Source organism: Brassica napus, chromosome A8 (assembly GCF_020379485.1).
Source record: "Brassica napus cultivar Da-Ae chromosome A8, Da-Ae, whole genome shotgun sequence".
NCBI lineage: Eukaryota > Viridiplantae > Streptophyta > Magnoliopsida > Brassicales > Brassicaceae > Brassica > Brassica napus.
In genome coordinates, this window is record NC_063441.1 from 21747276 (window position 1) to 22267805 (window position 520530).

Consider the following 520530-nt stretch of genomic DNA (forward strand, 5'->3'; position numbering starts at 1 on the left):
GGATTATGATTGCACATAATACAGCATATGTAAAAAAGAATTGTAAATATTTTTGTTTAATATCAATTCTAAATTCAAATAAACTATATACCATGTTACCAAACTATAATTACAGAACTTTTCAACACTGAATTACACAGTTGATGAAATTTACAATATTCATCTGTTTCATAAAGTTGCATATTTTAAAGAATATTTAAAAAAAAAATATTTTTGTATTTTTAATGCATGTTTTATCAACTAATTATAAATTTTAAAACAATTTAATTGTATTTATTAGATTTTTAATTGGCTTAAAATTATGAAACGAATAATCATAAAAATATACAAATTTAATATATTTTATTAAAATGTGTGAAATTTTTTAAAATATGTAACATTTTGAAATGAAGAGAGTATCAGATTTTTTTTGAGACTGTAATTGATTTGAGAATCCCAATTAAATGACGCCTACATGTATAGAAGTGAATCCCAATTAAATGACACCTACAGATGTCAATTTTGCCAACAAAATAATTTCTTTGACTCGCTAATATGGAAAAATAGTTAATTGTAAAAAACTTCCAAAGACCAAAAGTTATATATAAATATGTTACTTCTCTTTAGTATCCCAGAAAATTAAGATCTTGTATCAATAGATTCATTCGATAAGTTACTATGGGTACTACAAAAACTTTGATGACTTGCTTACTCGCAGTAATATTAGCAGCTTCGCTGTCTAATCAGAACGTTTTGGTCTCAGGTAGGTCTACAATAGCTAACTATGTAGAAATTGCAGTACCATCCTTAAGTGTATATGGCATGGATTCAATCATTCAAAAGTTTTGTTAGTATTATGATATTATCGTGTGGACATGTTATACTGTTTTTAGCGATATGTTATATAATATAACGATGTATTAGGAACATATATGTTATATCCGTACACAAAGTTATATGTTATACCGTTATACTGTTTTTTTTAATATGTTATATCTGATATATCCGTTTTGTGTAGGTGTAGAGATCCAAAAGTTCTCGTATGCCACTGCATAACTTTGTGTACGGATACATACGCATGGTATGAATGTCAACATGACTGTTCCATTTTTGGCTATAAAGGTCTTGGGGAGTGTGCTTCTCCTTCTCCTAAAGAGCCTAAGCGATGTTGTTGTCAACCTTGATTCATATCATTATTTAAAAAAAAAAAGGGAAAACTATTTTTTTAGAGCAAAAAAATGGTAACTATGTCCCTTTAGACTAATCTATATTTTATGTCATATTTTCTTATAACACTTTTTAATATTTTTTAAAATAATTTTAATAAATAATTTTACAAATAATTTTTTTTTAGAAAAATAGTAACATTTGTTAAAATACCTATATGAATTTAATGATATTTTTTCCAGTTATAAAAAGGTTAAAATTATAAATTTCAGATTATGTTCTAAAAAAAGTAGAAATGCCATTCTACGAAGTAGAAAACGAAATCTACTTTTTTCATTGAATCTACAATGTTTAGAATACATGATCTACGTAAATAGGAGTATTCTAAAAATATTTAGAATACACATTCCGCGCTTAACCTACCATTCTAAAATTCTTAGAAATCAAAATCTACACATTAATCTAATTCTAAAACATGTAGAAACCGACTTCTATAGATTTACTATAAATCTAAAACATGTAGAAATCAAATTCTAAACATTACTATAATTCTAAAAAACTGTAGAAACTGATTTCTACAGATTAGCTGTATTCTACGGATAAGAAATCAGTTCCTAAAAATATAGAAACAAAATATTTGGGAATATTCACTTTTATATTTTTTTTAAAAAATCGATTTAAAAAAAAAACTACAAAAAAACCTTGGCAAATAATCGTCCAAATCAGAGTGAAATTGAGTGAGTTAGGGTTAATGAACTTGGGTGAGACTTTGATTTTCTCCCCCTTTGTTCGTGAATGGGAAATTATGGGTTTCATCCCAGAGAAATCGACTTTAAAGAGTTGAAATCATGCTTGGTCGGTTCAAATCAAGTGGGAATCAATCCGGATATAATCATAGAAAACTAAAAAAATCGATTTGGGATACTTTCCTGGGCACGGGATCGATCGGTCCATACTTACAGATCGGTCGATCTGTGTAAATCGACCTTCGCCGATCGAGTGAAATGGACCAGGTCGATCAGTATATACTTCGCCTTTTTTTTTGTTCTGCATAATGATCGGGATCGATCGATCCACTTGACCTTGTAAAGTGAGATCGATCGATCCCCCTTGTCGAACTCAATATATATCTTTTTAAAAAAATTACAATTTTAAGGGCATTACTGTCATTTTGGAAAAAATTAGTCTAATAGGACATAAAGTAGTATAGATTAGTCTAAAGGAACATAGTTACCATTTTTTTGCTCTAAAAAACAGTTTTCCCAAAAAAAAATTAATGACTAGCTACCGTTGCATTTATTTTCTTTAAGCTATTAGACTTATTTTGTATCTCGTGTTTATTTATATTAAATGCGATAAAATAAAGCAAAAACAAACCAAACCAAAGATTGCAAGTCTTACAACATACAAACAGGTAAATGATCTAAACCAATAAAAACAAAAGGAAACCAAGATACATAAAAATATGGTTCAACATAAGATTTGCTCCGGTCCCCCGTAATAGAAAAATGTATTGTTGAGCTTCTTGGCACGGTAGTCAGGGCTAGTTGCTGCTAATGCGAGGTCTTCAACTGGCTCAAAGTTCTTTTCGGAAAGCGCTATCTGGAGATTGCTCATGTAAGCGGCTTTTCCAATTCCGCAAGAAAGACAACCGGACCCCATCTGCGTTGATGTGTTCCGACCGAGGGAATGTCCGTTCACAATCTCGCCACCCCATTCCACTTTTTCTGCAAAGTCGGTCTGGAGGGTGAAGAGAAGTGCCGGCCAGTAGCCAACTGGTTCTAGACTACCATGGCCCATGATGATACCCAGCCACCAACTTCCGAGTTTTTGATCCTATATTTATGTTGTTTATTAGTTACAAAATTATGTATTAGTAATTTGTAAAGTATATTCTAACCTTCCATATTCTAATGGTTAGCTCTACTTGGGTGCCTCCGGATATCGATGTCTGAGTAATAGCACCTCCTACCAGGATTTTCTTGCTGGTTTGTACAAAACCACCGCATCTGAGATTATAACATCCCGTCTGGTTGTACGTATCCGCCTATAATGTATACACGTAAACGTATTAATAAAAAATGTAAGAAATTATATACGAATTAAAAATTTTGAGAGACACGTACTATTATGTTTTTAAATTATGATGATATACGGATTGAACATGTAACATACAGTAACTACTATATGCACACGTACTACTAGATCTGATTTGGGTGCCTCCAAACACAAATGTATGAGTAATATTAGTGACTGCCATAATCGCCATCATACCTGATTATATGTATCCGTTTATAATATATACACATAATAAAATAATTAGTAAAAAAAATTTATTTTATTTTAGAGAATATTAACATAAAAGTAAGAAAAAGAATAACTATAAAAGATTTTTTAAGCACTAACAAAGGAAAAATAAAGAAAACATATTTACGAAAGTGTGACTAAAATTACAACAAAGTGTCTAATAAACTGAAAGAACAAAAAATAGTTCATATGCTTGAACTTGAGTTGTAGGAGTACTATTAAGCCTCTTAAGCTGAAATATAACTTTGATATATATTTACATTTGCACAGAAATATGTTAATTAGTCTGTGGAATAATTTCTTATAGTTTTGTGAAATATCATATGACTAATAAGCTTGTTATTAAATGTAAATCTAAACAATAATTCTACATAAATATAATGTCATGGTGTAATAATCTCACAAAAACCTAATTTATAATGAAAAATAGCATCATGACATCATTTCCTATAGTTATTTCATTCGGTCTTTTAAAATAGCATATGACTAATAATCTTGTTATTAAATGTAAATTTAAACAATAAGTCTACATAAATGTCATGGTGTAATAATCACACAAAAACATAATTTAAAATGTAAAATAGCATAATAACACCACTTCTTATATTTTTGTCACTAGTTTTGTGGAATGGCATATGAATAATATCTTGTCATTCAATATAAATGTAAACAGTAACTCTACATATATTTCCTGGTGTAAAATCGCATAAAACGTAATTTAAAATGTAAAATAGTATAATATTATGACATCATATCTTATATTTTTGTCATTAGATTTGTGAAATTGGATATAACTAATAACTTTTCATTAATTGAAAATGTAAACAATAATTCAACATGAATGTCATGGTGTAATAATCACACAAAACCGACTTCAAGTGAAGCAGCTTTTCAAGAATCGGTGTTGGATCCTCCTCCATGCGGCAACCTATGAGCCATATGTGTGCAAGGTGTGGAGGGAACCGATACTGATCAAGAAACCTTGGCATGTGCATTGACAATGTTAAGTCCTTTAGATGAATAAAATCAAGAACGATGTCACCTCCTCCATGATTATCAGCCGCACGTGTTTTCTGGCGATCATGTACACTAAGCGTCTCTAGATTTCTCAGTTTATGAAGAGATGAGGACAGGGTCTGGAAAGTACACCCGCCGGTGAATCTTACACTGAGAGCTCTGAGCTTGGTCATGCGGAGGAGGTCTGTCACAGAACTGTGTTTGGTTGAGAAGTTGGTCAAGGACTCTAGGTTCACTAGACCACCTAGCTCCAGCTTGGTTTTGTCATGCATTGAACGTGGTAAGAGAAGGTACCTAAGCTCTTGCGTCTCTTTCAAAACGTTTGGGACGTGGACAAGGTGTAACATATCAGCAACGCTTAGGTTCAAACATAGCAGAAGCTTTAGATTCCGCAGAGAAGACGGGAGGTGAGATACATTAGCCTCGTATAAGCTCAAGAATCTCAAGTGGACGATCTCTCCGATGCTGGGAGGTAACTTCCCTCCTTTGAACTGTACGTAAGAAAGATCTAAAACCCTGAGCAATGGTAAGTTTCCAAAACATGGAAGCTTCCAACAGTTATCTTCTGCTCCAAAAACCAAAACAGACCTGGCTTTAAGGTTGTTTTTATGTCCTAACATGTCAAGTGCATCTCCACTATGTACAACGAGTCTGCGAGATCTACAAGGAGACTCAGCATTGATGGTGAAGGTGGAAGTAGGGACTTTGACGAGTTGAAGAAAGCTCTCTTCTTTGGCTTTAAATAAACATACTTCTCTCATCATGTCATGCATTTGACAACGTTCCATTCTCGAACTCAAACAGCTCTCTTCAACAATAACCATGTTTCTCCTTGCTAACTCTTCTAAGTAGCCTTCTCCACTATCTTGAATGGTTGATGATCCATCGTACAACGAGGTGATGATTCCTTCTGCAGCCCAGTAATTGAACAGTGTCTTCACTTCTATCTTGTAGTCTTCAGGGAAATGGGCAAGGTAAAGGAAGCAATGTTTTAACTTCATAGGCAAATCTTCATAGCTCAGAGACAATACTCTAAAAACCGAACTGGGATTGTTGTAGTTTAAGCCAGATTTTCCAACAATCTGAGCTCCGATATTGTCATGAACTCTTTTCCACTCAGCAACCGTATGTTTCTTAGCTAATAACCCTCCTAGCACTTTAATGGCTAGTGGTAGTCCTCCACAGTATGTGATCATTTCCTTTCCCATAACTTCCTTTTCTTCATCAAGCCTTAATCCTGCACAACATCACAAAGGTAATAATACTTTTCAAGATGTGAGCTCCAAAAGAAAATTCACAAGATTATTGGTCATGATTTTGTATACCATTTTGGGCTCTCCAAGGGAACAGTATCCTCTCACATAGCTCCCAACTTTCTTCTGGAGTAATTAAGGGTTCTTGGTTTAAAGGCAAAACTTGTTGGATCTGCATGTAATCCAATGCCCTCATTGCGAGAAGTAAGTAGCATCCTCCAACCTGCAAAATACTTACTAGAGCTTCATGATGAGAATGAAAAAAAATTAACCAAACATTATCAATCTTAACCGAAATTCTGTATCGAACTAACCAAAATTCAAACCGAAATAACAGAACAAACCAAAATAACTGAAATTATTCGAATTTTATTCAATTTAAACCAAAAATTTAACCGAACTAACCATAAAACCAAAAACTTCGGTAAACCTTTTTTAAACAAAACTAACCAAAAACTGAATCGAACCAATTTTTTTCGGTTCACTTCAGTGAGATTTCAACCAACCCGAACTAACCGAATTCCAAACTAACCGACCCAAAGAAACCGAACCCGCAGTCCTATTGAAGCTACACAAAGAAAATGCTTAATATATGTACGTACAATTAGAGCACACCTCTCTTCTGTGGAAACACTGGTTTGATTCGGTCCCAGTCTTCTTCTTTCCATACATCATCCAGTACAACCAAATATCTACCGGTTTCCAACAATCCAAAGACTTCACCCTGGAGTGTATGTTCGTCCATCTTCATTATATCCTCATCATGCGGCCTAAGATCTTGCAAGATCCTCAGCCAAACATACTTCCGAGTAAACTGCTGCGAAACACAGACCCATGCGAACCCATCAAAACCACGCCTGACAGTGTCGTGATGAAAGACTTGCCTGGCGAGTGTGGTTTTACCAATACCGCCCATCCCTGATATAGAAACCACTTGAACGCTATCATTACCAACCAAATGGGAAACCAGCTCTTCAACACTCTGCTCAACCCCGACAAGATCGTTTTCAGAGCTCTTAGAAAACGTTTGTCTGATCTCCCTTTCTCTGTCTTGCAATGGCAGTGAAGGACCACCATTGATAATCTGCTGTAATCCAAAACTCTGCATCCCCTCAATCTCCTCGGAGATCCTCTTAGTTATGGCTTCGATATCTAATGCGAATTTGCGGCGATCCACTAAGAAGCAAGCAAGTCTTTTCACACGCTTCTTGATCGCTTTCTCTTTTCCTCCAAACTCTTTGAGAAGAAAGGATTCGATTATGTCCTCAGCGTCATAGACAATGTCCTTGACGTTTTCCAAGAAGTTTCTCACCCTTTCGCTCTCATGTTTCTTGGCGTATGCGTCTTTCAACAAGGACTGTAACCTTCCAAGCTGACGCTTTAGTCCAGCAACTTGCTCGTCTGTTCCAGTCAATCTTTCGGACTCTCGACTCAGGAGCTCCCATAGCTTCTCAACTCCAAACGACACAACTGCCTCAGCCATATTACCTGTAATAAGACTTGACTGAACGATTCAGGCCCGTTGTTTATACAATAACAAAGGAAACAGATTCAAATTTGTGAAGCAAGATCTCGTAATAACTCAAAGAAAGCAACCAGAAATATCACAAGATTTACCTTGTCTGAATGAGCTCTTTGCCACCGGGTCTGAGAGAAAAGAGATGAATCTCTTTTTAAAAAGTCTAAGTCAGAGTCAAAGTCAACTTTATCAAGCTACAAATCCTTGGCCGAGGGTTCTCCACGATAATGAAAACAGTAGCCCTTATGCTTGCCACCTGTAATTCTCCATTGATCAAATAAAAGATACTTTATAGCAAATCTACCGGACCATGCTATAGATAATAGAACTTATGCAAAACCTTTGGCTCTCTTGAGAAAAACCACAGATCAAGTTTTGTCTGTGACAAAAAAAATGGTTTTTAACTGGTTTGATCATTTTGTTTTTGGGTGAGAGGAGATAAAATAATCATGTTTTTTTCTTGAACTTCGTTTCTTTGCATGGTATTCATTACTATTGAATTGTGACATCACACAAAAACGTAATACAATATAAAATGTAATTAGCATAAAAGGTGTGTCGATCAGTTTCTTGACGCGTGAGATGACAGGATGATGTTGGTATTCATAAGTTATATATTGTGGTTGTTGTTGAGGAGCTACATTTCAACATTGCCGATCTGTGAATGAGAACTCTACCGTCCGTACTATCACCAAAGAAAAGAGGTTTCTTATTTTAAAAGGCACTCTTTGATTTGATTTTGATATTTGTTTTTGGGTGAGGAGATCAAATATTCATGTTTTTTTTCTTAAACTTCATCTCTTTACGTAGTATTCATTAGAATCATTACTATTGAATTTGCAAGTGTAAATCATTTTTTTAGTTAATTCTAAATAATTCTTGATATATCTCGATCCATATTTTTTAATAAAGAAAAAATTGATAAGATTTTTACAAATGCTATATCCAATAACCTTGGAATTGTAAGAATTTTTATAAATACCATTATCCAATTTTAGATATAAAACAAAAATTCTATGAAACCCTCAGTCTCCCGGTTTTTCTTTTCTTTCAGGTTCTAAACTTCTAATACCGGTAAGATGAACCACTCTGTGGTGGTGCTGGTGGCAGCCGATTCGGGGTGCTGCGGCGGTTGCTACCAGAGCTTGACGATGATGCATCTCCGTTCTGAGCAGGATCGCTGTAGCGGCGGCTGTGCCCACCTGATCCGTACCTTGACAATGAATCCGACGCTCCATTAGCAGCGGAGTTGAAGGCATTCATCCAGTCATCCCCTGAAGAACCTCCACTGGTTCTTGGGCTACTCTCTGCCGGCCAATGAAAATTAAAGTATCAAACCAAGCCTCTCTATTCATTCAAAGAAAAAAAACGAAAAAGGCGGATGAATGTACCAGTTGCACCATTGTCAAACCAACTTGAAGCAGCAGCAGCTCGGTTGTCATGAATGCTAAGCTGCCTCGTGAGCGTAGAAAGAAGAGAAGATTGTTTCTGGTAACGCTCTCTTCGTCTTTTGACGTTCTGATCCTCTTGAATTAGAGACTCAATCCTCTCATTGCCTATTGCACTAGAGATCAAATACAAGAGAAGGCAGATAAATACACCGCAACCGAAATGAAATTCTCCACAAAAAGGGAACGATATTGAACCTGATGGAACTGTATAGTTGATTCAGCATGTCTTCTTTTGATTTCTCAACTTGACAAAGAACAACAGCCTGTTGAATTGACGTGGCTTAATATTTGTAAAAGATTAAGGGATCTTAGTGTTATAAATTAAGTATAGTCCACCTTTGGAACATTGGCTGCAAGACTGTTAAGGACAGCTTCAACGTAACCCCGCACTTCTTGGGACATCCACCGGAGTTCCTCTTCTGGATCGGCGGGTTTCCTAACCATCTTATCCTGAAATACAAACCAGATAACACCATAAGTAATCAGTATCAGGGATATCGAGCATAAATGCCTAATAAGTAAATCCCAAAAACGTAACTTCTGTCAAGTGTAAAAATGTTGACCCTTATATAGCAAAAAGTTTCAATAAAAGAACAATTCGGCAACCGTTTCCATGCTCACTAAAACATAATTAACTTCTTTTCACTCTTCCAACAATCTTTTAAGTTCGTCAAAAAACATAACTAGCGTAGTGACATCTGGTATAGCATAAGACCAGTGAACATAATTAGCGTAGATTTTAAAGACGGAAAATAAGAAAGATAAATGATTAAGCAAAAAAGGTTGGCCATTATGACTTACAAGTGAGCCATCTGAAAAACTCTGTCTCATGGAAACATTGCCTACTTGGCCTCCTCGAGCCTGGATGACCTTTTGCAACTTATTAATCCATTCGTTTTTATCAACTACACTCTCAGCTTTAAGCACAAGGGCATTGTGAGCTGCAACATAATCGTTTTTGAGGAAAAGCTCATAAGTGCGCATATAAGATAACGAATTTTAAATTTTTGATAATGATTGGTTCACGTACCTTTTAATACAGTCTTATAGGGAACCTTGCATGTTATCTTAAATACAAGACCTGGTCCTTTTGAATCAGGTCCGTTTGCCTTCTTGTCCTTCGAACTCTTTGACTTTTCTACTTCTTCCTCGGGAATTTCTTCAATAGTGCATTCCTGAGTGGGTTAACAAAGTTTATGAAAAAGTAATATTAGAAAACATGGAAGGAAAACAGTTATTTCTAGAGCATCTGCATTGTCTCATCGATAATAACAGTAAAATACAAAATTTGAAGTATGAGTAACACTCTGAATGACAAGGTCAATATGATACCTCCAAAGTGATAGTGCCCCGGAAGTTTCTTTCTTCTTGCTTTTTGGTATAGCCCAGCTAAAAAGGAAATGGTTAAGTCAGTAAGTGATTATAGTGCTTCCTCTTCAACAAATATTTGGTTCAACACCAAAACGATATACATTCTAAACACTAACCTTTCCAGTTTTCTCATTCAGAACAAACCATCGCCTACTCCATCCATTTGTTTTTGCACTTTTCTTCATCAAGTACCCTACATGAAAGAGTAATTCTTTGTCATCGACCATGGAAGTTGGTTCTATCGAGGCTTAAGTGATAAAGACGAAAAAGACACACACAAAAAATCATGCATTTAAGACTACAGAGTAGCTTTGCAGCATCTAAATCATGTATGGAAAACCGAGTAGGGGAAGAATGAAGAGTTTCAGACAGTAGACGTATATTAGGATACCAACCTGCTGTTATCTCTCCCTCAGGTCCAGCAGTTTTCAGACCAGAGACCTCCGGCGTCTCTTTATCTTGCGGACTAGGTTTGTCTTTCATTGATTTCATGCTACCACCAGCTATTGGCCCATCTGGCTGAGGACTAGAAGCCTAATTAACAGGCAGGTATGAGAATTTCTAATTAAGTACTTTCAGGTAAGTTAATTCAAAACCATAAACAGCACTTTCCACTACGTGGATCCAAATTATTTGGGAATGAAAACGCACCCTGCTTAAAAGGGACTGCTCAGCATCTTGTCCCTTTTTCGAAGATCGGCCTTTAAGCTCGTCCTCGCGACGTTGTCTTTCCATTCTGATGAAGTCAATACAGTGCATCGTCAGAAAGACAGAAACATGTTTTAATCATAAACCATGAAACCAACAAGCACGTGAAATCGTAAAGTCCACAATTCTGGCCTTGCTCAACAAACGTAAAGCTACAGAAATATGACTACTTGGATACAAAAGTCCAGCCATAGAGATGATAAAGAAGCATACTGAAATGACCTGAAACATCCCTGCCAGCCAGGCTAACAAGTATATAGAATCTCCCATCATAAAGCATGCTAACTTTACCGTTAAGGTATTATTTCACAGGAAAGAATAACAAAACCATAAAAGATGGAATATATCGATGTCATAGTTGTCCTCAGCAAATACTCATACAGAGGGATACAAAATTACAAGTAGTGAAAGCATCAAAATCCGAAATTCTCTATTCACAAACAAACACGCAAAAAAAAAAAGAATCTACGGTGATTATGAACTCAACAATGCCCGATCCATAATGTTTAAGAGGGCAAATACAATGAGGGATCAATTAAGTATGAGTACACAGCCATTAAGAATACAAAATAAAATTGAAATGAAAGGTAAGACAGTATACCTCCTTTGCACAAGACGGATAAAATGTTGAGGTGGTACAAAAGCGCGTTCCATATCTACTAGTGCAACCACCATTTTCTTGGCTTCATTCTTGAAACCATCAAGTGCTGCACTTGCTATAGCTACAACCTGGTTGATCATTAGTTAGGAAGGAACAGCTATTATCGAAATGATAAAATGTTAATGAATAAAATGCCAGCAAACATTATTACCTCTCGCTTGAAAGGAGGATATCTACCGAGTCCAGGTGTAGCATTTGCAGAGGCTGAAACTATGTCCACAAGAACTCGGTGGACCTATCCAAAAGTTAAGGCCATATAAGCTCAACAGAGAAATAAGACAAAACTGAGATCTGGATGCATGATTTCTAGAGTAGGAAAGAGATATTAAGACTAATATACACTAGATAAGAGCACTAGAACTAGAGAAACCTTACAAAACTCTCAGCAACATTCAGAAGAACTGAAGTGTCAAAGCGAGACAAATACCATAAATTGCTGAAATTCAATACTACTGCATGAACCTAAAAGCAAAATATTAAATAAATAGGCACACCTCATCAACACAAAGACGCGCGGGATCTTTAGCCATCTCAAGAACAATCTTTATCAACGACCTTAACCCTTTCTCTGGAGATATAAGATAAGGTTGATAACCATCCGCTTCCAAAACAACCTGATATATTAAAAGACCATTCTGTTAATTCCAGTTAACATGTCTCGAGCAGAATAATTTAGGAAAGAAGAAGACACACACCCTTTTAACATTGTTCAAGTCAAAATGTCTGTCCAAAGGAAGCTGCTTGATTCGGTTGGGGAAATTTCCTTCAAAACTTGCAACAACTTTCCAACCACTTCCCTGAACAAAAAAAAAAATTGTTAGCGAAAAACGCTCACCCAGTTCCAAAAGGACTTCAGCATGAACGAAAAACATGCAAGTACAAAACATGTAATCCAACCCCTCAGTGAGCTTATACACTACCATAAACCTCAACTATCAGATTCATGAGATTTCACACAATACAATGTGATCTAACTTCCATAAAAATCTGAAATGGCTGATTGCTGATATTTAGACAGTTCCTCATTTTCACGATATTTGGGATTTCCGACTAAAGTTTAGTTTACTTATGAAGAAAAGTACTTACTTCGCCACCAGCCAAATGGAGAAGAAATTTTTCCTCAAACTCACGGCACAGCTCCAAAGCTATAGCCCTTGTACCTTCAGCACTGTCCACTAGTTGTTCTCCAAGCCTCGCTAGCTCATTCTGCACCATTTGAGACTTACCCTGGAGTCTGTACAAAGAATTAGACTAATCAAACAAAAAAAGACGCCTAAATGTAAGAGACAAATCAGACAAGAAAGCAGCTCGGGAAAATAACCATTTTGCCTGTCTTCCACCTAAATGCAGTATCTACATAACTTGGTTATAATAACTAGCGTCACAGATTAATAGGTGAAACAATTGGTCCAACTTCCACTTTATCACATTAATGAAGAAAGAAAATATAGAGAGAGAAGCAATACCCAGACAAGATATTTGGAAGCCTGAGCTTCATTCTGCTTCGTATCTGGCTAGCAAGGGTTTCTACCAAGGCATTTCTGCCAAGCTTACTTTGTGGAGCCCCAGTCAAAGTTTTATTAAGACTTTCACTCTCAGCACGCCATGCGGTTTCTAAGGAGTTCTCACCACTTCCAGACTGTGCTGCTGATGCAATTGAAACGGATTGGCCAATAAGAGCAACCCATGGGATGTCAGTTGTTTTTGGCGGTCCTTGATTTGAGAGAAGAGCCAGAACAGCTGCGAGGGCTTTCGCGTTCCCTTCAGCCTGGTCAATTTTACCAATTATGCCCACTGTCCTAGTGCCTAGTAAAGTAACAGCCATTAGTGAGGATGAAATATAAGAGAATTAAGAAAGCCACATGTACTCACTCTCTGGATCATGCTCCTTCGCAATCTTTAGGGCTCGAGATGATGAAATTTCAGATGCCTGGTTAGCAGGGATTATAACCAGAAGTATGGCATCATTGTGTTGCGCATATTCAGCAATCTTGCAAAGAGATACAAAAAACAAACAAAAGTTTCAATAAGCAGTTAAGGACAAACATGATAGTGAATATATGTAAGCATTTCAGCAGCAAGTCCAAATCTCACCATTGAATCATCCACAATTCTCTGGTCCAGTCCAGGCAGGTCAACTAATTTCAGTGGTGGAGCTGAAATATAAAGCGCAAAAGTAATATGGTCAAAGAAAATTTAACAATAAGACAATGCAGGTCATATGTTACTACTCACGTTCAGAAGAGCACTATTTACTTTAAAGCTCCATTAGATGTATTATATGATACCCACCAACTTACAGCTTTAAGCTCTAAAACAGTGCACTAGATTGTATATGTGATGAGGGTAGCAACTTACTACATCCGACCAGTTCACTAATATCAAAGGCACCCAACTCATTAACTAAGGATGTGCTACTTTAAGAGAAGATAGGCTTGCCACTAATGATTGTGCAATTAAAAAAGGACTTACCCGTGCTGGTACGAATTTTTAAGTAAATCTCATCACGATTCTTCCCCGGGGCTGCTTTGCCAAGTCTATCTTGAAGATTATGTCTCAGAGCAGCTATAACATTCGCATTCAAAACACAAAGCTAATAATTATGAGAAGATGGATCAAATGAATTGCATATGTTCATAGAGGGAGACTTACTAGCTGAAACTTGTTGAGATTTACTGTCGATTTGCAGAATAATCGCCTTGCTGCTCAAAGAACTCTCCCTGCTCAAGTCAACTATTATAGGAGCTCGTGTAGCCCCGTTCTCACCCGTAGGCTGTGTAGCAAACACAATCAACACCAATCATAAGCATAAGAATCTCACAATAGACTCTCAACTGTACTACTTACCAGAATAGCATGCCCAATTAGACTGTTAAGAACCGCAGACTTTCCAGCTCCCTGGTTCAGTATAAAACAATTAAACGATAAATGCTCAGTTCCAGGGAAACTTCTAAAAACCTAATCGAAACTCAGAAGATCGCATCCGAATCGAGGAGATTAAGGGAACTCACCACATTCCCTAGGGCTACAACGTTAAGGAAAGTGGCTGGGCGTCGAGAAGAAGAGGTCTCATCGGGATCTTCGTCGGCGAGGAGAGACGCCGCCTGTTTCATCGAATCCGAGAGCTGAGACAACTCGTCGATCGCTTCCATCACGGAATCGAGATCAGAGTTAAGAGATCTGGATGATGAGGAAGCGAGTCTCACTAGATTAGATCTGAGCAGCAACTGGAACCGACGGTTACAGGCGGCTTAGTTTTCCCCGGCGGTATTGAGCTGAGATATGCTTTTGGTCCGTCTCCGTCAGGGAGAGATGAGCGAAGAAGACGACTAGGTATTATAAGAGAAGGACGGAAGAATCAAAAAGACACGGGACAATTTTCAAATTTTCAAAATATCCAGATCCTTCTAATTTATTTTCATAATCGCAAACTCAAGTGCTCTTTTTTTCTTTACCTCTTTAATTTTCCGCGAAATGTCAATATGTATTAGTGTTTTCTTTGTAACTGAAGATATTAATGTTTTTTAAACAAAATTTATTAAAATGACCGGAAAACAGGGATAAATTTTCGATTACAAACCGACTCAAACAAAATCACCTAAATCAAAAAAAAATCCTATCTAGTAAAAAAATAATATTTTTTGGCTAAAAAAGTGAAGATTCATATTATCACTTTATAATTTTCATCGTTTGTTAGATCCACTTATAATCCTGAAATAATTATTTCTTTTTTTTCAACTCTAACCATAAGATTATGATACAATCAGATTATGAGCACAATACTTCAAAAGAGGCTTTAACCACAACGTAACATGAAGATGAGGACACAAAATATCACCTAGAAACACTCATTTGGTTCTTAAGCTACTATGTCACTCATCATCCAGTCACTTTGACCACACAATTAAACCACTTGGTTACAAAAGACAAGATTCAAAAAATATCAAACCAATTACTTACTTTTAGTATGGCGGTAACTAATCAAAAGGTTAATTCTTATTAATTAGTTACTCAACAAAATCATTATGAAGTGGAAACAAATGTGAAACAAACAAAAAAAAGCTAACAAGTTGACGAGTAGTAAACCACGTAAGAATCAAACATGGGCCCCTGGCCCAATAACATTAAACCCTGTAAATTCTTCCCACTTGGCAAGATCCGCGGAGTTTAAACTCGTTAATGATGTCCACGTGGACCTTAAACTCAATCTCTTTTATATAAAAAGATCAAAATCCACTTTTCACGGCATGGATTCTTCATCTCTACGGAGAATTCAATCACTCTTGATCAGATTCTCTACGATGTCTCCCTGAAACTCTCTCTCTCGAGATCTCGTAACGATGGCGAGAGGAAGAGCGGGTGAGAAAGAGGAACACATAGGGCTACTAAAGCTAGCTCAAACGCTGTCGTTTCTCCTCATATTCATGGCCGGGATCATCATCGGACTCGCCGCGAGCTCCCACATCGATCGCTACTTCAATTCCTTACCTCAGATGCTCTCATCATCCGCAAGCGTACAAACGGTTCCTGATTACTCCAATTGCACAGTCATCCACCGCGATTGCTCAAACGACGACGACGACGTAAAGGCGGCGAAGAAGAAGGACGAGATTCGTGATTGCTGGAGCGTCGACGGGTTTGTTCGGCCGGAGGAGGTGAGACATGGGATGAGTGACGATGAGCTGTTCTGGAGAGCGTCGATGGTTCCGGTGAAGGAGGAGTATCCGTACGATAGGGTTCCGAAGGTTGCGTTTATGTTTCTGACGAGGGGGGCTTTGCCTATGCTTCCGCTTTGGGAGAAGTTTTTTAGAGGGAATGAGAAGTTCTTGTCGGTTTATGTTCACACGCCTCCTGGGTACGACATGAATGTCTCGAGTGATTCTCCGTTTTACAACCGGCAGGTTCCGAGCCAGGTAAAGATTGTGTCTTGATTATGTTCGAACAAGAACAGAACAATGCAAGAACAGAGTATTAGATAGGTAGATGAGATTTGTAGTGTAGTCTTCCTTTTTGGAGCTGGAAACAGAGTATTACCTAAAAGTTTTGTGCTTGGGGTGTTGAAGTAGAGTCATTGTGGATCATGAAGATCTAGTTTTCTAGAGGAACATTTAGATTTTAAGGGCATGAGGGAATCCTAGTTACATTGGTGTGAGATTCCATATTTTGGAGATTATATGAGATCATTGATTGGTGCTTAGGATTTAAACACTCAATTTTTCAAGAACAGAGTATTGCATTAAGGAGATGAGACTTTCATTGTTAGCTACATCTATTTCAAGAACACAGTATTGCATAAGTAGATGAGACTTTCATTGTTAGCTACATCTATTTCAAAGATTGTGTATAGATGAGGACTGGCCACTCTTGCGCATTAGTTTGTGTTGGCTATCTGTGTGTTATGGTGTAGTTACAGAGACTTTTAAAGTTTATGCGTGATTTTGCTATTATATTGTGATGTGGAACGTAGCTGGTTTTTAGTTCATTGATGGGAAAAGATTGATCCATAGGGGTGAGAGTGTAACTCTGTAGTTGTGAACATTCTCAAAAACATTATATGAACTTTTCTTGTTGATTTAAACCTCTTTTTGTTTTACTAATCTCTTTCATTTCCTTTTATATGTTGCAATGACCCTGGTAATTGCACAAGGCTTCTTTTTTCACGAAGCTCGGATTGGTTCGTAAATTTTGTTTTCTTCTTCAACATACTTCCACAAAACTTCTGAGGGATACTTGTTCTATGCTTTGCTTTTTTTTCAGAAAGTTGCATGGGGATCACCACTATTGACAGATGCAGAGAAGCGTCTTCTAGCCAACGCATTGCTCGACTTCTCAAACGAGCGTTTTGTTCTCCTCTCAGAAAGCTGCGTCCCCGTCTACAACTTCACAACCGTCTACTCATACCTAATAAACTCTGCCTACAGTTTTGTGGACTCTTACGACGAGCCAACGCGTTACGGCCGTGGGCGTTACAGCCGCAAGATGCTCCCAGATATCAAGCTACATCACTGGCGCAAAGGGTCTCAGTGGTTTGAAGTAAACCGTAAAATCGCCATCTACATCATCTCTGACTCGAAATACTACTCGTTGTTCAAAAAATTCTGCAGACCAGCTTGTTATCCAGACGAGCATTACATCCCAACGTTACTGAACATGTTTCACGGTTCGGTGAACGCGAATAGAAGTGTGACGTGGGTTGATTGGTCCATAGGAGGTCCGCATCCAGCTACATACGGGGCGGATAATATCACAGAAGGGTTTCTACAGTCAATAAGAAAGAACGATACTGATTGTCTTTACAATGAAGAGCCAACTTCTTTATGCTTCCTTTTTGCTCGGAAGTTTGCTCCTAGTGCCTTGGCTCCTCTTATGAACTTGAGCTCTACAGTCATGGGGTTTTGAGTACACAGCTAACTTTTTCCTCTTAGGATTCTTCTACGAGAGATATACATAGGTTAATGATATCTTCTTTTTCATTTCTTTTTTGTTATTAGTTCCTTTGGTTATGATCTCATGTAAGGGTTGAGCCTTTTGTATGTAAGAGTTTTGCTTCTGCCGACCTGCAGAGCTTAGCTAATCTAGTTATAGATTACCAACATTTATTCTTTTTCATCAACATTTTGGTAAAGATGAAATGATATTAGTTGATCGAGTTTTTACTGAATTAGAACTCCATTACTCTTTCAAAAGACAAATACAACTTAAAGACAACATCAAGGGTTAAAAATAACCTATTATTATGATGATCGTTAATAAATAAATAACTCCGCAAAAATTGCTACCCATAAAGAAAATGGCAAATTACAAAAACTATCAAATGATAAGGAAGATGGGCAGGAGGAATAGCCAAGTTGTCGAACTATTTGCTCCATTCAGCTACCTTTTTTTCTTCTCCATCTTGCCATTCATGGGAGGATCCTGGCTCCTGTTGTTGAGGAAGATGACTATTCTCAGAGTTTGACCATGGTGCTTGATTAGCTACATGTCCTGACGTGGGACTTGGCCACTGCGGCTGCTGATGGTTAGCTGTCTGATTAGACCACTGTTTCTGCTTTCCTGTCCACGCTGACTGCTGGCCAGCTGTCCGATTAGTCCACGGTTTCTGCTGGCCAGTTGTCTGATTAGCCCGTTGTTGTTGATGACCAGTGTTCTGACTAGCCAATGGTTGTTGATGATGGTTAGTGCTCTGATTATCCCACGGTTTCTGCTGGCCATCTGTCTGATTACCCCATGATTGTTGATGAGCAGTGTTGTGATTAGCCCACGGTTGCTGTTGGCCAGTTGCCTGATTAGGCCATGATTGCTGATGACCTGAAGGACTTGACCACCCTGGTTTCTGAGACCAATATTGCTGCTGTTGATATCCTGGTGGCTGACTCGACCATGATGGTGGTTGCTTCCCTGCCGTCTGACTAGACCACGGTTGCTGCTGCTGGTTAACAGAGGTGTTGGACCTAGATGGATTCTGACCATTATTAGCCTTGTAAGTTCCTCCCGCCGTTTGACCTGCAGTTCCATTGGCTCCTAACACTGAGGATACACTAGGTGGAGTCTTACCAGACTGCACAGAGTTTCTAACCGGACGGTTAACCGTATTCAAGGTTATCTCCTCACGACGTCCTGCTTTCTCAAACGTCTCTATGATAAACTCCCTCAGCACATGAGCAAACCCAACACCATACCCAACCATCTGACCAACTACATCCTTGGCTTCCTCAAGTGCACCACCATCACAAAGTCCTCTAACCACCACCTCATAAACCGAAGGATCCGGTTTAGGTTCCTTCTCACCCATCTTAGTCAAAACCTCTGCACATTCCTTAACCTTACCATTCTCAATCAGCTCTCCAAACACCCTCGTACCAAAATCAGCAACCACCCTTAGATTCACATCAACCATCCTATCCAACATCTTCAAAGCATCCTCAACTCTCCCCGCCTTGAGATAAGCATCAATCATAACTCTATGGCTCGCAGCATCAGGAGGCAAGGACTTCCCTACACATTCCGCAAACAACCTCTCAGCTTCTGCTAACATCCCATACTCACAAAACCTCGTCACTATATTACAATAACCAACATTATCCATCACAAACCGCCTCGAATTCTCCTTCCTCCCAACTCTCTTAAAAGCCTCAACCGCTTCCTCAAACTCCCCCATCTCGAAACACTCATTCACCATTATACTAACAGTCTCCGAGTTCACAGACGAAATATTAGGAGGAGTGTGATTATCCAACATCTCATCAAACAAACCCCAAGCTTCACTCTTTTTACCATACTTTAAAAAAACACCCAACAGTACATTCCCTGTATGCGGATACATCCTAAACCTCTTCTCCAACAAATCCCTGTAACACTCCATAGCCTCCTCATCATCACCTTTCTCAAACCAATACTCCATAAACGTCGCGTTAACAATCCCATCGTAAACCGTACACTTACTTTTCAACTCGTCAAAGAACTCATTAGCCTTAATTAAATCACCGAGTTCCAAGTATCCTTTAATTAAATTATTATACACAATCGAGTCAGCAGCTTGGCCTTTACTCAACATCTCTCGTAACAAACTCGCGGCGTCTCCTAACCTTCCGGATGAAACCAAACCTTTCGTCAAATGCCTATAAGTAACCGAAGACGGAGCGAAAGGAGAGTTAGTTAATATGTAACGGTACACTTCGAGAGCTTCCTCCACGTGTCCCTCGTCGCAGTGAGCGTTGATGATCTGATTGTAACTGACCACGTTGGGGACGAGGTTTGACTTCTTGAAGAAGTAATCGAAGAGAGAGATCGATTCGCCGTAGCGCTCGGCTCTGTACATGGCGGCGATGATGGCGTTGCAGGTGAAGACGGTGGGGCGAGTTTTGGAGAAGCGGGCGAGCTTCGACGCGGCGTCGAGGTCGGAGGCTCGGATTAGGGATTGGACTCTGTTGTGGAGGTTGAGGCGCGGGCCGACGAGGGAGGAGGTTGAGTCCGGGAGGCGCGGATCGCGTTTCGGAGGGGGGGATGAGGGATCGCGACGGAGAGCGTGGAGTGGGGGTTCGATTCGGAGGCGGCGTTTGCGGCGGCGGCGCTCGGCTGCGGCTTCTTCGGCTGATGAGAAGGATGTGGTTCGGTGCGGGATCGTTGGGTGGGGAATTGGAGGGGAGTGATTAGTGTCTGGAGGTTCATTTTCGGGGGAAGTTGAGATGTTGTAGAAGCGTTGGTGGATGTGTGAGATCGGAGTAGGGATTCGGATGGTGGTGGCGGCGGAAGAGAGACGGCGGAGGAGGTAACAGAGAGGCATTGGCGGAGGATACAGGTCAGGAGGGTTTTAAACTTTTTAGAGGAGGTAGACGAAAGCCTTAAACCTTTGATTTTGAAATGATTACATTTTTTTTTAACTATTAACAAAAAAAAATGATTAATTTTTGTAAAGACGTCGGAGTTAATTAAACTTAAACGCCGTCGTTTTTATAAAGTGGGATGTCACTCAACCGGTACTCTTTTTTTTTTGTAACACACACGATTATATTAAATCTAAAAGAGTTTAAACCATTACATCCGGAGCTAAGCTCAACGGTAACAAGATAAGAACCCGAGGGATCCTCGACGGTTTGATGATCATAAAACATAACATAAAACAAGTGATAACAAAGCTAAATGAGAGAGTCTTGCTCATCCATTGGAGAACCGTGGGAAGCATGAGATGTATCCCTGAATAGGTTACTACCACGAGCATGAAGTAGTCGAAACCGACGTTGATTATACCAAACTGCAAAGTTTGGAAGGAGGTGGAAAGAGCATGAACAGCTCTAGCTCCAACATCGAGGTTCCACGAAGAGACTAGGTGAATCTCAACAGAACCGGAGAGTATAAAAGTCCTAGATTTTACGCTGACGAACATATATGATGGACCATGAAACCGAATAGCGCCAGTGACAAAATGAGAGCTAATGAAAACTCTACTGACATGTGATAGATGTACAAATAATGGCAATTTAAGCACAACATCACGGTTTTGGGCTAGGTGAACCCTTTGCACTGAGGCGCAATGGCAGACTGTAAACAGACATGATGCTTCGGAGAAAGAATAATGGCTCAAGTTTATAACAATCAGCAAGTTTAAGCTCCATAAATAGTTTTGGCTCAGACCAAAGCATGTGTCATTTGAGTACCAGCGGCTCTCGGAAGGGATTGGGATACGGAGGCGACGCGGCAGAGGTGAGGCAATGTTCCTGAAGATCAACCATGAGGGAGTGCGAACTAAGCTCCAGCTGAGAAAGTGAACTCCGATATTACCGTATCGGGATCCATAGATCTCGTCGAGACCTGAGCTAAACCACACTCCTATTGCAACATTTCGAAAACTCAACTCAAGAAATCTGTCGGGGTTAAGCTCCCTGAGAGAATACATACCCAGCATTTCACAGAGTTGAGATGGCCACGAGACGGAACGGAGGGAATGAGACGCTTCAGATACGCATAAACCCCCAGATCTGACGAGTCTACCCTCGGGATGCGTAGATCTGGTGGTTCTGCTTGTACAGAGAGGAGCGGCGTCGAGGGGTGGGATCTGATGGACATTGACGGAGGTGAGAAGCGGGGGCTCAGACTGACACTCAAGCGTTGGCTCTGCAGTTTCAGAGAGGCGAGCAGATCTAGTATCAAGAGCTTTAGCACTTCTTCTCGTTCTGAGGGGATGAGTGGTCACATGGAGATGAACTGCGGAGGAGACGGTGAGCCGGCGAGAAACAGGGGAGGCGGTGAGGCGGAGTGAACCATGGGAGGAGGAGGCGACCCAGAGGGGAGTAGGAGAGGCGGTGGTCTGGCGTGGGGTAAGAGAGGTGGAGACGAGAGGGCAAGACGGAGCAGAGCCGTAGGAGACGGCAGAAACACGATTCCAGCAATTGACGAGGACGAAAAAGTAGAACCAGAGCAGAGCAAAGCAAGCTACAGAGAAGAGGACCCGACGCCGGCAGCCAAAGGCCTTACCGGCGTCGAGAAAGACGGCGTGCGACTTTGCTTCGGTAATCGGGTCTGGGAGAGAAAACCCTAGTTTTTTCTTACTAAACAGTTCTCAGTTCACTCAACCGGTACTCTTTCTCTCCTATCTTGGCAGCTTCTCTCTCTCTATTCTTGCCTTTGGGTGCAACTGGATTACAAGTTTTTGAAATGAAATTGTTTGGAATGGCTTATTCATACATATTCCAAATTTTTTTTACCATTTGAATGGAATAAAAAACAATTCTCATTCCAATAATTCTTTATGGAATGTCTGGAAAAAAATAAAATGTAGTTATGAAACATTCATGATTAAAAAAACTCATGAATAAATGGAATGAGTAGAGTGAAATTCAATTTTTTTTATTCCATAACTTTCCTTATTCCATTCATCTACTACGTTCTATTTTTTTTAATTTCATTCATTCATGATATTACATAAATTGATAACCAGTTACAACCAAATTGTTTCATTAAGTGGGATGTCACTCAAAACGTATAGATTTTGTCAAGACACATTGTGCACCAAATTGCATCTTGGCACCTTACAGAGTCTAATATATACGTTTGGTGCACAATGTGATGATAAGATCCATGCCTTTTTGGACCCTTAGCTTAAGTGATGAGCAAAATATATAGTTGGCATTACATTTAACATCTTCACGGTATTTTCTTTGATTAAGCTAATCTTACAAGATAACTATGTATTACATTATTAATAAATAGATGAAAATTCAGAGTGTTTATCATACATGTTGTCCAGCCGTATCATACAAATTCCTTAAATAACACCAAACGTGGGTAGAGTAAACAAGTGAACGAACTGTACAGGTTGTCCAAAACAGAACAAGCAACCAAACATGTCGAAAGCCAAAACATTCCCGTTAAGTCTAAAGATTATACGAATGCTGTAGCCTGTAGACTTGAATCAAAAAACTATCGTCAACGATAAAAAAAAAATCATCCGTTTTACATGTGTCATCAGAACTAGAAGTGGTACGTGACAAATACATACAAATTTTTCATTTTCATTTTCAATTTTACCAACAAAAAAAAATCATTTTCAAAAATTAACAACTATATGAACAAAACAAATAAGGAACAAAAACATTAGGGTTAATATCAGATGAAACGAATAAAAGAATTTTCACACACAATAAAATAGTACAAGGTTATCAATTTTGTCAGTCACCGGGTGGTTTGACAAGGAGCAGCCACATGCGGATACTTCTCCTTGAGAACAGTTTGGTCACAAGCCATCTTCTTATTAAGCGATGCTCCATTTTCTGTATTCGTTTTCTTCTTATTCTTCTTTTTGGTCTTATATGTTGAACCATTCTTTCTACTTTGTTCCTTGATAATCGGAATCAAGTACCAAACAATACAAGTGCACATTATCGAAACGCTTCGTCCAAAAAACATCAAGAAGATCAGAACCAAGATCGTTGTCAGCGGCAAAAAATGGTTCGGTCTTGAAAACTTCTTCAGATTCTTTTTCAATACGCATCTCTGTTTATGCTCCCTTGCTTCTGGCTTTATTTCTTTTTCCTCCTTTGTGTTTGACTCGGTCTTGACAACGAGATCGCCTTGAGCATCATCCTTCTTCTTTGGTCCCTTCTTTGTCTTGATCATGACAGGGACACACTCGCCGGAGCTCTTGAACACAAACCGAACAAGAGACGGCCCATCGGAGTCGACCCTCTTTGCGTAAATGTTCCGTCTCTTCTCGTCTAGCTCAGAGAGAAGTGTAGAGAATTTGTTAAGTCCGCGGTTTGAATAAGGGTTCTTGCTTTCTTTGCTTCCTTTCTTCGACGAAAAGAGACTCACCATCTTAATTAGATTCGATGAATGAGATCCTTTCTTGCTTTCTTGGCTTACTTGTTTCTTTTATGTGTAGAGAGGTTGAATGATTATTTTTTCATGGAAGATTTGTTAGGATTGATGATTCGGACAAGAAGTAGGCTTTGTTGTTATCATGATGAGACTTGTCTTAAAACTAAATGTGATTTTCTCGTCTAAACAAATAGTTTTGTGATTTGACCAGATATCATTATATGTGATAAATTGATCGGATCACGTATTTTAGCTTCCACCAACAAAATAAACGTTATCCCAGATGTATATTAGTTGATCTTACGGATTGACTTTCTTGCGGGAGAAGCAATAAGTTTTTCATGAGGGTTTACTCTGTGTGTTATCATTGGCGGTTTGTTAATTTTGACGTAAAAGAGATAAGATTTTCATGCACAGACATATAGTTTTGATATTATTATTTAATCAAATTGGGTTGAGTTAAATTTTCTCGTAGGCACACTTCAAGCATGTAAAACAAAAAAAGAACTTGCATGGCATCACAACTCGCTTAAACTACGAGTTATACTTCTTCTGCTTCAACACTATGTTTATAAGATGATGAGAATCAAACATAAGTAGCAGAAGATCTCTGTTAGTTACCCGTGGAAGACTTGGCCTCAGAGCTCAGTGGTTAAGGTTGAAGCATGATGATACCAATGTAGCATCTCGTTCCACATCATCTCTATTATCACCTCCTCTCCAAAATCCTCATCTACATCGATACCAACAGGAATTTGAGCGGGATGGTTTACAATAGGCTCCACTCCAAATAATATATAGAGGCGCCATGCAAGGATGGTGAAGCGCTTCAGGGACACCAATCCACTTGGACGGGTCAAAAACAAGCACTTTCTGAAGAAGGTCAACGGCTAATTATGTTAGTCTATTATGTAAGAGAGGAGGCCCATTCAGGCAAAAAGGGAAAGCCCGTAGAGTAAGGGGTGGGCAAAAATCTAAGAAACTATATGAATGCTGATAAAGATTTGTAGTTTTAACAAATGAAGTAACGTTAGGTGTTATCCATGATTAAATAAAGATGGTAGGCATCATTATGATCACTCATTCTCTTCAAGACTCCAACCAATTATGTCAATGATACAGCTCATCAAAAGCCTTTTATGTACAGCGTGTCTCAGATTCTTTTGATACATAAACACGGTTAATTTACAGATTTCCAACTAATTCAACATAACCATTACAGCTTTTAGTTTTAAGCATTATCTAAAACAAGACAAAGATCCTTTCCAGTTGTTTCTCTCTTTTCCTTTTTGCTCCTTAGCTTAAACTCAAGAATTTTTTTTTTTTTTACAGTCACTGATTTAATGTTGAAGGATTGTCATATTTCAAACCATTGTATTTGCATGTATCTACCTAAAATAGAGTTAAGATCATTGATTTAATGTTGAAAATATCTAGGAGACAGATATGGACGGGTGCTTACTTCAAGTTTGGACAAAAATCATTAAAGAGACAGAAAATACAGTATAACTTTTTTTATTTGTTATTCAATTATCAGTACAGTACAAATTTTTATTAATTCAACATTTATCTTGTTTTCTGGATCAGTCAGTGACAAAAACAATGCTGACGTTGTCAGTAAACATACAAATATTCAAATTTGAATTAGAGAAAAATTCCAAACTGTGTAGCTGCATGTTGAGTTGTTAGATTAACTCTTTAATCACATCTGAATACAAAGACTTTCTTCCACAACTAATTTGGAATTTCTTTTATCACCTTTTACTAAAATTTTCAAATTTATCAAACTTTTATTAAGTGAATTTTTACTTTATAATAAAAATATAAAAGAAAAAAGAAGAAGAAGAGAGACATGTTCGTTTTCAATATATTTGGTCCCCATTATTGAAAAAACAAAGCAACAATAATTGACAAGTCTCTTTCCTTCATCTTTATCTCTTATCAAGAACATTGAGCCCTGTTCTTCTTCTTCTTCTTCTGACTCTTGGTCTGATCTCTTACAAGAAATATCACACAAATGGCGTTCGCAGGAACAACACAAAAATGCATGGCCTGTGACAAAACCGTTTACCTCGTTGACAAGTTAACCGCAGATAACCGGGTCTACCACAAAGCCTGTTTCCGCTGTCACCATTGCAAAGGAACTCTCAAGGTCTGAGTTCTTCTTCTTCTTTACATCTTCTGATGATTTCTTGATAAACACCAAGGGAAGATCTAGTAGATATATAAATGTTAGAGAAGACCCATATTAATAAGTATACTTTTCATTTATTTATGTGGAAGAGTGACAGATGAATCTTTGACTGGTTTAAAGATTTGATTATGCTTTTATTGTTGATGAAACAGCTTAGCAATTACAACTCCTTTGAAGGAGTTCTCTATTGCAGACCACATTTTGATCAGAACTTCAAGAGAACAGGAAGTCTTGAGAAGAGCTTCGAAGGTAAATATTCAGCAAGAAAAAAAAAACAGATCAATATAACAAAACTCTGTGAGCTTTTTTAAACTTGAAAATATTAATCAAAGTTTTTATTTAAATATTTTAGGGACACCAAAGATCGGAAAACCGGATAGGCCTTTGGAGGGAGAGGTAGTTTCAGACAGCAACCTGTTCTTGATTGTGTTTTTTTTTTTTATGTTCGTGTCATTAATCAGCTAACTAGAGCTATCTTTAACAGAGACCTGCTGGTACTAAAGTGTCTAATATGTTTGGTGGAACACGAGAAAAATGCGTTGGCTGTGACAAAACCGTCTATCCAATTGAGAAGGTATATACAATCCAAAACCTTACTTAATAATCAGAATCAAATGCGTAAACCATAGCCAAAAACATTATAATATATTGTAAAACATGTGAAAACTTGAACATTACTGTACTGCTTGTTATGTGGACTTTGTGAAGGTGTCGGTGAATGGGACATTGTACCACAAGAGCTGCTTCAAGTGTACACATGGAGGATGCACGATAAGTCCTTCGAATTACATAGCTCACGAGGGGAAGCTTTATTGCAAGCACCATCATATTCAGCTGATCAAGGAGAAAGGAAATTTGAGCCAGCTTGAAGGAGGAGATAATGCCGCTAAGGACAAAGTGGACGCTGCTTGAAAAAAAAAGAGATACAGTTCATTTTGACCCTTGAGAACCAATAGTCTCACTACCTCTCGATCTGCAACATATATTGGTTTTCTTTCTTCTTAAACTTGTGTTCTTTCTCGTTGTTTCTTTTGGGATCTTTGTTGTCTCCTCGGGTGATCTTGTTCACTCTTCGTTGGGTTTCTTGAGATGAAACAAAGAAACATATAAATAATGGAATATTTGCTTATGAGAATATATGCATTGCGTTCAAATAACAGTTGTTTATAATTTGGTTTTCCATGAAGAGTATTCTTCTCAATCCATGTGACTTTCATATGTTCTCATTTTAACAAAAGCTAATTTGTTTCTACGATTCTAGGAGTTTTTGTACGTACTTGACATAATAGTATTATCCTAATACTTGGCTTTATACATCTCTTGCTAGGGTCTTAGATAGTTTATAAACTATAGTCAAACATCTAAGCGACATAATTTTCTTGTATTCAATTCAAACAAAAAGTGGACGTGCCGGAGTGGTTATCGGGCATGACTAGAAATCATGTGGGCTTTGCCCGCGCAGGTTCGAATCCTGCCGTTCACGTTGTTTTTGTTGCTTATATTTTTTTTCCTGTTGTTTCATTGGTTGGTTATTTCTTACTTTTAAAGAATTTGTTGTCAACTATTCATGAAATAGTTGTACATAATAATACTTTTATACAAATGCCTACATATGCATTCAATTATAGACGTCTTATGTCATGGACGGAAAAACTTGTATTCATTCTATTAATTATTGAAATACGCAAACATTATGCGTAATTTCGGTTAATTTGTATTGCGTTAGATACGTACAAGACAGAAAAATGATATTTTTAATGTATATTCATAAAGTAGGCGGTTATATATATAGCCAAGAGAGTCCTAACGATGCTATCATTCCAACTATATATTATTCAAAACTTAGGTGAATATACATACATCAAATCAGATTTTACGAAATAAACTTTTGGTATATATATTACACATACCACCATATCTCAAATGAAGACACACTTATAACGAATCCAACAAAGACCGCACGGGACTCGAGTTATGTTTAGTCCAAACCACCATGAGTTGGATCATACTTTTAAAGCCAAAGTCCCCTTCTCATGGGAACTAAAGCCTGGAGTTTCAAGAAAGAAGAACAGAAGTGGCCGTGATCAGCTACAATGGACGCTTACGCCACCTCCATGTCCTCATGCTGAGTATAGTTACGAAGTGTTGCAGAGTCCTCTTGCTGTCTGTCCTTTCACGCCTTCCAACATGGTCAAGACTTCGAGGTCCGGTTTGTCAAGTTTTAGGAAGAAAGACGTTGACCCTTTTCTTGAAGCTTACAGGAAATGCTTAGAGAACAGCCCGATTCGAATATCTTCTTCGATGGGAAGAAATGTACGAGGTGATCAAGATTGTTACACGACAGGCAACAAGAAGAAGTCTTTGCTTCTATGGCTATGGAGTAAGTACTCTTGCAAGTTTCGTACTGATGGCTGGAGTACGGTCTCTCGATTCCGTAAATCCAAGAAGAGAATTGATTCCACAAACATGTTTTGATATAGTTACAGAATTTTATAAATACGATTGTTCATTAAAGACAACATTATAAGTGAAATGTCAATGTGAGATTTACTCAATACATGTAGATACAAGTGTTACGTGTCTTCATTGAAATGTATGTTTCTCCAAGGACTTTTTCTATGTCAAAGATATTTCTAATACATGTGTTATGTGTCTTCATTGAAATGTATGTTTATCCAAGGACTTTTTCACTATAATTTTTTTTAATAAAATATAAAGTAGATACAAAACTGGAAAAATCAGAAAAGTTTGAGTTTCTTATAGAAACCAAAACACTAAAATTCATCAACCACAAGTTTCTATTTCAAATTATGGTTTATTTAGGATATAGTCTGACCCGAACCAAAAACCAAATGCCCAGCGCTACTATCCGATGGTATAATTAGCATTGATAAAAAAATTTTATATGACTTGTCAATCCTCAAACAGAAAAAAGTGAATGAAATGAAAAATATATAAACCATTTTTGTGATGAACAAATATTTTCTTTTGATGATCCTAGAAAGTAAATTGTTCATCCCAATTTCAAAAGTTATTTGCAAAAAACTAATCTACTGGTTTATGTTTGAAGGTAAAAAAGGTTTCTCCAGCTCTAGACGCCATGGAAGTATTTGGGGCTTCTTATCCAGATGATAGTCTAGTGTGGGTTCAAAGAGCAGTAGTGGTTTGCCTCTTAAACTCTGAATATTTAATCATGTCACTGAGTGGAATGACTTGGTTCAGAAGATATTAGATGTGTAATGATGATCAGAGACTCTATGGGTATTGGAGATGCTCTAGGATACTTGTAGCGAAATAAATATTAAGGATGAGTAAGTTGAAAGTAAAAGAGTCAAGCAATGAGAAGTTGAAAATAAAAGAGTCAAGCATATCGTTCAATTATCTAAGTACTTGTAACGAAATTTCATTTCACAACCTGCTTGTACACAGGAAGAGAGGTTTTTGGATTATCTCGGAAAGATAAAGACACATAAAGTGATAAAACCAACGACACAAGTTGGCATGTTTTGTTTATTTTTGAACATATATCTTACTTAAGTAAAGAGTTACTATTAAAAGTAACACTTACTCAGAGTCGGGCACAAGCTGAGACTCGCCCAAGAGACAAACGCAGTGAGTTGTCGGCTCGACAGTTCTTCGAACAATGGCTATGTGTTTGCAAACACCATCCGCTCCCAAGTCTTGATCATATCTTATGTAGACAAGGACATTCCTAAGACTCTTGAGTACAGTCTCATGTGGCACATTTTCCTCAGTCTCTACCACTACGTCCAGAATCTTTAAATCAGACATGTTGTGCTGCAACAACACAAGAAGAAACACATTTTATATATAAACAAGAAACCATTAAAAAAAAGTTTAACCATTTAAAAAAAGACCTTACATTCAGGCACCTATGTCTGTTAAAGAACGAAATTTCCATATACAAGCGAATCCAGTCATGTTCTTCCCAATCTGATTTCTGCATCTGCGAAGCAAAACATGGCGAAATGAAAGCACATTCTTATTATACATTTGTCATATTCATCAAAGAGTTATTATACCTTGTACAAAAATCGACTTTGATCAGCAAAAGCCTCCTTTGAAGGCCACTTCTCAGGCAAGTCCTTGGCATCGAAGAACTGGTTCGGATAAATCTCACTCTTGATCCCTAGAGTGAGAGAGACAAGTCAAAATACATTAATCCATTTATTATAGTTTATTAATAATCAATTAATTACAAAGAAAAGCGCGGTAAATTTAAACCTTTAGGTCTTGAGATATAACAAGTGAAATCAATCTGGCCTAAACTTCTTTGGTCAACATTAGTCTGGAAAGTAACAAAGGAGGAGGTAGCTGGATCCTCAGCAATCAAGGTAATGTTATACGAGACAGGCATGATGGTACAAACTACAACGTATTTCTCTATTTCGTGAAGATGCAAGTTCGTCCCCTGAGGAAGAAGACTTAAAAGAGTTATTAACTGCAACAAACAAGAAGATCAGATATAGATGATGGATACAAAAGTGTTACCTCTAGCATATTGTACCGATGAAGTCCAACCTTTGCATAAAGCCGCGCTACAAGGGGACAATCTACTCCACCCTTATAAACACTCATACCACCAAAATAACAAGGAGCACCTTCGAACTCGATATCGAAGCCCTAATTAAAATATATAATAACAATTAGCAACTAACTAGGAAGATTATTATTATCATCAAATCAAATGGAAATAAATAACATACATCTGTTTCATCCACTTTACGCCAAAAAACCTCCTCAGCCTTACGAATAGTCTCTTCTTCTCTTCGATAAGTCTCCTCCCTCTGAGCCTTACGGCGAGCCTCTCGCTTCTTTTCCAAGCGCCGATATGAACGTCCAGGCGCACGATACTCGGGATCAACAACAGTTCGTTCATCTGGATTACGCTTACGCCCACCCACCTTCCTCTTCATCGACCCTCCAGGCGCAGAATTACTCATCACTTCTTCTGGATTCTTCTCACCAGGCTGATTCGTTTTCATGCCACAACAATAATGCCCTAGTTACCAACTTTTTGGCATGCAACTACAGCCACTTGGGATTAATTCAAGCTGAGATGTTAAATAGGTAAAACCACATTTTTTTTTACCAAAAATAATGCCCTAGTTTTCAACTGGCCCAAAATTTCATTTTGTTGGGCCTCCAGTGATCAGGTTTACTGGGCTTGGCGCTCTTTAATTCATGTTTTCTAGTTCACTACTATATCTTTTATTATATAGCCAACACATGTTCATGTGTTACAGAAGATAATTGATTCCACAAACATATTTTGATCAAGATTGTTACACGACAGACAACAAGAAGAAGTATTTGCTTCTACGGCTATGGAGTAAGTACTCTTGCAAGTTTCATACTGATGGATGGAGTACCGTCTCTCGATTCTGTAAATAGAATTGATTCCACAAACATATTTTGATATAGTTAACAGAAATTTTATAAATACGATTGTTCATTAAAGACAACGTTATAAGTGAAATGTCAATGTGAGATTTACTGAATATTCAACAAGACACTATGTGTTCGTGGTATAAATATATGTTTAGTACATGTGTCTTTAAATGAAATGTATGTTTTTTTCAAGGATTTTTTTCCACTGTAATTTTAAATTAAACATTAAAATATAAAGTAGATATAAAACCGGAAATATCAGAAAAAAAATCAAATGTTTTATAGAAAACCAAAAATCTAAAATTTATCAACCGTAAGTTTCTATTTCAAATTATGATTTATAAAGGACAATTTAAACCTTTTTATTAAATAATTTCATCAAAACTAATGATTAAAGTAATTAAAGAAATAATTCGTTAGAAATTAGCTTCATTAGTCATTATATTATTTATTTAAACCGCTAATAACAATTACAACTTTGTTGTAAACTAAAGAGAAAAATTTGTAAAAGATATAAATAAAAAAATGCACTTTATGTAGACAGATCCTTCACAACAATCGTGCCGTCGTTTTCTTTATAACTTCAACTCCACGCCGTTTCACATACGGAAGAGGAATAGATCAGACAAACCCGTATCTTTCCGAGTCCAATCCATCACTAAAACTATTGTCTTCTTCCGACAAACACTGTCTGAGACTCCGAGGAAGAGTGTGAAAGAGAGATCGATAGAAAAAATGGAGAGCAGCGAGGAAGAAGACGACTTACCTTCCATCGAGAGCATAACCCCTCAATCAAAGATCGATTCCGTTCACCAGTCTCTCACCGAAAAGGTTCCTCCTTTCTCTCTTTCTCTCGCTACATTTAGTAACTTTTCTTCTTCCTCTGAATCAATCATTTCCACTTTGAGATAGTTCTCTCACTTGGGTCCTGTCAAATCTCACTCATTCATCAAAAGCCCTCGACTTTAAGACTTTAACATAGATTGTAGTTCAGGAGAAAGTACTAAACCCTAAGAGTTAGATTTGCTCATGATTACTTCTGTTGTGTTGATTTGGTTAATTTTAAACAATGCAGGGGATTAGAAAGCTTTGCTGTGAGCTTTTGGATCTAAAAGATGCTGTGGAGAATATGTGCGGTGATATGCGTACCAAGTACCTGGCTTTCTTGAGGTAACACAACGCTACTAATTGCAATTTGATTGATTGGTCCTAGTGTGATAGGAGAGTCTCTGTTCCACACAGAGTGTTTTCTGTTAGATGATCTCTCCATTAGTATAAACAAGAGAGACATGCTCACTGTAGTGTTCTGCTGTGCTACTTTCTGAGATTCATACCCTTTGTGTAGAATATCTGAAGAAGCAGTGGAGATGGAGCACGAGTTAGTTGAGCTACGGAAGCACATATCTTCCCAGGGGATACTCGTGCAGGATCTGATGTCTGGACTCGGCCGTGAGATGGATGAATGGAAGCGATCCTCTGGTGATGCAGATGAGTCAGAAGAGGTCGAGGAGGATCCGTTCCCTAATGAACTAACCGATCCAAAGTCCGAGTTCCTGGAGAAGATTGACATTCTTTTAGCTGAACATAAAGTGGACGAAGCACTTGAGGCAATAGATACCGAGGAAAGAAACAACCCTGAACTCAAAGGAGCAGGTGACATGTCCCCTTACAAGTCTGCTTTTATAGAAAGAAAAGCTCTTCTCGAGGAACAGCTCCTCAGGATCGCTAAACAGCCTTCAGTCAGCGTCACCGAGTTGAAGCACACGTTAAACGGGCTGATCAGATTAGGAAAAGGCCCATCAGCCCACCAACTCCTCCTCAAGCATTACGCCACAAGCCTCCACAGAAGAATCGAAGCCTTCCTCCCTTCCTGCTCCACCTGCCCCAACACGTTTCCCGCCACTCTCTCCAAGCTAGTCTTCTCCAACATCTCCCTCGCCGCAAAAGAATCAGCATCCATGTTCGGCGACGATGACAACCCCGCCTACTCCAACAAAGTCGTTCAGTGGGCAGAGAGGGAGGTCGAGTACTTGGTCCGTTTGGTTAAAGAGAACGCGGCTCCTTCCGAGACGGTTTACGCGTTGCGTGCGGCGAGTGTGTGTCTGCAAGACTGTCTTAACTACTGCAAAGCGTTGGAGCCGCAGGGGTTGATTTTGTCTAAGCTGTTCTTGGTGCTGTTCCGGCCTTACGTTGAGGAAGTGTTGGAGCTGAATTTTAGACGGGCGAGAAAGGTTGTCTTTGACTTGAACGAAGCTGACGAGGGGTTGGAGTCGTCTTCTGAGTTTGTGGCGGTGTTATCTGAGTTTGCAATCGCTTCGGACACGACGATGACGGATTGTAGCATTCGGTTCATGCAAATTGTGCAAGTAAGTCAGCTCTTTTAACACTAGTGTTTTCACTAGGGGTGAGGGGAAAAAAGGAACCAAACCAAAATATATGTCCTAACCATTTAGTTAAAGGTTTTATGAGCTCAAATGGTTCAGTTTTAAACCAAACCAAAGTGTTTATTTAATTAATTTAACTAATGATTCCAATAATGTTAAAATTTAAGATATTTAACCATCTAACCTAAACAAATAAGCATAATTTTATACATTTTACTTCTAACTAAATAAAAAACACAGTTAACAAAAAAATAATATAAATCTCATACAGTATAATAAAAAACAGAGAAACTACATGTGATATTTATATTAAGTTCGAAGATAATAATATAAAATTCTTGGATTACATATTCTACATTTTAATTGTATATTTGTGCTTTATATTTAAGTATGAAGAAATTAATAATTTAGTATCAAATGATTTGTTTTGCGTATTGTAAATTATACTTGTTGTAACCGAATTAGAACAAAATTAAAAACCAATTTGATTACACTGAAGTAAAACACCAGTAAAACCGAACTAAATTGAACACAAACCAAACTCAAACTGAACCAAACTAAACTAATTTGAATTGATTCAATTAAAATTTTCTTAGACCTAGACAAACCAAACCGAACACAAATTTAAACCAAAATGCTCACCCCTAGTTTTCACTATTTCTATGATTCTAGACACAAGTTTATTGAAGCTTTTGTTTGTTTTTTCAGGACATACTTGAGCAGCTAACACATCTAGCTGTGCTACACTTCGGAGAAAGTGTGTTAGCGAGGGTTCTTCAACTGTACGATAAGTACATCGACTTTCTGATCAAAGCCTTGCCTGGCCATGCAGACGAGGACGGTCTTCCAGAGCTTCAAGATCACACCATTCTCACCAGAGCCGAGACGGATTCAGAGCAGCTTGCTCTTCTCGGAGCTGCGTTCACAATACTAGACGAGCTTTTACCGAAATCACTGGTTAAAGTCTGGAACCTCGAGGTTGAAAACAGCGGAGGAGATGGTGGTGACAGTAGTAGCAGTCCTTCTCTGATCAGTAGCTCTGCGCCGGAGTTGAAAGAATGGAAACGACACATGGTTCAAGCGTTTGACAAACTTAGAAACTACTTCTGTCTGCAGTTTGTATTGAGCTTCATTTACTCTAGGGAAGGGCTAACTCGGTTAGATGCGCTCATCTATTTAACAGAGACACCAGATGACTTGCATCTCCCCTCTCTACCGTTTCAGGTCTGAACCTCTTCTTCTATCTGGCTTTATAGTTCTTGGTTTGATAAACTGTCATATGCAGGCATTGTTTTCTAAGCTGCAACAGCTGGCCATCATTGCTGGGGATGTTCTGCTTGGGAAAGAGAAACTGCAAAAGATTCTACTAGCGAGACTAACCGAGACGGTTATAATCTGGCTATCAAACGAGCAGGAGTTTTGGAGTGCGTTTGAGGATGAGTCAACTCCACTTCAGCCATCTGGTTTGCAACAGGTAACAACACACTTCTTCTACCACCACTCTAACAACATACATCAGCTTTGACAGATGAAGTCTTTTGTTATGGTTTTGGCAGTTGATACTGGACATGAACTTCACAGTGGAGATAGCCCGGTTCGCTGGTTATCCATTTAAAGTGGTGCAGAACCATGCATCAGTGGTGATCAACAGAGCCATCAACATATTCTCCTCTAGAGGCATCAACCCACAAAGGTAACCAAAAAAAAAAAGAAATAATAGCACCAAACAGTTTATTATTTCAAAATAAGCACATAACAGAGAAAATGACAAAAAATAATATTAATTAATATTTATTCGAGTTAAGAATTTAATGATTAGAATTTAGGAGTTTAGGATTTGAAATAATTTAATCTTTAAATAATGCTAATTTAGTCATTTTTTTCTTGTGCTAAATTAAACTAAAAGTCTCTGTGGTGTTTTCAACCAGCTCACTCCCGAAGGCGGAGTGGTTCACAGAAGCAGCCAAGTCAGCAATCAACAGGCTGCTCATGGGCTCTGATGAAGCTTCAGAAGCCGAAGAAGAATATGAGTGTGAAGTAGAAGAAGGAGAAGAAGAAGACGGTCACATAGTCCTCCCTGAGATAGACGATGATGAACACTCAGACTCACTAGAAACTTCTTCGCTCTCTACAATGGACTCGTTCGAATCGTTTGCTTCTGCGAGCATGGCTGACCTCGAGAGTCCCAGCTTCACTGACTCTGAGTCCTGAGACCAGTCGTTGTCTTATTTTGTTATATTAATGTAAGATGTTGTCGGACATATACTTGGTTTAGCAATATTATATAATTATATCCGGTTAAAGTCGGTTAAGTAAGCCCATTAATGGCCCATTTGGGACGACTCGTTTCGCGAGTGTTCGTCAAGGATAATAGAAAAATAATAATTGAGACAGACAATCGTTGACAGAGAAGATAAAGAAGAAAAGTCGCAAGGAGAGTCACTTTCTCTAATTTCCTTTGGCTCCAAGGCGTGCTCTCACTATATATACCGTCTCCTTCCTCCTCGCTCTTTCCATATTCTTCAACACACTCTCTCTCTCTCTCTAGCCCCTGAGAAAATCGAAATCAGCTGTAATTGATTCCGGAGATTGTTCTTTGTTTCTTCCTTCGTTAATTTCTCGTCAGGTACGAACTTTTCACCCCTTTGGTTGATTTGCTTCAATAATTTGATTGAGATTTTTTGTTTTGTTTTCCGAAATTTAGGGCATTTTGATTTTTCCCCCATTTTGAGATCCATAATAGCGACTAGCGAGAGCACTTAGGGATTTCAATTTCTGGATTTGTGTAATTTGGCTTTGATTCATTTCAATTAATGTTTGAAAGTTTACTAATTGCTAAAAGTCTGAATCTTTTTGTGACTATGTGCAGAAGCATTTTGTGAATAGTTGTACGCTCATTGCATCAACAGCAGCAACGACGGGTTCAGGATCCGGTTTTGTATTTGTGGAGTCAGAGAATAATAATATGAGCTCTCAAGTCAGAAGAGACAGGCCTCGTTCCAATCCTCACCAAACATGGGTTCCTAGAGGTGCAGCTAACTCTGTGGCAGCGGCGGTTGTGAATGAGCCTTCTTTACCTCCTCCTGCTAATACAGACCGAACTTCAGAAAGCCTTGACGCTGGTGCTGCTGCTTCACGTCCTCTTCGGCAGCGTAACGGTTCTGCTCGTCCCTCTTATAACAACCACCAAAGGAGTAATAATGTTGTTGGTCCGCCTCCACCTAGTCGACAAAGAAGAAATAATGCTCCGGGAATTTTGCCTGATTATCGCCATAGAGTTGCGTCTAGGACTCAGCCTGTGAATCAGGGGAAAAAGGTGGTTAAGGAGGAGGAGAACACTACTGTGTTGGCAGACGCGAACTTGCCTCAGCTTGTTCAAGAGTTACAAGATAAGCTGGTGAAGAGCTCTATTGAGTGTATGATTTGTTATGACATGGTTGGACGGTCTGCTAATATATGGTCTTGCTCAAGCTGTTACTCCATCTTCCACATGCATTGTATCAAGAAGTGGGCTCGAGCACCGACTTCTGTTGATCTGTTGGCTGAGAAGAATCAAGGCGATAATTGGAGGTGTCCGGGTTGCCAATCTGTGCAGCTGACGTCGTCAAGAGAGATATGCTATCGGTGCTTTTGTGGGAAGAGAAAGGATCCTCCATCTGATCCGTATCTGACTCCTCACTCATGCGGGGAGCCATGTGGGAAGCCGCTGGAGAGAGAGGTTTCTGCGGTAGCTGAGATGGATAGAGATGATCTTTGTCCTCATGTCTGTGTCCTGCAGTGTCACCCTGGTCCATGTCCTCCCTGTAAAGCGTTTGCTCCACCTCGGAGTTGTCCTTGTGGCAAAAAGATGATTCATACTCGATGCTCTGAGCGGAGATCTGTTCTTGTTTGTGGGCAGCGTTGCGAGAAGCTTCTCGACTGTGGGCGTCATCGGTGTGAAAGGACTTGTCACGTTGGCCCTTGTGATCCTTGTCAGGTACCAGTAAGTGCCACTTGTTTCTGCAAGAAAAAAGCGGAGACTGTTATTTGCGGAGAGATGAACGTGAAGGGAGAGTTGAAAGCAGACGATGGTGTGTATTCATGCAATTTTAACTGTGGGAAGCCTCTTGGATGTGGTAATCATTTCTGCTCCGAGGTTTGTCATCCTGGACCTTGCGGGGACTGTGAGTTACTGCCCAGTAGAGTTAAGACGTGCTATTGTGGAAAAACGCGTCTAGAAGAGCAGAGCAGGAGTAGTTGCTTGGACCCGATTCCTTCTTGTTCAAACACGTGCAGGAAGGTTCTTCCGTGTGGGTTACATACTTGCAACGAAGTTTGCCATTCGGGTGATTGCCCTCCTTGTTTAGTCAAAGTCAACCAGAAATGCCGGTGTGGGTCATCATTCAGGACCGTGGAATGCTACTTCACAACCTCTTCGGAGACGGAGAAGTTTGTGTGCGCTAAGTCATGCGGGCGTAAGAAAAACTGTGGGAGGCATAGATGTAGCGAGCGTTGCTGCCCTCTCTTGAACGCGAAGAAAAATTATCTATCTGGTGATTGGGACCCTCACGCCTGTCAGTTACCATGTGGGAAGAACCTAAGGTGCGGACAGCATTCTTGTGAATCGTCATGTCACAGTGGCCATTGTCCTCCTTGCCTCGAAATGATATTCACTGATCTTACATGTGCTTGTGGAAGAACTTCGATTCCTCCACCACTACCTTGTGGGACACCTGTTCCGAGCTGCCAGCTTCCATGCTCGATTCCTCAGCCTTGTGGCCATTCTGCTACGCATGGATGCCATTTTGGAGATTGCCCTCCTTGTTCTGCCCCCGTGGAAAAGAAATGTGTTGGTGGTCACGTGGTTCTCAGAAACATACCTTGTGGGTTGAAAGACATTAGATGTAACAAGATCTGTGGCAAGACGAGACGTTGTGGCTTGCATGCTTGTGCCAGAACCTGTCACCCAGAGCCTTGTGACGGTTACAATGAATCTGAAGCAGTTTCGCGTGTTACATGTGGACAGACATGTGGTGCTCCTAGAAGAGATTGCAGGCACGTTTGTGCAGCACTATGCCATCCTTCTTTGCCTTGCCCTGACTCGAGATGTGAGTTTCCAGTTACAATTACATGTTCTTGTGGTCGCTTAACTGCCACAGTCCCTTGTGATGCTGGAGGAGAAAGCGCCGGCAATCTTCGTGTTGGTTCTGTCAATGAAACCTCTGTTTTGAATAAGCTTCCAACGCCACTTCAGCCTGTTGAGTCGAGCGATAACCGAATCCCTCTCGGGCAGAGAAAGCTTTCGTGTGATGATGAGTGTGCTAAGCAGGAGCGTAAGAGGGTTCTTCAGGATGCGTTTGACATCACAACTCCAAATCTTGACTCATTACATTTCAGCGAGAACTCTGCTATGACAGAGATAATTTCAGACATCTATAGGCGTGATCCGAAGTGGGTACTGGCTGTTGAAGAGCGCTTCAAGTTCCTGGTACTTGGGAAAGCCAGAGGAAGCACAAGTGCCCTCAAGGTCCATGTCTTCTGCCCAATGCAAAAGGATAAACTAGACACGGTTCGGCTTCTAGCTGAGAGGTGGAAACTTGCGGTTAGCAACGGAGGGTGGGAGCCAAAAAAGTTTATAGTTGTTCACGTTACACAAAAGTCGAAACCTCCAACACGGATCATTGGAGCTAGGGGTGGTGCTATCTCAGTAGGCGGGCCTCACCCACCGTCCTTTGATCCGCTGGTGGATATGGATCCTAGGCTTGTGGTTTCTTTATTGGATCTCCCGAGGGAGGCGAATGTCAGCGCGGTGGTACTGAGATTTGGGGGTGAGTGTGAGCTTGTTTGGCTGAATGACAAGAACGCTTTGGCCGTGTTCCACGACCCTGCTCGAGCCGCCACTGCCATGAGGAGGCTGGACCACGGTTCTGTATACAATGGAGCCGTGGTTGTCCAGAACGCCGCGCAATCTCAGTCACTCGGTAATAATGCATGGGGAAAACTACCCAGCAGCTCATCCTGGGATGTCCAGAAAGCAAATCCATGGAAGAAAGCAGTGATTCAGGAGAGTGATGACTCATGGGGAGCTGATGATTCCCCCATTGGAGGATCATCTACAGATACTCAAGCCTCTGCTTGGCGATCAGCAACGAGCAACGCTCCAATCGTCACCTCAGCTAACCGTTGGAGTGTATTGGAGCCGGAGAAGCCCAAAACTTCCGCTTTGGAGCCATTGGTTCAGTCAGGAGAGAGCAGCAGCTCAGAAGCTGCCGGTAAAAAGCTGGTGGAAGGCTCTGGGGAAGAAGTGGTAGATGATTGGGAGAAGGTATGCGAGTGAGAATATGACAATGACGATGACTTATTTTTTCTACTATTTGCAATGTATTAAAACGACAGGTTCAGATTTTATATAATTTAGACTGTATGCGTTCACAACTGCTGTGAGCCTATAGATGATAAGTCAACGACCGTTTCTGTCTTGGTGTTCTTTTACTTTTGTTTCTTGACTGCTACGTAACATGAAGTGATAAATACACTATGAGGTAATAAGTTTGTTCATTGTTTAGTATATATGTAGTTTATCATAAAATTGTGATGCAAGATTATTATGTTTCCTGTGTAATGAGTTGAAACCACTAGCACAACAAAGTATAAACACCCTTAGGCAACTAGGAATCTTACATTAAAGGCCAACTTGTCCAAAGAAGTGTAAAGAGATTACGACGAATCAGTTGTAGAGATTGAAGACTATATTTCAAACTTCAATGTACCAAGAACCATCTCAGTTTATATATAATCCATCAATAAGAATAAGTTTGTGCACATACATACACACATTATATAAATTGTTTTCAGCTCCAACCATGAAAAATATAGTAAGAAGGAAGCTGAATGAATCTCGTGTACCTAACCAATAGCTTTTATATATCCATCCAAACAAATCAATCCCTTCGTCATCATCTGAAGTAATGCTCTAAAAGTGCTGGCTTACACCAATGGGAGAGTTCCTCACACATCGGTTTATAATGTGCAAGTACAAAGCGAGCCATACCGTGACAATAACAGAAGCTTTAGCTCCAACATACCCAACCACTTGCCGTCCTCTCTCCGTAACCTCTCCCTGAACCACATCAAAGCTTCTTCTAAACCCTTGAAGCGTCTTCAACATCAAGAATCCGATAATAGACTTTGTAGTTTCCAATGTCACTCTCCCCGTTACATCAAACATAAACCTCCGGTTACTTGGAACCGCCAATGTATTCGAGATAGCATCGGTCCAACCACCGTTACTCTCTTCTTCTACCACGGCACTGGACTTAGACGTAGTAAACACTTCATGAGACGTCCTAACAACAGTCTCAATCGCACCGTTACATACCGAGACAAGAACGTCTTTAACACTATCCTGATGCTTAGGATTCGTCATGCCTTCGAAGATCTGATCAAACGCGTTGATATCCATCGTCTTATCCAAATACACACCCACCGCAGTACTTGTAAACCTCTCAATACACTCAGCTAAAACCTCTCTACTCCTCTCATCACAAAGCAAACTCAACCACCGAGGCGTTACCGTGTCATCATCGCCACGTGTCACGCCCTCATTGGAGCGAAACCCAAGGACAAGATTCTTCGCGAAGCTACCGACAACAACAGAGAAGAAACCAGTTCCAGCTTTCGAGAAAGCCTTATCAACCACTCTATCAACAACACTCGGCTCAGAATCAACAACGTTACTACAAGACTCGGACTTGTAACCACGAGAGACACCTATGGTCACGGCCTGAGAGACCCTCGAGAGGGAATCCGCAAACTCTTTCGAATTCGCGATCTTCGCGATCTGTTTGAAGCTGTTGGGGATCTCGTCGGCGTCGGAGGTGAGAAACTCCTTCATGTCGCGTGAGACGACGGTCATGGCTTCGGCTGATTCGGAGATTAGCTCGGCGACGGAGAGGAAAGCTCCGAGGATCTTCATCAGACGGCGTCTCTTTCGTGTGACGGAGGGTAGATGGTAGACCTTGTAAGCTCCGTAGCCGGAGACGACGCCGGAGATGGCTATCAAAAGGATCCATTTTTTTCTCCGGTGTGGTGAATTGGAGAGACCCTTTTCTCCGAATCGAAGAAGCTCCATTCAATTGAATCGAATCGAAATCGAAATCAAATTGCAAAAGACCCAAAATTGGGAAAGTTAGGGTTTTTTTGGGGGAGATTATGATCCGAAAATGGATAGAAACGGTTTCAGAATCTGTTATTGAACTAAACGAGAATAGAGGAGACGGATAAAGAATGAAGAATCAATTTGGCGTGTGGAGGAGAAACAGAGGTGAGAGGAAGCCAGGAAGGGAGAAGAAGCTCGATGACATGTTGGATAATGATTTTTTTATCTGTTTCCGGTTCGGTTTGATTGGATAATGAGTTATCTACACTCTTAACGACTTTTATGGAATCTTTTCCTGGTGGTTACATAAGAATAGTAAATTTTTCATCAATTTATAAGTCGGTGGTCTCGTCTCGTCGCGCTCAAGTTTATATTTTTTTATATTCGAACAACAAAATCAACGATTTGATTGGATAATGAATTTGAGGTGTTTGATACTCTTTAAGAGCATATCTATTTCTATAACATTAAAAACTTGTGAATGTGCTTCGTGGAAATTAAAAAAGTAGCGTTGTAGTCAAGTATCTGATAAAATAAGTTACAAATATTTCAAGGACATGTGATGAATCATATACTACTATTTTTTCTTATTGAAGTATGTGATACCCCATTTTATAAAATGTTATACGTTTACATCAAACCATATACGGGATCGATTTTTTTTAGAATTCGTCTCCTTGACACCATTATAGATATACACAACAACAACAAAAAAAGAGGGAGATGCAGGGATATGTTATAATATTACTGCAGTTCACATCATACGACAATCTTACAAGTTGTCAAATTGAAATCTTTTATCGAAATCTTGTTATCTACTTGAATCTTTGAATTAAAGAGGGAGATGCAGGGATATGTTATAATATAGAAGCTGTTTCTAGAAGCATTTGGATAGTTTTGCTGTCAGACATGACTCCACATGTCTGGTCTTATCTAATTTTCAAATAATAAGAGAGCATTTTTCTAATAAGTTGTGCCCATACCTGCAAAAAAGTCCAAAGTCTAAACTCATCAATGTTTAGTTGCCACGCTTCCCGTGTTTTGTGTCCGCACCACGTTTTAATACAATTTAACATGTCTATCTATGAAAGTTAACTGTTTCAAAAAAAAAAATCTATGAAAGTTAACTATCCGGTAGTAGGAGAAATCAGAAGCGTTTTGAAGTTGGATCTTAAACGTTCAGAGATAGTCTTTAGCCCTATGATCTCTCTTAAGTAAACCAACAGCAAGTTAATGTAATTTCAGAATGTATATATCCACGTTAGTACTGTAACTAGCTCATAGTATACTACAAACTATTTAATGATAAAATGAAGACTAACAAACTCGGGTCAATCAAAATATAACTATGTAACGTTAATGATTAGAATTTGATCAATGGGGCCTTGTGACTGCCTCTCTCCAACACTCTTTCCACAATTATTTTTGCAAATCAACTGTTTTGTATAGTTTAAGCCACGTTTGATTCTCTCAACTCAATTATTTCTTCTTAAACACTCGGTTTTAATTTAACTACTTTTTAAAAACATAATTTAGGTACTAAAGAAAATAATTTCAAGACCCTTAAAACCACATCACAATAAAAAAACCAAACACATCTTTCAATCAAAAAAAAATCCATTTCTCAAAAAAAAAAAGAGCATGAGAAAGGGAGGACAAAACAAGAACAAGATCTTGAGAATAATCTCAACACCTTTTAGAGCCTTAAACAAGTTCTACGTGAGAAGCATCACCGGTTGCGTCTCTCGGACTCATTATTCCTCCTCTGCTTCGGTCTTTGATCCTTTCTCAAGAAGCCGTAGCTCCTCCTCGGCAGCCTTTTCCTCTTCCGCATCTTCCCGGAGAACCACCGACTTCGGGATTGATGATGATTACAGCGAGCTAGTGAGAGCTGCGTCGGTTAGGAGTTTAGGGCACAAGAATGAGATCGATATGTTTATACAAGAGAAGCAGAAGCAAGGAGGCTTGCCAAAGAGCTCAAGCGTAGGGATGGCGAGGATAGATGAGGAGGAAGAAGCAGAGGAAGGATCTGTGAACCCAAAGACGAAGAAAGTCTCTGATCTTCTCTATCCTCGTAGCAAAACCTACGCTGTTACTGGTAGCCCTAAATTTTAGTTTATATTTGTTGTTTATCTTTGATTTTTTTTCTTTATTTTAGTAATTTGTGGACTGATTATGTTATTCTCTAGCTCGATTCTGCAACAAAAAATAATAATATAAGAAGTCTATATCTTTGCCAAAAAAGTAATATTTGAAGTCAACATCTTTGCCAAAAAATATAACATTAGAAGTCGATATATGAACTAGGGATGTTAAAATGGGCTTGTCCTACCCATTTACGTCCAAGCCCGTTTAATTTTCGTGTCCATATAAAGTCCATTTACTTAACAATATTAAACGGGCTTCGTCGGGTTTGTCCACTTGTGTCCATTTAATAAACGGGTTTTGATAAAAATAACTGGACAGCCCATTAAGTTCATTTAATTTTTTTTTCTCTTCAACCTAATCTATCGTCGTCGTTCTTCCTCCTTCTTCACCTCCTTGGCTCTTTGCCTCCTTACGAAAGATCAAACTGCTCCAAATGAGTTTCTGATTCGAATCATGAAGCTTCTAGGGTTTCGATTTGTCTTCTAGAGTCGTTGTTCTTCACCTCCTTGCCTCCTTTCATCTCGTCACGAGATTCCCGAGATTCCCGTGTCTTCTACTTCTTCTTCTTCACTCTCTCCAGCTCGTGTTTCCTCGTATCATACAATCAAGGTTCGTTTCAAACTGATTTCATAAGTGTTCTTTCAATTAATTTGTGGGTTTGTTTAAAAATGGTTTGATTTGTGAACAGGTTTCACGGACATATGCAAAGGAGTCTCAAAAATTGCAACCAAAGCTGAGATTAAAAGTGGTATGTGATTCTTTTTTTTCACTGAGTGATCATTTGACTACAATATGTGTATGGAAACAAGAACATAACCGATAACCAACATGATTAACTATGTTTTGTATGAACATCTTCTTCGCTGTGACCGTGTGAGTTAGCTTCTATGGGTTTTGTCAAGTTTTTCGTTAGCTAAAGAGTCATTGTGTAGACAAATACTATAAAGATGTATTTGGACAGAAGACTCGTATTGTAGACATATACTTTCGTTAATCCAAGACTAGTGAAGTTTTTTTACTTTGTATCCATACGCTATGCTTTATTTGTTCCTGTTTTTGAATGGTTGCCAACTTACCATCTTCTCTCAAATTTTGATAGTCCCTTGCAGCCACTAATAATTAAATATGTTTCTTTCTTTTTTTGCAGAGATGGACTATGATACTGTGCACACAATGGCGCTTCTTGAAGCTCAACGTGAATACATGGACATGAATGATGAAGATGCTGAATTTGATATAGATGAAGAAATGGCAGAAACAGAAACAGAAGCAGAAGCAGAAGTTCAGTGTGAACCACAAGCCACTGCATCAACACAAGCAGCGAAACCTCAACGTAAGCGTCGAAAAACCTCACTTGTTTGGAAAGATTTTGTACTAGTGGGGGTAGAAGAGGATGGAAAAGAAAGGGCTAAGTGCATTCATTGTGAAGACCGTTTTATTTTATGACTATATTTTTCTTATAACTAATTCATATTATACTTTGTAGGTGCCATTGAAGATCTCTTTGATGAAAATGAAGATGTTGGAAAGAAAGCAAGTAATTATGGAGTGGAGTCTTCAGCATCAAAAGATTGATATGTTTGCTGGAACAAAAGTACATAGTTTTCTGGTTCTGTTTTACATCAGTTTATAATTTTTTTGATGAAAATATATAATATGTTATGTTTTGAACATGGACAGATCCTGGTAGACGTTCAAGAAGGAAAAGAGTAACTTATGGACACTTAGTGTGAAGTGTGAACTTTATTTTTCAATTATGTTGTGACTGTGATTTGTAAACTTTGAATTTTTAGTTGAAGCAAAACAATGTAAGGTTTCATCGAAAAGAAATGCTATGATATAAATAGATCATGTTCATTTTTTTTTAAGTAAACGGGCTTGAAACGAGTTTGAAACGAATTTAGTGTTAAATGGGCTTCACATAAATGGGTTCTAAATGGGTCTGATTTAAACGGGCTTTAAATGGACATCTATTAAACGGGTTTGGACGTATACGGGCTTGGACGTAAATGGATATGAACTAATCTCCGTCGAACCCATGTTTGGTTGATAATGGAAGTCTAACCTAAGTAAGACTGTACTTTTGCTATCAATGATTTGGCATTTTCTATGTTAAGTTTCAGTTGTGTTTTACTATTGTTTTGGGAGAAAGAAAAAATGAGCATGCATTATGTCATTGATAAACGCGTAAAAACCTCCAATACTTTTAAAATTCGAATGTTATTATTCCACAGGGGTATTCGTGTTACAGTTTTTTTTACCATAATGATGATCAGTGTTTCGCACATTAGAAAAAAAGTGACTATTTTGGTGAATAAATGTCGAAACATTTTTACCAAAAAATAAAATGTCGAAACATTCAAGTCTCGTGCTTTAATCACTTAGCCTCATGATCATGAATTGATTTTTATTTTATTTTTTTGTTCTAGCCTAAAAGAATTTTGAGCGATTTTAAACTACTTAGTTTTGCTATATCCAAGTCAGTTTTAGGATTTATCATGTGATTTATAAAGTTATGGCAAACAGGCTAGAAGACACATCAAACAACTGAGGAACAATTGAAACAATGTTCTAAGTTCTAACATAACCATCGATGAATATTAAACTTATCAAGACGAGTGCAAACAAAATTTTCCTTCTCGGAAGTCCATTTGATCAAGAAAGGAAAAATGTTGATCGGTAACTCATTTCATAGATTGGCATCCTAATTAGTTTTGTTGTACTTTACGAGAATCTTTTCTTAACTGATCAGAGATTTTCATTACCAACACATCATTGTTATACAACACGATGTGTTTCATTGACAAGTGTTATGAACAGATTGATAACAAGATAGATATTTTTTCTCAAATGAGCTGAATAAACTAGAAATAGATAATTCATGAAGAGCTTTATTCAAGTGCAAAAAGAATAGAATGAAAAAAGATTAACTTGTCACCAAGATGAGAATGTTTTAGACTGACTCCATATAGTGAGAAAAGAGCTGCTCTGTAACAGCCAAATTTACATTTCTTCTTCACATTACAATCCTATTTATATTACCAGCTCACTTGTAAATGAACCCTAAGACACATGGGCTTGTTGGTATTATCTTGGACTTGTGCCTTGGCTAATAAAGTCTACACTTGATTTTGGTTTCTGGATTTTATTTCTAAACTATACAACTTCCTTTAATTTATAGGTACAGCTGATAGTTATGTGTTTAGTTTAGATTAAGAAAAACAAAGATATGTTTATGATGTGTGATCAAATACAGATTCTAGGAATCTTGAGCATCATTGCAAACAAAAGAGTTTGTGGGCCATTGAAGTTTTAGTTAAAATTAAAAGTACTTAAAATAGAGGGTCCACATAAGTAGTCCTTGCGCGTGGTCAGAGGATCTTCTCGCTTTAGCTGGCGTCACTCTAATCAAAGTTAACATATTCTGATGAAAATGGAGTTTAATAAGAAAATTTTACCTTTAATTCAACCAACTCCATTAAGGTTTCTTAATCATTCCTTTACTCACTTTCTACGTGTGTCATTTCTTCTTTTACAGCACACGAACAGAGATTAGGTAGTAAGTATTATATTTGTACATTGGCTAATTGGTAATAAGACAACTATGCACATCTAAGATCAAGATGTGATATATGTAACTCGACAGTCTAGTTATAAAACTTGATGTGAGGCTTTATCTGAGATTATACTGAACAATGATTCATTGACTGTTTTACATGTATGCCATATGATATTATCGGTTAAAATTGTTTAATTACTGTTTTAAATTTATGCTTATAAATATATGTTTCTTGAAGCAGTAATCTATTGTGGTCCCATATTATTAAGTATTGGAGTAAAGTAGAATGAGTTGTGTGCAAGTCTCGTTTATCATAATTTGGTTGGATCTTAATTCTCTACCTTGTTTGCAATGATGAGCAGCATTTCCAAGTTGAATAAATAATTTAATTTTCCCAACCTAAGTACATTTGTAAATACATACCTCTTACAAGGGTGTACATACACATATCTGGTTGATTTATTACGAACAAAATATGTTAAGCAGTGACATACTCCAAAATTGTTTTGTAGCTGTGAAATATAATTCGATAAACAATATTCCAAATGTTTATAGAAGTTTGAAAGAAAATACAATTTTTTCATAAATTTGGAAATAGATTTTAATATGAAAATACCAAAGCATCACTATTTTTACTTTATTAATTATCTATTTCAATTATCATGTTCATTGTAGAAAAAATCAATATAAATATACCTTTTGGAAACAGACACATGTATAGACAACCGCATCTAGCAAACACGAGAGGCCTCTCACTTTTATATAAACAAGTTACAGCTAATTAGCTAAACAGCTTACAGCTAATTAGCAACTATGATTGTGGGTTTGACCAAATACTTTTTAAAGTTTGACCATGATTTATGGTTGTTGGGGGTTAGTTGTCCCATGCCCTATAAGAACTAGTACGAGACTCTAGTGTGTCCATATCTTGTAACACAGCTGTAGCTCGACTTTATACATTTAGTTTATTTCGAATAAATTGTAGATTAGATTCCCTTTTATTCCTTATGTTTCCTGCTCTGACACTGATATATTATAGTATGTTTTTTGGTACTAATCTAGGATTAATTTGTTTAACAAAATTATTATAAGGCAACTGTTAAGTTTAGCTGGACTCGTTATGATCTCAATGAGTATTAGTAACTCTAGAAAAGAAGACAAGTAAATCTTTAAAAGTTGTCAAAAGTTTTCTCAGTTTAGCTTTTCTTGTTTTTGGAAAATGACAACACAGCCAAATAGTTTCACCTAGATTTTAGGATCCTCGATAAACTTTACGCACTGTAAATTCATAGCTGCAATTTCAATAAAGGACTATTTGTTTTCCTTTCTCAAGGTGCAATACTGGTAGTAATATTTTACAAAAACAAAACAATATCTCCCTCGTGCCATATTCCACTTATTGTAGAAAATTCCAAACTACCGTTCAATTTTGAGGAATGCAGAAAGTATTCTGTTAGCACAATGACTTTCAAAAAGAAAATATATAAACCTTATATATATACGTGTGTTAACAGCGGAGAAAGTAAAAGAGTAAGAATATGTTGCATGGATCCAACGGCGTAGAGATGAGATCAAAACGTAGTGGTTTAATCACACGGCTGGTAGAAAAGCTGACCGGAAAATTATGCTAAAAGATGGTTAGTTGGCACTCAGAACAAAAATATGAGTGTGTCACAGCAAAGAGTCTTCTGTTAGAATATATAGTTGGCAATTTCTGTCAGTAAAAATAATATTATCTTACACATACACACGTAATCATATATATCCTATATACATGCATGTATGTGTACTTATATGTTATAATATTCTAAAGCACATGTCAGAGAGTAAAATCTTGAAAGCAAAGCTTGGGCATGAAGAGAAGAACCTCTTGCTTGTACAATGAGACTTTGAGATAATTAATACTGAAAAACCCAAACTGCAAATGACTGTAATTTAAACACATTCTCAAGATGTAAAAGTTAAGATATGTATCTATCAAGAAAAAGATAAAAAAAAAAAAAAAAGTAAGACAAGCTAAAGAGGTAGATTAGGTTGTGTAATAATGGAAAAAGAAAAGAGCAAATAAAAGCAGTTGTGGCAGTAGTTGTTCTGTCTTTTGTTTTAATAATCATATTATGTCTCCTCTGTTAGTGTTAAACCTCAGCAGCTTTCTCTTTCTCTAGGTCTTTTATTGTCTTTAAACACAATTATTGTTAATGTTTCTTTGATGCTATAAAGGTAGGAACTTGATGCTTGCTTTGTTGTTTGTTCAAGTACCCATCTTGTGAATCTCTCACATATTTCAATTTTTATTGTTCCCCCTATATATTCTTCCCCTTTAAATTCTTCATTCTCCCTAATACAAGCAAAAACAGCATTTGATACCCATTCTACTGAGTTGTACCATCTCTTATCTTGTTTAGGTTTACCGTAAAATGTAAAAGCTCCCACTGAACAGTTTGATTCTTGTTTTGTACTCTTTCTAAGGGCACCACAATCTTGGAGTATCTCAAACAAGGTTTGTCCCTATTGTTTCCTTCCATTTATTAATTCTCTAATTATTGCATCTCTGATCCTAACAACTTGATGCTATCCAATGGGGTTGTGTCAGTTTCCTTCATTTTAAATTCAAAATTCTTGACTCTATGATCTCACAAGCTTACATTGATCTGGCTTCTTGTCTGTGACTTTGCTCTCTCACACTCTTTAAAAGCGAATCTACTTTTTCCTATTTGTTAAGCTCCTCTGAGCTGTAAGTTAGCTAAATCCGTTGCTTGTTACCACTTTATGCTCTGAATGTTCTCAGCTTTTTTTTGCCTATAATAAATCTATTGTTATCTTTATTCCCCTCTTGACTTCTCTTCTGCTACATTAGATTTGATGCTCTCTTGATTTGTTTTTCTTTCTCTTTCCCACTGTATAAAATCTGCAGAGTGGTTTTAAGTTCCCTTGTCAAGTCTTGCAAAGTACACCAAACCAAGTTCTGAGGGTTGAATCAGAGGAATGGGTGGTGAGAATAATGAAGGTGAGATGGGGTTTAAACATGTAGATGATGAGAGTGGGATCTCAAGAGTTGGAGTTACATCAACAGATCATTTCTTCTCTTCTGTAGATTGGGATCCAGTTGTCAGTGGTGGTGGCTTCTCAAGCTCACATTACACTTCAATGGTGATGGACAATCCAGGGATGAGTTGCTTCCCTCATTACCAGACCGGTTCTGGTTATCCAGACATGCCTCCCAGTCTACTTCCGTTTGGTGATTGTGTAGGTGGTGGTCCGGTTCTTGGTTCAGACAAGAAAGGGGAAAGTGTTGGAAGATTGATCAGAGCTGGAGAGTCACATCAGGTTTCAGATGATGTTGTTCTTGGTGCTTCTCCATCTAGAAAAAGAAGGCAACTCGAAGCCGAATCATCACAAAGGAACAAGGTAGGTTTGGTTTGGTAGCATTAAGGTTCAAGGTTTGGTCAGTCTTCTTGTGATGTGGTTTGTGCTGAAACAAGTGACTCTTGTTACATTGGCAGAAAGCTGTGGAGGAGTTTCTAGAAGAACCTCAAAGGGGAAGTGATCAGAGCCAGAAGAAACACAAAAATGATCAGAGTAAAGAGAAGGAGAGCTCACAGAGCGAAGAAGCACCAGAAAAAAACTACATTCATATGAGGGCAAGAAGAGGTCAAGCTACTAATAGCCACAGTCTTGCAGAGAGGGTAATAACATATCATTTGATTACTGGAACTTTTTTTTCTCCTGCCAACAACTGGTTCTGAGAAGTTTTGCTGTTTTTTTTGTTTGTTCTTTTAAGGTTAGAAGAGAAAAGATCAGTGAAAGGATGAGACTGCTTCAAGAGCTTGTTCCAGGATGCAACAAGGTATTGTACTTATAAGAGGTGGCTTTTAACTTCCTTTGATTTCCAAATAAAATTGTGATGGAAGTCTTTGTTGTTGATACTTTGTTCAACTAGATCACTGGGAAAGCAGTTATGCTTGATGAGATCATCAACTATGTTCAGTCATTGCAACAACAAGTTGAGGTAAGAATCATTTCAACAATGCAAGATTCTTGTAACGTTCAAGTTAGTTTGCTAGTGTGTATGGTCTGAAAGAGGCTCTCCTTCTGAATCTTTTTTCTCAGTTCTTGTCTATGAAACTCGCCACGGTGAATCCAGAACTCAACATTGACATAGACAGGATTCTTGCCAAAGATGTAAGAAGATCAGAATCTCTCCCAAAAATTCACAATGAAATAAGTAATAATACTAATAAAGCTGCATTTTCTCCGTTCAGATTATGCAATCAAGAGATGTAAGGACTACTCCTACGCTGGGGCTGAATCCTTTCAGTGGTTTTCAAGGGACGATACCGAACGTTCCTACCACCACAAATCCACAATACAACCCATTACATCAGGCGAGCAACAGTAGAAACAACATATCATGTTTTTATTTTTTTGGCACCATTTTTAATTCTCTTACACATTTCTTTTATATGTAATCGTGCAGACAACACTAGAGAGTGAACTACAGAGCCTCTACCAAATGGGGTTCGTCTCAAACCCATCGACTATGTCTAGTTTCTCACCTAATAATGGTAACTAAAGCTGCACCAACTAGCTTCTCTCATCTCTCTGTGTCTTTTCCTTCTTTTATTTTTGTTTTTGACCTTTTTAAAATATTTTCTTGTTATCTTAGGTCGGTTGAAACCAGAGCTCTAGTACTTCCAAGGATGAGTTCAAAGATAAATTTGAAAGAGAGAGTGAGTGAGAGAGTTTGTATAGGCTTTGGTCCGAAGTAACATATATGTTCTTCCTTGTTATTATTAATTTTTCTACAAAACCAGAATGATTTGGATTCTTTGTTGTTGTTTTTTTGTTTTCTCAACGAAGAACGGAATTTTTTAAATATGGAATCGTTTACTAAACTGAAATTATAGGTTGAGGTTGTAGTATATAGAGTACGTTATCCATGTGTTTGTACTCATGTTGCTTAGGGAGTATATGACAAAATATATCTTTATCATTCTATTTGTTTGTTTCTGAAAAATAGCAACGTATTCTTCTCTTACATAGTTATTGCATTTTTTCGTTCTTTTGCTATTTGCACTTTCTTCTTTATGTCATCCTACTATATAAAAGGGGCTAAATTAAAGCTCCCTAAACACTGCCACATAGGCAAAAAAAATCCTCACCAATCATTCAGCCATGTCACTATCGGATTGTGCCTCACCAAATAAATGGGAACAGAGTTTTGTCACGGGCTGGTCCAATTCCTGAGTATCACTAAAAACCTATAAACACACTCAGCCCACAGTTTTGTCACGGGCTGGTCCAACTCCTAAGTGTCACTAAAGACCTAGAAACTCACTCAACCCACATCGCGTAACCCTTTGCTATGTCTCAAGAATACACTCAGCATCCACCTTAAAGAATACTACTACTATATATATTGAATACAATACATTATTAGACTAGACTGATTTTTTTTTTGAAAACAGTCTAGACTGATTTAGAAATAAGTTTTTATGCTTAAATAATATTAAAAAATCTAAATTATTATTTAGAGAAATATAGATGAATAAATAACTCATTTTACATAATGTTGACAAACATCATAAGTGCTCTGTATACAAATCAGTTGGAAAACACACATGTGAATCACAAAAGTCCAGAATCAAAGACAAATTTTCCAATCAAAAACTCTCTCACAAAGGACGTATCTTCACTTTTACCTATTAAAATCTTTGAATTTTAATTCAAACCAAACATATTTATTAAAAATAACAATATAATCTCGGAATTATATTCATTATTTGTTTGTATGTAATACCATTTTCTATAACAATTTTAAATTGCTTCATAAATTTATATAAAACCATTAAAAAAAATTTGATACAAATTTTTCACCATAGGACGGGCCAACCACTCTGGAGATTATAATGGAGACGTTTCTATTGACGTTTTTAATAACTAATTGCAAACAATTATTAGTATTGATATATTAATTTAATGCTCTAATCCAAAACTCTAATAAAAAAAATTACATGTTTACCATTTTCATGGTACCACTTTTCATTTTTATCACCACTAAATAGACATTTTCAAAAATACATTCTTCATTAAGTGGCAAAATACTCTTATGTCATTGTTATTTATATACATAATAAATCATTATTTAAATAAAAAATTAAAAAATTAAAAATTAAAAACTAAAAAAAAATTATAAAATTTTAAATTTTTTTAAAAAAGTTAAAAAAAATTTTAAAAATTAAAAACAATAGAAAAAGTAAAAAAAAATTATGTTTTCGAATTATACTTTTTCAAATTCGAACTTTTATATAAATGTTTTTTAAAAAAAAAAATTTCGAAATTTTTCTGAAATTTTTTTTTTCAAATTTCTTTTTGAAAAAAGAAAATTATGTTTGAAACTATTTTTAAAAAATTTTTATATATTTTTTAAGTATTTATTTATATATTTACTATAATCCTAAATTTCAAATTCCAAAAACCATGTCCCACCCCTCAACTCTAAAGTTAACTAATCTAGACTTAGGGTTTAGAGTTGAGGGGTGGGACATGGTTTTTGGAATTTGAAATTTAGGATTATAGTAAATATATAAATAAATACTTAAAAAATATATAAAAATTTTTTAAAAATAGTTTCAAACATAATTTTCTTTTTTCAAAAAGAAATTTGAAAAAAAAAATTTCAGAAAAATTTCGAAATTTTTTTTTAAAAAACATTTATATAAAAGTTCGAATTTGAAAAAGTATAATTCGAAAACATAATTTTTTTTTACTTTTTCTATTGTTTTTAATTTTTAAAATTTTTTTTAACTTTTTTAAAAAATTTAAAATTTTATAATTTTTTTTAGTTTTTAATTTTTAATTTTTTAATTTTTTATTTAAATAATGATTTATTATGTATATAAATAACAATGACATAAGAGTATTTTGCCACTTAATGAAGAATGTATTTTTGAAAATGTCTATTTAGTGGTGATAAAAATGAAAAGTGGTACCATGAAAATGGTAAACATGTAATTTTTTTTATTAGAGTTTTGGATTAGAGCATTAAATTAATATATCAATACTAATAATTGTTTGCAATTAGTTATTAAAAACGTCAATAGAAACGTCTCCATTATAATCTCCAGAGTGGTTGGCCCGTCCTATGGTGAAAAATTTGTATCAAATTTTTTTTAATGGTTTTATATAAATTTATGAAGCAATTTAAAATTGTTATAGAAAATGGTATTACATACAAACAAATAATGAATATAATTCCGAGATTATATTGTTATTTTTAATAAATATGTTTGGTTTGAATTAAAATTCAAAGATTTTAATAGGTAAAAGTGAAGATACGTCCTTTGTGAGAGAGTTTTTGATTGGAAAATTTGTCTTTGATTCTGGACTTTTGTGATTCACATGTGTGTTTTCCAACTGATTTGTATACAGAGCACTTATGATGTTTGTCAACATTATGTAAAATGAGTTATTTATTCATCTATATTTCTCTAAATAATAATTTAGATTTTTTAATATTATTTAAGCATAAAAACTTATTTCTAAATCAGTCTAGACTGTTTTCAAAAAAAAAAATCAGTCTAGTCTAATAATGTATTGTATTCAATATATATAGTAGTAGTATTCTTTAAGGTGGATGCTGAGTGTATTCTTGAGACATAGCAAAGGGTTACGCGATGTGGGTTGAGTGAGTTTCTAGGTCTTTAGTGACACTTAGGAGTTGGACCAGCCCGTGACAAAACTGTGGGCTGAGTGTGTTTATAGGTTTTTAGTGATACTCAGGAATTGGACCAGCCCGTGACAAAACTCTGTTCCCATTTATTTGGTGAGGCACAATCCGATAGTGACATGGCTGAATGATTGGTGAGGATTTTTTTTGCCTATGTGGCAGTGTTTAGGGAGCTTTAATTTAGCCCCTTTTATATAGTAGGATAATTGTCTTTTATCCTTCATTAAAAGTGAGAGTAAAAATGTGTAAACATGAAAAGTTGTACTATGAATGTGTTATTTGTGGTAATTTCCCATAAAACGAATATAAAAGCACATCATTATAATTGTTTGCCAATGTAGGTTTTCTTTTTATATAGTAGTGATGTTTTAAATTTTAAAATACAAATTATGGACCATTTTACACTGTCTATCATAAAATACTAATTCCACACACATACACTATAAAATTCGATGAAAATTGAAACCTACTAGCAAACCCACCAAAATAATAAAAAATTAACACTTCCAAATACTCATGCTTCGTCCTTTTTTTTTAAAAAAAAGGAAGTTTGGCAATAAAAAATAAACAAACAAACTATCTTCACTTCAAAAATCCAATTTTTTATAATTAAATTAAATTATGTTCACTTCAAATACATATTCTTTAATTAAATTAAATTAAAGGAAAGAAATCCAATTTTTTTTAAAACAAACAAACTATAAGTTTATAACTACGCTCACTTCAAAAAAGTATAAAAAATATAAAAGATGGGCAATAAAAAAATAAATCCCATTGTTATGTGTGCAGATCATGCAGCCGAATATCACAATAACCAGAGCGACAACCTCGGACCGCAACCAATAATCATTAGGATCATTAGAATGTGGCCCATCACAAATCACAAAAACAAAAATGCTTTCTTAGGAACACTTTTCATTTATCTTGACATCTAGGTTTGTCTAAAAAATATTATGTTTTTATTATTCCAACTACATTTGAAATGATAACTTTAAACCACTCAACAGGAACAAAAAATGTACCAACGGTTCGAAGAAGGGAAAATTTATCACATTAGATATTTTAATCTCCTTTCCAATAACCAACGGTACATGCTTACAGTTCAACCAAACATAATCAATATCAATGAGACAACAATTATTACACAGATTGAAGAAAACATTCCACCAATACCTTCATGCATATTCCGGCCCCAAAGCTACCCCCAGTTGATTAGCTTAGCAAGTGCAACCAATTTTCTCCCAGGTAAAAAAAAAACCATTCCCGGTCTCGCAAACAAATAAATTTTCTTTTTTCTCACTAAAAACAAATTATTATCACAGATGTTGTTGGCCGAATATGCCTCATCCAAGGAAGTGATATATATATAACAAGAACACAGATACAAAGATCATCATTGCATTGCGTTTACATTGGTACTAACACTTTATTAAATAATATTTATTTTAAGCAATAAATATATAATACAATCATTATTTGTAGATCCAAAATGGTACGTCTAACTATCTGGAACAACAAGGCAGAAAATTTCAGGGAGCTAAATCGCATATCTACCAGGAAAAACTAAATTGTAATCATCACAAGTATCATTTCACGGTTACATGAAGGTAATAAACTAAACATAAAGTTTATGCCAAAATAAATGCTTACAAATAATTTACTTTTTCAGGGAAATTATCACTTACAACCACACATGGATCGCGCTTTTACTTCGACACCGACATTGATATCATACAACGCTTCCAAAAGAGGAATAAACTGTTATCTTAAGCCTAATAGGTAACGATACCACTAAATACTCAAAAATATTCATTTCTCCTACGAAAATTGATTGCTCAACACAATATATTATTCAAATTTACTGTTATTTAAAAAAGAGAAAATGATCACCGCATCACATTCAAACCAAAACTCTATGGTTAAATCTACAATACACAAAATTAACAAACAACTTCTTAAACTAAAAAACTACCAATCAAAAGTATAAATTTAATTAATTTGAACATGTTATCCGCGCGTACACCGGATCTAGTTTAGGATAGCAATCTTTCCCATACATTTTTCACAAACAAAAACGTAAAGAAACAAAAAGAAAACACCGATTAGACCTACTACATAGCCAGCAATAGCCATTATACACAAAGTGATTGTTGGACTACCACATACGGCTATATAATAAGGTTGTAACTCTTAAACCTTGTGTGATTCCCAAGAAATACCCATAAACCAAGAAGTATTTATTAAGGCTGTAAATCAAAAGGCACTATAATTTTGATAAGCTAAAAATTTTAATTTCTTTCTAGATTGTATATTATTAAACAAATCACAATCTGACCATACTGGTTTTAGTGTTCCAGCTAAGCTGCACACGGCATAAACACATGTTATATGCAATGCATACGGCCAAAAAAATAATGTTCTCAAAGTCCAACTATAGTTAAATGGAACAATTAATACAAATATGTTTGGTCTTTTCTTTTTCATATGGGTCTCTCGCACACTCGCACCACGGGAAAAATACAAGGATTAGTTAGATATGCGACCCTACTTCTATAAATACTTTCCCGGGCAAAAAAAAAACGGTTTTTAACTGTCGCTGTAGAATGTCACGTGTCATAATCGTATCGGGTCGAGACCATCGAAGGGTTATAAAGTAGCCGACATGGTAGTCGCAATCACCGGTTAAGTAAGACTTTGGCGACGTAGAGACAGTCTCCACCATTGAGGTCATGCCACGTCATTTGATCTGGCACCTTCCACATTTACACCACACACAACGTGGAATTTGTCGCCTAAAATTATTTATCGTTTTTTTTTGTTGGCTTTATGATTTTTTTTCTTCCGTAAATGATAATGCTCATTGCTCACCCAATAATTATCTCTTTTTTTTTTCAAGTTACTTTTTGTTTTTTTTTTTTAATTGTAAAAAAGGAAGTTGTTAGCATTTGAATTTTGTAGATTTTATTAGCAATGTATGAAAGTTTATCTGACTTTTTTGCTGGGTTTATGATCTTTTTCCGTAAATGACAATCCTCACCTAATAATTATCTGACTTTTTTTTTTGTTTAATAAGTTTTTTGAACAAAAAAAGGGGAAAAAGTTTTAAATATTTGAATTCTTTTTTTCTTTTTTTTTTTGTTGTAGATTATAATGGCATATGAACTTGAACGCGAATTCTCCGCGGAATTGGGGTATAAGGCACATCGTGAATCTTGCGAATAATTGGGGTTTCTGATTCTTCTTCTTCATCTTCATCTTCATCTTCAGGGGTTTCTCATTCTTTCAAGTCAAACCAAAAAGTGTTCATCTTTGCAAAAGTGTTCATCTTCTTCTTCCGTGTAAGTCATCGTTTGCTCGAATTATCATTTTCTTTCTTCTTCTGGGATTAAATTTTGCGATTTCGTTTTCTATTGATCGAATCTCTCATAAAAATCTGGGCTTTGGTTCCGTGCACGTTCACGTTCAAGTAATTGGATTCCCCTGTTTTTTTTCTGGTTATATGAAATTGTGGTGGTTAGTTATAGAGAACGATTGGTTTAACAAGTTATATTTTTATTTCGTTTTAGAACTCTTATGCTATTTTTTTTGCATCCTTTGTCATGGTTGGTTACTTGTGATCAGTCTTTAAATCATAGCTTAGATTCATTTAATGCCAACTAATACTTGCCAGATCTCAATGTTATCAAACGTTACCACTTGCGTTAACTCTCAGGATTTGGAAAGTCTTTTTCTTATTCTTCTTGTAAAACTTTTTGCTTTTCTTTACAGATCTTTTTAGACGACTTATTGAGCAGCTGATTATGTTCTTCTCTGCCTTTTAGTTTAAGACAAGAGTCTGAACAACAAAAGTGAGAGATGGATGTCTCAGCGCTCTTAACCTCTGCTGGGATTAACATCGGGATATGCGTAGTCCTCGTCTCGCTTTACTCCATCCTAAGAAAACAGCCCTCCAACTACTGCGTTTACTTTGGCCGGATGCTCTCTGGTGGAAGAGTTAAACGCAACGATCCTCGTTGGTACGAGAGGTTTGCTCCCTCTCCGAGTTGGCTCGTCAAGGCTTGGGAGACTACCGAGGACGAGATGTTGGCTGCTGCTGGTCTCGACGCTGTGGTCTTCATCAGGATGGTTATTTGCAGCATTCGTATCTTCTCAGTCGTTGCGGTAGTTTGCATCTCTTTTGTTCTGCCTGTGAACTATTACGGACCGATGATGGAGCACAAGGAAGCTCATCTCGAGCCGTTGTCGATATTCACTATTGAAAACCTTAATCCACGCTCAAGATGGTAATGCTGCCTTAACCTCCACTAGTATTGTCATATATTATCAGGGCCGATCATGGGCAAAGCCTAACGAAACATTGGCTTTAAACGCCCAATTTTTTTTGGTAAAAATTACATAGAAAAAAAGCCCCCACAAATAATTTTAGGCTCCCAAATTTTTCAAAATTTTTTTTAGCTGAAATCTTTAATAAATCATTGCTGATTCTAGTTTAATCTTTTGTAATTTATTTACAGGCTTTGGGTACATTGTCTATCACTGTACATCATATCCTCTGCGGCATGTGCTCTTCTTTACTTTGTAAGGATCTCATATACCATGGTGCATCCTCTTTGTTCCATTGTTTTGTTCTCTCTCTCTCTCTCACTTCTGTTATAATACGTGTTTTAGGAGTATAAGACCATAGCCAAAAAGAGGCTGGCGTATATTGCTGCATCTTCCTCAAAGCCAAGTCATTTTACAGTACTTATGCGTGCTGTTCCTCAGTCTCCTGATCAATCTTACAACGAAACTGTGAGAGAATACTTCACAAATTACTATGCACCAAGTTATTTGTCGCACCTCATGGTCTACCGTGATGGCATCATTCAGAGACTGCTGGTAATGCCTTTTGTGTTATTCTGTTGGCTTTATTATCTTTTTTGTTTTGTTTTCTTGGACGCCACGAATATGCTTATTCAAGAGATTTAGAGTAGCTTATGCGATTGAGGTTCTTTTGTATATTACATCAGTTCCTTGTTGGTTCTCTGTTGGCATTTAGACGGTGTATACTCTTTATAACACATAGGTGAAGTGCAGTGATTTATTTTGGAGCACAACTGAGTTCATTTTAGATTTTACTAATATATTGATCATCAATTCTCTATCTCAGAATGATGCCGAGAAGATGCGTCAGGCAATAAAACATGTTTCTCCTGATGTAAGCTGTACTCCTAGTTTGAAGTCATGCAACTTTTGTACAGGACCTGGACCCACAAAATCTTTTCAAATCCTCTCTGACGAGGCAGGCAGTGTCAAAAAGCTGGAGCTTGATGAGTTGACTTTGACTACAACCGAGGAAGTAAGGAACTCTTTTGACTTTGATAGGTGAACTCTGTACTTTATATGATCTATGCATAGTGTGTGCTTTAGAAGTAGTAGTACTGAGTCTCAAGGAAACCTAAAAGGGCACATTGAGAAGTTGAATGGACCTTGACTAACTGAGCTTTAAACATTTCTGCTCATTTTTGCAGGAGCGTCCCGTTGCTTTTGTGTTTTTCAAGACTCGTTATGATGCTCTTGTTGCTTCGGAGGTTCTTCAAACATCAAATCCTATGCTATGGGTGGCAGACTTGGCTCCAGAGCCTCATGATGTCTACTGGAAAAATCTGAAAGTACCTTATCGCCAACTTTGGATGCGGAAGATAGCAACCCTTGTTGGTGCCGTTGCCTTCATGTTTGTGTTTCTTCTTCCTGTTACTGGCATTCAGGGGTTAACTCAACTAAAGACTCTATCCAAGAACTTTCCTTTTCTAAGACCCCTCTTGAAAGGGTGAGTGTATAATTGATTTTATTTTATTTTATTATTATTTTTGATTTAATCAAATCCTTTATGGCAGGGATATTATGAACCGGGTGATCACAGGGTACTTACCAAGTGTGATACTGGTTCTATTCTTTTATACCGTTCCACCATTGATGATGTACTTTTCAACCTTGGAGGGATGTATCTCCAGGAGTCTGAGAAAGAGAAGTGCGTGTATCAGAGTTGTCTACTTCACCATCTGGAATGTGTTCTTCGTCAATATCCTCTCAGGCTCTGTGATCAGGCAGTTGAGCATCTTCTCTAGTGTCAAAGACTTGCCTGCACAACTTGCTAAAGCTGTTCCGACACAGGCTGGCTTCTTCATGACTTACTGTTTCACGTCTGGTTGGGCTGGTTTGGCGTGTGAGATCATACAACCTGTGGGTCTTATATGGAACCTGATAGCAAGAGTTATTGTCAAGAACAAAGATGCATCTTATGAAACACTTAGGTTTCCTTACCATATTGAAATCCCTAGGTTACTCTTGTTCGGTCTCCTTGGTTTCACCAACTCTGTCATTGCGCCTCTGATACTACCGTTCCTGCTCATCTACTTCTTTCTAGCGTATCTTATATACAAGAATCAGGTACACTTGCAACTCATATCATCTCTGTTCTCTTTGTACATGGACAAGAGATTCAAATGTTTTATTTTATTTTTGCAGATAATCAACGTTTATATTACAAAATATGAAAGCGGTGGACAATACTGGCCTATCTTCCATAACACTACAATCTTTTCACTGATCTTGTCTCAAGTTATAGCTCTTGGATTCTTCGGTTTAAAGCTGTCAACGGTTGCTTCAGGTTTCACCATTCCATTGATTCTTCTCACCCTTCTGTTTAGTGAGTATTGCCGGCAGAGGTTTGCTCCTATCTTTCAAAAATATCCAGCTGAGGTAAGAAGTTTACTCAATTTTTTTTTCACATCCTCGTGGGATCTTGACTGGTGAATTTCTTTCTTTTCAGATTCTTATCGCTATGGACAGAGCGGATGAGATCACTGGAAAGATGGAAGAGTTACATAACAACTTGAAAGCTGCCTACTCTCAGATACCATTGTGTTCTCAAGAATCTAGCAAAGCTGGATGCAGTCCTCCTTGCTCAGATCAGGAGTTACCAGGTTCTGAGCAGCTGAAGCCAGAGAATCTGGAAGCGGAAATGCTAAAAGCGTTTCAAAGAAGTAAATCTAGTCATGATCTTGAAGTGAAGTCTTGTCCCAGTGGTTCACCATGTCGTTATTCTCCAGGATTTGCTGAGATTTATAAACGAACATAAGATACATTGAAGGATTGTACAGTTCTGCCTGCTAAATTGAAAATGTGAATTTTATAGTTACTGCAGGTGGGAATGAAACAATGCTTGGTTACTTGTGTACAAGTAGGATTCTTTTTTTTTTCATAGTTTTTTGCGAAAAGACAAAAGAATATTATTATACAAAAGAGAAATGATCAAAAGAGCTTTTCTATATCATATATGTTTTACACAAGTGTTGTGTATACAATGCATAATCTGGTTGATAATTTGGTTTATCAGTTGATACATGTGACCCATCCTTTGGTATCTTCAATCGATCCTGTCTGAATACCGACAAGAACCGAACGCAGTTTCTGGCAGACAGATTCATCCCCGGTTTCATACTCTACTCTAAATGTTTCAGAATGATATAAATACATCAGGCCAAGTCTGTGTTTTAACTTTGGAGTAAAACTTGTTCAAGTCATTGTGACGGTGTTTACCTTTTGTCCTGATACGTTATAGTGCCCACAGGAGCAACTCCTACAGCAGTTCCAGTGCAGAAAACTTCATCTGCTTCCATCACTTCATCCACATGAACTGACTTCTCTACTACCTAATCATGTCCCAAGTGTGAGAAACTTAGTTTTTTTTTTAGCTCTAAAACAACCTTTGATTTGTTTTACCTCATAACCTTGATCACTGGCGATCTCCATCACACTTTTCCGAGTAACCCCCTCGAGGATTGTCCCATTGGTTGCAGGAGTTGAGATTGTCCGACCCTGAACTAGTGTTATTAGGAAGATACAGCAAAGAGAACTAGTGTTTATGCTTGTATATTATTACCTTTACAACAAAGACGTTGCAAGAAGAAGCTTCCTCAAGATACTTCTTCTTAACAGAATCAAGATAAAGAACGTCTGAAAACCCACGGCTCTTGGCTCTACTCAGTGCTTTCAAAACCTACAACACATTAAATTTATAAAAACTTGTTCCCTCTCTCCATCTTTGAAACTAAGTGGGGTTTCAGTACTTACTGGTGCATAGTTTGTGATGCTCTTGACTCCTCCAGCTCCACCAGGAGCTGCCCGGACATACTCTTCCTCAACATAGAGGTTTAAAGCAGCAATACCTTCCTATAAACAAGTAGAGAAAATATTTACCATTGTCAGTGAAAAAAATCCAAAGAGGAAGAGAAAGAGAAGATACCTTGAAGTAGTTACCAACAGGAGATGCATAGACAATGAATGTATATTCAGGTGAAGGTCCTAAACCAAGAATAGGACCACTTCCCATCAACAGAGGCCTAATGTACAAAGAACCTTTCCCTGAAGGAGGAACCTGACCACTCACAAAAAGTCACTCAGATAAATCCCAAAGGAAACCTCTTCAGAGGATATATATAACGTGTGTTACAAGAAAGCGTTTTATACCCAACGTTTATTTGCATAAGCGGTTTGTTTAACTGCATCAACAAACTGATCAACCGAAGGAGAAGGTATGAGCATCCGTTCAGCACCAAGCTGCATTCGGACAGCGTTGTGATCAGGGCGAAACAGAAGAAGCTTCCCATTTTCTTTCCTATATGCTTTTGTACCTTCATAAATTGCCTGTTAATAAATAATAACCCCACTTGGTTAGAACAATCTAGAGATAAAAATTAAGAAACATTTGGGGGATTGCAAGAGGCTTGCTTGCCTGTCCGTAGTTTAAGACACCAGCAGAAGGACTCAGCTGAATATTGCCAAAGCGACTGAGTTCACCTTGAGTGAACTCACCGTCTTTTGAGCATTTCATGACGTACATGTAATCAGCTGGAGTTAGACCAAACCCAAGATTGTCCCAGTCCACATCAGCATACTCATCATCTCTATTTAATAAGGAAACAAAGATTGTGATCACAGAGCTTTCTAGTGTCAGTAGTTATATGAGTTGGATCTAAACTTACTGATAAAGAGGTTTCTCTCGCAAGGCTGAAGCAGCTTGTGCGTTGTACTTAGAGAAAGTTTGTAGCTGTTCATCATAAAACCAAAGAAAAAAATAATATTCTCAGACATGTTTTTTATTCTCGGACATGTTTGTCTGGACAAGAACTCATTAGTAAGGAGATATGTTTTCCAGTTTATACCGTACGAATATTTGAATGAAGAGGTAGAACCAGACTTTTGCGCAGAGATGAGATTGCTTTAAACATTTTCTCAATTGCAGAGCCTGTGGAAGATGATCTTATTGATTTAATAAAAAAAAAACGAGAAAATTCTTGAATGATTACAAAAAGAAAAAGAAAAGGTGAAGAGAACACCAAGAACTGTGTCAAATTGAGTATCTAACACGTAAGTGATTGCCAAGCTTATGTGAAATGTCGTGCTTTTATCTTGGCAAATCGTTGAATTTTTATTCTATTTTTTTCTTTTTCTTTTTTATTCAAAGTGGAAATTGGTAAGAGTTCTTATCTAGTTTTTCTGTGTTATTATTATTGTTTTTCTTTGCTTCGTCACTGTGTCTATCTACCTGATCAGATCTAGACGTCTCTTTCTGGAACTAGAATTAATCGAGATCAGTGGATCGTGGTTCTTGTCTCGTTTGAATGGTTAATTACCAAACAATTAACGAAAATTTTGGAAATATCCTATTTTTGAATTTGTAAATTATTTTAAGTTGGTATATAATCAGCTTCATTTTTCATTTTTGACATCCAACACTATGCTCCTTGTGCATAGAATTACATAGATTTGTGGATCTTCAAATAAATTAGTATATTATTTTAGCATTTGTCCATCATGTGTTTGCTGAACGGATAATACATAACTCTAACACAACTTAGTAACATATGATACACGTTAAAAAGATGAATGTCTTTCAATTTGGTATTTTTTGTTCTTAACAAAATATTTTCAATAAAGATCACTGATAAAAGAAATGATAAGGGGTGCTAGTGTATTTTTCGAGAAATTTTGACCAATGACAAAATGATGTTATAATACACATTTTAGTAATGTTTAGGGATGGCGCACTTTCAAAGAAAGATAGTCCAAGTTCTCATCATCAAGTGTGCGTTGTCTACTTGTCTGGGATTATGGATGGCCCTCCATATGGATTATTTTCAAAATAAATAATTATATTACAATATGAGTTCCAGAGATGGTGGGGATAAACTCGACAAGTAATAGCCTCATCAGATGCAGAGGCTACTGACAATAAAACTTCGTTAAATGTCTCACATCATCGTCTTTTCAACGTCTTCCTTCATTATCACGTTAATGAAAGAGCTTTTTGATTTGATAACAACGTTTTTCATCCTATGCTTATTAAACATGTCCCTTTCCATAACGTCCTATCAAAAATATCTTTGTCTAACTGTCTCACCCCTTCGTTTTTCCTTTTTTCAGTTCAAAATCTAACAACCAAACCTAATGTATATCATCTATGAACATGTGCCAAAATCATAGATCATGGAAGCTCAGATCTAGCAAAACTAGACTTTGTAAACTACCAACATTCCTAACTATTTGCATAGTTGAGATCCTAATCACAAATTCACAACACAGGCTTTAGCAAAGAGAAACATTAGAAGCAAGTTAACTAATGATAATAAAAAAAAGTTAACTAATGACTAAAAGTATTGCAGAGTGAATAAGTCCTAAATAAATTCTTAATTCATGCTCATTCACAGACCAATAGAAGCTAATTTGTGAACAGTAAGACTACTCAAGTGATACAATTTCTCCTAAAAAGGAAAACTAGATCAGACCTTGACAAAGTTCCCTGGGGTTTTGGTGGACCTCCTTGAAAAAAATCTCTATGAGTAGGGTTTGTAAATCTTAATCTCATAATTTGGACATTTTAGGCTTCTTTTGGCATTTCAATTACATGATTTTGGGCAACATAAAATGTCTTCAGTTGATCCACCACCAAAGGTAAAGCCTAACTAAGGAGAATCATCTAAAGACAATGAATAGATGCAAACATTGTAAACAATATTGTTGAGGTTTTAATAAGTTTTATCTTATAAGTTATACAGCAAAGAGTGCAACACAATGATCTCTTTTTCTCTCAAATTAGTCAATCTCCAGCACCCAGCCTTTTGTGTCTTGTATAGAACCATTTTGTATTCCGACAAGAATAGATCGAAGTTGTTGTGTAACTAGCCCATCTCCCACTTTGTACTCAGTCCTGCAGATTTATAAACAGATAAGTTTATGATCCTAAGAATATAAATATTATAATATTCATGTATGTGAAGAAGAAGAAGAAGAGACCTTATGTTCTGAAACGTGATGCTTCCAACAGAAGCAATTCCAGCGGCAGTTCCGGTGCAGAAAACTTCTTCTGCTTCCTTCATTTCTTCTACCGGAACTACTCGTTCTTCCACCTGTTACATTACACACTTTTCAAGAATTGCAAAAGAGTTTGAAAATGTAGAAACAGAGTATAACAGAGCAGAAGACACTCTCTTTCTTGGGATTCAAGTAACCTTACCTTATAACCAAGATCAAGGGCAATTTCGATAACGCTCTCTCGTATGATCCCTCTGAGAATAGTCCCATTTGTAGCTGGAGTTACTATTGTATTCCCCTGAAACGACTCAAGAAACTTCAGTTTTTACATTAACAAAAGAAGCATTCAATTTTCTTCATAAAAAGAGAGTTTCCTTTTTTACCTTAACAAGGAATATATTAGCAGCTGAAACTTCTTCTATGTTCTTCTTTGTTTCTGCATCAAGATACAATACATCCGAGAATCCTCTCGCTTTCGCACTTCTCATCGCGTCAAGCACCTATGTTTTACAGTTCATTACCAATACAACACTCACTTATGACACAGAACACTTTAGTACTTAATACCAGACTTGACTTGAGTGTTTTTAACTTACTGGACCGTAATTAGAAATGGCCTTAACGGCACCAGTTCCTCCAATATACGCGCGTGGAATCACCTCCTCAACGTAGAGGTTCAACGCTGCTGTACCTTCCTATACAAGCAATCCAATTCATGATCAAAAATCAAGATCAAGAACAAGACCAAAGTAACGTTTTAAAAGCACTGACCTTAAAATAGTTCTGAACAGGAGAGCCAAACACAACAAAAGTGTATTCTGAAGCTGCAGACACACCCAGGCTTGCTCCGCTTCCAAACAACAACGGTCTGAGATACAACGAGCCTTTTCCCGGAGGAGGAACCTAGTGAAACAAAGCCTGATCAGTCTTTCAAGATAACTAAATGAAAGATTTTTTTTTTACGTTGACATTTATTTAAGATTTTTAATATATTATTGATGGTTTTTTTTATAAAACTTGTGGTGAAAACAAAAAATACTTAATATAAAACTTTTTTTTTGTTCCTTTTCCCGGAGGAGGAACCTAGTGAAACAAAGCCTGATCAGTCTTTCAAGAGAACTAAAGAAAGATTTTTTTTTTACGTTGACATTTATTTAAGATTTTTAATATATTATTGATGATTTTTTTTTATAAAACTTGTGGTGAAAACAAAAAATACTTAATATAAAACATTTTTTTTGTTCCTTTCCATTATATTTTGTATTAAAAATAATATATATCTATATATATAATTCGGGCTGACTATTATAAATATGGAGAAACACAGGATTGGACCACCGCTTATCCCCACTTAAACCGGCCCTCGTATCGAGGAGCAAACAATATGACGAGAAGTTGTACCCAACGTTTGTTTGCGAGAACGGTCTGCTTGACACCTTCCATAAACTGCTGAACAGAAGGAGAATGCATACACATTCTCTCAGCTCCATTCTTCATACGCATCGCGTTTAGCTCTGGACGAAACATAAGAACCCTGCCGTCTTCTCCTCTGTACGCCTTCATCCCCTCGATTAGTCCCTGCAAAATCCACCAGAAAAAATCGTTTATAATATGAATATTTTGTGTGTGTTTTTTGGATGAAGATTTGAAGCTTTGCCTGGCCATAGTTGAGAATTCCAGCAGCAGGGTTGAGTTCCATGTTGCCGTAACGGCTAAGGCAACCTTGTTCGAAGTTTCCTTCTCTACAACTTTTGGTGGCGAACATGTAATCTGTTGGTACAAGACTGAATCCGAGGTTGTCCCAGTCCACATCAGCATACTCTTCATCCTCACTGCAACATGCCCAAGAAATTTTGCCTATTAAAGGTTTTTTTTATTTTTTAATTAAGTAGTATACAAGTGGACTCTTATAATAAGTGGATTAAATATCACTGATAAACGTAAATTAAATTCGAAAATAATAGTCATTTTCATTTCACATTTAAGATTTCACAATAAAACATTTTCTTATACATGCATATATGCAATTATATTTAATTTAACTTTCATTGTTGCTATACTTTTGTTACCCTCATTGAAGGAGAATGGGTTGAAGTTGAACTCATTACATTGATTACCGGGTAGCTTGAGGTCGCGTATAACTCGAAGTACACTTTTACCAACTGGTTTTTTTTCTTACGTACCTATGTTACACGGAAACGGAAGCGGATACGTGGAAGCGGAAGCGTAAGGAAGCGCAGAAGCGAGATTTTTTAAAATATTAGGAAGCGGGTACGTGTTGGAAGCGTATATCCATATATAAATATATGTAAATTTTTAAAAAAATTAGAACTAAAATTATATGATTTAAATTTGAAATAAAACATTTATTCATTTATAATAATTTTGAAATGATTTTATATTAAAACTGTAAAAATACACATAAATTATGTTTACAAAAAATATTATATTAATTATTTTTAATACTTCATAAATAATTGACACAATATGTTTCAATATGTGCTATATCTTTAATAAAAAATCTCAACGCATAAAGATAATTTATAGTATTATTTTTGATATTTATATATTTATAATTCAATATTCATTACTATTAATTTTTTTTTATTTTATATAGATTAAAACTATGGTTTTATATTTTATTGATATACATTGTATTTTTTTTTAAAAATGGAAGCGTGATTCCAAAACGGAATCATAAGCTTCCAACAGGTTTTTAAAGAGAATATTTTAGAAACGTTTTAGAAGCGAGATTCCACAAGCTTCCACAAGGTTCCGATTCCGATTCCGGTTCCGAAGCGGGAAGCGGACGTCCGATGAAGCTTCCGTGCAACGTAGTTACGTACTTTATTTTCTTAAATCCCATTTTATCTTTTTCTTGTAAATTTATGTGGTGGTAATGACAAAAGAAAGGACAAATTAACGTTAGTATTGTAGGTAATATTACCGTTCTGACCTCAGCATCGCTGATACATGTTCTTCTACAACAGAAGCTACTGCCTTGGTCCCATGCATACGAAATCCACAGATCTGTAATATTAATGAATACATACCAGACAACCACACAGGAGCGTAAGCCTCAAACGAACCAGATGTCTTTTTTTGAATTGAAGAGTAAAAAGATTTATTGGGAGAAAAGTACAGACCTTAGAAATATAAGAGGAAGTTGTTGGAGATTTAAGTAAGCAGCGAAGAGCCATGAAAAATGTTGTACGAGCTTTGTGTGTGTGCACCAAAACTGAAACTCTTGGATGGGATGTTGTCACCAATTTTTGACAGGTTAGAGAGTGAAGAGCAGAGAGAGAGAGAGAGGGTTGATATATATATATATATAGAGAGAGAGACAGCGAGGAGAGGAAGATAGAAGCATTTACAGCTATGTTTCTTCTCTCTCTTTTTGTCTTCTGTGATTACAGCTATGTTTCTATGATTAATTACTTCTTTCGGTATTAAAAATAATAATAGAAAAGTTTTAAATATAGAAAACATTACTAAAACCTAATCGTATCCCCATAATATGTTGATAAATACATACTATCACGAAAACTATGTAACGACAGTTTACTAGTAACAAATTGATAAGAAATTATTTAGTTGGGTCTTCTCATGCTGTTAAAGTATTTAAAGAAGTTTATAAACGTTGGGTTCATTTCTTTATATTTTTCTTACAATTTTCCAGCTCACATATATATAAACAATATGTGCAAGTTTATATTGCTTAGAATGGTAATTAATCCATATGACATTCACGTGCTTTCTTCTAGATGGTATTCAACTTGTTGACCATTAGTGATTGAGTAACTTAAAAAGTGCGGTTACGGTTGTGTATTGACTCTATCACGTCACGTAAAATATCAATAGTGAAGTAAATGCATACCAACTTTTTTTTTGAAAAGAAATACCAACTTTATTTCCTTACATAGTTCTTCATTAAATGAACCCCTTCTCGTTTCTAATTTAGGTAATGCTATATGCTTTTGTAGCCATCCCATTTGTAGTTATGTCTCGTCAATTTTGATACAGTATTGTCTAAAGTATATGTATGGGTGGCTGTGAGAATCCTGATTCGAATATCTACATTGCCAACAATATTAAGGATGGTAGATGCAGAACAGTTGGACAAGTATGAGATTATAGGTGGTGTGGATCATTCGTGATTGCTTTTATTAGTAACACTGACTCAACTAACACATGATATTTTTCGATCCACTGCATGTGGATGACTTGGAGATTTCTCTTGAATATCTTGATATTTAGTTTGGAGGTCTAACATTTAATAAACTTTTATTCCCGCTTTGGTTATACTCTGGAAATTACAGTTTAAATTAATTTAAAACTATGTTAATTATATAATTTGGTATTTTTTTTTGTTAAAACTACCGTCAAATGTATTCTAAATTTGATAATATATCTATCCACAACACAAGTTATCTATACTTAATGTTTTACTTAAGCATACTAAAATCCAAACTAGCATAGTTTGGTGAGATTTCTGAAAATGATGTGTGATTTGAAGATGAAAGAATCTGATTATTTAGATAACGTTAACGTGTGAAATTTTTTTAAATGTTGTGTGAGCAATCGAAAACATATACATATCTCTTTTAAAATTATTTGCTGATTTTTGTATAGATTGTTTTCTATTTCTTTAAGAGTAGGAATCATTTCATGTTAGTTATAAGATCTTAATACTAACAAAACAACTTATATTACTATAATAAGTCGCAAAATCCATATAGATATATTTTTTCAATCCATGCAAGATTCCTCTGCGGTAACAGATCGACTAAAATATTTGATAAGAGTGACAGTTGGTTGAAATTTAATATTTTATCCTATGGGATTTTGATTCATGCAAATCAGAACTATCAATTTGTATGTAAAGAAGGTGTAAAAAGAATACTAACCATCTCAGCCTCTCAAGAGTCAAGTCTCAAGTAGCCGAGGCGAAGATGCATCCAAACAGAACAGTATTCATGACATCCAAACATAGAAAGTTTATTTCTTGTTGTCTTCTTGTTTGGTGTTGTGATTCGGTCCATTCAAAGAGATGGGCCATGGCTGCATAAGTTTCATATAAAAATCTCGGTCCAATACAACTGCAAGCCTACTTCGTATTTGTACATTATTTGCGGATTCTATCTTTTCCTTTATATTACCTGCGTTTAAAGTAATGATCATGATTCATGTCTTTAAAACTCTAGTGAACGTGCAAGAATGTGCATATAATTTTTTCTTACGTACCACTTTGCATTTTAAATAATCAAGGTATACACAATAATGGACTTGTAACATTAATAGATAGAAGAAAACCAAAGACAAACTAATCTCTTTCCATATAAGTTCTTAAAGTTACTTTCAATTACCATCGAGGATTATATATCAATTTTGGTAAGTAAATAGTATAATTTGTAAAATACTGATAGTTAAGGGTCCTTTTTGCAAATTTTCTTATGTTATTACATGTGTTCTACTTCTAGAAAAAAAAAGGTATGTGTAAGAATAGAAATGTCAATGGCGTTTCAACGACGACAGCGCTCCTGCGGAGACCGTCCTAACGACTGAAACATCTTCTCCAAACATGTCTAAAGTATAAAACCCACGTTTATTAGACCTCGAATTATCCTAAAGTGTCGTCCTTTACTTAACCCGCATCGAAAGTTTCCATCTTTTTTCGTTTACTAATCATGGAGGTGGAAGAAGATAGCAAGATTCCTGGGATTGTAGAAGAAAATGGGCATGGTGGAAGTGATCTGACGAAGAAGAAGAAGTATTGGATGGGTTGTCTTAGAGCTGAATCTGACGAGAGTGGTAACGTTGATTTGAGTGTTGATTTCCCTGGGGAACGCGCTGAGCCTACTCATCTAGTCGTCATGGTCAACGGTCTCATCGGAAGGTTTCTTTAGAGTTCCTTTTGTTGTGTGTGTTTGGTTGTATTCGATTTGAAGCTGTTTCTTGATAATGTTTTGTGTGTGCAGTGCTCAGAACTGGAGATTTGCTGCTAAGCAGATGCTTAAGAAGTATCCTCAGGATCTCATCGTTCACTGTGAGTCCTTTTCTCTCTCCATGATTGATGGAAATGATCTTTGAAGGAAGAAAGAACCACACTTTAGATTCTTAGAGCTTCAGTTCTTGTTTCTCTCAGATCTTTACTGAAGATCCAACTCTAGATCTTGTTACCATAATGAGTATTGAGATTTGGAGAGAATGGTTTGTGATGATTTGGAACCCTTTTGCAGGCAGTAGACGGAACCATTCTACACAGACGTTTGATGGAGTTGATGTTATGGGTCAAAGATTAGCAGAAGAGGTATGACTAGGACCTGCTTTTTTTTGTTCTCTCTGCTTGAGTTTTGTTTTGCAGCTGAAGTAAGATTTGTGTTTTAGGTTAGGATGGTGATCAAACGTCACCCAAGTCTTCAGAAGATTTCCTTTGTGGGACATTCTTTAGGTGGCTTGATTGCTAGGTATGCAGTTGCCTGTCTTTATGAGCAAGATCTTCCACAAAACAGTGAGGAACCAAAAGAGAGAATCGGTGGATTGGAGCCTGTGTGTTTTATAACTTCTGCAACGCCACACCTTGGTTCAAGAGGACATAAGCAGGTGAGTTTAGAGCAGAGTAGACTTTGATGTTGAGTTATGAATTATGGAAACTTACAATTTGGTTCGCATTAGGTCCCATTGTTCTCTGGATCTCACACTTTGGAGAAGTTAGCTACGCGTATGTCATGGTGTCTTGGTAAAACGGGGAAACATCTTTTCTTAGCTGATGGTGATGATGATGGGAAGCCTCCCTTACTCCTCCGTATGGTTAGTGACCGTAGAAACCTTAAATTCATGTGAGTGTTCCTCCACCAACTTTGTGATCTTATGGTTGAAACCATTCTCCAATAATATTATTCATCACGTCTCATCTGCTTTTGTGTACAGTTCTGCTTTGAGGTGCTTCAAGCGGCGTATTGCTTATGCAAACACAAGCTTTGACCGTATCCTTTTCTTCCTCAGGCCTCTTATTTTCACTACTTTACTGCAATTCATTTGAAACCTTAACCTCCCTTTTGTACATAGACCTAGTAGGCTGGAGCACATCGTCTATCAGGCGACGCAGCGAGCTTCCTAAGGTAATAAATAACCTTTCAGTGTTTAATATCATACACTTGTGTGTTATGCTGAGTCAGCCGTCTCATATCTGATCTTCTCAGCTTCAACGCGGTCCAGTCAACGAGAAGTATCCTCACATTGTAAACGTTGAAGCACCAGGTACTTCAAGTAACCATGAGGAAGTTCAATCAGAGACCAACTCAAACGAGTCCAAGAATTTTGATATGGAAGGTTGGTTCGTTGGAAACTCAGACTTCTTTTCTTGATTTGTGTAATCATCATAATAGAAAAATATTTTGCAGAGGAGATGATAAGAGAGCTAACAAAAATGAAGTGGGAACGAGTTGATGTTAGTTTCAGAGGAACCGTACAAAGATTTCTCGCTCACAATACCATTCAGGCAAGTGTTCATTATCATCATTATTATCATATGATCATTACAGGTGGCTCATACTCAAATCTGGTTAAAAAAAACATTACAGGTGAAAACGAAGATGATCAATTCAGCTGGAGCAGATGTTATACAACACATGATTGACAATTTTGAGCCATAGTGTATCTGAAGATTGCAGCACGTCCCTCACAAGGGGAGATATACATACCTCTCTGTAAAACTATAGGAGTAATAAATTTTGTATTCCCATTCTGTAACCACTGATCTTACAATGCAACTTAAAACTATAAAAGCCTCTGGAAAGGAACAACACTTCAACCTATGAACTTGTTCGAGTTATAAAACAAATACATGAACTTTATAGTTATTCTCATAGTACCACAAGTCTCCTTCAAAGATTATAAATGAAATATGAATCAACAGCTTAATAAAAAAGATTAAGCAAGTTTGGAGGGCGGTTTGTCAAGGGATCTCCACTCCCAGAGCATCCACACAATCGATGTGCCTGTTAAAAACAATAAAAGATCATTCACACTATGAATGCAACGCAACCTACATGAACTGATTGAATACAAGAGATTTAAATGTATGGTGATTGCTACCAAGCCATACCTGCAAAGAAGGCCACGGTTGAGAGATTGGCGATGGTCATGGTATGGTAGAAGAGGTATTCAGTCAGAAAATGGCCTAAGGCGTAGATAAACGAGAGAAAGGTAGCCAAGTATAACGGTTTGTTTTCGGGGTTGAATGCACAAAGAAAGCAAAGAGTGCAGGTCAATAGTGTCCATACTCCAAATGTACGTCCATGAACTTCACTCACTGCAAAACAGTTAAAACAGAAGAAAGAACATCCTGAGTAGTGAGGAGGGTACTATTATTGTAATAAACCAAAAGGAGCCATCACTAGAAACCTAAAGTTAGACACCTCAAGTTCAACTATATCTAGATAATCTTTTTTTTTTGTTTCCTATTCACAAATTGTTCATATGATGCAAAATTGCTACTACATTTGTTATCAGAACCAATGAACTAAACACTTCGGTGACCTTACAATCACAGGAAAAACAAAACAATGTTCCATAATACTTCCTTTGTCGAAATCAAGCACCACAAACTACGATGAAAAAAACAGAAGAAAAACATCAAGTTGCTTCTGTTCTAATACATCTACATCATCTGATACACTTCACCTGGTCATTGACTTACTTCAACAGTATTGTATCAACAAGAAAAAAGGTTATGCATTGGACTCTGTAAACTGTAACCAATTCTAGATCCAAATACTTTCCCCCTTCCTAAAATCTAGCGAATGGTGGTCCACTTCCTAAAAGTAGTTCCTTCACCAATGAACTGTATAAGAATTACTAAGATTTCATATCTTTCTTGGATGTGTTGCTTCGGTCTGCTGTTCTTATGGTACTAGCTAGTCTCTTTCTCCTACATATCATGTATGTTGATTCAAAGAACAGGGATCCACTGAGAAAAATGTCAGACCAGAAACAAACATTGTCCTCAATGAAAGTAACTGCCTAAGTTGAACTTAGGGAGGATCATGCACAATAGCCAGTCATGTGACTTGTTATTACGAGCAATTAAAAAGTTCTAATATTCCCAAACATTCACATCATTATAACTTGAAGAAACTTTGAACAACTACTCCGGGGACGCAAACAAAAGATAATCTGTAAATTAATAATCTCAACTTGCAAGAAAGACTAATCTTGGAGAGATAAACAAAAAAAGCCATAATGATCAAGAAAAAAAAAATACCAACTAGCTCAACTTTGCAATTAGAGGAACATTAAAAACCAAAAAAAATAAGCAACTAGAAAGAGCATGGATATGTATGTTCAAAGAACTGAATTCACAAAACCATTGACCTTACAGATTCAATGGACTAGCAAAAAATCAATATCAAATCCAGAAAGCCCCATGTTCTACATCTCATACTGCTTAGGGATCCCAAATTGGATCCATAACTCAATGAAGTCACGGAAAACTAAGAACCTAGTTCCTCTGAACGTGGCATTATCATTTACACAAAACACAGTACATGCACTGACAAATGTATGACTAGGAGGATCTCAGAGACTAAGGAAGTCAATTGGATAGAATAATTTTCTCAAGTAACAACGAAAGTAACGAAATTTTAAGCACCATTTAATAGAACAATTGTAAAATGGATATTAAAAAGAAAAAAGAGGAGGGAGGAGAAGAACAGAACTGGTGGTCTGAGAGAAGACGGCGAGACGAAGAGCCCAAATGTTGAAGAAACCAAACCAAACCGAAGCTAGTCTCAGTGAACCAACCACCATTAGCCAATACCCTAACCCCTTCATCTTCCTCCTCGTTTGCTTCGTTACTTTGTGATTTGATCTTCAGATGCGCTCTTTCTTGTTTTATTTTTATTCCTTTTTGAAATGCTGTCATCCCTGATTTTATTTTATTTTCTTTTAATGGTGAAAAACAAAATGAAAATTATAGCTTCTAGTGATAAGATGATTATTAATCCCATGGATCAATTAGATTGGACTAAGCTCACCGACTGTTTCAATGCATAATTTATTAAATTTATTTTTCAGTTTAATTTTATTGGTTGAAATATAGTTATGTGTATGGATAATGATGTTTTTATATAAAAAGTATACAAAATAATTGTTTTTTTAATATGTGTGTACAAATATAAAGTGACATTTATAATGTAACTGTTTTTATGTATACATTGTATTTTTTTGCTGAATTTTTTTTTATCAAACTACTTAAGTACCTTTGTGTTGATATTTTATTACATTGTTTTACATATCTGTATGTATCTCTAAATGTATACACATGAGACTTTAACTTGTTCTTAGTTTATTTAGTTAAAAATTAAAAGAAGATTCTTTATATTCGGCTAAAAACTCTTTTTTAAAACCTTCACCTTAATCATGCTCTTACACCAATGTGTGTTTAAATTTCCAAGAAAACCGTCCTTTAAAAGTCACATCAAATAGTCAGGTCGCCTTTTACTCTACTCCAAAAGTAAACTCGTTCATGCTGTACATATAGGTATAGCCGTATAGCTCACAGTTTTTTGGGTTGTGGAATAAAATAGAATTGTTTGGGGATTGGGCGAGAGATCTGCGTGCACGTTCACGACAAATTAGATTCAGTTAACTATTGGGTATATTAGTTTAAAAACGTATAAGTAGCGTAGGTTAAGCTGAACGAGGATCGTGGATGATAGCTGTATTTTGTTCTTTTTCTTCTTCTTCTTTTTTTGAAAATAAACATTTTTAGACTTGAGACATTAAAGATGGTAAAGTCCTCCTCACGTTTATTTCTTTTGTATCAACTGTGCATCACTAGAATTAGACTTAAATGAATAGAGATAATGAATTATATACGAAATAAGCATGACTTGATCGTTCATTATTACGTCCATAACAGCAAAACAACCATATAATCACTATCAAGAACAGAAATAATTCGTCAAAAAAAGAAAACCAAGACTGACACAAAAAAACGTGAGCTCCGCATAGAAGCGGAAAGATTCCTCCGACCAAGGCACAAAGAGCCGCGAACTTACACGTAAGCCAGTAAAGGCAACCTCGCAAAGTGGAGCCCTATGTTGTGTGTGGTTGGTCACTTACTGATCAGGTAGAGAGAGAGAAAGTCAAGACTCAAGAAGGAGGGGATAGCGTAGTCAACATCTAATCCGAGCTGGCAGTTCTTGCCAACTTGTTCCCAGCTGTGCTCCAACATCTTTTCTCTTTGTACCCCTCAACTAACTCTATATTTCGGACTTACCCTTTCATTCGCACATAATTAAACCTGAAAAGAAATGATTAACTACTTAAAAATAAACTTTTGCAAACACAGACGTCGCTTTATAACATAGTTAGCCAATCTACACCACTGTTTTGATTTTCGAGGATTTGGCCCATATGTCGGCTACTTGTCAAATATTTGATGTTACATCGAAAATTTAGCCTAATGTCAGTCTCTTTCCAAAATTTATAAGATCTTTTTTCTCATTTTGCCTTGTATAATAGTCAATGATTCTAGCAAATGTACATTAATATAAACTTAGTTATTTAAACTAAGAAAATATCCAAGATAAAACTCTTATTCCACAGTATATGACTTTCGACATTAAAATAGATTATGAATTTCTAGAAACAACTTCTAGATGATAAGAAATAGATGTATAACAATATAATATTTTTGTGAGATGGTAAACAATATAATTATATTTGTCTTATCTAGACTAATACATTTATATATCCATTTGTGGATTTTATCTGATGCAAGATGCTATAGGCCACAGAATTTTTTTTCCTTTTTTCTTTTAAGTAGAACCTCATAATATAACTGGCTACATCAGTATAATGGGAATTAAATATCTCATTTAATAGTTTGGGCCTAATCTTTTATATACGGATAGAATAAGACGTCAATGGACAATTCCAGAAAATATAAGGAAACAAAGGAGGGAATGCATAAATGGGAAAAAAAATGCAATTTCTGCTTACTTGTCACACTTAAAATCCAGACACAGGGCAAAGAAGACGACACCGTTCACTAATGGTTAGGTTGAGATAATCCAACGGCGCCATTAAACGCTGCGTTTTATTCGTCACCTTCGTTTCCATTACCTTAGTTCCCAAGTCATCGCTCCTACTTTCCATGCTGTCTACTCCAAAACAGCTCCATTCCCTAAACCACTAAAGAGCAATGGATCCTTGTCCTTTCATCCGTCTTACAATCAGTAATCTAGCTCTGAAACTTCCTTTAGCGGCGAAGTCGTCAAGCTCCGCCGTGCATCCCTCCTCATCTCCATGTTTCTGTAAGATCAAACTCAAAAACTTTCCACCGCAGACCGCCGCCATCCCCTACATTCCGTTGGAGACCACTCAGTTCCCGGAGATCCAAACCCTCGCCGCCACGTTCCATCTCAGCAGCTCAGATATCAAACGCCTAGCGTCCAGATCCATCTTCGCTTCGAAGCCGTCTCTCAAGATCTTCATCTACACGGGAAGCGCTGGCTCTGCGTGCGGCGTAAACTCCGGCGGTCTTCTGGCGGAAGTCTCAGTGCCGTTGGATCTTGCTGGGACCCAATCGAAGCCGTGCGTGTTCCACAACGGCTGGATATCGGTCGGAAAAGGAGCCGGAGCTGGGAAAGCGTCGTCGGCGGCTCAGTTTCACCTGAATGTGAAGGCGGAGCCTGATCCTAGGTTCGTCTTTCAGTTCGACGGCGAGCCTGAGTGTAGTCCTCAAGTGGTTCAGATTCAAGGCAGTATCCGACAACCCGTTTTCACTTGCAAATTCAGTTGTCGGAACACGACCGGAGATCGTACTATCAGGTCAAGGTCAGTTTTCCGACAAACCAAACTATTCTTACCACATTTGTCGGAAAATTGAGTTGTCACTTTTTGATTTTTTTATTTTATTTTATTACTTTAGTAACGAGGAATCAAATCAACATGCGCTTTAATCTTTTTGACGGATCTATTGAAACTTTACTCTTTTAAATATTTTACTAAATAATTATTATATGTTTGTTTATGGATCAGATCATTGCCGACGGAGACGAGTGTTCCCCGGAGCTGGCTAAACTCGTTCGGGAGCGAGAGAGAACGTCCTGGTAAAGAGCGAAAAGGATGGTCAATAACGGTCCATGACTTGTCAGGTTCTCCAGTAGCTATGGCCTCAATCGTCACACCGTTCGTCGCATCTCCTGGAACCGATCGTGTTAGCCGGTCAAACCCCGGGTCTTGGCTCATCCTCCGTCCCGGAGACGGTACATGGAATCCCTGGGGACGACTTGAGGCGTGGCGGGAACGAGGCGGAGCCACTGACGGACTCGGTTACAGATTTGAACTTATACTAGACGGGTCAAGCGGTGCAGGGATCGTGCTTGCGGAGTCGAGTATAAGTTCTCACAGAGGTGGGAAGTTCTCGATCGAATTAGGATCGTCGCCAACAGGTAGTGGTGTGGGCCGAACGAGGAGTCGTGGCGGTGGAAGCGGTGGAGCGTCGCCGGCTAATAGTCCGAGAGGAGGGAGCGTACAGAAAGGGTTTGTGATGGCAGCGAGTGTGGAAGGTGAAGGGAAGTGTAGTAAGCCTTGTGTAGAGGTTAGCGTGCAACACGTTAGCTGTATGGAGGATGCAGCTGCTTACGTGGCGCTTTCTGCAGCCGTTGATCTTAGTATGGATGCTTGCAGGTTGTTTAATCAACGGATGAGGAAAGAGCTTTGTTACCATAGTGAGTCACTCGGCTGAAGATTTTTATTTTTGTTTACAAAAAGTAGTCACAAAATGGCCTTCGAGTTTTTTTTTCTTTTTGGGAAAAAGATCTTCAGTAAGGCACTAACAAATTAGGTTGTACATAGTGAGTTTGCATTTTGGACTTTGTGTGGCTTTGTATTGTTTTTTTTTTTTTTGTGCGAGTGAGATGAAGAGTGAGTTTCTTTTGTCACTCTTCATCTGACTTTGATCTGATTATGCAAGTGTATAAATTTAGTAAATCAAATTAAGAAAGTTTGTTTTATCTGTTGGATGTTAGATGTCCATGGTAGTAAACTCTGATAATAAACTTAGTTTGGTTAGAAATGAAATTAGCTACAGTGTTGGTGTTAGTTGTTGAGAAGATGAACGTGGACCATTGCAAAGGTGTGATGCAACTGGACTTTAACTTGTTTGACTATCCGAACCACACACAAAAAAAATAATATATCTAATTTTGTAGCATGAGATATGAATGCTTTATGTTGGAACATATAGCATAGTAATTGTAGCCTATATGCGAGGGACGATAATAACAACAATCGATAGGCTAGGTAGCTGCAAATCAAGTATTTAGTTTAACGGATAAGACTGAGTTAGTTACTTGGCGGTTATGATGGCGCAGTTATCAGGTGACAGACGACCACAGAACCAAGAAAATGAAATTTTTCTTTAAAAAAAAAGTATATGGACCAAAGTCGTTAGGGAAGAAAGATGAGAGAGATAACAAGCACTCACATAAATGCAATTGAATGAAAAAGAAGAAGGCTAGTAAACAAACTAGAGATGTCAGCAAGGAAGGACCAACCCTGCATTGATCGGTCCTCTATTGCTCTAACGAGGGCCCAAACTCCCTAATACATCGGGAGTGATAGCAACTTGTGAGACCCACCAATTCAAATAGATGACACAATTTGTGTGTGCGCTTTCGTGAAATTCCACCGACGTTCCCAATAAATAAATAAATAAAACAAAAATAACAAAGAATCTAGAAAATTGTCCTTATCCTTTCAAATTTGGAATTAGGGAAGCTGAATCCATCTTCTTCTTACACCTATTACTTTCGTTACCTGTGTTCAGATTTAGTTCTTTTTCAGACGATGGATCACTTATACCGATTGTGGATAATAGAGAGAACCGAGACAAAGCCTAGGCAATGCGATTTGATGACCTGTAGTACTTACTGTCTTTTATAGCTGAGTTGTACTGTTTCAATCGTTGGTCACAATTATGTGGATTCTAACTCTGTTATGTTTTCAGGTTCTAGTCGTTAAACCTTTCGCCAAAAAAAAGCTAAACTAGTTGCTGCGTCGTTTTGGGCCTTTTTCTTAAATTAAGAATATGAAGTATACTCCTGCATGGGCCATATAAACTAGCAAAACAAAACCCGGCTGCTAACTCAATTCAGGCCGAGTAAAATGGCGGGTGGGTTGATACTAGTTACAAAATCTTTTTGTTCAGGATGGTTATGTTCCATATCACTCGACTAGGATTGAGTCGTGCCAACCAGCTTCTCTTGACAACTCAAAAAGAGGTGTGGCTTTCCTGGAGATGCTTGATAACTGTATGGACCAAATACGTGGGCCATCATCCCCAGAAGGTCCTCACCACCAGAGAGTGTTCATGCGCTGCGACGTCAACTTTGACACGACCTTGTATGGTCGTAACTCGTTCATTGGTCGAGCTGCTCACATTGAGTTCCTTGAGTCTGATATCTTTGCAAGATTCATAATGTGGTCATTCCAAAATCTATTCCGTTGACAAAATCTTGGTTACTGGAGAATACATTTTTGAGATAGAGAAAGATTCAAAAACTGTGTATATTTGTAGGACAATTCTTTCTTTGGTTAGCTTTGTGTACACTAAGTAGCCGGATGTACTTTGCAGCAGAAGCTGTTATTTGTATGTTATTAGAACTCTGGTCTCTGTAATACTTTCTAGCTTCTAGAATCTCTCTGTATCGTTATTGTTAATTAGTGTTGCAAGTTGTGACGCCTTAGATAAGATCAGTTTTGTGGCCGTGTGTTTGATATGATGAATTAGTTGCGTATCAAAACATTATAGCTAATGCAATTATCATGTTTGTCTGCATCAAGGTTGTTCTAAGAGCAACTCCAATGGTGTGTAACACCATTGGAGTCCTTAGGAATATAATAGATTTTTTTTTTGCTTTTTGAATAGTTAAGGATTTGATTCTAAAATGTATGTCCAATGGTGTTACTCAATATGGAGTCCATAGCTGATATATCTATTACATATAATTTCTTTACAATTTCCAATTCAAAACAAGCCATGAATTCAAAGAAGCAGGCAGGTGTTTACCCAAGATACAGGAAAAAGAAAAGACAAAAGAAAACAATACGAGTGAATCGAACCTGTGACATCTTTGGAGTGGCCTGTCAACTGCTTGAGGACAGAAGGCTCTTGCGAGAGACTACAAACAGTTAAGGTCCCATCTGATGCTCCATATGCAAGTAGATCAGAACTCATATGGCCAAACTTCAGAACAGTAACTACACAAGAGTGAAGGAAAATCACAAACTAAGTCGATTAAATCCAAAAGAAGATGTAAGAAAATACCAGAAGATTTGCATTGGTCGAAGATGCAATGCATTCCCACAAAAGAATAAGCATGTTCAAAACCACCACCACCACGGCGAAAGGAATGATCACCATAACTGAAACTCGCGCTAAAACTCAATCTCCGGCGCGAAACCTGATTAGCACTCCCTAAATCCTACGAATGAATAAAAAAAAAGTCTACTTACTCTACTTACTCTATAGTTCCAAGAAACTGAATATTGCAAGCAAGTCTACTTACTCTACTAGAACTGAAGCTCTCTGCTTCAAACTGATGGGAGAGTGGACCTGGTGAAGGTAACCATCGACCACTGTTCCCTGGGATCGTGACCTCGTTGGGCTTGTTGGTGGAGCCGTTGCAACGCGCGAGGAAAGCGCGTATGTGCTTAGCAGGGGAAGGAGGAGGGAAAGGTCTCTTGAAGATGCGGAGAGGCGTTGAGCTCGCGCTCGCCGGCGAGGGTTTGAATAGGCTAGGCAAAGGGCTTGGACTGTAGAAAGGAAAGCCTGAAGATTTCGCCGCCGGAGTTTGATCGGAGGAAACAGAGGTGCTCTGTTTTGATTGTTGTTCGATGGGTTTTCCGTGACAGATCCCCATTAATTGTGAGATGGGGAGTTACGGGGAGGTGAAGAATTGTGATTTACAGGAGAAAGTAAGAAGTTTTGCATCATACAGCTCAGAAACTCGAGATCCTTTGATTGCTTCGGCTTCTCTTCCCCTCACAAAACACATCCCTTTCCCGATCCAATCAGACGTTGCCAGCGCATCAAGGATCAACCACAAATAAATCCTTCATTAAGGATTCAACCTTAGCGTAACGTCAAGTTTAATTATTATTTTATTCTTAATGCATAAGAACTAGCGCTAAGAAATAGCTAATATCCTGCGTTGCAGCTGGTCTAAGTAAATGCATGTGTGAGTACTTGTTTTTAGAATACGTTATCTCTTCCATCTAATAAGAACATTCAAATGCATTGTTGTCTTATATGAAGGGATAAGAGTTATTCGTTCATTCCTTTTTTTTTGTTGGTCAAATTCGGCAGCTATAAGTACTGAGACTTTAAGAAATTTATTCTTTGATTATTCTATTGCGATAATAATTTACAATTTCATCATCACGACAAGTAACTCAATTTGGATTTGGTTTTGTTTTGAGAAGTCATAGTGGTGCGACCGCCCCGGCCCTGTTGGCAGTTATTACTTTTATCAGTTTGAATATGCATTTCTCCTAGCCAAGTAATTGTAGTTGTTTGTTGACCTTCATTAACTAAGTCCAAAACATCATACAAAAATCTCTAACATTACAAGAAATAGTTTACATCCGAGATCATAACGTTACCAAAGATTTTCATAACCAGGACTAAAATCACATTCTCCATCTAAACCTTCTAAGTTTCATAGTGACCCAAAAGAGTGAGTGAGACTTGGTCCTTCATCAACTTATTTCTTTGGTCTTCACATCACCTCTTTACTAATCACAATGCCCATCAATCTACACGGTTCCGCGTCCTCAATCATCTGCACTACACTCCTCATCGTCGGCCTTCGTCCAGGTTGTCTTGCCGTGCAGAGGATTGCAACCCTCAGCATCTTGACTGCATCTTCTCTATACATTTCCCCAATGTTCTTGTCCACAACTTCCATAACACTCTCTTTGCTATTCAGATTGTTACTAACCCAATCCACTATGTCTTTGCTCTCTCCAAACTCTGCCTCTATCGGTTTTCTCCCCGTGACTAGCTCCATTAACACAACTCCAAAGCTATACACATCGCATTTCTCATTCACCTTAGACGAGTATCCATACTCTGCAACAAGAAGGGCTTTGATGTTAATAATGTAATGTAAAACCATAACAAGCTCATAAATAAAAAGTTAATAAAGTCTCTTTACCTGGAGCCATGTAACCATATGTTCCCGCAACAACAAGAGTTGAATCTAGACCACCATTTTTGTCTTGGAGAATCTTGGCAAGACCAAAGTCAGCAATCCTAGGCTTGAAGGACTCATCTAGTAATATGTTACTTGACTTAACATCACGGTGAATCACCGGTCTCTCATATCCATGATGCAAATACTCGAGTCCTTTACCTGCACCAAGAGCAATATCATACCTAGTTTCCCAACCGAGATTCGACTTCTCACACGAGTGAAGGATGTCCCATAAGCTCCCTTTAGGCAAATACTCATACACCAGCAAGCTCGAGTCATCGCTAGTGATGCTACAATACAGTTTCACGACGTTTAAGTGCCTTATTGAGCTTAGTGTTTGCACCTCTCTTTCAAACTCTTTCGATCTTCCTTCGTTCTCCTTGAGAATCGGCATCGTGCTGCTGAAGTTCTTCTGAGTAAACGTGTCTGTGCTACTACGACGAATGTATTTGACTGCTAGCTCTTTACCATCACCGAGTACTACTCTGTACACATCGCCGGAACCTCCTCTACCGATTAAGTTCTCTTCTTTGATCGAACCGATGATATCATCTTCAGTGAAACTCATCCTTCGGAACGACTTTATACTCCAAGATTCACGTCTCAGGGTTTGTTTTTCCTTCTTCTCGGTTTTCTTGAAGTACAAGAAAAGCACAAGAGACGCAATCAAGATCAGTAAACCGAAAACTATACACAGCACAAAGACGTGAGTGTCTCGATGCGATCTCGAAGAACTCGTGCACCGGTTAAAGGACTTGATCGTCGTGCTGCAGAGTCCTGGATTGCCGTCGAAGCTACCGGTATAAGACGACAAACTCAGAGGAACCCGACCTGATAACCCGTTGTTTGACAAATCAAGAAGACTAAGCTTCAGAGACGACAAGCTCTCTGGAATCTTCCCAGAGAGCTTGTTGTCCGAAAGATTCAAAGCGTTGAGCGTCGGAAGAGATCCCAGCGTGTGCGGGATCTCTCCCGACAACTCATTTTGAGCCATGCCCAGCTCGCTGAGCATCGAACACGACCCGATAGAGTTCGGTATGTCACCGGAGAAGCCATTGCTCTGCATCTTTAAACTACTAAGCCCCTTAAGCTTCCCGATGGAGCTCGGAATCCTCCCGGAAAACCGATTATCGTTAAGCTCGAGTTTAGTCAGAGCTTCAGCCTCACCAATCTCCTCAGGCAGCTCATCAGAGAACTTGTTGAACCCCAAATACAACGCTCCGAGCGTTTTCGCGTTCTTTATATCGGCGGTGATTGAACCTTCGAAGTTGTTGTTGGCTAAGTCGATGATCTCAACCTTCGGTAACCCCCAGAGTCCCGCGGGAACTGTTCCCTCGAGGGAGTTATGGTTAACTCTGAAACTCTCAAGAGTCAAACAGTTCCCGTAGGACTCAGGTATGGAGCCTGTGAGATTGTTTTGCAAGAGGAGGAGAGCTTTCATCGTCCCTCTCTTGCACATATCCGGAGGGATCGGTCCGGTTAGACGATTCTCCGACGCATCGATGAAATCGAAATCAGATAGAGAACCGAGTTTCGGAGGGAGAGAACCGGTTAAGTTGTTCGTGTACAGAGAAAGATTAACCAGATCTTTAAACTCGCCGAACTCAACCGGAATCTCCCCGGAGAATCTGTTTTCGAAGAGCTGTAGAGAAACGAGGTTGATCAGAGTTCTTAACTCCGATAAATCGCCTTCTAGATAGTTCGTGGAAGCGTCCAAGAGAGTCAGATTCGTCAAGCTCCCGAATCCGAGAGGAAGCTTCCCGGTCAAGCTGTTGTTGTAAACCTCGAGCTGCCGGAGTTTCGTGAGTTTCACTATCTCCGGCGGAATCTCTCCGGTGAGAGTACTATCGGAGATCTCCAGATTCTGAAGCTCCGTCAAGTCTCCGATAGCCGGAGGGATGTTGCCCGTGATGCTGCAGTTAGACAAGTAGAGCCACGAGAGACTCCTCAGCGTAACAACCTCTTCGGGAAACTGCGTCGTATTAAACGGATTATCACCGAGGCTCAAAACGACGAGTTTCGTTGCGTTTCGTAGCGATTCCCAAGGGAAAACGCCAGAGAACGCGCTGTTGTTTAGGTAGAGATACTGTAACTGACTTAGAGAGGAGAAGTCGGGGAAGGATCCTGAGAAGAAGTTGTTGCCGAGATCTAAGTACGTGAGGTTCGTGCAGTTGTTCATATCGGTTGGGATGGTTCCCGAGAGTGAGTTGAATCCGAGAGAGAGTTTTTGGAGATTCTTGAGATCGGAGAGTGAATGGAACGGGAAGGTTCCGGATAAGGTTTGATGAGAGAGGTTGATCTCTGTGACGGAGTTTGTGGAGTCGCAGGTTACTCCGGTGAAGCTGCAGTGATTGGAGTTCAGCTTCCATGAATCTAAAGCGCCGGGGTTTGAGGTTAGGAGGGAGGATTTGATGTTGAGTAGGGTTTGGAGGTCGTCGGAGGAAACGATGGAAAACAGAGAGAAGACGAGGAAGGAGAAGAAGCCTAAGTTCCGAGATGACGGAGACATGTCGGTGAGTTTTAGCCGGAGGGGAGGCGTGGCGGTGGCTGAGTTAAGTGGAAACTTTGTTTCTTCTTCACATTCGAAAGTGCCGGAGGAGTGTTTGATAATGGCGGGCGCGAGAAACCAAATTGAAACAAAATTACACTCAAAGAGTCTCTTTTACTAATTTGTATTGTATAGACAACTTCGTCAATGGGCCCACTGGGCCCCAATACTTTGGTTTGTCGATTTGTTCTGGGTTTGATCGAGATCAACGAATTTTCTTCGAATCTTCATGCGGTTTCACATTTGAGTATTTGACTCGTCAAAAAGCGTATCGAAGCTTCATGGGAAAAGAGAAGAGTGGAACAAAAGAAACAAAAAAACTTTTAGAGGAAATAATTTCTTCGATAATTAAAGCCAAAGAAAAGACAAATCATTTTTTTTAGAAAAGATTTACTTTTCCTTTATTTTTCAACAAGTGCATGCACATGACGAGAAAATGTACTTATCAACAAATACAGGTTGGACTTTCACTTAGCTCTTTTTGTAATATCAAAGCCTTCAAATACTTTCTTTTTGTTTTTTTTTTTTATCTAAACTTTCTTTTGGTTTAAAATCTTGAAATAAAGCTATTTGCTTTTTTCATACAATAAGTTAACTACTTTATTTCTTTTAGCTAAAGCTAGCAAGTTACTTTAAGAAAAACTCTCCACTCATGTAATCGGAAGGTGACAAGAGGAGAAGCAAATGGTTAATAGCGAATGCTTACAACAACCCAATTCTTATTTGAAGAAATGCCATGTAAATATGACAAAGTAGATATTTATCTTTCTATTTTTGATTTTACAGTACTATAACCTAGTTTTTCAAGGTTTTCATCTTTCTATTCGCTTTCTCTACCACCAAAAACCTATATAAAATGGTTCTCAGGTTAAAAGAATCGACAGCAGTTTAGGTATATAAATCTTTTTCGTACTATAAAACTCATAATATGTACTGCAGCTAGATACTTATCTCTAATTAGTTAATTAATGAAACGGAGATGCTAAATTTTGTTATCCGTCTAGAAGGGAGGGAGGTGTGAAAGCCGCCCTAGTTGACTTCGAATGAGAAACCTTTCACTGGTGAGTCGGTAACACCACGTTTTTGTGCTTCTTTATATCAAAATATAATCTCGAGCGCCAACAGATTTGGAGGTCCCAACATGGCCACACGTGTAATAACTGTTTATATGTTTTTCACTTTTTTTTGTGGTCATGGCATTACACCGAAAGTGTTGTAATGTTTATTTAATAGTAATAGTTATTTTCTTAATAACATGGCCACACGTGTAATAACAGCTTTACGTTACTTTTTACTGAAAATAACTAAGAAAACAAAACGGGTATCTTGCTAACTAGCTATTTCGCACCATTAAAATCTGAAGTGAAATCCATAAAGTTTATAAAGTCCAAACTAAAAGATATTTTCTATAATTTTATTGCTATTAAAATTAGTTAATTTATATACATATCATAAAATTTAATTTAGATAGAATATATTTCTATTTGAGATCAATTTAAGTTTATAGTATATTTTTTTATGAGCCATTAAAAGCACAATAAATCAATAATAAATTATCTTATTTAATTTTACAATTCTCTCTACCTCAAAATTTTAGTTATGAACTTGTGAATGGATTAACGGTGTTTGTTTTTAAATTGATGTGTCAAAAACAAACAAAAATATTCGAGAAAGAAATTCGATTATTTTGCAGATTTGACAACACCATAAAATAATTACTGATAATTCGAAAGTATCATTGCATCTCAAAAATATTGGATTTGCTAGCATTCCTATAGGTGCTTAATGTCCGCAAGAGCCACCCCTGCACTAAAGTAATACCAAGAGGGTGCCAACATTTAACCTTATCGCACTCTGAAGTAGCATCACCTTTTATCCTGACTGTTTGTATTATTAGCTTTACGTTAGTATGCAACTGAGGCCCAATAACATGTGAACACTATACTGGGCTTTACCGATGAGCTTAAATAACCAAAAGGTATGCTAAGCCAATACACACGAAAGCCCATTTGTCTTCTTAAGAATTACTCAAAGATCCGACTTTAAGAGTTGTCTTAAGGCCATGTTTATTAGAGGTTTTTAGGATATGATTCTTAGCGTAATATAAAAACTGTTTTTTAATTTTAACTAAGAAAAAATTAAAATCTTTTCTTGAAACTTTTATTTAAGAATCAATTTTAATTTTTTTTAGTTAAAAATTAAAAAAACAGTTCTTATATTACGTTAAAAACCAACATCTCCAATTGAGAATTCTATCCATTGGAATTCTTAAAATATATATGTATATATATATTTTATATATGTGTATGCAGTTGTGGAGTCTATTACTTTTGTAAAGAACCTCATCCAAAAATTCTTCACACATATATTAGAGATGTTATAAGAACTCTCCGATAAACATGCCTTATCCAAAAAAAAGAGTTGTCTTAGCTGTTGTCATCTTATACAATAAAGGAGAGTTGTCTCTCTCCTCCTTGAGCCACCTCATCATTGAGTATGGGGCAAATTTGGACACGTGGCGAGCTATCTACTTCCTATTTTGTATTTTCAATTAACGCAAATTCGTTATGAGCTTATGATTTTATTGGGTCCTTAATTATATCACATCTTTGGGCCAGGATTGTCCAGGTTTTTTATTTGCAAGAAGAACCTTCATCTTCTGGAATCAGTTGCCGTGACCTTTTGGTACCCATCTCATCCGATCAAACTCGGTTTTTCTTTGACCAGTCTCCATTAATCCAATCAATAATTTCACTCCACCTCCTCTCCCACTCTGCCTCATTTATTCAGCCTTAACATCGTCGAAGGTAACGGTTACAACTCGACCTATAAATGTGTGTAGGATGCGATGAAGACCTTGACCGCTCAGATACCGGAAAGATTAAATGACATATATCAGAACCGATGTCGGATGAGTGTAAGTTACTCTTTTTTTAATTTATACTCCCAACTCTGATTGACTTATCTTTTTTCCTGTGAACATCATCCTCACCGGTGAATCTCTCTGACGATTCGATTCAATGATTTAACTGCTGAATCCAATGAATTTCTTAAATATATAAATGAAGCTGGTCGTTGTAGCTCCACCATCGAAGTTCCTCGGCTGAGAAGTCCGTCCATGTAAATGTGAGCATCTGTTCGGGTAGAGAAGGAGATGGGATATGGTAATTTTCCCCACCATGAACCTTTTTTGCTTTAGTTGTCTTCTCATGTTTTGCTTATGCTTACACTACTGTGTCCACAGTTCTGTTTCATCGTTTGGAGGAAGCCACCCCAATATCACTTCACCATCACTCATACGATATGAGTTTCTTGAGGTTCATGTTGTCTGAGAAAATAAGCATAATGATGAATTGATGATATTTTTCATAATTATTCTGTTGGCATGTTTTGCAGATATATTTTCCATGAAGACAGTAACTCTGCTCGAGAATCTAATACTGCAGGATTGCTTTGATCAAGATGAGGTAAAGGAACTTAATATAATAAAGTTTTAATCTCACATAACTGACCTATTGAATTATGAGCATCCAGAAGGAGTTTTTCTGTTCTTTGGAGAGGAAACTTCAGATTCCCTAGGCATATTTAAAGGCTTTAAATAGTATAGATATGTATAGTTTTGCAAGGATGGACCCGCAACATACAGGTGATTTGTTGAAGTAATTCTCATTATGGTAGTTTTTTGGTACCCATAAGTCGTTAGACTAATTTGTTTATGATGGTCAAAATAGGCATTTGGAGAAGCAGGATTACAAACTCAAGGAAGCTCATAAGACCGTGTCATCCAGAAACTCATTATATCCATTCATTTAACAGTTAAGGAAGCTGATGTAATTTGTTTCGTTACTCACAGTGCTTTGGAAGGAAAATAAACAGTTAAAGCTTCTTCTCTAGCAATTGTTTCTACCGGCTATAAAGAACATTAAACAACTTACTTTCTATAAACCAGGAAAGACCGGTCCGGTTTGTGCTGGGCCTGAATGGATGGGTATAAGATTAGATTTTAGTTTTGCAGAGAAGTCGTGTCTTAGGACACTGTTTTGATACCTATATGGCTTATATACTATGAACATCCAGAACGCGTTTTACTGGTTTTTGGACTCAATACAAAGAGGTAAATTCAGATTTCGTGGTCATATATTGTAAAAATTTAATAGTATATCTATATATATATTAATATTAAATATAGAAAAATTAAATTAAATGACTGAAATAAAATTACATGTATTAATATAAGTTTATATGTCAGAAAAAGGATATAGCATAGTTTTGATTAAAAAATCCAGTCAATAAAAAGCGGAAAGAATAAAATATAACAGGATATATCTTCAAACAGTTATGTAATTTATAACATTTAATTTAAAGATCTACTAAATTACTAATATTTGCATTGCCTTTTTTCTCTTCACAACAAAATAGTAAAATAATAATAATAATACAAGCTATACTATAACAAAAATAATCCAAACTAGAACTTTTTGTTTACAATGAAAATGGCATCAAACAATAAAACAATAATGCAGTAGACAATACAAATTAATCAAATAAATATACATTGAAAGCGAAACTTAGTAAAAAAATAGTAGACCATACATTACAGAATTATTTTTAAAATGTTAATCAACTACATAAAAGACAAATTTAGCCACAACCGTGAAAATACCTACAATAATCACTACACTTCAATCATATCGTCAAATTGGCAGAAAGACATACCAAAAGCTACGAGGTGTGTTAAGTCGAGGGGATATTTAAATGAATAGCTTTTTTTGTTTGTGGTTTTAAGAAGAAAAACGAACAATATAAAGATGCACACCAGCTTCTCTGTCCTGAATCTTCGGCGCTTTCGTATGGCTTATAGTTATGCTTTCAACATACAACTTCCCACGCCATTATTTACTCTACAAACAATCAAGAACCTACTCTACAAACAATCAAGGATATCAACTAACAGAGAACTAGATTATAGTATGTGTGGTTATTTATCAGTATTTCAAATTTTCAACCAAAAAAAAACAATCAAAACATAGGCTGGAAAAAGCATGATGAAAATATAACAATAATTATTTCAACCAAAATATCAGAGTTATCAAAAATAGATAATATATACAAATGTACATATAGTTGTAATTTTTAGTATTATATTTCAAAGATTACTAACAATTTAAAGTATACTACACATTTTAAAATATTCGATAAAATTTATATAATACTATATATATATATTATTTATATTTTTCAATTACTTACCCGCCCGTAGGGCGGGCCAAACCCTAGTAATCAAAGAAAATAAAGAAACAAATAAAAGAATTAAAACGTTTTGAGAGAGTTAAAGGCGCAAAAGAAACGCGGCGAATGACGAGAACGTGGCTGCGTAGGGAACGAGTTGCAAAGTATCCGCATCCGTGCGTCGCATAGCCAACATGACACCATTTAAAAATCCACGTATGAATATAATACTGGTACAACGTAGCCTATCCAAGGATATCGAGGCATAAGTTTGAGAATAAGACCATGTGATTTCCCGAAAATAGAAGTGTAATGAAATATGAAGAACGTTGGTTTGCTCTCCTCTAAGTCAGGTAAAATGAATTTGTGACTTGAGTTTGCTAACACCAAAGGTGAATTAAACAAACATTAAAAATGATTTGGATTTTGAAATACAATCACCGATCCATAAAGTTAATAATTAATTAATATTTTGGAACTCTTCAAAGTGTGAAATAGTAGAGTTCATATGTAATATTTAGCTTGCTGACAGTTAGGAAAACATATTTAGATTTAGAATAAGTGATCAAATCAATAATATATGAAGCAATTTAGTACTTTTATTATATATGGATATATAAAACATTAAGAAAATAACTATTACTATTAAATAAACGTTACAGATTAGTCATATATTTAGATTTGTTATATATTTAATAACCAAAATATTTAGACATTTGAAGAAGAAAAAATTAAATATAATAGTTTTCGACATGTATTTCACGACAACGATCTTTAGTTACCTCTAAACAACGACTGAATAACGACTAACGAGTCGGACCTAACAATTGATCAAGGCAATAAATTAACATTTTCTGTTGGACTTTTGCGATGTATTGTCTCCTTTTTCTACGTAAATCGATCCATATTTGGCTCTAAGATCCAAAGTTGGAAAATTATCGGTCACGAAACGACGTACAATTCAATTTCTCGGCAATCCATAAAAGAGAACTAAAAACTTATAAAAAGGCAAAAATTAGTAAAATTAATTTGTATCAAATAATGATTCCATTGCGAGGCACAAAAATTTGACTCATCATGAGATATTGAAATATTCATGATCATATATCATATGGTTTCTTCAAATCCATATACTTTATATAAACAAAGCAACTGCTTATTTACGTTCATTGCGTTTAACGTCTTTAATTCCCTTTTCTGTAGAATTGTTATATTAATTTCTTTAAATGAATTTACAAGTTCAATTTTTTTTTAATGATTTTACGTAGAGAAGATCATTTGAAATATAACTCGTCAAGTGAAGAATGAGTCAATGTTTGACTTGTAATTGCATGGGAGTTTACGTAAGATTCGACGTTCACATGCCTGCCTGGTCTTGAATATTTCGAGTATATAAACAAATAGAAGAGAACCCATCATTTGCCTACCCATATCATCATTTAACTATAACCTTGATAAAAGAAACCCCCTTTTTTTTTGTCAACTATTTCTTTCATTCAAATAACTTAAAACACAAAGTTTTCAACAATCATACATTCAAGGCTAGCCTTTGCCAAAGAAACAACCTGAACATAATCAATATAAGGAATGAAGCTAAAAGATAGAGGATTGAAGAGAGTAGCAAGGCTTCTACCGTCATGGAGAACACCTGCGATCTCTTTCAAACCAGACCCTAAACGCAGGGTAGATATGAAGACTTGAGAGTCTGAGAATATATGAAATCTAAGGAGGCTTAATTCCTTAGCCTTGAGAAGAACTGAGCAAATCATCAAAGCTCCAACCATGAGTGAAGATCCCACCAACACTAGAGAAACATCCTTTGCATCTTGACAGTTCCAGACAATTTCACAAAGGAAAGACATTAAAGTCTCAAGGGTCATCATGGCCAAGAGGTCAGTATCAAAGATTGCTGAAAAAAGAGCTAGTGAGGTCATAGTTTCTGCATCTGAGATTATCTTCTTCAACACAAAGTCCCCTGTAACAACGCCACTCAAACCAACGAGAACATCCTCATAACGAGGTAGCAGAGTGCTAACAGGGAGTTCATCATCCTCATACAGAGGTAAACTGGATCTCATCCAAAGAGTTAAAGAGAGAGTAACATCCTCACACTGAGGTAAATAGAGTTTCAACAGGCAGACATCACAACGAACTTTCCTCAAAAACGATTTGTTCCAAAGAGGTACATAGACAATACCTTCACAAGGCTTGTTGGAGAGGTACGATGGTCTAGGAGAAGCAGCACTCCCAATGGAATTAATCGCTAGATCTGAGAGAGGAGACTTGAAATCCCAAGCTTGGGTAAGTGCTCCGAGAGAGACGCTATGGAAGTCGCTAGAGAACGAGGCCAAAGGCCGAAGACGATGAACAAGGACGAATAACGAGTCTGGAGGATCTGGTGGTTCAGGTGGGATGATGGAAGTGAGAGTTTCAAACGCTACCGAAAGAAGCTTAGATGGTGGGGGATCGGGAGGAGGTCGGCACCGCGACGGAGGAGGGGCCTTCACCATCAACACCATGGAGGAGGAGGACAGATTCTTCAGAAAAAGGAGGTCTTGGCGTCAGATCTGGAACGGCGGAGCTCCATGCCTAGGGAGTCGGGCCTGGGAGCTTTTCTCTGAAAAATATTCTCAGACCCACCTAAAAAAAAGAAACCCCCTTAAGATCCTATTTTCTGCCAAATACATTCTCTTTGAAAGGTCTGATATTTGCAATTAAAGTTTCTAGTATATTTAGTTGATAATGTTCTCGTTATTAATAACTAATAGTATTCTTGTTAATGTGTTGTATGCGCGTATATATAAATGAATGTATATATATTTACAGTGAAACCATAGCTTATAAGTTATAACTGTTTCTTAACGAAAACATTTTATGTGTAGAAATGGATGCAAGATTCTTGTACCCCTTGGAAAGCTGTAAAATCATCCACTTGGTAAGTGACAAATCATTAACAAGGCTGATCAACTACACACAAGTCACTTCTAGTGTTACTTTCTTAATACTTTTTTTTTTTTGAAAAAAGGTTTTCAATTTAAATGCTAGAAAGATACAGAGATAAGGTTTTAGGGACCTTAAGAGTTCAAAGATAAAACAACATGCAACGGTTTTAAAGTCAAGAGAGACGCGAAAGCAACATAGTATGATGAAGGCAACACTTAACAAGATTTTGTTGTGAACTCAGTGATGAGGACCTCTTCCTCGGCCTCTTTTTCCTTTCCCTGTAACAGTAAACCATTCCATCTCCTTAAGCCTTTGAGATGGCTTTAATGGCCTACCGCCTCGTGACCTTAGTGTTGATTCATCATCTACAAACGGGTCACGAGGATGTGTAGGGGAAGTATCATGAGAGGCAAAAGTAAATGGTAATGGAGAATTTGAAAAGACAAGTTCCTTGGCTGGTGGGACACTCGATGGTTCACTGGCATCAGCACTATCCAATACCGCAAATAAGTTGTCATGAACAAATGGTACAGAAGACGGAGAGGAGTTAGAGTTATCAACCACAATATCAACATTCCCAACAAACTTCCCTGAAGGAGCCTCTGGAGTTGGTGGTACAGATTGTGTTGAGGAGTCAACAGGTTCTGCGACATCTAATTGTTTGCAGGTTTCGTCATTAGGAGAGACGGAGACATCTAATTGTTTGCAGGTTTCGTCATTAGGAGAGACGGAAACTACGGTAGGTGGTGGGAGTTCCTTTTCATCAGTAACAGCAGTAACATGAGTAACTTGAACAATTTCAGAAGGTGTACAAGACACATGAACCTTTTCAGTGAAAGAGCCTGTAGGAGTGTTTACAGCCACAACTGAAGCAGAGGGGACTGTGGTGACTTCTCTACTTGGTTCTTCTATTTCTGAGTTTTCATTTATAGGGAGGCCACTTCCTTCATGATCAAGAAGAATACAACCTTGAGAATCAAAAGATAAAGCATCTGTTTTTTCCTGAGATTCTAGTGGAGCTGATTTAGTAGCTTTGAGAGACTGATATGCAGCAGAAGAGTTTTCAGATACAGCGTTGATTGGAACCAGAGGGAGACCAAGGCATCTAGGTGCTTTGTGACCTAACTGCCCACACTTAGGGCACACAGAAGGCAGCCATGAGTATATAACAGAAACCATTGATACTGAACCACTTTCATCTTCGAGTGCTACTCTTTGAGGAAATGGTCTATCCAACTTAACTTCAACCAGAATTTTTGCCTCACCCATCAGTATAGGATCAAGCCAAGGCTTACTCGTGAGCATCGGTGCCCCTATACCGGAAGCTATCCAGCTTATACCTTTCTTGGAATAAAGCTGGTGGGGAATGTCTTTCAGAGTAAGCCAAACCGGGATTGTAGATATCTCAGGGACAGTGATAGTACCCTTAGGATCCCAAGTAGATACAAACATTATACAATCATCCACATGCCATATACCTCTCTGAACTACCCACTTACGAGTAAACTCATCCGGAATGTGAAACAAAAAAGCGTTGTTTCCTATCTCACGAGTGTAGATCCGGCATCTAGTTCCCCAGATTCTACTAACAACAGATTGAATTAAGCCAGAAGCAGGGGCAGAGCACCGATAGAATTGACCAATTACAAATTCCTTCTGGTTCTCTAATCCTTCTAGTAAGACATGGCGAGGAATACGTACCTTTGGCGTACCATCCTCGAGGAACTCAGGCGAGGTGACCTTATGCAGATTTCTCTTAGACTTCTCCATTTTTGAAGCCCAAGGATACTCAGGATCATTATCACAGATACCTAGTGGTACCTTGGCAGTTACACTCGAGGAGTAGCTATTATGCGGAGAAGGCCTTGAAGCGTTGATTGCCCTAGCAACAGGTTGACGACGCCGAGATGGAGCACAGTTGGCTGCCGAAAGCGAGGGCCACTGAGTTTCTCTGGACAAATCGGCTATCAGTTCCTTCGAGGTCTGCATGAGAACCGTAGCTGCAGAAGAAGGTTGAGTGATGGAGAGAGGCTTCGACCAAGCATTAGAAGTAGTGACCGTGGAGATTGGCTGGTCCGACTCCTTTGGGGAAGCTGAGAAGGAGCCACCAGAAATAGTGGCTAACAGAGGAGTCCCACTGGTTGGAAGAACCATATCGACACTGGGATCGACAGTAGCAACATCAACAGTAGCTGGGACTTTCGCTAGTGGATTTGAATCTGATTTGAGGGAATCCATGAGTAGAGTAGGGGAGAAACCTTCAGATGATGGCAGACTGGAGCCCCCTTACACGCGAGGTGGCCAGAGACGCCGGTAATGGCCTCCGATTAGATTCAATTTGGGGTTTCTAAGTTTCGCCTTCGAAGTCGCTTGTTTTTTAGTTTACTACGGAGTTATTATTATTATTATTTGATTTATGAATTTACTTTCTTAATACTTGCTAATAATGTTTATTATATCTTTAAGTTGCGACATGGACAAGCGATGCACAATGTAGCAGCCGAGAAAGATAGGAATGCGTTGTTGTCTCCTCATCTTTTTGACGCTCCACTTACTGATCATGGTCACGAACAGGTAAATACCAAACATGTAACCTTAATACATCGATCACATTGCAATCATAGGTCCCTTCATAGATTCATTCACCTTTAAGGAAATAAGTCGTTATAATACTTATTCTCATGCGAATGATAGAAGTCACTACAACTGAAAGTGGCATAGTTCTCACGTTAATGAAACAAGTTATTATAATACTTATTGGTATTGTATTAATTCTAATCGTGTAATGCTTCTTGAAAGGTTGAGACCCTCCGCGAACGTGTTGTTTCAAGCGGGCTACTAAAGAGGGTTGAACTAGTTGTAACCTCTCCCTTGTTGAGGTAATATATATGCATAGAATTTAGTGAACAAAGTTGATTATTTTCTTCTTTAATAGTGTGTTGATTGGACTTATTAAATTTCTGGCGTTTATATATAGAACTATGCAAACCGCAGTTGGAGTTTTTGGAAATGAAGATAAACAACAAAATGTCACAAGCAGCCCTTCCATTGTGGCACTTGAGGTTGCTCGAGACCGTAATGTACGATTGATACATGTATAAAATGTCTTGTATATTCATCATCGATTAATATTGATGCATGTGAATGAAATATAGTAAATTTAAAGTAAATAATATAATATGGATATGTATGTGCGCGCAGGGAGTCCGTCCTCCTGATATGAGAAGAAACGTGAGCGAGTATCAAACTCTTTTTCCCACCATTGATTTTTCTCAGGCAAATACCTTCTTTCACTTTTCCTTCATTAATAAATATTTTTATAAAAAAAAATATTCCTTTATTAACAGCATATATAAAGCTTTGTCACAATATATAAAGGAGACACATACGTAAATAATATACGTACATGTGATTTTTTTTCTAATATGAAACTTGGATCATATATATTATAGATTGAAAGTGAAGAGGACAATCTATGGAGGCCCGATGTCCGAGAATCCGAAGAAGAGATTTTTGCGAGAGGGTTAGAATTCATGAAATGGTAATCCTTTACAATCTTCATTTGGTGACGTATAAATATAACATAATTAGTATATATTTATGTACTATGCTAATTGATGAAGTCTATAATTAGGTTGTGGAAAAGACCAGAGAAGGAGGTCGCAGTTGTTAGCCATGGCATAGTTTTGCAGCATATGTTGTATGTGTTCGCAAACGATTGCGACGACTCAATTAGACATGAACTTTGCAAGAGGTTAGAATTCTTGTTTTAACAGTTCGGACCAATAACTTGTTAATTCTTTGCATAATTATATATTTTGATCAATATTTAATATGTTTTATGTTTCTACAGGTTTGCTAATTGTGAAATTCGTACTGTTGTTATTGTAGACAAAGGGTTAGTATGATCATAATTAATTAATTTAATCAATATTAATTATCTGTACTTTAAAAACATTAATTATATATTCGTGTTGTTTTACTCTTCAGCATCGGTTCTTCTACAGAAAGTTGATTCCACGGAGAAAGTTTCAAAGCGTTTACCAAGTCTTTATTTAAATCAGAAGATAAAGTTACTTAAATTCATTTTATTGTTTTATTCTCTTGAAGCTCACTATTGCTAAGTCGAGCTTGTTCTGGTTACGTGCGCCCCCCCACCCTCCCCCTTTCGCTTATCTACTGTTCGTCTCCTGCATTATTTTAACAGTTGTATTAAATAAATGTAATTAAAAAATCACATGATATAATAATAAATACAAAGATTTATTGGTTAAAAATAAAATATATATACATCCGCAATTTGTTTTCGAGTTTGTATAGCGTGTGAGATGTTGTCATGGAGTGTAGAATACGGTTTACTTGAGTAGATAGCAACTTGTAATTAAGCAAAAAGGTAAATTATAAGACTAATAAACCATTAAATTTTGGAATAATATGAACCATTGGATGGATCTAGCTTTTGAGAAACTACGCTTTTATTATTCCGAGTATTGGATTCTATGTGTTATATATGCTTGGGGAGAATAACCGGTTGATGTTCGTCCACTAGGAGTCTAGGAGATGACGAATCATCTCATATACGAACCTTTGAGCTGGCTTTCATATGCTATTTTGGGAATGTGTTCATCCTGCACAAAGAAAAAATGGTTTTAAAGCCGTTAGGAAGATAAGAGAGGGGTTGACTCCCAAAAATTCTCCAATATTTAATTAGAAATTAATCAACTAAGAGCGATGATTCATGAAGAGTTCGTATATGATTTAGTGTATGGGATTTCATCTGTGGATCAAATCTCATATTTGTTTAAAGTGTTTATATGATTGGTGAAAGGGAGAAGAATGGGATTGAAGTTCTCGTTTGTTTTTTTTATTCTTACGCAAATGTGGGATCAATCTCTTCCCTCTTATGTATCAAGGTTTTATGTGGTTTTACTCAAGCGGGTTGTGAACTTCTCCGTAGTGGTTCAATGTGATCTCCAGAAACAATGACGACATGTCTACCCATAAGTTGGTTGCTTATCCGTAGTGTAGACTAAACAAACAAAATAGCCCTAACAATATATAGGTATATATGATATTAGGGATACTAAAATGAGGGGTATAATAAGTTTGGCCCACCCACAGACCCGTCACCCACCCACCCAGTCAACACGGCATGATATGGCGTGATACATACGCTTTACTGTACGGGGAATTTGAATCGTTCAATATGCTTCCAAGTGGTTTACTGAGTGGCTTCCATGAAAAGATGAGTGCAGAGTAGGATTGTCTATAAATAGCTGAATACTTTCATTGTAGTTAACTTGAGTTGAATAAACAAGAATATCGTTTATAGCAAACTTATTCACTCTCTTCCTCCTCCTCTTGATCTCAAGTTCTGTACTACTAATAGATAATATGACCATGTAAGGAAGAAGAAGAAGCATGAACAACGATATTGAGTAAAAAGATCTCCACAGAGAAGAGTACCTAAATACATGGATTTGTGGGGAGGCCAGCCAGAAAAACTCTTATCATCTCCCAAGTTCAAAACCCTTTATTTGGTTAGTCGTACCATTTATTCATTTCAATCTCTATCTTATGGCCTAAGTTCAAAACTCTGATTGCCCAAGTACAAAACCTTTATCCCCTCATCGTTACAAACATATCTTTAGCTTTGATTATGAGATAGTCCTTACAGGGTAAAATTGACGGTTATATATTTTATATGTGTTGGACCGGAAATATGGTTAAAGGTGAGGCATGCACAAGGAATCCATAATGTAGTATTAGAAGAGAAAAGAGGGATAGATGAGATAGGTGATGTTCATCTCTCTCCAAAGCTTTTCGATGCCCCTCTCTCTCCAAAGGGTGTCCAACAGGTGAGAATGAGATATATATATATATATATATATATATATATAACTAATTTATTAGGGCCTTATACCTTGAGATGCATTCCTGTATGTAAATATGAAACTCCCTATATAATTTCGCAGGTTTCTGAACAGCACAAACAAATATTAGAATCGGGATTACTAAACAATATCGAGTTAGTGATTACCTCTCCTCTGCGCAGGTATCTACCTATTCGTACATGCCGCGCAGACTAAATCAAATGAGTTAAACCCATTTGGACAGTGGACCTATGCGGACATGATGCTTTAACAAAAATTGCTAATAACTACATTTTAAACATTTAAGTCTCGGATTATTTTGTGCAATTGATTAAGTAATACTGAATTTTCCTAAAAGTTAACTATGTCCACCATATTTATATTTATTATGTATAAAATAAAATTGAAAAATCTTCATTTTACTTTTTCAAAGAAAACAAAGAAATTGATTTTGTTTTAACTTTTAAGACCAGCAAAACTCCCTACGCACTAAACGAGTTAAATGGGATGGGTTAGTCCCACTTTACCACCTTGATAGTAACACTGTCCATTCAATTTCAGGGCAATGGAAACTGCAGTCGGAATTTTTAGGGGACACAAAGATATAAATCTATCCCACAACTTTCCTCCAATTGTAGCACTTGAGCTTTGTAGAGAACGCATGGTTATATTAATTATCAATTTATAATGATTGAATTTATATCCCAAAACTTTGGGTGAACGATTACTATATATGTTCCAATAATGAATAACTATGCACTCTGATTGCTTGATATCCTCAGGGACTATATCCGTGTGACCGCAGAGAAAGTATAAGTACCCGTCGCATTTGTTTCCCGGAGATCGACTTTACAATGGTATGGTTTATCTCACACGAATTCTCTAGAAGTTCAAAATGATCTACCTTTTATTTTCAGATTTTGATAAAAAAAAATTTACTTTTGTCATAGGTAGAGAGTGATGAAGATGCTCTATGGAGAGAAGAGGAAAGGGAAAACCTAGAAGAGGTTTCTGCTAGAGGCTTTCGCTTTCTCAAATGGTAACCACCATAACTTTCTTTTCTTTCGACGTTCGCATTTGTCTTTCTATTAATCACAAAACTAGTTGACAAAAAAAAAAAAAACAGAAAAACTATAAGTCATTAGACATTTAGACTGGTAATATCTTTTTTCTTTTTTTTTTGGAACACTGACTAACTGGTAATATCCATATTTTCATATTACATAATAATTCTAGTGAGTCTTTTTTTTCTTGGTAAACATTCGAGTGAGTCTTTATGCTTAGATGATTAAAATCTAGACAATTATATGGAGTTAGTTTTTGCCTTTTTACAAAAATACATCAGAATAATTTTTATCATATACCTGGTACAATAAAAACATGTAGGTTATGGGAGAGACCAGAGAAAGAAATTGCAGTTGTAAGCCATGGGATTTTCTTGCAGCAAACACTTTGTGCCCTGCATGAAAAAGTTAGCATACCTCTTGAAGATAGTCTCCTCACAAGGTTGATTATTCGATTCTTGAAACTAATTAATCAGTCTCTTGTTAATTTATCTGTTTTAACGTGTAACTAAAACCATGGACACAAGTCATCGTACGTAAGATATTTAATAAGTATAATGAACTCATTTTATTGATCTTTTTTCTTTTGTTTAGGTTTGCCAATTGTGAACTACGGTCAATCCGGATAGATGAGAGGTATCTAAAAATAGCTTTTAAGAAATGTAGGAGATTTAAAGTATAGTGTTGTTTCTAAATTTTTGTACGCAATTATAAGTGCAGTGACATGGAAGCAGTGACAGTAACGACTTATAACTGTATAAAAAGCGTTGATCCACCTTCAACTTCCCTTCACACGCTTGAATAGAAATCATTTGTGTGAACTGTGTTTCATGCCATGCACATAGCGCTTAGAACCAGGGAAGCAAGCCACACCCGAATCTGGTACTAACGTAGCCTATGCGAGGGCAGACATGCGTGTGAAACTCTCTCTTTTGTTTTTCTTGATTAATGTTTTAGTTCCTGAGAATCTCTCTTCTTAATTTCTTTTACTTATGTGTGATTGAGTATTTTAACAAAAGTGGCTCTGCTTAAGTTCGTGGTTCCATCAATATTGTATGTCATTCCAATATGTGGTTGTTGTTGTTGTTGTAGTAGTTGATTTTCTTATATGAATGCATGCATCATGTAAGTGGAAAATACTGAAAACTTATAACATTATAACTGAAACCATCTCATAAAGCTTGAGATGTTTATTTAAATGTCAACATCAAAAGGAAACACAAAACACATTGTAAGTCTTAAGACAAGCTGAAAAGATCGTAAAGATTAGGTAACTAACTAGAGAGTTTTGATATTTTCAGTTTCGACGTTGGTCCATTTATTTAAAACCAAAAAAAAAATTCTGTTATGCTATAATTGGATATTATATGAAAATACCAGATTTTTGTATTCAAAAGAAAAAAAAAACAGATTTCATTAATAAAAAAAATCAAAAGTCTCTTTTTGTCACAAAAAGTCTCTAGAAACCAAAACATACATAATGTGAATTGAGATTTTTATGTATATAGAAAAGAAGACTATTACAATTGCGCGTGTACGACATTGAGAGTAGATGGAGCGTGGCAAGAAGACATTAAAAAAAATAGTGACGTGGTTATAAATTTGGATAGACGCCAAATAGTAAAGTCATATGGAGTATTAAATTATTAATCTAAGAGTTTGGTTCAACCATATTCTTAAATTCATCATTTCATCCAAATAAATCTAACCTCCCCCTCTCTCTCTCTCTCAATCCGAGCAAACGATCCGTGTTGTTAAGGTCTCTCCTCTGATCGTCTTCCACCTTCTCCATCTGATCTCTTTATTTCATTCCGACCATTTGTTAAATCAAACGATGACCACTGAGACCGGAGAAATCAGCATCATATGCAACCACTGGTATGTTTCCCCGACACGGTTTTGTTTTGCTTCCTTTTGTTGTTGCTTGTTTATTGGTGATTGACTTTACTATTCATTCGTTTTTGTGAATTGGTCGGTGTTTTGCAAGTTATTACATTTGTATTGTATGTCGGATTGAAGACACTTATGAGCTGCGTGATCCACTTTGGTTCTTGTAATAACTAGAATCAGCTAGGTTTGTGTCGGTGATTAGCTAGATAACTATTGGAATCCATGGATTGGTTGTGCAATTATTATGATATAAAGATTTGATTATTTATGTGTTTACCTACTTAAAAGGTTGAGTTTTTTTTTTTGTTTTTGCCAATTCCCCTAAATTCATTCATGATATAAATTTACATTTGAAGTCTTGTAACAATTCCACTGTGAATTTTGGATTTGGAATTCACTTATTCAATCTCACCCTTGTTAGAACTTTTTGACTATTTAATTTGCTTTAAGCTTAACTTTGATGGTTTGCATAGTTTCTCGAGTGCTATGTGTGCTTTGTCTAGTCATTTTTGTAGCGTTGAGTCTGCTGAGAGACTTTGGACTGTTTGATAAATGCAGTAGTTCTGATTGGTCATTAAACCCAATTCCTTTTCGTATGTTCAATGGTAGCATCTACTTGGATGTTTGATCCCTCTCCTTGAGAGTACCCTTATTAAGCGTTACCGTACTAACAATCATAATGTATTCAGTGACAGAGACATTCCAGCACCAAACATCGATCTGCATCGTGTACATTGTGCTCGTAATCTAGAAAAATGTAAGATTTGTGGTGATATGGTTCCCAAAAAACATGCTGAGGAACACTTCGCCAACACACATGCCCCGGTACAATCCTTTTTTCTTCTATTTCTATAAATTGTATTCTGTATGCATGAGAATTCAATACTTTGTATAGTTTCATATGGTACTTTCTCTTATGACATTCCTTCTTGAACTGCATTGAGAAGGTACCGTGCTCCATGTGCAAAGAGACCATAGCTCGTGAGGCTTTTGATAATCACAAAGGAGAGATTTGCCCCAAGAGGATTGTAACGTGTGAGTTCTGTGAGTTTCCATTGCCTGCTGTTGATCTTGCTGAGCATCAGGTATCCACTTGATCTCTCTCCCTTTCTCTTCGGTGAAGGGCTTATCTGATTCTCTCATGTTTCATTAAAAATCAGGAAGTATGTGGCAACCGCACGGAGCTCTGTTATCAATGCAACAGCTACGTTAGGTTGCGAGAAACATATAGCCATCAAACCAAGTGCCCTGGTTCTGTGCTCAGCAATGTTGAATCCTCCAGGTACATTGTTTTATTTTTATAAAACTCTGATTCAAAGGCTTAATCATTTGGTTAAACTCATATGTAGAAGGATCCCAAGAGCAGCAGAAGGAGATGGGAACGGCAGGAGGAGGAGAGATGGGAACGGTGTTTCTAACAAAAGGCTTTTCTTCACTATAGCTATAACTGGAATAGCTATCTTGATAGGATCTCTGTTCTTCCAGAGGAAGCCTGAGGGGAGCTAGGCAGAGAGACATAGCTTTTGTGTGTAGTTCTGTAAAGTTGGTCAAACTCCCTTCAGACAGATTTGATGGAAGGGTTTTTATACATTTTAATGCTTACTGAGACAGAGATGTTCCTACCGAAAGATTGTTTAAGCTGATCACCATGAGACTTTCTTTTGTATTTGATTTCAATAAAAGGAGATTTCAGGTTTTTTTTGGTTACAAATGAAAAGGACGTAGGATATTGCAATTTTTGTGGGCTTTTGTCAGTTTGGGCCTCTTAAAGTTGGGTTTGGGCTTCTTAAAAGCAGGAAGAAAATAGTAAATATTAGTGCAGGTTGACCTTATCTTTGATCGTCGTATTTTAAATGGAAAAGAAAAAATTAGTCCTTTTTAACACCTAAAAGAAAATTAGTCTTAGCCATAAAATTTGGTTAAAATGACAGAATTATATAATCACGATTTTGAGATCTCTATGCCTTAAAGTTGCAAAAAAAAAGAGATCTCTACCTTTATGTTTATGTCTTTTATTGGTGAAATATCTCAACTTGTGAATCCAATATACTGAAAACAAAATAAGGAGAAATCTAACGTACGTATAAAATGTTGACGTGCTATTTAAAGTAGAAGATCAAAATTAAATTTACAATTTGAATATTTTCTTAAGCGAGTGACAATATAAATGCCTTTGAACAATATTTTTTTCTCATCACTTATATTTAATTTTAAAAGCAGTGTCTGTAAATTTTCATTTCTTTGAAGGAAAACTACAAACTGGGACCATTAATATAATAAAGTAAAGGCTAGAAATAATTAATTAATAATTCATTACAAATAAAATTAAAAAGATATACAGATATGAACCCATATATTTATCATTAATTTGTTTAAAGTTAAAATTCTAACTAAATTAATACAAATAAACAGCATCTTCTGTTAGGTAGGTTAGGTATGTAGTTCCCACAGAAATCTACCGAGTATTGTAGGGGGGGGAGGGGAATAGACAAGAAGTGTTAATGTGCGTCATTACTATTTTTACAAATCTTAGCACGTGAGAACTAATCTGCATATATACATACACAATTATTGATAATCTTTAAATTAAATTGAATCTTGTATGAAAATTTCTAATAGGGGTTCTAATATTTTTAATGAATATATATAGGTGGCTAAAAAGAAGTCTAATTATATCAACCATGAAAAGTCTTGTTATAATAATAAGAAGAAGAATTGTTCAAAAAAAAAAAAATAATAAGAAGAAAATAAATTCTTTGTTTATAGCAGAAGAAAAGTTCACAAATACCTTTGTTTTACTTTTTGTCTTGTCTTTGTCCTACTTCAAAGTTTTTGTATTGATAATAGATTCTTATTAGAAAAAAAACCTATATAAATGATTAAGTTGTCACAATATAATCGACGCTTCTTCATTTCTTCTAATTCTTACTTGCCTCATCTCTACAACTTCACATGTCTGATTATCTCTGTGGACAGCATTTCAAGAAAGCTCCAAGACAAATCCGGTGAACTTTATCATGTTTCTGTTCTCTTCACGTGTTTTTCATCTCGTGACGACCACAGGTACGCATCAGAGAAGAAAACACCATTACAATTCTTTTGAGAAATATAATGCATTTTGTATATATATTCGACCTTTCTTTTAAAATGATAAAGAACCTATCTCCTAACAAGACGTTACTGTATGTGTGTGTACGTGTTTGGTTGAAAATAAGGTTACCAGAGACACTTATTGAGACAAAAAGGATGGATGATTGCTTTGATCATGTTCTTGTCTTTGTTTGAGATTGCCATCTCCCAGAACCAAAGTTGTGATCCAGAAACAACACAAGTCTTGCAGTTACATTACCAAGATCAACATGTACGTTATTTATCTTTATGTTTTTTTACTAATCAATACACTTGATTAGCTTTTAGTTGACTAGTATTAAACTTGTTTTGAGTAATAAAAACAGATTCGCTCTTAATTTCTAGCTTCCTTGATATGCAAGTCACGTGGGCGTTTAAGAAACCTTAACCTATATGATTAACTACAGGTGGGGATTGACAACGGAATCTTTCAATTAACTTTGTCAAATCCTGAAGGATTTGTGACTGGAGTTCAGTACAATGGTATTGAAAATGTACTCGCCTATTCCGGCCATGAAAATGATAGAGGGTAATTAAATCTATAGATATGCATATGTATGTGACTCGGTGAATGCTCTAATCAACTGAATCTAAATTATGTGTTTACTGCAGTTACTGGGACTTAGTGTGGAACTTTCCAGGAAAGAAAACTAAAAAGACCAAAGGCACACTAGACCGGTAAATAACTCTCTCTTTGTACACTGTAGTTATGTATATTCTAATGATCTTCCAGTGTGAAATTTACTTGGATTTTTCTTTTCTTTTTTGCTAAAAATTTACTTGGATTAATCTGTAGGATTGAAGCAACAAAGATGGAAGTGATAACGCAGAACGATGAACAGATAGAGATATCGTTTTCTAGGACATGGAATGCTTCTTCAAATGTGACTGTTCCAGTGAATATAGAGAAGAGGTAGTAAAAAACAAGTATACATCTTCTTGAATCTATATTCATGGGAGATGAGTTGTTTTTTTCTCAGGTTTGTAGTGCTGAGAAACTCGTCAGGGTTCTACACTTATGCCATCTTCGAGAGGTTACAAGGGTGGCCTGCTGTTGAAATCGATAATATTCGATTAGCAATTAAGCTAGACAAGGACAAGTAATGTTTATGTACTTATACTTCATCAATTATGTAACTGTTTACTATTCAGATTAGTGATTGATATTTATATCTGTATAGGTTTGATTACATGGCGATTTCAGATGAGAGGCAAAGGTACATGCCTCTGCCAGATGATAGGATTCCGCCTCGAGGTAAGCCTCTTGCTTACCCCGAGGCCGTTCAGCTTCTAGACCCTATTGAGCCTGAGTTTAAAGGAGAGGTTAAACTTCATTTCTTTCCAGAAAACAAAGCAGAGGAAACAGAGGACCATTAATCTTGATTATGACCCTACAGGTGGATGACAAGTATGAGTACTCAATGGAGAGTAAAGACATAAAAGTTCATGGATGGATAAGCACAAATGACTCTGTTGGGTTCTGGCAAATCACTCCAAGCAACGAGTTTCGATCTGCTGGTCCTCTCAAGCAGTTCCTAGGCTCCCATGTCGGTCCAACCAACCTCGCGGTAAGCATAGGTTTCGACATTAAAAAAAATACATAAAAATTTGGATATAAGATGGTTAATAACTAATGTGTGTGTGAAATGGAAAATAGATATTTCATAGTACTCACTATGTTGGAGAAGACTTGATCATGAAATTTGAAGAAGGTGAAGCATGGAAGAAAGTGTTTGGACCTGTCTTTATTTATCTCAACTCTTTTCCTAAAGAAGTTGATCCTCTCTTGCTATGGCATGAAGCCAAGAACCAGGTTTGTTATAAATGCACATGCTCTTATGTAAGAATAACAGAACTGAGTAGTTTATTTTGGCTGTTTGTTTCAGACAAAGATTGAAGAAGAGAAGTGGCCTTATAACTTCACAAATTCAATTGATTTTCCTGCTTCTGACCAAAGAGGACATGTTAGCGGTAGATTACTCGTTAGAGACCGGTACGTAAGGAGTGAGGATATACCAGCAAATGGTTCTTATGTGGGGTTAGCTGCACCAGGAGATGTTGGCTCATGGCAAAGAGAATACAAAGTAATTTCCTTAACCTATGAATATGTGATTCCTTTTTCTTCCTCTTGTTACTTATAAGATCTGGTTACATTGATAGGGTTACCAGTTCTGGTCAAAGGCCGACGAGGAAGGATACTTTTGTATAAACAATGTGAGAAGTGGTCGTTACAATCTCTATGCATTTGTTCCTGGATTCATCGATGATTACCACAACGACACCGTTATGGACATTTCTCCAGGTTTGAATACTTGTAACACCACAACGACATTGTTCCATCCATTTATATATATTTTTCTATCAAAAGAGTAAATATATAAATGGAATCAGGTTCGAATACATGCCTAGGCGAGTTGGTGTACGAACCTCCAAGAGACGGTCCAACTCTATGGGAAATTGGTGTACCAGACCGAACCGCTGCGGAGTTCTACATTCCTGACCCTAACCCAATGTTTGTGAACAAACTATACGTGAACAGTTCTGATAATAAATACAGACAATATGTATAGAGATAAGGATGTTATATTATAGATAGAGATAAACTCATGTTAGAGTTATCTAGATATACTCAATCCCCTTAGTTATGGGATCTCATTACTTGTATATAAACTCCACATCGTACATGAATACAACACACGCTTTATACTCATTACATGGTATCAGAGCACAACGTTCTCTGACCTATTTTTTTTACGCTTCCGCATCCTAATCTCTATTCTCTTCAATCGCCATTGATCATCAACAATCATGGCCACTACCTCCTCTTCGTTATCTACTACTACCGCCGAAAGCAATGCTTCGGTTACTAATCCTTATTTTCTACATCCCTCCGACAACCCTGGAGCACTAATTACTCCGGTGATTCTCAAGGGAGATAACTACTCCGAGTGGGCTACAGAATTCTGGAACTCTGTTCAAGCTAAGCAGAAGATCGGATTCTTAGATGGCTCAACTATTAAACCGTTAACGAATCCCGAACTAGCTCGCTGGACCGCTGCTAACTCCATGATCGTGGGTTGGATACGCACATCCATCGATCCAACAGTACGTTCTACAGTCAGTCACGTACCTGACGCTTTTCTACTATGGGAATCTCTCAAAAGTCGCTTCTCGGTCAAGAATAGCGTGAGAAAGCATCTACTAGAGGACGAAATCACAAATTGCAAACAGAACGGTGATTCAGTCCTCACCTACTATGGTCGCTTGTCCAAACTGTGGGAAGAAATTCAAAGCTTTAAATCTTCTCACAACTGCACTTGCGAAGCTTCCTCTCACATTGAAAAAGAACGAGAGGATGCTAAGGTTCATAAGTTCCTTTTTGGGCTTGATGAATCTCGCTTCAGCTCCATACGATCTCAAATTATTGATGAAGACCCACTTCCAGATCTCAACGTCGTCTACTCACGCGTGATCAGGGCAGAACAACATCTCCTCACCATGCGTGCAACAGAACAAAAACAGGATGTAGTTGGGTTCTCCGTCAAAGCTGATTCTCCGAGTGCAAACTCAATCTCATCTACCACTTCTCCTACAGCAACTCGCAGCCGTGATCCTAACAGGTACTGCACTCATTGCAACCGGAAAGGACATGAGGCTTCGGAATGCTTCTTACTTCATGGTTACCCTGAATGGTTCGTGGAACAAGGTCGAAATTCTACTCAATCACAGCGTGGACGTGGCGGTCGCAACAACACCTCTGCCGGTCGCGGTCGTGGACGTTCTAACGCAACTCGTAATGCTTTAAACACCTTCTCTGGCAATACAGTGGCTTCATCAGATCAAATCTCAGCCTTGATCAATCTTCTACAGAACCAACAATCTCAGCTCTCTACGGAACGTATGTCTGGTAATCCGTCTCTCACTGATGTTATCATTGATACAGGTGCTTCCCATCATATGACCGGAGACATTTCACTCCTTCGTAACGTACATGAGACTCTTCCATCGATGGTGAAGTTTCCAGACGGACGCACATCAAAATCTACACTATCCGGCACTCTCTCATTGAACTCTCACTGTTCTTTGCTTGAAGTGTTATACGTTCCGGACTTTGATTGCACTTTAATCTCTGTCTCCAAACTACTCAAACAGACAGGATGTATTGCCATATTTACTGATACCTTATGCTTTTTGCAGGACCGTTTCTCGAGGACCCTGATTGGAGCAGGTGAAGAACGAGAGGGTGTGTATTACTTTACGGGGGTCACAGTGGCGCGATCTCATCGAACTGGAAAGGATAAATCTTCTTCTTCAGCACTTTGGCATCTGCGTCTTGGACATCCTTCCTACAATGCATTGTCTTCTCTACCAGTTTTAGATAATTTAGATTTTGATTTCTCTCCTACGGATTCTTGTGATACTTGTTTGCGTTCTAAACAAACTCGTGAGGTTTTTCCCGAAAGTTCTAATAAAGCAGTTGCACCTTTTGATCTTGTTCATTGTGATGTTTGGGGTCCGTATCGTACACCAGCCTCGTGTGGTGCTGTCTACTTTCTAACTATTGTCGACGATTACTCAAGAGCAGTATGGATTCACCTTATGCTCGAGAAATCTGAGGTTGCTACAATACTCAAAAATTTCTGTGCCATGAGTGTTCGACAATTTGGTCGACCAGTTAAAACTTTCCGTTCAGACAATGGTACAGAATTCTTGGTTTTAAAATCATACTTTCGTCAAGAAGGAATTCTCCACCAAACCTCATCAGTTGATACTCCACAGCAAAATGGTAGGGTTGAGCGGAAACATCGCCACATTCTGAATGTTGCCCGTGCCTGTCTCTTCCAAGCCAACTTACCTGTCACGTTTTGGGGCCAATCTATTCTCACAGCCGCCCATCTCATAAACCGAACACCCACTAAGCTCCTGAACGGCCTCACTCCCTATGAACTCCTTCACGGTTCTCCTCCTAAGCATGATACTCTACGAGTGTTTGGGTGCTTGTGTTATGCACAGCGTCGACCTCGCAGCTCAGATAAGTTCGCTGCTCGAAGTCGTAAGTGCCTCTTTGTTGGTTATCCGTACGGCAAGAAGGCATGGAATGTATACGATCTTGAAGATAATGTTTTCTTTACAAGCCGTGATGTCGTGTTCTTTGAAGACCAGTTTCCCGGCTTACCTGCACCGCAAGCTTCTCCTACTATGCCCCAACCCGAACCTATAACCGATGATTACCTATCCCTACCTTCCCCTGTTTCCAGTACACAAGATAACGTGTTACCCACGTCTCCTAATACTACTATTACCACCCCTTCTACTACTATTCCTACGCCGTCAGGTACTGAACCAATACAACCGGAACCCATGATACAGTCCTCACCGTCCCACATTGACGACGCGACTAACGCTACGGTTCCTTCTACTACGACTTCATTATCTGCACCTCCATCTCCTATTGGACCCTCACTCCCGTCTTCTGATAGTCAACCTCCTGCAGAACCACCTTCCCCTGGACTCCCTGAAGTACTAGGTCGTGGTCATCGCCAGCGCACACCGTCCGTTCTTCTCAAGAACTACGTGGTCAACACTGTCGAAAGTAATACACACACTCCCGTTCCTACCGATTCCTCTTCAGGTTCCTCTACGGTCTCAGGTAACAGTCTATACCCCATTGCCAATTATGTATCTGACGTCAAGTTCTCTTCTAGCCATAAGGCTTTCGTTGCAGCAATCACTTCTGCTGTTGAACCGAAGAGCTATGCTGAGGCTGTTGAACTTGAAGAATGGCGTGACTCGATGGTTGACGAACACACAGCCCATGTTCAAAATGGCACGTGGGAAGTTACTGACCTACCCCCGGGAAAGAAGGTGATTCAGAGTATGTGGCTCTACAAAATCAAATATCACGCCAATGGCAAACCTGCACGCAACAAATCCAGACTTGTCGCTTGTGGGAACCGTCAGCGCAAAGGCCTCGACTATACTGATACTTTTGCTCCAGTTGCGAAACCAACTACAGTTCGTGTCCTCTTAGCAGTTGCAGCAGCTAAACAGTGGGAAGTCCACCAGATGGACGTCCACAATGCCTTCTTACATGGAGATTTAGAAGAAGAAGTTTATATGAAACTTCCACAGGGCTTTCAAGGCTCTGATCCTACCAAGGTTGCTCGACTCAAGAAATCTATCTACGGCCTAAAGCAGTCTCCCCGATGCTGGTTCTCTAAACTCAGTACTGCTCTAAAAACGTACGGCTTCACTCAAAGCAAACCAGACTACTCTCACTTTTCCTACATACGCGGCAAAGTTCATCTTCACATACTCATCTATGTTGACGACTTCCTCATCGCCTGCAATGACATGTCAACTCTACAGAAATTTAAGAACTATCTGTGTGAATGCTTTCACATGAAAGATCTGGGCAAGCTCAAGTATTTTCTTGCTCGAAAATAGTGAAGGGTTCTTCGTGTCTCAACGTAAGTACGCACTGGATATCATTGCTGATGCAGGGTTACTTGGGTGTAAACCAGTCGCAACCCCCATTGAACTCAACCACAAGCTCGCTCTCGCTAAAGGCACACCACTTGCTGACCCTGCACCATACCGCAGACTCGTCGGCCGCCTCATCTATCTAACATTTACTCGCCCAGAACTATCATACTCCGTCCACATCTTATCTCAGTTCATGAAGCTTCCTCTTCAAGAACACTGGGACGCTGCTCTACGGGTCGTACGTTACTTAAAAGGGTGCCCCTCTCAAGGCATTCTCCTTAGCTCGGTCTCTGATTTACAGGTTACTGCGTACTGCGATTCCGACTGGAGCGCATGCCCTCTCACTCGCAGGTCCTTGAGCTCGTACATTGTCCTCCTTGGTACTTCTCCTGTGTCTTGGAAAACCAAGAAACAGAACACCGTCTCGGCTTCCTCTGCAGAAGCAGAGTATCGGTGCATGGCGTACACGTTACGAGAACTCAAATGGCTAAAGCGCATGCTCCTCTCCTTCGGCATTTCTCATCCTAGACCAATGCGCTTGTTTTGTGATAGTCAATCTGCCATATACATTGCCCAGAACCCGGTCTTCCACGAGCGCACGAAGCACATAGAAAATGATTGTCACCAAGTGCGTGATGCACTCGAAGAAAAACTCATCACAACGGAACATATCTCAACAAAGGAGCAACCAGCTGATCTACTTACAAAGGCCTTGCCATCAACTACATTTACTTATCTTCTGTTCAAGCTGGGGATCCAAGACATCTCTCCTCCAGCTTGAGGGGGGATATAGAGATAAGGATGTTATATTATAGATAGAGATAAACTCATGTTAGAGTTATCTAGATATACTCAATCCCCTTAGTTATGGGATCTCATTACTTGTATATAAACTCCACATCGTACATGAATACAACACACGCTTTATACTCATTACAATATGGATTGTGGGAACGGTATTCAGAATTGTACCCCGATGAAGATATGGTCTACGACGTTGATGTTGATGATTACTCTAAAGATTGGTTCTACATGCAAGTCACAAGGTTAGTTTCTTTCTCAATTCATATCCAAATTCACACTACGAATATAAAACTTTGTTAATGGCTTTGTAGAAAGCAAGCTAATGGAGGATATAACGGTAGTACATGGGAAATCAAGTTTCAAGTTGATGATATAATGGAAAATCTTACTGGAAACTTCAAACTACGAATCGCTCTAGCCACATCAAATGTAGCGGAGTTGCAGGTGTACATGAAGAAGACACTCTTTCTTTCACTATATAAGTGAAAACATTCAGTTTTTTTGAGATCCCACATATTTAAATCGATATATTTATTGCCAATTAATTTTAAGTTGAAAGTTCCGACTTGCATTTGGTATCTTTGGCAGCTGATCTTTGGTCTTTATTTTTTGTAGGTTCGGGTGAACGATGTTTCAGTTGATCCTCCATTGTTTACAACGGGGCAAATAGGAAAAGATAATACAATTGCAAGACATGGTATACATGGACTCTATTGGTTATACAGTGTGGATGTGCCAGCTTCTTCTCTTTGCCCGGGAAATAACTCGATATATCTAACCCAACCGCTAGCCATAAGCCCATTTCAAGGACTCATGTACGATTACATTCGTCTAGAGTATCCTGATTCTGTTAATCATATCACTTAGACCATAGTTTCTGTTTTCAGTTTGATTAAAATAAAGATAGAAATATACACATTTTTTCTTAACTGATTACTATTGTTGTTAATCTTAATATTGATATATAAAAATAGTCATTTTTATTAAATTCATTTGGATGGGTATAAATATGTACAACAATTAAGCAAATACAAAATCTTTATTTGAATGCTCGATCCAAAATTTAAAAGAAACCATTTTCAATAAGTTATTTAGATGAAACATTTAAATAAATATGAGCTAATACAATTTCTAGCAAAATCACAAGGTATGAATTAGAATATATCTCAATGTAAATGAATGTTTAACTCAACTAAAATCACTGATATTTTCTTTTGAATAGGTGAAGATCTTTTTTGATTAGGTAGACTGAGGTTTGAAAACTGGTTCCTGGTGACAAAAATATTCATCATAAATATCATCAATTCTATTAAAAATACATCATTAAGCATAACTTTTTTTATTATGATAACGACTTATATATAGAAAGATTAATATCAATAAATCTTGATTAATGATGAGCTGGCGTTCCATAATCTCGCTTTGGTTCAAAACGGTAGTCCGTATATTTATTTCACACAGAAAAATCTCAAAAGGGTTTAGCTTTTTATTATTAACACATCTCTCTCTCTCTCTGATCATCAATCACCAATCAATCGTGGTGAAGAAGCTCTTCAATCGGAGAAGACGATCTTCAAATGCTCGATTTTGGTTCCCGTTCCTCGAGGTGATCATCGTCTTCGATCTCTCACTTTACTGAATTGTTTCACTCCTTATTCTCTCAATGTGCTTTTTTGTTACTTTTGGATTAGGGTTCTTCTGGGTAGCAATTGTTTTAGCTGATTCTGTGAGCTAACTCCTTGTTTAGTTGTTGAAAGTTAGCTTTTTTATTACTAATCAAATCTGATCGGTCTCAATTCGGGTTGTAAACAGTGTAATCGCCACTAGTTTCAAAAGTTTGATCATTTGCTTCCAGAAAGTTCTCAACTTTCCTGTTTAAATTGATTATTATTTTTTTGTATTTCTGAGTGATCATGGACTCATAGTCATGTAGCCTTTTGACCTTAGAGTGTGCTGCTGTCAGAGAAATATCAGTTCATTACTTCAGTATTACTAATGATCGAGATCCATGACCTTTTCTCTACCTTGAACTTGTACTAGGTAGGTTGGTTCTTTGGTGAGATGGGACACCAAATCACTTAGGGTACTATCTATCTTCAGAAGAGATATCATGGCTTCCTCTGGACTGGGAAACGGAGTAGGCAGTTCGAGATCTGCCAAAGGTGGTAAGACTTCTTCTAGTTCAGTCGATTGGTTGACTAGAGATTTGGTTGAGATGAGGATAAGGGACAAAGTAGTAACTGATGATGAGAGGGTAAGTCTTGCAATTGCTGATTCAACTCTGTTTAGCTTGATACATTTACTGTATTATAGACTAGGTTACAGTGTGTGAGATTTTTGTTATGTTGCAGGATAGTGAACCAGATATAATTGATGGGGCTGGTACTGAACCTGGACATGTGATCAGAACCACAGTCCGTGGACGAGATGGTCATTCAAGACAGGTTAGATGGAAAATTGTATGCATAAAGTGGTATCTAACTCTTTCTCATATAGTTGTTAATTTGGAATGACAGACAGTCAGTTACATACCAGAACATGTAGTTGGTACTGGTTCATTTGGCACCGTTTTCCAAGTAAGTTAAATTAACAAACCTGATGATGCCTTACTATTGATTTGGATCCATTCTCCCAACGAATTTTTGTTTCCTTTTGGTAGGCCAAGTGTAGGGAGACTGGGGAGATTGTTGCCATCAAGAAGGTTCTACAAGACAAGCGTTACAAGAACAGGGAGCTACAAATTATGCAGATGCTAGACCACCCCAATGTCGTTGCTTTGAAGCATAGCTTCTTCTCGAGAACGGATAATGAAGAGGTTTATTTGAATCTTGTCCTTGAGTTTGTGCCTGAGACTGTCAACCGTGCTGCGAGAAGTTACAGTAGGATGAATCAGCTGATGCCATTGATATACGTTAAACTCTACACCTATCAGGTAAATATGTGTTAAGTTAACAGCATGTGACCATTTATTTTTCTTCAAAAACTTATTCTAGTTGTGTTTGTCTATCTATGTGCTCATGCTGTAATGCTTTGAAAGTGTAATGATTGTCAGAGTGATAATTTTTGGGCATCCTCCAAAGATTTTTTTGACAAGTTTCTGTTAATTGTATACAGATTTGCAGGGCGCTTGCTTACATCCATAATTGTTGTGGTCTTTGTCACCGTGATATTAAGCCTCAAAACCTGCTAGTAAGCTCATCTGTACCTCCCTGTTTCAATAGAAATTTATAACAGATGGCAGTTTCTTGCTGTGGCCTAATTCTCTTGAATTAGTTTCTAGTTTCTGAGTTCTTTACCTCTACAAATAGGGAATATACATACAGTTCTGTATAACTCTTTACATTTGATAATGCCATAAAGTGTCTTGTTTTAAAAATCATCTGCATATGAATTTGACTTTAGATATGTTGTTGTGCAGGTGAACCCACATACGCATCAGCTAAAAATCTGTGATTTCGGGAGTGCAAAATTGTTGGTAAGATTAATTGACGCAGTTTATAAAGAATATATTTGTGGGATATAAAAAAAAAAAAACTTATTCTCCTTATAGGTGAAAGGAGAACCCAATATATCTTACATCTGCTCCAGATACTATCGTGCTCCAGAGCTCATTTTTGGCGCCAGCGAATACACAACTGCAATTGATATATGGTCCACTGGTTGTGTGATGGCCGAATTGCTTCTTGGACAGGTTAAAGCAAAAAAAAAAACATTCTAGCTATATGATTTTTTTGCTAATCATTCAGTTTCTTCCCTCTCTTACTTTGTGTCCTTGCTAACTTCTCGTACAGCCTCTGTTTCCTGGTGAAAGCGGAGTCGATCAGCTTGTTGAAATCATTAAGGTAACCTTCTATTAGTTCTTCAAAAGTGTATTTCAAACTTAGAGCATATCAGTTGTCTTGGGCTTACAATGACTAATAAGTGCTTAGCGAGAGATTATGTTTATAAATCGTTCGTCTATCTTTACGCATCAGCGTCTTTGCATATTGCCAAATTTATATTTGAATGAAATCAATGAATGCCAGACTTGTGGCCTTGTGGGTCACAGTTTATTACGTCTATTGTTGAGTTCATTTTGAGTATAAAAAAAGGAAGCAAATGAATTTGACTGCTCGGTTTAAGTAGAGAATGCACCTCAACCTTTTCTAGGAAACGTTGTTTGCTTACTTACTTCGTGTGACTTTATTTCTCATGCAGGTTTTAGGCACACCAACAAGGGAGGAAATCAAGTGTATGAATCCAAACTATACAGAATTTAAATTTCCCCAGATAAAACCTCACCCATGGCACAAGGTATGCCTTCTAGTCTTCATGATTATCACCTAAATATTCTTTAATCAGTTGTTTTGTTTGTCTCGTGTTTGTGTTGGTTCTGGAGTATGAATCGTTCAAGAGTATGCATTAAAAAAATTCATGAATGATCTTTTTCTATCTGGTATCATTATTACTGCATATGAATGATCTTTTGTTATGCTTTATCATCAGGTCTTTCAAAAGCGTTTACCACCAGAAGCAGTTGATCTTCTATGTAGGTTCTTCCAGTATTCCCCTAATTTGAGATGCACAGCTGTAAGTGATCTATGGTTATGTGCCCTTCTTTGTGTTATATATACTTACGAACTGATTCAGGATTTAAGGTTATAAGCACATTTATTAAATGGTGTTTTTTTTATTGTAGCTGGAAGCTTGTATTCACCCGTTGTTTGATGAGCTAAGGGACCCAAACACTCGTCTTCCCAATGGCCGGCCACTTCCTCCGCTTTTCAACTTCAAACCTCAAGGTACAGCTCCCTTTCCGTTCTTGTTGGACCGTTTCCATGAAGAACCAAGTTGTTGTAGGCTATTATTAAATCATGATACTTGTTGGACCTCTCGTGAAATGCAACATTTATAGCAAGTTGTTGACATGTTGTGTGTTTGCACCTGAATTAAATGTAAACCTCAAAACCACATTTTACATTACTAGATTCTCTTTTAAAATGAGGATATTAGTAAAGGGTTTTTACAAGTATGGTGCGTCAGTCGCTTTATGGAGTGTGTTTTGGTGTGTGTTGTGCAGAGCTATCTGGCATCCCTTCAGAAATAGTGAACCGGCTTGTCCCAGAGCATGCCCGTAAGCAGAACTTGTTCATGGCTTTGGACGCCTAAGCTCTCTGGATATGGGGTATTTGGAGGAGGCAGAAGGCATTTTACACCCCCTCTTGGCTGGCTTTTGTTTATCTAGTGCGTTGTTTTCTCCCTTTTTTTTGTTTGGTTACAGGGAAATGAGGATATGAATACAAACAGTACTTGAGGTTGCTAGTTACAAACCATTTGTTTGTTTCACGGCCAGATTATATATATAACCCATTCTGTTTGCCAAATGGATGTTTTGTCTTATCATGTGAATGTGTCGTCAAATGTTTGATTTCTAAATATTTGAAGGTAGTTTTGAAGTTTCAAAGAACAAAATCAAACTAATATTTTTTTTGGGTGATTAGAAGGATTATCAGACAGATAGTACTATTTTCATTTAATATAAACAAAAAAGGTAAACAAAACAAAAACAAACGCAAGGATCAAGTGCTCTGTTAAACCCTTGTTGAGCGAATCTGGTCTGGAGTCAAACTCTCTCAAAGACTGCAACTTTAAACTGTCTCTGTGTCTCTCTTCATCTCTTTTGCAAACTCTGGTTCCAACTTTTCGACATGTCGTTGTGTACATCTAATCTCCATCCTTCTTCATCTTCTTCTCTCAATCTCTTCTCCAACAATAACATCTCCCCAAAACCCTTTCTCAACTCTCTCCGATTCGCCACCTCTACTTCCTCTTCTTCCTTCGTTGCTCCTCTCAAACTCTCCACCACCAATCACGCCCTCAGCTCTCGTCTCCCTTCAAACCGTATCCAAAGCCGCCAACTTTGGCTTCGTTGCGCCACGTCAGAGTCCGAGCCGTCTGTTTCAGTTGCTCCCGGCGGTAACGGCAGCGCTGGTAAGTTCCAGCGATACCCTTTTGCTCGCTTAATATTCTTTGTACTAACTTCGTTTCAGTGTCTGCAGAAGAGAGAGTGATAGTTCTCGTAATCGGTACCGGAGGGAGAGAACACGCCCTTTGTCACGCCTTGAAACGCTCTCCTTCCTGCAACTCTGTGCTATGCGCGCCTGGAAACCCCGGAATCACGAGCTCCGGAGACGCTGCTTGCGTACCTGACCTCGACGTTTCAGACAGCTCAGCTGTCATCTCTTTCTGTCGAAAACATAATGTGGGTTTAGTGGTTGTTGGTCCTGAAGTGCCTCTTGTTGCCGGTTTGGCTAACGACCTGGTTAGCGCCGGTATCCTCACCTTTGGACCTTCTTCTCAAGCTGCTGCTTTGGAAGGTTCCAAGAACTTTATGAAGGATCTTTGCCGCAAGTACAATATCCCTACTGCTAAGGTTTGCACAAATCTTTAGATGATTATGAAAAGAACTTATTTTGATTGGATAGTGAACTTTGTTCTTACTCAGATACCATAAAGTTTTAAGCTTTGAAGAAGCGCAGCAGCTCAACTCTTAGCTTTAGGTATTGTCTATCTAGAATAGGACTGAATGCAGCAGATTCTGTTATGTGTTGGTTGGTTACAGAACAGTAAGTTATTAGTAGCTTACTCAATGTTCAAGAAATCGGTAGGCCACAATTGAACTTTTTTTATAGAGGATTATTGATTATAAGGGCGCCTAGACCGATTATTTGAAGATTAATTGAACGTCTAGACCAGTTTTAAAAAAAAAAAAATCCAAGAAAATCGCTTCATTTAGGTCCGATTTGCTGTCTAGGCGTCGTCTAGGCCGATTTTTAGAACACTGAGCTTATTTTCATTTGGCGTCTGGACCAATTATTTGAACTCCTAGACCAGTTTTTTTAAAAAAATCCAAGAAAAATCGTTTTGTTTAGGTCCGATTTGCCGTCTAGACCGATTTTTAGAACACTGAGCTTATTGTTATGTAGCTTTGAACTTAACATAAGGATTTCTATTTTCATGTAGCTTAATGCAGTTGAAACTGAATTTGATTGCAGTATAAAACATTTTCTGATGCCACTGCTGCGAAAGAATACATTCAAGAGCAAGGTGTACCGATCGTGATCAAAGCAGACGGATTAGCAGCTGGGAAAGGAGTCACTGTCGCCATGGAGCTAGAGGAGGCTTTCGAAGCTGTTGACTCCATGCTGGTGCAAGGTGTGTTTGGCTCTGCAGGGTGTCAGGTGATAGTGGAGGAGTTTCTAGAGGGAGAAGAAGCTTCCTTCTTTGCGCTTGTGGATGGAGAAAACGCCATTCCTCTAGAATCTGCTCAGGACCACAAGAGGGTTGGAGATGGAGACACCGGTCCTAACACAGGAGGGATGGGAGCTTATTCCCCAGCTCCTGTCTTGACCAAGGAGCTGGAGGGTGTGGTGATGGAGACTATAATCCATCCTACTGTTAAAGGAATGGTTGAAGAAGGATGTAAGTTCGTTGGCGTTCTGTTTGCTGGTCTCATGATTGAGAAGAAGTCCGGTTTACCTAAGCTGATTGAGTTCAATGTCCGGTTTGGAGATCCAGAATGTCAGGTGAGGAGAAAAGATTAAACCGGTTTAATTTCTTGGTTCGACTCTTGAAGCTTCTTGTTTTAAACGCAGGTACTGATGATGCGTCTAGAGTCTGACTTAGCTAAAGTTTTGCTAGCGGCTTGTAGAGGAGAGCTAAAGGGTGTGACGCTGGACTGGTCTAGAGATTCAGCAATGGTGGTTGTAATGGCGAGCAGAGGCTACCCCGGTGCTTACGAGAAAGGAACGATCATTAGAAACCTTGAGGAAGCTGAGAGGGTTGCTCCAGGAGTTAAAGTTTTTCATGCGGGAACGGGTCTTGATGAAGAAGGGAACGTTGTGGCGAGTGGGGGACGTGTTCTTGGTGTCACGGCGAAGGGTAGAGACTTGGAAGAGGCGCGAGAAAGAGCGTATATGGCGGTAGGGAAGATCAACTGGCCTGGAGGTTTCTTTAGGAGTGATATTGGTTGGAGAGCGCTTCTACAGAAACAAGTAGCTTCAAAGGACTGAAGAGAAGGATTTTTTTGTTTGCTGTAATGTTGCTTGTAACCGAATAAACCAAAAACAATAAAGATTCTCACTATGATCCCCTGCCATGTGGGCTTGTTATTCACATGATTGGCTCCACGCTGGTTCCTGAGGTCACCATATATGTATGATCTCTTCCTCGTGGAAAAATTTGTGCGCATTATAAGTACTGAAGCAAATGCCAAATATGCTATATGAAGTTTTAGATTTCATTTGGAAACTATAAGAAAGTTCTTGTAACATTACTTTGTAGCATCCATGCAACAATGAGATTATACACATAACTGCAAAAATTTAATTTTGTAAAAATATATACATTTTGGAGTTTTTCCTTCTTTTTTAAATCCAATCAAAGTTTTATTAACAGAATAAGATTTTTACATCAGCTTCTCTTTTCTCTTCGATATCTAAAATTTCTTTGAAAATTGGATCAGACAGTTTTTTTTGTCGAAAAGTGATTTATCCTAAAATAATTAATTTATATAGCCGTATGACAACAAAAAAAAAACGAATGGACAAAATATTAGTTAACTTAAGTTATTTAACTATACAACGAATTATACATTGATAACGTAAGCATGTAGCTAAAGAACAAAAAAAAAATCGAACTTCCATTGGTTGATCAATCTCTTGTTTGTCCTTTAATGCATTTTAAATTATATCAACGTGGTTTAACACTAATCCACTAAATGAGTCAGAAAAAAAAACGAGTTATACTAGCAGAGATGCTAGAGGTGGAGAAGCCAACGAATGCATGCCTTCTCTTCCACAAGGTAAAGGAGCCGGCAAAGCTATGTGCGACGGCATATTCTTTCCCGGCATCACTATCGATACATCCACCGCCATGTTCACCGGAACCTATACCACGTCATCTTGGTTATAGTTAATGTCAAAAACTTTAGCACATAACAATGGATACTCCTCGTTAATTAATCGTTATTATGACACACAATTGGTTAACTCCTGCTTATTCTGCAAGTAAACAAAGAATAAAGGTTCAACTTGAGCCTTGCTTTTCACTTTACAATCTATTTTATTTTGAAAAATGTTTCATTTCCAAAGTTTTTTGCACGGAAAAGAATTTATTTTATTTTTAAAAAAGATAAAGAAGAACTAATACTAACGGTGGCAAGTTAATTGCGCTTTGGCTTTATAAAAAAAAGACAAAAAATTCTTTTGAGAAATGCTATAACAACTTTTTGTTTTTTTGGTTTGTTTACCATGGATGCTTGAGTAGCAAGTTTCTGGAACTGACCGGACCCATCACTGCTCTGGTTCTGTCGTTGTCTGATCCGATGTGGTGAATCAAAACTAGAATTCTCAGGCCTGAAGAGATGCTCGAAGATGGCCATTATCAAGAACATGGAGACGAGTATCGCCGTAGCTACGAATCCAAAGGAGATCGCACTCATCGAAGTAGAAGATCTCCATGGCCCTTCACTCTCTCCATCTCTGGCACTGTAGATGCTCCACGAACTTGATTCGTTCATTTTCTCCTTGTTGCATGCGAGATTTGAGCGTTTTTGTGTGGTTTTGAAGTCGATTGGATTCTCTTGGTGTGGAGAATTTAGCTCAAAGATATGAACACCTTTAAACTCTCATCTTCCTCTATTTTTTTGTCAATAACACAAATAAAATGAAACAGATCAAAGGAAACTACCACAAGAGCAAACTCACAACTCTAGATTAAGTTAAAAGAAGCAACAAATTAAAACACACTCTTTTGTGTCGTTATGGCTGTGTCTAATATATATACAGTTATAAAAGCGAATTTATCTATTAATTATGTGCCTTTAAAGTATAAAAATGATGAATTAACAAAGAGTTATACAATGAGTTGGTATAGTTGGGGAGCATAAAGCACAAAATAATGCAAAGAAAAAGCTTTTATATATGTTTCTTTCCTTCTTTCTCATGAATTGTCTCTCTTTTTCTAATTGAAATACTCACAATTTGTTGAATACATATTCGCTGTCTGCTTTACTAGCTATCTTATCAACGGCAAACCAAAAAATTCAACCATAAAAATTGAGGATGGGGCCTTCGTGTCATCATAAAGAACAACAAAGAGAGCCTATTGGCTGCTTTAGAAAATGTTTACCCTTAAGTCCGGTGAATTGATTATCATGGTAACTCACAGTTATCATAATTCAGGAAACAATGATGCTTACTAATAATAAACGCATTTTAGTTGTTAACTCATTAGCTCAATACTTTTGTATGTACTACCTGCATTGCATGAAGATATATATATATATATGTGTGATTCATCTACGATACGAGCTTTATGTCAGTAATCTTTATTGAAATTAGCTCAATGATAATGCAAACGTTCTTGTTTCTTTCCCGTCTGCAACCTAAAGTTATTTTTATTAAAGAAAAAGTGCAACAACTAAATTCGCTTTATTTGTACGACAAGCAATTTGAACCTTAAATATATAGCATACCAAGATAAAATCAATAAAATAAAAACCGTCTTCTTTATAAGAAAACATAATACTTTTAAGCTTAATTATTTAGGGGAATAACTCCCATGTTAAAGGTTTTGCTTTCCATGGAAACAAGTATAAACACACATTCACAAAATTATGTGTATGTACAGTCACCACTCACTAGTTCTTTTTGCCATTTAAGAACTCTATCCAATAAAACTTATAGAAGTTTCCAAAAAAATTAAATAATATGAATATCATCATGAGTCATGCAGTTTAAAAGTTTATCATTGGATTTCATGTCACGCATTTTTAAATCGAATCTATTTGGTTGATAACAACACGGAACAAGAATTTCCATATACTTTTATGTAGTGTATAACATGATGAAGAAAACTATCACATAGGAAGTGAGGTTGTTTTTATTGTATAGTGGTACTGAACTTGCCAGTGCATGCAAACAGAGAACCGAGAAGTCCAAAGAGCGCGTGAAAAGAGCTTTTCTGATGTTTGACACCCATGAAAAACGCATCTCTTTCTGTCACATTCTTCTATAATTACAAATCTCTCATCTTTGATTTACCCCCTTAGTCAACATTTTTAATTGCATGTGAATAATTTGAGGCTTATAATTGTAATTTACAGATTGGTTTATCGTTCCATTAATAAAAAGTAGTATAGCCAATGACATCATAGAGAGAATAAACTCTTCTCTCTAGATTAATCCATGACCATGCGATTTACAGAAAATAAAAACTTAAACGTAAAGTAATATAACATTTCAGGAAGAAGAGAACGTGAAGCATTGTATAATCTCTCTCACACTTATAGAAATATAATAGCTGCCACCCACCAAAGTACACCATTGGTTTTTGTACAAGTAAGGCAAACCGAGTTTAGTTTACAGCTAATAGCTAGATAAAAATAAAAGTATGTAAAAACCAAAAATGGAAAGAAAAGAGTAAAGAGTGTCACAAATGCAAAACTCTTTGTTCAAGCACTGACAGTCACTGAACCACTTATTTGCTTTAATCATCTTTCTCTCTTCAACATGGAAACACGAGTTGTCACAACTTAACTCTTGAGATTTCTATCTCTCTCTCTCTTTCTCTTAGAAAATAAAACTTGTTTCTTCTCTTCTTCGTTTGTTCATCATTTGTAATACAACCACACGAGTGCAATGCTAAAGCTTTTGTTTGCCGTCACTACCATCCTCTTCACAATCGCACCATCCACACGTAAGTCTTCTATTCTTATTAAAAATAACATTTGATTTTAGTTTTCTCAGTATGATAGTGATTAAATGGTTGCAGATGGGTTCGACCCCTTGGATCCATATGGTGAAATGATCATCAAATGGGATCTTCTTCAATCATCACCTGGCCATCACACAGTAATTTTTCTTCTTTATTGTTATTTACTCTGGATAGTTTTTGCTAGTTTTGTTTTGTATATAAAATGATTATTATTCTGGTAAATATAGTGTCCGAATCTTCAGCTTGAAATGAAGAAGTTAACTCAAACGTTTGTTTCTCCATTCCATCTCAAGTAAATTGATTTTGTCAGCAGTCTTATATATCGTCAAACTTGTAAATCTGGTTATTATTATTATTTTGTGGTTCTCTTGAAGTTTTGTAGTCTGATTATCTAGTAATATAGCCTTTGTTGGATGGTTCCAAATCAGCCATGATGAATAACTTTTCTCATTAAATGATATTATTAGTAGTATCGATCGATCAGAACATCTGATTTTTTTTGTGGTTCTCTTGACGTTTTTGTAAAGTCTGATTATGTAGTAAATACAGTCTTGTTGAATACTTATTCATATTTGTTTTGATGTATAACTTTTCTCATAAAATGAATTTCTTTTTCTAATATTCTATCGATCATGACATCTGATTATATATATTCGATATACCAAATGCTTGGGAATCAAAAATGTCACAGGTACTAGTAAAAATAGAGAACAAGCAAGAGTACCGCCACGTGGAGAAGCCAGGATGGAAGCTGAGTTGGCATTGGGTAAACAAAACAGTGATATGGGACATGAGAGGAGCTGAGACGACGGAGCAAGGAAACTGCTCAGCCTTTGCCGCCAGCGAAACACTCCCTCACTGCTGTCTCAGGCGACCAACCATCGTCGACCTTCTTCCCGGAGCTCCTTTCAACATGCAAGTCTCCAATTGCTGCCGTGGAGGTGTCTTGACTTCTATGTCTCAGGACCGCATCAACTACGTCTCTGCTTTCCACATGACCATCGGAAGCTTTCCTGATGATGACCCTGGAGAGTTCACTATGCCTTATGATTTTGATATAGGTGTCCCTGGTTATACCTGCGGCAATGCCACGTCCGTGGACCCTACTAAGTATAGTACTGATAAGGGTCGACGCAAAACACAAGCTCTAGGTAAAGAAATCCATTCTTGCTATTTTCTATGTACTTAACTAGACATGTTAAAATGGGCTTAACGCCCCCAAACCTAACAAACCTCAGTATAAAAGTATTGGCCCGTGGTCCATTTATCATATGTAAAAATAAGCAGATTTGTATAGTATGGTCATTTTAGTCTTGTTTATTCAATGGGCATGCCCGCTAAATAAAAGTATATCCGTTTATAATAAAATTATTCATATATTTTTAAATGTTGTGTTGTCTGTTAAAATGTATGTACCCGTTTAATTCACTTGATATACATTTGTGGTGTTTGTGTGTTGATGTTGAGAGCAGCAACATGGGAGGCAGAGTGCGTGTACTCTCAGACTAAGTCATCACAATCACCAAAATGCTGCGTTTCACTCTCTGCTTTCTACTACCAAAACATTGTTCCTTGCCCTACATGTAGCTGCGGCTGCTCGAGTTCCAATTGCGTCAAGTAATTATTAACTCTTCATCAATGTTTTTTTGTTATGCCTTGTGTCCTAAGACATAGCCCTGAGGTTTTTTTTTCCTTGCTGGCTTGTTCAGGCCTGGTGAGATGCCGCCAATTTTGGAACAGAAACATGATCCACATGTGGAAGTATCTCCTCTGGTGCAGTGTACGAAACATATGTGTCCCATCCACATACACTGGCATGTCAAAGTGAACTATAAAAAGTATTGGAGGGTTAAGATCACAGCAACGAATCTCAATACGATGAAGAATTACTCTGACTGGAACTTAGTGGTGCTTCATCCAAACTTGAATAACGTTACACAAGTCTTCAGCTTTAACTACAAACCCATGACACCTCTTCACAAAAGCATCAGTAAGTAACTTTTTTTTTTTTTTTATTCAAATTATTGCATCTTCCAAGTCTTTAACTCTTCTTGGTGTGGTTTCAGATGACACAGGGATGTTTTGGGGACTCAAGTTTTACAATGATGTTTTGCTGCAAGCAGGAGAGTTTGGAAATGTGCAAACAGAGATATTGCTAGAGAAAGATATGGGGAGCTTCACTTTCAAAGACGGTTGGGGTTTTCCAAGGAGAATCTTGTTCAATGGAGATGAATGTGTTATGCCTTCTCCTGATGATTATCCGAGGCTCCCCAACTCTGCTTCTTCTTCCTCTGGTGTTTCTAGCATTGTTACATTCTTACTATGTTTTTTCCTTTTGCTTGTTTGATTGTTGTAACGTTTTCATGTGAACCTGCACTGCTTGAGGCCTTTTCATGGACAATGCCTTAATAAATTGATAAAGAAAGATGAATTTAGCATGATCAACGCCTTCTGTTTATCAGTCTAGAAATAAAAATATTCAGACATCATGGTCACACTAACTAGATCAGGATGATCAACGCTTGTCCGGCCAGTTTAATAAAAATAGTACATATTCAAGACTTTTTTATAAAAAGTCAGATGTTTATTATAGCATAGAAGAAAACCGTTGAAAAATTATGTTTATAACCTTGAGAAAGTATGTTTATATTTTTTTGTTTATATTTTTTAAAATTCCCATAATTTTTTCTACGATATGCTAAAATTCCTGAACTATTTATTCCTTAATGCTTCACTATGATAAAAAGAAAAGATGGAAGTTAAAATTGTGTAATGGAAATAAGCCAATATTTCATATACTATGAGTATTAAATACTTGAAGTAAGTAACAAGGCAATATTTTCCATAATACGATTAAAAAATAGGACTGAAGAAATGAAAGTATTGTTTTACTTCCATTAAGAAAAAAAGAAAAGAAATGGCAGTAAGAACAATAGGCCAATCAACAGACGTTTTCAGAAAGTATTTTTTCCATATTCTTTTCACACTATATTACAATTTGACGATATATTTTTCCTAAAACATATACAAGAAAAGAACAAAATGGTAAGTATTATCCTACTATATAAAAGGGACTAAATTCAAGGCTTTTGAGACTATCCACCTCAGCCAAAATATTCTCATCCAAAAAGAATTAAAAATAAATGTCATTTAGAAGATAATTAACTAATATAAAACTTTTGATATTTCTAAAAATTTCAAATTTGTAACTGCTAATTTATTAATAGAATCATATATCTATATTGAATTATGTTCTATTTTTAATCGTTACTTTAAGAGTAAATAAATTATTAATTTATAATATATATATAGTTTATAACTTTATATTGTAGTTATAAATAAAGAGAAAATAACCGGGAAAGGTGAAGAAGCTCATATAAAATTATGTAATTAAAATGGTATAATGGTGAATATGAAGAAGTGAATCTAAGAAAATTTGTTGTACAAATTATGGTGCTTTTTTCGTCCACTATAATGATTTAAAATAATATATATTCATATAAATAAGTCAATATTTGTTGTTTTTTTTGTAAGATGTTAAGATTATCATTTTCTGAAAGGTTACACTGATCCAAAGAGATTAGTTTGTGGAGCTAACCAAACGAGGATTATAGTGTTTACTTTGGAAAAAGTAATAGGTTGAACGATAGATGGCGTGCGTGTTTTTTCACATGGAAATCTGCACATATATTAAAATTGTAAGGTTTGAATCATAGAGAAAATATAGTGTATATGACTGAAGTTGATTCATTCCGAAACTAAAGATGGCTAAAATTCTTCTTTGTCAAAATGCATAGATGTGAATCTTATATGAATAGAGTTTTCAATTGCTTATAGCAGTGTAATAAATTCCGTGTGTAAAGGAAAAAAAATGTTATATAAGTGAAAACAAAAATTATGATTTTTTTCTTGTGCCTATAGGCTCTTCGCAATTTGAAGAAGAAAGAACATATTGTATGAAAATCTTTGGCTCGGTCAAATTTTATCGAGTTGTTTATAAAACTGTTGTTATATGATTCATGTAAATTTTCAGTGTTGATTTAAAAGCCCAAGAAAACTCATCTATACTGACTTTTTGATTTTTTCTGTGATTTAAATTTAAAAAAGATAAAACTTTCGATAAGTTATGTAAACTCAGAACAAGTATTTAACTTTAAAAAGCATTTACATGTTTCAAACTTATAATATATACATATATAATGTTTAAAATTATGTATATAAAACCTGTATAAAATGTGCTTAAATATGTTTCTCTTCTTTAATGTGTTAATTGTACTATATATAACATTATTTTAAAATTTCAAAAAGTTTATGTCACATACAAAAACCATCAATAAAAAATATAATTCTCCATCTACAACCAGAAAAAAAGAAAAACTATAAACATATAAATTTAAATTAAGAAAAACTAACATTGGAAAAACAAAAAATTAATGTAAAAGAAACAAACCGACAAATAATATTATAAATAAAATAAATTTATAAGACACAATCCGCGCGAAGCGCGGAAAAAATCTCTAGTAATATAAGAGTATCTTTACAAAAAATCCCATAGTCACAAGAGAAACAAACAAAAAAGGAAAACAAAAGAATATTCGGAGCCTCTAAATATTATATTTGCTTGAAATACAAGTGGCCCATTAGTCATTACGTGGGCCCATCTCCAAGTTTGCCTCTTATTAAAAGCCGCCCCTTGGTCCTCACCAAACACACTTCTCTCTCTCAGATCTGTCTGAACAGCTTTTTCCCGATCGCATCTCAAAACCTCAGACATGGCTTCCAACTCCGCCTGGAAACTAGATGACCACCCCAAGCTCCCCAAGGGCAAAACCATCGCCTTGATCGTGTTAGATGGCTGGGGTGAATCTGCCCCTGATGAGTACAACTGCATCCACACCGCTCCTACTCCCACCATGGATTCTCTTAAAAACGTATGTACCTTATTATCCTACTCTTATAGTTTATTAGAGTTAATCAAGTTGTACGTCCGGTTTAATATAAACCGTGGTTTGACTATACCTGTTACGAAAAGTCAGAGACTATTGTAACAAACAGTCTAACTAGGTCTGGAATTTTTCCTCGAACCGGCTGAACCGAAACGAAAAAAATTGATTTTCGGTTTAGTTTCTGTTGGATATTCAGTAGATTATTATTTTAATTAGTTAAATAATCAGTTGGTTTATATATATATTTGTTTTAAAAGACTTATTTATTTAAAATAATTTGGTGATTGATTTCTTTTTTTTTTTGAAAGGGTTTAATTTCTTACATTTATTGATTTTTATAACTGAAAATTTGGTTATTTATTTTGTGAATTTATGGTATAGAGTAGATGATTTAATTATTAATTTATTTCAGTTAAACCTCAATTATAAAAAAATTGGATTTTTATTTCTTGCGTCAGGGTTTAGGGTTTACTAATCTTCACCTTCTTTACAGGGACGTCCTGATACATGGACGTTGATCAAAGCCCATGGAACAGCTGTTGGACTCCCTAGTGAAGACGATATGGGAAACAGTGAGGTTGGTCACAATGCTCTCGGTGCTGGTCGTATCTTCGCTCAAGGTGCTAAGCTTTGTGACATTGCTCTTGCTTCCGGCAAAATCTTTGACGGTGAAGGTTTCAAATACGTTTCTGAGTCTTTTGAGAAGAACACTTTGCACTTCGTTGGACTTCTCAGTGACGGTGGAGTCCACTCTCGTCTCGACCAGCTCCAAGTATTAATCTTTTTCTTCATCCCTTTGGTTGAGTATTGTTGATTAGGTTACTGAAACATCTTTGTTGTGTAGTTGCTGATCAAGGGTTCTGCTGAACGTGGAGCTAAGAGAATCCGTGTCCATATTCTTACTGATGGTCGTGATGTTTTGGACGGTTCAAGTGTCGGATTCGTGGAGACTCTCGAAGCCGACCTCGCTAAGTTGCGTGATAACGGCGTGGATGCTCAGATTGCGTCTGGTGGAGGCCGCATGTACGTGACTTTGGACCGGTACGAGAACGACTGGGGTGTTGTGAAGCGTGGTTGGGATGCTCAGGTTCTTGGAGAAGCTCCCCACAAGTTCAAAAACGCTGTTGAAGCTGTGAAGACTCTGAGGAAAGAGCCTGGCGCTAATGACCAGTATCTCCCTCCGTTTGTGATCGTTGACGACGCAGGGAAAGCTGTTGGTCCTATCGTGGACGGTGATGCGGTTGTCACGTTCAACTTCAGGGCTGACCGTATGGTTATGCACGCCAAGGCGCTTGAGTACGAGGACTTTGACAAGTTTGACCGCGTGAGGTTCCCAAAGATCCGTTACGCTGGTATGCTTGAGTATGATGGAGAGCTAAAGCTTCCGAGCCGTTACCTTGTTTCTCCCCCGGAGATTGATAGAACCTCTGGTGAATATTTGACTCACAATGGCGTCAGTACTTTTGCTTGCAGGTTTGTGTATTTCTCTATATTCCATTTTGAGTATATGTCATATGCATTGTTTTGCTAATAGTGTATATATTGTCTTGAATTGATCAATGTTATGTTTACGAAACAGTGAGACCGTCAAGTTTGGGCATGTGACGTTCTTCTGGAATGGAAACCGATCAGGATATTTCAACGAGAAACTGGAGCAGTATGTTGAAATCCCAAGTGACAGTGGAATCTCATTCAATGTCAAGCCAAAGATGAAGGCATTGGAGATTGCTGAGAAGGCGAGGGACGCGATTCTAAGTGGCAAGTTTGATCAGGTGCGAGTTAACTTGCCAAACAGTGATATGGTTGGACATACAGGTGACATTGACGCCACGGTTGTTGCTTGCGAGGCTGCAGATGTTGCTGTCAAGGTACTAATTTTCTTTTTTTCTTAAAGTGCATTGAAGAGTCTTGATGATATTGGTTGAGTGACTCAGTCCACTAATGGTGTTGCCTGGTTTGGTTGTTGCAGATGATCCTAGATGCAATTGAACAAGTGAAAGGTATTTACGTTGTGACTGCTGATCACGGAAACGCAGAAGACATGGTTAAGAGGGATAAGGCTGGAAAGCCTGCTTTGGATAAAGAAGGGAAGCTTCAGATTCTAACCTCCCACACTCTCAAGCCAGTAAGTGCCATAGCTGTGAACTTTGCTATTTACGATAATGTGAAACACTGGACCATTGTGGATATTAATTTGAATGTGTTGCAGGTGCCAATTGCCATTGGAGGACCAGGATTGTCTGAAGGAGTGAGGTTCCGCAAGGATCTGGAGACACCAGGACTTGCCAATGTAGCTGCTACCGTGATGAACCTCCATGGATTTGTGGCTCCCGCTGACTACGAGCCCACCCTCATTGAAGTTGTGGAGTAGAACTGAGAGCCTTCTTAGTTTTGAAAAGAGGCTGAAACTCTAAAGATTACGTTGTTTTGCTTTCCATTTAATAATGTTTACTCAGACTACATTTTTGATTTTGGTTTTCCACCAAAAATGTAATGTTGATTTCGGTTTAAACGATATTCAAGCCATGAGTTTTTTTTTTTAATATTAAAGAGGTTAAGGATTCTCACGATCTGTCATACTCGATCATTGCAATAAGCATACAATTGAGAAATATCACAACATTTACACAAGTCATGACTCATAAAACTTGGAACCAAATACAAAGTCAAGCTGCGTATCCTTATAACTTGGAAACAATACAAAACTCAAGTTCTGACAGATGTTTAAGAAGAAGCTTCCGTGAATATGGCAACGTCCTCTTCCTCTCCAGTGGCTAGCTTAGCTTCTTTCAGATTGTGAGAATCTTCAACGTCCGCTTGTTTCAATGCTTGTGCTCGGAACCCGACCATTATCTCTTCTGCTTTTTCAAGCGTTGACAACAGCTCCCCATAGCGCGCTTGCAGTTTCCGCTCCGTCTCCTTTTGCTTTACCACTTCTTCCTCCAGGTTCTTCTTCCTGAAAGACGCAGCCATCTCTTCTTGCCTCTTCAATGCTTTAAAGCACTCTACTTCTGTTCCACCAATCTCAATATGCTTCAAACTCGCCTCTATTTGGCTCCACACGGTCTCTGCCCGTTTCTGTCAAATGAACAAATAGTAAATCATTAAACATTACACCAAACTTAAGAGCGATCGTACACTATAGTTCCAGAATTCAAGATAAAGGCAATGAGGAATATATTCATACCTCGTGACCCTTTGTATAAGTTTTATACTTAGCCTTCATGTGTTCTGCCTTTTTCTCATCTTCCTCCATCTTTTTTCTCGCATTCTCCATCTCTACTTGCAAAGCTGCAACTTTCTCTGCCTTCACAGCAACACTTGCGGGTCCGTAAGCATTACGAGTGGGGAAGTACATGAGATCCTTCACGCAATCATCGTGAGCTTTTACGAAATCGTCAAGTGTCTTGTTCTCGTTTCCCATTGCCACGCAAAGAAACTGCGCCTCCTCCTTTATCATTTTGTCAGCCTATCAAAAAAATCATGGAAATTTTTCATTACAAACCCCCTATCGTATACCAGATCAAAGATGTAGCTTCAAGCCACGAGCGGATATACATTCATGTGCATAATATCCATCAAGCAACCTATCCACAAACCAAGAAAAAACTAAGGACTCTAAAGGTAGTTCAACAAATAAATCAGCTAACCAACAAAAGTAAACTGAGTAAAGGAAGATATTACTCATATTCATACCTCTACGAGTTCATTTTCCTCAAAGTCTTCAATTGCAGAAACTTGAGAACCAGAACTGTTAGCACGGTTCTTGACTCCTTTCTTTTTCTCAGCTTTCTCATCAAGAGGATACTTTGCATTATCATGCTCCAATAACTGTAGAAGCTCCTTTCTTACCAATTCATCTGCAACCTCTTCTGGAGTAGGAGGAACAACAGAACTTTTGTCTCCGTTGGCTGAAAGCAACGAGTTCTTAACTAGTTCTAACGAAGCTGCTGGAGGTCTAGGAAGATCTCTCTGCAACACCTTGGACCTTTTCCTAAGTAGTGCCTGCTGTCTCGCTTCCTCCTCAGCCTTTTCTCTAGCTATCTTGTCTGACATGTCTTCCTCAATTTTCTCTTCTGGCTCTTCATTTTCCTCCGGAGGAGGTTGTGCAACTATCTGGTACTCGTTCCTTGGCTGAGGAAGCCCGGTAAGTCCAGAGCGTAAGCTCCTTCTAGCTTCCTCTCGTCTCTGCCTCTCGAGTTTAGCGCTCTCGTGCATGTCCATGTCTTCATTTATGTGAAGTTCATCCCTGAAGGGAGTACCTCTAGGTGTCATAGCAAAAGAAGACCCATCCCTTGATGGCGTCAAGCCAAGTCTGGGAGTAAGGCCAGCACCACCAGGAGTCATCGAAGGAGTCATTGAAGGAGTCAGCATCGGATTAGGCGTTTGAATCTCTTTCTTCCTAGGAGTGACCCCAGTAAAGTCAGAAGGGTGCAACTCAGGATTATCTCCTCCTAGCAAAGGTGTCTGAGAGTCTCTCAACCTAGCCAGATTCTCTGCTTCCATCATAATAGCATCACCTTTACCAGCAGGAGTTCTTTGTGGCGTCCTCATGGGCGTCATCCCTTGCCTTGGTGTTTGTGAGTAATTCGCCAAAAGCGCACGAGTAGCAGCACTGCCTTCCGTTAGCTCCTCGTTCTCCGCAAGAAGGTCGCTAGCGTACCCCATCTTTGCAATCTCCTCTAACTCGTGATCTGAAATCTGCGGCGGTGGTAACATTAGCTTCGACCTCTTCCTAACAGCTTCAGGATCATTCAGCTTATTCGCTTGCAATATAGCTGCTGGAGCATCCCTTCTCTCAGCAATTTTGTTCCTCGCAACATCTTGTCTGCGCAACTGCGCTTCCACATCAGCTCTTCTTCTCCCTTCAAGATCCTCAATAGTCGTCGGAAACTTCACTTGATCAGCAGGACGATCTTCATCAGCAGTATCATAAAACCCCGCAGGCGCCCTCTTCTCAAAAGGAATCTCCGCATTATAATCAATCCCCTTCCGCTTCCTATTCTTATGCCTTCCACCAATCCCAGCAGCCTTCAACTCTCTCCTCTTCTGCAGAGAAGCAAGCCTCCTCGCTTCCTCGAGCTGCTTCTCTCTAGCTTTCCTCTTAGCCTTCTTCCCCCTAGTGTTAGCCAACCTCGCCCTCGCTTCAGAAAGCATTTCTTTCTCGTCTTCGTCCATATCCACCGGATCAGGCCTTGCAGGCTTCGATTCCGGATTAGGATCGATCTCACCAGGACGCAGCTTCCTCGGATCATCCGCTGCTTCGTAACTCTCGTCCTTAGTGCACGCTGCGTCAAGAAGCTTCTCGTACCTCTCAAGGCACTGAGACGGTGTACGCCCCACAATAGGAGCAATAGTTCTCCACTGAGTAGGTAATAGCTTCGCAAGATGGAGAAGCTTCTCATCTTCTTCTCTAGTCCATTCAGTCTGCATGCATCAACAGTTTCTAACTCAGTAAACATCATAAAGGCATAAACTTTTCTACTAACTACAGAATCAAATCAATAAAGGCATAACCTTTTTGATAGAAGGATCGAGCCATTCGTACCAACGAGCTTTACACTGTTTAGCAGACTTGCGGACAAGGAGAGACGAGATCCGAGCCCATTGGTTCTTGCCGTACTTCATCACGGCGGCTTTGAGGATCTCATCTTCGGTGTTCTTCCACACACCTCCCTTGATCATAATCCTCATCTTCGCGGTGGAACGAAGAACAGGAGGAAGCGAGATTGAGAGTAACCCCCTAGATGAGGGCTCGAAACAACGAAGAAGAAGAACAGTTCCAATCGAAATGTAGTCCCTTTCTTTTAATTTTTTTTTAAAAATTAAATAACGAAATTTTATTATAAGCCAGCCCAAATAGCCCATTATTCCGCTTTAATGGGCCGAGTGATAATAGCAAAGAGACATGTGACTTACACTCTCTCGTCTCTTTCCTTTAAATTGTTTTTGCTATTTTATTATGGGCCAGCTCAAATAGCCCAATATTGCACTTAAATGGGCCGAGTGATAATACCAAAGAGACTTCTCCGTCTTCGTGAGTTCTTCGACTATCTCTTTCTCTCGTTCTTCTGAATCCGAAGAGCAGAGAGACGCAGAAGCTGTAAAACCCTAGTAAGTAGAACAATGGTGAAGCTCACAGCTGATTTGATCTGGAACAGTCCTCACTTCTTCAACGCCATCAAGGAGCGAGAGTTGGAGCTACGAGGTAGACTTATCATCTTCCCCATTACCGTTCTAGGGTTTGTTCTGTAACCCTAATCTCACCTTCTCTCGCTGTTTTGTTGCAGGCAATAAGATTCCTGTAATCGAGAACTTGGGTGCTACTGAGGTACTTTCTCTGATATGCTATTGTAAATCTCCTTCCTTTTTTATTACTAATCAAATTGTGTTGTTTTTTTCTTACAGGACCAGTTCGATACGATAGATCTGTCTGATAATGAGATAGTTAAGCTAGAGAACTTTCCGCTTCTCAACCGGTTAGGGACTCTGATTGTGAATAGCAATCGGATCACTCGGATAAACCCTAACATTGGAGGTAAAGACTCCTCCTTTTGAATGTGTTGTAATGAAATGTAAATGTGAATAGATTGTTTGAGTGTTTTGTTTACTTCTGCAGAGTTCTTACCGAAGCTGCACACTTTGGTTCTTACGAACAACAGGCTTGTGAATTTGGTTGAGATCGATCCCCTTGCCTCCATTCCAAAGCTTCAGTACCTTAGTTTGTTGGATAATAATATCACCAAAAAGCCGAATTATCGCCTTTATGTGATTCACAAGCTTAAATCACTTCGAGTGCTAGATTTCATTAAAGTCAAAGCTAAGGTGAGGAGCTTATTACTCTGTTTCCAAGTTTTTTCTTGTGTTATAGACTCTGTAGTGTCTTAATCAGCTCCTTAGTGTACCTCCCTATGATTCTTGTAGACGCTGTAGTGTCGTATTCAGCTTCTTAGTGTTATAGACTTGTAGTGTCGTAATCAGCTCCTTAATATTGTAACATTTGCTTCTCCCTTGAGCTTTTAGCCCACCGTAGCATATGGAAAACCATTAAATGGTTTAACCTGACTCTACGCAATAATATTCAGTTAGTAAGTTAGAAAGTGCTAAGAAGAAAACCACAAACCTGACGATTATTGTTTACTAACAGGAGAGAGCTGAAGCTGCGGCTTTGTTTTCATCTAAGGAAGCAGAAGAAGAGGTTAAGAAGGTATCTCAGGAGGTGGCTCAAAAAGTTTCAGATACTACAGAAGATGCAGAGGCTCCAAAAGTGGTGGCCCCAACACAGGAGCAGATTTTAGCTATCAAGGTGCGGTTTATCTATAAATCGAGTCAAATGGATTTTCACCTGCGTAGTGTAGGGACAAAAAGGATTATTCGCTGATTTGTTTGTTTATAAATATGAAGCAAGTAAAGGCTCTGTGTTTGATAGTAATATTTCTGTTTTTCATTTTGATGATTATGCAGGCTGCAATTATTAATTCACAGACGATAGAAGAAATTGCCAGACTCGAACAGGCTTTGAAGTTTGGCCAGGTTCCTGCAGGCCTGGTAGTTCCTGATCCTGCATCTGGTGTTAATGACGGTTCTGGTCCTATGGAGGTAGGGTTGTCATATTAAATTTCTGCTCCTTGTTCAGTGAATCTTTTGGTTTTAAAGTAGATAAATATGTGTTGATTTTAGAACTGCTTGACTGGTTGATGTTTATGTTTTTGGATTCATGGGTTGGATCATCAACTGAAAATTCCCTGCATTTACTGTGCTTCAGGAATAGAAAGTGTGGCAGTTACTCATCCTCAAATGCTCACAGCTATTATTGTCTGACAAGCTTCACGATCCTTTAAGGTTTCTGTTACTTCCTTTAGAAATTTGTAAACTACTTCTGCTCAAGAGCATCTGTTTTTGAACCCTTGGAAAGAGTGACTTAGAGGATGTAATCTTTAGCCTACATTTGCAGAGGGAGGCAGAGAAGCTGCACACATAATTTAGCAATACTGTTTTTTTGCATTATATAGTTTCTTCTCAATTTATCAATAACTTAACTAGATAAGAAACTTGTGGAAGTGACTTTTACTAAATGTAATTTACTAAAAAAAAAAACTTAAACTAGATAAGAAACTTGTGGAAGTGACTTTTCTTGGAGTTGCAAGCCGAAAATCAATAACATTCATCAATCTAGATGGGTTCTCTTATTCATGAACCCTTCACAAATAAACATCGTACAAATAAGGCAAAACGACGACGAACAATAGATTACATATTTCTCTCAGTTGCATGCCTCAGTAGCAATGCCTAGGCGAGAATTAGGAACATCAAACAAGATCCTCAGATTCTGCTGCTGGAGATTCGCGATCACGTTCAGAACAGCGTTCGCGTTCAACGGTATCCCCGCCATCGACAGACACGCCAGCGTTCCCGCGCTGCTGTGTATAAGCGTGTTCTCCACCGGCAGCTTCAAATCGAGTGACGTCATGTGCAGCGTTACCTTTGGCGCCAAGTTATCGCTATCCGCCGCGAAACACGTGTCGAACGCTCCCAGCGTCGAGAACGGCCCTTTCACCTGGCTCCTAAACTCGTCTCTGATGGCCTCGTAAACCGGTTGGACAAACCGGGTGATTACTGTACCGGAATCGATTATCGTACCGGCGCCTGAACTTGAGTCAAACGTCAAGTACGTTGGGTCAACGGGAACCTGTGTGGGTCCCACACTCACTCCTGTGAGATTGACGTAGTAAAGCGAAGGACGGTGAGCGCTGCGGAGGAGTGGGGTGTATCTGATGGATCTCGGTTGGCCCATTGGGCCCAGTTTCAACGACCCGGAGAAGTAGAACGACCTGAAGCTAGGGAGGCAGTAGGAGAACACGCCTGAGTAAAGCGACGTCGTTTGGGAGATTAACGACGTGGGCCCGCGTCCAAGGCCCATTAGCCCTTGCGGTGGTAGAGAGTTCCCTGAGGCGGAGTTGATGCATCCGAAGGAGAAGTTGGAGATGACGTCGGAGGCTAACGTCAGCGTGTCTTGGACGAGCGAGGCGGAGAAGGACGAGCCTCCGCCGTAGGATTGGTTGAAGGAGCAGACTGACGACGGTGGTGAAGGCGAGGAGGATGGGCACGTGAGGCCACGTGCTTGCGTGCATTGCGCGGCGGAGCAAGAGACGGTGGAGTATGTGGAGGAGGAGTTAGGATTGAAGTAAGCGGCGGTCGCGGCGGTGGAACAGCCCGAGCAGCCGGAGCAAGGGAGCCAGACAGCGTCGTTGCTGGTGTCTAGGACCATGAACATGAGCTGAGGAGGGGTGCCGAGTCTGGCTCGGACGACGTAGTTGCCCGTGTGGAGGAGCTGGTTGGCGGAGGCGACGGGGACGGAGGTTCGGTTGGGTTTGTCGGCGACGAGGCTCGAGAGGTATGCGAGGCGGTGAGAGTCTGCGGAGGCCATGTGGAGGACGGTGTCCATGACGGATGTGGAGGTAGGATTTGCTGCGAAGGGTGAGCATCTTGCGTTAACGGGAATGATTGAGAGATCGTCGGAGCCATCGGGAGCGGCGGTGGCGCATGTGTCACGTGTGGCGGTGGTAAGCGTGAGCGGCAAGAGAAGGGCTAAGAAGAAGAAATGGAGAGATGAGGAGGCCATAGTTTTGTGGATAGTAGATAATGTTCTTTGAATGTGATGTATATATATGCCTAAAGAGTTATCTCCAAAGTACGAAAATGTCCCTCAACGTCGAGGTGTGGTTGGTGGATCCGGTCCGGTCACGTCTATCTGGACAGGCAGGACAGAGTTGATCATCTCACATGCGAGATTTAAAAAAGTGAATGTTTGAATTTTTCTTGGTAATTTTGGTCAAAACTATAGTATTTGCAGTTTCGAATTGAAGATACTTTTGGCAAAGGAGTGGAGTATGAATCCATCGGCGTTATTCCAAACCAATTAATTCTGTAAAGTTATAACACACCAATCTACTGTTACATAAATTGTTTTTTGGTTGTAGAAATATACATTGCTTATGTCGATTAGGGAGCTGGGAAAAGCTTGAATCCAATGAATACACTGTTGTGAGTTTTAACTTGATAGGTTGAAATAAGATAGAAGTCACGAGGAGACAGAGTGTGTGGACAAAAAGGCATTGTTTTGCATGTGAAGTGAAGTTTGTTTTTGGATAGTGCTAAACAACCAAAAAACCAAACGCACCAATTATTTTGCTGCCATATCATGACAATACTCTAACAGACTGTTCTTTTGGTTCTTCTTCCATTCTTTTTGTTCGGTTGCGAGACGAGTGAACTATACATGTTCACACCTTAGATCGAAACTCTTAAATTTACTGAACTTACGCTGGAGTTCATTTATAGAAAAATTATTTTGGGCTCGGCATCACGACTATAAAACTTTATCCGATATCACATTACATCTTTGATCTTTCACAACTCTTTTAAGCTATGCTAACTTCTCAACCAGAAAAAAAAAAAAAAAAAAAAACTTCTCACCCAGTTGGGAATTACTGAAATCTTCTCATAATTCATGACTCGACAACGTCATTAACTTTATTATTTCAGTTTCTATGTTTGGGTATCTTTAACGTGAACTTTCAACACTAGTTAAGAAAAAGTTTCACAAAAGTTGTAATAAAAGAAAACAGTCCATAGTTATGTAAGTCCGTGAGCATCCCTTATCGTGTTGTAATGAAAATATCGACTATTCCTCTTTGTCTTTTCCTCTCATGGTTCGTTCACGAGCCATTTTAACATATTTTATAATCCTGAAAATTTTCATTATCTTTCTTTTATCCTTTGACACTTCAATATAATATGGATCTACATAGAGATCCTCAGATCCAATAATGTTTCCTATCAATTTGCTAAATGAACCTTACTTTCTTGAGTGACATTTTTTTCCTCGAAATAAAACTTGCTACCCAAGCATTAGCCAAAACAGTGTTTCTAAAACTGGACCAACATTGAAACCATGAACCGGTTACATAGCCGGATTGGATCTAATAATTGGTTCGACCATGAACCGGTTACATAGCCGGATTAGATTTCAGAGTTATTAAACTACTAAAAATATTAAAATTATCAAATTTTAATTTTTTTTATATTTTCATTATGTATCATATTTACTAAAGTTATTTTTAAATTTATACATTAAAAATATATTAAACTAGATTATTGAACCAGATTTGACCCGATCGAACCATATTGAACCGTGATCCAAAAATTATATGGTTCAGCCTCCGGTCCGGTTTTAAAAACACTGAGCCAAACCTTATGATCCCAAGGCCTTTGAATTGTCAGGTCTATTTGGGGAGGTAATGGGGAAAGCTTCGCAGCAGCTTAAAGCTTCACGAGGTGGGGTAACAAAGATGGCCGAAGCAGTACCTTTTTTGTTATAATCAGCTTCATGTTACGAAGCCAAGTTAGCTCTATACTGGCGTTTTAACAGTTAGCTCTGATACCGTTCCTCAAAATGATTGATGCGACAGCAACTCACATAAATTAATAGAAACGATGAATATGAATACAACACATACTTGAGTACAACAAATATTCTGAGCTTGAGACTGATGATCCAACCAATGTTTCTGTAGCTCTTATTAATTTTTACATTCACACACCAATGCAATAACACTTAAAAAGCAGGTGGATTCTTTGCTTCGCTTCCATAGCTTCACAAACTTACAAAGACGGTTTTGATATCCCTTTTGCATAAGCGCACATATCTCCTGAGAAATGAAGACAATTGGATAACTCTGTTAGATAGACTGTAGACCGAATTTGACATTGATGAAATCTTGAGATATAAAGTTATAAAGGACAAACTATTGAGAAGCCCTTTTCAAATCATGGAATACTATTAGGCTGGTTTCGACATGAAGAATAGAGTGTGTCGATTAAGATGGATTGACCATTTATAAAGGGTGAACAATCGATTGCAATGTCTGACATAATGTGCAAGAAGGTATTACTTGTTTACCTGCTTATCCCGAAGTATCCTCCTTGGGTTTAATTATCACAACAGGGCAGTGAGCGTGGTTGGTGCAGTAGTTGCTTACACTTCCCAAAAACATCCTATTGAAAGAAAGAAAAAACTGGATTCAACACTTGCATTTGCTCCACTAAATAAGATTTACCTCATTATAGAAACACACCAATATGGAACATAAACGGGAATTTTTTTCTTCTCCAAATCAGTATTTCCTGGATGAACATAGATATGTCTGCTATTAAGTACAGTTTAACTGCCTAATTCTATTGTAACCACGCCAAAGAAGTTTAAAGACTTAACATTTTTTCATTTCTTCTGCTAAATGAGGGGACAAATTCAGAAAACATAGCAGTTTGATTATCCATATCCCACATGTTGTTAAGCAAAACATCGAGTTATGAATATGATAGTTGCAAGGATGCACTGTTCTGTTTCTTTAAACATTGATGTTTACTTGAGAGTTTTCTGCATCCTAGATCAAAAATGTTGCAAAATATATAATAACACATCCAACAAACAACGAGTAGCAACTGCAGCAACTTCAAGGATTTTATCATGCCTAGCTTAGACCAATCTCTAGTTCTAACTATTAGGCCAGAAAGCTCTTTCATTGCTCAAGCCAACGCAGATTCTAGTTCATAAACAGGCAGGCAACGATGTTACAGAGAAGTTAGTAACAGACAACTCATTCAGAAAGCAACCAAGGGTCAAGAACAAACGCCTTGAATTATGATTTGCAGCTTTCATCATCAGGTCACCAAAACACACAAAGGCAAGATACTAGTGTGGAATAAGAAGAGATTAATCTACCTCTTAATGGGGCCATAAGCACGAGAGCCCAAGACAAGCAGATCAGCGTTCAAATTCTCAACAGTCTCGCAGATCTTATCCTTGGGATCTCCAACAACCACTTGCGTTTTCACATTCACCTGAAGAGTAAATCATCACAACTTCCTCATCAATCAACACACTCACAGATTAAGTAAATGACACGTGTCTATCGATTACTGGAGTTGTTGAGAAGCGGTTAGGAGTTTGTTACGACTATAACATAGTCACAAAAGGAGTGAAGAGGAGCTTCTGAAAATTCATTCGAAAAAGTGTATGTGTGTTCATCATTTCTTTGAGCTTTTCTGAGTGTGTATAGAGCTGATAAGATGGATTCTTTGTTATACAACATTGGATCGAGTTGATTCTATCCTATCGAAGTATATTCTTACTGTATCAACTCCAGATTCAAATCAATCAAATGATATAAGCAAATCTACTAGATCTCAGTACACTACTCTACTCACCGATCTATCAGCATAGATTTGACGAGCGTGTCCGAGTATCGCATCGGTGATCCTCTTCTGGTGCTGCTCGATCGCAGCGGCGAAAGCAGGGACCTCCACACCACCTTCATCCAAAATCATCAAGAGTCAATTCAACAAACAGATCATAAACTTAGCAAGTAACGAGACTCAACTGGGACCACCGAAGGGGATGGTGCCGGGGCTAACGCCTGCGGCGATAGAAGGCGAAGGCTGGACGTGGAGTACGACGAACGATGAATCGGGAGAAGACGGTGAGAGCTTGAGGTTGTCTAGAGCCCACTTGAGAGCTTCCATGCTCACCTCGCTTCCATCTACAGCCACGACGACGCAAGTCAAGCTTCCCGAGACATCCATGAGTTACTTCTTCAAATTCAATCTCTCTAGACGGAGTTTCAGTTTTGTGATTCAATGATGCGTCCACGTCACCACTATTTAAAAATTCACGGCGGAGAAGAAGGGTAGACCTGTCATTTCATAGCTGAATTATGCAGTGAAGATATTCAATATAAATATAGTAAAGTGACATACGCGCGTGGATTTCAGACGCGCTAGCATTCGTTGTTGACTTGCTCATTTTGGCGTCTCTCTCTCGACTCTCGATTCCGTTCGCCGATCTCCGGCTGTTTCTCACGGCGATACTTTCCTAGCGATGAAGAAAAGCATTGATGTTTTCGATTTCAACGAAGAGGACGAGGAGCTCGCTGAGTCCGCTTCTGGAAAGCTATTGGAAAAATTCGCAAACCCTAGCTCGTCCGTTTCTCCGATTCTGCAATGCCAACGCATCCAAAGCTGTGAGTCTCTGCTCTTATTCTCCTTCTTCCTTTAGCTCCACACGGTGATAGTTCTAGCGGAAGCTTAGCTGAGAATTTTTCAAAATCTATTTTAAAATTTTCGCATTCTATCGTACAATTGAGTGAACATTGCTTCGTTTCTGGAGCATGTATGAGTTAGTGATGCTAAATGCTTCTCTGATACTAGAATTTTTTTTTGGTAAGTTATATAATGATTTGCACAGTTTCTCCAGAATCTTTGAACAGTTTGGTTGTGTACATGTTTGCATCATTTATGAATGCTTATGAACATTGTTAATTGCTGTCAGTTTGCCAGGAGGAACCTGCTCCGAAAGAAGTTGAAGGCGCGAGTTGTGCAGAGGCTGCTACTGATGTAGTCGATCGTCATTGTGAAGATGCTCCTGCTTTAGCAACAGAAGCTGAGGAGTCCTCAAGAGACCATTTTACCGAATCCGATGTAAATCATGGATTGGTGTTTGGTTTGAATACCGAAGACCGTGGAAAAGAAGCAGATGTAGAGGACGATCATCATAGATTGTTGTTTGGTTTGAATACCGAAGATCGTGCAAAAGAAGCAGATGTAGATGACGATGATCATGGATTGATGTTTGGTTTTGATACTGAAGACCACATGAAAGAAACAGATGAAGATCATGGACTGGAAAGTTTCTCTTGTCAGCCAAGCGCAAAGAGTTTCTACGCGGAAACTTCATCTTATAGTCAACCCCAGCTTAACTCACCATTTTCGGATTCCTCATCCAGTGTATGTAAATCTATCTTGTATTGCTTTATTTTTGTATACGAGAAAGCCTTCAAAAATTTTTAGCTTGTATTTTAATCTCTTCGTATTTACAGCCGGAGCGAACTGATATGATGTCAGCTATTGATGAAAGCTTGAGTGATCGATCCGCGTTGAGTGAAGCTTCTGATTCAGAAGGTGATGAAGGTACATCTTAAAGGCTTTTTGTTATATTTCTTTATATGTTTGTTTTGATGTCCTCCTATCTCTAACTGGATATTGATTTTAATGTTGTATCGCTGAAAGATTGGATGGCTGAACACTGCTTTGATGACATGGAAAAGGTAATGAGTTTTCTTACGCCATAATTTTGTAGCCTTTAAATGTGGTTTTTTACGTAATCGGGTTTTACTTGTTTTTTTTTTTTTTATTAAATCGGGGTTTACTTGTTTTACTCTATCTCTTTAAGCATGAGCCGGGCTTCTTTGTTTGTATATAATTTAGATTGTAGTATATAATATGAAAAGAATGCAACCTGCTTTCTTTAGCCTAATTATTTTAATTATTTCACACTCTGTTGTTGGAATATGGGTATTCCTCTTACCAACATTTCTGATGGGACGGGTTGATAGTTTATACATCTGGATATATCTTTAGATTACACTACAGTAAGGCTACTTTTAATTGTGCCTGAATGTTCAAAGTAAGAGTTACAATTGTCAAGTAACACTTTCCACTTGGCAGATCGACAGAAACACGGCTGTTATCATGATTCCAGAGTATGTTGTGCTTAAGGATATGCCTTGTGCTGCGTCTCTGGTAATCTTTTCATGCAATGGAATCAAAATAAAGAGCTACCCTGATAATAATGGAGAAGGGCCATTCTGTTGTGAATTTGGAGTTGAAGACATAGTTAGTATTCAATACAATTGGTACCAAAATGTGAGTTTTTCATTTATGGTGTGCTTCCAGTTTGAAAGATACTTGATGGGCTCACTTACTATTTTGCATATATGAACCTCTATCAGTCTTACAATTTTTTCTGGTCGCTTTCATAGGTTGGACTGATTATTCTCAGAATTCGAGTTTTATTAAAGGATGAAAAATGCCATGAAGATTTGCAACACACCACAGGTATGCTCACTTGCTCAGTTATTGTATATACGCTATTGGGGTTTATCACAGAATGTTTCCCTGCAACTAGATATCTTGTTAAAATCGTATATAAAATTACTAGTTGCAAGACCAAGAGTCATAAAAGAAATTTTTATTTCAGAAAAAATCGAACAGTGGCTTTTTAAGCGTCATCTCTTTCCAACACTAGGGGATCCCTCTTCTAACTTTTATACTGCTTCGTGTGGTTTCCAGACATTGAGGAGTTAAAGTTTGCAGTTAAAGATCACAATTGGCCTGAGAAGCAACAACAAATTAACTCGCTGCATGTGAAATACCCGGCTGTATGGAGTGCTGACCTCGAGTAAGCTTCTAATATTACGGAACGCTAATTGGAACACATTCTTTTTGCCACTTTCATTTCAAAATTTTGATTGCATGCTGTGATGACAAGAAATTTTATTTGCTGCATAACTACGAGTACGAGTCATTGGGTTAGAACCGTATGAGGGGAGAAAACCTTAAGTCACTAGCAAACTGGACCAAATATGAGAAGAAGGACACTGGACTCATATTTGGTTTTAGTTACATTCTGAGTACTTTGGTGACTTATTGTTCCAACTTCCAACTCATCCATAACTGTTTCTTTATTGTAGTGAGGACGTGGAAGTATCAGGGGACAACTTGCATCGACGGAAGCGTTATTTTCCACGGTAAGAGTGATCTATAGGAGCTGTATTTTATTCTTTTGTAACAAGACGCTGTCTTCTGTTCTGCTTTTGGGGAAAAAAATTCCAAAGTACGTCGCTACTTATATTCTATGGCTCTCTGAAGTAGATAACTGAAAGAATTTAAACCACTGGGTCGTGGCATTTCATATTGAACTGCGAGTTTTATGTTGTCTTTTCAGCTTTGATGAACCATTTGAGGATGTTGTCTATCCAAAGGGAGATCCAGATGCTGTTTCTGTTTGCAAAAGAGATGTTGAGCTCTTGCAGCCAGAGACATTTGTGAATGATACAATCATTGACTTCTATATTAAGTAAGTTCTTCTCTCTGATGGAATGTTTGACAGATAGTATAGGCTCTGACATGCGTTGTAGTGTCTATTTGGGTTTGTGTTAAATTACTTTCATCACACAGTTGAATCTCTTACTTAGTTGATGGTCTCAATATAATACACGATTTTACTGTTGTAGTCTTACTGAATTCTTCTTGTGATGCTAACCTTAATTATTGACAGCTTAGTGTATTATTCTATTATTCACAGTTATTTGAAGAATCAGATTCAAGCGGAGGAGAGACAGAGATTCCATTTCTTCAACAGCTTTTTCTTCCGTAAACTTGCTGATCTCGACAAAGATCCATCGAGTATAGCCGATGGAAGGGCTGCTTTTTTACGTGTCCGGAAGTGGACAAGGAAGGTGGACATGTTTGGGAAGGACTACATTTTTGTACCGGTGAATTTCAGGTACGAACATTTTTATGGCACTTCTATTTATGTGGGATGTGTATTGAGTTCCTGATCTCACACTGCTAAATGGTAATGACAGTCTTCACTGGAGTTTGATAATCATATGTCATCCTGGTGAAGTGGCTAATGGTACAGGTAATGTCACATGTTACTTTATTTATTACTATTTCATTATCATTCAGCATATTATATTATGTTGGATTCTGCAGATCTAGACTCAGATGACTCCCCAAAAGTACCATGCATATTACATATGGATTCTATAAAAGGGAGCCATGCAGGGCTTAAGAATCTAGTCCAAAGGTATGTTACCTCCCTTCCTGCCATGCTTCAGTTTCGTCATTTAATCTCGGTCTCTTCCTCTTTTGACAGCATTGCATATACGTCATTTATTTACGTTTCTCCCTTGCCCAACGAGATGATAATATTTTTTTTGTTTGATGTTGTCTTTACCTTATTCGTTGAAGAAAATGTTGTAACTCCATTCTCTGATCCTTATGAATAAAGTGTGGAACTATTTTCATGCTCAAGTTTTTAGCTGGGTAGTGCAAGTTGCTAACAAAAGCATTTTGCTGATTTAGTTACTTGTGCGAGGAGTGGAAGGAAAGGCATAAGGAGACATCGGATGATATTTCTTCCAGATTCATGAATTTGCGGTTTGTCTCCCTTGAGGTCTGGCCTCTACTCTTTAAGTCTTTTCCCTCTAGGCCTTTTTATACGTTCTTTATCTCTTGGGAAACCGATTTCCTGTGATATAAAAGAAGTTATCGCGCTGTTAATGATTTAGTTTAGGTGATCTTCTGACTTGCTCTTTCTACTTCAGTTGCCACAGCAGGAGAACTCATTCGACTGTGGCCTCTTTCTACTGCACTATTTGGAGCTATTTCTTGCTGAAGCTCCCCAGAATTTTAGTCCTTTCAAGATATACAATGCTTCCAACTTTGTAAGTCTATGCTCTAATTGTTACCTCTCATGTATCGGATCGAAAGAGTCAGAACATATAGTCTCTAAATGGAGCTGATCAAGCTTTTTCTCTGTTTTTTTCCAGCTTTATCTAAACTGGTTCCCTCCTGCGGAAGCCTCACTGAAGCGTACTCTGATCGAGAAGTTAATTTTTGAACTCCTTGAAAACCGTTCACGGGAAGTGATTAATGAACAGGACCAGTCCTGCGAAAGTCCAGTGCCCGTCAATAACAATACGGGCATCGAGGTTCTCTCTGGGAGATGCACCCCCTTGATAGACTGTAACGGGAATATGACGCAGACGCAAGACGAACAAGGAATTGAAATGACTCTGCTTGAAAGATCTTCCATGAGGAATCTGCAAGCTGTTAATGATTCCGGTATGGTTCTAAGGGATTTATTCGATGCAGGAGCCAACAACACAGGATCATTACTTGGACAACTACAACAAACATTCGACGAACCATCTTCGTTTTATCATCTTAGTAACAACTCATTGGCAACAGAGGTACTAAATAATTATGTTAAGCTAACGATCAATACTCCTGATTTTGGACATGTAACTTTTAATTATCTAATTTGCCTCTCTGTTTTGGACAGCAAGTAGAGATGGAAAGTGGTGAACAGTTTATGTGTCTGAACTCTGGAGAGGGCGGCAACTTTCAACGAATCACTGGAACTGCATCTCCGAGAGCATCTGCCTCGTTCTCTTCATTGAACCTAAGTATGATGCCGGTGCAGAAGGAAGGTGTGGCTGATTCCTTATCTAATGATTCAGAAGATATTGGTATCATAGAAGACATCCCAATGGAAAATATTAATGAAGGAGAAACCGGTGAGAGTCCATCAAGAGAGACGGTCTCTTTATTTTCTGCAACCCTGGGTCCTATCACTGACCACAACACTGAGAATGAAGATCTCCCATCTACTCCAGACGAGCTTGTGGTTGCATCGAGTCAAGATGGCAGAGACGAGGAGAAGCAATTGGAGAATGATCTTGGAATTGGGGACAAGACGAATGAAGATCTCGAAGTCAAGGACAGGACGAGGGATGATCTTGGAACTGAGGACAAGACGGGTGGTGATCTTGGAACTGAGGACAAGACGGGTGGTGATCTTGGAACTGAGGACAAGACGGGTGGTGATCTTGGAACTGAAGACAAGACTAATGAAGCTCCTGGGATTGGAGGCAAGACGAATGAAGCTCTTGGAATTGAGGACAAGACGAGGGATGATCTTGGAACTGAGGACAAGACGAGTGGAGATCTTAGAACTAAGGACAAGAGGAATGAAGATCTTGGGATTGAGGAGGAGAAGACGAATGAAGATCTTAAAACTGAGGAGAAGACGAGTGATGCTTTTGGAATTGAGGAGAAGAAGAGTGAAGATCTTGGGGATGATTGCGATCAGAAGGAGAAGGAGCTAACGGAGGACGAAGAAGAGAAGCGAGCTGCCAAACGGCCAAGGCTGTCTTCCACAGGAGAAGCTGAGGAGATGGAGATAAATTGATTATGACATGTATAACTTGGTCTTCGGTCTTTGATTAGTTAGAAGGATTTAATTATCAACCAACACGTTGTAGGAAAAATGTTTATAGCGAAGTAGGAGACTTTTCTTCAAAAGAACTGAAAAAATATATTTCATCAGTATGACCAAAACCAAATCACATTCTCTATTTTTGTTAGGATTGGTTTCAACACCCATAATATAAAGGTAGACGTTTGTGACTAATGGTTTGTAGCGATCGAATGTCTTTGCCTGCTGAGGGTCGTATGCTTTCTGTTTTCATTTCTGTATAAACAGCAGAAGCAACCCTCATCAATCTTTGCTTGCACTAATCACTAATTATACGTGCAAAGGATTATCTTAAGCACATAAAGCCCAAGTATAGTGATATAACTCAATAAAGGCCCAATTAAATAGCCCAACATGTGACAAAGCGCTTAAATAATCAATATCTCGCTCGGCTTTCCTCCCAGCATCACTGAGTTGCCGACTAGTGAGCATCTTTCTCGCTCGTCTCTTCTCCTCGGTGCCCAATTAAAACATTCTTCTCAACAAGATGACCGCGAATGAACTTCCCTCTGGTGATAATTCTCTTCTTCTACCTTTGTGTTTTGTCAATTTTCATGCTTTTTTCAGCTCCTGTTCGATTACTTTCTTCCGGAAAATTAGTTTGCAGTTTTGATTAGTTAAAACGTGTAACTAGTTTATAGTTTTTGATTAGTTTTCAGTTTTTATTAGTTAAAATTAGTTTGAAGCTTACCCTTTTGAGATGATGTTATGGAAGCTAGGTTGCAACTTATATAATGTTATCGTTTGAGAAAGTCTTCACCTTTATGATTTACCTTTACATTTTGCCAATTGAACACTCCCTTCATTCCTTTTAGATCATTATAGTTTCTTGGTGAAAAGTCTTCACCTTTCTGCTTGCCTTTACCTTTGCAATTGAGTTTTATGTGTAACTTATTATTACTCTTTCCATAACACTTCATTTGCTCTCCTGGTTTTGAATAACTGCTACTTAACTATTGATCTTGCTTTTTTTTTCCTACTCTCAGGTGTTTCAAATTGCTATGTATTCAAAAGCCGGTTGCAGGAATATGCTCAGAAGTACAAGCTCCCAACCCCTATTTACGAGACTGTCAAAGAAGGCCCTTCACACAAATCTTTGTTCCAGTCCACAGTAATAGTAGATGGTGTCAGATATGATTCTTTACCTGGATTCTTCAACCGTAAGGCTGCAGAGCAATCAGCTGCTGAGGTTGCTCTCCGAGAATTATCTAAGTCCACCGAGCTAGGCCAATGTGTTTCACTACCTGTTGTAAGCACCTCCTCTTTCTTATCTTGTTGATTCTGATTAAGTGTCAAGTGCAAGACTATAGGAACTAGCACAATGGTTTGGTTGTGAGTTGTAGCTTTGCCAGCTTAGAAACAGACCTTGCAGTTGGTTTGAGAGTTGAAGGTTTAGAGGGTAGCTATGAGAATGAGTCTTTATCAGATTAATGTGCATAACAAAGATGTAGAAGATCAGATTATTAGGCTCTTTCTCCATGTTATGTGCATTTGGCTAACTTTTGAATGGCTTCTTAATGCAGCACGAGATGGGTCTATGCAAGAACCTTCTTCAAGAGTACGCTCAAAAGATGAACTACGCCATTCCACTCTACCAATGCCAAAAGAGCGAGACTACCGGGAGAGCTCCACAGTTCACATGCACTGTAGAGATCGGAGGCATAAAGTACACAGGAGCTGCAACAAAAACCAAAAGAGAGGCTGAGATAAGCGCTGGAAGAACAGCTCTTATAGCGATCCAGTCAGAATCCAAAATCGACCTTGCTAACAACCACAGCACTCAGCTCACTGTGCTTCCTTGTGAAAAGAAGACGGTGGAGGTGGTAAGTCCGGTGAAAGAAACCATCAAGACTCCAAAAGCCAGGAGGGCTCAGTTCAAGAGGAAAGCTAAGAAAGGAAAACGCAAAGTAGTAGCTAAGGATCTTGAAGATGGCACCATCATCCCCCCTCAACCTACAGAGCATTGTCAAAACGATCAGACAGAGAATGTTGAGAAAGTGCTAAACCTGGAACCTTCGTCGTGTGTGAGTGTTAATGGGTTTAAGGAGGCAGCAGCGTTTGCGAGTGTGGAGACAGAAGCAAGCCAAGCATAAGTCTGTCTTTTGTGAGTGTGATTGTACTTGTTTATGATAGCCATTTTTTATTAACTTATTATAATTGGTCTGTTCAAGTAGTGTTTCTTTGTAGTAGTAGTATTAAGATACATGAGGTTGTTTTGGTTATGAACTGAAAGGTCTTGTCATCACTATAACCACACTACTCTCTCACTCTACAAACCTTTAAGATTCGATCTCAGGGCAACGCCATCTTGAGAGATGCCATCGTCTGGGTGTAAATTGAATCTTATGTTAGTTAGGAGCTAAACCGTAATCAATCAACAATACAGGGGTTTAAATTTAATTATTACGAAACCTTCTTGGGCTCAAATAAGCCCAGCAGGCCCATTTACAGGAAAACCCTAATTCTTGGACATATAAATTCTCACTTACTCTTTCATTTTGCTTCTTCGGCGATTTTAGGTTTTTAGTTTCGCAGTAACCCAAGAGGAGAAAAAATGCCGGCGGGACATGGAGTTCGTGCTAGGACAAGAGATCTGTTCGCGAGGGGGTTCAGGAAGAAGGGTACAATTCCATTGTCTACCTACCTCAGGACCTTCAAGGTCGGAGATTACGTGGATGTTAAAGTGAATGGTGCGATCCACAAGGGTATGCCTCACAAGTTCTACCACGGTCGTACCGGTCGTGTCTGGAACGTTACCAAACGTGCTGTTGGTGTCGAAGTCAACAAACAGGTTTGAACAGCTCATATCTACTAATTTAGAGTCTCTTAGAGTTCTTGTCGTGATTCTGACACACTGATGGAAATAGTATCTGTCGGATTAAGATTAGAGCTCGTAAAATGCTGATTATTTAATTTCTTCAGGCCTTAACATGCTTATTGTATTGGATCAATAACCCCTTTTATTGGTCGGATTCATTATTTGATAAATATATTATTGACTTCATAATTATTTATCTTTTTAGTGTTTTGTTCTACTAGTGTCTATTGATCTTGGGTATTTAACCTGATGGACTGAGACATAATGCTTGGATGTTGTGTTACAGATTGGCAACAGGATCATAAAGAAGAGGCTTCATGTGCGTGTGGAGCACGTGCAGCAGTCGAGGTGCGCTGAGGAGTTCAAGCTGAGGATTAAGAAGAACGATGAGCTCAAGGCTGCAGCCAAGGCCAAAGGCGAGACAATAAGCACCAAGAGGCAGCCTAAAGGACCCAAACCAGGGTTTATGGTTGAAGGTATGACCTTGGAGACTGTCACCCCAATCCCTTACGACGTCGTCAACGATCTCAAGGGAGGCTATTAGTTTTTCTACTTCTACTTTCTACCCCCAGTGTTTTGCTCAGACTTTTTGGCAGTTTCTTTTGCGAATTCTCGAGTGTTCTTCGTGCGTTTTCGCTACAGTTACATTTTCTTTAAGGTTCAATCCAGACATAATGAAACAAAAGTTGCAATCTCTATTTAATTGTTTCCATGTGTCAAATTGCACACCTTACTTTATAATTTGAGGTATCATCTTATTACATTACGGTTGATGCCAAAGCCTTCTGTTACAGTTTGCCACTATTAATTTCACGCACACACATTGGACCGTAAAATTGCTAATACGCAAATATGTTTGATGTCCAAACCTTATCTCTCATTGTTCCACGATTCATTTCACTTATGTATTAACACACCTTTTTTTTTTTTTTTTTTTTGAACACCTACTTATGTATTAACACACTGAACCATAAAATTGCATATGGTGAGTAACATGATCACTATGCTAGGATTATTATGTTTGGTGTGAGATATATATCCCTAAGATTCATGTAGTAGATCATTCACTTTTCCAATGTAATTGACACAGGCCCATAAATAAATCGCCGAAGGCCCATATATGTGAAAACACGCAAGGGCCTTGACATTACACAAAGCCCATAGAAAAAATAACAGAATAAACAAGAAAATGAGAAAAATATATATTAAAAAAAAAAGCGGCGAGACTCTCTATCTCTCTCTCATAGTGCGTAGGGCTTTTGACTCCCTACTTCTTCTTCTTCCTCTGGCCACACTCTACACAGTCCACATACCTACTTCTTGACGAAGAAGAGAGAGTTCTCGGCTCCTTAGATCGGCGCCAGATCCTCCGCCGCATCTTCTCTTCACTATCCCCGGTAAGCCATTTCTCTCTGTTTATGTATATACTTGTACGGTTCTGAACAATCATGATTATACAGAGTGGTAGATATGATGGAATCAGGCGCTGGTTTCGCGGCGATGGAGGAGAGGATCCCTCCTGGGAGTTTCTTCCAGTTTCCTCTCTCTGGATTCCGTGCTTCTCCCAATCGATCCCCTTGTCCTCCCTCTGGTCGTGAGAGGTTATGCTTTCTCCTCTTCTTCTTTCGTTAATGTGTGAATCTGTGTGGATCAAATTAGATTAATTGAGTTAGTAGAGTTGGTGGGTTTTGTTGTTTTGATTGGATGAGTGTTAAAAATGATTCCTTTAGGTTAAATGTATGTTGTGATTCACAATGTGAGACACTCAGTAACATCCATTGAAACTTACATTCACATTTTCTTTAAAAATTATCCAGTAGCATATGCGTTGATTAGTAGCAAATCGAAGTGTGTGTCTGATGGGTGTTGTTCTTTGGATTGGATGAGTGTTAAAAATGATTCCTTTAGGTTAAATGTGCTGCTGTGATTCACAATGAGTTGCCACTCAGTAGCTTGTACACATAACTGCAGCATCCATTGAAACTTACAGTCACATTTCTTTGAAACTTATTCAGGTACTTGGCTGAGTTATTGCAAGAGAGACAAAAGTTGGCTCCTTTCTTGCAAGTTATGCCTCATTGCTGCAGGCTACTGAATCAAGGTGGGTTGCTTTCTCACGTTTAGATGCCCAAGTGTTGAACTTTCTTTTGTAATGTTTAATGCTTTCATTGGTCGTGTTCTTGCAGAGATAAGGAAGATCTCCAGTTTGTCTGATCTTGATAGATATGAGAATGGCAGTCCCTTTAGATCGCTTGGCCAACCGATTAACGGGAAGATTGATTTAGACGGATGGCCAATGATGCAAGGAGAGGTAAGGCACCAAAATCAAAATCAAAAATGGGTTTTGGTTGTTATATTGATTTGTGGCTTTCTTCAGGATAATTTTCATCTGCAGAGAGGTTCTCCATTTCGTGCTCCTCCTCCAGTGGGATGGGTTGGGATGCCAGGACTCCATCCTCCACCCATTGTGAAAAGAATTATTAGGCTTGATGTGCCAGTGGATAAATTTCCAACCGTAAGTTATGAATTTTTGTAGGCAAATATGGTATTATTATCAGTGGGATGATCTTGAACTAAAAGCGTTGAACCTTGGCAGTATAACTTTGTTGGGAGGATTCTCGGGCCACGTGGGAACTCTCTGAAGAGAGTTGAGCAAGCAACACACTGTAGGGTGTTTATTAGAGGGCGAGGATCTGTTAAAGATACTGTCAAGGTATGGTTCCTTGTTTACTGATTTTGTAATATCCCATTTCAACATTGTAAGTCTAGGTGTCTAGGTAACTTCATAGAGTTCAAAACAACAGTTTTCTCGTATGTTAACTTGCCAAGCTGCTCTGTAGCCATTTATAGAATGTTCTTAGCTGTATAAACAATCTGTTCACTCAGCCTTCTTTTACTATGGCAAGATCTTATCGAAGTTATGATACATTATGATATCACCTTTTCACATTAAAAGATATTTTGATATCTAAAATATTCGTTTCTTTGAGTTTTTATCCTTCTCGTACCGAATCTTTAATGCAATGTCAAGGCTCATCTATTTAGTCTTTGTACTTCCCTGCAGGAGGAGAAGCTCAAAGGTAAGCCAGGGTACGAGCATCTCTGCGAGCCACTACATATACTGATCGAAGCCGAGCTTCCCGAGGACATAGTACACTCGAGATTGGAGCATGCAGTGCATTTCCTGGAGTCCCTCCTAATGCCAATGGTACATTCTTTAGATAACAAACATCTCTATCTCGTTTTTTATACTCCAAACTTTTTATTCACTATGTTTGGTTTCTCTCTCTACAGGACGAATCAATGGACCACTACAAGAGGGAGCAGCTGAAGGAGTTAGCGGTTCTGAATGGTACCCTAAGGGAAGAGAGTCCGAGTCCGAGCTTGAGCCCTTGTCTGAGTCCAAGCATGTCCCCTTTCAACAGCAAGCGTGCCAAGACTGGACAATAAAAGATGTTAACCCGAGAGATGATCAAAGTTGAAATGGCATGGTCGTGTGGTGGGCAAGAGAAAAGGCTCTCTATGCATTGCTCTTATCTATCTGGGAGGTGACAATGTTCTAATTAACGTTTAAGACTCTTCAATTAATTTTTTTTCCATGTCATTAAGTTTATTCTTTATTTTGTTGAACATTTTTGTTGGCTAGCAGAGATGACGATTAACCACTGCGTAATAAACTTAATAAATGGTAGTCTTTATGAAATGTAATCTCTTTCTGAATCATGCAACTTCAAACAATAATTTCATTTCTAGTCTTTGGAGTTGAATGAATCTATTTATCTTACATGTAACCCAAACAAATATACCAAAGGCATTGTGTTGACAAATAGTATGTTTTTGTATTTTTAATCTCGAAGGCCTAATTCAACCTCCAGTTCATCATCTTCCTCGAAGAGCTTCAAGAGACGAGCATACTGCTCGTCTCTTTTCTTCTTCTGCCATAGCTTGTATAGGAAGAAGGCGAACATAGCTACAGCCACAAATCCGACAAGTACGAGGATTAATTTTGTCCCTGTTTTGCTTGAAGTAGTGTGAGACTCTGCCTTAGCTCCTTTACTTGCATCCTTGGAATCACCAGATAGACCTGGACAAAGACAATAGATGCCATCTTAGCCTTTAAACGAGGAGAAACAACTCCACATCAAATGCAACAATCATTATAACATGGCTACACATCAAAAAGATTATCACTTTACCATATTATTACATACATAAACTTTGCAGACAAGCTATTCAAATTAGCCATGATGGTAGTTCCAAGAAAAAGATAGATCCCTCCGAGAAAAGTAATAAACTTTGCAGACAAGCTATTCAAATTAGCAGAACCAAACACATGAATTGAACGGTAACATGTTCTTTTCACTAACATCATGTTAAAGAACAAAACTTTACTGTTTTAGTAAGTATTATGTATGGCGAAGTTTCTTAGTTGCTCAAGATCTAGTTCTCTCTATCTCTACATGTTTCAATCCTGATCACGAAAGAGCAAAGACGTAACCTTTATGCCTAGAGATCACAACAGAACGAAATCTAGAAAGAGCTTCAGCTAAAATTTGACATAAATCTAAGGCCTTTGAGAACCAAATCAGATAGATCTGGAGAAAGACAAACCTACGACGAAGTGCAGAGCAATCGAAGCGAAGAATACAAGGCGCCGCCATGAGAGACCATTAGCCGAGGTCTCTCTCATCTTTCTCTCTATTATACCTGTAATTCCTCCCTCTGTCTCTTTCGATCTCTCTACCGATGAGGCTTTGCTTGTACGCAAGGTGGAATCGAGAGCTTGTGCTGTAGCAAAGAGAACAGATTCTTGTGGTAAGATTCAACTTTTTTTTGATATTTTATGTCTGCTTGTAGTGAAGAAGAATTCATTTGATTTGAGACGCACCTAAATAAATATGTAATTAAATACATCATACAACCCTTATTTTATTTTATTTTCTTCATTGATAAATACATCCCTTATTTGACCAAAAAGGATAAATACACCCCTTATCTTATTTTATTGTATGTTGATATACGATTAGGATGTTTTATTAAAAAAAAGTAATTAAGTTAAAATAACTTCTATTTAAAAACAGAAATTACTTAAAATACTAATACCAATTTTAAATATTATTTTAGCAAAAAAAATCATACATATAATCTTTAAATGGTTTAGTAGGATTAATTTAGTTTTTTTCATCAAAAACTTAAATTATCTACGAATTGTTTATCTTTTTACCTGAAGATTTTATGCCAACTTTCAATTTCTAATTAAAAGAACCATTTAGAAGAAACATATAAAAGATAATCTCAAAACTTCCAAAATGGTGTATTTAAAATGCTGTCATAGCAAAAAAGAGAAACATCAACAAAGATAGATGCATTAATTCGCCGACGACTGTCTTAAACACACGATTAGAAAACAGTATAAGCAACACAATGAGATATCAAAAGTATCAAACAAATCCAATTCACTTTTCTCACTTGAAGCACTTGGCGTCCAAGAGAGCTTCACCTTCAAACGGCTCTGCGTCTTCAATCATCTGGCTAACACGCTCCTTCTGTGCTTCATCGGAGATATCAACCTTAGTCCACTCGTACAGCTCCATGTCATACACCTCGTCCATCACGAACTTGGGGATCTCTGGTCCACGGAACAACCACAAACCCTTCACCTTGAACGGACCCTCTGACCCGCAGATCAGCATCTTTCCGAAGGCGTATTTACGCGCCAAGTCCATTCGCTGAAGGAACCCTCCTACTTTGTTGAGCGTCACAAACGACACCATGTTCTCGTCGTTGTACTTGTAGTCGCAGAACCATAGTGAGTATCCCTCAGGGTCATACATGTCCCAGAACCCTACATTGAGTCATGGTGATGAGCTTCATATTGATAATTGATTCCATAAGCTAAGTAAAGAGAAGATATCACCACAACACACACACCTTTAATAGCAACCTCACGGAAGTTAGATTTGGTGTTGGAGTAAAGCCTCTTCCACTCATCAAGAACCATTGGGCTCGGTGGCAGCAAGTCAAGAGGGTTCTTTGCTTTGGGCTTTGGCGCCTCTTCTTCTTCGACAACCTTAGTTGCCTCTGCTGCAGGGGCTTCCTTTTTCTTGGGCTGCTCCTTGGGCTTCGCAGGCTGCCCGGCTTTCTTGATAGCGGGAACAGATTCAGTCTGTTTGACGTCACCCACCACCTTCTTGAAGTTCGGCTGGTTGATCAAGGTCCAGAAGTACCTCTCAACGTGAGGGAAGGCAGAGGTGAAGCTCTTGGTCATGACGGTGGAGAATCCAAGGTTCAAGTTGCAAACGGTGATGATGTCAGCGAGGGTAACAGAGTGGCCGACAAGGTAAGTGTTGGAAGCGAGGTGTGTGTTGAGAGCCTCGAGTCCTCTTTTCAAAGCAGAGATCGCAGCTTCCTCACCCTAAAACAATGGATGAGAAACAATCAGGCGTCATAGTGGAAGAGTGTACATAGATTGTGATCAAAGAGCCAACAAAAGTGAGAGGAGCTTACGGGAACACTGTAGGGCATAAAGCCCATTCTTGGGACGAACCAGTTGAAGATGTTTCCATAAATCTCCAATGAGGAGAAATCGATCCATTGCTCAATATGTGCCTGCAAAGTAATAACATGTAGATAAGCATCGAGAATACAAACCAATAGAGATGAGTAGCCATGGGACAAAAAAAACAGGAACTTACATATTCAATCAGGGAGGATCCGTTCAAGGAGTTCTCACCGTTCAATCTGCTTACTGCAATAGAATATCAAAACATCCATTATAGACAAAAAGAAAGTAAACCAGACATGGAAAGACAAATGAAAGGAGAAAGATTCTCTTACCATAACGGGCAATGGCGTTGCTCTCAAAGATAGGACCCTCAGGAGTCTCAAGAACAGGAATCTAGCCAAAAGACAAAATAGCTACTGCTTATTAGCTTCAACCAAAGACTCAAAAAGATTTAAAACACACACAGCAAGTTAGATATTTACCTTTCCCAAAGGGTTCATCTTGAGGAACTCAGTGGTTTTGTTGGTGACACCCATCTCAAAGCCAGAAGGCATATCGATCTTCACACCAGCGAACTCAGCGGCAATGAATGCCTTGTCAGAGTTTTTGTTTCCCTTGTACGAGTGCATCACCTGTAAGTAACACATAAAAGATCAGGATAATGTATATTCTCCATCTTTTTTTCTAAGCTTAAAACTCAAACACTAGTAAAATCAATCAGTAGCTATATACAGTATGTTGCAGACTAAATCGATCGATTACAAGATGAATGATCTAAAGCAGCGATCATATACATAGTAAAGCTGAGAGGGTAATCGAAAGAGAAACTCACCAAAGCCATAGCTCAGACTCGGAGAGTATATATATATACCAAGCGTGTGCTTCTGATAATCGGATCTGGTTACAAGCAAAAACAGTGTGAGCTTGCCAATTTGATACGATCATAGCGATGAATGAAGCTAAGCTGGAGAATACAGAGTTGTTCGATCGATGGATGAGGGAGCTTACCAGGCGTGTGTTTCCGTGTGAGGGAGCTGACGGGAGAGGAGAAGCTAATGAGTGAGGCGGAGAGATAGTGAAGAAGATACACGTATTAGGGTTTTTATAATGTCTCGGAGAATTGTCGCTGGTTCTGTGACCGGTTCGTTTCGGTTTAATTCTGGTTTTCATGTTTAATTTTCCTGGTAAAGCATTCAACGTAGTTGGAAAATTCGTTATCAAGAGCCGCCATTGGTCAAATGATTTAATTAAAGGTTTATTAGTTTTCTACACAAAGACTCTTCTTGGAATTTTGAATCCTAAAAAGATATTTCATCAATTTCATTAAGTTTATATGTTTTAGAAAAAAAAAATATTTCATAAAGATAAATTTTTTTTATTATTTTCTATGAAAAAATCGTAATTTTCAAAAACAAATAATTGATTTTATTGATTTTAGAAATTGAAAATTACAAAAAATAATACATTTTCAAAATACTAAAAAAAATTATTTTTGTGAAAAGGAGGGAGTACTCCTCCTATTCATCATTAATTTTCTGATTGAAAATTGTAATTAAACTGAACTTGTTATTGTACCTTCCTGCCTGATTAGCTCCTCCTGCATCACAGATAATTCAAAAAAAAAGCGTGGGGAAATCTTCCAACTATAAGTCAGAGGTTGAAGAAGGCTTAGGAGTGTGCAGGTTTTTTGTTTTTTTTTTTTACGAATCAGGTTTTATACTTTTAACGTTTAGACTTTGTTGTGTGTTTGGCGATTTTTTGTCGTTCTTGTATATATTAAGATCGTTCTGTTCTTTCATATCAATAACACAGTCTCCTGATCAGCTCTCTCTAATTTCTTATACTGTTTGAGCTTTGTTGAAACAGTAAGCAAGAAAAAAAGAGTAGTGTTAGGTAACATTTTGTCAACTATGGACAAAAGGGTCTATTTGATTCTGATCCATCTCTATAGCTAGGGATAACGAAATGCCTTAGTCTTCCTTCTTGTTTCTTCATGTACCCTTCACACAAGAAAGCCTTTGAGAACTTGTCTTCCACTTCCCTATTCACATCATGCACAAACACATCAGTCTCTCCCACCCGTTCTCTATTCCTTGCCATCATCCCCGCCGTGTAAATCGCTGTCATCCTCCCAGGAGCCTCGTCGTAGTAGCCAGTCGGCGCATCGACCATGATCAGATCCCAGCTAGTCTCGTAGATCTCTGCAGGCAGACCCTTGAGTGCTAGCTGACACATTGAGTACCTTGGATCTCCAATGGCTGTGCACTCGGGTCCTTTCCCAACTTCTATGAGATTCTCTGCTTGGTTGACTTTACTATCGTACGTTACATGGTATGACTCCAGCATGGGGAACCGTCTCTTGATCTGTTTTATCCACGCCTCGTCTTCTTCGAGGAATACCGTTCGGCCGCCGTAGTTGAGAGAGCTCCACATGAGGCTGTCATGGCCTAGACCAAACACCAAGAAGTTGCAGGGTGACTTCTTCTCGAGTACTCTACTGCTGACAGCTATTTCCTTGAGCGTTTGTTGCGGTGTGATAACTGAAGTGGAGTAATGGATCAGGGCTTGCGCCAGGGAGCGTGGTAGCTTGTTGCAGGCACCAGCGCAACCCTTTGATCTAGTAGTCTCTTCTGGAGTCTGGTGTTGCTGGGAAGTTGTAAGAGTCGATCTCACTATGAAGATGAGAACCAAGGCTGCGAAAAGACAAATGAGGAGAAGCTTGAGCTCTTGGGTTTGACTTGTTCTAGTCCTCATTTGTTGGGTTCTTCAGAAGTTAACAACTTGAATCCTAATTGATTGTTAGCTATATATGTGCTAATGAGATTAAAGATGATGTTAGGTTAATGCTTAGATATGAAGGGAATGTAACTAGTCTATAAGTGTACTTGAGAAAGACATGTCAGCTAACTTCAGGTTCTGCAAGAAGCAAACAGAGAAGAAGCCTTTATATTCAAGTTTACTGGTGGTTGGCCGCCACTAACATTTCATTACATAGAGACTCACGTAGTTAAAAAAATTTATAAATAATGAAGAATCAAATAAATTATACAATTTTAGCTTTCAACTTTACACAACAAGACCTCAACAAAAGATAAACTGACTCTATACGTTGTCCAACCTCAAACTTTCTTTATCCTTCTTCTGATTAAATCCCAAAAGATTCTTGTCTGTATCTCTCACCTGCCATTTGCAGCAAGAGACGCTCGAGTCTGTACTGTCACATTAGTTTTCTTATCCACTCAAGCAGCTAACTGAATCTGTCTTTCATCTTCTTTCAACATTACATCTAAGTTTCCTCCTGCAGAAACTAATGCTCTTGGGTGTTCATTCTCTTTATTTTGTTCACTTCACCCTAACACATTGCAAATAAAAATGTGATTAGCCCACAAAGAGTTTCACCACATAACAAAGACAGTTAATGTTCAAGATGTTCTTCTTACCCGTGGATTCTTTGTCTTTTGTAGAATCATCACCATCCTTTTGCTTTTCCTTTTTGTTATTGTACTTATCTTCAAACCACCGTGGATTGGCTATAGCGAAATGTGATGCATCTCTAGCAGCAACAGAGTTTGAGAATTTTGTCAACTGGGCTGATCCACGTTGAACAAAAGACCGTTGCATCCTCAGTTCTTTTCTAGGAGGAGGAGAACGACTCGAACCCCTCATCACAACACTCTTCAGTGCTGCATCGTCATTAGGATTGAACTTCTCACCAATGCTTGTCTGATTATTCTGCCCTTGACATTTCTTTTTAAACAAGAAAATAAAACCAAAGGTTAACATTACATGAATATAAACATTTTAAAGAAGAAGGTAAAAAAAAGGTGGGTTTTAAACTTTTGAATGTTTGTTTTGTTTGAAAAATAATTTATAATAAAATTTGAAAGAAAAAATACATTGTCTATTATGCTAGAACCTTACGTACTTGTATTGATGCTAGTAACTCGGCGTTGGCATCTGGAGCTGGCACAGCTTTAGATTCTTTAGCTACTTGTTTCAACTCATTCTCTTTACTGATTGTGCCTTTCTTTCTGGTGGATAAAGATGAAATTGGGATGCATCAGTGTTCATTATTAAGTCATAGAAAAACATGTTTATGTCAACACTATGGGACAAGTAGAATCAGGATCTTACCGTCTTGCTTCCTCTTTTTGAAGCTTCACATCAAGTTCCTTTCTCGGTTGGTACTTTGGTAAACTTGATGGGTCACTTGCAAAAGGTTTTGTCGTAAAAAACTGATTTAAAAAAAGAACAAACGTGTGAGACAAGAAAGATATATAGACTACTACTAGGCATCAGACAAGAAGTGTTTCATAGCTTTTACCTCGCTTTCGAGGGCATGAGCTGTGGTTCCACGGGCATCTGGTTCAACAGCTAGAAGAACTTCCACTAACTCCAAAGCCGAAGATGGAAGACTCTTAAACGTCTCAGCTACACACCTTTTGTAAGGCTGCTGAGGTTTAAAGATGGTGGCATGTGGGAGTTTCGATCCTTTCCAATACTCTTCAGAAGGTGAACCACAGAGTTTAAAGATCTTGTGTAGCTGTTCTACCTCTGTTCTTCCAGGCATGATAGCCTTCCCATTAAAGAGTTCGGCTAGAATGCATCCTGTGCTCCACATATCAACAGCAACGCCATAGTCCGTTGACCCGAATAAAAGTTCAGGTGGACGGTACCACAGAGTAACAACACGGCTAGTAAGTGGCTGCTTCTGGTGGTCACCGTAGAAGTTAGCAAGACCGAAGTCTCCAATTTTGAGATTGTTGTTATGGTCAAGCAGCAGATTAGAGCCCTTGATGTCACGGTGCAAAACGCCTCGGCTATGACAGTGTTCTAGACCATGAAGCAACTGTTTCATATAGCATTTAATCTGCACCGAACACAAAGTTTAGATGAGAACCAAACACATAGTAGCATGGTTCTAAAAATAGGCCTAGACGACAACTTTATTAAAATTTTAGACTCAAATCGGTTTAATCAATATACTAGCAGTACCTGTGACTCAGAGAACTTAACACCAGGGGTTGAAGCAAGGCCTGCGAGATCATGTTCCATGTATTCAAATATAAGATACATACTTCCTGATACCCTAGAAGTGATCAAACCCTCAAGCTTCATGACATTAGGATGGTCAAGCCTTCGTAGGATGATTATTTCTCTTGCCATGAACCTAACACTGTCAGGATCCATATTCGCAAACCGCACTTTCTTCAGTGCAACTATCTGGCTCGTCTCTAGGTCCCTGGCTTTGTACACACTGCTATACGTCCCTTGTCCAATCTAAACAGTAACCAACAAAATTTCAATCAAAAAGATCTCAACATAACTTTTTAATAAAACCCCTCGTCTAAAGATGAATCGTAAAACAACCAGTAAGGCCTCACCTTTTCTAACTTTTCGAAAGAATCAGCCTTGCGTGGGATCCATCCATTGATAGCTTCACCAGCAACTGAAGCTAACCAAGAAGGCCAACCAGCAACAACCTGAGCACCTCTTTCTCCGTTACTAACGCTGGTTATCCTAGTCATCTTAGGTTGCTGCGGTGGTCCAAGTTTATTGGTCTCATTGTTGGGCCGTCTCTGGAACACAGACCTGGAAGATTTTCTCTCGAGGTTCACCTTTGAGACCTCACCAGATGACATGGGAGTTGAGTTTGTGGCATCACTTGGTATCAAAACCGCCAATGTGGTATCCATGTCATTGATAAAACCGTCCGAAGATGATCCTACATTGGCTATTCTGGAAGAAGCAGAGTTTTTCCTCTTCTTGGAGGGTTTACTATAAGGCGTGCTTCTTCTCTCCTTGACATTGTTGATGTTCTCGTCGATGATGGTATCATTTGCTCGTGCTCCTTTGGAGCAACTGCAGCCCATAACAACAACAAAGCTCCACAGGGAACACAAAAGGTTGGAGCGTTTGGGATCAAAATGTGCTTTTGAAGAAAATGATTTGGAATTAAAGAATCAAAGGAAACACTTTGATCAATAGAAATGATAAGAGAGAGAGGAGAGAGATTGGGTATAAGAAAATTTAGGGATGAGAGGAGGTTTATTTCTCTTTTTCTATTTTAAGACATTCAAAGGGCATAACAGAATAACGGAAAAAAACTACAGAAGCAGCTGTTTCTATCTGTTTGTCTGCTAGAGCAAATAGAAGAATGACAGAGATTAGTCCACTATTCACGGAGGAGACTTTGTTATATGAGAAACAGAACATACCATTCATTCGTTATATTGTACACTCTCTTGACTCTTTTGAGTTCATCAGTGTGTTCAAAACAAGTTAACGAGGGTGTGTTTGTGTTATTGACCGCCACGTGGAGCTTTGTAAGCCCTACGTCAAGACATCTCAAATAAAGCTCAATATATCTAAATAATGGGATGGGATTGGCTAATTGGTTGTAGACAAAAGTCAATAACAAAACTTCTGTTATATAAAATCATATTCTTGGTCGAAGAAAGTCTCAAGTTGATACAAAACATACGAAGGAAAGCTCCAAAACACAAAACACTGGGGGGAATAAAGTAGAAGTAGAACTAATAGCCTCCCTTGAGATCGTTGACGACATCGTAAGGGATTGGGGTGACAGTCTCCAAGGTCATACCTTCAACCATGAATCCTGGTTTGGGTCCTTTAGGCTGTCTCTTGGTGCTAATTGTCTCGCCTTTGGCTTTGGCTGCAGCCTTGAGCTCATCGTTCTTCTTAATCCTCAGCTTGAACTCCTCAGCGCACCTTGACTGCTGCACGTGCTCCACACGCACATGAAGCCTCTTCTTAATGATCCTGTTGCCAATCTGAAACACAACATCCAAGCATTATGTCTCAGTCCATCATGTTAACTACCCAAGATAAACAAGATCAATAGACACTAATAGAACAAAACACTAAACACTAAACAAGACTAATAATCATGAAGTCAAATATATTTATCAAATAACGAATCCGACCAATAAAAAAAACTTTTAATGAACAAAAGGGCTTATTGACCCAATACAATGCATGTTAAGGCCTGAAGAAATTAAATAATTAGCATTTTACGAGCACTAGTCTTAATCCGACAGATACTATTTCCATCAGTGTGTCAGAATCACGACAAGAACTCTAAGAGACTCTAAATTATTAGATATGAGTTGTTCAGACCTGTTTGTTGACTTCAACACCAACAGCACGTTTGGTAACGTTCCAGACACGACCGGTACGACCGTGGTAGAACTTGTGAGGCATACCCTTGTGGATCGCACCATTCACCTTGACATCCACGTAATCTCCGACCTTGAAGGTCCTGAGGTAGGTAGACAATGGAATTGTACCCTTCTTCCTGAACCCCCTCGCGAACAGATCTCTTGTCCTAGCACGAACTCCATGTCCCGCCGGCATCTTTAACTGCTTACAAGTGATAACCCTAGAGAGCCGCCGAACCAGTAGAAATGAGAGACACGCTTATATCACATGTCTTCTGAGCTTAGGGTTTATTTAATGGGCCTTTGGGCTTTACTTGTTTATAATCTCTTCATATATTATGTACTTTACTGTAATCACTCATTTTATCTTATGAATTACAACAAAGATAAAACGTGTGTGGAAGCCCATTTGTTCCACTTTTGACTGATGGTTTTTTTTTTATAAATGTTTCCATTTCAGGAAAACAATTTTTACATTAATGAAACTTATAATATTTTACCATAATCCACGTGAAATTAGTTTTCATAAAACGGTTTTGAACTGGTGCAAATTTAACCGTAAACACATGAACCTTCATAAACTAAATAAAAATTTATAGTGTTTGATATAATATTTTAAATGTAATAGAACAATAAATCAATGTTAGAAAAAATAATGTTTAGCCTTATAGCCCTGAACAAACATAAAGTGCAAAAATGCAAACACGAAAGAAAGGAGAGGAAATGAATATTTGTTCCTGCTGTCAAAAAAAAAAAAAATATTTGTTCCTTTTAATAAGAAAACTCTTAAGAAGGAAGTGGATGAGACAATATGCTTAGATGAGTTTCTTCTTCTCAAAGTAGTGCTTCAAGTAGGCTACTTGTAATCCAGAGACAACAATGCAAATACCCAGTGACATCATACTGCACCAAGCTACTCGCGAGTTCGTTTTCTCACTCACTGTCCTCATGTCTGCTTCTCTATAAATTGCCCATTTTGATATACAAAGCTTGATAATTAGAATCAGAAAACAAGGAAAGAAAAGTGAATATGCATCTGAACATTTTTACTTGTTTCTTAGGTAGATTAGATTCTCATGGATGGCTTCGACTGCCCCTTCAAGTTTCCTAATCTCCAGCTCCACTCCCTACGTTAAACAAGCAGCATATTTCAAATGTCTTGAAGAAAGAACTACATGTACATATATAGTATAGTATAAAATATGTATGAAAGCTGACCTCGAGCTTCTCTCTCTTAGCAATAGAGGCCCAATCCTTAGTAGCGATTCCAGTTTTCCATTCAACGTTGATGCTAACGTCCTTGTTGCCGTGACTCTTTGCATCTGCCCAAAAGCAGGCTATGTAGTTCCCTGATTCTTTCGTTGTAAACGCAAATTCTCCATGCGTCACGTTTTCCGAATGGTGCAAATTGTTGCCGTATGGTGACGTCACCTACAGTATTAAAAGAGTATATTACACCAAGTAATGATACTCTTCTTATAAAAACTATGATCTGGAAATGACAATTGGTACAATCAAAACCATAAAAAATCTTTGTTACGTTCTTTTTCCGAAGCCGACCGGATGAGCCGACATGGCATATATAAAAAGATTGTATCATTACCACTAAGGAGTTGAAAATTAACGTAAATTTTTAATCGTAAATCAAATAAATTATTATAGCAAATCAAAGAAAGACATGCAACATCATCATCACTATTTTCCTAATAAGGAAACTTTTTTTTTGAAAAGAAAATAATAATAAGGAAACTTGGATCGAGCATTATTAAGAGTTAAGACACGCCTTTTTTAATTCCTTGTGGTGATTAATTTCAAACGTGAAGAGGGAAATGACATTATGGATCAGTTGTAACTTACGGATCAAGTAACACAAAATATTACAGATTCTAATCACTGAACAAGCGAGAAGATGATGATGATTCCGAACCAAAGACAATTTACCTTGGCGGATATAGTGGGTTTGAGGGAATGATCCTCGGAGATGATGATGTAATCGGCCAAGACGACAATATTGCTCTGTATTTCTTCAGACACGCACTTAGTTCCCGTGGTAGGCACGTCTAGCCAAATAGCCTCACCGACCGGAACCAGAATGAACAGAAGGATCGCTGTCGTGAGGCCGTGACGCATCTTGGCAGACATCTTCTTCGTCGAGTTTTCAAACTTTACTATTGTATTCATCGATCCGTGTCTTGTGGTTGTGACCAGATCTTTGCTCTTTTAAGTGTTTTTTCTGTTTCATATTTATTTTGTTTTCTTGGGCCTTGTGGCATATTAGCCCATGGGCCGTTTATGATTAATCTCTTAACAACAGATTAATGTTTATGAAACGGATTAACTTGGTCTAGTCTGTGAAGATGACTGAAGAAGCTGACAGATAAATTATACAAGGATCTAATTAGCTGGCCATATGATGTACACTTAGGTTTGAAAGACGCAGCACATGGGGGAAGTTTAAGATTTGAATCTTATCAATTAACTAATCAGTTTTATTATGCCCATACGTGTAAGTCTATCAAGTTGATTATATTATATGATTAAGTAGCTTACCTGCTTTCATATTTTATTTGAAGTCTTAAACTAATATCAACATCAGCTTAACTGTTTATAGTCAACTTTGAACCCAAATAATAAAATAAAACTGGATTATACAGAAGAAGATAATACATTAAAACAATGGAACTCAAATGAACACTCAATGATGAATTTATTGGTTTTATACTTTTATTACACAAGATAAATAAAAATGAGTAAAAATCATTCTTTTAGAAAACAGAACCTGACAAAACCAGACAAACCCGGTAATGAAAATTTGGAAATGATCATTTCTTGGGCTGGAACCTGCTTTTAATGTTTCTAACAATTCTCGGAGTTGTCTGAAACGCTTGAGACAAGATCTCATCAGGAACAGGAGGCGTAGAACCGAACAGAGTAGCACCGAGAGATTGAGTTCCAGGAAGCTGACTATTAAAAGCAGCGATAACAGCCGCAGGGACACGACCGTTGTTCTTCTGGAAATGAACAAGTCCTCTGGGGAAAGCGAAGACGTCACCTTTCTTGAGAGACTGAGAGATGAGCCTGTTGGCGGTCGTGAGGAACCCGACGTCGAGTGTTCCTTCGAGGACGTAGACGATTTCGGTGGCGCGCGGGTGAGTGTGAGGCGGGTTTAAGCCGCCTGGCGCGTAGTCGATGCGAGCGAGGGAGACGCCGAGCGTGTTGAGTCCTGGGATGGTCATCACGTTGGCTCCTGTGACTAAGGCGCCGAATGTGTTGTTGGTTAGACCTGGGTTTGCTATTCCTTGTGAGAAGAAATCGAGTGATGAGACGTTGGCTGCGTCTTTGCAAGGGAAGCCGTTGACTTTGATTCCTGAAAGTTCGTTTAAAAAAAATTCAAGAAAATGAAAAGATGAGATCAAGATTTAGTGATAATTAAGTTTAGTTTTTATTACCAGAAGAGAGATCAGCGACGCAGAGGTCTTGGAGCATGTCGGGATCTGCGGAGACTGTAATGAGGAAGAAGGCGATGAGGCTAAGGAGGGAGAGGAATGAAGTTGGTGAAGCCATTGTTGATTGTTAATTGTGAGACTGTAACATATGAGAATGATGGTTTATAAAGGAGAGAGAAATTGAAGAAAGGAATGACTTTTCACGTTGAGACAGAGAGATAGAGAAGCAAGGAACATGCCTCTTGCTTTTATTTCTGTCTGAATGAAATGTCAAAAGTAAACGAATACTAAAACGAATGGATCAGGGCTGGTCTATTGAAAAAAATGGCCTAGACTTGTTTTGGTCTTGCACGTAACACGGTTTATAGACATTTAATGAATTTTACAGAATAATAGGAGAATGATTGTTATTATTCTTACCTAAAATGTTTGTCTTTACTCTCTTAAGTCTTATCTGTATTTGTTATCATTGAAAATTTGATGATTTGCACAAAACATAGTCTGACTTTTAATGATTTTGCTTCTTCCTCCGACGAATCTCTACTTACATTTTGTATTCAAGCTACGCGTCGTCTTTAGTGGGTTTGGGTCTGTCTTCGTAATTTGAGTTTGGGCTTTAATGGTTATTAGGCCTTTTTTTTGGGAGCAAAACTTGGTTTGCTAGTGCAATGTAGGAGAAGGTTTTCAGAAACCTAATATTATCTCGACTGTTAAAGCAGTGATTGGTTCTGCATTCAGCTCAATGCCTCAATAGCTAGTTTTCCACCAGATCCTTATTTTCCATTTGTACCCTAAGCATTATTTTTCAGAACTCAGATAACAACCAAAAAAAACACTTAAAACATGCGAGAGCAACAATATTTAGTGGAATTCATTTGCAAAATTATTTACTGATTTTATGATGTTGCAAAACTGTAAAACAATATAAACGGAATCCTTACCAAAGAGATCTTTGAAACCTCAGAAGTTTATCTGTCTGATCTGATTTGTCCAGTCTGTCTGTCTGTCACATTTTTCAATATCTAGTAGATTAATATATATGGCAAGATCATGATTCATCCTTTAGTGATGAAGAGCTAGTGAAGAAGACAAAATATTCTAATATATCTTTCATGTGACTCTATGATAATGTAATTAATTCTATTTTCTCGCTCTCTCTCTCTCTAAATTTATTTTTAAATTGAGTTTACATATCAAAACGTGTTTCTACAAAAGGACCAGTAATTGATTGGATGCTTTCTTCGCCACTTATATATACTGACCACTTTACGTGCGTTTCTCAGTATTCATTTTCAGTAAAGACTGTAAGAGGAAAATGTATGCGCTTCTGTGGTGTTGGAGTTTCACAGGACTCTTTCTCTTGAGCATTCTTGCAAATGGGGTTATGGGTTATGATGAAATGGACTTGTTCAATGGAACATATGTGTTTCACAAACAAGATGATGATGATGGAGATGTTCTGGTAGTAGGACTCACTCTGGTCCAAGCCGCAACTGCTGAAGGAGCGGGTAAATCTATTTTTCCATTTAGTTTCAGATCTAGACTTCGAATGTTTCAAATTCCAAATATTTCCTTTCTCTGAGAAAAAAAAAAAATCAAAGGTTTTTGTATTTTCAAAAGCTTAAAACATTTTCAGGTTTTGAGAAAATAATTTTACAGCAAACGTTGGGTTCAACTTAAGAAAAAAAGTATAGAATGTAAAAGCAAACACACACAACCAAACAATGGAGATCATATTTTTTCATCGCTATTAGTTTATTACAGTGATCTTAACTGAAACTAACATTTTCATGACTCAACAAGGATACTTTCTTGTGGCAGTGTGTCTTGACGGGTCAATGCCTGGATATCATTTGTATCGTGGGTATGGTTCAGGAGCTAACAACTGGATCATTCAGTTGCAGGTTCGTACATAAGATGTAGTTTTTATGTATATACACATATATCTTGTGGGTAATATATCCTATTCTAGTGGTTTCGGAGTTAGTTTCATTGTGTCCCTGGTTCGATTCCTGCTGTAAAGATGTTTTACACTATGTCATTAGGTATTAGCAACGGCTGGTCTCAAGTCTAAGAAGAGATTAGGGCACGGTCCGAACTCTTATAGTTAATCCAAAAAAATATCATTTTTCTAAGATTCATTTTCAATAATTTTTCACAATATCATAACTAGAACCAGTATAATATTTTTATTCTCTTGTTCTTGTCATGTGATCCGGATTAGTAGCTCGAGATCCTTACTCAAGTCTTTTCTAATTACATAATTGAATAGACTCTACTCACTACCTATCTATTCTGATCATGCATTTTTAGGGATATACCAAAAATCTTAAGATAAATCGATCATCAGTTTCTTAAAAAAAAAATCAATATATAGTGTGTGTAACAGTGTTTCAAAAAAAAAAAAATAGTGTGTGTAACTAAAATACAACTGTTTCTATAAATTGTAGTTGTGGAAACTAAAATCTTAAGAGGAAGCCAGATGAGTGCAACTTATGAGTTTGATTGACATGTCTGAATGAATATTGCATTAGTGTAAAAGAGCTTTTGCAGAATAATTAATTAGTCGAAAAATAACATTTGAACTGAATAGAGTTTTTCCAAAACTATTAAGAAACGTTCAAAAATTTTGTTTTTAGCAGACCAACTATGTCTTTTAGTTATATTTCTAATACGCCCAAACACAAAGTGTAGAATCAGTTTTGGTGAAAACTTAACATTCTGGCTGAACGGGACAAAAGAGTCGAATCACGTGAATGACAGTGATATTCATCACCTACGTAAAGTTTCATGAACATATATGAACAGTACACATAAACTTCAAATTAATATCATCTTATTATATATATGTATTCCACACTCCGAGTGGGCTATTAGGCATACTAATCGTCAAAGCCAATTTTTAACTTTTTTTTAAAGGGTGGTGCGTGGTGTGACAGCATAGAAGATTGTCAGAACCGTAAAAGGAGTAGTTATGGATCGTCTACTTTAATGGAGAAACAGTTAAATTTTACAGGACTACTAAGCAATAAAGCCGCTGAAAATCCAGGTTTTAATCCCAAGATCCCTTATTAAAAAGTAAAAACAAAAATGTAATGTGGTGGAACTGTTATTGAATGATTCTATTTTTTTTCTTGCTAACCAATGTTGCGCAGACTTTTACAACTGGAATAAAGTAAAAGTACGGTATTGTGATGGCGCATCCTTCAGCGGTGATAGCGAAAACAAGGTTAGCTAACAACATAAAACAAGATTGTTTATGCATTATCATTACATTTTCATAAATATTTAACTTGAGATTAATATGTTGTTTACAATTAGACGGCACAACTTCAGTTTAGAGGAAAGCGTATATTTTTTAGCCGTCATGGAAGATTTGATGGCAAAGGGAATGTGTCATGCGAAGCAGGTACGTACTTAGATTCCATATCTTGCCTCTCGTTTCAACATTTCTTGAACCCGAAGTTATAAGTTGGTAATAAATGTAATAATATAACCTTTAAGGCTTTGCTCAACGGATGTTCGTCTGGGGGTCTTTCAGCGATTCTACGCTGCGATGATTTCAGTAGTCTGTTTCCTTCTACCACCAAAGTAAAATGTATGAGCGATGCTGGCTTCTTCCTCGATGCGTGAGTAGTTTTTTTTTGGTTTTTATTTTCCAAATTTAATATAGTATATATTACCTGATTTTGTGTCTTGTTTTGTAAATGAAGGGTTGATATATCTGGAGCTCATTCTATAAGGCGTATGTATTCTGGTGTCGTAAACACCCAGGTACAAGTGCAAGTGTACAACGTTATATAAAGTCTTGATGATGATAGAGATGGTTGCAAGCTAAGCAAAAATATGTTTTTTTAACTTTTAGGATTTACAAAACACGCTTCCTCGTACGTGCACAAGCCATCTTGATCCAACTTCGGTATTGATATCACGTTACTCTTGAGCTGCTTTCTTGTGTATAGTTCCTCATGTACTTAAGTTGTTTTCAATATTTCATAGTGCCTTTTCCCTCAAAACATAATCAACCAAGTCAAGACACCGCTGTTTATTCTCAACTCGGCATTTGATTCGTGGCAGGTAACTTATTATTCGATCTCTGCTTTCATTTTCTCGTTTACTATAGATGATGGATCATGGGGTTTGCCTCGTCTTCAACTATTTGTTGTGGCTTTGGTGAAATCTACGAATTAGCTTATTTCATAAAAGAGAATAACAAAACTCGAGCAAGTCGCTATTTTTAGGGTTTTCCTTAATTAAGCATGTGAATAAAATAAATTAGTGCATTCATAGGATAATTTTTATAAGTCAACCGATAAATATATTCATATATCTACACTTCTTGATTTCTAAGCCGCAACCACTGACCCGTGACATTCATCTACTCACTCGATATGATCTAGTAGAGCTCCCTAGCATTATTTCTTGATTCTAAGTCAAACCAGAAAACTATCTTGTTTTTTACTATGCAGATTGAGCCACCATCTGCTGATCCGAGTGGCAGTTGGCATAATTGTAGCTCCAGCTTCAAGTGCAACACCTCTCAGATGCAATTCTTGGAAGGTAACTATAAAGATGTTTTCATTAAACCTACCACTCTTTGATCTAATGTCTTGTTCAACATGGATACTACAACACTTCAAGAGTTTTTATATACTAACAAACGGAGTTACAGGTTTCAAGATGAGCATGTTTGATGCCTTAAAGACCTTTTCGATGTCAAGCAAGAACGGAATGTATATTAGCTCGCGCTGGGCTCATTGTCTAGCTGAGAGAAAAGATACTTGGTCTCCTGGAAATTCTCAACCGGGTGAAGATACGGTAACAAAACCACTCTTGGTTGATGATAATGAGTCTTTTATATATTGTTTCGAGCACACTGTTGTTTGAATTTAGAAAGCATGTTGTTGATGCCTTGTTGCTTGAACTAAAAAAATAAACAGGGGATGGCTGTAGCTGTTGGAGATTGGTACTTCGAAAGAGCAAAAAAGTAAAGTTCAGAGACTGATTATCACAAGAAACGTTGTTAAGGAGATGTTTGTTACACTTTATTCCCATCGATTATTATATTGTTGAGTTTTTCATAGAAATGCAGTGAAGGGATTCCATAAATGTGTTTGCGTCAATTTATCAGCCAACCAATAAGTATAGATTTTATTTGAGAAAACTGATAGTTCATGATGCCAACAAATTCTTAATATCGTCGTAAAATTTAAATCCAAACAAACATTTAATACTTTGTACTTAACAGTCGAGTTACTGCGTTAGGTAATTTCTAAACGGTAAAAATGGGCTGTTTTGGATTGGAATCTTATAAAATATTTGTGTATAAAGTAAATCAGTTTTAACATCATTTCTAAACTGTCAAATCCATGGGCTATTTTAACAGATTTTTTATTTTTGTGAAAATTCTTTACCTACTCCGAATTTTCTACGGCGAAAGAATATTCCGATGCCGGCCAAAACATAAAGCTTTGGGTCAATGGGGACAAGTCCAATTTTCTGATAAGACTCTTCAAAAAGCACATACAAGAGAAGAAGACTAAACAAAAATACAGCCTTTTCCCCAAAGATTATAATAGCCAGAAATTAAATGTATTCGATTCCTTTTTTTTCATATATGTGATCACTGATCAGTCATTAAATTCAATAAAAAGAAATCATTTTTGCAACTTTTTAAATAAAAGTATTAGTTTTAAAATATTAAACTATATTTAAATATTCTTTTTAAAAGTCAAAAAATATACAGTTGACAGATATTTATCTCTATTTTAAAATTCATCCATTTTAAGGAATAAAATAGAAAATACCCTTAAACTAGGATCATTTCTAAAAAAATGTCACTTCTTATTAGTTGAGCTAATTCCCACTTTAGTTTACTAATTATGTTTTGCTTTAATTATGTGTTTTCTTTGTGTCTTCTGTTTTGTCTTGTAATTAATCACAGGTCTGAAAAATGGTTAAGGATGTGACTCTGGCTCACAACTCATTCACAGAAACAGACAGAAACTGATTTATTACGTTCATCATTGTTCTTCAACAGAGTAATTGCAAGCTTAGACATCTAAAACCATCAAGAGTACTACACATCATCATCATCTTAACAACAAAACAAAAAATAAATGAATATATAGTACTATGAGACTGAAAGGTTTGCATAAGATAGAAGAATAATTGACGTATAAAACACACTTAACAAATAAAAGACAGCTCAATTTTCACCCCCATGAATATACAGAACACTTGAATCCACTCTACGTATGTGTATATGGTATATGTTTTTGTTCTATACATCTGTTAGAATTAAAAGAAAAGCTAAAGGGACTGACCAAAAGAGACGGCCATTCTCTGAAGATCCTTGGAGAACACGTCACTAGCTTCAGGTGTGCTTAAATTCTCGTTTTGGCTTTGGCTCCAAGGATCTGTAATGTTCGAAACCTTGGCTAAGTACTCTCCCTCTGATTTGATGTAGATCTGTTGAGAGTTTTGACTCTGTACAGTGCTTCCATTGAAGAACGGTGTGTTCAAATACTCTGACCATTTCACTTCTTCGAAGTTAGGATTAGGTTTGGTTACTGAAGAAGAAGGGATTGACCAAGAGAAACCGCTATTTTCGAAGAAGTTTGAAGTGTTGTTTGTCTGAAACTCCCAGTTAGATCCTGCATGGTCTCCTCTGGAGACAGTACTCGAACTGTTGTCCGTAGGAAGACTAATCGAAGGCTTTACGCAAACCGGAGTCTGAAAAACAGAACCAACCATGTTTCCGGGGCTGAACTGCCCCGGAACGATGGAACACATAGAAGACTCAGGTGTAAGGTTGGAGTTGAAGTTAAGCTTCTGAAGACCGAAGTAGTCGGAGAAATCAGATGGCCTCTCGAGGAAGAAGTCTTGGTTAGTTGCAGCAGAGGAGCTAGGAGACTTGAGGTCGTTACTGCTTCTTGTTGGCTTGTCGTTGTCAGCTTCGGAGATGGGTTTGTGTGTGTTCGGGTCAATGCCTCTTTGCTTCAGTTTCTTCTTTATGCTCGAGTTCCACAGATTCTTGATCTCGTTGTCGGTTCTCCCCGGAAGCCTAGACGCAATCTGTGACCATCTGATTTAAAAAAAAAAACAGAGCAAAAAAACAGAGAAGGCTATGTTAAAACAGAGCATAGCCAAAAAAACAGAGGAGGCTAAAGACTTTAACTTTATCCTTTGTTATTACCTGTTTCCGAGAACAGAGTGAAGCTCAACGATTAGATTCTCTTCCTCAGGAGAGAAAGCTCCTCTCTTTAAATCAGGTCTCAAGTAATTGATCCATCTCAGTCTACAACTCTTTCCACATCTCTGCAAACCTGTAGCAGACACAAGACTTTTAGTTACATAAAGGTTATGTTTTTCTTCTGAGCTAAAGAAGAAATGTTACCAGCGAGTTTGGGGACAGAGCTCCAGCAGCCATGGCCATGATGGGTGATGTGATTGAGAAGCTTCTCGTCTTCTTCAGGAGACCATAGCCCTTTTCTCAGCTTTTGTTTGTAACAGCAAGAATGTCTACCCATTTAGTTTATTAAAAGCTGCAATGCTGTGTAAAGGAACAATGAAAGAGAAGAAAGCTCTGTTTTTTTTTTCTTTATATGAAACTTTTGAAGGCTAATGGAATCTGAGGAGAAGAAAGGTGGAGAAAATGAAGTAACAGAGCTCCAGGCAGAGATAGTATTAATAGGACTAAGAAAAGTTGCTTTCTTCAGAATAGTTTGTTGAATTTTATGCTCTCTCTCTCTCTAGAAGTTCTGAGCCAAAAAAGTGTGTATTATTAAGCTTTTGTAAAAGCAATTTGATTGGTCCACGTCGGATTGGCTTACACCAATGGTAAGAATCATGGTTAACAAATGGAGTTCATGTAGTTTTTTTGACATTTACATCACTTTAATCATCATACATTCGTCATGTCCTTTGTGGACCCATTTTTTCATACATTCAAATGCAGAAATTAAAGTGTGATCGACATAAATTTCAATCAATGTTTTTTTCCGAGTTAATATTGATAACAAGTGTGAGTGTAAGTAGTGGAGACATGCTCATTCGTGTTTGGCCTGTTCTTGAAGATGTTACGAGATACTCTACGCAGCCAAAAACGGTGTGACCTCAGCAACTCTTCTAGAGGTTTTAGTTCTAAAATTCATGAAAGTCATTAGAGATTTTTATATGAAGATGGGAAGGTATGTTAATTCCATACATATGAAGATGGCATGAATGTTACAAATTTTTATCATGTGTTCTCCTAAAACATTTTTGATATGTGGCAAGATTATCAAACTCTTTGAGTGATGATATGTCCCAAAAAAGTTTATGAAGCTACACTCGCTGTAATGTTTAAGGTGTCTGCTTTATTGAAAGTGATTCTCAGTATTTTTGTATGTGAAAAACTAACACTTTAAACTCTTTTTTTTTGTGAACCCAAAATAATCAGCGGCTCTACCAACAAAAGTACGTAGAACACTGACATGGCCAAAACTAATACTATTTACTAGAGCGGTCGAAGCGTTATAAGTAAATTATTTACAATGAGACTGGAACAATTAAAGTAACCCATTAGATCGTGTGTAGACAATAGGAATGAAGACAAGGAAGAGTTGTTTGTTGTCGTCATGAAAGACTGCTGCAATGAATTAAAAGCAAATGCTAAATGAGGACTAGATCTTTGTGAAGAAGAACGCATCAATTAAAGGAAATAATGGGAAATGTTCATAACCAGCAAGAAATTGACACCATTGGTTAGTATTTCCAGAAATTATTAAATGAAGTGAAACTGCTACATAATTAGAAAAAATTGCTTTAAAACCATGGTTTCTTTTGCAGATGTATGAGAATAATTAAGTATCTTTTGTTTTCTTTATACATTTTTAATTTAATTGACTCACTTCTCTTTGGCATTTTCTCTCTTTTTTGCCTTAAAACCAGTCATAATAGAGAGGGTATATTCTTTGTACATTCAACCCAAACTTTCCCTCAAATATTCACATGTTGAGTTTTTGTAGTTTTCTTACGTTATCTAGAGACGGCCACTCGTTAGACTCTTACCGTATATCCATTTGTTTATTGGGACCCAATCGTGGATTTAAATCTTGAACAAAAAGTATATATACATGCTATATCTATATGTTTTCATATATAACGTAATGATGTTAAAATTAGTTATCTAGTTGATTCTGGTAGACTTGCATTTAGATGTAACACTCTCCTACAGAATTCATAAATCCACTAATGGAATTATTTGTTACATCCACATATTATGAAGCCCTTAACGAGTAAATTAATATATATTGTTGAATGCCATTGTTCATGCATGAGCTTAAAAAGAAAACTCGTTAATAATGATCCCTTGTCATACAAATAAGCAAAACCGACATGAATGTCGACGCATCATCAAATACAATAAAACAAATGGACTAGTGGTTTTATTGTAGAATATCTCGAACCTAAGCTGTCAGAAGATACTTCGAGTTAAACAATTCACCAAATGATTAATTACAAGAAACGCATATAATATATGGAAAGACTTTGCAATTGCAGGGAGTTCCTTTTTAATTACTCAGTAAGCTAATACTCTAATGTCAATCAACACGTTCTTGGAGTATATCATGGAAAAGAAAACATTATGTTAACTTCACTATATAATATTAGCATCCCCTAAAAAATGGAACATATTCGATTAGGATTGTGCATTATTGAGACCCATCATTTGATCATCATCGATCATGATTATACGACAATCATGCATATATATCCGCCGCAGCCCTTCCATTATATGCAAACCATATCAAAATTCAGATTATTTAGGCGTTGATTTTGATTTGATTAGGAGCATGCATCTTTATTCGTTGTTTCCAACTTTTCAGTCTAATCTCAACAGGAAGATGTCGTTTACCCCTTAATGTTTTTTTCTCTTCAATATTTCAGTGATTTTCTAAAATTTATACATGTTTAAATTATGATAGTACATGCAACAATATGAGAACAAATTTCAACAATTTTTAATCTCACGATTAACGCTGGATTTTAATTTATCTCCCATCATAATTAAATATATTATAGAGGTGGATTTTTTTTATATGTATATATGTAAATGCATACATAAACATAAAATACAACACAACCATTTTTTGTTTTTCATTTAACGAACCCTTGTTTTGGCGGTGAATGATCGAATAATTTGCATGGTTGTTCTTCGTGCACTATATTTTAGCTTACACTGGAAGTATAAATGTATAATCATATATACAACTTAACCAAAAACACACATATTAGAACATTTGAGCTGCTCTCACAACTCAATCCTCCTCAGTCACAGAGTCACTCCTCTCATATTTTTCAATTGTTAAAAAGCTAACTATCCACTCGAAGTAGAGAAGTGAAAAAGGATTACGTGACCTCTGTCGTTGTCGTTAATTTGTCATTGTCACAACTCACGCAGATTATAAAATCTTCGCCGACAAAAAAAAGGAGAAGAGGTTCTACACTCTACACGTCTATTAGGGTTTCAATATTTGTATGAAAATTTAACAAACGAATATTAGATGATTCGACGGCGCTTTTAGTTTCGATGTACGTTGGCACTTGGCAACCAAAATTAAACTAATTAACCAATATGCTTAAAAAGAAAGCAGTGGCATGCACAGTAGAATTTGTAGTCTACATTGCACTACTAATTTACTTTTTTTTTTTGTTTCTGGATTCTCTTGATCAAACATATTTATGTAGAAAAGTCGTTATCTGAAACTTAAAAGTGGATACAGAATAAATAAAGAATGCCAGAACTGAAAGTGATTGTGTTCCCCAATTTTAATGATTTTTTTGGAATTTGAATAAATTTGATCTCTCAGAGCCAATTGTAACTATGGAAGTAAAAAAACTATGAAAGTAAGTTTAATCAGAAATAGTTGTAAATATTTTGTAAGAAGAATTAGGGGACATGAGATGGCGATAGCAAAGCCTAATTATTATTAATTTTCGTAGCTCCTACTTAATTTTCATACATGATACATCAATGATCAATGCATCTGTTGTTTACTGTGTACAGTATATAGTTTTCTATAATTAGGAGATTTAGACAAAAGTCTAAAAGATTAACCATCAGCGGATTTAACCACCAATCATATTTCGTAATGACTAACGAAAATATGCATCCAATAAAGGTTTGTGAAAGTGCTAAATATTTAATCAAGTACTTCTACAACGAATCAACGATGTTGATGGAAGATTTTGATAATTTTTAAAAAGAATTTATTAATTGGACATGGAGAAAGGGACCTATTAGAAAGTTGATTACATTTTAGATTAAGAGGATGAAGTCATAGAGAAAGAGAGAGGGGTCCCAGTGAGAAATGACCTTAATTGTATACCATCTTAATTGGCCCGTTTAGCATTAATCCTATCATCAAGGAAACATTAGCACATGCATGCACTTATACTAAGGACCCTTTTATTATTTTATGTTTGAATAATTTTTGTAAAGTTTATCCCCATTTCATTAATTAAAAAGTAATGCATCATAATAATTATACTTATGTCTCATTAAGTATTTATTCAAGACTTCGATTTCAGGTCACGTTGTTAATTACTCTTGATTTAGCTTGGCATCCATCAGTTTTTCCGATTAGTATCTTTGAGGATTTAATGAATTCATACTCTAGTTGAGTTCTGAGATGAGTTATAATATACAATAGATCGAGTTGATTTCTCATATTTTTTAAAAGTGTATCATGGGGTAATATTTATTTTGATGATACATATATACTACACTTTTCTAAAGTATTCATTTATTTAAATTTGCAGTTTGTAGTGAAAAGTATTCGTGTAAATTATACGGCGGCGAACAAAGATTCTAACCCGTGTGCTTTGTGACTTGTGTAATGTTATATTATACGTTTACTAGTTGCTTGCCTCATCTGCTTTTCCCAAATTTATCATTTGATTTGTGTTTTGTGATTTGTGGTGGAGAAAAAAAGATAAAACTTAGAAAAGAAGGCAAACGACATTTCAAGTTTGATTAAACAAGGGAATTAAAAGAGAGCTTGTATGGTTGATTTTCCCTCTAATATGGCCCAATCTAATTGGTAAGACACGAGAGAAGACATAATTATAGATAATCTTGATATATTAGTGTGGCCAAAAGCAAAATGATGTTTAACTTTTCTTTTGCTTTGCGACATTAACACCATTCCCTTCTCTTTCAAGTTTCAATTAAGGGTATAAAACCTCTTTTACTTCATTTGTCTCCACCTCTATGCTCCACGTGTCTGTTTCCTATTGCTTGTTGTAACTCATTGGTTACCGCAATTAGTTAGAGCTGTCTTAATCCACCTTCACTACAAGATATCAGTCGAAACTAGTGAAAGTTCAAACTCTTTTTTTTGTACCTCTTTTTGCAAAAGACCACCTTTCTCAGTATCTAAGTTCCTGTTAGTTATTATTGTGTATAGTTAACAGTAAAAAGCCTCACCACATTAAACGATGGCAAGAATATTCATTGATAATTTATCACACTAAGAAGTCTATTTAGTGAAAATATGTTCTTGAGGTGTAAGTAGACTAGATAAACCGCACTGAACTCAAGATTACGTCAAGATTTAAGCAAGATCAAGACAGGTCATAGGTGAGAAAGTTGCTTTATATTCATTTTAACATTAAGCCTATGCTGGCTGAGTATTTTTTTGGTGTTTATTGTAAGTTTTGTTTTCTCTTGTAAATTAGAATTATAAGCCCAATATAAACAATTATACGGCCCAACAAGTCGAGCCCATTATGACGTCCTTAATAAATCGATTAAACCTTTCTTCGTCGTCAAGTCAAGACGCAAGAAACCTTTCTTCTTCGCTGACAGACACTATGAACCTCCCGTCGTCAACTTCGGAGGCGGCTGATTCAGCGGCGACTCCGGCCGAGACATGCGAACAATGCGGCAGCCAAGATTCTTGGGTCATACACTCAGCACGTCACCGCGGCGTCCTCCGCTTCTTCTGCACGCACTGCCTCCTCCGCAACCATCCGACGTCGTTTTGCCCCACCTGCTTCGCCTTCTACGACTCTTCCCCTCCGCATCATTCTTGCCGCGTCTCTTGCTCCAAATGCGGCTCCCACACTCACCTCCACTGCGCCGGCGGCGACGAGGAAAGCTCCTCTCCTCCTTACCTCTGTCCTCCTTGCCTGAACCCTAGTTCGTTCTCCTTCTTCCGTCCGATCATAAACGCCGACGGCGCTCGCTGCATGGATAAACCCCTCTCGGAGGCGTTCTTGTGCGCCGCCAAGATCTCGGCTTTTTCGATGAGCAGGGCGGTGGTTGTAGCTAATTCGGAAGCTGAGTGGAAGGGGAGAGAGTGTGCGGTGGCGAAGAAGAGATTGCGTGAGGCTGTTGAGGATGTACTCAAGCTCAATGAGAAGGCAAGGTTGGCTATTGCGAAGGTTGAAGAAGAGTCCGGTGGTCAAGATCAGAAACCGAAACAGAGTGTTGCATCGAAAGTGATAGAGAGCTCGGGCCAAGTTATTCAAGAAAAGTGATAAAGTTGAAGCCTTTTCGTCTAAAGAAGCTTTCAAGCTGACCAGATTCTGATTTAGAGTTCAATGTAGAGTATTATGCAAGCGATCTCCTTTATTCTTTCTTTTTTGTCAGTTTCTTGTTTGTTCGTTTACTATGTGTAGGAATCTTTTGAACTGTCAAGTGTTGAATACTAACTAAGTTCTTAGTCCTATGTATCTGGTGATGGATTGGGAATCATGAGTGTTGTGATGTTGAACACATGATTCATAGTAATGGAGGTATGACATTAGGCTTAGGATAGTGTGTTTAAGGCATTTGCTTCTATAGCAGTGAACTCAAACTTCTTCACGTTCTCAGCACATATAGCTTACAAGAAGTACCAAATAAATTGATACAGAATAGATGGCTGAAACAATAAAAGGATATAGCCAATTAGCCATGAGGATGATGTAAGAAGACACTCGTCCTCGAGGGAGGGCTAAAACAAGAGTATCAATTAAATGTATAAATGTAATAGTTAGGGGGTGTTATTGGTTCTATGATTTTAATGGATTTGAAAATCCAAGCAAAATCTAGTGTTATTGGTTCTATGATTTTAAAATCTGTATTCAAATTCATTGTTATTGGTTCTATGATTTTAAAATAGATTTCAAAATTAGGTGTTATTCAATAGTAAGGATTTGATTAAGCATTTGATTTGAATTTGGATTTGAATAGATTTATAAGTGTTTTAGATAGTAAAATACAAAGAAACAAATATTGTGTTATAGCTTGTTATTTTGAATGGATTTGTCTTATAAATTTTTTTCTAACAAAAAATGTTCAATATCTCACGTATACAACAAAAATTTCAAATAAGCCATGGCACTTTCATCATGCAATATTCTATTATAACACCAACTTCTATTGAAACATGACAAGCACATGTGTCTTGCATACAAACATATTAGATGCACTAAGCACATGTAACTAATATTATGATGCATTAAGCACGATGCACTAAGCACACACATATTTTTTTTACTTTTTAATTGAATGTAAAGTCTGTGTAAATAATTTTCTTCGAAAGTTTTATAGAACAAATAATTTTACTGAAGAAAAAGAGTCTAAGGATGTAGAAAATGTCGAAGAAGTTAATAACAATGATGAAGAAATTTTTGTAACTCAGGATCAGCAAAGAGAACATGCCAATCAAGTGAGAGCCACAATAACAACAGATATGTGGAGAGCTTTTATAAACGTATGAAATATGAATGTGTTTTACTTTTTATATACTTGGTTTTATTATAAAGCTGAATTTATTGCAAATCCATTTGATTGATTTTAATAATCCATTTATTTTGATTTCGAATTCCGTATGTTTGATTTCGAAATCTATATGTTTGATTTAAGAATCAACGGATTTCTTAAATCCTAGAAGAATTCTCAAATCCATTAAAATTATAGAATCAATAACCCCTACTTAGTGTACGTGGCTTTCTAGAATTCAAACGATCCATAAAAATACAAATATATACTTTGCCGCGCGATCCAGTCAAAGCCGAAGCAACACATTTGCTTGTTTCCTCTGTCTCTTTCCTCCTGGAGAAATCAGAAGTTTACTTTCTCTCTTTGTAAATTACATTTATAAGCCCAATAGATAAAACAATTATACGGCCCAATAAGTTGAGCCCATTATGACCTCGTTAATTAAATCGAATAATCTTTTCTTGGTCATCAAGACTCTAAAACCTTTCTTCCTCTCCATTGCTTAAACCCTATCCACTATGAACCTTCCGTCCTCTACGCCGGCAACTTCTGAGACGGCTGACTCAGCTTCGTATTCCACCGAGACATGCGACTACTGCGGCAGCCAAGATTCTTGGGTCATACACCCAGCACGTCTCCGCGGCGTCCTCCGCTTCTTCTGCACGCACTGCCTCCTCCGCAGCCATCCGATGTCCTTTTGCCCCACCTGCTTAGCCTTCTATGATTCTTCTCCTCCGCCTCATCAGTCTCGCCGCGTCTCTTGCTCCGACTGCGGCTCCTACACTCACATCCAATGCGCCGACGGAGACGACGACGCAGTTTACACTCATTACCTCTGTCCTCCTTGCCGGGACCCTATCTCCTTCTCCTTCTTCCGTCCTTTCGTCGACACTGATGGCGTTCCCTGCTTGGATAAATCCCTCTCCGAAGCTTTCTTATGTGCCTGCAAGATCGCCGCTTTTTCTATGAACAGGGCAGTGTGTGCCTTTAAAATGGAAGCTGAACGGAAGGGGAAAGAGGGTGCCGTGGAGAAGAAGAGAGCGTGTGAGACTCTTGAGTATTTCGTTAAGCTCTACGAGAAGGCGAGGTCGGATGTTGACAAGCTTAGAGAAGCCTCCTTTGAGCAGTACCCGGCAGTGCAAGTTAAGCAGGAAGAATAGTGTAGACTATGTTATTTATTTATTTATTTACAGTTTCTTGTTGGTTACGTTTACTATGTGTAGGAATCTTTTGAACTGTCAAGTGTTGAATCCTAACTAAGTTTTTTTTCCTATGTATCTGTGTCTGACAAAAGCCTACAATCTAGTGATGAATTGGGGATCATTTATAGTCCAGAGTGTTGTGATGCTATTAGTGGTTATGAACACATGATTCTTAATGCATTGGTCAATAGTAATTGATGTGATCACGTATGACAATCTAAAGGTCTTTATCAGCTTTATTTATTACATTCTATAACTTGTGGACAAGTTTGATGTAGGATGTGAAGGAATTGGGTGATATCAAGACTGATATTAGTTGCTTTCTCTAGGCGTTGAACTAACGAACAAATCATTTTAGATCATATTAAAAGTAGATAGACCGTATCTTACAGTGTAGGAGCGTTGAACCAAACAAATTTATAATGTCTTACATTCCTAGCTTCTTCTTGGTACAATACTCTAAATGAGCTTACATAACTATGTGATAAAACTAACTCAACTCCTATATATTTCTATTTCTAATGAAATAGCACTGCATGAAGAATCAGTGTTACCACCATAGTGTGACCAAAGTGAATCTTCAAGTTGGTAGAGTCTGATGGTGTTGGATTGTTACCATTAGGTGAACCATCAAAACCGTAGACCGCTGAACCTCCAGAGGATGGATTGGGTAGAGTGTTTGATGAAGGATTCGCCGGGTTAAAAACCGCTGGTGGAGTTCCAACCCTTGAATATATAGATAGAGTTAGGAAAATCTGAAAGATGGTTTGAGACAAAAAGAAAAAGAGAGCTGAAAGAATGTTTTTAATTACCCGATTGTCACGCCTCCTGTTGGTGTTATAGGTGTTGGTGTGAGAGGTGGCTGGTTCACTGTTTGTGTCGATGGAGTTGGCGTTGTTCCTACTGGAGATGACGTTGATGAACCAGAACTAGAACCTGTCTGGTAAACGCAAGAACCAGTACCTGATTTGTAACAAACAATTCAAAAGACAGTCAAGCACTGCAAGGCAGAGTATCCTCTGTTTTTGTCTCACTTACTTGGGTTGGTGCTAACAACTGAGGCTGCACCACCAAAATCACAGCTTTGAGGAGAAGGATTCTTCTGGTAATAGCTGTTGAAGGCAAATGAGGCATGATTCTGAAGACTGATAGGCGAATAACAGCTGCCTCCTTGCTGTATCTGAGAGCAATCCGCTTTACCGCTTCCACAGGCATAGTCAAGAGCCAACTGGAGTGAGGTTTGAGAGGCTCCAGGCTTTGCTACGCACCAGCTTTGTCCTGAAGCAGATGGGGAGGTTGAGACAACAGGCGGTGGAATCACAGGAACCGTCCCTGAGGGTTGTGTTGGAGGGTACTGAGTCACTGGGTTGGTGGTCACTGGTGGTGTGAGTGTAGGAGGGACTACTGTGACTGGAGGGTTAAGAGGAAGGGCTGGAGATGGATTTGTGGGGGTTATGGTCACCGGAGGGAATGTAGTAGCCGGTGGTGTAGTTGTGGGGTTTGTTGGGAAGACCGTTGGTGGGTTTATGACATCATGAGTTGTTGTTGAGGAACAGAGTGGGACAAGAGAAAGAAACAAGAAGAAGTAACTCTGTTTTGCCGCCATCAGAGCTCGAGGTTGTTTGTTTTTTTTCTTCTCTTCTTTCTTGGGTTTATAAGGAGAACAAAAGCTTTTGAGATTCTTCATGAGAAAATTGGCGGAGAAAAAAGGGATGAAGCTGACTGTACTTAACATGCAAGTGACTAAGAAGAAAAAATAAAGAGAAAAAGATGTTTGCTTTGCTATGAAGTCTTTTGGATTTGGCCACTGACTAATCTCAATCTGTTTTCTTTTTATTTTCTTATATATTTTGTACATAGATATAAGCTTTTGCCAAAGAAAGAAAAACCCATTTTTGTCAGACCTGTTTCAGACATGAGCATATGCCTAAAGTTCTACAAAGTTTGCAAGAAAGAAGCTGCAAATTGGTATAAATATAATATTTTTCTCTTATCCAAAAAGGAGAAAAAGGAAGAGATTAAGATCATGAAATTAATTAACCCAATGGTTGATCTCTGCTTAGCTCAGCAAACCCACAAAGATTTAAAAGAAACCATCAAAGCGGAAAGTGATTGAGAAAAGCAGAGAACGTAAAAGCTTTGTTAGCTGTTTCATGGATTAAAAATTTACTGTACTAATTCTAAAGCAAACTTCTCATTTATCCTCTACGCGATTTGAATATTGTTCTTAGTTCTTTAGATAAGAAGATCTATTCATGCAAGTAGGGACAACCCATGTGGAATGATAGATCTTGATGCTTTATTCTAAAAAGACTGCATGGGTTCAAAAATATGTGTCACAGACAAAAGCTACCATTGAACTATTGTCACATAAAAAAGTTTTAACATTAGTTCTTGTATTCATCTGAATCTGAATAGATGGAAATCAAGATTGATATTAGATAATGAATCCCTTGATAAACAACTTCAAAAGGAAGATTATGAAATAAGAGCTAAGGCACTGTTGATTTTAGTGGTTAGGCAACAGAGTTCCAGGAAAGGGAGAAAGAGAGTGAGATTTTGGTTACTCACTTGTGGGTTTTATTACTTTCTTTATGATACTTGGTCCATCAACATATCTGAGAAGAAAGGATCTGAAAGAGCCTCTTTAGCTGATTTATACTTCTCCATCCGCTTCTTCAGTGACCTCAATTCTCTTTCATCTTTCGAAGACCGCTCCTGAAACATAGACGCAAATGAGTATCAATATGCTTTTCTAAGTTGAGACAGCTCCTAACCAGCTATGTGTCCTGCAAACTTACGAATGATTTCTTGGTCAGTAAGAGATCCACGAGGTAGATTAACCAGAGAACGTTTGTTCGAGCAAAGCTGTTGTTAGAAAGAATAAGAAACAAACCATAGCAAATATAAACATTAGCAAATCATTTAAAGCAAAACTTCAATTTGGCTTGGGAAAGTTACACTTACTGTCCTTCCCAGCTATCTTTGGTAACTGCCTTCATCTTTCTGTAAGTTTCCGACTGAAATATGACATTATAAGCTTAAATAAATATACAATTTTCATAGCTCTTGAAATAACTGAAAGCTTCATTAAATTCCTCACTTGTTTATCTCCTTTTGGTCCTTTGAAAAGGTATGGATCAGCAGTAAGGTCCAGAAAGAGTATCTTTTCACCTGATCATGGTAGTTAAGCATTAGATAGGACCTCATGGTTCACATTATATCACAGTATTGATAAACCAGAACCTCACCTGTGTTGATTCTTGAAAGAGTAAAGTCGATTATAGATATCTGTACTCCAAAAGTTTTGATGAAAACTTGCTTCCCCTCGACAATAAAAGGCAGAGTAGTCGAGTTATTACGACTTAGAAGAATGTTTCCCCTGAAAAAGAGACAAAAATTATCAGACGAGAGAACACTACTAAGTACTAAAGTGTACCAAATTAAAGGCTAAGCTTACCAGTGCAGATCTCTGTGCTCGAACTCAAAAGCAGCTTCAGCAACAGCTAAGCCAGCGGTGACCTTATATGTGAAATGCATGCTATTAACCAGAACCAAAAATAATTTACTCAATCTGATTACAAGAAACAGAGCCTATAATTTACCTGAACCAGTAAGCTCCGTGCTTCATCAAAGTTCAAAAGAACGAAGCCTTCAAGGTCTTTGCCACCATGTTCCAGAACAAACATGACATAGCACTGGAAGCAAAAACCACACGGCAAGTAAATGTTGTTTCTACAGCATCCTACATAAACAGACCTTTCTGAAATCTAATGAAGTGAAAAGAATCTGACTTGTTTCTCCGGAAAATCTGGGTGATCATTTTCAGATCCATTTTTTGCATCCCATTCCTCCCATGCTTTTACCAGTATAGGGTCATAGGGACCTTGGCACACTTTTATACTGCAAAAACATCATGAGCACAGATACACAAAAGTTCAGTATAAGATTTATAACATAAAGTTATATCTCCAGCCTATTTTAGTTACTGAGAAGACGTACTCTTGAGTTCTTATGAATGTCGGGCACAAATTCTGAGCTTCAGTCTCATGTTCTCTAAGTTGATTAAGAGTCCAAGAGAGTATCACTTCCTCAAGCAGTTCGTCAGCTCTCTGCAACCAATGACCATAAAATACGATGTCATTAATTTTATATATATAGTATTCTCTTTCACCATCAATGCATTGCTCTAGAGATGATTAACAAATTTAAATTACAACCAATGTGTTCTTCTCTAGATAGAATTAACTAAACTTGCAGTCACTGACCTCTCCAATATTTCCTCTAATGCTAAAAATGATCCTTTCACTAACTAGAAATTGTATCATTGAGTGCAACAAAAGAAGTGAGTTAAGAAAAATACCTTCTGTATTTCTCCATTAACGGTAAAGTCTCCATCGATTGGAACAATTTTGCAGACACTAGGACCAGCCCTAAAAGCCTCCCCATACGTACCTTCACCAATCTTGACAATGCCTTCTGGTTCACTGCAAGGAGTCATGATTATAATCAGCTCAAATTAAACACAGCGAGTTAAGAACAGTAAATAACACTCCTTAAAGAGTACACTGTAGCACTAGACAAACAGTTCTAGAACATAAAGGATCATTTATAGGTCCTTACCAGAATTTGGAGAACACTTCCATGAAGTTTGATGGTCGCATCTGTCCACAGGCGGACAACAGATCAAGAAATGGCTTCTCATAATCCAGATGAGAGGATGCCAGATCAGACGTCAAAGACAGTCGCTTCAGCTCATCTTCAAGGTCGATTTCTTCAGTCTTGATCTTTCTAACAGACTCATCTTCAAAGTCAATTTCCTCTGTCTTGATCTTTGTAAGAGGCACATCTCCAGCATCTAAGCTGTCACCACCGCTCTGAATGAGCCTGAAAATTGAACTGTTGCTAGCAGATTCTGGGGTTCCTAGAGCAAACGCATCCAAGGCATCATCATCAAGTATTGGCTCTAAGCGTGTGGTTGAGTTTGAGGTTTCAAGTATCTTGGAGAGTGTGCTTGAAGGACCACAAGGACGATTTAACTTCTTCGAGATCAGCCATTTCTCTAATCTTGTGGCCAGATGCGGCACCTCAGGAACAACTTGCTCACCATTGATCCATGTACTAGCATTCTTGGTCTTGGGAGATGGACTCTCTTCCACAAGCTCAAAAGCATCAACCTCATGAAAATACTCCTTCTCTTTCTGCAAGTCTGGAGCTTTCACACCTTTTCCCTGAGAGATTAGAACATAATGCTTTTATATATCATCTCCCAAAAGAAAGATAGAGACCTCAGACCACTAGGCTTCATAACTCAATGAAACAACTAAGACTACCTTTGGTATAGCAGGCTTCTTTCTCCTAACAGGCTTCTTCTGAGGCTGATTGTTGACAAAAGCTCCCACTGCTATACTCTCCCTCCCTCTGCCACAGTTATCAATCCTTTCATCAGTCTACTACAATTTTAAAAAATTGGTGCCACTTCTTGGCATTTCAACAAACACATGGTGTGCACTAATCTCATAGCTCAAAAAAAAGAGAATCAGAAGAACAAAATAACGGTAACGCTCAGAATATAACCTGGTGGAAAGGGAACGAGTCCAGCTATCTCTCTTGGGTCCATTGATAAAACTTGTACGAACCCCTTTAACCGACCACGCTCTGTTTCTCAGACACACATCGAAATTAAAACATTGTCAGATCACAGAGCCAAAAACAACAACAAAAGGAAGGTTTTTGTTTTGGTTCAAAATTACAAATTTTCGGCTGCGGAAGGCTTCTCAAGCTTCTTCCTTCTCTGATAAACTTCGACCTGAGGCACATCTCTGAACCCATCTCCGTCTTCTTCCTCCGATCTAATTATATCAGACCAAAGATCAACTGTCACCAAAAACAAACCTTTACACTTTATACATAATCTCACTTAGAAACCCATAAACAAAACGAAAATTAGACATAGGAACTCGATATGTTCACCTCTCTGTCCCATCTCCGATCCTTCTCCGCGCAACGTCACCGAAGAGACTGGTTTTTGAGTTTTTTGAATTAAAGTTTCATGACCTGGAAGGCGGGAGAATTTTGTAGGTCTAATTATTTGGAATTTTAACTGGGCCTCTAAATAAAATTTAAAGCCTATTAAATAAGCCCACATTGAACTTTAAACCGGGATTCTAACCAAACCAAATGGTATTCCTTGGTTTATTGCAATTGTGAGAAGGAGTTTAAACCCCTTTTTTTTTGTCAAAACAGAACGTTTAAACTTTTTAAGTATAAAGAATAGGACTAAATAGAAAGTTGCAAATGAAGGCTTTGTATTGGTTAGTTGGACTTTCTCTTTCAGGAAGACGTCGATGAACAAAGACTAAGCAACCACTTTGGTTATTTTTTCACAACTCAAAATCTATATAATAAATACGAATAATTTCATATTGATTAGTAATGATTTAAACTCAAATCATCATCCGAACTTTCTCCTATATATGTTTCTTTTCCTCATAAACGTACATGCAGATAATGTTTCATGTGATGCAAAACAATATAATTATTGAGAAAGAGTCCAATTGAGTTAAAAAAAAGAGTAAATTGTACTTGAGTATCTCTAAATTATAGTTTACAGCTCATACTCTAGATCAAAAGAATCCAAAAACAAAAAAAGGGCAGAAGTACAACTTTCAAAGAACATGGAATGAATCCACACCTGCAAAGGTATGTGTATTTCCTAATGAATAATCTGATTATTAAACTTTGAAATATAAGCCACTAGCAATAATTATACTAAGACAATTATAATTTTTCAACGTATTGATTGACATGGACATGGACAGTTATATTATATGAATAAGACCTAGAAAAAGTATCCTTAATTTGTTGGCGTCCTTAATTGATTGACAGTGACAATTATATTATATGAATAAGACCAAAGCCTGCTTGCTACTTTAGTATTTGTTTCTGCACGTTCTTGAGTTTCAACGACTAAAGTTGGGTTGGTGTTCTTCTTTTTTTTTTTCATTTTGATCTCCTCTCTCTCTCTTTTTTCTTTTCTAGTGAAACACGATGGGAAACGTAGTTTCAAGCGTACTTTCAATCGGTTTTGAAGCTGCAAAAAATTTGTTGTTTGAAAAGGCCAAGTATATACTCGAACTGGAAGCTCATCTTGAGGCTTTGGAAAAAGTTAAGCCAGACCTTGAAGATGCGAAGGTTGCCTTGAAGGGGAAACTCGAGATGAATTTTCGAAACGGTTTGGGAAGGGATGAAAGATGTAAGGTATGGATTTCAAAAGTTGAAGCCATCCAACCAAAGGTCACTAAACTGCTTGAAGATAGTACTGCAGAAATCGAAAGATTGTCTATGTGCGGGTACTGTTCCAGCAACTTCTTTTTAACCTATTGTTATGGTAGAGATGTATTAGAAACGTTGAAGGAAGTACAAAGTCTTTTGTCCTCAAAACCTTCTGGCGAGGTGGCTAGTACGGGTCCTCCACCTGGTATAGAGGAGAGAGCCACTGAACCCACAGTCGGTTTAGAGAAGATGCTTGAGACTACATGGAGCCATCTGATGGAGAAGGACGTTGGAATCTTGGGTCTTTACGGGATGGGTGGAGTAGGGAAATCCACACTTCTCGAAAAAATCAACGAGAAGTTAGTTGAGAAAAAAGATGAGTTTGAGGTGGTGATATTTGTATTGGTGTCTCGAGATCTACAAGTTGAAAAGATCCAAAATGAGATCGGTGAAAGACTAGGCATCTGTGACGAGGAGTGGAAGAAAAAAACTCAAGAAAAGAAAACTTCTCGTATAAATTAAATGATGTTCTTGCAAAGAGAAGATTCGTTATGCTATTAGATGACATATGGGAGAAAGTGAAACTAAAAGATATTGGAATTCCATTTCCCTCGCAAGCAAATGGAAGCAAGGTTGTGTTTACCACTCGCTCGAAAGTCGTTTGTGGTCGAATGAGATCTCATCATGTCTTGGAAGTCAAGAAACTAGACGAGGAGAATGCTTGGGAACTATTCCGGCGGAACTTTAGAGGTAACAACACACTAAGTGATCCAGAGATCCTCAAGCTAGCGAGGCAACTTTGTGAGAAATGTGGAGGCTTACCCCTAGCACTCAACGTTATTGGGGAAACAATGGCATACAAAACGTCAGTACCCGAGTGGCAGTGTGCGATTGATGATCTGGATTCGAATGCGGGTGGCTTTCCAGAAGTTGAAGACGAGATTCTTAAAATTCTCAAGTTCAGCTATGATGATCTTAAGGACGAGAGAGTAAAGCAATGTTTCCAGTATTGTGCTTTATTTCCACAAGATGCTGGAATTGATAAAGACGTGTTGGTCGAGTACTGGATATCCGAAGGGATCATAGATGAAGGTGGAGATAGAAAAAGAACTATCAACGAGGGTCATAAGATAATCGGTGACCTCGTTCGTGCATGTCTCTTGATGACCGTTGACACTTCAGAGAAAGTAAAAATGCATGACGTGCTTCGCCAAATGGCTCTTTGGGTTGCGTCTAGTTTCGGGGAGAAGGAAGAGAACTTTATCGTCAAGACGTGTGCTGGACTGAAAGACATGCCTAAGGTTACGGACTGGAAGGCGGTGAGAAGGATGTCCCTTGGAAGAAATGAGATCAGGGACATCTCGATTTCCCCCGACTGTCCTAACCTTACCACGTTGTTGTTAACACGCAGCGGCACGCTGGCGAACATCTCAGGTGAATTTTTTCTATCCATGCCTAAGTTAGTGATTTTGGATCTATCTACCAACATAAATCTAGCCAAGTTGCCAGAAGAAGTTTCAAAGTTAGTGAGCTTGCGACATCTTGACTTATCAACAACATGCCTAGAGAACTTGCCTGAAGGATTAGGAAAGTTGACCCAGTTGAGATACTTTGCACTGAGAGGTGTACGAACTCGTCCAAGCCTCAGTGTGATATCAAGTTTGGTAAATATAGAAATGCTTTTGTTACATGATACTACTTTTGTAAGTCGGGAGTTGATAGATGATATCAAGTTAATGAAAAATTTGAAAGGCTTGGGGGTAAGTATCAATGATGTGGTTGTTTTGAAACGTCTTTTAAGTATCCCCAGGTTGGCTAGCTGTATCCAACATATAACTCTGGAGAGAGTTATATCAAAAGACGGTCCGTTGCAGTTTGAAACGGCTATGGCTAGCCTTCGCTCTATCGAGATACAAGGAGGTACCATCTCTGATATAATGGAGCATACGAGATATGGAGGCAGAAGTACAAGTGCCATATCCTTCCAAAACCTCAGCGTTGTCAAAATTTCTAGAGTCAATGGAATGCAAGATTTGTCGTGGTTGGTGTTTGCTCCGAATGTTATAAGTATACACGTAATGTGGTCATCAAGAGAACTGCAAGAAATTATAAGCAGAGAAAAGGTTTTTGGTATACTAAACGAGGGGTCTAGTATTGTACCCTTTCGAAAACTACGTGAGATTCAGTTACGCTTTTTGATGGAACTGAAGAGTATCTACTGGGAACGGTTGGAATTGCCAAGTCTAGAGAGAGTGTTTATAATGATGTGTCCAAAGCTGAAAAAGCTTCCATTTAGCAAGGAGAGGGCATACTACTTTGACCTACGTGCACACAATGAAGAATGGTTCGAAAGGCTTGAGTGGGAAGATGAAGCTATTGAGGACTAGGTGGATCCCATCCGTATCAGGTAAAAAAAAAGGCATATAACATTGTTGTCAGTGTTTATCTTACATCATCCTTCACTTCACATCTGCTTTGATATTCTCAGGTCGCTCTCAGATAGACATGCAACTCCACAGCTTCTGAGATAATCCATTTCTTGAGTTGCAACAGTTTGTCTTCAGCTCTCCTGTAATTGTATCGTATTTTCTTGTTTCATATTATGATTGTTTTGAATTTGGTTTGAAGAAACTTGTATGCGCTTTGGGTGTTTTTATTTATTTTTACTTTACTTTCGGAAGTGTGAGTGATACCTCAAAATACTTTGTACCAAAAATAAATAAACTTGTTGTGTGATGTTGTATGATTTTGCGTGGTGAGAATAAAATTGGTATAAGGGTATTAGTACACTTTGGTATAAAATCTTATTTGTACACTTAAAAAGGGGACATTTGCTAAAACCAACCCAAATATTCAAGTCAAATGTAAAAGTGTACCCCACTTTCAGTCAAATGCAAAACCAACCTAAAGGAGTAGTGAAAGTACTATTTCACCCTTATGACCAAACAAAAAACATAAATGTATTTTACGTTTCTATCCTTTGGAAGTCTACACGTAATAAAAGAAGTCTACATATATATAGACTTCCTACGAAGTCTACTTTATAGACTTGTTTTGTAGTCTACACTCTAATTTGGTCTACTAATTTAATTTTGAAAATGTATAAAAATAATTATTGTGATATTTTTAATTAATCATCAATATAATGGATAATATGAAGTAAATAAATTAAAATTTCATATAATCGAACAATTTTGAAGAATATATACTAATTTGGTTATCATGTGCTAGACTATGTTCATAGTTTAGAAACAAAAGGTTCTAACATGTTATGTCTTTTAGTAGTTGATTTCATAGGGTTAGATTTTAGATTTTGTTTTTTTTTTGTTTTATTAACTTAAATCTGCATATTAATGTTTAGTAGTTTATATTTTGTATAAATGAGACTTTTTGATTATCAAGCAAAACATTTAGGGTTTGATATTTGTGGTTTAGGGTTTCGTAGACCTACAATAAAGTCTATTTATCTGAAGACGTCTTTTTCAGTCTATATTTTTCAATTTGTTTTACAAAAAATCATTATATTTAAACTAAGTTAAGTTCCTTAAGAATAAAAAAGTGAAATCATATACTATAACTATTAAAAAATAAAGAAATAAATTTAATAAATCATATATTAAAATTATTAAAATAATAAAGAATAAACAACAATAATTAAATTATTATAGTAGACTTCCAAAAAGGTCTACTATGTTATAGTAAGATCTACTCCAAAATTTTAATTTTAGTAGACTTCAAACGAAGTCTACAGTATCGTAAATTTTAACCTAGTTACATTTTTGTCTCCCTATATAAACAAAATTTATTCAATCTCTCTCTAAAGTGGCTGCACAAGTTCTTAAAACTCTCTCCCTTCTCTCTAAAACTTTCTCTCTTCTCTCTAAAATTCTCTCAATTGTTTCTAAATCTCTCTCATTATCTTCTTTCTCTCTAAAATTTTCTCAAGTCTTTCTCACAATATTATCTTGTCATTTTAGATATTATGATTCATGGTTTTCATCTTCTCCTTTAAAAAATGTAAGTTTTAGATCTATAGATTTTAAATGTGTATTTTATGTTTATTTCTCACAATATTATCTTTTTTTGGTAGGTATTATCACTCATGGATTTCATCATCTCCTCTAAAAATGTAAGTTTTAGATTAATAGATTTTAAATATGTATTTACATGTTTATATTCAAATAAATTTATAGATCAAGCTCTCTACATTAATTTGCTACTAGTTTACCTTATAAATTATATTATGTAAAGTATTTTCAGATTTAAAATTATTTTCACATTTCAAAATATATAGATTTTTTCAGATCTGAAAATTATCAGACAGTGTAGACTTCTAAAGAAGTTTACTAAAGCTTGCAGACTTCATATGAAGTTTACTAAACCATAAAGTTTAAGCAGACTTCATTGGAAGTCTACAAAAATATGACTTTAATTTTTTTTCTATGTTTTTTAATAATTTTATCTTATTTTGCAGGTATTTTCTTCCATAGTTGTTCTCTTCTCCTCCTAGAAATGTAAGGTTTACATCTATAGATTTAAAATATGTGTTCTAGTATTTATATTCAAATAAAGTTACATATTAAAATTCATATTAATATGTCTTTAATTTATAACTATTTTGTCTATTAAATCATATTTTTAAAAGTTTTTTAGATTTAAACTTATTTCATATTTTTAATGTATTATTTTTCAGATCTATTTTTTTTGATAGAGTAGACTTCATTTGAAATCTACTTAAAACTTACGGCTGGTAGACTTCAAATGAAGTCTACTAGCCTTGAATTTTAAGCAAATTTCATTAGAAGTTTACTCAAATATGATTTTAATTTTTATCTTATTTTTTAAAATTTTATTTTATTTTGCAGGTATTCTCTTCCAATATTTTCAAATCATCTTCCCAAAAATGTAAGCTTTCCATATATTCATTATAAGATATTTTGTGTTTATAATGAACTAAATTTATAGATTCATACATTATCTTTTTGCTTTGTTACAAGGATGACAAAAAACCATTTTTGAAATATTTTCCAGAACAAAGTATTTTCAAATTTTCTAAATGCACACTTTTAAATATGAAAATTTTCCATTAGTGTAGACTTCAACTAAAGTCTACTAAACAATAACTTTACGTAGACTTAATAAAAAGTCTACTAAAATATGATTTTATTTTTTATCTTATGTTTTTCTCATAACTCTATCTTATTTGGCAGGTACTTTTTCCAAGACTTTATTTGAAGCATCAAGATTATGAAAAATCAAACATACTCAAGAATAATTTTTAATATATTGCTCTGTAATAACTTTCATAATAAAATATTAATTTTTAAATAATTTTTTAATGCATAATCTATAAACATTGTATTCATTTTTAGTTGTTTTCACTTGTATGATATTATTAATTTTTTGTTAGATATCAATTTTTTCACAAGATCTAACCAACCAAACAAGTAAAACCACCATAAGCTAAAATAATAACTAACACACATGTGAGAAGAAGAAAATCTATACAAAATTTTCCCAAAAATTTTCAAGAATAATACTAATCAAAACAATTTGCAATAAGTATCAAGTGTATAATTATAACACATTAAATTGTGAAATTCATCCAAGACCATTAAAATTTTACTAACATACACTGTAAAATAATTAAATCATGAAAAAATATGATGAATAATACACAAATACACTTTTAATAGAATTTACGACGTAGACTTCAACTGCAGTCTACATTTGTAGATTTACAAAAACGTCTACACTTATTATTTAACATATAGTCAATCCAAATTTTTTTAGTGTATTGGCGCAGGCTTGATACACAAAGGCGTACAAAGTGTGTCTTAGATAACTCGATCAAGTTCCGTACTTGTCGATTATTCGTGACAGGCATAAGAGGAGTATATTCCTATTCGGAGTCATTTGTTTTAAATGATGTTTGGTAAGGAATAGGTTAGCACCATCTTCTCAATTTTGTTGTCCAGATCATAATCTTCTTGTGTCATTTCAAGAAGTTTACCATGTGTACAGCCATCATGCACAAGGAACATTCTTCAACCTTTCCGATTCTTCATCTTTTCGAATATTTTGTCACCGAAAATGTCTTTGGCCCATACTTCACACTCGCTCTAAGTTTCCAACCACATCCTTGAACACGACACTTAGCCACATACAGAGTTTTTGTTGTCTTATATGCTGAAATGTAAAATTATATTCCACAGTCACCGACTTCAGCTTTGAAACAAGCTCAGCCTTACTAGCAAAACTATAAACGAAGACTTAGAAATACGTCTACAATTATTAGCTAACAACATTGTCAAATCAAATGAATTATACCTTCATAATTATAAAAAAAAAATTATTTTCAAAATCACTCAAACCCATTAGGATTAACTAACACACACTGTCAAACAAAAAAACTAGAAAAAATTTAATGAATAATACACAAATTCACATTTTTATAGATTTTTCTATGAAGACTTAATATTTAGTCTCTGAAGATGTTGACGTTCTTTTCAGTTTACAGACGTAGACTGTCAAATAGGTCTACTCTTTGGGTTGGTTTTTGCAATTGACCATTTTACGGGTTGCTTTCTATAGTTGAATAAAAGTTGTAATTTTGTACATGTAGACTTTCATTTCAGTCTACAATTTAAAAAGGTTACTTTTTGCAATTGACCAGAATTCATCCAAGATTTGACTTTCAGAACTAGACTTCATATGCAGTCTACATGTTTGAATTTTTTTGAAAGAGGTTAGTTTTGCAATTGACCAAGTTTGACTTCAAATCAGTAGATTAAAATGAACGTCTACGGGTGTGTAGACTTCTTGTGAAGTCTACTCTCAAATCCGACGGGTTGGTTTTGCATTTGACCAAAATAAAAAAGTAGACTTTATACGCAGTCTACATTTTTTTTTTAAGATAAGAAGACTGCATATGAAGTCTACAATTTAATAAATTTTTGATTGCTTTTTAAACTTTTTGGTCAAACACAAAACTAACCTATTCCACGAAGTCAAAGTTTTGGTCAAATGCAAAACTGACCTTTTATAGACTTTGTTGGCAGTCTACATTTTGTAGACTTCCGTTGAAGTCTATTTTGAAAAGTCAAAAGTTCGGTCAAATGAAAAACTAACCTCTTTTAGGTAGACGTCTTAGTAAGTCTACCGAAAGTTTTATTTTTGTTGTCAAAGGTAAAGACGGAGACTACTGGGGAAGTCTGCGTTAGAAAAAAAATTTGTCTGCTCAATTGCAAAACTAACCCGTGCGTTGACAAATAGACTGCATCGTAAGTCTCCACGGAGGCGTAGACATACAAAACAGTCTACCGTCGCGACACAGATCTGAAAAAGAACGAAAACCATGTAAATAGTTACATTTTTCATGTGTAAAGCTTGTTTCCAACCTTTTCAACCGTCCAAACTCCAAATATGAGCAAAAAGAAGCATCTTTAACGATTCACTAATGAAGAAACTCGAAAATATGAAGTTTGTGATTATGAAAATGATAGTTATGAGAGTTTTTTAGATGGAAATGTAGAGGAGATGAGAGAAAATGAAGTTTTTTGGGTTATAATGAGAAAAAAGTGGTTGAAAATTGAATTCTAGAGCTTTAGAGCTCAAAAATGGTGGTTCATGGTGGTTGGAAAAATTGATGATGATGGCATTTTTGTAAATAAGAAGAAATGGTTAGGGTGTATTTGATTTTTTGTTAATTTCGAAATTAATAAAAAAATAAATAAAAATGGCAATTTTGTGAATAATTTAAAAACATAAGGATAGTATGGAAATTTTATTGATGAATAGTATGGACAAAAAAAAAAGGGTTGGTTTTGGATTTGACTTGAAAATATGGGTTGGTTTTGAAAAACACCCCTTAAAAAGACGATTTTGACTGTGTTATTATTACACTTTGGTATAAAATCTTATTTCTAGATATAAAGTCTTATTAACACTTTTGCTAATACTCCATAGTTAGACTTGTGTTATTATTGTGTTGATAATGCTAAGGTCAATTTTAATTTTCGATGCAAGTATAGCCCGAAACAGTAAACAATAACAGACACGCAGAGTATTGATTTGACAGAGGCTATAGTTTTTTTTTTTGCTTTAAAATTAAAAATGGAGATTCTGTGGCTTTAGTTTTAGATTTTATAGGTGTATAATTATTTTCAAATTTTGAAAACACTAAATATAAAACTGTAGAAAAATTGATTTATAAACCAATCTATTTCCTTTCTAAGATTTTTGGTTGTAGTTTTAGATTTTTTTAATAAAGCATCATTGGTAGTAATAAAATTGGCGGTAAAAAAAATTAAAATCCGTTCAAAGCACTTACCGTTCGTCCCCAAAGTCATGAATTCGCTAGCGTCTATAATTGATTGACAAGGACAAGTTTATATTATACGAACAAGACCAAAGCCTGCTTGCTACTTTAGTTCCTGTACGTTCTTATAGAGATAAGGATAACCTCCACCCCTCAATATGGAAGTTATCCTATCTCCTTATCTCTATAGTTCTTGAGTTTCTATGAGTGCTTGGTATCCTTCTTCTTTCCATTTTGATCTTCTCTTCGGTTTCTTTTTTTTTTTGTTGAAACACGATGGGGAATGTACTTTCAAACGGCTTTCAAGCTGCAACAAGTTTTTTTCTTGAAAAGGCCAAGTATATACTCGAACTGGAAGATAATCTTGAGGCTTTGCAAGAGGTTGCGAGACGCCTCAAAGCAATGAAGGATGACTTGCAGAACCAACTCGAGATGGAAGAACGAAAAGGTTTGCGAGCGCTAGAAGAAATTAAGGTATGGCTTTCAGAAGTCAAAGCCATCCAACCAAAGGTCACTAAACTGCTTGAAGATAGGACTTCAGAAATCGAAAGATTGTCTATGTGCGGGTACTGCTCCAGCAACTTCTTTTTAACCTATCGTTATAGTAAAGATGTATTAGAAACGGTGGAGAAAGTACAAAGTATTTTGTCCTCAAAACCTTCTGGCGAGGTGGCTAGGCTGGGTCCTCCACCTGGTATAGAGGAGATAGCCACTCAACGCACAGTCGGTTTAGAGAAGGTGCTTGAAGCTACGTGGAGCCGTCTCATGGAGAAGGAAGTTGGAATCTTGGGTCTTTACGGAATGGGTGGAATAGGGAAAACCACTCTTCTCAAACAAATCAATAACAAGTTACTTGAAAAAAAAGATGAGTTTGAGGTTGTGATATTTGTAGTGGTGTCTCAAAATCTACAAGTTGAAAAGATCCAAAATGAGATTGGGGAAAGACTAGGCCTCTGTGGCCAAGCGTGGGAGAAGAAAACTCAAAACGAGAAAGCCTCTAGTATTTGTGGGGCTCTTACAAGGAAAAGATTCGTTATGTTATTAGATGACATATGGAGGAAAGTGGATTTAGTAGAAGAGATCATTGGAATTCCATTACCCTCTCCAAAGAATGGAAGCAAGGTTGTTTTTACCACTCGCTCGAAAAATGTTTGTGGGCGTATGGGATCTCATGACTTGGAAGTCAAGCAACTGGACCTTTTGAATGCTTGGGAACTATTCCGACAGAAAGTTAGAGGTAACACACTAGAAAGTGATCCAAAGATCCTCGAGCTAGCAATACAAATTTGTATAAAATGTAGAGGCTTACCCCTAGCACTCAACGTTATTGGGGAAACAATGGCATGCAAAACGACGGTACACGAGTGGCAGTATGCGATTGATGTTCTAGATACAAATGCGGCCAAATATCGAGAAGTTGAAGACGAGATTCTTAAAATTCTCAAGCTTAGCTATGATGCTCTTGAGAACGAGACAGTACAGCAATGTTTCCAGTATTGTGCTTTATTTCCATACCATACAATTTATAAAGACTTGTTGGTCGAGTACTGGATATCCGAAGGGATCATAAATGGAGGTGGAGATAGAGAAAGAGCTATCAACCAGTGTTATAGTATAATCGGCACCCTCATTAGTGTATGTCTATTGATGCCTGCTGACACTTCAGAGTTTGTAACAATGCATGATGTGATTCGCCAAATGGGTCTTTGGGTTGCATCTAATTTTGGGGAAGAGGAAGAGAAAGTTATCGTCAAGACAGGTGCTGGACTGCAACAGATGCCTGAGGTTAGGAACTGGAAAGTGGTGAGAAGGATGTTACTGGCCAAAAATAAGATTCTGAACATCTCAGGATCCCCGGTGTGTCCTAACCTTACCACATTGTTCTTAACATACAGCTGGCTGGTGAACATCTCAGGTGAATTTTTTCTATCGATGCCTAAGTTAGTGCTTTTGGATCTATCTTGCAATATAAACCTAACCAAGTTGCCAGAAGAAGTTACAAGCTTAGTGAGCTTATCGTCTTTGTCAGTTTATTTCGTGTCAGTGGTATACAAGATTTGTCGTGGTTGTTGTTTGCTCCGAATCTTACATTTCTATTCGTAAGGGGGCCATCACCGGAATTGCAAGAAATTATAAGCAGAGAAAAGGTGTCTGGTATACCCTTTCGAAAACTACGTGCGATGCACTTAATCTCTTTGAAGGAACTGAAGAGTATCTACTGGGAACGGTTGGAATTGCCATGTCTAAAGAGAATGTTGATAAAAAAATGTCCAAAGCTGAAAAAGCTACCATTTAGCAAGGAGAGGGCATACTACTTTGGCCTACATGCACACAATCCAGAATGGTTCGGAGGACTTGAGTGGGAAGATGAAGCTACTGAAGACTAGGTGGATCCGATCCATCCGTATCAGGTAAAAAACAAAAAGCATATAACATATGTTTTTCAGTGTTTATCTTACATCAACCCTCACTTCACATCATGCTTTGATATTCTCAGGTCGTTCTCAAACTCCACAGCTCACAGCTTCTGAGAGAACCCATTTCTTGAGTTGCAACTGTGTATCTTCAGCTCCTGTAATTGTGTCTTGTTTTCTTGTGTCATGATTATGATTGTTTTGAATTTGGTGTGAAGAAACTTGTATCCACGTTGGGTGTTTTTCAATTTTTACTCTACTTTCTTATAGAGGCAAGTGTGAGTGATACCTCAAAATACTTTGTACCACAAATAAATAAAATTGTTGTGTGATGTTGTATGATTTTGAGTGGTGAGTATAAATTTGTTATAAAGTTATTTGTACGCTTTGGTATAACAATCAAAACAGTGATCTTATTTGTACACTTAAAACGAGGATTTTGATCGTTTTGATTACAATTACACTTGCAACGAAACACAACACAATGATTTGGTTTTCAATATTACACCCACACAAGCAAAAGTTTCAAAGAGCTTTTCATTTTCAACTGAGAGATGACGAACAGGGATATCAATGCACACTAATACAATGTCAGCTCCACGTTTGTGTTCTGCTGTTTTCAACTGAAGAAGAGATTATAATAGGTTTGGTTGATCATGCATCAGGCAGCATGATGCAGTCAATGGCTCGCTTGCATATTCCTGTCATCGTTGCTTCTGGTCCATATACCTGCAACCATCAATCTTTATGAAGATCAGTACTCAACCTAAGCCGACAGCATGCTAATACACCATAAGTGTGTTTGGTTACCTCAAGAGGAACACCGAGTTCCTCTCCCAGAGCACGCATTCTAGCCAAACCAGTCTGGTAATTAGGACCACCTCTTCTTACGTAAATGTGCATTCTTGCTGCTTTCAGTCTTGTTTCCTGCTCATGCCCCACACAACAAAGATAATACGATACAAATAGCCAAACACCGATTCAATTCTCTTAGGCAATATCATCTTATCTTCACCAAAAAGCAGTAGCAACTCTTAAAGGTTGTATACCTTTTCTCTTAGAGCGCGGATGATACCGTTGAAAGTAGCTGCCACGTCAGTAAAATTGGCAATGCCACCTCCAATGAGAAGAGCTCGTTTGCGCCCATCAGGATCAGCAGTAGCACACTGAGAAAGCCAGTAACATTTTGGTCCATGAACCTCTACTTTAGTATATAGCTAATGGCAAAAGCTAAGCTCATTGGTATGACTCACATCAATAACAACTCTAGCGTATTGTAACACCTCTTCCTCATTAGGTGCTCCACTATACTCTGCGTAGTTCCTCAGCTCTGATGCGTAACCTAAATCTCCAACCTTGTTAAAAACAGATTAGCATAATGTGAGAAACTGTTTTGGAGTCATCATAATAAAACTTTATTTCTTTTAAAAATTCACTGTATCAGCATTTATGACGCTAGCACCACCACCAGCTACCATAGTCCAAGTGCGACCTTTAGGGTTCAAAACAGTGAACTTCAAAGAGGCACTTGTCTGCAATAAGTTAAAGTAACACACACACATGTACTACCAGTAACATTACTTTCTTTCATGAGTCATATAAGAAGTGTCTCAATCAAACCGCTTATACCTTCTCATCTAAACCATGGATGAAACTCTCCGTTGGACTGAGAACCCTTCCAAATGGCAGATGAAACTTAATATCTCCCCACCTGAATAGATAGAGATCTTATCAATATAATGAGCTCCCACAGGAAAAATTGATGAAGGATAAATGTTTATGTTTAATTAGGTACTGAGAAATGTTTGGCATACTTGTTGAAATTTTTTGAAGGCAGCTGTGTCATCTAACTCTCGATATGGCTAGCGTAAAAGGATTCATCTCAATGAAACTGAAATCCAAATCTTCAAAGAGAACACAAACATTTAGTAAGTTAAGGCTCTCAGAGTTCATGTAACCGAACTCTTGTTATTTGCAAAGAAGGCTTGAAAATCAAGAATTAATTGCCTCAGCTCTTATATATCCATACCTTGAAATACAGCAAAGACGCCCATTATGAAGCCGCCTATTTTACCTCGAACATGAAATGTATTGAAACATTAGTTAGACAGGGCTTAGCATAACTCTTTAACAATGACTGCAGTACTGAGCACCCCTATATCGAAGCTTTGAATATGCCCATAAATGAAAGTAGAACTCCATACAAAAAAACTAAACTAAATTAAACTAAACCTTCAGTTGCATGGTGCCACTGGCGAACTCAGAAGCTTCTATAAACGCAGCACACAGAAACTTACCTCTAGTTTTAGATTGTATTACTGTATAATTATTTCAAAATTTTAAAAGCATTAAATATAAAATTGTAAGAAAATTGATTTGTAAAGCTAGTATATTTCATTTTAAGATTTCCGGCCGTAGCTTTAAATTTTCTTAATAAAATATGATTAGTAATAAATTGGATGTGGAAAAAATAAAAGCTATCCAAAAGACTAGTAGCATTTATCAGTCGTCCCCAGAGTCATGAATTAGTTGGCGTCTTTAATTGATTGACAAGGACAAGTTTATATTATACGAACAATACCAAAGCCTGCTTGCTACTTTAGTTACTGTACGTTCTTATAGAGATAAGGTTAACCTCCACCCCTCAATATGGAAGTTATCATATCTCCTTATCTCTATAGTTCTTGAGTTTCAACCAGTGCTTGGTATTCTTCTTCTTCTTTCCATTTTCATGTTCTTCTCTTGCGCTTTTATTTTTTCTATTGAAACACGATGGGGAACGTACTTTCAAACGGCTTTCAAGCTGCAACAAGTTTTTTTCTTGAGAAGGCCAAGTATATACTCGAACTGGAAGATAATCTTGAGGCTTTGCAAGAGGTTGCGAGACGCCTCAAAGCAATGAAGGATGACTTGCAGAACCAACTCGAGATGGAAGAACGAAAAGGTTTGCGAGCGCTAGAAGAAATTAAGGTATGGCTTTCAGAAGTCAAAGCCATCCAACCAAAGGTCACTAAACTGCTTGAAGATAGGACTTCAGAAATCGAAAGATTGTCTATGTACGGGTACTGCTCCAGCAACTTCCTTTTAACATATCATTATGGTAAAAATGTATTTGAAACGTTGGAGAAAGTACGAAGTATTTTGTCCTCAAAACCTTGTGGCGAGGTGGTGGCTAGGAGGATTCTTCCACCTGGTGTAAATGATATAGACACTCAACGCACAGTCGGTTTAGAGAAGACGCTCGAAGATGCATGGAGCCTTCTCATGGAGAAGGAAGTTGGAATCTTGGGTATTTACGGTATGGGTGGAATAGGGAAGACCACACTTCTCAAACAAATCAATGAGAAGTTACTTGAAAAAAAAGATGAGTTTGGGGTGGTGATATTTGTAGTGGTGTCTCAAAACCTACAAGTTGAAAAGATCCAAAAGGAGATCGGTAAAAGACTAGGCCTCTGTGACGAGGAGTGGGAGAAAAAAGACCAAAAGGAGAAAGCCACTTGTATAAAAGAAGTTCTTACAAGTAAAAGATTCGTTATGTTGTTAGATGACATATGGGAGAAAGTGAAACTACAAGAGATTGGGATTCCATTTCCCTCAGCAGATAATGGAAGCAAGGTTGTGTTTACCACTCGCTCGAAATACGTTTGTGGGCGTATGGGAGCTCATGACTTGGAAGTCAAGCAACTAGACCAGAAGAATGCTTGGGAACTATTCCGGCAGAAAATTAGAGGTACCACACTAGACAGTGATCCAAAGATCCTCGAGCTAGCAAAACAAATATGTGAGAAATGTAAAGGCTTACCACTTGCACTCACCGTTATTGGGGAAACAATGTCCTACAAAACGTCAGTACGTGAGTGGCAGTGTGCGATTGATGATCTGGATTCAAATGCCGACAACTATCCAGAAGTTAGAGATGAGATTCTTAAAATTCTCAAGCTTAGCTATGATGATCTTAAGGACGAGACATTACAGCAATGTTTCCAGTATTGTGCTTTATTTCCAGAAGATAAAGAAATTTATAAAGACGAGTTGGTCGAGTACTGGGTATCCGAAGGGATCATAGATGGAGATGGAGAGAGAGAAAGAGCTATGAACCAGAGTTATAAGATAATCGGTATCCTCGTTAGTGCATGTCTATTGATGCCTGTTGACACTTTAGACTTTGTAAAAATGCATGATGTGATTCGCCAAATGGCTCTTTGGGTTGCGTCTAATTTTGGGAAAGAGGAAGAGAAATTTATCGTCAAGACAGGTGCTGGACTGCATCAGATGCCTGAGGTTAGGGACTGGAATGCGGTGAGAAGGATGTCACTGGCAGAAAATGAGATTCAGAACATCGCCGGGGATGTATCCCCGGTGTGTCCTAACCTGACCACATTGTTGTTAAAAGACAACAAGCTGGTGAACATCTCAGGTGATTTTTTTCTATCGATGCCTAAGTTAGTGGTTTTGGATCTATCTAACAACAAAAATCTAACCAAGCTGCCAGAAGAGGTTTCAAAGTTAGTGAGCTTGCGATTTCTTGACTTATCACATACAAGTCTAGAGAACTTGCCTGTAGGATTGGGAAAGTTGATTCAGTTGAGATATTTTTATTTGACAGGCGTACGAACTCTTGAAAGCATCAGTGTGATATCAAGTTTGGTAAATATAGAAATGCTATTCTTACATGAAGGTACTTTTTTAAGTCTGGAGTTGATAGAGGATATAAAGTTACTGAAGAATTTGAAAGGCTTGGGAGTAAGTATCAATGATGTGGTTGTTTTAGAACGTCTTTTAAGTATCCCCAAATTGGCTAGATGTATCGATGCTATATCTCTGGATGGAGTTGTAGCAAAAGGCGGTCCGTTGCAGTTTGAAACGGCTATGACTGGCCTTCGCTATATCATGATAGAAAGGTGTATCATCTCTGATATAATGGATCATACGAGATATGGATGCACAAGTACAAGTGCCATATGCTTCCAAAACCTCGGCTATGTCAACATATCTGTCGTCAGTGGTATACAGGATTTGTCGTGGTTAATCTTTGCTCCGAATCTTGCGATTGTATTCCTAGAGGGGCCATCACCGGAGTTGCAAGAAATTATAAGCAGAGAAAAGGTCTGTGGTATACTAAACAAGGGGTCGAGTATTGTACCGTTTAGAAAACTACATACGATTTACTTAGAAGATTTGGAGGAACTGAAGAGTATCTACTGGGAACGGTTGGAATGGCCAAGTCTAAAGAGAATGGAAATAAAATACTGTCCAAAGCTGAAAAAGCTTCCATTAAGCAAGGAGAGGGCATACTACTTTGACCTACATGAATACAATGAAGAATGGTTTGAAACACTTGAGTGGGAAGATGAAGCTACTGAAGAATAGGTGGATCAATCCGTAGTCAGTGTTTATCGTACATCCCTCACTTCACATCATGCTTTGATATTCTCAGGTTCGCTCTCCAAATGGACATACAACTACACATCTCAAAGCTTCTGAGACAACCCATTTGTTGAGTTGCAACGTTTGTCTTCAGCTCTCCTGTAATTGTATCGTATTATCTTTTCTCATGTTATGATTTTTTTGAAATTTGGTGTGAAGAAACTTGTGTGCGCCTTGTGTGTTTTTCTTTTCTTCTTTCTGAGGCTTTATAGACACAAGTGTGAGTGATACCTCAAAACACTTTGTACCAAAATTAAATAAAATTGTTGTGTGATGCTGTATGATTTTGCGTGGTGAGTAAAAATTTGGTATAAAGTTATTTGTACACTTTGGTATACAAATCAAAGCAGTGATATATTATTTGTACATTTCAGAAAAGGATTTCGACTGTTTGATTACAAATTTACACAGGCAACACACAATGATCTGGTTTTCAAATTCATACATTCACAAAATAAAAAGTTTCAAAGAGCGTTTCATTTTCATATGCAGAAAGAGATACGAAGAACAGGGATCAACACACACACACACTTCCAAATGTCCAGCTCCGAGTTCGTGGTCTGCTGTTTTCAACTGGAGAAGATATCTTAGGTTTGGTTGATCATGCATCAGGCAACATGATGCAGTCAATGGCTCGCTTGCATATTCCTGTCATCGTTGCTTCTGGTCCATATACCTACAATCACCAATCCTTATGAAGATCAGTATTCTACCTAAACCGACAGTATGCTAATACACCATGAGTGTGTTTGGTTACCTCTAGAGGAACACCGAGTTCATCACCCAGAGCACGCATTCTAGCCAGACCAGTCTGGTAATTTGGACCACCTCTTCTTACGTATATGTGCATTCTTGATGCTTTTAGTCTTGTTTCCTGCTCATGCCCCACACAACAAAGATACAATACAAATAGCCAACACCGATTCAGTTCTCTTAGGCAATCTCATCTCATCTTCACCAAAATGCAGTAGCAGCTGTTAAAGGTTGTATACCTTTTCTCTTAGAGCGCGGATGATACCGTTGAAAGTAGCTGCCACGTCGGTGAAATTAGCAATGCCACCTCCAATGAGAAGAGCTCTTTTGCGCCCATCAGGATCAGCAGTAGCACACTGAGAAAGCCAGTAACATTTTGGTCCATGAAGCTCAAGAATTATATATATAGCTAATGGCAAAAGCTAAGCTCATTGGTATGACTCACATCAATGACAACTCTAGCGTATTGTAACACCTCTTCCTCATTAGGTGCTCCACTATACTCTGCGTAGTTCCCCAGCTCTGATGCGTAACCTAAATCTCCAACCTTGTTAAAAAAGCAGATAAGCAGAGTGTGAGAAGTTGTTTAGAGTCTTCAAAATAATAACACATTCTTTCTTTTAAAAAATTTCACCGTATCAGCATATATGACGCTAGCACCGCCTCCAGCTACCATAGTCCAAATGCGACCTTTAGGATTCAAAACAGTGAACTTCAAAGACGCACTTGTCTGCATTAAGTTAAAGTAACACACACACACATGTACTATCAGTAACATTACTTTCTTTCATGAGTCATATAAGAAGTGTCTCAACTCTCAAGCCAACGGCTTATACCTTCTCATCTAAACCATGGATGAAGCTCTCAGTAGGACTCAGGACCCTTCCAAATGGCAGAGGGAACTCAATGTCTCCCCACCTGAATAGATAAAGATCTTATCAATCCAATGAGCTCCCACAGAAAAAAAAATGAGAGAGAAATGTTAGACATACTTGTTGAAATTTTTGAAGGCAGCTGTGTCATCTAACTCTCCCCTCATGTCCAAAGGATATGGCTCTCCATCGACTAGCGTAAACGGATTCATCTCCATGAAACTGAAATCCAAATCTTCAAAGAGAACACAAATAGATAATAAGCTAAGCCCTATAGAGTTCCTGTAACAGAACTCTTTGTATTTGCACAAGAGTTTTCTTTGCACAAATGCTTGAAAATCAAGAAGTGGCCTAAACATACCTTGAAATACAGCAAACACGCCCATTATGAAGCTGCCTATTTTACCTCTAACCTGAAATGTATATAAACATTACTTAAGGAAGGCTTAGCATAACTCTTTTAAAAGCATACATCTAGGCTTTTCTAAACCAAACTAAAACTTTAGTTGCATGGTGCCACAGGCTTACCCAGAAGCTTCTATAAACTTAGCAAACAGAAACTTACCTCAAGAGGAAGTGTTGCTATCAAAGGAGCACAAACTTCAAGCGTCATTGACTTTTCCGCAGGAAGGAACACAGTCTTCACCTGTTGATACCATAAAACCAAGTTCTCTATCTGAATTTTTTTGCTATAGTTATTGGGAGAAAACAAATCAAAAATTTAGTAGTTACCTTGTCCCAGTTCTCTTCAATTTCAATACCGCCACATTCAGAGAAGCTTATAGTGCAGCCAAGCCTATCAGACACTATAGAAAGATAGTACTCTTGATCATGAGGCACAAAGGGCTCCACAATGAATGTAGTGATAGGAGCTTTACATCCACCCATCTCAACCTGCACACACACAGAATAAAAAAAATAGCAAAAACAAACATTAAACAATATAGCAAGATTCAACCCTTTGTTCTATCACTTATCTTCAGAGATCATTCACCTCAGAGCCGAGACGGGCTTTGACAAACTCTGCAACTTCAGCAAGATCCAGCTTGAGAGCTACCAACCCGCTTTTCCCGCGTTTTCCAAACAGCATATCAGGCTTCACAACTAGCTTCGTGGAAGATAGCCATGGCTCCTGGTTGGTCAACTCAGTGAAATCCGTAGCTTCTGTCACCTGCAAGTAATAGAGAAAAAAAAAAAACAGTTTCAACTTCAATGTTTCTTCGTTGGTTCCAAAGATAGTAATCATCAAATATTAGATTCGATGAAAACAAAGCTATAGAATATTCGTGAGGGTGACAGACCTGAGCAGAGCGGATTTGGAGGTTGATGTTAGCGAGACGTTTCAAGTGTTCCTTGAGAAGTCTCTTGGAGTCGTACTCTCTGATCTTCTTCCTCGCCATTTACAAGCTCAAAAAACTAAAGAAAGAGAGAAACTCAGAATCTGAAACGGAGACAGTAAGTTTTAAAAGACAGTGATCGTCTGAATCACACAAGTGTTAGGTGACGAGTTTAGAGAAGATAAGATCGAAGAAGTTTGAGTAACAGGTGATCTCACCAACAGGCAACAACAAGACAGAGAGAGAGAGAGAGAGAAAAGCAGACGCCGAGTGGGAACCAGAAGAGACGTTGACGTTTTTAGTCCTAAAGTCAACCTACCCACCCCCGCCTAAACCACTATTATATTCCTTTTTTCTCAATAACCAACCGGTTTAGTCGAACCAAAAATAACCATTTTGGTTTCCGTAAATAGTGAAACTAATCAGCAGCTGGCAGAACTAGAGAAGTTAATCTTGTTCTGTCTTAACTTTACACAGTATGACAGTAACATGTTAAGCTTAGCTTAGTCAGTAGGGATTCAGAGCTACTATGTCTCTCACCAGTTGCTTGCTTCCCTTCTCTCAATCAGCGACGGCTCCTTTGACCTCCACCTGTTCTTGCCATCTCCCCCTCTCTTTTTCTAACTTTCCGGTAAGCACATGTGCTCACCGTACCTCCTTCAGCTCTGTTTGCATGTTTGCGATCTATGAGATGATCAGTAGATAAGTAGTTCACTTGGTTTAAGGCTTTAAGCTAAGTTTTGTGACATCTCACCAGAGATACTGAGATCTTTGCGTCTGAATCTAAGCTTAGTGTTTTGAGGACTTGATACGAACAGGAACTTGATCTTTGCTCCAGTTGTTGAAAGTTGAATTTTTTTTTTTTTAATGTGAGTAGGTTTCGTCAAGAGACTACTATAGTTCCTTCAGAAGTGAAAGCCTTGTGCTCAATGGAGGAGGCTCAGATCTCTGCAGGAGATTCTGTGGGTTCAAGCTATGGATACTTAAAAGCCTGAACCTTAAACAAGGCAGCCACAGAAAACATCAGCCTCTGAAAGAGCTTAAAATAAACTCGGAGCACACTTTCCTTAGCGATGCAGGTTTTCTTGAAGAAACTGGAGCTTCAGGTTTACGACCAGAAGAGACTATTTTAGGAACCCATTTGGGTGCTGGTTCTCACAGAGCTGGAGATACACCATACGTGTCAAAACAGTTCTTGGACGGTCTTTTAGATGTGCCAAGAGGAGCCTCACTTTGCATAGCTGTTGTAGGAGCTACCGGTGAGCTAGCAAGAGGGAAGATTTTCCCTGCTTTGTTTGCCTTGTACTATAGCGGCTACCTTCCTGAGGTATACTCTCTATGCTCATGAACAAAATAATCATTATAGTTGTCTTATTGATTGGTCTTTACTGTCACAGGATGTTGGTATATTCGGGTATTCAAGAAAGAATCTGACAGATGAAGACCTCAGATCCATCATCGCTTCAACTCTGACTTGCCGTGTTGATCATCAGTATATATATATTTCTTGTTCCTGACATAAAATTGGTATATTTTATTCATTGAATGATGCTACACGTTCAGGGAAAACTGTGGGGACAAGATGGATGCATTTCTCAGTAGAACATACTATATCAACGGAGGTTATGATAACAGGGATGGGATGACTCGACTTGACCAGAGAATGAAACAGATTGAGGTTAGTCTTTGTGTGTTTACAAACATTTGGACAGACAAAGCAAAAGACAGTTTAATAATACATTACCAGCTTCAAATTCTTTAGGGAGTATCAAAAGCGAATAGGATGTTTTATCTCTCGGTGCCTCAAGAAGCTCTTGTGGATGTGGCGTGCAGCATTGGAGATAAAGCTCAAGCGTCACAAGGCTGGACTCGTATAATAGTTGAGAAACCTTTTGGTTTTAACTCGTACTCGTCTCATCAGTTGACACAGTCACTTCTATCTAAGTTTGAAGAGAGGCAGATCTACAGGTCCTTCTTCCAAATCTAAAATTCTTTCTGAATGTACAGTTCATCTTTATTTACGGTTTCTGTTTATTCCCATTTCAGGATAGATCACATGTTAGGAAGAAATCTCATTGAAAATCTGACTGTGCTGAGGTTTTCAAATCTGGTTTTTGAACCATTATGGAACAGAACATATATACGCAATGTGCAGGTAGTATCATTGTTTTATTTTGTGTGTAGTGTCTGAAAGATTCTCTCTTTCACATTCTGAGTTGTTCACTCTGTCTACAAATGATACTTTCAGGTTATTGTATCAGAATCAGTTGCGCAAACAGCAAAGTAAGGCATAGTAGTTCCATTTCTAGCATATCTTTGCATGTTTAGAAAATGAAATGGCCTCAGTTATGTTAATTTCTACTGCTTTTTTAAAAAGGTATTCTGATGGGTATGGCATAATACGGGACATCTTTCACAGCCACATACTTCAGACAATCGCATTACTTACCATGGAACCTCCAATAAGTCTTGATGGTGAAGATATCCGCAATGAGAAGGTTAACCTTCATAAACAAAGAACATTATAGTCTTATGATATATAGACAAGTAGTAGTGTATTCTTTTTCTGTCAAATGACCTGGTGACAACAAACCTTCTTCTTCAGGTGAAGGTTTTGAGATCGACTCGCAGATTAGATCCTGCTGATGCCATCCTTGGGCAGTATAAATACACTTCCGGAGATAAAAATGAAGCTATCTTGAACAGTGTAGGCCCTACATACTGTGCTGCAGCCTTGTATATTGATAATGCTCGTTGGGATGGTGTACCGTTCCTAGTAAGAGTTGGCACTGGCCTCATTAAACACAGGTAAGAGTTAATAACTCCTACTCATGGTAACATCATACCGGTATGTATATCAGTTGACATAGCAAATGATTTGGTGTGCTTTTAATGTTTAAAAAGAGTGGAGATCCGTGTGCAATTCCGACATGTTCCAGGAAACATATACCGAGACAACATTGGAATCAACATAGATTTGGGGACAAATGAGCTTATCCTACGTGACGAACCTGATGAAGCCATCCTGGTGAAAATCAACAATAAGGTTCCTGGTTTAGGTCTTCAGCTTGACGCTTCTGAACTTAACCTGCTCTATAAAGACAGGCAAGTTTTTGGTTTTCTCATCATCTGTGTTCCTTCACGTTTTGAATCATTGCGTTCTTGTTGGTTTCTAAACTGTAGGTATAGCACGGAAGTACCAGATTCATATGAGCACTTAATTCATGATGTGATTGATGGAGACAACCATCTGTTCATGAGAAGCGATGAGGTTGCAGAAGCATGGGACATTCTGAGTCCTGTCCTGGAAGAGATAGACAAGCACCACACAGCTCCGGAGTTGTATGAATTTGGTGGACGAGGACCTGTTGGAGCGTACTATCTCTGGGCCAAACACGGCGCCCCATGGGCAGATGAATGAAGGAGATACATAGATGGAACAACCAACAAAGCTTTACAATCTGTGAAATATAGACTTTTATTGTGAAGTGGTTAGTCTAGCTTGAAGCTACTGTAACACATGTATGACATGTTGCTGTATGAATGTCTATCATGGTGGGGTCCTCATGATAGTGTTGAAAACTTGTCTAAAGCCACCCATGGTGAAAAGTATGAGAGAGTTTTAGATAAGGTTGTGTTGTGGAAAGAGCGAGGGTTCACAGATTCCCTTCGTTTCAGCCAGAGGATTTCATTTTCAAGAATGAATCAGAGGCCAACAACAATGAGAACGCAGCAGGTAATGCAAGCTCTTCAGCATCCAACAAGCAGTGGCGGAGCCAGAAAATTTTTGTACCGGGGTCGAAAAAAAATCAAAAATATAATTTATATACTATAAAAAACTACATATACTCTAGGCACACTCCATTTTCTGTTGAATGTAAAAGTTTATTCAAACCAAAAAACGTTTGTACAATAACCGCTTCTTTGTTTAGAGTGTTCTGTATTTTTAAAGTTTTCAAGAAAAGAATAGCAAAAATGAATAAAAACAAAGCTCTATCTCTATCTCTAAAATCTTCTCATATCGAACCACATGATTATTGCAGTTCTACTCTACGCACACTTATAGCTTAAAACTTTTTTATAACAGTTTTATTGGCTAAAAATATAGAAAACCAACCTAAAATTTAACTAAAAAATAATTATAGAGCACAAGTTAAGAGTCCGCCGTCATCTCCTGTTCCCGAAGAAGAGGAACATATTTTCTTTTCTTTTTATGTTTACTTGTTTTGTAATATTTCTATATTGCAAATTAGTTGGACCTAATACAATTTAGGAGTAAACTAACATATTACTAAAGATTAAAATAACAAAACATATTTAGGGATTTTATATTTTTGGATAATTATCAAAAAAATGAAGTTAAAACTAATATAACTCCAAAGTTTCAATGATATAAAATATAATTATTTTAGTTGTATAATTAAATTTTATCTTCAGTGTTTAGTAATTATTTTTGTGGGGTCAAAATTATTTTTTTAGTGGGGTCAACACAAATTTTGCTTAAACCAAAACAATATTTTTTTTTAAAGTAATGGGGTCAGCTGACCCCCCTCCTCATATGCTGCCTCCGCCCCTGCCAACAAGTATGGCTCTAAGGAAGAAAAAGAGATAGCTGAGACTAACGTTTGTTTAGACTTGAATCTTTCTCTGTCGTTGACAAGCGGAAAAAAATGCTCCTCAATACGTTAGTAAGTAGTAGCTATGTTTGTAAGCGTCCTGCACCCCCAAGCATATCAATCACTCTAGATTAACAGATCTTAAGCCTTTCCTATACCATCCCCTGGTGTAGCTACATGCTGTGAGAGTTTCAACGAGGGCCGGGTGGTTTCAACCAGACATGAATATGATTTGAAGGATAGCTGTCAAAGATACTGCTCGAGTTTTTGTAATATTGCAGAACAAAGCAATACTACGAAACAAAATTTGATGAACACGGGAAGATCATACACGCATAAGATAAAATATAGTAGCTCGAATTTTTTTAAGAGTAATCGAGAGAAACTATGCGTTTATTTTAGGGGTGTAACGTTATTAGTTCTAATTGTTTTTTAAAAAAAATCTCTTTTTTTTTGTTGAAGCTAGGGATCGATGTTAAGTCCCGTAAAACCGAACTAACTAAAACTGAACCAAGCCGGAATAGAAAAAATGGTTTGGATTTGGTAATATCAGATAAAACGAATAGAGGTTATTTTCAAAAAATCACAGTATATGGATATGGTTCGATCTATAAACCGGTACTATAAACTGAAGAAACCGGTTAATTAAAATGCATTAGTATACTTATATGTAAATTTTATAATAAAATGAATAGTATATACATAATTTATTAATTTATATGATAATCATATTTAAGAAACTGGTGTTAGTAAAAAAATTATTCTAAGTTAAAAAATTATTTCGTTTTTCTCATTTTCACCAAATTAAATAAAATAATTTTTATTCTTATTGGTAAATAACTTTTGGTGTAGAAAAAAGTTTTTTCACCTCTTTGCCGGGAACTCAAGCCTTATAAATAGTCATTTCCAGCATGAATCAAACTCTGATGGCGGAAGTTACAGCCGCAACCCATTTACCATTAGAGCTGACTCGCTATTTATACTACAATATAGTCATTTTATAATATCATGATATTATTATTTTTTATTTTTATTTTTGATAGTTAAATAAAACAGAAAATATTATATTTAAAAATTAGAGTACTAAATATATATTATGTTTTAATAAATCTGACTTCTAATTATATAAGCTAAAATTTGCTATAAACGGTAAATATAGTTATAGTTTTTGGTATAAAATAAATAAACAGAAAGTTGATAGTATATAAGCCGAATCAAGCTAAAGTAAATATTATATTAATATGCTAGTTAAATTTTATAAACAGAAATACCAGAAAAAAAACTAAGAAACTGACCGAAACCGAGCAAAAATCCGGATTTAACAACCTTAGAGCACCATTAATCAAGGGTGCTTGTAGGGTGCTTAGATTTTTTTTATTTAAAAAAAAGGAAAGATAAGAAGAAGAAGAAAGAGGAGTGCTTAATTAGGCATCACAAGCATCTGTTGCTTGTACTATTCGCGGGCTCTACTGATACATGTCGACCCTTGATTGGTTTGTTTTTACTTTTTTCTAATAAAAAAAAAACCAAAAAAAATAAAATAAATTAAGCACCCCAAATAGGATGCTAGGGTTAATGGTGCTCTTACATTCTACTTAGTGTAAAACATGTGATGCAGTATAGTTGTAGAATGGCACATGTGTTTTGGAGTTGTCGAAAACAGACAACCAACCATTTATAAAGTCTTCTTTTTTCTAATGAAATTTGGTTGGAGCACACATCGCATCATTGTCTAATCTTCTTTAGATGCAATCGTGTAAAATGTGTTACATAAAAGATCCTACATCGAAAGTTTTTGTAAGACATGAATAATATATACTCCTGCTGTTTCATAAAGAATGTCACTTTAACCCTTTTATTTTGTTTCAAAATAAGCATTATTCTATATTTTCAATGCAATTTTTCTTATTATTTTTTTTTAAAAAAATAATCAATAGATATTTAGTTAAATCATTTTTATTTAATTAATTGTATAATAAATAACGGTATATTAATATGTTTTCTCATTTTCTCAATATGTATGTGTCTAAATAACACTTTTTATGAAACGGAGAGGATAAGTGTTTTGGATCAATTTACTTATTGCCATCTTCTTATTAAAATAGAAACATTATGATTTTTTGGTGGATTTTTAAGAAGAATTTTCTATTAGATATACTATATTCTATAATCCTATAAATTATTAAATTATTTATGATAGCAATTTATCAGGTATATCACGATTTTAGAAAGAACGAGGTGTTTTGTCTGTACATACGGATATAATCTTCTTACGAATATTTATTAGTTTATATTTTGTTAATTAAAATAAGTTATTATTTCTATTTTTGTAAGGAAAATTAAATCAAACATCAAGTTACTTTTATAAGACAAAGTTTTTCATTAAAATATATAGTACATCAAGTTACTTTTATATGGCAAATATATATATTTAAACAAGAGAATGCATTTACTTGAAAGGTATATTCAGTTACATAATCTTAATTATAAATATTCTATATTTTTGCAAACATATTTATATAAATTTTAGCATCTAAATATATATACCAAATATTTTTGGTTTATCCCATATTTAATTTCAAAATCTTGGCTGAAACTGAGCTATTTACACTATAAATACATGAACATATTTGCACTTATCTTACGTGGTCTTAAAATTCCAACTCAAAACCCTCGAATTCTTCTCATATTCTATCATCTGATAAAATTTCGTCTATCAAAATCATAAAAAGTTGTGAAACCCAGGTCCGTTTCTGTGTATATGCTATATGAACGTTTAATAGACTAACGTGTTATATGAAATTACATGTATGAGAAAAAAAAATAGTGTTGTACAAGACACCTTTTGGTAAACATCATTTAGTAAACATCATTTTGCTTGTTGGTGATACACTTCATTTTTTTACTTATGAAAACCCATTTACCTTTTTAGATATAATTCAAAATATTAATTAAAAATACTTCAAAGCTATTAAAAAAATACAGTATAACAATAAACTTAGAGAAAATCATAATAAACAACAAGAAAATACTATTCATACTCTCAAAATATGTAGCATTAACTTATTTAATTTTATATAAATTTATATCACAAATATATATATGATGAAGTAATATGCACATTTAATCTAGTTGATTATAAATTGGAACCCAGTAAACTTAACATTATATAAAAGTGGATTCACATCAATATTGATCTTAAAAGTGCATCGATCATCCCACTAATTGATAGCTCATGGAAAGCTCAATTCCATCAAAATAACTACTATTAGTATAAATACATAAGAGATTTGGGCTAATAAATTTACTGTCAGTTGGTTTAAAGTAAGAATACCAGAAGACTTAATAAAAAATGAGACTCTATGGGTAACGCATCGACCCACCAACATTCATGACCCCATGTCCACTCTCAACCCGTGAACCTCACCTTCATTCGGCGTCCAGTGCCTTGTCGGAAAGGCTCGTTTGACTTGATATACTTACCCGAAAAACACGCAGCTTTCTGATAGATCACCTATCATTTGATTGATTCAACTTAAGCACGTTTAACTCTGGAGTTTTCTCCGGATGGTTAACCGAAAAAGTAAGTAAACTATGTGTCATAGATAATCCAAATCAACTCTTATAAGCCCTTTCCACCTTACTACCACAAATCCAGGACACTACACTACACATCCTCTTCGTGTCTCCTTACAATTCCTCTTGTTTTCATGTCACCGGTGATAAAAACACCAAACATTATCTTAAAATACAAGCAACACTAAATCTGGAGTTCTTGAAAGATAGATCAATGGAGAACGGAACTTCCTCTGCAACCAATCAGACAATTCCCCTTCTCACACCATTCTCAATGAGAAACTTCAATCTTTCTCACAGGTTCTCTTAATCCAATCCACACACAAACTGGATCTGAGTTTATCAGATTAACTTATTTTTTTCTGACTGAATGAAATCTCTGAATCTATATTCCAGAATAGTTATGCCAGGGATGGCGAGAATGAGATCATACGGCAACGTTCCACAACCTCACGCCGCCATGTATTACTCTCAGAGAGCAACGCCGGGAGGTCTTCTCATCACCGAAGCCACCGGAGTTTCAGAAACCGCCATGGCGTAAGGTCCTTTCTTCAAACTATTCACCAGATAAGTTAACTTTTTTTCCTGTGTTATGAACTTATGAGTTATGCTTGACTTTTTGTGATAGGTATCATGACATGCCAGGGATATGGAAGAAAGAACAAATCGAAGCATGGAAGCCTATCATTGACGCCGTTCATTCTAACGGCGCCGTCTTCTTCTGTCAGCTCTGGCACGCCGGTCGCGTTTCTCATCGAGGTTAATATAAGAAAAACAAACTCTGTTCTGTTTTCTAGGGTTTGAAATTGTTTTCTTGTTACGTGTGGACTAAGGAACTGATAAATGTACTAGATCTTAGCTAAATGGTGATGCAAGAAAAAAGAAAAAGAAAACAATTTCTGTTAAGTTTCTTTTAGGGTTCGTCAAATCTTGTTACGTGTGTGCTAAGCAACTGATATTTGTACTAGATTCTCAAACCAAATGGCGATGCAAGAAAGAAAAACAAACTCTGTTAGGTATCTTTTAGGGTTTGAAATTGTGAAATTTTGTTACGTGTGTGCTAAGCAACTGATATCTGTACTAGATTCTCAGCCAAAATGATGATGCAAGAAAGAAAAACAAACTCTGTTAGGTATCTTTTAGGGTTTGAAATTGTGAAATCTTGTTACGTGTGTGCTAAGCAACTGATATTTGTACTAGATTCTCAGCCAAATGGTGAAGCTCCGATCTCTTCTACGGATAAGCCTCTCGCCGAGACTTCATCCAACGAGTTCACAACATCCGACGAGTTCACACCTCCGAGGCGGCTAAGGACCGACGAGATCCCAAACATTGTAAATGATTTTCGTCTCGCTGCAAGAAACGCTATAGAAGCTGGTTTTGATGGAGTGGAGATCCATGGCGCACACGGATACTTGATCGACCAGTTTATGAAGGACACTGTCAACGACCGCACCGACTTTTATGGCGGATCTCTCGAGAACCGATGTAGATTCGCGCTGGAAGTAGTCGAAGCTGTGACGAACGAGATCGGATCTGACCGCGTTGGAGTCAGACTCTCTCCGTTCGCGAACTATATGCAGTCGGGAGATACAGAGCCTCAAAAGCTAGGTGTTTACATGGCAAAGTCTCTGAATAGATTCAGAACACTCTATTGCCACATGGTTGAGCCGAGGATGAAAACAGCCACTGAGGCTTTCGAATGCACTGAGTCGCTTACGCCGATGAGGAAGGCGTTTGAAGGAGCGTTCATCGTCGCCGGAGGTTATACAAGAGAAGACGGGAACAAGGCGGTGGCGGAGGGAAGAACCGACCTGGTGGCGTATGGGAGACTGTTCTTGGCGAATCCAGATTTGCCAAGAAGATTTAAACTCGACGCGCCGCTGAATAAGTACGACAGAACAAGTTTTTATACTTCTGATCCTGTCGTGGGTTATACTGATTACCCTTTTCTCGAGACAGAACCTTAAGGTTTTGTCTTTTTTTTTTTACTTTCCATTTTTTCAGCTGCTGTAATAATCTTACAAGTTGTTAAAAGCATACAATTTGTTTACATTATAGCCATAGCAAGTTGTTCACATTACATTTAGAGGTTCTGGTTCAATTTATTGATAAGCGTGCACATTAACTGAGCTTCATTATATGGCTAAAAATATGATAACTCGAAATAAATTTTCAATTGACCAAAAGTTGAGATGATGTTGAAACCCTAGGAATATCTTTCAACTTTCCGATGATAGCATCTTGCTCTAGTTCAGGATCTAACATGGGTTTGAGGGAGATTGTCGCGGTCTTTAAACACTTAGAATTGGCTAGGATGTATGTCAAGAATTCTTCCTCTTCTTCTCTGTGTCCATAGTATCTCCATTCAAATATTTTTAGATGTGACGACAAGCATCCAGGAATAGAACTTGGTTGTTTCCATGAAAGTGGGATATCCTCGAGGTCATAGATAAATTCCTAATGAGAAGCAACGGTGACATCCAGGAATAGTGACTATATATTATAAAAAGTTACTAGTATTATAACGTCCATCAAAGCTTGAAGAAAAGGAGAGTACGTACATAATTTACCAAAAGTTCTTCAAGTTTTGGAGTATTTGCTAGTAGAAGTAAGAGTGGTTCCACCCAGTCGGATCTACTTGGATCTACAGATAACTTTATAAGTCGAGAAAATCTTAGGGTGCGACAACGCACAAGCTGCAACAAAAGAAACAACAACTTGGGTAGATGCAACAAAGTAATCACAACAAACAGTCAACACATAGATAAAGATGAGAGCTACCATTTCATCGGTAAAAGTCAAGTCAAGAGACAAGATCGACGAAGAAGCTGTTATGAACTTGTCAAAATTAGATAAAGAGTTGACACTAATATATGCCTCCTCGAGACAAGGCATATTCCCAATCGACCAAGAGTCTCTTGAATCATCATCGACCTTAAACTTTATTAATGCCGGAGTATCTATAACCAAACAACTATCACTATCCACTACGTCAGTGTCATCTTGCAGACAAGCTGTATTATTATAAAATAACATCCATAAAGAAGACACTTTCACAATAAAGTTTGTCAGATTGTCACTCTTCTTTCTTTTCACTATCAATATTCCAAGGACAGGGCAGCTAGATAAGAACCTAGCGAGAGAAGCCTCGTCTTTATATGCCACACAGAAAAGTTGAAGTAGTTCGAGTGACGGGAGGCAGGAAGGGGAAGAAGGGAAATCAACAAGAACCTTGTTAGATAGACTCAGTTCTTTGAGTGTTTCGCAGGTGTAAAGGCTCCTAGGCAATGTGGTTGGACCTGCTGACCAGCGAAGCTTGAATTTTACCACGACGACGCCGCGATCAACAGCCTTTTCAACCCAATTTCCGACATTAGCATCACTAGGACATCGTCGACCAAGACTAATAAGCAATTTTTCTAAGACAGGTGCTTTGTGAAGTTTCAGTGACTTGTCCAAAAACCACCAAATGCTCTTCTTTCTCTCAAGATCACCATCACCATCAACATCATCATCATTATCACCATCATCACCATCACCATCACCATCACCATCCCCATCACCATCACCATCACCATCATCATCATCACCACCACCACAATCATGATCATCTTTGATATCATTGGTTTCATTGTAATCAAGTCTAGGCAACATCATCCATATACAGCGCCATCTTTTGGACAAAATCATGGTGGCTACTGCATCTTTAATCGGGACAAGCAACAAAATTGTCACAAGCAACTCTACGGGCAAAGCACTGATCCTGTCTTCACAATCTATCTCTTCAATTTTGGTTTCTAACATCTTCACGAGGAAACCCCAAGGAACAAGGATTCGACGTAAGAAGCAACACAACGAAATTGTTATGACCAAAATAATTAGATTTTACCTAGCCTATTAAATGGGTTATATAACGATTTGCATTTCCCAATGAATACAAAATCCAACTAGTTCCTACATAAATAAGAAAGGAATATAGGCGATGAAAAAGAAAGAAATATCAATCTCATCAAGTTTGTTTAGTTACTAATTAATAAAATTGATACATTTGGCACTAAGATAATTATTATTTTTTGTTCAAATTAAGATAATTATCTTTTGCATGTAGCAAAAACTAATAGGTATCAAATAAAATTAAACTCTGAACTAAAATATATTTATGTTAAAAGATATATAGTGCTTTCTGAATTGGAAAAAAAATCTGCTTATTTAAAAAAAAAAATCAAAAAATTAATAATCTTAAGATAAAAGAAAATTTAATAACTATTAAAATATATCTCATCACCAAATATATATTTTTCTAAAAATCATACAATAGCTATTTACTGTAAAAGTAAAAATATCTGATTTTGAAATAAATTTCTATAAATATAATTATACAATAAAATACTATATTATATAAAATAAAATATATGTATTGTAAAAAATATACTTCCAAAAAGTTGTATAATTTATTTAGATTTTGATTTTTCACAATAAATTGTCCCTATGTTTATTTTTTATATTAATGGCATTTAATGTAATAATATACATAGTACAATTTATTATGCTAATGTGAATTACATTTTATAACAGTATGTTAATATGTGTGATTGTGATTATGATTATGTATTAGACAGTGTAGGTTTAAATATAATTTCTTTTTCAGTTTTTAAGTTTATACATATTAAAATAATGTATTCATCATAATATTTTTTATTGTAAGTGATAATATGTTATGCAAATTAATTTTACTTTAAAATATAGAAGAGTTACTTACTCTAAAACATAAAAATATCTGATTTATCATTTATATAATTTATGATAAATTACTAATATAATAAAATCAAACTAATTGTCTTATAAAAGAATACTAGGATACAAACAGCGTTCAAACACAATTTATACCCTTTTTTTTTCAAGTTCACAAAAAATTAATTCAATATTTTACCGACAGCTATATAGCAATTATATTAATCAAATATTTTAACTTGCATTTTTTTTACTTATTTTTAGACGTGTGAAATATTTTTTTCGAAGGAAGCAATGAAATGTTCTCATGATTTTTTTAGTTGGAATATATCTCATGTTTTAAGAAACTTCAAAATCATATAATTGTTTGCCATTGAAAAAAAAATATTTATAGTAAATTACATCAAAATTTATATATTAAGTAACTTAAATGATGAAATGATTTTTTTATAAACTTTATAAATACAAATTTACGTAGAATATTCTATAAACTTAAATTGACAGAGTTTACAAAATCTCTGATAAAATATAATATTGTAATTTTTTATTTTATATCCATATTCTTATATTAAAATACATAGCACACAAATAATAATTAATTGCATTTTCATTATAGATTATAAGATATTTATTGTTACATGTATAATTGATATAGTTTAAAAAATCTAATTTCCTGATATAGAAATTATTATTTTATTGAAATGGAGAAATTTAAAATATTTTAATATATATATATATATATATATGGTTTAGGAATTCTGATATCTTTGTTATAAAGTTTATAATTATATAAGATATTTATATAAATATATATCTGAATTTAAAATTTTATATTTTAAAAATTTGTGTGTTTTGATATATATAAATATTAGTTCCAAAGTTTTTTATCGACATTTATATACTAGTTATATGAATAAAATATTTAATTTGCATTTTTTGAATTTATTTTAGATGTATGATATATTTTGTTTTGAAAGACTTGCTAAAAGTTGTTATTATTTTTAAAAAATTGGAATGAATATAGTATTTTAAGAACATTCAAAATTTTGGTTTACAACTGAAATAATAAAAATAATATTTACAGTTAGAGATTACACTAAAGTTTGTATTTTTATTTAAATTAAATGATGATAAAATTATTTATAATCTTGCTGATATAAATTTGTGTAGAATAATCTATTAAACGTAGTTTGGTAGTTTACAAAATTTGCGATAAATATATACTATAATTTTTTTTATTTTATAACCATATTTTATATAAAATTCATTATAAAAATAATTATTAACTGAAGTTTTCATTTAAGAATACAAGATATTCATTGTTACAAGTAAATTGATATAGTTTAAGAAATCTGATTTCTTTCTAACATAAATAATAAAAATCTATGATAAATAAATACATATTTGAATTAATATATATTTATAAAATCTGATTTATTAATATATAGGTATTATTATTATTTTAGTGAAATGGAAATGTTTTAAATATTTAAGTATATGTGATTATATATGTATATCTGATATGGTTTAGGAAATCTGATTTCTTTGTTATAAAAACTGATAATTATATAAGATATTAACTTAGAGAGATGTTCAAATTTAAAAATGTATACTTCTATAATATGTTTGTTTTAATATATAAATATTATTATTTTTTTAGGCTATTAAAACATAATTCTTCATAGCCTATTATTCATATTTTTGAACGTGTATTATTTGTGAGGTTAATTTAATTGAACCATTATAACTTTTTGATAGTCAAAAATATTATAGATTAAAAATTATATTTTAATGGAAAGATATTTCCAAAAAATATATAATTTATTTCTCTTTAGATTTTGCACCACAAGTTGTCTATGTATATGTTTATGTTTATTTTAGTGATATTTAATCTAAAAATATAATAGAATTTGTTAAGGATTATTAATAGATTTCTTAATTTTAACAAATAATTTGATCACCGAGTTTCAGGTATGTAATCAGTATGTTGTGGGTGGGAATCGATTCCAACGACTTCCACCTATCAATCAAAGGTTTTTACACAAATTAGAAAGTTACTATTGAATAAAACACCTCACTTCTAAGTCGTTCTATGATTTGCTTAAAGAAAAAAATGACTGCTAAAGAACTTATACCACATTGTCTCTTAAATCTAGAATCTATAACACATCATATTGTCTCTGATATCGTGAAGATAATTTTGACTGTTAATGAACCTATATATAACATTTGTTGGTATGTGTTGAGTTTTGAGCAAAACATTACTCTGAAATTATTTGAGACAACTTGGTATACATAATGGTTAAAAACCTTCATTGAAGAACCTTACTCATTGTAAAAATAACTCATTATAAAAAAATCAGTGGGATATGTGGGAATGCGTTCGTTTTGAGAACGATAACAAATGATTACAATAAAATTGTTTGCACTTTATTAAATCGAAAATGAAAAAGGTTGATGTGAATCATAAAAGACAATATTATATAAGCATACTTTTGGGGCAAACCGTATATTTTTTGGGCGACCATAACTATATGTCGCAAACAGTTTTATCTTTTTTGACATTAAGTTGATGAGATCTCCGAGTATTAAATTTATCATATACATTTATGTTTGGGTTAATATAAGTTTTCCTACCAATTGAATTTTAAACTTACTAATTATTCAATTGATTCTGATGATGGTATGTAAGCCAAATTGACATCCTAATTAAATGACAGTTAAGCAATGCTTTTGTTTAATTATTACTTCTCGCGTGCCCCTATTTCCTATGGGCCAAATCTCCTATGGGTTCCTTGAGTCTGCTATACCCCTATTTTATAATTCTTTTGTCTCGCTGGTCACGTGGACAACGATGATCTCCGCCTTCGCAATGCACGGGATGGGCAAAGAAGCGGTCAACATGTTCAAAGACATGGAAAGACTGGGATTGAGACCGAACAGAGTGACCATGATCAGTGTTTTAAACGCTTGTAGCCACGGCGGCTTAACAGAAGAAGAGTTTCTAGAGTATTTTAACAAGATGGTAAGCAAGTACAAGATCACGCCGGATGTGAAGCACTACGGATGTCTAGTAGATATGCTGAGAAGAAAAGGAAGATTAGAAGAAGCGGATAGGATCGCTTTGGAGATTCCGTCTGACCAAAAGGCAGTGGTTTGGAGAATGCTGCTTGGAGCTTGTAGCGTTTATGATGATCCTGAGATGGCGGAGAGGGTTACTAAGAAGCTGATGGAGTTGGAGAGAAGTCATGGAGGTGACTATGTGCTTATGTCTAACATCTTTTGTGGTACTGGAAAATTCACAGATGGTGAGAGGTTCCGGAAACTGATGGATGTTAGAGGTGTAGCTAAACTTCCAGGGCATTCGCAGTTAACATAGCAGAACTTATAATAGTCTTGTAGTTAAGACTCCAACGTTCATTGTACTGATCATAACATTGTCATTATTTGAAGTTAAGATTTTGAGTAGCTTTTAAGCTAATTTTCACACTTAGAAGAACCCACTAACGCAAAGATATAATAAGCTAAGAGTTATCGCCCCAAAGTTCGGCCCATGCTTGTTCACGTTTCAATCCAACGGTATTGATCACGTTTCAATCCAACCATAAAATATTTTGTTTATTCCATATAATCTATTTACTATAATTCTGAGCCTAACCTTTGAATTTGGTAAAGAAAGGAGCAAACTTTTGCAAGAAATTGTAGAAATTCCCAAAAAGAAAGTGGGAAAGTGAAGAGCGAATGACGACAAGAGTGTAAACTGATCCAAGAAACGCCACATCAGTACAATTCACACTAAAGATTAGAACTTTAGTTCCATGTGTGTGTAAGGCCAACAACAAGATAATGGTAGAGAAAGCCCTGACACACTATTGGCCAGCTCGTTGTCCTCTGTTTTTTTTTTTGGTCAAAACGACATTGTCTTTTTTTTTTTTGAAAAAAGGGCTTTTTATATATTATATATGATATGTGCCTAAGAAGGCAATGTTTTGGACATAAATCCATTACAAACGAGGTCTTGCAAGCCATTAAATAGAAGGGGATAAAGCCCATTTTCAAAAGCAGGGTCATGGCCCAAGTAAAAAAAAAGAAGTGACGACGGCTTCCGAACTCTTTGACGATACGTGCAGAAGTGATGTCGCGAAGGTGATAATCACAGGGGTGATAATCACGAAGGCAGTTGATCTATCAGCCACCAATCCAAATCTGGAATAGAGTTGAGGCGAAAGCGGAGTTCTGATCTCGAAAGCTGGAGATTTTGTTTTTAATCAGAGAGGATGCAGCAGTGGAGATGGAAGATGATGATCGGTAGTGCTGACGATGGAGACGGTTGTTTCGCTCAGTCCAGATGAAATAGATCGAAGCCTGCCAAGCTAGGAGACTGAGGCATCTCTCTGGCTTGGAGCAGGAGCGACGCTCAAGGTAGTGAAGGGTCTGGGACCAAGAGTGATTTGCCACACAGTTTGCTTTTTGTGCTAAAGAGGCCCATACTGCAAAGGAGAAGGGGCACTCGAAGAAGAGATGATCTCTAGACTCGTTTGCCGCATTGCAGAGAAGGCAGAGGGGACTTGTGGAGAGACCCCAGCTGATGATACGATCTCGTGTTGGGCATCTATTTAGAGTGACCAACCACGCAAGGAAGCTATGTTTTGGAACGCCTCGAGAGAACCAGACAATCTTGGACCAGGGGACATGAGTTTGATGCGGCTTGATGAGGTTGTAGGTCAGACCCGTCTTGAATGTTTGGGAACCGTTTCCTGGTTGTCTCCACTCATACAAGTCATGCGACTGAGAGAGAGTAAGAGTAGTGAGAAAGGTATGGAGAGCCAGTTGAGAGTCAGAGCGAGGAGCTGGGATATGCCATCCTCCCTCGTAGTGAATGTCAGCCAAGGTAGCATTTTGACGTATTCCCAAGGCTGATGTGGTGGTTATATTGAGGAACTCCCTAATGTTTCCAAAAGGGCTCCAATTGTCCGACCAAAACCGTGCGGATGCTCCATCTTCTATCTTGATGTGGATCCAGCTGTAAGCATACTCTCTAACTCGAAGTAGTTTCCTGATTGCATAGGAGTGTGATTGCTTTTCCTTGATTGTCCAGAAATTACTCTTGCAATCTCTGAGTATGTGTTTTGTAAACCAGGCTACCCATATAGATCCTGATCGAAAGAACAGGAGCCAGACAAGCTTGAGAGTGCATGCTTTGTTCCAGAGGTGGAGATCACGGATTCCCAAACCACCTTCCTCCTTTGACAATGTAACCGTTTCCCACGATACTCGAGCAGAGTGGTGCCCCTCTGTCGTCCCTTTCCATAGGTAAGCTCCACAGATAGAGTTTATCAGTTTAATGCACTTCTTAGGGATAGTAAAAGTAGAGCACCAGAAGTTTGAAATCCCTGCAATGACTGTGTTGATCAATAATAGCCGCCCTGCAAATGAGAGAGACCTAGCGCTCCAGCTGTTAACTTTGTTCTTTACTTGTTGTATTAGTGGTTCACAGTTAGCTAGAGAGAGTTTTTTAGTGCATAGGGGAATCCCAAGATACCTGACAGGTAGAAGGCCATGCGTAATACCCGTCTCACTGATTATTCGATCTATTTCAGGTTGCTGGATTCCACAGGAGAAGAAACTTGTCTTTGAAATGCTGACCGCAAGACCTGAGACATCAGTAAAGTTCTGGATAATCTGAAGGACATTTTTCACCGACCGGAGTGAACCGTCACAGAATATGAGGAGGTCGTCTGCAAAGCATAAATGCGTTAGCTTAGAGTCCTTGCAGTGGTGGTGATAGCCGAAACTTCCTTCTGCTGCTCCCCGATCAAGCAAGATAGACAGACAATTCATAGCCATGACAAAGAGATAAGGGGAAAGGGGGTCTCCTTGTCTAAGTCCTCTCGTGCTCCGGAAATAGCCTTGGACAGTGCCATTGAAGCCCACCATGAAGCTCGGAGTAGTGACACAAGCATGCAGCCGCAGAAGGTAAGCAATTGGAATGTTAATTCCTTGCAGCATATTAAATATGAATCCCCAATCAATGGTGTCAAAAGCTTTGGCTATATCTACTTTGATTGTTACTCTTGCTGGACCCTTATCTCTATGGTATCCATGGACTATTTCAGACGCCAGGATGGTGTTTTCAACGAGCAGCCTTCCTTGGACAAACGCAGTTTGATTGGGAAGGATTAGTGAAGGTAGCAGGGGCTTCAGGCGCTTGACCAGCAGCTTTGAGATGAGCTTGTAGGTTGTATTACAGCAAGCAATTGGCCTATAGTCAGAGATCGCAGAAGCACCTATCCTTTTAGGCACTAGTGTTAGAATGGTGGAGTTTACAGCATAAGGTAGAAAACCTGTGAGGAGGAAGTTCTTTATGCTCGCAGTAATCTCACGTCCAACCACAGTCCACGCTGATTTGAAAAAGCCAGAGGTAAGTCCATCTGGTCCTGGGGCCTTGTTTGAATTGAGTTTGTACATTGTCGTTTTGATCTCTTCATCAGTGGGCATTGTAACCATTGTCAACGCATTTTCTTCAGGGCAGCGAAAGTCAGAGATCTCCTGAAACCAGATGGGAGAGACTGCAGTAGTGAGTTGAGTTGGAGGAGCCAGGAGTTGTCTGAAGTGAGCGATAGCCATAGCACCCATGTGGCTCGGATCAGTTATAACCTCTCCAGTGGGCAAGATGAACGAGCGAATCGAGTTGAAGGAGTTCCGTATTTGCATCAGTCGGTGAAAGAAGGTTGTGTTGAAATCTCCTTCTCTTAGCCAGTTGATGCGTGACCTCTGACGGAAGTAGCTTTCTTCTATGGATCTGAGGAAGTTCCATTTCTCCTCCAGCTCCTTTTCCTTTTGGAAGTTCTCCGAAGTTGGGTTAGATAACGCCTGCACCTGCACATCTTTTAACAACAAGTTAGTCTCTCTCACTCTTTCTTGGATATTTGAGAAATTCTCTCTATTTAGTTTTTTTAGCTCTCTTTTTATTTTTTTCAGTTTGACACACAAGTGAGAAAGATCCCAAGCCATGCCTCCGGACTGATCCCAAGCCTGCAGCACTGTCTGGAAGAAAAGAGGGTGTTTTGTGAGGTAGTTGAAAAATTTGAAAGGTCTGGTTCCGGGGGTAGGGAGGTCGACAGCCAGGTCAACAACAGAGGGGGAGTGATCAGAGATTTCAGGGGCTAGGAAAAAAGCTTGGCTGTGGGGAAAAGTGGCTATCCAAGATTGATTGATAAGGATTCTGTCTAGTTTTTTGGCTATGGGGTAGGAAGGGCATTTGTTGGACCAAGTGAATAGGGGGCCAGTGAAACGGAGGTCGAAGAGGCTGAGGTGGGATAGGGTGTCTCTGAATTGTGTCATATGAGGGTCAAAGCAGTTTACAGAGGGAAGGGAGTGCTCAGAATAGTGAGTGATCTGGTTGAAGTCACCTCCAACAATCCAAGAGGAAGAGTCGAGGGAGTAAGTCTGCTGTACGTTGATAAGGTCAGCCCATAAATCTGAGCGCTCCTCACTTGTATTTGCTGCATAACAAGCTGTTAGCACAAACTGTTGTAAGGGAGCTATGGTGACTTCACACGTGATTGATTGCCTCGATTGGTGTAGAATGTTGACAGTGAGATGAGGCTTCCAGATTAGAATGATTCTGCCATCATGATCTGAAGCATGATTTGAGAAATGATTCCACCCATTGCTAGTTTTGGATAGAACGTGATTGAGTTGCGGCGCTTTGATATGAGTTTCCAAAAGAGCACCGAAGTGGGCCTTACTAGAGGCTAACCACTGACAAAAAGGGAGGTGCTTATCCGGGTCATTTAGACCACGGACGTTCCAAAAAAATATCTTGTTACTCATAGAGAAAGGTTAAGGGTCTCTCCTTGGGGTAGGAGGGAGCCTTCAAAAGGAGTTTTTGGCGGAGTGGGAAGAGTTTGGTCAGGGATATGAACCGAATCAGGAGGGTCAGAAACAGGAGCAGGGGAAAGAATGGGTGGAGGGGGGTCAAGGAGACTAGAATCAAGGGTGGAGAAGGCATTTTTTAGAGTGATGGAGAGGTGGGATGGGGGAGAGGGGCGTTTTTTAGTGACTTTGTGTTTAAAGGGGGATGATCGCCTTGTTTGAATAGGGTTTGCTGCAAGAGCTACAACAAAGTGGCTGTCCTTTGAAGAAGAGGAAAAGGTGATGGGAGGGAGGAGGTCACGGGGAGGGGAGAAGGGGGCTTGGGAGGAGGGGATAATGGCTAGGGAGGAGAACGGGTTAGCACCAGAGGAGATGGGCCTGATCTCAATCAATCTTGACTCTGAGGCAGAAGAATGAGGGGTTGACATTATCTCCTGCAGGTCTGCTTCGAAATCATCTGTCTCAGTTTCTGGATACGGTGCATCAGTCATTTGTGTGTCTGGTTTTTGCTGCGCAGGCATGTTTGTCTCTGGAGTTACTTCGTCAGAGCTAGGAGGTTGAAGGTCAGTTTTTTTCTCAACCCAAACATGAGTAGCAGTTAGGCAGTCCTTTGATATGTGCCCTATTTGTTTGCAGAAGGAGCATACAGGAGGGGTCCAAGGGTACTCAACATGGACAGGAATGATCTCTCCAGAGGTTCTTCTGAGCTCGATCAAAGTTGGAAGGGGCTTTGTCATGTCTGCCTCAACCTTTACATGCGCAATATTGACGTCTGAGATGTTCTTTGTAAACTCATCTGTTTCTTTTGGCTCACCAATCAGACCAGCAGCAAAACTGAGGCCTTCTAAAGTTCTCAGATCAAGCGGGAGACCATTGAGATGCGCCCAAAGAGGAATAGATCCTATATCAACAGCGGAGACTGATCCTCTAGATGACCAAGGAGTGACCTGAAACATGGCAGTTCCAACATACCATATCCTTTTTTCAAGAACTTTTTTCCTGATATATGCATTTGGGATTCTAACCATGATTGTTCTCTTTTCTTTGTTTGTGCGAATGTCAAGCTTCTGACCTTTTCCCCACATAAAGTTCAGGACGCTTTGGATTGCTTGATACGAGGGCATCTTTGCAAGGAAGGAGCCAAGGACGAAATCCTTGTGAAGCTCAGCTCCCCGTTGGAAGACTTCATCAGGTATAGTAACTTGTGGAACACCATTTTCAGAGTAGGATAAGGGTGCTACTCTTCGCAAGGTTTTATCTGCTATTGGCTTAGCTTTCTCAGCATAGGAAATGGGAGGGGAGGCAGGTTTAGGAGATGGAGTAGCAGGCTGAGAGGATGATGATTGGTTTGGTTTTGAGGTGGAAGGGTTTGGGTTTAGTTGAGGGAGTTTAATGGTGGGGTTATGGCCAGGGGAATGGTTTGATTTACTGGGAGTATAGTTGGAAGGGTAATTGGATGAGTTCTTTGGAGGTAGTACAGTGAAACCCGTAAAACTGTTGTGAACAGTAACATCAAGGGTAGATTTAAAATCTGCAGATCTAGTATGGAAAAGAGACTCTTTCACTTTTTCTGGTGCAGGACCAGAGGAGGAACAGAGTAGTAAAGAAGATTTGCCATTACCAGATCCAAAAGAAGCAGTCCCTTTTAGAAGAGAAATTTGCTTTTTTGAAAGAGGAGGAGAGGCAACAGTAGTTTGCAGGGTTGGGAATTGGAAGTCAAAGGAAGGAGAGGAAGGGGAGAGGGGGTCGGGAGGGTCGGGGGGGTCCGGTGGAGGGGCAGAGCTACCAGCAGTAGCAGGAGGAAGCAGGACGGAGGCGGGCACAGGGGGGAACCAGGGGTTCACTTTCTCACTCATCACTTTCTCTTCAAAACGACATTGTCACCTTTTAGTTCCGTCTGATCTGTAAAGTAACGTTATTTGATGAACACAACGTCGACATCCTCCGGTGCTAGAAACGGATTCCGAGACTGGATTTCTTAGATCGGAGAGATCTTTTCCTTCGTCGTCATCATCGTTGTACATTCTCAGGATCTCCAACTTCAAAGTCGTCCATTAATGGAGAAAAAATAGGGATTTAGGTGAAGATGGGAGAGATTCTTTGGATAATAGGAAAAAAAAGGGAAATTAGAGGAGCAAAAATGGAGAAACAGAGGGAATATAATAGAATCGTGATCTCCTTTTCTTTCTGGATTTTAAAATTTTCTCTCATTTTAATATAACTATATGATTTAAATAATTGAAGATCAATTTAATTTTCTTGGTTAGAGATCGAATAGAGAAGGGTCCATCTCTTTTGACATCTCCCCCATATGAATTTATATTTTCTTGACCGAAACTATAGATTGATTTTAGTCTCATTTTGATTCTTACGATATGCATTAAAAATTATTAATGATTACTAGTGGTATTCCGGCGCTACGCGCCGGGTTCGTATGTTTTTATTTTTTATTGAGTTCAAAATTGTTATTGTTTTTTATTCATTTGATAGTGGTTAGCGACAGTAATGTAACTGGTTTTCATTGATCGATTCAATAAAAATAGAATAAATAGTTGATAATTGCATCAAATTAAATATACTTGAACTTAAAACATAAAGTAAAGTTGATGTTTCAAAAGGAAAAACATGTAAATGCATGTGTTTGTTTTGTGATTATCTAGTTCGAAGGAAGATAATAAATTCGTTTATCCTTTTAAAATAGTAATAATCTTCGTATACTTTGTCAATGTCATGGATGTGGCTGTTGTTCTTTTATAGTCTCCCATACTTGATTCATTTATTTTCTTATTCTACAACTTTATAATGTGATTCATTTCACTTATCTTTAATAAAAATAAACTTAGTTTTCTTTTAATTTTTATGAGGGTAGATCTATTGATATTAATAATCTACTTCTTTGACCATATGATTTTGTATGTTTTGACATAATTGTAGTCCTAACTTCTATTAATTTTGGTTTGTTTAGGTTTCACATGAAATGTAGTAATTCTAAAAACCTTTTTTCTACCTTGCACTTAGTCACTATAATCGCTAATTTATCGTCATAATTTCATTAAAATTAAAAGAATGTGAGCATAAATTTAGAACAACAAAAATCGTATAATACGAATAAGTAATGAGACGATTAGATTCATATTAATTTGGGTGACTACTGATAAGTAACTCAGGCTGATTGATGAGCTGGAAGTCAAGCTGACATGGCATTGTGTGAAGGTGGTTCAGTTGATTGACCGTTAGAATCAGTTAGTCAACAACTGAATCTTATGTAACGTTCTCATCTTCTTCACCTGGGGGATGGCATTTTCTGGGATTGTATGGAAACACTGAGAAAAATCTCTTGTGTATGAGCCCAAATTTTCATTAGAGATCCTGAGATTGTAATTCCTTCAAATACAATAATAATACACTCATCTACATATCAATTCTTGAGCCTACCTTTACACTCTTTGTGTTTACAAAGTTGTCCTCTTGCTTTCTTCACTCAAAACTTTCAGCTGAACCGCTACCTGTCTGCATAGCTGAAACTGGTGCGACATTTTTGAGATTCACTAACAAACAACTCATGATCTCTCATGATTACTTGCATCAGTTCCAAGGTGGGTTTATCAGTGCTGTTCGGAACAATAGCTGCAAACACAGATAGTTCTAGACGTGCATTTGATTCACCAGCTTCAAAAGAAATGCTCCAGCAACAATGAGCTCCATCATCTCTTCCCCCATCAAACCAGATAAGAAGCAGATCCAAGGCAGTGACTCTGCAGTCTGCACAGAGGATTTAAAGATAACAACGCAGAAAAACTATGATGCCGGAAACTGGAGGTCACATACTTCCAATCTTTTCAGGTCAAGTTATCTTATGCTAACAGTATCCCACAATGAACACGGGTTCGTATCTTATGTACAGAACATAATCTAGAGTTTCACTAAACAACGACAATAGTCTGGCATCAACTTGCAAGAGTCAGGGAGAGTAAAATATTAAGAAGACATTGTTTTGGTTAAATGAGTCTATCTAGAATAAGTATTATGTTGGGAAAAAACGAAAAAGATATATTGCATTATTATAATTTAGTATCAAACAAAATTCATTCATTAAATCTATCTTTCTTATATAGAGAACTTAAAAAATATTAAATTGTTAAACGTATACAATGTAAGTGAGCAATGTTATATATATGTGTGTGTGTGGTTTGGTTTGGTGTATAACGTGTAAGTGGAATAGGTTCTTTGTTAAAGAAAACCTTAAACATCAAAATTTCGTAATATATATCCCAAATCATGTCTCTAGTTCCGCAAATAAATTCTCAGAAAGGTGTTAGGAACACCTTTATATTTTATATTTTATAGTTGGTTCTCTCTCGCTGATTTACAGGTGAAGGAAATAAGCAAATAATTTGAATTGGTTACTGGAAAGCTATACTACTTGGTTCATATGAATACAACCAAAAATCATCTTCAACCTTATCTCAAAGCCACCCTCCATAAGCTTTGTAAAACCCTGTATTTCTCACTAACAAACGTATGATGCTGATTCTGTAGAATCCCAACAGTGTTTCAGAATATTTTGAAAGTCATACATTCAAGCTATAACATGTAAATCATAACAGATGCTTATAAGGGTGCTAAGATGTAGATTCACCAAAACATGTTCAGCTTCACAGGCCTAATATTAGTAAGCTTCCTCATCTCCCCGTCCAAACCGACTAACACAGCTTCGTCAATCATCACTCTTGTTTGTGATAGCAAGCTCCAGACGGTATATGGAAGACGTAAATGGATCCATATAAGTTGTTAGTTCGAGTGATGAGGCTGGCTCCTGATTGCGATGCATTTAAATGATGAGCCTTCCTCCTGATTGCGGAATCCGAAAAGTTCTTGAGGTATCAGATTCAACGGTTCTGTTATCTCGAGGAAGGCAGTTGAATCGTTGAAGCGTTTACCTTTGCGTTGAAGAAGAGCATATCGGTGCCCATGGTCTCGCCAGCTTTCCTAGCATCGCGAGGCTCCCAAAATCTCAGGATACGCACTTTAACGGTAGAGCTAACGACCGACATTCAAATGACCGAGTAGCTGACTGGAGCTTGCCATTCTAATCGCTGAGAGATTTAAAATGAAACTGAATAAATCAAATGAACTGATGAATTACCCCCTTAAACACTGAGATCTTCGTTGATGGGAGCGGCTCCAAAAGTGCTTTCTGGTAGTCACCAACTCTTTAGACATAACAGAAGCTTTCTGGTAGTCACCAACTCTCTTCTCGAAGAAGTTCGTTTTCCCCTGAAGCAAAATCAACTCCATCCAATCAAACGGATTCGCCACACCGTACACCTCCCGTACCCAAGCGCACCCAAAAGCCTATCCGCCATGAACTCGATATACTGACTCATCAGCTCACGGTTCATCCCCACCAACGCACACGGAAGCGCGTCGCACACAAACTTCCTCTCGATCTCGACCGCGTCGCATACGATCGACTTCATGCGCTCCTCCGTGAGCTTCGTCTTCAGGAGGGTATAGATCAGGCACGCGCAGTGCAAGCCTTCGTCTCATGAGTATACTTCCAGATTTGCGCAAGTGAGGATTATTCACAGGCACAGAAAACACGTCTCCAAACATAGATTCCAAAAGCAAAACCTTCGACATACAAAATACAAATTTTATAAACAAAATCGCAAACAAATGATCATATCATAACCTAAACTCCACTAAATACAGTATAACAGCCATGAAAGTGAAGAGGGGAGACATGCCGGTGGATTCCATGCCTGTAGATGTAGTTGTTTCTGCATAGTTTCAATTAGGGTTGGCTTTATATAGAAGGAGATAGAGGGGAAGGTGGAAGAAACCGTTAAATCGTAATTAAAGAGCAAGATTGGATTACGGTAACGGTGAAATGCAGAAAATTTGATCGGTGATGACGAAGAGGAATCGTCGAGGAAGAACAAACTTCACGCGTTTTCAGCCGTAGCGAGATGGGCTTGAATTAGATCAAAAGTAAACACAGCCCAAACGAAAGTCTCGTTTTTGTGGACCAAAGCATATATATGACGTGTCAAAATAGAATCATTTGATTGGATAAATTTTTTGGCAGACGTGGACACGCTGAGCATTCAGTATATCGACCTTTTATTATTGTTAGATGTAAGAAATAAAATAAAATGAGATCCAATATGAGATAAAAGGATCAGATTTATTAGACACGACAACAATTTATTGAGAAGGATGCATCCAATATGAGATAAAAGGATCAAATTTATAAGACACGACAACAATTTATTGAGAAGGATGCAAGATGCATCCCATTACATGTTCAAACATCAAACTACTACTTTTTGATCCCGAGCATACGCAGTGTGTTCTCCTGGCGTTTTTTCACAGCAGCATTGAATTTCTTGTTTTCCTTCTTCTTGTCCGCAGCCCTCTTCCGATCTGCCGCCGCCTTTGCTGCGCGCTTGCGGTCGAGATTTGCTTGGATTTGAGCCGGTGTGAGAGGAGTACTCATTCTTTGTTTGAAAATGGTTTTCAGATATGAAACTTAAAAGAGAGATGCACCATATATATATACTCTAAACATTTGAGCGTAGCTAACAATCCTTATAAAACTGGTTGGTAAATCTCCTTAACTACCTTCTTAACCACCATTTTTTGTTACAAGTCCATCCTCGGAAAGGAACTAACCTCAGAAGCTCCACTATCAATTATAAACTGAAAAGCAAAAACACAGCTGCTGTCAAAATGTTAAACAAAACAATCAAACATTATATAGAAACATTCTTCACAGATCATACCAGTGTCTGAGAGTCATCACCAGTTACAATGTTCCCAACAGTTCGAAGCGCAGGAATGAGAACCGTAGGTGATGGATGACTTGAAGAAATATATATATATATATATATATTAGTCAGTACACTAACACTCAATTTCTAAGAGGTATTAAAAACATCACAAATTTGAAAATGTCAAACACCATTGTTGGGGGATAAGAATCTGAAGAACAAAACTACAAGACCAGCTAATATAGCAATAATATAGCAAAATTGAGCTAACCTCAGAAGCTCCACAAGTCGTGGACAGACACCATCCTGGATCACAGCCTGGATCTTATCATTGGGGCCATCTGAAAGGTAAGATAGAGCCCAGCAGGCATCTGTGAGAACTTCTTCATCATTTAGATAGATAAGTTGCCGAAGAACTGGCAGGGCAGGTGAAAGGCTTCACCTGGAACATATAAATATCAAACATCATGCTTGAATAACGTGAGGAACGCAACCAAACATGTAATTAAATTTTTTGACCCATAATATAAGACTGTACAGACAAATCAAGTTACATAAGATTCTCCAGTTCTACCTCTTCAAATTGTGTTGGTGGTTTCCCACGGCAAAAGTCGGACAAGGTCCATGTAGCATTCCTCAGCATGGATAACTTTGAGTTTTCGTTTAACTGAGACAGCAATGGTATAAGAGCACCACAGCTAGCAACATTCCCCAAGTCCCACACCGCCTACAACGGATAAATATATAAATGTTTATAAGAAAACATTAACGTTTTAGCACCTAAAAACTGCAGAGAAACACTTGGCTGGTTATAATTTCATATCACCAAAAAAATGTATATATTTTGGATCTAAACTACAATATAAAATTAAAATAGCTACAACCATCTAGCTAGTTAGTGGCAAACCTGCTCTCGAACCTCATCACTAGCAGAGCTAAGAAGCTCGACGAAGATAGGTACCGCCCCATGTTCAATAACAACCCGAGTATGGTCCGATGTTCCTGACGCAACGTTGGTCAAAGCCCATGCAGCCTCAAACTGCAAACGTACTTTAAAGTAAGCCACCATACCATTCTTGAGTCTAAAATGTAGAAATCATAAGACATACCTGAAGTTGTGGATGGTCCTGCCTTCCAAGAAACTCCACAAAACGTGGGATAACACCAGCTTTGATCACTTCATACCTATAGATAACATTGTTGAAGTACACTTCAATAGATTTTGGTCTCTTTGAACTGTAGAAAAGCTTTGATTAGGCCTCCTTGACTGCAACAGCCTCTTTGACCTCGGCGGCGGCTTCACTGCTCTTCTCCTTGACAGGTTCTTCCTTGGCAGGTTCCACTTCCTCTGGGACTACAAAAGCTGAGACTGGGAAAGTCCTGGAAAGTGTGGTTGGGGACTTAAACGTGATCTTCTCCTTTTCCTCTGTATAGATCTCACTGACACTGACCCAAATAAGAAGCTCCTTGGCCTTGACTCCAGTGAGCTTCTTGATCTTACCCGTCTGAACCACGGCCGTGACCTCGGTTCCGTAGGAGACAAGCTTATCGATCGTTTCGAACTTGTGGGTGATGCTCTGTTTCTGCTTCAGCCACACGACACCTGACTCTCTGTCGTACCCAACCTCTTCAATGGTAGTAAACCATTGGGCATAGATATTTCTTTGAGGAAGACTTTTGTCTTCTCTCGGCATATCTCATCTCCGGTGTACTTCTCTGCCTTAGCTCTCACCTCCTCTGTGACCAAACCCATCTCTGCTCTGTTTTTTTAGTTTAGGGAATTTGCGATAGATGGCTATAAAACAAACTATAATTAGCTATATAGCCATGGTACTGTTTCTTTTTCATAATACCCGTTATATCCCTATTTCCTTGTATGCCAACCTATAGTCTAGCAACCGGATAACCTGAATGTAGACAAATAATTTTTAATATATTAACAAATATTAAAAGAAAAGAACAAAAATAAAATCTCTCACAACGCTTTCTTCGTTATTCTCTACCTCTTTCCATCTTTCACTGATTTGATCTTCTTGTTCTTCTTCTTATTTTCAGTTGAAGTTTTAATTAATCAAATCATTTCGTTTCAGGCTTCTTTGACTTCGATAATGAAAAGAACACAAAACTGATCCCCAAATCTCCAGAAAATTTCTGACCAACAAAACTGATAATTTTTTCAACAAATCCTTTCTTTTTGTGATATGGTGGATGTAGAGGTGCTTTGTTTCGTCTTGGTTTTGCTGGAGCAAGCAACAACTTCTTCTACCTCTGATCGGAGCTTCTAGATATGAGCTTCTCGTAGGCGCTCCGGCTTCTCTCCTCTCTGCAAATCGACGGGCTGTGGTGGCCAATACTCTCTCTTAAAAGTTGTTTGGTCTGGTGGCATGTGTTGTGAAGGGAAATAGTTCGCTTATGGTGAGGTCGATTTCAGATCTGGAGATCCTTGTTCATGGCTGGAGACTATGGTTTGCCTTTTTCTTCTGTTGTTTTCATGCTGTACGTATGGAGTGATCTCAACACTGCCTCATCCTCTAGCCTGTGTTTCGCTGTTGCTTGGGTGTGAGCTTTCCAACTCTGCTTCTCTAGTTAGTTGAAGTTTCGCTTAGGAACGGATGTTCTTCTTAGGTAAGCTCTCGGGGCTTCCTCCTCTTGCCGTCGATGTCCTCCCGGCTTTGTGTTCTCCATAGTCTTATTTAGGCTCTCAATCCGTGGTTGCCAGTTAGTGGTTGGGAGTTTGAGGTTTTGTTGGGGTGGTTCTTTGGTGCTCCGTGGGTTGAAGTTCTCTGTTTTAATGATCCTTCCAGTTGTTGCTGACTTGCTGGTGTGCTCTTTTGACCTTGCTGCTTCGCTAGATTAGTCTGTTTCTTGGCTTGAAGGTTAAGCAAGTGGTGGTTTTATCTTTGCTCGTTGATGCATGGATCATTGTCTTAGGTTCTTTGATTTATTGATTTCTTTTTGACTTTGTCTTTGTGTCTCTTAGAGTTGTTTGGTTATCTAGAATGAGCTTGCTTGTTATGCTCTGTTTTTCATGTCTTTCTAGTCTCCCATTTGTGGGCTTTTAGACTCAGGGGATGAGTTTCTTCTATCCTCCTGCTGTATGTCTCTCGATCTTGTATTCCTCATTGATATGGTAACGAAAATTAATTTTCAATGTGAAAAAAAAATTGATAATTAATCAAGTATTGTTTATTTATTCAAATTATTGTCAAGTAAATTTTAAGATGTTGATATTTTGTGTCGTGAAATTTTTCTGTTTATGTTTAGGTCAACATGCAAAATAAACGGTTTAAAACCTGGTGGAGATATATGACACATTGACACCCATCTATCTACCCACTTGCTTTTGAACCTATCATACGTCAAAACCCAAAGGAATCTCTTATCTTCTCAAGTAGCTGGTAGCAGGACTACCCAAATAGGCTTGTCAAATCTTGTCGAGGCCATAAGGGTCATTTTACGATGATGAATTTTCGTGTTCGCAAATTAATAAAAAAAAATGCACACTTGTGCAATATCTTTCTCCAATTTGTATATTGAGCTAATTGACCCTTTAGTTTAAGCTTTACCGCAAAGCTGAAGTTGTGTGTTGTGATAAGAGGCGACTTAACCTTGTTATATATAGGTTGTGTGGTATGCGGTGCATGTAAAATGCATTAACGGGCATGGTTGAGCAGGTTATGGGTGACTATAGCAATCATCAACACACAACAATTATTGTTGTGAACAATGTAACCTGAAAACGAGATATTGCAGCCAATATTCCTCCACATGTGAGATTATGTTATAGTATTATTAATTATTTGTGAAGTCAGTAGATAACACTTCATTGTCAAGAAACTGTATTTTGTTTACATTATGGCAATAGCAAGTTGTTCACATTATATTTAGAGGTTCTTCTTATAGCTAAACATATGATAACTCGAATTAAATTTTCAATTGACCAAAAGTTGAGATGATGTTGAAACCCTAGGAATATCTTTCAATTTTCCGATGATAAAATCTTCCTCTAATTCAGGATCTAAAATGGGGTTGAGGGAGATTGTCACAGTCTTTAAACACTTAGAATTGGCTAGGATGTATGTCAAGAATTCTTCCTCTTCTTCTCTGTGTCCATAGTATCTCCATTCAAATATTTTTAGATGTGACGACAAGCATCCAGGAATAGAACTTGGTTGATTCCATGAAAGTGGGACATCCTCGGGTTCAGAGGCAAATTCCTGTGAAGCAATGGTGCATGGCCGTATGTTAAAAAAAAAGTAACTACTATTTACCAAAGCTTGAAGAAAAGGAGGGTACGTACATTATTAACTACAAGTTCTTCAAGTTTCGGAGTATTTCCAAGTAAAAGTAAGAGTGGTTCCACGCAGTTTGATCTACTTGGATCTACAGATAACCTAAGAAGTCGAGAAAATCTTAGGGTGCTACAACGAACAAGCTGTGACAAAACAAACAACAACTTATAAGTAGATGCAACAATGTAAATCACAACAAGCAATCAATATATATAGATAAACTGAGCTACCATTTCATCTTCGAAAGTCAAGACAAGAGACAAGATCGCCGAAGAAGCTGTTATGATCTTGTCAAAAAGAGATAAACAGTCGACACTAATATGTGCCTCCTCAAGACAAGGCATATTCCCGATCGACCAAGAGTGTCTTGAATAATCAGTGACGTTAAACTTTATTAATGCCGGAGTATCTATAACCAAACAACTACCGCTATCCACTACATCAGTGTCATCTAGCAGCCATGTTGTATTATAATACCATAACATCCATAGAGTAGGAACTTTCACAATAAAGTTTGTCAGATTATCACTCTTCTTTCTTTTCACGATCAATATTCCAAGGACAGGGCAACTAGATAAGAACCTAGCGAAAGTATCCTCGTCTTTATATACCACACAGGAAAGTTGAAGTATTTCAAGTGATGGAAGGCAGGAAGGGGAAGAAGAAGAAGGGAAATCAACAAGAACCTTGTTAGATAGAGTCAATTCTTTGAGTGTTTCGCAGGTGTAAAGGCTCTTAGGCAATGTGGTTGGACCTGCGGACCAGCGAAGCTTGAATTTTACCACGACCACACCGCGATCAACAGCCTTTTCAACCCAATTTCCGACATTAGCATCACTAGGACATCGTCGACCAAGACTAATAAGCAATATTTCTAAGACAGGTGCTTTGTGAAGTTTCAGTGACTTGTCCAAAAACCACCAAATGCTCTTGCTTTCAAGATCATCATCACCATCATCATTATCATCACCACCCCAATCACGAGCTTGGTTGACATCATTGGTTTCATTGTAATCAAGGCTAGGCAACATCATCCATATATAGCGCCACCTTTTGGACAAAATCATGGTGGCTACTGCTTCTTTAATCGGGACAAGCAACAAAATCGTCACAAGCAACTCTTCGGGCAAAGCACTGATCCTGTCTTCACAGTTTATCTCTTCAATTTTGGCTTCCGACATCTTCACGAGGAAAACCCAAGAATTAAGGATTCGAAGTAACAAGCAACACAACAAAATCGTTATGACCAAAATAATAGGATTGACGTAGCTTATCTAGCCTATATAAAGGAGTTATATAATGATTTGCATTCATTCATCAGGTTGTGTTTATATACAACTAGTTCCTACATAAATAAGAAAGAAATATAGGCGATGAAAAAGAAAGAAATATTAATCTCATCATGTTTATTTAGTTTTTTTTTTTTTGACATCCATCATGTTTATTTAGTTACTCATTAATAGAATTGATACATTTGGCACTAAGGTAATTATTATTTTTTGTTCAAATTAAGATAATTATCTTTTGCATGTAGCAAAAACTAATAGGTATCAAATAAAATTAAACTGTGAACTAAAATATATTTATGTTAAAAGATATATAGTACTATCTTGAATAAGAAAAAAATCTGTTTTTTTAATCAATTAATTCAAAAATTTATTAATATTAAGAGAAAAGAAATTATAATAATTATTTATATATATATCATCACAAAATATATATTTTTATAAAAATCATACAATAGCTATTTACTGTGAAAAGTATAAATTTCTATAAATATAATTATACAATAAATTACTAATATTATATAAAATAAAATATATTTTTTGTAAAAGAATATACTTCCAAAAAGTTGTTTAATTTATTTCTTTTTTGACTTTTAACAATAAATTGTCCCTATGTTTATTTTAATATTTATGGCATGTAATGTAATAATATATATAGTAGAATTTATTATGCTAATGTAGAATTTAAGTAAGTATCCTATAAATTTAATTTGAAAATTCACAAAAAAAAATATAATATTGTATTTTTATATTATATTAATATTTTTATATAAAAATACATATTTTATATTGGGCCTAATGGGCTATAAAGGACACTCAGTTGGGCCTATGGATTAGAATTAAAACGCTAAGAAAACACGCGCAAGAGTTTGAAGATCTGGAGAAAAAATTTCTGGGAAAATTCTGTGTTTCTCGGAGGGAAGATCCGTATATTCCATATCCGAAAGGTGTTTCGTTATTCTTCTGATCGGCGTCGGGTTGATCCAGTTGGATAATTCGAAAGATGGATCCTAACCAGGTGAGAATGATTAATTTCTGAGCTCGATTGCTTATCAGATTCTCGATTCGCCTCGATTAGCTGCTCGATCTGGACGTGATTGTGTTAGATCTGTGCTCTTCGTATTCGTATTAGAACTTGGAAGGCTTGAGCTAGATAGAAATGCTAGGTTAAGAATCGGTTTAATCGCGATAATGCGTAGCGAGATTAGACTCAGATGTGATTATTCTCGTTTGTTAATTCAATGCAGGCACCAGTTGAAAACTATGCGAATCCGAAGACGTGTCTCTTCCATGTTCTCTTCAAGGTATGAGGAGCCTGAGTATGAGTCTTTTTAGACTTTTTTATAAGTGAGGTGGAGAATGGTAACATGTTTGTTTGTTTTTGGGGGCAGGGTGCTGCGTTGGCGTTTTACATTCTATCGGCTCTCTTCTTCAACAGCTTTGTAATCATCTTTGTGGTGACTGTTCTTCTTGCGGCGCTTGACTTCTGGGTGGTTAAGAATGTGAGTGGGCGTATACTTGTTGGTCTCAGGTGGTGGAACGAGATCAATGACTTGGGTGAAAGTGTCTGGAAGTTTGAGTCTCTTGACCAGGAGGTTACCCGCCTTTTTTGCTTAATATTTTTACTTTATTCAATAGACTTTTTGAATACTGATTCATTTCGTTTGTGTGCCTGTGTCAGTCCTTGGCTCGGATGAACAAGAAAGACTCGTGGCTTTTCTGGTGGACGCTTTACCTTGCAGTGAGTAGTTCCTATCTTTGACTACAGTTTGTAGCGTATGCGTATATGACTTAAACCTGTTTGCAATGCACCTGAAGCTTTAGTTGAGCATTAGGAGTAAAAATAGGCAAGAATGAGCGAATGGTAATCAAATGTTTTGTTACGGTGATGTATAAGAATTTCAGAGCAGTCTTATAGTATCGTATATTGGCCATATATAGATGGCTGAGTTTTCTCACCCCACCGACAAGCTGCCGTTTAAATGATTTTTATCTAAGAGTTTGTGAGAAATGGTTCTCCTTGTGAGTGGAATCACATGCAGATCACATTGCAAAATAGGCAAATTAGGGAGAAGAAAGTTGGCCATGTTATTGTGCATGTTGAAGTTGCATTAGTATATCCTATGATCCTGCATTATCAGGTTGACTAATACTTGGTAGCTTAAAAACCTATAGGCTCAGTTGCATTACAAGCGACCAATAGAGAGTAAGAATGAGCCTTGAGATGGTGATAGCAATGGGTTTAGTGTCTAGAGTCAGCAATTACAAACTCGTGAATATATTATGCTGTCTTTTACCGGAGCTGAATCTTGTTTTTTTTTGTTTGTCATTTCTTCAGGCAGCTGCGTGGTTAGTCCTTGGGATATTTTCACTGATAAGGTTTCAGGCCGACTATCTTCTTGTTGTCGGCGTTTGCTTGTCCCTCAACGTGGCTAATATCATCGGCTTCACAAAGTGCAAGAAAGGTAAGATCCATTCCAGTATAGCTCTTATAATAGTCAAATGGGCTATAGATCATTAGACTTAACACTTTTTATTTGTTGGCAGATGCAAAGAAACAGTTTCAGCAGTTTGCCTCACAGACAATCGCATCGCGGTTCCAGTCCACGGTACAATCTGCCTTCACCCTTGTCTGAAAAGAAGAAAAGGTTTTAGTGAGAGCAAAGACAGTTGTACAAAGAAGATTTGCCATAAGCAAACAACATGTTTTTTTGACTGATTCGTTTTCTCAATATACTATTTTGTAAGGGATTAAGAAAGAGATTTATTATATTATGTCTTCTTACATGTATTTTCATTTTCGACTTACCTTGTTTAAGAAACTTTTTGAGGTTGTAAAACATTTTGAAAAGATCTCGATGTAGCTTTCACTTTATAGCTTGCTAATATGTTTCCAGTGTTCTTGAAGTCACATACAGAACCAACTTCAATGTAGTCTATAGATAATTACGGTACTTTTTGTATAACAGGATGATGTTATTGACATCTTATTACATATAAAACATGCAGAAACGAGGGGTAGGTAATACATGAGAGTAAGAGCAGTGAGAAACACTAACTCTCAATAGTCTGTTTACATTGTTGAAGTACACTTCAATAGATTTTGGTCTCTTTTAACTGTAGAAAAGCTTTGATTAGGCCTCCTTGACTGCAACAGCCTCTTTGACCTCGGCGGCGGCTTCACTGCTCTTCTCCTTGGCAGGTTCTTCCTTGGCAGGTTCCACTTCCTCTGGGACTACAAAAGCTGAGACTGGGAAAGTCCTGGAAAGTGTGGTTGGGGTCTTAAACGTGATCTTCTCCTTTTCCTCTGTATAGATCTCACTGACACTGACCCAGATAAGAAGCTCCTTGGCCTTGACTCCAGTGAGCTTCTTGATCTTACCCGTCTGAACCACGGCCGTGACCTCGGTTCCGTAGGAGACAAGCTTATCGATCGTTTCGAACTTGTGAGTGATGCTCTGTTTCTGCTTCAGCCACACAACACCTGACTCTCTGTCGTACCCAACCTCTTCTATGTCCTTCAGTGGTAGTAAACCATTGGGCATAGATATTTCCTTGAGGAAGACTTTTGTCTTCTCTCGGCATATCTCATCTCCGGTGTACTTCTCTGCCTTAGCTCTCACCTCCTCTGTGACCAAACCCATCTCTGTTCTGTTTTTTTTTAGTTTAAGCTTTACCTCAAAGCTGAAGTTGTGTGTTATAGTAAGAGGCAACTTAACCTTGTTATATATAGGTTCTGTGGTATGCGGTACATGGACAAAGCATTAATGGACATGGTTGGGCAGGTCTATGGGTGACTATAGTAATCATCATCAGACAATAGTGATAGCAATTATTGTTGTTACTTGTTAGTATATGATAGATGGTGTATGCATGGCCCTCTGCGTGTAAATGCAGGGCCTATCAACTCGCATTTTCTTCAACAGCTAACCAGTAACCGTCATGTGCTCAATTATTTTTGGTATAAATCGAATTGAATAATATCTTTAGAATTCAAGTAAACATTGTAGTTCACATAATTACAAGAGTTCCAACGTCTAACTTACTGATTGTGATTTGTCACCTTACTATCTTCAAACTTGATGCCTTGGTACTGTTTCACTATAAACTTGGTCCAATCAAATCAAATCAAATCTTATTATTATTTCAAGTTTTATCATTATGCATGACATCTCAAATATATTGTTTCGAAGTAACAGCTCAACTGTTATAACCTTTAAACTTAGGAAGAGAAACCGGCGAAGCTCTGAGCAGCGTGTTCATGGCAGTGGTTATTCAATAACGTCTCTATATGTTTGATCTCCTTAGGCATTGACCCTGTTAGCACCTCGTGGCCTGTCTCAGTGATCAGAACTTCATCCTCTATCCTTATCCCTATCCCTTGGAATCTGCAAATTTATCAAGAATTATTTAAGCAGTTTCACAACCATATAACGGATTGATCAAAAGATTAATCTGCGGTTGATTTTTAGTTTAATCTCGCAAAATCTGCATAGTTTGATACTTCTTGAATGCAAATATTCCTACAAAACCACAGTCTCTTACATCAAGTTGTTACATATGGAGTTTGAAGAGAGCATTGTTTATACCTTTCAGGGCAGTTAAATGAAGATGGTATGTAGACTCCTGGTTCAATCGTGATCACCTGTCCAAACAACCATCATTGAGATTCTGTTTATAAAAATCGTATCTCGCGGATACCAAAACCAGTTCATTTGATGGACTAACATCAACAAGGATAGTTTACGAATGCAGGAGAGTAAGTTAACAGGTGACAATGTTATAAGCCAGACATTTTTTTCATACAAAACTAAGACTCGAAAGAGTTTAGATTTACTTACAGAACCAGGTTCCAAAGGGCGGTCATATCCTACAGAAGAAGAATCGTGCACATCCATCCCAAGGTAGTGACCTTTTTTATCCATCAAAAAGAGAACTTTGTTAGATAACATTTTGTGTTTATACAGCACAAAGCCAGACAACTAAACAAGGATGTTTTGACCAACACGTTAACCAAACCTAGTTGGTTGTATTGGTTTCATCGACCAAAAATGCAAATTTACGATTTATGAACAAACCAATAAGTTAACTTGATCGAGGTTCAATACGGCATACCTATGGAGGTTGGATTCAGCTGGTGATACAGTCTACGATTCTTCAAGATGCCCATCTTCATCAGTCCATCGCACAACATATCAGTCTGCACAGCCACAAAGCATCATCTGAGTTCAAATAGCATTTTGTTGACAAATAAACTTCTTTAAGTTTAACACTGATGGGTCTTTGTGATTATATATGACATCTCTTGTCCATATAAGCTTATGTTTTGTGTATTTGATACATCTCCAGTACAGTTGAAGATAAGTTTATATTTACCGAATATGTGTTTAGTTGGCGGATGGTTGTACCAGGCTTGCATAGCTTTATGGACTCTTTGTTTGTCTCAAGTATAAGATCATATAGCTCTTCCTGTAAACAAAAACACAAGTATCAATGCTTTGATCTTCAGTAAAATAAAATAAAGTTAACATAATAATCAAAACCTGAAGAGAGCTGAATTTTCCGCAAGGGGGCCATGTCCGAGTAAGATCACTAACATAACCATGTAACTCACAGCCCATGTCCAGCAAGACAAGATCACCATCTTTTATCTGCACAGATTATTTAATACGTTGGCTTCAAGAACACATCTCTATATTAGTAAATTAAATAGAATTTCATCAAACTTACTCGCTGATCATTTCTTGAATAATGGATCACACTGGCATTAGAACCGCCACCAACTACAGGATTGAATCTAAAGTAATAAAAGAAGATGAAAAAAATATTAATCTCATTAGAAAAAGAAGAATAAGGGAATACTTATTTATTCATCTAGAGGAGACTTACGCCATTCGCTGAGCACCTCTTACTCGACACTCGTACTCAACTTTGGCTGCCAAGATGCCTTCATCAGGATACCCTTTTGAATGTAGCATTGTTTTCAGAAGACCCTGTGAATAAAAAAAAGATCCAAATCACCACATGAGCTCATTGTCTGTATATAGCTATTGGAAATGAACTTAGTCACAGAGGAGTACCTGGCAGGCAATAGACGCAGACTCTCTCATCAATTTGAGCTCCGCAGGTGATTTAATCAACCTCAGCTCATGGGTAAAACTTGAAAGAGACTTCACTTTGCCAAGAGATGCTGACTTTTTAAACTCGTCCAAGTTTGTGTATTTTTGAGAGGCCGTTTGATTATTATGAAACACTGTAGAAGAGCTTCTTATCATGTCTGAAAGAACCTGTACATGCCAAGAACATATAAATAAAACATTTTACAAGAGCTGCCACTTTAAATATAAGTGTTACCTCTGGTAATTTGCTAATCGGATACGCTTGTTCTGCCTTGAAGACTTCAGACGCTGCATCAACTCCAGCTACTTCTCCTTGCCAAGCAATGTCCTAAAACCACAAACCAACTCTTACAAATCACCAAACAGTCTGTATAACGAAATTCATGTACTTAAACAGATAATTAACCATACATTAGGAGTTGGTTCTGGCATGAACATGCATAAACCGTGTTCACTGCTTAAAACAGCCACACCACCTGGTTGTTGGCATCCAGTTAGATACAAATAATCAGCCTCTTGTCTGAACGTATACGGAACAACGTCTGTCATCATCTTCACAGGAGCTGAAGAAACGATGGCTAAGCTGTTCTGAGGAAGAAGCTCAGCAAGTTTCTTCCTTCTACCAATGTATTCCTCGACTCTTATCCCTGGTGTGACCTCTCCTTCGGACATTAACTGATACCAAAGAAGGAACCATCAGAGAAGCATTATAAAATGATTTTGCAGAATAGAGTAGAATATAGTTACATGAGGATGAGAAGCTGGAGTTGGCTGCCCAATGTCTTTGACCCGTTGAGTTGAATATGCATAGCGACGGATCACCTGAAAACATCATTTCGTAAACGAAGTGTCTCTTAGCCTAAAGCTAATGTTTATAGTTTTGAACATGTAGTGTAGATAAAGAACATGACACAGTGTAGAAATAAGTACTTTCTACAATAAAGTCTCAGGATTTCTGTAAATTTGATTAAAAGTTGATTACTTTCATTCAAAGGATGAAACTTTCTGGTCCCTGAAGATCAATCACCAAACACAGAAGACGAGAGCCATCGAGAAAATATGAACTTTAGAGCATACCTGGCTTCTTGAGACTCTCTGAGCTAGATTCCGTGCAAGTACTTGCATCTCTCTTCTCCTTTTTCCAGAGACACAGAGTCTTTGAGTAGATCGATTTGGACCTCTTAAGACTTCAGGGTTTTAGTTTCAGCTGCTTTGAGGTGCGTTGTCTCAATGAAAAGTCGCGTTTCAAGGTTTTAAGGGGTTTAAAACGCAACCGCACTTTCCAAACCGCTTAATCTAACTTAAGGAAAGATATAGAGAGTAGTGTCAGTGTTAGGGCTTTAGCTGTTTCAACGGTGCGTTTCAGCAGATCTAAGAAAACGCAACCGCACTTTCCAAACCGCTTAATCCAATGATGGAGAGAGTTTCAGGGTTTTAGCTGTTTAAAAACTTTAAAAGGTGCGTTTGTCTTAACAGTGCGTTTCAGCCGACCCATCACATCAAACTGCTAAAGGTCAAGGCTTTGAGTTTCTTCAGACCAAAACACAGCGAAACAGAGGAGAATAGGTTATAGATAAATCGATCCAAGCTTCTCCGCCGCTCATAGAGAGTAACAATGGCTGCTGCTGCAAAAGAAGTAGTGAAGGATGTTGGCAGAGCAATCGGTAAGGAGCCTGTTGGTGAAAAGAGAGAAAGAGAAGAGGAAGCTGAGACAATGGCGCCGTGGGAGCAACACGCGAGCATCATAAGCATCCCTCGGTTCGATTACACAGCTCCTTCTTCTCTGCTTCATCATTCTCACTCCGGCTTCCTCGTCACCTGCTCCATCAGTATGATTGTTTTCCCTCAATAGTCTCCGAGTCTTGTGTGTTGTGAGCTTATTGAATTGAGACTTAATGTTTATCAGAAAGGGAGAAGAGTGCTACCAAGGAGGTCATGTCCATCCTTGGAAAGGTGTTATTGCCCTTAGGGGAGGAGAAAGGTGAAGTTTTGAAGTCTTCTGATGCATCTAAAAGACCAAAACTTTGTGGACAAGAGACAGAAGAAACAGGTAACTTTTCTTTTTTGAAGAGTATAGTCACTGGTTTGTCTTTTTCTAATTAACTTTTGGTGCCATTCTTTAGGTGAGAATCCAAATGTTGAGGATCTCAAGCCGGCCAAAGAGAGTGTCAGTGAAGAACAAAAGTCTCTCATGTCATTGGTTAAGCTGACAAAGAGTGGCTTGCTTCTTTTTACTTTCCCTGTTGACAACTCTACGGATACTACAGGTATAGTGTCGAGAATGTTCCAGTTTATGGAATCTGGAGCTCTGAAGGCACCAGTGTAAGTCTTCTGATTCAATTATATGCATAAACGAATGTGGTTAAATGTTAGTTAGTGAACGGTCATTTGATTGAAGTCTATGCTGTTGACTGTCTCACTCTGGTAGGAGCTTTTGATCACTGACGAAATTAGTACTTTATGATTTGAACATTGCAGCTGGTGCCATCGGATATTACCTGTTCAAGCTACATGTGCTTTGACTGAGAAAGAACTTCAGGAAACAGTATCAAAGCTTGTTCAGCGGTTTGTCAATGATAAACAAAACACACTATCAACACCAGTGAAGGTAAATAGCGAAAAAAAAAACATTTTCTCTGCATAGTCAAGTTGATATTGTTATATTTTATGGCAATAGTTCTGAACCATATACAACCATATAGTTTGCAGCGGGGTATAACCGAAGAGGTGTGGAGGAGGCGAAAGGAAAGATTCAGAAAGCATCAGAGGTTCTAGACCAATGTCCTTTGCTGGACCGCACTAAATGCTTTGAAACTGTTGCGGCCGGAGTGAAAGCCATTGTACCAGATTCAGTTGTGGATCTCAAATCTCCGGAGGTAATTTACTTATAAAAAACGAATCCAAAACCTTGTTCTGTTGCACCTTTTTGAAGATTGGTGTGAAAAAATGTGCAGTTATGTGTTCTGGTGGAACTCTTACCGCTCTCTAGAATACCAAATGGCTCCTATGTAGCTGCTGTTTCAGTGCTTCCTCATAGGCTAGTCAGCACAAAGCCTAAACTAGCCATCAAGCCGCTAGTCCCTGAGACCAAACAGAAGAAGGGACAAAACTGATGAGCAGCATCTGAGTTTCTATAGAGCTTTAAAAAGATCAGTTGAAATTGAATCTCTGTGTGTTAGTTTAGCTATGTCTCTCATGGCATTAACAAGTTTGATGAGCAATGTTGTGTAATTTCAAAATCTTATAAAGGTGTTTGATACAATTACAAAAGCAATTCGGTTTAATTGGATACTGATTTTATATTCAGATTCCGGTTTAAGCAATTCGGTTTAAGTAAAACCCTCATGGACTTGCAATCAAATAACGTTACTTGTATTTGCACTCTGGTGCGAGTAAAGTTTTAAAAATTATAATAACAAACAACAAAGAAAGAAGTGACAAATACAAAAGTGATCATATCCTAAACCAGTAACCACACTTTATCCCAGACTTTTAAGATATTAAGATACAAACAAACTCAGAATGAATCAGACAAATAAAAAAAAAACAGAAAAGCCGTTTTGAACCAGTACTCAAAACCTCAAACTCAAACCTGCCAATATCAAATAACAGTTGCAAAAAAATGAATCTCACACTTCCCCCCAAACTCACGATATCAATTTGTTCTATACCTTTTTTTTAGCCAAACTTAAATCCACCAGGAGGAGCAGCTGGCTGGTTATTACCGAAACTGAAGCCCTGTTGTGGATTCTCGTTCCCACCGTCTGTCAGAATCTGCTCTTCATCTTCTTCTTCAGCCCAATATTTCTCCAAGATCTTAACAGCCTTCTCATATATCTCGTTGTTGTCATGTGACTGAAGGTTTTCGATTTTGTCTAGTCCATCGGACTCTTCTATTATCTGAGCATAGAGATTCACCCCACCGTTTAGTCCCATCTCCTTGTCAGCCTCACTGATCTTGAGAATGTTTTCAAGCCCTTCGAGGCACACAGTCACAATCCTAGGATCAGGGCAGATTAGGAGATCACATAGAGGTTTGATGCAGCCTTGGTTCACCAAATATCTGCATGATGGTATAAGACATGTAAGAGTGAACACTATGAAGTATGAAGTGTAAGTCAGTTATTAGCAAATGCTTAGATGACTTACTGAATCTGCTCGTGAGACCCTCCTGATGTGGCATTGGAAATGGCCCATGCAGCTTCTTTCTTTATATCGAACTCAGCGTTCTGGAGCAAGTGCACAAGAGGAAGTACTAATCCAGCACCAACCACAGCCTATTCTTGAACAAAATAAAATGATTAAAAATTGTCTTTCTAAAAAATTACAATATAAATTTGCTAGAGAAGAGAGTAAACACAACTTGAACATATTCAATATAACTTTTTACAGAATCAGAAATGAAATAGCATTATTGAAATGCTAATTATAGCAGAAAAAAAAACTCATACCTCTATCTGAGCTTGGTTACCAGCAGTGATATTTGAGATAGTCCAACAAGCTTCTTTTTTAATACTTTTCTTGTGATTTTGTGTAAGTAAATTATAAAGGTGTGGAAGTACGCCACTATCAATTATAAACTGAAAAGAAAAACATATAGTTGCAGTCAAAATGTTAATCAATACAACCAAAACACTGTAAAGAGACATTATTCATAGATCATACCTGTGTCTGAGAATCATCACCAGTTACAATGTTCCCAACAGTTCGAAGTGCAGGAATGAGAACCGTAGGTGATGGATGACTTGAAGAAATATATATTTTAGTTAGTATGCAGAAGAACGATAACAAGAATTTAAGGGAGTGAAACAACACTCAATTTCTAAAAGGTATTAAAAACACCACAAATTTGAAGATGCCGACCAACTAATACAGCAATAATATAGCAAAAAGAAACTAACCTCAGAAGCTCCACAAGTCGTGGACAGACACCAGCCTGGATCACAGCCTGGATCTTATCATTGGGGCCATCTGAAAGGTAGGAGAGAGCCCAGCAAGCATCTGTGAGAACTTCTTCATCATTTAGATAGATAAGTTGCCGAAGAACTGGCAGGGCAGGCTTCACCTGGAACATATAAATATCAAACATCATGCTCAAATAATGTGAAGAACACAACCAAACATATCTAGTTAAAAAAATCAAGTTACACAAGATTCTCCAGTTCTACCTCTTCAAATGGTGTTGGTGGTTTCCCACGACAAAAGTTGGACAAGGTCCATGTAGCATTCCTTAGCATAGATAACTTTGAATTTTCGTTTAACTGAGACAGCAACGGTATAAGAGCACCGCAGCTGAGAACAAGATTCCTGCAGTTTGGCGAGTCTCCAGCAACATTCCCCAAGGCCCACACCGCCTACAACGGATATAAATATAGAAAGGTTTATTATAAGAAAACATTAACGTTTTAGCACCTAAACCTACAGAGAAGCACTTGGCTGGTTATAATTAACAATATAAAAATAAAATTCCAAGTGAGAGCTACAATTATCTACAGCTAGTTAGTGGTATAACCTGCTCTCGAACGTCATCACTAGCAGAGCTAAGAAGCTCAACGAAGATAGGTACCGCCCCATGTTCAATCACAACACGAGTATGATCTGATGTCCCTGACGCAACGTTGGTCAAAGCCCATGCAGCCTCAAACTGCAAATAAACTTTAAAGTAAGCCACCAGACCATTCTTGAGTCTAAAAAGTAGTAATCATAAGACAATCATACCTGAAGTTGTGGATGGTCTTGCCTTCCAAGAAACTCAACAAAACGTGGGATAACACCAGCTTTGATCACTTCATCTATAGGAGGACTACGCTCTGCTCATCAAAATTACAAAACTACCATCAGATGTTTATTATAACATTCTGAAAGGAGAATTAAAATGGTCAAACATACCTATAGATAACAACTTTCTAAATTGAGTAGTGGCTTCTAGCTGAGCTTGGGGATCATCAGAATAAACACCTTGCACCATCATTGGGATACCTTCCAACTGTCAAAAACAGAACATCAACAGCACATGAGTTTACTACATGATCAGATGTGTTGTCATAAAGCTGAGATCTAAAATTAAAGGGCAATTACAATCAAAATTATCACTCTTTCAATAAACAAAACAAAGATCCATCAGTAATAAATTAAATTCTGTGATCCAAAATGAAACTAGAGATTCAGATCAGCTGACTTACTCGTTTCTCAACGGCGGCAGCGCTCTGGAGGGCGTCGAGACCAGCTCCGGTAGGCTGCTGCTGCTGCTGCTGGAGCATCATTCCTTCGCGGCGTTTCTTGAGGAGACTGTCCTCGCGTTTGTTTTTTCTGATCTCGACGAGGTTGTCCTCTCTCCTCCGCCTAGCTTCATCGGCGTCAACACCTGTCTTGTATATCTTCTTCCTCAGCTCCGCGCGTGTGCTCGGCCTCAGCGACATCTTGGTTTGTTCTCTCTGAGATCTTTCTCTCTCGCTCTCTTTTGGTGGAAGCTGAAACTGGAGATGGAGATCGTGGTGGACGAGTTGTCTGTTATTTCCGGGTCGGATCCGTGTTTGGTTTTGTGTCGGAATTTTTGATTAGTTGTCGGGAGCCACTTGGATACTTCCTTCTGAAATAGAGTATCCTAAAGTTAGCTTTGGTCTCTTTTCCATCATTGTTCAAAAAAACCTTTAATGGGCCACAGAGATGGAAAGGCCCATTGGCTTTAACACAAACATCATTGTAAGTGGGTTTAACTCAATAATCTCTCCGGAAAAAGCGGCGTCGTTTCATTACGGATCTCGGTTTGACTGGTACGATCATCTGACTCCAGAATCTAGTCCGGTTTAGTCTCACAAATCTATACTATACTAAAAGGGGAATATAAGCCATGGAGAGGGTGTCCACATAGGATAGAAAAATCAACCAATCAGAACCCGAAATTGCTATGTCATCTCATTTTTTTTCGTAAAAAATAAAAAAACAATGCGAAGGTGAAATCGAACTCGGGTTAGTATGATATATATATAGGACAGTTACCACTAAGCCATTGAAACTTTCTTGGACACATATACAAGAACCACTAAGTATATAATCACAAACTCTTATGTACATTTACAATAATATGAATTCAACTTTCAAGACTCCGATACTTTATTTTGTAAAAAAAAAATAAGTAAGTGACTAAGCTAATATATTCTTAGAAAGTGTGAGAACGTTGACAAGTATGAAAAAGCATAGATTTTTGTTTTCGTGACAAAGTTAAGAATTTTGTAAAAGTAAGTTTAACATATAAATTTTCGTGACAAATATGAAAAAACATAGATTTTTGTAAAATTTTGACAAAACAACTCATAACATACTTCTCTAATGTCTTAATAAAATATTATTTAAGGGTGCAATAATTAAATATATTAATTCAATAAATTTTGTAATTTATAGACAAAACAATAACACAACAAATTTTGAAACATTTGTTTAACCTATCGATTTTTTTTCATGAGAATCCAACTAAACAAGATAAAAAAATAATTAGATTTACAAATATTTAATTACCATTTTATTCAATTTTGATTAATTTCAAATTATCATAATGTATCTTTTTGAAGTTACAAATATGAAAAAGCATAGATTTTTGTACAATTTGACAAAACAACTCAAAACATATTTTCTAATGTCTTAATAAAATATTATTTAAGGATGCAATAATTAAATATATTAATTCAATAAATTTTATAATTTATAGACAAAACAATACCACAACAAATTTTGAAACATTTGTTTAACCAATCGATTTTTTTTTATGAGAATCCAACTAAACAATTAGATTTACAAATATTTAATTACCATTTTCTTCAATTTTGATTCATTTTAAATTGTAATAATGTATCTTTTTGAAGTTACAAAAAAATAATGTTCTTTCTTTATTACACTAGAATTATATATAGATTCTATATACACAAAATAAATATAATATAACAACATAAATTTAGTTTCCCCGATTCATATGAAAACTTTTTAAGTTATCCACCAAAGCAAATTAATTAAATCAATGAAATTGTTAAAATACAGCAAATTAATATATAATTTTATTTTAAATTAAATTATTTAAAAAGTGTATTTTTGTTAAAACAAAATAATAAATAAGTAAAACTGATTTGATGGTAATTTTTATGATATATATATATATATATATATATATATATATATCAATTCTATGAAAGAAATAGAAGCTTAATATGGAAAAAAATCTTAAGTACAAAAACCTCTAAAAATTAACAAAAAAACTAATAAATTAAACTATGATATCACTTAAAAGCTTCTTAGACCATATTAATAAAATATTTAAGCGATAATTAGACAAATTTGATTTTTTTTCCAGCAAAAAGTTTATTATTAATTAGCATCAGTTATTTCAAGATGTTTAAGAAATGGTGGACAAAAAAATAGGATGGACATTAATGATATATGAACTATGAATAGTACTTTGTGAAGCAGACTTAGATAACATATATGCACATATATTTTCAGTCCATTTTGATGCCTAAATTCAATTTCTTCAGAGTAATTATTCCACAAATAGATCGTATGAGATATTGTTTTGATATGTAGATTTGTTTTTTCAATGTTAAGAAGATTGATAACTCTAAAAATGTCTCATTCGTATATGATATGTCTATAACCGAGTCCCCAACATGAGACAAGTTTGTTTAAAAAGTAAATAATTTTATTTTTCTTATATTATATAATAAATATATATTATTTACTGATAATAAAAATATAGTTATTCATCTATCACAAATATCTATGCAAATATGTGAATCAAGTACAACAATCAAACAACATAATGATTTCCACAAAGAAAATTTAAAATATATATTTATGTTATGTAGTCATATTTTATATTTTTTAAATAATATAATACAATATTATACATTATTTTTTAGAATTGAGAAATACATATAATATGACGCGCGGTTAAAAGATCTAGTCAAAGTAACTGTACCAAAATCAAAACACACAATTCACACGAAACTCGGAAGAATCTCTTTGCCAGTTCTCATGTTCTTGTTCGCTTCATGTAGACCCATCGCTTGTCGCTCTTACACGATCACCAAGCGTTCGTACACCAACCTCTCGATTAAACACCTTCAGTCTCTTCTGGACAAGAGTGAATCAAATCCTAGAATCATCCACCAGCTCCATTCTCACTTCACCACTGCTGGGCTTCTTCTTCTTACTCAAGAACAAGACTCTAAGAAACTTCTCCTATTCAATCCTCTGCTTCGATGCTATTCTCTTGGCGAAACACCTCTTCGTGCTTACTTACTCTACGACCAGCTCCAACAGCTTCACTTCCTGTCTGATCACGACAAGAGACTGCCTCCTTTTGATAGTTACACTTACCTCTTTCTCATCAAAGCGACTTCGAATACACTACTGGGGATTGGACTACATGGGTTGACGCTAAAACTGGGCTTTGAGTTTAATGTCTATGTTCAGACAGCTTTGGTCGGAATGTATATTGGTGCCGGAAACAGAGTCGATGCTTACAAAGTGTTCGACGAAATGCCTGAGAGAAGCCCTGTAACTTGGAATGTGATGATCACTGACCTGACTAATCTGGGAGAGTTCGAGAAAGCTCTTTGCTTATTGGAGAAGATGCCGAATCGGACTGTAGTGTCGTGGACAACTCTCATCGATGGCTATGCACGAGTGAATAAGCCCAAGGAAGCTATACTCTTGTTCAGGAGAATGGCTTGCGACGCAATCAAGCCGAACGAGATCACCATCCTCGCTATTCTCCCAGCTGTTTGGAGCTTTGGAGATCTAAGAATGTGCGGATCGGTCCATGGTTACGCTGTGAAAAGAGCGTTTGTTCCACAAGACATCCGTGTGACAAACTCTCTCATCGACGCTTATGCAAAATGTGGATGCATCCAAAGCTCGTTGAAGTTTTTCATGGACGTTCCAAACGAAAGAAAGAATCTGGTCTCATGGACAACTATGATCTCCGCCTTTGCAATGCATGGAATGGGCAAAGAAGCTGTCAGTATGTTCAAAGACATGGAGAGACTCGGATTGAGACCGAACAGAGTGACCATGATCAGTGTTTTGAACGCTTGCACCCACGGAGGCTTAGCAGAAGAGGAGTTTCTAGAGTTTTTCAACAAGATGGTAACCAAGTACAAGATCACGCCTGATGTGAAGCACTACGGATGTCTAGTAGATATGCTGAGAAGAAAAGGAAGATTAGAAGAAGCGGAGAGGATCGCTTTGGAGATTCCGTCTGACCAAAAGGCTGTGGTGTGGAGAATGCTGCTTGGAGCTTGTAGTGTTTATGATGATCCCGAAATGGCGGAGAGGGTTACTAAGAAGCTGATGGAGTTGGAGAGAGGCCATGGAGGTGACTATGTGCTTATGTCTAACATCTTTTGTGGTACTGGAAGATTCACAGATGGTGAGAGGTTTCGGAAGCTGATGGATGTTAGAGGTGTAGCTAAACTTCCAGGACATTCTCAATTAACATAGCCAGAACTAATAATAGTCTTGATCATAATAATTATCATTTGAAGTTAGACTTTGAGTTTTAAGCTAATCTTTACACGAAGAAGAACCCACCAACGCAAAGATATAAGCCCAAAGTTCCTCGGCCCAAAGTTTCTCGGCCCATGCTTTTAGTATCGTTAAAAGACGAAAAATCCAACGGTGGTGATCACGTTTCAACTAACCGAGCGGTGTTTTGACGAAAATGCCCGAGAGATCTGCTTCTTCTTCTTTTGTTTACTCCCCACGTGAAAAGCACACTTCTTTTAGTTAAAACACCGACCGCTAATATTCATCCACGTGTAGCCTTCCCTTCGCCATTTCCTCCAATACCATAGCGCCATGTCATTCTATTGACGACTATGCCTGACGTGTCTGTTACTGATTGGATTACGTGGCAAGATGCGAATATCCATGAGAGTGAGAGCAACTTCACTTGCAGCTTGCTCTCGTCGTCGTATATATAAACTCCAGGTCTTATTCATCATCTTCTGATCTCAGTGAAGAAGCCACGATCTGAGTTTTATCAATGGCGAAATCAATCCCTAGCCTCGTATCGTTGATTCTTATCGGACTCGTCGCGATCGCCTCCGCCGCAGTTATATTCGAGGAGCGCTTTGATGGTAACCTACTCTTCATTCTCTCTCGCCTCTGTATATTCCAGACTTTTAGGATTCAGTGATGCGTTTGTTCGTATACATATTCATCTTGATAATGCTGCGAATTAGTTATTCATTTTCGAATCGATATTCTTTGTTTTCATCGGATAAGATCAATTTGTAAATGTTTGATCCGGAGGTATTACGGATCTATGAATTTGTGGATTCTGATTTTTGATTCGAGATTCTAATCGGAGGTTTCATGAAATGGCTGCTAACTTTTGGTTGATTAGTAAGTACTCTTTCGTGGAGATCACGAGAGGAAGGTTTTAACGATTGATGAACTCTGAAACTAGCTAAGCATTGAGTGCAATATTTGTTAGTTTTCAGCTTAGACTTAACATTAATATATTATCCTTTGCAGTCTTCAATTTCAATGAAGCATTCATATCTCGTTCTGTAGAATTCGTTTTGATGTTCTGATCATAATATTGCGATTCTTCTTGATTAGTTAACCTCTTTTTTTTTTCTCTGTTTTCTAAAGATGGATGGGAGAGCAGGTGGGTTAAATCTGAGTGGAAGAAAGATGACCAGGCTGCTGGGGAGTGGAACCACACTTCTGGAAACTGGTCTGGTGATGCTAACGATAAAGGTATGATTCAGCCTTCATAACTTGTTACGGACTCATCATTCATTGGTTTCCCTCATTGTAGCAACTATCATTGTATTGTAGGTATCCAGACCAGTGAGGACTACAGATTCTACGCCATTTCAGCTGAGTTCCCTGAATTCAGCAACAAGGACAAAACCTTAGTCTTCCAATTCTCAGTCAAGCACGAGCAAAAGCTTGACTGTGGTGGTGGCTACATGAAGCTCCTCAGTGGTGATGTTGACCAGAAGAAATTTGGTGGCGACACTCCATACAGGTACATTACCTATCTCGTCTCGCTTTCTGTCAACATCATCAACTAACATCTTCTTTTTACGTTGCAGCATCATGTTTGGTCCAGATATCTGTGGCTACACCACGAAGAAAGTGCATGCTATCCTTACCTACAATGACGCCAACCACCTGATCAAGAAGGATGTTCCCTGTGAAACTGACCAGCTCACCCATGTCTACACATTCATCCTCCGCCCGGATGCTACTTACAGCATTCTCATTGACAATGTTGAGAAGCAAACCGGTAGTCTGTACTCTGACTGGGATCTTCTTCCCCCCAAGAAGATCAAGGACCCCAGCGCCAAGAAGGTATTTGATGACTTATGGACAGAAGAAGAACAAACCAGACCAAAGCTCATGCAATCTGATCTCTTTTTTTTTTTACAGCCTGAGGACTGGGACGAGCAAGAGTACATTCCAGACACTGAAGACAAGAAACCTGACGGATACGATGATATCCCAAAGGAGATCCCAGATACCGATGCAAAGAAGGTTCCTATATTTTGTCTATAGTTGATTCAATATCTAAAATATCTTGTTGTGTTCTGCATTTGCTTATTTTTCCTTGTGTCCTTTCTGTTAGCCTGAGGACTGGGATGAAGAAGAAGATGGTGAGTGGACTGCCCCGACCGTTCCCAACCCTGAGTACATGGGTGAATGGAAACCCAAGGTTTGTCTACCTCTCTATCAAAAAGTATTTATAACCTTTTTCTTTCTCTCAAGGTTGTCATATATTTATGTAGCAAATCAAGAACCCCAACTACAAGGGCAAGTGGGAGGCTCCAGAGATTGACAACCCTGGTAAGTTTCTACTCTCTATACTGTGGCCCTGTTACCAGTTTGATACTATTAGTAATCCATATCTTTTTCAGTTTGTATCACAGTTCTATATCATGTTTTTATGTTCTTGCGTAAACTCAGATGAGACTATAGCTCTCCAAGACATAATATCCAACAATTACTGCACCTAATTTAACTGGTTTCTCGCAGACTTTAAGGATGACTCAGAGCTCTATGTCTTCCCCAAGCTGAAGTATGTTGGAATCGAATTGTGGCAGGTAATAGATCTTGTCAATATGACATCTCGTCTTCCGAGCTCTGTTTTTTGGCCCATGAATCGCATCTAAAAATCATTTCACTATATTTTCAGGTGAAATCAGGATCATTGTTCGATAATGTTTTGATCTGCGATGACCCAGACTACGCCAAGAAGTTGGCAGATGAAACATGGGGCAAGCTCAAGGATGTACGTTTTTCAAAATACTCATCTCCATCAACACAACTGTTTGTTTCTGGTTTCCTGATAAGAGTAGCCAATCTAATCTCGTAATTAAATGCAGGCGGAGAAAGCAGCTTTCGATGAGATTGAGAAGAAGAAAGAGGAAGAGGAATCCAAGGACGCTCCTGCGGAAACTGATGTAAGTTAATTGTAATTGTTTTTAAGTTTTCAGAGTCTTTCTTTGTTTCTTCTGCCAAGGTCCCGAACTAATATCATTGTGTATGAGTTGTTTCCAGGCTGAAGATGAAGCAGAGGAAGATGAAGGAGATGAATCTGACACTGAAGCTAAGACCGAAGCCAAATCAGAAGTTAGCGAGGAGACCTCAGAGAAAGACGCCACTGCTCATGTATGTTAAGAAAAATACTTGTCAGAGTGTCCTTCCATATGGTTGTTTTGTTTAAGTTGATGGTTATATTGTGTGATATTGGTTATGCAGGATGAGCTGTGAGCGAAAAGAGGTTGAAGATTGAAGACCAAAGTTTTCGAGTCTCTGTTTCATGTTTTTATCCTTTCTTTTGAAGTATTTTTAGCAGTCTAGTATTAGCATATAATGATACAATGATATGACGATCACAGGCTCTTTTTGTACTGAACACCATAAGATGACATTTTGCAATTACATCTCTTTCCCTACTCTTCTTGTTTCTCTCCTATCCAAAACTCCGCCAAAAACTGTAGCAGTTAGTTCATTACATACTCTGCAGACTGAGTGGTGAGCTAAGGTCGATAGATTGCGGCTTTGCTTGTGGGCCTTGTGGTGTGTATTTTAAGATAACAGAGGGCCACTAATGATTTTTACTAATCTACGGCTGTTATGATTTCACAAGGATCATGTTACAAACTTACAAGCCCAGATCGCATAACGGGCCTTAATCCGTACTTTAGAAAAAGAAAAGGTATAAATGTCTTTGACAATAAACGTGTTCTATTGGTTGATACATGTTCACATGGATCGCTATTTGGAAAGAGTAAAATTATCCGTAGGATTCACAAAATCTACGGCTATTATCACTTTCACGCGGATCGTGACATAAGTTCTTGTAGCCGTCGATTAAAACCAAATGAACGATCAAGATTTAGTACCGCTAAAACAACGAAAGCGAAATCTTTTTTCCCGCTTCTTGTTATTCCCTGACGATAATAAATACTCTCTTCCTCTAACCAAAATATTCACTCACAAACCAGATCTCAATCTTCTACCTCTTTTCTCTCGAAACCAATCGCAATGGCTCGCACCAAGCAAACCGCAAGGAAATCAACCGGAGGCAAGGCTCCAAGGAAGCAGCTAGCCACAAAAGCCGCAAGAAAATCAGCTCCAGCCACCGGAGGAGTGAAGAAGCCACACAGATTCAGACCAGGAACCGTTGCTCTAAGGGAGATCAGGAAGTACCAGAAGAGCACCGAGCTTCTCATCCGCAAGCTCCCGTTCCAGAGGCTAGTGAGAGAGATCGCTCAGGATTTCAAGACCGATCTCCGTTTCCAGAGCAGCGCCGTCGCCGCTCTCCAGGAAGCCGCCGAGGCGTACCTCGTCGGACTGTTTGAGGACACTAACCTCTGCGCGATCCACGCCAAGAGGGTGACGATCATGCCTAAGGACATACAGCTCGCTAGAAGAATCAGAGGCGAGAGGGCTTAAGATCTTTGTCTATGGTTGTTGCATCTGTTTGAATGAATGAGTGATGAATTGTATAACTTCAAGTTTATTATAAGAACATTGGATCCGGTTTAAATGATGTTGTCCTAAGTAAACCGTGTGAAATTAGAAGAGATCTAAACCGATGACCATGATGACGTCATTCTTGAGTTGCCAGAAATAAACCGTGTCGTGATAAACCATTTGATCCGATTTAAAGTTCTAAACCATTGTTAGAAATAAACCGTGTAAAAATTAGAAGCCATCTAAACCATTTATTTGTCTGAAATAAACCGTGTCTGAATAAACCATTTGATCCGATCTAAACCATTGTTAGAAATAAACCGTGTAAATTTAGAAGAGATCCAAACCACTGGTTATTTTTAATCGGACGGTTCATAGTTGTTCAATGACGTCAACGAGAATTTTCCAACCAATGAGAAGACTCCAAGTCAATTCACCAGCTACCTATCATCCACGTGTTTTATTCTTTTTCGTATAAATGTGTGACATTAATGAATGTTTTCTTTCACCCTTGTCTGATCGACAAAACCTTTTATAGTTGATACAAAGATCGTTAAAAGTTTATTGGGTTTCTCCTGGCTGTTTCGTATTGTGTGCTTCTCAATCAGATCTGAGGAGGAAGAGGAGTTAGTTTGTGATGTTTTTGTTCGATTGGTTCTATGGAATCCTGGCGACGTTAGGATTGTGGCAGAAAGAGGCGAAGATATTGTTTCTGGGGCTCGACAATGCTGGCAAAACTACTTTGCTTCACATGCTCAAAGACGAGGTGAATATTCCTTAGCTCTTGTAGATTCTAATTTAGACTCTTTTGGATTATCTGGCAATTCGACATTTACTACTGAGAAATTTAGGCATATGAGTTGTTGTAGTGGGGAATCTTTAAATTGATATTTTTTTAATAGCCGATTGTGTGTTAGGACATGTGTTAAAGCTGGTCGGAATCAAACATGCTTAATCTCGATTTGTTGTGTTGTGTGTTGCAGAGATTAGTCCAGCACCAGCCAACACAGCATCCCACGTCTGAGGAACTGAGCATTGGCAAAATCAAGTTCAAGGCTTTTGACTTGGGTGGCCACCAGATTGCTCGTAGGGTCTGGAAAGACTACTATGCCAAGGTTTTATACATCTCTCTGTCTTTTGCCATCACAACATCATCCTAGTAACACTGGAGACTTGCTGATAATATCTTTGCTGATAGTCTTGGATATAGTTCAGAAAAATTGATTGCTTGTTCTGAATCTTGAATGTAGAGAAACGTATAGTTTAGATAGAAACTCTCTTGGTTATGTTTTGAACAGATCAGAAGCTACCTATGTGTATGTCTTTGCTGATACAAGCTCCTTTCTCTCTATGTGTGTGTAAAGGTTGATGCAGTTGTGTACCTAGTGGATGCTTACGACAAGGAGAGGTTTGTGGAGTCAAAAAGAGAGCTTGACGCTCTTCTATCTGATGAAGCCTTAGCTAGTGTTCCCTTTCTTATCCTTGGGAACAAGATTGATATTCCTTACGCAGCCTCTGAAGATGAGCTGAGGTATCACTTGGGTCTCACCAATTTCACTACCGGTAAAAGCAACGTGAGTCTAGAAGAATCTGGTGTCCGTCCCCTTGAGGTCTTCATGTGCAGCATCGTCCGCAAAATGGGATATGGCGAGGGCTTTAAATGGCTATCTTACTACATCAAGTGAGTAGGAAAAGACAAACTTTTTCTCAATGTTTCCTCTTTGAAAACACAAAAACTTTTTCTCTCTTGTAGTTTCCTCCAAGTTTTGATATAAATCATTAAGTCGACTGCTTACAACTTGTGCATTAGTAGTAGTACTCATTTTCTTTTGTTGAATCAAACCGAAGAAGAACAACATCCTGACTGTGAGTAGTAGTAATCACTACGACCTCTACGCTGTTCTGTAAGCAAAAGAAATGCGATTATGATATAAAACTCAGCTACTTGTCAGAATGATGCATCTCGCAAATGGTGAGATTCCGCTTTAGTATAATATGGTTGTTCTTGTGTTTAAAACCAAACGAAAATAAAAAACCAACAGATGAAGAGAGAAAAAACACACTAAAGATGAAGTTACAATGTAGGGTTATACAAGAGTTGGGACCAAAATTTACAGAGGTTAGTAGATTCACCGTCTCTTTGCTCACCGTCTCAGGCCAATTATAAGGGTAAACTTCTCTATCACTGGAGAGAGTTCCCGCTCTTTCTCTGCATCCAGAGAGGTATATAGTTTAACACTTCAAGACTACCTGCAATAGATAAAAAAAATTATCCAGTAGAGCAATGACGAATGGGTATATGATTGTAATTATATGACTTGCTTTTTGATCAGTCATGAGGACATGATTGTACCTGAGAAAGCTTCAGCTCAATACCGTCGAGCTAAGAAACCCGTCTGATTGATTTTCAGGAAGGAAAAACAACCACCATTTCCTTCTTGAATAGCTGCTGAGTTCAAGGCCAAAAAAAAACCAGGAAGTTACAAATGGAGTTTAGCTATTACATGAGAGAAAAGTTATTGTCATTTTCACTCTTTTTCGCTGTTACTGCTTCTAAATCAAATTATAGGGACCTGCTGATAGCCGGACATTTCATTGCAAGAAAACTAAACATTTGAAAATAGAAGTTATGTCATAATGAAACTTTACCCTTTTAAAATGCTCAACTTCTTGCTCCATATGTAATGCATCGGATTTTTCTTCTGCTTGATCTTGAGAGCCCATCACCAAAGGATCCTGGTTTTGTTGTTTAAGCACCTGCAGAGAAAAATGAATCGCTAATGAGTAATGAATCACTAAGGATCTTGTGACATCATACTGAGTACAACTGAAACCGAAATATGTGATAGTTTGTCGCGTTATTCCATGTCATTAATACAATGGAATGGTAGAATACAGAACGATAAGAAGAAAATTACTTACAAGTTTGAAGCTATCAGTAGATTCAAGAAATTCAACTTCTTGGAGATCCATACTCTCACTCCGTTGAAGTAGAACAGATAATCGTATAATCACGCACATGATAATGAACTTTCTCTTTGCCTAAAACAGACGGTATAAGGATCAGAACAACAACATAAACATGTTGAGCGTAGTTTCAACTGAAATATAAAACACATTACCTTCTCAGCGAAATTCTTAAAAGGTGCACGATCAAGCTTAGGAAACTTCTTTCTTTGGTATCTCGTAAGCAACGCTATAAGCTGTGCAAATCATGTCACTAGAATCAGAAAAAAAACAGTAAATTCAATACACGTTCCTCCTTCTATAGGATTAGGTACCGTACCTCGACTTCCTCAGCAGTGTAGCTGTAGAGATGATCTCCATTCTACGAAAGAAGAAACTATTAATAACAAAAAGGTTAAAAGTAGACATTGAAAACCCACAAAAAGGTTTATAAATTGCTATGTTCAGTGCTTTTCTTAACAAAGTTAGCTGAACTAACCTTAATGATATGATAAGACTGCTTATGATACCCTTTTTTCCCTGTGATGATTCCAATATTGTGCAAAAAACAAGCAGCTTCAAGATACTCAAGATCCTTATCATCTAACACGACGTTAAAGTCATTGCACTTCCTCAAACCTACAAAGATCTCCTGAAAAAATCATTGTCCTATCAAATTTATAGAATCAAGAAAGTGACCATATCAATATCTCACAGTTAGTACCTTGGCGATATTAGCACAGTGTACCGCATGATTCATTCGCTTCTTCCCATTGAGCCGCGTTGCAAGCCTCATGACCGACCTCCACCTCGCATTAGCATTCAAATCATACAATCCACCAAAAGCTTTACCCAAAGAATCAGCAATCACACCTTCCGCCAACGCGTACTCCGACACCTCCATCTCCTCAATCCCCAGAGCCTCGAATATCTCCTCCAACAAAACCGCCCCAGCGACAATAAACTCTGCTCTTCTACCGAAAAATCCTTCTCTCCTAATCAATCCCTCATCTCCTTCACTACATAACCTCTCCACAACACCACTCAGCTCACTCCTCCCAAATCTCCAATCCCTCTTATACCCCTCCTCGAGATGACACAGATCACTCCCATATCCACTGAAAACAGCGTTCTCAATAGCTCGAATCGTCCCGGAAGACCCCACAACAACCTCAAATCCCTCACACTCTCTCAATCTCTCCCCTAAACTAGACTCACTGATCACACCGCGTATATACTCCCTCATCTCCACCAATCCAACACACATCTGCGTCAGATTCACATGACCTAGCTTCAAAGAAACAGCTAGCTTAACCTCACCACGCTTACCTATGGATATGAATGCAGAGTTATCAGCTTGGTTAACAGAGTCGTAATAACAAAAAAAAAAAAATAATAACCTCACCACAGCTTAGCTATGGGTATGGATGCAGAGTTAGCAGAGTCTTGATGACAAAAAAAAATAATAATAACATCATCACAGCTTAGCTATATATAGACGCAGAGTTACCAGTTTAGTTAGCAGAGTCGTGATGATATAACAAATAACAAATAATAATAACCTCACCACAGCTTAGCTATGGATATGGATGCAGAGTTAGTAGAGTCGTGATGACAAAAAAAAATAATAATAACCTCACCACAGTTTAGCTATATATGGACGCAGAATTACCAGTTTAGTTCGCAGAGTCGTGATGATAAAACAAATAATAATAACCTCACCATAGCTTAGCTATGAATATGGATGCAGAGTTAGCAGAATCGGATACAGAGTTACTAGTTTGGTTAGCAGAGTCGTGACGATAAAAAAATAATAATAATAAACCTCACCACAGCTTCTTACCTACAACAAACTCAGTAGATCCACCTCCTATATCGATACACAGCGCAGACCTCTCGAACACAGGCAAAAACTGAAGCACACCTAGGTAAACTAATCTGGCTTCCTCTTCTCCGGAGAGGACGTCGATCTGTATCCCGACGTCGTCGAGCGCCGTCTCGACGAAGTGTTTTTGATTCTCAGCTCGGCGGAGGGCTTCTGTTGCGACGCAGCGGATCTGGTTGAGTGGGACGTTGTGGGAGAGGATGAGGGATTTGAATTTGCGGAGGGATTGAATCGCGCGGGATTGGGATTGAGGGGAGATCGAGGTTGGAGATTCGCGGGAGAGGACGACTGGCTCCTTGAGACGCTCGACGGGGACGAAGGATCTGGTGGAAGGATCGGCGTGGACTATGAGGAGTTTGAAGGAGTTTGTTCCCATGTCGATGGAGGTGAAGAGGTGTGGTGGTGCGGTTGGGTGAGACTGTAGATTTGAGGAGTTCATCGTTGATCTTCTTCTTCTTTGCTCGGAATGCAATTGGGATTGTCAACTTATCTGAGTTTATATATGTTCGCTGACATTTTAAAAAAGACTTAATGAGAGAGAACCTACTTGTTATTGTATGATTTAAGATATATGGGCCTGAACATTTTAACCGAAAGCAAGAAGAAGGCTAATTTTGCCACTGCATTAACTTCTCCGTTAATATTTGGAGAGATGAAAGTGAAAAAGATAACATCAATCAAACAATACCAAAAATTTCAAGCTGAGAACAACCGTTCTTCGATAGCTTGATGAGTAATAGAGACTCACAAAAGTTTGGTAGGATGATGATATATCATAATTCGGGATGTTACGTTCAGTTTGTTTATAAAAAAAGATAAAAGATTCTTTTATCAAAAAAAAATAAAAAAATAAAAGATTGTAAGATAAAAAATTAAAACATTCCAACATTATGAAAATGGTACTATTTATTCAATCATGTGTGATAAATTTATAAAATGAGGAAAAGCAATAACAATATATTATTTTATTTTCTTAAAGACTATTCATCGTCCCATTCGAAACAGTAACGAGTATATCCATCACGATCTACACGACACATAGGAGTTTTCTCGCCAATGGACTCTTTTCCCACCTCCCAAATGCATTCTCTACATACTGGAGTCTCTCCAGATGGAGTATCATCTCTTGCTACTGTAAATATATTAAAATAATGAGATCCGCCTCCATACCACGTAAACAGGCAACGAAACTTCGTAGTTTTCCAAATGTTAACATGAAATCTGAAATCCCAGTACTTATCCCAAGGGATACGGATCAACCCCAAATCATCGTCACCAGATTTGCAATGTACATTCAAAACTTCCCCGTTCTCTACAGTGTTGTGGATTACAACATGCTTAGGTGCTAGAGGTAACACGCCGTCGTGGCCTGATCCTGGTGTTGGTGTTGGTGCTGGTGCTTCCGCCGTAGTGTTTGGCACATCTAACCCTGATGCAAAGAGAATAAGAGTAAGATAAGAGATGATCATAAACATCGATATGCAATGAAGCTTATTAGAGAAAGCCATTGTTATGTAAATCATGTGGAGTGGATTGTTAGACAAGTTCATATTGGTTCCCTATTTATAGATATAAACCAAAATGCAGATATATTTGAAGTGGTGACTGTATATTTATATAAAGGAATGTACGTTTTCAGTCCATGTAATTTTAATTGTTTTCATTTTACGATTCACTAAAATGGAAACAAATCATCACGTACAAAAAAAACAATCCCATGGATTAACACTAGCGACAACACTAAGTTCCATGGATTAACATTAACAAGTTCTTATCCAATTATTGAACTTACCTTTAATTAATTTTACCTTTCGTAAAACCATTTAAACTAATAGATCTATGACAAAAAAACGAATCATCCCTTCCAAAAAGGTCAAAGGCAAGTATGGTAGTCGATATCACATAGCACTACGCAAACACACATAATAATCTGATTTATAAATATTTAAATTACAATCCAAATCAACTATATGTAACCAAGAATGATTAACGGAAACATTCCTAAAACAATAATTAATTAACGACTTATTCTTGGGTTCACTTCCTAGGATGAACCTAGACGTTCACCAACCAATATGATTGTTTTATTTTATATTCGATATCTTTTAAAAAAAGAAACAAAATATTGTCAAATTATATTATGTTTTTAAAATTAAAAGGTAAAAATAAAAAAAAGTAAAAAATAGTAGTAATTACAAAAAAAATATTTTTAACGTCGTCAGCATGACATTAAACTCTAAACTCTAAATCCTAATCCCTAAACCTTTAATCCTAAATCCTAAACCCTTGGATAAACCCTAAACAAAAAATATATATTTCTTTTAATTCTTTTTTCTGTAACTATTATCTTTTTTATATTTTAAAAACATAATATAATTTGAAAATATTTTGTTTCCTTTTTTAAAAGATATCGAATTTGAAATAATGAAATCTTATTGGCTGGTTCACTAGGGAATGAATCCAAGAATAACTCTAAAACCCAAAACCAATCAAAATTGTATTGTTAATCTCCGGCCAAGACCTCTATGCTTCTGTAGACTAGTCGGGTGATGATGTTAACCTCTCTTTCTCACAGTCTTTCCTTCGGTTAGATCTACTATTTCACCGGTTTTTACCACCGTCATCGACTCTCTGTACGATGACCACTCTCCCTAAGAAGAAGAACTGCTCAACTTTGTATAAATATATTTAGTTTTATTATTACACAAACATGTGGTGAATCTAGTTTTCCGAATTTAGAACTCGTATAAGTGGTCGAATTTGAAAATGTCGTATTATAGTAGCAGCGAACGACCAAGTATCTCATTGAATTTCAACGAAATTGATTTTTAAAATTATGTTCAATTCTTGCGTCGTTTTCAAACGTTTACCATTTCTTCTCGATTATTATAATCTCAATTCTGTAGAGATTGGAGAGCGCGAGCCTGTGATTGAGATTAAAATGAGGTTGGAGATTCGCGTGACAACACTAACTGTTCTTTGAGTCTCGACGGCAACGAAACATCTAGCACAGAAGGATCTGCCTGGACTATAAGAAGCTTGAAAGAGTTTATATTCCATGTCAATGGAGGGCATGTTCTGTTTATGATCTTTTCTGTATCTAGTAGCTGGAATCAAATATTACAACTACCGATTTAAATAGTAACATTTTGTACTATGAGAGGAGATAATTGTTCATGCAATGCCCTTGCTTTAATATTAGAACATTTTTAAAATACATATGTGCAAAATAATAGTCAAAACACAATACATTACAACTGTACAATAAAGCAAACTTTAGCACCAAAGACATTGTTATCAAAGTCTATTTTTAATTACATGTAATTTCTGTTTTAATTTATAAAGATCAAACAGCTTACGAAGACGATAGATAATAGAGTACCCGTCAAGCCCCAGTGTTTGAGGCAGTCACCGCCGCTTCTTGTAATGTGACCGCCACCGCTGCTACCACCGCCATTACCATTTCCCCCACTGCCGCCCCCACCGCTACCGCTCTCAGAAGATCCTCCATCACCAGAACCACCACTACCTCCTCCTCGACCGCTGCTACCGCCTCGACGATTCCCAGCGCCACCACTACCACCCCCTCGACCACTGCTACCACCTCCACCACCACCACGACCTCCTCCACCGCCACTACTTCCACCACCACCACCACGACCTCCTCCACCACCACCACTTCCACCACCACTGCTTCCTCCGCCACCTCCGCCTCGAAGCTCTCGCCGCCAACCGGGGAAATCTACCTCAGTTCCTGTCATGGAATCGGGTTGGAGATGGACGGCTGAGACATAGGTGTACGCATGAGTGACTAGTAACAATAATAACACGTGAGGTATTAGTTTGTACATCTTCCACAATAGTAATCTTGTATGTTAATATGTTATTATCAGTTCAGAGAACAAAATGGGATTGTGTTTCATATGATCCGTGTAGACCTCTATTTATACGTGTTTCATCCGTTCAACGTCAAATCTTCATTTATTTCATCATTGTGATGATAACTTGAGAATCATTCTCAGTTCCTTTAGAAACAAGAAATGAGTACCAGTACTACAAATTTTAATTAAATATAGTTTGCCTTTTTCTAGTTATAATCTCCTTAGCAAGTGGTCTAGTGTCATATATGTGCTGAATCGAGTTTTCTGTTTTTTTTTTAAGGCGTACAAATCGAATCGTTAAATTAAATGGATACGACGAGACAAAAAAAGTATTTGAAAATCATATGCCAATTTTGAAAGTCTTATCTTTCTCAAAAAAAAAAAAAAAAAAATTGAAAGTCTTAACGAATTACTTGTTCCGATAACCAAGGGTCTCTCTGAGTTGCATACGCAATTGATTTGAATATCATATTCAATTTTTGCTTCTTTTTTTCAAAGGTTTACCATTTCTTTTCAGTTATTATAAATACGTCAGTGTTGTCGGAATATTAATTTGTTTGGTAAGACGAAAACGTGTTGTGTCTTGACTATCCAATCCGTGGGTTGGAAACTTCGAGCAGCTCACGTAGTTTTACCATCAATAGTAGTGCTGGTATTCCCTAAACCGAGCTTGATATTGATTGTCAGCGGCGGTGATACATTGAAGGGAAGGGGTCAACTGAACTGACCCCTATGAGTTTTTAGAAAACAAAAAACTTTGCTTGTATTTCTACAAGAAAATTTAATAAAAAGTTGTAAAATTAGTTTATTGAACATTCTAATATTTCCTGAAAATCAGTTTGAACCCAATATTTTTCAAATCAATAATTAAATTTTCATTGAAATGTCCAAGTTCTTATAACATGTCGTGATTAGTCACTAGATATAGAAGTAAACAGAGCAAGAATTAAGATTCATAAAAAGATTAATACAAGATCCCCGTACGTTCATTCTAAGTGAATTTATTCTTTTAATTATTATTCTAGTGAAATAGATTCTTGACTAACAATGTAAGAGTTCAAATGAATTTGAAGGCTTATCATAAACTGAAAACGTAACTCAAAGGGCATTCCTAAAGAGTTGTACTTAATACTTCCAAGATTCTTCTGAAATGTTTTGTTTCTTTACATCAATGTCTATGTGTTCGATGGCAAACTTTATTCTTTTAACATATTGTTTTAGTGAAAATACTTAAGATCAGTGTCCAGTTACTCGGATCCCTATGTATTTTATCATGTTTAGATTAAAAAAAAAATTACAACAGTAACCTCTATCTCTTTTACTGCATTCACGGCCCACAACATCCGACCGTGGCATAGCTAGAATTATTTACGTAAGGTTGCCAACTGGTGCTAAACTAATCCTGAAGGCTGAAACTATAAGTTTCCAAATATTAAACGGTAGCGACCTCTACAACTTCGTGGTAATACGTGTATGCTTTTCCAATATTTTAGGTGTATATATATACTCACAACATTAAAAATTAATTTTATATATATGCTCATTAATTTTCTGAATGAGTTGGTATCATGTTCAATAAATATATAACAAATAGAAAGTATATTAGGATTGACGAATAAAAAGAGAGTCTCTACAAGAAATTTATATAATTTTCAATCAAATGAAATAATGGATAATTAAAAGGGTCGTTTTCAAAAGATGTGGCTACGATCATCATCAGCAAAACTTTTTTTCTTTTGTATTTCTAAATATATAATTTCTGGTTGAACGAATTATGTCTTCGTTCTTTGTATAAATTATGAATAAATTTCCATTCCGGCCTTTAACTGTTTCTGATTATAAAATTATCTAATCATGATATCATGTTTATTGGCCTAAAACATATACACAAGAAAAAAAAATAGTTATACAAAATAGCTATAAAAAATTCTCCTTTAGTGATAAAGTCAAGTTTACAATTAAACATCGATCAAAATGCTCTGTATCGGCAGACGGCTATATACATATAGGGTTTGATTGGTGACATGAATTACGTTTGATTAAGTTTGAGTTAAGCTTGTAATTCAAAAATGTTACCAATCATGCATTAAATTTAAATTTTTGATTTTAGGTTTGATTTAAGATGTGTTATAGTTGAGTTACAACTTTGACTTAAGCCCTTTATAAAATTGTTAACTCAAAACAAAAACTTACATCAACCAAAATCCCATGTTTTATAACTTGAGTTACAAATTTGATTGATTTTTCTGTTTAAAAAAAATAAAAATCGTGACTTTCAAGTACTTCAGTGTGTGGCCGTATACTTTTTTTTGTTGCTTTGTAAATTTTAAATACTATTTATGTTTCAATTCCACAATTATAGCATTACAGAATCTAAGTTTATTTTTATTTGAAACTATTACTTAACCTAAATTTCTTCTAGTCAAATATTTTATAATCTTTATTGTTCCTATTTTTTTAATCTATTCAAACTTTTAACCAATTATTACAAAAATCTTAAGTGTAAATTTTATTTGATAGTTCAAACAAAATATCAGTCACAAAATTCTATATAACCAATTATTAAATTTTCTTATAAATTTCATGCTATTATTAACATTTCCTTTAATTTAAATTATTATTGATATTAGAATAAGTAGTATTATTAATTATTATAGTATTTAGAATATAATATATACTGAAAATTATCTTTCAAACTTTTAATTCTTTCTAAAATAAGTTTTATTTTTATTTATTTAAAAATATCTTAATGGTTTGAAAGGTTTATATATTCATTTTTAATTCAAAATCTATACTGCAATTTATACATCAAAAATGTTACCAGTCATAATTTTTAATGAAATGGTACCTTTTATTTTTACTGCAAACTTACCACATAAACTTACAGTTTCTACCACATACGTTTTACTGCAAGTTACATCAAACTATAAATCATACTGTAATTCAACTCTAATACTATATGTCACCAGTCGGAGCCATAGTCTAAAGTTAGAATAAAGTCTTTCTTTTAACTTTTGTATAAAAAAAGAGTTCAGATTAAACACAAATTCCCTATTAATGGTTGGCCAATTAAAATCTTAGTAAACAAAGTTACTGTTAATGTATACATAATTTTTTTCGTATATATCTAGCATACGCGTATTGTTCTTAGATATGAACCTACATAGGTATGATAAAACAATGACACTAGTGCAAAAAATTCGGATACAAAGATTAATTATGAACATTAATGGTTACAGATTTTGTGAAAATATATGTGGAAGATACCAATTTACTACTCCCTCTGTTTTTTAAAAGATGCATATTCTAAACTTTTCACATATATTAAAAAAACTCATTAAATATGTATTGTTTTTTGTGAATAACAATTTTTCAAAACTTTTAGCCAGTAGAAATTCAATAAACACCATTAATTTATTAAAACTTACATTTTTTCATAAAATCATATATTGAAAAAGTAAAAAATTTATCATTTTGAAATAATTTTTTTTTCAGAACATGCATCTTTTAAGAACGGATGGAGTATTTATTACCATTATACTAGTAGATAGTTGAAATTAAATATATACGAAATATAAATTCTTTGAGCTAAATATCTTTTCACCACCACCTATATATGTCCGTACGTATTAAAATAACGCAGTAATTAACAATAGAAAAAATACACGGATTTTTTTAATTTCATATTGAAATTGTCCATCTATAGAAACCCAGGAGACTCGGAGCCTCTGGGTTCATGCGTCGCTCTTCTTTTTTTCATCTTTCTTTTATTGTTTTGATCTTATAAAGCAAGAAAATAGAGAGAGAGAGATAGGTCATATTTTTTTTCTCGAATATTCTCACTTTCTTAATCTTCTTTATAAATCTGAGCAAACATTCTACACATTAAGTGAATATCCTTCCTTGTATATCTACACAGCTTTGATTTTTCTTTCTTCGCTTCTGGAAAAGAAAAGTCTTATAGAATTCAAGTTTTTGATTGTGAGATTCTCTAGTCGAGATTTGGAAGTTGAATTTCAGAAAGGTAGAGAGGTATCTTGTTGATCAAGCTAAAAGCATTGATCGTTTCTTAATGGCGACGGAGCAACAAGATTCACGACTCTGTTTGGCATCGATCCTTGACGATTTTATCAAACAACGTAACATTCAAGTTAGCGTTGATGTTGATTCCAGTTCCAAAAATGCCGATGAAACTTGTACGTCCCCTGTTCTTTCTTTTTTGGTTCATTTCATTTTCTTAAACTAGGGTTTGTAATTGATCATCGAATCTGGGACGCTTCTTGTTTATGTTTGTTTGCGTATGATCTTGTTTACTATCACGAGCTTCTGACTTGATTGAATAAGAAGAATCTTGACGTTTCTTGCTTGTCTAGATCATCATGAGCTTAACCATTTGATCAGTTTAATAGAAACCTTTTATTTGTCTACATGTTCTTAGACATTTTTGTAATCAATTTAATATACATCAGTTTTTGAGAAAAAGAAAACTCAATTTGGTGTGTAGCTGGAGGAAGAGATTTGCCAGCAGATCCATCAGACTTGAAAAGGAATGAAGCAGCAAGATGGATAAGACACACGCTTGGTGTTGTTGGAGGAAGAGACTTGCCTGCAGATCCTTCTGAAGATGATTTCAGAATTGCTTTGAGAAGTGGCATTTTGCTATGCAATGTCCTCAACAAAGTTAAACCTGGTGCTGTCCCAAAAGTATGTCTCTCATTTATTTACTCTTTACTATTTTGCATATGTTTTTCTTCAATATTATTACTATATGCTTTTTTATTTAGAGAATATTTTTTTTATTGTAAAGACTTTTGGTAGACCTTTAGGCCTGCCGGTGTAAAGTAGTGCAAAGCATGATTAGTACCATTTTGTGTTGTATTCTTAGGTGTTTCAGAAATTAATATTTTAATAGCCGATGTTTTTTTGTAATCAGGACCATCTGTCTTCATGATCTCAGTTTTTGATTATGTTGTTACATAACTTACACAGGTTGTTGAAGCTCCAAATGATCCTCTTGTTAATCAAGAAGGTGCAGCTCTATCTGCATTTCAGTACTTTGAGAACCTTCGGAACTTTCTTGTGGTTGTGGAGGAAATGGGTATTCCCACCTTTGAAGTCTCCGATTTTGAGAAGGTAATTAGAAAAAATCACAACATATAAGAAGCTTATGGTAGCTAGTTTTAAACATGATGGCTAGTAGTGGAATTGCAACAAAAGTAGACTTGGTGTTAGTAAAGATAGGTAAAGCAATTGTCATCAAGGCATATTGACCTACCTTGCCGGAGGGGCTACCTAGACAAAGCTAAAACGGTCGGTCTCATGCTTGGCAACGAGCTAGATTTCCATCATTTGGTACAATAAATTGCAGACACATCGATGGCACTGTCGTGGTGGGGTCGTGGTGAGACCACCAGTGTTGGAAAAAGAAATGATACTCTATTTTTTTTTTCCACTAACAAGATTATTCAGTAATTTTGGTTAAGTAGAGTTTATTTTTTTTTGTAACGGTTAGCAGTTTAGCTGCACTAATTGTGGAGTTAATTTACATTGGCACACATAGATTCTGATTCTGTTTTGTGCTTGATGTGATCACAGGGAGGTAAATCCACAAGAATTGTGGAGTGTGTCTTGGCTCTCAAGTCATACCGTGAGTGGAAGCAGAGCGGTGGAAGCGGTACATGGAGATACATTGTGACTTCGAAACCAACCACGTTTGGGATCGCAAAACAATACAAACGCAAAGACTCAGAACCACCAGTGGATGCAGTCACAACAAGTAGCCCTTCTTACACTCCATCCAGTGAACAACCTCTGTTTGATTCTAATACCAAAAACGAAGTTAGTGAGCTAATACAATCCCTAATACTGTACCGAAGTAAAAAATCTCAACTTACATCATTTTGGTTTTGTTTCAGGGAACTGTCAGTTCAGTAGATGCCATTGTCCGTGCTGTCTTTTCTGATAAGAGTAAAGAAGAAGTTCCCAGTGTAAGAAGCATTAAGAACATTCCTACAATTTTTTTACTTAGCAAATGACAAATCTTATTTTAGAATAAAACTAAGTTGATCTTGTTTGCTTCTAGATTGTGGAAGATATGCTGAAAAGTGTCATGGTAGAATATGAACGTAGATTGGCTACACAGAGCGCAATGGTAAGCAATTTATTAGTTATCTAAGTTGTATCAAGAACATGTCTCTCTTATACATTACATGTTTTCAGTACGTAGAAGAAGATGTGACAAAGATGGTAAACAACAACATGGAAGCTTCACAAGCTAATAATGCTGAAGTATCAAAAATCCAAGATCGTGACGTCTATGTAATTTCAAAAGACAAGGCTGAGAAGCAACAAATGATTCTAGACAGACAGAAAACTCATACTAAAGTATAACTCCACTGAACACTTAAAGATGCATGTGCCACACTGTTTCTTTTATCAAGACTTTGTATTATGTAATTACTAATGCGGAAGATGTATATGTTTTCAGGAACTAAAACACGATATAAAGGCTGTAAAAGCAGGCATTAGTCTCTTGCAAATGAAATACCAGCAAGAGTTTAAAATTTTAGGTGAGAACAACTCTGTATAATGTTTTAATTCAATTATGATCACAAAACATTGTTACTGAGACGTTTTTTTCTTGGTGTTAGGCGAGCATTTGCATGGACTTGCGTATGCAGCTACAGGATATCAAAGAGTTCTTGAAGAGAACCGGAAACTTTACAATCAAGTCCAGGACCTCAAAGGTAAACACAATAACACATAATGCTACAAGCCTACAACCAACAAGTTACAGTCTAATATGAGTATGATCACAGGGAGCATACGGGTTTATTGTCGAGTTAGACCGTTCTTGCCTGGACAAACAAGTGCCTTAACCACAGTGGATCACATAGAGGACTCAACTATATCAATAGCTACACCTTCAAAGTATGGAAAAGAAGGTCGCAAGTCATTCACATTCAACAAAGTCTTTGGCCCTTCAGCATCTCAAGGTAATATGATCAAGATCCATTTGTTGTGTACTTATTGGATTCATCAAAAATATTAACGTTTATTACAAATTTCAAATTTTGTAGAGGCGGTCTTTGCAGACACTCAACCTCTGATCCGGTCTGTTCTTGATGGTTACAACGTTTGCATATTTGCTTATGGTCAAACAGGATCCGGAAAAACTTTCACCATGGTAAGAATGACTTTCACCATGGTAAATTTCTCTTTTGAGTATTATCATTTGTAATTTTCTTATGATAAATACATCAGATGGGACCTAATGAACTGACTGAAGAGAGCTTAGGAGTAAACTACAGAGCACTAAGCGATCTTTTTCATCTCTCGAGTGAGAGGAAAGAAACGTTTTCTTACAAAATCTCAGTTCAGATGCTTGAAATCTACAACGAGCAAGTCAGAGATCTTCTTGCCACTAATGGCCAAACCAGCAGATATCCTTTTTTTTAAGACTTTGTCTTGTCTTCTAATGCTTCTTTGCATGACTATTCTGTTTTTTTTTTACTTTTCCTTGACTTGTGGAACACGTTAGAGATCCGTAACAGTTCACAAGATGGAATCAACGTTCCAGAAGCTACGTTGGTTCCAGTCTCCACAACTTCAGACGTCATTAGTTTGATGAATCTTGGCCAGAAGAACCGTGCGGTCAGTGCCACAGCCATGAACGACCGTAGTAGTCGCTCTCACAGGTTCCTCCTTTGTCACGTTTGTATAAAATTAAAAAAAACTATTGATTCACTTTTTTTTGCTAAACATAGTTTTATACTTGTAGTTGTCTAACGGTACATGTTCAAGGAAGAGATCTGACATCAGGAGCCACACTAAGAGGCTCAATGCATTTGGTTGATCTTGCTGGAAGCGAGAGGGTGGACAAGTCTGAGGTGACTGGTGATAGGTTGAAAGAGGCGCAACACATCAACAAGTCTCTATCTGCTCTTGGAGACGTGATTGCGTCTCTCTCTCAGAAAAACAACCACATCCCTTATCGCAATAGCAAACTCACCCAACTACTCCAGGACTCGTTAGGTAAAATCAGTTATAACATTTATTTTTTATTTATTTTTGGTCTAACATTATAACATGTATGCAACTTCATATTTTTTAACCAAACTCCATTTGAAGTATATATAATTGTTTTTGGCAGGAGGACAAGCGAAAACGCTCATGTTTATACACATTAGCCCTGAAGTAGATACTCTGGGAGAAACACTCAGCACCTTGAAGTTTGCGGAGAGGGTGGCCACTGTTGAACTCGGTGCTGCTCGTGTGAATAAAGATACTTCTGAGGTTAAAGAACTCAAAGAGCAGGTCATTTTCTACCAACACATTGTCACGTTATTCTCAAATATATTGTCAAAATCATTAATAGTTTTGATTTGCTTTCAGATTGCTAGTTTGAAACTTGCGCTGGCGAGAAAGGAGAGCGAGTTGGATCAAACGCAGATCCCAAGAGCACTTACACCTGATAAACTCCTCAGAAGAAAGTCACTTGGTGTCTCTAAATCAGCAAACACAAGACAGTTTCAGACAAAACACAAGCCATCACTGGTTGATGACGTCAACAGCATTGAGGTAAAAGGGCACAACAAAACTTCACACAGCAACCAACAACCACACACATTGAAACTCATAATGTACAGTGACATTACTTGCAGGGTCAAAGCGACTCAGCATCGAGCGTTGACTTACAAGGACTAGTTGGTTCTTCACCACCGTCGTGGAAAAGCCCGTCTACAGATGGGAAAGAAGAGATTGGCGAATGGGTTGATAAACACGAAGACGAGATCACGCGTGATAAGAGAGTGTCCAGCATGAAACGTGAACCATCATCACGTGCCATAGAGAGCAAGAAAATTAATGTGGTAGATAAAGGGTTTGAGGTAAGGAAGATACCATACGAAGAAGAAGCGAACGAGTCTGATGAAACGGCGACGAGCGATGGCTCGGAGCCGTCTAACATGATGTGGCAGTTGAATGTTCAAGTGAACGTGCCTAGAGCAGCTGCCTCCTCTAATGGATCTTCGGGTGGTTCATCTACTAAGCTAAAGAAGAGTCTATCAAAAACTAAGTGAGTTATTATATTTTAGAGTTGAATTTTGGAATGTTTTTGCTGATATGTTGATGATGATGTCAGGAGTATGATACCTTCGCTTATACCGGCGCCTACGAGGAGACTATCGCTTGGGGCAAATGGTTCACCAGGACAAACTTCATCCTCAAGGCAGAGTAGTAACACTGTAGTTGTGAAGAAGAGGCAGAATCCTAAGTGATGATAATAGTCAAAGGTGTTATAAACATTTTGGTCGTTTTTGTTTTGGTTTTGGCGAGCCCGTTCATATGTGGTAGCCATACATGTACATGCCATATACGAAGAGTAGGAATACGTGTGTGTGAAGTGTGAACCATAGCCCATATAGGTTGTATACTTGGATATGTAATTTTTTGTTTGTTTTGGGTGGCATTTTCTAATGAATATTCAACAAAACGTTGTTCATTCATTCTATCCTATGGGGGTTTTTCTTGTATTTCTTTCGTTGTAATTTGATTGTCGATATATTGTATACTACTTCTCAACAATGGCTACTTTTATTATTTTATACTGTTTGTTAAAAAAAAAAACGATATGCGTTTTTTAACTAACAAAATTGTAAGCTCACTCATGGCTGAAGCCATTGCTGTCTGTCTTGCAGTAGTTACTGCCGTCTACTCAAACGTCCGATCCCTGGCAGTTCTCTCTGATTCTCTATCATTCATCAAGCTATTGAAGAATGGTGGATCTCAGCCGGAACTTTTCGGTATCATGTTTGATATCTATCACTACTTGTCTTATTTTGATGTTATATCTTGTACTTTCATTTCTCAAAACTTTAATGGAGAAGCTGATCCAGTGGCAAAATCAGCTTTCTCTTTGGTTGTAACCATACCCCTAGTTGGGGTGTAAACTCTTCTAAAGTAATGCATGTTGTTTGATCAAAAAAAAAAAGTTGTAAACTCACTCAACAGTTTGACCATAAAAGGACCATTGTTTTCTTTTTTGCAAAGCTTAAATATACCAGTCTCATATGGATTTGTAAATGTAGTTTATCAAAGAAAAAAAAGATTTTGTAAAAGTGTAGCAATTTAACAAAATGGTGATTAGTATTTGTTTAGCTACTTTAATATATAAGAAGCGAATTATCAAAGGGACAAATTTGTTTTAAAAAAATGGAAGTTTCAAATAAAAAATGCAATGATTAGGTGTATTTGTTTAGCTACTTGATTAGTGGTAGTTTGACTCTAAAACGGATGTGATGTAAAACTGCTCCAAGTAAAAATAGTCAAAACCGAAAAAGTGGATTAGATTGGGGTTGTCACTTTCTAGGGGCAGTTTCGTCATTCAAAGGATAAAATTAGCTGTCTCGAACACCCGCGTCGCTTTTTTCTCTCTTTGCCCAATCTGAGAAATAAATCACGCAAAAAAAAAAAAAAAAAAATCTGCAGCTAACTTCTTCTTCTTCTCCTCTTGTTCACGCGGTTACAGCCTGATAAAATCTCCCCATTTCGCTTACCCTCAACCGCCCCCCGTAGAAATCATCGAGGAAGGCACTCAGCATTATTATTACAAAAAAAAAAAAAACAGCTTTTCCTCTAGATCTACTGTTGTAGGTTTTCACTGAGATTCTGCTTTTCTTTGTTCGATTCCATTTGTTTTGGTTGATTTGGACTCAGTGATGTTTGCTTTCAAGTAAAGTGTTTGTCTTTATCATTAACAAGTTTTTTTTTTTTTTTTTTTACAGCAGCCAATGCTGAGATGAGTCCGTCGAAAGCATCGAGGACGAAAGAGTCGCTTGTTCCTCTCGCGACCCTTATTGGTAGGGAGCTGAGGAGCGAGAAGCTGGAGAAGCCTCTTCTCATCTATGGCCAAGCTGCTCTCGCTAAGAAAGGAGAAGACTTTTTTCTGATTAAGACTGATTGTGAGAGGGTTCCTGGTGATCCTTCCTCTGCCTTTTCTGTTTTCGGGGTAAAGATTTGATTATTCTCTCTTTTGTAATGTAATCAAAGTCAAAAGCTTTTTTGTTAATTTGGTTTTTGTTTGGCAGATATTTGATGGACATAATGGTAACTCGGCTGCTATATATACTAAGGAACGTCTTTTGGATAATGTGGTGAGTGCTATCCCTCAGGGTGCGAGTAGGGATGAGTGGCTTCAGTCTCTTCCTAGGGCTCTTGTTGCTGGGTTTGTCAAGACTGACATTGAGTTTCAGCAGAAAGGTTTCAGCTCGTTGCTTCTTAAAGGCTTTTGCTTTCATTTTTTTTTTTTGAGCATGGTCTGAGTGTTGGGATCTGTTTGTGGTTGCAGGGGAGACTTCTGGGACGACGGTGACGTTTGTTATAATTGATGGTTGGACTATCACTGTTGGTTCTGTTGGGGACTCGCGTTGCATATTAGACACCCAAGGTGGTGTGGTTTCTCTGCTGACAGTTGATCACAGGCTGGAAGAGAATGTTGAAGAGAGGGAACGTGTAACTGCTAGTGGGGGTGAGGTCGGGAGGCTCAATGTTTTTGGTGGCAATGAGGTTATGGTCTTGTCCAGTTATCTGCTTCATTGCGAATTTGCGATGATATTTATGTGCTTTCATTCTGATGATGTTATAGGTCGGCCCACTTCGATGCTGGCCTGGTGGTTTGTGTCTTTCGAGGTCTATTGGGGATACTGATGTGGGAGAATATATTGTCCCAATACCGCATGTTAAGCAAGTGAAAGTTAGTCCCCTTCTTCCCCCTTGGTGCTTTTCATCAATGGTTTTATCATTAGACACTGAACTTAATGTTTTTTTTTCCATCATCTGTACATTCAGCTTTCAGATGCTGGAGGGAGGCTCATTATAGCTTCAGATGGTATATGGGACATACTGTCTTCTGACATGGCGGCTAAAGCTTGCCGTGGTTTATCTGCTGAGCTTGCTGCTAAACTTGTTGTTAAGGTTTGTTCATTAACCTCATTGACTAAATTTTGTATAGTGTACATACTCCTATCTAAGACTGAATCACATTTTATTTTTCAGGAAGCATTGCGAACAAAAGGGTTGAAGGATGATACTACTTGTGTAGTTGTTGACATAGTTCCATCTGATCATCTTACCTCGGCTCCAACGCCCAAGAAGAAACAGAACACATTCACTGCATTTCTTTCTAAGAAAAAGCATACTGATACCAACAACAAGAACGGGAACAAGCTTTCTTCTGTTGGAGTTGAAGAGTTGTTTGAAGAAGGTTCTGCTATGCTTGCAGATAGGTAAATCTTATAGCCAGGAATTGATATTGCCAATCTGTTTAGTAAATAGTAACTAGAGTTTCAGATTCTGACAATCAGTCTTGTCTTTATTTGGTGTTTTGAAATGCAGATTGGGAAAGGATCTTCCTTCGAATACAGACACTGGCCTCTTAAAATGTGCTGTATGCCAAGTAGACCAATCTCCAGCTGAAGCTCTATCAAGCAACGAGGGTTCTATCATCTCCTCAGCATCTAAGCGATGGGAAGGTCCCTTCCTGTGCACAGTATGCAAGAAAAAGAAAGACGCCATGGAAGGAAAAAGACCAAGCAAAGGTTCAGTGACCACTTGAAGCCAAACTTTTGTCTTGAGAGAAATGATAAATGTTATGTAGAGAATTAGACCCAATTCTTCTTATCCATTGTTTAAAATATGCCTCTGGTTTGTGTTCTTTGGCTTTATGCTGAAACATTTACCTTGATACATGTGTGTTTTGATTGGTAATTGCTAATATATTAACATGGCTTTTCCAAGTTGCGAGTAGAATTCATATTTGGTTATTGTGCAGCCATTCATTGAAGTTCTTTTTAGGTCTCATCTTTTTCTTGTGGTGATACGAATGAGCCAGTGTAGTAAACTGTACTATCAGCCTAACCAGTTGTTTCCAATAAACTTCAAGTAGTGGTATTTGTCAGGGCCAAACAACAACAAAAAGTACATAATAAATTGATATAAACCAAAAACCTAAAAATTTTGAAAACCGGACCGGATATCCCGACTCTCGGTATAGCTTCCGATTGACTGGTTGGACCGGTTCACCCGGTCGAACCGGGTTTTTTTTGTTTTTAAGAATTAAACAAAGTAGCTTTTTTATTAACTACAAAAATAAACAATAAACATAAATCTAGTGCGCTATATATATAAATTGAACACTATGTAAACTGAAATTGATAAAAACCAAATGATCGATTATTCAGATGATCGTATTTATTTATTCTTACAATTAAAATTATAATTTTAAAAATATGGCAAAATAAAAATAGTATATGAGAGCTAAAAATCGTGGTTTCAAACCGAAGACTCGGCTTCTTCAACGAGTCACGGTCGGACCGGTACGACCGGCCGATCCGGTCCGGTTTTCAAAACCATACAGAACACAGGTTATCTTTTCATTGAACAAAATCCAGGTGATATTTGTCGGAAATAAAGAACTTGGAAAGATATTGTATCGTTTGGACATAACCTAAACCATAAAAACCCACCAAACCTTTTGGTTTTCCAAGAACGGCAAAGAATAATACGTTACATTTTGTGGAATTGGGCCCTTGAGTCTCAAAATGGACACTACTAAAAGACACCAAGCATTGCTGGATTATGGACACTACTAAAAGACACCATCCATCGGTCGGTCACTGTCTCACCAAACATACAACGCATATATATACTTCATAAACAGAGTCATTGGATCACATCAATAGTATGTTATCTATCTTTTAAACTTTGGAGAAAGGATGAAGATGTTACCAGAAGCATGCGTGGCGAACATCCTCTCCTTCACAACTCCTGCAGATACGTTCTCGTCGGCGTCTGTCTCCTCAGTTTTCAGACTTGCGGGAGAGTCTGACTTCGTGTGGGAAAAGTTTCTACCCTCTGGTTACAGCCGCCTCATCTCTACATGGACGCATGGGAGTTTCTCCTCCAAAAAGGAGCTCTATCGATGTCTCTGTGAATCAATTCTCATCGAAAATGGCAGAAAGGTTCCCTCCCATCATTACAATAATATTAACTATTGCGGCTTTTATATATAAGAGCTTTTCTTGACTTGTGTAATGTTTCAAACTCAGATATTCAAGATTGATAAGCTATCTGGGAAGATAACGTATGTTCTGTCGGCAAGAGATCTTTCCATAACTTGGAGCGATCAACGACATTACTGGTCTTGGAGCCATCGATCAGATTCAAGGTCATTTTTATTTATCTCAATAAGTTTATTGTTAGTGCAAACACGTTGATTATAATTTTTTTAAAAAAAATTATATTAGATTCTCAGAAGCGGTCCAACTTATAATGACGGACTGGTTAGAAGTAACCGGAAAAATCCAGACAGGAGCTTTATCACCGAACACGAGTTACGGAGCTTATCTGATCATGAAAGTGACGGACCGAGCATATGGACTAGACCTAGTCCCGGCCGAGACTTGGGTAAAAGTGGGAAACGGGGGAAAGAAAATAGACACGAGTTATCTAAGTTGCTTGGATGACAAGAAACAACTAATGAAGCGGTTGTTTTATGGACATAGAGATCAGAGAACGGCCAAGAATGAGCCGAAGGTGCGAGATGATGGGTGGATGGAGATAGAGCTCGGAGAGTTCGAGACAGGACGAGAAGGTGGTGACAAGGAGGTTGTTATGAGTCTAACCGAAGTTAAAGGTTATCAGTTGAAAGGTGGGATTGTAATTGATGGGATTGAAGTCAGGCCTAAACCCTAAAAACGAGTGCCAAATATTTTGGTTAAGTTGATAAATAAATGGGTTTATTTGTGAAATAAACAAAAGAAAAATTATACGATGAGAAAATTATAATGTGTTGGCCAGTGATACAAACTGATTGAATCATTCATTATTATTGAATTTAGAGTCTTATGATTTAATCATTCATTATTATTATTGAACGTAGACTATGACTTGTCATCTGACAGAAGAAAAAAAACCGTGAAATGGTCATCAAGTCTTTTGGTTCGCAGTCGCATGGCGAGTTAATGAGTTATTGTAACATAAAGTTGTTTTCGTCACTACAAGAAAACATATTTTTTATGAGGGCAATATACCTTGTAACTTCGTCGTAAACGGGGTGTTACGACGAATGAACCGCGAAACACGTTTCGTCGTAAAACGCCCGTCGTAACCGACGTTTCGTCGTAAATGACTTGTTAAGTTTACGACGAAATATATTCCTCGTAAAGCGCAGGGCAGAGATTCGTCGTAAACGACACGTAAAATTTCGTGGTAAACTCCACGTAATGGATTCGATGTAAAGCACACGTAAACATTTTCGTTGTAACACCCTCGTAAATATTTCGATGTAAACTCCACGTAACATTTCGATGTAAAGACCACGTAAAATCTTCGATGTAAAAGACTCGTAATTATTTTTGACGGTAATCAGTTGTAAATGTTTACGTCGAGCCTACATCGACGTTTCGTTTTATAATATATTTTGAATATTATTTTTAACCTCAAATATATATATATATAAATTTGAATTTATTTAAAATTCTGAATTTTAAATAATTTTAATTTTAAAACGAAATATGAAAATAAAAAACATTTATAAAAAAGCATTTAAAAGTCATAATATTTAAATTCATAATACAAACCAAAATATTAAAAAAACTACATATCATCGAAGTAGTCGGTGGGGTTGCTCGGCTGTTGACGGGTTGGATCGGACTCTTGGGGATCTCGTACTGGCAACCCAAGAGCGGCTCGTCTCTGACTCAACATTCTCTGCATAACCGGGTTTCCCACGGCCATCACGTCTAGCAAATCCTCAAGAGAGTCTAAACGAACCTGCTGGCTATCCATTCGAGCTTTCATCTGAGAAGTCTCTTCATCCCGTCTCGAAGTGTATGACGAAGTTGCCCTTGCAACTTGGTTAACAGAGCCTATACCGACTATTCGTCCCTTCTTTCTAGGAGCCAGCTATAAAATTAAAACATATATTAATATAGTTATTAAAAATAATGTAAACAAAAATTTTTAGTTGTACTACCTCTTCGAAGATTCTGTCGGCTTCTTCGGTGGACAATGTGACGGGTAATCCATCGGGAGACTCCTGAGTTAGTTGCGTCTCCCGTTCTTCAATCCGAGTAGCCACTGCTTGAGCGAGTTTCTCAGATGCAGGATCCACAAAAACTCCGTCGGATGTGGCGTGAGTCATCTTCGTTATCGTTATCTTCGAAATAGTAATTGGTGGCTGAATGAGGAGTTGTGTGTTGTGAGGAAGAGAGTTGTGTGTTGTGAGGAAGAGAGTTGTGGGAAATGACATATATATAGAGAAATATGGTAAGTTTTACATGGATTTTACATAGAAAATTTACAACGCGTTTACAACGAATTTAGGTAAGTTAAAGCACATTGAATACACGTTTTCACCTTTATATAACGGTAACACGATTCGTCGTAATGTCGATGTAACGTTTACAACTATTTCGCATTCCACGTACTTTCGTCGTAAACTTACATTGACTTTACGACGAAAACGTTTCGTCGTAAATTACCATGGAGTTTACGACGAAGTTATGTCTCGTCGTAATTGCGTTGTAAAGCGTATGTAAATTTACGAGGAAATTATTTCCTCGTAAAACGCCGTTGTTACTGCTACGTTTTCTTGTAGTGCGTTGACATCTCTGGTTTGCATGGCAAATTATTGTAAGCATCATTAATTATCTTAATCAATAAGAGATTCTTAAAAATATCTTATCAAATGTGAGGAAATTAATATTGAAATGTGGAAAATTAGGGAAAAGACGTGTGGGTTGTGTATGTTTAACAAATGAGTTCATGATGTGAGCAAATGCCGTCATTTTTTTTTTGCATTACTTGAGGATGAGGACATTCTTACATCTTTTCGAACTTTTGGTGTCACCAAATCTTATTCACCTGGAGTACGTTGGTAAATAAAAAAATTATTGTTCATGATATTGTGCAAGCACATGAATGTCTGTACTATCAAACGACACCTAATAACTAATTAGTAGGCATAAGTTTCAAACAAAAAAAAACTAATTAGTAGGCACATTATGTTCCTAATTAGCTGTCATCTTTATACGTTTACTAGTTATTATTCGTACTGTTTCTTCAATAACTTTGATACGCATTACTATTATTTTTATGATATTAAAACTTGGATGATCTGGTGTTCAAAAAATTAAAAAACTTCGATGATTATACTATAACAGGACTAATTACAAACTATTACGTCGCAAATGATCTGATAGCAGTTTGCTTAGGATGTTCTGTTAGGAACATTTACCAAAATACTTAGAAACTGTAACCTTAGCTAAGGTTGATAACGTTCTCTCACAAAGCAAAACACCAAAATATTTCAAAACAGAAGGCTAAGGTTGATCCAAGACAAAAGCTCCATAAGTTTAGAGACGCATAAAAATTGAGATCATAATATATCTCCCCCCGAAAAGTGATCCACATGACATCTGCGTGCTCCTTCAATCCAGCCGTTCCATCTGCAGACAAAGCATGCAATACACATTTTAAACGTTTGCTTTTGTGTTCTTCGAAAATTGATTAAGCAGAGTCTCCACAAATCCTTTAATTGACTCGATGTAAGAGGGGAATAGTACCTTCCAGAGGCCGTCGTTGAGGTAATGCATGTTGTCCACTCCGATTCCTTTGTTGATGCTCTTACTGTGAACAAATACACAAGCAAAACCAAATAAGACATGTCACAACACAAACATAGACCACATAGTCAGAAAACACTTGTACTAAACTAGCATCAACAAAGACCAACTCATAAAGAAATTGAACTTACATGTCCTTGGCTGACATTTTGGTGAAGCCTATTGCTAAGGCATGTTGCTTTCCTTCTGCATATATGGCCTAAACAAATACAGACTCATGGTTTAAGAACAACGCAAACAAAAAAAGAAAGAAAGATAGCACCCTTAGAAAGAGTTCTTTTTGTGTGTTCATACCACTGGTCTTTCTGAGTCAACTTCTTCATCAAGAACGCCTCCAGGGGATGTAAGACCAGGACACATTATGTTTGCACCAGAGAAAACAAACTTTATTGCACCTCTATCAACTTGAAACCTCTGCATTATATTTGGGTCTGCAAAACTCCAAACATTCAAGTACCAAATTGACATTCTCGGCTAGCTGATTAAAATCAAATTTTCTTTCTGTTGGTCTATATGTGAGATATACAGGAACACAGTATTTTTAAAAACATTGCTTACTTTTCTGGTAACAGTATATACTAAATTAATGTGCATGGCTAACCAACCATACATGGACCTTTGTTTATATAATTCAGTTGCATGAGCAAAGAAAACGAAACAACAGCTAAGAGAAATTAAATTCCAAATAAGTCATAAGAACTTTCTGAACTTTCTGAAATATTCACTCTATATCCAGTATTTGAACCACAGACAATATCTACTGCAGAACACAGTACAACTAACAGGTGATTATTTCATTTGTTAGACTAAAGACCAAGAGATGTTATACTGTGAAAACAAGAACATAAAGCATAGAGGGTGTGAAGAAAGAGTGAGGTTACATTGATGAAGAAGCCGCAGTGTTGGCATGTATGGCCCGTCCCGGATACAGAAGAAGAGGGGCACATTGTTGACAACAACTAGGGTAAGATGGTTTGGGCTGCACAAGAGATATAATCATTAATACTGCAAGTGAATAAAGAAAGTTCAGTAAACATAGAACTGATATATGATATGAGTTTGTTAGTTTACGAACCACTTCACTACAATGAGAGGAGACTTTTTGGGAAGTAGATCCTCCATCACTGTTTCAAGTCCCGGGTACTGCAACATTCAAACAACATAGAATCATAACACGTTTAAGATGGGATAAAAGACAGATAAAACAAGAGGTATACCTCATCTTGAATGCTCTGGCGAATCCTACGTTGAACTGAAGCCTTTACTTGGTTTTGCGATGAAACCTCCTCCAATGAAAACCTAAGTTACAAATAGTTAATATACCGTATACACAATAATAAATTAAATTTAAATAGATCTAAAAGCCAGTCCAAGTAAAAGACTCTCTCATAGAAAAAATACCACCTAAACTTGACTGTAGCAAAAAAAAAAAAATAGACTTATACACAACAGACTCAATAGGAAGGTGTAGCAATGCTACTGGAGAAACACATAATCATCAGTGATGGTTCTGAGATTAGGCTGTGTCCAGTAATGACTACAACTTAACAAAGACTACAACATAAAAGGTATAAAAAATATTGCTGGTATTGCTTTACAACACTAAAGAATTCAATTGATTTCATGAAAATATCAAAATAATAATAATGCTTAAGATACAAAAAAATGGTTTTTTATAACAAAGGAGAGATGCTTACTTCTTAAACATGCTGGCTGATGGTAAGTTTAGGAGATTGGCAGCTGAAAAATAATCTGTGGGTAAAAATCGAAGTTGATAATTGAGATTTTTAGGACATAACTCAACAAGTAATCAGACAGGAACTGTCCGAACAGAACAGAGGAACTTACCGAGTGAGAGATATCGAATACGGTGTCACGTCGACAGAGACGGAGGATGAACTAATCTAGTGTTCCCGTTTTCTACCAAAACGACTGTGTTTTGAGATAACCTAGGAAACGAACGAAAGACCCGCTGGTCCGGATCCAATTGGATAAAGCCCATATAGTAGCCCGAGACAGCCCAACTTTTCAAGGCTTGTAGAACTCAATAATGGGCTCACTACAACAATCTCCACCTTTGTCAAGAAATTAGATCCAACGGCTGACAGAGTTGGTTACGAACGTGACTCATATAAACGGGCCTGTAACTGGGCCTGGACTATAAACCGGGTCAACCCGAAGTCCGGACCCATCATTTCATCTCTCCCAGCATCGCTAAATCCTCTGGTATCCACTCTCCAACGAGTCCATTCTCTCGAGCTTTCGTTCTTTGACCATGGCGTCTTGCTTGCAAGCATCGATGAACTCTCTACTTCCACGCTCTTCTCCTCCTCTCTCTTTGAACTCGTCCGGGAGGAGAAACTCGAAGGCCTTTCGCGTCAAAGCCGCTGCCAAAATCCCTATGCCTCCGATTAACCCCAACGATCCTTTCCTCTCGAAGCTCGCTTCCGTCGCCGCGCAATCGCCCGAGAGACTTATCGCTCGGCCGTTAAACGCCGATACGCCGCCGTATCTTGACATCTTCGATTCGCCTCAGCTCATGTCTTCTCCTGCTCAGGTTGAACTCATCTCTTCCCAATTCCAATCCCTAGATGATGGATTCATAGGCTATTTGTACTCTAATCGTCAAGCCTTAAGCCTTATCTTCATTATCTTCATTATGTTCTTGAGTTTAGAAGTTAAACGGTGATTTATTCGAGACTGAGTTAATAGGATTTGATGAGATTGATAGTCGCTACATCGTTTGATTCGTTGCTTCATCATATCTGGTGACGGAATCTAATTGTTGAAATTAGGTTGAAAGATCGGTGGCGTATAACGAGCACAGGCCAAGGACTCCTCCACCAGACTTGCCATCTATGCTTCTTGACGGGAGAATTGTTTACATTGGCATGCCTGTAAGTGATTCTTTAGTGGGGGAATGTATAGATTGAGAGTAGTGTTGTGGTGCTTACTGAATTTTTTTTTAATTTTCAGCTCGTGCCGGCGGTTACTGAGCTGATTGTTGCTGAGCTGATGTATCTTCAGTGGCTGGATCCCAAGGAGCCTATTTACATTTACATCAACTCCACTGGGACTACTCGTGACGATGGCGAGACTGTGAGTTCTTGAACACATCTTGAATGATTTAGACTCTTTTTTTCTGAGTGTATCTAATTTTGGACTCTTGCAGGTTGGAATGGAATCAGAAGGTTTTGCGATATATGATTCTCTGATGCAGCTTAAAAACGAGGTAACGTTTATCTTTAAACTGCTTGTGAAATGCAAAAAATATAAGTACTAAGCCGTGAAAAAAAGAATCTTGAACAGTTGTATATATATTGTCTTCGAAGTGTTTTTGTGTGAGCAGGTTGGTGGTTCTGACTTGTGCAGGTACATACAGTGTGTGTGGGAGCAGCTATAGGTCATGCATGTTTGTTACTTTCAGCGGGAACAAAGGGCAAACGGTTTATGATGCCACACTCCAAAGGTATGTATATGAGTGCATTCTGGTCTACTGGATTACGCATTCTTAATAATCAAGAGATTCTCAAATGTTTGAATAATATGTTGCAGCGATGATCCAGCAGCCTCGTGTTCCTTCTTCTGGGTTGATGCCAGCCAGTGATGTCCTGATTCGTGCCAAAGAGGTTTGATGTTTCTACACTACGTATCCTGGAATTCTATTTTCAACTGAGATATTTTCATGATGTTTTGCTTAAACGTTTCTCTTTTGAGCAATTGGCTCCAGAACATTAACCTTGAGTTGAAGAAACTGAGTTTCAGTACATCTCTCACGTTCCTGGTTGCAATTGCAGGTTATAACAAACAGGGATATACTTGTGGGACTACTAGCAAAGCACACTGGGAATGTGAGTGGATAACATTTCTTTCGCTTTATAACTTTGATGGAGGAACTTTTTGGCTGATTAAAAATCGTTATAATTTGTTATTTAGTCCGTGGAGACTGTGGCTAACGTGATGAGAAGGCCATATTACATGGATGCATTAAAAGCTAAAGAATTTGGAGTCATTGACAAGGTAAGTTTAGGTGCTGTAAAGTACTATGTGGGGATATCTATTGGTTCTTAATCATAACATTATTCTTTGATATAAATAATATTTTATAGTTAAGAATTTTGTTATAACTTGGTCTCCGTTGGACTGACACAAAAGTTTGTAACATTTTTGTCACCAGGTTCTTTGGCGTGGTCAAGAAAAGATTATTGCGGATGTGGTTCCTTCAGATGAATTCGATAAGAATGCTGGGATTAGAAGCGCAGAACGAGTTTAGTTTCAAATACTATTGCCTCAAATCTCTGTAAGTGACACGCTCAACTCTTTATCACTAGTCTTCATGTATAAGGGTAATATTCCTTGGTTAGTCATGAGTAGCTAGCCGTACTATCCTTTAATCACAGCTTTCCTTACAACCGGTTTATGCTATTAGAGAGCTAGCATGAAAAGTTAACATCTAGCAATCTGATTAGTCATCTAAACAGATGATCCGAAGATCTTATGGATAAGGAAATGTTAGTTTCTTTTCCATTTGAATACACTATGACATTGTTTGCTTCAACTCCTCTTTTGCAGGTTTCAGTGGAGAGCACTAAATAGAACTACAAACTGATCAAGTTCCTTGGCTGCGACTGTACTTGGTAAATTTCAATCATGCGATTAGAAGAAACATATTAAGATGTTCTTCAAAAACTATGTGATGAAGTTGTAATTAGGGATGTTAACAATGGGTTTTTACCCATAGGGTACCCTAAACCCGGTTGGAATTTAAAAACCAAAACCCGTATATTCAGTTTTTAAAATTCGCGGGTTTATTTTGGGCGGGTCTTGATTTATAAATTACCCGTTCGGGTTTTACCCTATCGGGTTTCGGGTACCCTATGGGTTTAAAAAAATATATATATATAATTGAAAGGACGACTTTTACCCTAATTTTTAAGGATTTAAATGATTGAAATCAAAAATTAGATGTATAAATCAAAACATACAATGCCCACTATTAAATTTTGCACTCTCTATAACTTATTTATTTACTTACATTATGGATATAGTATAAATTTGCAAATTGAAAATTATGAATGATGAAAATTTTATTTGTTACTTTATACAGAAAATAAATTTGATAATTGAAAATTAATCAAATTTAATACAAAACATGATTAAAATTAAATATTCAATACATATAAATTTAAGTTAAAACTATAAAACTTTAACTAAAAAACCACAAAACTCAAAAAAGAGTTTTTTCGGGTACCCGTGGGTAACCCTAAAGTTCTAGGGTTTTTCGCGAGTTACCCTAATAGTACCGGGTTTTTTTCGGGTTTTATAGTTTAGGGTATTTTCTGGGCGGGTTTAGTTTGGGTTCGGGCCGGGCCGGGTTTTTTTGCCCATGACAACATCCCTAGTTGTAATGTGTTTCAAAAGCCAAAGTAAATGCAAATGTTGAACTCCATCCTTTTGTTTTATCCCCTTCGATTTCAATTTTGGAAATTTTCAAAACTTGTCCTTTTCTGATTAGCTTTTAGGATTTGCATTGTCAGTTTGACTTCGACCAGATTGAATTAACAATACGATTCATTAAAAACTTGATTTAAAACTAAATTGTGCGTGCGGCATGTAAGTACGTTCTTGATGGTTGGTATAGCTGCATGGTTGTTAACCCAAATTATACCAAAATGAAATTAAAACAAAAAAGCTCCGTTACCGGGAATCGAACCCGGGTCTCCTGGGTGAAAGCCAGATATCCTAACCGCTGGACGATAACGGACTTGTTGTTTGTTGGTATATCAACATTTATCAGACAATATATTAAAACCAAACTCAGTTTGCTACTTCTTTCCGAGATCTCTCTTGACTCTTGAATCAAGACTGCTTGGGACTTGAGCGGTGTTTTATAGTTTAGGCTTGTGAGACATTCGATTTGCAGTTTTTTTATTTCATTGTTGTATGTTCTTGCTCTCTTTTTAAGGTCGCTAGAACAAGTAAGAAGTTAAGAATTAAAGAAAGTCTGTGTGAAATAGATATTTAGAGAGTATTTCGTTTTACACTTCTTTTGAAGTGCTAATGCTTTACTAGTGTTGTTAAATAAATAAAAAACTTGATTATCAATAATGACTTTAGTCATTCTATGATGTACACTATTCTCACACAAAGCAACATATATCAGCTTCATTTTTTTCTTTTGACGTACGTGCCAATGCTTTACTAGTGTTGTTAAATAAAAAAAACTTGATAGAACACTATTCTCACACAAAGCAGCATATATCAACTTCATTTTTTGTATAATGAGAAAGCCAGAAACTAAAGACAAGAAGATAGAACTTGTTGATCTCTCACAAGATCCACCAAAGAGCAAAACAAAACAGCAGTTAACTAAGAAATTGAAAATTTAAGACCATATAAGATAGCACAATCAGAAATCACAGTCGCCACCCATATCAGCCATGTCATCAATTGCTTCACCTACAAGCAACCCACCCAACAACCCAGCTCCAAGTCCAAGCCCTAGTCCCATTCCAGCTCCTCCATGCTTCTTCGGTTTCTGCGGTTGACCACCGTAACCTTGCTGTTGCGGGTAACCGTACGGACCCTGTGGCGGATACCCATAACCTGGACCCTGTGGTGGATACCCATAGCCTGGACCCTGTGGTGGATAACCCGGGTAGCCTCCTTGAGGTGGATATCCACCTTGTTGCGGGTATGCACCGGGAGGCGGATACCCACCCGGCCCAGCTGGAGGATAACCACCGGGACCACCAGGTGGCGGATATCCACCGGCCTGAGGGTAACCGTAAACACCGCCGTGTTTATCATCATGGCCTGGAGGAGGCGGGTATGCACCCGGGGCGCCTTGTCCGGGCGGGTAAGCTGCGACGGGCTGATCCGTAGACTTGTGGTCAACACTCGATGAGCCAGGCGCGTGAGGATCACTCGAAGACCCGAAAGTGTACTTCTCACCGAACTTGAAAGAGAACTTGAGAGATCCTTTGGTCTTCCCGTTAGGCAGCTTCACAGCATACGTCACCGTTTTCTCCTCCTCCACGTCACCCTCCTTGTTGTTCTGATCCAAAAGCTCCTTCAGAGGAACGCTAACCTCTCCGACTGGTTTATCACCGGCGATGGGACGATCAGCGATGATCTGGATGACAAGTGTGAGATGGTTCTCACGCGCTGCTGTGTCGTCGACGGTGAGCTTGATCTGATGATTCCATTTAGGTTTCGTCCCGCAGTCTTTGTCCACCTTCGTCTTTTGCTTGGTCCTTGCGTCGTTGTTGAGGGAAACGACGGCGTACAAGTCTTGCTTGCCGATCAGCTGGATGTCCTTGAGGTCCTCTGCGGATATGATCGTCAGATCCAACGGCCTACACTCCATCGTTTTAAAGAGAAGATTGTTTTTTTATGAGAAAATGAATAGGAGATAGTGTAGCGATGTATATATATAGAAAAGTAAACTATGCATGTATGTTAAGCTAAGATCGGTTCAAGAAGAAGCAAAAGGTTTAACCACACACGGGATGAACACGTACAAGATACAGAAACGCGTTTTTACATTTGTTAGTATTAAGTTATTTTTCAAAAATTTGTTATTTATTTCTTATTACAAGTTTAGTGTTAATTAGTTTACTAAATGGTAGATTTTTTACTCTAGAAGATGGGAATCTAAACGTTTCGTGATAATGGCATGTATATCTGAACGTTTTAGAGATTGCCATATGAATATATATGATGATGGTTAATTAATTAATATCATGCGTTTTTAAGTGGTGAAAATAAATGGAAGTGACAGTAACCGATCGAAGCTGGATCTCTTAGTTGACAAATATATAAATTGATAAGCTAGTAGATGTGTCACAAAAAAAAAAAGATAAGCTAGTAGATTTAATATTGTCAACTGAATAGTGAATACCATACTTTAGTTCTTTCTAGACGCAAATTTGTTTTGTTTAGCTTCAAATAAAATTATTGGCTAAAGAAAATCTAAACGTCTTGCGGGATCTTCTAATTCTTTGGAGCTGCTTGAAAATGAATTTGTTTGCATTTACTCGTCAATTTTTGCTAATAAACTTAACCTTTGCTCATGTTTAGAAACTTAAGAAAAAAGAGAAAGAATCTTTTGAAAAGGATAAATAATCTAGGGGAGAATCTTGTTTGGTGTTTTCCTTTGTAGTCAAGACTCAATAGCCATGCGCGTGGGGATAATCTATAAGTGTCTAATCCTCTTATTGGTTCTCGTTTTCTTGGTCGAATAATCTTTTAGTTTCAACGATAGCCTCGTCTCCATACCTCGCGTGGCCCTAACGCACCACCATCCATATTTTCTGCAACTTTATTCTCCTCCATGCACATTTATATGGATTCGAGCACATACGTTACGTTACTCCACTCTCTGGATTTAGACACCAAACATAAACGACAAAACTGATTTCTCTTATTCCAAAGCATAAATCCATCTAGTAATTAATACCCGACGTACCATGAACTTTGTAAAATTTTAGATAAAAAAACAAACTTTTTAAAATTTCATATCTTTAATTTCTCTGAAACATACACATTTGTGCAGAATAAAGAAGGAAACAGTCAGTTGACAAAAAAAAGAAGAAGAAGGATACAGTCGAACTGTGACGCTCTAAAATCTTTTGAATTTTTGTTTACAACAATACCAAAAATATATTCATAAATAATCGAAAGTGCAATTTGTCATCATGATATACAAAGTCAGAACTGAACACACATAAGTTGAATAGTTGTTAAAAACATGAGGTTTGCCTAACATCATTTGCTGGTGCGTTAAATATCTATGTCACTATCTACCATTAAATTTGACTAGTGGCTATGGAACTAGATACAAACTCTTCAATAAAATAAATATGATCCAAGCATGCCTATTCCTTGTGTTGTCTCAATTTGTAAATTTATTTTTCTTTTTGGTAAATTTATATTAACTTTAGATTTTCTTTATTATCATGATAACATACTTCGTTGATATAGAAAATATAAAATATATGAATTCACATTCTCCTTAATTTTTTGTTTTATTAATCCATATATGGGATGTGTACTATCTTATAATTATTAAATTAATTGTGGCAATGAGGATCCCACTTTTGAGTAAAGAAAAGGAATACAAGTGAACCCATGTTATTATGCTCTCTCTCTGTCTGAATGGGAGTTGTTGGCTTCTTTGTTACAGTGGCGAGAAGGAAAAAAAAAACACAGAAAATAATAAAAGGAAAAAAAAAAAGAGAATGTGATTGGTCTCTCTCTCTCTCTCCCTTCTCTCTGCAACTTCTCTCGAGCAAAACCCTAGCTTCAGGTTCGTTGCTTCCTTCTCTCACCGTAAGCAAAATCATACATTCATATAACATATAAACTCATAAAACACACTTGTATTACATGTTAAATCTCTCGAATTTCGATCTCCTCTCACCAATCCTTGTTCGATTTTGAATATTCCTTAGCTCCTTAGGTTTGATTCCTCTTCTCAATGATTGATCATATTATCATCAGTCTCGTTGTGCAACTCTCTCTCCACACTCCTCTAGCTTATAGTTTCAGCTGATCGAACGTGTTCACTGATCTAGGGTTCGTAGTGAATGCTAAAGTTCTGATTTTTACCGATTCAGCTTACTGAACAATGCAGTTCAAATCTCAATTTAGGGTTCGTAGTGACTAGTGAGTGCTAAAGTTCTGATTTTTACTGATTGAGATTAGTGAACAATGCTAAAGTTCTGATTTTTACTGATTGAGATTAGTGAACAATGCTAAAGTTCTGATTTTTACTGATTGAGATTACTGAACACGCAGGTCAAATCTCAATTTAGGTTTGTAGTGAATGCTAAAGTTCTGATTTTTACTGATTAAGCTTACTTAAACAATGCAGGTTAATTAGAATGAGTGGTGCTAACGAGCAAACTCGATCCGGCTCCGGCAACGCCAACGGCGAGGGCACTATCGGGATTCCAGACGAGCTACGTTGCAAGAGGTCAGACGGCAAGCAGTGGAGATGCACCGCTATGTCCATGCCCGACAAGACCGTGTGCGAGAAGCACTACGTCCAGGCCAAGAAGCGCGCTGCTAACTCGGCTTCACGCGCCAGCCAGAAGAAAGTGCAGAGGAGGAGCTCGCCGCCGTTAGGCGAAGCGGATACTTACTCAGTCGATGATCAGCTCGTGATCCCTCCTCCTAGCAGCAGCAACGGCCACGCCTCTGGCTCCACCAAGTATGATGGTGGTATTAGAGAGAAGAGACACGATAGAATCATGAGTAGGTACTTGCCTGAGACGCCTATGATGAGGGGCTTCTCTCCACGTGTTGCTGTTGATTTGAACGATGAGGTGGATGGAGATGATGGTGGAATGTTTGAAGAGAGCTATAGATCTTATAGGAGGACGCCACCGTCTGCTGGTGTGATGGACCGGTCACGCGAGAGATCACAACAAAGCATGAGTCCTATGGTAACTTTTCTCATTGTTTAGACACTAGACAATACTTATTGGCCGGCCTTGAGATTTTGGGGGCTGTAGGCGATTTAGTAAAGATTTTAATAATTTTTTTTTACAAATTTCGGAAAATGTTTCATCCGGCTATACCCAGGACCGGCCCCTTGTGTTTGTTTGAAGAGTATTTTAAGATTAAAGTAAATGTTTCTGTGTTTTAGGAGTACTCAGGAGAGAGCACAGATGTCTCTGAAGAGTCTTTGGGGCAAACTTGTCATCACTGCCTGAGGAAAGACAGAGAGAGAATCATATCTTGCCTCAAGTGCAACCAAAGAGCCTTCTGCGACGCTTGTATAACGACACAGTGAGTTTTCTTTTTATTCTGTTTATATTAGAGTTTTGTAAACCTCTGGTTGGTTCTTGATGATGTTCTCATGCATTTTGTAAGGTACTCGGAGATACCACTTGAAGAAGTCGAGAAGGTCTGCCCTGCGTGCCGTGGTTTGTGTGATTGCAAACACTGCCTTCGTTCTGATAACACAATAAAGGTGTGGAACTTGTATATCCAGAGATTCAAACCGTTGCTACCTATTTTGAGGTTACATTTTAAGACAATTAGATAGCTCTTTGTGGAAACTTTGCAGGTCCGGATCCAGAAAGTACCAGTTTTGGACAAGTTGCAGTATCTCTATCGTCTGTTATCAGCTGTCCTTCCAGTGATAAAGCAGATCCATCTTGATCAATGTACAGAGCTAGAACTAGAGAAGAGACTTCGTGGTAAGCCGAGTTTTATTTACAGTGTATAGTACTTACTTCATTTGAGTTTAAACACTTGTTTGTTCTACACTGCAGGAGCTGAGATTGATCTTGTCAGGGCAAGACTGAAAGCAGATGACCAGATGTGCTGGTATATCTCTCTTACATGCCCTTCTACTTACAGCAACTATGTTCTTATTGAAGTTTTGTATTCCATACAGCAACGTGTGTCAGGTACCAGTTGTTGACTACTACCGCTGTTGTCCCAACTGCTCATTTGACCTGTGCCTGAGATGCTGTCAAGATCTACGCGCTGAGTCTTCGGTTGAGATTGGTGGGACTAGCCAAATGATAGGAGATAGAAGAACAGGAGTTCCTAAACTAAAACTGAACTTTTCAAACAAGTTTCCTGAATGGGAAGTCAACAGTGATGGGAGCATCCCCTGCCCTCCTAAGGAACATGGAGGCTGCGGTTCCAAGTCTTTGAACCTCGCTCGCATTTTCAAGATGAATTGGGTTGCAAAGCTTGTGAAAAACGCTGAGGAGATGGTTAACGGCTGCAAGGTATCTGATCTTTGTAGCCCCGAGCTGTGTGACAACCCTGTGTACAGCCCGTCAGTTGAAACGGTTAGATCTGATGGAGTAGCTACTTTTGAGAAACAATGGTCAGAGGGTCGGATTGTTATTGTGAAAAGGGTACTTGAAGAGTCATCTTTCTCTAGATGGGATCCTGAGACTATCTGGAGGGATATAGAAGATGTTTCAGAACATGATCCATTCTTGAAGGCTATTAATTGTTTGGATGGGTCAGAGGTAAGTTTTGCTTTGTTATTTTTATATCTTCATATTGTTTGTGTTACAGATTCATTAGTGTTGGTTAACTTGATTCACAGGTTGAGGTAAGGCTTGGAGAGTTTAGAAAAGCATATAGAGATGGAAGAAACAAAGAGACAGCTCTTCCTTTTTCTTGGAAGTTAAAGGACTGGCCGAGCCCAAGTGCTTCCGAAGAGTTCATTTTCTACCAGAGACCTGAGTTTATCAGAAGATTTCCGTTTCTTGAGTACATACATCCCCGGTTAGGCCTTCTGAACGTTGCAGCCAAGATGCCTCATTACTCGCTCCAAAACGATTCTGGTCCAAAGGTTATAGTGTCTTGTGGGACGTATAAAGAAACTGATGGTGGCGATTCATCGAATAGTATTCACTACAGCATGCGTGACATGGTACATTACTCAGCTCTTGGATTATAATAAATCACACCTCTTGGTGCAACAAAGTGGATCTCATGTTAGTAAAAATAGTAATTTGAGTTGTGAAACTGTTAAACAGGTATACCTCTTGGTGCACACACCTGAAGGAACAAAACTCGAAAGTGTGAGAGAGACTACAAATCACGGTCCAGGAAAAGCTGATGAGAAGATGGGAGAAAATGAGTCACTTGTTAGCCCCAAGGAAAAATTAATAGACGGAGAGTTACATGATCTATCACTTGGTACATCCAATACGGAGAAGAACGAATCTGAGATGATGTTGAGTGTGGAACCTTCTTGCACGTCTTCATGTGCAGGAGGAGTCCAGTGGGATGTCTTCAGGCGCCAAGACGTCCCAAAGCTGGCCGAGTATTTGCAGAGAACGTTCCAGAAGCCTGATGATAGTCTTAAGTGTGATTTTGTGAGTCTTATCTGCTTAATCAATATATCAAATGGGAAAGTCGTCTTTTTATATGTCGGAATGATTGACTTTCCAAGCTTGTTTACCTGGGTTTCAGGTGTCACGTCCGTTGTTTGAAGGATTGTTCTTAAATGAACACCACAAGAGACAACTAAAAGATGAGTTTGGTAAGAAAAAATGAACATTCTGTTTCCATGTTCTATTTCCAAACGTTTGTTGTCCGGAAACATGGGAGATGATTCCTGCTATTGTTTCAGGAGTTGAGCCATGGACGTTTGAGCAACATCGTGGTGAGGCTATATTCATTCCAGCTGGATGTCCGTTCCAATTCAGAAATCTTCAGGTAATATATATTTATGCAACATAGAATCAAATGAGTTTCTCTTCCCTTGCACTTGCTAAGAAACTAAAGTTCTGTCGTATACACTTCTCAGTCAAATGTTCAGGTGGCTCTAGACTTCTTGTGCCCTGAAAGCGTTGGAGAGTCAGCAAGACTAGCTGAAGAGATCCGGTGTTTACCGTACGACCACAAGGCAAAACCTCAGATTCTAGAGGTAAGAAAACTATGAGACACACCATTAACCATCTCACTGCCTTCAATCCTTGAAAATGGTTTGCGTTGTTTAATATCAGATAGGGAAGATATCTTTATACGCAGCTAGCTCAGCCATCAAAGAGGTTCAGAAACTGATCTTGAATCCAGAGTAAGTCAAAAGAATCTAAGCTAAATCTAATTGAAGGACTCTGCAGTGAAACTGAGCTGACAATAGTTATGTTTTTTTGTTTGAAATTTGGTTTTGTTGTTATGACTACAAAAGGTTTGGAGCAGAGCTTGGTTTTGAGGACCCAAACCTAACCAAAGCAGTCTCCAACAACTTGGATAAGGTAATCAAGCGGCCGCAGCAAATCAGCTGCACTTGATGAGAACAAGATTTGTATAGTAGTATTACCATTGTTGTGACATTAGTCTAAAACTACTAATACTACGATTCAGGATTTGTATGTATCTGTGTATATGCTTTACAAATTATATGCATGAGCAAGCACTATTCCACTTCAATATTGGCCAATATGTATTCAATGAGATATGAAGAAAGTTAGAAACTGAACAGAAAAATGTATAACAAAGAAGAATGGTACGGAATAAAACCCCTTTAATCTCTACTTTTTTTGTACACATTTATTCTATGGCAAGAGGCCAATCCTCTCACAACCAGCACCCAAACTTTTCAGACTTGAGTCTCTGAAGCTCCTCTTCGACGCTTAAGAGAAAGCTTCAAAACAATAGGTGGAAGCCTAGGACGTTCAGGTGGCACTGTCTTTGAATCTTGTCTTTGATCCAGTGCCATAGTCGCAGTTGTTTCTCCATTAAGAGGAAGGCTAGGCTTTGAATCCTCTATTTGATCTGTTGCTTTGCTCTCATCTTCTCCTCTTTGCTCCAGACCTGCACTCCCATTGTCTGGCAAAGGCTGTTCTCTGTTACACGCCTTAGCTGAGCGGTTTTTCTTTGCACGTTTTCTTGGTTTAACCGTGCTTTTCATTTCCTTGGTTGTAAGAAAACCGGATTCAAGAGCTTCGAGAGCCCGGGTGGTCAATGGTCGCTTTCTTGTGCTCTGTCTTCTAGGAGCATCTGAGGAACCAAGTTCTTGAGTAGTTCCCAGATCATTGGAAGGAGAATTGTTAGAGCTTGGGATGGAAGGGAGCTCAACTGCTTGCTCTTGTTTAGGAACAATGGTAGCACGTTTTGTGTTTGAGTCAGACACTGAACAGCACCCGTTTGGTTCTTGTTCTGACGAAATGAGTTCATGTGGGGATGTTCTTGTCTCCTCTGACGTTTCTTCGATCTTTACAACCGCAGAAGACGGTCCACTTCCCGTGTGTTTTGATTGATCAGACTTTAAGTTCATATAATCTCTTCCATATCTCTCTTTGTCTTCGTTCATCTCTTCACTTGAGCCGTTTTGGTGTTGGACAGCGCATGAACTTAACTGCTCTGATTCAGAACATACCGTGCTCTCATCACCCGGTGAATGTTTGTCTCTTGAAAGGCTTTTCTCACTCCTCACGCAAGCACTGAGCCGTCTACGTTTCAACGATGGAGCAGAACTTACTGAACCATCATTAGCTTCTGCTCGTTGGTTAGACCTATGCTTGATCAGCCTCTTTGATGGATCCTTAACCCTCTCCAAAGTCTCCTCCTCCTCCTCCTTTATACTAGATTCTTCCTCTAAGTAATCCTTTTTCCTGCCATCACTTGGGGGCATTTCCACATTCTGACAGTCCAGTTCATCTCCTAAACGAGTCTTTGGCACAGAACAAACTAGAGGTTCTGTATTCAGATTCCGTAAATCACACAGCTTCCCTCCTGCAACCAAGCTAGTATCCACAACAGTGAAGTTCATTTGGAGAGTTCCACGGTTAGAACATGGAGACTTTAGGTAACGATGTTTTTGCTTATCAGATGGTGAAGACCCTTCATCAGATTGCTCAGAAGAGTTCTCTGCATTGGCGTCTCCTTCCTTTATCTCTCCTCCTGTTTCAAACTCAAGAAGCTCAGGCTCCATAGCAACCTTTGTTAGAATGTCACTAACTGAATCAAAGTAATCATCTCCTTTAACAAGCTCCCCTCTCGAAAACTCTTTCACTCCAGGGACGATGAACACAATGTTATCCTTAGAAGCAAAATAGCCTCGCTCCTTGGGCTGCTCCGAACGCCATCCTCTGGCTAGCAGACGCGGCCACACAGCTTCCCAGAAGATATCACTGCAACGCGCTTTGCTTAGACGTCGTGAACTGCCGGTTAACTGGTTTATTATGTCGGCAGATGTGAGTGAAGTGTAAGCATCTAAGCCTGGGACCGAAGAAGAAGTCTTTGAAGAAACCGTGAACCATGGTTTGGTCTTCACTGGTGGTCCTGATGTAATAACCGTGAGATCTTCTTTTCCTTTACCGATCCCCACAGCTTCAACCAGAAGCTTGAGACCGACTAGATCCTTCACCAAGCTTATGTATTTCTCAAGAGTGATGTTCCCTTCAGCAAATGACTTTGAGACCTGTGGATATAGTAAGATCAATGACCAAAACATATATACTATTGTTAAGATGTGAACAAGACTCACATTCACAAGTGTTTGCTTCTGAGATTCATCAGAGATAGAAGGAATCAAACGGGACAACAACTGATGTTGCCTCCAGCCTGAATAAAGCTTTCTTCCGTACACACACTTCCGTCTCCGCTTCGTGCGAGAATCAGACCAGCTGTGGTAACTAGCTGATTTGTAGAACTTCCGGTAGTAAAACAACACTATCTCTCCTGTTCCTTTGCTCTCCATGAACTTCTTCAACTGAGTAAAGTTCTTCCCGAATGTATAAAGACCAAGGAGAAAGCTAGCCACCTCATGATCTTCCCAAGAGCTGGATGGTATCTCTGGAACAGCCTCAAGATTCAATCGTTGCTTCTTGGAAGAGCAACGACTTCTTTTGGTTCTTAAAGATTTCAAAGACTGGTTCATGTCAATACTATCATCATCTCCATTTAGTTGACCTTTTTGATGATGCTTGTCTATCCACGTTACTTGGACAGGTTGTCCAACAAGAAAAGGATATGAGGAATCATCCAAAGGTAGAGGAGTCGAGAGAAACGCTGCACGTTTGGATGCAGACATCATAGGAGGAATCTCGGCTTGAAACTCATCTCCAACACGAGGCTCAACTTTTGGATCTCCACATGCAAACTCAACATCAGAGGATTCTTCCATAAGAGTGTTTCCCTCATCCATCAGACGAACCATTCTTAGAGGAACCTGGACGAGCTTGTCTGCATACATCCACAAAAGAACTGCATTTTCAGTATTGATTATAATGCTATAGAAACCTAAAGAACATAAAAACGGTAAACATCTAATTCAACCAGATTGAAATGCAGATATATTACAAGATCTGAAACTCATTGTCAAAACTGAGCCAAAGCTATGAATATGAGATTAACAAGAACAGAACACAAAGATTAAAGATCCAACCTATGATTATTACAGTTGCCTTAAGTTAACAATTAGAGAATGAAACGTAAAAACAAACCTCAAGCATACATGCATTGTCCAAGAACAATATAACATGGTAAAGTATAAAGCTTAAGATTCAGTTACTTTAGATCGTGGGAGAGATTGAAAGATAGATACTTGATCACTAAAACAATCACGGACACGGAAAGTTCGAGCCAAACCCAGAAAACATCCAAAAGTTTGATGAACACGAAGAAGGTTAGAAGATAAAAGCTAGGGTCTTCAGAGCCTAGTTCACATTGAAACACAGACACAGACCCAGATTCAGAATCTCTCTAATCACATGTGACATGATCAAAGCAAAACCGACAAACAAGCATCGATCCCGACCATCAACAACAACTTGTAGCATAGCCATGTAATCAACAACGATCTCGTTAGAGATGAAACCCACGACACACGAGAGGAACATACCACAATGGTACTGTAAGAAAAGCAGCACAAAGTCGAAAACTTTACGCAGAGACAAAAAAAAAACGTTGAAACACGACAACAAGTTCTGTACTTTGATGTTATAAAAGGAGGATTCAGCATCTATCTAATCTCTTTATGTTGCAACACAAGGAAACCCAGAGAGAGGATAAAGCAAAAAAAAAACAAAGGGAAACGCGAAACATGAATTGACAAACACGTCATAAAAGAGATAGATTTGATAACCTGAGTTTAGTTTCTGTCTCAAACTTTGAGCAATGTTGGAGTTTGTGGTGATACGAGATTGTGGAGTTGGTAATGGAAGCAAAGGAGATCGAACAAGTATCGTGTTTTCGGAGAGAGGACGAGCTCTCTGGTCGCTGTTTCAACACCAAGTCTTCGAGAGAGGAACGAAAGCACACAAGGTGAGAAAAATATACAAGTCCGTATTATATAAAAGATTATATTTATTTAATATGCGTTTTTGGAATTTTCCATTTGCTTTTTTTTTTCTTTCTTTCAAAAATAAGGTTTAAGTGTTTATTGTTTTCAGTTAGAGTGTTTAAAGTCATTAATAATATATATTGAAAGTTGTGGATGTGATTTGTTGGATGATCGTTTTAACGTTTTTAACAGTTTTTGTGGATGTGCTTTGTTAAATTTTTTTTTAATATACGCTATCGACTGATTCAGTCAACCGTATACATTTAATGTTGTAAAGTTGACTGATTATGACATTATCCGATTCGAGTTTAGAATAAGTTTTTGACTATAAGTTACAAAAAAAAAAGTTTTTGACTAATGTAAGAAGTAATTAGATTGCATGTATCCAACTACTATGTAAACTGCATCGCCAAAACTTAGATGTAATTTTGTATAAGTCCATATTAATATATGCTATCGGTTGATTCGTTCAACCGAAAAATTAATACATTTAATGTTATAAAAATGACTGATTATGACATTATCCGATTCGAGTTTGGAATACGTTTTTGACTAATGTTAGAAGTAATAAGATTGCATGTACCTAACTACTTTGTAAACTGCATAAGTCAAAATTCAAACTCATATTAATCTTTTTTTTGCTAAATTGTAAATATCATATAAATGAAGAAAAGATTTTACAAGAGCAAGACCTTAAGTTTTGATACATCTTGGCAAAAAAAAAGGAAAAAACAAGATGGATCAACAACATCCTATGCAAACTCAGATTTTTCATATAGCTGTAATTTTGTTTTAACCTTTTTTTTTGAAAGACTATAACCTTAAATGTAATATATTCTCAAATTTATTCTACCAGTTGATCACAACCATGCAGGTTTCATGTTGATAGATATAATTTGACATATGATTAGTTTTAAGTGTGTAACTAGGTCTATTGAACACTCTGACCACCATCACAGAGGGCACGGCCAGTGGCAGTCTTTAGTCTGGACGTTACAATCCATACGTGTGTATTAGGGTATGACTGGTTTTCCCGCTACCACCCACAAACGCAGCTTTTGCGGTTGGTAGCGGTTGCTGGCGTTTTGCAACAATCGCTCAAACCGCTCTAAACCGCTCCAAAGCGCTCCAAATCGCTCTGAACCTCATAAATTCAAAAGCTGGTTCCAGCTAGCGTTTGCGGTTGTGGGCGTTTGCGGGAGGACAAAAAAAAATTATTTTTTTTCCAAAACAATATAAATACAAAAATAAAAAATTCAATAAAAAAATTAAATTGAAATTATAAAAATGCTAAAATATATCAATTAAATTTTAATTAATATTATAAATCTTTAAAATAAAAATATTTTCTATATTTTTAAAAAAAATTAAACTATAACTTTCTAAATATAAATTTTATATTTATTATAATATTATTATTTTTGATATTTTTATAATTGTATAAAATGTAAATATTGTTAATTTATTATTTAACTGCTGCTGCATTTGATAGTTAACCAGTCATAAGTATCCCGCAAACGCATCAATTTCTAACCGCAGAACCAGTCGTACAAATCTCTTAAAACCGCTAGAAACCGCAACCACCCGCATCCGCAAACTCCCGCAACTGCAACCGCAACCGCTGTGGTTGAACCAGTCAGACCCTTAGTCCCCAAAAACCAACTTTTTTTCTGTTGCTTCACGCTTTCACCTACTGATTCAATTATTTTTGAATGTACTTTGTTGGCTTCAGAGTTAATACTGGGCCAAAGAGAGAAAGATCCATAAACGGAAAGGTAAAACAAAACTTATATCAGAAAATAAAAGCCCATAGGGCTATAATATCGGTTTCTTCTCTAATGACCTCTAAAAAGGTTGTTTTGGCTCTATAATATATAATGAGAACAACAAAACATGCAAACCATAATTTCTATATTTAAAAAAAAAATACCAAAGAAAAACTAGAAAAGGTGATATTGGCAAAAATAAATAAATAGAAAAGGTGATTTTAGCCAAATTATTGATGTATAAACAAAAATTTAGTTTCAACTCTCAAAGTAGCTAAACTTGCTATAATAAATATGTTTATTGGATGGATACTGTCTCAAAAGAATAGGGACTAATTTGAATAATTTATATAGAATATTTCCAAAAATAACATAAACTGTAGGCATTTTTCTTTTGATAACTGAGTACATAAACTATAGGTATATATGATGTAAATAGATATAAAATGTTTTTTTTTCCAGATATAAAATGTTTATTTTTTTATGTCGGGAAACTATTTTTTTTTTGTATATAGTAAAAAAGGAAAGAAAAATAAAAAAAAAACATATCTCCAATGGATTAAAAACAACAAAAACCTTCTTCGCCCGCACAGATTCTTCACCTTGAAAGAAAAAAAAAGACCCAATCACATTATTTCCCCAGATCCAAATCAATCAATGCCATCTTCTCTAATTAGGGTTCTCTCAAATCCCTAATTCGCCGAGCTGCCATCAATCAATCAATCAATCTCCTTTGGGATTTTCGAATCATCCATCATCGAGGTCTGTTTCTCCTCTTCCGCCGGCTGAATTTAAGATCAGAGCCGCTAATTCTTCAGCTAGGTTTAGATCGTGGTTTGGGAATTTAGGGTTTCGGTTAGTGGTGTATCGAATTGGGACTCCCTTACACGTGTAAGCCTTAAAGTCAGAAGCTTTCATCATTTTCTGCTCAAGAGAATCGATTTGAGAAGTTTGTAAGTATATAAAGACTAGGAGGGGATGTTTAGTTCTACATTGGATAACAGCCGTGGGAACAGTGCTGCGGCAGGGCAGGTTGTTACTCCCACGCGCTTCGTGTGGCCTTATGGAGGTAGAAGGGTCTACCTAAGCGGATCTTTCACCAGGTGAGATGTCTGAGCTTGAAGAACTAGGATTAGTTACTTTTTTACTATTGTTTTTGTGGTTTTATCCGATACTGGAATGGGAGTGTGGACAGGTGGACAGAACATGTGCCAATGTCTCCAATTGAGGGCTGCGCTACTGTTTTTCAAGTTATTTGTAACTTGACTCCCGGATATCATCAGGTAAAAAATAATGGTTAATAATTTGAATTAGACCTGTTTCATAACAGATTCTTTGTGAGTTGATACTCATGCATTTAGCCTCTAGATGCTAATCAATGCAATATGCATGAGAATCTGTCATAGTTTATTACAGTTTCCAACAGGTAAGTGTCATCATTGAACAGTCTGTAATCCATGGTAGCATCTTGAACGTAGCTCTATCGTTAGAACATTTGTGTAGCCATTGAAGATATTCTTAAGTTAGACTAGTGGTTATTTTAGTTTCTGGAATTTTCTGTATTTTGGACGTACTATATCTAACATGAGGTTGATTATTAACACCTGAGATACTTAAGAAGACTAGTGGTTATTTCATTTTCATGCAGTATAAGTTTTTTGTTGATGGCGAGTGGCGGCACGATGAGCACCAACCATTTGTAACCGCAAATGGTGGAGTAGTGAATACTATATTTATAACTGGACCAGATATGGTTCCCACGGGTTTTAACTCATCTAACATGGATGTGGATGACTTCTCCCAGCGAGCGGTAAGGAGTTTGACCTTTTTTTTCTAAAAATGCAATGTATTGATATTTTTGTCTACTTATCATCATTAGCTTAGTTTTGTAATTCGACGTTTCCTTTTATCTTTTATTGCAAATCTGACATCTATGAAAGAGACAACCGTTTTCTCCAAAAAGGGAAAGATGTGGTGTCCTACATGTGTGTTACAAATAGTTAATGCCAAATTACTAATAAAATTTTATTTGATGTATAAAGCAGGAGCCTTTAGGTTCCATAAAATTGTCTACTAAGACTACATTTCCAGTTGAATTTCTGACTGTTTTTACATGGTGATTATATTGTAGGCTGATCCATCCCAAGAATCTATCCCTAGGATGTCAGGAGGTGATTTGGAGATGTCTCGTCACCGTATATCTGCTTTACTGTCAAACCGCACTGCATATGAACTGCTCCCAGAGTCGGGCAAGGTCTGGTTTCTTCATTTTCTTATTGTTTGATGACTTTTGTCTTCATCTATCTTAGTAGGAAATTGTCTAAGGTGATGCGAAATCTTTACAGGTTATTGCATTGGATGTAAATTTACCAGTAAAGCAAGCATTCCATATACTTTATGAGCAGGTTTGCTATATTTACCATTGTGTCAACCTCTCTTCTTTTTGGGATGCTCCCTTCTCTGTCCCTCACAGTCATGCATGACATTCTAATGTTGTTGCATTCAGACCCGAAAGGGGAAGGAAGTGAAACTTGAAAGAACTAGATCTGTCTTTTTTTTTTTTTGGAAATTGTCTGGCTTTCTGGTTTTACTAATTATGTTTCTTTCAGGGAATCCCTTTGGCTCCTCTTTGGGACTTTGGTAAAGGCCAATTTGTTGGAGTTCTTGGTCCACTGGACTTCATTCTAATACTGAAAGAGGTTGGTATCACTAAAGTTGTTCATTTCTAGAGCTTTGTTTCGAGTGACCGATGTATCAATTTAGGCATTCCAAGATTAAATTATCTAAATGTCGATAAGTTGAAGGGGGTGTTAATAATAATAGTGGTTTACGTTCACAAATATTCATTTGCTTTATTGTCTAAACGTGGGATTTAATTTGTAGGAGTATAATAGTTTTCCGTTGTTTAGGCATATTACCTATGAAATATGTATATTTCACTAGTTTTTCTCAGTATGAAGTTTTTCACTCTTGCGTGGTAATAGCAACTCTGTGTAATTGCAGCTTGGAACTCATGGATCGAACTTGACAGAAGAAGAGCTTGAGACGCACACCATAGCAGCCTGGAAAGAGGGGAAGGCTCATATAAGCAGACAATATGATGGAATCGGGAGACAATATCCTAGGCCACTTGTTCAGGTGAGACTTTCAAAGTTGCTTTCTACCACTCTTACTACTGATCTTTTCATTTAGCCCCCTCTAAAATATCTTTCACTTTGAAAAAGATTCTGTTGTTATCTCTATCTACAAACTTTTACTCAAATGTTTTAGCTATCTAGACTCTCATATATTTAAAGTTGATTTAAATATATAGCTTCAGAATGAAATGAGTAGAGCATGACTGCTCCACATTTTGGATTAGGAGGCATATTTTTCTAGGAATGTAACTGATTCATATATTCCTGTCTACATGTTGTTTACTTCTCAAAAAAATATTTTATTTGCCCGCTTCTTTTTGCGTTCTGTACATAGCTTTACTCTAGAAACTTCGGTTGCAGGTTACAGTAAAAAGACCTAAAAGATTTTCACTATTGCTATTAATGTTTTCATATATTGCCATCAGGTCGGCCCCTATGATAATCTGAAAGACGTTGCTCTCAAAATTTTGCAAAACAAGGTGGCAGCCGTTCCAGTTATTTATTCGTCTTTACAGGATGGGTCATATCCGCAGTTACTGCATCTTGCTTCGCTCTCAGGCATATTAAAATGTAAGGTCCTTCATTTGTGAATAAGATCATAAGACACACTGATAAGCGCTCCCAATTGGCGATACACACTTTTCAATTCATGACGTGCATATAATTCTGCTATTTCCTATATATTTCCACTCATCGTTTCTCCATATATTCTGGAATGGAATGTATAAGAGGGAAGTTAGAGCTTTAGAGTTGGAATAGGCTCTCTCCCAAGCTTTAGTCACAGTTATCCCTGCTGTAAATACTTTTTTAAAACACTTTATGCTTCTTATCAGATACTTTAGCTCTAAATTACGCATAATATTTCAGGTATATGCAGGTACTTTAGACATTCGTCTAGCTCTTTGCCTATCCTTCAGCAGCCCATTTGTTCAATTCCCCTGGGCAGTTGGGTCCATAGAATCGGAGAATCAAGTAGCAAACCTCTCGCTACATTGAGACCAAACGCCTCTTTGGGTTCTGCGCTCTCATTATTAGTTCAAGGTAATCCGTTTTTGCTCCAATTTCATCAATATATTGTTTAAAGTTTCATCCGCAAGTGGCTTTTCTGTTTTCTCAGAGAAGAAAATTAATGAATGAGTCGTGCTTCATCTGCGTCTCTAACTAATATCTTGGTGTTATTTGGTTTCTACAGCTCAAGTCAGTTCAATTCCAGTAGTGGATGACAATGACTCACTTATTGACATATACTCCCGAAGGTAAACCCTCTGTATCCATCAGTTGAGATGATATGTCATTTTTTGAATCCATGTATTCTGATCATATATATCTTTTACTGGTCAGTGACATAACTGCTCTGGCTAAAGATAAGGCATACGCACAGATTCATCTTGATGACATGACGGTTCACCAGGTAAACCTCTTAGCAGAAGCCAAGATTCATCCCTTTTCTATTAAATGTTGTTAAAAAAAATGTGTGGGGGTTACAGGCGCTGCAGTTGGGGCAAGATGCGAGTCCGCCATATGGATCTCTCAACGGGCAGAGATGTCAGATGTGCTTGCGGTCAGACTCTCTTGGGAAAGTGATGGAGCGGTTGGCGAATCCAGGTACCACCATCTCTCCCTTCCATACACTCTTTAGGCTTTGTTGCTCACATCATGAGATGAGAAGTATATTAACTGGGGTTTGGTTGTGTTTAAAAAAATAAAAATAAAACAGGAGTAAGGAGGCTGGTGATAGTGGAAGCAGGGAGCAAACGTGTTGAAGGTATCATATCTTTGAGTGATGTTTTCCGATTCCTGCTCGGTCTTTGACTACTACTACTCCCAACAACAACCTACAAGAGCTCTCTACTTTCTCGTTTCCTCAAATCAAAACTACCCAACTATGTGCTTTCTTTGTGTGTGGTCTTTGCAAGGAATATGTAAAGTTGCTACGAACCCCACTTCTTCATTGTTTTTCTTCTATTTAATTTTTGTTGTTTTTAGTTGAACTTGTTTCTTTCCATTCTTGTGAAAGATCATTGGCTTACCGAAATCTTTACTAGTTAGCATCTCTTCTCTCAGCTTTTTTTGTTACTTGTTTTTCTATGCTTCAAAAAACACGTTAAGGGTAGAAGACAATTTAACGGTTGAATGAGCTTAAACCTCAATGCAAACAAAAAACAATCATATTACAACATGTGAAAGCAATTTCAAATATTTTTATATGTTTTATACGTTTAAAACAAAGCTCAACAATGTTGGGGAATGGTTAACGAGTGATGAACCTCTCTCAAAACCGGTTGTTATTCAGCAAACCAGCAAGTAATGTCGTGAGTAAAAGCATTATCGATGATTGTTCTCTGAGTTTGATGATGGGGTTCTTTGTCATCTGTCTGAAACAAAAGGACACATGAATCTCTATCTCACAGCTCTCGTGTCATTCCTTTTCCTTTTGTCTGACACGTTATTACATAGATGACGTAATATTATAATAAATGACGTAATAAAATGAGAAAGTATAATAAGTTCTGTTACTCTCTTGTTTGAACCGAAATCGGTACTGTGCAGGAGATAGACAGATTTCGATGGTGGGGTTAGGAGAGGTCTTCATGCTGAGTTTGAACTGGATGGATGGAGAGTAAAAGAGGATAAAAAAGGTTTAATGATTATGGCTGGACCCGATGAAGGGATGCCTACGTACCCCAAATGGGGATCAAGCCAATCGTAGTTCTACCACGATGGGATCACAAGTGCCTAGATGAAAGCATGTGGAGAGGTGTTTCTCTCTACAGAAGTAGAGAGAGATGGGAGAAATGCCAAAAGGGATCCCCTTTAGAAGAGGAGTGTTTCCTTATTTATAGGAGGAAGAGGTCTAGGGTTTCCTTGTGACCTCCTTTTAAATGGGCTGAGCCCATTATCTTATAAGCCTTGTTGGGGGCAAAGCCCAGGTCCAACAGTAAGCCCCCCAGTTCGTTGAGAGAGATGAAATCGATCTCTATGAATTTTACGAATAGGGTTTATAAGAGAATAGACTCAGCGCTTTTACATTTGACGACCCAAGTGAGTAGTATTTTTACTAGGCGAGTTGACTGGTGAACTCGTGCCTAGGACGCGAGTTGTACTCTTGCTAGGAGTGTTTACTATGAAATCATCCCTAGAAGTAGTGACTCGGCCAGTAACTCGTACCTGAGCGAGGGAGAGTAGACGTACTCTTGTTAGGCGAATTGAGTGTAAACTTGTGCTTGGAGAAAGGCAAGCTTACTAGACTCGTGCCTAGACAGAGGCGAGTAGTACTTTAACTAGGCGAGTTGGCTAGTGAACTCATGCCTAGGACGCGAGTTGTACTCTTGCTAGGAGAGTTCACTATGAACTCATCCCTAGAAGCAGTAACTCGGCCAGTAACTCATGCCTGAGCGGGGGAGAGTAGATGTACTCTTGTTAGGCGAGTTGAGTGTAAACTTGTGCTTGGAGAAAGGCAAGCTTACTAAACTCATGCCTAGACAGAGGCGAGTAGTACTTTAACTAGGCGAGTTGGCTAGTGAGCTCATGCCTAGGACGCGAGTTGTACTCTTGCTAGGTGAGTTTACTATGAACTCATCCTTAGAAGCAGTAACTCGGCCAGTAACTCATGCCTGAGCGAAGGAGAGTAGATGTACTCTTGTTAGGCGAGTTGAGTGTAAACTTGTGCTTGGAGAAAAGCAAGCTTACTAAACTCGTGCCTAGACAGAGGCGAGTAGTACTTTAACTAGGCGAGTTGTCTAGTGAACTCATGCCTAGGACGCGAGTTGTACTCTCGCTAGGGGAGTTTATTATGAACTCATCCCTAGAAGCAGTAACTCGGCCAGTAACTCATGCCTGAGCGAGGGAGAGTAGATGTACTCTTGTTAGGCGAGTTGAGTGTAAACTTGTGCTTGGAGAAAAGCAAGCTTACTAAACTCGTGCCTAGACAGAGGCGAGTGGTACTTTAACTAGGCGAGTTGGCTAGTGAACTCATGCCTAGGACGCGAGTTGTACTCTCGCTAGGGGAGTTTATTATGAACTCATCCCTAGAAGCAGTAACTCGGCCAGTAACTCATGCCATGCCCGAAAAGAGAGTTTTCCAACCTAATGCCTAGGAGCTGTAGCTCAGCGAGTAAATCATGCCTAGTGAAGCTGAGTTTACCAAACTCATGCCTAGTGAAAGGCAGGTGAATGTAAACTTGTGCCCGATACAAAGCGAATTAAACATAAACTCATGTCTACTAAAAGGCGAGTTGAGTGTAAACCTATGTCTAGTAAAAGACTGGTTTACTGAACTTATTCCTAGTGATATATGAGTTTATGTCGAATTCATGCCTAGTAAAAGGCAAGTTTATTGTAAACTCACGCCGAAAATAGGACAAGTTGTACTCGTGCCTCGACGTACATACCCAGACAAAAGCGGAAATGAGACAAATATATTTTTTGACGAGTAAAAATGACAAGCAAAGGACGTACCTTGTCGTTTACTCGCGACGAGTGACAAGCAACAGATGCAAGTGTCATTTTTGACGAGCTATCGAATTGGAGACGACGCTTGACGAGTTTGACTTTGAGACGTGATGATCTTGTCTTTTTCTCCAGCTCAAATGACTATTTGGTACGCTCCATTACTCGGCAGTCATGACGTGATATGATCAACACATCATTTCTGGTGGAGAGCTTTAAGACGTCGTCTCCGTTGGGCGTTTACCGTTTAGTCGGCACACGCATTCTGTCGATGACAATACGCTTATAAGGATCGTGCATGAGCTGAAGACCAGTGTCGTGAATTCAACACAAAAGCTTTGTTGAGAGCTGAGATGCTGTGACGAGCAAATTGGTGAGAGTGAAGCTTCGAAATATACGCTCGAGCATTCTTGTCGGAACCTTCTTGCCTCATGTTTCTTTCTTGGAGACGTCTCTTTAGTGAATCTGGTATATGGGCCATGATAAATAATGTACGGCCCATGTAGACTTCACTCGGCCATTTTGAAAGACACTTGCTGAAGAACCATTAATATAATAAGAATTCTCCACGTGTCCCACTTTAGTGGCGACCAAGTTTCCCAGTTTGGTCTTCTCCTTCTTCGCTTTCTTGTAAATAAAGTCAACTGTAGCTTGAATTTATAGTGATTCAAGATCATGGAGATGTGCTGTGCATTCTGTGGCCGGCCATTGCGAAGTCGGCAAAAAGGATTTTGAGTGATGACTGCTCCGAATGATTTTGTCGTCGAGACCAAACGGCGAGTAGTCGAGAGTCTCGAGACGATCGTGGCGACGAGTAACAGAGCTTGAAGATGGCGGCTAGAGACAGAGCTCATTCCGACTTGATCTCGATGAAAATCTTGACGAGGAGACGTCTTTGTAATCCATGGTTGAGGAGAACTTTATGCGACGAGCTGATAAATTTCCTGCGACGGGACGATAGAAAGACGCCGAGGGACGAACGATTTCTCGTCCTGACTGTTGCTGAGAACGGAACTTCGTTGTTGATGTGTGAACTTTTGGTCGGCAAAGGCTTCCAGTCGGTGGCGGCGAGTAACAGATCTGGTATCAGCTTGATCTCGAGGAGAGTCTTGACGATGAGATGTCTCCGTAACTCTTTTGAAACGTGCGCTGTGTTGCGAGAGCCATGGTATATCATGAATTCGCGATCTCAAATTAAACCGTTGAGTCGACGGAGCGAGAGTTGTGACGACAGTGACGGAGCTGGGAGTTGGCGACAGTCTCTTTTGAGCTGTGACAAGCGATGAAGCTAGAGGTCAAGCCGGGTGCCGAGTAAAAGCGCATGACGGGGGCGACGTTGTCTTGTGCTGAGTGAAGTATATGACTGTTGCTTGGCGATGAACCGAGGGCTCGCCCGAAGAAGCCGTACCTTGTTGGAGAGCTTTAGGTCGACAAGACCATGACGAGCAACAGAGATCAACTTAATAAGATGATGAGTTGGAGGCGACTAGACGAGTTGCAAACGGAAATTGACGGAAATTCAAGTCGGCGGTCTTGTTTTAGCCGTGACGAATGAAGGAGCTTGAAGTCACGCAACGTTGGCTAGTGCCGAGTAAATCACATAACTGTCGTTCCGAGTTGAAACGCATGAGCTCGAGCCTTTGTAAAAGATACACCGTTGGTGGAGACCTCGTCATGACAAATAACATAGCTCAACTCTGCTTTCAGCGTTCTGGTTGTGACGAGTGGTGACGTTGCCGACCAAAAGTGCAAAGAGTTCTTTCCAAGGTCACCGACTACAAGCTTACTGTCGCTCAAAGTGCATCACAATTTCACGCTTGACTTTGGATTAAAACTTTTCCAAATAACGAATGCTTGAGCTTGCCTTTGCCGATGAGATGCTCGCAGTGTCGCGTAACGGAGGTTCAAGTTGGCGGCGAGAGACGAAGCTGGTCGGTGGTGATCTTTTGTCGGAGACAGCCCGTTACTCGCAGCCGTGACGTCTTGTTGATGATGGTGTCTTGCATAAGGCGACGTGATCAACTGATGATAGCCGAGTAAATGAGTTGGTGGAGGTAGCGTAATCCCATGACGAACTCTAGCTAGAAGCGGAATCATGAGCTGAGGAGTTGGTGAGAGCTTTTAGTCGGCAGCGAGAGACAGAGCTGGGCTAGATGTACCACCGAGTCGATCTCGAGGAGGGTCTAAAGCAAGTAATTGGCATGTTCGTCAAGCTCCGAAGATGTGTATGACGGAGTGGTCCATCCTTCATGAGAATTAGCTGACGAGCTTTCAGCATCGAGCACGGCCGAGGAAAATAATATGCGGAGGAAGTTTTGACGTTGACTTGTGCCGAGTAAAAAGCATGAGTTTTGTTTGGCGCATGAGTTCGAGCCTTTGGATATGAAGCCTAGTAACGAGTCTTGAGTCGGCAATCAGCAGCCAGTGATGGAGCTTGAACGCATTATCAATGCTTTCATGATTCATGTGAAAGATGAGTTTACTCGGCTTGCAAAGGTCTCTAACTCTGCGTTGTGGAGATGACGAAGCAAAAACTTAAGTGGGCCCATAGACCAGTCGAATTGTCTCCTCTTTTTATATATCAAAGTGGGCCTGAAATGATATACACTTGGGCTCCACCAGAGTCGATTGCCTGTGTGGTACACGTTGGGTCCTTAGGATTCTCATTAAGCAAATCCTCGGCTTGATGATTATACCAACTTGAATTGATTTTTTTAATTACCGAGGGAAATAAAGTATGGTAGGTACCACTCGTTTTTTTTTTTTTTTTTTTTTTTTTTTTTTTTTTTTTTTTTTGTTCCGAGTAAAAGTGGCATAAAACGCATTTACTCGTTTTTTTTTTTTTGTTTGCGACGAGTAAAAGTGACTAAAAGTGCATTTACTCGTTTTTTTTTTTTTTTTTTTTTTTTTTTTTTTTCTGTATTGCGACAGAACGATCAAGCGATGACAAAACGATCAAGTGACGACAAAACGGTCAAGTGACGACAAAACGGTCAAGTGACGACTAAACAGTCGAGTGACGACTAAATGGTCAAGTGACGACCAAACAGTCGAGTGACGACTAAATGGTCAAGTGACGACCAAACGGACTCCGAGCTCAAAATTTTTTTTCGAAGATACTTCTCCATGCCCCACGGTGGGCGCCAATTGTTTGAACCGAAATCGGTACTGTGCAGGAGATAGACAGATTTCGATGGTGGGGTTAGGAGAGGTCTTCATGCTGAGTTTGAACTGGATGGATGGAGAGTAAAAGAGGATAAAAAAGGTTTAATGATTATGGCTGGACCCGATGAAGGGATGCCTACGTACCCCAAATGGGGATCAAGCCAATCGTAGTTCTACCACGATGGGATCACAAGTGCCTAGATGAAAGCATGTGGAGAGGTGTTTCTCTCTACAGAAGTAGAGAGAGATGGGAGAAATGCCAAAAGGGATCCCCTTTAGAAGAGGAGTGTTTCCTTATTTATAGGAGGAAGAGGTCTAGGGTTTCCTTGTGACCTCCTTTTAAATGGGCTGAGCCCATTATCTTATAAGCCTTGTTGGGGGCAAAGCCCAGGTCCAACAGTTATCACATATACTTTCAACTTCATGCTACAATGGAATGCATCAGGTAAATACAATACGTAGATATAAATATAGTATTTAACTTAATTACTGTCTTTTCAAAACAAAACTTAATTACTGTTTTTACTTTTATGAAATAATTCGCTATAAGTGACTGATTGTCTCTTCGTTCATTTTTTCAAGGAATGTTCTTCATCTTTTCAATGGTCTCCGCATTTTCGATTGTATTTATATACTTTTTAGTACCGGAGACGAAAGGCCGATCACTTGAAGAAATACAAGCATTGTTCTCCAACTCTGTACAATGATTCATACAAATCAATTATTGTAATTGAAAAATCGATTATTATGATTGGTGTGGGTTTACATGAGATTTGTGTATGGATTTAATTTTATATGGGAAAATGACAACAATAAATTTGTATTTTTCGTGTCTGAAAAGAAGCTGTATGGTTTTAGTTACGTATGCATCAAAATATATAGTTCTGTGTGATATTGTAAACTATAAATTAAATAAAAATGTCAATAACCACGCATCCGACCATATATACTTTCTTTGTACATGATCAATTATGCTAACTATAAATCGGACGGTGGAAGAGTTCGAGCAGTGGAACAATATAGGGAATATGCCTAAAGATATGGTTGATGAACCAATGGGTCGTGTCGATGGTTCTCATGAAACATGGAACAGTTTTGTCTTTGCATCTCGATGAATATTTTGATTTGTTAAATAAGACTGCCGATGAAGAATGATGCTGATTATATGCACATTGCTATTATTTATCTCATGTGTTGGTTGATTTTCAGTTGGAAATCAAGTTTAGGAGTATTTCGTTGGTTCAAGAATGAATAGGAAACCACATTTGCATACCGGTTAAGTCTGGTTCACCAATGTGTAAGAATAATAAGTAGAATGTCGTTTTCTAAAGGGCTCTATAGCATTTGGTTACCAGAATTTCACAAATAACTATACCAGATGCTGAATCGACTATGGTTCTAGCCTTCTAGGCTTATAGAAATAAAGCAGATAATATTTCAACTAGCAAAGTAGATTAGATAGCAAGAATTACAATTTTATGGAAGCAATCATCAAAAAGGGCATTTGGTCTAGTGGTATGATTCTCGCTTAGGGTGCGAGAGGTCCCGAGTTCAATTCTCGGAATGCCCCATTTTTTTTCTAAATTTTCACCTTATCTGTAGACACCAACGTGCATATATTAAGCTATCTTGCTAGCAAGTAAAGCAGCGCTTGTATCAAGGATGTTCTGGCAACGCGTTCAACTTTATTTTACTTAAAACACAAAACAAAGCAATTTAGGCAGTTTCAACTGAATTGTAGACTGCATATGTAAACCTATGCTGATAAGTTTCTAGGGATTGAGTTTGGCATACATATTTGTTGGCTCTTGAGCACTCACTAAACATACGATTCTTGAACTTACTTTTAGGAAAAGACAACTTTTAGGAAAAGACAACAATGAGGTGTAAAGTGAATGTACCTACAATTTTTTACTATTCTTTATTACAGCATATTCTATTGAGTCAAAGAAATAATAATTTATTACATGAAACACACAAACTACCATCTGACAAAGTAGAAGAATCTTGACAAAAGCCCAGTACTTGACACGACACGTATCTTTTTAGAGCTTTCCACTGACTCGTTTTGTCTTCTTCTTATTGTTACTTCATTGTTAAAGTCGAAAAGGAGAAAAGCAAAAGCCATAAATAAAATCACACTAGATCTTCCACCTCTACCCACCCAAGAGGATCTACTAGTGTTTCCCTTGGTCATCAACTTCAGATTCTCCTTGCAAGACCAACTCCAAGGTCTCACTCTCTTTCCCTAATTTTTAGTTATTTTTTTGTTCTTGCTTCCACTTCTTCTGTGGTTAGAAGATACTTTGCTCTCTCTGGTTTCTAGTAAGTAGATATTCTTTGATTATTAAGCTCAGTTTCATACTTGTTGCTGCTGTAGATCTTTGATAATTGTTGTCTTCTTAGTAATTTTATTTTTAATTATTGCCATAATGTTTATTGAAAAATCTTTTAAACAATCCAAAGCGCTTTCTCTTTGTTTCTGGTATAGAGAGAATGGACCAACAAGAGCATGGACAATCCAGAGCCATGAACTACAGCACTAACCCATACCAAACCGGGAGTGTGGGGCCTACAGCACCATCAGGCCAGATGGCGTTTCACCAGCACCACCAGCAGCAACAGCTGACTCAGCAGCTTCAAGTCTTCTGGGAGAACCAATTCAAAGAGATTGAGAAAACAACTGATTTCAAGAACCAAAGCCTTCCCCTTGCGAGGATCAAGAAAATCATGAAAGCTGACGAGGATGTGCGCATGATCTCAGCCGAGGCTCCTGTAGTGTTTGCAAGGGCCTGCGAGATGTTCATCTTGGAGCTGACACTCAGGTCCTGGAACCACACGGAGGAGAACAAGAGGAGGACGTTGCAGAAGAACGATATAGCAGCTGCTGTGACTAGAACCGACATATTTGATTTCCTTGTAGACATTGTTCCTAGGGAGGATCTCAGGGATGAAGTCTTGGGAAGTATTCCGAGAGGGACTGTCCCTGAGGCTTCTGCTACTGGTTACCCGTATGGATACTTGCCTTCAGGAACTGCTCCAGTAGGGAACGCGGGTATGGTTATGGGTAACCCGGATAGTGCTTACCCACCTAACCCGTATATGGGTCAACCCATGTGGCAACATCAGGAACCTGGCCAACCTGACCAGTAAAACTAGCCTAGGTAAAGAAACTGTGAGTTTTCAACTTTTTTTAATCTTAGGCCTAATTAATAGTTTTATGTTTTTGGTACAATCTCATAGTCTTTTCTTTTGCAGAGTTCTAGTCTTGTCCAAGTGGAATTAAGAAAGGAGGAGACTTCAAAGAAAACTAAAAGATCATATCAGTTTTTGAAATCAGTGTTGTAGAAGAATCTAAGTGTTTGTGTATTCAATCCTTTCTTTAAGGAAAATTTTAGAGATGAAACAGAAGAATGTATAAACTGTAAGGAAGAAGTGTGGTTGACATGGTTTTTTTTATTTAAATGTTATTGTCTATCTTTATTGTCTCTCATGAGTACTCGCCTGCTCGGTCGAGTTCAGTGCGATTCTATTTCTATCCCAAAGTTAGAAACTAAAACAAAGTTAGGTATGTCCATTGCGGTTTGGTTTATGTAGAGATTTTTTGGATTATGGAATGTGCAAACCGAATGAAAACCGTATCACTTCTTCGAGTTGGTTCAACCGGATCATACATCCTTACTTGAAACACTTACCAGGAGGAGGCCGGTTTGATGAGGATCACATGATGATGAAACTACTTAGATGAGTAACACTTGTAATTGTGTTTTTTGTCAGTTAATCAATAGTGAATTATCAATTTATTTGATTTTATTTCTACTTAATAACTTAATTTTTATTCAATTATTTAACCTTAACGTGTAGCGATTGATATTAATGATTCGGTCTACTAAACGATATGTACACAAACCCAATAATACTAGTTATTGAAGCATAAAATATAACACCACGACTGAAGTACAACGACCAGTGTTTTCTTTAATGCATGGTTGATATTTAAAATTCAAGAATGCCACTTCAAAATATTGCTAAGACTATTTTAAAAACTATAATACGCACCTAACTCGCGCATGGAAGTTAATCACGTTCGTTGACGCACCTGATCAATTGACTTTCTATACCAACGTGCGTCCATGCATCTCAAGACTCAAGCCTCGTGCTCACAATCGCCCATCCACGTATTCGCACAAATATGTCTGCAAATATGCTTCCATATATGAATGCGTCTATGAGATATATAAATACATGCACATTATATGCATGCATATAGAGAGAGTTGGAAAAAATGAAGTTAAAAAACAAAAACTCGAGCAGGAGATTTTTCATGTTTTATCTAATGCTAACGTCACTGTCGTTCTTGGGTTTGGTCTTAAGGTTTAAACCTCTGTTTCTACTCAATCCTATGATCACTTCTCCTTCGATCATCGAGATTCATTATTCTTTACCGGTGGTGCCGGTTAACCGTAACCCAAGGTGGCTCCGACTCATCAAGAACTATCTTCCGGATCAAAAAAAGATCCGAGTGGGTCTCCTCAACATAGCTGAAAACGAGCGAGAGAGCTATGAGGCAACCGGGACGTCGATACTTGAGAATGTCCACGTCTTGCTCGATCCCCTCCCGAAGAATCTGACGTGGGAGAGTTTATTTCCGGTGTGGATCGACGAGGATCACACGTGGAACACGCCGACGTGTCCAGAGGTCCCTCTCCCTCAAGTAGAAGGTACGGCTGCTGACGTGGACGTGGTCGTTGTTAAAACGCCGTGTGTTGGTTTCTCCGAGAGTAAAGGGCTGAGAGACGTGTTACGTCTACAGGTGAATCTAGCGGCAGCGAAGCTGGTGGTGGAGAGTGGAAGGAGGAACGTTGACCGGACGGTGTACGTTGTCTTCATCGGGTCATGTGAGCCCATGCATGAGATCTTTAGGTGTGATGAACGCGTGAGGCGCGTGGGGGAGTATTGGGTGTATAAGCCTAACCTAAAGAAGTTGAAGCAAAAGCTTCTCATGCCTGTAGGTTCTTGTCAGATTGCACCACCGGTTACTGAACTAGGTAAATCTTCTTGTTACTCTAATGTATTGCTTTTCATCTTAATATATGTTAACGAATAAATGAAAACAATTAATGAATTAGTATGTAAAAAGTTAGGACTACTATTTTATCGTTAAATAGTTTTAAATTGAAACTCATGATAAACTCGAATTTGACACAATCTTGAAATATTTCATGGATGTTGTTTAACATTGGAAATTTAGTGAATTAATTTATAAATTTAGGAGTACTTAATTCATTTATGGTCAATTGATTTACGTTGAAACTCATGATAAACCTAAGCTTAACAATATGTCATGCATTACTTGTTATAGATCAAGAAACGTGGAGACGGCAGAAGAACGAAAGTCTCTCATCAACAGCTACATTATCATCATTTGCTGCCCAACGTGTTGCCTACGTGACGTTACTCCACTCATCAGAGAGCTATGTATGCGGAGCCATAGCTTTGGCGCAAAGCATAAGGCAATCTGGCTCGAGGCATGACATGATACTCCTCCACGACGACTCTATAAAAAACAAATCTCGCATTGGCTTAAGCCTTGCCGGGTGGAAACTACGGCGTGTAGAGAGAATCAGTAGCCCTTTCTCCCAGAAAGGTTCTTACAATGAGTGGAACTACAGTAAGTTACGTGTATGGCAAGTAACAGATTATGATAAGCTAGTTTTCATAGACGCAGACTTCATCATCGCCAAGAATGTTGATTATCTTTTCTTCTATCCTCAACTTTCGGCTGCTGGCAACAACCGAGTCTTGTTCAACTCTGGTGTCATGGTAATGCATCTAAACCATAATTTTCTTTAAAAATTACACAATATCAGTTTTTTCTTTTTGTTTTTTATACATATCAATTTTACAAGATTTAGGAGATGACTGGTTGGGATATATAAACTATCTTTAACATTAAATTTTTGTTTTCATTTTCTAATTTATGAATCATGTTTGATATTGATTTTTTTATTCTTAAAGTTACAATCCAAAAATAAAAATATCTCGATATAGAAATATTTTTTTTCATTACCGTAGGTATAGTTAAAACAAAAATACTACATACTAAATTGTACAACAAAATTTATAAAATTATAATCCAACCAATCATCCACTAAACTTTTTCATTATTGTCTCAAATTATTCACAATTTATTATTTTATTGCTTGAATTATTACTTCTTCTTTTTTTTGTAAAATGTTTCACCCTGATTGTACATTGTAAGTTTGTAACAAATGTTATTTTCTTTAGGTTCTGGAGCCATCAGCTTGTCTGTTCGAGGAACTGATGCAGCAATCGTTCAAGATCAAGTCTTACAACGGAGGAGACCAAGGATTCCTCAACGAATACTTTGTGTGGTGGCACAGGTTATCAAAACGTGTAAACACGATGAAGTACTTCGGTGAAGAAACCAACATTGGCCCAAAACGCAATCTGCCAGACAACTTAGAAGGGATACACTACTTGGGTATAAAGCCATGGAGATGTTACAGAGACTACGATTGTAACTGGGACTTGACAACGCGGCGTGTGTACGCAAGCGAGTCTGTGAACAAGAAATGGTGGGAAGTGTACGACAAGATGCCTAAGAAGCTGCAACGTTACTGTGGTTTGACTCGTAAGATGGATAAGAACATTGAGAAGTGGATGAAAGCCGCAAAGCTTAAGGGTTTTCCTGAAAAGCATTGGAGAGTTCAAGTGAGGGATCCAAGGAAGAAGAACCTTGTTGATTAGGCCAGTAAGATAGCGTTTTGGAAATGGTTTGGCTTGAGAGTCATAGAAGCATGCATGCAGGCATGAAAGCATTAATGTTAATGAAACTAGACAAGAGCCTATGAGTTTTGATTTTTCATTGCTCAGCTATTGTATTTATATAAGTAACTCTTGTTTTGTTGTAACAAGTACACTTGAGGTTTGATCTGAATATATGATTCTGAAATGCTCTTTGAATGTATTAGATTTGTGTATATGTAAGTGAACTAACTAATGACAAAACCTGTGAGTTTCATTTTATTGAAAAGGTTTGAGTTTGTACGTAGTTATGTTACAAGACAATGTCTTAACCAAACACAGTAAACCCATCAGGGTAATTCCACCCACGAAGCACAACACGAGGAGACTTCTTCATGCCTGCAGGAGCTGCAAATGAGATCTTAAAAGACATTGATTCACCCGGAACCAGTGAGAAGTAGTTGTCCGAGTAGTGAACAGGCAGAATCCTCGTGTCTTGTTGCTCTGCCTCTACACTGTGTACTGAGAAACGAAGAAAGAAAGCAACTCCTGGATCAGATCCCACCACTACTTTCAAACCGCGGTTGCTACCTGCAGTAACAACATCACATCTACTAAACAGCTTGTGGAGCAAACCCTCTTCCTGAAGAACATCATTAGCTCTAGATGTATTGTGGACAGTGATCTCCAGCTCGAACTTTGGACCGACCAAAACTGAATCGCAAGTGATCTTGAGAGGTATTTGCTTCTTTCTGTACGGTTCCAAGAGCGTGTAGTCTTTCCCAGGCAGATGTAGCCAGTAGAAGTTCCGTGATATAACCTTTTTATCTGAGACATGGTACAGTTTGAGAAGAAGGAAATAAACATGCTTTGCGTTCTCTGACTTCGGGTACGTGAACTCAGACACTTTCACAACTTTCTTTGGCGGTGCAGAGACTCTATTGAACACTTTGGAGTATGGACAGTTACCGTCTAGGTCCCATACCGACGCCTCTATCTCCACATCTGAAAGCTTTTTAGAAGTCGTGTTTACAACCTGTGGAGGTCAAAGTACATAGTTGAGATATCTTTCACTCTTTTGATCAAGATAGAAACAGTTAATATGGCATTACACTGACCTCAATGAAGTTACTTGCCAGGTTCAGTTGGACGTGTACTGGCTCTGCAGCGGAACGGCAGCCATAGAAACTAGCTGTTTGGTCGAGAAGATGATCGTAGAACTGACCTCTGAGACCAGTCCATGGATTTTGGTTCTTCCAGATTAAGACACCTGTGTACTTTGTCCACATTCTTGAACTCCAGCCTTCCAATAGAGCTCTGTACTGAATGTAGTTCACCATTTGAGCCTGTTACAGGGAGGAAAAAGAAAACAAGTCATAATATGTCACACTAGGTTAAGATCCCACATAGCCTACAGGTTCGGTTAGGTCGGTCAAAATCTCGTCGAAGTGAACCAAAAAGAAATTCTGTTCAGGTTGGTTTTCAGTTAGTTCGGTTTCAAAAATTTCTACCAAAGTTTTTGGTGTTTAGTTAAGTTTTTGGTTTAAATTGAATAAAATTCAAAAAAATTGGTTAAATTCGGTTCAGATTTTGGTTAGTTCAGTTAGGAGTTTTTGTTAAGAGTGGTATTGTTTGGTAAAAACAAATTTAAAAAACCGAACTACCCAATTACCGAACCGAAAACAAAATTTGTTTTTTAGTTGCCGAACTGAACCGAAAACCGAACTCAGTTCAGTTCGGCAGGTTCGGTCAATAACCTCAGGCCTAATCCCACAAGTATCACCCTATATTAAGATCCAAAATGTACCTTCAAGCAGAAGTCATCGAGATCCCTTGGAGCACCATACATCAGAATCTGATCATGAACTTTGCCAGGCTTCGAATACGGAATGTACTTATGGTAATCCCACATTCTACTCGGCACTTCCTCCACAAACCCGTCCCCACCCTTCTTAAACAGAGGAATCTCCCAACCTTCTCGAGGCATTGTAGCTCTTATAGTATCCGCAACCGGCATTCCAACAGAACCAACCTCCGGATTAAACCCAAACTTATAAAACGTGTCCTTAAAAAAATCTTCAGGGTACTGAATCTCGTAAGGACCGTCAGTGAAGTTCCCCTTCCCATCAGCAAACCCATCCCACATGGATCCTTGGATGTAAACTCTAGCACCGTCAAGATAAACGCTAGGATCTGAGTCCCAGTCTGATAACGACGGTGTTTGGAAATAAGGGTGAAGCCTCAGGTCTTGGTTTAGAGCCTCGTTGATGTCTTTTGGTGGGACTTGCTCGTTTCCACCGACCCAAAGAGCAAGGCTGGGATGGTTTCTAAGGAGTTTGACGGTGTCACGAGCGCATAGAAGGAATAAGTTATGGTCTAATGGTCCGTTTGGGTTTGATACTGGAACGCCTCTTCCATCAACATCTCCAGTGATCCAAAACTCCTGCCAGACCAACAAACCGTAGATGTCACAATAGTGATAGAACTCTGGCCGTTCAGCTAACCCACCGCCCCAGCAACGGATCATGTTCATGTTCATGTCTGCATGGAACTTTATGTCGGTTCTGTAACGTTCTTTGGAGAGGCGTAACAGACCGTCTGATAGTATCCAGTTGCCACCGCGGATGAATATAGGCTCTCCGTTGATCTTGAACAGCCTGGAAGATTTTCAAGAAACAAGATGGAGAGTGATGCTCAAGTATTTTAATTATTTGATTTATTAATAATACAATAATTATCTTTAATGTTTTAGAATTTTTATGGCTTTCTTATATAGTCTTTTAGACAATAGTTTTATGATTTTAATAAAAGAAAGAGATTTCTAAACAAGCTTTATAGAATCAACTGATCTACTTCTATTCCTAGAAGCTTCCGCTACATCAAAGAGCCTCCAAAGAATCATTGAAACTGAAACTATGTAAAAGCTTTACCTTCCACCAGTGACACTATCAATAACACTCTCAACCCTACGGAATCCAAACGGCTGCATCCACGAATCAGATTCTCCAAACTCTTTCACAACGACAGTGATCACAACGTCATAAAGACTTTGCTTCCCCATCCCGTTGGGCCACCACAGTTCAGGTTTATACAAAAAGAGCTGGTGATTATTCACTAACATCATTAGCTTTATAGAATAAAAACAATTACAAGAGGTAATACTAATATACAATAACAGTTGTCACTCACCGGTTTAAATGTGTGCTGAACATGTCCTCTAGCAGGGATGATAACACTCTCCGTATGAAGAATCTCTACCAAACAAACACCGTTTTCGAGTTCGGTCGTAATTTGAATAGTTACAGAACAGTCAGCCTTCCATGTGCTTTTGTTTTCAAATTCAGCAGTCACGTGCAAGTAAACTCTTTTGTAATTGTCAAAGAAGGTTGAGACCAAGTGGGGATCAATTATTCTAACAGGCTGCAACCAAAACAAATCAGTTCTTTAATAGCAATTTAAACTATTCAGTTAGAATGTAAACCAAACCAAACTAAACTAACCCCAGTAACAGAGATTGACACTTCATCCCATATGCCAGTGTTCCGATCCCTATAAGAATAAGGTTGTTACTAATTAGAGAGAATGACTTAAACTATCAGTAGAAAAACATTTACCTTATTGGACAAATCCAATCCCAGCCTTCAACATACTGCGCAGCTACATCTTTCCCAATCTGTCATAGATATTCAGCCACATTTAGTAAGAAAGAACAATGCCATGCACATAGAGAGAGATGTGTAGTGTACCTCGTGATCACCACCTTGGCCTCCCTGGGGAGGTATAGTCCCAGGATGGTCTGGAGGATGAACGATAACAGCAAGTAGATTCTCGTTCTCAGGATGGAGAATATCAGTAACGTCAAGTGTATGTCTGCGGAACATTCCTTTGGGAAGAGCAGTCTTGTGGCCGTTTACATACACTTCAGCAGAGTAGTTTATTGCACGGAAATTCAAATGCACGTATTGATTCAACAACTGCAAATAGATAAATAAATAAATATCTATTTAAATGTTTTAAAATAGCAAATTCATATGATCTACTAACTCTTTTGCATTGGAACTTTGTGAAGAACCAGAAAGTGTAGTAGTCTCTTCCGGAATCAGCAATATCAATGATGGTTTCGTTGCTTAGTCCATAGAAAGGATCTGGAATAGCTTTGTTCTTCAACAACGTACCCAAAACACTGTCAACAGGAACAGTAAGAAGAGGCTATTATCAGCAAAATGTCATTCACAAGTGTAGAGACTATTCATCAATCAAGTGGTAAAATGGTAAGATTTTTTTTACTTTGTTTAGTTGATTGGCTTATGACTAATTGTTGAAATGTTTAAAAATTGAGAAGAAGGGAAAGTGAAGATTACGTTCCGGGGACGACGGCTTCCATCCACTTAGATTGGGAACCGAGAGAAGGTGGATTGGTTGTAGTGAGCTGCTTGCCGTCTTCATTGACCTCCGTTGATCTTGCCGCTAGCCAGCCGGAGTGTAGTAGCGTCTTCCGGATCTCAGACATTGTAGTTTATGAGCTAAGCTTCTTCTGCTATGAGTCGTCGCTTCGTCGTTTGTAAAGACGACTTGAGAGAGAGAGTGAGATAACACTCGAAAGGTAAGAGATGTTGGGGGTGGATTTACATCCTCCCGCAAGGCCCATTAGGCAATGAATTAGGCCCATATTGCTAGAAAGCCCTAGGTTTTCTCCTTCTATAAATAAGGAGCTATTTCCTTCTTAGAAAGGATCTCTTCTTCCCCATTTTACACTTAGAACACTTCTTACAAAGGGTTTATGGATTCTTAGACTTATTTACACTTGTAATCATACATGTAAAACAATCTTTGATCTATAAATTCTTTTAGATGTTCATTTCTTATTTGATTCTTTGAGATTTCTCCTAAAACCTCAAGAATCTAATCTTTTATCTTTAGATTCTTTTATTGTATTGATTCAACAAACACTACCAGCAAAAACACCATTTTTGGATCAAACAATTGGCGCTAGAAAGAGGGGAACAAGGAGAACTATCTCCAAAGCATATCAAAGTTGGGAGAATCTTCACCACGGGCTAAAAGATAAAACTTTCTTCGTGTGAGACTTTCATCGAGCAGTTGGTGGGCAGTTTAGACCGAGTATTGAAACTCTGAAAAAGATAAGAGAAGCTATGATCGGCTACCACTCTTGGAGATGGAAGCTATTATTTCTATCTCGCCGTTGCCGCTTTCTCACCCGTCGAGCTCCATTCCGTTGGCGCCGACAACATGCAATCTCGTCAGCCACGTTCCTAGTAGCTCGTCATTAGAAAACCCGATCTCGGCCACTCATTGTTGCACGGTTCATGCCTATCGAAGTGTCTTCAGTCTCCAGATTGGAGCCAGCGCTTTGCTCACGGCGGAGATGGAGGTCGGAGATTTGATCCTGGCAGCTTTTAAGAGCAAACTCTCCCAGCATAGCTCAAGAATCGATCCCGCGAAGCTCACGAGCTTGACCTTGGTACGAGTTCGTTGGGCTCTGTTTCCTCACCGGCTTCAGTCTCCACCACCACGTCGAGTTCAATCACACGCCAAACTCAACCTGTGTTTGATCCCGGCCTGTAACATCCAAAAGTCTCGACTTCTATTATGATTTCTCTCGTTGGAGTGAAATCAGGGGAGATAAGCAGCGAAGAATCCAATCCACGCCGTGACGACATGGGTTCACCAGCAACCACCCGAAAGTCAAAGACAAAAGCCTCTCCACATCAGCCGTGTGTCTATTTTGATTCAGAAGATCGATAGGCCCCAGCACTTCTTCTACATGTCCTCTCATCATCAGAGCTTCTAAGATCTCTGCAACCAAATCCATATTCTCCTCAATGCCTGCGTTTTTATCTATCATGATCATCACACCGCTTGTTGTCTGATGATTGTTGATCATCATGACTTGTTGCTGTTCTGGCCTTACCTTCATCTATATACGTTGCCAGCAGGCTTAAGAAAAACAGAGGACATGACCAGTGCGGTATCTCTTCACGATCACTTCAGCGGTCAGCTTCTTCTTGTTCTTGATTACACAGACGAGATTCTTCGTGGGATAACCGTCAAGACGTCGCCAAGTTCTGGCCTTTCTTGAGATATTGTCACTAGAGAAGAAGACCTGATTCAGTGAAACGTGTTGACTGGAGTTTACTCTGTTACTGTGACACTCCAAGAATGTTGGATCAGATTACTGAGACTGATCTGATAAAGCCATCATGTGTATGGTCGGGTTTTGGTAGTGAAACTGAGTGTGTCGTCTCTGATGTGGTTGAAAATATTCTGCAACGGTTGATGCTTGAAATCTCTCATGAGCATCTATCCAAAAGCTACTCTTCATCTCGTCGTCTATTCCGCACCAGCAGCCACTTCGGCTAGAGCATGATCTCCATCAACAATTCTCTACAGATTTCTCAAGCTTCTTGTCACATAAATCAAATTGTGATCTCGGCGTTCTCGGTTCATCTCGGCAGCCATGGTTTGATATTGGAAAAGCTTCATAAGCTTGCCACAACCGGCACAAACTCCTCGTCAAGAAGAAACAGCACATGAGACATGACCTTATCTTCAGATCATTTCTCCATGAAGCCATGACTTGTTGCTTCCAGCAACTCGACAATCAGCCTGATCTCGGTGTATTGCTATCAAGAATGATGAATTCCTCAAACGTGTGAATGTGTGCGTCTTCAACACCGCAACGAGTTCAGTAACATGATTATCAGCATCGCCTTTTTCCAATCAAGTGCCAAGAAGAATATAAACGAAAGAGATTATAGATGAAGAGCTCATCATCATCTCAGCTCAGATGAGAGGACCAGGTTTTAGAGCAATTCCCTCTGAGCTCACTACAACCGTCTCTGAGAGCTTAGACAATGGCGGGACTTAGCAACCTCAACAGCACAAGTCAAGATTCTCGGCAACTGGAGATGAGAAGAGTTTGATTCTTCTTGTATTCTCCGCCACAAGTTGTTATGACGATACCAAGGTCTTGAAGTGATGCCTATGGTAGCTTCTTCACCAAGATACAAACAAAGTTCGGCAACCTCGGACCCTTGTTTGCTCTTCACCACAAAGATAAGCTCTCTTATTAAATCATAACATGCTTTAATGACTTTCAAACTGCACATATGTGTCACGGTAGAATTATTGTTGTGGTTTAAATTACTAAACAACTCTAAAGACGTGTTCACTCATCTCATGTTATTGCTTTGCTGATTGGTAGCCTTATGATATTAATAAGTTTGACAATTATTATATCATCATGTGCAACTCACTACCGTTAAGTGAAAACAAGTTCAACCTAGCTTGCTTATTAATTATGCAACAATTGGTTATTTCTTTTGGTTTACATTGATTAGTATCTAATCATGATCATACTTTTTGTGAACCAGAGCCAAAGAGAAAAGTAGAGCCAACAAGCGCTCACCACCGTTATATCATCATGCTTAGAAAGACGGTTCTCAGCTTCGAGATTGTTGAAAGCAGTACAAGCAGCATAAGCCGGCACATTTCTTAGCATCATCATACCCTGACGAGCATACACACCAACTACTTGTTCGGCACACACAATCTCAACACGAGACTTCGGACCGGTAATAGTTTGGTAAACGTGTACTTTAGGCACAAGTTTAAATTGAACTTGCTTTTATTTAGGCACGAATTTGCGGTCGACTCGCTTATTGTTAGACACGAGTTTACAAAAACTCATCTTTGGCTAGGCATGAGTTTACAGAAGCTCTCCTTCTACTAGGCACGAGTTCTCAGTAAACTCGCCTCTGTCTTAGCATGAGTCAAGTAAACTCGTCTTACGCTAAGCACGAGTTTAAAGCAAATTCGCTTTTTACTAAGCACAAGTTCGAAATAAACTCGTCTAAACCGTCATAGGCATGAATGTGTCTAGTTCATTGTCTAATAAACCCTATTCGTAAACTTCGCAGAGATCGATTTCATCTCTCTCAACGAACTTGGGGGGCTTATTGTTGGGGGTGGATTTACATCCTCCCGCAAGGCCCATTAGGCAATGAATTAGGCCCATATTGCTAGAAAGCCCTAGGTTTTCTCCTTCTATAAATAAGGAGCTATTTCCTTCTTAGAAAGGATCTCTTCTTCCCCATTTTACACTTAGAACACTTCTTACAAAGGGTTTATGGATTCTTAGACTTATTTACACTTGTAATCATACATGTAAAACAATCTTTGATCTATAAATTCTTTTAGATGTTCATTTCTTATTTGATTCTTTGAGATTTCTCCTAAAACCTCAAGAATCTAATCTTTTATCTTTAGATTCTTTTATTGTATTGATTCAACAAACACTACCAGCAAAAACACCATTTTTGGATCAAACAATAACCCAACCAAATAACCAATTAGTTACGGTAACTAAGGTTCCCGCTGACACTTTCACATTCATGGGAAATATCTGCAAAGAAAACAAAACATATTTATTTGTATAGTTCACTCATCACTGATAAAACTAAGGGAACATATGAAATAAAAACATGAATATAAAAGTTGGAATACCTCAGCCATTATAATCCATGGTAGTCCTCCCATTCCCATCGCAAATGACACAATATGACCCTATACATTCCATAAATCACCAACTAAACTAATCAGCATTGAAAGAAGTTAATAAAAAAAAATTGAAGTTGTAACTTACAAAAATTGCATATTTTGTAACGGTATTTTAGAAAGAAAAAAAAAACTAGGGCTAATACCAATACGCCAATGCAAGTGAGGATGGGAGTGAGATCCGGGAGAATTCCAAATGACTGCTCCACATTTAACAAATTTTAAGACAATAGTGCTTAGATGGTTGCATGTTTTATATCCATGTTAAGAAAATATTAGATTCACATTATAAGTATGAATAGACTTAAAATCACCTCGAAACCGTAGGAAACACTTAACAGCAAAGCACTTAAGCACATAGCAGCACAAGAAGACTGTTCAAATTTATATTAAAATAGTTTTTAGTTTGATGAAGACAAATCATAATAAGATTGTATTTGAGTTAGTATATTTAACCATTAGGAGTGTTCTCCTCCCCAATTTATCGACTATGATTGTTCCCAGCATTGCTTTTGGAACCTAAACAAATAATAATCACATTATTCATTCTTTTTAGTATTGAGATTTGTCTGATATTATAAATGTTCTTTTGTTCTTGAAAACTTACCATGATCGTGGCTATTACTGATGTGCCGATAGCACTAGGAAATCCTGAAAGCAAAATATATAAGTTAACATTTTCTAATTGGATTAAACTATTTACACATGACATGTACTTATGTATATTAAAGTGTATCATAACTAATTAACTATATAATATTGACATTAATATTTAGAATTTTCTCCTATAACTTACCTCCTTTTTGGAAGAGGCTACTGGCATAATAAGTTACACCCGAGCTACCGCTCAATTGTTGCAAAAACATTAAACCGACTCCAATCTGTATACAAATATAGTTGAAAACAGTCACATTTCATTAGCAACTATCTTTTTCTTAGTTCAAATACTTAACAAAAAACTTACAAGTAACGGATATGCATATCGTCTCTGAAACAATTCAGCCATTCGAGTTTCACCATCGAGCTCGGATAATTCTATGGTATCCTGTAAAAAAAAAATGAGAACCAATAATATATAATGGAAGATTTTTATTCCTAAAAATGTGAAGTTAATACCCTAATTGTGTTTGCTTCACGCGAAATGTCCACATCGGGTCCCCTAAGGCGTTGCAAAGCCGATCGGCATTCTTTATCGCGACCTTTTTTCGCCTGTCACATATATATATAACATGATATTATATAAAAGAAAGGCCAGTTACAAAAAAAAAAGATATTATATAAAAGAACAAATAAAAACAAAATGTTTATAAAATTATTCGAACAAAATTTCAAAACCGGGTTACGAGAAAGAAAAAAACGGACTATGATAGGTTATAATATATCCACAAAAACCAATACCACATGAAAATATAAATTAACCTACCAACCATCTTGGAGACTCGGGAATGAAAAATAAACAAAAAACGTGGAGCACGCATGGCACAAAACCTACAAACATAAGAAAGGCAATGTTAGATTAAGCAGGTTTGAATTAAATCAATTATTCTTCTATATATGATACAGAAATAATCATACCGACTATTGCTAGCCATCTCCATGGAATGAAATTGCCAATGATGAAGAAGAGTGCAATGCCGCAATTTTGCAACAGCTACAAGACATTTATATAACAAAGTTTTATATTATTGCCCCGAATAACGCTTGGACCAAATCAGGCTGGATATGTTGATTAACTTGGTTAATCAGAACTTAAACCGGTCCAACAAATAAACACAATTTAACGTACTTGATTGGCGAACACAAACGATCCACGGACATGCTTCGGTGCAATTTCGGCTATATAGACTGGAATCTACATGAAACACACACCTTTGTATAAGTGAATATATTTTTTCGTTGTGTCGGCTAGTAATTTTTCATTTATGTGGTGAAAATGAAGTTTTACCACGTAGCTAAATAAACCAACACCGATTCCAAGTAATAATCTTCCACAGTCCAGCCACAATGCGTCCTTCAAAATATGAAATATAAAACAATATAAAAAAGATAATTTATCACTTCAATATATACAAAACAAACAAGAAGTCGAAACAAACCTCGGCCAATGCTACCGCAAGCCAGCCTGTAAGGCAGAAGGCTTCGCAAAACAACATGGTCTGTTTTTTTTTGTTCAGAAAAGAGTGGTAAAAAGGCAAGCATTAATTAGCAGGTTCAATAGATGATAACCGGTAAAACCAAACCATATGAAAAAAAAATCAAAACCGAAAATTTACCCGCTTTCTTCCCAAGACGTCAGCGACTTTACCGCTGAAGACTGCACCAATCAAACCTCCTAGCGTCAAAACGGACGCGAACATAGAGTACTGCGTGATCAATACAATAGGTCAAATTAAAAGTCAAACTTAATTTTTTATATATTTTTTTTGTGAGAAATATGATATTCACCTCTGCAACTGAGAGAGATAGATCTTTTGTAATCCCTGATTGGGCACCCGATGAAAAACCGGCCTGCAAAACCGACACAACCAAAAATTAATTAAGCCGTTCAGTTAGTTAGAAACATTCAGACTCGTAAACCGGATCATTTCTAGTTAAACCGAGTAAGCCGCGAATAGAATAGAGATATATGGAAAAGATGACTCACGCCACAACCGGTGCAGAAAGAGCCAAAGACGGCAACAAAGGTGCTGAGGAATACAATGGCGGTAACACGACATTCACCGTCGTCGTTTTGAGCTTTCTTGATAATATCTCTCGGTGATTTCCTGATAATATCTCTCGGTGATCTCTTGGTTATATCCCTCGGGGATTTCCTCGATAATCCAGTTTCAAGAAAAAGGTCATCGTTTGGGAACTTCCTCTCTCTTATGCTTAAGCTCTTCCTCAGTAACCCTTTCTCCATGCTTTTTTGTCTATCCATTTTACCCTCTTTTTTTTTGTTTTCTCGAAGATACAATAAAAGTTGATAAAAGAGAAAAAAAAAATCAAAACAATTGGAAGAAAAGGTAAGTTGTGAGGACTTCGAAGTTCCTTGAAAGGTTCTTATGCAAATTGAGGATTGGATTTTTGTGTTCTCGGATATTTTTATAATACGTCATAGTTAAATAATTGTCTATAGTTTATTTTGTAGGTTTTATATATTCAGTGGACTTGGTCGTGTACTGTGGGTGATCGTGCTCGCTGAGTTAAAATTGTAGGTTTTATTTTGGTCGTGTACTGTGGGTGATCGTGCTCGCTGAGTTAAAATAATCTTTTACTATATTTGAAAAAAGAAAAAATCTTACTATATTTGTATAATGGCATTTTTGTTTTCTCAGAAATTTTAGAATAGGTCGTCCTGCGTCGATTATTGATTTATATAAGAAAGCGGTTCAAAATTACACAATTTATTTTAAAATGGCTTTGTTTAGATTCAGTCATCTTCGTTGAACTTGACTATGTGTTTGATTTTTATTTTCTATGATTGTATTTGCTTATACTTGTGTTGTACAGTGAATATATTTTATTTGTGTTTATTCCTAAATTTATACATGCAAATAGTAAATTCATTTGTTTATGTATAGGTGTAATATATATTTATATACTTATTTTTGTCAATACATATTTGCATACAGTACTTGAGAAATGATGATTTAAAGGAATTTTATGCAGGCAAAGGCGATGAGTCTGTGAGAAATTGTAAAAAAGAAGAAGAATTATACATGTTTTTATCAAGATTGAGAATTGACAAGTCGTTGCGACTTTTATTTTTCTGGTAGACCATTCTTTGCTTTTTCTTAAATACAAATATTTGACCATTCTGTGTACATACATGATACAGCCAAGGAGCAACAGCTATGAAGTTGATCCATTTCGAGTACTTTTAATTAATTTAAAAGTGATCAAAATCTCGTCAAAATCTAACTGATCTATATGCATATATATAATTGTTATAAAAAATATTAATGTTATATCGTTAAATATGGGTCACTTGTGATCTGTTTGGTCATAAATGCAATAACCAAGCTAGAGAGTAAAAAAAGTAGAAAGGAGCTTCGCGTTGGCTACATGCACTATACACACGTCTTTTCAACGTTTTCATTAATGTTCAGAGTGTGATTGTAATATCAACGCAACTTGGAGGAGTAAAAAAAGAAGAAAATTAGTGAAACATGAAATAAGAAGAAAATGTAAACTTCAGAGTAAACTTTTACTCTAGGAGAAAGAGAAAAAAAAAACTTAACTACAAAAAACATAAAAAGACAAGACAGTGTTTACTCTATGTCAGCATAGCTCCTTTTATTTTGATTGGGTGTTTACTGGCGCAATTCGGTGAAAACAGTTTTTACTCTACAAAAGTTGCGCTAAAAGTGACAGACACTTTCAATCCGACCTACAACACCGTCGACCCATCCTTTTTCAAGAGTTAATTAGGTCCATGGAAAAAGTTGGAAATTACCAAATGCCATGCGCTGTTTGCAGAGCCCACAAAAAACAATCAAAAGCCCATTAGGACTTTTTTAACTAAGCGGATGATAAATAAAGATCGTCCCATTGTGAATTACGGTTATTCGGCAAAAAAACACTATCTAAAAGCCTATTAGTACTGTTTCGTTCCATTTTCTTGCCAAGTCTATTCCAAAAAGAATTGGACTACCAAGCCCAAATATTTAAAGTCCCATTTACTTTTGTTAAGTCATTTGAATAAAAAAACCTTGACCCATAGCTCATCAGTCACCTACCTTCACTGAATTCGTCACTCGTCAGCAGACTGTGCAGTGCGTAATTCATACGCCACTATGTCGTAATCGACCACCTAAGACCATGATTAACCTCAGTTTTTCAACTGGATTCTTAATTTCCGGTAAAAGATGGTTTTAACTTTTCTTAAATTTTAACTAAAAAAAATTAAGAACTATCTTTTAGATAAGATATATAAAAGTTGTTTTTTAACCGAAAAATATAAAAAAAATAAAAAAAATGTCAAATCATGAATTAAAAACCCCGACTAAGAGATCAGGGTTAATAATATCTGAACCTACTAGTTTGTCTATAACTGGGCAATATTCGACGGATTTGCTTAACAATATTTTATATATATTTAGAGTTGGTTCATTTTAAATTTGGTTCACTCTTCTAATTTCTCCATAAGAAAATGACGCAGGTAACATAACGGAACGTTAGAAAAATGAAATTAAGGTCTAAGCTTATTTTGTTTTTATCATCTACTGAAATATCTTAATACGAATACATATACTAGTCAAGGATTAGTAACTGGAATTATATTGTTTAGTCGATTAGCGACTTCTAAAACAACTTTCCATTTTTACTTATTTAAAAACTAACCTAATCAACGAGATCATGGGAAGGTAAATTCATGAGATCATTCCCATATATTCTCTTTGTTCCCTTCTGATTTATAAAAACATATCTTTCCAAAAGTGATTCTATTTCTGTTTCACAAATCATGTCGATACGTCCAAGTGGCCAACTAGGAATACTTTAACACTGAAATGGATATCTTGGCCGGTACCACTTGTAAGAATAGATAATAGCATTAAAGAATTAAATTTCAAGATATTTTTGTTAAAATGACCCCAAAAAGTCAAGATAGCTAAAGTTGAATATCTAAATAATTAATCTTTACTACTTTAATTTATGATAATCTGATGTGTTAAGCCTGTCACATGTTTGTCAAGCTTTCATATAGACTAAAAATAAACACCTCAACATTCAATAATATTACATGATTGAAGCCGGAAAAAATGGAACAAAACTTCCAAACCAAATTATTAGTCGGCCAAAGTTTATTGTATTATGAAAGTTACAGTGAAAGCAAAACACAGAAACTGAAAAGTAACTTTTATAATTCATTTGTGCATAAAGAGGGACTATATTATACATGAATGGGAGTAGCTGAATGACACACAAAGAGATCTAAACTCTTTTTCTTTCAAATGATCCATTTGTTAGGAAATAATTATAACAAAAACTACTATAAACCTCCCCCCACCCCACTGGAATCCAAAAAATAACTATGAACAGGTAAGTCTCAATCTCATTGTAGAAAATCTGTAAGAGAAGCTTGTATATCTTCTAGTGTTCTTCCTTTAGTTTCGGGTACCATCGCATAAATGAAGACTATACCCCCAGCGCAGATACTAAAGAAGATCAAGAATGTTCCTGAAAAATATAAACTTAAAACATGAGATAAAAGATTTAATAGAATTTGATCACTTTGAGAGTTTTAATTGACCATGCAAGTACCTGATGCGTTCCATTCAATCATGAAGTTGTAAGCGAAAGCTACAATCCAACTAAAGGACCAGTTGGCCAAGGTAACTAGAGTCCCAGCTGATACTTTAACATTCATTGGGAAAATCTGCAAAATCAAAATGTTTTAGAGCTGGAAAAAGCCTATTATATTGACTTTGAGGAGAAGTCTTTCTTTAATGTTGGTTTATACCTCAGACATGATGATCCATGGTAAGCCTCCCATGCCTACGGCAAATGAAGAGATGAAACCCTGATATTTTGGAATGTAAAAGTCAGATCAATTTTATACAATGGCATTGCTTATTTATGTGGAAACTTTTATTCATACGTACCACTACACCAATGCATGTAAAAATTGGAGTGAGCTCATCGAGCATGCCATATGACTGTCCAAGAAGGAAAAATAGAAATGAATAAATATAGCAGAATAATATCAAAGTTTGTATATCTTTTTGGTAAAACGAGTTGTATATTTTACCCGAAAGCTGAAGGAAAATGCGAGGAACAAGCTGCAAAGACACATTCCACTAGTAGAAGCCTGAAATCAAAGATCATCATTTCTTGTTAAAAGGGATGCTAAGTTTCTTTGCTTCGTTTCACATTTGATCAGAAAAAGATAGAAAAAATTTACCAGTAGAAGCGGCCTACGTCCCATTTTCTCAACCAAAATCAGACCCAAAATAGCTTTTGGTATCTACAAACAAGAACACATGATGCATAAGTGTAGTCCTTGGAAGATTTTTTTTTTTTCAAGAATAAAATGAAACTGTGTGCAAAGACATACCATGATCACTGCAAGAATCATTGAGCCAATGCTGCTTGGGAATCCTATCAAGTAAATATAAGAATTAAGATTTGTTACTCCAAATAAACAAATCAAGTATAGTTACATGAGGAACAGAGTTTGTTTTTGCTATTTTACCTCCTTTATCAAATACGCTACCGACATAAAACATAATCCCTGAGCTTCCAGAGAGTTGTTGTAGAAGCATTAGCCCCACACCAATCTGAAAAAGTTCACAAAATTTCAGTAAACGGCCAAAGAGAAAATCACATATTCACCACAAAAGGTTATAGAGTAACTTACAACAAGAGATGGAGCATATCTCCTCTGGAACAAATCCATAACCCTAGACTTTGGTCCTTCTTCAAACAAGATCATGGTTTCCTAGAGTTGGAAAGTAAAGATTATTAGCAACGTTTTGGGTTGAAACAACAAGAAAAAAAATTAAAAAAATCGTTGTAATATATACTTTGATAGTGTTGGCTTCTTCAGAGACATCAGCATCCTCTCCACGGAGAAGCTGCAATGAAGCTGTACATTCCTTTTCAAGTCCCCATTTTCCCTACATACAATTTAAACCAAATTAGAATTATTTACTTCACATTTTTTTTCCTATAAACATTGAACTTTTTAAAGGGTAAAACATACCAGCAATCTAGGGGACTCTGGAATGAAGAACAAAGTCACAACTTGCAAAACACATGGAATCAGACCTGAGAAAGAAACCAATAAATAAATCATTCTTCTCCCATCACTAAATATGCTAGAAAACAAAAGGTTTTTAAAGCAATTAAGCTTACCGATTAAAGCCAAATTACGCCAATGAACAAAATTTCCAATGACGTAGTATAATGACAACCCACAACTTTGCATCAGCTGTAGCAACAAACATTAGTATATCAGAATATACTTTCTGTCTAATTCATTATTATTCCTTGATTATTCTTTAAATTACCTGATTAGCAAATACAAATGCTCCTCGGACGTGTTTTGGTGTTATTTCTGCGATATAAACTGGTATCTGGTTGCAACAGAGTTAATATAGTGTTAGTTTAGACTAATAAAGTTTTCTATATTAATAAAGAGATGAAAAAAAGAGAGTAAAAAATAATTACCACGTAGCTGAATAAACCAACTGCAAATCCAGTAGAAAACCTTCCAGCATCTAGCCAAACCGTGTCCTTTGCAAATGCTATTGCAAGCCAACCGGCGATGCAGAAGATTTGAGCAAACCACATTGTCTGTTTTTTTTTTTAAAAACAAAGAGAAAATCAGTTCTTTGCAAAAAAAAAAAAACAGGAGAGAAAATCAGTATAGGCAAGAAGTTTTTCACCAAATAAAACACAGAGGATATAGATGGTAAGTTTAAAATTACCCCTTTTCGACCGATGAGATCTGAGACTTTCCCACTGAAGATGGCACCAAACATGGCTCCAAAAGTCATGATTGAACCAAACATGGAGTACTAAAGAAGTAAAATAGAGACAAATATAAGCAAAAAATAGAAGCTAGAATAGACTTTAATTGAAGAGGAATCATGAAATGGTTTTGTGGTCTTACTTGTGCAACAGAGAGGCCTAAGTCTTTTGTGATCCCAGCTTGAGCAACTGATGAATAACCTGCCTGTAATATACAACCCCATACACATCAATAATAGGGATTTTTTTGATATATGTGATTCTCTTAATCGTTTTAAACAGAAAAAAGGAACTAAAGATGATGATCAAAGATTTGACTTACCGCACAACCGAAACAGAAAGAGCCACAAACAGATACAAAGGTACTGAAGAGCACAACAACAGTGATACGACACTCGTTGATGTCGTTTCGATTCTTGTTCAGTAACAAACCAGCTTCCAGATTTCTTTGGTTCTCCGACATCGTCATCTTCTTGCTCCTTTCTTAAGAGTATTTGCGATGATATTTGTTTTCGATTGCTTTTTGGATTCGACGTGAAGACTAAGTCGAAAGAAAAGCTCATTTATATTCCATGAGTAGTGGACGAAGGAAAGCCAGAGGTCAGCTTCCATCTTTTCTTTTGTGTCACGTTTCCTTTTTGTTTTTTTTATAAAATTAATTCTGTTTGTTTTGTTTTCGTTTTCTTATTTGAACTCTTTAATTATTCTATTGCTTTTGTTCCATTTGTTTTTTTTATTACTTGAGACTTTTTTATTATTTAAAGTATGTGATTAATTTTTTCTCAAAAAAAAGAAGTGATTGGTCATTTTATCAATTTGTTCTTTTGTTTTTTGACTTAGTGGCTGTTATCCCGTCTTTATTGGGTAACTTTGATAATGGTCCCTACCACGAATCAAACCTGTAATAGAGTGAATTTTGTGATGAATTACATATGTGATAGTGTCTAGATGCAGGTATGAATCTGTACTTGCAGAAACTAATTAGCTAAGATTTGTTATATTTTTCAAAATTAATGATATATTGAACAGAACTATCCGTAAATAAAAAATTTGTTTGCATGTGTACGTAGAAATTAGAATCATCTAAGCATGCTTACATGGCTTATTTTTTCAGTATATTCGTTAAAAAAATTGACAAATGTCTTAAAAATTTGAATGTAGGATTTTTGTCAAAGCACATGTTTTGCGTCATTAATTAACCGATAAAAAATTACATGATTTAATTTTTTTTGTTGTTGTCCAAACAACAAAAAACACTTGTCACATGCAAATGGATTGGTAAAACACATGCACGGTTCTCCCTAGTGAAAATTAAGAATAGAAGTAAACTAACATACCTTATTTTATAGTTAGAAATAGCATATATTAATTAATATGCCTAATTGTTTTCTCTAACCACCGTTTTAAAAAGTCAAAACATCAATTGCCGCGTATACTGATAGACCAATAGTTCGAGTCTTAAAATATTCTTGAAAATAGAGTAGGATATAAATATATCTTACGTGACTGCTAGTACTGGCTAGTACGTGGTTAATCAATTTTGTCACGAATTGAAATGAGTTGTCATATTTAATTATATGGTTGCATGCAATAGTAAACGCATTGTAAGAGAGCTTTGAAGTTTTCATTGAAAAAGCCGTGTACGTTATCTGTTGCGTTAGAGTAATGAGCCAATTCGAGATTACTTGTAAGCAAAGCTAGAAACTTCATATTTAAATGTCTTACGCTCACCGGTATATCCTAGTATTTCAAATCTATGCCGTATTTTCATATCTAGTTTGATAAAGACAGACTTTGATTGCTTTTCCTGGAAATAAGAAGACCGATCATGAAACCATCAACAACCTTTAAAAGGTAACTGCTGTCATATCTAAACCTTATCTTAAAAGGGAAAATTAAATGTAATTGTAGGCTTATAGCCAAATCTGAGGTGTTAGTTATTTAATTTTTGAGACTCTCAAATGATATCACGAATCATAATGTTTGATATGAATTACTGAATGTGCGATCATATCTAAACCCTATCTGCTCCCATTTTAGCACACATTATGGAAACTTCTCCATCTAACATTATCAACAAAGAGGTCCAAAAAACTTCAAATGTTGATCCCTTAACCACATTGTCCCAAGCTAGTGAATTTGAGAGTCCTTCTCGGTTCACTGTGCTAGATGATGCGGATGAAGCCGAGAATGAGCAACCGTGCTCGCTTAGCTTGACAAGGGGTGGGAGGGAGACAAAACCTCCTATCAAGTACCAAGATTTGGAATGGAAGACAGTGCAAGGGAAAGGTAAGCATGGTCGTCGTGGTCGTGCTACTTGCTAGTTGCTTTTCTCATTTCACTTTGGTTCATCTTTCTTATGCCTTATGTTTCATAAGTATAAGTAGCCTTTATTCATGAAGTTATTCATGCTAGCTTTTTCTCTCTATAAGGTTCTCGTAACCTTATCTTGTAAACGTTTATTTTAATGAAAGCCTTAGTTCAAAAAAAAAAAAAAGAATTACTGAATGTGCGTTAAAATTCTAAAAATTCAGTTATGAGAGATTGTTGTTATTGTGTTTACTGATTTTAGAAGTTTTTAAAACTTGTCACGCTACATGAATATGTATCAAATGTTTGGAGTGTTTGCATATTGAAAGACGATGACTTGTTGAGTGGATCTTATCATCTCTTGGCACATGCATTGAGAAAAGTCAATGGTCGAGTAACAAGCTTACAAGTGTAGTGAGTTTGGTCGAGTAACAAGCTTACAAGTGTAGTGAGTTGAAATGTCGTAGCAGTAAAGGTTTGTACAAATTGCGTAGTATTTTTGTCGCTGCAGTGATTGGTTTCTCAGGAATAGAGCCGAAGCTGAGTTTTACGAGACCATAGCTATTTTAGGTGAATTTTAGTAAAAGATTTTGTTTGACAATTTAAGAAGAGAAATTGCACCATATATCCAACAAAAAAACAAAAATTAAGAAAAAACCAAATCTCCATTCTCTATCTTCTTTTCTTTGCCTATCTCTCTACCTTCTCTCTCAAAATCTAATTTTATTTTTTTTTGTTTTAGTTATTTCACCAATTCCCCATTTAAGAATCATGTATAATATTTTCTTTAAAAAAAATTATGGAATAATGCGAATGTTTTACCTGGATGTACGACACTTCTCGGGAATCATGGGCTAAAACCCTAAAACTGATATGATATGCGAGTTGGAAATTTGAATCATGAGCTTGTTTGAATGTGACTTGAATCATGGGAACATTCTACAGTTACAGACAAGTGGAGCTCCAGACAGAAAAATATAATAATAGAAATATATATTGGTTAAGAGATAAAAAAGTGTGCAGTTATTACAGAGAAAAAGAGATAAAAAAGTGTGACTACTATTTCTTCATTTATTTAGTGGGAATCATCTCGTGGTGCATTGGATCCAGTATCTCTCCTACCTACAGATCTCCGATATTCGATAATAAGCAGCCACGAGCTTGACCGACTTAATATTGTTAAGATCCCTAGGCAAAAAAAATTCTCTTTAACCTTTTTTTTTTTTTTTACTTTTCAATGTTTTAAGTACATTTTTGTTTTTAAAATCTTTTAACAGTAATATTTTGTGAAGTAAACAAAACTATATACATTTTAAAGTATTTTGGACCCCTTTTAATTTCTATTTGTTAAAATTTTAAAATATTTATGTAAAAATTTGCTTTTATAAAAATCGGATTCTTTAACTATTAATATACACGGAAAGTCGGAAACATAGATTTGGTCTCGAGGCGATTACACCGTTTATCCCTCCCAGTTAGCCGCCCTGGCCACTAGGCTGGTAATAATACATTCATATAATGTTCTCTTGTCGTCTTTCCTATCTTTGATTTCCCCTCGAATAATGTCTTTTTGAGTATAATATCAGAAGGTATGGAATAATACGTGAGCTTTGATGTTCGTGAAAGAACAATACCAACAAGTTCGTGTTTATTTTATTTGAATTATAGTTCACGTTTTTAGCATGATGAACACAGTACCTACCAATGCATAACTTAGATCTACTTTCTTTCTAATTGGTGATATGATTTTAATTAGTATTTTTTTTGTCTTTGGTTTCACTTCAGGACTAAGATTTAATAAATTCCAAGTACAAGTTCCAATTACATATATATATGGAAGAAATGACAAATGTAAACAAAGATAATTAACCATAAACCAATGTTGATGGTATAAATTGGTGCATCTTTTAACGGTACAGGTTTTGAAAGCCATGAAATAGGGTGCTGAAATAAATTTATTTTAACATGCTCTCTAGTTGTGTTCAAAAACAAAAAAAAAAACATGCTCTCTAGTTTTTTTAAGTCCGAAAGAAATATGAGTTAGATGTCCGAATATTTTAGGTAAGCAAAAAAGGTATTTAAAACGTTATTCTTTTAGGTGAATTGAGATTTTGGGGGAACATGATAGGAAAGGAACTGTGGCCTATGAAATGAATGTTGAGAAATGGACTATAGCCTGGACCACAGCCAAAGGATGTACATATCGGACAAAACTCTTATCATCTGATTGTTTAATATCTAGTGAGTGTTTTTAAGTTCTGCTTAAATTAAGAAACGCACTAATACACACCTGCAATGACGTACCCGAATCTAAACTTTTTGGATTTACGTTAAAGCTTTTAGGATTCATTTATTACAAAAGGATTACAAAATACAGAAATGTTTATAAATCTCAAAAATACCCCATATACATTATACATACCGGAAGCCAAAACCGGTTAGTAACAAGAAAAATTGACCTGTATAACTATTTGGATTGTGTTAAAGAGGATTCATGCTATTGCTACAAACCGTTGGTGGTGCATATCTAAAGGCTAAAGCCATCAGAAAATCACCATGTCTCAGGAGGCATTGACCAGACCGAGCCCTGCGTCCCAACACCTTCACCCACGGGAACTGAACCGATTCCAGCTTCCGTTTGTAGAGCTAAAAATGCTTGAATCTCATCATCTAGACTGTTATAGTAACCTGGTGGTTGAGGCTGAGGAAGTGTTTGAGCTTGTGCCTGAACCGGCATATTATTATAAGCTGTTGGCTGAGGAAGTGTTTGAGCTTGTGCCTGAACCGGCTGAGTGGGTCGAATGATCATGTGGTCATACCCCGTGGAACCTGGCATTAGACTGCCTCTCATACGGATCTGTGGTGGGCGCCAGTTTCCTGTGTTAGCAGGAGTCAAATTCATGGACTCACGCGATGCTGCACCACCAAGATTCCGTCTTTGAACAGGTGTTTGCATGTGTCTCTGGACGGAGGCTCCTCCATAGTTAACACCTAAAGTTTGGGGACGTGTAATGGCAGATGGGATCGGTCTGTCCTGTACAGTGGACAGGCTCCTGGTGGGAAGCCTCTGGTTCTGCCAACAGACGAGAACATAATTTTTAAACAGACGAAAAACAGAACAAAACAAAAAATAACAATTGAGTAAAAATAGATGACAAACCTGCACTGCATACTGGTGATGCAACGGAGGAGGCATGGGTGTCGATGGAGTTTGAGTTGTGCTATTTCCATAGATGTGGCTCCATCTCTCCATCAAATCAGTGGTTCTCCCAAGACAATTTCTAAGAGGTGTAACATGTGACCCTTGAAACTGAGAAGACTGAGCACCAGGCATTGATATGTGAAAGCTGGCCGTATTTGTAGCTAATCTCTCTAGCGAATATGGGTTGGTTCGAATGGCATCTCTTGCTGCTGAGTTGATGAACTGTTGCTGCCCATCAGAAGTATTCAAAGTTTGTGGCAACTCTGGCAATGCGTCGGTTGAAGCAGAAGACGGACACTGAATCTCGGATACACAAGGCTTCTGTTCATTGACTTGAGTGCCTCCGGATGTTTCCATTTCATCCTCATCTCTGGTAAGATCCAAAACAGTAGGCCCCAGGTTATGGAAACTAGTTGGGTCCCCGTGTCCATGAGTGGTTTCCGGCACAGCTCCCACATTCTCATCGTTCTCCGTTACAACCTTCCATGATCCATCAGAAGAGATAACCACATCCGAAGCATTACATCCAGCCTCTTCTAGAATCTGTGGATATTGGACAAGGTTGGTTATACAATGTAGGATGTAAAAAGATGTACCACCAAGTAACAGTAGTAAAGCTACTTACCTTTCTCATGTTTTGATCTACACGGATGTCAGTATAGCAGACAGACTGATTGCAATGCGGGCAGCGCCATGATGGTATTCTCGTATTTATTTTGATATAGTTCCACAAATCAAAACACTACAACAGAAAATCACAATATATTATAATTTCTCGTACTAAACAGATATGAAAACATAAGACTGATACTATCATTTGTCGTAATAAACAGAAAATGTGCATCACCTGAAGATGTTTACAGGCATGACCCTTCACAGGAAGTTTGAAACGTGTCCGGCTGTTACAGTGGTGATGATTAAATCTTTAAAGGCTAAGGTAATTGTGAAAGCAATTTCTTTAGATGTAAATCTAGATTAACATCCCCGTACCTGATAGGACAACTGAGAGATATCCTTGATGGGCCCTCAATGACGTCACAATCTAAAGAAAAAAAATGAAAAAAGACAAACAATGGTTGATCTAGAGAAGAGTTTTCTCAGAAAAAAATGTATGAATGCAAAATGACTACATGACTTCATTGTGGGATGTGCAATAAACCTTAAGCGAATGGTTTTTTTTTCCTAGTGACTAAAAGCTCTTACCTGAATTTGATTCAGTGACTTCAGAGCGAACATAATCTTTCAGCAACGGATTGGCCGGCAGTGATATGGTATCAAACAAGGCAATAATAATGAAGTAACTACCTATAACAAATGGACATCAAATCATTATCGATGCAAATGAGAAGACGAAACAAAGATGATGTCTAAAATAACAATTGAACATAAACCTCCAAAACAGCCTATTGTTTGGAGAAGATTTGACCCAGCGTTGAGCAGGCTAGTAACATTCGTTGGACACTGCGGCCCAGTATCCTGAAAAAGTTGCAATAAACAATTTACTTGTAAAATAGTAAGTACTTCAAAAAGATATCCGAGAAACAAGCGAAAAGCACAAACCATTGATAAGCCATATCTCTTGTCAACGCCCTTTCCATTCAACAGAAAGCTGTAATTTCACATAAAAGCCATGTGGTTAGTTAACATACAGAAACAGTTTCCCAAAACGGAAAAGGGAAAGCAATACAACCACACCTGACTTCTTGAGGATGTATAATACAGCTAGATTTGCTTATGTCCTCTGTCCGGAAAACAAATAATCCCTGAAGAGCAAACAAGAATCTCGTAATCATAATATGCGGAAGATTCAAAAATATAAAATCAAAATGCTGAAGTGATACAACCGGCAAAGCTTAAACTTAAGCTTAAAAGTACATTCATGCATCTATATACCTAGTTGCACTAAAAACTTGAATGCAGGAGATTTATGAGCGACAACAGCGAATTTAAATGAAGACGCAGAAGCTAACACCAAGACTGGCAGAGTAATAAAACGCATATACATAATATAAATTCCAATACATACCACTTTCTGTTTGGGAGAATGTTGCAACATCTTTTTTGAAATATAGAAGTCCTTCATCAATATGTTTGATTCTGCCTGCCAGAAGAGAACAAAAAGCTAACTTAGCACACTCTAAAAGCTGCTCAGAACTGAATAAGGACAAAAAAAATCACCTCCGACTCAGAAGAAACAAGAATTTGCCCCAGCTTTGTAAATGGATAGAACCTACAGAGTGAAAAAGGAGAAGAATCAAACAAACGAATGTTCCGATCTTATTACCCTTGCTAGTGTGAGATAAGTGAATGAACTAGTTTGTCTAAGAAACTATCAGATATACTCGATTACTCATTAGTTAAAGTAGCATAAAGAAACTGCAGCCTACCTCTCCATGACCTGCGGAATTAGACTGACGGGACTACTTAGACCAGAGGCGACGTTTTCAGCACCGCTGAAACCCTTCCACATCTGTACAAGAAGAAAAACATCACTACATAAAGAATCCTGAACATTCTAAAAAATTAGAAGTTCGTCTGGAACTACACATACAGAGTCTACAAGAGCCAGCAGTTCTTGAGTTTCTCTCTCCGGGAACCATCCAAGCTCACAAGCAGTCTGTCCGAGAAACACAAACACATTATCATATATATACCTCGAATAAATAACCTATACAGTACCCGTTATATCTAAATCAAACCTTTTAAATCAAGCACAGGAATTACCAAAGGCATGATTAACTTACGATTTGACGTTTTTTTGTTTTGTTTTTCAATTTTCAGCTAAAAAACGCTCATATATGTTATTTAAAAGATAGTTCTTAGTTAAAAACTAAAAAAACTAAGAAACGTCTCTAAGCTAAGAACCAGGTTAAGAGACCGGAGTTAACTCTGTTCTTATGTTACCTTAACTGAGATCATCAGCACCATTAACACAGCCTTCGTTTCATCATCACATCTACGTCGACACACCTGCACCAAACAACACAGAAACAACAGCAGCATGAGTACACTAACCCAAACAATAAGAACCAACTTTAAAAAAAAAAATTGAAACTATATAAAGACAAAAAAAAAGTAAACAAACTTGATTGAGGAGTGTCTTAGCAAGCTCTTGAGCATCCACAGGAACTTCATCGTTCCCAATTGAGGCATCGATTCGACTGCAATTCGCAAAAAACCCTAATTACAATCTATGGAAGATTCCACCGAATAATTAAGAAAGAAATGCAGAGTGACACAAAAATCAATTTACTTAGCGAGGGAGAAGCAGTAAGCGTGAAACTCTTTGTTGCTCTCGACAACTTCACTGCGATGGTTCAACCTATACGTAAACAATTGAGAATGCTCGTTTAACTCTTTTTTTTTTTTTTAAATCGAAACTATTAAACAAATCAAAAAGTCAAACAACACAGATATAGAATATTTGACTAAACACACAGTATAAGAGAAGAGAGAATACGTAGAACTCGTCGGAATCACCATTGATGAATCTTCTTCAGTCGTCTCCGAGAAGTTAATCCCAAAACCGTCACGACGACGTAAGCTGCTAGGCAGAAGCTTATAACCAGCGTTTTTAAAACCGGACCGGAAGCTGAGTCAGATAGTTTTTGAACCACGGTTTAATATGGTTCTATCGAGTCAAATCTAGTTCAATATTCTGATTTAATATGTTTTAGGTACATAAATCTAAAAATAATGTTAGTAAATATAATACATAATTAAAATATAAATGAATTTCAAATATAATATAAATTAGTTTTATGTTTAAATAGATAGTTTATAGATTTTTGATAGTTTAAGTATTTTTTTATCAGTTTAATAATCTTGAGATCTAATCCGGTTTAAATGATCAGTTCATGGTCGAACCAATTTTAAATCCAATCTAACTATGTAACCGGTTTATAGTCGAATCCGGTTTAACCATTGGATTAATCAGGTTTTAAAAACACTGCTTACAACTTTCTTATAGTTTGCAGTTAACTTCTTAATGTTTTATAATTTCTCAGCGTGGTCCTTATAAAGTTTGATAATTGTTACTGGATACCCTTGTCTTTCTCTCTATTTCCCCGCTAAAAATATGAACGGACGATAACAAATCAACTCGATTTTAAAGGCTATATTAAGTGCCACGCTGGCAATCCGCGTGATTCTACAACTAACCAATCAGAGTTGATATTTACAGCCTATAAATAAAGAAGAGCAAAGAAGCCCTAAAGCCACTCAACATCTTCCGCTCTCACACTTTCACCAACTATTCTCAATTCGATTTCTTCAATTTCGAGACGATGAGCACCGGCGCAGCAAGCGGCACGACCAAAGGAGGCAGAGGAAAGCCAAAGGCCACCAAGTCCGTCTCTCGTTCCTCCAAGGCCGGTCTCCAGTTCCCCGTCGGAAGAATCGCCAGATTCCTCAAAGCCGGTAAATACGCGGAGCGTGTCGGCGCCGGAGCTCCGGTCTACCTCTCCGCCGTTCTCGAGTACCTCGCCGCTGAGGTATTAATCCGAATCGATTCGATTGATTAATAATTAGGTTTTGGTATTATTCTCCGTACTGATTCGATTGGATTTGGAATTGGATTAGGTGTTGGAGCTAGCTGGAAACGCGGCGAGGGATAACAAGAAGACGCGTATTGTGCCGAGGCATATTCAGCTTGCGGTGAGGAACGATGAGGAGCTGAGTAAGCTTCTGGGAGCTGTGACGATTGCTAACGGAGGAGTGTTGCCGAATATTCATTCGAATCTTTTGCCTTCCAAGGTTGGGAAGAACAAGGGAGATATTGGATCTGCTTCTCAAGAGTTTTGAGTTTCTTTTTAGCTCTTGTTTTTTTGGATGTAACTTTAGCTAATATATGCTTCTTGATTAATCAATCGTAAGGTTTGCCAAAAAAAAAACGAAATCAAACTTTTATCATCGATGATGCTGTATGTGTATGTTTGTGGTCGGCTTGTTAGTCTTCTACGCCTAAAACTATAACTATTAACCAATAATCGTTTTCTGTATTTATTTCGGTTTGGGTAATCTAAAATTGGAGGAGTATCTCTGTTGTTGCTCGAAAGAAATGAGAATGTATAAAACATATTGAGTGATTATAGACACAAACTAGCCGGTCTCGAGGTATGACCTTATTAGATCGATTAACAAAATCCATCAGGAGCCAAAGGTGTCGTCGTTCTATGGACTGAACTGAATTGCCTATTATTAATCTTTACCCACTTCCAAAACGTATACAGCTAGACACTTCTAGATCGACATGGTGTAACCAAGTACAAAGCAATAATGCATCAGAACAAATGGGCCCCCATTTAAAACTGGTGGACTCTTTGGCATCTCAGCTTGTGGGCTCCCAGTTAAAATAAATTAGTGGACTATCTATCTCTCTCTCTCTCACCGCTCTTTATGAAATAAATATGGACAACCGTCCCAAATTGATAGGATTGATAATCAGTTCGAGAATAGACTCACCAATGAAATAACAGTGAGCTATGTGGATGAGTTCTTGTGTAGTCTTCACAACTCCAATCAAAAATATAACTTTTTTGGCGTTACGTTTTATATTGTTGAGGTCTTTAGGAATATTTGATTACGTAAATAAATCTGTATAACTTTGTGTTACTAAAGGCGCATGAATGAGAGGGGTTGGTGGTGATCGGAATAGAATCACGATTCACGCGTGTTATACCCCCTCTTCAAAAGGCATTCAAAATTTAATTTAAAAGCGTCATTTATTACCCAATCACATTCTCTCCTATATTTTCGCATCTACCAAATTGCAAATCTCACTTAAATTTTTTGTTTTATCCCCAAATCTCACTTATAAATGTTATTTTAATCGAATATAATACCCATGCCCGTTACAAAACCCACCGCAGAACAAAAAAAAATTGTTTAGTGAAATTGGCATTAGGTACAACAAATGTTAACCATCTCCATCTCCATCTCGGCACCATACTTTTGAACACATTCATTCATTCACATATATACTTGGCCTTCACTGCTTTTCTTCAATTCTAGGTTTCTAGAGAAACCCCACCGCTCTCGCTGCTGCTTCTCCGCCCATCTCAAGTTCCGTTTTGTTCTTCGTCGTGGATACACACGGTAATATTCGCTTTTTTTTTTCTTTTTCTACTCGATTGTAAAATAGAAATTGCTAGGGCTCTGGAAGATCTATGAGTGTGATCTGATGATTTTTATTATTTTCCTGAGATGCTCCTCCTCGAAAACGTCGTCGTTCTAGTCTCGTTTTTTGAATATATGAGCAGTTGAGCTAGTATGACGTCATTAGATCGTCGTTGAATATAACGCTGGGAGTTTTGATTTTCCCGATACTCGCAAAACGCGTTGCCGACAACAAGTTAGTGTCGGCGGTATCGCTGAAACAAAAAAAATCAAACGCACTAAAATAGCGTTTGCGTCTTCCGGCGAGTTCGCGCGGTTTGGATTTAAACTAGTAGCGTTTCACTTCTTTCCTGCGTACTTGAATCGCGAATCGCTACCTTTTTTGTTTTGTTGAATGGGTTGGTTAGGTTTCGTTATGTTCTAAACATAGAGAGAGTCTTATGATTGGGACTAGTGATCTGATTTTTGATGTAGTTTCGAGTATCAAATGTTTTCATTGGTTGAGTGATTTTGAGCTTATCTGATGTGTTATATCCTCTTTAATTTTTGTTAACATAGGTGCGAAGAGAGAGAGTCCTCCTGCAAGTGGGGAGCTGTTTGAAGTTAGTGAGTTCGAGTTTGTTTAGCCACAGCAACCATGAATATGCCGTTGTTGGATATTCAACCACGAACGTTGAAGTTTGTAGGTAAAGATGTTAAGTGACTCATTCTTTATCACTTGCTTAATAACCTTTTTTACTTCAGTTACTAGAAACTGTTGTTCTCGTTAAAAAAAAGAACAATGATTTCTCTGAATTGTCAATTATTTCCTTGGAATTAGAATTGTCATAGTCTGTTTTGTGTTGAGGAACTTTCAAACTACTTCTTGCTGCTGCATCTGTGTGTTGTGTAGTACTGTGTAGATGGAACTAGCTAGGATATTTTGCCTTGCTTTTCAAATAATATGTAATTGTTATTTTTTTTTAAGACTAAACTGTTTCTCTCTTTTGTAGTTGATCTCAAGAAGCAGAGTACCTGCGTGGTACAGCTTACCAATACAACTCATCTTTTTGTTGCTTTTAAGGTCTAAACTCACATTTTTCTCCATCTTCTTCTCTCTATTTTTCCGGCTTCAGGATATCTAATATCTTTAAAATTTCTGAGGAAAATTAGTTCTCTGAATAAGACACCTAAAATTAGTTGTGGTTTGGGTGTTTTGACAGGTCAAAACTACATCACCCAAGAAGTACTGTGTCCGTCCAAATGTTGGCGTTGTGGCACCAAAATCAACCTGTGAATTCTCTGGTATGCCAACTTTTTTTATGTCCTTTCGAACTGAATTTCTTGCACCTACATTTCTTTTGTTGGTGGGATAAGATGTTGCATGATGTCTACTGGCGTGGGAAAGGAACTGGAATGTGTATATTTTCATAGATTTGTCCTTTGTCGCTCGAATTTGAACAGCATTTGGACACTGTCATAGGATCCTAGGCTTTTAGAGTTCACATTGTAGTTGTCCTAAAGGGAAAATGTATCTGCTCCTGATGGAGTTGCTAAGTTCAAATGATTTCTCACACTATATGTAACCTTCGTGGTTAATTCAGTCAGTGCTTTTGGGTTAATCGAGTTATATGTTACTGCAGTCATTATGCAAGCTTTCAAAGAGCCACCTCCAGATATGGCTTGCAAGGACAAGTTCTTAATCCAGAGTACTGCTGTGCCCGAGGAAACAACTGATGAAGACATCACTGCTAGCATGGTAATCCGTCTGAGCCTCTCTATCCCGAAACTCGGTTATTTGGTCTGTATATTCATTCGTTTATTCGTTTCAGTTCTCCAAAGCGGAAGGCAAACACATAGAGGAAAACAAACTGAGAGTCACTCTCGTGATGGCTTCTGACTCACCTGAACTATCTCCTATTAAGGGGGCACTGAAGCAGGAATCAGTATTTGAAGATTCCATCCCCAAGGATCGATTACATGGTCAATCAGAGACTCTTCCTCCACAATATGTAAGAAGAGTATTTACCCTCTTCACAACCAATTTTTTTTTTTGAGATTTTGGTAATATATGAAGAGTAATCGTCAAGCAGTGTGTGTCGTTCTTTCCCACCAACTCCAACTCCATTTTAGCTTAGCTTATATTCTCATTTGTTGGGTCCAGTAGGCAGCTTCTTATACTTGTTTGTTCATTTACAATCTTTATTTTTCTAGGAGAGTGAGATTGTAAAGGAGCCGCCGAGGATGGTTGGGCATGATGAGTTAAAGCAACCAAGGAAGGGCGTCATGGATTTTATTGAAAATGACATAAAGGCAACTAAAGGTGGTGGCTACGATACATCAAAAATGGCAAAAGAAACTGAATCTGATCCTATTAAGTCTCATAAGGATGAAGATGCTGGAAGGGGAATAAAGCCAACACATGATTTGGGTACTACCACGAATATGGCCATGGATCTTTCCGGGGATCAAGGGTTTGCTAATGGAAAAACCTCAGCCAAGAGTGTGACTTATCCTGAAGAACCAAAGATACATAGGGACAGAGACGTTGTCTCGCAGCAGAAAACAGACGCTCAGAATAGCAAAGCATTGGACGAGTATAAGTTGGTTAAAGACATTGAGGAGATGAAGCTGAAAGTCAATGCTCTTGAATCCAAGCTAAAACAGGTTTGGTTATGAAATATAGAAGTCCATAACTTAGGTGAAATCTTCTATACACTGTTAACGGGTTAAAAATCTGGTGTAGGCTGATTCAACGATTTCGAAGCTAATGGAGGAGCGGTCTATAAGCTCCCAACATAGAGAAAGCTTGCAACAAGAGCTGGTGAGAGTATTATAGTTAGTAGTGACTGACTTACATAGCTGTTTCTTTTAATAACCAAGTAATAATGGTGATGCAGGCGGAGATGAGGATGAAGAAGATAGTGAAAGAAGTGCACATTGGGTTCCCTCTGCTGTTTGTATGCGTGGTTGCATTCATCAGCATTGTTATCGGGTATTGTCTGCGCACTTGACTGCTTGGTTTCTCTCTCTTTATCTCTTAGCAAGTGTGCAGTCAGAAAATATAGACAAAGGAAGGATACTTAATGATTGGTCTCGTTTTGGTCATAATGATGTTTCTCCAGACACTTTTAAGATGAACTAGATTTTTTAACCGCGCTACGCGCGGATAAGATATTATATGTATTTCTCAATTCTAAAAAATAATGTATAATATTGTATTATATTATTTAAAAAATATAAAATATGACTACATAACATAAATATATTTTTTAAATTTTCTTTGTGGAAATCATTATGTTGTTTGATTGTTGTACTTGATTCAAATATTTGCATAGATATTTGTGATAGATGAATAACTATATTTTTATTATCAGTAAATAATATATATTTATTATATAATATAAGAAAAATAAAATTATTTACTTTTTAAACAAACTTGTCTCATGTTGGGGACTCGGTTATAGACATATCATATACGAATGAGACATTTTTACAGTTATCAATCTTCTTAACATTGAAAAAACAAATCTACATATCAAAACAATATCTCATACGATCTATTTGTGGAATAATTACTCTGAAGAAATTGAATTTAGGCATCAAAAAGGACTGAAAATGTATGTGCATATATGTTATCTAAGTCTGCTTCACAAAGTACTATTCATAGTTCATATATCATTAATGTCCATCCTATTTTTTTGTCCACCATTTCTTAAACATCTTGAAATAACTGATGCTAATTAATAATAAACTTTTTGCTGGAAAAAAATCAAATTTGTCTAATTATCGCTTAAATATTTTATTAATATGGTCTAAGAAGCTTTTAAGTGATATCATAGTTTAATTTATTAGTTTTTTTGTTAATTTTTAGAGGTTTTTGTATTTAAGATTTTTTTCCATATTAAGCTTCTATTTCTTTCACAGAATTGATATCATAAAAATTACCATCAAATCAGTTTTACTTATTTATTATTTTGTTTTAACAAAAATACACTTTTAAATAATTTAATTTAAAATAAAATTATATATTAATTTGCTGTATTTTAACAATTTCATTGATTTAATTAATTTGCTTTGGTGGATAACTGAAAAAGTTTTCATATGAATCGGGGAAAGTAAATTTATGTTGTTATATTATATTTATTTTGTGTATATAGAATCTATATATAATTCTAGTGTAATAAAGAAAGAACATTATTTTTTTGTAACTTCAAAAAGATACATTATTACAATTTAAAATGAATCAAAATTGAAGAAAATGGTAATTAAATATTTGTAAATCTAATTGTTTAGTTGGATTCTCATGAAAAAAAAATCGATTGGTTAAACAAATGTTTCAAAATTTGTTGTGGTATTGTTTTGTCTATAAATTATAAAATTTATTGAATTAATATATTTAATTATTGCATCCTTAAATAATATTTTATTAAGACATTAGAAAAATATGTTTTGAGTTGTTTTGTCAAATTGTACAAAAATCTATGCTTTTTCATATTTGTAACTTCAAAAAGATACATTATGATAATTTGAAATTAATCAAAATTGAATAAAATGGTAATTAAATATTTGTAAATCTAATTATTTTTTTATCTTGTTTAGTTGGATTCTCATGAAAAAAAATCGATAGGTTAAACAAATGTTTCAAAATTTGTTGTGTTATTGTTTTGTCTATAAATTACAAAATTTATTGAATTAATATATTTAATTATTGCATCCTTAAATAATATTTTATTAAGACATTAGAGAAGTATGTTATGAGTTGTTTTGTCAAAATTTTACAAAAATCTATGTTTTTTCATATTTGTCACGAAAATTTATATGTTAAACTTACTTTTACAAAATTCTTAACTTTGTCACGAAAATAAAAATCTATGCTTTTTCATACTTGTCAACGTTCTCACACTTTCTAAGAATATATTAGCTTAGTCACTTACTTATTTTTTTTTACAAAATAAAGTATCGGAGTCTTGAAAGTTGAATTCATATTATTGTAAATGTACATAAGAGTTTGTGATTATATACTTAGTGGTTCTTGTATATGTGTCCAAGAAAGTTTCAATGGCTTAGTGGTAACTGTCCTATATATATATCATACTAACCCGGGTTCGATTCTCACCTTCGCATTGTTTTTTTATTTTTTACGAAAAAAAATGAGATGACATGGCAATTTCGGGTTCTCTGATTGGTTGATTTTTCTATCCTATGTGGACACCCTCTCCATGGCTTATATCCCCCTTTTAGTATAGTATAGATCTATGTTTTTTCATATTTGTCACGAAAATTTATATGTTAAACTTACTTTTACAAAATTCTTAACTTTGTCACGAAAACAAAAATCTATGCTTTTTCATACTTGTCAACGTTCTCACACTTTCTAAGAATATATTAGCTTAGTCACTTACTTATTTTTTTTTACAAAATAAAGTATCGGAGTCTTGAAAGTTGAATTCATATTATTGTAAATGTACATAAGAGTTTGTGATTATATACTTAGTGGTTCTTGTATATGTGTCCAAGAAAGTTTCAATGGCTTAGTGGTAACTGTCCTATATATATATCATATTAACCCGGGTTCGATTCTCACCTTCGCATTGTTTTTTTATTTTTTACGAAAAAAAATGAGATGACATGGCAATTTCGGGTTCTCTGATTGGTTGATTTTTCTATCCTATGTGGACACCCTCTCCATGGCTTATATCCCCCTTTTAGTATAGTATAGATTATTAGACTGTATAGCGTCGAGTGTTAGTTGACACAAATGGACATATGGTATGATCTATGATGATTTGGCTCTGTTTCTCTGCTCGTTTACTTTCTATTTTAAAGATAAAAATAATAACGATAAATGATAGTTGTAAGCATCCGACATGAAAAGTATGTTACCAAGAAAAATAACGTAAATGGTAATTTTAATTTCTTTTGAGAAAAATGGGTAATATTATTGGTCGAACATAAGGGGCAACGGATGGTGCGTGATACATGTACAACAAAAGACATCGATCCAGAGAGGCAAGGAAAATGTAACTTTATAAAATCATTAATTTGTATATGAAAAGTTGTGTGATTATGGTTTTCTATTTTTGTTCCAAGTTACACTAAATTCTGCATTTAGTTTTTCTAAACTTGAGTCTTGAGGATGTCCCAGTTGCAGTGAATGATTCCCTTTAATCATGGAGAAAATCAATGTAAAATTTTCTGTTTTCATGTCACACTTTATGTTTACCACCCATTACAACTACTTTCACCAAAATGTCATATAGCTTGCAAGTCTTGGTTAATACATGCACGAATCCTCCATCAAGTCCGCAATGTTCATAAGTAAAATTACGAACTAAAGTTCCATATCAAGCTATTTATTTTCACCGATACACTATGTAGAATATATATGTTCTATAGTTCCTTTTATGGCAATACTCGATGATAAAAAAACTTGGTGGATCGTTTACTAAAAAATTCAGTAACGTTTTATTAGAGAAGATAAACATTTTTTATGGAGATCAAACTATCTTTGTTAATTTGACTACGCAAAATAGTTAATGGAAAAGGAAGACTGACTCGTGAGCTTGGTAGATACAAAAGAGGTTGTCAAGAAAAGCAGGTCTAAAAGTTCTTCCCTCTTCTTTAAGTCACCCAATTAATTTCACATATATACATACACATATTGCATTAAATTCATTTATGTATAATATACATATTCATACATCTATAAAGATCAGCATTATTACACTCTAGAGATCTAGAGAGAGAGAGAAAGATGGGGAGGCCTCCATGCTGTGACAAGATAGGGATCAAGAAAGGACCATGGACTCCTGAAGAAGACATCATTCTTGTTTCTTACATCCAAGAACATGGTCCTGGAAACTGGAGATCTGTTCCCACCAACACTGGTCATTACTTTAACATATTTTCTTCTAGTTTTATATTTTATTTTATTTCAGTTGTTGTTTGCATATGTGTCCTGATGATTGTATATTTGGCATCTGAAAGGGTTATTGAGATGCAGCAAGAGCTGTAGACTGAGATGGACAAACTATCTGAGACCTGGAATCAAACGTGGAAACTTCACTCCTCATGAGGAGGGAATGATCATTCACTTACAAGCCCTATTGGGTAACAAGTAATCTCATTACTCAACATCTCTTTTCTTATTTTAAATTTTCTTTTTGTTATAATCTTTGATGATATGAACCCTAACTTGGCTTATTGTCTACATATGGTTGAATTTAAGATGGGCGTCCATAGCTTCATATCTACCACAAAGAACTGATAATGATATCAAGAACTATTGGAACACCCATTTGAAGAAGAAGCTCAACAAGTCTGAGAGTGAAGAGAGAAGCATTTCAGAGAACATCCCGTTGCAAACTTCAGCCGCAAGAAACACTATTAATCATAGATCTACCTATGCTTCAAGCACTGAAAACATTTCTCGCCTTCTAGAAGGTTGGATGAGAGCATCCCCAAAGAGTAGCACGGCTAACTTCTTGGAACAAAAATCGCAAAACCGGACTAACGATCTCATGGATCATCACAATGATCAGTCTCCATATGAACAAGGTTCTTGGGATCAGGGATTCCATGTTCATCCAAAGAACTCAGAGGAAAACGTTAAATGCGATCATGATGTTCAAGAAGATGGTGATGGTGATGGTGATGCTACTCCACCATTGACATTTATTGAGAAATGGCTTTTGGAGGAAACAAATACTGGTGGTCAAATGGAGGTGATGAGTCCATTGATGGAGCTCTCTAATATGCTTTAATTTAGGAGATGTCCCCCTCTCTCTTTTTCTTTCTCCCTGTGAATCTTATTAATGTGACTACTAATTTTATAGACAAAAATAAAGAAACCAAAATACATAATATCATATGTTTTTTTGGTTTCTCTAATATATATTTAGTTAATGATCACTGCATAAGTTGTAACTGATCTGAATTTGTCTACTCATTTATCAATTTGTAATATTATATGTAGAGGTTAAATATTATGTAATATCAAGAGAACTTTTGGTCACAAATAACATCAGTTTATAAGAGGTTGATCAACGTTAATGGAATGTGGAAAATATATTTGGAACTCTTGTTAATTGTTACCTTTTAGTCCATAACAAAAAGATGAATGAGAGATGTAAGTTAAGGCTTTATATCATACACGAAAACGTGTGATCTTTATATTTGAAGAAATTAGAAATAATAATGAATGTAGGCCATCCATACTAAAGATGGTTAAACGTATATGAAAAAGAGAAACCCCATACGTAATGATCGCTGAGCATCCTCCAATAATGGCGCTATATGTAATATGGTAGTCACTTTCTTCTCTTAAACTTATAATTTTAAGCATTAAATTTCGAAAATAATTTAGCATTTTTATAAAATACGTATACTCTATTTTTTTCTTCTGACGTTTATCATTTCATCATGCAAGAGGAAAACATATCACATCTTGTTCATCCATTACGGGTCGGTGATAAGGTCTGAAATGGGCCTATAGCCGACACTGACCACAAGTTGGTCAAGCTTGGGTTTGGGCCAAGCTTACTTTCGGCAGCCATTAGTAGCTGACTTCACCGTCCACCTTCTTCACTTTCAATCTTTGCCTACCATATAAAAAGGATTATTCGTTTTAAAGACTACCAAAAGCATTTTATATCTCTTAATAAAAAGGTATAATTATTAGAATTAGCACCAATACTGCCAATTGTCAAAGCATTTTCTAATCTGTTTCCACCATGTTTATCTTTTGTTTTCCCTTTGGTGTTTGGTTTGGTCAATCAAATAGATCCCATTCAATGTTTCAAAATGAATTAAGTTTTTTTTTAGTTAATTTAATAATTCGAGGTTTATTGTTGACTACGTCAGTCCTAGCTGGGTCTATGTATGGGTTCTCCTTTTCTGAGTATTCTTTTGTTATAAAATAATATAAATTTGGAATCAAACAAAACAGAGCAAGTAGCTTTTGTAATTATTGTACTTTCAACTCTGTGATCAAACATTCGATCCAAAAGAAATATACTTCCCACTGACTCTGGTGATCATCCTTCCTACCTCATGATCAAAAGGTTAGTTTCCTTTACATATAAGATAAGAGAACCAAGCTTATGTGTTTTGTTCTTGATTCATATAAACTTGTGTGCCCCTTGATGCTACTATTCATCTTCTTTTAGTATATCTTTCTTAAGCTAGCTTGGTGTGATCGTTCTATTCTAATTTTGATTTCTTCTTTTTTTTCCCCAAAAAAATTGTAAGTTGAGCTGTCTATTTCTCTTTTAGATCTCTTTATTGTAGGAACCACTTGATCTAGAGTAGTCCAATTATTAAAAAAAAAAAAAACTTATGTTTGGAAAAGTTGTTATTTACTGTGGAAAATAGACCAAGACAAGGATCATAAGCTTAACTTCTATGTACGCTTGTTTTAGTTTTAGTCAACGTTCTCTCTTCTTGTCTCTGTTTATTGTCTTAACTAATTATTTGATTTGCATCTCGTTAATGCAGATTTGAAACCTGCTATTATTGATTCTTGATCTTATATGTTATACCAACAAGATGGATACTACACAGATATCTCCAGCAAAATCTCAAACCGGTTCACGGAGTTTCACAAAAGCTTTGGCACTAGCCTTCAACGAGTGGCTGCTGATGGTCATGCTCTTTGCTAACTCCATATTCACCTACGTGATCACGAAGTTTGCAGATTACTCCCAGCTCCAATCTCCATGTCTTATATGCTCAAGGCTTGATCATATCCTTGGGAACACAAAAGATTTGAAGACATCTCACTGGGACATGTTTTGCTCCAAACACAAATCAGAAATCTCGTCGTTGGTTTACTGTCACGCTCATGGCAAGCTGGTTGATGTCCGAGGAATGTGTGAAGCTTGCCTTGTTTCTTTTGATACAACCAATAAGTCCAATGCTGAAAGTTACAAGTTATTGGTTGGGAAGTTGGATGACCAACCAAGCACAAGTCCAAGACACTGCACATGTTGTAATCAGCTGTGGATACCACAAATTGATTCTACTGGTGAGGTGTTGGCTAAACCGGAAACACTAGCCAAGATTGGTTTGGTTAGTGATGAGAGAACCGGGAAAGAAACTTGTACACCAAAGAAAAGTGTCAGGTTCAATGATTTGCCTCATGTTGGGTACACTGAGCTCAAGGTTCACTCAGATACAGAACAAGAAGATGTATTTTCAGAAGATGAAGGTGTTGCGGTTAAAGAAAAGGATCATAGGATTCAAAATGTGGACCTGGAGACATCTGAGAAGGTGTTGAAGGAGGAAGAAATCATTTCATTAGATGATAGTTTTGTAACATCAAGAGCCATGGAACATTCTGAAGCTGCTTTGGAGGAGAAAGAAGATTTGATTCAGGTCCAAGATACTTCTATAATATCAGATTCTAAGGAAAGTCCTGCAGATGCCTTGTTGGAGGTGAGTGAGCTTATTACAGTCAATGTTGTGCCTGAAATATCAGAGGAGGTGTTAAAGGAAGAAGAGATCACATCATTAGATCATCTTCTCTTAGCATCACGTGGCATGGAAGATTTGATTCAACTCCGAGATATATCTTTAACATCAGATTTTAAGGAACTTCCTAAAAATATCTTAATAGAGGAGTCAGAGCTTACAGGTACTTCAACATCAGTTGCAGCTGAAACTCATGAAGATCTCTTAGTAGAGGATACTGTTTTAGAGGAGAAAGAAGAGCTGGTTCACCTACAAGATACTTCTGTAACACCAGATTGTGAGGAAAGTTCTGCAGGTGCCTTGATGGGGGAGACAAAGCTTCTTTGCATCAATGATGTTACTACTTCAACATCAGTTGCGGCTGAAACTTCTGAAGATGTCTTCATGGGAGAGACTGTTTCAAAGGAGAAAGGAGAGATGCTTCACCTCCAAGATACTTCTTTAACACCAGATTTTAAGCAAAGTCCTGCACATGCTTCATGGGAGGAGGCTGAGCTTGTTTGCCTCAGTGATGCTACTTCAACACCAGTTTCAGCTGATCCTCGAGATATCTTAATGGGAGAAGCTATTTTAAAGGAGGAGGAGGAGCTGCTTCACCTCCAAGATACTTCTTTAACACCAGATTCGAAGGAAAGTCCTGCAGATGCCTTGATGGAGAAGGCTGAGCTCGTGTGCCTCAATGATGTCACTACTTCAACATCATCAGATTCTGATACAAATCCTGAACATGTCTTAAAGGAAACTCAACTTATGCCCCTCCATGAAACATCTCCAGAAGAGGTTCCTGAGTCTTTCACAACAACTGAAACTCCTATTGAGACATATAAGGAGAGGGACACAAACCAAGCTGATATGACCTCTCTAGAATCCGAATATGTAGTTGTATCACCTTCAAAATCTACAAACTCCATGCTTGAATATTCAAATGAAAACTGTAAGTTTTCTCTACACCATTGCTCCTGTAGGATTTAAATTATTGTGAAATAGTTATTAGTCTCTTATGAAATAAACACATTTTCATATCAGGTGTATCAGACAACAAGAAAGAAACATCTCTTACATTGTCTGAGATGGCTTCTCACACAGTAGCTGCTCCTGAGTCAGAATCCTCTTCTTTCAACTCAATGTCAGTAGCAGCAGAAACAAACCTTGATTCATGCGAGTGGACTCAAGGAGGTGGTGAGTTGCTGGATCTTGCTGATGCATACAAAAACATCATTGTACACAACGAGAGTAATAGAGAAGCTCATATAGAGCAATGGATGAGTAAAGACACTTCTAGAGTCAGCCAAGACCTCAAAGCACTACTCACTCAAATCTCAGCTTCTCGTATAAGCCCCAGGATATCTATTGTTGATCAGGAGACAAAGAACCTAGACTATGAAGATATGCAGTTGCTGATTCAAAAGAGAATGCTGGAGAGAAACGAGAGCACCTTATCATTAGAAGGTGTTTCCGTGAGCGAGATAGAAGGAGAAAGCGAGGTTGAGAGGTTGAAAAGACAGGTTGATCACGACAGGAAGTTTCTCACCGGTTTATACAAAGAGTTGGAGGAAGAGAGAAGCGCTTCGGCGGTTGCTACTAACCAAGCGATGGCTATGATCACGAGGCTGCAGGAAGAGAAGGCTACGTTTCAGATGGAGGCTTTGCAGAACCTTAGGATGATGGAGGAGCAGGCTGAGTATGATTTGGAGGCGATACAGAAACTTAATGAGCTGCTTGTTGAGAGAGAGAAGGTTATTCAGGAATTAGAAGCTGAGATTGATTACTTCAGGAGCAAGAATGTGACTGAGAGAGTGAGCGACAAGGTACAGAACTGTTTAAGTGGTTTTGATGAGGAGAGATTGTATATCACTAGTTGTTTGGAGAAGATTGAAAACATGGTGCAAGAAGAAGATGTGGATGGTGAGGCTCATGTTGATAACTTAGCAAGGCAAGAGTCTGTTACTGAGCTACGTGAGAGAGTAGAGAAGCTGAAGGGAGACTTTGATTTTTTAGAGCATGTTGTGAGTTCTCTTGGGCATGGGAGTGAAGGTGTACAGTTTGTTGAGGAAATAGCTTCTCATTTGCAAACCCTCAGCATGAAAAGACATAATCATACAGAGTGTTGATGCCGGTTCTACCTGTAATCACAAAGGTATGTCCTCTATAGTTATCTCATTGTTGTACAAATTTCTAGTTTTCATATCTGTTTTTTTTTTATTAGATAACTTTGTGTAGAAGATACTGCAGAAGAATATAAACGAAGCCAAGAGTGGTGAAAAAACTTAAGCAAACTGTACAGCATTTTCTTCATGGCCTTTCCCCCTTTATTATACAATAATAATCTCAATATTTTACAGTATTCAGGAATGATTCATATTGTTTTGGGGTTTGGTGTTTATATTGTCCTTGTGGATTTTCATTTTCTGTGGGTTTGGTTTGCATTTTCTATGATTTTTCTTGTAGGATTTGTGTGAAGAGTGTTTGTATGTATGTGTGTGTGTGGAAGGGGGAGGGGGAGTGTTGAAGTTTTCATTTTATATTTTTTAATTAGTTAAATTGATACTTTGTTAAGCTTGATGTAACTTTTTCGCCTATAATAACATGGTGAAAAAGTTTAAGCCTGCTTAAGCCTCTGTTAAACTGATACTCCTTTGCTGGTTTTAGTAAACAAAGTTAAATAAAGAACCTCGAGTTTGAAAAATAACAAGACATTCATCATTGTTTTCTGCATTAGAAGTCTATTTCTCACCGAACAAAAGAAGTATATTTCTCTTTGACATTAGAAAAGAAGTTTGATAGGAAAAATTTAGAAGCAAAAACCTAGTATATCTATAATAGAATTACTCTTGGTCTTTGGTGAAAATAAAAGTTGGATAACAACAAACCAAGACCTTTATGCATCTTTGTCAATTCTTCTTTTAGTTTGTAACTTCAATAGTTTGCTCTTCTGTCTTAATCACCTCCTTAAATAAACCCTCGTTAGCTGCCATAATATCACAACACTTCCTTTGTCTCACTTCTTTGGTTAATTATACTGTATAACAGAACATGCAACAGCTTGTGCCCAATGCCTCAGCCTCGTTTTAACCTGTTGGGGGTTATCTCCTGAAAGTTTACTTTTAGTAAGTTATATCATTCCAACACTTATACGATGATACATGTTAAATAACAGAATGCGTTTAAATCATCTTATATTTTTTTTTGTTCTATTTCTAAATTTTCTTATATAACAGAGGAACTATTAAATAAATATGAGTTTTTGTTCTAGTAGTCCTCTATTATATATAGTAGAACTAATGTTATATATTTTTTTATTTAAATGAATGCTATTTTGTCTTTATAATAAAAGACAAAATATAACATTTCCTTATAATAGAAAAATATATTATTCAGGAATTTATTGTAGCAAAAACTCATATTTATAGAAGAAAAAATAGAAATGAGTTAAAGATCTCTTATAAAAATGCGGCAACATGAAAAAAAAAAGTTACCTGGAGACATAAATTTCAATCCTTCCGAGTCGCTCATAGGACTACCAAAGGAGGAGGAACCTTCTCCAAGGGAAGTAAGTCTAGACGACGAAGATCCACCGCTGCTTGGTGTAGAAACCGGCGAGATCTGACGGTTCACAGCGAAGTAAAGGTCCAAAGCAGGCAACGTAGTTGTAAGTTGTTGTCCTTGCTCCTCATTAAAACCAAACCCTAACTCAATAGAACCTTTGAGCTCACTCAAGTCCTCGTCTGTTAAGTCAATATCTCCTCCTTCGTTTATTTGCTTCATCTCGAGGTGATGGAGCATCTGGCGACGGCGACGCTCCCATGCCTTGTCTCTTTTGGTCTCCAGCATTGAGAGTTGCTTCGAGAGACGTTTCTTGGGTTTAGCTCTCGGTGGTTCTAGTGACATCTTTTGAAGCTCGTCAGCTTCACTTTCGTTGAGAGATGAGGACGATGAGGTTGATACACTCAATGCTTCACCAACCCTCACCATTTTTCACTATTGTTTTTTTTTTTTATGATTATATATGTATATATATCACAAAAAGTCAAATCATATGGGATCTGTGCCTTGTTGTACAAGTTAGGTCATGTGTATATCTGCATGTTTTCCTTGTTTGTATGCAAGAATTAAGAAAAAGGACTTAAACAGAAGCAAAAGTTGTATGCTAACCGAACAGAGATAAATGGTTTGTGATGGAGAAGGAGATCGACTCCAAGGATTTAGTGAAAACCCTAGAGATCTCTCTCCCTCACCGCCGAAACTATTCTTGTCTGGAGCAAAATATATAAACGGTAGAATGATGGAGAGGGAGATTGATTCTGTTTGGTTTTATGTGTTGTTGCAGTTAGTACAGCATGTTTCGTTTGCCATATTTAATGGTCTATTCCCTCTGTTAAATGCCTGGGGAGATCCTGGAACTCTTCTATATGGTTTCTGTTGGAATAACCAACTCTTTCTTGATTTAGGTTTGTAATTTTAATTTAAACGTTATGCTCTATAAACTATTTCTTGTTATTAGCCTAATATTAAACAAGAGAAACAAACGTATTATATTAAATTGTTTTTTATTGGATAAATACTTTATTTATTTAGGGATATAGTAACTGCATTAAATAATTTATATGTTTGGGTTGTAATTTGCAAAATCTACATACGTAAAGCAATTTTGCAATAGGTGACTTGTTCATTTTCTTTAAAATGTATAAGTTTCACGTATGTTTTCTTAAGTGTTCGATCATTTTAACTGATAAATATGCTAATACTACATTTACTACCTATAGTATTCCATGCAATACTAAACACGTACGACAAAATGCAATCAAAATCGTTTTTTTTTTCGTCAGGCAGTAAAAATCGTTCAAAATATAAAAAGAAAAAGAAAATTAGGAAAAAAGATGATGCAAAATGGGCTTCGGACAACATCATTGTATCTTTTGGGCTTTTTCATTTCTAATGACAAAAAGGTCCACTTGGACACACGCTACACTCTCTTGAGATTCCCCTTTGTCAATTTCGTCCCCAACACAACCAGAAAAGAGACGAGAAAAAAAGCTATTCACTTTGTTCCAATCGGCGAGAGAAACGAAAATGATGCAACAAGTAACATAAAATCTCAAACTCTTAGTGTAATTTTTTTCTCGATACTCAAAAGTTTCTGGTTTTTTTAATGAATGATTTGATAAATGTGCAGGGGAAGAGTAGTAGCAGTGGATCTGAGATGCAAGTGACATGGGAGGACCAACAGAACATTAACACCTTCAGCCGTCTCAACAACAGGTTCCACGAACTCGAAGACGATATCAAATTCGCAAAGGTTCCTCTCTAAAACGTTTATTTTAAGTTTTTATTTTATTTTAAATTTGAGTTTCTGCCTCGATTCTAGGGTTTTAAGACTAGAGAATAGGTCAAACTAATCGGTTATTAAGACACATCCATTGTTGATGAATCTAATTAGAATGTTCCTCTAATTAATCTGTTACTTGTAATAATTCTCAATCATGTCTTTTCATGCCTCCAACTCTTGTAGTTTTAAACTCAATGTCCGAATTTTTTTTGTTTTTGTTTTGATAACTTAGGAAAAGTGTGACAATCTAGAGGATGCGGGGAACGAGTTGATCCTTTCCGACGAGGAGATGGTGAGGTTTCAGATCGGAGAAGTGTTTGCTCATATGCCGAGGGAAGAGGTGGAAACAAAGATAGAAGAGATGAAGGAGGCGACCTTCAAAAGCCTTGAGAAGCTCCAACAAGAGAAGGAATCTATCGTCTCGCAAATGGCAGAGCTGAAGAAGGTTTTGTATGCTAAGTTCAAGGATTCTATCAATCTTGAAGAAGATTGATTCCATTACATTCCAACCAAACTTTTACATATCTGTTTCAGATGACAAACCCTTTTGATTTTTATTACTATTAAAGTTTTTTTTGAGACCTTGTAAGTTTGGTTAATTACAAAGAAAGCCAAAACAAATCAAATTGATCAATTAGCTCCAGAGAATCAGTGTATACCCGCCAATTTTCATATATACCAAAAAACAGTTTTTCATTACCATCACCAAAGTAAGTTTTGATTGAATGTATGAAATTTGCAAGTGTTCATATGCCTATTTCAAGAGGATACATTATATTCCCACCTCAGATTCACAATTATTAAAGACGATCTATTAATCAAAACATAGTATTCGAGTTTGTAAGAGAATATAGTTCAAGGCGGATGTAATCAAATCTTAAACACAAGAGTTCTTTTTTATCCGTAATTTCAAAATGTATAATAAAATGCGCGATTACTTGCGTTACAAGCAATCCGAGTTGGTGAAAGAGGAAGACACTAGAAGACGAGGGGAGATGCAAGGATCACTCAGCTACTGGCAATAAAAAGCTAAATCCAGAATTCTCCCGGATCAAAGGCGGTGGCTCGATATCAGCAATATCAAATCTCTCCATTGACTTTGATAAATCATCCACAGAGAATGGAATGCTGCAGAAAATCATTTCAAAATGTAATTAAGAAAAACGTCACCGAACCAAACCAAACCAAACCAAACTTGTTGGCATTGGTAAGAAGACCAAGTACTGTAACTAACCTCGAGTCGTCATCCAAAAGGAAGGAGTTGCTAACAGCATTATTCGAATCTTCTGTCATTAGCACCCTCATATTTGCTATAACCTATTTTTATAAATGGAAGCTAGCTTAAGATATAACCACAGAGAGATTATCAGTTGCTTAAGGTGACTTACGTCCGGAGAGACGCTGTGTGTGCCGTATTTGTCGTCCCAGTACATTGTACTGATCCTGTATAGCTGTTGTATGCTCAGTACCTGTCCATAATATCAATTAATCAGCAAATGAAAACCTACAATTTGAAAACATGAGAGTTGTATCAGAATTGAGCGTGGAATGATCAACTTACTGGGCAAAGATCATGACTGATCTCATCGAGAGTTTTCTTAGGTTTTTGGTGTATGACCTGCATTTTGGAGCAAGAATTAATAATGGTTTACTCTTATGGGCATCTACTTAAGGTTTAGGTAGAAGATATCACAAGGTTACCAGAAACCCAATGGCCTGTCTTATATGCTTAAGCTCATCCCAGGAAGAACCAGCATACTGCAATTGTTTTTGTTAGTTAATTGATTAGTTTTGGTCGAGGAATAATAGGAGAGTGAAAGGAAGGTAGGAAATAGAACCTCATCTGTTGCCTTAAAACACCAGTGTTCCAATTCAGACAAGCCAGCTTTGACATACTCGCCATTGCTAAATGAACAACACTCACGTCTCAACAAAAGACTGTTGCAAAGGAAACATTTGATTAGTAGAGAATAGTGAACATGTTTTGAGACTAACATAATGGGATTTTTGATGCCAATGAACCCTGGAAAAACCTGTTAAAGAGTTGAACATTGATGAACGAGAATATCTGCGTGAACACCTTGCGCACCAAGAATGAAGGAACCTAAAAAGCCACAAATAGAAGATTCAAACTCAGAGCAGTCTCACAACTTGTTTTTGCTTTAGAGGAAATGGAACTCACATTGTTTGATTTCAGAGTGTTGAGGAAGTTTGTAAGGCTCTTCACTATTCCTTGCCAGTGGGCGATCAGTGCTTGCTGGCCTGCAGTGTTGGCCACTGAACGAGATGCTCCTTTCACTAGACTCGCTCTCGATGTTCTTGGCGCCTGTTTGAAGGTGAAGACATAAAAATAAAAATTAAGCGACAAGAACCGAGTTCTGCTTGTGAAAGTGGTGGCTGATGTGATTAATGGCATACCTGAATGCACAGTCCAAGGAGTGGAGAAATCTCCTTCTTCAAGTTGTCTCTAATCATTCCGTATATCTTTTCAACATAAGCTGTGAGCTGCTGCTTAAACAGTAACGCCGGGTATTTTGCTTCGACTTGTCTTAAGGTATCCGCTCCACCTCCCGCAGCACCGTTTATCATGGCTAGATTTACACCTGGAGGTGCTCCACGGAAGCTCTGGATAATAGAAACATTCTCAAATCTGAACTTACAATGAAACAAGAAGCTGATGGATTTCAAACCATATGTACCTGAGTCATCCTTCCAAATAGAGTGGCAGAAGATGAACGGCGCCGCTGTGGAGCCATCCCAGCTGCACCACTAGCTTTGAGTGTGCGTTGGAGGAGTAAGAGGAGTGTCGAGGCATTGGATAACCAATAGGCCAATGTATTGTTGTTATCTTGAGTCTGAGATATCAGTTTACCCAACATTAATTCCAATCACAACTGAATAGATATAAACTATAAAGCTCGAGCCTACCTCAATAGCATGGCCTATTGTCTGAATAATGCGATCAAAGACACTGGTTCGTTCAACTTCAAATGACCTCCATTGAAGTAGGCATTTATATATGATACATGCTGTGATAGGTCGGTTCCCCTTGAAACCCAAGGGTTGGACAATGCAGCGGATAAGTAGCTCATGATTTTCTTGCTGCTTCTCGTTTAATGATTTTTGTGGTTTATCATCCACTTCAGAGGAATCCCTATGGTTTATTGAATGGCTATGCAGATCCTGATTCAAATTAAAAGCACCATCATTAGATCAATCAAAAAGCTTTACTCAAATATGTGGCAAATGTACTCACCAAGCTTGACCTCGCATCCACTGCTAGATGACCACTCTCAGAACCTCTCTGTTGTTGTTAAACAGATGGTAATTCGTAAGCTTCAGACAACCGAGAAAAAGATACTTGCGGTCTCATATTTCAGTTTAGTCCTAATTTACCTGTAAAATGGACCTGGAGCGGCCAGAGAGAAATTTATTCGGTGCCATGGATACAGCCTGTTGCCGTAAGACTTTATTCTCCGATTCCAAGTTGGTGCACTTTTCCTCCATCCTGATCACATTAACTTCATCAATTTATCTCATCGAACAATGAAATTACCAGCAGAATACATGAATCTACAAGACCAATTAACCATATATGCAGGAGTGGTTATAGGAACATATGATAACGGTACTTGATGACACATTCTTACCTTGTCAGGGATTCTTGGAGTTGCTGGCCTTTCTTCTCTGACTCTTCCAGTTTCTTTATTCTGTCTTCGAGAGACTCTTGAGCTTCTTCGAATTTCTTCACTGCCTCATCAGCCCTCTGTTTTTCGTTTTCTAGAGTAGCCTGTTTGAACGCAAATGATTACTGACGCTAAGTAGATGTAAAATCTCAAGGTATTGAAAATTGATAGCCACTGACAGAATGTACCTTTACACTCTCTAATTCCTCTGTCATCAGTTCGATCTTCTTTGTATCTTCAACCAAGACTTGTGTTTCTTGTATAACAGGAGGAGCTTCCTCAGCGGCTTTCTTTGCAGCTTCACGTTCCTTCACAAGCAATGCATTTGCTTCTTCCACTTTCTTCCGCATTTCCTCCAAGGAACTCTGAAGTTTCGCTTGCTCCTGAGTCTTTGCTTCTTCTAAATCAGCCTGAAATAGTAACTCAGCGCTATAAGTTATAAATCTTATTCAAAAATTGATTAGAGTGATGTTTCTATGGCAGATACCCTCAGACGTTTCTCCAACTGGACACGGTATGTGAGTTCCTCAACTTTCTTTTCAAGCATATCTTTTGCCTCCTTAAGTGCTCCTGTTTCCCTTGAAGCCTGAAGACAAAAAGAAAAAATTAAGAGTATGTCTGAGATAGTAAACCAAAAGTAGTATCCTTATTTTGAAAGTATTAAAAAAAACTTGCAGATGCGTACTTCCTACCACAAAGTATATGGCATGATTGTTTCCAATAAATATACCATGCATTATAATAGTAGGATATTGGAAATGTGAATACTAAAAGAAATTTTAGGAAGTGCAAATAAACAAGCTGTACCATTTTGAGCTTCCTAAGTTCTCTCCTAGCAAGTCTGCCTCTCCATCGTGTCTGAGATATGATCACTCCATTTTTAAGCTTCTTGTAGTACGTGGTTGCTCTGTGACAACGCCACTGAGCCTGCCATTAGTAACAGGAAACTCTGTGTTACTGATCATGAGAAACGTAAGATAGTTTAAAACTTCTATACTATCTTAAGAACATCAACCTGAACAATTGTGGCAGCCTTTGTTTGCTTCCTGAATCTGAATTCTTTACGAGCAGCCATTGCTCTTAGACCAGTCTGTAAAGCAAGCGCGGACACATGGAGCTTTTTGTAAGATTTTCTAGAGTAATATCTCCGACCATTCTTCTGAATCTTCACAGCAGCAGCTTCTCGTCTCAAATTCTCGTAAACTTTGCAGGAAAGTCTTCCTATGATATTTGAAATTGAGTAAAAGTTACATAAATGTTTCTATATTCAAGCAAATAGTTCATATAGTGTGACAAAGTTAATGCCCTTCCAAAGAGCGCGATTGAAATCAGATGGCTCACCTCTACATAGAGCTTGTAGAGATATTGTGGCCTTTCTCAGAACAGTAAACCGTTTCTGAGCTTGATGAGTTCTTGTTCGTCTCTGAATTTTTTTTGCAGCACCACTAAGCACTTCTGTCCTCCTAGCGTCGAGTTCAGCCATCTGACCAGCCCTCAAGAAGATCTTTGTTTTACCAATCTGCATTAACAAAAGATACGAGTTTGCATTTGATTTCTTTCAAATTTTCCATCACTGAATCATATTCCATTGCATCATTCATACTATACAATTGGTTCCATTAACTAAATGATACTCAAGGAACAGTTACCTGGTATCCTTTAAGTCCCATGCTGTCCAATATCTTTTTACACACGACTTTCTCATCGTAGCTGTTCAGGGAAAAGTCAAAATCTGTAAATATTGATTCCAACCCTCACTAAACATTATAATTTTTACGGGCTAGTAAAATTGCTGTTTACTTACCTCCCTTCTAAAGCCGAAGGACATAGAAGTCCGAAGCGGTTGACAAACTCAAAGAAAGGTTTACGTGTTGGATACCCTGCGCAACTAATTCTGATCGCCTCTAAAACACCCTATACAGAAACCGTAAAAGTTTTAGAGTTATTAGCACACACTTTCCTGCCACTACTCGCAGGATATTAAAAACATAAAGAGGAACCATGCTCATAACCCATATGTCTAGTCTAGAAAAACATCACTGTGGAAAATATTATCTTATGTACACTTACACCACAACGCAGCTGCTGCATGATGTTCACATTCTCAAATACGGCAGGTTTTAAGAGATTGTTAGGCTTCACACATCTGATGTAATGAGGCTCGGTAGAATTTAATGTTTCCATCAGTTGCTGGAGTTGCAGCTGCATCAATCAGGCCAACCGTATTTTAGTTCTCACGTTTACTTACTAAGAGAATATTAGTAAGACACTCTTCCTTAGAAACCACCTGAATAATTTTAATAGAATAAGCTTCCTACCTTGAAACGAGAACCAATAGATGAAAACTTTGAAGATTTAGATGTTTCTTCAGGGAGTGGAGGGAAAAGACCCACGACAAAAGGGCATTTTGAAGCTCCCAACAAATCTTGGTGTTCAGGGATCACATAATCCTTGTTTTTATCCAGAAATAGATCAGACTGATATAGAACCTGAAAGAAATTTAAAAGACACGAGAAACTTGTGAAACAGTCCCCTTGTGTCAAATTTTTCTTGGTAAAAAGAAATATACAACGTACTTCTCCAGCATAATGAGCAACGGTAAAATCTGTTCGAGAGAGTTTTGGTTTGATGAACCTCTTGTGAGCCTTAAAAGTCTGATATAGCTTGTTTGCAAATGTTTCGTGGGTTGATTTTGGAAACATACTGGAAAAATTAAGTCTCATTAGTTTACAAAATAACAGTCAGGATAAAAGATCTATGGAAGTAGTCTTTAATATTACCAAGCTTCATCGAGGAGAGCAATGATTCCACCAGGCTTCTGCAGATGGAAAAGAAAGGAGAAAGTGAGGTTAAAACATCCAATTTGATAACACTGTCCTTTCTCAGTTAAGCAAACCTTTTCTATAAGATCAAGAACATCTTTGTTGTCCACAAATTCAATGTAGCTCCAATCTATTGCCTCTTTTGTGTACTCTTCCTGTTCCATCTTGAAAACGTGCTGAAAACAACAAAAGGAACTAATAAACTCAGGGATCACAGCTGGAAAAACGAACATCGTTTCCACAACAATCAAGAACCTACCTGATTGAAATGTTGCTGCAACTTCTCATTAGTGAAATTGATACAGAACTGTTCAAAACTGCACCAGAAAGGTATTAGCAGACAATGGCGACTGCTATCTGTGAGCCTAAAATCACGTAAAAGGTTTCATTACCTGTTAGTTTTGAAGCTCTCAAATCCGTAAATGTCCAAAACTCCAATTAGACATTTTGAATTGGCATCTTGTCCAATCGAGTTATTAATCTTATTTACCAACCTGCACATAACTAGAGATATTCACTTAGCATCAAATATGTAAAGATCCACTATTTTGACACTTAGAACCAGCCACCTACCAATCGAACAATCGAGAGTAGACTGTCTTAGCGAGACCATCCCTGCTGGTAACAGCACTCTCTGGATCGAGACTTCTCTTGATAACTTCCTCGGGTGTGACCATAACACGTTTACATAATGCATCTTCAAGAGCTTTTAAATCACACCTATAAACGAGACTTCCAATCAGCTCTAACAATTGATAACACATGGCAACATACAGAGGCAAAATGTTTTACGAACATGAGAAGTTCCGCTGCTGTCTTAAGATGAAACTTCGCCTTATCATCCTTAGGAACAGATGAATCCACTTCCTTTCCCTTAGTAAACTCGATGTTTCCAATATGAAGAATTGCAGCAACCACCCTGAAAATTGCTTCCTGTTGATATAGATAAAGGGAGAAGCTCACCGTCAATATAAAACTGCAGAAAACAAAATTTACATTCAATAGCTGCTTACACAAACTGACCTGTTCCTTTTCGCTAATTCCGACAATATCCATAGCTCTCCTTGTGGCAAGATAATCATGAGCATCGCTTATACCGACAAGCTCGTAGCACTTAGACTGGTTCAGATAATGAAAGGTCTTTGGATGGCCTAGCTTGTACTTTTCAATTTCCTGCTCAGTTCTCTTAAGTTATGCGGCGAGTTCTTTATATTTTAAAAGAGTTGCAGGTGAGGTTACCTCCTGGGGTGCTGCACAAAGAAGATAGAAGCAGTGGTAATTGCGCTCCGGATCAGAGATTTGACACACACGAGACCTCTCTAGAAGATAGGTCCTTATGGCAGCTCCAGATATTCTTCCTTGCTTATCAAATTGAATTTCAACAAATTTACCAAAGCGACTGAGACAAAGCATATTAAACAATCAGCTGAATCACCAACAATGAGTATAGATAGAGTGGCCACTGTTATGAGTAGATTTTGGCTTACCTTGAGTTGTTATTCCTCACAGTTTTTGCATTACCAAAGGCTTCAAGGACAGGATTTGACTGGACGCAGATATAACAAACAAGTTAGTGGATTGAGCTCATATATAAAATCATAAAGATAGCAAAATCATTACTTCAAGAACTTGTTGCTCAACAGTCCTTCCTTCTGTAACTGCTCGACCTCCTAAATACGCAAGGTATCTCATAAGCATCTTAGTGGTTTCAGTTTTTCCAGCTCCGCTCTCACCACTTACAAGAATCGAATTGCTCTTCCCTTCATTAATCATGGCCCTGAGAGTATACAGGTAAAGGGCGCCTTAGGCTGACAACATATACGTGGATCATAATACATATATAGACAAGTATTAAAATCACCTGTATGCAACATCAGCGACAGCAAAAACATGAGGATTTAGTTCTCCAAAAGGTGCTCCTTTGTATTGTTGCATCATATGGGCATCGTAGATGTGAGGCAACCGTTGAAAAGGATTAATGGCTATAAGGATGTTTCCTGTGTATGTCTGTCATGAACAAATAGATTCTAAGTCAAGACATTAAACAATCAAAAGGTCTAAAGCATATTTGTAAGTAAGAAAATAAGTACTAACATAGATAGGAAATAGGTACTAACATAGATCTCATTAAGTTCATATCTGATCTTTAAGTTCTGAAGGACACCAGGTTCGTGCAGGTAAGACAGCTTTGTCATGTCATCAACACCACCTGCAGGAGCTTCCACATCCTTTGGGTATATCTTTGACAACTTTGCAGTGATCTATATAATATAAAACAGTTATGGGATATTACTATAGGTGACAAGTTGAAATGTTAACAGTTTTTATGATTGACTTGCCGTCTTTCCAGTTGTGGCTTGGATCACAACTTCTTGTCCAGTGAGTTTTTCAACCTCACCATCAATCCAAGCCACGTCTGAGTCTTCAACCCAAACATGAGAACCTACAATAATATTTACTGGAGTTCCCTGCAGTTTACCAAAAACATCACAATAATTCAAAATGCTAAAGAAACAACAACAATGTCAATATGAATAGACAAAACCTAACAATACTAATAATTTTAAGCTCCCTAAAACTGGACAATCAAACTGCCTACAGTGAGCTATGTAAGGGAGAGAGATCTACAGGAAAGTAAGACGTTCACGTACCATTGTTCAATATTGGTCAGTCGTTTCTTCTTCACAATGATGACAAGTGAAGGAGATCCCCTTTTTGGGACATTTTCCCACAGTATAGTGACGTGTTACGCAAGAAACCTATAGAATCTGTAGATTTCGAGACAAACAGACACACCGGAGAGGGATTCGGACAAAACGATTACAGTTTCCGACAAAACAAAATCAAATCACCGATATATTACCACAATCTAAAGACGTTCAGAGGAATAAGATCACCACCACAGAGAACAAAAAAAAATGATGGGATCCACCATAAACTGAAATAGAACAATGAAACTGGGAGGAAGCGAGATCGGAAAAAAATAAGGAGAGAAGAAGAAAAGAAGCGAAGGAGCGACTGTAGGAATGAGTAAACAAAAAAAAAATAAGAGAGAGAGAGAGAGAGTGTGACATTGTTGTTCATCCTTCGACTTCGGTGGGTTTCTTCTTTGATCCCCGTGGAATTCGCGCCAATTCGTGGCCCCTAATCACTCACTGTCTCTCGCACTCCACGTACACTCTCTCCTTCAAGAGTATCTATTAACTCTCGCAACCCCCAAGTCTCTCAAGATATCATTTTCGTCCCAGAATCACTAATTGTGATTATATAATCCAAAATTAGAAGAACAATTCAAACCAATATCCAATTAACTCCATAGTTTACTGGATATTACTTTTCTGTTTGGACTAAAATAGACACGTTTGATTAGTAACACAAGTTGATATCAATAAGAAAAAATTAGTGGTGAACAAACAATATTACTAAATTTTTATAATCGAACCGTATATTGGAATTGATGGAAAAGCTTTGGGCTCTGAGCGATAAGCGTCCATTGTGGGGAAACAATAACATAGGAGACCAAGTTTATAACCCGATACTATAAGCACTTTTTACCTATAACAAATACACCAAAACATATAATGACTTCATTTACATTCCTCAAATCTAAGACTTTCGAGGAGGCATGGTAGCATGACTAACCGTGTTTCATATATTCCCTAGTGTGATGAAGTACGCACGAGCCGGTTCAAAGAAGGCTTCAGGACTTCCGTCAGCTGAGAAAACGAATACATTTTATCACACACTGCGAAGATTCTCTTATTAGTGTTTAGAGTTTCTTTTCATGACTTACGTTTGCCAACATTCCAAGATGATCGATCCTTCCCACCACACCACAGGATCAAGTTCCTTTGGGATCTCAAAGACGGGCGATTCTGGAAACCAACTCCTCCTACTACTTGCATTGGGTTCATTCCTCCAGCCTCTGTACCAGCACGTCAACACTGCTGGAAGGAAGGACAATCCAGCGCAATGCATCGTGCAATTTGAAGAAACTCATCCAGGGAAGGATCATTCACAACTAGAGCTTCAAATCCACGGGTTCCATCATCATTGCTTTCAAGATCTTCGAGTGATAGCATTGGCAAATCCACCTGCAAATAGTCAAGCACACCATTATTCGTAGCCAAAAGTATAATACACAAGATACTACTAATGTTACAAATCATATGTGAATCCAATCCACAAGAAATGCTAAGTTGGGCAGTTACAGATTCAAATACTCGCCTAGCTAGCTACGGACTCTGATCACAGCTCCAATTCATTATGAGCAAGACTCGATAAGCAGCAGGTTTGAGTGTGTGACGTCAGCAATTCCCTAGAGAAGAAGAAGAAGAAGAAGTGAATGCTTACCCAGCAGTACTGTCTCCGAATGAATCTCTCCAGTTGACGACGGCTTCCCAAGCTCAGAAGCGTCGCCGCTCGGATCTGATGCTTCTTCTTCTCCGGATCAGAACGGTTCGTAGCAGAAACTGGAGCTGGAGAGGTTACCGAAGAGGGGGAACTCCGCGACGGAAGAAGGGGTTGCTTTGATCCGATGGCGGAACTGCATCGTAGGTGGCGATTGGGAGTGAAGAGAAACAACGACGGCAACTTTGCCGCCGGCGAGGAGGAAAAAAGAAGTTTGCTGGATTTACGACTACGCCACTGTTGACCTTTTGACTTTTATTAAATGAAAGATGAAGCGAAAGGGAAAATGTTACACGTCACCAAAGGCCGGCCCCACACGCGGGAAACTTTCAAGTTGTTTTTAGCAAAGTCCCTGAAGTCTAAATTTTATTACACAGAAGCCCCTTAAGTATTGTTAGAAACGATTGACCCCACCCAGGTAATGCAATGCTAAAGTACCTACCAAGAAATTAAATTGGGATGTATCATCTATTTCCAACTTACAATCAATTGTTAACAACTAAATTGCTTCAAAAAAAAATTTATATCTTACAGTTTCATCCAAATCTCTAATGTAAAAAATTTATATTTTACACTCATTTTTAGAGATTGATGACTATTTTCCATTAATCTCTACATCTCTATTTATTCATGTTATTGAGATATCTACACATCAACCAAAGTTACAGACTCCAATACAGCATTCGCTTATGTAACAAGATTTCAATGTACTTACTAAAAAATATAATCCGAAAAGAGAAAACAAATTAATACTAATACAACTACGTACAACTCTCAAAGTTCTGGCTCTCTTTGTATGGAATGGTTCTTTTTTTTTCTTTTCTTTTTTAACACAGTATGGAATGGTTCAGCCAACTATTATTCAATGTAATTGTTTATTTTTATTACCGGGAAGAATCAGAGGAAGTATCGTGAAGAGAAATTGTTTATTAAGATTAATATAGTATTTTGATTACTACTTAGTATTACAAATACTAGAGATTTTTTCCGCGCTTCGCGCGAATTGTGTCTTATAAATTTATATTATTTATAATATTATTTGTCGGTTTTTTCTTTTACATTAACTTCTTGTCTTTTCAATGTTAGTTTTTCTTAATTTAAATTTATATGTTTATAGTTTTTCATTTTTCTTGTTGTAGATGGAGAATTATATTTTTTATTGATGGTTTTTTGTATGTGATAAACTTTTTGAAATTTTAAAATAATGTTATATATAGTACGATTAACACATTAAAGAAGAGAAACATATTCAGACACATTTTACACAGGTTTTATATGCATAATTTTAAACATTATATATGTATATATTATAAGTTTGAAACATGTAAATGCTTTCTAAAGCTAAATACTTGTTCTGAGTTTACATAACTTATCGAAAGTTTTATCTCTTTTTAAATTCAAATCACAGAAAAAAATATCAAAAAGTCAGTATATATGGGTTTTTTGGGCTTTTAAATCAATACTGAAAAATTACATGAATCAGATAACAACAGTTTTTTAAACAACTATAAAATTTGACCGAGCCAAAGATTTTCACACAATATGTTATTTCTTCTTCAAATTGCGAAGAGTCTATAGGCACAAGAAAAAAAAAATCATAATTTTTGTTTTCACTTATATAACATTTTTCCTCCTTTACACACGGAGTTTATTACACTGCTATAAGCAATGGAGAACTCTATTCATATAAGATTCACATCTATGCATTTTGACAAAGAAGAATTTTAGCCATCTTTAGTTTCGGAATGGCCCAACTTCAGTCATATACACTATATTTTCTCTATGATTCAAATCTTACAATTTTAATATATGTGCAGATTTTCATGTGAAAAAGCACGCACGCCATCTATCATTCAACCTATTACTTTTTCTAAAGTAAACACTATAATCCTCGTTTGGTTAGCTCCACAAACTAATCTCTTTGGATCAGTTTACTAAAAAATATGGATACTAATGTCAGAAAAAATATAAACACTATCAGCAATAAATATTGGCACAAGACTATTTGGTTCAAGGAACATATTCCACGTGATGTGTTTATATCAAGGCTGGCTTTGCGGAGAAGACTGCCAACCAAGGATCGCTTGAGGCGTTGGGAGTTAAATGTCTCTGGAACGTGTGTCCTTTGTAATCTTGAAATAGAGACTCACCATCATCTCTTCTTTGAGTGCTCTTTCTCTCGCTTGATATGGGAGCTTTTTGCTCATGAAGTTTGGATTTCTCCTCCGGCTGATCTACACTCTGTTGCAAGCTGGATCAATCAACCTCGCATCAATGCAGATGCGCATGCTACTCTAGTCATGAAGCTCTACTTTCAGTCAGCCATCTACCTGCTGTGGAAAGAGCGTAATGCTCGTGTGTTCACAGCTGTCTCCTCACCTTCATCAGTCATCCTTGCCTCTCTCGACCGTATGATGCGTGACCGTCTCCTCTCTTACCCAGCAAGTTCTCCTTTCTCCTCTTATCTACTTCTTTTTATCTTTCTTGTATAAGACTTCCTTAAGGTTTTTTTTTTACCTTGAGTTGTTGTTGGTTGTTTTTGTTTCCTTGCTGTAATAAGTTGTTTAAAAACAACAGTGTAACCTTTCCGAAAATGATAATCTTAATATCTTACCAAAAAAAAAACAACAAATATTGACTTATTTATGTGAATATATATTTTATTTTAAATCATTATAGTGGACGAAGAAAGCACCATAATTTGTACAACAAATTTTCTTAGATTCACCTCATCATACTCACCATTTTACCATTTTAATTACATAATTTTACATGAGCTTCTTTACCTTTCCCGATTATTTTCTCTTTATTTATAACTACAATATAAAGTTATAAACTATATATATTATAAATTAATAATTTATTTACCCTTGAAGTCTAACGATTAAAAATAGAACATAATTCAATATAGATATATGATTCTATTAATAAATTAGCAGTTACAAATTTGAAATTTCTAAAAATATTAAAAGTTGTATGTTAGTTAATTATCTTCTAAATGACATCTATTTCTAATTCTTTTTGGATGAGAATATTTTGGCTCAGGTGGATAGTCCCAAAAGCCTTGAATTTAGTCTCTTTTATATAGTAGGATTCTTTACTTTTCTCGATTATTTTCTCTTTATTTATAACTACAATATAAAGTTATAAACTATATATATTATAAATTAATAATTTATTTACCCTTGAAGTCTAACGATTAAAAATAGAACATAATTCAATATAGATATATGATTCTATTAATAAATTAGCAGTTACAAATTTAAAATTTCTAGAAATATTAAAAGTTGTATGTTAGTTAATTATCTTCTAAATGACATCTATTTCTAATTCTTTTTGGATGAGAATATTTTGGCTGAGGTGGATAGTCCCAAAAGCCTTGAATTTAGTCCCTTTTATATAGTAGGATATAAGTTTGGATAAAGGCTTCTCCTCGTAACGTTAGTTTACAAAACAGTAGTTGTAAGGTTCAGATTTCACTTGTTGACAAGCTAAAAAATATTAAATAAACAAAAATCGTTACATCGGATTCCTCCGTCAGACAACTCATCTTTTCATAATATATTCACCTGCGATCTTCCTCTCCTGCATGCAACCGGCGGATACTTTTGATCTATATAGGCACTGATAGAATAAATAAATATTCTGTTTAATATTATTTCATTATTATTAGGCTTATATTGGGCCTTCACAGCTCAAACACATACTGGGCCAAAAGAACGCCTTCAGTTTCGTGGCCTGCTGCTAATCAACGATTTTGGAACTCCAGTTTGAATTTCACAGCATGAAAGAGAACGCCTTTTTGGTTTTATTTCTTTTAAATAAATTTATTCGTTTTTTCCACATGTTATTTGCTAATTTGAGTTTCTTTTCTTGTTTTCCACTGATATGGATGATGATTTGGATTCACCACTAATACATGTTGGTCTAAGAGATTTTATACAAACACTAATACACCTGAATTATTCTCCAAAAAATTGGATGATTTAGGATTCCAAAAACCGTAGAGGCTTTAAGATGTAAATACATCATGTGTTAAGTTGTTGATCTTATCATTGCCTTTAACGTATATACTTGTTGGAGAATGATTTCATTCCTTGATATTTTAGCTCACATTTGGATCATAGATGTTACCAAGTACAAAAATTGGACATAAATAATGATTGTATTAATCAGCTCGCCAACAAAAATAGGCCACAGTTTTTATAGGTAAGATGTCACTAGTATTAGATAAGCACCACAATTTATAAACACCTAAAAGACGCCTAATTAAGCATTAACAATTTCTTTTTAGAAGCCAAAGCCTTCTTCAATCCATCAATCACTTTGGATACTCATTGTTCTCGTTTGTTTTTGCTATATGATTTGTTTAGGAATTCATCGAACATTATCTATTGGGCACCTCCATTGTTTTGGTCAGCGCCATAAGAGTTATCCGCAAGTGGGAAAATCAATACAGTTCATTATCCATTTGGTATCAATCCTCCAATGTTTATCTAGAGATGTTTGACACTTGTAAAACGACGAAATCAGTGAAGTATTGCTATGAAAGTATGATAGTTAGGGCTTTATCACATATTGTTAAAGTGGGAATCCCAGATGAGTGCCCAAAAGATTGTGTCTTTGACTGTTGTAAGAATCTTCCAACTTCACAAACAGAGACCAAAATAATTATTTTCGCATCTTCAACCGATTAAGGCTTTAACACACTTGCACATACATACCATTGGTGCCTCTATGATCATTTTCTCTGATTTTTTGGAACCTACTGAGTTAAAGTTACATAAAACATTCTACTAGTTATCAATATGCATTGATTGTTGGAACCTTTTATATAAACATATTTACTTGTTTGCAGGATATTTACTATGGCCCCAAAAAATCAGTTTTCGTGGGGTATCATTCAGTAGATATTGTGGCTATAGAGATATTTAAGGGACAACTTGTAGCACCTTGCAAGATGAGCAACGACACTAAGATTGTCAATCAAGGATATGTTCGAGTATCTTTGGGAGTTACATGCCATTCTTTTGTGATTATGCTCAGGCTGTTCATCCTACACTTAGGTCACATCATCTCCTTTCTGATTTTTGTTGCGTCATATGGATGAGGCTCAAAGAGGAAACCTCAAGCGGAAACTGAATCAAGATCATGACTCAGAAACAACAAAAAAAGCGTCGTCATGCGTAAATATCAATAAATGGATATGTTGCATATATTTAACAAAATTCTGAGATTCATCATAATCACAAAAGATGGGTATGTACATAACTCCCAAAGATACTCGAACATATCATTGATTAGCAACCTTAATGATGTTTTTCATCACGAATATGTGACCGGATTTAGTTTCTAGTTTGGTTCACATTTACTAAAAAAGTTTGAGCATTTGCTCTCGTTTTGTTTTGTCTTTGTTGACATGTGATTTATTTATTTTTATCTTTATAGTGCAATTAGATTTATTCGCTTTTTATCACATGTTATTTGCTAAATTGAGTTTTTTTTCTTCTTTTTCCATTAATATGGATGATGATTTGGATTCACCACCAAGACATGTTGGTCTAAGAGATTCTGAAACCAAAGACATTGTTCGAAATACAACAAAATATATTAAATTGGATGAATTGGGATTCCAAAAAACGTAGAAGCAACATAAATACATCATGTGTTGAGTTTTTGGATCTTATCATTGCCTTAAAACGTATATGTTTGTTGGAGGATGATTTCATTCATTGATACTTAGCTCACATTTGTATCATAGATGTTAGACAAATATTTACAAAAATAGGACATAGGTAATGATTGTGTAATGGATACAAAAGCATAAGTTAGATTTTTTCTACTTAGTGACAAAAAAATGGGGGATATTTCTCAAACAATATAAAACATTTATGTCACATGTTTGGAAGTTTTTAAAATAAGATGATTTCATTGTTTATAAACGCTGAAAAACATCAATTTGGCCTATACTTTCCCTTTAATACTAAGGAAATTTGACTGTTTAAGTTTTTTGTAAGATTGGATTTACTTTCTTAGTTTAGCTTGACTTACTAAGAACTCATAACATTAGTTGACATGTGTTTCAATTTCTGATCATAATACACCTATACTTACTAGTTGTTTGTCATGTGTGTTTCTAAGTCAATCTTTTTGTTTTTGTTTTCAAAGATATGTATAACATGGATGATGATATGGATATGATTCACCATTAAGACCTCTTGGTATACAAGATCTTCCCAAAAAAACTTTCTTGCACATGAAGCAATATAATTTTTCCAAGAAGTTCGTGAATCAAGAAAAATCTAATTTGTAGCCATGGGAAATAATGAGTTAGTCGATGTCGCATCTTTTTAACAATATTGGGTAATTCCTCCTCTCTTTTGTTTCATATATGAACTTGGAAATTCTTCATTGCAATCTAATCTAGATGATTATGAGATCACAACTCTACATAAAATGAAGAAAAAGAAAGAAAAGAGAAAGAGAAAGAAAGGAGAAGAAGAAGAAGAAATTGAGAAGGTGGTTTATCATGCAACATGTTGATTAAAGGTATCAAAGTAGTTGTTTACCTCTAACCAATTGTAATGATGAAAGGTTTTAATTCTTGAGATCCAAGGCCAGCTATTAATCGCTCTTTCTTAATTAAGTTGCTCCTACACGTTTTGTTTTTTAAGAAGATTGAATTGTTGCATCAAGCTCCTCCGTTCGTTGACCACTCTGCGATGACTCATCTCCTTCGTATATTCTCTACCACCGACTCCTATTCCTCTTAGCTTATCGTCAAAAGATTTTGGTTCGAAGTTTTGACGAACTTTAGCGGCTGGTGCTTTTTGATCGGATTATATGTGTAAACCGGAAAGTTTGGATTATAGGTATTTGTTCATTAATTGGAATAGGAAACATAGAAAACGATGCTAAAAAAATAATATAGGGAACATTAACATATTTTATTGAGAAAGGTCAAAGGAGAACTGGTCTACATAATTTTTCATAGAAAACCTTATAGGCCTAATTGGTTACGTGACCATCCGTCTAACCTTTCATGTGTTCTTATAATTTTTCATAGAAAACCTTATAGGCCTAATTGGTTACGTGACCATCCGTCTAATCTTTCATGTGTTCTTAGTTTTCACAAACGAGATTATTTTCTCCCTTTCTGATATACCAAGTTAATCAATCTTTCTTTGACAAAATAAACTAACCTCACTTTTACAAATGTTTTGAAGAATAGTAGTATTACTTTTAGTGTATCTTATCATGGCATGATGTCAAATTCGTTTAGATAAATCCTCTCACTCCTATTTAATGCACACATACTATCACAAAATTGGTTATTAATGCATACCAAAGTCAACTTATTCTATATATGATGCAAATATAATACTAGTAAATTAACTTAATTGTAAGTACAAGCGTAAAAGGCGACCAAAAAGCACAAAATACATACTATCATCACTAATTAATAGTTAAATATATCGGATACACATCTTCAAAACGTATTAAATTATTAAATAGTTCATCAATTCGCCCGCGAAGAGTGGAGGCTGCGGTTTTTGTGTGTCTGATGCCACCTAGGATTAGATAACCGCCATAGTTTATGGACTCCTAAGCGACGCCTAAAGATTCGAGATCCCTTCTTAGAATACTTTTTAGAAGGAATCTCAGAAGCCGAACCCGTTTCATCTTCATTCCAGCAATCACCTTGGATACTCAATATTCCCTTAGTCTCATTGACGACTCGTCTAACAACAGCTTTGCAAAGACAAGGCTCACCAATCCGAAGAGACTTGACCAAGTCTTTATAAGTTATGTAAATGACAACAGCTTTAGACTTGAGACTTGGGGGCTCCTTATCATCAAGAGATTCTATGGCTACTTGAACAATCTCTAACTCAAACTTGGAGAGATCTCTCTACAACAACAAGAGTCTCATGTGTTAATTATATTATCACCAATAATACCTGACAAGCAAGAAAACTTACAGCTCTAATACGTCTATGGGAAGTACAAATTGCAAGTTCCACGTACAAAGAAATCCAATCACTGCATCGCAACTCAGATTCATTCAACTGTAAAGGCAAATAAAACATATATTAGTACTAGGCAAAAGAAAAACTGACGCATGCAAGTGACCACAAGTGAGTGTCTTAATAAAATTATGTTACCACATAAAAACGTTTTGTGTCACTGAAAGCAATATCTGAGGAGGGCCATGCAATCTCTGAGGAGGGCCAATCAAGCAATCTGTTTTTGTAGGAAGTAGACACTCGCTGGCGATGTGGACGTAAGAAAGGCGTCTCCTTCTTTGAACTCTCGGTCACTATGCAAAATGTTATATAGTCAGCAAGTGTGAGATGTAAATTAATTGATTAATACATCAAATCTTTACCTTGAGGTCTAGAATGACGGCACGTCAAATCTAAAATTCCAAGACGTTCTTCCTCGACTACAACCTGAAAGTGATGATGGTATCGTGTTTTTGAGAGCGTTTTTATTTTTTTACTTTTTGAGAGCGTTTTTATTTTTAATTGATTAATACATCAAATCTTTACCTGTAGCTCCCATCAAACATTCCAGCATCTCCTGCTAACTCGTTCAAATTAAGTCATAGGTGCAGAGAAAATCATCTCCATGGGTGACTCATGAACCCATTGAATCATGCCTCTTATCTCTCATACTATCATACTTGGAAGAAGCAGCAAGACTATTACTCTAGTGCTCAATGTTAGATTTAGGACTAGATAGAGAAACTAAAACCAAGAATAAAGTCTTGTCTCTCTTCATAATCTCCTCTCTAGTTATAATGCACACGTACATACTATCATAAAATTGGTTAATGCATACACCAAAGTCAACTTACTCTATAGATGATGCTAATAAAAAATAGTAAATTAACCTGATTGCATTAGGGACAAGTACACGCTTAAAAAAAAGAGACCAAAAGCACAAAGTACATAATCATCACTAATAATAATAGTTAAAAACTATTACATCCGATACACATCTTCAAATGTCTTAAATAAATACCAAAAAAATACACAATACATAAGCATCACAAATTAATAGTTAAATAATACCATCCGATACACATCTTCAAATGTCTTTTTTTTTTTTGAAACTCGTAATAAATTGATTAGCAATGTTTAGTTGGGGCCATTAAAGGCACCCTCAACAAGCAAGAGACCAGATGCATTAATAGCGTTCTTGGCCAATAAATCAGCAATGGTGTTCCTCTCTCGAGGGATCCATACGAACGCAACAAATTCAAAAGATAGAGATAACGTAAGAATGTCTGCAACAACGCCATGTAGCTCCGCAACCCTCGCTCCTGCGTTTATAATCGAGACCAGTTGAGCAGAATCCGACTCAAACTTGACCTTCTTCAGCTCCATTCTTTTGCAGGTGGCGACCGCTTCCCGCAAAGCTAGGGCTTCAGCCATAAGAGCAGACCCAACATGTGCTGCGCGATCTTTGAAGGATTGATTTCCCTCCCGTAGCAATTGAACCCATCCCAACCCTGCAACCAAAAGGTTAGAGTTCCAAGCAGCATCGGTCCTTACCACCGTCGCGTCCATAGGGCATGTGAGCTCAGGTTTTTTCCCTCGCTTCCGCGGTGGGTCATCTCGCTTTTGATTCTCGCTCCATTCTCGCGCAGCTCGAATTGCAGCTAAAAGTGTATCTTCAGGAGATACTGAGAAGCCTTCAAAGACTAGTCTGTTCCTCGACTTCCATAGCATCCAGAGTATCCATAAGGTCAGAGAGCCTGACGAGATTCCAGTAGGTGGGAGGCAGTGCAGTGAAATCAGAGAGCTCCAAGAAGCAATCAAATCTACCATTCCACTACATTCCACATCAGCCACAAGAGGTGCTAACCTCCAGACTTTCCGAGCGAACGGACAGTGAAAGAATAGATGAGTGATAGATTCGATGCATCCGCATCTTTTACATTTTGGGTCGATATCAATATGCCTGTCAACCAGTCTTTCTCCGACCGGTAGCGCACCCTTCAGGATCTTCCAAGCAAAGAGTTTGAGTTTAGGTGCAGTGTCGACGTTCCATACGCATTTCTTCCAGTTGAAGTCAGGTCCTGCGAACTCGTTATCTTGGTGGTCTTCGTCCTCCACAGCAGCATAATACCCAGACTTTGTAGCATACTCACCAGACTTTGTTCCTAGCCACATCAGTTTATCCGGAGCCCCGGTGGTACTATGTTTAATGCTGAGTATCAGATCTTCATACTCAGGGAGGATGAGTCTAATCCTCTGAAGGTCCCACAGGCGTCCTCCTGGTAGCATAAGGTCAGCAACCACCATCTCAACATGCTGTTCATTCGGAGGCCCCATTGGCCTCAGTTGCGTGCTCATAGAAAGCCACGGATCTCGCCATATATTAATGGATTTCCCATCTCCTACTGCCCATCCTATCTTCTTTAGTAAAAGATCACGCCCCACCAAAACACTCCGCCAACCATGAGACATAACTGAGGGAGGGGAAGCTTCCAGGAAGTTGTTTTCCGGGCAGTATTTGCCAAATAAGGTCTTGCCGAGTAAGCTCTCCGGGTTTTCTAGCAATCTCCATCCTATTTTGGCCAGCAGGGCATCATTAAATTTCTGAAAATCCCGGATGCCCAGCCCACCTGAGGCTTTTGGCTTTGATATCCTTTCCCAAGAGACCCAAGCCATCTTCTTTTTCTCCTCATTATCGTCCCACCAGAACCGAGTAACTACAGATTGAATTCTCTTGCAAAGCGAGATAGGTAACTTGAAGCTAGACATAGCAAAAGAGGGCGTTGGAGATAGTACACTTTGCAGCATAACAAGCTTACCCGCAGAGGAGAGGAACTTGGTAGACCATCCTCTAGCTTTTTGTTGGATCCGGTCTATGATAGAGGCGAATAGGTCTCGCTTACGTCGTCCAAATTGCTCGGGAAGCCCCAAATACTTGCCCATACCCCCATCCTTTTGTATTTTCAGTTCGTTCTTCACCATCTCCTTCAGCTCAGCAGGGGCTTTATTTGAAAACGTGATGCTCGATTTGTCCACATTAATCGACTGGCCTGAAGCTTCTTCATATTTTCGCAAGATATCATTGAGCGTTTTGCAGTTTCCCTTATTGGCATGTAGGAAGAACATTGTATCATCCGCGAACAAGAGATGAGAGATGCGAGGACATCCCCTAGCCACCTGGAGGCCGTTAAGATCTCCATTTTCTTGCGCTTTGTTACATAATCCCGAGAGGACTTCACTACACATTATAAATATGTAGGGAGAAAGAGGGTCGCCTTGGCGGATTCCTCTGCTCGGTACTACCTTCCCTCTAGGCAAGCCGTTAATGAGGAAGGAGTATGTAACTGTCGAGATACATTGCATGATTGCTCGAATCCAATCTCGGTGGAATCCCAACCGAGAGAGAACTAACGCCACAAAGTCCCACTCGAGACGATCGTAGGCCTTACTCATATCTGTTTTAACCGCCATCGCACATCTCTGTTCCGCTTTAGATGTTTTTAGAAAATGAAGTACCTCATGAGTGATAAGGATATTATCACCAATTGCTCGTCCTGGGACGAAGGCCGACTGGTTTTCGGAGATAAGTCTATCCATGTGGGGTTGTAGCCTGCGGGTGAGAATCTTTGAGTAGATTTTGTAATAGACATTACACAGTGCGATGGGCCTATAATAGACATCTTCAAATGTCTTAAGTTACTAAATAGGCAATCAACTTGTGGGGAAGATTGGAGGCCATGGTTTTTGTACATTTGATACCACCTAGGACTAGACAACCTCCACAGCTTATGAACTCCTAAGCGACACCTAAGCATTCGGGATCTCTTTTTAGAAGGCACCGAAGCCATTGCTGCTTCTTCAATCCAACAATCACCTTGGATGCTCAATATTCCGGTAGCCTCGTTGATGACTCGTCTTACAACATCTTGGCAGTGATAAGGCTCACCAGTCCTAGCCTTGGCCAAGTCCTTGTATGCTATGTAAATGACTACAGCTTTAGACTTGAGACTTGGGGGCTCCTTATCATCGAGAGATTCTATGGCCACTTGGACAATCTCCAAAAAGTTGGAGAGATCCTTCTGCATCAACAAGATTTTGCATTATCACCATGTATGTTATTGATACGCAAAGTGGGAGAACACAAAACTTACAGCTTTAAACCACCTTTGGGAAGTACAGATTGCAAGTTCCACATACAAAAAAATCCAATCACATTGCAACTCAGATTCATTTAACTGCCAAAAAAATATATATATATTAGTAATTTAGTACTATGCCAAAAGCAAAACAGATGCATGCAAGCGGACCACAACAAGAATATATTACCATGTAAAAACACTTTGTGTCAATAAAACCAATCTCAGAGGAGGGCCATGGAATTATTGACGAGGGCCAATCATCCAATCTGTCTTGGTAAGTAGAGAACACTGGCTCGGAATGTGGACGTAAGAAAGGAGTTGACTCCTTCCTTGAACTCTCGGTCCCTATGCAATATGTCAACTATAGTTAGCAAAAGTAGTGAAATTGATTAAAGTATCAACAAAGCAACCTTTACCTTGAGGTCTAGAGATGGGGCATGTCAAATCTAAAATGCCAAGACGTTCTTCCTCTACGAGAACTTGAAAGATCTGCTGCAAACCGCTAGATGGAAGGCACGCAACCAAGGTTATGTAGTAAGGAGATGCAGCACTACGAATGTTGAATTTCAATAAGCTATCTAGCTCAAAGTTTGTCCCCTACAACAGATTAGAAACAAATGAAACCCTTTAAAACTATCCTCGAGCTACATTAAAAGCAACATACTAGTTTAGTTTGTTGTTTGTTTATACCTCTAACCAGTTTTAGCGATGAAGGCCGAGCTTGGCATAAAGCTTCACCAAGGCACTGTTAGGGTATGCACGCCCTCCACTACATTCCACATGTATCAGGCCATAGCCACCACGTCTTGGTGGAAACTCGTCGGGGGACTTGAAAAACTAAAACTAACAATAGCCACATCAGAAAACAATCAATCAGTGACAAAGGGCTTTAAGTTTCGTAAAGTCATCTCCAGAAAAGAAAAAATCACAATCATAGATAACAATTTGAAAAACATCAACTACTAATTTTTTGATTAAGAAGGAAGTAATACTTACATCCAGCTCCTCCATTCGTCTAGTATATTCTCCAGCGACGACTCGTCTTCCTCAAGTCGGAAGGTTGGTGGGTACAATGCGGCTAGCTGCGGAAACTGAAAAGTATTAATTAAATGTATTTATTTGTGGGAATAGGAAATATATAGAACATTTATTTTTTGAGCAATGATGATTGGTCTACGCAACTTTACATATATAATCTGCCTTTTTTTGTAAAGTAAACTGTGAAACTGAGATATTTGTGTTTGGAAAAGACTAAAATATACACTTTGTATTTGTAAAACTATAGAAGATGCTTCAATTTGATGGTAAACCAAAGTTTTTATTTTAATGCAGTGTCTGAAGTTCTAAACGATGTCTTAGATTCTGTACAATGAACAACAAACCGATATTAATGTTAGCTTTTGACGTGAACACCAACGCGACGAACATGGCTAGCACAAAGGCTTTTAATTCTTGAGATCACGACCAGCTACTAATCTCGTTTTCTTAATTAACACGTTTTTTATTTTATCTATGATAAGCTGTTCTGAGCTTGATTACAATTCCGTCCTTATTGAATAATATTACCACTCTATCTCTATATATAGATGATTAGTGTCAGTGTTTTGTATATATGCTCATATAGATATATTATATACAGTGTATCCAATACTTTTAGGTTTAATTGGTTGCGTATACCATCCTTCCAATCAGAAAAGAAGGGAATCGTAATTTAGTGAGCTTAATAGTATCCAAAGTTAAACTCATCGGACGTGATTTAATTCGTGGTCTTACAGGATAACCACTGATGCGATATCATTCATTCCATACTACAATCGTAGCATTCTCCCTTCAGATGAACGCTTATGGGAAACTTTGTTCATGTGGTCTTAGTTTTCACATGCATATTCAATTGGGAAATTGCATGCTATAACACTAAAAAAATCCAAAATTCACTCCCTAACTAAAATAACACTCTTTCACCTCTTTTCTTTTCCTATCTCTTTCTACTTTCTTTCTACAAAATTAATTTTTTTTGGCTATTTCACAAATAAACTTTATAATTTCTACTTTCCAAACGAAATTATTTTCTCTCTTGTTGAGTAAAAAGCCACTTTCTCTTTGACGATAAAATAATATAAAACTAATGTCTATTTTCCGAATATGGTTGCAAGAATAGTATTACTTAGAGCATGATTAACCCAAGCTTTTAATTTTGGATTCTTAACTCATGATTTGACATTTTTTTGCTTTTTTTCACTTTTCGGCTAAGAACCAGTTTTTATATATCTTATTTAAAAACAATTTTTAATTTTTCTTAGTTAAAAGTTAAGAAACAGTTCTTATCCGCAGTTAAGAACCCTACCTTAAGAACATGGGTTAATCATGGTTTTAGTGTATCTTTTAGCAACGACATGATGCCAAATTCATTTAGACAAAACCCAAAGTTAAATATTGTTCAACGAAGCCTCCGGCGATTTTTACTGGACAATCTAATATTGTTATATGTTTTGTTGTTGTTTATGTTAGTTGATAGACAAATGAATCATGCGACGCACGTTAAAACCGACAAAACAAGTTAGTTATTTCTCGGGTTTTTTTTTCTTGAGTGCATTGGTTACTGCTTGATGATTCATACACCACGTGATTGCTTTTTCAAGTTCTGACTTCCGGGGCTATTATATTGTACCAACATCTCTCAGCAATTACAGACAGAAAAAATTGTATTATTATACGTAATCGCTACTATCCAAAAGAAGATTCTTACAAAAAGATAGCTTATCAACCACCACGTAGTTGATTCTTCGGCCGACCACATGACTCAATCTGTCAAACTGCTGATCACCAGTCTTTACGGGTCCCGCTTCTAAGCATTTGGCTTTGACGCGATGTCAAAAGACAATTATACAACGGTACAAAATTATTTGTGGGACTCGTCTATCATTTTCGTCTTTAATGATAATATTTGTTTCTCGAAATATGTCGCAGTTAGGTTTCTTATGAGAATCTGACAGGTTTAAAGAGAAGTTAGGTTTGGTTTCAATAATTATAAGTTCGATTGTCTCTTCTTGCATGTTTCTTTCAGAATTATTTCTCCTTCTTTAATCGCATTCTCATTTATTTGCATTCAAACCGAATTAAAAGCATTTAATTAATAATTGTACTCCCTATATTTGATAGTAGTATGTTATATTCCACTGTTATTTAACTTGAGATGTGTTAGCGTTTTTTTCATATCTAATTCAATTATATTGAGTCATTGACTTCTTAACTTTGGGTCTAACAATATTAAATCAACTCCATTGTGATTTTACCCAAAAAGACCATTATTGTAATCGGTCAAGGTAGTCGTATTTATATTGTATCTAAATTACAAGTTGTCACAAATTATGGGTCCATTCAATACCCATAATAACGCCTCAAACGTCATCGATGAGATATCTATCCACTCAACTAACCGTACCACATGGGTAGGACCAGAGTGTTGAGTTGTCTTCTCCCCTCGTTAGTTTCTATCAAGTTTTGTTTTCTTTCCAGCTCCAACTTTGTTTTATTTCATTATTTTTATATGTTTTTGATTTGTTTTGTTTCATTATTAATGCAAAATTCAAAAGAGTGATCGAAAGATTCCGCTTCTTACGCAAGCTTTAACAAAAATAAATAATCCGGTTTAGTGGGTTCATTGCTAGACTCCACTATATGTAACTCCAACTAGAAAATGCCACGCATTTACGTGACATAAGGTGTACAATGACAATGCCACAGTCGCCGGAAGTGAGCTTTATTCCATTAGTTATTTAAATTGGAGTTAGTGATTTATAAATTAGTGTGTTTTGGTTTGATACTGCATGCTAATATAATACCATGTCATTGGGCATGCGAAGTAACACGCAATATGCATGCAATGCACCGCCAAATTTCGATTAGTTATACTAGTTTTCTTCGTGCGTTGTTTGTCTTATAGAACGTGGAATTTGATACGTTCATATTTATTTCATGAATGTGAGAACAAAGAACATAATAAAGGAGAAAATAAGAATTAATTAAAAACTGTATAGTATTTTCCACTCACGGGAAGATTCATAAGTGATAAGTCATGTCTAGAGTCCCCTTCGAAAAAAGGAATAGAGATGGCCGATGGGTATAATCCAAGGCATATACTTAGGTTGGAATATTTTATGGAGATTGGAATCTTCATTACGGTTATTTCTTTGAAAGAATATGCTTTAATAATATGCTCGCACAAATCAAAAATCATGTTTACCTTGTGTGTTTTGAATTTTAAGATTCCAATATATATATATTTTAGCCCGAGAAAGAATAAGGTAAAGAGATGATAGGAACACTTGGACGTATCTTTTTAATCTAAACGTTGCAAATGTTAGGACAAAAGTAGTTTTAGATACGAGTCATATGACACTAGAGTTATTTGGTTACCGTACAGGCGTGTACACCCTAGGTGCATCAATCAAAGACGTGAAAAAGTGAAAAGGTTGATAGATTTGTGTTTTTCTAATAAAAAAGCTGATAGATAACGAAAAGTGGGCACATACTAATCGGTGGACTCTTACTAAAGCACGTTACACAATCTAGAGAAAATTTGCCATGTCAATAAAAAAACAAACATAAGAAATAATATCAAAATGTCTTCGTTAGGTGTTGTTGTAATCTAAACCCATCTCCAAAATTTCTCTAAAATAAATTAAACAAAAACTGGATAATTATCAAATAAATTATCATATGTACCAAGTTTTGGATCAAATGAGAAAAGCAAAAGCATACATAACTTATTTATTGATAAAGCAAGGAAAAGAAGAGTACAACTCTGCTTTCTCTCATCCTTTTACACACCTCAAAGGCAGAAAATAAAACACTAAAAGGCGGAAAAAGATAGTTATCCTCTACACTACACTACCCTAAAGGACTTAAACAGCAAAAGCCAACATTTCACAAAACGAAAGAAGAAAAAACTCATTGCCAAACATCACTCAGAAGAAGCCAGCCAGCTTGGAACTTGGCAGCAACCTCTTTTTTATTTATTTAGCTCCTTTTTTTTATGCGTTCTTCCAGAAGAGCCTTTTACCATGTGAGTAGGCATAATATACAAAGCAAACCCACCCATTTACATGCCGACACACTCCCACACACATGTTACTGTCAGACCTAGACCAAGACCAAGAAAAAGCGATAAGCACTCTCATTACTTATTAATACTACATTAACTTATTCTCCCCTCTTCACTTATATATCCGAATCTTTCTAGATGAATCTTTCCTCTGCTTCCCCTGCTCTTTGAATCCATGGATGCCCTGCAAAATTTATTTAAAAATTACAAAATTATTTACTTTTAACAAAACTTTTATCGACTAAACATCAATAGACAGATCTAATGAATGGTAAAAGAACAAGACTAAAACTTACTGAGAGCTTGTTCAGCTGAGAGTCTTCTAGAAGCATCCTTACACATCAACTTCCTCAAGAAGTCTTTAGCCATCGACGACACACCTCTGAACACACTCGGCGGAAACCTCAAGTTTCCCCTAAGCACGGCTTCAAAAATCTCCTCCGCCGTCTCCCCGTAAAACGGCGGAGCTCCGGCGAGCATCGTGTAAAAAACAACACCCGCGCTCCAGAGATCAACCTTCTCTCCGTACGAACAACCCATCAGAACCTCCGGCGCCACGTAATACGGCGTCCCCACCACACCTTCGGTGGTCTCTCCCTCACCCAACCAAGCCCCAGACCCGAAGTCACAGATCTTCACCGCATCGTTCCTAAGATCAAGTAAAATATTCTCCGGTTTAATGTCCCTGTGAACGACGCCGTACCGGTGGCAATGCGAGAGCCCCTGGAGAATCTGTTTCGCGAACGACGCCGTTTGGGACTCGGAGAAGGTCCCGGAGGAGACGAGGCGGTCGTAGACGGAGACGGAGGGGTCCACTAGCTCCATGTAGATGGAGAGGGTGGAGTCCGTGTCGACGAGGTCGTGGATTTGGATGATGTTCGGGTGGTAAGACAAGAGAGCCATGAGTTTGGGCTCGGTGTCGATGCACGCGCGGTCGAGCGCGTCGGTGAGGGAGCTTTTATCCATGGTTTTGCATGCGAAGAAATCACCGGTGGCTGGCGCGTAGACGCGAGTGACGGTTCCGAAGCGTCCACGACCGATCTCTTCGCAGATCTGGTACTTGTTGTCGTTGTTGTTGTTGTTTTGGCTGCAAGTCATAGTATGTTTTGAGTTTTGTTGTTGTTGTGTTGTGTTGTGTTTAGTAAAAGAGGGATCCATTGAGTGAGATGTCTCTGTCTTTATAGGACAAATTCTTAAAAGGTATATTCCATTTGATGCTTTTATGTTTTTTTTTCCAGTCCCATTGGATATTGGATATTGGATATTGGATATGCCATTAACTTTAGTAGCCCATAGGATATATTGGATTTGCTTTGGGTCGGAGAGTAATTATGATTTTTATTTTATTTATTTTTGGGGTCTATATTCATTTATTCATTGGTTTGATCAATGGGGGTGTTATTAGGAGGCTGATTCACGAAGAGTTTATGGATTTAAAAAATTTATTGACTTTTGAAGAATTGGAAAATTTTCAAAGGATTTTAACAAACAAATGTATCTATATTTATAGAATCCATACAATTTTCATAGATCGTCATGGATTCATAATTACATTAATTTTTGTTTATGTAAAATAATTATATAAGAATAAATAATGTATTCGAGATTGCAATTAATCTTGGTACTCCAAATCCCTTAGACTATATTTGAGAAGTGATTTGTATATGTGTCATCACTACATTAACTTTCACAAAAAAAATGATGACATAGCTTAAAAGAAATATGACATGGCATAAATCTAATTGTGACATGTAAAATTTACTATATTTAGATTTATGTTTTTGGTAAGATTTCTTAAATATAATAATAATAATTTTCTATATACGGATTTATATTTTTGGAAATTTTTTATAATATAGTAATAACTAATAAATTTTTATATCAAAAATATTTTTTCTCAGTAAATATTTATTTTGGTAAGATTTTATGATACCTAATAACTTTTCTATATCTATTAAAATAATATGTTCTTATATATAAATAATAATTACGAATATTAAAATTTTACATCAATATATGAATCATATTTTTATTATTAAAATAAGTGTAGTTTAAAATATATTTTATCAAGGTATATAAGTTATTTTTATTTAATGTATATATTATTAGAAATAATTTACATATTTACAAATAGACATATTTAAAAATGGTAATTAAATAAAGAATAATATAATAAAGTAACTTTATAAATTTCAATTATTTTTATCAAAAGTTAAATAATGCAAAATTAAAAGGTCAAAGTAAACTTGAATAAATCAAACTAAAAACAATTACATTATGGTTTTATTTTTTAAACTAATAAAAGTAAAATATAAAAATAGAAAATTTTATTTATATATAACATTTTTAAATATTTTATATTTACGCATGGCGCAAGAAAACTCCTAATTAAGCTTTATGTTTGCTTAATTTAGTTTTCTTTTTGCGTTTGTAATAGATTGACTATATTTTAGTTATATTATATTTAGTATAATTTAAACGTTTCCTAAAAATAAATTATGTAGCATATAATATACACATAATTTGTTCAAAATTACAAATCATTTGTTCAGAATGATTTGATCTATAATCTTTTTTTTTTTTGAAACTAAGATTTGATCTATAATCTATAATTTATTAGAAAAAAATAGCGTGTTAAGGAAACACATGCCGTGTAAGTTATATGATAATAGCATGTTGTAATTATCTTTTGGACGGTCAACTGATAGCATGTTATTGAGTTCACATTAGTATAATGCCATTTTAAAACGGGTTACATTTTTTTTTTGGTAGGTTTTAAAACGGGTTACATAAACGTTCTTGTTTTAAACTACAAACTATTAATTGGTGGGATAAAAATTCTATTAAGAAACTTGGTCAACCCTCATGGCCTCATCAACCATATATATATTTTAATAACTAAAAATTACCTGGCTGAGTGAGATGTTTTATTGCAAGCTAAAACAATTTTAAAAGAAAAAGTACGTATCCAACTTTCATGCAACATTTGAAGAGTTAATGTTTCACCAATCCATGCATAATCTCATATTTCATATTCTAAAGTTCGTTGAACGTTTACTGCAGCGGCACCACTTCAAAAATGAAATATACAAACTTATTATCATTACAGATAGCTCTCGCCTCTCGTTGCTGCTGGAAAGTTTTCTTTATGAAAAATGTCATATTGGTTCGACCAGTAAAAGTGTCAGCCGGCTTAACTGAGTTCGATCGTCATCGAAAGTTCAATTTCCACTCAGACTTTTTCTTCTCTTTGGTGTAGGGCCACTACAAAACAATTGTATATATGTATAACATATGCTTTCACAATTATTGAAGAAAGAAGAAGAAAGTCCCATATGAATGAAATAAAGATATAACAAAGTCTCAAAATTTGGTGTCACGCTTATAACGATTGTATAATTTTAGTTTATTTTAGAGAAGAAAAATGAAAAATAAAAAAAATAAAATCTGGAAAATTAAATCCGATAGAGACGGAGACGCCATGATCCATGAGAGTAGAAGTGAAACGTGGGAGCTGGCTCAATATTTCTATAAATAGAGAGACATGAAGGTATGTAGTTACAGCTACTCCAGACTTGAAAAAGTATTGACGACTAGTGGGTGAAAGATATCTGAGTTCCGTCTTCTCTACTTGTAAGTCTTTATTACTAATCAAGTGGTACGTTCCATTTTTTCAACTAATGGTAGCAAGATTTGTTGACGAGATGCTTTACCTGATGCTTCAATTATAGCTGTCTCTGACTCGCTGTATATATTTGATATCCGTTCCATCGATCATTGTTGCTCCTTAAATTCGTAATATATATCGTATTATGAGGATTTGAGACCGTAACAATATAAAGGAAACATATATAGAAAACAGAATAAATTTTACATGTGTATTGTCATTACAAAATCATGATTTGTCTTTTTCTGCATCATATATGTCTTCTTCGTAAATACGTGCATGGTGCAAAATAATTTCTTAAACAGGCTAATGTTCATAAATATGTAATATACACATAAATTTGATTTTCTTTTTATATTCTGTATATATATGTTTTTGGAGAAGATTTAGACCCATGCTGCCTTGCATATGAATCTATCTAGATTAAGATCCTTAAATCATAGCTAGTCATTTGTCCAAAAACATAAAACAGTTTGTACTCCAAACAAAAATTTAGAAAAGATAAGAAGTGAACACTATAATCTGTTATAAGTTCTAAATTAACTAAACCTTGACATCCTCGAGTTAGAATTTACGTTATCTCCGTTTGCCAAGGAAACAAAGCACATATATCATACGGTTGAAAAATAAGAATAAAGTTACGTACATATCATTACAAATATATTATAGCCACTATATTAACAACTATAAGTTTTGACAAATATAAGACACGACACTAGAATTTAGATCAATTGAAAGTGAACACTATAAAACTTTGGTTCATCGATACGGTCGAGGATAATAAGAAGACGACAACTATCTCGTGAATTTCTTTTTGCCTTGGAAACGTATGTACGTGTGCTTCCCATATGGAACACAACTTCGTCGTTTTCTTTTAAGTCCCAGTGCCAAACGTTCCTAAACCTTAAAGGCTTTCCTGGCAGCCAAATGATAACTTTGGCCTAACAGATTCTGTTTTTGTATAGTATCCTTCCTCTTAACATGCAAACCTGAAACTTTCCTTAGGTTCACGAGTTTATTTACAAATGTTTTAATTATTGTGATGTGTTATTTTGGTGTTAGGCCGCATCAAGCTTATTTAACTAAGCTCAAGTTGGAATCAGAAACAAGAGCATCCTTCTTCATTTACACAGGTACTCCACCGGTTCTCATGTAAAATATTATTCAAATCTTAGCCTGCATGATCATCATTCTCATGCTCAACACAATAATTATTCTAAGAACTTTTATTACTACTGGTTTTCTTTTTTCATTACATTCCTTCTTAAGATTATGATATTAAGAAGGAAGGGGACATTTTAATATTCTTCTCATCCTAATCTCTAATATTTAAAAGCAGCAATTAGTGAGATTCGTACGGACGTTTTACATTTTAATAGGAGAGTCATTGGTCTGTGAGTCTGTCCCCCAAAGACCAGTTCAAACGTTCAATTACTGGAAAGTGTAATGTCAAGTTTCTTCCTTCTGATCATGACAGTCAAAACTGTTGAAACATATTCTTAAGAAAAAAATCTTAAACAATTAATAAGTCTTTGCCTTATATAACATGTTAGGGCATTTGTTTATCCTTTCATGCGTTTCCTAATCTACCTTATATAACACGTTAGGGCTTTTAAGATGGTGATAAGAAGTGTGGATCTACGATCAGACACCGTGACAAGACCCACTGATGCTATGCGCGAAGCAATGGCTAGTGCTGAGGTGGACGATGACATACTTGGCTATGATCCAACAGCTCGACATCTCGAAGAGGAGATGGCTAAGATGATGGGTAAAGAGGCAGCTCTCTTCGTGCCATCTGGTACAATGGGGAATCTGATATGCGTTATGGTTCACTGCGAAGTGAGAGGCAGCGAGGTGATTCTTGGAGACAACAGCCACATCCATGTTTACGAGAATGGAGGGATATCAACAATCGGTGGCGTGCATCCCAAGACAATCAAGAATGAAGAAGACGGGACGATGGACTTGGGGGCTATAGAAGCAGCTATTAGAGACCCTAAAGGAAGCACGTTTTATCCATCTACAAGGTTGATTTGCTTGGAGAACACACACGCCAAGTAAGTGTCGCTCACAACGAGTAAGAAGTTATGTTTTTATCAACTAGTCTCTTATGAGGCATTGATGCAGCTCTGGTGGGAGATGTTTGAGTGCTGAATACACAGATAGAGTTGGACAGATTGCGAAGAGACATGGACTAAAGCTTCATATCGATGGAGCTCGCCTCTTTAATGCTTCCATTGTAATATCAATCATCTACTTTATCTCTTTTTTTACAACAATCCACAGTATAGTACGTTTGAACTAGGATTGTGACATATAAACACAATTATTATATGAGAGAAATATCTTTAGATAGCACTAAATTAAAAAAAATTTCAAAAATTAGCACACAAATAAATAAATCACTAAAATAGCATTAATTTTTTAAAATATAGTTTTTATTTATTTTTATTTAGGCTTGGGTTAATGATTATAGTTTAAGGCCTAGTATTTAGTAGGTGGAGTGGAGTTATGGTTAGAGTTTAGGATGTATGGTAGTTTAGTGATTTTATTGATTAATAAACGTTATTTTGAGAACTTTTCTTTTCTAGTGCTTATTCTCTGATAAAAAACTTAAAAATTGCTATTTATGAGGTTTGCCATTTCTTTTAGACTAAAATGTTATGAAATATTCTTTCTGTAGGCACTTGGAGTTCCTGTCCATAGGCTTGTAGAGGCTGCTGACTCTGTTTCGGTACCGTCTTCTCTCATTCTAACCTCTGAGAAAGGTTTACATAAGAGATAACTGAGAGATTAGCTGACACATGTACATACTATGTTTCAGGTGTGTCTCTCTAAAAGTCTTGGAGCTCCGGTAGGAACTGTAATCGTTGGCTCACATACTTTCATAGAAAAGGCGAAAACGTTAAGGAAAACATTAGGTGGAGGAATGAGACAAATAGGCGTTTTGTGTGCAGCCGCTTTGGTCGCAATCCAAGAGAACCTCCCAAAGCTACAATTTGACCACAAGAAGGCAAAGTTGTTAGCTGGTACGTACGTACCACTCATTTACCGTATTCACTATTAGAATTCACCACAACAAGAAATATATAACAGATAATAACGTAAATATTTGCAGAAGGGTTGAATCAAATGAAAGGGATTAGAATAAACGTTGCAGCCGTGGAGACTAACATGGTGCGGTGCGCATTGTCAACACTCTTGTTGTGTTATCAATAATTATATTAATTATTTGTCTCAAAATTCAGATATTCATGGATATGGAGGATGGATCAAGACTTACTGCTGAGAAACTGCGCAAGAGTCTAACGGAGTGTGGCATTCTCGTCCTCCCAGGAAACTCATCTCGGTATGTCTCACATGGACATAATTTGATTTGTTTAAACGTTTAATATGCAAATAAAGAAGTTTTTGGAAAGTTATATGTTTTAGATATATAAATATTGACTTGGATTGTGGTTTCAGGATCAGAATGGTTGTACACCACCAGATAACAATAAGTGACGTACATTACACATTGTCTTGCTTACAAGTAAGAATATTCATCATATTTCTCTGTACTTCTAACGGATATTTATAGGCATTGATTTTTTTTTTTGGGGCAGCAAGCAATGCAAATGATTCAGGAACCAAGCCTAAACCAAACCGGCAAAACCGAAAATGCTCTCTCTTTTTAAATGTTGTTTGTCTAAGTTATTTCTAATTGTAAACAATAAGGATCGCTCGATCTGTCAATGTAATTGTCATCCTATGATCTCCTCCATTTTATTATGAAACATCCTCACAGTTGCAAGAAAATTGATTTTTTTTTTCTGGTTTAGAGATGCTACGACAGCTGAGATTAGAAAAATGGTATTATCTGAAGTAATTTTTTGATAATCTCTTTCAATTCAATGTACTTTGGACTTTCAAAATAGATGTCAATACTAGCGTGTGATGTGAAACCAATCCACACATGAATCTTGTTGTAGTTCCCACTAGTGACTGAAGTCTAAAACTAAAGGTTTCAAGAGCCTTTAAAGTCTTCTTTTCTTTCTTTCTCCTCTTTGTGTTGTTGTTTCAAGAGACGGAAGAACAAACAGAGTTTTTTGGTTATATGTTTCTCTGTTTCCTGTGTAAGGGTGTCCAAAAAAGAACCTGCAGGGAGCCTCATCAAACTCTGTATGTACACACTAAAACCAATCTCCTTCCAACTAAATCAGCCCCGCTTCTGGATCTCTTCCTTCACAAGTTCGGTCACCAAATCTATGTTAGACTCACTTAAAACCTCTTGAAGTGAGCTCAGTTCCTCCATGTTAGCCTTCTTGAGCAGAACTTTGAGATTAGACTTCGTTCCAGCAGGTAATAGACGTTGTCTGGGAGCTTTCTGGAGATTTCTCACATCCGATGATTGTATGCTTGTGTTGGCTTCTCTGAGAAGAAGAGCATTTGCAGGGAACTGAACCTGTGGCCGCGAGTAAGGCCTGGAGTCCCAATACTCTGTGCAAACTCTATTCACGTCTAATGCTTCAATAGCCTGTTGATCACATTACAAATGAAGCTTTATATTTTTCTAGGAACCATAGAAGATGAGAAACTGCCAAAGTTGGTTTTAGTATTATTACCTGTAGGATTGCAGGTGACGTGTATCCAAACATTTCAAAACCGTCAGGACTCCCAGATGGCTGCAGAGGAGGAAGATCTAGCTTACCAGCTTTGTGCTGCTTACTTATCTCTTGATTTACTCTATCTCTTACCATCTCCCAGCATCTTGTAGGCGACAAGTGAGCAAACACCTCACTGGGAACACCCTCCAAGTAAACCTGACAAGTAGATCATAACCACACAGTTTGTTAATGACCAAGATAATCTAAGGCAATGCAACTTTTTTTTCAGAAAAGAAAGATATTAATTTACCATGAACAATGGACTGTTGCGTCCAGTATCAAGAATCTCTGAAACGTAGAAGCTCATCCTCGTCGGATCCAAAACGTTTATGTACTTGACCCGACTACGAAACCCTGCACCAAAGATGAATAGACATTAAGCAATTGCAAAATGTCATCAATGCATATATGTTTACATAAACAACATGTTACCTTTAGGGAAAATTGCTCGGCGGTTGCACCATGATTTTCCAGAAAGCACACACCCATAGTTTAGAGGCTCTACATTGCAATTGATTCTCCTCACAACTTTTGCTATACGTGGACCCTTTTGGCGGATGATCCTATCCGGACTATTGTTTTGCGAACAAGACGGTGTACCAGAGGTACTTCTTATCCCATCAACCACTTCCTGTATAGCCAAACCTCCAGAGATTTTGGATTTAGAGCTAGTAGGGTTTACACCATCTTGGTTGCTGGTATTATGAGCAAGTCCATCAGCTACGGCATTAACTTCAGCATGCGATACAGAACTTGTAACATCCCCTTGCACTGCTCTTTGGTCATTAGTAGGCAATGGCATAGTGATTTGTCTATCAGGCAAAGAATTTGCTTGCTTTTCTATCATGGGAGCAGCAGTTTTACTAGGAGCTTCTAACGCTAAAACGTGGGTTGGTCTCTCCTGTATTTTCAAATGCTTTCCAGACGAAACTGCATCTCTTTTCTCAGAAACTTGTTTCCTAGGTATGTCATGCTCATCATCACTTAGGAGTATCACATCATCAGGTACACTCTGTGAACTCTTTTTTCCACTTGTGGACTTAGCGGCAGTCATAGAGATGCTTTCTTCTTCTTTGACTGGCTTCATACAGTGGCTTGGTGTTAATTGCTCCTCCTTGACTTTCAGAAGTAACGTCTTTTCTAACCCTCTACTTAGATCTTCTCTCGATGTTACTTTTAACTGTAAATCTTTCCCTAAAAGTGCACCTGCTTGTGGTTCTTCCTCACTAGTCTCCATCTTGCTTCCTGAGAGGTGTTCACTTAAAGCCAATCCCAAATCTTGACGCGCCCATCTATACACAGAACTAAGTTTTCCTTCCACAGCCTCAAGAAGAACATTCAGTTCATCCATATCATAGCGAAACAGATAATATTTAGCGACCCACGGACAGGAACACAACTGCTTCACATGAGTCAAACATGAATACTTCTCCGGGGAACAACGGCAACCAGCAGCGGACAGGTGCAAATCAAAGAAGCATATACAACACTCTCTCTCGTTGGTAGCATCAAAATTACTATGCATCTTCAACGCAAGTGAAGAGCTGCACAGAACCTCTCTTCTTGTTCGTTCCATGTCAATGCGTGCCTTGAGTGTTGCGGCCAAGATCCCATCCTTTCCACTAAACTCTTTCCACCACAAGTTATCTATTGTATTCTTCTTTAGCAAGTTAAGCTCCCAGTCGGCTTTCACTACTTCTCTTGCTGCCCCAAGCAAGAGTTTATCATGCGAGATTGACGTTTTTCTACCCTGTTGGCAGTATAACTCTATAGCAATCTGCCCATGAGGCAGCCAGTCAACCGGTGCGACATTCACAGCTTCGGCACAGTTGAAACCACAGTTGAATCCAGCATGATATGCCCGAGGGAAAGTCAAGACAAACTCTCCAGCATGCTGGACGCAACGGTGCACAGGTACTCCTGCGGTTTTCAGTTTTGATGGGGAGAGTTGTGTAACCTACAGGAATGAGCATCAGAGGATTAACTTTATGCACATCACACCGAAACAATGATGTCCGGCAAATGAATTTAAATCAGGTACAAGTCAGTGGATGACAAAACATCAGGTCCATTTGATTCAGTTCATCAAAGATCTAAGGCTTACTAGCTTGTGAAGCAAATCAGGCTGTTCTTCGAAAAGGTCAGGCAAATGCTTTCTCATCGCCTCCTCTAGCTTAACAGCATCCTTCCCCGCAACACCGTACCACAGTTTTGGTGCACCCCAGTGCATGTAATTCATCGAATACAAGTGGTGATCTTCAACATGCTATATTGGGGGAAACAATAACAAAACGAAATGTCAGTAGTGGAAAATAACAAAACAAAGATAAGGTGTAACTTAATGAAAAACACATCCACCGATGTCATAAAATTGTAATATGAAAATACTTTTAATTATGCAACTAGCAGAGATCAATCTTACCCAGCAGAAAGAAGAAAAGCACATCCCAATATACAACCACGGTACAAGAACACCAGAGATATCACTTCCCTCATGCTTAAGAAGTGATCCTGGAAGCCTTGAGAAATTATTTAAGTTCCAGCCTGATTTTGCATATTTTTCTTCTGAAGAAGAAGCAGCCTCGTGACTAGATGATATCTTGGGAAAACCACTACCAAATACCCCAGTTTCAAGGTCAGCACCATACAGCACCTATATTAAAGAATCAACACGGTAGTCAGGAGATACAGAGGCCACAACAGACAATTCAAAACCACAAATAAAAAGGAATAAAAACTTCACCTCTATCTCTTCGGTAGCTTTATCTACAATCCGCCAATATTCACCTTCAACATCCTCAACCGCTGGCTCCCATGTACATTCACTGTCCGTAGATGTTTCACTCTTTTTAAAGTACTGAGCCTTGAACTCGTCAGCATACTTTTTGAAGTCTTTTAGAGTGAACCCTGGACCAGGTTCGAACCCAAACGTCTCAAGCTCACTCATTTCTGGGCTTGCGGAGCCAGGATCCATTCCCATTTTCATGCACTTCCTCTTCTTCCTTCTCATTTGATTAGAAAGCTTTGAAACCTTCTTCATAGAGCTTCGGTTCTGAAGCTTATCCACTCTTTGGACGCGTGTGGTGAATTTAGAACCTTCCCATACTTGCTTTTCTTTCAGCGGGCAAGGGGGTTTCCAGGAAGGAGGAGGAACAATGCGGCAGATTCCATACTTCTCAGCCTTTGGTCTTATTTTAGCTATATAGCTCAAAGTATCTTCAAACTCCTACAAACATGTTTCCAGCTCAATGTCAGACAAATATGAATATGCAGTTGAAAGTTAGAAGCAATAGAATGTGAAACAAGACCTCTTCGGTAGGGTGGAATATAGGGGCATCTTCAAGGTCAGGCCTTCGAGCTTCATCTGGTTGCCATCTCGCAGTTACCTGTGAATATAACGTTAGAGAGGTAAGAATCTTTTAAGTTTAGTTCTGAAGTGAGTATTAGTTGAGATTATTAACCTTTTGGCAGTCATTACATTCTGCACATCCTCTGGTCACACCCTTAGGTAGAGAAGGCTTCACTCCACAAGTCTGCAACCACATGATTGCATTAGAACAACAAGGCAAAGAAAGACCAAGCATAAGGAAAGATTAAAAAAAAGGAACTAACTTGATCAAGATTTTGAGACAAGGCATTGCTATCATCATCATAGTTAATCCAAGGTCTACGCCGTAGAGACCGAGCAGCTTTGGCTTCATCAGATTCAATCTCCATCTCACCTTGATTTGATACAGAAGAAACACTTTCCATAGCAGCACCAGGGTCAGGGACAACTCTTTTTAAGGTGAAAGTAGCATATGATTCAAACCCAGGAGGAACAGATGGCAACTCATCACTTTCTTCCTTCACACAGATTCTCATCAGCTCTGTCCCCATTACTTAACTGTTTCCAACAAACAATTACAATTAGGAAAGTCTCATCATTTCTCAAGAATATCACAAAACCCAATATAGAAATTAGAAAGAAAAAAAAAACTAAATATCTCAATCAATCAAAATCTAAGAAGACCCATCAACAAAAAAATGCTTACAAAGTATCTGACTTTAAACTAGGGTTTCTTAAATTAGAGGTCAAAACAGCTGGAGCTCAATCAACAAGAGATTTGATAGATCTGAGGAACCCAAGTCAATTTGCAATTTTAGTGATTTTTTTTTTTACAAAACAAAATCCAGATTCATCAGATCTAACACTAAACTTGACCAGAGATCCAGATTATTACGAAACTGATGAAGAAACATCGCATGTCCTTTTCAATATTTGCATTAAAAATACAAAGATACAGCCATAAAAGTCCAAATATGAAACCAAACCTTTTCTATATTCCCAGAGAAAAAAGCCACAAAATCAAAGGATGAAGGAAGAAGAAAAGGGTATATTGGGAATTAGATCTACAGGTCCATGTTTGGTGTATTGTGATGATCTATTCAAATCCTCAAGAAACAATATGAACAAAGCAAAGAGATATTTTTTCACTAAATATTAATCACCTTTTTTTTTGTTTTCAATTTAAGATCATATCAGAGAGGAAACAAAGAGTCATGTGGCTTGCTTGCTGGGCTTTTGATATGTAAATTTTCCTAACTTTTTGATGTGTGATGTGTGATGATGTCTTATAAGTAAAAGAGTAACGCTTCAGAAGCAAGCAGATGCATTTTCCTATGCAATTTGTTTATATAACCTATGGTCTATAACCATTGAAAGGGGTAAAACGATATAAATATTTTAAAAAGCATTAAAGCCAAGTTCATTAATACAATTTGGTTTTGTTAATCACGGGTGGTGGACATTACCGGATATCCACACATTGTTTTAGTCGATTTTTCTAGAAGATTTTTTAGATAAGAAAAATATTATAGTGCTTGGCTTATGATTATCCAAAAATGAAGTTTTACTTTTCAAAATTAATAGTCTGTTTTTGCAAATTTTGATATTTTGTTGATATTTCTCTCTATTTTAAAATGTTAGTTCCAATTATTTACAACTTCACGTTCAGAAAAATAATTTTATTTACAACTTTAGTTTATTAAAATTTGATTTGCCTCGGTAAATACAATTCGAATGATGTCACATTGGGTTCAACGAGCCCATCAGTTTCCGAAACATGTGGCCTCGGTCCAGTAAAACAAAAGAAGCAGGCAAATCCAATGGACTCGACGGCCTCAAATGACAAAACTACCCTTACTGCCTCCGTCTTTCTAAATCAACCCCACCACCGGCGAGTTTCTAAAAACCGGCAGATCTCCACTGTAACTAACACTTTTCCGCCACAGTTTCGCCTCCGCGAGTTTGAAATTTTGTTGATATTTTCTCTGGTTAAAAATATTTGTTTATACTTCATCTGTTAAATTTTTTCATACATTTTAATAGAACACATTAAATTTTCATAATTTTTTATAATTTTTTTTTCATAATTTAAAACTAATAAAAATCTAATAAGTGCAATTAAATTTTTAAAAATTTGCATTTAATTAATAAAACATCCACTGAAAATGTAAAAAATAAGATTTTTTGAAACAAAATTTTTCTTTTCGGTACCAAAAACAAAATGTTTGTTCATATTATTTACAACTTTAGTCTCTTATTAATTTCACAGTAAATACAATTCCTGCAGCCACTTAACAAAGAGGACCTATTACAACTCGAATGATGATGTCACATTGTCTTCAACAGGCCTAATATGGGCTCGATTCAGTAAAAAAAAAGAGAGGAAGTAATCAAATACAACGGGCCCAAAACCCTCGCAATGACAAAACTACCCTTCCCGCCTCCGTCTTCCTAAATCAACCCCACCACCGGCGAGTTTCTAAAAACCGGCAGATCTCCTCCATGACTCACACTCTTCCGCCGCGGTTTCGCCTCCGCGAGCATCGTCATCACATCCCTAATCGACGGCCTATCCTTCGGAAGCTTCGCGGTACACAAAAGCGCGATCCTCAGCGCCAAAAGCATCTCCTCAATCACATGCCTACACTCTCCAGCAACACTCGGATCAAGCACCTCCTCCAACCCCTCCCCCTTCTTCACCTTCCTCCTAATCCACTCCACCACATCAATCGACTCCTCGAACGACGGATCTATCGGCATCTTCCCCGTCACCAGCTCGAGCATCACCACACCAAGACTATATATATCACTCTTCTCATCGATCTTCAGCGCGTAACCGTACTCGGGAGCTATGTACCCGTACGATCCCGCCACCATGGAGACCGTCTCGTTCTTGTGGAGCATCATCTTCGCCAATCCGAAGTCCGCGATCCTCGCTTCGAGGCTCGAGTCCAGCAATATGTTGTTCGATTTAATATCTCTGTGGATGATCGGAGGGTAACAGTCGTTGTGCAGGTAGTTGAGTCCCTGCACAACTCCAACGGCCACGTTGTAGCGCGATAACCAATCTCTTAACAAGAATTTGTTATCGTCTTTTGAATGTAACGCCGTGCCTAAGTTGCCGTTAGGCATGAACTCGTATACCATCATCACTTCTCTCTCGTTGTGAATGTACCCGAGGATTTTTACAATGTTGCGGTGTCTGAGGTTGCCTAGGAGGTTTACTTCTTTGAGAATGTCGTCGTCATCTTCGTCTTGAATACTATGATGATTGTCTTCGATATCTGGTGATGGTGACCTCCAAAGTTTTTTAACCGCTACTGTTAGTAACGGCCGTCGCATGACTTCTGCTTTGTAGACTATCCCCATGGCTCCCATTCCGATTATGTTTGCTTCTTTGATGTGTGTTAAGATGTCCCCCGCTGTGAAGGATAGTCTCTGGAAGGCCACGAGTCGCCACGGCCATTCCTCTTGAGGCTGTTTGCAGAAGAGGTACTCTCTGGCGAAGTTGCTGTAGAGATCCCATCTTCTGTATACCCATCTCCCTGCCAAGAAGATTATTCCTAGAGACAAGATTACTGCTGTTCCGACTATGAACCCGAAGATTGCATGATGCAAGTGGATTCTATTTCTCCCGGGGTTTGCTGACAGAGCTAGGCTCTTTGAGCAGGGAGGTAGAACTCCACCGCATAAGTTATCGTTTCCCACGAGGTCGTTTGGGTTTATGGCTGCGAAGAGACCGTTCGAAGGAACGGGGCCTGTGAGTTTGTTGTATGACACGTTCAGCATCTCTAGCGTTGGTGAGGCTCCCAAGCTCGGCGGTATGTTCCCGGTTAGAGAGTTGTTTGAGAGGTCGAGTACAGCCAACATGTGCATCCCGGCTAGTGCATCGGGGATCTCTCCTATCAAGTCGTTGCTCTTGAGGTTTAGGCTCACGAGTTTCTCAAAGGAAGCTATCCTCTCCGGGATTTGACCTGAGAAACGGTTGAAGGAGAGGTCGAGGACGGACAGAGAAGGACGGTCTTGTATCTGGTTAGGGATGTTTCCAGCGAAGCTGTTATGCGAGGCGATGAAAGTTTGGAGGTTAGGACTTGAGAAAATGGAGTAAGGTAGGGAGGAGAGATGGTTAAAGGATATGTCTATGAACGAGAGTGATTTGGATGATGTGATGTCATCTGGGACTTGACCGGTGAGGTTGTTTTTAGCTAGCTCTAGATGCTGGAGCATTGGTAAGTCTCCCGAGCCAGCTGGGATTGGTCCAGAGATGAGATTTTTCTGGATCCGGACACGGACCAGAGTCGGACACGAGAAGATGTCCTCTGGAATCTGTCCTGAGAACGAGTTGTTGAAGAGGATGAGCTTCGTGAGGTTTCTGTAATAGCACAATCCGGATGGGATTGCGCCTGTTAGCTTGTTTGATGAGACGTCTAGCCATTTCAACGGCGAGCTCTTGCCGAGATCGGCCGGTAGAGAACCCACCAGAGAGTTTTGCCACAGCTCGAGAACCTCGAGGTGTGGCAACTCAGCGATCTTCGAGGGAATGGTTCCCGTGAGTTGATTCCTCATCAGATTCAGAAGCTGGAGACTCTTCAGCTCAGCTATTTCTCTAGGTATCTCTCCTGTGATCTGGTTATCAGAGAGATCAAGAAACACCAGAGAAGTTATATTACCGACTTCTCGAGGGATCTTCCCCGTGAGACGGTTCTGGTAGAGGTAAACCGTTGTAAGCTGTTTCAGCTGTCCCAAGGAAGATGGAATAGGGCCAGTGAGGTTCCCGACAGCCAAATCTAGGTACTGGAGGCTCCTCAGCTTCCCAATCTCTTCTGGAATCTCGCCAGTGAAGCCGTTGTAACCGAGAATGATTGTCTCCAAGGAAGAGAGCTCACCGATCACTTTCGGTAGCTTTCCGCTCAAGTTATTACCAGAAAGACCGAGGAACTTCAGCTTCTTGAGACTCTTGAAAGAAGAAGGCACGGTGCCTTCAAAGTAACCTCCACGAAAGTCCAAAACCTCAAGCGTAGTCGCGTTGCCGAGATCTTCAGGGAGAAACCCGGAGAAATTGTTGCTCGAGGCGTTGACGTGTGTAAGACCAGTGGCCGTTCCTAGACCGTAAGGGAAGGTTCCAAAGAAGCTGTTCACGCTCACGTCGAAGACTTTCAAGGAAGTGAGGTTAGAAAGAGATTTAGGAAGAGAGCACTCGAATGCATTGTTGCTGAGATCAAGGACTGTTAGAGAAGAGAAGCTCTGAATCTGATCTGAGATGTTTCCACTGAGATTCATGCTGGGAAGAAGAAGCTTAGCTACAAAGCCATTTTGATCACAGTGAACTCCGGTCCAATGACAATGAACAGACTCTGTAGCATTCTCAGGGCGCTTCCAGTCTTGGAGATTGTTAGAAGGATCAAACAGGTCTGACTTGATGGCCAACAAGATCTCTTGTTGTTGAAATGTTTCAGACAAAACAAGAGAGGAAGTAATGTAACAGAAGAGAAAGAAAAGTTGAGGTATCGTCATTGTTTTTCTCTTCTTCACTTTTTTGGCTAAGCTTATGGCATTTGGAAGCCAATGGTGCAACTGAGATTGAAAGGTCCACAAGCGAAGAGTTGATAACAGGAGAGAGTGGAAACCAAAAGCTGGAAAACAATGATTAAGTCAGAATCTTAATTTATTTTAATCTCTCTCAATTATTTTATCATGATTGTGTTTCTTTTTTTCCATCGGTGGAATTTTATACATATAATAGTTAGGTTTTGTGTATTTTTAACATATAAGATGATACGATTTATCTCATATATGTGTTGCTGATCTGTATAGACATCAAACAATAAACTGCTGATAAAAGGAGATTAAAATAATGATCGTGGGATCTTGGGTTTGCAAACAGCTAATCATAAGACACTGAGTGACTTGTAAAGCTTTGTCCTCATTAGGGATTAGTGGGACAGTGAAACATGGCCAGAGAATGTGTCTCGCTTAGTGCTCTACTTTAGCTTTTTTCATTTCTATTAATAGATCAGTCAAAATAAAAACTATCACCTTCTAGAAATTAACTCCACCTCACGTCTGAATTTTGACACTAATGATGTTTTTTTACATGTGTTTAATTTTCACAAACACATAAATGTTACTTTCATGGAACAATGCTGATAGATCATTTTTAAGTCAACGTAACGTACATTTTGATCATCTTAAATGTGTGAGTAAATGGACCATCAGACATGGTCCGGTTGAATTTTATGATCATAAAGGCAGGGTCCTGTACATGGTCCGGTCGATTTTATGATCATAGAGTACACAAGTGGTCGATCATGCTTACTAACGGCCTTTCGATACTTCGAATATACATCCACGTTAGATAACACTCCTACTTTCTTTGTTGCTTCAATCCATTTGTTGTTGATGGCTTTCTAAACATGTTTTGCTATGTATTGATGTATTTACCATACCTTAAATGACTGCAATACAATGATTTTATCAAGATGTGGGACTTTTCAAGGAGATTAAAGGCTGGTGTGTGATTGTTTCAAGAATCCGTTTAATCTTTCATTAGCCGGGAGAATGTTTTCTTAATTTCCGTATGCCGTCAAAAAAAACTCACATGGTACGATATGAGGGTCTTGAGAGAATCTTCCCACGTTGTTAGAACATAATTAAAGACAAATAAGAAAGTTCATTGCCAAGTTGCAAATAGGAACGTCCCATAACACTTCCGTGCATGTTAACACAGTTATGCACTTTAATTATTGCAAACATGTACATTATGTTTTACTAAACACAAACTTTATGATATATTGTGTACTTGAATTTAATTTTCGGTTTCTTTTCTAAATTATATTCATTTGATCTTAAGGCATTTGAGGTCTATCATATATACATATATGGGGTTTTGCGTATGCCCGGTCAAGGAGCTTGATCAACTATACATGCATTTAGAGCTAAATGCAGACAAGTGAACGATCCTTATCGACCGAGTAAAAGTATAAACTTTTTTTTTTTGTAATTGTGCAAGTTAGATGGACAGTAGCTATCGAATTAATTAGTTGCAATTTTTGTCCTGTGAAACATCCTCTATTATTCTAGAAAGAAAAGTAATTGCACAAACCTAACTTTATAATATGCCACTTAGGATTTCACATGCACCCATATGGGCCTTTTTATCATAATTACATTTTTTAAAAAAAATATGAAAATACTGAAAGGAATAACAACAATCCTAAACATGATATCATGATAGGTTACATGGCATTATTAATATGTACTATCATGATGAGATCATAATTTCGGTAATTTAGAGAGAGAGGTATGATGAAGCTGGAGTCCATGTGCTAAGAGCTTTCCAATTTTCTTCACTTTAGTTTACTTTTTGTATGTGGTTTGGTTTTATTTTGATTTTCAGAAAATAACAAAAAAAAAATTGTTTTACGAAACAGAAATGACTGAATATATTTACTGAAATAATAATGTTTAATATGTGAAATCATATTGAAACAGTTATCCTTTTAAGCAAAAAAATAATCCATTTTTATACACAAGTTTTTTATAACATTTGTAAGAAAATGGATTATTTTATATGGATTATTTACTGAAATAATAAATATTTTATATGTGAAATCATATTGAAACAGTTATCCTTTTAAGCAAAAAAATAATCCATTTTCTTACAAATGTTATAAAAAAAACTTGTGAGAATCGAACCAAACCGAAGAGGACCAACATTCCAGTATCTAATTTAAACCGCCTAAACAAATTGTAAGCCGGTTCCACAATAAGAAAGACATAGAAAAAAAGCCCAAGTAAAGTGGGTAACAAACACGAAAAGCCCAATTTCACAATAATAAAGCATTAAATCATACACGTAATTACAGTGTAGTCCCTCTATTATTTTTCCGTTTCGAAATCTTCACAAATAAAGTTCTCTTAATTAAAAAAAAGGAAAGATAGCCGTTGGAGAAGAAGAAGAAGAAGACGAAGACACTAACGGCTATTTTTCCATCTGAGCTTCTTATAGAAGCTTCATCTCTCTTCTCCCAAACTCTCACAATCCTTGAGCAGAGAATCTCAGATCTAAGATGAACGATCTAATGACGAAGTCGTTCACGAGCTACGTCGACCTAAAGAAAGCAGCGATGAAGGATCTAGAATCAGGCCCCGACCCGGCTGATCTCGAGATGACGAACAAAACCGACGAGAACCTCTCCTCCTTCCTCGAAGAAGCCGAGAAAGTCAAATCAGAGATGTCCTTGATCGAGGCCGCGCTCTCCCGGATCTCGCGGTACAACGACGAGAGCAAATCCGCGCACAGATCCGAATCCGTGAAGTCTCTCCGCAACAAGATCTCCAACGAGATCGTCTCCGGTTTACGCAAAGCCAAATCGATTAAATCGAACCTCGAGGAGATGGATAGAGCGAACCGGGAGATTAAACGGTTATCCGGAACAACTCCGGTTTACAGAAGCAGAGTGACTGTAACCAACGGTTTAAGAAAAAAATTAAAAGAAGTGATGATGGAGTTTCAAGGACTAAGGCAGAGGATGATGAGTGAGTATAAAGAGACCGTTGAGAGACGGTACTTCACTGTCACCGGAGAGAGACCTGACGAGGAGATGATTGAGAAGATCGTTACTGATGGAGGGGAAGAGTTTCTAACTCGAGCCATTCAGGAGCATGGGAGAGGGAAGGTGTTGGAGACGGTTGTTGAGATTCAGGACAGGTACGACGCGGCGAAAGAGATTGAGAAGAGTTTGTTGGAGCTTCACCAGGTGTTTTTGGATATGGCTGTGATGGTTGAGGCGCAGGAGGAGCAGATGGATGAGATTGAGCATCATGTGATGAGCGCGGGGCATTATGTTAAGGATGGGGCTAAGGAGCTTAAGACGGCGAAGAATCATCAGAGGAGCAGTAGGAAATGGATGTGTGTTGGTATTATTGTGTTGCTTTTGATCATTCTTGTTGTTGTCATCCCTATCCTTACTAGTTTCACCTCTTCTTGAGAGAGACATTGACTTAGTTGTTTGTTTTGTGCCTAAAAAGGATGTCTTAATCCTTGCTTTGTTGTGTTTGTGATTCAAACTATTATGCAATGATGAATGTTAACTTATATCAATGTTCTAAAAATCGTTAGGCGGTTTACAGAGATTTATTGTTTAGACGGACAGCTAGGACCAGTTTTATTATTTGAAAAACTCTTTTCGTCTACACCCGATTTTCCAACTAGGTGGGTGACTAAGGCCGTCTATACTGATTTTTAGAACACTGCCTTATATGATTGTGAAAATGAATTATGCACAAAACATTCCTCAGCAAATGGTAAAAGTTACTGTGCAACCAAGTATTGCTAAAAGTTTCCAATGATGAATGTTTTTACCTTATATGACTGTGAAAATGACATATAATCTGGTTCTATGCACAAAACATTACTCAGTATTGGTATCATTGTGTTGCTCTTGAGCATTCTTATTGTTGTCATTCCCACTATTACCAGTTTCACATCTTCTTGAGACATGACTTAGTGTTTGTTTTGTGGCTAAAAAGGATGTCTTAATCCTTGCTTTGTGTATCCAAACTATTATGCAATGATGAATGTTTTTTACTTTATATGATTGTGAAAATGAATTATAATCTGGTTCTATGCACAAAACATTAGTAAATTGGTAAAAGTTATTGTGAAACCAAGTATTGCTGCAAGTGGTTGTTTCTCTTCTTGTTCTTGAGTTTCCTGAAGGCAGAGGACTCGATCTGCCTCACTCTCTCACGGCTCACACCCATCGTTTCACCAATCTCTTGCAACGTCTTCATCCTCCCATCTTCCATCCCAAATCTCCAACGTATCACCTGCTTCTCCCTCGTGCTCAACGAGTCCAACACCTTGTCCAAGTCCTCCCTCATGAACTGCTTTATCAGAATGTCCTCTGATGTTTCTGCTTCAGGGTCTGATATCACTTCCTGCATTCACATTTACTGTCTTAAGCAAAACAAGAAGAAGACTATATATACTATGTATGGTGTGTGTTATGTTCAGGAGGGGGGACAAACCGAAGGTTTGAGGTTTAGATTGATTCCGATCTTCTGGTCTAACGACCTTGGAGGCTTAGGGGCGAGTAGAACAGCCATGAGGCGTTTCATCGACAGTCCTGTGGCTTCTGCAACTTCTTCGTTCTTTGGTTGCTGACCTGTTTCACTGTACAGTTGCTTTCTTGCCTCTTTCACTCTGTATGTTGCTTCCACCATGTGAAACTGCCCAAATCATTGTATGATCAGGCAAGAACCAGACTTTTGTTTAAACATTTGGGGGATGAGACTACTTACAGGCAGTCTTATCATTCTGGACTGATCAGAGAGAGACTTCCTCACTGCTTGCTTGATCCACCAATGCGCATAAGTTGAAAATTTAAAACCCTTTGTAGCATCGAACTTCTCTGCTCCCCTCACAAGCCCTCTGCATCCTTCCTGTGATGCATTTTCTATATTTATCACTTCTCTCAATACTGATGTAGTTAACTACAAAAGATAAGGATCTAAGAACTCGAACCTGGACAAGATCTTGGAGGTTCATCCCAGCTCCTTGATAGTTCTTGGCAATCGAAATGACTAGACGAATGTTGCTTTTAATCATTCTGTCCTTGCACTGTGTGCCGTGATTTATACGTTTTCTTAAAGTCTTTTGATCAACTCCAGCAGCAGAAGCCCATTGTCCAAAGGTTGGCTGATGGCCGCAACGCTCAGTCAGCTCTACTTGAAGCCTTTCCAGCTTCAGAAGGTCCTAAATCACAAACCCCACAAAGTTTATGATCAAGAAACCACAATAAAAAAGATACCAAACAAGAATGTCAAGGTAGTTTATTTTTCATATAAATTCAAATGTATAATTTGGATTACACCATCTACCATTAGTTTCATCACTCTCTAAGATTTTTAAAAGATTTTCCAAACATTGTTTTTCCCTAGAATCTAGAACCTTAAGAAGATTAGGAAGTGGCTAGTTTATAGTTTGGAAGATCAGAGACAAACCTGTATTCCTTCAGAGAGTTCTGTTTCTTCTCTGGCGGTGAGAAGCTTTGAACTGCTAGTTGTCATCCTTAGATAACGCAAAGGATCATTATGGTCAATCTCCTGTGAAGCAACACGTTTCTTTCTAGTGCTGGAACTAGTCTTCACAGAAGACTGCATACATGATGCAGTTTTCTCTAGCCCTTTTGCCCTCCTAGCTTTCCTTTCGGTTTGGCGTGTAGATCTCACAGCTGAACTCACTGAAACCTCCTCCACATCAACTTCTTCCTTTTCTGATTCTAAATCATGAGAAGACTCTTTGTTATTACATTCAGGTGCAGCAGGTGGTGATATGATTCTATCACTCACAACTCCACTGTCTGAAACCGCTAGATGTCCCAATATGCCAGCACGTTCCTTCTCCGTAAACTGATCCCACTTGGACCGTTTCTCCCCAGCCATTGATGAAACTAATAGTTTCGTGTTGTAACTGTTTCTAAACAACGTGGCATCTTTCGCAACTTTGACAGCGGCTTTAGCAAGAGCCACTGCTTCAGCTGCTGCTGCTGCAACTACTGCTTCATCGCTTGTGAGAAGTGTTTCAGCTTCTAAATACTTCGCCTAGAAATACAATGAAGTTGTCAATAATCTTGCTGAACCATTTGGCAAACATAATTAAATATAATGACCTCAGTGGAAGGACCAATGGTTCCTGTATAAGTCCATTGCCTGTCTGATACTCTTGGATTTGAATCAGTACCAAAAGAAGGTAGTCTAATCTTGGCCACATCAAGAACGGAAGTTAATAACGGCGGTGAAGTGGATACTGCACATTGTGGTTGGAAGAAGACTGTACCCTTATTGTGTTTTGCTGCACATTTAAGACATAACAAGTATCTTTAAAACGTCGTCGTTTTTGTGATCTATAATCCCTACCAACTAGAAATTAGATGTGGCTACTGTTCAGACAGAGCTTGGTACAATCAGAACCATAGAGACTAAACCTTACACACCTTCCAAATCAAGCCTACCTTAATATTTTGGAGAGGTTTAATATTAACATGAGAATGTAAATGAGAGAGAATAGGAAGAGAATTACTTACAGACAGAGTGAGAGGTTCTGAATTGGATAGAGAAAGAATCAGGAGGGCACTTGAACTGAGGAAGAAGACAAGAAGACATGCTCTTTTCCGGCTAAACTCGAAAGCTATGTCTGACCATTGAAGGCCGTTTAAGAGATTGCAGAGAGAGAGAGAGGGGAAGGTGCGAGAAAACTGGTGATGGGGATGAAGACGAGGAATGGATAATGAGCTTGTCAAAGGGTTGACTCTTCTGCTTCACCTTTGTTCATTAAACTTTCGGAGTTGTTTGGGCCTTAACTTAGCCCGTTTGGTTATTAAACCTTCAGTTTAGGCCCAATCTCATAGGGATCATTACATAGTATTTTGATTTCTAGTCAAATTTTAACATTATTGTATTAAATTGGTAAATTTAATAGACTACAAAAATATTGAAGATATAAGGAATAAGCTAGATTTTGACACGCTCTATAAAAGCGCGGGATAATTTTTTTGGTTTTAAAGTAACAACATTTTTTAATTAGAATTTTAACATTTGATTTTAGATGTCTTTAATTTTTTTTGTGAATAGAATTTATTAAATCATATGTTAAAATAAAAATTATTTAAAAATTTACATTTAAAAATATACATTTAATCAATATATATATGTTTGTCGGAGCGGATTGGATATTCGGTTCTTAAAATTTTAGTATTTGTGATTTGATTTATTTTTAATGGATATTGATTTTTTAGTATTTGCTTTGCTGTAAAACTTTACTGATATCTGGTTTTTTTGGATTGAATCAAATTTAACAGATAAAATGTCCAGCTCCTATGTATCTCCATGGTGATAGTAGACTTGTTCCTATGTATCTCCATGGTAATACATTTTCAGTTATTTATATGAGTCTTTTCCTAACATATTGGATCATGAATTATTGTCATTTTCTTCTTGCTTAATCAGAAGAAAACTATATCCACTAAAATGCAAATCATTTTTCAATACGTTATAACAACGAGTCACATGGGCATTCGCAAACGTGGACTACACTTCATGAGACTAGGGTCCCAAAAACAACGTCTACAGTTAGAATAATTTAATGAGAGCAGTGGCAAAGAAGGGAGAGCAAGAGAACGTATAGTTTAGGTATCAAATGGTGGGACGACAGCGAGATGAATATAAGAAGAGCACCGAAGCACATGTTGATGAATTTTCATCAATATTAGTGAACAACAAGGGGAAGAATGTAGAGAGATGACCATGATTCTTTATATCTTTTTAATCAAACAAACATTTGGCTGTGGTGTTGTTATTCTGATTTTCCAAAATAAAGTGTTTTTTTCTTTTCTCTTTTGCTGACTTGCATATATGAATGGATAAACTAACCAGGGTCAATCTTTTTATATATGTATGTCTTTGCCCTATGTGTTTTTTTTTTCTTAGTTGTTGGTGATTGTATCTATTTGTTACATCTTGGTGAATCTATATATTTTGGTGATTGTATCTCTTCTTAGTCTTTGGTAAAAAAAAAGTAACGCCAACTATCAGTCTAAGAAGGATATAGTCGTTTAGCAAAAAAAAAGGATATTGTCTAGTTGAACTCTGGAAAGCAACCGTAAATCATGAATCATCACTAGAATCTTCATATGGTGATGAAGGCATTCTTGTTACTAATAATGAGCTCGAATGCTTCGGGACCCATATATATATAGGTCAACGAAAAGGATTTGATAATTTAACAAAACTGTATATGGTAATTAAACCAAATAAGAAACCTCATAACGATGCGTAGTTGCGTACGTAATGTTAAATTGTGTATTTCAGCTTTAGCAAATACAATACAGAAGTAAGAAAGAAAGGGATAGATGCATGCGCATGCACATGCACATGCACATGTACCTTGTTATTCTTGTGCCCCCTCTTATTATTATCGTGTGACAAACGTCGTTCGGTGCCAAAATTGACAAATCTCTCTACTAAACAACGTACAAATCTGACAAGTGTCACTTTCTCCACAAATGTGTGAATATATAGCAATTCTCACATGCGAGACAATTCAAATCCAATGGGATGGAAAATTCCAAAGTTAAGCAAAAAACAAGCAAACCAATCAAGTCTTGCGTGCTAGAATTTGTAAGAAGAAGAAGACGTGAAAATATATATAAAAGAAAATGAATAAAATTGCCTGATTAGGTAAACAATATTGTAACAAGAAGAAAAAAAAGTAGAGAAAACAAAATCTTGTTTTGAAACTACAACAAGGGAGGAGCTAGGAAGGAGGCAAAATTCAAATTATATATACATATACATACGAAAGGCCATCTCATCCACATTTCTCTCACCCACTTTCTCTCTCTCTCTCTCCGCGCTTTTGTATTTTTTAAAATATTGAGAATCTCAAAAATAAAAAAAATAATTGAGAGAAAAATAGAGAAAGGAGATCGTGAAAGACAGGGAGGCTCAGCTGAAGAAGGAGATAACTTTTGGGTTTGGAGACTCCTGAGAACATTGGCTTCTTCATTCTACACCTGAAGGTTGTAAGATCTCTCTCTCTCTCTCTCTCTATCTATCTGATTCGGATTGGTTATCTGATTTGCAAAAGTTCAATGCTTTTTGGAAACAATAATATTCGAATTACCCTTTTAGAATAAAAATTGGTTCTTTTTTTGTTTGGAGGTTTCGACGGATCTGATTCAATCGGTTTTACTTTCGTCTAGCTTCTGTTTTCCTTGTTTGGATTGCAGATCTGAATTTTCTTTCTTACCTGCCTGCTCAAATTGGTTTCTCCCAATCTCTTTTGCAAATGCTTGTGAATGAAATAGCGATTTTGAGCTTGAGCTACGATTTGAATGGTTTGCATCGTTTAATCTCTAGCAACTTGTCGTGAATCTCCAATAAGCTCAGTGGCTGAAACATGATTAAACTAATAATTTGAGCTATATACATCTTTTTTTGGTTACACATAAAAATCGTGTCTTTGTGTGTGTGTTTAAGGTTTCAAGTGTTCCTTTAGTTGATTAATGAATTTGTAAGCATATTCATCATGCTAATTGGTTAAAGATGTAGCCTTTGTATTACATCACTCACTGATTTAGCTTCTTTTTATGTGTGTGTGTGTGTGTTTGAGATTTTAAGTGTTCCTTTAGTTGATTAATTAATTGGTAAGCATACCCATCATGCTAATTGTTTAAAGATGTAACATTTGCATTACATAACTCACTGGTTTAGCTTTTTTTATGTGTGTATTCAAAATTTCTATTGTTCCTTTAGTTGATTACTTAATTGATGTGCCTACTCATCATGCTAATTGCTTAAAGTTGTAGCCTTTGTATTACATCACTCACTGGTTTAGCTTTTTCTTTGTATGTGTGTTCAAGATATCTACTGTTCCTTCAGTAGATTAATTAATTATTGAGCATGTTCATCATGCTAACTGCTCTAAGATGTAGCCTTTTGTATTACATCACTCACTGATTTAGCTTCTTTTTTTCTGTGGTGTCAGTGTGTCTTTAGCTACTCGTCATGGTGGCCACCTCTGCTACATCCTCATTCTTCCCTCTCCCATCTTCCTCTCTCGACCCCAATGGCAAAACCAACAAAGCCACCTCCACCAACTTCTCCGGACTCAACCCCACACCAAACTCTTCCGGCAGGTTAAAGGTCAAACCAAACGCTCAGGCTCCATCCAAGATCAACGGCAAGAAAGTCTCCTTGCCAGGCTCAGTACACATCGTAAAGACTGATAATAACCACGATCTCTCGCAACAAAACGCACCGAGAACTTTCATCAACCAGCTACCTGACTGGAGCATGCTTCTCGCCGCCATCACAACGGTCTTCTTAGCAGCTGAGAAGCAGTGGATGATGCTTGATACTAAACCGAGACGCTCCGACATGATTATGGATCCGTTTGGGTTAGGGAGAATCGTTCAGGATGGGCTTGTGTACCGTCAGAATTTCGATATCAGGTCTTATGAAATAGGTGCTGATCGCTCTGCATCTATAGAAACTGTCATGAACCACTTACAGGTATATTGCAATCACACTCGTTTGATACTAGAGCTTGACCCGCACTGATGTTGGTTTTTATATTTTTATAAATTGTTTAGTGACATATAGATATAGGTTATTTAGATATTTCTAGGTTCCTACGAACCTACCCGGACTCAAACCCTGTCCGTAAAATTGAGTTTAATTTTAAACCAAAAAAATCCGATACCCGAAAAAACCGATCTGTATCTAACTCTTGTCCTCATGACAGGAAACGGCACTCAACCATGTGAAGTCTGCAGGACTGCTGGGAGATGGGTTTGGTTCTACGCCTGAGATGGTTAAGAAGAACTTGATATGGGTCGTTACTCGTATGCAGGTTGTCGTTGATAAATATCCTACTTGGTAAGCTCTCTTGCCACTTAACCTTAAACAATATGCATGAATCATTTGCTTATTCAAATGTCTGTTTCACCAGGGGAGATGTTGTTGAAGTAGATACATGGGTCAGTAAGTCTGGGAAGAACGGTATGCGTCGTGATTGGCTAGTTCGGGATTGCAATACCGGAGAAATCTTAACACGTGCATCAAGGTTAGCTTCTTTTTGTTTTTTTTGTTTACTCCAGCTATTATCTGATTATTGAGTTATAACCATCTCTGTGTTGCAAAACAGTGTGTGGGTGATGATGAATAAAGTGACAAGGAAATTATCAAAGCTTCCTGAAGAGGTTCGAGGGGAGATAGAGCCTTACTTTGTGAACTCTGACCCAATCCTTGCCGAGGACAGCAGAAAGTTAACAAAGCTAGATGACAAGACTGCTGACTATGTTCGCTCTGGTCTCACCGTAAGTATAAATATTCAACTCTTTATCTTTTAGCGTGTAAAACTCTTGAGAGATTCTTATGAGTTTAGATTCTTATGAGTTTAGTGATGAACTTTTGCAGCCGAGATGGAGTGACTTGGATGTTAACCAGCATGTTAACAACGTGAAGTACATTGGTTGGATACTCGAGAGTGCTCCAGTAGAGATGATGGAGAAGCATAAGCTGAAAAGCATGACTCTGGAGTATAGGAGGGAATGCGGGAGAGACAGTGTGCTTCAGTCTCTCACCGCGGTTTCGGGATGCGATGTTGGTAGCCTCGGGACAGCTGGTGAAGTGGAATGTCAGCATTTGCTTCGACTCCAGGATGGAGCTGAAGTGGTGAAGGGACGAACAGTGTGGAGTTCGAAAACACCATCAACGACTTGGGACACTACATCGTAAAAAGAACAGCAAAGGGTGCTTTGGTTCCCTCTGTAAACTATATACCTGCTTGCAACCACCACCTTTGTATATTTTTATTCTTATTTTTGGTTTTATTTTTCTTTGATGGATATACATTATATTTATTTAATCTTTCTATTTATTTGTTTTTTTTTTCTTATGGGAAAAATGGGTATGGTCGTTTATCATTACAGTTATGTTAATTATGTATTCCTCCCATGTGCCATGATGGCCAGACAAGGCAATAGCTTACTTTCTTATCATCTTATATTTATTGTACTCTCTTGAGTTTTGTAGTTGTTTCCAGCTGAACAAACACGTGCATCATGTTCTTGTGACTTGTGAGGAATGTCATGGCATGTACCTGTCAAATTATTGAATGGCTACTAAATAGACAACGAACAACTAAAACGGTTAGTGGTTTGAAAGGCATAACACAATTATTATTACAAACGACAAAGAAAGCTTATAAAGCAATAATAATCTGGAAAGCTTATAAAGCAATAATAATCTGGAAAGCCATAAAGGTAGACGAGAAAGGACGAGAAGAGTGTGAAGGTTTAAGTGTCCATGTATTTATGTATGTGCATTATCGTATACCACCGGTCCTGATTAGTTTAGCTTAACCGGTGTTGGTTAAGTAGAATCACGTGTTTTGGTCACGTGTGGTGAGCACTGTAAAACGGCAACGTATGAGCCGTTACAGCTACACCTTATCTTGAGCTAAGCTCTAGTGACTGATGAGAGTTTTAGTGCAGAGAGTTATCGAGAGAGAAAGGATCGGTGGTTGCGATTGTAATCCAAGCTCTAGATCAGAGCTGAGTAGTGGATTGCTGATCATAGATCAGCCCCAGGAGATATAGCGGCCTTCTCACGTTGAGAGGGTGCGGTGAACCTGGGTAAACAATTCGTGCGAGTTCTTGTTTCCTTTCGAGTAGTTCGTTAATCAACAAACCGAGTTAGATCTAAGCCGTTAGGAGAAGCGGATCGTACAAATTGGTATCAGAGCCTGAGTTGGAGCTTCGAGGAGGTTGCGATTCGAAGATCTAAGGTTTCTTGAAGCGAAGCGATGACAAAGACAAAGATCGAGATCGAAAGATTCGATGGAGATGGAGACTTCTCTCTCTGGAAGAGAAGGATGTACGCATACCTAAGCGTATCAGGTCTGAAGGATGTTCTTGCCGAGAAGGCCTCAACCTCTGAGGTCAAGGTAGACGGATCAGAAGAAGATGATCCAGATGTCAAGAAGAAGAACATCGCAACAGAGGAATCTAGGCTGGAGCGATGCGAGAAAGCTATGAACATGATTTTTCTCAACGTCGGAGACCACGTCTTGAGAAAGATCGAGCGATGCACAACAGCAGCGGAAACATGGACGACACTAGAGGCTCTATACCTTCCCAAGTCTCTGCCGAACAGAGTCCACGCGCAGCTCAAGCTTTATGGATTCAAGATGCAGGACCAACGATCAATTGATGAGAATGTAGATGACTTTCTCAAGATCGTTGGTGAGTTGAGTCATCTCAGTATTGAAGTCCCAGAGGAAGTGCAAGCAGTCCTCCTACTGAACGCACTCCCTGCGAAATACGATCAGCTGAAGGAAACTTTGAAATATAGTAGAGAGGTCATAAATGTGGAAGACGTAACAAGTTCAGCTAAGTCGAAGGAGAAGGAGCTGAAAGATTCATCAACGTCACGACCAAGCTCAGAAGGTCACTATGGCAGAGGGAGATCAGAATCACGAAGCTGGTCTAGTAACAAAGGCAAGGCAAATGCAAGATCAAGATCGAAGTCTTCAGAAAAGAAGAAAGTTTGCTGGATTTGTGGGAAAGAGGGACACTTCAAGAAACAATGCTACAAGTGGTTGGAACGGAATAAAGGGAGGACTCAGAACTCGCCAGAGTCCTCAATGGTAAGAGACGACGCTCAGGATCTTGTAGGACTAATTGCTTCAGAAGTCAACGTGTCTCAAAGACAAGATGAAACAGAAGAATGGGTCTTAGATACTGGATGTTCTTTCCACATGACCTCAAGGAAAGATGTCATGATTGAGTTTAAGGAAGCAACAGGAGGGAAGGTCAGAATGGCTAATAATAGCTATACAGAAGTCACTGGGATCGGCTCCGTCAGGTTCAAAAACCCAGATGGTACAACCTTTGTACTTCATGAAGTCAGATACATGCCAGGAATCGCAAGAAATCTGATTTCGTTAGGGACTCTTGAGAAGAAAGGATGCGAGTTCAGAGGATCAGACGGTTTTGTGAAGATAGTAAAGGGTTGTGCGGTTATCATGAAGGGAGAGAGAAGAGGTAATGATACGCTGTATATTCTTCAAGGAGGAGCTTTGAAGTCAGAGGCTAATGCAGTGAAGGAATCCTCTGAAGATTCGACCAGACTCGCAACGACCAAGCTTTGGCATAGCAGGCTTGGTCACGTTGGTCAAAAGGGACTAGAAGTTCTAGCCAAAGAAGGATGTATCGATAGAGCCAGTATTACTGATCTTGATTTCTGCGAAGACTGTGTCATAGGCAAGGCACATAGGGTAAGTTTCGGTACAGCAAAGCACGTTACAAAGGAGAAGCTAGATTACGTGCATTCTGATCTATGGGGCTCTCCAAATGTTCCCAAGAGTTTAGGAAACTGCCAGTACTTTATAACATTTACTGATGACTGGTCCAGAAAAGTATGGATCTACTTCATAAAAACCAAAGACGAAGCCTTTGAGAAATTCGTTGAGTGGAAAAAGATGGTTGAAGTACAGTCAGAAAGAAAGGTTAAGAAGCTCAGAACTGATAATGGGTTGGAGTACTGCAATCGCAGATTCGACCAGTTCTGTAAGGAGGAAGGAGTCGTACGTCACAGAACCTGCACGTATACTCCTCAACAAAACGGGGTTGCAGAAAGGCTCAACAGGAGCATAATGAACAAGGTTAGGAGTATGCTCAGTGAGAGTGGTTTGGATCAGAAGTTTTGGGCTGAAGCTGCTTCTACATCGGTCTACGTCATCAACAGGCTACCTTCTTCTGCTATAGAGTTCAAGATTCCAGAACAGATGTGGACGTCAGCGTTACCAGATCTTTCCAGGCTAAGGCGTTTCGGGTGTGTCGTATACGTACACTCGGATGAGGGAAAGCTGAATCCAAGATCAAAGAGGGGTATTTTCACTGGATATCCAGATGGCGTAAAGGGTTTTCGCGTGTGGCTACTTGATGAGGAGAAATGCGTTATCAGCAGAAATCTGATCTTTCGAGAAGAATTGATGTACAAAGACATCAACAAGAATGAAATCTCAGGTAACTCTGTTCCTTTCAATACGCTTATGACTAATGAAACTTTAAGTTTTGAGAATGCAGGAAAACAGGTAATAGGCTCCGATGATCAGGAAGGATCTTCACAATCACGTGAAGACAGTAGTGCTGAGACTCAGTCACCTACAACAGAGGCTGTGACTCCGGTTAACCAGCAAGATTTGAGTGATTATCAGTTAGCGAGAGACAGAGGAAGACGTCAAGTCAGACAGCCTTCAAAGTACAAAGACTATCAACAGTATGAGGGTGATGATGAGATAGCTGGTTTTGCATACCTGATGATTGAAGACGCAGGACGACCAGAACCTGGGAGTTACCAAGAAGCTCTTGAAGATCCTGACAGTGAGCTGTGGATACAAGCCGCAGATGAAGAAATGGAGTCGTTACTGAAGAATAAGACGTGGATACTTGTAGACAGAGTAATGGGTCAGAAACCTATTGGATGTAAGTGGGTGTTTAAAAGAAAGGCCGGGATTGCAGGGGTTGAAGATCCAAGGTTTAAAGGTAGACTGGTCGCGAAGGGCTACGCACAGAAGGAGGGTGTAGACTTTCAAGAGATTTTTTCACCAGTCGCCAAGCATGTATCCATCAGGTTTATACTATCCATGGTGGTTCATTTTGATATGGAGCTACAACAAATGGATGTTAAGACGGCGTTTTTGCATGGATATTTGGATGAAGATATTTACATGGATCAGCCTGAGGGCTATATAGACAAGAATCACCCGGAGAGAGTGTGTCTACTGAAGAGGTCACTATATGGTCTACGTCAGTCACCTCGACAATGGAACACAAGGTTTGATGAGTTTATCATGAGTCACGGTTTCATCAGAAGTGAATACGACATCTGCGTTTACTTCAAAGAGTACGAAGTAAATGAGCACATTTATCTGCTCTTGTATGTGGATGACATCCTCATAGCATCTAGAAGTAAGACTGAGGTTGAGAAGTTGAAACAGACTCTAGGCTCAGAGTTTGAGATGAAGGACCTCGGTGATGCCAAAAAGATACTTGGGATGGAAATAACACGAGACAGAGAGAGAGGAACCTTAACAGTATCTCAAGAAGATTATGCTATGAAGTTTCTAGGAAACTTCAACATGGAGAAATGCAAGAGTGTATCAACTCCTCTCGGAGCACATTTCAGATTGAGCTCAGCAACAGAGAAAGAGCTGAAAGAGCAGAGTGACTATATGAAGACTGTTCCATATCAGAGTGCTGTGGGTTCTCTGATGTATTCCATGGTTGGCACGAGACCTGATCTAGCCTATGCGATTGGAATGGTCTGCAGGTTCATGAGTAACCCTATTAAGATTCACTGGCAAGCTGTCAAGTGGGTTTTACGGTATGTTCGAGGATCAACGAAGATGAAGCTGTCATACAGGAAAGAAAGCCAGTTCATTGTTAAAGGATATTGTGATGCAGACTATGGAGCAGATCTTGATAAAAGGAGATCTATAACAGGGATGGTGTTTACTGTGGGAGGAAACGTGGTGAGCTGGAGGTCAAGTCTACAGAAGTCAATTGCGTTATCAACTACAGAGGCAGAGTGGATTGCTTTGGGAGAAGCTTCAAAGGAAGCTATGTGGCTCAGAGGGTTCATCAACGAATTAGGATTTGAGCAGGATCGAGTTGAGATATTTTGTGATTCTCAAAGCGCCATTGCACTATCAAGGAATCCGGTACATCACGAGAAGACGAAGCATGTACATGTGAAATACAATTTCGTCAGGGAGCTGGTTAGTGAGAAGATCATAGACGTGGTAAAGATAGCGACTCAGTATAATCCGGCAGACATCTTTACAAAGGTACTACCGGTTGGGAAGATGAGAGAAGCCCTGCGGTTTCTCAGAGTTACAGAAAACTGAAGCTAAACATTCGCTAAGTTATTGAAGCCTGGTGGGATTATCAGGAAGATAAGAAGCTGAGTGAAGTTTCTCAGGAGGAGTTAACAAGAAGAGTTAACATGAGAAGATAAGAGGTTTGGAGCTGGAGTTTACAGTTTCAGGAGAGGATAGTACTAAGAGCTATCAAGAGAAGAAGTCATATGCACCAATACGTGGACAAGGAGGAGATTTGAAGGTTTAAGTGTCCATGTATTTATGTATGTGCATTATCGTATACCACCGGTCCTGATTAGTTTAGCTTAACCGGTGTTGGTTAAGTAGAATCACGTGTTTTGGTCACGTGTGGTGAGCACTGTAAAACGGCAACGTATGAGCCGTTACAGCTACACCTTATCTTGAGCTAAGCTCTAGTGACTGATGAGAGTTTTAGTGCAGAGAGTTATCGAGAGAGAAAGGATCGGTGGTTGCGATTGTAATCCAAGCTCTAGATCAGAGCTGAGTAGTGGATTGCTGATCATAGATCAGCCCCAGGAGATATAGCGGCCTTCTCACGTTGAGAGGGTGCGGTGAACCTGGGTAAACAATTCGTGCGAGTTCTTGTTTCCTTTCGAGTAGTTCGTTAATCAACAAACCGAGTTAGATCTAAGCCGTTAGGAGAAGCGGATCGTACAGAGTGTTATAGAGGGAAAGAGACGAGGAAGAAATGAATTTAACACGGTATCACGGTTCACGGATGTTAAGTGATGCATTTGAAGTAGAATGCCATAAAACGCACATCATAATTGCATTGCATGCATTAAAAATTAGATTTACTCTGGTAGTAAGTGGTTTTCATCGACTTTCAATAGAGTTTTTTTTTTTTGTTTTTGTCGGCACTTTCAGTAGAGTTATAAGCTTAACATATATTACAACCTACTTAATATTATATCTGGGGATGTCTTGTCTTCTTGAATTATTTTTGGGTCTATTTTCCTCTTGATTGTTGCATCCAACTCAATAAAATATTACAATTCAACTCCATCTTGACTTTTTAAGATTTGAAGTCATGAGGATATATAATTACAAAAGTCAGTAGCTAACTTGTACTTAATTTATTAGATTATTAGTAATTTAAAATCGTATAAAGAACTAAATCAGTGCATTGTAACTGATTAAAAAAAATTCAGTAGATAATTAGTATTACACCTCCAGAAACACATATTCTATGTTTATAATTTTGTAACTATTATTATAACTCCAAGAAACAGAATGCTTATATTACACATACAAAAACTGTAGTCATCAGAACCGAAGGAGAATTGACTAAAAGAATGATGCCAAGAACCCCATAAAAACTAAACATAACAAATTATATTTTGCTATGGAAGAAGAATTTTTACGACCCTTAACCAAACTATCATCATCATCATCACTCTCAATATCTTTAGGATGGTCAAAATTGGCGGGAACTATGGTATCAGGAGCAACTTCATCATCACCGGATTGAGATGGTTGGCCTGGTCCAGGAGCCGTCTCATCATCTTCATCTGGTGATGATAAAGCAGGTAGGCCTTGACCATGTGTTACATTTATCATGAAATGCTGTCCAAATTTGCATTGTTCACCATCATAGTTTCCTGAGAAGAAATAATTGGAACCTTCTTTGACAAGAGGAACTTTTACCGAGACCGGAACTGGAGATGTTGCTGAAGGTTTTGCAGCTGACCACTCTTTTGTACTATTGTCTTCATTATTGTTGTAATCGCATGATTTGTATGTTTTGAAGTCATATGTTTGCACCACCGAATGGTTGCTATCTGTGTTGAATACTACATTTGAACAACAAAGACGTTTATGATTTGAGACTTCATAAACCAAAAACAAAATTATCAATTCAAATTTTTAAACTACACATTTTGCTAAAATATTGTATTTTTATATATCTAAACGTCAGAAACTACATTTTCTTAACATTATTTCTTAAAAATATGCTTGGTTTTTATTATATTACTATGGTTACTTCAAAAAATAGAGCTAAATTTTGGTGTAAACTTACTGAGGAAATCACCCAAAGAAAAGGATTTGGAATCAGCCCATTTCTGATAGTTTACAGAGGGTCTCTCCTGGATATCGAACCATCCTTTGGACTCACCCACGGTGTAGTTCTTGTACGCATCAGCTGACAAACTCAGAACCATAAGGCTCATGATGAGTAACACATTAAAACAAGATGCTGATGAAGATCTCATGCTGCATGACATTACTCTTCTTCCTCTCCCGATTCTCTAGATTACAGAGCTTTGCTTTGATTGATCTATATTTGCTATAAAAAAGAGATATGAGTCTATACATAAAGTAATAAGCTGGTCATTGGCATGTGGACAAGTCTTGATGTTTGGGGTATACGAAGGAACAAGAAACGATGCGAACTGGTCGGTCCAATAAAAAACCAACGCCTCCTTCTCCTTCACACCACGTGATCTCTCACCTTATGTTTGCTGTCTTGGCTTCCCTACATCTGCCAACTGTCGTTTCTACAGCCTTACTAAATGGAATCCTTAGATAACGTGTTTTGTAGTGTGCTTTTACTTTACTACCGTAGATTCGAAGTTCTTTTTCATTCCAGTGATTTTGATTGATTACATCAAAAAATTTCAGATTTTATGTTTCGGAAAAACAATTTATTCCAAAATTACTTAAATTAAAAAGGAAATTTTGCGAAAAATTAAATCACATGTTCAATATATTATGACCACTGTCATTGATATGCAAAAAAATGAAAAACTTATATCAGTAAGTTTCCTTCGGTGACTAACAAATGCAAGTTCAATTAAATATTTTTCATTATTGAGTTTTAGTTGGGCCTTCATAAACTCAAACAAAAATAATGGGCCAGGAGACATCTATTGAAAAGGAACTCTATTATTTTAAAGTTTAGGAAATTTAGGTTTCAGATTAATCTGGTAAACCGAACGGAACAAAATCAAACTAAAATAGATTTGGTTACTGGAGTTCAAATATGATTCCTTGACTTGTCGAACCCATAAACAACAGTGTCAATGGCTATGTAAATGTATTTTAGCATATAATAGAGGCAAGATAATGTTGTTTCTTCAAGTCCCAAAGGCCATTATGTTGTATTTTTAACACTGAATAAGCTTTTTTATTATAAATCCAAAAGAGACTGTTTCAGTTCATCTACTCATGGGGCATTGTAGAATTATTGAGACAAGGAAAACAAACACGTTTCGAGAGTGAGAACATAAAGAAAGGTTCGAAAGAGAGTCTGAAAATGGATTTAACTGCTACCACCATCTCATGATCTTTGCAAGACAATCTTGGCAGAGAAAATAGCAAGCTTCTCTCTGTTTTAGGATTCAGGACCTTCCTTGAGACTTGCGTTCCCACCATTCCATGAACTTAACTTGAGCAGCCATCGTGTCCAACTTATACAGTTGCATCGTGTGGTTAGCGACTTCTTGCCCAAAGGTCCAACCAAAAAGACCTCCTCCTAAGAATGACAGTGCAGTACCTGCCGCACCAAGCAGCAGTTACAAAGGTGCATACTTATCAAGAGATATACGCATACAGTTCAGTATTTGCCAAACATGTAACAAGAGCGTTTTATTTACATGGGACATAAAGTATTTAACTTACTCCAGAAGGTGTTCATTTTGTCTAATGATTAAAAGGGTTATTCACAAAGAGAAAAAAAACGTATTTACCATGTGGACTCCTGGAATATTTCCAGGAAAAAGCAGCAGTAGATACAGCTCCAAGTGCAGCTCCAGTAGCACCAAAAGCCGCAGCTTCCCTAGCAGTTTTCAGCTGCAATAGGATGAAAACACAACGTAAGTCCAAGCTTTCCAAGGAGCAAAAACGTCTATATCTTGAGTAAGAGTGCATATGAGCTAAGAAATGAGCAAGAAGTGGAGCATGGAATGGAACATGGGTTGAATCATAAAGAATCCAAAACACTCTCCTAACCCTTACGAAATTCCTGAATACTGATCACATTCTGCTCTAGTAACTATCTATCCTGCTTCTTCCTATAGCCTTCTTCTTCCCTCTCCTACTCTTTCATCAAGTTTCTTCCAACATTCAATATCTTTTAACTCCATTAAACAATAATCTATTCCTTCCCTAATACATTCACATCAAAAATCTTTGCTAAGAACAGTGTAAACTCACTGAGGATTCACTCTATCTATTCAATAACAGAGCTCTCTACTTCAAAAAAATCACATAGATCAAAGAGCCACGAACAATCAGTCAGAGATTCACAAAGGCTCAATCAGTAAATCAAATACAACGCCGAGGAGATAACAAACAAAATCAATCGAATAATCCATGGATACAGAGAGAGAGAGAGGGGGCAATACGGTGGGTCCATTGACGGGATCCGAGGCTATGAACTCGTCGACGTCGGAGGAAGACCAAGAAGGAAGAGGCGTATCGCGTTTGGTGAACCTCGTGTAATTCTCCAGGAACGATAACCTCTCCTCCCAGAACCCCTTGAATCCATCCAGCAACGATCGCGAATCTCCCATTCTTCTTCGCACACTTTCTCTCAGATCGATATCGATTTTTTTTTTTCCTGATTGATTCAATCGGAGACGAACGTCGCTCCTCTACGCCGCTCAAAATAATCAGTCCAGTAGTCTAACCAGTAAAGTATCGCCACGTGGTTAATAGAATACATTTGGTATTTAAGAATTTTCATTTATTTTATGAAAAATTAGAATTTCAAATGTTTCTTCTCTAATTTCACATTACCGGTTCGGTTCATATATTTTAATTTTTTTTGGATATTTTGAGTCTATTATTTGTTCGGATTTTTGTTTTATTTGGACCGAGTTGAGATATTTTCTAATAGAGGACTAAATATATGAATTTGTATTAAATGTTCAAAAATATATAATACTGACGAATTTTCGAATTTTTCCATCTGGATTTATATTTATACAAACACACATACACAAAATGTTTAGGTTTAAAGAAAAATATCTTTAGGGGAAGATTTTATATAATTCCTAGCTAATATGTTCATATTAATTTGGACTAGTGATTTGAAGGTGTTAACTCTACTGCTAAAGCCTTCTTTCCAAAGAAAATAGGTGCTAGGTTCGAGTCTCATCAGTTATGGAGAGTGGATTAAGCAAGTGGCTCTTGTCCATGGTCCAAAAATATCATGGGATTATGTCTATAACTTCTCAAATTCAACTAAAAAAAGAAAGTAACCGGCTCTTGTCCATGGCCAAAAAGATTATAGGTTTGGACCAGAACTTCTTGAATTCAACAGAAAAATAAAAGTTTGGCTACTGTATATTAATTATCAAATCAGATTTGTATTTTCAATCTTTGTTAACTCAAGTCTCGATATTATATGCCCAGTCCTACTAGCTAGTCGCTCGCATCATAATCCAATCCACATCAAAAGTAGACGGTCTTCAGCGAAGTCGAGAAGAGAGTGTATATGATCTTGTATGTATAACGTATACAGAACAAACCATACTTTCAATATTTTTTATCTACTTTTGAACATAGTTTTCAATTGTGTGTGTCTTTTTTTTTTAAATTAGTCACTTAATTTATAGTTTTTGTTTACAAACATACATATGATTTGACATTGTGTTCCTGTGTACTTAGGGTTTTCTCACAAACATGCAATCGAAGAAAAAAAATGATAATTAGAGTAACTGATTCGGTATACAAGACTAATCGTAAAAATTAAGGAAACAAAAACCCTAATAAAAATGGAGGTTGAAAAGAAAAACATAATAATGATGAGAAAAAAAATGCAGTGAGAAAGAAGGAAGAAAAGAAAACATTAAAGTGTGTGGACAAGACCCGTCAGAGGCACAAACAGCCAAAGACATCCAAAGACCCCAACTAACATGATTTGACGTTTCAGATTCTGTTTTTCTTTTGGATCATTCATTTTAAAAAAAAAACTATTTTCTTGTCCATTTTAAATTAGTATATCTTATTATACGCAAGTTTTTATGTATTTTAGTTTTCTTTCATAAATGAGTGTGCATGGACGAGTCGACGGAAGGTGTACGTAAGTGTCTCTAACACTGTTGGTCTGTTGCACACACTGGACAACATGGCCCTACATCTCTAACCTTCGTTGAGAGAGAGAGAGATGGCTTTCATTAAACATAGCCACAAGCACAGTTCGGGTCAATTTTGGACTATAGAAAATGAAAGTTATAATTAATATGTATACTTGAAATTTGAATAGCAAGTTGATGTCGACGTGGAAACTATAGTGATTGCAATTTGGTCGATGCTATGAGTCAATTTTTTTTCCAAAGTGGCGCATTCTTTTAGCAAAAGTTGACAAACAATACAACTACACAAAACATTAAATTTTAAATCGATAAAAGAGTACAAGGTTTTTGTTAATGGTTATTAAGAATTTTCACTAGCGATTAAAAGAATTCAAACACATTATTCCTTTTCTAAATTAGATACGTTAACATGAATTATTCTGTTGACTTACACATGATGCAGACACGAGCATTGATTTCTTTTCTTTTTTTTTTTCACGAGCACGAGCATTGATTTCTCATCAATGATTTTTTTTTTTCATTTTAAACTGTTAAAATAACCAATTTAGCTATTCATTGGGAGCCTTTGCTTTTCGTAAAGAATGTTTCTTTGGAATGAGTGATTTTCAGAATTATCTCAGCACCATAAAAGTCACCATATCATATCCCAAGATGGAATTTATCTTTTCTTACCCACTCTATGTATATACTACTGTACATGGGCTTGTATAATAAGTATATAAATATTTCAGTATACACAAACAAACATGTAAAGTCCAAACTCCTTTTTTCAAATTCTATACATTAATTAACATTGATATAGATTACTATAAACTACTCAATTTTCAAAATTCGTGACCTCACAAAGAGCTACACCTTTTCAGAACAAGGAAATATGAAACTTATATTACAATCTTCGTAACGGAGATTTCAGGTTCAGATGTGAAAACCATATATGGGTTCACTTATTAGGAGAATATAAGCTAGAACTGAAGTTATAGATGGAGCCCACGCAAGAAAAAAGAAAGGGACATACATACACGTATATATATGTGTGAAAGGTTATGGTGATCTTCTTCTTCCTTACCTTCTCTTCCATCATCAGCATACACATACATATATATAATAGCCATTATCAACGTATATGTAAAGGCTTTAGTAGTATCCATTAGACTTTTGTCCTGCAACTGTCTGGTCTAATTGCTTGCCCTTCTTGTTGCCATCCAGCTTTAATCCAAAGTGAATGTGAGGAAAATGTGCCCACTACACACACACCCAATCAAGCAAAACTAAAATTTTAAAATATACTGTAATAAACATTCCACCAATTGCGAAAAGTAGAATCCACTATCTTGTTGGTATATACACTTATTGTTATTACTATTTTTTTAACCATCATATCTCACATCAGAGAAATAGATCAAACCCTAGGATTTTCTATTTTTATAAGTTTACTACTTATTAGAAAAACTAAAAATTGTAGTTTCTTTAAAATTAAGTATGTACAGATATTTTTAAAACGTTGTAAAGTATAACAATTTAGTAAGCTTTTCATTAGAAATAAAGAATTGTTTTATATCTTCATTACGGTTAATTCTTTACTATCAAGAATTTTATTTGGAGCTACCTCTCGAAGGCTATTATAATTGTGAAAGAATGATAAAGAAGGAAGCTTACATTTTTAGCAGCTGTGCTAAACGCCTCGCGGTGGCTGATCTCTGGATTGCCAGCCTTGATCCTTTGGATTTCCTCTCTATTTAACATTAGGGGAGTTATTAAAATGGTAGTGAAAGGAGTTGAGAAGTTTCATTAAAAGATAAACTTACTTGATGAATCTGTTGTAGGCTGAAGGAACGCGTTGTCTTTTCTCCGGCGCTGCCATGAAAATAAAATTATGGACTCATTGCATATGTACACAAACTTCAAATGCTTGTGTATCAAAAATGAGAGTAAAGAGCAACTAACGACGAATAGGAGGCATTCTAGGAGCCTCTCGATCGACATTTTCTGACAATGTGGTCGAGAAATGGTTGGAGCTCCTAGAGGATGATCCATATTCTTTCCTTGTTATCGAAGTTGTTATCTGTTGCTTATGCTGCTTCATGATTGCAAAGACTATATCAGCCAGAATTCGACATAGTAACAAGAAAATGTTGAAGTCCTATAATGATTATTATTATATGATACCTGAAGATCTTGATGAATGGGAGTAGGTGGGCTTTGATGAAGTGAAACTCCAATGTTGAGAGAGAGCAAATTGGTACAATGGCCACATCTCACAGTCACAAGCGTGAACATACTTGCGTATGGTACACTTACCTGATCATGGATAAAATAGGTGGTAAGATATCTTAAATCATATATATAGACGGACAAGTTATTTGTCTTGTTTACCACTATCCTGTTATTCGATTAGCTGGTTAGACCAATCTCTAATGTAATAGAACTTAACTATATTGTGCATGCAATAATTAACAGGAGAGGTTGAGAAATATAGTACGCATGTTAACTATTCCATTCTGTAGAACTGTGCGTTTTTGTTACTTATAGAACAGTGTATTGATTTGACAAATACAAATCCAACTAATATTTTCCTGAATAAAACAAATAAATAGGTTCTTTTGTTGACTTATAAAATCAGGATTAACGGAGCGTTCATAGGGTGAAGTTCTTAGCGGAATATAAGAAACAATCTCTTAACTTTTAACTAAAAAAGCTAAGAACCCCACTCTAAAAATCCTCTATTAATCATGCTCTAAATGAATTGGTCGGAGAAAATTCATAAAGATCAACCTAAGGTGAAATGCTAGTGTTTATTTCATTATACAGTTTCACTAATTAATCATTCAGATTTAAAATATTCGCACGGTATAATGTACTTCAATAATAAAACGGAGTACATAGTACCCTTTAAAGTTTAAATTTAAACATTTTTTGTGTTCATATTGAAGGAAAAACAGCTAGTAAAATATTTCTTTTTTCATACGTCAAAGATATTCCTCTAGTTTGTACATGTAATATAATATATTTAAATATTTATAGAAGTATATATTATCAAGTTTAATATTTTTCCCCTGACCCAAAACATTCAAAATTGTTATGCTTCTACTTTCATATTTATTAAAAATTGGAAAAAGTGGGTAAAAGAGTAGTTCATGAATCTATATCTAAATATGTATACGAGAGGGGTATTTTGTGTATGGTGGGTTCTCTTGACATATATATATATATATATATATATGTCTGACACACAATCCTCAAGGCAACATGATAAAAGATAGTAAAGAGATGAAGAATGGTTGATGAAGCTTGTAAGGAGAAGACAGCCATGTTAGAAAACGACGTGACCTTAACCACAACCCATAAAGTCCTTAACATAATATGTGATGGTACCATCTTATATTATAATCTTCTTTTATCTTTGTGTATGTATCCAATCCAAAGTGGTCAAGATCGGCCATGATTTAACACTTTGCAGCTTTTTTATAGATCAAGACATTGTTGCTCGAACTGGGTCGAACAAATCTTTGTACTTTCCACTACAATACGAACCCTATTTTGTGCAAGGCGACCTTCGTTATTTTTTTTAAAAAATGTGACCGTTTTTGTCGCTAATCACACTCATGCTACATCTTCAGTATAACATTTATAAATAATCAACTTAGAAGAGTTTCTCGTGATTACTATATTTATTTTAACCTTATCTACACACTGCATGCAAGACTTGTATAGAAGTTAATAACATTTTGGGATAACACTACTACACTAGTATTAACCATAAAGTATAAACAACGTAACTGACCTCATGTCCTAGTCAGTTTTTCCTGATAGCTTCTATATCATAGATTATTGATTTGTATGGTACATGTATATATATAAATATATGTGTACACAGTACACAAATGTATGTATATATAGTCATCCGTTAAATAGTAAACAATATCAAGCCGGTCTACAAAGCTGAAAATAATTAAATTTAAATAAAAATAAAATTATATAGATATAATAATAAAATTAGTCTCACTTCACTGTTGAAAAATGAAATTTTGGGGAAGCAAAAAAATGTTTTTCTAGAATTATCAGCTGGTGATGTGATGTAAATATTTTTACATGGACCACGCTTTGTAGATCAAAGATCTATGACTGATATGATATATATGCATACCTGTGTCACATGCTACAGTTTATATATTAAACGATAATATGAAAGTCAGACTATAAAGCTTGAAAACTTAGTGAAAGTTTTTGAGCCTGTATCGCATGGACGCAGGCAGCAACGCCTAATACCTTTTACAGGAAATATTAATGGCGATTGGAACTTAGGGAATTGATATTGGTAGTTCTTAAGAAAATGAAGGAATGAATTACTGAAACAACAAAGAAAAATTGTCTTCTAAAACGACAAAAACCTTCAAAATTGTGAAATTAAGGAAGGTGCTATTCTTGTAGACAATAAACCTACACATAGAGCCCTAGATCTGATCAGGAGCTGTTCCTTTGAGTTTACTTTGTTTGAGCACTATAATATATGGTTCAGTTACCAAACTTCTTTTGCTTCTTTGGGTATAATATCTCACCACCCGTTAGTGAGAGTCATCTCCACAAAAGACAAAGGTAAAATAAAAATCTAGGGTTTCTTTTATTTTCTCAAATCAAGAAACTTCACCTATATATCTTCATCAATATTCAGAAGCAAAATCATCATACACTCATCACCAATTAAGTAATTGATAGGAAGATAACATCTTAACTATTTGAATTATGTTAGAAAAGTGAGATCTAGCTCTGAGTTAATACCAATCTCTCTTTTCTTTTGAGAAATATTCCATTTCTAATGTAAGCAAATAGGGGAAGCGAGAAAATTACCGCTAAAATCGTGGTGCAGAAGTTGCAGTGGACATAACAAACACGGTCAGATGATAAATCTATAGACATTATGATCTCTGGCTTCTCTTCACTGATATCTCTCTTCTTGTTCGGGTTACATGAAAGTTTTAGCTATGCCAATGAGATCAAAGAAGGAACTATTTGATCTTGAAAGAATATATTAAAGAAAAGGCAAGCTAAGAAGAGAAGAAGAAGGATAGAAAGAGAGAGAGAGAGAGAGAGAAAGATGTGTGGAGGAAGGATACAAAAAATCTGAAAAGACTAATGGGGTTTGTTTGGGGAGGGAGAGGGACAAGTGGGGACTATACTACAATGTTCTTTATTTACTATACTTTTTATATTGGAACTGTGCCGCGTATTCGCAACACGGATCGAACAATACAATATTAATTAAAACTTTTGTTTTTATTATTATATATATGCATATAACACTTATTTGATCAATGGTTGTAGTTTATGAAAGATATGCAAGGCAAAGAAATGTACATTCTAGAATTAATTGTTAGGCTTTTCTTTGATTGATTGAAGTAAACATTCGCCAAATGAAAGTGTCTGCAAGTATATGACATCATGCGAGTTATAGTTTATGAAAGCTATGCAAGTCAACGAAATACATGCATATTTGGATCGATAAGACTTTTTGACGATTTATGTGTCATTTCACCAAATGAAGGTGGCCTAAATGTATATGACATCATAAAAAAATGACTATATGATAGTCACTAGATCCATTTTGCACACTCTCCTCCAATATTGATTTAATAAAATTGGATACGAGAAAGTAATTGGTGGAAGCAAAAGTTTGAGGCAGTTTCATTTATATGGATTGGAAGAGATGGGAATAAAGTTGCAGATTGCTTAGCAAAACATAGATTATCTAATAATATGCTGTTTGTATCTCATTTCTATGTTCCTAACTTTATAACCCATTTGTTACATTCTGATCAGATTAGATCATTATCATAATAAAAGATGTATTGGAGTTAAAAAAAAAAAATTCACAAACATTCATTTTTGGAAATATGTGTGAATACATATAATATGACATTTACTGTATTTTACAAGATAATTAACCTTTTCTAGATTTTATCAAAAATATGTTTGTCAAAAAAGTATCAATATCCTGTAACCAAATATTGATAAATGTTTTTATATTATATCAATTTCATTATAAATGGAAGATGTTAAAGAAATTCAAGTTCTTATAACAAATCTGAGAGACTGGAAACAAATTATCAAGGAGGATTTCTCAACATTTGCACCCAATTTTTTTTTTTTAATTTAGGATACTACGTAAAACCACGAGGTCGATAGGCATATTATGCATTGATTAAGATTATACACAATGAGTTCGATGCCCTTGTCCATCACTATATTTATTAATTATTTGTTTTACCAAAAAGAAAAAAGATTATACACAATGAAGCCCCAAAAGGCCCAATCTATCTATATGGGTTTTCAAAGAGATTTTCATGGGCCGAAAGTGAACAGCTCAGTTAATAGCATCTGTGCTGAAAATGAGTGAAACATAGCATTTACACGAACTGGGACCATTTTGTTAAAATTTTGGCCCAGTTCCTACGCAGAAGAAACGACTTTGAACATTTCCACACCATGCGACGACTTGTAAACACGAAAGGAGGAAGAACAATCCAGAACCAGGGGTAAAATCGTAATTACACCAAACGACTTTGAGTCAACTCTCACTCCTATGTTCTCTCATCTTCTTTGTTATAAACTCAACCTACAATGTCAATAAGCAAGTGCTATAGAGATAGATTCTGATAAAAAATGAGATTAACCCAAAACAAGCTCAAGCCTTTCCACCTCTTCCTCTTCTCTCTTCTCACTCTAACTCCCTTGGCTTTCTCTGAGATCTTCTTTGAAGAGCATTTCGAAGGTGAAGTGTTACCACAACACTCTTTCTTAAAAAAGTTTCCACCTTTAGGCTTTCTATTTATAGATTTCTGCAACTAACTTAGTAAGATTCGTTCAGGTGGATGGAAGAGCAGGTGGGTCTTATCTGATTGGAAGAGAAACGAAGGCAAAGCTGGTACCTTTAAGCACACCGCCGGCAAATGGCCCGGCGATCCCGACAATAAAGGTACTTCCTTTCTTCTACCCTTTTAAGATATTTAACCAATTGGGTCTGAAGAATCAGTTAGAGATATGTTTGGTGTTCTCTAGTGATAAACCCTGATTAGGGTTTATCTGAAATGGGTTAGAAAAGGGAGAGAGATAGAGAGAATGGGGGCTGAGAGTATAAGATTTGTTGATAAATATTTTGATACCATAAACTTAGGGATAACGCCCTTTAAGTAGCAATACAACTTATTCAAAACGACAACGTACTATAAACTCATTTTAATATAAAACCCTCTTTCTCACCAAGAGGTTTACCCACACTTCATCTTCTGTTTCCCTTAGCCACTTAACTTCACCTTCTTGGACCTGTTCTTCTTCTCCACGAATGCTAATGGGACAGCCAACTTATCAATACCCCCTCGAAGAAGACTCAGCTTGTCCTCAAGCTGGAATTCCGGAAACTGCTCCAACAACATCTTAACCGGCTCCCATGTACATTCAAAATCAGGTAGTCCTTTCCACTTAACTAGCACCTCAGCCTTCTTATCCACTCCTGATTTCCTGATCTCTAACAATTCTTCGGGCTCAGTATTCCACTCCAGCGATGAGGAAAGGACCAAAGGTAACTCCTGAACCTTAGTGTGAGGCGCCACAGCCTGCTTCAACTGAGAGACGTGAAAGACAGGGTGAACCTGGCTGTGCGCTGGAAGCGCCAGTTTATAAGCTACCTTCCCAACTCTTTTCTCCACCAGATACGGACCAAAGAACCGAGGAGCCAACTTCTCTACTCTTCTCATGGCCACTGTTGTTTGTCGGTATGGTCTCAACTTCAAATAAACCCAATCTCCTACTGCAAACTCAACCTCACGACGCTTCTTATTCGCAGATACCTGCATCCTAGCCTGAGCCGTAGCAAGATTGTCTCGAAGTTCTTGAAGCAGAGTATCACGATTCTGTAACATCCCTTCTACCTCTGCGTTAGCTGTAGGCACATCTCCAAACCTCAACAACTTCGGTGGGTCTCTCCCGTAAAGAGCACGGAATGGCGTGGTGTTAGAAGATGAATGGTGAGAGGTGTTGTACCAATATTCAGCCCACGGTAGCCACTGACTCCACGCTGAAGGTTTTCTTCCTGCGAAACACCTCAGATAAGCTTCTAGACACCGGTTGACTACCTCCGTCTGACCATCCGATTGCGGGTGATAAGCAGTACTCTTATGCAGAGCTGTACCTTGACTTTCAAACAGCGCTGCCCAAAAGTTACTCAAAAATACTCTGTCTCTATCTGATACCATCGTCTCCGGGAAGCCGTGTAGCTTAATCACTTCTCTGATAAAAACCTCAGCTACAGACTTCGCAGTGAAAGGGTGCTTCAAGGGAATAAAATGTGCATACTTGGTCAATCTGTCAACCACGACCAAGATCACGTCAAACCCTTTTGATACTGGCAACCCTTCTACAAAATCTAAGCTGATATCAGCCCATACTTGCTCGGGAATGGGTAGTGGGGACAGCAAGCCTGCTGGTGAAAGTGTTGAATATTTGTTTCTCTGACAGACCTCACACGATTTGATGAACTCTGTGATGTCGCTTCTCATTCTCTTCCAGTACACTTCTCTCGCCATTCTTTTAAACGTCTTCAACACCCCTTCATGCCCACCTACTGCACTGTCATGGAACTGACTCATCAATGCTGGAATAAAGGGTGAGTTAGCTGGAATCACCAATCTCCTATCCTTGAACAAAAATCCATTCTCTACGCTGTAACCCTCATACTCCTTCTCTCCTCTTTTCACTCCGGTAATGATTTCCTGCATCAACTCATCTTTCTCTGCTTGAATTGCTAACTCATCCATGTCGATAGACAACGGAGCTGTCAACTGGAACTCCTTAAGTTCAGCCGCGTCGTCAGTCGCTTCCACTCTACGAGATAAGGCATCCGCCACTCTATTCTCCTTACCTGGTCTATACTCAATAGTGTAGTTAAGACCAAGCAGCTTAGAAGCCCACTTTTGCTGTTCTACTGATACTGCCTTCTGATCCAACAGGTGCCTCAAACTCTTTTGATCCGTTCTTATTGTGAACTGATGACCCGTAAGATAATGCCTCCACTTGGTCACAGCGAAGACGATAGCCAAAAGCTCCCTTTCATATACCGACTTTACTCTGCCCTTGCTCGAAAATCCCTTACTAATGTAAGCCACCGGTCTGTTCTCTTGAGATAACACTGCCCCGATCCCACTACCTGAAGCGTCAGTCTCAACTACGAAAGGCTTGGAGAAGTCTGGCAGCCTTAATACTGGTAAGTCACTCATAGCTTCCTTCAGTCTGTTAAACGCTTGCATAGCTCTCGGAGTCCAGCAGAACCCATCCTTCTTTAAAAGCTCAGTCATAGGTCGAGCTATCCTTCCATAACTTAAAACGAACTTCCTGTAGTAGCCAGTAAGCCCCAAGAACCCCCTCAAGGCTGTTACGTTCCTCGGCGGTGGCCATTTTTTCATTGCTTCGACCTTTTCTGGATCTGCTGAAACCCCCTCTTTGGTGATCACGTGACCCAAATATGCGATCCTTCCCTGCCCGAAAGCACATTTCTTCTCGTTCGCGTAAAAACGGTGATCCTTCAACACTTGTAACACTATCTTCAAGTGCTCCTGGTGCTCCTTCTCATCTCCACTATACACCAGTATGTCGTCGAAAAAGACTAACACAAACTTTCTCAAGTAAGGCTTGAAGATGTCATTCATCACAGATTGAAACGTCGCGGGGGCATTAGTGAGCCCAAAAGGCATCACTAGAAACTCGTAATGTCCCTCGTGCGTTTTAAAAGCCGTCTTTCCTACGTCACCAGCCTTAACCCTTATCTGATGGTAACCGGATTTGAGATCGAGTTTAGAGAAAATTGCTGCTCCCTCCAACTCATCGAGCAACTCTTCAATCACTGGAATGGGGTAACGATCCGGTATGGTACTCTTATTCACTGCCCTGTAGTCAACGCAGAAACGTAGACCACCATCCTTCTTCTTGACCAACAATACCGGGCTCGAGAAGGGACTGATACTAGGCTTTATAATCCCGGCTTGTAACATCTCCTGTACCAGCTTCTCGATCTCGTTCTTCTGAATATGAGAATATCGGTAAGGTCTTATGTTGATAGGAGATGTTCCTTCGTGCAATGTAATGGCATGCTCCCTTGACCTCTTGGGCGGCAGCCCTGAAGGCATGTTGAACACCTCCTTGAATTGTCGGATCAGCCTTTGAATGTTATGACTCGGCTTTACCAACCGCTCTTGCTCGCCGACATTCTCAAACAGCTCCTGCAATTCCAACAAGTAAACATCTCCTTCGCTTCCACACAACTTCTCCATGGACTTGAGTGACACCTGAGCCCGCACGAGTGAAGGGTCACTGGCCAGCGTTACCCACTCATTGTCAACTTGGAACCGTAAGATATGCAAACCCCAGTTTATTCTTGTTTCTCCCAGCGATGCCAACCACGTATAGCCCAGCACCATGTCTGTATCTCCCAACTCAAACAGCAAAAATTCACCTTGTATCTCAATTCCCTGAGCGACCAACTTAAGATCTACACACTTCCCTTTTCCAGTGATAACTCGACCATCTCCAATGGCCACGCCAAACTCCGGGGTAGGCACTACAGGTAGGCCGAGCTTCTCTACTAACCTCGTGGCTATGAAACTGCAAGAGGCTCCAGAATCAATCAGAACTACTACCTCCTCTCCTCCAACGTTTCCTCTAATCCTCATGGTTCTCTTTGTTGTGAGGCCAACCATGGATTGTAAAGAGAGAACCTGTAGCTCTTGCTTAGTGTTGGTTTCCTGTTCCTCTCCTAGTTCATCCTCATCTTCCTCGTCTCTTTCTGACTCCTCCTCAACCTCCAAACATTTATATTTTTGAAATGTTTTGCATCTGTGTCCCGCAAAGTACCGCTCTCCACATTGCCTACACGGGTTATGCACTGCCCTTCTCTGATCACCTCCTTTACCATCTCGTTGTGCATCCAATGACCTCCTTGCAGGAGTGGTTTCCCCCGGCTTAGATGGAGATACACTCGAGCTTCTCTGGTTGGAGTTAAGCGCTGGGGCTGAGTTAGTTCGCTGGAATGGTCGAGAATGATACGCATGTCGATCATTTTCTTGCTCCTCAATGATCTTTGCTGTATCCACTATCTCATCCATACCCATTGGCCTCAACCTCACAACTTGCTCCCTCAAGCTTCTCTTCATACCATGTAAGAAAATCTCTTCCAACACATCGTTAGGAACGTGTGGAACTTCTGCCGATAATTCTTCAAACTGCTCACGGTACTCAGATATGGTCCCCGTCTGACGTAGTCGCAGCATTTGACTAAGAATGGTTCCTCCCCGGGAGGGTTTGAACCTCCTTCTTAGTTTCATTTTAAAATCCCTCCAATCCAATAGCTCATCCCGATCCTGAATCATCCTCAACCATGTCACCGCACACCCCACCATACTCGCCATTGCCTGAGTAAGTTTCTCCTCTTCCTCCGTTTGGTTCACTGAGAAGCACTTATCCACCCTAAAAATCCAATCATCAGGGTTCTTCCCTTCAAAATCAGGTAACTCAAGCTTCTTCTGAGGTGGTGAACTCTTCTGCGACACTGAGTAACCAGAAGACCCCGCGGTGAACGGTGTCTTGGAAATCTCCGCTGCTCTTAACGGAACAGCGTTCTCCGGAAGGGTTAGGATTCCCTTCTCACTTCGCATCTGCAGACCTTTCTCCTGTGGCTGACGACCTTCTTCCAACGAACGTTGTGCATCCCCTGCACCTTCCTTAACAGATCTAGGGTTTTCCAGGTTCGTTACCGCAGCGATCGTAACACCCATCGGTTTCTCCTCCAGGGATTGACGGTGTCTCTCCTCCGCGCGTTTCTCGTTCTCCAGGGCTCGAAGGTTGTTTGCTTTCATCTCCGCTCGCATCTCCTCGATGATGCTCGCGAGTCCGCCAAGCTGACCCTCAATCGCAGTCATCCGATCTGCGTTAGAATCTTGCTTTGGTGGCATTTTGTGGCTCTGATACCAATGATAAACCCTGATTAGGGTTTATCTGAAATGGGTTAGAAAAGGGAGAGAGATAGAGAGAATGGGGGCTGAGAGTATAAGATTTGTTGATAAATATTTTGATACCATAAACTTAGGGATAACGCCCTTTAAGTAGCAATACAACTTATTCAAAACGACAACGTACTATAAACTCATTTTAATATAAAACCCTCTTTCTCACCAAGAGGTTTACCCACACTTCATCTTCTGTTTCCCTTAGCCACTTAACTTCACCTTCTTGGACCTGTTCTTCTTCTCCACGAATGCTAATGGGACAGCCAACTTATCATCTAGTCTTTGAATCTTTGAAGCTGACTTCGAGTTTGTTTAGGTATCCAGACGTATAATGATGCCAAGCATTATGCCATTTCTGCAAAGATTCAAGAGTTCAGCAACAAGAACCGGACTCTTGTTGTTCAGTACTCTGTCAAAATCGAACAGGACATAGAGTGTGGTGGCGCTTACATCAAGCTCCTCTCTGGTTACGTTAACCAGAAGCAGTTTGGTGGTGATACTCCTTACAGGTTTAATCTTAATGTCTTCTTTTAGTGAACATCAGTTCCTAGAAGGTTATATAGCAACCTTAGATCAAGTTCCCTTGGCTTGGGGATTTTGATTAGTGTTTATTTTCGTATGCAGTCTAATGTTTGGACCAGACATATGTGGAACGCAGACGAAGAAGCTTCATGTGATTCTTTCATACCAGGGACAGAACTATCCGATTAAAAAGGATTTGCAGTGTGAAACAGACAAGCTAAACCATTTCTACACGTTTATCTTGCGGCCTGATGCTTCTTACAGCGTTCTGGTTGATAATAAAGAGAGGGAGTTTGGAAGTATGTACACTGACTGGGACATCCTTCCTCCAAGGAAGATTAAAGTTAAAAATGCAAAGAAGGTAAACTATTTGCAATGTGGATTACTAATTACACTTTACTTAGCTATTAGTATGACTTATGACTACTTTTTTTTCTATGTAGCCAGTGGATTGGGATGATAGAGAATATATAGATGACCCTGATGATGTTAAACCAGAGGTAACTATATATAAAGACATTAATTGTATTGAGAGGAAGCTATTCAGTTAGTTCTTAGTTTGATTCAGGCAACTGTGTTCTTCCTTTTTGTTTTGTAAACAGGGTTATGATTCGATTCCTCGTGAAATTAAAGATCAGAAAGCTGAAGAGGTATGTACTGTTAAAAGTTGGTGGTCTCTTTTGAGTGATTTGCATTTTTAGTAGTAGTCTTAAGTTTTTGGGAACTCATTGGTTTGTGATAGTGTTGTTAAGCTCTCTCTCTCTCTCACTCTTTCCTTGTTATTAGCCTGAGGACTGGGACGAGGAAGAGAATGGTCCCTGGGCAGCCCCCAAGATCCCAAATCCAGCGTACAAAGGTCCTTGGAAAGCAAAGGTAAATGGATTCAACAGCCATCAATGGTTATGCTTTTATTTACTCAATTTTTCTTCTACACCATCTTACTTTTCTTTAACAAAACATATTATTTCCCTACAGAAAATCAAGAACCCCAACTACAAGGGAAAGTGGAAGAACCCATGGATAGATAATCCAGGCATGTTAAATGTGTTGTTTGCGTTTTGGGCTTTGATTACTTTCTTGTTGATGCTAAGCTTGAGCTTCTCTCTTTCTTTGCCTTGCAGAGTTTGAGGATGATCCAGATCTTTATGTTCTGAAGCCTTTTAAATACATAGGCATTGAAGTATGGCAGGTAACTTCTAGATCTCTCTTGAATGGTATCCAATATTATTAACTTTAATACTCTTTCTCCATCACCAGACAGTTATATAATAGCCACTGCAAATTTTTAGTGTAGAACAGGAAACAAAAATAAAAAATAAAAGATAAAAATTCATCATTTTAGACAAGGGTCAGAGCTCATATACTGGATTGAAAGATTGATGGTTAATATTGCAGGTGAAGGCTGGTTCGATATTTGACAATATCTTGATCACTGATGACCCTCAATATGCAAGAAGCATGGTGGATGATTATTTTGAACAGCACAGGGAGGTAAGATTCCTCCAAGCCTTTTGTATATATTTTTGCTTCTGTGTTGTTCTGTATAGAGAATGTCTTAATTTTAATATTTAATCTGGTATATACACCAGTCTGAGAAGGAGTTATTTGCGGAAGCTGAGAAAGAGAGAAAAGCTAGAGAAGAAGAGGTTCGTTTAGTTTTTTTTTAATTATAGAACAGGTTCTTGTTTCTATGTAAAGTATCTTAGTCTTCTTGCATGGCCATACAAAATTTGACAATCACAGGAATCTCGGAAGGCAAGAGAAGAAGGGGAACGTAGAAGGAAGGAGAGGGACCACCGGTATGGAGACAGGAGGCGGCGTTACAAACGGGTACTTACAACATTGATCAAACTCGATTAGTATTTCTTCTTCTTCTTCTCAATCTTAACTCTGTTGTTTCTAGAAAGAAAGAAAGAAAGATAGTGAATATGTTGGTAATGATGCTTTGTTTTGTTTTTTTGCAGCCTAATCCACGTGATTACATGGATGATTACCACGTAAGTGGTGTTTCTATCTCATCCATGAAAAATATTTAATTGCTGTGAAAATGGTTAAAACTTATATGTGTCTGATCTTTGTGTAGGACGAGCTGTGAGGCACAGTGGTGGGCATTTCTGGCATTGACAAACCAATGAAAACAAGTGTTGATGGGAGTAAGAGATGTGTAGAGAAGGAACATTTGGAAACTGTTTGGTTGTCTTGTGTGATTGTAATTTGTAACCTTTCTTGGGGGTTAAAATGTAACCCTTTGTATTCATATTCATGTTAAATGTATATTGGCATGAAAACTGTTACCTGTCTTTTGGATTTTCACAAACCTAAGTGTACGTGTCGCCTCTAAGCTTGAACCTTCTTTCAGATCACAGTCACACCCTCACTCTATTTGACACGGTTACCTGTTTATGGATCATAACAAAAAAGACCTTGGACAAAAAGGCTAAACGAGAAAGAAAAGAGGCCTTAAGGTTCGATAAAAATGGACCAGACCGAACCGTATATGGGATTTTTCTTTTCGTTTATGACAATCGTCAGGTGCTATTCTACGTAACTGATGACCTACTTGTGTCCCTAATAGTACATACTAATAAACATATAATATGGGTGTTCATTAAAAATCAGTTTAGGCGCTCGTCTAGTCGCAAATGAATATAAACGAAACATTTTTTTTAAACCGATTTTTTAAAGAAAAAAAAACGGTCTAGGTGTTCAAAAAATTAACCTAGATATCCATGTTAACAATATTTTTTTACAAGATGCTTAACCACAATTTTGTATAATATGTTAATCCATCTTGTGAAAACGTTTAAAAAGTCAAAAAGAAACTTAAAAACGCGTGTATGTTGGGCACAAATGTTAAAAAGTGTACCTTTTCTAACTTGAAACGTACGGGTAAGATCACATCATTGGAAACTTTATTATCAAGTAACAAAAAATAAATCAATGACTCGATACGCATTAAAGTCGTTATCACTAAGACTTTTGTTTTGTTTGTTCTTTAGTATTTCGTTTAATTTGGAACGTCCTTAACATTTTATAAGAAAAATAGATTTTGCTTATTCAACTATGGAATTAGAATTCAACTCATATAAGATTTTTTTTTTTGTGTGCACAACTGATATAAGATTAATTGCAGAAAATCTAAAGGCCTCTGAAGAGCTTTTTGATAAGTAAGTGGAGCAGTCATGATAAGCGGAGTTGTCTATCATGTGTTAGCTTTCATAATGTTAACCCTAACATCTTTTATAATGTGACAAACACACCATTGGAATCCAATGACTGCAGTAGATTAATTTTTGATTATAGCTGAATTTCGGGTGTGCATTGTTGAAAACTATTTTTACAAGTTCAATGAAATAATAAAAAGTGTGAAGAGAAATGTATCTTTGGAATCTACTGGATCCAATGGTTGATGGATCTTCATATAAAGGTTAAAAAAGAAGTGAAATTTAATAATGGAGACAAATACCTAAAACTTATTAACTTACTCTCCACTTTAATTTGCCCGCCATTTTGTGCAAGAGGTTTGAAAAAGCAGTTGGAAAAATAACTAAAAAGCCAATAGACAAACGAGCACGAGCCCGTGAGTTTACGAGGACATGACCCTCCTTTAACATTTTCTTAGGGTTTAATAATGACACATCGCATTAACACTTATCAATCAGTTGCTCGTACACAATATCTATTTAATTAATTGAACTTTCATAGACAGAAAAGCATACACTAAATTTTCATATTTTGATATTATACCAAATATTCATAATCTATTGCAAGAAGGATTCTACCTTTTTCTTTACGGATATTCGTATCTGCCATATTAGGGCCACATATAACACTTTTTGTAATTACTTGACTTGCATACCTTTTTTTTATAACCTAACTTATAATCAACAAAAGTTGATATTAGAATACTTCCCTTGTATTACTTGAATTGCATACCTTTTATTTATTTTACAATTACTTGACTAGCATCCTTTTATTTATTTTACAACTTAAATATTTATTAATCATCTCTAATTTTTTTTATTTATTGGTTGGGAATATTCTAATTAATATCAACTTCTTCGCTTCATCTATTTCGTCTAATCGTCTTTAAAGCTACCTCAAGATCAATTTGACAGTCTCCCCGTTACTACTAGTGAGGCTCTTCTTCCAGAACCGTTTACAGATTATGGGGAAAATGTATATAAGGTGGCGAATTAGTTTGATGCGTCGAGTACAAAAAAAAATAACTCTACAAACCAAGGATTTTGTAACATTGTTAATTTAAAATGTCGAATGATGGATACTTTATGATAATTACTATATTTACATTATATAGTCATCGAGATATGAATTAAGAGGTACATTTTACTTTTACTGAAACTTAGTTGAAAAGGACAAAAAGAAGGAAAAAAAAACCATGGTCGAGTTAGGCTAGATCCAAAACGAACTCTTGTTCAAAATAACTTTATTTAATACTGTATTAATATTCACCTAAATCCTATAATAAATAGTTATAAGTTATTAATAATTTTCTGATTACCACAATCTAAAACATCACTAGCATTAGTTTGACCACATAATACACAACTCGTATGTACATGTATTTCACCATCTTCATGTTTTTCATGGACTGAATCATCATCATCATCGATCTTTATGGCGACATGGTGACAAGAGTCCACTGAACTCTCTCCACACGACTGGTCAACAGTGTTTGATAAATCATCATCACATAAGATTGTGACAACATGATCATCTTGAGATTTGGTTGGCATTGCACGAACAGTGCTTACAGAATCTGACTTCTTGGATGACACGGTCGATTTCTTCTTGTTCTTAAATCTTGCAGCGGATGCGAGTTCATGTACGGATTGTGATACCTTTTCGGTTAAGTTTACAATATCAATGAGCAGAGAGACGGTGGTCGTTAATGCGATCATTTGTAGAGGCTCAACATCGTTCAAGATGCCTGATTTGAGTAAAGTAGAAAGATCTTTGCAGGCAGATTGTGAGTTTAAGACATGAATATCAGAAGATGATGATTTTCTCATTTTCTTTAATGAAATTGACGCTTCTTTCATTGATTTTCCTGACTCCGAGCTCATTTTTCTTAACGGTTCTTCTAGTTTCTTTTTGATGTCCATTGGGATCTAATAGAAAAAGAAGAGAACAAATAAATGGTTAAAACGAACATATATTATGTATAATGTTCATATGAAACATTATCAATATAATAACCTTTTTAAAAACATTTACGATATATACAAACATAGAGTAAGAATAAATATATATATAACTTTTTAATAGTACTTTAATTATTCATTTTTCCCCTCCAGAGGAGGCATCATTTCAAAATACAACAATATGAATATCAAGATAATATATATACAGAACGAACAAAAAAAAAGATAATATGTATACGTATTTGTTAGTATTTATTACTTTAGATATTAAGCTAAACGCAAAAACCTAACAAAACTATAGAAAAAATAATACCTGAAAATCTGAGTTGATGTATGAATTCAAGGCATCCATCCGGTAGGCACACTGCCTGAGTAATGCAGCGACGGCAAGGTATTGTTTCCATGGATGCCTAAATCTAAATTGGCCGTGACGCGGTTCCCATTTTGCAAAATTAGCCTAAACACAGTTTAACAATATACCATCAATACAGAATCCAATCCAAGTTATTGCAAAAAATGGTATAACTACAAAAAGTGAAACGAGAAGTGGAAGAGAGAGTACACTACCCACCAAAGCTTCTTCATTGCTTTTTGAATTGAGAACACATTTATATTTTTCAAGATTCCTTCTTCTCTTCTCCACCTCCTTGACGTCCCCATCATCTGTCTCTTCAAAATATTCGTCCCCAAATTCTGCCAGTTTCCAACTTTTTATTTCATAATCATAATCTCAAAAATACCACAATATTTATTTATGTTTTTAAAAAAGCAATACCAATCTTTTAGAAAGATCTAGGAACATTTTCAAGAAGATTTTGTAAAAGCAAATGTGATATTTTTGGTGGGGAAGTATTTTTAGGTATTATTAATTTATATACATAGTGAACCATAATTAAGTTAGGGAAAGAACCTTGAAGGAAGCGGGACAGTGTATCAAAATTGGAGGCAAGAAGAGAGTGAAGGTCTTGTCCAGCCCAGACAGGGCAGATAAAGATAGAGATAAGGACGCAACTGACTCCTCCCATTATCACTGTCGATAGTCTCTTATGCGCCAAATCCAATATCTCGTCTTCTCTAAACCCCGACACTGATATCAGTGAGAACGTCAATATGAATATCAATATCCCATAATCGTATCTCGCCTTCACCCGTGGGAAGAACCTCACGAACGTCGATAACGCAGCTGCACACACATATATATATAATATAATACCATGCATTAGTCATGGAAACAGTGCCCATGTACAACGAACGTTCAAATAAAATTTTATGCCTTTATTCTTCATATATTTTTATAATATCTACATACATGTACAACTAAAATTGTTGAATAAATTTGTGATATCCTAGGCGACTGATTCTTTTGTATATGCTCCAGATCGGACCTGCTTCATAGCATCGAGTTCGAGTTTCAATGTTCTGGACTTAATACCCGAGGTGATTATGTGCCAAAAATCCGAATCTTCTTGGTACTCTATAAAGTTATGAGTGTTATTATGGTTACCTTGCGCAAAGACAAAGATGGCGAGTAGAATAGGTTCTACTGTTGGACCGGACAAACTTGCTAGGTGATGAGCTCCAACTCCTAGTCCTCCAGCTACTAATGTTGCCACTGCTCTATTTATTCCTTTCCCAAGTGTGGCACCTATGTACACACCAAACCAATGTTAAATCTACTTACTCCGTAAATATCAGACATAAATATTAAAGGGGCTGGTTCTGATCACATGTCGGACTAACCTACAGAAAATTCAAAGACGACAACGACGGTCATGACGGCCCACATTGCATTGACACCAAAGTTATCGTAGAGAGGTTGATAATAGTAGAAGGAAGAGACCAAAGCAAGAGCAAGTCCCACTTTGAAAGAATGAACTATTCTTCTTGGGTCTTCTTTTCCTACTCTCCTCCCTTCTTTCCATATCTCTCTCACTTTTTCCATTGCACCTTTCATTTACTCACCTCTTAAGCGATTTTGATTCTCTTAAATACTTCCAGAAGGAGAGAACCAAGTATAAAATGGCATGTTGTTTTGTCTCGATGGGTCGATGTTATTTGTAGAGAGCAATGAGATTCTTGTGTAGGACCGGACTCGTGAAATGTTAAACAAATTGAAAATGAAATATTATATTAATCAGAGACAAGAGTATTATTAATTAGAGGCAGATAGTACTTACGTGAACAAATTTTATTTTGTTGCTGATTTTATTCGATGTTTAAAAAGCAGAGCCATTAGTAGCTAGCAAGCTTTATTTTTCATTGTTAATTATGTTTCGGAAATTTCCTGTGAAGGTTCATGTACAAAAGAAACTCTTTATGTAAATATTAGTGCTTTCCACATTTGATATCTAACTATTTAAAAGTTGGTATGTGTACATTAAAATAAGTATTAATAAAACTATATATTTGTTTTTTTTTAATTTGTAATTTATAACTCTTTCATATTTATCTTCATTTTATACAAATAAAAATTTTCTTAAATTTGAAAGAAACGTTTCCCAAAACTATTTTTAATGATATAATGAACAAAATTTCTTTAAATACAAAGTACGTTATATATAATAAGGTTTCCATAAAAACTGGTTAAAATAGTTGGATCGTACTTAAACTAAATTTTACTTATGTGCTAAAATTACAAATGTATTTATTAATTAGATCACATGAACTATAGTTATAAAGTGTACTCACTTATGCGTCTGTCTTTTTATGAAAAAAATCAAGAAGACAGTGGAGAACAGATTAATTTCGAATGTGTTATCAAATAAATATAATTTCAATTATAAACATTTGTGGGGAGACTTAAAATAATGAAACAAACATTCTAGTAGTTTTGGTTATTGACATGACTAATCATGATTCATGATTCCAAAATAGAAAGATAGTCAAATTGCCATTTTCCCCATCGTTTTCTATCTTTCAAAGCCAGGGATATTCAGTCCATTTGCTCAATGACACATGATACTCGAAATCTCGGAGAATTAACTCACACATATATTACTTCACCAATTTAAGACATATCTTGGCATATTTCACCACTTGTCCAATTGTTTATTTTGTGTATAATGACCATATCCACCAGTATTCTCTGTTTCTTAGCTAAAAACAACGTATATAGAGTAGGAGATTAATGTATCGATATCGGTCCAAGTAATATTTAATTAAGTTTAGAAAAAAAAAAGTAACATTAAATTTAAAAGTTAAGGAGAACATGGTTAGAACGCGTAAGTAGATGGCGAATGGTGCCCCTTTTGCACCGAGTTACACTCAGCCTAGCGCCCATTACCCCAATCGAACGCCACATTTTTATAATATTTCAGTTAAAATAAGAAAGTCAAGTTACATTTAAGAAATTTTTTTTTACAGCTGAAGTATTTGTTTTGGAAAATGAGTCTTGATCACATTTTATATGTGAAATTGGCATTTTGTAGGTAGTTTTTAATATTATTGTGCTTAGTGGATATTAAGGCCTCTTATCAAATTTGGGTTGGGCTATAAACCAAATTTCGAATAGGTCATGAAGTGATTCGATGATTTTTGTTTGTGGCTGATCCATCAATAAATTTGCCACGTTTTTTAGCTTTGAAATCACTCGGATGTAAAATACTTTTTAAGAGCATGGGAAAATGAAAACCAAGACTTTATTATAAAAAAAATGTGACCAAATAGTTCAAAACAAAACAATGCATGAATACTACATCAAATCTGAAGTATACGAACACCCAATGAATGTTCTAGCATCATCCCGACCCCATGTACGCAACTCGTATCTACATGTATTTCACCGTCTTCAGGTTTTTCATTGATTGTATCATCATCAACAACATTGTTTGATGTATCATCATCATCATCACTTAATAAGATCGTGACAACATGATCACCATCACGAGAATTAATTGGCATGGCACAACCAATGCTTCCAGAATCCGACTTCTTGAGTGACACGGTCGGTTCGGTCGGCTTCATCTTGTTCTTGAAACTTGCAGCGGATGCAAGCTCTCGTACAGATTCTGAGATCTTTTCGGTTATATGAACAATATCGTTTAGTAGTGAGACCGTCGTCAGCAATGATACCATTTGAAGAGGCTCAACATCATTCAAGATGCCTGATGATTTGAGTAATGTGGAAAGAGCTTTGGATGCAGACTGTGAGTTTATGATATGAATATCATAAGAAGATGATTTCATCATTTTCTTTAATGAAATTGACGCTTCTTTCAATGCTTTTCCTGACTCCAAGCTCATTCTTCTAAACGGTTCTTCTAACTTCTTCTTTATGTCGATTGGGATCTAATAGAAGAAATGAGATTAAGTAAAGACTTAGAAGGAACATAGTTATGTATAACATCCACATAAACTATTTACTATATATATAAACATAGAGTAAGAATTTTAATATGTTTTTTTTTTCCTTTGTGTTTGCATCTGTGATTCATATTACAAATAATACGTATAACTTGATCTTTTTTATTTCATTATTATATATGCAAATTTGTAACAAAGTTGTAGAAAAAAACACTACCTGAAAATCTGAGTTGATGTATGAATTCAAGGCATCAATCCGGTGGGCACATTGCCTGAGTAATGCAGCCACGACAAGATATTGTTTCCATGGATGCCTAAATCCAAATTTTCCGTGAGGGGGTTCCCATTTTGCGAAATTAGCCTAAATACAATGTAACAATAATATCAATACATAATCCAATAGTTCAAAAATTGTATAAACTAATAAAAGTGAAGCAAGAAGGGTAAAGAGAGAAAGAGTACACACCAAAGTATCTTCATCACTTTTTGAGTTAAGAACACTCTTGTACCTCTCAAGATTCCTTCTCCTCTTCTCAACCACTTTGATGTCTCCATACTCTCTGGCTTCAAAATATTCACCCCCAAACTCTGCCAAATTCACACTTGTATATAAGTATATATAAGAGAATTCTCAACAAAAAAAAACCTAATTTAATTTAAAATTAATTGAAGATAACAAAAACAGTTAATTTTGATAAAATTAAAACTAACAATTTTTTTTTGTAAAACATCATACATATGGAAACGGACGGAGTATAAGAGAGTTTTAAAAATAATATAACAACAAAACAAACCTTGAAGGAAGTGCGAGAGTGTGTCCAAGTTGGAGATAAGAAGAGAATGAAGGTCTTGTCCAGCCCAGACAGGACAGACAAAGATGGAGATAAGTATGCAACTGACTCCTCCCACCAACACTGTTGATAATCTGCTCTCCGCCAAATCCAATATCTCTTCGTCTCTAAACTGGGACAACGATATCAGTGAGAACGTCAATATGAATATCAACATCCCATAATCGAATGTCGCCTTCACCCTTGGGAAGAACCTCACGAACGTTGCTAACACAGCTGCACATATATTTCACCGTTACTTTTCTTCGAGGTAAACAGAAAATGTATGCATGCAAGTATATGTGTGTTACGTAAGGTTACCCGTTACAAACACAAAGGTGGCTAGAAGAATGGGCTCTATTGTTCGACCAGACAAACTTGCTAGCTGATGAGCTCCAAGTGCTAGTCCTCCTGCTACAAATGTTGCCACTCCTCTGTTTAGTCCTTTACTAAGTGTGGCCCCTATGTAACACACCAAACCAAAGTTAATATATACCCATTTTAATATTTCCTTAGTCATTAAAAATATTAAAATGCTAGCTAGGAGGTAGCGCTGAGTCTGGTTACATGACGAACCTACTGAGAATTCGAAGACGACAACCACGGTCATGACAGCCCACATTGCATTGATACCGAAGTAATCGGTAAAAGGACCGAAAGGTTGGTAATAATAGAAAGAAGAGACCAGAACAAGAGCAACCCCAACTTTGAAAGAATGAACTATTCTTCTCGGATCTTCTTCTCCTACCCTCCTTCCTTCTCTCACTATCTCTCTCAGTTTCTCCATTACACCTTTGGTTATCACTGACCTTCAAGAAGGAAGAGATAAAGAAATAAAGAGATGACTTGTTTTAGAATAGATGGATCGATCCGTTATTTATATATACATAGTGATAGCGTAAGAGACTCTTGTCCATTGTCCGGGACTCGTGAAAATGTTATCTTATTATTATAAAAAAAGACTCAATAGTGCGGTGCAGTATGAACTTTGAACGTTTAATGATATTTTAAGTGAAATAATATTATTTAATTAACCATATGGAACCTGGTCTAGTTAGTTGGGTACTAGTTAAGGCCTACCTCAGTGTAACGAAAGTTTATTATGTTTAGCTGGATTAGTTAGATGAGCAGGTAGTCATTAAGTATATTGTACTGTGTATATTATAATAGTACAGTGTATAAGATATTTAATTAACGAATGAGGGAAGATTAATATAGCTCATCAAAGATCTTTGGAAACGATCGCGTAGATGAATGCTTTAAGAGTTGAGCTCTCTCCCCTTTTCTTCGGTGCATTGAGTCTAACTTTAGCGGTGCACCACACCACAAAAGCTAGGCGTGAGCGTGACGTCCGCCTAAACGATAAATCAGTCTTCATATAATTTTACTAAAAGGAAATTGGTTTAGAAGGTGATAAGCATTAATCACCTAGCAATTTTTTGAACATTGACTATGTTTCAATGTTGGTTCAAGATCATATATGCACAAGTACAAAACTTTGATATGTACTCGTCTAATCAAATTGGTTGGTCTCTCTAGAGAGGTAGAATTTTGTTTCCACCCATTCCTACTTGCTGTCTATAGTGTCTAAGCAAGTAACCCCAAGGGAGCCAGAAAATTTCTTGGTATCAACACAAACGTTACAAAAGTATGAGCTGCTTAATGAATATAAGTGATACACAAAGGCCCCAACGTCTATATGATACAGAATAAATAGAAAAACAGCAAACCATCCATCCCCCACCTAACACACCCTAATACGGATGATATGCATGTCGACCATTATAACTCATGTCCCACACGGCAAGACTATACCACAAACCAAAACGAAAAGGTAATCAAATTGGAGAGAAACATAAAGATTTTGTAGGAAGCAGACTAAATAAAAGTTGAAAGAGAGAACTAAAGCCCAAACGAATGAACTCTACAAATCACTACTAAACCACCACCAAAACTGACTTTTCAACCCTTACGGCATCTCAATTTACAACAACCCCCTGATATCTCCAGACCCTCGTTGTTACTCGTCTATGGCTCATCTTTCTGTACACCAACATGAGGAACACCAGGAGGCAGATGTTACAAAGTGTTTGGCTACGGTATGTATGTGCACGAGTGCCTCTTCCGTCTATACCTTACATCCAAGCCAGCGAGCCTCCTTTGTCATTTGGAGCTTGTGGGCGTCCTCTGGTTGGTGTCGCTGGCCTATTTGCATTCAGCTCCTGCAAAATGCCAATACCAAACTAAGTACCAATTTTTCATGTCAAATTACGTATGTACTTAAGATTTCGCTAATGAACTGAGGCTATAGCAACCTGCATCCAAGTGTCATCTGGATGTGAAGCTTCAGTTGATGAAAGCGCTGGAGGTAACGGATGAATGAGCTTAGGAACCACTACAAGATCTCTCCCCAGTACCAAGATAGCCCCAGCATTGTTTGCCGTACCTGAGGTTAGTGTAAGGTTATTAACCAAACAAATATAATCACATGAAGGTATCTGATAAGATTATGGCACTAGTGACTAGTGAGTTCATACACATACCACAATAGTTTGTAGCTGAAAAGAGAGTTATCAAATGCCCCTGAGCAAAACGCTCAAACCCATCCATCACGCATTCGTGTGCACGTACGATTAATTGAAGATCATTGTTGTTGCAGAACTCCATAACACGATCAGGCTGCATTTTCCAAGTCATGGTCAAGAACAGAACAGGTAAAAAGGAAATGCAAAAGCAATTAACACTTCTTCATATGGAAAGTGACTGGGAGCAAACTAGATTATATTACTGGGAGCAGATCTTATGAAGGGAGGAAAAGCAAAACTCAGACAAGTTATAAATTTGAAACAAGAGAAATTTACTCACCCCAAATGTAACCAATCCAGGGCCTCTAGCATTGGGCCTTAAACCTTCCACACTGTCATTTTCAGTCGGATCCGACCTAATGAATTCCAAATTAACAAACTTGTAAGACTTCGACCACAAAATTAACCAGAACAACATATAGAAGACATAGACTAACCATAATAAATCCATGAGCACAATGGAGCCAGCTTCCATTGTAATTGGACGCTGAATACTCTCTATCTGCTCCACATGATTTATAGAACGACCAATACCCCCATGCATACATAAAATTTTCTTCTCAATCGATGCAGCAAGCGGTAGCCAATTAAATAAACGGTTTATTCGGTGCCACACCCAGATTCCATCACGTTCACCCTGCAAAGCAACCACAGCGTGAGACAACTAAACATGGAATGGAAACAAGAGATCCAGAAGCATAATACATTACCATTCGCTCAATACACTCGATTCGGAAGCCAAAAAGAGCATTAATATCAGCAGCTTCATGGTTTCCCCGAATTAAGTGTACGTTATGCTGGTACTCAACCTGCATTAATGAAAGTAGAATGTCAAACCCTCTATGGTCAAGCAACTAGAACATCTGCATCAAGTCAAAACTAACACAAGACACTTAGAACAACCTTTAATGCAAGCAGAAGGCAGATTGTTTCTAGACTGTGTTGACCTCGATCAACATAGTCCCCTAAGAAGAGGTAATCGATGTATCTGACAATTATACAACAGAATTTTAGTAATGTTCCAGCAAAATAGCAAAAGTGAAAAAAAGTAGCGGGCCATGACGTCAGAATGTGAACTTACGATATGTCTCCAGCTGTAGATGGTGAACCATATTCATCAAAAAGGCGCATAAGATCCCCAAACTGTCCATGCAGATCACCAAATATTTTGATAGGAGCTTTAAGTTGTAATACAGTTGGTTCATTTGAGAAGATACGCTCTGCACTATCACAAAGGTCAGCTATTTCATTGCAATCTAGGAAAAACTGGCGTCGAACTGGAGGCTTCCACCCACGAGGCTTTAAAAGATGAGCTATAACCTATTATCACATAGTTGAGAAAAAAAACTCATTAGAACCCGTTAAAAATAATTCATTAGAATTCCGAATTAAAAAGTAATTTTTCGAGTTTACGCAACCAGTTTCAAACTGAACAAAATAGAATGCAAAGGTATTTTCACCAGTGAGTTAGCAGTAAAGCAAAAACGGAGATAATATACTATACAATAGCATTTGATGATAGTTTCAATTTTTTTGATTGTAACCAAACGATAAATCAATGTCACAGTAAGAAAGCATCGTAAAATATAATATTTCACGATTGTACCTTTTTATCATAAATTTTACCAAGTGTATTACTGTGTTTCTTAAATCCACATTTAGGATCATAAGATTCTATTGCAATACGTCGTGTGGAGAACCAAGTTTTTACCTTCTTAGGAACACTACTGATTGACATTTGTCGATCTAATAGTTTCCTTGCTGCGGTTGCACTTTCTGGTGTCCCATAACTGACACGTCGTCCCTCATTTTCAAATTGATCAATAGAAAATTGTCTAGCCATTCCACCCAAGGCGCCACCAGTTTCTGCAGCAACCACCACCTAATAACAAGTGCCAGAACCATTATAAACCAAAAATGTATTACTGGTGACTCTGGGGTAAGAAATATTTATAAATGAAGAACATGGCGTTAGAAATATATTATTATTTAAGATAACAAGTGTGGCACTCACGGCTCTATGATGAAGACGAATCCCTGCAGATCCCATAGAATCTGGCTTCATTAGCGAAAATGTAGGTGTCCCACTAGGTGAAGCCTCTCCACCACAATCCCTATCTGGAAGCTCAACTTCACCATTGACCTGCCGTGCCTTGGCAGCAGCCAACGTAGCACTGATCGCCTCAGCTTCTGCCGCTGATGCTTCAACAAGATACTCCACACCCTTGCTCGTTCTCCTACAAAGTTGTTTTGGATACTCGTCACTAAATACATCACTGTGTTAACCATACAGCACAAGATAAATCAGTAGTTAAGGAAGTTGGCAAACCTGATTCCTGGATTGATTGCATTTTCAGAGCTTATATCATTATGCAGATCACCATTTACAGGGGGTGCAACAGGGCTTTCCAGCACAACAGCACCATCAGCAGCTGAATCAGATAACTCCCTATTCCTTTCGTCTGAAAAACCATACCTTCCAGGTAACCGACCTGGAGCCGAATTTGTTGCCGCAGCAGCAGCAGCATGAGAAGCCGCATATGTTGTTTCCGCAGCGGCAAGATCCTCAGCAACTAAAAGGCCATCGAGTAACACCCCTGAAGTATCACCAATATATAGTTAAGTCGTTGTGATGCCATCTTTGCAATTTGAACAGGTGCAAACTTATTACAAGATGGAGAGAACTAAGTCTAGGAGAAATCCAAAATTAATATAATCTCTTAGATTTGAATCTCAAAAAAATACATAGTTAAGCAAGCGCAAGTCACAGCCAGCCATACGATGTATACTATATCACATTCAGTGATCAATCCAATCATAGAAATGAATTCCTCATGAAGAAGCATGCAGTGGAAACTGTGGAATCTATGTATCAGAAATCATTAGGTACATTGACATAAGTCTTGCCTATATTTCTTCTTACCTCCACGTAGACCGCCATAGATAAATATCAAATCACCGACTGCAGCAGCAGCATGTCTACAACGCCTAGTCAGCTCAACAGAAGCATCACCACCAGCCGCATCGGCACTGTACCTGCCAGTTCGCGGACTAGTAACAACGGATTTCGTATCACACCATACACCTGCGGCAGTATCCAATACTGTACAAAGACAATAGATGAAATAATCAGAGAACTGTAGATTCACTCAGTGCACATATTATTATAAAACCATTATATATCTCGTCTAGAAATGAAACACATTTAACAATGGCTAAAATGCTTCAGTGATAATTTTATGGCTAGAACCACGTCGATTGGCAAAAAAGAACAGCATATTCCTCTATACAGCTTTCGTCTATACATGATGAAACACTTCAACAATGGCCTACAGAAGACTAAAAATGGTGCACCTATTATCAAGGAAACTAAGTATTTTTTTTAACGACAACCCAACAGCACAAACATCTGTACAGATATTCAAGTTGCTTCTCGTTGTTTGCTAACCTGCAACACTGGATGAATCTTCAACCATGCGTCCACCACCAAGTGCCCCACCGGACACATGAAGTCTTGCATTTACAAAGACCTAAAGAATCCATCAAGCAGTTTAATTATTCTGATGAAGCCAAAAAAGAGAACCAAAGAGGAAGAAGTATCATACTGCTGCATGCTGATATCTGGCAGATGGTGAGACACCAGGAGCTATGGCCCATTCCCAGCGTCCATCTCTGTGCTTAGCAAGTCCATATGCACTGGCCAGAGGCTATCAATTCAAAAGAACAAATATTTATCCCTCAATCAAGTATTCAAGACCAAGACAGTCCACTGCTTTCAAATTTCACTCTACAATGACAACTTCTCATAATAATGGTCGTGAATAAACAACTAACTGATAATATCATTCCTTGATGACAATTTCAATTTGGTCTGTGAAGAAACACAACCTCTACAACAACGGACTAACTCTCATGGTCCCATTCATATCTCACAACAAAGAAGAAGCCAAGATTCTATCAGCGGGTCCGTGTCTGTATCGAGAGAGGCAATTGAGCATGATTATAAATAAACTCTGCCACTTACCACACTATTTGCATCCCTTCCACCACAGAGGAGAAGAAGACCATCGGAACGTGCACTTGCAGTTGCATACCTAGGTACAATGTACAAATAGCATAAACAATATTACTCCAGTTGAAAGGACTCAATTATCAAGGAGTGTAATCAAACTTACATGCAGGGAGGTGGACCTTCTCCTTCTGGTTCCAGCTTACGCCATTCATAAGGCTTGGCAGCAGTATCCAAGGCCCATACATCAGCGAGAGGACGTTTTCCTAATGGTTTAAAAAGGTGTTCAGAAACGAGAAGCTTTAAGGATAACATGATGGTCCAACATAAAATACTGAGAATAAGCCAACATAGAACACTGCATACCATCATTTCCACCAATCGCCATGAGATATCTTTGTCCCACAAGTGCCATGACATGTCCATAACGCGGTCCTGGTCCAGGACCCTGAACAACAACCCTGGATAGAAAATATAGCCCTATATCAAGACGCAAACTAGTAAAAGGAATCCGAAACCGAGTAGCGACTATTGACGGGTTTATTTTACAAACCTGTGCCATCGTGGCCGTTGTTGAGTGAGATCAAGAACGTGAAGGTCTTCGGCAGATAAACCAGCAGGACCAATTCCACCCTGCACCAGAGAGAGAATTCATAAGCACTTTCAAAGCTGACTGGAAATGATCATTTTGAATCGATAGGCTGATATCATTTACATAATAAAATAGCATTGTTTTCCACTACCTGAATAACTACCATGGTCCCGACTGCAGTTGCGACATGTGCGGCTCTTGGGGTTGGTGGTTCCCCAAATGGTGTAAGCCTGTAGACTCATTTCATCAAATTAACTGGTATCCCAACTTATAAAAAGAGCAGGATCTCATGCGGTTACATATACAGGAAAAGAAAATACACATTTTATGCTCACCTAGTCCACTTGTTAGAAAGGACATCATAACAATGAACATCGGCTGTTGCTCCAGCCAGCCCTGCGCATCAAAAAACACGCTAATTATTTTTTAGCAAGTCTAGAAAGCTAAAAATAGCAAGAGCTTGAACATGTAATCTATAAGCAAACTAATAAAAATATAGATCCTAGATCTTAGAAATGCTAATCTCACATGAAAAAGGTTACAACTTTAACTTGACTTAACAAAAAGGAAGGTAGATAACGAGATCTCGGAACTCGCACAATTATTTTAAGGTATGAACTAAAGAAGAACGTGAACGTGAAACTGAGGAAAGCTACTGTAAAAGCTTGACACCACCATATAAATCAACAAAATCAAAGCAAGAATCACCAAACTTTCCAAACCGAGACAAAGTCACAATTATTCCAAGCAAATAACCAATGAAGATATTTGTAATAGCTAAATCTTCAGTAGTTTAATGCTTGTCAAGAGCCACGTGTCCCATTAGGAGAGAAAAATAAATAAACTTTCTAAGAGACAACCAAAACTAGAAACAAGTGAGGCAAAAAGAGAAGGCAAAAACGTACGAATGCCAGCACTCGGAGCTGCAGAAGTCGGAGTTCCAGTACCACCAGAGTTACCCTCAAGAGCCGTAGCACCACCAAACAACACAAGACGAGGCCCAATATACCCATTCGTCCCTTCCTCGCCAACAGCCGGAACCGCCGTCAACGTATGACCGCACCTAGGCCCAGGCCCATCCTCCTTCTTATCCATCAACGCATCAACGACCGAGTACGGCGGCGCGCACCTCGGACCAACAACGACTTGCGCTGATTGCGCTTCTCCTCCTCCCACAGCTTCCTGCTGCGACGGTTCGGGACTCGAAAAGGCAGGCATCGATCCTCCTCCATCCCCCGACGCATCCCTCTGAGATTGCGCTTCGTCGTGCTGATCGTGATCGTGCTCGGGGACCATAGACGAATCTTCATCCATTGTTTAAAATCAAAAATCTCAAAAGCTTCGAAAAGTAAAACCTAATTTTAGAACCGATCCAGCTACGATTCGAATAGGAGCGAATCTCTGATCAGCAGCATCTCTCTCTGAGTCAGTTCTGGAGAGGTGGTCAGATTCGTCGAGCTTTCGTTTATAAACGGAAACAGTTAATTTTCCCTGGGAAGAAATTACAACGAAGCAAACATTCGTCCAACTTTTTCTTTCTTTTATCGACTCTCTCTCTCTCTCTCTCTCTCTCTCTCTCTCTCTCTCTGTAGGAGTATATATAAGGGAAGACAGATATACAAGATCCACCCGGTTATTTAACGATATCCAAATCCAAACCGGAACTCATTTTCGGATCGGTTTAGATTTTTCGGATCGGTTAGTTAATGTATCAACTAGACTTGGGCTTTTTTACCTCATTCCGAAGTTTCTACCAAACCTAAACTGAGAAAACCAAATTCCGATTCGAACTGGTATACAAAAATATCTGAACTGAAATTCAAAATAAAATTTAAAAATATTTGAAATTAGTTAAATATATTAATGGTTTTATATATGTTAAAGTAATATAGATGTTTTACAGTATTATAAAGATTTTTGTATTTATTTTAATTTGTTATTTTGAATACATTTTAATTAATTTAACTAGTTTTTGATTAGATTTATCAATAATTTATATCTTTTCAGTTTTTTAGTTTAAAAAAAATATTTTTAACCGGAAATATTCCGAACCAAACTTATAAGGAACCCAAACCGAACCCGACGGATCCTAAACGCCAGGCCTATCAACCGGAAATAAAAACCTCTGTACCGTAGCAAGCAGGGCACTATTCCACCACTCGAACACTGATGCTATGATCAAACAGACAAGACTAAACCATATTTCAATTTTCACTCTCACCATTCTCCTTTTTCACCAAATAAGACTTAAAATTTGGAAACAAAAACATCAACAGATTCGAGAAGGTTCAAACTGTTATTACATAATAAAAACAAAAACTTTGAAGCATCTTAGTATGACAAAACACCATCTGCATATCATAAACTCTTGGATGTTATACAATATGGTAAGATCAACGCATTGTGAGAGGTCCTGTGTTAGCAGGTTTCTGGAAAACTCTCACCAGAGGCATTCCATCTCCTTCCTCTGTGTTCTTAACTCTCCAGTTCCTATCCTTCTTCCTCTGCGGCTTCTTGTGCTGTTTATGTGAAGCAGTCTCCTTCTTCACTGTCACTTTCTTAGAAGAAGCAAGCCCGTTCGCCAGATCAAACGAGCTCAGATCCTCCAACACGTCATCAATACCAGGAACTTGCTCGTCGCTTTCCTTCTCATCACCCTCACCTTCTTCAGAATCTGAACCTGTTTCTCGACCAGTGTCATCCTCTATCTTCTCCTCCGTCATCCCAGGCGGCATTGCAAAATGCCGCAGCTTACCTCCGATGTAATCCTTCAGAATCTGCCTCGCCGCTTTCGTTTCATCAGGTAGTCCACTAGAGGCAACGTAGCCACGTGAAGCACAGTAAGCTCTTAAGAGCTCAGCAGCGAGAGGAGGACGAGACTGACGCTCATATGTTTTTGGTTTCGGAAGTGTAATGTTGTATACACTCTCGATGACACTGCGAGGGACCTTGTCAGCAACCACCTGGATAGCTTCGCGGTGCTCCGTCATCCTGTCGATAGGAAGCACACCGCAAGTGATCATCTCGTATCTCGAGCTCGAGAACGAAGGGAAGACTAAACCGGGACAATCACAAAGCATAAGCTCATCGGATATGATCAATGTCTGGAAGTGCTTTGTTTTCCCTGGAGTTGAGGTGACTCCTGTTCGTTTCTGACCGACCAAAGCGTTGATTGTTGAACTCTTCCCCACGTTAGGGTAGCCAACAAATCCAACAACAGCATTCTCACGTTGAGTCTCATCAACAGGTGCTCTGGAGTTTCTCGCTCTGACAATCTCTTGAGCCTCGGACTGTAACCGGGCCAAGAGCTCGTCTCTGCCGTATATGACAACTTCTGGATCGTCTGTGTTCTGGAAGTTATCGGCTTTTCTCCATTGCTCTTTCAAGACTTTGCCTTCTAGGACAGCTGTGGCAGCTATAGCTGACCAGAAGACGAAGAGAATGTCGTTACGGCGGAAATATTCTGCCCATTTCGCCCTGTAGATATATGTTAAAGAAGTAAACCAATTGATTAGAAGACACACAAAAAAAAAGAGGTTGGAGGGGAAGGTAGCAAGGAAACAATAGGAGGCATATCTTTATCCAGCTACAAGACTTTCGTCTTATCTTGTAAGAGTTTGTTTATATTTAATTTGAAAGCCTTTCGTCAAAAAAAAACAATAGGAGGCATATACCTGACTTCAGGAGGTAAAAGATCCGCCTTGTTGACTAGAAGCATCATTTTCTTGTGCTCATCAATCTCTCGAGCATATGCCTGTGTCGAGTCGAATCTTTTAAGTAAATTGTATGAATCAGGAATACGGTGTCAAGTGGAGTCTAAAGAGAGAATGCAATACCTCAAGATCAGGGCAACGGTAAAACAGTGGATCTCTAGCATCAACTACCATAACAATCTGCACAGAGGATAAGTGTTTAAAAACCTTAAATTGAGCTAAATGAGAGGTTTACTGAGACTTACCAAATCACTACGTTCAAGCACACGCCAAAGCTGTCTCCAGATATCCAGGTTCTTTTCAAATGGTGTCAACACAAGCTTTTCGTTTTCCTCGAGCCTGAACACAGATACAGAAGAACACGCATGCATAAGCAAATAGCAATGAGCCACTTAAAAATGTTAATGTGGAAACCAAACCATACACCTAATATATCAAAAGAAATGATATAAACTCTCTCTATCCAACTTGGGTATTAGACCAATCATACAAATGTGCCAAAAATACTCCAGCTTTAAGCAAGCGCTAGTTTATATAAACTTATTTAATACACATTTTATAAATAACAGTAAAAATGAGATATGCTGGGAAGAACTGATACAAGAGTGAGACTTTTTCCCCTTGAAAACTTCTCAGTAAGGTACAAGAACAATTGAATCACAAGACACATGCACTTTTATCTATCAAAGCATTGTATTCTACTATCTGAGAAGACTATTTAACAGAAGCTGAGTAAATTTTCCCATCTACTATCATTAACAAACATTTAAGTGACAGATATTGATTTCATTAAAGCTAAGATACTGGATAAGAAGAAAAAAATGGTCATTAAGATGATGTAAACAAAAGGCTAACCAACCTCACAAGCATCCGGCGCCAATTCAGAAAAGCTTGTTTCTCATTAGCATCAAGCTCTTCCACTGACATTTCAGGAGTCCAAGGAGGTCTGAAGATGAAAAAAAATAAATTAGACAATCTCAGAGATATGTAAAAAGGAGAATTAAAAGGACGTACCTTCGAGGCACTTGAAGACTACTGGCGTGTAAAGCCTCCTCTATCTTCTGTTGCTCTCTCCATTCTTCAGCTGCTATAGTACTTGAGCTAGACTGTGTGTCTCTGTACCCAAAACAACATTAGATAAACAGTTAAAGTTTTGAACTTTTCATACCAAATCGAATTATTGATCTCAGGAAAGAGAGATCAAAACATAACAAGTGGAAGCTGAGCTCAAAGGATAGCTATTTTCAATCAAACGATACAAAAGAGAGGAACTTTGAAAGAAAGGAAGAAGCTTACACATTAATGGGCAGAGGAGTGGTGTTGCTGTGATTGATAGTGAAAAGGCGCTCAGCCTCCTCGGCCTGCTCGAGGATGGCGTCGATGTCGCTGACCTCGGTGACGGATTCGAGAACCTTCTTCTGGAGATTCTTGTAGTACTTGCCTTTGTCCTTCGATTCCTGGATCATGTGGTTGTGGTGCTTCACCAGGGACCGCCCCAGCGTCGTCTTCTCGCTCTTCACCATCTCTCTCTCTCTCGAACTCTCTTCTTTTCGGTAAAACCCTAAAAGTATAAAAACCCTTTTGAGACGATGGAGTCGGTTAATGTTAAAAAGTGTTGAGCTTTCCTTAGGTCAGCCGCCGACCGCATTAGCTGGTGAAGCTGATTCAAGTTTTACGCTTTTTTTTTAGCGTAAAATGGGTAAATCCTATATTTACTCTCCTACTCCTAGCACAATAAAAAAAAAAAAAAAGTAACCACCAACCTTAAGTGGGAAGACGAGTAGAACCTACTAATGGAGGAGCTAGATGTAAGTATTACTTCCTTCTTAGTAGTTGATGTTTTTCAAATTGTTATCTATGATTGTAAATTTTTTTTATTTTCTGGAGATGATTTACGAAACTTAAAAGCTCTTTGTCACTGATTGATTGTTTTTCTGATTGTTAGTTGTTCAAGAATCTCAACGAGTTTCCACCAAGACGTGGTGGCTATGGCCTGACACATGTGGATTGTGTTGGAAGGCGTGCATACACTAACGATGCCTTGGTGAAGCTCTATACCAAGCTCGGCCTTCATCGGTACAATTGGTTAGAGGTATAAACAAACCTACTAAACTAGTATGATGCTGCTAATGCAGCTCGACGATACCTTTAAAGAGTTTTCATCTGTTTTCTATATCATTATCCCAAAGCCTCTTCTTGGGTCTCTTAATATTTTTTTAATACTTTAAGTAGTTAAAGTGAGGTTAAGAGACATAACTAAGAGACCTGTACAATTAACGCCTCCAATGCAAGTCTCTTATTTAGGGGTTCTTAAAAAAAAATGTCATGAGAAGAAAATGTCATATAGAATTTTTATTGTTTTGTGAATAAAATTTATGATCAAGAGAAGAAGAGAACAAAAACATGTTTTGATCAAAAGTGTTTGGCCGTTATGTATGGAGAGAACAAGAACAAGTTTTGATCAAATGTGTTTAGTGGTTATGTATGGTATAAAGGAGAGAACATGAAGTTGTTTTGATCAAAATGTGTTTGCTCTTGTATGGTGAGAAAGATAGAAAATGAAGTTGTTTTGATCAAAGGTGTTGCTCGTTCTATATGCAGAGAATGAGAGAAAGAAGTTGTTTTATAAAGAACATGAATGAGAATACAAACTTTATAAACAAGCATACAAAAGGAGAACATGAAGGAGAATACAAACTAGACTCGACAACACCAACTACTAGACTACACAAGCATACAAAAGTCTGTCAAAAGCATGGATTACAAAAGACAAGTCCGTGAACACACATGAGAACACAAAAAGCGAAGGTCATCAAGAAAATGATCAGGCTTTGAGTCAATTATAGTGTGCTCCTGACAAACAAGAAAACAAAACAATACAACTTAGCATATTCCCAGCGATGGCAACACTCGAAAACAACACAGTGATTCCTTAGTTTTCAGACAAAATTGAACCAAGGGTATTACCTTTACTGACACACGAACAATCCCAGCAAGACCGTAAGAGCGAACAAAAACCAGCTTGACGTTTGCTTCTCTACAGATTCTATCAAGCTTAACCATTGAATCTTCCACTAGCTGCAGACAAAAGGATGAACACACAAATAAAGGATCAATAAGGCAACAATCAATGAAGCACTGGGGAAAGGTCTATAAAAGAATCTGAGAGCATAAAGAAGCTCCAAAGAGACACAAAAGCTATCAACTTTACAAACTATCAATTGGGGAAAGACTCTACCCTGGTGAAGTACCTTAATAAATCAAAAAAGCACCCAACTTTACAACTACCAACATAATCATATTACCTGAGTGGCTATAACAAGAGTGAACTGAGAGAAGAAATAAGGGCTTGTCATAATCAGCGTATCAGGACTCTCTTCAATAAACTTAGCTTTAACAGAATCATATCCTGCCATGTTCTCACGATTGATTTATTCTACTCCCAATACGACGAGCTATGGAGTTTATACAGAGAGAGAAGTAAATCTGGATACCTTAAAAACAAATCAGTATGAAGAACAAGACACATAAAAAACAAAATTATCTACAACCAGAAACAGAAATCAAACCGATAGAGACGACGATACCACCGAGAGAGACGCCGGCTGATTCCGTCGACGAGAGATTCCGTTGAGGAGAGAGCACCGGCGAGAAGATATCACCAGAGAGAGACGGTGTCGTCGAGGAGTCAAGAGAGAATGAGAGAAGATGATCCGGCAAGGAGAGAGAGAAAGAAGCGTGAATGTGTGACGCGTGTCACATAAAACCCGTCTCTTCTGCCTTCTAATTAAGAGACGTCTCTGGTACTCGTCGAAAACCCACTTATATTATTTGATTCTAATAAGTTTCTAACTAATTCCACATTTGGAATTGGAAACATGAAATGGCGTTTAATTCTCCCTAATGGCGTCTGGTTACGATTACCCATAATCCAAAATCCGATCCGATACAAACGCAAAGCTAAATCTATTAAAACAATAAATAAACGTCGCCTTGGGCCCTTTCCAGCGAATCTCCACCGTCAATCTCTCCTTCTCCGGCTCCCTCGCCAGATCCCACCCTTCTAATCTCCTCACGGATAGCTTCACCACGTATTTCCTCGTAACTAACGGTGGCCATGGCCGCCACTTCATCATCTTCACCACCATTGAAACTCCTAAGCGACGTCACGAAAAGAGAGATTGAAGAGACGTAAACAAACTCTTTCTCAAGTAGTTGAGAAAAAAACAGGAGAAATGGAAAAAAAAAGTTTTTTTTAATTTAGATTGTTGATTTAGATCAATGCCAAGAAATAAAAAGCACGTTTTAGACACAGGAAGCTTTTAGGATGTGGTTTCTATCTTGGAAAGATTAAAACTTGGAAGTTTAGCTTCTTCCATGGTAAAGATGAAAAAGGTTATGGTGCGAAGAGAGAAGAGAGAGAGAGAAAGTGGCACACAGAACGCAGCACAAGCGTGTAGACAGAGAGAGAGACAACGAACAAAAGTGAAAAGAAAGATCATAGCTTCACAGATCTGTCCCTCTCTCACTCTAACGAACGATAGACTCGTTGGAATAAACCAGCAAACCGGAGTTAAATTGTATTGGTTAGAGGCGCATGCCATTCTTTATTCTATGTCCATCGCACTTTAAGACATCCTCCAAACATGTGACACGATCGATCCTATCGTTACAAGATCACGCATACAAGTCAGTTTGAATTTCTAAAATCTAAATGATGGTTTTATGCGACAATGTTTGACAACTAATGTGCTTCATGCCACTGGAGTGCGGTGGTCACTGGCCCTAGCTATTCTTCACACTAAAGGAACAAGCGGTATCTAATGCATCATGATTCATGCATGATCATTCTTTTTTCTATTGCATAATAATTTAGCCAACCCACTTTATATATATCAGGAGGAATTCTTAAATTGTAATTAGCATGACTCGAGATTCATTGACTTGTTTCACACATCACAGCCACATGCGTATTATTTAATTTGCTCATGAGTTATGAAGCCTATCTGCTTTATTTAAACACGACGAATACCATTGCGATTGCTTTATTAAAAGAAAAATAACAATAAAATATGAGAGAGACGAAGAAGATGATGCTTTCCAGATTTCAAGCGAAAGAAATTAATTTTTATCTTTAGTGTATTGTTTAGTTGGAGACAAACCTTTTCATCTAGTAACATTGTTTTGTTTAGGAATTTTGGCTATCCAAACACGTAAAACTCGTCTTATTATTTTTTGTTGACAACGTTTCATTTTAATATTTTCTAAAAATTTGTATGCAAATAACTGCATAGAAATTTTTTTTTCACCATTTAATAATTAGTGAAATTAGTGCAAATTTTACTTTGACAAATGCATGGACATCGACTATTTATAGATTTTGAAAATCTATTTGAATAGTTACAACTTTTCAGTTTAAATAGTCACATCCTTTTGATTTAAAAGTAATTATTTTGAAAAAATACTTATATGAATAGTCACAACTTTTCACTTTTTAAAATATACTTATATGAATTTTTAGAAAAGACACAACTTTCCAACATTGAACTTTTTGAAAAGACACAACCTTTTACACATTTTTTTTCAAAAGACACAACCTTTCAACATAAGTAGATTCACAACCTTTGGAATTAATCAGGATTGCTATTATTAGTAGATAACTAACATACGAATGTTGTTATTAGATTTGAACCTAGATTATGATAAAACAATGACATTATTGCAAATCATTGGCATACAAATATTAATCCATACTATTATTTATGAAGTGATTTAGCTTACCTGTCATGATTTTCATGATTTTAGGTAATTTTGTTTATTTGTCATATTTTAATTAGTTTTAAGGTGAGTCATTAATTTATTAATAGTTTTTAGTTGAAAAACTAATTTATTAATTTTTAAAAAATATCCGTAATAAATTTTATATACAATAAAAACGAATTCTGATTTAATAATATTTAAATCTATATGTAATATTAAAATTCTTGTTTTCTTATTTGTCATATTTTATTAGGTAGCTCTTATATAGGTCATTGATTTATTATTAGTTTTTAATTGAATATTTATTAATTTTCACAAAACACTAATAAATTTTATATATAATAAAACACACATTTTATTTTAATAATATTAAATTTATATGTTATATTAAATAATTAATTATAAACTAATTTAATAAAATTATGAAAATATATTTAAAAATTAAGAGAATTCTTGTATATATTGTGTTGCTATCTGACTAAAATTTCAACATAACTTGTATAAATTTTGAAGAGCAAAGAATTCATCATAATTTTTTTTTTTCAACATGTTTACCAATTAGAGTTTTGTCATGCTGATTTTTGGATTAATAAGATATAAAATAATAAGTATTCGTAAGATATAACATCTAGTTATTTATAAATGGAACAAAATAATAGTTTTGCAAAACACTACATCTTAAATGACATGGGCTCAGAAATATTTATCGTAGCCCAAATGAAGCCCAGTAAAAAAAATCACTCTCCGACCAAACCTAAAACTGATCGACAGAATCCGCAGCTAGCCGCATTGTAACCTAACCACCAACCTTCCGACTTGAGAAAGACGGGTCTTCGCTAGAGAACATACTAAGGAGATGAGTCAGAGTTGTGTTCGGATGGAGGAGCTGGATGTAAGTATTACTTCCTTCTTAGTAGTTGATGTTATTCAAATTGTTATCAATGATTGTGATTGTGTTTTCTTTTCTGGATATGAAATTTACGAAACTTAAAAGCTCTTTGTCACTGATTGATTGTTTTTCTGATTGTTAGTTCTTCAAGAATCCCAACGAGTTTCCACCAAGACGTGGTGGCTATGGCCTGGCACATGTGGATTGTGTTGGAAGGCGTGCATACACTAATGATGCCTTGGTGAAGCTCTATGCCAAGCTCGGCCTTCATCGCTACAATTGGTTAGAGGTATAAACAAACCTACTAAACTAGTATGATGCTTCTAATGCAGCTCGACAATAGCTTTAAAGAGTTTTCATCTGTTTTCTATATCTTGCAGGGGACAAACTTTGAGCTAGATAGCTTAATGCAATTCAACATGCGTAGTGCTGCATCTCCTTACTACATGACCTTAGTTGCGCGCCTTCCATCTAGCGGTTTGCAGCAAATCTTTCAGGTTCTCGTAGAGGAAGAACGTCTTGGCATTTTAGATTTGACATGCCCCATCTCTAGACCTCAAGGTAAAGGTTGCTTTGTTGATACTTTAATCAATTTCACTACTTTTAATTTGCTGACTATATTTGACATATCACATAGGGACCGAGACTTCAAAGAAAGAGTCAACTCCTTTCTTACGTCCACATTCCGAGCCAGTGTCTACAAACTACCAAGACAGATTGCTTGGCTGGACCAGGAACAAGTCAGCAATTCCATGGCCCTCCGCTTTCAGTGACACAAAGCAGCGTTTTTACATGGTAATATACTCTATTTGTGGTCGCTTGCATGCATCAATTTTGCTTTTGGTGTTTTGGATTTTATCAATAATGTGTGCTTACTATATACGTGCATGACTAACTCGTTTCTTACTACTAGTGTTATATACGTGTCTTGCATGCATCAAATTACTAATATTTGTTTTTATTTGGCAGTTGAATGAATCTGAGTTGCAATGTGATTGGATATCGTTGTATGTGAAACTTGCAATCTGTACTTCCCATAGGAAAACCACAGCTGTAAGTTTGATGTTCTCTCACTTTCTCTGTTTGTTATAGCATATTAATAATCTATTTGGTGATGATATAATGTCTTGTTGTTGCAGGAGGAACTCAACAACTTTGAGCTGGAGATTGTCCAAGTGGCCATAGAATCTCTAGATGATAAGGAGCCCCCAAGTCTCAAGTCTAAAGCCGCTGTCATCTACGTAGCATACAAGAACTTGGCCAAGGCTAGAACTGGTGAGCATTATCACTACCAAGCTGTGGTGAGACGAGTCATCGACCAGACTATGGGAACATTGAGCATCCAAGGTGATTGCTGGATTGCAGAAGCAGCAGCAATGGCTTCGGCGGCTGAAAGCTTAATCTTAGGGGTCGCTTAGGACCTCATAAGCTATGGAGGTTGTCTAGTCCTAGGTGGTATCAGACGTACAAGAACCGTGGCCTCCGCTCTTCCCCTATTTAGTAATTTAAAGACATTTGAAAGATGCGTAGTAACTCTTATGTATTGTGCTTTTGGTCTCTCGTGTTTAACTACTATTACTTATTAGCGATGACTGCTTTTTGGTCTCTATTTTATGCTTTTGGTCTCTCTCTATTTGTCGGATGGTTCTCTTACGTACTGTGTGCTTTTTGGTCTTTTTCTTGTGTATCTGTGTTTTGTGATGAACTTGATACCCCTGATCATCATTTACAACACAAGAGATCAAGGGTCTGCAATTATAGAAGGTGATGATGATCACGAGTTAGTAGAACCTGATGTACTTGTTGAAAGAATCGTGGATGTTGAAGACACGAAGGGACAAAAGGCTCACTTTTATAGTAGAGAATTTGGTATGCATTTGAAACAGTTCTGAAACATAAGTTGACTTTGGTATGCTAATGCGGCTCAACATAAGTTGCTGATTCAAAGCAGAGGAACAGTTCTGAAACAGGAGAACACTGAAGATCATATGATTGTTCTATGGACGACCTCAGCGACAACGGTGAACCCTCAAAGGTAATAATAATACAAGTAACAGCCTCTTTTGAAGATCTCTCCACGTGGAATTAACTAAAAGTCTATGTGGTTCTTTCAACCAGCTCACTCCCGGAGGGCGGAGCGAGTGGTTCACGGAAGCTGCCAAGTCAGCTATCAACTGTTGTGAATGAGCCTTCTTTACCTCCTACCAATACAGACCCAAGTCCAGAAAGCCTTGGCGCTGCTGCTTCACGTCCTCTTCGGCAGGGTAATGGTTCTGGTGGTCCCTCTTTATAACCAGCAGCAAAGGAGTAATGTTGCCGGTCCGCCTCACACCTAATCGACAAAAAGGAAATAATGCTCCGGGGAATTTTGCATAGCTGAAAGTATGTTCATGTTCTTCAAATGCTTTAATGTCCGCATCATATTATTTGGAGAAGACTTTCTGGCTTGTTGACAGTGGGTGTGCTTATTGGGTTGTTGTTAAGAGCAAGAGAACTGGATCTTCTTGATAAAGATGTTAGAAAAAAGAGGATAAATGAATAACCGATTTTACATGAAGTTATGAATCTTCATTGGCTGAAGGAAAGAGACAATGTATTGGTACAACTGAAAGCTTAGAAGACTTGGCTACAGTCAGTGGAGTTGGACCATCAGTTTTCAAAAGATAAGCTTGTGGGCAAGAGAAAAATACAATGGACAACTTGGGGTGGAAAGGATGGGATTTTGACAAAAACACTCAAGGTAGTTATGTATTTGCTCTTGTTTCTTCAAGTTAGATGCCTATCAAATGTGAATGACTTTAAAATCCTCTAGTCTACAAGGTATCTTGGTAATGATGGATCGTTGCTATGGTTTTTATATAGGCACGCATTGATATGGAACGTACACGAAGAGAGTGTCTGTGCAGCTCCTCACTTGCACTGAAGATGCTTAGTAATTTCGATGCTACTACCAACGAGGGAGAGAGTGTTGTATATGAGGAAGAGAAAGTGCAGCCTGAGTCCAGGAGCAGCTTCACTTTTAAAGAAAGATTTACAGCTGAAAGTAACGTCGAGAGAAGATCTAACTAGAGGGTTAGAAAAGACGAGTACATTACTTCTTAAGGAGGAGCAGTTAACACCAAGCCACTGTATGAAGCCAGTCAAAGAAGAAACTGTTTATGATTCATTCATCTAAAGGAGTCATCTCTGTTACAGCTACTAAATCCACAAGTTGAAAAAAAGAATTCACAGTGATGGATATGATGAGCAAGACATACCGAGTTTCTGAGAAAAGAGATACAATTTCGTCTGGCAAGGATTTGAAGATGCTGGAGAGACCAACTCACGTTAATAGTTATGAGGTGATGAATGGAGTGCTGAACTTGTAACTCTTCAACCAATTAATAGTTTGTAGTTTAAAGCAAGAACACGTTTATGTAACCAGTTCCAAAATGGCATAAGATTTATAAACTGCTATGCTATGAGTTGATCTCCAAAAAATAATTACAACATGCTATTATCATATAAGTCAAACATGGCATGTGTTCGCTTAACACACTTCATTTGCCTGTAGTAAGTGGGAGTTAAAGAAAGGGTCACAACACAAGGGCAAAGCTACAATGAGTGAGTGCTCACAGGAAAATGAATCACAAGATGCAGATTATTACATCTCTGTCAAAGATGAGTACCCGCACCAAGAACAATCCCTTTTCACTACAGCATACATACTTGTGCAATACAGTGACTTGAATATAAGCAATGGCAGCAGCCAAAAATCAGAATTCAAGACCATGCATTGAGACTAAACTCAGTGAAACCACAAGATTATAATGTTAAACAAACTAGTAAGAAAAAACTCACAACAAGACGTATCAAACAAACAATTAGACAGGACATGAGGAATCATAGATCCACCAGGGCGTACATGGAAGTATTACATTAAGTGTCAATAATGTAGCCATATTGCAGAATCGCAAGTTTTCAAACAAGACCTAACCAGCCAAAATACCTAACCGAGGAGAGATGAGTTAAGAGGAGACAAAAAAGACATTAGTTTCTTCCCTTTACTATAGCTAACAGATGCTTTAAGGGGTTAAAGAACCAAAAAAAAAAAGCTCTCACTCTCTCACACAGCTCCTTCTTCTCAGCCGCTTCTTCTTCTCAGCCACTTCTCTGCTTCTTCTTCTGCTTATCTCTGCAACCAAAAAAACAAACACAAAACAGAGATAAGAGAATTGAGAAATTGCTCAATGGTAATCAGCAGATAATTACCCATGGTCCTGGAACGGCCTTCTTCTTCTTAAGTTCCGACGCTTCGGTGTACACCGCCGTTTCCTCTCGTGTGTGGGTTCACCACGCTTCCTCTTAAGTTCCTGCTTCTCAGCTTGGCCTTGGCCTTCTCCATCTCCATCTCCATCTCCATCTCCATCTCCTTCTCCATCTCCTTCTCCTTCTCCTTCTCCTTCTCCTTCTCCTTCTCCTTCTCCTTCTCCTTCTCCTTCTCCTTCTCCTTCGGGGTTTGGAGTTTCATGTATGATCGGGAAGATGAAATTGGATAGCAAGGGCTGCGGAGTCGGCGTTGGTCGAACAGTCTCTGCATTCTCCTGATCACCGACGCCAATGATCATATGTAGAATAGCTAGTGAGACTCGGAAGTATCCATTATGGCCGATATCCGTGCCGTTGCTCGATTTGCAGAGTGCAACCACTTCCCCATTGTGAATCTGTATGTCGACAATGTCGACTCCGTGATAACCAAGGAAACGAGAATTTGGCTTTGTAGGTCCGTAGTAAATGTCATCCTACACAAAAACCAATTATCATGATCTAAAATTTAATCAGTAAAAAAAAAAAAAAAAAAAAGCAGAGACAAATAATAAGTTTACATACCTCACCGAGTCCCCAAAGTTCAGAGAAGTCTAGAAGGGAAGCCCCGATTGGCTGTTTGCAGAGCTGGGCCAGTGCTTCTTCTAAGGTGTCGACGGTGTCATAAGAGTCGATGGTGATGTGAGGTTCTGAATCAGCTGGATGGTCTTGATTACAGTCATACACAAGCACTCTTTCTTTAGGCACTCCTCCGTGGTCTAACATGAACTGAAAGGCTTGACGGGTAGTAGTTGCATAACAGGAATGACCGACTTTACCAGTTGGGTCATTGCCAATCTTCTCAGGATGCACGTGGGAGTGGAGGTACCACGTAGACAGAGGAACAAATTCGTCATCCAACAGACGGATAACTCGTAGGGCGGAGATGGAATCAGTGGAGCTATAGGCCCAACACTGGATGTGCTTCATTTGGTCTCGAATAGGACCAGAAAGCTTCTCCCATAACTCGAGTTCCACAAGCTCTCTGTAAAACTAATAAACAAAACAAGTGTGCTGTTAGAAATAAGATATCGAAAGAGTAATGTGGATTTCAAAGAGTTAATGTACCTGTTTCCTCGCTTGATGTTTCGGTTCCTGCTGCCAAAACAACATGAGAATCTTCCCATCATCAGACAGCCTAAAAAGGCCTTTACGAGTAGTGCCTTCAGCTTTTTCAAATTCTTCACCATGCAGGAACTGTTTTAGTTGTTTTGATGTTATTTCGCTAAAGAGATTCTTCTTCAGACGTGAGGAAATGTCTTTGGGAAGACGTCTTAGATCAGGCCTTACTGGTACATACACATACTCCGAGCCCACCATATCCTTAGAAAACAAAAACAAAAAAAAATAATTTTAGAAACACAGAGATGTTGCATTATGATAAGAGATTGTAAACACAACAACACATGCTATGATTTCTTGGGCACGCTAAACCAGAACACAAAAGCCAATCTTTCTTACCAACAAATCTTCCAAATTTTAAGAAATCTCGGTTTTGAAATTAGCCCTGTATTATTAGCCAGCCCTAGAAGAATTTTGTATAATAGATGGCCTTGCCTTGTATTAACCCAAGCCCATTCATAAGCCATAACCTTATTTAGTCTGCCTAATTAACCAATAACTGTATATATATTTAGTTAATCAGTTAACTTCACATGCAAAAATCAAGCATAACTTTGGTTCTCGGTTCTGAAAGAATAATAAGAGTTGGGAGACTACGAAGAAGAGAAAGTACCTGATTTCTCGCTGCAACTTCACTCTCGTTCTCTCTTTCGTTCTTCGGTGTAGCGAAGAAACAAAGGCACACTTTTTTTTTTTTTTTTTTTGTAGCCGTCGTCAAGTCCAGACCTATAAGGACTGAGTGTGCTGAGACCAAATAGATAAACGATGTCGTTTATTATTTTGGGTTCACAAAGAAAAACTGTGCATGGGCCCTTCTTTGGCCCGAATAGTAATTATTGGCTTAAAATGTAACAAAGACACATTTCATTTATGCCTACCGTGACATCACATTGTTTTGGTGCACCTTCAGGCAAAACGTATCAAATGTGTAGTAGACTCTTGAAACTTTACGTAACGTAGTGCACCTTCTTTCATTTGTTTGACGAAATTTTTAAAAAACAGAACAATGATATTTATTTTTATTACCTAAGTATAAATCTATTAACATCTTAACTTTTTAGCCTAAGTTTCAAAAAAAAAACAGAACAATATTGATTTCTATTTGTTAGACGAAAATAACAAATTATACTTACAGTTTTCAAAATATTTAATTATATAGATAATTAAAATTGAATTAGCTAATTGAACTTCATTAAAATTGATTTAAAAATAACAATAGAAATTTAAAGGAGATATTCTCTAGGTTTCTTATTGTTAAGTTTAAATTTCTTGGTGTTAAGATCGATCTGCAAAGACCAGATGCTACACCCAAAGAGAAATTCTCAATGTTTTTCCAGTCACGAACACAACAAACATTTCTCAAAAAAATTTACGCCCTGCATATCACATGTTACTGTATCAAAAACAAACGAAAAGTACTTCAATACACATATCATAAAATTGGACTAAACATGTCTCACATTTTGATATATGCAAGAATAATCTCTAATATTCTTTTACCATTTTCAGCACTAAACTGCTTCTAGTTATGAATGACTTTTGCTTGAATCCACCAGCCTATCTTGTAAGGTCTGATATCCCTTAGTGTACTGATTTTCTTACAAGGCGTCATAATAGTTTTGATATCTATAGAGTCGATTTAAGGTTGTGTGAATACAATTAATATGATGGATTATATTTATATATATGGATCACAAAATTAATTAATCTATAATTAAATAAATAAATATAAAATATATTATTTTAATATTTGGTGTGATGAATGTCATTTTTGATGTTTTATTAGAGATGAAACTAAACTAAATTTGGATTTCAACAGGTGACCGTTCAATTGAACGTAAAAATAAAAGATAAATAAAATAATAAATAAAAATTCAATTGAGTAAATGAATAAACAGAAAGGTCCAGGTTTGCATGTTAAGTAGAAGATAATATACAAACACATAATCTGTTAGACCAAAGTTATTATTTGGCTGCCAGGAAAGCCTTTGAGAAATTAGGAAGGGTTAGCACTTAAACATAGAAGAAAACGGTGATGGGTCTCGGAGGATCATCTGTTTCACGCATCAACACCAAAGCCTTCTCTTCATGTACTTTTTGCTTTCTTCTCATCATTTGAATAATTGAGCTAGAGTTCATCTATATTGATTTGTAACTTCTTGTGATGTTTTTAGCCTTTCTAAAACCAACATTAAGAGCAAATAACCCTCTTAGAGTCGCCGGAGCATCAGGAGGAAGGTTCACTTGGTGGGTTACTCTTTATTTATTGAGTCCTAACTTGTTTTATAAGGTATCTTTAGGCTATTTCTCTAATAAATAGTTTTATTTGTGTGACAAATGAAAAAAAAAAAAAGCTTTGAGAGGAACTGGTTGAGGAGAGACCTAAACGTGGTGGGGTTTGGGCTGATCGGGTGGCTAGCTCCGTCGAGTATTCCGGCGATAAATGGGAAGAGCTTGACGGGTCTCTTCTTCGAGAGCATAGGAAATGAGCTCGCTCACTTCCCAACTCCTCCAGCTCTCACTTCACAGTTCTGGTTGTGGTTGGTTACGTGGCACTTAGGTCTCTTCATCTGTCTCACCTTCGGACAAATTGGATTCAAAGGCAGGACCGAAGATTACTTCGAGAGATAAACCATTTCTCTAGTTTCATTTGTAATATATCTTTCTCATTGTCCCTCTCTTGTGTGTAATATTATTACTCAGTACGAAGCGTTCTTTCTTTGCTATGTTTGGTGTTTCATTCAATATCGACAAGATTGTTTCTTAATGTTGATTAGAAGAAGGTTCCATCAACACTTTGTTCAAAAGGTTATCATAGAGAACAAAACTACGTTTTAACTATGCATTCTACATCTAACCCCCACGCCGAGTCCGCTCAGCTTCATGGTTGATGTGCATTTTGTAAAGCTCGGGTCACCATGTCGATGAATTCATTCTCCTGTCAAAAGCAACCCGTTAGATTCAGGCAGTAGCTCAAGCCAGAAGTGAATGTTGTAAGAGAACAAACCTGAACCAGAGCTAACAGGGCTTCTTTGACTTTGTCTCTGTTGATAAATGAGCCATTGTGTGCAGGAGCGAGTGATGGTGGTGGGAAAGGCTGGAGCATCGGAGTGCCATGTGGGCCCTGCTGGTAATAAGTCGTATTATTAAGGTTCAGAGGAGGAGCAGATGGCATAGATGAACCAGGAATGAAGTGTGGTTGTGCCATCATCCGTGGGGGGCTGAAGAAAGAGGACGGCGTCACCAAATCTGTGTGAACGTTGGACTTGTTGCTACTGATACGATTACGATTGTTGTCAAAAAGAGGCATTAGAGGAGAGGAGGATGGTAGAGGCGGTGGTGATAGTATCTGTGGAGGTGCAGCTGCCGCAGGGGAAATGGTGGGTTGGTGAGGTTGTCGAGTATCTACTAATGTCTGGTATGGTGGTCCACTTGCCGACCCGCTAGTAGTGTTGCCAAGAGACATCGCAGACTGTAGTCAAGCCAACAACAAAATTGATAAGTTCAATCTTACAGCTTGAGAATTTAGAAGTAACGAAAATTGACGGCTTGTACTCAAGAATCTAAGTTGGACCGATTAATAAGTTGAAGATAATTCAAGAATCTAAAACTAATAGGAAGCCCTCATGCTGTTAGTCAAATGTGATGCTGTCATGATCATGAAGGCGATAGTGTGAGTGTGTATTAAAAGCTTTGAGAGACTTACGCTGAAGAAGTTAACAAAAGCAGGATCATTAGGAGCACCATCTCTACCACTTAAAGATGGTTCAAGAGGACCATCCATAACTGACACTGTAGGCACAGCTTCCAATTCCTCAAACTCCCTGCAGTACATATTTTTTTTTTTTTAACTCAATTTTACATATAGGAAAGATACCAGCTCAAAGAGTTATGTAGATTATCAGTGTTTTTCCACCTCATACAACTAATGGCACAATGTCTATGCGCTAAGTAATCTAAACATGAAGTTCTTACCTTCTTGAAGATGGCTTATTTGGCTTCTGGTTAACCTTGGAATATGCGATAAGTAACCTGTCACGCCAAGGGAACCATTAGGCGAAGAAGAGTATAGAAATAATAAACATATATAATGCTGAGCATCTAAGCCATACCAAACTATATAAGAAAAAATCTACATGAAACGTCTTCACAAAATCACACTATGTTTGCCAACAAGAATCTGTCTGATACTAGTCAAACAAAAACTGATAACAATTGATACCTACTTGTATCTATGCAGCTAGATTTTTTTTTGTCGAATCATAAAACCAGTTTCTACGCGAGGATATGCACTGAGTAGCAATGTACCTCTCGAAGAGCCGTGCAACCTCCTCACATTCACTTTGATTATAGAACCAAATGCCATTAACTTCTTGAGCTGCATTACGGTAAAGCAAATATGGACCTTGCACTTCATACTCAAACTCTCCAAGTAGATCTTCCACCAGGTTATCTATCCAAAAACAAATTCAACAATACTCCTTAATCAAGAAACCAATTCTACTAAGGATCTAAACCTTCCTATGTACTAAACTACTTATCTAACTCAAATTACTTATATAATTCAAATTGCAGATAAAACTATGTACTAAACTACTTATATAACTCAAATTACTTATATAATTCAAATTACAGATAAAACTATGTACTAAACTACTTATATAAATCAAAATTCAAACGCTAAGAAGAGAATCCTAACCTGTATTACGTCGATTCATCACAATAAACTGAAACCGAGGCTGCTGTCTATTTCTGAAATAACACGAAATTGAATAATCACATTGTAAACGATTCAAGAAAGCAATCACAATATAAGTTAAAAACTTACCTCTTGACGACGAACAAAGATCCTTCAACGTCCTTACGACTCTGAATGAAACAAGAAAAAGAAAGATCAGAAGCAAACATCATCAGCATCATACGATAATGAGTGATGATTACAACTCACCCATTCACTTTTCTGAACGTTGAATTCGTATAAGGTGACGTGAGCTGCCGTGATGAGGATTTCCTCGATGAAAGGATCGATTCGCCGGAGGACTTTGAGGTTGAGGAGCCTCGTGGTGTTCTGGTACTGGTGCATTTTCGGTGGGACCAGCTTCCCGTTCTGAAACATCTTTGTAAAATTGAGGAAGTTTCGAATCCGATTTAGCCTAATAATCGGAAGAACCCTAAGGATGATTCTGATTTACGTAAAGCTTGGAGAAGAAGAAACACTTTAGCGCTTGGAAAGAAAATAGGATATATATGGTAAATTGGGCTTGGGCCTTAATCATTATGGGCCTACCATAAACGTTTCGTTAACAAAGATGGGCGAAGAAGAAAAACAAGGGAAGAGGTTGATGATGCTGGTGCCATCTTCGTCGGTGCCATTCAGATATAAGATCCAAAATGTGCTTTCTTCTAACAGTTTAAACTTCCAAAAAAATCTCCATCCTCTTATGGAAGATCAGACCCGCTCTCCTTGCATCTAAAGGATCCAGAACCAGGACCGGTCATGAGGCATGCTAAGTGAAACATTTGTAACAGACCTCCAAAATTTTTGAAGAAATTATATAGATATAAACCCCCTAAAAAAATTTCAAGCTCTGAAATTTGTTAAAAAAAAAAATTTTACATAAATATTGCCACATGCCACCTAGTGCAAACTAGATCCTGTATGTGGTGCATTCTTTCTCTCTGTCATATATCTTCCCATATTGTGGATATATTACAGGACCAGGCCCGTCCCTCTACTAAAGCACATGAAGCATTAGCTTTAGGCCACACAATATAAAGTAAATTATAGGCCACAATTTATGAAGTTGTTTGTAGATGAAATGGTTTAATAAGTGGAGTACAACTTCTATATTTTGGGTTCGAATATTACTACTACCATTGTTTTTAATAATTTTAGATAAAAGTTACATTAGAAGGCCACATTTTCTGACAAGCTTTAGGCCACGTAAAAGTTTGGGACGGCACTGTACAGGACCATTCTTTCTCTGTCAATAGAGCTGGGTCTCTGTATACACTTTGAACATATATATTATTTTCTTTAAATGAATCAAGAATAAAGAATCATTTACAAACACCAAACTAATCAACTTTTTTTTTACATGGTTTCATCAGGAACTGGTTTATACAGATTTTTTTTTCTTCACCAAGCAACAGCGCACGTAGAATCGCATCGCAAGTGCCATCGTAGTGCACGATGAGATGTCCACCTTGAGGGATCTCGTGGTAGTTGATCAAAGGTTGCTTCTGCAGCACGCATCTTTGAAGTTGAAACGGAACAACTTTGTCTTCCTTCCCATGCCAGATGTGTACATTACTCTCTTGAGTAATTCTTAGATCTGCTGGTTCGAAGTCCCATTGTCCGAAACAAGCCATGAAATCATCTCTTAAAGTGTCGAAAACATCTCTTTCACGTAGCTTTTCCTACACGGTAGAGTAATATAGGTCAGAATTGAATTATTTCTAAAAATGGAAAGTTTGGTGTAGAAAACTAGGGAAGTGACCTTAGTGAACATAGGAAAGCCAGTGGTTCTCTTGAGCACCTCCATGTCATGGCTACTGAAGTAGACTTGCTTGCTCTCAAGAACCGAACTAGTTGATGCCAAGACCTTTTGTGTAAATATAACTAACCAATGTAACAGTCCAGGTGCAAGTTTCGATATCCTTAAACCCCATCTGATAAGACCTCCCATGTAATTTTCCTTTATAAGATTCTTAGGAAGCGATGGCCACCAGTAATTCACAACCGGAGCAACAAAAGCCACACCAGATAGCCTGCAAAGAAGAACATATTACTCTCAGTAGTTTCTTAACTATTATTCACAACTTATTTGATTAGCCTTTAGATTACGTGTGAGGTATGTGTTTTAGGCAACCCCAGGTTGGGTAAGATCCCATGGATAATCCAATTAGGTAAAACTTGGGTCCTATCTCCAACTGATCAGCAAGTTCTACTATGTCATTAACTTCACTTTTCAGTGAACGTTTTGAATTTGAATCTGACTCTCCATATCCAGAACGGTCATAGAATAGAAGATACACACCAAGCTCTTGTATTAGCTCCTGAGAAACAAAATCTAGGTCAGGTTTCTTGATCCACAAGAAAAAAAAAACAAAGGCTTTTCAAACATCAAGAGACAAGAACCAAAGAGCATTATTTTTTTATACTTTTGAGGCAGAGAAGTTCATGTCTTTAGAGCTTCCAAAGCCATGAACAAGAATGATCTTGTATTTTGCCTCCTCCTTTGGAACTCCACTTTCTCTATAAGCTAAGAATCTCCCATCACTAAGCTTAACTCTTTTTGAATTTTCAGAAGAATCCCCCATCAAACCTGGATACAGTCACAATACAAAAAGAGAAATGATTTTTGATGTAGCAAATTTAGTGATATATTTACCAAAATGACAAAACCAAGAACATGAACAGTCTTAGAACAGAAAAAAAAACACATACCAGAAGAGAATATAACTTGCCTGGAATCTGGGAGGAACACAAAACGGTCTGAATGGTCAAAGTAAGAAGACAAACCAAATATTTGTCTTCTAATTCCTTTGGCTATGTTCTCCAGATTTTATACTTTTGGCTGTCTTAGTTTTCATCTTTGTTACATTGTAGACGCCACTGACAGTTCACCAATCTCTGTCTCGTTTCTCCCACAAGTTAACTTCTACAGATGCATATGATGAATTCAGAAGCTTCACATGCTAATTAAAATGTAAAAATATTAAAAATGAATTGTTTTCTTATCAAATTCATCGGTTGGTCAATAAAAACAAAAACACATATATAAGTTAGTTTCAAGCTAAGTCTACAAAGAGAAAACATGAGGAGAAGGAAATATAACTTGGTATAGAACAAAATGGGATTTTGAGATTCTCATTAAAAAATTACGGTTCCGTAGAACTCAGTCACGTTGCATTTTAACACACATAGCCACGCGCTCTGTTTATGTGCAGTATATGGCGATGATTGATTGTTACTTGAATAGGAAGCACGTAGCCACCTTAATTTAAGTGAATAAACAGATTAGAAAAACAAACAAAATATTCTTCCTCTGATTCTTTGGCTAAACCATTCTTAACATTTTTATCAGTTCGCTGTCTTACTAATCTTGGTCTTCTTGTTGCTCCCACAATTTAGCTTTTGCCACATGCATGTGTGACCCTTAACCTGTAATATGCCACGTCAGTGAAGAGTTCCAAAAATTCTGCGCATGAAGTGTTCCAAATTATCTTTTTCCTTGAACTGTACAACGAACTTTATATTAAGAATTAATATTTTACAAAATAAAAGACTTTATATTATAAAGCGATATGATAGAACGTTGACTAAAAAATGATATGAACGAGACTGGTGTTTTGGACTTATAAAAGTGAGGAACCGAGTAAGCTAATTACTTAATCGAGTGAAGAGAAAGAACAACTAAAAAATGGGCGAAGAAGAGCGTTCAGGAGATGGAAGAAAAACAAGTGAAGAAGTTGATGCTGGTGCCCTCTTCGTCCTTAAGTCTAAAGGTACGTTTTATATATAGATCCGCACCGGTTATGTATATCGTTTCAAAATGAGAATCAAAACATGTAATCTATTGATTGTTTCAGATTTAGTATATGTTATTGACAAAAGTATAATATATATCACTGAGGATAATGGATGGTGATGGGAACTAGGCACATGGTGGCACTGCGGTTTCCACTTGACGACGTCGATAGTGGCGCCTCCCTTATTGAGTTTACCGTATGCTTTCAAGTTCTTGGGATGGGCCGCCGGAATATCGTGTTTGGTGGGAGGAGCAGCCGTCACGTTTTACTCGTACACGCTCCTCTCCCTTACTCTCCAACACCATGCTTCACTCGGTCACCGCTACCTTCGGTTCCGGGACATGGCACACCACATCCTCGGTAAAAAAAAAATTCACCGTTCATATTAACGTCTGTATACTATAGAAGTCTAGCTCAAAGGGATAAAAGCTGCATTAAAGTTTATCCTTTGAGAATTTAATTTGAAATTGATATGCAGCTATAGACAGACATACGTGTCTATATGAACTTCCACATGACACACCACTTCAATTATTTCATTTTCATTCACCTTTGACCAAAAAAAAAATAATGATTTCTTTCATCCACTTCTGACCAAAAAATAATGTTTAATCCACACCCATAAAGTAAGGTAATGTATGTGGATTATAAAAGTTTGAATATTGGCCTGGGTGGGAATGCAACTTGGAATTACTTAAATCTCGGTATTGGTTGATGTTTTTCGGCTGACATGCAATATGAACCGACGACGATTTTTCAAATATAAGAAAAACTAATTAAAATACATTTAATTTCATACTATACACTTTTCCTGACTTTTGTCTAATTTGATGAAATATAGTCTGGACCCAGAAGGCTCACATCAATTTTGGAATCAACTTTTATATGTTAGCTATCCATCTCTCTCTTTGTCTTTCATTTTAGAGCAATTTCATTAGAGTTGTCTATAAAATCTTCTCATGAATCATGACTAAAAATAAGATTAATAAAAGAGGAGAGATAGTGTAAAATGCTCAAAGAGAATTTTCTATATTTTTTTTTTAAATAGAATCTCATATTTTTGATTGAGGTCTATTATAAATCTAAGAGATAGAAATGCTTTAAATTCTGATACTGAAATTTGGTCAGCTTTCAACTAACAAATAATTTGTGTGAGTCAAAACATAACCCTGTGTATGACATAATACAATCTTATCTTATATAAGCAAAGGAGGATCAAGTATAGATCTGCTTTAACAGGTAGAATAATTGATAAATTGGATTCCTGGTAAAGCTAACATAAAGCTGGACCTAGATCATATACCTTCCAATTTTATTTTGTACATTCAGATGTAACAAGCAGTTTACAACTAAGAAGCTTTTAACACGTATTATGCTAAATTCAAATTTTTCATTGTTTTACGATAAGTTTGGTTTTCCTCTTAACAACTTGATGATATGCAACGTAAAGGGCCAAAATGGGGAATGTACTACGTGGGACCAATACAAATGGCGGTCTGCTATGGTGTGGTTATCGCCAATACCCTCTTGGGAGGCCAGTGCCTTAAGGCAATTTATCTGATAATGGAGCCAAACGGTGAAATGAAACTCTTTGAGTTTGTGATTCTTTTTGGAGGCTTGCTCTTGGTTTTGGCACAAATCCCATCTTTTCATTCTCTACGTCACATCAACTTCTTCTCCCTCGTCCTATGCCTTCTCTACAGTGCTTTAGCCGCTGCTGCATCCATCATTATTGGTATACCAAACCTCTTACTCTTTAAATCTTAAATACAAATGTCTAGATTGTTTTAACCAGGTCAAAATTGTGGATTAAATCACAAACATTTCTTTGAAATATCAGGAAATAAATCAAATGGACCGGAGAAAGACTATGCAATAGTTGGTGACAAGGAAACCAAAGTGTTTGGGATCTTTAATGCTATGGCTATTATTGCTACTACATACGGCAATGGCATTATACCAGAAATTCAGGTTTGATATATGATTTAATCTTATCACAGATAATTTGATATTGAATTAATGTTTTCATTATGCAATGCAGGCAACATTGGCGGCACCAGTAAAAGGAAAAATGTTTAAAGGATTGTGTATGTGTTACGCAGTAGTGATAGTGACATTCTTCACCGTAGCCATCTCAGGATACTGGGCGTTTGGTAATAAAGCCAATGGACTTCTCTTCACCAACTTTTTGAATCCTGAGACAAACCATTACTTAGTTCCTACATGGTTCATTTTTCTCATCAACCTCTTCACCGTCCTGCAACTCTCGGCCGTTGCCGTGGTAAGTATATATTACATGTCACTACACATTAACGTCAGAGTAGAATCTAAAATTTAGAAGGGCAACAAATATTTTAAGTTAATCTTTAATTAAAAATCGATAATTTAAAGTCTATCCGATTTATGTATTATAAATTTTGGGGGGTCTTGCTGTGCCCAAAACCGGCTTTGACTAACGTTAATCATTTCACTTTTATGCAGGTGTATTTACAACCTATAAACGATATTTTGGAAAGTGCACTTAGCGATCCAACAAAGAAAGAGTTCTCTATCCGCAATGTCATCCCTCGACTAGCCGCCCGTTCACTCTTCGTCGTGGTTGCTACAATCTTTGCGGCAATGCTTCCATTTTTTGGAGATGTAAACTCTTTGCTAGGTGCTTTTGGTTTCATGCCTCTAGACTTTGTTCTGCCTGTGGTGTTTTTCAACTTCACGTTCAAGCCATCTAAGAAAAGCTTTATCTTTTGGATCAACACTATAATCGCCGTGCTGTTTTCTTGTTTAGGGGTGATTGCTATGGTCGCGGCAGTTAGGCAGATTGTTCTTGATGCCAAAACGTATAAACTCTTTGCGGATGTATAAAACATGCAAAGCAAAGAGAGGTTGTTGTTGTTAAGCGAAAACTGAGAAATCAAAATTTGATAATATCCATGCTTAGCAAGTTAATATTTCATTCTTTCATGTAGAATGGACACATACAGCACATAAAAGTAGGCCTCAACATTTGTAATTAAACAACCCGAACCGAACAAATTATTTCCATTCCAAATGTAAATAATTTTAAATAAATTATAGAGTGTTATTTACAGTTATGTGATGAGTAATTGAGTATTACCGAACTCTATCTAATAAAAAGCACGAGAATAATTTTTTAACAAAATGTAATTTACAAAATTAAAATGTTTAACATTTTTCATTATACATTATATTTAACATTTAACCTAATATAATGTATGATCAAAATGAGGTTTGAATGAAATTTTCTTTTTTAATAAAAGAGACGAATACCCGAAAACATTAGAAGATTTGGAATATAAAAAAAATTAATTGAATATACATGTTAAAATAAAAATAAAAAATCCTAATACTCAATTTCATGTTTTTATTGATATTTATGTAACAAAATACACGAATCCGATGTAACAAATAACAATTATCTCATTGGATATCACCAATCCGGAAATGTCTACCGGGGAATAAAATATCGGTTTAATCAGGTTGAACCGAGAAACACTTGGTTCAGGTCTTCAAGCTTTACAACACAGTTCTCCCTAGCGGCATTAACCAAATAGGGTTTAAGCTCTTCTTCCACAATGGCGACGACCTTGAATCGATTCCTGAAGCAGAAATGTAGATCAGTGTATCGGAACCAGCATCAAGTCCTCTTCAATCTCACTCGCTACGAGAATCACGAATCTCTCCCTTCGCGATTACCAGCTCTTCGATCAACCACACGCTCGTTCCTCGACTTCTATCAGGTACTTTTGAGGAAGTTATTCAATTCGAGTATCGGAGAATCGTTGACTATTTAGCTCTCGATTGTGCAGTTTGGGAACAAGAAAGCGATCGAGGACGAACGTGCTAGACTGTAAGCAAGCTTCCTCCTTTTTTATTCAGATTCGATTACTTTTTGGGGTTTTTTTTTTTTGCTTAGATCCAGGTTCAGCATTGAGTTTTAATTGTATTGAGTTTAATTATATTGGTTAATTCCGGTTTAACTCTTTTTGGTTTAGTGTAGTTTGTTTGAGACAGTTTGAAACTAATGAGAAATAAACAAACTTTCTCTCTCAAATGTTCGGCATTTTCGAGATATATTGAGTCAATGAGAAGTTAATTATGATGTGATGTAGGGCAGTAATGATGAGATGAATCGAGGATACTTTGCTGATATGAAAGAGTTCAAAGAACATGGTGGTAAGGTAATGGATGCTACTTATATCTCTTATTACTTAGCTATGCACGGTTTAGATGCTGTAGCTATCCCTGTAACTGTCATTTGATGTTCTTTTTTTTTTTTTGCAGATCGCTGCTGCTAGCAAGACTCTAATCCCTGCTGTCTCGGCCATGAAGTTTCCGGTGTTAGCAGTGACTTCCTCTAATGGGAAAATCATGAAGCTGCCTGTTACTTCCAACAGCAATGAGGTTAACAAAGAGAGTTTGGATGTTCCTAAGGTGACATTGGTGTGTCTGTCTTTCCGAGCTAGCTCTCAGGTACAGATACTTTCCACCTTGTTGTATAATTTAATGGAACCAAGAAAGTGTTTTTGGTTAGCAGTTTTGAAGACGCAAGTGTTGCTTGTTAAGCGTAGGAAGTAGTAGTTGCATGCTACAATGTTGTTAGAGTGGTGAAGGACTCGTTGATAAGTATGAACTTATATATAAAGCTTGTGTAATTCTTGCTTTATCTGACAGGATATGATCAGCTCGTGGAGCAAACCATTTGTTGAATCGTTTGGCGACAGGAAAGATCTTCAGTTGTTTGAGGTACTGATCCGTTATCGTTTGTGCTATTCATAATCAGACTTCAGAATCTGCGCAATTTCTTCATGTAAACTTGTTTTCTTGCAATTACAGGTTTCATTTATAGACAAATGGCTGTTGGGTTTGGCTCCCATAAAGAAACTACTTCTACGAGTCTTGCGAAAACCGAACAACAGCGAGAACAGTGTCCTCCAGAGGCAGATTGTTTACTCATTTGGGGACCATTATCACTTCCGAAAACAAATGAAAGTTCTCAACCTTCTCACCGGGTACAGAAAGTCTCCACTTCACCAAGTTAAGAAGGGCATAATAGAGTCATTCACTCTTTTGCACATTCTTATTTGTCTTTCAGGTATATTCTCCTACTCGACAAATCCGGGAGAATAAGATGGCAAGGCTTTGGAACAGCAACTCCAGAGGAAGTAGCTCAACTTCTCTCCTGCACCTCACTTCTCTTGAAAGATCAATGAAAGGTAACCAAACTTATCTCTCTCTTAAGCCTTTTGAATCATAAGACTAAGGAGAAAAACGTTCATTGTAGAAAGCACTTGGTTTGATATATTTTCCATGGAAGCTGTCATTAGTGAAGAGGTAGAAAAGTTTATTTGAGCAAACATCATTTCATTTCATGCACCTTCCTGATATTGTTTCTTGACATTGTCCAGATCACTGCTTAAACCAGAAGGCTATCTCAAAAAGACAGTTGCTCCTTTACTCACTCACCAAAGACAATAAACTATCTCTTATCTTTTGGTTGTTTTCTAGTTCTGATTGGATTGGTGTTATCGCCATATTCAGAGGCAATAGTTAATCCTTTCTTCCAATCTATATTGGTATTCAAAGACTAAAACAGAGCACGCTTCAATTTTCTTTTTTCTTTCAGACATTTTTGTTGTATTTATGAGAATCTAATGGCCTAAATCTTTGTCAGAGAAAAAAAGAATAAAGACTAACATTCTTCGTGGGAGTTGCGTAATTTGTTTTGCTAAAATTGAAAATAGCATTCTAAATAGTAGTAGTATAGTATATTTCATTTTACTCAAAATAAATGATACGAAATAATAATTATATGCAAAGCTATGGTTATGGAGCGCAAATTAGCATAAATTAATCACCAAAAATGTGAAAATAACTTTATTAACTGTAATCAGAATATCAGAACGTTCGCTTGACAGCTTTCTCCCTCTCTCCCTCTTTCTTCTAAGTTCGAACTCGAGAAATGGCGGTGGATTCTCCTTCAGGAGTAATCATCATCGCTGCCGTGTTTCTACACGCTGCGACAACAATAGTTTGCGTCTCCGACTCGGTTCTCAAGCTAGAGAGATTGATTCCGCCGAGCCACGAACTTAGCTTGGCTGAGCTCAGAGCTTTTGATTCAGCTCGCCATGGAAGGTTGCTGCAATCTCCCGTCGGCGGTGTTGTTGATTTTCCCGTTTATGGAGCCTCCGATCCATTTCTCGTTGGGTATATACTACTGTTCTTTACTCATCTGCTTATCCAATTTTAGATTTCGATTTTTTGAATTTTTCTTAAATTATTTTCACATATCAAAAAAAAAACACTTTAGGAATTCTCAGTATTCGGACCAAACTGAATCGCATGAACTAATCTGTCTCTGGTTAGGCTGTCTTAAAGATTTTTAAATCTAAAATTGAATTTTTTTTTTCTTTATTTATTTTCCGATATCCAAAAAAATCACACTTTGTAATGAAATTCCCAGTACAGTCTCTGAGCCAAATTAAATTGCATGATTTACTTTGTCTCAATGCGATTCAGTTCTGTCTTAAAGGTTTCTTTTTTCATCAAATGTGATTATAAATTAATGAACTTTGTTATGGCTTGTTGTGGAGACTAAGTTAGCAGCATTGGCCTCATCATGTTTTTCAGATTTGAACTAAGATTGAATGTCTTTGATACTGTTTCTTGTCTCTTGTCAATTCGTTTTTTTAGAATCTTTATTTTTGCTTTCATGACAGGCTTTACTATACAAAGGTTAAACTTGGGACACCACCAAGAGAGTTCAATGTTCAAATCGACACAGGAAGTGATGTTCTATGGGTTGCCTGCTCTTCCTGCAACGGCTGCCCCAAGACTAGTGAACTCCAAGTATACATCTTTATAAACCTTCCTCTAATACATCTATTCGATCACTTTGTTTTTAACTCTCTTTTGTGTTTCCAGATTGAGCTAAGTTTCTTTGATCCTGGATCCTCATCCTCAGCTTCAATGGTTTCATGTTCAGACAAGAGATGCTCCTCGAATTTCGAGTCGGAATCTGGCTGTTCTCCCAACAATCTCTGCTCCTATGCGTTCAAATATGGTGATGGAAGTGGCACTTCTGGTTACTACATCTCAGATTTCGTTTCCTTTGATACCGTCATCACCAGTACCTTGGCTATAAACTCCTCTGCTCCCTTTGTATTCGGGTAAGCTAGCTAGCACCAAGAACATGCTCTTTTAAGAACATGATATGTGATGCTTATCTTCGATATTGACAAAACAGGTGTAGCAATTTACAAACCGGAGATTTACAGAGGCCTAGGAGAGCAGTTGATGGCATCTTTGGGTTAGGCCAGGGGAGTTTATCTGTAATTTCACAGCTCGCTACGCAAGGACTCGCGCCGCGAGTGTTCTCTCATTGTCTGAAGGGAGATAGTAACGGTGGAGGTGTAATGGTTCTTGGTCAGATCAAGAGACCTGATACTGTCTATACTCCTCTTGTTCCATCACAGTGAGTTCTCAATCCTATTTGTTATATCTTTTTCTGAACCTAAGAAGATAATACAAAAACATTTTCAGGCTACATTATAATGTGAACCTGCAGAGCATTGCTGTGAACAATCAGATATTACCCATTGATCCATCTGTTTTCACAATAGCCACTGGTGATGGGACGATCATTGATACAGGGACCACTCTTGCTTATCTTCCTGACGAAGCTTATAATCCATTCGTCCAAGCTGTGAGTGTTTTTTCTTTCTGTCTTGATTACACCTTACAAGAAAGAAGATTCATAAACCGTTTTCAACCTGCAGATATCAAGTGCTGTTTCACAGTATGGGCGTCCCATTACTTATGAGAGTTACCAGTGCTTTGATATCACATCTGGGTAAAGTTCCTCTCAATGTGCATGAATATATAAAAAGAGCTGTCAAGCTGCTAAAAAGGATTTTGTATTCATGTTGCAGTGACGTTGATGTCTTTCCAGAAGTTAGTTTGAGCTTCGCTGGTGGTGCATCAATGGTCTTGACCCCTCGTGACTATCTTCAGATGTTTTCTAGTGTAAGCATAGTTTCATATACTACTTACTTTGAAAAAGTTATAGCTGCTCAACTCTTAGCTACAGGTCTACTCTGTCTCTAGCCTAGGACTGAATCTAGTAGGTTAGAGCTGTTATGAGTTTGTTAGAGTGAGAGAGCCACTAGTGAGGGATATAAGACTAACTCGAATCAGCACATGAGTAAAATGGAAAATTTAGGCGTTGGGATTGTCATGATTGGTTGTTTAGCAGATGTAAATGAGTTCTAATATTTTACTTAGGCATGCAAGACACTCTATAGAAGATAGTTCTCATGTATTCATTCGCAGCCTTTAGCTAAACATTATCTATCGGAACTTCATATATTTTTTGTTCGTATATCATTTGCTATCTATCAGTCAGGAAGTTCGATATGGTGCATTGGTTTCCAGAGATCGCCGCAGCAGCATCGTATAACGATTCTTGGCGGTAAACACTCGTTATTCTTTTAGCAACTCGATCAAGTAAAGCTGAAACATTACAATTATTGTTTCTCAAATGGTTTGCTATGCAGATTTGGTTCTGAAAGACAAAGTGGTGGTCTACGATCTTGTCCGCCAACGGATTGGATGGGCAGTATACGACTGTGAGTCTGTTTGATTTAATATAACCCACCATACATTATGAGAGTAGTATGAGGACGTTTGATTACGTTACAGGCTCTCTGGAAGTGAACGTTTCAGCGACAGGAGGAGGAAGAAGCAAAGACGTAATAAACACGGGGCAGTGGAGAGATAGCAAGAGCTCAGAGAGTGATTATTATTATTACTTGTTCTTGTTACAAGTAGCTTTCCTTCTCCATATTTTGCTCTCTCGTAACTTCCTCCATTTCTTGTAGCTTTCTAGCATTAACTGCCACGGAGATGACTTTAACTTACTTTCCTGAAAAGCTAAGAGTGTCAGAAAAAAACAAGCTTATTGTTGTAATATTATTATCACATATATTACCACTAATTAATTCTTACTTACAAATTAGGAAACTTCCACCGTCAGCATTCTTCAACAAAATATCTTTTATGACAAATAGTTTTTACAAGTTATTCTTCTGTCGGCTACTCTTCTTCTCTAATAATCCAAAATATATTTGAATAATTACAAATGTGTCACAGAGAAGATGCTGTTTGCGTTGTGTAAACAGGTGAAGTCCATAGCGATAATGCGATGTAAGAAACAATAATGCAACATCATTTATTTTATTATATTATAGTGGACTGTACAATGTAGAAAATGATGTATTAACACACCTATATATAACAGCGCAGAGTCAAGATCTAGTCAAAAATTGAAATGATCAAAGCTTATTAGCACACTACTAATCTCTAGATTCAAAACTAAACTTCACGTGAACAATCCTACATCCATCATTGAGTTTTATTATAAAAAAAAAATAATAAATTAATTTTAATGCCACGTAGACTTCTTCATCCACATGCCTTTAAATATCAGACTCCGATTGTTATCTTCTAGTATAGCGTGTGACAACAGATCCAACGCGTTTCTCTGATTCCTTTCCTCCATCCACCGACAATGGCGAACAACGGAGCCGTTAGATTGGATCTGGACGGGAAGCCGATCAAGCCGCTCACGATCTGCATGATCGGCGCCGGCGGTTTCATCGGCTCTCACCTCTGCGAGAAGCTCCTGAACGAGACTCCGCACAAGGTCCTCGCGCTCGACGTCTACAACGACAAGATCAAGCACCTGCTCGAGCCTGATACCTCCGAGTGGGCCGAGAGGATCCAGTTCCATCGCATCAACATCAAGCATGACTCGAGGCTCGAGGGGCTCGTCAAGATGGCGGATCTGGTAAAATCTCTTTTCCTCCGTAATGCTGGTTGTACACTATCTCAGATCTAGCAGATCGAAATTGCGAAGGTGTTGTTTAGCGATTTGTGATAGTACACTCAGATCTGATTCATTAATTGAATTTGAAATTGCGTATCCGTCGTGCTTCGTTCGTTTGTATTATGTATATTATCGATACGGTGTCGTAGCGAGATTGTGAATGTGTTTGTTTTTGTTTTTGCGATGCAGACGATTAATTTGGCGGCGATCTGTACACCGGCGGATTACAATACGCGTCCTCTTGACACTATCTACAGCAATTTCATCGATGCTCTCCCTGTGGTATGTGTTTTTCAATTAATGCAGCAATTCAATCTTTGAGGGATGTTAGTTGTGTGACATTGAGGTGGTCAATGTGTAGGTTAAGTACTGCTCAGAGAACAACAAGCGTCTGATCCACTTCTCCACTTGTGAAGTGTATGGGAAGACCATTGGTAGCTTTCTTCCAAAGGATCATCCTCTGCGTCAGGTTTGGCTTTTGACTCTGATCATGTCGTTTTGTGTCAAGCGGATCAAGAAGCTATGTTATTTGTACAGTGACACACTCGCTGAAGATGGATTCAGAAATTTAATATGAGATTGTTGTTGTTGTTTAGACTTCTTAAAACTCGATTCAGAGAGTAGAGTGAGCTAGTTCTGAGCCTGTCACTACCCCCTTTAGTAGTTTGAGAAAATGTAGTTTATTTTCCTGTAATTATTTGTGTATGGCTTTGAGTCCCAACTACTACCACCTGAGAAGTTTTTTTTTTTTTTTGCTTAGTATTCTTATATCAAGTAAAATTTAGTTATTATTACTAGTACTACGTCTGTCTCTGTATTTATTATTTCTGCACCACTCACAATTGATGTTCGTCTTGTTTTTTCAGGATCCTGATTTTTATGTACTCAAAGAAGATACATCTCCTTGCATTTTTGGTTCTATTGAGAAGCAGAGGTGGTCATATGCTTGTGCTAAGCAACTGATTGAGAGACTTGTCTATGGTACGCGGTTTTTCTTTCTTACATGATAGCAAATTCAATGTACCTAGAGGCAGGTTCTCAATTTCTTTTGTTTATGGTTGCAGCTGAGGGTGCTGAGAATGGACTTGAGTTCACCATTGTGAGACCGTTTAACTGGATTGGACCTAGGATGGATTTCATCCCTGGCATTGATGGTCCTAGCGAGGGTGTCCCTCGTGTCCTAGCCTGCTTCAGCAACGTATGTTACATGCTCAGTCCGTATAACCCTTCCTCTTTTATTGGCTGCTGCTTAACTTTTTCAAATTTTGGGGGTATTTTCAGAACCTTCTGAGGCGTGAGCCTCTCAAGCTTGTGGATGGTGGAGAATCACAGAGAACCTTCATCTACATCAAAGATGCCATTGAAGCTGTCCTCTTGATGATTGTGAGTTTCACTCATTGTTTATTCTCGTTTGTTGCACTGTTTTCAAAGAAGTTGCATCTAAATTGCCTGTGGAATCTTTAACAGGAAAACCCAGAGAGAGCCAATGGGCATATCTTCAATGTAGGAAACCCAAACAATGAAGTGACAGTAAGGCAGCTTGCGGAAATGATGACTAAGGTGAGAAAGTTTGTTCACATTATAAAACATCTAATTTGATTTTCGAATACTCAAATGCTGGCAAAACAAAACATGGACAGGTCTACTCAAAAGTGAGTGGAGAGACAGCTATTGAGAGTCCAACTATAGATGTGAGCTCCAAAGAATTCTATGGAGAAGGTTATGATGACAGCGACAAGAGAATTCCAGACATGACCATCATCAACCGTCAACTTGGTAAAGATATTTCCTCTTTGTTTTATTGACTTGCTTTGTCTCGTTCGAAACATAACCAAACCAAAACTGTTTTCTGATAATTAGGATGGAACCCGAAGACGTCTCTTTGGGACTTGCTTGAGTCGACCTTAACTTACCAGCACAGGACCTATGCTGAAGCTGTTAAGAAGGCCACTTCAAAACCAGTCGCATCTTAGAGGTCATCGTCACCTCGAACCATTTGGCGGCTACTATTTCCTATTATTTTTGTTTTCTTACTCAATATTCCCTTAATATAAGACCACACTTCTCTAAGCGAATGATGATATCATGGTGGTTGGTTCTAGTTTATAGTATTACTGTTAATGTTTTTGAATTCGTCGTTGAAGCTTGATATATCTTTGTATTTGTCCCAAAAACAAAACTAAAAAAGAGAATCGTTTGTTAAGTTAAAACTATAACAGTCCTATGTTCATTTTCTCTATCCTTTCTCTTTTTGCTATAATTTTAAAGCAAAAAGAAAGTCAATGCAGTCGCTACCAAGCAGCGGCAGCAGTACATAATATGCATCGTAAACGCGACCTTCTCAAGAGTAGGGGACTGTATAAGTGTCATGTAGCACCTGCATGCATATGAGGCACCTTTGCATGAAGAATGAAGACTGTAGAGGCCTGATTCTAGCTTCAGATTTCGATTGAGTTGGATTTAGTGGGTTGGGACTTGGCCACTTGGGGTTTTAAGTTATGCCATGTCTGTGGATGATATTGTATTCATAAGCCCAATCCTGATCCAGTTTACCAATAGAAACCCAATATCAAACAAGACACAAGTGGAGGCTGACATGGCCATATCTGATTGGCTCAATTAATAGGCTGAGATGCAGCGAATAAGGCCAATGAAAGTCGGATAAAAGACACTGACATCAATTGTATGAAATATTATATTAGCGATGACAATGGGTATCCTATGCAAAGCATTTGTACGTATTTAGTGACATGTAGCATTGAAGAATGATGTGACACATTGCGATTTATTCTGGATAAGCTTCTTTAAATTTCAACTAATACACTATTATTCCAGTGTTCATTTTGTTTTAATCAACGAAATTTGTTTATGTAGAAATTAATTTATCTAACTAATTACCTGCAGTTGAAAAGTTGCACAAAAAACATTGAATAACGGAATATTCATTCATTCAGTATTACTAGTACATGGACATTTCGCAGAATACACTCCCTTTAATCTCCCTTTTTCTCTCTCTGCCTATCGCTTTCTAGATCCAAAAATTAATATTTATTCCCTTTTAGAAGGTAAATTATCTCACGAAACTTTAGCATTCCGATATAGAAAACATACATCCATGTGACCATGTCTAAGGTTCTCGAGCCCCTAGAAGAAGCAAAAGTAGAAGAACAGAAACCCATAAACCAAGAAGAAGAAGGATCGAAGCAAGAAGAGTTGTTTGGATCTCTATGTACACCAACTTCAAGTGACCACAAGATTCCTGAGCTGGAGACTTGTCCTCCTGCGCCAAGAAAGAGACCGCGTGAGATTCCTCTGACAAAGAAGAAAAAATTGTCCAAAGATCTTAAGTTCTTTGAAGCCACCGACGTCGGTAGCCACGAGGTAGAGACTTTCTTTGTTCATAACCCTAACCACGTCCGTAAGAAACGGAGGAGTAATAGCGCCTGAATCTTTTCTGTTATATCTCTTGTATGTGTTTCTTCTTTCCCCACAAAACACAAACTTGATTGTGTAAGTTTGTTTGTTTAGACATCAGTTTCGATCACTTTGTATTATTACCTATAACTTTAACTCCGTTTGTGTACATAAATTTTGTATATATCGACTTTGTTTTATGTATCTTACAGTTTGATCCTCATAGCAATAACAAAATAAATAATAAATGCAAAAATAGTAGGTGAATTAATGATATCAGTTGAATCTTAGGTGCTAGAGTAATTAAAAACAAATTATCGTATTGGATCTTTTGGGCTTAAGGACTACCTTGATGCACTTGGGCTCAGGTGGTCCATACGATATTGTTGTTTAGTGTTTACTGTTGTTTCTTTTCTTTGGTCAAAAACTGTTGTTTCTTTTCTTGCATCTTATGCAGAGCTTAATAAATATTTGCAAGACATGGCCGGTCCGGAGCATAGACAAAAGAACCGCTGATAGCATCATGATTTTAACCAATAATTTTAGTTGTATATAGGGTATTATAAAAAATTTACATGAATAACACGGACATAAAATTTAAAATGAGTTTGGGGCATCCAATTTTTTTTTAAAGTGTTGGACCGGCATTGTTGCGAGATTATATATTATTGTCATCAGCTCCTCAAGAAAAATAAATAGTGCAAACAAGAAAAAATGTTCCGTTCACAAAACGATAACAAGAAGATTTACTACAAACCGATAGACAAGACACAATAACATAAATAGAGATACCAAGAGAAACATTGCCAAAGGTCCCGAAATTGCCCGGTCAGAGAGAGAGATTCATAATGGACTAGTGTGGTTACCGTTGACCAAGACCTTGGTCAACTTCTCGATCTCCCATCTCCTCTCGTCCGAGTTCATATTCATGTAGTAGCTATCGGTGATCCCTTAATTAGAATGGTTCATAACAAGATTAGAAGAAGACATAATCATAATCACAATAATCATTAAACGACTAACCGGAAGATCTTTGTCTTGAGGTATTGCCTCGTGTTTGCTCTTGTTGTTAGGCATGCTTTCGGAGGTGAGAGATGACGATTGTGAAAGGTCTATGAAGAAGGTTATATATATATATATAGAAAGTGCATGTGAAACGAGTAAGTGAAACTTGAAAAAGAGTTAGTGCAAAGTGATGACACATGCTCTTTGTACTATAAAGTATGTTTCTGTAATTAGTACAATCAACTCAACAAGAATAAACATAGCTGAAGTGAAATCTTTTTTATTTTATTTTATTTTGTAAAAATTGTGTGATATATTTCAACGAATCAAATAACTAATGGAATATTCCTTTTGGTGTTGCTTGTAGACATTGCATGTATGCATGCTATGTTTTTGTATGGGGCTATGCGGTTATCTATAAGTCTATATACAAAACACACGTACAAATCTATATATAAAATCACCCATTTTTACGTGCATATATATCAATATATGTGTAACTCGTGGTGGAATGTTAAAAAAAAAGTGTAGCTCCTGGTGGAGAAGGTGAAGGAGAAAGGATCTTCCAAGGGATATCCGGCGACCAAATTCTGCATTGCTCAGCATGCAATGACCACTTTTTTGTTACTTTAGACTTTTTCTTTCCCATTATCTTTAACAAACGCAAACAAGATCGTACATAGTGCTACAAATTTTTACTCTAATGGATCTTATAAGTTTTGACACAATTATTAGTGGTGATTGTTAGGTAAACACGCCTCATGAACCAAGAGCGTGTGGCCCATTGGTTTATTCTGGTGAATAAAGAATTCGACATGTGGTTCAAGGTCGTAAATCGAGTTTCCATCATTTTAGAAAAAGTTTTGTGGTTTTCTCATAGTCACTGTAAAACTAATTAAATCACACATAATTTGGTTTCTAGTTTTCTTTTTTTCTTTTACACATTTTGGGAAAGGAATAAAGGCTTCCGACAATGCAAAGGGGGCATAAATTAAACACAACGATGTTAACTAAAGTGAGTGGAATCCTGTTCTGTTAATGAAACTGTGTGCATCACAATGTTGATAGTTATAAACATCCAAAGTTATAACGACAACATTACAAGAAGAAGCAAAGAACTAAAAAAATGAAAATAAAAAATAAACAAGCAAAAAGTAAGAATCTTCCAGCTTCCAAGATTTCTTGATTTATTCACAAGTAATGCCAAATAATTAAGAATTTTAGATGAATAGTTTTGGGACTAATCCTTGCACAAAGGCAAAGAATCTAACTATCCATGTTAGTTCTCTTATATATATAATGATATGTATTAAACCATAGCATAACAATCAAATTAATCTTTACTCTCTATCTTTTTCTAACAATCAAGTTATACACTCTAACAATGGTTCCTCCAAACCCACCACCTAGAACACAACCACATCCTCAAGCCCTTCCTGCTAGAGGCTTGAACCCTGTCCTATGCATCATCATCGCCCTCATCCTTTTAGGCCTCCTTGTGGGTCTCGCCATATTGATCACATACCTCACCCTCAGGCCAAAGCGACTAGTCTACACGGTAGAAGCCGCGTCGGTCCAAGACTTTGCCATTGCCAAGGACGATCACATTAGCGCCAAGTTCGACTATGTGATCAAATCATACAACCCGGAGAAACATGTCTCTGTGAGATACCACTCCATGCGCATCTCCACGGCTCACCATAACCAGTCCGTGGCTCACAAGGAGATCCCTGCCTTCAAGCAGCATCCAAAGAACGACACAAGGATTGAGACGCAGCTTGTGTCGCACAACGTGGCATTGTCCAAGTTTAATGCGAAGGACTTGAGGGCTGAAACTACTAAAGGGGTGGTTGAAATGGAAGTGTATATAACGGCTAGAGTGAGCTACAAGACGTGGATTTTTCGGTCAAGGAGACGTACGTTGAAGGCTGTGTGTACGCCGGTGATGATCAATGTTACATCGAACTCGTTGAATGGATTCCAGAGAGTTTTATGCCGGACTCGTCTTTAGTTTAATTTATTTATCGACTTGAGTTTATTTTATTTGTGTGCGTCATACGTGTATCAAATTACTATGTGCCCCTTGATTGATTGTGTGTGTGTGTTACTTTTTGAATTTCTTCTTGTATGCATTCATCCCATACGTCTTACCATTTCGTTATAAAACTCGTTACACTCGCACCTGATACACGGGAACGAAGAAAACTACATGGGGAGCACGCTTACACCTGCAAGAACTAAGGGTCCAGACCATTGTTTCTTTTAAAGGTTTTACTTTGTAATTTGTATTCAAATTGTTGGAAATGGTTTTTGAACTTTAACAAAACTGAAGCTTCTAATCAACAATATATTTTAGTATGTATAATTGTACATACATTTCTCAACAGAGAAGAAGAAATCTCACAAAGTAAATTTGCTAACATTTGATCCAAAAAAAAGTAAATTTGCTAACAAATCTAAAACAATCTAGACAATGTTTTTTTTTTCTCAACAATTTATAAAATGTTTAATTCGCAGATATATACGCAGAGTATATTCAAATATTAATGTGAATTATACATATTCTTTTTTTTAATCATTTATGTGTAACTAGGTGTTTTGCCTGCGATGCGGGTTTAAAAAATTTCCTAAATTTTTGAAAAGTTCTTTGTATACTATACTAGTTATATTGTGTTTTCCAAAAAGAATTCTTGCGATCAGTTTAGTATCATCTATGCATTGTATACTCTCGAATATATAAATATATATATTTTTGAACAATTAAATATTAAAATATTTTAGTGGTATAATTTAAACTTGGGTCTCTAGTTAAAAAACAAAACTTGTTTCCAATTTATGTAAAGAATATTATTTTTTTGAATGAGCAAAGATTTAAGGATGGTTATTGGCAAATAAATGTTTGAGAACTTTAACTTTTTTTTTTGAGATTCTACTGCTATAATAGTTTATGGGGTTTTGAAATATTACTAATTAATTGTTATCGATTCGAAGATTTTCAAATTTCATCAAAATTTTTTATTTATTTATGAGAATAGTTTTTCATTCTATTTTAACAAAATTTAACGTTATTAAAATATGTTTACCTTTTTTATTCATAAAATACAACTTTCAAAATATTTTAGCAATTAAAATAACGGATGTAAGATTTAAAATCCACTATGTAATTTGTTGTTTGAATATCACAATAACAAATTACATAGCGGTAGAGTTTAGGTTTTTTTACCTTTAAGTTTTGAGATTATTTTTTAGTGTTTAGGGTTGGTAGAGTTTTAGCGAGATTTATGGTTAGGTTTAGGTAGGGTTTTAGGGTTAGGTTTAGGCAGGGTTTAGGGTTAGCAGGGTTTAGGGTAGGGTTAGGTAGGCTTTAGGGTTAGTAGGGTTTAGGGTTAGGTAGGGTTTAGGGTTAGGTATGGTTTAGGGTTGGTAGGGTTTAGGGTTAGTAGGTTTTAGGGTTAGGTACAGTTTATGGTTATGTAGGGTTTAGGGTTAGTAGGGTTTAGGTTTAGTAGGGTTTAGGGTTAGTAGGATTTAGGGCTAGAAAGGGTTTAGGGTTAGAAAGATTTTAGGGTAAGGTAGGGTTTAGGGTTAGTAGGGTTTAAGGTTATGTAGGGTTAGGGTTAGGTAGGGTTTAGAATTAGGTAGGGTTTAGCATAGTTTAGGGTTAAAAAGGGTTTAGGGCTAGTAGGAATTAGGGTTAGTAGGATTTAAGGCTAGAATGGGTTTAGGGTTGGGTAAGATTTAGGGTTAGGCAGGGTTTAGGGTTAGGTGAGGTTTAGGGTTAGAAGGGGTTTAGGGTTAGGTAGGGTTTAGGGTTTGATAGGGTTTAGGGTTCGGTAGGGTTTAGGGTTAGGTAGGGTTTAGAGTTAGAAAGGGTTTAGGGTTAGCATGGTTTAGGGTTAGTAGGGTTAATAGGATTTAAGGCTAGAAAGGGTTTAGGGTTAGGTAGGATTTAAGGTTAGGCAAGGTTTAGGGTTAGGTCAGGTTTAGGGTTAGAAGGGGTTTAGGGTTAGAAAGGGTTTAGGGTTAGAAAGGGTTTAGGGTAGGTAGGGTTTAGGGTTAAGTTGGGTTTAGGGTTAGGTAGGGTTTAGAATTAGGTAGGGTTTAGGGTTCGGTAGGGTTTAGGGTTAGGTAGGGTTTAGGGTTAGGTAGGGTTTAGGGCTAGAAAGGGTTTAGGGTTAGAAAGGGTTTAGGTTAAGTAGGGTTAGTAGGGTTTAGGGTTAGGTAGGGTTTAGGGTAGGTGGGGTTTAGGGTTATTAGAGTTTAGGGTAGGGTAGGGTTTAGGGTTAGGTAGGGTTTAGGGTTAGGAAGGGTTTAGGATTAGGTAGGGTTTAGGGCTAGAAAGGGTTTAGGGTTAGAAAGGGTTTAGGTTAAGTAGGGTTTAGGTTAGGTAGGATTAGTAGGGTTTAGGGTTAGGTAGGGTTTAGGGTTAGTAGGGTTTAGGGTAGGTGGGGTTTAGGGTTAGGGTTAGGTAGGGTTTAGGGTTAGGTTTTAGGTAGGGTTTTAGGGTTAGGAAGGGTTTAGGGTTAGGTAGGGTTTAGGGTTAAATAGGGTTTAGGGTTAGGTAGGGTTTACGTTTAGGTAGGTTTACAATTAGATAGGTTTAGGGTTTAGGTAGCATGAAGGGTTTAGGGTTAGGTTTATGTAGGGTTTAGGGTTTGATAGGGTTAAGTTCTAGGTTTATGTAGGGTTTAGGGTTAGGTAGGATTTAGGGTTTTAGGCAGTAGAAACAGTTTAGCGTTTGGTTTAGGTTGGGTTTAAGGTTTGGTTTAGAATTATGCTTAGGATTATAGGGTTTAGGTTTGTTTGTTTTTTTGTTTATGCATTTAGTGCTGAGTTTTTGGGATAAAATTTTATATTAATATTATAGATTTATAGTTTTTCTTTAAAATGTTAAAAATTTTAAAGTGATTTTTAATGTTCTTAAAATATGTATTTTTTTTTTAGGTTTTCTGTGATAATAAGTTGAATATATCTTATACCACAAATCATAAATATTTTGAGTCTTATATATTTTGTTCTTCAAGTTATTGTTACTTTTATTTCTTTTTATACATTTCTCTTAATATTTATGTATGCATCCACAATATTTTTTAAAAAGGATTTTTCATTAACTAATGTATTTATTGTAGTTTTAAATATATTATAGTTTTTGTGCACTTGATTAAATTTTTTTGGTGTTGGTGGTATTTGAAGTGGTTGAGAACCTGAATGGATATTTACTTTCATAAAATATTTGGTGTATATTTAAAAATAAAAATTTGTAAAAACTTTTAAATCATATGAATATAATATTCAACACACTACTGTTGACTGTTTATATACTTAAAATTTTAAAGTAGGTAATTGCAAATTTGCTGAACTCATAGATTCGTTACTACTTTATAAATTATCACAAGATGAGGTACATATGGTAAATATTGCTTTGATGATAATATCACGTCCATATCGTAATGTGTGTTTTTTTTGTTTTATCTACTATGTATTAAGAAATAATTAACACATTCAATAATACTATAGAGTAAAAAGCCCTTTCAATTGTTCATAGTATAAGCCCAATGTTAAACTCAAGTCTAGCCAAAAAAATAAAACTCAGAGACACGTGTCGGTATGTCAGAGAGTGACTTTCCACGTGGATAGCTTAGGAGAGAGGCAAACATATTTTTATATATATAGATTCATTACTAAAATAAATATTAAAATAACTCAATATTATATTTTTAATTATATAATTTAAAAAAATATTTGATTAATATTTAATTATATAATTTATGTTTTTAACGTTTTACTAAAATATTTTTTCATATAAAAATGCAATATATATATATATATATAAATTATATTTTTTAATTATAATTTTTAGATTTTGGATAATTCAATATTCTATTTTTAATTATATAATTAATAATTTTATTTAATTAATATTTAGTTTTAGAATTTATGTTTTTAATTTTTTACTTAAAGATTTTTTCAGATAACAATACAATATATACAGAAGTTATCTCTTTTTTAAATTATATTTTCAGATTTTGGATAATTCTTACTATTTTTAATAATAATTAATTATCTAATCAAAATCAATTAAAATTTCGTTTTTATTTTTTAATTTATTTATACATTTTATTCATTAAGGGTATAAACGATATTAACCACTCTAACTTTCAACGTGAGAGCTTCATTATAAAAATTTACTTCGCAAGTATAGATTCTATATGTTAGTGAACCGTGGAGTTTGCCAATTTGAATATCTTTTATATGTTGTGATATAATGCAAAATGTTCAAAATATCACATGGTATACTTCGATTAGAAAAATGAATTCTAAAAGCCGAACAATACAAAGGTTTCGTTAGTGAAAGAAAGATAGATACATTATAAATAACGTCCTGCAAGCATTGATAACGTTTGAAGAAAACTAGCTGTGGGACATACTCTTATCTGCAACAATCCTTCAACACTTCCATGTGACTGGTATGATCAAACATTGTTCGGTGTGTTCTCAGGCGGCGTAGCAGCAGAACGGACTCGGCGGCCACCCTCAGACTTAGAGTTCTCCGCAAACCGGAGGCTTCCTTGATGCATGTTCTTCTGCTTCTCCTGCTCATTCCATTCCGAAGCATAGTAGTGCTCCTCCGTACCTTTGACTGGATCTTTGGAAGGAGGCAAGAACATGCTTCCCCATTGTGGAAAGTGGATTAAAGTCACAGGTAACGTGCAAGCAACTATCATCACTCCCATCCATGTAAGTCCTTGTTCGGTTGTGAACTGTGAGGTCGAGAAAAAAATGAGCTGTGTGAGCCCTGACCCAAAGTTTCCTCCAGCCCCGGTTAAACCCGAGATGATTCCAAGGGCTCGTCTGGAGACAACAGGAACTATTGCAAATGTGGCTCCACAAGCTGCTTGTGCTCCTAATGAGAAGAGGATCATAGCTACAATAGCTGTGACGAGGGTG

The 520530-nt window shown here is 37.4% G+C and overlaps 119 protein-coding genes, 6 long non-coding RNA genes, 3 other non-coding genes and 6 pseudogenes across 182 annotated transcripts in view; 68 read left to right on the forward strand and 66 right to left on the reverse strand.

Annotated features, from left to right (window-relative positions):
• Positions 1 to 4237: 4237 nt before the first annotated feature.
• Positions 4238 to 7598, reverse strand: LOC106360300 (probable disease resistance RPP8-like protein 2). The gene is given in 5 exon segments (XM_013799891.3): positions 4238 to 5707; positions 5796 to 5862; positions 5864 to 5946; positions 6339 to 7211; positions 7341 to 7598. Coding segments are annotated over 4 exon segments (2478 nt in total). The 5' UTR covers positions 7207 to 7211; positions 7341 to 7598; the 3' UTR covers positions 4238 to 4247.
• A 529-nt stretch (positions 7599 to 8127) lies between these two features.
• Positions 8128 to 14859, reverse strand: LOC106362411 (dynamin-2A-like). The gene is made up of 22 exons (XM_048738273.1): positions 14445 to 14859; positions 14281 to 14331; positions 14086 to 14206; positions 13906 to 13998; positions 13528 to 13589; positions 13306 to 13423; positions 12900 to 13239; positions 12520 to 12667; positions 12129 to 12230; positions 11928 to 12047; positions 11585 to 11668; positions 11374 to 11501; positions 10716 to 10800; positions 10460 to 10598; positions 10181 to 10257; positions 10026 to 10082; positions 9724 to 9868; positions 9495 to 9634; positions 9030 to 9143; positions 8889 to 8956; positions 8634 to 8806; positions 8128 to 8549 (listed from the first exon to the last, which is right to left on the reverse strand). Exons 1-22 carry the CDS (start codon positions 14583 to 14585, stop codon positions 8308 to 8310), a joined length of 2748 nt encoding a protein of 915 aa, XP_048594230.1. The 5' UTR covers positions 14586 to 14859; the 3' UTR covers positions 8128 to 8307.
• A 794-nt stretch (positions 14860 to 15653) lies between these two features.
• On the forward strand, positions 15654 to 18028 carry LOC106362410 (glycosyltransferase BC10). Of its 2 annotated transcripts, XM_022690415.2 has the most exons (3): positions 15654 to 16346; positions 17081 to 17107; positions 17191 to 18028. In XM_022690415.2, the coding sequence occupies exons 1-3, from the start codon at positions 15774 to 15776 to the stop codon at positions 17830 to 17832; spliced, it is 1242 nt and encodes a 413-aa protein (XP_022546136.1). In that variant the 5' UTR covers positions 15654 to 15773; the 3' UTR covers positions 17833 to 18028. The 2 variants fall into 2 exon arrangements, with proteins under 2 accessions (XP_022546136.1, XP_022546137.1); XM_022690416.2 differs by lacking the exon at positions 17081 to 17107 and having other exon boundaries at positions 15656 to 16346.
• LOC106362408 (pentatricopeptide repeat-containing protein At1g10270-like) lies at positions 17773 to 20871 on the reverse strand. Its single transcript, XM_048738274.1, has one exon. It carries the CDS (start codon positions 20714 to 20716, stop codon positions 18290 to 18292), a length of 2427 nt encoding a protein of 808 aa, XP_048594231.1. The 5' UTR covers positions 20717 to 20871; the 3' UTR covers positions 17773 to 18289.
• Positions 20872 to 20943: 72 nt separating this feature from the next.
• Positions 20944 to 23009, reverse strand: LOC106359417. Its single transcript, XM_048737541.1, has 2 exons — positions 22990 to 23009; positions 20944 to 22478 (listed from the first exon to the last, which is right to left on the reverse strand). Exons 1-2 carry the CDS (start codon positions 23007 to 23009, stop codon positions 20960 to 20962), a joined length of 1539 nt encoding a protein of 512 aa, XP_048593498.1. The 3' UTR covers positions 20944 to 20959.
• LOC111198161 lies at positions 22478 to 24312 on the reverse strand. Its single transcript, XM_048738275.1, has one exon. The coding sequence runs from the start codon at positions 24241 to 24243 to the stop codon at positions 23602 to 23604; it is 642 nt and encodes a 213-aa protein (XP_048594232.1). The 5' UTR covers positions 24244 to 24312; the 3' UTR covers positions 22478 to 23601.
• Positions 24313 to 26124: 1812 nt separating this feature from the next.
• LOC106362406 (LIM domain-containing protein WLIM1) lies at positions 26125 to 27577 on the forward strand. The gene is made up of 5 exons (XM_013802298.3): positions 26125 to 26398; positions 26593 to 26689; positions 26793 to 26836; positions 26925 to 27014; positions 27149 to 27577. The coding sequence occupies exons 1-5, from the start codon at positions 26264 to 26266 to the stop codon at positions 27350 to 27352; spliced, it is 570 nt and encodes a 189-aa protein (XP_013657752.1). The 5' UTR covers positions 26125 to 26263; the 3' UTR covers positions 27353 to 27577.
• A 264-nt stretch (positions 27578 to 27841) lies between these two features.
• TRNAS-AGA lies at positions 27842 to 27923 on the forward strand. Its single transcript has one exon. It is a non-coding gene; the product is annotated as a tRNA-Ser (tRNA).
• A 1870-nt stretch (positions 27924 to 29793) lies between these two features.
• Positions 29794 to 31461, reverse strand: LOC106360299 (UPF0725 protein At1g02770). The gene is made up of 6 exons (XM_013799890.3): positions 31168 to 31461; positions 30953 to 31084; positions 30686 to 30872; positions 30484 to 30590; positions 30324 to 30407; positions 29794 to 30238 (listed from the first exon to the last, which is right to left on the reverse strand). Exons 1-6 carry the CDS (start codon positions 31444 to 31446, stop codon positions 30005 to 30007), a joined length of 1023 nt encoding a protein of 340 aa, XP_013655344.2. The 5' UTR covers positions 31447 to 31461; the 3' UTR covers positions 29794 to 30004.
• A 986-nt stretch (positions 31462 to 32447) lies between these two features.
• LOC106362404 (exocyst complex component EXO84C-like) lies at positions 32448 to 36552 on the forward strand. Its single transcript, XM_013802296.3, has 7 exons — positions 32448 to 32683; positions 32928 to 33022; positions 33198 to 34218; positions 34945 to 35460; positions 35522 to 35710; positions 35793 to 35929; positions 36165 to 36552. The coding sequence occupies exons 1-7, from the start codon at positions 32588 to 32590 to the stop codon at positions 36445 to 36447; spliced, it is 2337 nt and encodes a 778-aa protein (XP_013657750.2). The 5' UTR covers positions 32448 to 32587; the 3' UTR covers positions 36448 to 36552.
• Positions 36553 to 36640: 88 nt separating this feature from the next.
• Positions 36641 to 40773, forward strand: LOC106362403 (NF-X1-type zinc finger protein NFXL1-like). The gene is made up of 2 exons (XM_013802295.3): positions 36641 to 36862; positions 37106 to 40773. The coding sequence occupies exon 2, from the start codon at positions 37202 to 37204 to the stop codon at positions 40550 to 40552; it is 3351 nt and encodes a 1116-aa protein (XP_013657749.2). The 5' UTR covers positions 36641 to 36862; positions 37106 to 37201; the 3' UTR covers positions 40553 to 40773.
• Positions 40774 to 40982: 209 nt separating this feature from the next.
• On the reverse strand, positions 40983 to 42675 carry LOC106362405 (protein PHLOEM PROTEIN 2-LIKE A10-like). Its single transcript, XM_013802297.3, has one exon. The coding sequence runs from the start codon at positions 42344 to 42346 to the stop codon at positions 41189 to 41191; it is 1158 nt and encodes a 385-aa protein (XP_013657751.1). The 5' UTR covers positions 42347 to 42675; the 3' UTR covers positions 40983 to 41188.
• An 810-nt stretch (positions 42676 to 43485) lies between these two features.
• Positions 43486 to 46337, forward strand: LOC106362402. The gene is made up of 5 exons (XM_022690419.2): positions 43486 to 45130; positions 45210 to 45269; positions 45669 to 45854; positions 46008 to 46115; positions 46202 to 46337. The coding sequence occupies exon 1, from the start codon at positions 44015 to 44017 to the stop codon at positions 44486 to 44488; it is 474 nt and encodes a 157-aa protein (XP_022546140.1). The 5' UTR covers positions 43486 to 44014; the 3' UTR covers positions 44489 to 45130; positions 45210 to 45269; positions 45669 to 45854; positions 46008 to 46115; positions 46202 to 46337.
• A 3806-nt stretch (positions 46338 to 50143) lies between these two features.
• Positions 50144 to 52956, forward strand: LOC106360296 (transcription factor bHLH74-like). Of its 2 annotated transcripts, XM_013799888.3 has the most exons (10): positions 50148 to 50580; positions 50995 to 51087; positions 51175 to 51488; positions 51584 to 51766; positions 51862 to 51927; positions 52021 to 52089; positions 52191 to 52262; positions 52343 to 52465; positions 52558 to 52645; positions 52747 to 52956. In XM_013799888.3, the coding sequence occupies exons 2-10, from the start codon at positions 51066 to 51068 to the stop codon at positions 52767 to 52769; spliced, it is 960 nt and encodes a 319-aa protein (XP_013655342.2). In that variant the 5' UTR covers positions 50148 to 50580; positions 50995 to 51065; the 3' UTR covers positions 52770 to 52956. The 2 variants fall into 2 exon arrangements, with proteins under 2 accessions (XP_013655340.2, XP_013655342.2); XM_013799886.3 differs by having other exon boundaries at positions 50144 to 50580; positions 50995 to 51488.
• Positions 52957 to 58841: 5885 nt separating this feature from the next.
• On the forward strand, positions 58842 to 63124 carry LOC106362400 (CSC1-like protein At1g10090). 2 transcript variants are annotated; one of them, XM_022690421.2, is made up of 9 exons: positions 58842 to 59147; positions 59631 to 60092; positions 60324 to 60387; positions 60478 to 60687; positions 60959 to 61147; positions 61320 to 61618; positions 61686 to 62238; positions 62317 to 62550; positions 62621 to 63124. In XM_022690421.2, exons 2-9 carry the CDS (start codon positions 59665 to 59667, stop codon positions 62927 to 62929), a joined length of 2286 nt encoding a protein of 761 aa, XP_022546142.1. In that variant the 5' UTR covers positions 58842 to 59147; positions 59631 to 59664; the 3' UTR covers positions 62930 to 63124. The 2 variants fall into 2 exon arrangements, with proteins under 2 accessions (XP_022546142.1, XP_013657747.1); XM_013802293.3 differs by having other exon boundaries at positions 58845 to 59147; positions 59578 to 60092.
• On the reverse strand, positions 63003 to 65334 carry LOC106362401 (branched-chain-amino-acid aminotransferase 2, chloroplastic-like). Its single transcript, XM_022690422.2, has 11 exons — positions 65190 to 65334; positions 65016 to 65098; positions 64836 to 64900; positions 64586 to 64757; positions 64321 to 64497; positions 64097 to 64228; positions 63925 to 64023; positions 63734 to 63850; positions 63574 to 63669; positions 63391 to 63503; positions 63003 to 63298 (listed from the first exon to the last, which is right to left on the reverse strand). The coding sequence occupies exons 2-11, from the start codon at positions 65079 to 65081 to the stop codon at positions 63184 to 63186; spliced, it is 1152 nt and encodes a 383-aa protein (XP_022546143.1). The 5' UTR covers positions 65082 to 65098; positions 65190 to 65334; the 3' UTR covers positions 63003 to 63183.
• Positions 65335 to 66825: 1491 nt separating this feature from the next.
• Positions 66826 to 70695, reverse strand: LOC106362399 (branched-chain-amino-acid aminotransferase 1, mitochondrial). Of its 2 annotated transcripts, none has more exons than XM_013802291.3 (10): positions 70311 to 70695; positions 70112 to 70194; positions 68822 to 68996; positions 68566 to 68742; positions 67936 to 68067; positions 67761 to 67859; positions 67548 to 67664; positions 67367 to 67462; positions 67147 to 67259; positions 66826 to 67060 (listed from the first exon to the last, which is right to left on the reverse strand). In XM_013802291.3, exons 1-10 carry the CDS (start codon positions 70362 to 70364, stop codon positions 66946 to 66948), a joined length of 1161 nt encoding a protein of 386 aa, XP_013657745.2. In that variant the 5' UTR covers positions 70365 to 70695; the 3' UTR covers positions 66826 to 66945. The 2 variants fall into 2 exon arrangements, with proteins under 2 accessions (XP_013657745.2, XP_013657746.2); XM_013802292.3 differs by having other exon boundaries at positions 70121 to 70194; positions 70311 to 70566.
• Positions 70696 to 72649: 1954 nt separating this feature from the next.
• On the forward strand, positions 72650 to 75026 carry LOC106362397 (lipid droplet phospholipase 1). Its single transcript, XM_013802289.3, has 10 exons — positions 72650 to 73060; positions 73143 to 73210; positions 73404 to 73474; positions 73552 to 73767; positions 73840 to 74003; positions 74095 to 74150; positions 74233 to 74285; positions 74367 to 74496; positions 74568 to 74665; positions 74748 to 75026. Exons 1-10 carry the CDS (start codon positions 72852 to 72854, stop codon positions 74817 to 74819), a joined length of 1137 nt encoding a protein of 378 aa, XP_013657743.1. The 5' UTR covers positions 72650 to 72851; the 3' UTR covers positions 74820 to 75026.
• On the reverse strand, positions 74889 to 77227 carry LOC106362398 (ergosterol biosynthetic protein 28). The gene is made up of 3 exons (XM_013802290.3): positions 76884 to 77227; positions 75272 to 75478; positions 74889 to 75164 (listed from the first exon to the last, which is right to left on the reverse strand). The coding sequence occupies exons 1-3, from the start codon at positions 76996 to 76998 to the stop codon at positions 75097 to 75099; spliced, it is 390 nt and encodes a 129-aa protein (XP_013657744.1). The 5' UTR covers positions 76999 to 77227; the 3' UTR covers positions 74889 to 75096.
• Positions 77228 to 79093: 1866 nt separating this feature from the next.
• BNAA08G26040D lies at positions 79094 to 81193 on the forward strand. Its single transcript, XM_013802288.3, has 2 exons — positions 79094 to 80010; positions 80215 to 81193. The coding sequence occupies exons 1-2, from the start codon at positions 79376 to 79378 to the stop codon at positions 80921 to 80923; spliced, it is 1344 nt and encodes a 447-aa protein (XP_013657742.1). The 5' UTR covers positions 79094 to 79375; the 3' UTR covers positions 80924 to 81193.
• Positions 81194 to 83138: 1945 nt separating this feature from the next.
• On the reverse strand, positions 83139 to 84290 carry LOC106360295 (CDPK-related kinase 5-like). Its single transcript, XM_013799885.3, has 3 exons — positions 83748 to 84290; positions 83507 to 83663; positions 83139 to 83439 (listed from the first exon to the last, which is right to left on the reverse strand). The coding sequence occupies exons 1-3, from the start codon at positions 84099 to 84101 to the stop codon at positions 83225 to 83227; spliced, it is 726 nt and encodes a 241-aa protein (XP_013655339.2). The 5' UTR covers positions 84102 to 84290; the 3' UTR covers positions 83139 to 83224.
• Positions 84291 to 84750: 460 nt separating this feature from the next.
• On the reverse strand, positions 84751 to 88106 carry LOC106362393 (receptor-like protein kinase 7). The gene is made up of 2 exons (XM_013802286.3): positions 85398 to 88106; positions 84751 to 85312 (listed from the first exon to the last, which is right to left on the reverse strand). Exons 1-2 carry the CDS (start codon positions 87943 to 87945, stop codon positions 84960 to 84962), a joined length of 2901 nt encoding a protein of 966 aa, XP_013657740.1. The 5' UTR covers positions 87946 to 88106; the 3' UTR covers positions 84751 to 84959.
• Positions 88107 to 90583: 2477 nt separating this feature from the next.
• LOC111198086 lies at positions 90584 to 92120 on the forward strand. Of its 3 annotated transcripts, none has more exons than XR_002653691.2 (6): positions 90584 to 90669; positions 90827 to 90901; positions 91053 to 91148; positions 91229 to 91451; positions 91519 to 91630; positions 91716 to 92120. It is a non-coding gene; the product is annotated as an uncharacterized LOC111198086 (long non-coding RNA). The 3 variants fall into 3 exon arrangements; XR_002653690.2 differs by having other exon boundaries at positions 90595 to 90901; positions 91229 to 91301; positions 91381 to 91451; XR_001273062.3 differs by having other exon boundaries at positions 90631 to 90901.
• A 3977-nt stretch (positions 92121 to 96097) lies between these two features.
• Positions 96098 to 100520, forward strand: LOC106362391 (phosphoglycerate mutase-like protein 1). Its single transcript, XM_022690423.2, has 9 exons — positions 96098 to 96148; positions 98623 to 98730; positions 98956 to 99035; positions 99134 to 99236; positions 99358 to 99432; positions 99609 to 99697; positions 99791 to 99910; positions 100010 to 100054; positions 100147 to 100520. The coding sequence occupies exons 1-9, from the start codon at positions 96098 to 96100 to the stop codon at positions 100169 to 100171; spliced, it is 696 nt and encodes a 231-aa protein (XP_022546144.1). The 3' UTR covers positions 100172 to 100520.
• A 918-nt stretch (positions 100521 to 101438) lies between these two features.
• On the forward strand, positions 101439 to 104292 carry LOC106362390 (phosphoglycerate mutase-like protein). Of its 3 annotated transcripts, none has more exons than XM_013802279.3 (9): positions 101439 to 101696; positions 101889 to 102014; positions 102132 to 102211; positions 102591 to 102693; positions 102812 to 102886; positions 102980 to 103068; positions 103416 to 103535; positions 103688 to 103729; positions 103809 to 104292. In XM_013802279.3, exons 1-9 carry the CDS (start codon positions 101631 to 101633, stop codon positions 103828 to 103830), a joined length of 723 nt encoding a protein of 240 aa, XP_013657733.1. In that variant the 5' UTR covers positions 101439 to 101630; the 3' UTR covers positions 103831 to 104292. The 3 variants fall into 3 exon arrangements, with proteins under 3 accessions (XP_013657733.1, XP_013657732.1, XP_022546145.1); XM_013802278.3 differs by having other exon boundaries at positions 103814 to 104292; XM_022690424.2 differs by lacking the exons at positions 102132 to 102211; positions 102591 to 102693 and having other exon boundaries at positions 103814 to 104292.
• Positions 104293 to 104716: 424 nt separating this feature from the next.
• LOC106362389 (XIAP-associated factor 1) lies at positions 104717 to 106679 on the forward strand. 2 transcript variants are annotated; one of them, XM_013802276.3, is made up of 5 exons: positions 104717 to 104971; positions 105673 to 105808; positions 105931 to 106068; positions 106144 to 106265; positions 106333 to 106679. In XM_013802276.3, exons 1-5 carry the CDS (start codon positions 104928 to 104930, stop codon positions 106487 to 106489), a joined length of 597 nt encoding a protein of 198 aa, XP_013657730.2. In that variant the 5' UTR covers positions 104717 to 104927; the 3' UTR covers positions 106490 to 106679. The 2 variants fall into 2 exon arrangements, with proteins under 2 accessions (XP_013657730.2, XP_013657731.2); XM_013802277.3 differs by having other exon boundaries at positions 106336 to 106679.
• A 1124-nt stretch (positions 106680 to 107803) lies between these two features.
• Positions 107804 to 116397, forward strand: LOC106362387 (probable rhamnogalacturonate lyase B). The gene is made up of 15 exons (XM_013802274.3): positions 107804 to 108046; positions 108199 to 108344; positions 108520 to 108641; positions 108725 to 108790; positions 108909 to 109025; positions 109093 to 109212; positions 109294 to 109435; positions 109510 to 109680; positions 109770 to 109925; positions 109999 to 110196; positions 110273 to 110414; positions 110504 to 110676; positions 115541 to 115644; positions 115714 to 115846; positions 116018 to 116397. The coding sequence occupies exons 1-15, from the start codon at positions 108001 to 108003 to the stop codon at positions 116267 to 116269; spliced, it is 2088 nt and encodes a 695-aa protein (XP_013657728.2). The 5' UTR covers positions 107804 to 108000; the 3' UTR covers positions 116270 to 116397.
• A 456-nt stretch (positions 116398 to 116853) lies between these two features.
• Positions 116854 to 120765, forward strand: LOC106362385 (shaggy-related protein kinase kappa-like). Of its 2 annotated transcripts, none has more exons than XM_013802270.3 (13): positions 116854 to 117008; positions 117443 to 117656; positions 117754 to 117846; positions 117919 to 117978; positions 118062 to 118334; positions 118517 to 118591; positions 118821 to 118877; positions 118953 to 119093; positions 119194 to 119244; positions 119600 to 119695; positions 119888 to 119971; positions 120081 to 120183; positions 120462 to 120765. In XM_013802270.3, exons 2-13 carry the CDS (start codon positions 117513 to 117515, stop codon positions 120548 to 120550), a joined length of 1266 nt encoding a protein of 421 aa, XP_013657724.1. In that variant the 5' UTR covers positions 116854 to 117008; positions 117443 to 117512; the 3' UTR covers positions 120551 to 120765. The 2 variants fall into 2 exon arrangements, with proteins under 2 accessions (XP_013657724.1, XP_013657725.1); XM_013802271.3 differs by having other exon boundaries at positions 117447 to 117656.
• Positions 120766 to 120971: 206 nt separating this feature from the next.
• LOC106362382 (phosphoribosylamine--glycine ligase, chloroplastic) lies at positions 120972 to 123683 on the forward strand. 2 transcript variants are annotated; one of them, XM_013802267.3, is made up of 4 exons: positions 120972 to 121372; positions 121432 to 121814; positions 122437 to 122967; positions 123037 to 123683. In XM_013802267.3, the coding sequence occupies exons 1-4, from the start codon at positions 121090 to 121092 to the stop codon at positions 123451 to 123453; spliced, it is 1614 nt and encodes a 537-aa protein (XP_013657721.1). In that variant the 5' UTR covers positions 120972 to 121089; the 3' UTR covers positions 123454 to 123683. The 2 variants fall into 2 exon arrangements, with proteins under 2 accessions (XP_013657721.1, XP_013657722.1); XM_013802268.3 differs by having other exon boundaries at positions 121441 to 121814.
• On the reverse strand, positions 123407 to 125815 carry BNAA08G26120D. 2 transcript variants are annotated; one of them, XR_007315554.1, is made up of 2 exons: positions 124692 to 124918; positions 123407 to 124443 (listed from the first exon to the last, which is right to left on the reverse strand). XR_007315554.1 is itself a non-coding variant. In XM_013802272.3 (2 exons), the coding sequence occupies exons 1-2, from the start codon at positions 124959 to 124961 to the stop codon at positions 124183 to 124185; spliced, it is 417 nt and encodes a 138-aa protein (XP_013657726.1). In that variant the 5' UTR covers positions 124962 to 125815; the 3' UTR covers positions 123407 to 124182. The 2 variants fall into 2 exon arrangements, 1 of the variants encoding a protein (XP_013657726.1); XM_013802272.3 differs by having other exon boundaries at positions 123407 to 124329; positions 124692 to 125815.
• A 1035-nt stretch (positions 125816 to 126850) lies between these two features.
• Positions 126851 to 129604, forward strand: LOC106362383 (COBRA-like protein 6). The gene is made up of 6 exons (XM_013802269.3): positions 126851 to 127141; positions 127217 to 127296; positions 127851 to 128310; positions 128632 to 128776; positions 128869 to 129149; positions 129226 to 129604. The coding sequence occupies exons 1-6, from the start codon at positions 127084 to 127086 to the stop codon at positions 129504 to 129506; spliced, it is 1305 nt and encodes a 434-aa protein (XP_013657723.1). The 5' UTR covers positions 126851 to 127083; the 3' UTR covers positions 129507 to 129604.
• A 2213-nt stretch (positions 129605 to 131817) lies between these two features.
• On the forward strand, positions 131818 to 134631 carry LOC106362381 (2,3-bisphosphoglycerate-independent phosphoglycerate mutase 1). The gene is made up of 6 exons (XM_013802266.3): positions 131818 to 132090; positions 132599 to 132877; positions 132950 to 133578; positions 133685 to 133973; positions 134075 to 134230; positions 134315 to 134631. Exons 1-6 carry the CDS (start codon positions 131932 to 131934, stop codon positions 134474 to 134476), a joined length of 1674 nt encoding a protein of 557 aa, XP_013657720.1. The 5' UTR covers positions 131818 to 131931; the 3' UTR covers positions 134477 to 134631.
• Positions 134632 to 134689: 58 nt separating this feature from the next.
• Positions 134690 to 137909, reverse strand: LOC106346250 (cell division cycle 5-like protein). Its single transcript, XM_048738276.1, has 4 exons — positions 137623 to 137909; positions 135802 to 137532; positions 135293 to 135574; positions 134690 to 135183 (listed from the first exon to the last, which is right to left on the reverse strand). Exons 1-4 carry the CDS (start codon positions 137797 to 137799, stop codon positions 134830 to 134832), a joined length of 2544 nt encoding a protein of 847 aa, XP_048594233.1. The 5' UTR covers positions 137800 to 137909; the 3' UTR covers positions 134690 to 134829.
• A 190-nt stretch (positions 137910 to 138099) lies between these two features.
• Positions 138100 to 140112, forward strand: LOC106362379 (U2 small nuclear ribonucleoprotein A'). Its single transcript, XM_013802263.3, has 7 exons — positions 138100 to 138313; positions 138396 to 138436; positions 138514 to 138643; positions 138725 to 138930; positions 139253 to 139411; positions 139570 to 139704; positions 139871 to 140112. The coding sequence occupies exons 1-7, from the start codon at positions 138232 to 138234 to the stop codon at positions 139874 to 139876; spliced, it is 759 nt and encodes a 252-aa protein (XP_013657717.1). The 5' UTR covers positions 138100 to 138231; the 3' UTR covers positions 139877 to 140112.
• A 133-nt stretch (positions 140113 to 140245) lies between these two features.
• LOC106362378 (aspartyl protease AED3) lies at positions 140246 to 141767 on the reverse strand. The gene has a single exon (XM_013802262.3). It carries the CDS (start codon positions 141725 to 141727, stop codon positions 140369 to 140371), a length of 1359 nt encoding a protein of 452 aa, XP_013657716.1. The 5' UTR covers positions 141728 to 141767; the 3' UTR covers positions 140246 to 140368.
• A 1797-nt stretch (positions 141768 to 143564) lies between these two features.
• LOC106362377 (universal stress protein PHOS34) lies at positions 143565 to 145882 on the reverse strand. The gene is made up of 5 exons (XM_013802259.3): positions 145548 to 145882; positions 145375 to 145478; positions 144890 to 145008; positions 144068 to 144162; positions 143565 to 143816 (listed from the first exon to the last, which is right to left on the reverse strand). The coding sequence occupies exons 1-4, from the start codon at positions 145747 to 145749 to the stop codon at positions 144072 to 144074; spliced, it is 516 nt and encodes a 171-aa protein (XP_013657713.1). The 5' UTR covers positions 145750 to 145882; the 3' UTR covers positions 143565 to 143816; positions 144068 to 144071.
• Positions 145883 to 145921: 39 nt separating this feature from the next.
• Positions 145922 to 152159, forward strand: LOC106362374 (probable ubiquitin-like-specific protease 2B). 3 transcript variants are annotated; one of them, XM_048738278.1, is made up of 17 exons: positions 145923 to 146186; positions 146495 to 146949; positions 147042 to 147132; positions 147232 to 147269; positions 147670 to 147867; positions 147984 to 148059; positions 148294 to 148402; positions 148695 to 148751; positions 148949 to 149080; positions 149309 to 149509; positions 149592 to 149647; positions 149722 to 149815; positions 150094 to 150184; positions 150336 to 150455; positions 150561 to 150983; positions 151076 to 151272; positions 151303 to 152159. In XM_048738278.1, the coding sequence occupies exons 1-17, from the start codon at positions 146045 to 146047 to the stop codon at positions 151982 to 151984; spliced, it is 3162 nt and encodes a 1053-aa protein (XP_048594235.1). In that variant the 5' UTR covers positions 145923 to 146044; the 3' UTR covers positions 151985 to 152159. The 3 variants fall into 3 exon arrangements, with proteins under 3 accessions (XP_022546147.2, XP_048594235.1, XP_022546146.2); XM_022690426.2 differs by having other exon boundaries at positions 145922 to 146186; positions 147042 to 147123; positions 151076 to 152159; XM_022690425.2 differs by having other exon boundaries at positions 151076 to 152159.
• Positions 152160 to 152426: 267 nt separating this feature from the next.
• Positions 152427 to 154301, forward strand: LOC106362373 (double-stranded RNA-binding protein 1). The gene is made up of 3 exons (XM_013802256.3): positions 152427 to 152562; positions 153037 to 153299; positions 153574 to 154301. Exons 1-3 carry the CDS (start codon positions 152538 to 152540, stop codon positions 154141 to 154143), a joined length of 858 nt encoding a protein of 285 aa, XP_013657710.1. The 5' UTR covers positions 152427 to 152537; the 3' UTR covers positions 154144 to 154301.
• A 196-nt stretch (positions 154302 to 154497) lies between these two features.
• On the forward strand, positions 154498 to 155566 carry LOC106362372 (60S ribosomal protein L21-1). Its single transcript, XM_013802255.3, has 2 exons — positions 154498 to 154841; positions 155155 to 155566. Exons 1-2 carry the CDS (start codon positions 154605 to 154607, stop codon positions 155410 to 155412), a joined length of 495 nt encoding a protein of 164 aa, XP_013657709.1. The 5' UTR covers positions 154498 to 154604; the 3' UTR covers positions 155413 to 155566.
• Positions 155567 to 156072: 506 nt separating this feature from the next.
• LOC106362368 (KH domain-containing protein At1g09660/At1g09670) lies at positions 156073 to 158571 on the forward strand. Of its 2 annotated transcripts, none has more exons than XM_048738279.1 (8): positions 156073 to 156265; positions 156329 to 156469; positions 156884 to 156969; positions 157055 to 157179; positions 157264 to 157383; positions 157465 to 157581; positions 157933 to 158076; positions 158163 to 158571. In XM_048738279.1, the coding sequence occupies exons 2-8, from the start codon at positions 156339 to 156341 to the stop codon at positions 158316 to 158318; spliced, it is 879 nt and encodes a 292-aa protein (XP_048594236.1). In that variant the 5' UTR covers positions 156073 to 156265; positions 156329 to 156338; the 3' UTR covers positions 158319 to 158571. The 2 variants fall into 2 exon arrangements, with proteins under 2 accessions (XP_048594236.1, XP_013657705.1); XM_013802251.3 differs by having other exon boundaries at positions 156074 to 156265; positions 157246 to 157383.
• Positions 158572 to 158591: 20 nt separating this feature from the next.
• BNAA08G26230D lies at positions 158592 to 159765 on the reverse strand. Its single transcript, XM_013802254.3, has 2 exons — positions 159480 to 159765; positions 158592 to 158952 (listed from the first exon to the last, which is right to left on the reverse strand). The coding sequence occupies exons 1-2, from the start codon at positions 159556 to 159558 to the stop codon at positions 158714 to 158716; spliced, it is 318 nt and encodes a 105-aa protein (XP_013657708.1). The 5' UTR covers positions 159559 to 159765; the 3' UTR covers positions 158592 to 158713.
• Positions 159766 to 160158: 393 nt separating this feature from the next.
• LOC106362367 (probable elongation factor 1-gamma 1) lies at positions 160159 to 162471 on the reverse strand. Its single transcript, XM_013802248.3, has 8 exons — positions 162382 to 162471; positions 162206 to 162270; positions 161856 to 162005; positions 161706 to 161766; positions 161564 to 161616; positions 161376 to 161477; positions 160800 to 161283; positions 160159 to 160713 (listed from the first exon to the last, which is right to left on the reverse strand). The coding sequence occupies exons 2-8, from the start codon at positions 162212 to 162214 to the stop codon at positions 160334 to 160336; spliced, it is 1239 nt and encodes a 412-aa protein (XP_013657702.1). The 5' UTR covers positions 162215 to 162270; positions 162382 to 162471; the 3' UTR covers positions 160159 to 160333.
• Positions 162472 to 163108: 637 nt separating this feature from the next.
• LOC106362370 (glucuronoxylan 4-O-methyltransferase 1) lies at positions 163109 to 164167 on the reverse strand. The gene has a single exon (XM_013802253.3). It carries the CDS (start codon positions 164125 to 164127, stop codon positions 163282 to 163284), a length of 846 nt encoding a protein of 281 aa, XP_013657707.1. The 5' UTR covers positions 164128 to 164167; the 3' UTR covers positions 163109 to 163281.
• A 584-nt stretch (positions 164168 to 164751) lies between these two features.
• Positions 164752 to 167612, reverse strand: LOC106362366 (probable serine/threonine-protein kinase At1g09600). Its single transcript, XM_048737542.1, has 6 exons — positions 166758 to 167612; positions 166369 to 166653; positions 165663 to 166243; positions 165508 to 165582; positions 165299 to 165404; positions 164752 to 165120 (listed from the first exon to the last, which is right to left on the reverse strand). Exons 1-6 carry the CDS (start codon positions 167244 to 167246, stop codon positions 164752 to 164754), a joined length of 1905 nt encoding a protein of 634 aa, XP_048593499.1. The 5' UTR covers positions 167247 to 167612.
• Positions 167613 to 167788: 176 nt separating this feature from the next.
• Positions 167789 to 168854, reverse strand: LOC106362365 (60S ribosomal protein L21-1-like). The gene is made up of 2 exons (XM_013802247.3): positions 168514 to 168854; positions 167789 to 168167 (listed from the first exon to the last, which is right to left on the reverse strand). The coding sequence occupies exons 1-2, from the start codon at positions 168748 to 168750 to the stop codon at positions 167910 to 167912; spliced, it is 495 nt and encodes a 164-aa protein (XP_013657701.1). The 5' UTR covers positions 168751 to 168854; the 3' UTR covers positions 167789 to 167909.
• A 214-nt stretch (positions 168855 to 169068) lies between these two features.
• LOC106360294 (transmembrane emp24 domain-containing protein p24delta3-like) lies at positions 169069 to 170781 on the reverse strand. The gene is made up of 4 exons (XM_013799884.3): positions 170496 to 170781; positions 169773 to 169985; positions 169605 to 169681; positions 169069 to 169514 (listed from the first exon to the last, which is right to left on the reverse strand). The coding sequence occupies exons 1-4, from the start codon at positions 170733 to 170735 to the stop codon at positions 169370 to 169372; spliced, it is 675 nt and encodes a 224-aa protein (XP_013655338.1). The 5' UTR covers positions 170736 to 170781; the 3' UTR covers positions 169069 to 169369.
• Positions 170782 to 171242: 461 nt separating this feature from the next.
• LOC106362362 (germin-like protein subfamily 2 member 1) lies at positions 171243 to 172277 on the reverse strand. Its single transcript, XM_048738280.1, has 2 exons — positions 172004 to 172277; positions 171243 to 171921 (listed from the first exon to the last, which is right to left on the reverse strand). Exons 1-2 carry the CDS (start codon positions 172116 to 172118, stop codon positions 171377 to 171379), a joined length of 660 nt encoding a protein of 219 aa, XP_048594237.1. The 5' UTR covers positions 172119 to 172277; the 3' UTR covers positions 171243 to 171376.
• A 217-nt stretch (positions 172278 to 172494) lies between these two features.
• Positions 172495 to 177123, forward strand: LOC106360293 (annotated as a pseudogene).
• Positions 177124 to 178138: 1015 nt separating this feature from the next.
• Positions 178139 to 179673, reverse strand: LOC106360292 (transcription factor MYB61-like). The gene is made up of 3 exons (XM_013799883.3): positions 179400 to 179673; positions 179199 to 179328; positions 178139 to 179087 (listed from the first exon to the last, which is right to left on the reverse strand). Exons 1-3 carry the CDS (start codon positions 179530 to 179532, stop codon positions 178313 to 178315), a joined length of 1038 nt encoding a protein of 345 aa, XP_013655337.1. The 5' UTR covers positions 179533 to 179673; the 3' UTR covers positions 178139 to 178312.
• A 3696-nt stretch (positions 179674 to 183369) lies between these two features.
• Positions 183370 to 185718, forward strand: LOC106360343. The gene has a single exon (XM_013799924.3). It carries the CDS (start codon positions 184778 to 184780, stop codon positions 185528 to 185530), a length of 753 nt encoding a protein of 250 aa, XP_013655378.2. The 5' UTR covers positions 183370 to 184777; the 3' UTR covers positions 185531 to 185718.
• A 1263-nt stretch (positions 185719 to 186981) lies between these two features.
• Positions 186982 to 187918, forward strand: LOC106359413. The gene has a single exon (XM_013799125.3). The coding sequence runs from the start codon at positions 187277 to 187279 to the stop codon at positions 187916 to 187918; it is 642 nt and encodes a 213-aa protein (XP_013654579.1). The 5' UTR covers positions 186982 to 187276.
• Positions 187919 to 188298: 380 nt separating this feature from the next.
• Positions 188299 to 190005, reverse strand: LOC106360291 (PLASMODESMATA CALLOSE-BINDING PROTEIN 4-like). Its single transcript, XM_013799882.3, has 3 exons — positions 188999 to 190005; positions 188773 to 188923; positions 188299 to 188686 (listed from the first exon to the last, which is right to left on the reverse strand). Exons 1-3 carry the CDS (start codon positions 189816 to 189818, stop codon positions 188479 to 188481), a joined length of 1179 nt encoding a protein of 392 aa, XP_013655336.2. The 5' UTR covers positions 189819 to 190005; the 3' UTR covers positions 188299 to 188478.
• A 372-nt stretch (positions 190006 to 190377) lies between these two features.
• LOC106362361 (serine/threonine-protein kinase haspin homolog) lies at positions 190378 to 194056 on the reverse strand. Its single transcript, XM_013802244.3, has 15 exons — positions 193934 to 194056; positions 193714 to 193837; positions 193538 to 193618; positions 193294 to 193381; positions 192584 to 193191; positions 192324 to 192447; positions 191963 to 192072; positions 191755 to 191863; positions 191566 to 191658; positions 191421 to 191482; positions 191212 to 191342; positions 191064 to 191134; positions 190928 to 190980; positions 190762 to 190828; positions 190378 to 190678 (listed from the first exon to the last, which is right to left on the reverse strand). The coding sequence occupies exons 1-15, from the start codon at positions 193944 to 193946 to the stop codon at positions 190553 to 190555; spliced, it is 1860 nt and encodes a 619-aa protein (XP_013657698.1). The 5' UTR covers positions 193947 to 194056; the 3' UTR covers positions 190378 to 190552.
• Positions 194057 to 194146: 90 nt separating this feature from the next.
• On the forward strand, positions 194147 to 198022 carry LOC106360290 (annotated as a pseudogene).
• Positions 198023 to 203645: 5623 nt separating this feature from the next.
• Positions 203646 to 206346, forward strand: LOC106362360 (probable disease resistance protein At5g63020). Its single transcript, XM_013802242.2, has 2 exons — positions 203646 to 205966; positions 206053 to 206346. The coding sequence occupies exon 1, from the start codon at positions 203832 to 203834 to the stop codon at positions 205656 to 205658; it is 1827 nt and encodes a 608-aa protein (XP_013657696.1). The 5' UTR covers positions 203646 to 203831; the 3' UTR covers positions 205659 to 205966; positions 206053 to 206346.
• Positions 206347 to 206366: 20 nt separating this feature from the next.
• Positions 206367 to 208053, reverse strand: LOC106359412 (annotated as a pseudogene).
• A 508-nt stretch (positions 208054 to 208561) lies between these two features.
• On the forward strand, positions 208562 to 211680 carry LOC106362358 (putative disease resistance protein At4g10780). Its single transcript, XM_048738282.1, is given in 3 exon segments — positions 208562 to 210474; positions 210648 to 210711; positions 210713 to 211680. Coding segments are annotated over 3 exon segments (2424 nt in total). The 5' UTR covers positions 208562 to 208741; the 3' UTR covers positions 211340 to 211680.
• Positions 211681 to 211731: 51 nt separating this feature from the next.
• Positions 211732 to 214669, reverse strand: LOC106362359 (ATP-citrate synthase alpha chain protein 3). Its single transcript, XM_022690431.2, has 13 exons — positions 214577 to 214669; positions 214323 to 214437; positions 214016 to 214192; positions 213754 to 213915; positions 213587 to 213667; positions 213383 to 213434; positions 213142 to 213256; positions 212986 to 213067; positions 212784 to 212879; positions 212595 to 212696; positions 212389 to 212505; positions 212154 to 212270; positions 211732 to 212072 (listed from the first exon to the last, which is right to left on the reverse strand). The coding sequence occupies exons 2-13, from the start codon at positions 214419 to 214421 to the stop codon at positions 211998 to 212000; spliced, it is 1275 nt and encodes a 424-aa protein (XP_022546152.1). The 5' UTR covers positions 214422 to 214437; positions 214577 to 214669; the 3' UTR covers positions 211732 to 211997.
• A 121-nt stretch (positions 214670 to 214790) lies between these two features.
• On the forward strand, positions 214791 to 217988 carry LOC106362357 (inactive glucose-6-phosphate 1-dehydrogenase 4, chloroplastic). Its single transcript, XM_013802239.3, has 11 exons — positions 214791 to 214989; positions 215236 to 215685; positions 215756 to 215850; positions 215922 to 216036; positions 216121 to 216326; positions 216405 to 216513; positions 216607 to 216641; positions 216736 to 216856; positions 216964 to 217166; positions 217263 to 217463; positions 217542 to 217988. Exons 1-11 carry the CDS (start codon positions 214888 to 214890, stop codon positions 217777 to 217779), a joined length of 1875 nt encoding a protein of 624 aa, XP_013657693.1. The 5' UTR covers positions 214791 to 214887; the 3' UTR covers positions 217780 to 217988.
• A 4339-nt stretch (positions 217989 to 222327) lies between these two features.
• On the forward strand, positions 222328 to 224662 carry LOC106360289 (putative 12-oxophytodienoate reductase-like protein 1). 3 transcript variants are annotated; one of them, XM_013799880.3, is made up of 4 exons: positions 222328 to 222850; positions 222952 to 223092; positions 223179 to 223309; positions 223751 to 224662. In XM_013799880.3, exons 1-4 carry the CDS (start codon positions 222765 to 222767, stop codon positions 224518 to 224520), a joined length of 1128 nt encoding a protein of 375 aa, XP_013655334.1. In that variant the 5' UTR covers positions 222328 to 222764; the 3' UTR covers positions 224521 to 224662. The 3 variants fall into 3 exon arrangements, with proteins under 3 accessions (XP_013655334.1, XP_013655333.1, XP_022546527.1); XM_013799879.3 differs by having other exon boundaries at positions 222330 to 222850; positions 222947 to 223087; positions 223751 to 224661; XM_022690806.2 differs by having other exon boundaries at positions 222331 to 222850; positions 222952 to 223087; positions 223751 to 224661.
• On the reverse strand, positions 224588 to 226785 carry LOC106360288 (putative FBD-associated F-box protein At1g05080). The gene is made up of 3 exons (XM_022690808.2): positions 225335 to 226785; positions 225115 to 225249; positions 224588 to 225010 (listed from the first exon to the last, which is right to left on the reverse strand). Exons 1-3 carry the CDS (start codon positions 226355 to 226357, stop codon positions 224726 to 224728), a joined length of 1443 nt encoding a protein of 480 aa, XP_022546529.1. The 5' UTR covers positions 226358 to 226785; the 3' UTR covers positions 224588 to 224725.
• A 2531-nt stretch (positions 226786 to 229316) lies between these two features.
• On the forward strand, positions 229317 to 230752 carry LOC106359411 (pentatricopeptide repeat-containing protein At1g09220, mitochondrial-like). Its single transcript, XM_013799124.3, has one exon. It carries the CDS (start codon positions 229998 to 230000, stop codon positions 230661 to 230663), a length of 666 nt encoding a protein of 221 aa, XP_013654578.2. The 5' UTR covers positions 229317 to 229997; the 3' UTR covers positions 230664 to 230752.
• Positions 230753 to 239646: 8894 nt separating this feature from the next.
• Positions 239647 to 241283, reverse strand: LOC125577183. Its single transcript, XR_007315555.1, has 2 exons — positions 240103 to 241283; positions 239647 to 240013 (listed from the first exon to the last, which is right to left on the reverse strand). It is a non-coding gene; the product is annotated as an uncharacterized LOC125577183 (long non-coding RNA).
• A 50-nt stretch (positions 241284 to 241333) lies between these two features.
• LOC106362356 lies at positions 241334 to 243691 on the reverse strand (annotated as a pseudogene).
• LOC106360287 (putative FBD-associated F-box protein At1g05080) lies at positions 241334 to 248145 on the reverse strand. Its single transcript, XM_048738283.1, has 7 exons — positions 246461 to 248145; positions 246239 to 246373; positions 243048 to 246155; positions 242846 to 242977; positions 242513 to 242665; positions 241951 to 242380; positions 241334 to 241867 (listed from the first exon to the last, which is right to left on the reverse strand). The coding sequence occupies exons 1-3, from the start codon at positions 247409 to 247411 to the stop codon at positions 245871 to 245873; spliced, it is 1371 nt and encodes a 456-aa protein (XP_048594240.1). The 5' UTR covers positions 247412 to 248145; the 3' UTR covers positions 241334 to 241867; positions 241951 to 242380; positions 242513 to 242665; positions 242846 to 242977; positions 243048 to 245870.
• Positions 248146 to 248352: 207 nt separating this feature from the next.
• On the forward strand, positions 248353 to 250404 carry LOC106362354 (Golgi apparatus membrane protein-like protein ECHIDNA). The gene is made up of 6 exons (XM_013802237.3): positions 248353 to 248534; positions 248764 to 248820; positions 248908 to 249111; positions 249198 to 249257; positions 249855 to 249981; positions 250064 to 250404. The coding sequence occupies exons 1-6, from the start codon at positions 248520 to 248522 to the stop codon at positions 250150 to 250152; spliced, it is 552 nt and encodes a 183-aa protein (XP_013657691.1). The 5' UTR covers positions 248353 to 248519; the 3' UTR covers positions 250153 to 250404.
• A 25-nt stretch (positions 250405 to 250429) lies between these two features.
• BNAA08G26490D lies at positions 250430 to 251244 on the reverse strand. Its single transcript, XM_013802238.3, has one exon. It carries the CDS (start codon positions 251158 to 251160, stop codon positions 250651 to 250653), a length of 510 nt encoding a protein of 169 aa, XP_013657692.1. The 5' UTR covers positions 251161 to 251244; the 3' UTR covers positions 250430 to 250650.
• Positions 251245 to 251634: 390 nt separating this feature from the next.
• Positions 251635 to 254986, reverse strand: LOC106362351 (annotated as a pseudogene).
• A 119-nt stretch (positions 254987 to 255105) lies between these two features.
• On the forward strand, positions 255106 to 256941 carry BNAA08G26510D. Its single transcript, XM_013802236.3, has 6 exons — positions 255106 to 255464; positions 255542 to 255685; positions 255759 to 255957; positions 256114 to 256243; positions 256338 to 256511; positions 256590 to 256941. Exons 1-6 carry the CDS (start codon positions 255251 to 255253, stop codon positions 256746 to 256748), a joined length of 1020 nt encoding a protein of 339 aa, XP_013657690.1. The 5' UTR covers positions 255106 to 255250; the 3' UTR covers positions 256749 to 256941.
• A 50-nt stretch (positions 256942 to 256991) lies between these two features.
• On the reverse strand, positions 256992 to 260196 carry LOC106362350 (importin subunit alpha-4). Of its 2 annotated transcripts, XM_013802234.3 has the most exons (11): positions 259818 to 260196; positions 259525 to 259621; positions 259354 to 259445; positions 259148 to 259279; positions 258804 to 258989; positions 258537 to 258700; positions 258301 to 258379; positions 258087 to 258215; positions 257785 to 257912; positions 257307 to 257698; positions 256992 to 257227 (listed from the first exon to the last, which is right to left on the reverse strand). In XM_013802234.3, the coding sequence occupies exons 1-10, from the start codon at positions 260052 to 260054 to the stop codon at positions 257314 to 257316; spliced, it is 1629 nt and encodes a 542-aa protein (XP_013657688.1). In that variant the 5' UTR covers positions 260055 to 260196; the 3' UTR covers positions 256992 to 257227; positions 257307 to 257313. The 2 variants fall into 2 exon arrangements, with proteins under 2 accessions (XP_013657688.1, XP_013657687.1); XM_013802233.3 differs by having other exon boundaries at positions 256992 to 257698; positions 259818 to 260195.
• Positions 260197 to 262540: 2344 nt separating this feature from the next.
• Positions 262541 to 264193, forward strand: LOC106360286 (pentatricopeptide repeat-containing protein At1g09220, mitochondrial). The gene has a single exon (XM_013799876.3). It carries the CDS (start codon positions 262657 to 262659, stop codon positions 264124 to 264126), a length of 1470 nt encoding a protein of 489 aa, XP_013655330.1. The 5' UTR covers positions 262541 to 262656; the 3' UTR covers positions 264127 to 264193.
• A 381-nt stretch (positions 264194 to 264574) lies between these two features.
• On the forward strand, positions 264575 to 267598 carry LOC106362348 (calreticulin-2). Its single transcript, XM_013802231.3, has 12 exons — positions 264575 to 264764; positions 265285 to 265392; positions 265474 to 265666; positions 265734 to 265992; positions 266071 to 266175; positions 266267 to 266353; positions 266427 to 266484; positions 266674 to 266741; positions 266834 to 266929; positions 267024 to 267101; positions 267199 to 267309; positions 267400 to 267598. The coding sequence occupies exons 1-12, from the start codon at positions 264671 to 264673 to the stop codon at positions 267409 to 267411; spliced, it is 1269 nt and encodes a 422-aa protein (XP_013657685.1). The 5' UTR covers positions 264575 to 264670; the 3' UTR covers positions 267412 to 267598.
• Positions 267599 to 267757: 159 nt separating this feature from the next.
• LOC106362349 (histone H3.2) lies at positions 267758 to 268693 on the forward strand. The gene has a single exon (XM_013802232.3). The coding sequence runs from the start codon at positions 268189 to 268191 to the stop codon at positions 268597 to 268599; it is 411 nt and encodes a 136-aa protein (XP_013657686.1). The 5' UTR covers positions 267758 to 268188; the 3' UTR covers positions 268600 to 268693.
• Positions 268694 to 269113: 420 nt separating this feature from the next.
• On the forward strand, positions 269114 to 270415 carry LOC106362347 (GTP-binding protein SAR1B). The gene is made up of 3 exons (XM_013802230.3): positions 269114 to 269386; positions 269604 to 269735; positions 269985 to 270415. The coding sequence occupies exons 1-3, from the start codon at positions 269258 to 269260 to the stop codon at positions 270303 to 270305; spliced, it is 582 nt and encodes a 193-aa protein (XP_013657684.1). The 5' UTR covers positions 269114 to 269257; the 3' UTR covers positions 270306 to 270415.
• A 150-nt stretch (positions 270416 to 270565) lies between these two features.
• Positions 270566 to 274021, reverse strand: LOC106362346 (exopolyphosphatase-like). Of its 2 annotated transcripts, XM_013802227.3 has the most exons (9): positions 273410 to 274013; positions 272291 to 272895; positions 272066 to 272218; positions 271907 to 271948; positions 271743 to 271823; positions 271543 to 271662; positions 271270 to 271377; positions 270974 to 271066; positions 270566 to 270870 (listed from the first exon to the last, which is right to left on the reverse strand). In XM_013802227.3, exons 1-8 carry the CDS (start codon positions 273888 to 273890, stop codon positions 271028 to 271030), a joined length of 1629 nt encoding a protein of 542 aa, XP_013657681.1. In that variant the 5' UTR covers positions 273891 to 274013; the 3' UTR covers positions 270566 to 270870; positions 270974 to 271027. The 2 variants fall into 2 exon arrangements, with proteins under 2 accessions (XP_013657681.1, XP_022546153.1); XM_022690432.2 differs by lacking the exons at positions 270566 to 270870; positions 270974 to 271066 and having other exon boundaries at positions 271198 to 271377; positions 273410 to 274021.
• A 245-nt stretch (positions 274022 to 274266) lies between these two features.
• LOC106359410 (S-protein homolog 5-like) lies at positions 274267 to 275626 on the reverse strand. Its single transcript, XM_013799122.3, has one exon. The coding sequence runs from the start codon at positions 274999 to 275001 to the stop codon at positions 274432 to 274434; it is 570 nt and encodes a 189-aa protein (XP_013654576.3). The 5' UTR covers positions 275002 to 275626; the 3' UTR covers positions 274267 to 274431.
• Positions 275627 to 275777: 151 nt separating this feature from the next.
• On the reverse strand, positions 275778 to 277575 carry LOC106360285 (putative glycine-rich cell wall structural protein 1). Its single transcript, XM_022690809.2, has one exon. The coding sequence runs from the start codon at positions 277300 to 277302 to the stop codon at positions 276784 to 276786; it is 519 nt and encodes a 172-aa protein (XP_022546530.1). The 5' UTR covers positions 277303 to 277575; the 3' UTR covers positions 275778 to 276783.
• A 3320-nt stretch (positions 277576 to 280895) lies between these two features.
• Positions 280896 to 286848, forward strand: LOC106362345 (kinesin-like protein KIN-14H). The gene is made up of 18 exons (XM_013802226.3): positions 280896 to 281528; positions 281837 to 282036; positions 282322 to 282465; positions 282928 to 283170; positions 283248 to 283319; positions 283415 to 283483; positions 283552 to 283716; positions 283820 to 283901; positions 283983 to 284078; positions 284151 to 284327; positions 284412 to 284518; positions 284596 to 284774; positions 284868 to 285029; positions 285113 to 285366; positions 285485 to 285648; positions 285727 to 285912; positions 285996 to 286408; positions 286475 to 286848. The coding sequence occupies exons 1-18, from the start codon at positions 281405 to 281407 to the stop codon at positions 286608 to 286610; spliced, it is 2973 nt and encodes a 990-aa protein (XP_013657680.1). The 5' UTR covers positions 280896 to 281404; the 3' UTR covers positions 286611 to 286848.
• A 398-nt stretch (positions 286849 to 287246) lies between these two features.
• LOC106362343 (probable protein phosphatase 2C 5) lies at positions 287247 to 290126 on the forward strand. 4 transcript variants are annotated; one of them, XM_022690434.2, is made up of 8 exons: positions 287247 to 287251; positions 288120 to 288340; positions 288420 to 288591; positions 288680 to 288897; positions 288977 to 289084; positions 289180 to 289305; positions 289387 to 289616; positions 289726 to 290126. In XM_022690434.2, exons 2-8 carry the CDS (start codon positions 288131 to 288133, stop codon positions 289943 to 289945), a joined length of 1284 nt encoding a protein of 427 aa, XP_022546155.1. In that variant the 5' UTR covers positions 287247 to 287251; positions 288120 to 288130; the 3' UTR covers positions 289946 to 290126. The 4 variants fall into 4 exon arrangements, with proteins under 4 accessions (XP_022546155.1, XP_013657678.1, XP_013657679.1 ...); XM_013802224.3 differs by lacking the exon at positions 287247 to 287251 and adding an exon at positions 287757 to 287981 and having other exon boundaries at positions 288117 to 288340; XM_013802225.3 differs by lacking the exon at positions 287247 to 287251 and adding an exon at positions 287775 to 287985 and having other exon boundaries at positions 288117 to 288340.
• Positions 290127 to 290984: 858 nt separating this feature from the next.
• On the forward strand, positions 290985 to 292224 carry LOC106360284 (F-box protein PP2-B15). The gene is made up of 3 exons (XM_013799874.3): positions 290985 to 291350; positions 291438 to 291556; positions 291636 to 292224. The coding sequence occupies exons 1-3, from the start codon at positions 291105 to 291107 to the stop codon at positions 292081 to 292083; spliced, it is 813 nt and encodes a 270-aa protein (XP_013655328.1). The 5' UTR covers positions 290985 to 291104; the 3' UTR covers positions 292084 to 292224.
• A 2297-nt stretch (positions 292225 to 294521) lies between these two features.
• LOC106362342 (malignant T-cell-amplified sequence 1 homolog) lies at positions 294522 to 296963 on the reverse strand. Of its 2 annotated transcripts, none has more exons than XM_013802222.3 (9): positions 296865 to 296963; positions 296714 to 296768; positions 296234 to 296315; positions 296092 to 296159; positions 295898 to 295995; positions 295311 to 295447; positions 295148 to 295215; positions 294957 to 295020; positions 294522 to 294839 (listed from the first exon to the last, which is right to left on the reverse strand). In XM_013802222.3, the coding sequence occupies exons 2-9, from the start codon at positions 296722 to 296724 to the stop codon at positions 294822 to 294824; spliced, it is 546 nt and encodes a 181-aa protein (XP_013657676.1). In that variant the 5' UTR covers positions 296725 to 296768; positions 296865 to 296963; the 3' UTR covers positions 294522 to 294821. The 2 variants fall into 2 exon arrangements, with proteins under 2 accessions (XP_013657676.1, XP_013657677.1); XM_013802223.3 differs by having other exon boundaries at positions 296714 to 296756; positions 296865 to 296907.
• Positions 296964 to 297217: 254 nt separating this feature from the next.
• Positions 297218 to 300465, forward strand: LOC106362341 (ATP-dependent Clp protease proteolytic subunit-related protein 3, chloroplastic). Its single transcript, XM_022690435.2, has 11 exons — positions 297218 to 297573; positions 297812 to 297913; positions 297993 to 298115; positions 298189 to 298248; positions 298389 to 298485; positions 298572 to 298645; positions 298814 to 298867; positions 298953 to 299036; positions 299194 to 299316; positions 299589 to 299718; positions 300419 to 300465. The coding sequence occupies exons 1-9, from the start codon at positions 297292 to 297294 to the stop codon at positions 299287 to 299289; spliced, it is 972 nt and encodes a 323-aa protein (XP_022546156.1). The 5' UTR covers positions 297218 to 297291; the 3' UTR covers positions 299290 to 299316; positions 299589 to 299718; positions 300419 to 300465.
• A 243-nt stretch (positions 300466 to 300708) lies between these two features.
• Positions 300709 to 300780, reverse strand: TRNAE-UUC. Its single transcript has one exon. It is a non-coding gene; the product is annotated as a tRNA-Glu (tRNA).
• Positions 300781 to 301273: 493 nt separating this feature from the next.
• LOC106362340 (protein SRC2 homolog) lies at positions 301274 to 302479 on the reverse strand. The gene has a single exon (XM_013802220.3). The coding sequence runs from the start codon at positions 302383 to 302385 to the stop codon at positions 301426 to 301428; it is 960 nt and encodes a 319-aa protein (XP_013657674.2). The 5' UTR covers positions 302386 to 302479; the 3' UTR covers positions 301274 to 301425.
• A 1616-nt stretch (positions 302480 to 304095) lies between these two features.
• Positions 304096 to 308936, forward strand: LOC106362338 (lysine-specific demethylase JMJ25-like). 4 transcript variants are annotated; one of them, XM_022690436.2, is made up of 14 exons: positions 304096 to 304326; positions 304894 to 305467; positions 305671 to 305813; positions 305898 to 305997; positions 306073 to 306226; positions 306302 to 306356; positions 306427 to 307018; positions 307099 to 307428; positions 307535 to 307876; positions 307974 to 308043; positions 308134 to 308219; positions 308311 to 308430; positions 308510 to 308580; positions 308695 to 308936. In XM_022690436.2, exons 2-14 carry the CDS (start codon positions 304904 to 304906, stop codon positions 308795 to 308797), a joined length of 2730 nt encoding a protein of 909 aa, XP_022546157.1. In that variant the 5' UTR covers positions 304096 to 304326; positions 304894 to 304903; the 3' UTR covers positions 308798 to 308936. The 4 variants fall into 4 exon arrangements, with proteins under 4 accessions (XP_022546157.1, XP_013657672.1, XP_022546158.1 ...); XM_013802218.3 differs by having other exon boundaries at positions 306094 to 306226; XM_022690437.2 differs by having other exon boundaries at positions 304206 to 304349.
• On the reverse strand, positions 308926 to 312957 carry LOC106362339. Its single transcript, XM_013802219.3, has 3 exons — positions 312595 to 312957; positions 310996 to 311693; positions 308926 to 310929 (listed from the first exon to the last, which is right to left on the reverse strand). Exons 2-3 carry the CDS (start codon positions 311665 to 311667, stop codon positions 309106 to 309108), a joined length of 2496 nt encoding a protein of 831 aa, XP_013657673.1. The 5' UTR covers positions 311668 to 311693; positions 312595 to 312957; the 3' UTR covers positions 308926 to 309105.
• A 2146-nt stretch (positions 312958 to 315103) lies between these two features.
• Positions 315104 to 319758, forward strand: LOC106362337 (sucrose nonfermenting 4-like protein). Its single transcript, XM_013802216.3, has 13 exons — positions 315104 to 315661; positions 315754 to 315841; positions 316207 to 316368; positions 316690 to 316812; positions 316904 to 316963; positions 317168 to 317257; positions 317562 to 317696; positions 318121 to 318265; positions 318563 to 318736; positions 318888 to 318951; positions 319037 to 319106; positions 319183 to 319300; positions 319413 to 319758. Exons 1-13 carry the CDS (start codon positions 315537 to 315539, stop codon positions 319505 to 319507), a joined length of 1449 nt encoding a protein of 482 aa, XP_013657670.2. The 5' UTR covers positions 315104 to 315536; the 3' UTR covers positions 319508 to 319758.
• A 5950-nt stretch (positions 319759 to 325708) lies between these two features.
• On the forward strand, positions 325709 to 326230 carry LOC111200128. The gene is made up of 2 exons (XR_002653837.2): positions 325709 to 325754; positions 325892 to 326230. It is a non-coding gene; the product is annotated as an uncharacterized LOC111200128 (long non-coding RNA).
• A 577-nt stretch (positions 326231 to 326807) lies between these two features.
• TRNAP-AGG lies at positions 326808 to 326879 on the forward strand. Its single transcript has one exon. It is a non-coding gene; the product is annotated as a tRNA-Pro (tRNA).
• Positions 326880 to 327340: 461 nt separating this feature from the next.
• On the forward strand, positions 327341 to 328788 carry LOC106360283 (nuclear transcription factor Y subunit C-9). 3 transcript variants are annotated; one of them, XM_013799872.3, is made up of 3 exons: positions 327341 to 327541; positions 327801 to 328484; positions 328568 to 328788. In XM_013799872.3, exon 2 carries the CDS (start codon positions 327806 to 327808, stop codon positions 328460 to 328462), a length of 657 nt encoding a protein of 218 aa, XP_013655326.1. In that variant the 5' UTR covers positions 327341 to 327541; positions 327801 to 327805; the 3' UTR covers positions 328463 to 328484; positions 328568 to 328788. The 3 variants fall into 3 exon arrangements, with proteins under 3 accessions (XP_013655326.1, XP_013655325.1, XP_013655327.1); XM_013799871.3 differs by having other exon boundaries at positions 327342 to 327541; positions 327801 to 328473; XM_013799873.3 differs by having other exon boundaries at positions 327471 to 327634; positions 327801 to 328473.
• Positions 328789 to 329330: 542 nt separating this feature from the next.
• On the forward strand, positions 329331 to 332342 carry LOC106360282 (putative UDP-glucuronate:xylan alpha-glucuronosyltransferase 5). Its single transcript, XM_013799870.3, has 3 exons — positions 329331 to 330357; positions 330672 to 331132; positions 331598 to 332342. The coding sequence occupies exons 1-3, from the start codon at positions 329595 to 329597 to the stop codon at positions 332078 to 332080; spliced, it is 1707 nt and encodes a 568-aa protein (XP_013655324.1). The 5' UTR covers positions 329331 to 329594; the 3' UTR covers positions 332081 to 332342.
• LOC106362335 (mannosylglycoprotein endo-beta-mannosidase-like) lies at positions 332334 to 337017 on the reverse strand. Its single transcript, XM_013802214.3, has 10 exons — positions 336439 to 337017; positions 336122 to 336260; positions 335824 to 336051; positions 335692 to 335750; positions 335578 to 335626; positions 335267 to 335497; positions 335008 to 335177; positions 333885 to 334734; positions 333196 to 333423; positions 332334 to 333113 (listed from the first exon to the last, which is right to left on the reverse strand). The coding sequence occupies exons 1-10, from the start codon at positions 336585 to 336587 to the stop codon at positions 332406 to 332408; spliced, it is 2811 nt and encodes a 936-aa protein (XP_013657668.1). The 5' UTR covers positions 336588 to 337017; the 3' UTR covers positions 332334 to 332405.
• A 394-nt stretch (positions 337018 to 337411) lies between these two features.
• LOC125577184 lies at positions 337412 to 344896 on the forward strand. The gene is made up of 2 exons (XR_007315556.1): positions 337412 to 339672; positions 344306 to 344896. It is a non-coding gene; the product is annotated as an uncharacterized LOC125577184 (long non-coding RNA).
• Positions 340262 to 343833, reverse strand: LOC106362336 (sugar transporter ERD6-like). The gene is made up of 17 exons (XM_048738284.1): positions 343299 to 343833; positions 343100 to 343162; positions 342928 to 343017; positions 342751 to 342810; positions 342600 to 342665; positions 342441 to 342506; positions 342230 to 342305; positions 342078 to 342142; positions 341771 to 341863; positions 341619 to 341699; positions 341451 to 341535; positions 341262 to 341305; positions 341111 to 341173; positions 340969 to 341028; positions 340801 to 340854; positions 340604 to 340663; positions 340262 to 340502 (listed from the first exon to the last, which is right to left on the reverse strand). Exons 1-17 carry the CDS (start codon positions 343572 to 343574, stop codon positions 340422 to 340424), a joined length of 1383 nt encoding a protein of 460 aa, XP_048594241.1. The 5' UTR covers positions 343575 to 343833; the 3' UTR covers positions 340262 to 340421.
• A 1587-nt stretch (positions 344897 to 346483) lies between the features above and the next one.
• Positions 346484 to 349664, reverse strand: LOC106362332 (sugar transporter ESL1). Its single transcript, XM_013802213.3, has 17 exons — positions 349434 to 349664; positions 349254 to 349316; positions 349069 to 349158; positions 348809 to 348934; positions 348649 to 348714; positions 348494 to 348569; positions 348342 to 348406; positions 348163 to 348255; positions 347997 to 348077; positions 347832 to 347916; positions 347694 to 347737; positions 347541 to 347603; positions 347388 to 347447; positions 347242 to 347295; positions 347100 to 347159; positions 346901 to 347015; positions 346484 to 346816 (listed from the first exon to the last, which is right to left on the reverse strand). Exons 1-17 carry the CDS (start codon positions 349578 to 349580, stop codon positions 346692 to 346694), a joined length of 1413 nt encoding a protein of 470 aa, XP_013657667.1. The 5' UTR covers positions 349581 to 349664; the 3' UTR covers positions 346484 to 346691.
• A 4053-nt stretch (positions 349665 to 353717) lies between these two features.
• LOC106362331 (E4 SUMO-protein ligase PIAL1-like) lies at positions 353718 to 358227 on the reverse strand. The gene is made up of 17 exons (XM_013802212.3): positions 358084 to 358227; positions 357877 to 357945; positions 357709 to 357784; positions 357528 to 357593; positions 357175 to 357240; positions 357011 to 357093; positions 356802 to 356853; positions 356650 to 356724; positions 356319 to 356386; positions 356184 to 356232; positions 356015 to 356099; positions 355827 to 355928; positions 355614 to 355665; positions 355471 to 355522; positions 355249 to 355365; positions 354582 to 355166; positions 353718 to 354494 (listed from the first exon to the last, which is right to left on the reverse strand). Exons 1-17 carry the CDS (start codon positions 358104 to 358106, stop codon positions 353973 to 353975), a joined length of 2142 nt encoding a protein of 713 aa, XP_013657666.1. The 5' UTR covers positions 358107 to 358227; the 3' UTR covers positions 353718 to 353972.
• A 603-nt stretch (positions 358228 to 358830) lies between these two features.
• Positions 358831 to 359536, forward strand: LOC106362330 (probable histone H2AXa). Its single transcript, XM_013802211.3, has 2 exons — positions 358831 to 359116; positions 359205 to 359536. The coding sequence occupies exons 1-2, from the start codon at positions 358910 to 358912 to the stop codon at positions 359424 to 359426; spliced, it is 429 nt and encodes a 142-aa protein (XP_013657665.1). The 5' UTR covers positions 358831 to 358909; the 3' UTR covers positions 359427 to 359536.
• Positions 359537 to 360509: 973 nt separating this feature from the next.
• Positions 360510 to 366528, forward strand: LOC106362329 (vesicle-associated protein 2-2). Of its 3 annotated transcripts, XM_013802210.3 has the most exons (11): positions 360510 to 360528; positions 360636 to 360719; positions 361299 to 361426; positions 361733 to 361803; positions 361943 to 362024; positions 362363 to 362478; positions 362552 to 362731; positions 362934 to 363386; positions 363466 to 363543; positions 363620 to 363859; positions 366442 to 366528. In XM_013802210.3, exons 3-10 carry the CDS (start codon positions 361378 to 361380, stop codon positions 363731 to 363733), a joined length of 1143 nt encoding a protein of 380 aa, XP_013657664.1. In that variant the 5' UTR covers positions 360510 to 360528; positions 360636 to 360719; positions 361299 to 361377; the 3' UTR covers positions 363734 to 363859; positions 366442 to 366528. The 3 variants fall into 3 exon arrangements, with proteins under 3 accessions (XP_013657664.1, XP_022546162.1, XP_022546160.1); XM_022690441.2 differs by lacking the exons at positions 360510 to 360528; positions 360636 to 360719 and adding an exon at positions 360910 to 361055; XM_022690439.2 differs by lacking the exons at positions 360510 to 360528; positions 360636 to 360719 and adding an exon at positions 361053 to 361071.
• A 763-nt stretch (positions 366529 to 367291) lies between these two features.
• LOC106362303 (transcription factor MYB60) lies at positions 367292 to 368801 on the forward strand. Its single transcript, XM_013802177.3, has 3 exons — positions 367292 to 367609; positions 367710 to 367839; positions 367951 to 368801. The coding sequence occupies exons 1-3, from the start codon at positions 367477 to 367479 to the stop codon at positions 368483 to 368485; spliced, it is 798 nt and encodes a 265-aa protein (XP_013657631.1). The 5' UTR covers positions 367292 to 367476; the 3' UTR covers positions 368486 to 368801.
• A 609-nt stretch (positions 368802 to 369410) lies between these two features.
• Positions 369411 to 373823, forward strand: LOC106362302 (myosin-binding protein 1-like). 3 transcript variants are annotated; one of them, XM_013802176.3, is made up of 4 exons: positions 369411 to 369784; positions 370218 to 372126; positions 372219 to 373329; positions 373416 to 373823. In XM_013802176.3, the coding sequence occupies exons 2-3, from the start codon at positions 370269 to 370271 to the stop codon at positions 373301 to 373303; spliced, it is 2943 nt and encodes a 980-aa protein (XP_013657630.1). In that variant the 5' UTR covers positions 369411 to 369784; positions 370218 to 370268; the 3' UTR covers positions 373304 to 373329; positions 373416 to 373823. The 3 variants fall into 3 exon arrangements, with proteins under 3 accessions (XP_013657630.1, XP_013657629.1, XP_022546170.1); XM_013802175.3 differs by having other exon boundaries at positions 369413 to 369784; positions 373399 to 373823; XM_022690449.2 differs by lacking the exon at positions 369411 to 369784 and adding an exon at positions 369839 to 369966 and having other exon boundaries at positions 373399 to 373823.
• A 761-nt stretch (positions 373824 to 374584) lies between these two features.
• Positions 374585 to 375205, reverse strand: LOC106359407. The gene has a single exon (XM_013799115.2). The coding sequence runs from the start codon at positions 375162 to 375164 to the stop codon at positions 374622 to 374624; it is 543 nt and encodes a 180-aa protein (XP_013654569.2). The 5' UTR covers positions 375165 to 375205; the 3' UTR covers positions 374585 to 374621.
• A 920-nt stretch (positions 375206 to 376125) lies between these two features.
• On the forward strand, positions 376126 to 377155 carry LOC106362301 (probable prefoldin subunit 4). Its single transcript, XM_013802174.3, has 3 exons — positions 376126 to 376274; positions 376366 to 376488; positions 376751 to 377155. Exons 1-3 carry the CDS (start codon positions 376263 to 376265, stop codon positions 377009 to 377011), a joined length of 396 nt encoding a protein of 131 aa, XP_013657628.1. The 5' UTR covers positions 376126 to 376262; the 3' UTR covers positions 377012 to 377155.
• Positions 377156 to 377308: 153 nt separating this feature from the next.
• Positions 377309 to 387684, reverse strand: LOC106362300 (myosin-9). 2 transcript variants are annotated; one of them, XM_013802173.3, is made up of 41 exons: positions 387380 to 387683; positions 386820 to 387120; positions 386669 to 386742; positions 385678 to 386581; positions 385366 to 385494; positions 385144 to 385287; positions 384888 to 385033; positions 384647 to 384803; positions 384514 to 384572; positions 384266 to 384425; positions 384050 to 384199; positions 383823 to 383959; positions 383600 to 383746; positions 383419 to 383520; positions 383286 to 383343; positions 383101 to 383202; positions 382985 to 383022; positions 382781 to 382907; positions 382523 to 382693; positions 382275 to 382406; positions 382009 to 382118; positions 381854 to 381914; positions 381546 to 381723; positions 381220 to 381425; positions 381012 to 381131; positions 380692 to 380790; positions 380393 to 380614; positions 380169 to 380308; positions 379915 to 380026; positions 379775 to 379822; positions 379447 to 379701; positions 379218 to 379373; positions 378937 to 379143; positions 378701 to 378844; positions 378552 to 378622; positions 378357 to 378456; positions 378220 to 378276; positions 378080 to 378136; positions 377907 to 377987; positions 377753 to 377835; positions 377309 to 377646 (listed from the first exon to the last, which is right to left on the reverse strand). In XM_013802173.3, exons 4-41 carry the CDS (start codon positions 385678 to 385680, stop codon positions 377523 to 377525), a joined length of 4593 nt encoding a protein of 1530 aa, XP_013657627.1. In that variant the 5' UTR covers positions 385681 to 386581; positions 386669 to 386742; positions 386820 to 387120; positions 387380 to 387683; the 3' UTR covers positions 377309 to 377522. The 2 variants fall into 2 exon arrangements, with proteins under 2 accessions (XP_013657627.1, XP_048594242.1); XM_048738285.1 differs by having other exon boundaries at positions 383823 to 384199; positions 387380 to 387684.
• Positions 387685 to 398926: 11242 nt separating this feature from the next.
• LOC106359400 (UPF0725 protein EMB2204-like) lies at positions 398927 to 400363 on the reverse strand. Its single transcript, XM_048737543.1, has 4 exons — positions 400355 to 400363; positions 399998 to 400178; positions 399769 to 399926; positions 398927 to 399677 (listed from the first exon to the last, which is right to left on the reverse strand). Exons 1-4 carry the CDS (start codon positions 400361 to 400363, stop codon positions 399558 to 399560), a joined length of 468 nt encoding a protein of 155 aa, XP_048593500.1. The 3' UTR covers positions 398927 to 399557.
• Positions 400364 to 404326: 3963 nt separating this feature from the next.
• LOC106362324 (phosphoenolpyruvate carboxylase kinase 1-like) lies at positions 404327 to 405965 on the reverse strand. The gene is made up of 2 exons (XM_013802203.3): positions 404982 to 405965; positions 404327 to 404869 (listed from the first exon to the last, which is right to left on the reverse strand). Exons 1-2 carry the CDS (start codon positions 405841 to 405843, stop codon positions 404820 to 404822), a joined length of 912 nt encoding a protein of 303 aa, XP_013657657.1. The 5' UTR covers positions 405844 to 405965; the 3' UTR covers positions 404327 to 404819.
• Positions 405966 to 409225: 3260 nt separating this feature from the next.
• On the forward strand, positions 409226 to 412153 carry LOC106362297 (low-specificity L-threonine aldolase 1-like). 3 transcript variants are annotated; one of them, XM_013802170.3, is made up of 10 exons: positions 409226 to 409311; positions 409415 to 409485; positions 409960 to 410412; positions 410483 to 410594; positions 411039 to 411089; positions 411180 to 411384; positions 411474 to 411532; positions 411604 to 411704; positions 411821 to 411887; positions 411961 to 412153. In XM_013802170.3, the coding sequence occupies exons 3-10, from the start codon at positions 409970 to 409972 to the stop codon at positions 412030 to 412032; spliced, it is 1110 nt and encodes a 369-aa protein (XP_013657624.1). In that variant the 5' UTR covers positions 409226 to 409311; positions 409415 to 409485; positions 409960 to 409969; the 3' UTR covers positions 412033 to 412153. The 3 variants fall into 3 exon arrangements, with proteins under 3 accessions (XP_013657624.1, XP_022546172.1, XP_013657623.1); XM_022690451.2 differs by having other exon boundaries at positions 411965 to 412153; XM_013802169.3 differs by having other exon boundaries at positions 409306 to 409485.
• Positions 412154 to 412210: 57 nt separating this feature from the next.
• LOC106362321 (putative lysine-specific demethylase JMJ16) lies at positions 412211 to 417929 on the reverse strand. 4 transcript variants are annotated; one of them, XM_013802199.3, is made up of 11 exons: positions 417316 to 417929; positions 416614 to 416887; positions 416463 to 416534; positions 416310 to 416387; positions 415745 to 416227; positions 415424 to 415654; positions 415106 to 415267; positions 413434 to 414958; positions 413252 to 413355; positions 412960 to 413157; positions 412211 to 412871 (listed from the first exon to the last, which is right to left on the reverse strand). In XM_013802199.3, exons 2-11 carry the CDS (start codon positions 416878 to 416880, stop codon positions 412554 to 412556), a joined length of 3438 nt encoding a protein of 1145 aa, XP_013657653.2. In that variant the 5' UTR covers positions 416881 to 416887; positions 417316 to 417929; the 3' UTR covers positions 412211 to 412553. The 4 variants fall into 4 exon arrangements, with proteins under 4 accessions (XP_013657653.2, XP_013657654.2, XP_013657656.2 ...); XM_013802200.3 differs by having other exon boundaries at positions 417493 to 417714; XM_013802202.3 differs by lacking the exon at positions 417316 to 417929 and adding an exon at positions 417225 to 417292.
• Positions 417930 to 418563: 634 nt separating this feature from the next.
• On the reverse strand, positions 418564 to 422277 carry LOC106362320 (leucine-rich repeat receptor-like protein kinase PXL1). Its single transcript, XM_013802198.3, has one exon. The coding sequence runs from the start codon at positions 421841 to 421843 to the stop codon at positions 418781 to 418783; it is 3063 nt and encodes a 1020-aa protein (XP_013657652.1). The 5' UTR covers positions 421844 to 422277; the 3' UTR covers positions 418564 to 418780.
• Positions 422278 to 424305: 2028 nt separating this feature from the next.
• Positions 424306 to 425426, forward strand: LOC106362294 (syntaxin-related protein KNOLLE-like). The gene has a single exon (XM_013802163.2). The coding sequence runs from the start codon at positions 424399 to 424401 to the stop codon at positions 425317 to 425319; it is 921 nt and encodes a 306-aa protein (XP_013657617.1). The 5' UTR covers positions 424306 to 424398; the 3' UTR covers positions 425320 to 425426.
• A 476-nt stretch (positions 425427 to 425902) lies between these two features.
• Positions 425903 to 428675, reverse strand: LOC106362293 (RNA polymerase sigma factor sigB-like). Its single transcript, XM_013802162.3, has 7 exons — positions 428419 to 428675; positions 428005 to 428186; positions 427337 to 427936; positions 426858 to 427088; positions 426635 to 426775; positions 426362 to 426562; positions 425903 to 426271 (listed from the first exon to the last, which is right to left on the reverse strand). The coding sequence occupies exons 1-7, from the start codon at positions 428495 to 428497 to the stop codon at positions 425987 to 425989; spliced, it is 1719 nt and encodes a 572-aa protein (XP_013657616.1). The 5' UTR covers positions 428498 to 428675; the 3' UTR covers positions 425903 to 425986.
• A 2020-nt stretch (positions 428676 to 430695) lies between these two features.
• Positions 430696 to 433781, forward strand: LOC106362292 (palmitoyl-acyl carrier protein thioesterase, chloroplastic-like). Of its 4 annotated transcripts, none has more exons than XM_013802160.3 (6): positions 430696 to 430911; positions 431880 to 432406; positions 432639 to 432772; positions 432846 to 432959; positions 433041 to 433212; positions 433313 to 433781. In XM_013802160.3, the coding sequence occupies exons 2-6, from the start codon at positions 431900 to 431902 to the stop codon at positions 433631 to 433633; spliced, it is 1248 nt and encodes a 415-aa protein (XP_013657614.1). In that variant the 5' UTR covers positions 430696 to 430911; positions 431880 to 431899; the 3' UTR covers positions 433634 to 433781.
• A 6212-nt stretch (positions 433782 to 439993) lies between these two features.
• On the reverse strand, positions 439994 to 441281 carry LOC106360276 (blue copper protein 1b-like). Its single transcript, XM_013799861.3, has 2 exons — positions 440824 to 441281; positions 439994 to 440596 (listed from the first exon to the last, which is right to left on the reverse strand). Exons 1-2 carry the CDS (start codon positions 441026 to 441028, stop codon positions 440091 to 440093), a joined length of 711 nt encoding a protein of 236 aa, XP_013655315.1. The 5' UTR covers positions 441029 to 441281; the 3' UTR covers positions 439994 to 440090.
• Positions 441282 to 441905: 624 nt separating this feature from the next.
• LOC106362291 (succinate dehydrogenase subunit 6, mitochondrial) lies at positions 441906 to 443444 on the reverse strand. The gene is made up of 3 exons (XM_048738287.1): positions 443150 to 443444; positions 442493 to 442595; positions 441906 to 442299 (listed from the first exon to the last, which is right to left on the reverse strand). Exons 1-3 carry the CDS (start codon positions 443315 to 443317, stop codon positions 442145 to 442147), a joined length of 426 nt encoding a protein of 141 aa, XP_048594244.1. The 5' UTR covers positions 443318 to 443444; the 3' UTR covers positions 441906 to 442144.
• A 2263-nt stretch (positions 443445 to 445707) lies between these two features.
• LOC106360279 (putative axial regulator YABBY 2) lies at positions 445708 to 450014 on the reverse strand. 2 transcript variants are annotated; one of them, XM_013799864.3, is made up of 6 exons: positions 449690 to 450014; positions 447011 to 447142; positions 446789 to 446921; positions 446650 to 446698; positions 446501 to 446576; positions 445708 to 446086 (listed from the first exon to the last, which is right to left on the reverse strand). In XM_013799864.3, exons 1-6 carry the CDS (start codon positions 449756 to 449758, stop codon positions 445979 to 445981), a joined length of 567 nt encoding a protein of 188 aa, XP_013655318.1. In that variant the 5' UTR covers positions 449759 to 450014; the 3' UTR covers positions 445708 to 445978. The 2 variants fall into 2 exon arrangements, with proteins under 2 accessions (XP_013655318.1, XP_013655319.1); XM_013799865.3 differs by having other exon boundaries at positions 446789 to 446918; positions 449690 to 449998.
• A 1368-nt stretch (positions 450015 to 451382) lies between these two features.
• On the forward strand, positions 451383 to 459776 carry LOC106362312 (calreticulin-3-like). Its single transcript, XM_013802190.3, has 14 exons — positions 451383 to 451610; positions 451707 to 451814; positions 457208 to 457400; positions 457516 to 457774; positions 457857 to 457913; positions 458016 to 458063; positions 458200 to 458286; positions 458389 to 458446; positions 458535 to 458602; positions 458809 to 458904; positions 459003 to 459059; positions 459157 to 459243; positions 459378 to 459410; positions 459497 to 459776. The coding sequence occupies exons 1-14, from the start codon at positions 451502 to 451504 to the stop codon at positions 459506 to 459508; spliced, it is 1272 nt and encodes a 423-aa protein (XP_013657644.2). The 5' UTR covers positions 451383 to 451501; the 3' UTR covers positions 459509 to 459776.
• A 1975-nt stretch (positions 459777 to 461751) lies between these two features.
• On the reverse strand, positions 461752 to 465959 carry LOC106360278 (aluminum-activated malate transporter 2-like). The gene is made up of 6 exons (XM_013799863.3): positions 464319 to 465959; positions 464083 to 464223; positions 463489 to 463761; positions 463150 to 463271; positions 462892 to 463035; positions 461752 to 462545 (listed from the first exon to the last, which is right to left on the reverse strand). Exons 1-6 carry the CDS (start codon positions 464530 to 464532, stop codon positions 461907 to 461909), a joined length of 1533 nt encoding a protein of 510 aa, XP_013655317.1. The 5' UTR covers positions 464533 to 465959; the 3' UTR covers positions 461752 to 461906.
• Positions 465960 to 466199: 240 nt separating this feature from the next.
• LOC106360277 (aluminum-activated malate transporter 1-like) lies at positions 466200 to 469237 on the reverse strand. The gene is made up of 6 exons (XM_013799862.3): positions 468287 to 469237; positions 468032 to 468172; positions 467675 to 467947; positions 467347 to 467468; positions 467098 to 467241; positions 466200 to 466865 (listed from the first exon to the last, which is right to left on the reverse strand). Exons 1-6 carry the CDS (start codon positions 468495 to 468497, stop codon positions 466275 to 466277), a joined length of 1482 nt encoding a protein of 493 aa, XP_013655316.1. The 5' UTR covers positions 468498 to 469237; the 3' UTR covers positions 466200 to 466274.
• A 113-nt stretch (positions 469238 to 469350) lies between these two features.
• Positions 469351 to 476472, reverse strand: LOC106362287 (serine/threonine-protein phosphatase BSL2-like). The gene is made up of 21 exons (XM_013802155.3): positions 475802 to 476472; positions 475232 to 475292; positions 475048 to 475126; positions 474858 to 474937; positions 474671 to 474765; positions 474471 to 474570; positions 474320 to 474389; positions 473901 to 474002; positions 473744 to 473825; positions 473219 to 473398; positions 472625 to 472892; positions 472310 to 472532; positions 472007 to 472177; positions 471377 to 471615; positions 471199 to 471283; positions 471006 to 471104; positions 470733 to 470932; positions 470576 to 470651; positions 470254 to 470389; positions 470026 to 470156; positions 469351 to 469932 (listed from the first exon to the last, which is right to left on the reverse strand). The coding sequence occupies exons 1-21, from the start codon at positions 476208 to 476210 to the stop codon at positions 469846 to 469848; spliced, it is 2973 nt and encodes a 990-aa protein (XP_013657609.1). The 5' UTR covers positions 476211 to 476472; the 3' UTR covers positions 469351 to 469845.
• Positions 476473 to 477149: 677 nt separating this feature from the next.
• On the reverse strand, positions 477150 to 480248 carry LOC106362310 (GTPase LSG1-2-like). The gene is made up of 7 exons (XM_013802188.3): positions 479906 to 480248; positions 479624 to 479725; positions 479469 to 479555; positions 478855 to 478948; positions 478733 to 478789; positions 478571 to 478650; positions 477150 to 478373 (listed from the first exon to the last, which is right to left on the reverse strand). Exons 1-7 carry the CDS (start codon positions 480130 to 480132, stop codon positions 477290 to 477292), a joined length of 1731 nt encoding a protein of 576 aa, XP_013657642.1. The 5' UTR covers positions 480133 to 480248; the 3' UTR covers positions 477150 to 477289.
• A 966-nt stretch (positions 480249 to 481214) lies between these two features.
• On the reverse strand, positions 481215 to 483155 carry LOC106362309 (NEDD8-activating enzyme E1 regulatory subunit AXR1-like). Of its 8 annotated transcripts, none has more exons than XM_013802187.3 (4): positions 482197 to 483155; positions 481915 to 482018; positions 481577 to 481687; positions 481215 to 481462 (listed from the first exon to the last, which is right to left on the reverse strand). In XM_013802187.3, the coding sequence occupies exons 2-4, from the start codon at positions 481963 to 481965 to the stop codon at positions 481370 to 481372; spliced, it is 255 nt and encodes an 84-aa protein (XP_013657641.1). In that variant the 5' UTR covers positions 481966 to 482018; positions 482197 to 483155; the 3' UTR covers positions 481215 to 481369. The 8 variants fall into 8 exon arrangements, with proteins under 8 accessions (XP_013657641.1, XP_013657640.1, XP_048594245.1 ...); XM_013802186.3 differs by having other exon boundaries at positions 482179 to 483154; XM_048738288.1 differs by having other exon boundaries at positions 481915 to 482064; positions 482197 to 483153.
• Positions 483156 to 485032: 1877 nt separating this feature from the next.
• Positions 485033 to 486885, forward strand: LOC106362307 (annotated as a pseudogene). Its single transcript, XR_007315558.1, has 6 exons — positions 485033 to 485261; positions 485401 to 485547; positions 485639 to 485819; positions 485896 to 486053; positions 486228 to 486311; positions 486398 to 486885. The product of XR_007315558.1 is annotated as a UPF0725 protein EMB2204-like (transcript).
• A 414-nt stretch (positions 486886 to 487299) lies between these two features.
• On the forward strand, positions 487300 to 488526 carry LOC111199867. The gene is made up of 2 exons (XR_002653695.2): positions 487300 to 487998; positions 488121 to 488526. It is a non-coding gene; the product is annotated as an uncharacterized LOC111199867 (long non-coding RNA).
• A 607-nt stretch (positions 488527 to 489133) lies between these two features.
• LOC106362306 (germination-specific cysteine protease 1-like) lies at positions 489134 to 491466 on the reverse strand. The gene is made up of 5 exons (XM_013802178.3): positions 491338 to 491466; positions 490671 to 490925; positions 490128 to 490595; positions 489510 to 490039; positions 489134 to 489432 (listed from the first exon to the last, which is right to left on the reverse strand). Exons 2-5 carry the CDS (start codon positions 490920 to 490922, stop codon positions 489399 to 489401), a joined length of 1284 nt encoding a protein of 427 aa, XP_013657632.1. The 5' UTR covers positions 490923 to 490925; positions 491338 to 491466; the 3' UTR covers positions 489134 to 489398.
• A 1267-nt stretch (positions 491467 to 492733) lies between these two features.
• On the forward strand, positions 492734 to 493387 carry LOC106359398 (photosystem I subunit O-like). The gene is made up of 3 exons (XM_013799111.3): positions 492734 to 492814; positions 492899 to 492971; positions 493079 to 493387. Exons 1-3 carry the CDS (start codon positions 492760 to 492762, stop codon positions 493353 to 493355), a joined length of 405 nt encoding a protein of 134 aa, XP_013654565.3. The 5' UTR covers positions 492734 to 492759; the 3' UTR covers positions 493356 to 493387.
• Positions 492987 to 495840, reverse strand: LOC106362281 (mRNA-decapping enzyme-like protein). Of its 2 annotated transcripts, XM_048738290.1 has the most exons (8): positions 495673 to 495840; positions 495553 to 495593; positions 495424 to 495476; positions 495033 to 495177; positions 494700 to 494756; positions 494431 to 494548; positions 493732 to 494196; positions 492987 to 493662 (listed from the first exon to the last, which is right to left on the reverse strand). In XM_048738290.1, the coding sequence occupies exons 1-8, from the start codon at positions 495838 to 495840 to the stop codon at positions 493606 to 493608; spliced, it is 1104 nt and encodes a 367-aa protein (XP_048594247.1). In that variant the 3' UTR covers positions 492987 to 493605. The 2 variants fall into 2 exon arrangements, with proteins under 2 accessions (XP_048594247.1, XP_022546398.2); XM_022690677.2 differs by lacking the exon at positions 492987 to 493662 and having other exon boundaries at positions 493666 to 494196.
• A 962-nt stretch (positions 495841 to 496802) lies between these two features.
• LOC106362279 lies at positions 496803 to 498326 on the reverse strand. The gene is made up of 4 exons (XM_022690456.2): positions 497889 to 498326; positions 497572 to 497783; positions 497225 to 497495; positions 496803 to 497144 (listed from the first exon to the last, which is right to left on the reverse strand). The coding sequence occupies exons 1-4, from the start codon at positions 498045 to 498047 to the stop codon at positions 496803 to 496805; spliced, it is 984 nt and encodes a 327-aa protein (XP_022546177.1). The 5' UTR covers positions 498048 to 498326.
• Positions 498327 to 498577: 251 nt separating this feature from the next.
• On the forward strand, positions 498578 to 502186 carry LOC106362278 (GABA transporter 1). 2 transcript variants are annotated; one of them, XM_048738289.1, is made up of 6 exons: positions 498578 to 499235; positions 499320 to 499619; positions 500710 to 500994; positions 501100 to 501230; positions 501301 to 501540; positions 501741 to 502186. In XM_048738289.1, exons 2-6 carry the CDS (start codon positions 499601 to 499603, stop codon positions 502119 to 502121), a joined length of 1056 nt encoding a protein of 351 aa, XP_048594246.1. In that variant the 5' UTR covers positions 498578 to 499235; positions 499320 to 499600; the 3' UTR covers positions 502122 to 502186. The 2 variants fall into 2 exon arrangements, with proteins under 2 accessions (XP_048594246.1, XP_013657590.1); XM_013802136.3 differs by having other exon boundaries at positions 499389 to 499619.
• Positions 502187 to 502777: 591 nt separating this feature from the next.
• On the forward strand, positions 502778 to 504987 carry BNAA08G27080D. Of its 3 annotated transcripts, none has more exons than XR_001273037.3 (9): positions 502778 to 503017; positions 503087 to 503127; positions 503395 to 503458; positions 503562 to 503750; positions 503952 to 504023; positions 504114 to 504289; positions 504373 to 504493; positions 504562 to 504611; positions 504686 to 504987. XR_001273037.3 is itself a non-coding variant. In XM_013802142.3 (8 exons), exons 1-7 carry the CDS (start codon positions 502853 to 502855, stop codon positions 504488 to 504490), a joined length of 825 nt encoding a protein of 274 aa, XP_013657596.1. In that variant the 5' UTR covers positions 502778 to 502852; the 3' UTR covers positions 504491 to 504493; positions 504686 to 504987. The 3 variants fall into 3 exon arrangements, 1 of the variants encoding a protein (XP_013657596.1); XR_001273038.3 differs by having other exon boundaries at positions 502840 to 503017; positions 503390 to 503458; XM_013802142.3 differs by lacking the exon at positions 504562 to 504611.
• A 172-nt stretch (positions 504988 to 505159) lies between these two features.
• LOC106362277 (aspartic proteinase 36-like) lies at positions 505160 to 508290 on the forward strand. Its single transcript, XM_013802135.3, has 10 exons — positions 505160 to 505484; positions 505997 to 506126; positions 506202 to 506446; positions 506524 to 506751; positions 506820 to 506982; positions 507056 to 507129; positions 507209 to 507302; positions 507678 to 507747; positions 507833 to 507904; positions 507978 to 508290. Exons 1-10 carry the CDS (start codon positions 505240 to 505242, stop codon positions 508154 to 508156), a joined length of 1500 nt encoding a protein of 499 aa, XP_013657589.2. The 5' UTR covers positions 505160 to 505239; the 3' UTR covers positions 508157 to 508290.
• Positions 508291 to 508765: 475 nt separating this feature from the next.
• LOC106362276 (UDP-D-apiose/UDP-D-xylose synthase 2) lies at positions 508766 to 511397 on the forward strand. The gene is made up of 9 exons (XM_013802133.3): positions 508766 to 509124; positions 509353 to 509445; positions 509525 to 509632; positions 510030 to 510144; positions 510228 to 510361; positions 510445 to 510546; positions 510631 to 510723; positions 510804 to 510939; positions 511024 to 511397. The coding sequence occupies exons 1-9, from the start codon at positions 508846 to 508848 to the stop codon at positions 511134 to 511136; spliced, it is 1173 nt and encodes a 390-aa protein (XP_013657587.1). The 5' UTR covers positions 508766 to 508845; the 3' UTR covers positions 511137 to 511397.
• Positions 511398 to 512116: 719 nt separating this feature from the next.
• On the forward strand, positions 512117 to 512781 carry LOC125577186 (cyclin-dependent protein kinase inhibitor SMR2-like). Its single transcript, XM_048738291.1, has one exon. It carries the CDS (start codon positions 512287 to 512289, stop codon positions 512608 to 512610), a length of 324 nt encoding a protein of 107 aa, XP_048594248.1. The 5' UTR covers positions 512117 to 512286; the 3' UTR covers positions 512611 to 512781.
• A 443-nt stretch (positions 512782 to 513224) lies between these two features.
• Positions 513225 to 514839, reverse strand: LOC125577187. The gene is made up of 2 exons (XR_007315559.1): positions 513601 to 514839; positions 513225 to 513527 (listed from the first exon to the last, which is right to left on the reverse strand). It is a non-coding gene; the product is annotated as an uncharacterized LOC125577187 (long non-coding RNA).
• A 36-nt stretch (positions 514840 to 514875) lies between these two features.
• LOC106433203 (uncharacterized protein At1g08160-like) lies at positions 514876 to 515735 on the forward strand. Its single transcript, XM_013874048.3, has one exon. The coding sequence runs from the start codon at positions 514967 to 514969 to the stop codon at positions 515591 to 515593; it is 627 nt and encodes a 208-aa protein (XP_013729502.2). The 5' UTR covers positions 514876 to 514966; the 3' UTR covers positions 515594 to 515735.
• Positions 515736 to 519855: 4120 nt separating this feature from the next.
• LOC106360270 (high-affinity nitrate transporter 2.1-like) overlaps positions 519856 to 520530 on the reverse strand; it is a 2682-nt gene continuing 2007 nt past the window's right edge. Inside the window, exon 3 of the mRNA XM_013799857.3 lies at positions 519856 to 520530. This exon is cut by the window's right edge and continues 192 nt beyond it. Coding sequence (XP_013655311.2) covers positions 520056 to 520530 — 475 coding nt within the window. The 3' untranslated portion in view covers positions 519856 to 520055.

Coding starts and splice junctions, on each gene's coding strand:
- LOC106362277 (XM_013802135.3), top strand. CDS start 505,240: ATGGCGGTGGATTCTCCTTCAGGAGTAATCATCATCGCTGCCGTGTTT. Junction 506,752..506,819: donor ACTCCTCTTGTTCCATCACA/GTGAGTTCTCAA, acceptor AAACATTTTCAG/GCTACATTATAATGTGAACC. Junction 507,130..507,208: donor TGCTTTGATATCACATCTGG/GTAAAGTTCCTC, acceptor TTCATGTTGCAG/TGACGTTGATGTCTTTCCAG.
- LOC106362350 (XM_013802234.3), bottom strand. CDS start 260,054: ATGTCGCTGAGGCCGAGCACACGCGCGGAGCTGAGGAAGAAGATATAC. Junction 258,380..258,536: donor CGACTTGTGGAGCTTCTGAG/GTTAGTTTCTTT, acceptor TATTTCTTCAAG/TCATCCATCACCTACGGTTC. Junction 258,216..258,300: donor GTGATGATTCTCAGACACAG/GTATGATCTATG, acceptor TTTTCTTTTCAG/TTTATAATTGATAGTGGCGT.
- LOC106362374 (XM_022690425.2), top strand. CDS start 146,045: ATGAAGAAAAGCATTGATGTTTTCGATTTCAACGAAGAGGACGAGGAG. Junction 147,270..147,669: donor GCTTTGATGACATGGAAAAG/GTAATGAGTTTT, acceptor TCCACTTGGCAG/ATCGACAGAAACACGGCTGT. Junction 148,752..148,948: donor CGGAAGCGTTATTTTCCACG/GTAAGAGTGATC, acceptor TTGTCTTTTCAG/CTTTGATGAACCATTTGAGG.
- LOC106362360 (XM_013802242.2), top strand. CDS start 203,832: ATGGGGAATGTACTTTCAAACGGCTTTCAAGCTGCAACAAGTTTTTTT.
- LOC106362410 (XM_022690415.2), top strand. CDS start 15,774: ATGGCGAGAGGAAGAGCGGGTGAGAAAGAGGAACACATAGGGCTACTA. Junction 16,347..17,080: donor ACCGGCAGGTTCCGAGCCAG/GTAAAGATTGTG, acceptor TAATTGCACAAG/GCTTCTTTTTTCACGAAGCT. Junction 17,108..17,190: donor TTTTCACGAAGCTCGGATTG/GTTCGTAAATTT, acceptor CTTTTTTTTCAG/AAAGTTGCATGGGGATCACC.
- BNAA08G26230D (XM_013802254.3), bottom strand. CDS start 159,558: ATGAGAGAGACCTCGGCTAATGGTCTCTCATGGCGGCGCCTTGTATTC. Junction 158,953..159,479: donor TGCTCTGCACTTCGTCGTAG/GTTTGTCTTTCT, acceptor GTCTTTGTCCAG/GTCTATCTGGTGATTCCAAG.
- LOC106362297 (XM_013802170.3), top strand. CDS start 409,970: ATGGTGATAAGAAGTGTGGATCTACGATCAGACACCGTGACAAGACCC. Junction 411,090..411,179: donor AGGCTGCTGACTCTGTTTCG/GTACCGTCTTCT, acceptor ACTATGTTTCAG/GTGTGTCTCTCTAAAAGTCT. Junction 411,385..411,473: donor GAAGGCAAAGTTGTTAGCTG/GTACGTACGTAC, acceptor AAATATTTGCAG/AAGGGTTGAATCAAATGAAA.
- LOC106360287 (XM_048738283.1), bottom strand. CDS start 247,411: ATGTCGGAAGCCAAAATTGAAGAGATAAACTGTGAAGACAGGATCAGT. Junction 246,374..246,460: donor TGACTTTCGAAGATGAAATG/GTAGCTCAGTTT, acceptor GTTTTGTCACAG/CTTGTTCGTTGTAGCACCCT. Junction 246,156..246,238: donor AAGAACTTGTAGTTAATAAT/GTACGTACCCTC, acceptor ATTGCTTCACAG/GAATTTGCCTCTGAACCCGA.
- LOC106362366 (XM_048737542.1), bottom strand. CDS start 167,246: ATGGGCTGCAGTTGCTCCAAAGGAGCACGAGCAAATGATACCATCATC. Junction 166,654..166,757: donor CTTTCGAAAAGTTAGAAAAG/GTGAGGCCTTAC, acceptor GTTACTGTTTAG/ATTGGACAAGGGACGTATAG. Junction 166,244..166,368: donor TTAAGTTCTCTGAGTCACAG/GTACTGCTAGTA, acceptor TGTTCGGTGCAG/ATTAAATGCTATATGAAACA.
- BNAA08G27080D (XM_013802142.3), top strand. CDS start 502,853: ATGGCGACGACCTTGAATCGATTCCTGAAGCAGAAATGTAGATCAGTG. Junction 503,018..503,086: donor CGTTCCTCGACTTCTATCAG/GTACTTTTGAGG, acceptor TCGATTGTGCAG/TTTGGGAACAAGAAAGCGAT. Junction 503,128..503,394: donor GAGGACGAACGTGCTAGACT/GTAAGCAAGCTT, acceptor GATGTAGGGCAG/TAATGATGAGATGAATCGAG.
- LOC106362389 (XM_013802276.3), top strand. CDS start 104,928: ATGACCACTGAGACCGGAGAAATCAGCATCATATGCAACCACTG. Junction 104,972..105,672: donor AGCATCATATGCAACCACTG/GTATGTTTCCCC, acceptor TAATGTATTCAG/TGACAGAGACATTCCAGCAC. Junction 106,069..106,143: donor TTGATCTTGCTGAGCATCAG/GTATCCACTTGA, acceptor ATTAAAAATCAG/GAAGTATGTGGCAACCGCAC.
- LOC106360295 (XM_013799885.3), bottom strand. CDS start 84,101: ATGGGGATCTGTCACGGAAAACCCATCGAACAACAATCAAAACAGAGC. Junction 83,664..83,747: donor AGAGCTTCAGTTCTAGTAGA/GTAAGTAGACTT, acceptor ATTCATTCGTAG/GATTTAGGGAGTGCTAATCA. Junction 83,440..83,506: donor CGACCAATGCAAATCTTCTG/GTATTTTCTTAC, acceptor ACTCTTGTGTAG/TTACTGTTCTGAAGTTTGGC.
- LOC106360288 (XM_022690808.2), bottom strand. CDS start 226,357: ATGTTAGAAACCAAAATTGAAGAGATAGATTGTGAAGACAGGATCAGT. Junction 225,250..225,334: donor TGACTTTTACCGATGAAATG/GTAGCTCTCATC, acceptor CTTTTGTTGCAG/CTTGTGCGTTGTCGCACCCT. Junction 225,011..225,114: donor AAGAACTTTTGGTAAATTAT/GTACGTACTCTC, acceptor GCTTCTCATTAG/GAATTTATCTATGACCTCGA.
- LOC106362347 (XM_013802230.3), top strand. CDS start 269,258: ATGTTTTTGTTCGATTGGTTCTATGGAATCCTGGCGACGTTAGGATTG. Junction 269,387..269,603: donor TTCACATGCTCAAAGACGAG/GTGAATATTCCT, acceptor TGTGTGTTGCAG/AGATTAGTCCAGCACCAGCC. Junction 269,736..269,984: donor GGAAAGACTACTATGCCAAG/GTTTTATACATC, acceptor GTGTGTGTAAAG/GTTGATGCAGTTGTGTACCT.
- BNAA08G26510D (XM_013802236.3), top strand. CDS start 255,251: ATGGCTGCTGCTGCAAAAGAAGTAGTGAAGGATGTTGGCAGAGCAATC. Junction 255,465..255,541: donor CCTCGTCACCTGCTCCATCA/GTATGATTGTTT, acceptor AATGTTTATCAG/AAAGGGAGAAGAGTGCTACC. Junction 256,512..256,589: donor TGGATCTCAAATCTCCGGAG/GTAATTTACTTA, acceptor AAAAATGTGCAG/TTATGTGTTCTGGTGGAACT.
- LOC106362383 (XM_013802269.3), top strand. CDS start 127,084: ATGCTAAAGCTTTTGTTTGCCGTCACTACCATCCTCTTCACAATCGCA. Junction 127,297..127,850: donor CATCACCTGGCCATCACACA/GTAATTTTTCTT, acceptor AAAATGTCACAG/GTACTAGTAAAAATAGAGAA. Junction 128,311..128,631: donor ACGCAAAACACAAGCTCTAG/GTAAAGAAATCC, acceptor TGTTGAGAGCAG/CAACATGGGAGGCAGAGTGC.
- LOC106359413 (XM_013799125.3), top strand. CDS start 187,277: ATGAACCTTCCGTCCTCTACGCCGGCAACTTCTGAGACGGCTGACTCA.
- LOC106362385 (XM_013802270.3), top strand. CDS start 117,513: ATGGCTTCCTCTGGACTGGGAAACGGAGTAGGCAGTTCGAGATCTGCC. Junction 117,847..117,918: donor GAGATGGTCATTCAAGACAG/GTTAGATGGAAA, acceptor TTGGAATGACAG/ACAGTCAGTTACATACCAGA. Junction 119,245..119,599: donor AGCTTGTTGAAATCATTAAG/GTAACCTTCTAT, acceptor TTTCTCATGCAG/GTTTTAGGCACACCAACAAG.
- LOC106360276 (XM_013799861.3), bottom strand. CDS start 441,028: ATGTCATGCAGCATGAGATCTTCATCAGCATCTTGTTTTAATGTGTTA. Junction 440,597..440,823: donor TTCTTTGGGTGATTTCCTCA/GTAAGTTTACAC, acceptor GTTCAAATGTAG/TATTCAACACAGATAGCAAC.
- LOC106359407 (XM_013799115.2), bottom strand. CDS start 375,164: ATGGTGAGGGTTGGTGAAGCATTGAGTGTATCAACCTCATCGTCCTCA.
- LOC106362276 (XM_013802133.3), top strand. CDS start 508,846: ATGGCGAACAACGGAGCCGTTAGATTGGATCTGGACGGGAAGCCGATC. Junction 509,633..510,029: donor AGGATCATCCTCTGCGTCAG/GTTTGGCTTTTG, acceptor TTGTTTTTTCAG/GATCCTGATTTTTATGTACT. Junction 510,547..510,630: donor AAGCTGTCCTCTTGATGATT/GTGAGTTTCACT, acceptor AATCTTTAACAG/GAAAACCCAGAGAGAGCCAA.
- LOC106362300 (XM_048738285.1), bottom strand. Junction 382,119..382,274: donor TGCAGCAGCTGCGTTGTGGT/GTAAGTGTACAT, acceptor GTTTCTGTATAG/GGTGTTTTAGAGGCGATCAG. Junction 377,647..377,752: donor CTTTTGGATGACGACTCGAG/GTTAGTTACAGT, acceptor GATTTTCTGCAG/CATTCCATTCTCTGTGGATG.
- LOC106362405 (XM_013802297.3), bottom strand. CDS start 42,346: ATGGAGCTTCTTCGATTCGGAGAAAAGGGTCTCTCCAATTCACCACAC.
- LOC106362339 (XM_013802219.3), bottom strand. CDS start 311,667: ATGGTTCGTCTGATGGATGAGGGAAACACTCTTATGGAAGAATCCTCT. Junction 310,930..310,995: donor AGAAGCAAACACTTGTGAAT/GTGAGTCTTGTT, acceptor CTATATCCACAG/GTCTCAAAGTCATTTGCTGA.
- LOC106362346 (XM_022690432.2), bottom strand. CDS start 273,890: ATGAACTCCTCAAATCTACAGTCTCACCCAACCGCACCACCACACCTC. Junction 271,949..272,065: donor AGTCTTATCATATCATTAAG/GTTAGTTCAGCT, acceptor CTTCTTTCGTAG/AATGGAGATCATCTCTACAG. Junction 271,378..271,542: donor CTACTGATAGCTTCAAACTT/GTAAGTAATTTT, acceptor TTTTCTCTGCAG/GTGCTTAAACAACAAAACCA.
- LOC106362330 (XM_013802211.3), top strand. CDS start 358,910: ATGAGCACCGGCGCAGCAAGCGGCACGACCAAAGGAGGCAGAGGAAAG. Junction 359,117..359,204: donor TCGAGTACCTCGCCGCTGAG/GTATTAATCCGA, acceptor GAATTGGATTAG/GTGTTGGAGCTAGCTGGAAA.
- LOC106362291 (XM_048738287.1), bottom strand. CDS start 443,317: ATGGGAGATTCGCGATCGTTGCTGGATGGATTCAAGGGGTTCTGGGAG. Junction 442,596..443,149: donor ATCCCGTCAATGGACCCACC/GTATTGCCCCCT, acceptor ATCCTATTGCAG/CTGAAAACTGCTAGGGAAGC. Junction 442,300..442,492: donor ATATTCCAGGAGTCCACATG/GTAAATACGTTT, acceptor TTGGTGCGGCAG/GTACTGCACTGTCATTCTTA.
- LOC106360283 (XM_013799872.3), top strand. CDS start 327,806: ATGGACCAACAAGAGCATGGACAATCCAGAGCCATGAACTACAGCACT.
- LOC111198161 (XM_048738275.1), bottom strand. CDS start 24,243: ATGGTGAGTCTCTTTTCGTCGAAGAAAGGAAGCAAAGAAAGCAAGAAC.
- LOC106362342 (XM_013802222.3), bottom strand. Junction 295,996..296,091: donor CCTCTCATTGTAGTGAAGTG/GTTCGTAAACTA, acceptor TCTCTTGTGCAG/CCCAAACCATCTTACCCTAG. Junction 295,448..295,897: donor ACTGCGGCTTCTTCATCAAT/GTAACCTCACTC, acceptor GGAGTTTTGCAG/ACCCAAATATAATGCAGAGG.
- LOC106362348 (XM_013802231.3), top strand. CDS start 264,671: ATGGCGAAATCAATCCCTAGCCTCGTATCGTTGATTCTTATCGGACTC. Junction 265,993..266,070: donor AGGACCCCAGCGCCAAGAAG/GTATTTGATGAC, acceptor TTTTTTTTACAG/CCTGAGGACTGGGACGAGCA. Junction 266,354..266,426: donor TGGGTGAATGGAAACCCAAG/GTTTGTCTACCT, acceptor ATATTTATGTAG/CAAATCAAGAACCCCAACTA.
- LOC106362390 (XM_013802278.3), top strand. CDS start 101,631: ATGGATTTGTGGGGAGGCCAGCCAGAAAAACTCTTATCATCTCCCAAG. Junction 103,536..103,687: donor GAAGATAGTCTCCTCACAAG/GTTGATTATTCG, acceptor TCTTTTGTTTAG/GTTTGCCAATTGTGAACTAC. Junction 103,730..103,813: donor TCAATCCGGATAGATGAGAG/GTATCTAAAAAT, acceptor TTATAAGTGCAG/TGACATGGAAGCAGTGACAG.
- LOC106362379 (XM_013802263.3), top strand. CDS start 138,232: ATGGTGAAGCTCACAGCTGATTTGATCTGGAACAGTCCTCACTTCTTC. Junction 138,437..138,513: donor AGAACTTGGGTGCTACTGAG/GTACTTTCTCTG, acceptor TTTTTCTTACAG/GACCAGTTCGATACGATAGA. Junction 139,412..139,569: donor AGCAGATTTTAGCTATCAAG/GTGCGGTTTATC, acceptor ATGATTATGCAG/GCTGCAATTATTAATTCACA.
- LOC106359400 (XM_048737543.1), bottom strand. Junction 399,927..399,997: donor CCCCATCTCTAGACCTCAAG/GTAAAGGTTGCT, acceptor CATATTGCATAG/GGACCGAGAGTTCAAGGAAG. Junction 399,678..399,768: donor ACACAAAGTGTTTTTACATG/GTAATATATTCT, acceptor TTTTTTTGGCAG/TTAAATGAATCTGAGTTGCA.
- LOC106362391 (XM_022690423.2), top strand. CDS start 96,098: ATGGATGCAAGATTCTTGTACCCCTTGGAAAGCTGTAAAATCATCCAC. Junction 99,036..99,133: donor GTAACCTCTCCCTTGTTGAG/GTAATATATATG, acceptor GTTTATATATAG/AACTATGCAAACCGCAGTTG. Junction 99,911..100,009: donor AGACATGAACTTTGCAAGAG/GTTAGAATTCTT, acceptor ATGTTTCTACAG/GTTTGCTAATTGTGAAATTC.
- LOC106362365 (XM_013802247.3), bottom strand. CDS start 168,750: ATGCCGGCGGGACATGGAGTTCGTGCTAGGACAAGAGATCTGTTCGCG. Junction 168,168..168,513: donor GTGTTGAAGTCAACAAACAG/GTCTGAACAACT, acceptor GTTGTGTTTCAG/ATTGGCAACAGGATCATTAA.
- LOC106362373 (XM_013802256.3), top strand. CDS start 152,538: ATGACCGCGAATGAACTTCCCTCTG. Junction 152,563..153,036: donor CGCGAATGAACTTCCCTCTG/GTGATAATTCTC, acceptor TCCTACTCTCAG/GTGTTTCAAATTGCTATGTA. Junction 153,300..153,573: donor AATGTGTTTCACTACCTGTT/GTAAGCACCTCC, acceptor TTCTTAATGCAG/CACGAGATGGGTCTATGCAA.
- LOC106362320 (XM_013802198.3), bottom strand. CDS start 421,843: ATGACGATACCTCAACTTTTCTTTCTCTTCTGTTACATTACTTCCTCT.
- LOC106362287 (XM_013802155.3), bottom strand. CDS start 476,210: ATGGATGAAGATTCGTCTATGGTCCCCGAGCACGATCACGATCAGCAC. Junction 470,390..470,575: donor CTGGATTGGTTACATTTGGG/GTGAGTAAATTT, acceptor TGGAAAATGCAG/CCTGATCGTGTTATGGAGTT. Junction 469,933..470,025: donor CAGATGACACTTGGATGCAG/GTTGCTATAGCC, acceptor GGCATTTTGCAG/GAGCTGAATGCAAATAGGCC.
- LOC106362332 (XM_013802213.3), bottom strand. CDS start 349,580: ATGACGATGTCGGAGAACCAAAGAAATCTGGAAGCTGGTTTGTTACTG. Junction 348,078..348,162: donor AAGAAGCCAACACTATCAAA/GTATATATTACA, acceptor TTCCAACTCTAG/GAAACCATGATCTTGTTTGA. Junction 347,016..347,099: donor CATGGATCATCATGTCTGAG/GTATAAACCAAC, acceptor TTGATTTTGCAG/ATTTTCCCAATGAATGTTAA.
- LOC106362370 (XM_013802253.3), bottom strand. CDS start 164,127: ATGAGGACTAGAACAAGTCAAACCCAAGAGCTCAAGCTTCTCCTCATT.
- LOC125577186 (XM_048738291.1), top strand. CDS start 512,287: ATGTCTAAGGTTCTCGAGCCCCTAGAAGAAGCAAAAGTAGAAGAACAG.
- LOC106362281 (XM_022690677.2), bottom strand. CDS start 495,840: ATGTTTCAGAACGGGAAGCTGGTCCCACCGAAAATGCACCAGTACCAG. Junction 495,477..495,552: donor TCTTTGTTCGTCGTCAAGAG/GTAAGTTTTTAA, acceptor GTGTTATTTCAG/AAATAGACAGCAGCCTCGGT. Junction 494,757..495,032: donor GTTGCACGGCTCTTCGAGAG/GTACATTGCTAC, acceptor TTGGCGTGACAG/GTTACTTATCGCATATTCCA.
- LOC106433203 (XM_013874048.3), top strand. CDS start 514,967: ATGGTTCCTCCAAACCCACCACCTAGAACACAACCACATCCTCAAGCC.
- LOC106362357 (XM_013802239.3), top strand. CDS start 214,888: ATGTCTCTCACCAGTTGCTTGCTTCCCTTCTCTCAATCAGCGACGGCT. Junction 216,327..216,404: donor GAAGAGAGGCAGATCTACAG/GTCCTTCTTCCA, acceptor TTCCCATTTCAG/GATAGATCACATGTTAGGAA. Junction 216,642..216,735: donor TCAGTTGCGCAAACAGCAAA/GTAAGGCATAGT, acceptor TTTTTTAAAAAG/GTATTCTGATGGGTATGGCA.
- LOC106362403 (XM_013802295.3), top strand. CDS start 37,202: ATGAGCTCTCAAGTCAGAAGAGACAGGCCTCGTTCCAATCCTCACCAA.
- LOC106362345 (XM_013802226.3), top strand. CDS start 281,405: ATGGCGACGGAGCAACAAGATTCACGACTCTGTTTGGCATCGATCCTT. Junction 283,320..283,414: donor GTAAAGAAGAAGTTCCCAGT/GTAAGAAGCATT, acceptor GTTTGCTTCTAG/ATTGTGGAAGATATGCTGAA. Junction 286,409..286,474: donor AAGAGTCTATCAAAAACTAA/GTGAGTTATTAT, acceptor TGATGATGTCAG/GAGTATGATACCTTCGCTTA.
- LOC106362335 (XM_013802214.3), bottom strand. CDS start 336,587: ATGTCTGAGATCCGGAAGACGCTACTACACTCCGGCTGGCTAGCGGCA. Junction 335,498..335,577: donor TGTCAATCTCTGTTACTGGG/GTTAGTTTAGTT, acceptor TTTTGGTTGCAG/CCTGTTAGAATAATTGATCC. Junction 333,424..333,884: donor TCGATGACTTCTGCTTGAAG/GTACATTTTGGA, acceptor TCCCTGTAACAG/GCTCAAATGGTGAACTACAT.
- LOC106362331 (XM_013802212.3), bottom strand. CDS start 358,106: ATGGTGATTCCGACGAGTTCTAC. Junction 355,523..355,613: donor TCTCTCAGTTGTCCTATCAG/GTACGGGGATGT, acceptor CCACTGTAACAG/CCGGACACGTTTCAAACTTC. Junction 354,495..354,581: donor ATCACCAGTATGCAGTGCAG/GTTTGTCATCTA, acceptor GTCTGTTGGCAG/AACCAGAGGCTTCCCACCAG.
- LOC106362367 (XM_013802248.3), bottom strand. Junction 161,767..161,855: donor AGATGAACCCTTTGGGAAAG/GTAAATATCTAA, acceptor TCTTTTGGCTAG/ATTCCTGTTCTTGAGACTCC. Junction 161,617..161,705: donor CAACGCCATTGCCCGTTATG/GTAAGAGAATCT, acceptor ATTCTATTGCAG/TAAGCAGATTGAACGGTGAG.
- LOC106362411 (XM_048738273.1), bottom strand. CDS start 14,585: ATGGAAGCGATCGACGAGTTGTCTCAGCTCTCGGATTCGATGAAACAG. Junction 12,668..12,899: donor CTTCCAAATATCTTGTCTGG/GTATTGCTTCTC, acceptor TTCTTTGTACAG/ACTCCAGGGTAAGTCTCAAA. Junction 8,550..8,633: donor GTTTGACAATGGTGCAACTG/GTACATTCATCC, acceptor ATTGGCCGGCAG/AGAGTAGCCCAAGAACCAGT.
- LOC106362362 (XM_048738280.1), bottom strand. CDS start 172,118: ATGGCTTCACCAACTTCATTCCTCTCCCTCCTTAGCCTCATCGCCTTC. Junction 171,922..172,003: donor CGTCGCTGATCTCTCTTCTG/GTAATAAAAACT, acceptor ACGAACTTTCAG/GAATCAAAGTCAACGGCTTC.
- LOC106362408 (XM_048738274.1), bottom strand. CDS start 20,716: ATGCCTCTCTGTTACCTCCTCCGCCGTCTCTCTTCCGCCGCCACCACC.
- LOC106360284 (XM_013799874.3), top strand. CDS start 291,105: ATGAAGATGTTACCAGAAGCATGCGTGGCGAACATCCTCTCCTTCACA. Junction 291,351..291,437: donor TCATCGAAAATGGCAGAAAG/GTTCCCTCCCAT, acceptor TTTCAAACTCAG/ATATTCAAGATTGATAAGCT. Junction 291,557..291,635: donor AGCCATCGATCAGATTCAAG/GTCATTTTTATT, acceptor AAATTATATTAG/ATTCTCAGAAGCGGTCCAAC.
- LOC106360299 (XM_013799890.3), bottom strand. CDS start 31,446: ATGAAAACGAATCAGCCTGGTGAGAAGAATCCAGAAGAAGTGATGAGT. Junction 30,408..30,483: donor AAAGTCGATTTTTGTACAAG/GTATAATAACTC, acceptor TTTGCTTCGCAG/ATGCAGAAATCAGATTGGGA. Junction 30,239..30,323: donor ACAGACATAGGTGCCTGAAT/GTAAGGTCTTTT, acceptor GTGTTGTTGCAG/CACAACATGTCTGATTTAAA.
- LOC106360289 (XM_013799880.3), top strand. CDS start 222,765: ATGGAGAACGGAACTTCCTCTGCAACCAATCAGACAATTCCCCTTCTC. Junction 222,851..222,951: donor AACTTCAATCTTTCTCACAG/GTTCTCTTAATC, acceptor ATTCCAGAATAG/TTATGCCAGGGATGGCGAGA. Junction 223,310..223,750: donor CGGTCGCGTTTCTCATCGAG/GTTAATATAAGA, acceptor TATTTGTACTAG/ATTCTCAGCCAAATGGTGAA.
- LOC106360291 (XM_013799882.3), bottom strand. CDS start 189,818: ATGTACAAAATATATAAGAAAATAAAAAGAAAACAGATTGAGATTAGT. Junction 188,924..188,998: donor AGTTGTTAGCACCAACCCAA/GTAAGTGAGACA, acceptor GTTACAAATCAG/GTACTGGTTCTTGCGTTTAC. Junction 188,687..188,772: donor ACAGGAGGCGTGACAATCGG/GTAATTAAAAAC, acceptor TATATATTCAAG/GGTTGGAACTCCACCAGCGG.
- LOC106362329 (XM_013802210.3), top strand. CDS start 361,378: ATGAATATGCCGTTGTTGGATATTCAACCACGAACGTTGAAGTTTGTA. Junction 362,479..362,551: donor AAGACATCACTGCTAGCATG/GTAATCCGTCTG, acceptor TATTCGTTTCAG/TTCTCCAAAGCGGAAGGCAA. Junction 363,387..363,465: donor TTGAATCCAAGCTAAAACAG/GTTTGGTTATGA, acceptor AATCTGGTGTAG/GCTGATTCAACGATTTCGAA.
- LOC106362278 (XM_013802136.3), top strand. CDS start 499,151: ATGGGCGAAGAAGAGCGTTCAGGAGATGGAAGAAAAACAAGTGAAGAA. Junction 501,231..501,300: donor GCATTATACCAGAAATTCAG/GTTTGATATATG, acceptor TATGCAATGCAG/GCAACATTGGCGGCACCAGT. Junction 501,541..501,740: donor AACTCTCGGCCGTTGCCGTG/GTAAGTATATAT, acceptor ACTTTTATGCAG/GTGTATTTACAACCTATAAA.
- LOC106362310 (XM_013802188.3), bottom strand. CDS start 480,132: ATGGTGAAGAGCGAGAAGACGACGCTGGGGCGGTCCCTGGTGAAGCAC. Junction 479,726..479,905: donor ACTCCTCTGCCCATTAATGT/GTAAGCTTCTTC, acceptor TTTTGGGTACAG/AGACACACAGTCTAGCTCAA. Junction 478,651..478,732: donor ACCGTTGCCCTGATCTTGAG/GTATTGCATTCT, acceptor GACTCGACACAG/GCATATGCTCGAGAGATTGA.
- LOC106362404 (XM_013802296.3), top strand. CDS start 32,588: ATGGAGAGCAGCGAGGAAGAAGACGACTTACCTTCCATCGAGAGCATA. Junction 34,219..34,944: donor GGTTCATGCAAATTGTGCAA/GTAAGTCAGCTC, acceptor TTGTTTTTTCAG/GACATACTTGAGCAGCTAAC. Junction 35,930..36,164: donor AGAGGCATCAACCCACAAAG/GTAACCAAAAAA, acceptor GTTTTCAACCAG/CTCACTCCCGAAGGCGGAGT.
- LOC106360292 (XM_013799883.3), bottom strand. CDS start 179,532: ATGGGTAGACATTCTTGCTGTTACAAACAAAAGCTGAGAAAAGGGCTA. Junction 179,329..179,399: donor CTCTGTCCCCAAACTCGCTG/GTAACATTTCTT, acceptor TGTCTGCTACAG/GTTTGCAGAGATGTGGAAAG. Junction 179,088..179,198: donor CACTCTGTTCTCGGAAACAG/GTAATAACAAAG, acceptor TTTTTAAATCAG/ATGGTCACAGATTGCGTCTA.
- LOC106362343 (XM_022690434.2), top strand. CDS start 288,131: ATGAGTCCGTCGAAAGCATCGAGGACGAAAGAGTCGCTTGTTCCTCTC. Junction 289,085..289,179: donor CGCATGTTAAGCAAGTGAAA/GTTAGTCCCCTT, acceptor CTGTACATTCAG/CTTTCAGATGCTGGAGGGAG. Junction 289,617..289,725: donor TCTGCTATGCTTGCAGATAG/GTAAATCTTATA, acceptor TTTGAAATGCAG/ATTGGGAAAGGATCTTCCTT.
- LOC106362377 (XM_013802259.3), bottom strand. CDS start 145,749: ATGGATGTCTCGGGAAGCTTGACTTGCGTCGTCGTGGCTGTAGATGGA. Junction 145,479..145,547: donor CATCCCCTTCGGTGGTCCCA/GTTGAGTCTCGT, acceptor TTTTGGATGAAG/GTGGTGTGGAGGTCCCTGCT. Junction 144,163..144,889: donor GCTTATGGCCCCATTAAGAG/GTAGATTAATCT, acceptor TTCTTTCAATAG/GATGTTTTTGGGAAGTGTAA.
- LOC106362302 (XM_013802176.3), top strand. CDS start 370,269: ATGGATACTACACAGATATCTCCAGCAAAATCTCAAACCGGTTCACGG. Junction 372,127..372,218: donor TGAATATTCAAATGAAAACT/GTAAGTTTTCTC, acceptor TTTTCATATCAG/GTGTATCAGACAACAAGAAA.
- LOC106362382 (XM_013802267.3), top strand. CDS start 121,090: ATGTCGTTGTGTACATCTAATCTCCATCCTTCTTCATCTTCTTCTCTC. Junction 121,815..122,436: donor ACAATATCCCTACTGCTAAG/GTTTGCACAAAT, acceptor ATTTGATTGCAG/TATAAAACATTTTCTGATGC. Junction 122,968..123,036: donor TTGGAGATCCAGAATGTCAG/GTGAGGAGAAAA, acceptor TTTTAAACGCAG/GTACTGATGATGCGTCTAGA.
- LOC106362294 (XM_013802163.2), top strand. CDS start 424,399: ATGAACGATCTAATGACGAAGTCGTTCACGAGCTACGTCGACCTAAAG.
- BNAA08G26490D (XM_013802238.3), bottom strand. CDS start 251,160: ATGGGTTTGGTCACAGAGGAGGTGAGAGCTAAGGCAGAGAAGTACACC.
- LOC106359417 (XM_048737541.1), bottom strand. CDS start 23,009: ATGGATCTTATCATCACATT. Junction 22,479..22,989: donor ATGGATCTTATCATCACATT/GTGCACCAAACG, acceptor AGAACTGTTTAG/TAAGAAAAAACTAGGGTTTT.
- LOC106362336 (XM_048738284.1), bottom strand. CDS start 343,574: ATGGATAGACAAAAAAGCATGGAGAAAGGGTTACTGAGGAAGAGCTTA. Junction 343,018..343,099: donor TATCTCTCTCAGTTGCAGAG/GTGAATATCATA, acceptor TTGATCACGCAG/TACTCTATGTTCGCGTCCGT. Junction 342,306..342,440: donor CGTTTGTGTTCGCCAATCAA/GTACGTTAAATT, acceptor AATGTCTTGTAG/CTGTTGCAAAATTGCGGCAT.
- LOC106346250 (XM_048738276.1), bottom strand. CDS start 137,799: ATGAGGATTATGATCAAGGGAGGTGTGTGGAAGAACACCGAAGATGAG. Junction 137,533..137,622: donor TCGATCCTTCTATCAAAAAG/GTTATGCCTTTA, acceptor TGATGCATGCAG/ACTGAATGGACTAGAGAAGA. Junction 135,184..135,292: donor CTTATACAAAGGGTCACGAG/GTATGAATATAT, acceptor TTCATTTGACAG/AAACGGGCAGAGACCGTGTG.
- LOC106362406 (XM_013802298.3), top strand. CDS start 26,264: ATGGCGTTCGCAGGAACAACACAAAAATGCATGGCCTGTGACAAAACC. Junction 26,837..26,924: donor ATAGGCCTTTGGAGGGAGAG/GTAGTTTCAGAC, acceptor TATCTTTAACAG/AGACCTGCTGGTACTAAAGT. Junction 27,015..27,148: donor CCGTCTATCCAATTGAGAAG/GTATATACAATC, acceptor GACTTTGTGAAG/GTGTCGGTGAATGGGACATT.
- BNAA08G26120D (XM_013802272.3), bottom strand. CDS start 124,961: ATGAACGAATCAAGTTCGTGGAGCATCTACAGTGCCAGAGATGGAGAG. Junction 124,330..124,691: donor TTGCTACTCAAGCATCCATG/GTAAACAAACCA, acceptor GACGTGGTATAG/GTTCCGGTGAACATGGCGGT.
- LOC106359411 (XM_013799124.3), top strand. CDS start 229,998: ATGACAGTTAAGCAATGCTTTTGTTTAATTATTACTTCTCGCGTGCCC.
- LOC106360286 (XM_013799876.3), top strand. CDS start 262,657: ATGTTCTTGTTCGCTTCATGTAGACCCATCGCTTGTCGCTCTTACACG.
- LOC106362399 (XM_013802291.3), bottom strand. CDS start 70,364: ATGGCTCTTCGCTGCTTACTTAAATCTCCAACAACTTCCTCTTATATT. Junction 67,260..67,366: donor CCCTTGATCTTGGTTATAAG/GTAAGGTTACTT, acceptor GTAATGTAACAG/GTGGAAGAACGAGTAGTTCC. Junction 67,061..67,146: donor ATCACGTTTCAGAACATAAG/GTCTCTTCTTCT, acceptor ATAAATCTGCAG/GACTGAGTACAAAGTGGGAG.
- LOC106362301 (XM_013802174.3), top strand. Junction 376,489..376,750: donor ACGATATCAAATTCGCAAAG/GTTCCTCTCTAA, acceptor TTGATAACTTAG/GAAAAGTGTGACAATCTAGA.
- LOC106362359 (XM_022690431.2), bottom strand. CDS start 214,421: ATGGCGAGGAAGAAGATCAGAGAGTACGACTCCAAGAGACTTCTCAAG. Junction 213,435..213,586: donor TAGCAACACTTCCTCTTGAG/GTAAGTTTCTGT, acceptor TATACATTTCAG/GTTAGAGGTAAAATAGGCAG. Junction 212,073..212,153: donor AACTCGGTGTTCCTCTAGAG/GTAACCAAACAC, acceptor TGGTGATTGTAG/GTATATGGACCAGAAGCAAC.
- LOC106362312 (XM_013802190.3), top strand. CDS start 451,502: ATGAGATTAACCCAAAACAAGCTCAAGCCTTTCCACCTCTTCCTCTTC. Junction 457,401..457,515: donor GGTGGTGATACTCCTTACAG/GTTTAATCTTAA, acceptor TTTCGTATGCAG/TCTAATGTTTGGACCAGACA. Junction 458,064..458,199: donor AAGATCAGAAAGCTGAAGAG/GTATGTACTGTT, acceptor CCTTGTTATTAG/CCTGAGGACTGGGACGAGGA.
- LOC106362292 (XM_013802160.3), top strand. CDS start 431,900: ATGGTGGCCACCTCTGCTACATCCTCATTCTTCCCTCTCCCATCTTCC. Junction 432,407..432,638: donor CTGTCATGAACCACTTACAG/GTATATTGCAAT, acceptor TCCTCATGACAG/GAAACGGCACTCAACCATGT. Junction 432,960..433,040: donor ATCTTAACACGTGCATCAAG/GTTAGCTTCTTT, acceptor GTTGCAAAACAG/TGTGTGGGTGATGATGAATA.
- LOC106359410 (XM_013799122.3), bottom strand. CDS start 275,001: ATGAACTTGTCTAACAATCCACTCCACATGATTTACATAACAATGGCT.
- LOC106362387 (XM_013802274.3), top strand. CDS start 108,001: ATGTTTCTGTTCTCTTCACGTGTTTTTCATCTCGTGACGACCACAG. Junction 108,642..108,724: donor GGCCATGAAAATGATAGAGG/GTAATTAAATCT, acceptor TGTTTACTGCAG/TTACTGGGACTTAGTGTGGA. Junction 109,026..109,092: donor CCAGTGAATATAGAGAAGAG/GTAGTAAAAAAC, acceptor TTTTTTTCTCAG/GTTTGTAGTGCTGAGAAACT.
- LOC106362402 (XM_022690419.2), top strand. CDS start 44,015: ATGAGAAAGGGAGGACAAAACAAGAACAAGATCTTGAGAATAATCTCA.
- LOC106362349 (XM_013802232.3), top strand. CDS start 268,189: ATGGCTCGCACCAAGCAAACCGCAAGGAAATCAACCGGAGGCAAGGCT.
- LOC106362293 (XM_013802162.3), bottom strand. CDS start 428,497: ATGTCTTCTTGTCTTCTTCCTCAGTTCAAGTGCCCTCCTGATTCTTTC. Junction 427,937..428,004: donor CCATTGGTCCTTCCACTGAG/GTCATTATATTT, acceptor TTGTATTTCTAG/GCGAAGTATTTAGAAGCTGA. Junction 426,272..426,361: donor ATCTAAACCTCAAACCTTCG/GTTTGTCCCCCC, acceptor ATGTGAATGCAG/GAAGTGATATCAGACCCTGA.
- LOC106362279 (XM_022690456.2), bottom strand. CDS start 498,047: ATGGGGGATTCTTCTGAAAATTCAAAAAGAGTTAAGCTTAGTGATGGG. Junction 497,784..497,888: donor TGAACTTCTCTGCCTCAAAA/GTATAAAAAAAT, acceptor TTTGTTTCTCAG/GAGCTAATACAAGAGCTTGG. Junction 497,496..497,571: donor CTAAAACACATACCTCACAC/GTAATCTAAAGG, acceptor TCTTCTTTGCAG/GCTATCTGGTGTGGCTTTTG.
- LOC106362378 (XM_013802262.3), bottom strand. CDS start 141,727: ATGGCCTCCTCATCTCTCCATTTCTTCTTCTTAGCCCTTCTCTTGCCG.
- LOC106360343 (XM_013799924.3), top strand. CDS start 184,778: ATGACGTCCTTAATAAATCGATTAAACCTTTCTTCGTCGTCAAGTCAA.
- LOC106362340 (XM_013802220.3), bottom strand. CDS start 302,385: ATGGAGTGTAGGCCGTTGGATCTGACGATCATATCCGCAGAGGACCTC.
- LOC106362338 (XM_022690436.2), top strand. CDS start 304,904: ATGAGTGGTGCTAACGAGCAAACTCGATCCGGCTCCGGCAACGCCAAC. Junction 305,814..305,897: donor GACGCTTGTATAACGACACA/GTGAGTTTTCTT, acceptor GCATTTTGTAAG/GTACTCGGAGATACCACTTG. Junction 306,227..306,301: donor ACTAGAGAAGAGACTTCGTG/GTAAGCCGAGTT, acceptor TCTACACTGCAG/GAGCTGAGATTGATCTTGTC.
- LOC106362361 (XM_013802244.3), bottom strand. Junction 191,135..191,211: donor TCTTTCAAGAATCAACACAG/GTGAGGTTCTGG, acceptor TACCATGATCAG/GTGAAAAGATACTCTTTCTG. Junction 190,679..190,761: donor TACTGACCAAGAAATCATTC/GTAAGTTTGCAG, acceptor TCTATGTTTCAG/GAGCGGTCTTCGAAAGATGA.
- LOC106362368 (XM_013802251.3), top strand. CDS start 156,339: ATGATGGAATCAGGCGCTGGTTTCGCGGCGATGGAGGAGAGGATCCCT. Junction 157,384..157,464: donor CAGTGGATAAATTTCCAACC/GTAAGTTATGAA, acceptor GAACCTTGGCAG/TATAACTTTGTTGGGAGGAT. Junction 158,077..158,162: donor AGTCCCTCCTAATGCCAATG/GTACATTCTTTA, acceptor CTCTCTCTACAG/GACGAATCAATGGACCACTA.
- LOC106362321 (XM_013802199.3), bottom strand. CDS start 416,880: ATGGGGACAGAGCTGATGAGAATCTGTGTGAAGGAAGAAAGTGATGAG. Junction 415,268..415,423: donor GCTTTTCTTCTTTCTGCTGG/GTAAGATTGATC, acceptor CCCCCAATATAG/CATGTTGAAGATCACCACTT. Junction 413,356..413,433: donor CCGAGCAATTTTCCCTAAAG/GTAACATGTTGT, acceptor TCTTTGGTGCAG/GGTTTCGTAGTCGGGTCAAG.
- LOC106360279 (XM_013799864.3), bottom strand. CDS start 449,758: ATGTCTATAGATTTATCATCTGACCGTGTTTGTTATGTCCACTGCAAC. Junction 446,577..446,649: donor GCCTACAACAGATTCATCAA/GTAAGTTTATCT, acceptor AATGTTAAATAG/AGAGGAAATCCAAAGGATCA. Junction 446,087..446,500: donor TTAGCACAGCTGCTAAAAAT/GTAAGCTTCCTT, acceptor GTGTGTGTGTAG/TGGGCACATTTTCCTCACAT.
- LOC106362309 (XM_048738288.1), bottom strand. CDS start 482,025: ATGGCAGGATATGATTCTGTTAAAGCTAAGTTTATTGAAGAGAGTCCT. Junction 481,688..481,914: donor CTCTTGTTATAGCCACTCAG/GTAATATGATTA, acceptor TTTTGTCTGCAG/CTAGTGGAAGATTCAATGGT. Junction 481,463..481,576: donor TTGTTCGTGTGTCAGTAAAG/GTAATACCCTTG, acceptor CTTGTTTGTCAG/GAGCACACTATAATTGACTC.
- LOC106360285 (XM_022690809.2), bottom strand. CDS start 277,302: ATGTACAAACTAATACCTCACGTGTTATTATTGTTACTAGTCACTCAT.
- LOC106362398 (XM_013802290.3), bottom strand. CDS start 76,998: ATGAAGGGGTTAGGGTATTGGCTAATGGTGGTTGGTTCACTGAGACTA. Junction 75,479..76,883: donor CGTCTTCTCTCAGACCACCA/GTTCTGTTCTTC, acceptor ACTGTTTTGCAG/TGAGTGAAGTTCATGGACGT. Junction 75,165..75,271: donor AACCGTGGCCTTCTTTGCAG/GTATGGCTTGGT, acceptor TGTTTTTAACAG/GCACATCGATTGTGTGGATG.
- LOC106360294 (XM_013799884.3), bottom strand. CDS start 170,735: ATGAATACAATAGTAAAGTTTGAAAACTCGACGAAGAAGATGTCTGCC. Junction 169,986..170,495: donor AACCCACTATATCCGCCAAG/GTAAATTGTCTT, acceptor TTAATACTGTAG/GTGACGTCACCATACGGCAA. Junction 169,515..169,604: donor CTAATCTACCTAAGAAACAA/GTAAAAATGTTC, acceptor GGCAATTTATAG/AGAAGCAGACATGAGGACAG.
- LOC106360296 (XM_013799886.3), top strand. CDS start 51,066: ATGGGTGGTGAGAATAATGAAGGTGAGATGGGGTTTAAACATGTAGAT. Junction 51,489..51,583: donor AATCATCACAAAGGAACAAG/GTAGGTTTGGTT, acceptor TTACATTGGCAG/AAAGCTGTGGAGGAGTTTCT. Junction 52,646..52,746: donor TAGTTTCTCACCTAATAATG/GTAACTAAAGCT, acceptor TTGTTATCTTAG/GTCGGTTGAAACCAGAGCTC.
- LOC106362372 (XM_013802255.3), top strand. CDS start 154,605: ATGCCGGCGGGACATGGAGTTCGTGCTAGGACAAGAGATCTGTTCGCG. Junction 154,842..155,154: donor GTGTCGAAGTCAACAAACAG/GTTTGAACAGCT, acceptor GTTGTGTTACAG/ATTGGCAACAGGATCATAAA.
- LOC106362393 (XM_013802286.3), bottom strand. CDS start 87,945: ATGTCTCCGTCATCTCGGAACTTAGGCTTCTTCTCCTTCCTCGTCTTC. Junction 85,313..85,397: donor ATATGGTTACATGGCTCCAG/GTAAAGAGACTT, acceptor TTCTTGTTGCAG/AGTATGGATACTCGTCTAAG.
- LOC106360278 (XM_013799863.3), bottom strand. CDS start 464,532: ATGAAAGGTGCAATGGAAAAAGTGAGAGAGATATGGAAAGAAGGGAGG. Junction 463,272..463,488: donor ACTGTCCCGCTTCCTTCAAG/GTTCTTTCCCTA, acceptor GGAAACTGGCAG/AATTTGGGGACGAATATTTT. Junction 463,036..463,149: donor AAAGCAATGAAGAAGCTTTG/GTGGGTAGTGTA, acceptor AACTGTGTTTAG/GCTAATTTTGCAAAATGGGA.
- LOC106362306 (XM_013802178.3), bottom strand. CDS start 490,922: ATGGTGGGCTCGGAGTATGTGTATGTACCAGTAAGGCCTGATCTAAGA. Junction 490,040..490,127: donor AACTTTGGGGACTCGGTGAG/GTATGTAAACTT, acceptor GTTTTTGTGTAG/GATGACATTTACTACGGACC. Junction 489,433..489,509: donor AGGCCGTTCCAGGACCATGG/GTAATTATCTGC, acceptor TTTTGGTTGCAG/AGATAAGCAGAAGAAGAAGC.
- LOC106362303 (XM_013802177.3), top strand. CDS start 367,477: ATGGGGAGGCCTCCATGCTGTGACAAGATAGGGATCAAGAAAGGACCA. Junction 367,610..367,709: donor ATCTGTTCCCACCAACACTG/GTCATTACTTTA, acceptor GGCATCTGAAAG/GGTTATTGAGATGCAGCAAG. Junction 367,840..367,950: donor CAAGCCCTATTGGGTAACAA/GTAATCTCATTA, acceptor GTTGAATTTAAG/ATGGGCGTCCATAGCTTCAT.
- LOC106362324 (XM_013802203.3), bottom strand. CDS start 405,843: ATGGATCCCTCTTTTACTAAACACAACACAACACAACAACAACAAAAC. Junction 404,870..404,981: donor CTCAGCTGAACAAGCTCTCA/GTAAGTTTTAGT, acceptor TAAATTTTGCAG/GGCATCCATGGATTCAAAGA.
- LOC106360282 (XM_013799870.3), top strand. CDS start 329,595: ATGAAGTTAAAAAACAAAAACTCGAGCAGGAGATTTTTCATGTTTTAT. Junction 330,358..330,671: donor ACCACCGGTTACTGAACTAG/GTAAATCTTCTT, acceptor TACTTGTTATAG/ATCAAGAAACGTGGAGACGG. Junction 331,133..331,597: donor TGTTCAACTCTGGTGTCATG/GTAATGCATCTA, acceptor TATTTTCTTTAG/GTTCTGGAGCCATCAGCTTG.
- LOC106362397 (XM_013802289.3), top strand. CDS start 72,852: ATGGAGGTGGAAGAAGATAGCAAGATTCCTGGGATTGTAGAAGAAAAT. Junction 73,475..73,551: donor GTCAAAGATTAGCAGAAGAG/GTATGACTAGGA, acceptor TTTGTGTTTTAG/GTTAGGATGGTGATCAAACG. Junction 74,497..74,567: donor CAAGAATTTTGATATGGAAG/GTTGGTTCGTTG, acceptor AATATTTTGCAG/AGGAGATGATAAGAGAGCTA.
- LOC106359398 (XM_013799111.3), top strand. CDS start 492,760: ATGGGTCTCGGAGGATCATCTGTTTCACGCATCAACACCAAAGCCTTC. Junction 492,815..492,898: donor CACCAAAGCCTTCTCTTCAT/GTACTTTTTGCT, acceptor TGATGTTTTTAG/CCTTTCTAAAACCAACATTA. Junction 492,972..493,078: donor TCAGGAGGAAGGTTCACTTG/GTGGGTTACTCT, acceptor AAAAAAAAAAAG/CTTTGAGAGGAACTGGTTGA.
- LOC106362354 (XM_013802237.3), top strand. Junction 249,258..249,854: donor GGTGGACGCTTTACCTTGCA/GTGAGTAGTTCC, acceptor TCATTTCTTCAG/GCAGCTGCGTGGTTAGTCCT. Junction 249,982..250,063: donor CTTCACAAAGTGCAAGAAAG/GTAAGATCCATT, acceptor ATTTGTTGGCAG/ATGCAAAGAAACAGTTTCAG.
- LOC106362400 (XM_022690421.2), top strand. CDS start 59,665: ATGGATGTCTCAGCGCTCTTAACCTCTGCTGGGATTAACATCGGGATA. Junction 60,688..60,958: donor GCATCATTCAGAGACTGCTG/GTAATGCCTTTT, acceptor TCTCTATCTCAG/AATGATGCCGAGAAGATGCG. Junction 62,239..62,316: donor ATCTTATATACAAGAATCAG/GTACACTTGCAA, acceptor TTATTTTTGCAG/ATAATCAACGTTTATATTAC.
- LOC106362401 (XM_022690422.2), bottom strand. CDS start 65,081: ATGTTTAAAGCAATCTCATCTCTGCGCAAAAGTCTGGTTCTACCTCTT. Junction 64,498..64,585: donor GTGTCTTAAACTACGGACAG/GCAAGCAAGCCT, acceptor ATTTATTAACAG/GCAATTTATGAAGGTACAAA. Junction 63,670..63,733: donor GCAACGTCTTTGTTGTAAAG/GTAATAATATAC, acceptor ACACTAGTTCAG/GGTCGGACAATCTCAACTCC.
- LOC106362337 (XM_013802216.3), top strand. CDS start 315,537: ATGTTTAGTTCTACATTGGATAACAGCCGTGGGAACAGTGCTGCGGCA. Junction 317,258..317,561: donor TCATTCTAATACTGAAAGAG/GTTGGTATCACT, acceptor GTGTAATTGCAG/CTTGGAACTCATGGATCGAA. Junction 318,952..319,036: donor ATTGACATATACTCCCGAAG/GTAAACCCTCTG, acceptor TTTACTGGTCAG/TGACATAACTGCTCTGGCTA.
- LOC106362381 (XM_013802266.3), top strand. CDS start 131,932: ATGGCTTCCAACTCCGCCTGGAAACTAGATGACCACCCCAAGCTCCCC. Junction 132,091..132,598: donor CCATGGATTCTCTTAAAAAC/GTATGTACCTTA, acceptor CCTTCTTTACAG/GGACGTCCTGATACATGGAC. Junction 132,878..132,949: donor CTCGTCTCGACCAGCTCCAA/GTATTAATCTTT, acceptor TTTGTTGTGTAG/TTGCTGATCAAGGGTTCTGC.
- BNAA08G26040D (XM_013802288.3), top strand. CDS start 79,376: ATGGATCCTTGTCCTTTCATCCGTCTTACAATCAGTAATCTAGCTCTG. Junction 80,011..80,214: donor GATCGTACTATCAGGTCAAG/GTCAGTTTTCCG, acceptor TTTATGGATCAG/ATCATTGCCGACGGAGACGA.
- LOC106360277 (XM_013799862.3), bottom strand. CDS start 468,497: ATGGAGAAACTGAGAGAGATAGTGAGAGAAGGAAGGAGGGTAGGAGAA. Junction 468,173..468,286: donor CGTCTTCGAATTCTCAGTAG/GTTCGTCATGTA, acceptor TGTGTTACATAG/GGGCCACACTTAGTAAAGGA. Junction 466,866..467,097: donor ACATCAACTCAGATTTTCAG/GTAGTGTTTTTT, acceptor TTCTTCTATTAG/ATCCCAATCGACATAAAGAA.
- LOC106362341 (XM_022690435.2), top strand. CDS start 297,292: ATGGCGTCTTGCTTGCAAGCATCGATGAACTCTCTACTTCCACGCTCT. Junction 297,914..297,992: donor TTGTTTACATTGGCATGCCT/GTAAGTGATTCT, acceptor TTTAATTTTCAG/CTCGTGCCGGCGGTTACTGA. Junction 298,646..298,813: donor TCCTGATTCGTGCCAAAGAG/GTTTGATGTTTC, acceptor TTGCAATTGCAG/GTTATAACAAACAGGGATAT.